Genomic DNA, 576,716 nt, shown 5'->3' with positions numbered 1-576,716 from the left:
ATCTGTAACTCAGTAGACAACGAATTTTGTCCATCTTGTACAGCGACACAATAAGTAATAGAATCATCTACTATTCTACCAGGTTGATTGATGTCTAGAAATGTTAGAACTGTAATTTCTGAATTTTTTATTCAAAAGCAGCAATAAATTTTTAGTTATCAAACAATATAGCAAATGTATCAGTTTTAGCAAAGTTTAGTGTAACGGGGTACCATACAATTCGGAGTATGATACAAGAGCTTAGGGAAAAACCTCAGTAAAAAAACCCTGCCTCCCCGTGAGTAGTGTAGTGATAACAAATTTGCTTACAGAATAAGCTTTTAATACTGAAGAGCTTGTTTTCCATTGATATAAAAATTTCTTTATCCTCTTCCTATTTCGAAATAATATATAAAACAAACAAACAGAGTAAAAAACGAGAAAAAAAGTGAATAATAAAGCTCTCATCAAAACTAAATAATCATAGGTACATAACTTGTCCTTCGATTGCACTGGGAGGAATATCATCTCTGCGTCAAAAATCTTCTGCTGATCTTGGTGGAGGATCACCCTCGTCATTAGAAATGCCTTCAGTACTCAAAGTAATAATAGCCAAATCTTGCTTTTGACTGGGAGGGTCTTTCGACCAGGACCAGTCTTCCAAGTGATGATTCTTCTGTTCTTCAGTTGTTCGAGGAACGCTGCAGGACCCTTATGTTGGGGAATCATCTCCCATAGATATACCATTGGTTATTCAGTAGAAAATTGAAAAAACGAGAAAGAAATCACACTTTATTGTCAATCATCACAATATTTTGTTGTTGCCCCTCACCAAAATCTAAAATTCACGGTGATTCGTTCTAAACGCTTCATTGTCATCGAACCATTAGTAACGAGGAACCAAAATAAAATTGTAGGGAACTAAATTATTATCCTTGATCGGTAAACAAAATTCGACTGGCATAAATGTACCTGTTGATCGTGGTAAGTGCTCGTAATGTTGATCGTACTGAATGGCAAGTCGACTCTTACTCGTTATGAATTTCAAAATATACAAGTGCGACCATATATCGACGTGTCCGAAATATATAACGACATGTGCTTGTTTTTCTGTCCACGTATTGAATGCATCGTGCCGTTGTGCCTAGCGAAAATTCACTTGATTGAATATCAATTATAGATACGATTGTTTGAAACTCCCTTACCACCTAAATGAAGTAAATGAACGTTATTTTCAGAACAACAGGGTTAACTATTACCTTCAATAGAATTGAATTACCACCTGAAGTAAGGGGTGAACACTCAATGTGGAAAAAAACTAGTTGAAATCAACAATTGAGTTGATAAGTAAATGAACAAAAGTCGATATTCTCCGTGTATTGCCTGTTGAATCACTAAAATATTTAATACTAGGAAACTATTTTTCCTGAAAAAACACAAAATTTGAAAAATTTTTGGATAATTCCAAATATAAAAATATCGAAATTGTCGGTCCTAGAACAGAAAAGTTTTGGAATATGAGAAAAAAAGAAGAAAAAACCTTGTGTGTTGTCTATGGTTAGTCAACTTCTGTGCTATTCTTATCAGTTTTCCAAATTTGCTTTTGAACTGTTTCACCACCCATTTCCCTATTTAACTGGGTGAATATTCTATTTTTGAGGTTAAAAATAACACTTTTTTCCTTCCCTAGTCTTTCCGAGTTGAAAAACCATAAAAAAAATTTATTTTTTAGTTCCGTCTCACAAACGGTTTCATCGAATGAAACAAATTTCGGAATAGAGTTTTTCATTTACTTGATTTATCCCTATAGAACACAAAATGTCACCCACATCTTCAAGTTTTCTCATTATGACCATTACGTACCATAAGAATACCAAAAATTGACAGAAACCAACTCTTGAAACTAAGTTGGATGCTATCTAATGCATATATGAACGTTTTGTAAAATAAAAGTATTCTTTGACGATGGCAAATTGGCTAGCTCAATTCAGATCGTAACACTTGTCGATATTCATATCGTCGGGTGGTATGCATCTGAAATTATCCTCATTATTTTATTCATTGCCTCCCCGTTTAGGCGTGATCATTCTTCATTATTGTACCGCTGGCATCGTACTCTGCCGCGACCTGAGCGCGTCTCAGACTTCCCAATTCATTATGCGTCCGACGTTCGCAAAGGCGAATCGGCGTACTGAATTAGGGAAAATATGGGACATATGCTATTGTCTTCGTCTTGGTTTCTATCTGGAGGGGATTGAATCGGATACCGTTTCATGTTGGATGGCGCTCTGGGCAAATAATACCCGGTAGAACATGACAACATTGAATAAAGTTCCATCAATTCCAAACGTTCTCCACCGTGGAAAATGCTATGTTGCTCTGATGAGGCCAAATGAGGCCGAAACCATGGTCAGCATCTGCTTTTCTTCGGTGGAACGTACTCCATTTGGGGCCTTGACGATGGCAAATTGGCTAGCTCAATTCAGATCGTAACACTTGTCGATATTCATATCGTCGGGTGGTATGCATCTGAATTCATCCTCATTAGTATTCTTTATATTTTCTCTTTATAATGCGCCGTTTTCAAGTAATTCGATGTTCAAAATTTAAAAAGTATCAGTGTAATTTGAAAAATTGGGTACTATGGCTGAATACGACTCTGTTTAAAAGATCCACAGATGTGTAGTGAACAGATTTAGCTAGTTATTCTGAGGGTAATCTTGTTCTTCCAAGGGTGGCACAGCTTCTTATGAAAACTCAAAAAGGCTACATCTTCTTATCAGTGCCGAATCGGAAAAAATGGCAGAAAACAAACTAGTTTTTCTCTTCCAATATTTTCATACGAATTATACAGTTTGTTTTCTTAATTTTTTTTTCATCCTCACACATGAGTTGACACCTGAACCTAACAAAATAGAAAACATAATGATAAATAATATAAAAAATGATAAAAAATATAAAAAAAATTTGAAGTAGGTACTTTATCATGACTATCTTGAGTACATAAAACTTTATATCTGCAGAGAAATTATTTTATGGAAAAAAATAAATAAACTGATATTCTGCAATGAGAAATAGAATATCGATAAAATAATAAAATCTGCTTGACCTTCAGAGGTCAGATCAAATGACTGCATTCGATATCTCACGGATGATTAAAACACTTTCATCTGTAACATTTTTTGATCCAGGTCATTCCAACTCCTCACATCATAACTGCAGAGAAATTCATTTTATGGAGAAACGAGAGACAACAAAAAGGTTCTAGTTTTCCGCGAAGATTAATATTCTGCAGTGAAAAATGTATATTCCCTATTCGAAAAATCTACTTGACCTTGATATTAAACTTCAAAGCCATATGGAATGTCCGCATTCGATGTCGCCCTGAAAACTAAGAAACTTTGATTTGAAAAATTTTTTTTCGGGGAATCTTTTTGAAAGAAAAATTGAACATTTTTCTCATTGCGAATATTTGGTCAAAACAATCTGTAAATGAATTGCATCATCGCCCAACGAAGGTTATACAGTCCGATACATTCGCATTCGCCAGTTTCCTGTGACCAACTTTTGATACCTATCAGTACGTACGTACCGAATTATTTACCTAATTATCATCAAAAGCTCATCTGTATGCAAAGCATCGACCGGGTTGGATAGCAGGAAGTGTGTCAAAATCGATTCGCGAAATTTCGTCAAGGACATTTTTAGGTTAATCTTGACGAACTTGCAGTTAACTGTCCAAAACAAAAATGAGCCTTCTGAATCGAGTAGGCAAAATTCGCCCTCTTCACAGTCATATTTGGTTTATTGATATCAATCTAGCAAAAGTGCCTCGAAAGAAATAAATTTATATCAATTAGATTAAAAAAAAAGAAAGATTGTGGTTGGATTCCATTTTCTGTGAGCTTTGCAAGGAGCCCACACATGATATGTGTCCATTTGGAAAATGGAAGTTGGATGCTTGAGGTTGCAGCTAAGGAATTTAAGAAAAACACCCCATTTATTGCCAGAAAAGGAAGGAGGGAAATCAAATATCAATAGATGAGTTTCAGCGTTTTTATTTTGGGCTATTGATTCAAGAAACATTTTCAGACTTGTGCCCAACCCTGTGTACCATTGAGCAATCATTGCAAGTCAACTTCTAGACCCAGATTTATTGTCTTTTCCGTATTTATCCTTATAGATCTTGATAATTTCACCTAAGATATTAATATTTCTAAAAGTTATTCTAAATTGGAAATCTTTTCTAAATACCTGAAGAACTAATCTATGAATGTAACTCAATCCTTGCTACTGTTATAAATGTGAAAGTCCGTGTATTCTTTAGTTTGTTTATTTGTTTGTTTCTCTTTACATAACTCCGGAACCAGATGTCCGATTTTGATGGGAATTTCAATGTTGTGTAGACAATTTATGAAATGTGTAGCTTCCTGGCTGTACCCTCGAAACAGATAATATCATCAACCATCGTTAAGAATAGGGGAAATTTTTACTTTTCGGATAGGTATGCACGTATTTTCGATTTGAAATCATTCTACAGGACTAAAAATATGATATTAATGCAAATGATCAATTAAAGATTCGTTATTTTATGATATTCCATTGAAACACCTCAATGAGAATCATATAATCGATAAATTATCGAATGTTAGCTACAACAACTAGCGAATCTACAGATAAAAATAACCACAAATGTACGAAGGCATAGAAGAGGAGATAAAAGTCATCCGTAGAGGAAGAGCTCAATCTTTTCAGTAACTCCTAACAGATGGTCCTTTGAAACAGAATGCCACTTCAATCCGTGTCCTTTCTGTTATTTATTGCATTCGTAACACCCAGTATCGACTTCTGTGAGAAGATGAAAGAGACCGCGGCCACTCGAAGAGCATTTTCAGTGAAAAGCTATTTAGATGCTGGAAGTGTTGAATTTTTTCATGGCTCTTAACGATCTTAGGACGATTGGTGGAGAGGATTGGGTTGACAGGAAATGTAATAAGAAGGATCCTTCATTTTACGGAAATGATACTGAAAACGTATTTTAACTTTCTTATGGAAACATTAGGTTGCAAATGTACTAAATGATAGTAGGGTGCCATGGGTGTCATGCCCCCTGCTTTGATAACTCGAATAATTAACTTCTAGAAGTGATTGCTCTTTTAGAATATGTATCACATTTAGATTTACCATGATTTGTCTGGGATATATGCGTTTCGGAATTTGACCGTCGAAAAATTCCCAATTCATGCAATTAGAGAGATAGAGAGAGTTTATTGGTGCTTGTGAAATATAAATTGCTTACACAAGTTGAGTAATCGAGTATCTCACAAACAAACACATAATGTATAAATAAAAAAATAAATACAGGAAATAAAATAAAACGACAAATATGTCGCACATATGTACAATAGAACAAAACAAACTAAAACATGATGCGGGAGACTTGACCCATGCTATCTATGGTCGGCAGGCATAATCAGTGGTTCAAGTTTCCCACACTGAGCTTAGATAATAAATTGCTTCAAAAAGAGAAAATTGAATAATAGAAAGGAATATAAAAAAATATACAAAGGTTTAAAAAAGTGAAAAACATCTCGGAAATAAGGGAGAGTGACTCTGAAATAGAAAATATGTATTTCATATGATACATCTGATGATGAAAATCATACAAAAAATTGACGAAATGTGGGACTTCTTATTTGATTTTTGAATTTCGAAGAAGAAGAAGAATATGTTACTGGTCAGAAAAAATAAGAACACTGCATGAAAATGTTAAGTATCAACCCAGAAAACGTGAAGAAAGTGAAAATTCGAATTTGGTAAGTTAACCATTTCATCTTTAGTCTCACACTGTATATGAATTAAAACTTTGGAGTATTGTTTAAAAATAAATGATATCCCAGAACTAAACGTTCCAACTTTGATGAGTTTTTTCCGAAATAAACTAGATTTTTTCATTTATAAGGAAACATTATTTCTGATTGAAATAATATGTAGGAACGTTGTAATGATTTTATGAACAATTCACTCTTCAATCTGGATGACTTTGAGTAACGTTTTACGCTTAAATGAGCCTTGATTGAATGCAGGGAGCAGGTTGCTTTTGATAGAATAAATGGTCACCAAGCTTATGTATGAACTTATGCAGCAAACACATATCATAATGATGGCTGTGTTGATTGGATATAATTGAACTCATTGAAGAAACAGTGACGGCTTGAATAATATTCCAAGAGGATCTTTGTTCCGAATTCGGTTTATCCTCAAACAATCTTATGATTTCGATCTTATTTCATTCCTCGGGAATTTTGAAACTTAGTAATATCTTACACCGTTCAACATATCGTGAGAATGTTCACAATTTGTTAAATTAACAAAATTATACTGAATATGCAGTAATTACTGAGTTGAAAAGTGTATCTAGGACTTAAAAAATGCAGCAATCTGAATATCAAACTGCGAGAATTCCTAGTAATTGTCTCAAATTGTAAAATTAATCAACTTTCTAATGCTACCCACGAACTTTTTATATCGCTAATAAAACAAATGTTATTGCAGCCTTCAAGCACGGAATCATGTCGGATTATCCTTAACAGGGTTAGGTTTTCAAAAAAAAAACTTTCTCCGCAATTTTTCTTACATTTGACACAAATAATCTATTCCTGACATTTGTAAACTTAGATACGGTATGCAGTAAAAGATAAAGTTTTTCTAAAATTTTTCATGGGTCAATATCTGAACCACAAACGATCATTTCGAAGATTTCCATTTATTGGCTCAAGAAATAGTCTCATAAATAATTTACGTCTGTTCATTCGCCTTATTTCAATATGGATGAATTCTAAGGCGATGTTTTTTCGAAAGAATTGCTTTTGACAAATACTTTGTAGTCTTTGTACATAATTTACAACGCAGTAGCATATACGAAGATGTATTGATATCTAGTTAGCCTAGACCAGTTCCATGCATACAAAAAATATTACGTTACTATGGCAACGAACAATAATTCATTAGAAGTGTCAGTGTGAAGTTTGAGGTCAAAAAAGTAAACCAGACCGAAATCGTGCAAGGGTAGAAGCATCGCGTTCGATCTGTGCTCGATTTGAAAGCGATGTAGACTTCTCAAAACGAATTGTTACTGTGGATGAGACTCGGGTACATTTCTACGATCCAAAAACAAAGCAACAATCGATGTAATTGCGACACTCTGGTTCTCCAAAAAGTTTCGTGTCCAAAAATCTGCTTGAAACGTTCTTGCTTCAGTTTCTTGGGATTGCCATGGAGTAATCATGATTGATTTTTTGGATGGGGGTGGAATACTAACCGGAGATTTCTATTCGACATTACTGACCACTTTACGGGAAATAATTGAAGAGAAAAGACGTTGAAAGTCATCCAAAGGTGTTTTGTTTTTGCAGGACACACCCCAGCACAAATCTCATGTTGCCATTCAAAAAATTCGTGATTTAGGGTTTAAATTACTAGAACAGTAGAACACCCCCTTATTCACCAGATTTGGCTCCATCCGACTATCATCTCTCTGAAAAAAAGTTTAAAAGGTCGTAAAGGTTATCTTCCAACGAGCAGGTAATGAAAGCTGTGAAGGTCTGGTTTGCAGAGCAAAAAGCAAAAATTTTTTTTGAAAGGTCTAGAGACGTTGCAAGTTCGTTGCGATAAATGTATCCAATTAAGAGGAGAATATGTTGAGTAATAAAATATTTTCACATTGAAATTTTGTTTGGTTCTATAGTAGGCTAAGAATTTATCGATATATCCCAATTCTATCAGTTTTTAATATTAAACCTTTTATTTCAGATATTGGTAGAGAAAACCGTGGAGAAAAGATACAGTTCCAGGAAGAAAGCGAGCACCTCCATGAATATCCTGCTAACAAAATTATACAGAGCTCATAAATTGGAGTTAAAAACGTCTATCAGATTAAAAACGTCCGTGGAAATTCATAGAGTAATATTTTTTATTGGAAATCTATTTTGTGGTTTGAAAACTGTAGGAAGCATTATTTGTCTTATTAAAATCTTTTTGATTTTTTGCAATTTCATCGCATTTCCTACAGTATTCTAGAAAATTATCAAAAAAATTAACCCTTGGTAGTCAGGAAAACAAAATTTTTTGAAAATTTACTAGGCTTTGGCATATTTCATTAATTTCATGGTTCCAATGTTCTAGTATTATTTTTTGCAGGTAAAATCAACCTCCTGTATTTTCCTCAAGGTAAAACTGTAGGAAACCAACACTTGTTTCGATACCAGTATAGAATAGAGATTTTTCGGAATGCTGAAACAGAAGACATGCAACCCATTTATGGCCTAACAAATTAAAATGGGAGAGAACATATGCATATAATAGAATAATGAACCCAAGCCACGAAGTGCTTATAATATTCCATTTTTCGTCCCTATTATGACGTTTTATGAACTTAGATATCATATTTCAGCGCCTGCTTTCTATCCAACGTTACCAGATGTGCTCAAACCAACACTTTTGGGGTACAGATGTCCAAATCATTTCAGGAAACTCACACTGAATTCCCAGAATATGCCGATTAATTATTTATGTTTTTCTATAGCGTTAGATGCCTTGTCCTATTTATAGTTGTGAATATATTTCTTATTCGAAAAGGAACTCGATGAAACTCCTATTTCTGTTCATTTAATTTTCAAAGATAATTAACAAATTAAATTATATTTCAATTATAAGCTTTCATCTCTTTCCCATCCATTCATTGAACACCTTCATTATCTACACTGGAATTAGGAGTAATCAATTCGAGCTACCTGCTCTTATCTCATCGTTATGAAATCTGAAATGATGGATTCTTCTATATACCATGCGAGCAAGGAACGAAATCTCCTACAATTATTTCCACACTTGACAACTAATCCCTCGGCAATTTCAGATTGTGATCAATCATGAATTTATTCATGGAAACGGTAGCGGCTTCCAAATTATGAGGCCATAATAAAAACTGCCCACCTGAATCATTAAACAGAAAGAAAAACACGTAATCCCTCGTCAGATTTTTCAGGTAGAGAAACGTCACCGTCTGGCCTGAAAAATTGATGATTTCTATCCCGGAGGTGCTAAGTGGAGTTTTCGGGTTATACCTGGAGGAAGGATTTACATATAAAAATAAGCTACATAAAGAAGTACTTTGATAAATTACCCTTGGGGGAAAATCATAGATTAATAATCGTCACTCAAAGTATTCATCATAAATAACATGCAAACAAAAATATGGGATATTCCACTAAAGTCCTCAATTTTCAGTAGATTACTGAATTCTGCAAAATATCATAATATACAGTCCCTGGCCAGTTTATTAGACGCACTGAGGATTTTTTTTATACTTACTGGTATTGCTCGAGGAAAAAGCAGAATATTTGAATTTCATTTCCACAGAATGTTAGTTTCATCTACGACTCTCATTAAATTGTTCTATTTGGCATTTATTTTTGATGTTGTAGTATTAGTACTTAAGTATGAATCAGTACTATGTCTTCCAGTGGACGTCTTGCATTCTAGAGGTTCGGACGTTATTTCGATAATCCACATATGAAATCATTATCTTCGAATGCAGCAAACCGAACAATTCTGCATTGATAGTATGAAGCTCTCATAGCTACACAGGGTGGCTCAGCAAAATATTAGAATTTCATGTTTAATCATCAATAAATCAATATTTTTTATTGAATATGATATATTATATGTGAAAACCATTTACAGATGAAGTATATGTAACATATACATTCAATTTAATAATTCAATATTGAGATTTTGCATCGAATCAATGCGTCTAATAATATGGCCAGGGACTGTATGTATACCCTAAAACATGAAGGAAGAATAGGAAGATATTCTTAATATTCTTGATAGTGCATGTTGTTGTTGTTGTTCAGTTATTGTTTTTATTGTTAAGATAATGTTATATTTATAGAAAATTTTACTCTGGAGCCACTTAAGTTGTATCTGTAAATAGTGGCGACTCATTTTTTTTCCATGAAGATATCATGCCCAAATAGGTAACGATTGATAATAATAGAGTGATGGTGAGATGAACATTTTGAGTACAGCAATATTTTTTTATTAGCCGAAAATTGGCTCATGTCCCATGGGTTGACGGGGTGCGAAATAGACTTGACCATAAGTTTGTTCATCAGGAAAAACATTGAAAGAAAACAATTTCTAGTGACCAACGATTGTCTATGTCAAGATTTTCATCATCAGATCTATCAGTGTATGAAATACATACATATTATCTGTTCCAGAATCACTCTCACTTATCTCCGAGATTTTACTTTTTTGAACGTTTGTATATTTTTTTATATTTATTTCTATTATTCAATTTTATTTTTTTGAAGCAAACTATTATCTAAGCTCAGTGCGGGAAACTTTGATTACTGATTAGATCTCCCAACCATAGCATGGGTCGAATCTCCCACACTCCCTTTTAGTTTATTCAACAGATGTTTTCATGAAACTTTTACAACTATTATCCATCGTTTAAAAAACAATATTAATCAATGAAAACAATAAAAGTAAATAACACCACGAACCTATTAAACTTTTCAGACAGTGTAACAACATAGGCGGAAATAGGGGGGGCAGGGGGGGCCGTGCCCCCCCCTCCCAGATGCCCATGGTGCCCCCCCCCAGAAAAGAAGTGAAATAGGAAAACAACAGTAAAGAAGCAGTTATTCTGGAGCTTTTTCGTTTTTTTTAGCCATTTCTAGAATTTTTGCACATCTTCTCCAACCAACATCTTTACCTCGGGGGCGGTCACCTCAGACCTCCCTAAGGAGTGCCCCCCCCCCACAAAAAATGTTCATTTCCGCCTATGTGTAACAAACAAAAATTATTCAATTGCTTACTTCCTAACAACAAAATCACGTTCAACCTTCTCACTCCCGAACTGATGTGATGGCGGCCAAAATGGAGCCGCCACTAGTTTTGCCTTGTTATGAGTATGTCGCAAGCTATTCACGATACCGGGAGCGCGAAATTTGAATCGAAATATTTGAGGTGGTTCAAGTCTCCTACCTTAGCATAAGGTATGTCATATCTGACATTGCATTTACTCACAAAAACAGTTCAATAAGGACAAAAAGTAACATCCACGAAATAAGTATCTGTATAAATAATATTACTTCCATAGCCAAAATTCCACAGCCTATTTACTAGTTTTTCGAACTCACGATACAAGGTATTTCATTTGTGACCCAATTAAACTATCTATGGGTTCAAAATTGAACCCATAACCTATTTTCAGTGTATGCTGTGTAAGAACTTGCAAAATATTCATTCTTTCATTTGTATTGTGATCATTAATCATATTTAGGGTGTTCTGTTTAGTAAGTGCTTTCAATTATCTCCCTGATTGGCCAATATAAATGTTTCCTTCTAGTCATCAGATACCGGCAACTAAATACATAATTTGTTTTCGTCCAAACGGACCTTAAACCCAAACCCATGAAAAATATCTGATTACTTTTAATTTTAATATTAGTATTAATCTCAAAAAACACGGTTTTCAACTTTCTTGAAATCTTCGAAAGATGAAAGGTATTCAGAAAATGCATACAATATAATTGCAATTTCAACAGATAACATTTCACTTCCACCCACATTTTTTGATGTTTTATGTGATCTAATGATTCTCGCAAGGTCTGCTATGTTTATTTGGCTGTTGTCCATTGACTGTAGGAGTTGTGGCTACTTCCTGATAGTTTACTATAAATTCGTTATTTTTAGTAATCTGCATGAATAAAGATTTTTTCGCATTAGAGACGTAACCAGATATCCCATAAATTATTATCAAGGATGGCCGTTCCTTTTTACGTCATGTAGTATTATTTTTCTGAGGTCAAGATGTACGATCAAATAACGTGAAAATAACATTCACACCATGTTCGTTGAATTTCACAGCAGGGAACTTCAATTTTCACAGAAGTTAGTCATTAAAAAAAAACAGTCGTTTTACTACTAACTTGTAGCTCACTCTATTCAAAATTTGAAGAGTTTCCAGTTCTCTCCTCTACTAACTACAACATTCATGTAATTATTTTGACAGCATTGACCCTACATTTTCACTATTGAAAAGTTTTAAAACACGAACGGGTTTCAATCCAAGTTTCATATTTAACACAAGAACTTAGTGGGCTAGTCACGCGGTAGAAGACTGAAGGTTCCTGCAGCTGTATGTGCTGTGGCTCCACCTAGATGAAAATAATTCTTGCAGTTCCTGAATCTTTCAAGGGTTTTCACTCCCAATCTCTGGAACAAAATCAATCAAAAAATTTAAATAATTTGTCACGCAACAATTTTTTCTACTTGATTTGCTCTTGACAAATTAGCTCAAGAATTCATGCAGGAGCAAATCGTTTGTTTCAATATTTTAATTGATTTTGTTCCAGAGACTGGGAGTGAAAACCCTAAAAAGTTTCAGGAAATGCAGAATCCTCCCAGAATGGATTTCAATCGGTAACTCTTGCAGATTCATCAATATTCAATTAAGCTTCAAAAGGCATGGTGATTGACTTAGATTGCAGGACTCCAAACAATTTGAGGCGATTGTTGAAAATGTTAACCGAGGTTCATAGTTTTCCAACATTTCCTTCCAGGAGCAGTAGAAGATATGGCTCTTATAATGAGTGTTTCTAGGAGTTCAATACTCCTAGACGAAAATGATGTATTTTTCATGAAATATCTTTGAAACGTCACATTTTTAAATAACTATTTCAATCGTTTCCCAAAAAAATTATTTCAAGCACTTTAAAATGAAAAATAAAAATGGGTATTTAAAATTTAAAGTGTTTCATCTCAATTGCACAAGTTGGCGACATCGACTGAAATATGCCCTGATAATAAAGGTCAACAAATACATTATCTTGATGAGATAGACAAAGATGGCTGTCTATGAAGTCTACGAAGAACGAGGAAGGTCGTAAAATTTTATGGTATGTTGCTGTTGAGGCTTGCCAGTGGGTATGCTGTAAATCAACAGCTGTTATTTTGTGAACAAGCCATTGTTCTTTTTATTTTCTAGTAGGCGCTGTTGCCAAATCGTAAACTAGAAACAAAGCGATTCGAATTTCAAAACCTCATATTTGAAAAATGATTTTGAATAGATTCCGCGGTGCATTTGAAAAGATCATGAATGAAACTCATAATTATTCAGTTTAAACTTGCATATGCAGTGATGACCCAAATTGAGGAGAATTCCCCATTACGCGTTTGACTGACAGTAACTCAGAATCTTCAGTTACATTTCTATTGCGAATTGGTGCAGGCGCAGGTATGTTTCCTATTATTCTGAAGATCTTAGAAGATATATCCGATCAAACTGTCGATAAAATTGTATTGTCATGGACCCTTAAAACGTGTGCAAATTTTCAAGTCAATAGAATTTTTCGAAATTGGGGAAAGTTACTCTGGAAGATTTCGTTGAATACATACAGGTGAAGTTAATATAAAAAAATTGATTAAGGTTATCAATAAATGGTTTCCGAAATTACTACCAGAAGGAAGAATTTTCTGATTACTCCTTGTACGTTTTTTAGTTGTTACACAAGAAACCATCCTGAAGAATGTACGTGTAAGACGTTATAACTTCCAGCATCAAAATAAAGAAAAAGGTATTGCAGATACCTACTATTCGCACCCAGGTCACCGCTATTACTCATGCCCTGAAAAATTTGATGTAATGTGAAAATTAGGGAGAAATAGTTCAAAGATAGGTGTTTTTTATTGAGAATTGTACCTTTTTCGAATCTTTCTCCCCACTCCACTCCACTCCACTCCACTCCTCTCCTCTCCTCTCCTCTCCTCTCCTCTCCTCTCCTCTCCTCTCCTCTCCTCTCCTCTCCTCTCCTCTCCTCTCCTCTCCTCTCCTCTCCACATCACTCCACTCCTCTCCTCTCCACTTCACTCCACTCCACTCCACTCCACTCCACTCCACTCCACTCCACTCCACACCACTCCACTCCACACCACTCCACTCCACACCACTCCACTCCACTCCACTCCACTCCACTCCACTCCACTCCACTCCACTCCACTCCACTCCACTCCACTCCACTCCACTCCACTCCACTCCACTCCACTCCACTCCACTCCACTCCACTCCACTCCACTCCACTCCACTCCACTCCACTCCACTCCACTCCACTCCACTCCACTCCACTCCACCGTGATATTTTCCGTACGGTGCATCGTTTGCAAGAAATGATAAGAGAACCGGAAAACTAGGAAGATTTCGAATATTTTCTCGTTTTTAGATCCGAGGCGGTAATGCTACGAAACAGCAAACTTTTTGATTAGTATTCATTGCCCCAAAAAACATAAACCTTCTACCGGACTCATGTTACGAAACAGGCACTTTCGAACACCATTTGATCAGACTATGGTACAGATTAAATGGGGAAGAATTAAAGAACAAGCTCATAAATTCATGTGCAAACTCCGCAACTTTAATTTTTGGAACAGGAGTTAGGGACGATCTCGCCACGACACGCGTGAATTTAATTTCGTCCTTTTATCTATATAGTCCTCCTATCTTTCGACGAACAACGGCCGGCTTCATATCATTCTGTTGTGGATTTATACCATAACAATAAAAATAGGGGGAAAAGGTAGTAAAAAGTAATATATTCAGGCGACAGAGCCAAGTGAGCCGGAAAATACGGTATCTGTGCGGCCAGAGATTAATGTAAAAGCGTCTTCGGCCTAAACAAACGATCGCGGAGCGCTAAATGCCACCGGGGTCGTAAATTTGATATTTCATCCGCCCTGCTTTCACGTTTGTCGTGTATAAAAGCCAAGAGGAGACGAGTACGTGTCAATCTCTATTCGATTCCCGGGGGGTTGTGTCGTTCCCTCAAGACTGCGAGATTAAAAAGGTTTCCGAACAATCAGACCCTTGTTATTTGATGGTCGCTTTATTTCTTCCAGACACCCCCCTTATGACGGATGGAAGAAGTGGGCGTTTTACCTGCGGTAATGGTATACTATCGATTCGTTAACGGTGAAAACGATATTTTTCACGTGTTCTATACGAAAATGTTCCGTGAAGCTGTTCAAAGTTGTAGAAACGTGCCGAATGGGAAGTATCGAATAATACGGTGTGTATATGGCAGAAACTGCTGATAATTTTCTTAATTTAGGGTCCACCTGAAACAAGCTACCCTTCGTTCCTTTATAACTGGTGCAATATCTTTTTCATAACCCTTTGTCTCGAGGAAATGAGGATTTCACTTCTCAAACTTCATCTCTTAACAATTGATAGGAATCACGCTATAAATCTATCTTTATTCCTGGCTTTTGCTTAGTTATCTGGAACATCTGTTATACATATTTTCTTGTAGGAAAAAACTAGGATACTTTGAATTATTTCTGTCATTTTTTTTTTACTCCCTTGTCAACCTCTTGCCTCTGTAATCGATTAATTGACTGCAGGTAGTGGCATAAAAAACCATTTTTTCTTCTTTTTCTTTTTTTTTCAACAAGAAACTTCAATTTGAATTAAGGATATTTCACGAAATGGATGCAATAGTCATGCCGAAAAGACGTTTAGTTGGGGAGCCGACGATGCTAAATCGGGATTTACTTGAGCGTCGTGGAGACCTAGTGGATTTTGAAGATTAGATGATAGAAAGAAAAAAGTTTTTATGATGTATGCACATTGAGCAGTGGGGAAAGCGTCTGCAGGGTCTCAAAGATAAAAAAAAAATTGTCAGTTGTACATACTCAAGCGTGTCAGATTAAGATACTGTATATGCCCTACGTGTCACTGATAATGAATTCATGCTTATCTGAGAGTTTGCACGGTGGGACTGGCCGTACGGAAGAGTTGAAAATGGTAAAAATAAAAATTTTCCAGCGTGTCAGATTTTCGAAGGATATGTTAATTGGACCCAAAGGAAGCTACTTTCCAAGGGACTGACAATTTGGACGTGACGCAAGGTCACAGCGGTCCTTTGAAAATGTAAAAAAAATCGTTACTCGTACATACTCGAGCGTGTCAGATTTTCATACAGATGGTTAATCTCGGTGTTGTAGACATGTTGACCCATTGATCTGACACAAATCAGGGGGGGTTTCTCTAATCTGACACTTTGAAGATGATAAAAATGCATTTTTTTCGAATATCTCCTTGCCTGTACCTGTATTGTATTCATCATGAAAGTTGTAGATAATAAAATTCTACAAAACTTTTGTCTGAAGCAATTTTACATACTCTTAACCGTTCTCGATTAAGAGAGCGATAAGGGCGAGGAGCTAAGCCACACATGCGAAAGGGCAAGGTCAATGTAGAATCCCATTCTGATCTACATTCATCCAATTGCCAAAATAACAAGGTATTTCTATGATGACAATTTCGAAATTAGTCTCCGACTGAACCTATTTTCCAAAGATTGAATTTTCGCTTCAGCACGTATCGCCATATATCTCAAAAAAATTGCTTACAACAAAATTCGTAGAAAATATTATGCTCTACAACTCTTATAATGGAAGGATCTGCAGGTCACGGTTGGGTCTCATTAGTCACAGGAGGGCACACAGTCGCAACTAGCCCTAAGAAATTACAAGTCTGTTCGCAATTTATTTATTTATTTATTTATTTATTTATTTTTTCTTCTTCTTTTTGTAGATTTATTCCCGGTAACGGGATACAGCAATAGAATGGAATAATGAATGCGAAAAAGATTTGAAGAACAGGGGAAGAGATAATTCAAAAAAACTGATTTTTATTGTTTCGGCTTGCTAAAACTGTCAGATTATAGTTATTCCTTCATTCTTGAATCATGAGCTTCAAAAGAAGAAAAAACGCCTTTTTTTTGGTGTAGCAGGGGGAAAATCTGCAAGTCAGACGAAACACCCTCTCCTGAGGGGGAACAGGTGTGGGGTTTCTCACTCTCTTGAGCTCGAGACCCACTAAGAACCCTTAACTGCTTCTTGAATTTTGGTTCCGGGCATTTGCCTATAAACCGTTCATCTCTTAGTCGGTTTTCTTCTCGCACACTATCGTGCTGGGATTCATGTGTTTATCCTCTATTGGATTAACACTTTATTGAATTTTTCAATAAGTTTCTGTTGTTATTTTAATCTCTTTTTAATTGATCTCTTGGTCTCCTTCGGTTAATTCGCATTTTCCTTTTGTCTTCCTCTGGGTCGTAGTCCACTAGTCTCCTGAGTTCTTGATTCGGATGGTTTTTCGCTGTTTCGAATAATTCCTCTGCTTTTCTGTTCATGAATTCCGTTATGATTTCCCATTTAAGGTCCCTATAAATCTGTTTATTCCTGACAAACCAGGTGCATCTATTGCACATCGTAACAGCTTGTTTTCAGTGGCCTGAATTCTTTGGATATGGCTCTTTGCCGCGAAACCCCAGGCAACTGATCCATAAGTAAGTTGAGGCCTAGCAACGGCTTTGATTATCTTCAATTTTTTCTCTTTCGATATGTGCTTCTTCTTCCTATCAGAGGATAGAGTCTATTCATCGCTGCTTTCGTTTTGTCGATTGCTTGTTTGATATGACTTTTCCAAGTAAGACCTTTGTCAAGCGTTATTCCTAAATATTTGGCTTCATTTTTCCAGTCGATTTCTTTGCCGTCAACTTCCAGTTTCGTTGTGGGTCGCAGTCTTCTCTTCTGTAGAAAAAACGCCTCTGCGCTCGAAAATGTACGAGTGATGTTTTTTTGCAACTTTGGCGCCCTCCCACATATTTTCGATAAGCTTAAATTGTCAGATTACGAGAATGTATACTTTTCAACATGTAATTAACCACATATATCTTAATCTGACATGCTCGAGTATGTAGAATTTTCGATTTTTTTTACTATTCTGACAAACTGTCCTAGACAATTCCCCCTATATACAGGTCTAATTTTTGCTAGAGGTACTCTTACAAGGTCCAAGGTACGTCCCCATATATTAATCTGACACGCCCGAATTTCCCTCTTCGGCTCCCCAACTATTTGGCTCCTGTGCAAATTGACCAAATCATATGTTGGATACAGCAAAAAGTATTCCGGTGTTTGCTTCGGGGAATCATCTATAGCTGGTTAATGTGCACATTATCCAAACGGCTACAAACGAATTAGATTGTCCAGGGTTATATTCCAACAGAATAGCTCATTTCGGCGATCCTTGCTCCATGGTAACGAGGGTCTGGGCGGTGATGAGCGACAGGGAGACTATAAGCGCACGCGGCATTGTTTTTGATTAAGATTGCGTCATCTTTATTTGTCAATTCAAACATTCAATATGTTATTTTCACCTTTTTGGGAAATTCCAATTTCATTGCTGCTTGAAAATCATTTCACACTCAGATAAATCATATATATCTATAACTGCTTACAGTTGTGTGTGTTTTATGTGCTACATACAGAGGAACATGTCAACGTTTGCAATTGCTTGAGCATAACACTCATGCTCACAGGTGTAGTACTTTCGTCGAATGCTCATCGCATTGGAACATTGTTCCAACGTCGGAATTCCATGGATTTGTGAAACGAATACACTTCTTTAAGGTGAATAGACAATCCTTAAACACCTAAAAGAAGTGCTTCTGGGGTTCTAGGAAAATAAAAAATGACTATTCTCTACCGAAATTTCGTCAGACATCTTTGTATTCGTTTCACACATCCATGGAATTTCGACGTTGTAAACAATGTTCCAATTTGATGAGCATTTGACGAAAGTACTGCATCTGCGAGCATGACTGTCATTCTCAAGCAATTGCAAACGTTGACATGCTTTTCTGTACGTGGCACATAAAACACCAACAACTACGAGTATAGGCAGATATAGATATATCTAATTTATTTATGTGTGAACTGATTTCAAAGTGGCAATTGGAATTTCCCAAACGGAATTTGCGGCACAGGGTGATTTCAAAGGTGAGGCTTTTTTTTTGACAGAAGGTAGAACTCATCGAAATAAGTCGTTTCACCAAAAATTGTCTATATAAAATATCCAAGACGGCTGAGATGCAACCGCCAGAAGTTCGGCAAAATTTCATTGAATTTCAAGTACGGGACTGTGGAAGTTGACTCCGGCATCGGAAAACGAAACAAAACATAAACATATGGCTGGATAATGAATGGTTCATTACCAAGTTCATAGGATTAAAGACATCAGGTCACTTGAGATATTAATAATTGTTGTGTCGTGCAATTTGGGGTAAAAAAAATGAAGAAAATCGAGGCAGCTCATTGAATGTGCTTATGTTAGTTATGTTGAAAAAAAGCTATGATGTTTCCCCATTTTATCCCATTCTACGACGATTGTTGTAATGTTCGAACAAGAAGATTGTGATGCCCATTGTGAAAAAATTTGTGATTAATTTAGACGAATTTTATTGGTGAGATTTGTAGTATTATTCTATATTTTAAACTTGTGTCCTAAGTCTGTTCTGTCAGTTGGTATCGAAATGGGCCATTTCATAAAATCGTGTAATTTACTGAAAAATAATGGGAAAAATTCGAGATCCTACCTCGCTGTAACAAAGATACGTTCATCGAAACTAAAATTATTTTAGTTTACTTTCGGTTAAGGTTCATCAGGTGTAATACACAGAAAACATCTAGCCCTCCCCATATTGAAGAAAAAAAAACATTTTTTCAAATAGCCCCATGATGGGGTTAAATGAAATTTATTTGGAAATCGCATTTAAAACGCAAGTATACTCACAATTGAGTCTACTTGAAACGCAAAATACCTTTTTGAAATGTTGATGAAACCCTTGGGTAGGTAGTTCATTTAATAAAAAGCATAGTAGTTATAGCAAAAAAATACTTTTATTTAGTGGTGAGTAAGAACTTATCCTGATTACCTGAAATATTAAAGGTGTAATAAAAGAAAAACAACTACAACGATTCCAAATCAAGTCTTTAAATTTTATTTGTCCTCTTCTTGAAATTTCGTATTGGAGAAGCCGTTTCTTTATTTAATTTTTTTCGACGATGCCGATGTCTTCAACGATGGGAAAAGTGTAAGCTGAAGAGTTTCATTATCATACTCTCAATATTTTCGACTTCCTGGCTTGCTTCTGTAAAATCGCACCATTTTCAAGTAGCCCCTGAAATGACAATAAAAAATGAATTTCTGCACCAATGGCTAGTTAAACACGAGATATATATGTTTTGACGTTAGATTGTCGAAGGGAATGTATACAGATACATAAAGAATATATAAAACTTACTTTTTTTTTAAAGCGGCAAAATCACTATTAACCAGCACAACAAACCTCCCGCGTATCATCTAATCTACCAACTGACAAGTGTAGAAGCTCTCGCCTCTCATACATGCCTTATATTTGACACAAGAAGCCGGTAGTATGTGACTTAAGCAGTGACGACTGAAACTTTCAAGTTACCTCGCCGTTTTCAAGTAGCCCCGTTTTACGGTATGTGATTTTTTTTGAAACGCTCCATTTTTACCACTTGAAAAAAAGCCTCACCTTTACTTCACTTCAAATATAGCCGCAAATTGAACCATGGGACACAGCGTCAGTCGCGACCCCTTTCGGCACATTTCTACCGCTCATCAATTCTCAATGATGAGCATAAGACGTCGATTAATCCGAGGGAACTTTCTCCATCACCGGCGAGATTTGCAAAGTTCACAAGTCGACCGTCGAAAATATTCAAACCGCATTAACCCTGTGGCGTTAATTCATCCAAACTTGGAAAAATCGCAAACTCCGGAAAACTCGTTCAACTGTTAAATCCAGGCGTACCAATTAATCCCCGTTCAAGCCCGGAACTGCTAAGCCCGCCGTTAGTTACAACGGATGAGGCGGCAGATTAAAATGTTGAAAAACCCCCCGGAATCGTTTATAATGAAGCGAATCTGGGGAAGAGTTGTTTGATGGGACGTCGTAATTCAAAAATGGAAATGTGTCCGCGTTTTTATCGGCGGAAAAGGCCCGACATTGTCATGCAAATTAGCCAGCCGGGCCGGAAATTCGGCTGGTATTCGGTGATATCCCTGGATATCTGGAGGAATTCGTCCCGGAATCTGGACCAAATTGAATTTTCTCGAAAGAATGCCGAGGATTTGCGACAGATATTCTTTATGACGGGGATAACAAAGAATTTGCCTCAATTTTGTGCATATTCATTTCGAGATAATAACCAGTTTTTGACGTTTAACTACCGGTGGGGGCGCTGCAATACGTATACAAAGTGAGTCATCAACTTGTACATATATTTTAATAATAATAATATTATAATACTCACAGACCGGAAAATAACACACAATAGACCTCACCTCATATTACTGAAAATAAGGATACAGCACTATTCATAGACGCAGCGATTCCAAATAACAATAACCTATTAGATAGGCATAAAGTAGCGATTTCGAAATACAGAGATCTCGAAAAACCAATCAGAAGACAATGGGTGTTGAAAGATATCAAGACCAACGCTATTGTAATTTCATCAACAGTCTTGATACCGAAGAAACTAGTAGATAATTTGAGGAAACTTCAGTTGGACGAAAATATCTCATGCGAGAACGGTACTCAAGTACCTGAGAAATACAGAAGAACACCATCTACTCCGACAAGAAGTGCGTAGATCAGGAATCCAACCGATAGACATCAGAAGAAAGCCGTGGAACAACTCGGGCAGACCACCACCATGAGCTCGAAAACACGGAAAGGTCTCCAACAGAGCTTAATCCTATAAACATATTTACGAAGCTTTAGGCCTTAGATTTAATATTGACAAAACCAAAATCCTAGGAAGTCCTCCAGAAAACCGTCAAACAGATATCAGCCTGGAGGATGAAACTCTAGAATAGGTCGAGCATTTCTAATACTTGGGAAGCTTCATAAATACTAGGTCTAACCTGGACACGGAAATACACAACCGTATCAATTCGACATCACGGGCATTCTGGAAGCAAAAAGACAGAGGGGTTCAAAATCACTACCTCAATCTGAAGACCAAGACATATGTTTACAAAGTAGTGGTCCTCCTAACGCTTCTTTACGGAAGCGAAAGCTGGACTCCCTACAGAGGACACATTAAACAGCTTGAACAAACGCAACAACGTCATGTAAGACAAATAATGCAGATCAGATGGTTCCACAAAGTTTCGAATGTAGAAGTCTTGCAACGCGCGAGTTGTACATTAAGACTCAAGTAACGAGGGCCCGACTCAGATGGAGCGGCCACATTCTGAGGATGCAAGACTCCCCAAATTAGCTCTATACGGCGAATTCATCAGTTGATGCCAATCATAACTGGAATACTGGAAACAACTAGCGTTAGACAGATCAAAGTGGAGGTCTCTGGTCCGCAGCTACAATGGAATAAATAAATGAAAACCTATGTTCCGAAACATTTTCCTTCGATAAAACCGTTTCTGAGACTAAAAATAAATATTTTGATGCTTTTTCAACAGCCTGTATCTTTTAAACCGAGCCAATAAGGAAAAAATGTTGAAGTAAAAAAGTGTTTCTTTTGACTTCAAGAATCTACTATTAAAATATTCCCACGAGTCAAAGACTCACCCTGTATGGTTTCGTTCAGTATATTGGACTGTTCAATTTTCACGTGGATTGAAAAGGGAAACTTATGATTGTCGAATTTTTCTCATTATTTAGTAACATTTCATGAAAGGGCTCATTTCCATACTAACTGACAAAAAAGTACTTAATATCAAGTGTGAAAAAATAGAATACATTCGTTCAAAATCTCATCAATAAAATTCGTCTAAATTATTCACAATTTTTTTTACAATGATCATCGCAATCTTAGCACTTTGGTCCACATAAGCACTTTCAATAAAATGTCCGAATTTTTTTCACTATTTTCACCCCAATTCGCACGATACAACAATCGATACAACATTCGATGCCGGAGTCACCTTGCACACTCCCGTACTTGAAATTTAATAAAATTGTGTCGAAATTCTAGGAGTTGTAATTCAGCCATCTGGAATATTTGTTATAGAAAATTTTTGGTGGAATTACTTATTTTGATGACTTCTACCTTCTGTAAAAAAAAGCTGCACGTTTGAAAACACCCTGTACACACAAAGAATTCCTAAGAAGATCAACTGCGGGAATCATTTTTGAAGGATCAATGATAAAACCTTTATTGAAGAGTTCACACGAATATCTAATTGCTTTGTTACTCTAACTAGAATGAAGGAAATCACTATCTATTCTCCATTCATTTTCATAACAGCACTCTGTTGACCATGGAAATTTGACACTGTATAATATAAAAATGTGAGGTTATGGCGCTTGCCAAAACATATTTGGGTTTGAAATCAGCGCTCTGTTGTCCGTTCAACTTAAAAGTCTCAGTAATTTATCACTTACTCTGAATTCTTTACTTTGGAAAATATAGATTCGAAAATATGTGGTAATTAACGTTTATACATACTGCTTGAAGGGATACCTTATCTAGTTAAGTGCACGGAAAATGGAAAGGAAAAGTGATTATTTTTGCTATGGAAAAAAATAGAATTTAATATGCAAAACCTGAAAGCGATTACAAAATTTTCACAAAATATGTCATATTTTGAGTTAGTTGAGAGTTAATGTTTGTTATCTTCTTCGGTTGAAGGTTGAAGAAATTACATCAGTTGTAGAATTCAAAAAAAATCAACCAAGGATGAAAAGCATCTGATGCAGGGGTAGGGAATGGTTATCTCTCAAAAAAATTAACGGAAAATTACACGAATGTCAAATCCTTCGCCAAAAATCTGCTTGCAGCAATGGAAGTCAAACTAATTAAAGATGTTCTAAGGCAAGAAGAACTCCACTTTAAAAAAAATATTTCACATAAATTAACAATTGACTGGACAACTGGCTCGTATTCATGACTGTTTTTAATATTTTGATATGACGATAATGATATATTCATTGATCCCTTAAGAGATTGCCAATTTATAGGACATGTTAAATGGAAAAATTAATTTTCTGGAAATTATTCTACAATGACATTCATCGAAAATCCTTAACATGTCACCACCTTTTTGGGTCTCCCAATAGACGGAAATTCTTTGTCATCCTCTTCATTCACAATCTTTGTGAATGTGGAAATATTCAGCTTAAATATAGGCCGTTTAGATTCAGATAATCTGACTCCTCTCATTTTCAATAACTTTCGGCATTTTTGTAATATTAATTAATATTGGTTGTGGCAAAGTCGTAATGACATGAACGACATTTCATGAGTGCTAACCTCACTCCGTTCTAGTTACAAAAACTGAAGAAAATTATTTCATGGCGAACCGAGTGCGTTTATAAAAGTGAATGGAGTATAATCCATAATTAAAGTGTACGAAATTTCAATAGGTATTGTTTTGAGTCCTTTCGGTTCGATGTAACAGCCTTGGGATTGTTCATGAAATGATGTATTGAAGTTGAAAGAAATTCAGAACCTTAGGGGAAAACGAACACAGTAATTTTCACCCTTCTGGTTGTTATATCCCATATTTCATTGCACGCCTTATTTGAATCAAGTTGTCCACTTTCGTATCAACATTTGAATAGGGGAAGCAAGACGAAACATGGGGATGCCTGATATTAATGAAGGGCTAAAAGCACGCATTCAAAATTTTCACAACCTTCATGGCGAAGTGGAAAGCTTTTCATTCTCAGTTAACACCCCCAGGGCGAATATCAACGAAACGCCCCACTAGCAGAAATCATAAAAACTCGAACGGACGTAAAAACGCACAACAAAATTCGAGATGAAAAATGTAATCTTCCCGCATCCAGAGCGGCTCCTCTTGAAACTCTGTCACTTCCAGCGCGGGAACAATACAAGATAAGAATTAATTTCCTGCGAATTATTCGCGAGAAAAAAGATTATATCTCGCTCAAATGGAATAAAATCATTCAAATTAATTCCGCGAGCGGCCTCGGGAGATCGCACGGTTTGATTCTCGATCTTCCCGCGATGATTTAGGGACGATTTTTCTCGTCTTCTTCTCTTTCGCAGTCGCTGGGCGTGTCGAGGGGGAGATTTATCGAGTCCTTTCCCTAAGACAGCTGGTTATGGGGCAAAAACGCGAGTAACGCAAATGGACGCTTTTCGTCGGGGAACATTGGCTATTTGTAAGGGCTGAACTTTCTTATCGCGTACTGAAAATTGGTCAGCGTTTCCGGGGCTATATGCTTTCGTTTTAATGCATATTCCAACTCTCCTTGATGGCTGAGGCTTTCAGGATGAAGTTCAGTGAAGTGTGATAACTTTTCTCGTCAGGATGAAGTGATACTATTAGCGAAATTGCAGGGCGGAACAGAAAGAGCAACTTTGCTCTTATTTATTCTGCGAATAGCGAATTGTGCTCCCGATGGATTTAACTTCGAGGTAGAATATATCAAAGAGTTCACGAAATTTTAATCAGACTCTTCTGCTTCTGATTAAGAATAGTTGGATGAATATTTCTAGCTTTTGTCATGAAGTTTCTATTTTTTAACGATATTCAAATTCAGGATTCTTCGTTGGAAACCGTAAATATTCCGGACTATTTTCATCCCTTTTTTTGTTGCTGAAAAACGATAAAGCATCTGAATTTGTAGATAACCGCGGTTTTTGTTCGTCACTACCCATAAGCCAAAGTTAAGACATTTTCTTTTTCGAATTATCGATGTTAAAAATTGAGCGAAGCCCCCCTCCGATCTTTCTCTAGTCGACTCTCCTGACCAGCTCCGGTGGCCACGTATAGTACCGTGATTTTGCGGTGCTCTAGTTGACCGAAGCAGCAGCCCCACTATCAGTATTTCCAGAAGCGGAAAATTACACATTTTCTTATTATACTCTTAGTTCACGTTGTTGAATTGACTTCTCATTAATCTCGATATCTTTGTTAAACTTCTCTTCAGTTCATCTCATTTGTAATTCTCTTTCTAGTCTTCTCATTCAATTCTCCATTCTAAAGGTAATGTACTCTCAGTCCTCTCAAAATAATCAATTAATCCATTTGCATGTCAGCATGTCCTTTTCATGATTTCATTATGAATGAAATGTGTCCACGTGCGAGACTATAGAAAGTCTACAAACATGTTGATCTAATTTTTCACTGCTCATTTCACAGTTTTCCTGGAGTCTTCTCAATCATAAATAAAAATTTCATTATATTTTACACCTCAACTAGATTTTCAGACGTCTTTAGATTTATCACATGGAAATGGGTATGTAGCACCAGAATTGAATCTTCTCACGTCTTTCTCATTGATAATGAATACTGATTTACTCTCTTCACATGCTACTTTCGTTTATTTGAATTAGTTCATAGAATTAGTTCATTTAATTTCTCAGTCAGCTCTGGTAACTGCTGAATTACTTATGACTGATTACTGTTGTCGAGTTTAAGATGAATGAATCCTCATGTTCTCCTCTCCAGGGTGGACTCTGGATTTAGTAGACTTCGTTCACAAAACGATGTGAACTTCTCCAATGTGGTTCAAAGATCCTTGGCTCCACCCTGGAAGCCTCAATTGGTATGATCTACTCATTGTAATTTGTACTCTCATTGATGCATTCTCATATTCATTCATCGTGCTCGATATACATGTTAGTTTTCAGCCTTCTGCACTTCTCGAAACCAACGATTAGTGGTTTCCCTCATTAGTACTCTCAGTTTGTACCTCTCATAATTAATCAATTGAATCTTCTATTTTTCTGATGGACGTTCGTGCTTACTTGTAAGCAGCCCGTCTCTGTAAGTGTTGTATTCATTGATAAATTTTTGCACTCTTCAAAATCCACGTAATGTATATTCATCAATTATTTTTGCTCTTCTCATTCAGTTATAATATTCTTGCCTTTCTCATATCAATTAGCACTTCTCAGATTGATTAATTTTGCTCTCCTCATTTAACTTATAAGATTCATGCTTTGCTCATAGTTAAGTTATAATTATTGGTCAACTCACATTCAATGTATTGATTTTTCATTGATGATAAGACTTAGACAATGTATTTTCACTTCTTGGACTATTTCACTACTACAGGTCTTCATTATTCCAACCTTCTGTTTTTCTGATGGAATAAAGAGGATCTCGCAATCAATTTTTCATTGATTGCTCCGTCACTGTAAACGCTGTGTTCATTTTAAATTTATTGAACTCCTCAAGGTCTAAGTCTGACTTCAAGTGACATCTCATTTGAACAACTAGATTATCTCTGCTTTTAGTTGAATAATGTCTCTCTGAGTGTATAGATATTGTTGATATTTGTTTTTCATTACTGTATTAGCTTCATGCGGGTGACTTATTCATTTCATGATTGTGAACGATATACAATAAATGTTTTTATACCATCTCCAACTCAATTATCTTGTCATACAGTCCACTACTCTTTTTTTGCAAAATCATAACACCCCCGATTTCGAAAAATCGGAGTGCACTTAGAGAATAGATTTTCAACCAGTATTCTTGTTTAAATTCCATATTCCTGCTATTTTACTGTTTTATTGTTTTCAAATCTTCACACAGCATCAAAGAAAAACTCAACTTACCTTAAAACCTCGCTTCAACCTACCCTGTCCTGACCCCCTTCTCTTTCTATTGTAATAACAACAACAACAACAAAATACTTTATTTCCATTTGAATGATCACATCATTATAGAAAAGGTCAGTAAAATTACAATAGGCACAGGTGAATGAATCGATTTGAAAAAAAGAAAAAATACAAAAAAGTACATTACAAAGAGAATTACAAAAAATATCAGGTGAATGAATCAATTTGAAAAAAAGAAAAGATACAAAAAAAAGTACATTACAAGAGAATTACAAAAAAATATCCTCAACCTTATAATAACATTTTTCCAGTAGATACTGCTTTAATTTGTTTTTGAAAACTTTTATGTTACAAGAACTTTTTATATCCTCAGTTAGGTTATTGAAAATTTTTAATCCAAGATAGAACGGTGACCGCCTACCGATTCTGTATTTGAAACTGGGTAAAACTAGATCCGAACGGTTTCTTGTGTCATAATTATGATTGTCAGAATTTTTTAAGAGTGAGTTCTTATTAACAAAAACATCCGAAGCCATCTCCAATATCAGTAATGATGGCAGAGTGAGCAATTGAAACTTCATGAAATATGGTTTACATGATACTCTCTGTGATATTCCCGCAATACACCGTATTATTCTTTTCTGTAGGAAAAAAACATCTTCAGCAAAAGAGGACGCGCCCCAAAACACTACACCATACCTAAGTCTAGAAGAAACCTGAGCATGATACACTAAAAGAAGTTGATCCAATGTCAAGACTTTCTTCAAGTTTCTTAATAAAAAACAGACTGAATTCAGTTTGGTGCAAATATTTTCACAGTGAGATCTCCAGTTAAGATTTTCATCCAAAGTTATCCCTAGGAATTTAACCGTTTCAACCCTCTTCAGTTGGACACCGTGAGCGCTAACATTAACATCAATATTCTTACCATAATTATGGAATACTAAGTAACCAGTCTTCTCAAAATTTATATGCAAAGAGTTTTCACAGAACCAGAATCAGTGCTAGCTGGTGCGAAAGCCCAGCAGCACTGAAAGCAAGAAAGGAGAGACATACCGTTTTGTCCGATTTCTGCCCCTGCTGTGGGTACGATTCATGGCTGGTGCGAAAGCCCGTTCAAGGCTGAGAACAGAGAGCAAAAGCATTAATGACGAAGATATATGTGCTATGAAGAATTTTACTGGAATCAGGCCACAACTTAAAAATTGAAAATAATCTTATCATGCACAATCGTGTCCACGAGGTGGGAGAAAAAATAGGTATCAAAATGAACATAATTTTTCAATTGTCAGCATATTAATTGAGCTTGAAGATGACGAAGATATGAGAATTTCTGATTGATAGACATTCAACTTCAGCAACAATAAATGTTTTTCAACCACTATATTTCGAAACTCTAGTTCAAAAGGATACAAACAGATATTCTAATTCCAAATTACATCAAATCATTGCATGAGACGACAATAAAAGTGACAAATATCCAAATAATTAAATGAGATGTATCAAATCCTATGACGAAATTTTAACCAGTGCTTCCCAACCTGTATTAGGAAATGAGCATCTATTATACAAAATTCAGTGAGATTGTGGAAGTACTTATTCATACTTTGCAAGGCACTCATCATCATGAGATATCGAATACCTAGATCATTTATTCTAGATAGTATAGAGATATCAATAGCTTGTGTCTAGAGAAATGCCCGCAGACAACACAGCTTCAGCTCTCAGGAGCCAGGATCCAATGGGATATTGTCTCAGGAATAATAATTTGAATCGACTTCCGAAAACGAGACTGTCATTTTCGATGTTCACTTTCCTTTGGCGATCACCCATTAGAAAACTTTTATTAGGCTGGATAATAAATCAGCCTCTGTCTGTAGTTTAAAGGATATTTGTCCTGTCTTGTTGATGACTAGGACTTAAGTTTTCGGATAGTGTTCAGCCATTACTTCGTTGGCAATATCTATGAGAGCCGTTATAGTATTCTAAAAAATTTCACCAATATAATATTCGTTATTTATCGCTTTTTGTAGTTTTTTATAATCTTCTCGATTTCAGTCGATCAGTTTTTTATTATCTAATGCTGATTCAATTATTTCTTCTTCATTGTTTTAAACTGGTTCTTAAGGATCTTTGTTTCTCCGTGCAAGGGTGGAATGTGGGTCTTATCTCTTCTCAGACATTTATGCATTTGCCAAGTAGAATGAATGATGTATTTAATTTCTTAACTTTTTTGTTCTTCGACTTATATTTTCTCTTATGAGATCTTTTATGTTTTCGGTTGCACATCCATGTATATGTTTGAATGCTGGTCTAGTTATTATCTTAGTTTTGTTTCCCCAAGATAATAGTATTTTCTGAATCAATTTTCGTGAACAATGCAAATGTACGCCCTAGAAGACGACTAAAGTTCCCCACTCTACCCAAGTAGCAAACAGCGTTTTTATTTTCTCTGAGAAGTATACTCCCTATCAAGTTGGTATCTACAGAAATGTTTTGGATGAAATAATGCTTACTACGCCAATCATCTCCGCCATATTTAACGAACTAGGCAAAAAGCGTGTGTTTATGGACGACAACGTTAGAAAACATCGCACAAGAAGGGTGAGTCTTTGAATCATATGCCATTTTTCCGATTCGGCTCTGATAAAAAGATATAAGCATTTTAGGTTTTCATAATGAGCTGTGTCAACCCTGGAAAAACAAAATTACCTTCAAAATAACAAGCTAAATCTGTGACACTACACATCTGCGGATCTTTCAAACAGAGTTGTATTCAGTCGAAGTACCCAATTTTTCAAATTTCCCAGATACTTTTGAATTTTTGAACATCAAATTACTCGAAAACAGCTCATTTTAAGAGAAAATATTGGGAATACTTTCATTTTACAAAACGTTCAAATATCCATTAGATAGCGTCCCACCCAGTATCAATAGTTCTGTTCTTTGAATTTAGTTATTTTAATGGTACGCAATCTTGTGGTCGAAAAAGATTCATGAAATAAATCAACAACACTATTCCGTACTTCATTTTTTGACCCTGATAACAAGATATAGCCATTTTGAGTTTTCATAATGAGCTGTGCCACCCCTGGAAAAACAAAATTGGGGAGGGAGCTATAGGCTATAGTCCTTTATGTAAGTACATCAAACTGTCAAATTATTGATAAAAAGTCAAATTTCTCGAAAACCGTTGAGAATTCAGAAGACATAGTTGCATAATCAAACTTATATTCAAATTTAACAGAGAATTAAAAAATGTGAAAGTATATAGGGTGTTCCATTGAAAATAACGAAGTTGATAGATGTGCAGGATTAACGAAACACTTTGTATAGTTCCAAATAAATTTAGGAGATGGAAAGTTTTATTCGAAACTCTTTTTTGTAAAGTTAATAGAGATAAAGTAATCGACCGCTGCCCCATTGCGCTGACACCCTGTAGATTAAAATGGCCAGCCAACTCGCCTGATATGTATGTATTACTAGAGCCATTCACAATCTTTGATAGCCCAATTTCTTTTTTATTATCGATGATAATATCCCTCTTGTATGTCTTCTAGCAATTTGAAATGCTCAAATGCTACAAAGATCACAAACAAATCTTCATGAAGCAAAACTTCAATCCTTCGAATTCAAAGTGTGCATTTTCAACCCATGTTCTAAATTCTAATCATCGCCTAGCCTGGAAATTCAATTTGCGTACGTTGAAAGGTTGGGAACTTCTGCTCAAGGAAGTCGAGTTGTTTTGAATTTAGTGATCTAAATTTAGCCGATACTTAATATCGCAAAGTCGTCAAAAGTTCAGTTGACGCTTTAAGTACACGCAAAACAAATTCTTTCTCTCGATTTATAGAAGCACGTCAAATAAGATATGTTTAGTAGTTTGAACGAGAAATTTCAAGATTATCATTGTAGATAGGATCGGATAAATGGAGAATAGAAGCTTCGAATTGAAAATTTCGAATAACGAGACCTCAGTCCACGTAATTCTATTCATCTTTATGGAATCTAGCTAAATGAGGATTTTATATTGCCTTTTATGTACACGCGTACGAAGTGAATGTGGGAAAGTTTCAGCCCCATTCCGATCACGTATCTGTGTGAAATTGGGGAGTGTTACATAAAGTCGCCGCTGCTTCAGAGACGAAGTGATAAAGAATTCTAACAATCCCAAATCATTTATCTCTGCGGCTTTTCTTGAAGTTCACCTGAACGGGATGTACTATGAATCAGTACGATGCGAGAAGAATAAAAATCTCTAATTATTCTATATGGAGCCACCATTTCATCATAACAAAGATGCGAAATGATTCGGCGGCCTGGGCTTTCATCAGTCAAATTTCGATAATTTTGCTGAAAACGAAAATATTGATATACTGTTAAATTGCATCCACTTCTCAGTATAACAATCTATTTTGAATAATAAATTAATTTTCCGAAGAAAAGCCCATACAATAGGTCCTTTCGTGTGTACTGTAATCTACACTGCACTTTGAATCAGCTGATTTTCAGTGTAGTTGCGCAGACGAATGAAAAAAACACTGACGTTAGGTTGTCGTGCTCACAGACTCAAAATTTTGATTTAAAATATGGTTACGTTTCTCGGAAGATTTGTTACTTTTTCATCCTCTTGTAAAGTGCTGAACTATTCGCAAATTTTAAATTTAATTTTATCCACTTTGAAGCAGATTACTGTGACGTCCGTGACATTAACATGAAATTTTGTATTTCACACCACAGAACAATAATATAACACCTCCTTTCGACGAGGTGTAGATGAACTACACATTGGTGTAAATCCAATCGGCAAACGAATACTAAAATCGAATGTAAATTACATTCACTCGTACAAATATTTTAGCAGTAGATTCTTGAGTTGTGTGGAATTACCTTCCGAATCACTAGGTGAATCTTTGATAATACACAACTGTTCATCTTTTATACAGAATTGTATTCAGCCAAAGTACCCAGCTTTTCAAATTTGAAATGTGAAATAAAATGCGCAAAAAAATTAACTCACATTATGGAAATCTCAAATTTATTCTACAACTGAGGGTGTTCTCAATGATAATTATTCTTATCAGAATTATGCATGCACATGTTATCCACTTTCAACGGTTTTCTTCAATGCAGATGTTTTCTCCCAACAGCTCCATTCTAAAATCAGTTGTTCTCGATCAATTCTAGTGATCAATAGTTTTTCTTTCGTTTGATTTTCTACACTCGATCGCTATGCAACGCGAAACACGCAATTTGATCCAAGAGGAATGTGCCCAAGCGGTAATTTTGCGAGAGGAAGGGTGGACATACACAAGAAGTTTCCCATACAAGTGTGTCCAGAATGTTGCAGCGATTTAGGGAGACAGGTATGGATGTCCGAAGACCAGGACAGGGTAGACCACGGGTAACAACTGCCATTCAAGAACGTTACTTGAAAGTTTCTTCGTTGTGACAACGGTTTGCAACCGCTCGCCTCTTTCAAATACAGCTTGAGCAAACTCATGAGGTGCAAATTAGCACTCAGACAATAAGAAATCGCCTCAGAGAATATGATTTAAGGCCTCGTGTCGCGGCAAGAGGCCCAGCTCTTACCCCAGCCCATCGAAGGGCGTGTTTGGATTTTGCGAGAGAGCATATCCATTGGGAAGAGGCCGATTGGGAAAGATTTCTCTTCACAGATGAGTCTAGATTCTGCCTCTACCATTGTGATCGACGTTCCCTTGTATACAGGCGTCCACATGAAAGATATGCTCAGTGCAATTTCCTGAATACTACTGGTTTCGGGGGAGGATCGATTATGGTATGGGGTGGAATATCTTTGACTGCTCGCACAGACCTAGTGGTCGTTGATAATGGAGCTATGAATGCTGATGAGTATATAAGGAACATTCTTGAAGAGCATGTAGTGCCATTTGCCCCATACATTGATGAAAATTTCATTTTTATGGACGATAATGCTAGACCCCATCGTGCGCGCATCGTTCAGGAGTACCTTGAAGAGGTTGAAGTCTCTCAAATGGAATGGCCAGCAAGAAGTCCAGATCTCAATCCGATTGAGCAGGTTTGGGACAACCTCAATGGAAGGCTGAGAAGTTCAGAAAATCATCCAGCTACTCTTAATGACTTAGGAATCCAACTCGGAGAAATCTGGGAAGGATTAGATCAGAACATTTTGAGATCACCCATTTTGAGTATGAACCGTCGTTGCCGAGCTGTAATTAACTCAAGGGGTGGAAATACCAAGTATTAAATCACTTATCAGCATTTCAGTATTTTGAAAATTGTTCATTTCTCTTCTTTCACATAAGATTCGGTGAAATCCTGAATTTTACTTCCATTTAATGTATCTTGTTTCGTTCAAAACCTTCCCGAGAGAACATAAAAAATAAGTTATAAAGTTAATGTAGAGTTGACTTTCATTAAAATTGAGATTTTCAGAATGTGCGTTAATTTTTTTGCGCAGTGTATATTCAAGATATAGAAAAAAAAATGCTTCGAGAAAAGGCTGTATTTTCACCATCGGTATAGTGAAATATTGATAAGCATCCAATACTGAATATTTTCTGTAGGTATTTTAAAACATCACATTGTGATAAAAATTTTGCTCCGTTCATTTTAGTTGACGACGAATCTCAATAAACAATCGATATATTCATGTAGTCACTATGCACCATACACAGCAAGTGCTGTTATGAAACTACGTACGTATTTCTTTTCTTAAATCAATATGGCAATACCTTGTTACAATGCAAATTTTTGTGGGATGTAATATATTGATTGTGAATCTCATAATTGCATCGAATAGAAATGAGCAAACTTGATATTGATGTAAGCAGTTTATCTCATATGCAAAATAGGTGATAAATTACGTTTTATTATTTGAGTTGCTTGTCGTACTATCTCTGGAATTTGCTTCACACATTTCATAATCCATATTGTGTCTATGTTCTACTCGAAAATATATTCAAATATTCATTTCTCTTCGAACAGCGTACTATATACCATTATCGGTATATCCTAATTTCAGAAGCGCCGAGTGGGAGAAGTAAGAGGAAAGAATCAGCTGATTCACAGGGTCTCTATATATTTGAGCTAACCGCTGCATATTCAGGACCGCGAAAAATGCAAAACGAACAACGAATATCCAGAGCGTGCTCAGCAAATACTCTCCACCCAGAAGCCAGATGAGGAATAAGATGAAAAGCTTGAGATTTTTCAGATTTTCGATGTCGAACGCAAATGTAAACAAATCTACGTCAGTTGTCAGTTTGACAAAACTGGGTGGATCACCTGATTTACTACTTATTACTTATTCTATTATTTTACAACGAAACAACTTCCACGTGGATTATATTGAAAACAACAATACCTAACTCCTCGAATTTTGAATTGTGATTGAAGGAGATCAACATGAAATAGGTATCAGAAGGCAAATATTTACATAGCTTAAAAGCTTAGACGACGCTCTTAATTCTAATTAAGTTCTATTCAACTTATATGCTCTCACTGATGAGGAAATCTTGACCTTTTCGAATGGAGCGCTGTAAATTGAAATCTAGCCAATTTTTATCTTCCTTCCTCTACAAAATGCACATTATCTCATTGAAAATACGATTCACTAGCAAGGTGCGGTCTTTCGCTCGCCTAGTATTTGTTAGTTTTGATGTTGACCTTTATTTGATTCATGTAAAATGTATAATTGTGTCTGCAACAGGTGGATTTATGAAGATGTGAAAGGATTTGAATAATGTGTGTTGAATACTGAGCAGTCTGAGAAATCTATAAATCAAAGAAAGAAATCAATCCCATTTTACCGAACTAATAGACTTGTTCTACTTGTTTAAATGATCAAAAATAAACCTCATAGTTGTTTTTCGTCTTACACCTATTGAATCTTATATAGCTTCTCTATGTTATTGTTCATTATTTGCGATAATGAACTGGTTCATTATTCTCGATATTATAAATTAATATAGGACTGGCAAAACATTCAATGTGGGAATTTACATTTACTGGAAAACTATCCGGACCATCAATCTATTTTTCAGTTTTTTTTTTTGACGGGGAGATAATCAGGTCTGCTGTTTACATTACAGACAAGACTATCATTAGCAAACACATCTTTGAAGTTCAAATCAAAGGAATCGACAATATCCTTAGGACTGTAAAGCTCTTCCTTCAAAATAAACTGTTCCACAAGAGTTAGGGATATCGTATTCGGTCGTTTTTAAAAGTATGTAATCTTCGAGAAAATTGCTGTAAAATCATTTAAAACTCAATAACAACTTGAATCGATCCAATAAAAATCAGTATGAGACATTTGGTCAATCTGGTCGCCTTTTTTTCTGAAGTTTGGTTCTTTGCATATGCTTCATGAATGTTCTTATTTTGAAATGAAGTCAGGTAATCAACGGCTTTGTTTTCTGAAAATGCCAAGATGTGAATTAACAAACGCTGAGGCTAATAAGGCTATCGGGATGCTACAGGGATGCCTAACTCAGATTGTTGTAGCGGAAAGGCTCCAAGTTAGCCAAAGTGTGATATCTCGACTTTGGAATTGGTTCAAGGAGACAGGTTCCGTGTTAGAAAGACCAAGACTTGGTGGGCGACGAAAAACAACTCCTGCTCAGGATCGTTTCATCACCGTTATGCTACGGAATACTCTTCAAAATGCAGATGGGGTCCAAGTTTCCATCGAAACCATCAGACGACGTTTGAGAGAGGTGAATCTAGGTTCTAGACGTCCATTAAGAGGAGTTCCATTAAAACGTGACCATAAGCGTCAAAGACTGGAATGGGCAAGGCAACATATCAATTGGAACGATCGATGGCGTAGTGTCCTTTTCACTGATGAATCCAGATCTGGACGATTTTCAGATTCTCGAAGAATAAGGGTATGGACAATCCCACGCATACCCCGTAATCGTCGCTATGTCCAAGAAGTCCATCCATTCCGAGGGGGTAGTGTTATGGTATGGGCCCGGATATGTTTCAACGGGCGCACAGATCTACACATTTGTCCTGGGAATAGGACCGCCTTACACTATAGGGAGCATGTCATTGACAATGTTGTGCCAAATTTTCACGCTGCTATTGGTAAAACTTTTCAATTTCTAGACGGTAACGCTAGACCTCACCGTGCAGCCATAGTTGAGAATGCGCGAGGAGCTTGGTATTCCACATTTACCAATACCTCCTCACTCACCAGATTTGAATAGCATAGAACATGCATGGGATATGCTCCAAAGAAGATTAGATAATCATCAACCTACCCCAGAATCCTTAAATGATCTGAGAGAGCTTCTGCCCTGTTTATAGAACCAAATTCCTTAAGAAATGTTCAACAACCTCTTGTGTAGTATGCTGCAGGCCTACAGGTTAAAATTAATTTGCAACTTGAAATCATATTAATATGAATTTTCATCACAAAAATCTTATTTTAACTATATTAAGTTGAGTCTTTGACTCGTACAAATATTTTAGCAGTAGATTTTTGAGGCCAGAAGGAACACATTTTTCCTATACAATTTTTTTCTCCTCAACCCTAGGTGTAGGAGCTATCAACCCTAAATTTTCAATAGGGAATAGGGGGTGAGTCCTTGCAGTAGTTACAGGGGCTGACAATTTGAAAACTTGCCAGGCCAATTATGTCTCGACAAGGATGTTTTCAGAGAAAATGCCGGGACAGATCAATTTTTATTCGGAGGCGGACATGTTTCTAGCAGAATTGTAAGCCAAAAGCTCCTCAATCTTAGGTGTAGGGGTTGTCACTCCTTTATTCTTAATAGGGAATAGAGGGTGAGCTATACCTCAAGTAGAAGACAATAGTATTATGTAGAGAGACATATTGTCTTACAATTGAGGTATATCTCACCCTCTATTCCTTATGAAGAATTTAGGGGTGATAGCCCCTACACCTAGGTTCGAGAAGATTTCGGCTTACAATTTTGCTCAAAATATGCCCCCTTCCCTTTAAAAATTGACCTGTTCTGGCTTTTTCTTTGAAAGTATTCTGGTCGAGACATAATTGGCCTGGCAAGTTTTCAAATTGTCACCTACTATAACTACTTCAAGGAATCAATAAAAATTTGCAAACCATAGTATTCATGTAGGGGGACAAGTAATCTTTCAATTGAGGTAAATCTCACCCCCTATTCCCTATTAAGAATTTAGGGGTGATAGCCCCTACACCTAGGGTTGAGGAGATTTTGGCTTGCAATTCTGCTCAAAATATGTCCCCCTCCGAATAAAAATTTACCTGCTCCGGCATTTTCTCTGAAAACATCCTTGTCGCGACATAATTGGTCTGGCAACTTTTTAAATTGTCACCCCGTATGATGTTCATCTTGGGTCACCCATAATATTGAGCATACCGAATTATTTTGTTTCGACTATTTTCAACAGTTTCCCATTCGGAATGAAACTAATTCGAAGTAGAATTATCCAAAATTCATATTATTCGACCTCATTTTTCGACTACCGTTATAAACAACATTGAATGGCGATAATTACCTTTATGAAATGAGGTAGTCAAAACGCATTAAAGGGCTCATAGGAACATTTCGGCGAATTTGCATGTTAATCTAACCAAGCATTTGTGTTGATTGCTTCCGCAGCAGAATAATACTGCAGATCACCATTCTAGTTTCCCAAATATTGCATTTGAATTTGGGATGAAACATTCCAGCTCCTCCTGAAACTCTTGGAGGGGATGGCTAATTCCGTGTAATACGCTTCAGGAGATGGAAACTCATTAGAGTAAGTGTGGATCATTCGTAGAAACTCATTCTCTAATGATGGATCCACGAGGAATACCGCAGTTTCTTGATGCGGAAAGGAAACAGTTTGAGACGCTTGTGCTGCGTCAACAAGTAGGGGATGATGGTTAGGCATGTATGAAATCCAGATCAGAAAAGTAAAGATTATCAGCTGAAACTGTAAGCTCATATCTTGCACCAACTACTCGACAATGTTTCAGAAATCATAAGAAAAAATCATGTTGAAAATGGCTAGCAGGCAGGCGAGACAATATTGACATTATTGAGGTGTATATTACAGGAGTTCCTAACTCTAACTACTCACTTTTGTGCTGTACATCCATGGGCCGTTTATTCGCCAATTCCCTCATCTGTCGAGGAGTGTTACTCATATCCATATCGCTATGAATATCAATTATTTATTGTTATGAACACTAATATTCAAACCACGTACTCATTCACGGATAAAATATAACAGATTTCTTAAAAAACTGATTTTACGATAGGAAGTGACAGCTATTGTCACAAACACTCATGTTTTTATCAATTCCTGTCTCTCCAAATTGTTCAATCGCCATTATTGTTTTTGTTTCTATGTGACAAAAAAGCGGACGAAAAGTGTTTACGGACGAAAGGCATCTGAATCGGGCGAATAATACTTGCTAAAAAATAGTCAAATTTTCTTTCGAGAATTAGTACGTGAAACGTCATCTGTTAAAGTCGACCAAAAAGCAATTTTTCTTTCATTTCTTAGAAAACAGACAACTGACAGAAAAAAATTTGGGGATGTTCCTTCAAAACGTCTGCATGATATCTACCTACTCTGTAAATTTGAATACGAAAATAATTTCAGCCTTTACGACGCACGCTATACAGGATGAAACTTTGATTAGTAGAATATTCAAACAGTAGGTTCTTAAGGTAGGAAAAAATACTTTTTTCCTTTACAATTTTTCTTAATCCGCTCGGTTTAAAAGATACAGGCTGTTGAAAAATAATAAAAACTGTCATTTTTGGTTCTATCTCAGAAACGGTTTTATCGAATGAAATGAATTAAGGAATATAGTTTTTCATTTATTTGATTAATCTTTTTCGAACACAGAATATCACCCACGTCTTTCAGTTTTCTCATTATGGCCATTACGTACCGTAAAAATACCAAAAATTCAAAGAACCCAACTCTTGAAGTTTCAAGTTGGTCGCTATCTAATGAATATTTGAACGTTTTGTAAAATAAAAGTATTCTTCATATTTGTTCGTATAATTCTCCGTTTTTGAGTAATTTGATGTTCAAAAACTGAAAAGTACCTGTGAAATTTGAAAAATTGAGTACTTTGGCTGAACACAACTCTGTTTGAAAAATCCACAGATGTGTGTCTCACAGATTTAGCTAGTTATTCTGAAGGTAATTTTGTTTTTCCAGGGGTGGCACAGCTCATTATGAAAACTTGAAATGGCTATATCTCTTCATCAGGACCGAATCGGGAAAAATGGAATAAAAAAAGTGTTTCTTTTGACCTCGAGAATCTACTGTTGAAATATCTGTGTACGAGTCAAGGAGTCACCCCGTATAACTGTTGATAACTGTTTTTTCGCATAAACCTTTAACTTTACTCAGCAAGAAATGACGAGACTCTTATTTTATATTTTATTTTTTGATTGCCTTGTTGTTCCATTGAATGTCTGCTCTATTTCCTTTCTGTCAGTTTTGTAGTGTCTAAAGCCCGTTTCACCAATACCCCTTAAAACGAGTACTTAACTAAGTGTCGTTTAATGATAATAGACGCTTAATTTTATTCCCAGTTGCACGACTGTGGCTTAACAGAATCTTAAGTAAGGGGCCCTTAAGTTTTTATATCTAGTGATATTTCTGTTTTTTATTTTGGTGCAACTTAATCCTAATCCAATAAAGCTATTTCATTGGTTGGCCGGTTGCCGATGATTGTTGTCATTTCATTAACCTAACTTAATTGTCCTGTCAGCAGAGACAACCAGGTTGTCTCTGCCTGTCAGTCAGTTTCAAGTAAATTATTATTTTATTATCAAAGAGTAACAACTTTTTGTTGTTGAATTAGTATTTTTATTGATAATGATAAGGATTGTCAAATAAAGGGTACCTATGTACAACACTTTCTTTCTAAGGTCTTGTGTGAATTTGTTTTATTAATGTTGAAGAGTAACGTGAAGAAAATGTCCTTATTGTCCTTGTTAGTACGAATACGATGAATGATTGCCAAGAAAGTGGTGGTAATCTACAAAAGGCACTCAACTTCTCAACAGAAGAAAAGAGTTTGTTGCTAACTATAGTATGATTTGTGACACAAAATTGAAAATTGAAAGACTGATGGTATAACAATAAAGGCAAAAGAAAAGGCTTGATATTCAATAATGAGTTCATTCAATTTTCAAAATCCATCAAAAATGGGTTCTGCAGCCAGTTCAACAAATTATTCTAGGTTAAAATCCCGCCCTTAAATATTTAAGTGGTAATTACAGAAGCGCTTGAATTTAAGGTGAGCTGTAGCAATTTAAATGTCACTTAACAGTTGGCGCAACGTAATTTAAGTTAAGAGTTCATTTTAAGGGACCCTTAACACTAAGTATGTTTGGTGCAAACGGGTCTTAAATAATTAAAAATTGCTGTTCAGGTGGTGGCAACTTCAGTGAACTACATCTAAGTAAGGGTTATCAAAAACGAATTATTAAAGACCCACACTATTTTTTGGCAAGACACCTGTAGGTATACTTCACCTGGATCCACCTTTCTGATGGGGCTTTAAAAAATGATGTTCCATCATCAGTTAAGAAATATTAGACTTTTCATAACTAAGTTAGGAAAACTGAAAGGCTTCATCGTCAATGAGTTTTAAAAAGTGTCATTTTATATGTCAAAATTAAAAAAAAGATATATGCAATCATGGTCTGGAATCATAGTCAATTTTCAATAATGAGGAGTGTTAAAAATGAATATCTTTTCATTTATGCTTAATGCATTTGGAAGAATATGAATGGCACTCAACCAAACGAACAATTAAGCCGGTAATTATACAGCAATAAGTTGCACTACACAGTTTAGATATTTCAAGGAAAACAAGGTTGAATTTTTTCATTTCTCTTGAAGATAACGATATAAAAAAAAAATGATAAAATTTTGGAATGATAAAAATCCAAATGTTTTCATTTCCATTATCGCTCAGGGTGTAGGTAACCTTCACTTTTTTTTCGTGAATTTCAAATCAGGTAATATGGAAATAAAAATGATCGAAAAAGTGTTTTTCTGTCCTTGAAACTTTTGAATAAAAAATCCCGTTATTTCTTTGGACATTCTCCGATCTGCTCTGCGCTCTGTCGATAACAAGAGGTAGTCATTTCCTCTTCAAATCGAAGATCATTTTCGACATATCGAAGGAGCAGAAAATGCGATAAACATCATATTTCAGGAGAATACGTTTTCTGGCATCCACAGAACTAGGTGTCACAAATGAGTTAACGTCCATCCAGCACCTTCCATATCGAAGAATCGATTCCATCAAGGGAAAAGAGATAAGAAAATGACATTTCGTACCCTATGATGTGTGATGTAGTTTCGGAAATGGCGGAAACTCAAGTTGCGAAATTTATCCATCCAATTGACAGACCTATTTCGTCAATGTGTCACTGTGATGGCGTCCTAGCAAATTGCCATATATACCATTCCACGGGTGTCTGTGAAGTAAGGAGAAAAATTACTCAATTTCGACGGATGCGGTTTTTATCATTAGTTTAGTTTTTCGTATATACTGAAATGGCTTTCAAAAATTTCGTTTTATTTATAAGCCTGGCAGCTATACTGCCCTCCTAAAATCAGTTGCGGTATCTACAGATGTTGTAAGAACGAGAAATTTGAGCTAAGAGTTTTTTAAACATCCTTGAGCTACAAGTAGTTTTAACTTTCGGATATATAGAAGAATCTCACGACATTTTTCTAGGGATAAAGAATAATGACCCTACCAGGCTAAAATCCCAAATAATAAATTTTTGTAGATACTGCATCGGTTTTTAGGACGGCAGTATAGGGGCATGATATATGGAAAATGAAAAGAAATAGTTCAAATAACAGATCTCAAAATCATGAACCTATTCGTAAAGGAAGTAGTACATACGATTCGAGATCAAGAGGATCGACATTGGTTGCTTTACGGATGCTACCCCAAATACGAAAATGTGTCACATTTTTGAGCAATAGCCTGAATTACATACCGAGTCAGTTGAATAGTACAAATTACCACGTGAGAGGTATTATTAGGAATATTGAATAATTTTCAGTTATTCCAGAATTTCATAGTAATTTTGCCATATATCGCTATAAAAATCATTGAAATATATAAAGAATTCAATCACTGATGTCACCCCGTCGTTATTTTCATCGAAATATGTCGAAAAACAGTCGAAAAATGATTGTGAAAACAAGTTTTATTGACACTAAAGTTTTTTTCCCCATAAAAAAACAACTAAATTGGATAAAAAGAGACGGGGTGACATCAAGACGTCCTTAATAATAATAATAATAATAATAATAACGTTTATTTTACCCAACAGGAAATTTCCCAATAACAGGGTAACATATTGACAATGAACAATATGACAATTATTCAAACTAAATTACACATTCAATAATACAACAATAAACATTAATCGCCCCGAACTAAAAAAACAAATTGAACTTAAGTTCATCAGCAGCCCTGCACAATCGATAGACCGGAGCTTGCTCAAGTATGTTAGTCCGAGGTTTAGGGAGTCGAAAAGTTGATGTGGTCCTCGCTTCAATTCTTGGTACACGAATGTCAACCCTGGACAGTAGCTGAGGCGAATCAATTCCTCCAGTGACAAGCTTTTGCGCAAATTTAGCGCACTGTCGCTTCTGTCTCTCCTGCAACGTTGAAATTCGCATTTCCCGCATGATCTCCGACAAATCCGCACCACGTTCAGGATACCTGCCGGTCTTTCTGTATTCAGCACACTTCAAGAATTTTCTATGAATGCGTTCAAGTGATGTTAGGTGGGAACTGTATATCGGAAACCAAACCAAGTTGGCGTACTCTAATTTGCTGACGACAAGAGAAAAATAGAGAATTCTGAGGACTGAAACATCGACTTAAACTACAATTTGAAAAAAAAATCAAGAAGAGAAATTGAAAGCGTAAATTAGGAACTAGTGAATGCCGTTTTTGAATGTAGATTCTTGGGATATTACTTTCCCTTAATAGAAAATTCATAGTTTGACCTAAAAACAGGGTGAGTCTTTGTGTCGTACAAATATTTTAACAGTAAATTCTTGAGATCAAAAGAAACACTACTATTTTTCCCGATTCGGCTCTGATAAAAAGATATAGGTGGCTAAAGGTTGGTAAAGGGTCTTGGGAGCTGTGTAGGCTGCTGGTGTCTACGCAGTAACAAAAACCTGAGTAATGCCCACTGATTTCCGATAACTATTCGGAGATTCGAGAGATCGAATTCAGCTCTGCCAACAAATCCTACTCTCACGTCCCCGAAGAGATAATTGTATCTCGCGTAGCTACTGGGCACATGGCATGCAATGGATGCATGTTATGTGGCAAACGAGAGAGGGTGAAGAGCGAGTTTCTGGCGCTCTATAAAACTGGAGCATACCGGCTAAGGGAGAAAACCCCAACAGAAAATCCTGGTCCTACAAGTCTGGAGGTTGAATCGACGGGCTAGCAACTTGTCATTTGTAAAAGAACACAAACCGCTAAAAATTTTGATCTTTCGCCTCGGAACATGGATGGATTTAAACGGAAACGACATATGCTAAGGAAAAGGACTATGAAATTGGCAACCTGGAACATACAAGGCTTGAGAACAAAACAGGGGGAAGTCTTTCAGGAACTGGAAAAGATGAAAGTTGATATTTGCGTTCTCACGGAAACCAAAAGGAAAGGAGTTGGTAGTGAAACTATCGGGGAATATATACACTTTTACAGTGGTGTACCGAAGGATGCTAGAGCTAAGAGGGGAGTCTCGATTGCTGTACACAAAAGAAATAGAGAGCATATTAAAAGCTGGGAAGAAATAGATGAGCAGATAATGACCATGGAATTCAATAAAAACGGTCATCAAATTGTAATAGTGGGGGTGTATGCACCCAGCGATGATGCGGGCACACTAGTGAAGGATGATTTCTATGGGAAACTTACAAATGTACTTACCAACATAAAGGATACTAAAGAAGTGATCATATTGGGAGATTTAAACGGACGAACCGGGAAGGAGGACAATAGTAATGTAGTAGGAAAGTACGGAGAATCTGCAACCAACAACAACGGAATGCGCCTTAGATATTTATGCGAGTCCATGAACCTGAAGATCATGAACGGATATTTTGCCCATAAAGATATACATAAATTCACTTGGATACAAGCAGCCAGAAATTTGCGTTCCATAATTGACTATGTCATCCAAAAACAGCATTCGAAACTGAAGACAACTGACGTGAGGGTACACCGTGAAGCAGAGTGTGGATCAGACCACCATTTACTTGTAGCCAAGATTATAGTGAACTACAGAAAGGCAAACACCACAGTAGATAAGAATCAGCAAAGGGGCAATGATACAAGTGAATATAAATTAAACATAGAAAGCCTCAAACAAGAGTCAACTCAATTCCTGTACAAATTAAGGCTTGCTAATAAATTACAAAACATGGAAAATGCCAATCTACCCGCAGAACATCTGTATGGACAGATCAAGGACTGCATACACGAAGCAGCAAGGGAAGCTCTGGGATATAAGGAGAGACACAAGGAGGGAAACCCGGAATGGTACTCGGAAACAATAGACGATCTAGTAAAACAGAAAAAGAGAGCTTACAACACATGGTTGAGTACAGGAAGAGTAGAGGATAGAAGGACATACGTTCACTGGAATAGAGAAGTAAAAAGGGAAAAAACAAAAAGAATAAATGAACTGTGGGAGCAGAAATGCGAGGAAGTTGACAGACATATTGGCGGGACAGGAGTAGCTGAAGCTTGGAGAACTATAGGAAGCCTAAGAAAGGAAGGAAAATATAAGAGTAAAATACCACTGATAGGTTTAAACGAATGGGTAGATCACTATAAGGCGTTACTTACAGAAAACAGAAAAGAATTCAAAATAGTAAACATGGACATAGAAACGCCCCGAAACCGAGAAATAAAGGAAGTAACGGTAGCAGAAATAAAGAAAGCTCTAATGAAGTCAAAGAATGGAAAGGCTGCTGGGCCCGGAAATATTCACATTGAGTTGATCAAGTATGGGCCGAATATACTACTTGAAAATCTGGCAAATCTGTTCAATAAGTGCTTACTGGACGGTGATAACATTCCAGAAGAATGGAATATAGCACACATAAGCTCTATTCATAAAAAAGGCGACAAAAGGGTATGTCAAAATTATAGGGGCATAAGTGTGACTAACTCAGTGGGGAGATTGTACGGCCGAATAATAAAACAGAGGATCGAACAAGACATAGAAGATATAGAAGAGCAGTCAGGGTTTCGTGCTGGAAGATCATGTGTTGACAACATATTTGTATTACAACAAATACTAGAAAAACGAATGTCTCGTAGTCTGTCTACCCACCTCGTATTTGTTGATCTAGAAAAAGCATACGACACGGTACCTTTAAAAAAACTTTTCGAAGTATTGACAAGGGTTGGCCTGAGGAAAACGTATGTACGCGCCATATGGAATATGTACAAGGACAGTAAGAGCCTGGTAAAAATGGGGAACACCCAATCAGAAAAATTCCACACAACAAAGGGGCTTAAGCAGGGATGCAGCTTATCACCTACATTGTTCAAAATATACATCCAAGAAGCTATTTATAACTGGAGAAGGAAAACAGCGGAAATGGGAATACAAATGAATGATGAATGTCTATCAACCCTCCTATTCGCCGATGACCAAGTTATCGTAACTAATGACGAGAACGATGCTGACTACATGTTCAGAAAGTTGAAAGAAGAATTTGAAGCATGGGGTCTGACCATAAACATGAACAAATCTGAATATTTAAAAGTAGGAGACCAACAAGAAGAAGACCCAGATCTGCAAATCCATAATCTGAAAAAATGTAGCCAGGTCAAATACTTAGGAAGCATCATTTCGAAAGATGGAACATCAAAAAAGGATATAGAAAACAGGACACAGTTAGGAAAGAAGGCAATCCGATTGCTAAACTCGTTACTCTGGTCAACCAGAATAAAACTTCAAACAAAGATGACTATCTACACATCGATTGTAGAGCCAATTTTGACCTACGGATGTGAATGCTGGCAACTCTCAGAGAGGGAGAGAAGGATGATAGACACGGTGGAAATGGATTTCTTGAGGAGATCATGCAATATATCCAGAATGCAACATATTAGAAATGAAGACATAAGAAGGAAAACTGGGCGGATAATAACAACAGCCGAAAGAGTAGAAACGAGGCAGCTATCATGGTACGGGCATGTAATGAGAATGGAGGAGACGAGATGGCCCAAGAAAGCTTTAAGGTACATACCAGAGAACAGGAGAAGAAGAGGAAGACCGATAACGCAATGGATAGAAGGGATTAGGAGAAATATGAGAGATCGAGCCATCGAGGAGGAAGATTGGAGGGATAGGGAGGTGTGGAGATCAAAATGCGGGATGCGGCATAGGCTGTAGGAACCCCGCCAATATATATATATATATATAAAAAGATATAGCCATTTTCAGTTTTCATGATGAGCTGTGCCACCCCTGGAAAAACAAAATTACCTTCAAAATAACTAGCTAACTCTGTGACACTACAGATCTATGGATCTTTTATACAGAGTTGTATTCAGCCACAGTACAAAATTTTTCAATTTTCACAGATACTTTTTAATTTTTGAACATCAGATTACTCAAAAACGGCGCATTTCACGAGAAAATATGGGGGGGACTTTCATTTTGCAAAACGTTCAAATATTAGATAGCGTCCAACTCAGTTTCATAAGTTGGGTTCTTTAAATTTTGGGTATTTTTATGGTACGTAATGGTCATAATGAGAAAACTGGAAGACGTGGGTGATATATTCCGAAATTCAAATCATTCGATGAAGCCCTTTTTGAGATAGGACTGAAAACATTTTTTATGGTTTTTCGACAGCCTGTATCTTTCAAACCGAGCCGATTCGGGAAAAATGGTAAAGGAGAAAAGTGTTTCTTTTAACCTCGAAAATCTACTGTTAAAATATTTGTACGAGTCAAAGAGTCACCCTGTATAATCGGTTGCATTATAAGGTGATTAATTGAGAAATGCGCATATCCTAAGGCTTGATAGGGATGCTTCTAAACAACATATACAGGATCTCCCACAAACGCTTCTGATCTATCTGACTTAAGAATTTTGGTGAAGTGTACCTAAAGAATTCGACGATTTTGTGCGTGGAAAGTCTGGTGCTCGAAAAAGTTCTCCATCAATTATCAGCAGGTTTGAGTAGATGAGGTAAAAAGTTCCACGTTTTGTTTTGATCTTTTTTCCTCAATTTTTGGATTCAGAGAAAGGAGTAAATAAAGTCCAACGTCCTGAAAATCTGCCCTGAAATCATTGATTATATATTTATTATTCTTGTGCGCTAAGTTAAGATGTAGAATTCAACAGAAGATTTTTGTTGACGAAAATATTGCTTATTGTTTTGCGCTCCTTGCCTGAGTTTTAAAAAAATTAATATTTAACTTGGTTACAAGAAAGTGTATGTGAAGAAGTTTTTATTTGTTCAATAGATTTGTTTGTTAATTTTATACATGAGTTTTATTGGAAAGTTCCTCCCAGAAAAATATAGAAATCAACTTCAATTCACGAATTCACATTTTCCCCTTCAGAGAGTCTTCCATTTCGTTTTATGAATTAAACTCTTACGGCTGGTTTCATAATCAAACCTAAGGTCCCTTTAATTTTAAAACTTCCTTTAGCCCTACTAAAAATAACAGTAAAGGAAGCTTTAAGCTTAAAGTGACTTCAAATTTCATTACGAAACTGGACGTAACAATATCAACTTTAATTCACTAGTTGACAGGCCAATGAAATAATTATTTCCTACTCTAGTAAATTAATTGGGAATTTTTGAGACCGTCTCAAACCCAGCGTCCAATAAACGATCGAACAAAAAGAATATTTAACGATTGGGAGGGGACGTTCGAACTATTAACAACGATTCAATCCACTGAAACTTTGTTTTTATCGGATTATTCATAAGCTCACTTTCGTTCCAGGCTTGAAGCGCACTTCAAGAAGCAGTAAACAATTAGATTATACTAATTCACCTCGTTGTTCAATTAGAGCTGATAAATATGCTAAACTGTAAATGTTGGCGCCACTTTGGAAGTGTGTCTAACGAAATGAATGTATTATTCTATACCCAATTGAATAATTCCACAAAATTAACTCAATTTGAAAAAATGCTGATCATCACATATCACATGATTTGGAGGAAATTAAATGTAGATGCTTTTCTTTTCGTACAATGTCTCACAGAGGGCTCGTAGTCTTGTGTATATTTATTTGGACAATAAGGGAATTCTGCTTCCGAACTTGAAAAGTTTGGAATCATTTCTCCATATTCATATCAGATTTCGAAAGCACGAAAAATAAGTTGTTTGATCGAAAATATTATCACGATCCACAATGATGAAGAGCAGAAATTCTTCATTCTACTGCAATAAACATTAAAGACGTACTCACTTGGTAAAAACTTTAATTCCATATGTTTATGTTTAAACACGAGACGGTGGTCTTTTATATACAGAGTGTTTTCAAAGGTGATGTTTTTTTTTGACAGAAGGTAGAACTCAAAATAAGTCGTCTCCATAAAATATCCAAGATGGCTAAGATAAAATCAATAGAAGTTCCAAAATTTCATTGAATTTCCAGTACGGGACGGTGGAATGTGATACCGGCATCACAAAAACGAAACAAAACATAAACATATGGCTGGACAATGAATGGTTCATTACCAAGTTCATCGGACTAGATGCATCAGGTCAATTTTCAGAGAATCATAATTGTTGTATCGTCCAATTTAGGGTGAAAAAAAAATAGAAAATCGAGGCAGTTTCTTGAAAGTTCTTATATAAGTTATGTTGAAAAAGTGCTATGATGTTTTTCCATTTCATCCCATTTTTACGACGATTGTTGGAATGTTCGAACAAGAAGATTGTGATGCCCATTGTAAAAAAATTCGTGAATAATATGGACGAATTTTATTGGTGAGATTTTGAAGTGTTATTCTATTTTTTACACTTGTGTCCTAAGTCTCTTCTGTCAGTAGGTATCGAAATAAGCCACGTAAATATCGAACGAGCCAATATCCTAACAGAAAGTACATGGTCGAATGAGGAGATAAGTTTTTTCCCACTGCTTTGCGATAATTCAGCTAACAAACGGTCTAGGGTTGTATTAAGATCTATTTCAGTAATCATTTTAAATTTTTTTTCAACTTTGTCATTTTTGAAGTTTTCATTGGTGTTTTTTGGTGAAACGCTTCAGTTTGACCAGTTTTACCTTCTGTTGAAAAAAAAAGCCTCACCTTCAAATACACCCTGCATATTTCATAAATAAATATTTCATTCATACGTACCTTCACTCTGAAAAACTGAAAAGATCGTAAAGTGGTGCAGCTGTCGCCTAAACAACGATTTAGCTGAGTTGGGAACTTGCGTTTTGCAATGAAACCCTATATCCTGTATCCTTCAATAAATTGATGTAATGAGACTATTTTTTAATTATTGACGATTTCCTAGGAACGGTTCTTCTCATTATTCTTTAGTAATAAACATTTTTGGTTAAAATTTAATGATACTATTCTTGGTGATGATGAAATATAGCGATAGTACTAAATATACCTAGAAAAGCTATTGCTGTGGGAAAAACATACAGGGTGAACGACAATAGATTATAATATCACAGCAGAAATAATTCACTTGAAAAAATCACATTTAGCAACACAGCAACATTTTTCTGACATTCGAATGCATACCTACTTTTTATGAATTGAATAAAATTGAAATTTCTCTCCCAGACAATTGCGTTTTTCTCAGAAGCGGTTAATATTATCGTGTTCATACAATATCACCAATATTATGTACATCTGTTTCTTTCACACATTGATGTCTCCTCTTCGAATAGTATCCTTAAATTTCCCCAATTCATACAAACAGTTTGTAACCTGAGCGAATTTTGAATTACTTTGTAACATGATGGTACCTAACATAACATGAGTAATCCCATTGAGTATAGTGAGTTTAACACTCTATGGAATAATGGTTTATAAATAACAATAAAGAATTAATGACCAGAATTAATCGTATAAAGCTGAACCCATCAAAATTAAGAAATTGTTTGAATAGAAGTCTTCCTACAAGGTGAGTTTTTGACTCGTACAAATATTTTAACAGAAGATTCTTGAAGTCAAAGGATACTCTTTGTTCGTATACCATTTCTTCCGATTTGGCCCTGATGAAAAGATATAGCCATTTTAAGTTTTCATAAAGAGCCATCCTGGAAAAACAAAATTACCTTCAGAATAACTAGCTAAGTCTGTTACACTACGCATCTGTGGATTTTTTATACAGAGTTGTATTTAGCGGAAGTGCCCAAATTAACTTTCACAGATACTTTTTGATTTTTGAACGTCAAATAACTCGAAAACGGCGCATTTTACGAGAAAAAAGGAGGACTACATTTATTTCACAAAACGTTCGAATATTCATTAGATAGCGTCCAACTTAGTTTCAAGAGTTGGGTTCTTTGAATTATTGGTATTTTTCTGGTACGTAAAGGTGTAATAATGAGAAAACTGGAGGACGTGGGTGATATCTTGTGCTTGAAAAAGATTCATCAAATGAATGAAAAACTATATTCCAAAATTTATTTCATTCGATAAAATCTAAAAATATTTTATGGTTGTTCAACAGTCGATTGAGAAGAAATGGTGAAGGAAAAAAGTGTTTGTTTGGACCTAAAGAATTTACTGTTGAGATATTTGTAGCAGTCAAAGACTCGCGCAGTTTAATAAAGGCACTTCGAATTTCAGTTTTCATATTTCCAAATTTTTCATGATATTATAACATTGACTCCAGAATAAGTCGATTTGTTTCCTAATACTGGAATTTTTGCTTCGTTAATTTCTACAGGTCTTGAAACAAGAAGGACAAGGCATGCAAAGGCTGAACTAGAGTATGCGTTATAATTACTATCAGATTTGAATATTCCGCTTTCACAAAATGTTATGAACGACGAGACTACGAGACTTTTACAAGACTTCATGTCTGGACGAGACCTTAGTAGTCTCGTTGGTTTCGAGGCATAGCAGAGGTAGCCAGCATGTCAATCGTTGAGGTTTTGAAAACTTCATTCTCATCCAAATGGATGTTTGAAAATCCTCATGACATAAGGCTTAGGGCATATGGTATTCTCTCTCAGCTAAAACAGACCACAAAGTTCGCAGTGACAGGGTATAATAACCATTTAGATTCAGATCCTGGTAGATACAAGAATCTAACCTCCAAAATTTCCACATGCACTAAATCTTAACGACTAGATGTTGAGCCTGCGATAAAACGTCTAGTGCATGGGGTCTTTAGACGAGCCTCAAGCAGGCGATGGCGCCTGATTCAACGAATTTCGATTTCTCTCATTATTTACACGAAAAAATTCTAATTAATCGACGCTATCTAGATACATCGTTCCCCGTTCTTATTGTGGTCTTCACGACCAAGGAAAAGGTTGTTATAACCGTGGATTTTTTATCTTTTCGATTCGTATCTTTGATGGACTAATAGCGGTTATCCGAGCGTAAGTTTCTGCTCGGTGATTAATCAGTAGCTAATAGTTCTGTCACTCTGTCGGCCTACAGTTACTCGCGATACTTCTTTCTCTTCTTGTAGCACGATCCTGAACTTGAAATCAGAACTCAAACCACTACTATTCGCATGGTTTAGAACAAGTTTGATCTGTCCTGTTTTACAGTTCATTTGGGTAAAAATTTCGAAAATGATTCAAGGTGGAAATAGAAATTTCTTGTTTCAGATCATTGAGATCATTTTGTTAGTTAAATGAGAAAAACTTCTTCTAGGGCTTTTGTGAGAGCGTTCTTTTTCCACAAATGTCTATTAATTTTTGCACTTCTTATCGCATCTTCTTATTCTGATGAAATTACAACTTGCCTATATTAATTGAGGAGCCCAAGAGGAAAATTCGGGATTTACTCTTGACGTTCACTGACAGTATATTAAATTTCGGTAGTGGACTTGATGTGAGTTATGAAGCTGTCAGCTGCCTGTATCCTAGATAGCCTCTATATGACTAACTTTTCTTCCCCTTCTGCTTGTGGCTCAAATTCAGCAATAATGTTCATTTGCTCTTTGCTAGATAGAAAAAAGATTGAGAGATGGTGATCATCTAAAGCTCAAAAAAATTAGTCTATTATTGTATACTCATATTCTGTCATACAGAGAAAGTTACAAAGTGCACACACTAGTAGTGGGTATTGGCTTCGTTCTTCATTACTTTTAACGACCTATTAAAGGTCGATTCATATTATACGTTCCGCTCAGTTCAGGCCGGCGGAAGGATCATTAGCCGTTGACGGAGGTTGCGTTCATATTATCAGTCACGATCGTCTCAGTCACCTTCCGCTTCGTGTGTCGTGAATCTTCGGTTGCATTCGAATTGACTAGCACTTGACACTTGAAGCCTTTCATTTTGATCAAACCAGTACAACAAGGACCCTAAAAAATATTGTTAAATTATCAGTATTATTATTTTCGTTGTTTCTCTTTCGTGCCTTATCTCATAGGACGTAAACTATTGCTGCAATTACGCCTGAATGAATGTTGTGCTTTTGCATTATTGTTAGACGAAGATGAAGAGGAACAAAAAGTCGGTAAAAGGATTGGGTTTCTAACCAATATTCGAAAAGAGAAAAGTTGAAGGTGAATATTGGACATTATAAAAAAAATTGGTCCACACATCATGGCTATTTTAGAATGAACAGGAAATTATTTCGATTATACAGGGTGATTCATATTGGGACATAGGCTAAGGGCAAATTGTTTGGACCAAAATATGGCGATTGGACCAAATATACCTCAATAAAATATTGCTGTTGAAAAAGATATAGGGCGTTAAAGTTGAATTTTTTATAAGGGGAGAGAATAATATTTTCTTCAAAGTTTCAAGGTCCTTTATTGAAAGAATTAGAAAAGGCATAGAAGTAGGGGGAGGACACGTAGAACAATTAATTTAAGTTTATTCATTTTATGTTACATTGTTTTTAATTATGCTTTATCGTCGAAATAAATAAATTAAATAAATAAGTCGTTACTTCAAATCCCCTTCCGATGCTCTGAACTATTCAATTGTGTTCTTCTTGAAAACGGATGAAAAAATATACAGTGAAATTATTAGCAAAAAACGAAAAAAAAATTAAATTTAACGTCCTCTATCTTTTTCCACAGCAATATTTTATTGAGGTATATTTGGTCCTATCGCCATATTTTGGTCCAAACAATCTGCCCTTAGCCTATGTCCCAATAGTTATGAATCATCCTGTATACTGTGAAAAATTACGCAATTAATACAAAAGAAAAGTTCAAAGAAGCTTTCACAACAAAGGAAATCCCTCGATTGACTGAGCTGAACTGATCGGTTGCTTATTCATATTATACGTTCAGTCTCTTTCAGTCCAACCACGCCCTTCAGTCCATCCGCACAATATTCTCTGGAAGAATACCGTCGGACGGTCGTAAGCGTGCCGATAGGTGCTGAAGGGTCGGAGACGGATAGTATGAATTAGTCCATATAAAACACATTGAAAGATATTTTGGCTGAGCTGAACTGAACCGAGACGGACGGATAATATGAACTGACCTTAAGGCAAACAAGGATTTTTATTCGAATAATCGATTTTTGAAATGCTCGCTCTCCGAGTACCTACCTATCCAAGTTTTGAAATCATCCTAGAACACCCATCAGCACTAAAATTAATTCACAGGTGAAACGATCTCAAGTAACCAGCGTCCCAAACGCGTTCCTTGTGCTAACGCAAAAGCAGAAAGCTTCGTTATTCCTTCTATAAACTCAACAGTTCCTGTAATGATCACATTTCAGTCTAGCTGCATCAAAAAAATATTCTATAACAGGCATCCATTATAGAGAACACCAAAGTTTTGGTTCCTGCAAACCCCACATTTCTTCCTGTTCACACGACATACTCCATCTAGTTTAACAGGAATCGAAATGTTAGGTCGACAGTATGTTTTCAGTTTCTCTAACAAAAGTTTAGCGCAAAAGCAGAACGATTTGTTATTACAAGAGTTCCTGTAATGATCACATTTCAATCTAGCTGCATCAACAAAATATTGTTTACCTATAACAGGAATCCATTAGAGAGAATACCAGGGTTTTGGTTCCTGCAAACCCTTCATTTCTTCCTGTTCGCACAACATACTCCAGTTTAACTGGAATCGAAATGTTAGGTCGACAGTATGTTTCCTGCTTCTGTTACAAAAGTAGTTTTTATGTAACAGGATTTCGATTTACAGGGAATTCCAGTATACAATTTTTTTCAGTGTAGCGTGTCAGATTGATATAAGGGGACCCTGTTAGTACCTTTACCAAAAATAAGACCTGTATATAGGGGGAATTGTCTAGGATAGCTTGTCAGAATAGTAAAAAACCTAAAAATCATTGTACATACTCGAGCGTGTCAGATTAATTGTATTAACTTTACAACAAAGAGTTTGAAATAAAACTTTCCTCTTCTTAAGTAGAGCATCTCCAAAAATTATTTAGAACTATACAAAGTGTTTCGTTTCTTCTATCAACTTCGTTATTTTGAATGGAACAGCCTATATATTTTTACATTTTTGAATTCCTTGTTAAATTTGAATATAAGTTTGATAACACAACTATGTCTGAACTCTCAACGGTTTTCGAGAAATTTCACTTTTTATTAATATTGTGACAGTTTGAGGTAGTTACATAAAGGACTATAGCTCCGTCCCTATTCTATGAATTTCATTCAAACTTGGACTGTGTCTAGTCAATAATACACTAAAAATTTCCTTTGTAAATAACCATATTACATACAGGGTCCACAAAAAAGTAGATATATTATCAAAACAGAAATTCATCGAAATCTTCATTTTCTTAAATGGCAACCCATATTTTTTTTTCTGTTCATTATTCAAAACAACTAAAGCAAACAAAAAATATTTATATAATGAACAGAAAAAAAAATATGGGTTGCCATTTAAAGAAATGAAGATTTCGATGAATTTCTGTTTTGATAATGGATCTACGTTTTCGTGGATCCTATATACAATATGGTCATTTACAAAAGAAACTTTCAGTGCAACATTTATTGACTAGACACAGTCCAAATTTGAACCAATAACATAAAATAGGGACGGAGCGATCGTTCTTTATGTATCTAAATACCTCAAACCGCTAAAATATTAATAAAAAGTCAAATTTCTCTAAAACCGTTGATACATAGTTGTGTTATCAAACTCATATTCAAATTTAACAAGGAATTCAAAAATGTAAAATATATAGGGTGTTCCATTTAAAATAACGAAATTGATAGCTGTGCAGAAGAAACGAAACACTAGTTCTAAGTAATTTTAGGAGATGCTCTACAAAGAAAGGAAAGTTTTATCCGAAACTCTTTTTTGTAAAGTTAATAGAAGTATAGCAATCAACCGCTGCCCCAAAGCGCGGACACTCTGTATATGTGCAATTACCTGTTGAAAAGTATATATTCTCTTAATTTGACAATTTAAGCGTGTCGAAAATGTGCGGAAGGGTGCCAAACTTCCAAAAAAAGTCAGGTGTACACTCTCGAGCGCGGTGGCTTTTTTCTTATATTGAAGCTAATGATTCAAGAATAACGGAAAAAATATAATCTTACAGTTTCAGCAAGCCGAAAAAATAAAAATTGTCCATAGAAGTCACAAAAATCAGTTTTTTTGAATTCTCTCTTCTCCTGGGCTTCGAATTCATCATAAAAGTTGCAGAGCATAACATTTTCTACAAATTTTGTATGAAGCAATTTTTTTTACGTTCAAAAGTTTTTGAGGTTATATGACAATGAATTAGACTGGGTCAGTGGACCTTGGCCTTTCGAATGTGTGGCTAAGCTCCGCGCCCTTATCGCCCTCTAACTCGAGGACGGTTGAGAGTTTGTATGTAAAATTACTTCAAAAATTAAAATTATCAGTGAAATTCAAAAATTGGGTACTTTGCCTGAATACCATTTTGTATGAAAGATCTACAGATGTGTAGTGTCACAGAATCAGATGGTTATTCTGAAGGTAATTTTATTTTTTCAGGGGCGCCACAGCTCATTATGAAAACTTAAAATGGCGATAACTTTTTATGAGGGCTGAATCGAAAAAAATGGTATAAAAAAGTGTTTCTTTTGACCCCAGCAATCTACAGTTGAAATATTTGTAGGAGTCAAAGACTCACCTTGTATATATTCATTTGAATGGTAAGCGATATCTTTGCGTCACACAAACTCTTCCAACAGACAACCAATTCAAATCATCCAAATTATTATTTTTATATCGTATTTTTTTTCATATTGACATGTTCGGAAAAATTTATTTCACATTCAAATTTCCAAGTTTTACCTCTTTTTGTAAATAATCCATTTATATTCCATGCTTCACAGATGTTGGGAGTAAATACCTAGAATAAGTTTCAAGACAAATTCAAGCACCTCCCAAAACATCCTTCAATCAATACCGAACGTAAATATCTACCTTTAGTGTGCAGCCAGGAAACAAACACGATATTATATGGATTTATTAGAAAGTGAGAAGTTGAATCAACCTTCTTTAAACCGGTGCCAACTTTGCGGGACGGGTCTGCTCCATTCCGAGATACACTGTACCTCTACCAGTAGCTACAGGTTCCGTCCTGAATATAATCATAAATTATACTCTGCTTGCTCGCACAATATATTCTCTGGAGCACTAAACGAAGAAAAATATTCAAGTTTAGTCACCATACAGTATTTATGGACCAAGTGGGTGAAAGACCCTTTGGGCTCAGTTCAATTTAATTAATCTAATTATAATTTGGTCTTTTTTTACCCTCTAGGTGATATCTCATATAAGTTGAAGTATTTGTGATCTATTCCGTTCTTGCTATTGTCTGATTAAGTTGTTTTTTCATGTATGGGGAGTAAGTTGTATCTGTAAATGGTAGTAACTCATATTTTTGCGTGGAGATATCATGCTTAAATAGGTAACGATAGAGTATAGTAGAGTGATAGTGCGATGAACATTTTGAGTACAGCAATTCTTTTTTTAGGAACCGAAAATTGGCTCATGTCTTCCTAACCCATGGGAGAGTTGAACAGGGGGCGAGAGAAGACTTGACCATAAGTTTGTCTATCAGGAAAAACATTGAAAGAAAGCAATTTCCAACGACCAACGATTGTCTATGTCAAGGTTTTCATCATCAGAGGTATTAACGTATGAAGTACATATTTTCTATTTCAGAGTCACTCTCACTTATTTCCGAGATGTTTTTTACTCACGCTAAAAAATAATCTTGTAACCATTACAAAAATACACAAAAGAGAACAGGAAATTCTAATATAAATAGGCACAGAAGTAATTACCTGTTATATTCAATAAACGATTACAGTACTTCAATTCCTGTAGGATGAACAGTTCCTGTTACAATGGAAATCAATTTTTGCAGATACAGGAATTCATTCTTTTACAAAGTACAGGAATTAATTCTTGTAAAGTCAAACGTACCTAATGAACTGAATTCACAGTATTATTCGTTTTATACAACAAAATATTCCTGTTATGTATAAGCAATGAAAGTTCAGAATACACTGGAATATGTAGTTATGCTTCATAATGTAAAACTTCTTTTATGACAGTTTGCTCTTTTGAATTTGAAAGGAAATTATTGTTATATGAACCAAGACTTTCTTGTACCATTCAACCTACTTTCTGTTTAATTCCCTGGAATTTGTTGTCATTTTATACAACACATTATATTGAATGTAGCATATTTTTCATGGGTAATGAAAAAAAACTCAATCGGGCAAGAATAAAAATAAGATATTTATTACTACTATAAGTAGGTACATATAATCTATACATATCACGTTATTTGGGGGCATGTGTGAAGTGGTGCAGGGTGGATTTGAAATAATTATCAATGCTTCAAAATGATTAAAAAAGGAAGGTTTGCAAAAAAATTGATCGACAGTTACATAATTGGTAATTCTGTTGAGCTCATTTCTCGCGATTATTATGAACAGCTGATGGCTGTAAATGGTTTTTCAAACTGTCATTTTTTCTCGATGTATCTTCAATTTCGGTAGTGGTCTTGATGTGAGTTATGAAGCTCTCAGCTGCCTGTATCCTAGATTGCCTCTATGACTAACTTTTCTTCTCCTTCTGTTTGTGGCTCGAATTCAGCAATAATGTTCATTTGCTCTTTGCTAGCTAGAAAGAAGAATGAAAGATGGTGATCATCTAAAGCCATTCGAGACTATAAAAGCTCAAAAAAATTTGTCTAATATTGTGTACTCACATTTTGTCATACAGTGGAAGTTTCAAAGTGCACACACTAGTATAGCAGGTATTGGCTTCGTTGTTCATCACTTTTAACGACCTATTAACGAAAACAAGGATTTTTATTCGAATAATCGATTTTTGAAATGTTCGCTCTCCGAGTATCCAAGTTTTGAAATCATCCTAGAACACCCATCAGCACTAAAATTAATTCACAGGCGAAACGATCTCAAGTAACCAGCGTCCCAAACGCGTTCCTTGTACTAACGCAAAAGCAGAAAGCTTCGTTATTCCTTCTATAAACTCAACCGTTCCTGTAATGATCACATTTCAGTCTAGTTGCATCAACAAAATATTATTTCCCTATAACAGGAATCCATTATAGAGAACACCAAAGTTTTGGTTCCTGTAAACCCTACATTTCTTCCTGTTCACACGACATACTCCATCTAGTTTAACAGGAATCGAAATGTTAGGTCGACAGTATGTTTCCAGTTTCTCTAAACAAAAGTGTAGCGCAAAAGAGAAACGATTTGTTATTACAACAGTTCCTGTAATGATTACATTTCAGTCTAGCTGCATCAACCAAATATTGTTTCCCTATAACAGGAATCCATTATAGAGAATACCAAAGTTTTGCTTCCTGCAAACCCTTCATTTCTTCCTGTTCACACAACATACTCCAGTTCGACAGGAATCGAAATGTTAGGTCGACAGTATGTTTCCAGTTTCTGTTACAAAAGTAGTTTTTATGTAACAGGATTTCAATTTACAGGCAATTCCAGTATACCATTTTTTTGAGTGCTCATTCTGAACCTTTGTATATTTTTTTTAATCATTTTCATTATTCAATTTTCATTTTTTGAAGCAAACTATTATTATCTAAGCTCAGTGCGGGAAACATGGACAACTGATTAGGTCCCTCAACCATAGCATGGGTCAAGTCTCTAGTACTCCTTTTTAGTCTATTCAACAGATGTTTTCTTGAAACTTTTACAACTATTATTTAAATGGCTCATCGTTTGTTAAATAATATTAATCAATGAAATCAATAAAACTAAATAACACCACGCACCTATTAAACTTTTCAGACAGTGTAACAAACAATAATAATTATTCAATATCTTACTTCATAACAACAAAATCACGTTCAACCCTCTCACTCCCGAATTGTTTCAGACCTAGTGGTCGTTGATAATGGAGCTATGAATGCTGATAAGTATATAAAGAACATTCTTGAAGAGCATGTAGTGCCATTTGCCCCTTACATTGGTGAAAATTTCATTTTTATGGACGATAATGCCAGACCCCATCGTGCGCGCATCGTTCAGGAATACCTTGAAGAGGTTGAAATCTCTCGAATGGAATGGCCAGCAAGAAGTCCAGATCTCAATCCGATTGAGCAGGTTTGGGACAACCTCAATAGAAGGCTGAGAAGTTCAGAAAATCATCCAGCTACTCTTAATGACTTAGGAATCCAACTCGGAGAAATCTGGGAAGGATTAGATCAGAACATTTTAAGATCACTCATTTCGAGTATGAACCGTCGTTGCCGAGCTGTAATTAACGCAAGGGGTGGAAATACCAAGTATAAAATCACTTATCAGCATTTCAGTATTTTGAAAATTGTTCAATTCAGGATCGAGGTGTGATCGAGGTTTTCGAATGTATAAGCTAAAAGTCAAATAATCTATTGTATAACGACTATTCAGTTCTAGCTCATCATTATTTTTTTTCGTGACACCTCAGTCAAATTTCTCTTCCGACTTTCATGTTATTTTCTGTTTTTGTAATTGATTTTTTTAAAGAGTTTTCAGCCAGTTTTAGATGAAAATGAACTTTGTTCCAACAGCTTTTTCGATCTTTTCTGATCTAGGATTTTCAAATTTCCGAATGTTCTTCTTACGACGATGTTGAAAAGGGTCGGTAACTAAGCTTATTTTCTCCCAGTAAAAAACTGCTGCTATAAATTGCCTTGGTAATAAATAAAAAAAATTGAACAAACAAATTGATTTTCTACAGCCACATTTCCTATCCCCTTCTTACCTATTTCTTCTATAGGTACCATCGACGATGAAAATGCAAGGGAAGCATTCGATATTACCTCCACTTTTACGTTATACGATGCTGAATTGAATATCCTTCATTCTCCTATAAATCACGTCGTCCGAATAAAAAAGAATGAATCTCAATCCTGCTGTGCTCTCTACACCCAAAACGAGTTCTTGTTTCGTTGTTGAAGGTACATTAATCTCTCTTCATCTTCCTTTACGTCACTAAAGATGTGGCCCAACTCAACGTTTTTCGAAACGACTTAGTTGGACATAAAAAATTGAATTTTCGAACGAAATCACTACACGGATTTTGAACTTAAAATCGGGATAGATCATCCTAATTTCTTCATTTTCTAATGAAGAAAGAATCGGGACTGAAAGTAGATTGAAGCACATACATAAATTCTGCTCATGAGTTACTGTTTCGCGAATTATTATTCAGTAGTCCTGAATAAAAGTGTTGAAAATATTGCGCTCCAGTAGTACTTACTTTTTTATCAGTGGGTATTGGGTATATCCCACAAACTGCGCCTGGACTCCCCATTCAATGTTGGTGAAAAATAAGGATTCTTATCTCGTTTCTTTGTAATTGAAATTATTTCATACTTTATTGCTTTCGTTTTTAAGTGAGTGTATAATATTAATCGCCATAACTGTGAATAACATTTCTTCTCAATCATCCCAATAAGTTTCTGACTACAATGCTAGAAACGATAGACAATAAAATATCTTGATACATATCTGTTTTTATTATTATTACATTTCAGTTCGTTTCATTGTGCTGCTTTATATCAATAATCCCAACTCATTTCCACAAAAAAACTCAAAACCCTGCTTTCAAGGCATATTTCGCAGATCATCTTATTTCTCACTAATATCAATCATATAACTTTGTATACTTTTATTTGATTTTGAAGGGTTTACAAAAAACAATCAAATCGTTTACATATATAACGTTTCGGGCTGTGCCCTTTATCAAATTTATAAAATTACATGACAAAAACAAAAACAAATAATAGATTTGTGATCCATTGGAACAAGTAGCTGAGGTTATGTTTCAATCTTTTCTTCTTCTTATGTTGGACTCAATTCTTCTCTTCTTTTTGGCGTTGTCAATGATTGTCGAGTATATGGAACTCAGGTTTCTTATGTCCGTTCTGTCATTGATGGAATTGACATTTTGTTTAATATGAATCATTTCGAGGAATTCCCTTGGTTTTCGATTCTTTTCTTTGTCCAATATTTCTGTTTTCCCGAAGTCAAAAGAATGCTGGTTTTCGATGGTGTGTTTGTATAGGGCTGTCGGTGCCTTTGAGTACTTATGTCCCTTAAGTCTGTCCTTTAACTTCTGTTGTGTTTGTCCCACATAAACGCCTGCACAGTCATTACATGGTATCCTATATACAACGTGTGAACATTCCTCCTTGGGGGTTGGTGCTTTTAGTCTAGAATATACCTGTTTTATTTGTAATTGTGGTCTATGTGCTATTTTGATGCTACTGTACGGTCGAAGTATATTTTCGTATTTTTCGGATAATTGTGGAATATATGGTATTGGTATGTATGTTGTCGGTTCCTTCTTTGTTGTCGTATCGAGTGTGTTGTATAATTTATGTGTTCGCTGTTTCAATATCCTTTTGATCTTATTTATCGAGTAATTGTTTTTCGTTAGGAGTGTGATTGTTTCCTCTAGAATTGTTGGTCTATATGTTGGTGATGTTAGCTTTATTGCTCTGTCTATGTAGTTCGTTATAATTGCCCTTTTTTGCCTCTCACTGTGTGCTGAGTTGTAATCATATAACTGCACAAAAATCTTTTCTCCGTAAAACTAACCATTATTCGGTACCTCCCAACTAACAATTAATGTTTTACAAATGGCCTAACAACGTTTACAGAACTGTATTTATAAAATATCAATGTCGCTATAAACGTTCTGGCAACGTTTATACAACGTCTATAAACCGAAAAAGGGCGCATTCTTGTGCAGCAATTTTGTTCTCTAATTGGTTTATTATGGCTTCCACAGATTTTACCAGATAAGTGTGTTAACGTTATCAAACTAATTATAAAACATACTTTGCAACAATTATGAAACAGTTTCATGGAAAACAGTTATAGGACAAAATATTATTTTATTATTATGACAATTATATAACATTTATCGAGCTAAAATAGAACAGTTTTATTAAGTTGATTTATTATATCAGAAGTAGCTTTTTTGTTCTGACTAACACTAAAAGTACAAACTTTTTGTTGTTAAAGTATACCCGCTTAGAATGATTTATTTTTTAATGGTCCTTAAGATGAAGAAAAGGCAATCATTGCATCATTTTCAACAAGTTATATATATGTTTGAGTTATTGGTAATAAGTCAGCCATATTACATTTAGTTCTGATATACTCAATACCAGAGAGAAGGGAATTCGATTTGCTATCTGATTCTCGCCGACAAGCGCCTTGAGCATAGTAGTTTTTATTGAGTCTCAGGAAAAATTTCCACAAATCATCCCGAGATACGTCATTCGTCGTTTCGTCATCCGATTTTATATAACGTATTAGTCATTCTATCGCGTGATGTTAGTTGCGGTTCATTGTTCGTAGCGATCGTACGCTTTTATATTCGGGGTAAGTTTTCGTGGAAAGTTTGGATTTTTTAATTTGATAATGCTGAAGAAAATAGTATTACGGATCAATTGAAAACAATATCGTATTTTCTCTAGAATTAAGCGAAATTTCAAAAAATCATCGCGAGATACGTCATTCGTCGTTTCGTCATCCGATTATATAACGTATTAGTCATTCTATCGCGTGATGTGAGTTGCGGTCCAGTGTCTCTTTCGTTCGAACTCTTTTATTTTCGTTCGTTCACATCGGTTGTGTTTAATGCAAAACTATTTGATTTTTTTCTTGAAAATTTTTCGATTTCACCGAGAAACGGTAAGATTCTGTGGAAATTTTGTATATTGGAGTTGGAACACTCAAAAGAAAATAGTATTACGGATCAATTTTAAAAAAATTACTCAACAATAACGTATTTTTTCTAGAAAATATCGAAATTTACACAAATCATCCAGAGATTTCGTCATCCGATTATTTAACGTATTAGTCACTCTATCGCGTGATGTTAGTAGCGGTCCATTGTTCGTAGTGATCGGAAGCTTTTATATTCGACTTGAGATTTTGTTAAAATTTTGGATTTTGGAATTTGAATAATGTGAAGAAAATAGTATTATGGATGAATTTGAAAAAATTGTTCAACAAAATTGTATTTTCCCTAAAATAACCCAAAATTTCCACAAATCATCCCGAGATACGTCATTTGTCGTTTTGTCATCCGATTATATAACGTATTAATCATTCTATCGCGTGATGTTAGTTGCGGTTCAATGTTCGTAGCGATCGGACGCTTTTATATTCGAGGTAAGTTTTCGTGAGAATTTTGGATTTTTTAATTTGAACATGCTGTAGAAAAGAGTATAACGAATCAATTGAAAACAATTTTTCAACATTATCGTATTTTTTCTAGACTATACCAAAATTTCCACGAATCATCCCGAGTTACTTCATTCGTCGTTTCGTCATCTGATTATATAACGTATTAGTCATTCTATCGCGTGATGTTAGTTGCGGTTCATTGTTCGTAGCGATCAGACGCTTTTATATTCGAGGTGAGTTTTCGTAGACATTTTTGGATTTTGGAATATGAACACTCAGTAGAAAATAGTATTTCGGAACAATTGAAAACAATTGTTCAACATTATCGTATTTCTTCTAGAATATACCAAAATTTCCGCGAATCATCCCGAGGTACTTCATTCGTCGTTTCGTCATACGATTATTTAACGTATTAATCATTCTATCGCGTGATGTTAGTTGCGGTTCATTGTTCGTAGCGATCAGACGCTTTTATATTCGAGATGAGTTTTCGTAGAAATTTTGGATTTTCGAATATGAACACTCAGTAGAAAATAGTATTACGGATCAATTGAAAACAATTGTTCAACATTATCGTATTTTTTCTAGAATATACCAAAATTTCTACAAATAATCGCGAGATACGTCATTCGTGGTTTTGTCATCCGATTATATAACGTATTAGTCATTCTATCGCGTGATGTTAGTTGCGGTTCATTGTTCGTAGCGATCGGACGCTTTTATATTTTAGGTAAGTTTTCGTGGAAATTTTGGATTTTGGAATATGAACACTCAGTAGAAAAGAGTATTACGGATCAATTGAAAACAATTGTTAACATTATCGTATTTTTTCTAGAATATACCAAAATTTCTACAAATCATCGCGAGATACGTCATTCGTCGTTTTGTCATCCGATTATATAACGTATTAGTCATTCTATCGCGTGATGTAAGTTGCGGTTCATTGTTCGTAGCGATCGGACATTTTTATATTCGAAGTGAGTTTTCGTGGAAATTTTGGATTTTTAAATTTGGAAACGCTGTAGAAAATAGTATTACGGATCGATTCGAGAAAATCTTTCAACAATATCAAATTTTTTCTAGAATATACCGAGATTTCCACAAATCATTCCGAGATACGTCATTCGTCGTTTCGCATCCGATTATATAACGTATTAGTCATTCTATCGCGTGATGTTAGTTGCGTTTCATTGTTCGAAGCGATCGTACGCTTTTATATTCGAGGTAATTTTTCGTGGAAATTTTGGATTTTGGAATATGAACACTCCGTAGAAAATAGTATTACGGATCAATTGAAAACAATTGTTCAACATTATCGTATTTTTTCTAGAATATACTAAAATTTCCACAAAACATCGCGAGATACGTCATTCGTCGTTTCGTCATCCGATTATATAACGTATTAGTCATTCTATCGCGTGATGTTAGTTGCGGTTCATTGTTCGTAGCGATCAGACGCTTTTATATTCGGGGTAAGTTTCCGTGGAAATTTTGGATATTGAAATATGAACACTCAGTAGAAAAAAGTACTACGGATCAATTGAAAACAATTGTTAACATTTTCGTATTTTTCCTAGAATATACCAAAATTTCCACAAATCATTGCGAGATACGTCATTCGTCGTTTCGTCATCCGATTATATAACGTATTAGTCATTCTATCGCGTGATGTTAGTTGCGGTTCATTGTACGTAGCGATCGGACGCTTTTATATTCGGGGTATGTTTTCGTGGAAATTTTGGATTTTGGAATATGAACACTAAGTAGAAAATAGTATTGCAGATCAATTGAAAACAATTGTTCAACATTATCGTATTTTTTGTAGAATATACCAAAATTTCCACAAATCATCGCGAGATACGTCATTCGTCGTTTCGTCATCCGATTATATAACGTATTAGTCATTCTATCGCGTGATTTTAGTTACGGTCCATTGTGCGTAGCGATCGGACGCTTTTATATTGAATTGATACACTCAATTCCGAACTATTGTTTGAGAATACCGATTTCTCGGATAAGTTTGGATCGGAAATTTCCACAAATCATTCTGAAAAACGCACTTCGTAGATTAGTCATTCAATTATATAACATATTGTTCATCATATTTTGAAATGTGCACTTCCAGGAAATTATTAGATCCGTTTTTTGTCTGCGAAATCCAGGATACACAATTCACAAACGAATCGAATAAACACAGTGCCTTATTAGCTCAATTATAATTACACAAGTCATTTATAAACCTGCCAAAGCCTGTCCTAAGCCAGGTTGCAAAAAGGTGAAGGGAAGGAGTAGTAACCTCGTAAAAAAACCAGGGTTTATCTGCCCCGGATGATATCTCCCTGTAAGGGTCCCTAGCCAGGGTACGGCAATCCTGCTGCCTTGTGGAGCGTATTCGTTCGGGAAAATTATTCGGTTAATACGCAAATTCGGGAAACGATTCAGAAAATAGAAAGATGTCAAAGGGTGGGCTTGATGTATTGTTGCATCATCGATCGAATAAATGGTGTAGTCTTTCACCATTCCGAAATGTGGGGAAGTTGTGAGTTTTCAACTTCAACTCGGGAAATGATTCGGTTCGGGAAAATTAATCGGTAAATACGCGAATTCGGGAATCGAGACAAACAATAGAAACATGTTAAAGGGTGGGCTTGATGCATTCTTGCATCATCGATCGAATAACTGGTGTAGTATTACACCATTGATCGATAATCATTCCGAAATTTGGGGAAGTTGTGAGTTTTCAACTCCAACTCGGAAAACGATTCGGTTCGGAAAAATTAAGCGGTAAATACGCGAATTCGGGAATCGAGACAAACAAGAGAAATATGTTAAAGGGTGGGCTTGATGCATTGTTGCATCATCGATCGAATAACTGGTGTAGTATTCCACCATTGATCGATAATCATTCCGAAATTGGGGGAAGTTGTGAGTTTTCAACTCCAACTCGGGAAACGATTCGGTTCGGGAAAATTAATCGGTAAATACGCGAATTCGGGAATCGAGACAAACAATAGAAAAATGTTAAAGGGTGGGCTTGATGCATTGTTGCATCATCGATCGAATAAATGGTGTAGTATTCCACCATCGATCGATAATCATTCCGAAATTTGGGGAAGTTGTGAGTTTTGAACTCCAACTCGGGAAACGATTCGGTTCGGGAAAATAAATCGGTAAATACGCGAATTCGGGAATCGAAAAAAACAATAGAAGCATGTTGAAGGGTGGGCTTGATGCATTGTTGCATCATCAATCGAATAACTGGTGTAGTATTCCACCATCGGTCGACAATATTTCCGAAATTTGGGGAAGTTGTGAGTTTTGAACTCCAACTTGGGAAACGATTTGGTTCGGGAACATTAATCGGTAAATACGCGAATTCGGGAAACGAGACAAACAACAGAAACATGTTAAAGGGTTGGCTTGATTCATTGTTGCATCATCGATCGAATAACTGGTGTAGTATTCCACCATCGATCGATAATAATTCCGAAATTCGGGGAAGTTGTGCGTTTTGAACTCCAACTCGGGAAACGATTCGGTTCGGGAAAATTAATCGGTAAATACGCGAATTCGGGAATCGAGACAAACAATAGAAACATGTTAAAGGGTGGGCTTGATGCATTGTTGCATTATCGATCGAATAACTGGTGTAGTATTCCACCATCGATCGATAATATTCATTCCGAAATTTGGGGAAGTTGTGAGTTTTGAACTCCAACCTGGGAAACGATTTGGTTCGGGAAAATTAATCGGTAAATACGCGAATTCGGGGAACGAGACAAACAACAGAAACATGTTAAAGGGTGGGCTTGATGCATTGTTGCATCATCGATCGAATAACTGGTGTAGTATTCCACCATCGATCGATAATCATTCCGAAATTTGGGGAAGTGGAGAGTTTTGAACTCCAACTCGGTTAACTGGAAAATATAAGGTTAATACGCGAATTCGGGAAACGAGACAGAAAATAGAAACATGTTGAAGAGTGGGCTTGATGTATCGATCTCGACGGTTATTCGATATCATAGAAGATAATGGTGCTTCAAGAAGTACCTTTAAGTTTATTCCTTATTTCATGATTCTTATAGAGAGGTAACTTCTGGAAACTCCTGCATGAGCGCTCAAGAATGAAGCATTCATGCACCTCTTTTCAAGCAGTGAATCCTAAAGCTCCATCCATATTTTGCCTTTGTGTACCGAGTGGTCTTGCCAATCGGCTAATCAAACGAGAGAAGACACATCCATGTTTATCTGCCTCTTAGTATACACATCCATTTATATTCTACTTCTCTCGCAATATCCTTGCACTCTCTCTTTTTTCAATTCCAAAATTCACTGATATATTCAGTAATGCGTCCACTTTCTTATTTTCATCCTTGTTATCATTTAAACGACAGTCTCATAGAAAGGGATTATCCCGATATGGATCAATCAGACTCACAATCTTTCCTTTCGTCCATATCATCATTCTCACGTGTGTACACAATCTGAATTGAAGCTGAAGCCACCATAGGCCGGTGGTCGGCACATCCTCACTATACAGGGTGTTTCTGAATTGATGCTTTAGATTTCAGTGGGTGATTCTTTAGCAAAAATAAAGGGGGGTCTTTCATATAACTTTTTTGCAACATCATTTTCCCTCCACATTACAGCCCTTTGAAATTCGGTAAAAAAATTGTTTTTATTCAATGTATCCACAAATATTTAGAAGAATCAATGATGCTAATAAAATGACAGTTTTGAGTGTTCTTGTTACCCTAAAGTGTATTCAAAAGGTGCTGAAAAAAATGACCCCTATAAGATTTTGTATCAGAACTTCTTAATGCTCAAATATTTGCCTATTTAAAAATGTTGATCTGAAAAGACAGACTAAATCTGCAACTTTTTTATATCTATACTTTTTATCATAAAATTGTTAGTTTTATATTATAATTAAGTTGCTGTCAAATGAAATATGACATTAAAGGGCTGCAACATGGAGGGAAAAAGGTGTTGAATAAAAAGTTATATGAAAACCCCCCTTATCTTTTGCTGAATAATCACATTATGACATCTTTCACATCATTTCGGAAACATTCTGTATTATTCCAATCGATTTCTTTTGATGGAGGCCGACCTTTGATCGATTTTCCATTCATCGTCACACGGCGGCAAATTGGCCGACGGTGCATCCTCATTAGCTTTGCGGAGCGGCCTTGCCGATCAGCTCACAGAGGCATAAAGTGGATGCAGCGTAAAAACCATGAAAATGATGGTTTCATACAGCATTCCTAGAAACTCGGGCCAATGTCATGGAAGAAACAGAGATTAGCCCATCTGACAGATGGCGAATCCCAGTTAGTTCCAAATTTTCAGCCATAGTTCTAGAGAATTCCTCATAAACCCATCATTACTCTTACGAGTCACGAGTACCAGTAATGTCTGTTAGACCCACCACCTACTGATATTAGGTTCAGTGGATTGCTTGTCATTCCACACCTATTGAAAGTGGGCTCAGTGGGCTGTCATCGGGGGCTAGGTATATATGTATTTTAAAAGGAATTTTTGCATGCTATGCTTTCGAATAACAGACTGGTGTAGTATTCCACCATGGATCGATAAACATTCCGAAATGTGGGGAAGTTTTGAGTTTTGAACTCCAACTCGTTAAACGATTCGGTTCGGGAAAATTAATCGTTAAATACGCGAATTCGGGAAACGAGACATGTCAAAGGGTGGGTTCGATGCATTGTTGCATCATCGATCGAATAAAATTTTGGTGTAGTCTTCCACCATCCATCGATAAACATTCGGGAATGTGGGAAAGTTGTGAGTTTTTAACTCCAACTCGGTTAACGATTCGGTTCGGGAACATTAATCGGTAAATACGCGAATTCGGGAAACGAGACATGTCAAAGGGTGGGTTCGATGCATTTTTGCACCATCGATCGAATAAAAGTTTGGTATAGTCTTCCACCATCAATCGATAAACATTCGGGAATGTGGGGAAGTTGTGAGTTTTTAACTCCAACTCGGTTAACGATTCGGTTCGGAACATTAATCGGTAAATACGCGAATTCGGGAAACGAGACATGTCAAAGGGTGGGTTCGATGCATTGTTGCATCATCGATCGAACAAAATTTTGGTTCCGAAATGTGGGGAAGTTGTGAGTTTCGAACTCCAACTCGGTTAACGACTCGGTTCGGGAAAGTTAATCAGTTAATACGCGAGTTCGGGAAACGAGACAGACAATAGAAACATGTCAAAGGGTGGGCGGCGTAACTCCGCCTCTGGTAATTCTGATGCGAGTAGCATTAATTTCCAGTGCCGGTCCCAAGCCCGGATGAAGGAGGAGGGTGCAGCTACGAAATTCAAAATTTCAGAAACCAATAAAAAATGGTATCTCAAAAACGGTTTCATCAAATAAAATAAATTTCAAAATAGAGTTTTTCATTTATTTGATTAATTTTCTTCGAACACAAGAAATCACCCTCGATTCCCTTACCATAAGCATTACCTACCATAAAAATACCAAATATTCAAAGAACCCAACACTTGAAACTAAGTTGGCCGCTACCTAATAAATATTTGAGCGTTTTGGAAAATAAAAGTTTTTCTCATATTTTCTCGGATAATGCGACGTTTTCGAAAAATAAAAAACATCTGTGAAATTCGAAAAATTGGGTACCTTGGCTGAATACAACTCTGTTTAAAAGATCCACAGATGTGTATTGTCTTAGATTTGTCTCATTATTCTGAAGGAAATTTTGTTTTTTCAGGGGTGGCATAGCTCATTATGAAAACTCAAAATGCCTATCTATTTTCATCATCAGGGCATCAGGGCCGAATCGGGAAAAATAGTTTCTTTGACCACAAGAATCTACTATCAAAATATTTGTACGAGTCAAAGACTCAAGATGTATAAGAAAAAAATTCCGTTTATTGCAAAAAAAAGTTCTGCGGAAGCGTTCAAATTGGCGTCCTACGTCACGTCAGATCAATTTGAACGCTTCCGCAAACGCTTCCGCAAACTCCTATGTCAGATTTTTTGAATCATGCGCATTATGACGTAGGCCCACGTCACGTCAGCTTTCATATTATGATAACGACATTAACATGTTGTCACCTCTCATATGATAGAAACGAATGTTCCTAGTTTCTTTTCCAGTACCTACAGTCGGTAGAAAAATAGAGGATTCTATTTTGTTTATACGAGGATGTATTGATATCTAGTTAGCATAGACCAGTTCCATGCATAAAAAAAATATTGTGTTACCATAGCAAAGAACAATAGTTCATTAGAAGTGCCAGTGTGAAGTTTTAGGTTAAAAAAGTAAACCAAAGTTGCGGAATAAATTAATAGAGACAAGATGTCCACCGAAATTGTGAAAATCGAAAAATTGGGGTATCGAGCCATCGTCAAGTACCTGCATTTAAAAGGGTTAAGAGGTAAGCAGATTTCCAAAGATATGCTTAATACCCTTGGTGATCAATGTCCTTCGTATGCGACCGTGAAAAATTGGACTGCCAGCTTCGAAAGAGGTAAATTTTCCACGTAAGATGATGACCGATCGGAAAGGCCAGTTTCTGTGTCAGTCCCTGAAAATATCGATGCAGTTCATGGCATGATTTTATCAGACCGTCGAATTGGGCTCAAACGGATATCTGAAGCACTGAATATTTCATACGAACGCATTCATCATATAGTCAATTTGGACATGAGAAAAATTGCTGCAAAATGGATACCCAAATGTTTGAATGTTGACAAAAAGCGTGCAAGGGTTCGATCTGTTCTCGATTTGAAAACGATGTAGACTTCTTAAACCGAATTGTTACCATGGATGGGACTTAGCTACGATCCAGAAATAAAGCAACAATCGATGAAATGACGACACTCTATTTCTCCAAGACCTAAGAAGTTTCGTGTCCACAAATCTGCTGAAAAGTTCTTGCTTCAGTTTTTTGGGATTGGCATGGAGTTCTCATGATGAATTTTTGGATAAGGATAGAACAATAACCGGAGATTACTATTCGACATTACTGACTCTACGGGAAAAAATTAGAGAGGAAAGATGCGGAAAGCAATCCAAAGGTGTTTTGATTTTGCAGGACAACGCCCTTGCACACAAATCTCATGTTGCCATGCAAATAATTCGTGATTTAGAGTTTGAATTATAAGAGCACTCCCCTTATTCACCAGATTTGGCTCCATCCTACTATCATCTCTTTCCACAACTGGAAAATAGTTAATAATGTCGTAAATTTTCTTTCAACGAGGAGGTAATAAAAGCTGTGTAGGTCTGGTTTGCAGAGCAAGAAGAAACATTTTTTTTGAAAGGTCTAAACACGTTGCAGTTTCGCTCTAATAAGTGTATCCAATTAAGAGGAGAATATGTATTATTTACTAATCATTTGTTGTTTCTATTTCTGGAGGACGTTTTGGTTCAAATGATAACACAATAATTCTCTCAAACCTCTTACGGTTTTCACCACATCCCAGACCAGAAGGAAGCCTATCAAAATATCGAATATCATTCATTCATTCCCTACTTCCCGAACATCCACATCGACAAACCCTGTAGTAGATCCCGACCTTTAAAAGAACCGAGACTTGCACGTGTGGCTGGGCCGTGGAAGGCGAATATAATGTCTGACAGTTCTTCTTCATCAGAAAACAAATTATGAAAATGTGCCGCATGGAAGACAATGGAAACTTTAAGGGAATAAATTCGGTGTGCGTGCATCATGAACAGACACTCCTCGATTTCGAGTCTGCGACACCGTGAAATCACGAGGATGACTGATAACATCTAATTTTGATGAATGGATACACTCTTTTCTGCTCTTATCCGTATAATGAGCGTCGAAACGGAAAGGGTACGGAGATATGGAAAGAGATTTTTCATTGTCTGGATTCGTACGTATCCCAGAAAACTATGAAGCAGTCGGAGAAATTGTCGCTCTGAATTTGGTTGCAGAACGCTCCAAATGTAGAGGATGCCAACATTTCGAAGCGTCCACTGGGGTAGATTCAGATCTGAAAGCAAGAATCAGGATCTTTTTCAAACGAAGGAACAATTATTCAGTAGGGCAATGATTTAGCTAGAGGGTGAGACTTTGACTTGTACAGGGTGGGCAAATTTGGATGTTTTAGCACTACAGCTTTTAAACCAGAGGAGATAGACAAAATCTGATACCCCATTCTCGTTCTCTTTTTCTGAGAAACTAACAAGAGTAGTAGTCATTTTTGGCCACCTTCTTTTGTTTTCGAGTTATAAGCGAAAATTGGAAAAATGGCGATTTGGAAATAAATTTACTTCTCCGCTAATACTGATGATAGAGCCCTGAAATCAAAACATTATGCAGGCACTTTTTTAAGTAGAATCCAGTGGCGTGCTTGCCTTTTTAACAGGATTTTTAATTACGAAGCTATGACCCAAAGTTAAGTTTTTTTGAATGGGAACACTAGATTTATGTGCAATTTTTTGAAAGCTTAATTTTTACTGATTTCAAAAATATATAACATCATATGGTTTGCATCAATATAAATAATAAAAAATGGTCAAAAACCTTTTTCTCAATATTTCTATGGTTTCAACTTTTGATGAGAATAGAAAAATGTAGCATCTTATTATTACCACAGTCTCCTTCTATCAGTCCTTTCATTCCTATGCTTCTTACTCAATTTCTCCAAGATTCAAATTTTGTGAAAATTGGTAAGAAGCATAGAAAAAATGACAATGCCGGAAGGAGACTGCTCTTATTATAGGAAGCTCTATTTTTCTGTGCTCGTCAAAAGTTGAAACCATAGAAATATTGAGAAAAAGGTTTTCGACCATTTTCTATTATTTATATTGATGCAATCCATATGATGTTACAGTCCCTGGCCATATTATTAGACGCACTAAGGATTTTTCATATATTGACTTGTATTGCCAAGAAAAAAACGAAATATTTACTTTAAAATCCACAGAATGTCATTTTCATTTATGAATTTCATTATATAGTTCTATGTTTCATTTATTTTCGATGTATTGCATTACATATTGACATATTGGAACCAGAGAATGAATCACCAACATATCTCTTCCTGCCGATGTCTCGCTTGATGCAGGTTTGAACGTGATATTCCGCGTTTTTTGTTCACTTTGCAGTCTAGAATCACTCAACGGTTTGTTTACTTCATCTAGAGCACATTTAGTTACCAGAAAAAGTTTATTGTGACCATTGAATCATGGGGAAAAAAAGGGACCTTACACCTCGAAAGAAAGCTGGAATTAAGGCCCTCATTGATGCAGAAATGTTTTCCAACCGCGAAATTTCAACAAGGTTGAATGTTTCTGAAGCTAGTGTACGACGCATAAAGAAAGCAGTTGAATCCGGTAAAGGATTAGCCCCGAAAAGGAAAAAAAAATGTGGAAGAAAGCCAAGGTCAGAACGATGCCTGAAGAAAATTTGTCTGCAAAACAGATTTGCATCCACAAATATCATCAGAACCAAACTAAAAGATGCTAATGTGAATGCTTCTGAGCGTACTGTACGCAGAAAATTGAAGGATTTGGATTTCAAAGCCTACCGACCTGCCAAGAAACCAAAATTAACAACAGCAATGAAAGCAAGGCGTCTGAATTGGGCCAAACAGTGGAGAGAAAAAGATCTGGACTTCTGGAGAACGGTAATTTAATATTTAATTAATCATCTACGATTAAATAATGAAGAGACGGCATTGATTATTAATATTTTCATTCTCTTTCGTGTTTTTGGTAGGTCTGCTTCAGCGATGAAAGCACCTTTGAAATATTGGAGAACAAAGCTCAGTTCGTACGTCGTCGCCATGGAGAAAAATTTCATCCCGACTGCCTCATCCAGACTGTTAAACACCCTACGAAAGTGATGGTCTGGTCAGTGATCAGCGGAAAAGGCACAGGACGTTTGTACGTGGTGAAAGGCATAATGAGACAAGACCAGTACAAAGAAGTCTTACAAAATCTGTTGCTGCCACAAGTCGCAGACTGGTTCCCCAATGACGAACCATTTCTTTTTATGCAAGATGGGACACCCTGCCACACAGCCCGTTCTGTAAAAACCTATTTACGCGAACAAAATATCCCTTTGTTCGATTGGCCGGGCAATAGCCCCGACATGAATCCCATAGAAAATGTGTGGAAGCTAATGAAGAGAGAAGTGGCTAAAGATGTGATCACATCCAGAACACAGCTCTTGGAAAAAATAATCCACGTATGGAATCATCATCCACAAATGCAGCAAAATGTACAATCTTGCATTGATAGTATGCCGCTAAGAATTGAAGCTCTCATAGCGGCAAGAGGTGGCTCAACAAAATATTAGAATTTGATTTCCAAATGTGTTGAAACATAAATAAATTAATATTCTTCATTAAATATGATGTATTATTCGTGGAAACCATTGATATATGAAGAATATATATGTGTATTGAACATATATGTTCAATTTAATAATTCAATATTCAAAAATCAATTTTAAAGCGTATTTATTTGAGATTTTGCATCGAATTGATGGTGCGTCTAATAATATGGCCAGGGACTGTATATATTTTTGAAATCAGTAAAAATTAAGCTTTCAAAAAATTGCACAGAAATTTAGTGTTCCCATTTAAAAAAACATAACTTTGGGTCATAGCTTCGAAATTAAAAATCCTGCTAAAAAGGCAAGCACGCCACTGGATTCTACTTAAAAGAGTGTCTGTATAATGTTTTAATTTCAGAGCTCTATCATCAGTATTAGCGGAGATATAAATTTATTTCGATATCGCCATTTTTCCAATTTTTGCTTATAACTCGGAAACAAAAGAAGGTGGCCATAAATGACTACTACTCTTGTTAGTTTCTCAGAAAAAGAGAACGAGAATGGGGTATCAGATTTTGTCTATCTCCTTTGGTTTAAAAGCTGTTGTGCTAAAACATCGAAATTTGTCCACCCTGCACAGGGTGGGCAAAATTCGTTGTCTACTGAGAGGATCTCGAGAACTATAGCAGCTAGAAGAAAACGGATGACACATTGCCGAGCTTTTTTTCGGAGAAACAAAGAATGTTGGAAACCACAGCCTCCTACGATACATCGTTTTTGAGTTTGACAATTTTCTAAAGTTCTCATAACTTTTTTGTCTTTGAAGTTACAAATCTGAAAATTTTACCTTCTACGGGCACTTTTTTACGTAGAATCCACTGATGAGCTCAAAATATTTTTTCATTTCTAATCATTAGGTGAACTTTCATTTTTTTAAATGCAAACTTTTATTGAATTTGTTGTTTTTGAATTGGAAATAAATCTTTCGTCAGTAGATTCTACGTATGAAAGTACCTAAAAAGGTTCAAGTTTCAGATCTGTAACTAGTGTAACTTCAAAGACAAAAAAGTTATGAGCACTTTTCGGAATCACCAAAATATCAATTTTTGTTTATAACTCGACATCTAAAAATGATAGGCCGATTCTGTTTTCCGATTTGGATTAGTCATGAAAAAAGAGCTCGACAATGTGTCATCCGTTTTCTTCTAGCTGCTATAGTTCTCGAGATCCCCTCAGTAGACAACGAATTTTGCCCACCCTGTACAGGGTGTCCGCCGAATAGTAGAGTCATTCGGGGTAACTGAGCGCAGTGGGTAAGTGTGCGCAGTGCGTATATCTCGACGATGCAATGTATGAAAGAGGGGTTCATTTGGGTGAAGGAAGGGCGCATAGTCCCCAAATTAGTTTTTCATAAGAGTGCGCTGTACGACGTTTCTTTAACTTTTTATTTGCAATCAATCAAATTCACTAGTTTTCTTGTTAATTTTTAGCAGCTCTGCAAATTCTGCCAGATCCAAGTTCCGAGTCCGACAGTGTTAAACAATATATTATTCGATCATGGACATATTAATCTAAATATATAAAAAAAAATTTTAGGTTCTCTTACCTGCTCAACACTATAAGAACAAAGAACGTCAATTCAAATTTTGGCTTACTGGGAAAAGTGTGCGCGGGTAAGTGTGCGCATAGATTCATTATATCGGCATTAGTTCAGTGAGGAATAAATTATGACATTGTTGATTTTCTTGGTTAAGACTCGATCAATATTGTCCTATTTGTTCAGAAAAATATGAAGAGCCACCAAGAGGGGAATGTATCAAGTGTTGTGTTCACCAGGAATTGTTGCACGAACAATAATGCACTAGTTGTTAAAAGGCGCTTCTGTATTGACAATAAACACCATTTATCTAATATTGTAACATTTTGATGGCATCATTTTGTAATTTGCTTTGATTGTGTGGTACACTAAGCACTGCGTTCACTTTCCCCGTGAGGGTGCGCACACTTACCCGCAATTCGGGGCATGTGAACGCACTCCGACTTTCACCATTAAATTTTTGTTTGCGGAAAAAAAACCTTTTCGTTTGTTTGCTTTTTGATGTTTTTTTATAGATTAGAAAATTCTCTATCTTATGAATATGTTTTAATTTTCCTAGTTTCAGCATTTGAAACAGGGTATGGCTTGAGAGTGCGCACAGTTGCCCCGAATGACTCTATAATGCTAATATTTATATAATGACTGATGATTTCTGTTGATAAACTCAATCAAAATAGCATTAGAAAGAATTCGTTACACCCTATTCAATTCTCCTTGCATTCGGATGTAATTAATACTCATATTAATAACTTTAAGTTATTGTCACTGCACAAATAGCATTCCATATACATAAATATTTTTTTTCAATTCATGCAATCAAATTCAAGGTGGCTGACGGCTGCAATGAATGCATTCTTCGATTAAAACTGGATATGGCGGAAGTGAAGTAGGTACTCCCGGAAATGCAACTCACCGACTGGTACGCGTTTAACTTACGCAGAATCATTCAATTCCAATCGAAGTATTCCAGATATTTGCGAACCTTTTCCTATTCTACAGAAGAATCTACCAAGGATCTAATTCTAATGTATTTTTAATAATTGTCTTCCGTCGAATATTGAAGAAAGTGTGAATAGAACACTGCAACTCCAGAAATTGCGATAAGATGTGTAGCTCGCTTCACATCAATAGCAAATTAATATTTTTTAATGATTAAACATTTGAGGTTGAAGCAGCAAGATTATAATATACACGTTTACAACTACGAGGTAATGATAGCTATAAGAATATGTTGTAGGATACAACATACAAGTTAATTAAGTAATGACCCTTACTTCAATGTTGCAAAGCAATTTTCTGCATTCAATTCTAATTTTATTCAACTTTCCGATAAATCCATAAAAGGAGTAACTTTTTCATAAGAAATACATACATTATCATAAATGGTAAGAAGTTTATATTATAAGATCATACTATGTATAATCAATGGTTTTAAAAAATCCATTTCTTCTTTATTGTATAACATTTTTGTAAGTTAGGTTATCCCTTTATTTTTAATATAATATTATTTATTGAAGTTTGTGAAGTTCATTCGAGAGGCTACCCCTTCACGAACAGATATCGAATTTGTGATCAAATGTGCGTTGCTTTTAAAAATAATTGAACATTTTATCGAAATATTCCAAAAACTATTTGATAGTTACCTATATAGGATATAGGGTGTCTGTAAGCAAAAGCGAAGGACTTAGGGAGATGAAAATAAGCAGATGTACTTCCTATAAATTTTTTTCGAAGTTGACCCCCCTTCCAAGATACAGCCTTTGGAAGGCGATGACGAGTTGACAGTTATTAAATTTATACGAATTCTAAAAACACTGAGTCATAAAATTATACATTATATGAAGCACTAGGTAGATGTTACTCATACAATTTTTGTAGGTCTCATAACTTATTAGGGGTTAAAAATAAAAACCCCTTTGATTTTCCTTCAAAAATTGTTTTCGTGGGGTAGATTTTCGAAAAATAAAATTTTCTTATGATTTCCCATTCAATTCTGAAGAAAAAAGTCTATTTCAAAATTTTGATACAGTCGATACTTTTCTCGGAATAAATAAAAACTTATACGATCGTATACGAAGGTCTATGAAGCAGATAGTTGATGCATGTATTTTACCGTCATTCTCTGGAACACTTATATTATACGATGAAATGAAATTAACAGTGATCAGAACTGCTTGTGAGTTTTTATTTATTACGAGAGAACTATGGACTGTATCGAAATTTTGCATGAGCCTTTTTTCTCCAGATTTGAAAGAGAAACCATAAGGGAATTTTATTTTTGGAAAATCTGTCCCACGAAAACAATTTTTGAAGGAAAATCATGAGAGGTTGTTATTTTCAAACCCTAATAATAAAGTTATGAAATCTAGAAAAATTGTGTCAGTAACTTCTACTTAGTGCTTCATGTTATGTATAGTTGTATGACTCAATGTTTTTTAGAACCCTTAAAAAAATCAAAAACTGTCAACTCGTCATTGCCTTCCAATGTCTGTATCTTGAAAGGGAGGTCGCATTAAAAAAAAAAATTATTGGAACCACCCCTGCTTATTTTCATCGAGGAATCATCTCCCTAAGTTCTTCACATTTGTTTACAGACACCCTGTAGAGTTAAATTGAAGTAGTATTATCAACGCCACCATCTTGGATTTTCAATATTTCATTATAATGCACCTATATTCCTCGATTACTAACTCAGCTCATTGACATAACTACAAGTAGGTATAGACTATAATTTATAAATTTGAAAATTCCTTATTTCTTTATAACCTCATTAATTGGAAAATATACGCGAGAAGTTGATGCCCCATCCACATAACTTAACATATTTTTAATTATGCAATCGACATTTACACTCACTCATTTTCAATCTGCGATATTTTATGAGACACTTCCTACATTAACTTTGGTTCTCAATAAAGGAAGAAATAAAGAGTGTACTCTGTTGTAAACTCAGAAACAAGTAGGTACGGTTTCGTATCATACCTGAAGAAAAAACAACTCACATATTAAATCATATGCCCTTGATTCTGCCAGACACTTGCACTTCCTGCCTTACGTTTATTTCTTTCGAGTTTACGTCCACTTCTTACATCCGGTTATATCCTGCTAAGTGTCTTTACAATAAAGCTATGATCCTGATATATTTCTTAGGGTGTTATTGTCTTACAAGTATTCCTGTTAGATCTTCAGAAAGAAATGTATTAAGTATTGATACTCAATGATTGTACAGAGTACATTTGCACCCTTTGTTAAAAGGGAAATATTTAGTTTTAGTTTGGTGAGGAGGTTACATTTCACAACCTTAAGGTCTATTTTGCCTCCCGTTTGAGTTGTTTCCACAACTTGATATTTTTTCAATCAAATAAATTGCAAAACTTGATAATGTAATGAGATTGAAGCTAATTAAACAACATAATAGCCAAACTGAATGAGTATTTACTTCTCGAACACTTATTTCTTCCCAACAGAAGATTGACTCAGAATGAAAAAAGATTCATAAAAAACTCAATCCTGAAAAACTTGGTTTCCGACATCCGAAATATATGCCAGTACAAGTCTTTTATCTTCTTGCTAGCAACCTTAATCGTTGTAAGTACTTTATTATCCGGCAATAAGCTGAAACAAGCATTGTCATGTACCGTAGTATTGAACTTTGGAGACAGTCGACAGTTTCTAGGACGGGTCGAGTTTCTGTTCGAATCGCATCCAATAGAAAAGAAAGTCAATCATTGCTTATACTTATGCATTTTGAAAAAGATTAATGAGAAAGGAGCGTCTAACTGAGAGTTTTAAAGGTTTCCATACACGGTGAAGCGTCAAGCCATCTTAACGTGATGTTCTTTGTCAATCAGATTAATTTTTCATTTCGTTCCTCATCCAGTGAAAAATCGGAGGTTCTGCTTCGAAAACCATAGCCTGTCTCCTGTGACCAACCCTTGGGGAAGTCACACTATAAATAAAATGAAACTTTAATAAAAATTATTATAATCCTTTCGAATGAAACAATAGGTACTGAATGTGCTTCTTTTTATTTGTCAAATTGCAGAAAAATGCGGGAAAAATAAAAAGCTTCGTTAATTTCCAATCTATCATCATATTCTTGGTCATAATGACTTAACATCCTGTACCAAACTAACATAAAATTACAGCAGAGTATCAATTCGCTTCAACTTAACTTTCAAATTGAATAATTTTGAAGAGCTGGAACTGCAGAGTGTTGCTATTTCTACTTATATCTAATAGCCCAGTCTTCCTTTGAGCTCCTGCTTTATGGTGAGTTTAGGCAGAGTCACTAAGAACTAATAATTAAGAGTGAGACCTAATTGGCAGATGGGTGCACGTGTTCGCCATCTCTCCATGAGAATGATTCCTTTCTTAAGTATTATTTATTAGTAACAAAGCACCTATCAGATGAGAAAATGAAAGTGAAAATGATACTCTTACATAAAGCCTATCACAGTGTTGATGAATACTTGAATGATTGTGGACTTTAGATCTGTTCTCAATGCTTGCACATTGTTTTTGAGAGTTGAATCCCTTTGAATTTGAATCTCTGAAGCCACTTAAGTTGTATCTGTAAATGGTAGAAACTAATTGTTTTGCGTGAAGATATCATGCCCAAAGAGGTAACGATAGATAATAGAAGAGTGATGAACATTTTGAGTACAGCAATTCTTTTTTTAGGAACCAAAAATTGGATCATGCCTCCCTACCCCATTGGAGAGTTGAACAGGGGGCGAGAGGTACTTGACCATAAGTTTTTTCATCAGGAAAAACATTGAAAGAAAACAATTTTCAATGACCAACGATTGTCCCTGTCAAGGTTTTCATCATCAGATGTATCAGCGTATGAAATACATATTGTCTATTTCAGAGACACTCTCACTTATTTCCGAGATATTTTTTACTTTCTTGAACCTTTGTATATTTTTTCATTATTATTTCAATTATTCAATTTGATTTATTGAAGCAAACTATTATCTAAGTTGAGTGCGGGAAACTTGGAACACTGATTATGTCTCTCGACCACAGCATTGGTCAAGTCCCCCGCACTCCCTTTTATTCTATTGAACACTTTTTTTTTCAACTATTATTGAAAAGGCTCATCATTTGTAAAGCAATATTAGTCAATGAAAGCAGTAAAACTAACTTACACCACCACCTATTAAACTTTTCAGACAGTGTAGCAAACAGAAATTATTCAATTTCTTACTTCCTAACAACAAAATCTGTTTCAACCCTCTTACTCCTGAACTGTTCTGATGGCGGTCAAAATGGAGCCGCCACTAGTTGTGCCTTGTTACCAGTATGTCGCAAGCTATTTACGAAACCGGTTGCGCGAAATTTGAATTAAAATATTTGAGGAGGTTCAAGTCTCCTACCTGAGCAAGTCTCCCGGACAACCCCTATAAAGTTTTTGTCAGGGAAGTTGCTCGAATATTTCAATAATTGCAGTTTGTCTTTAGTTTTCTTTATTCTGAGGTTTTCCGTTACATGTTTATTAATTTTTTGGATCTTAACGTTTATTAATTATTATTGCTTTTTGATTCCACTTTTCTTAGTGAGGTATTTTCCTGAATTAATTTAATTATATCTTTACTAGTGTTTTACAATGTAATATTACAGAAGCGAAACACTGGGTTTTGAGCTTGTATCTTCTGAACGACAAGAAGTAAAATTTTGATGGTTTGTACTCATGTATAACTTGATATACGTAAACAGGGAATACCATGAATAGTTATAAGAAAAATAGGATTGTCATTTCAAAAAATTATCGATGAGGTTATTTTCAAATTCGGAACAAGCTGCATAACATTTTCTTACATCAAAAAAGACGCAAAAGAACTGTTTCTGATTTACTGACTTTATTCTTAGTTAGGGGATTTGTAAAATTCGTAATGTAAAGAAATAATAAAAGGAGTTCGAGAAGTTTCAACACCAAAAGATGACTTACAAGTCCGTTGGTGTGTTTCAACCTTAGCGATTACGATCTTGCCTCTCAGTCTCGTAGTTTTATAGATGAGATCTGTTTCAGGTTTTATTGGTCTTCTATCCGAGAACCGGTTCTGGCCTTGGTCACTACTGTATTACTCGACTCGAGCCGAGAAGTAGGTCTTCTTTGTTCTTTTTAACATTGCCCCGAGGCCCTACGGCTCGCTTCATCGTGTACAGTGTAGGCCTGGGTCATCTCGCTGCATCCTCCTCTTGTCTGATTACTTTTTCCATGTGCTACATGAATTTTTAATTGCCTCATTTAGATTCAACGTCGCCCGTCTCTATTTACCGATCTCACCACGGTTGCGCCACCTTACAGGATGTCCCAAGCAAATATAGCAGCAAACATAAAAAGGTTACTGGCATCAAAAAAATTGGGTTTGAATTTGAATTTCTTTTTTTTTTCAGAGTAATTGGTGGGTTTACTTTTGCCAACATCAGTGGAGAAGCATTTTTTCATAATTATCAAAAATGTGCCCTACATGTTCATTGAACATCGAAAGTTGCTATCAAATCCAAGTACATAATACAATAGAAAACTTTTCATTATTATTATCAATTGAATGACAAGAGCTGAGGCTATGCCTTTTAAACTCAGAAAAAATAAAATAAAAATACATACAGTAGGTACAGTAGTACAAGTTTAAGCACTGAATCAGACAATACCGTAGATTCGGTCTCAATTTCAATGAAAGTTAACTCTACATTGACTTTATAACTTACTTTTTATGTTCTCTCGGGAAGGTTTTGAACGAAACAAGACACATTAAATGCAAGAAAAATTCAGGATTTCACCGAATCTTATATGAAAGAAGAGAAATGAACAATTTTCAAAATATTGAAATGCTGATAAGTGATTTAATACTTGGTATTTCCACCCCTTGCGTTAATTACAGCTCGGCAACGACGGTTCATACTCAAAATGAGTGATCTTAAAATGTTCTGATCTAATCCTTCCCAGATTTCTCCGAGTTGGATTCCTAAGTCATTAAGAGTAGCTGGATGATTTTCTGAACTTCTCAGCCTTCTATTGAGGTTGTCCCAAACCTGCTCAATCGGATTGAGATCTGCACTTCTTGCTGGCCATTCCATTCGAGAGACTTCAACCTCTTCAAGGTTGAAGGCGATGCGCGCACGATGGGGTCTGGCATTATCGTCCATAAAAATGAAATTTTCACCAATGTATGGGGCAAATGTTCCTTATATACTTATCAGCATTCATAGCTCCATTATCAATGACCACTAGGTCTGTGCGAGCTGTCAAAGATATTCTACCCCATATCATAATCGATCCTCCCCCAAAACCATTAGTATTCAGGAAATTGCACTGAGCATATCTTTCATGTGGACATCTGTATACAAGGGAAAGTCGATCACAATGGTAGAGGCAGAATCTAGACTCATCTGTGAAGAGAACTCTTTTCCAATCGGCCTCTTCCCAATGGATATGCTCTCTCGCAAAATCCAAACGCGCCCTTCGATGGGCTGGGGTAAGAGCTGGGCCTCTTCCGCGACACGAGGCCTTAAATCATATTCTCTGAGGCGATTTCTTGTTGTCTGAGTGCTAATTTGCACCTCATCAGTTTGCTCAAGCTGAATTTGAAGGAGGCGAGCGGTTGCAAACCGTTGTTTCAACGAAGAAATTCTCAAGTAACGTTCTTGAATGGCAGTTGTTACCCGTGGTCTACCCTGTCCTGGTCTTCGGACATTCATACCCGTCTCCCTGAATCGCTGCAACATTCTGGACACACTTGTATGGGAAACTCCAAACCTTTCTGCAATTCTTGTGTATGTCCACCCTTCTTCTCGCAAAACTACCGCTTGGGCACATTCCTCTTAGGTCAAATTGCTTGTTTCGCGTTGCATAGCGATCGAGTCGAAAATCGAACGAAAGAAAAACTATTGATCACTAGAATTGATCGAGAACAACTTATTTTAGAATGGAGCCAAAACATTCAAAATCTGATAATATCATCTATTTTTGAGAACAACTTCTATTGTAGAATAAATTTGAGATTTCCATAATGTGCGTTAATTTTTTTGCGCAGTGTAGTTTTCGAGTTAAGCAATTCAATCAGAATTTTCAACAATTCCGGTAATTGACAAAATCTTCTACATATTTATTTTGGTAATGACTTAATGATGACTTATTATTCTTTTTTTTCTAAATTGGAAGCTAAAATTTTCATCTTCAACATCCTGTAGAAAGCCTAAGGATGCTTCAGTATAGTCTTTTCTAAATTATTTTTACAAAAGTCGTGGTTCACAAACTTGAATAATACAATTTGTTGCGTAGATCACCGAAAGCTAAATATTTTATTAAGATAGTTTAGGTACATTCAGAGAATACCCAATATAATATAAACTTTCGTGTACCTACCTGTAAATCAGCTAGTGGTCCACCTCTGTCAGTTCCTAGAGCCTCGAGTGCTGTACAGCCTCAAATTAAGAAGCGTTTTATTGTTTTTCTTTGGGACCGGTTTCCGAATTACCATAACCATACAGGTATACCTGGTCATAAAAATAAGCCTACTTAAATGAAGCATCTCCATAGATTGCTATCGGACTGTTCATAAATTTCGATCTACTGTTCATTAATATAGATGGAACATGTAATTATTTTTTTATGTTTTGAATCTATGACTATGAGGTATAACAGTAGCTCGTCGTCTTCCAAATCTAACTCTCTTGATGACTTCCGGTACATAGTTGGACTCCCCCCAGCGAACGTAAAAAACGATATGTTGAACATGGGTGAAATGTGAAGAAAAAGAATTGGAAGATAATGAAATGTGGAGTACAGTTGAACCGCAAATACATTCTCCAATATTACGAAATGAAACTAATCTAGATAGGCTTCACAAATATAATAATTATATTAAGTACTTACTAAAAAAAAAAAACGAATTTGAACCTTGTGGCAAATAATTGAATAAAACTTACCTTTTCATCTGATTATATGTCAGAAGTGCACTATTATCATGAGTTGAAAAGTAGGTTCTCTAGGTAGCTCCGAACTCTGAGCATGACATGTCCTATCACTATTTATGTGTCTTGTAGATAATTAAATATTACCATAGATGTAATTGAATTTTCCGAAATTTTGAAATGGAATAGAAATGGGTTGATCATTGTATCACTCAACCCACATTCCCCAACTGAAAACAATATGAAAAAGCGAACTGGCTCTGAATGAAGAGTTTGGGAAAAATATCCGAAAAGTCAGATTGTTATTTTTGCATTATATTCCTTTAAGCATTCAATTCTCATCCACTTTTTTGGTTTACTTGATATTGGTTTATTTTGCTTTAAAGAATTGCATATTTATGTGAAGATCTAAAGATTGAACCAATTAAAAAATATATATAGTATTTCCGCATGTAATTTTCCTTCTTTAGCTCCATTAGCTTCATTTTAAATATTATTACTCTCTAAATATCTTATGAGAAGTCTTTGACAAATTGGGTTTGGTACAAAGTAGACTATTTAGTGAAATGATCACTCATATATTCTGAATAATAAGCATATTTATTGAGTTCCATCAATGAAATTGATAGAAAGGAATGGACAAGAAACTTCCCAATCAATACATATTTCTATACTATATATCGACTGAATAAATAAATAACCAAAAGAGTCATTCGAATCATAAATAATTCCTCTTTTATTCAGCCTGAACCTCAATAATTCTACACACTTTTTACAATATTGATTCCGTATAATTTTTATTGATATCGACAAAATCAAATAAGCATCATTATATGAATTTAATATACATCAAGTCTTCGTATCAAGTTGATGAAGGCTGTATTATTTAATTTTTAATTTTTCTTTCTCGTTTTCTGCTCTGCTTTTTTGTTTCAGATCTAATTTCGAGATGGAGAGAGAATAAAGAAATGTTATGTCAACGGGAAAAATGCTCTTCATTCTATTATTATTATTATTAAAAGATAGAACCACACATTATTAAAAGATAGAACCACACATTATTAAAAGATAGAACCACACTCAAAAAAGAACCTTACAGAGGTATACAAGACCTGTATGTTAGCCTGTCAGTATAGTTCCTTCATGCATTTTTTATGATTTCCTTATGATATGGTCTCTTTATGACACAATATAAAAATGTATTGACGAATGAACAAAACACTCACAGCAGGTTTCAAAAAATTTTGTCTTTCCAAAAAAAAAAAAAATTGACACTCACTCAGTTCCCAAATCGAAAGCAATAAAACCTCTGCAATTCTGAATATATTGCAGGAGTGGCAACTGAGAATCATTGACCCATAAAGGTCATAATTTCCCCTCATGCAAGGGATGCACGATTCACATGTTACGAGTTTTAATACTTACGCTTCCATTTTCCTTAATGGAGGACTTCCCTACATGTTTGCCAACCTAGAAAAAGGTCTAAAAGGTCTACCATCAGGGAATGATTGCTTTCTAACGAAACCTACTTCATTCTTTCCGCAATGATCAAATATATTTATGAAATTCTATCGAGCTTTCTAGAGTTTACTGTTAAAAAGAAAAAAATATTTTCATAACCTCGATTGCTGATTGGTTGAAATTTATGTTGGTATTACTACTTCTTGTGACAATTGACATGTTTCGTTGGCAAATGTCAAGAAGAAAAAAGTAATCTGTTAGGTTATGGGCAAAGTTTTGGTTATGTGCACAATCTTTGCTTGAACGCATTCTTGTTTTCTTGTATTTTGTAAGCTATACAGCAGACAATATTAATATTATATATATCAGTAAAAATGACATTTGCCAATGAAATATGTCGATTGTCACAAGAAGTAGTGATACCAACATAAATTTCAACCAATCAGCAATCGAGGTTATGAAAATCTTTTTTTCTTTTTAACAGTAAACTCCAGAAAACTCAATAGAATTTCATAAATATATTTGATCATTGCGGAAAGAATGAAGTAGGTTTCGTTAGAAAGCAATCATTCCCTGATGGTAGACCTTTTAGACCTTTTTCTAGGTTGGCAAACATGTAGGGAAGTCCTCCATTGTGTAAAAAGGTTAATTTCGGAAAATCCATTTTATTATTTGATCCACAGTTCTTCACTATTCAATAATTTTCTAACGATATTTTGGGATTTTCACCTGGAAATTCAATCAAAACATTCAAAACCCCTACAATCAAAATGGCTATCTGAAATCTTCATATTTTTATGCAAATGGCACTCAAATTAATAAATGAAGTCGTTTTCGGCGACAACTATTGCCATTAATTTCTTGTTTTTATAGCAATTTTGAGTCATTCTGGAAATTTTTATAGTTTTACTCAACTTTTTTTCATTGTTATTTCATAACTTCGTATTTGCACAAGTTTTGAAGATGCATCTTACCAATTTTTAAATCTGCATGGAAGGACCATATTTCTTGAGTAGTTGGCTACTCAGGCTTCCATACATATTTTTCACCCCGAGAACTCAAACTTTCATGAAATCATCAAATTCGAGTTGTGATATTTTTTCCTGACAAAAGCTATTCATTTGTTATTCTGCATATCTGTCGGTATATTTCATAAAGAATATTTCACCAACAAAAAACTGATAAATTTGATTCATTTATAACTGTGATACATAGAGGAGGAACGTGGTATGAAAAAATCCTTTTTTCGAAAAAATAGACATTTCAGCATGTAATAGATTTTTTTTTGGTATTTTTTTCAGAGCACCCATTATCCCTCCTACAAGGTATTCAAGGATTATCTATTAATTCCGTGACACCCTGTATATGGAAAGAAACTTTTTAATAACTAGATTGAATGAAAACATTAGTGAAAAAGAAGCAATTGGAGAGTTAACATTTAAATAAAAACTAGTATGAAAGAAATGCAACTAAAAGGAACATTTATGAAAATGATACCAAAATAATTTTGGTAAAAAAATGGCCAAAAACAACAGAATAGCTGTTTTCACTGCAGTGGTTCCTCTTTTGGCTTTTTTCTTCCTTCTTTTCACCCTCTTTCGCTTCCTTCGCCCTTTCCTTTTCCTCCTTTCTTCTTTCTCTATTTTCTGGGGGGGGCACCGTAGACCTCTAGGGGGGGCACGGCTCCCCTCTATTTCTACCTATGCTGGCGTCTTAAAAACACAATTGACACACATATGGCGCTCACATCACTTTAGTCGCTTCGGTTCCCATCTTTATACTCAATAATCTTCGATTAACTCAATTTATGAAATCTATGCTCAATTATTTTTCAATTTAATTTCTCATAGAGCTGTATTTGTCACCTCTCTCATTCTTTTTTGTCAGCTTTTTATCCTTCCTAAAGGTGGAAGTCTAATTTTCTGTAACATAACTGGAAAATTATTCAAATTATATATTCCTGGTGCCCATAGAAGATTTTTATGTGAGATAAAAAATAAAAATAGTGTTTCATTCAAATTACAGAAATTTTGATATTGCCACTCAATTTATCCATAATAATTATGAATGAGATTTCAATAGCACCATTGATTCTAAGATCCCTATTCTCAATACTTATTATCAAACTCGATTTATTCGAAAGAGAATCATTTCAGTGAGGATTATTGATCTCTCCCTATAGTTCAATTTTTATAATCATAAAAATATCCATACAGTATGACACCTACTCATACAAATAATTTGAGATTAATTTAATTTATTAAAAACTTTAGAGTTGAATCTTGTTTCGCAGAGAAGATATTGCCTAGAAACTCATTGTACGTTTTATGTATTCCTTCATAATTTCGCCATTAAACATAAATAATCTGGATATCAATTTAATCCCCTTTCTGATGACAGTCTAGCTATTGAAACGCGCTATAATCATTATCAGCATTAGGGGATCAACGTTGTACTCATGGAATAATAGCTGTAATTATTCCCAAAGTAATTTGGGGTTGGTGGAAAATTTCAGTGATCAGGTGAGTCGAGTTTACCGTTCGCGTAAAAGTTTGGTGTTCATTTCGTGCTAGCACGTAAGTACGTGCTTCGAACATCTGATTAACAAAATTGTGTGGCGTGTATTGTCTTGCCATTCCAAATCTTCCACAATAAAGATTTTTCAGCTTTGTTTCTTTATTTCCAATGAAGAGTTCTTGGGGTCATTCTCAAAAAAAAATGTTTTATCAACCGAATGTAACGAAATGGAAATAAGTAAGCAGCAAATTAAGTAGGGCACCTAAAAATTTGACCAGCTTTAACTTCGACCTTACTTTGATGATATTGGATTTACACCCCAAGATGCAAAACCTTAAACTTTTTTCATTTTCTTCTTGTTGTGCAGGGTGTGAATTTAAGGAAGCCAGAAGAATTTTTTTTACGTAGAAATTGGAAATAGTAGAGGTCTTTACAGAGATTTTTTGATGCTGAGTGGTTTGTTAGCTCAACACCTCAGGATGTTTTTGCCACTTTCCGAATACAATACATTGCTCTAGAAATATCGCCACTTTTTCTTGAAATTCTAGCTATTTCTTCGCCGATGTTAGATTTTTCGCCAGTGATGCAAAGCAAAATTCTTAGCATTTACGCAACAGGTCCAGAGTATTTTTGCCAAGCTTTTCTTGTGGTTCAGGGTGAGAATATATGCAAAAGTTTACATCTTTTTGGCTGAGAACTCAGTACCAGTGATAGCATCACGAAGTTTTTGTCATTTTATCTATACATTGCGTTTTTGTGAAAATAACGATATTTTATGAAATGTCGCCTTTTTTTCGGAAAACAATAACAGAGGTTGAGTGTATACTTCATCAACGCATACTTTGTGAGAAAATTGATCAAAAGCAGTATTGTCGTATGAGGTAGGTATGTGATAATGAAGCATCGCGAAATAATCCCTAATTTTATTGGCAATTTTCTATCGTTTTTCAAGCGTTACACTTTGAAAGGAACTACAAATGAAGTGAGTTTCAGTCATAGTCACTCAAATTAAAATTTAGTGAGAATTTTTCATTTCTATAAGATTCACCCTGAGAGTTTCTGGCTGAAGTTCCTTCAGGAAAAAGTCCAACATCCATTGGGCTTGATTTTCCTACAATTAGAGCATTTTGCTTGTGACATTATTTGTTCACTTATTATACTCGATAAAGCAACGCATTAATTAATTTAATTTTTTTTATCATTCGTTATATGTCCCTTCTTGCACGTGAATGCAGTTGGTCATTTTAATTAAAAGGTAGATATGCTTGATTCAGTTTAAACGATATCTGCTATTGTTATATCTATAAAAAAGGCTAATTTCTCGAGAAAAAACAGAATTAAATAAAATATCGGTATTTCTAAATTGATGAAATTGTCCCTAAGATGATGACCTAATAATCCACACAACATAAAATAAACTCTTTAAAGCCCTCTACTACTCCCAAATTCTTCGCTGCCTTCCATTCACACCCTGTACAACAAGAAGGAATTGAGAAAAAGTATTATATGCCAGTGGCATATAGGCGAAGGATAAGACTTTGCATCATCAAAGTAGATTCGGGTGACTTGGGACGATTGTATGTACAATTCAACTTGTCATATTTTCAAAACGGTGACCTATTTTTATCTGAAAAAGAGGTTCGAATATACTTAATGACTCAGACTATTGATAAGGATATATACCATGCTTCATGCTTCAGAATTCGGATATAAGTTTTGAAAAAAATAAAAAATAAAATATACTTGTCTCAAGTCACCCACCGATTTGGGAGGTTTGGGACACAAGTTAAAATCTATTGATTTCTCAACTCTCAAATGAAATAGGTGACTTGGGAAGATGTATAGTTTTGAAAAATTAGAATTTGCGATTATATAGTTGAAATTCGGTGAGGTAATTGAAAGATGAACCCTTATTACAGCGAAAGTAAATATATTGCAACTCAAATGTAAAAAAACTAAACAAAACAAGGGAACTTTGATTTCTTTCATTCTTTGGCGATTTCTCTATGGAAATAACGTAAATAATAATATCCTGCGAAAAATCGGCATATTTCCTGCTACCAATGCGCAGCTTGTACCTAATTGGCATTGTCCCAAGTCACCCTATGGAAACAACAAAATAAATGAATGAGATCCGTGTTGCCGTTTGATGTGTAAACAACTTTGATTCATGACATATCTAATATCCCAATATCTCACGTATCCAGAAAAAAATTTCACATGCACAAAGTGAAACACATGTACAGGACACTAGAAAGTATAAGGTCCATAAAGAAAATCGTTTTTACCCTCCTGAATTCGTTAGTTTTTCCTGTCAATTCAAACGCTTTGGTCATGGCAAACTCAACAGAAATTAATTGTTAAACTAACCGAAAAGACGCTACACAATCTTATAAGTTTGTCCCATCACTCATAAATGGTAAGAAACAAAGAAACCTGCAAGGGGGGTAATTGTCCCAAGTTCCAGGACTGTCCGAAGTCACCTAAATCTACCGGTAATGTCGAAGTTATATCTTGCCAAACAATTTTTTAGGTGTCCCACTTACTTCATTTGATGCTTATTTTGTTTCAACCGGTATTTTTTCAAATAAAAAAGGACCTTGCAAAGTCAAAGAAAAAATATTAAAGGAAAATATTATTTCCCAGGGAAACAACTAATAAAATTCCTGTACACACAAAAATTTCACCAGAAAAAAGGTGCTAGTTACTTATAAAGAGAATATTAAAACCAAGAGAAAAAAGAGAGATTATTAATCAAATAAGGAAATAAAAGATTAACAACGTACTACGAGTCAATTGTAGAAATAACTGAAATAAGGTTGCCTGAAGGAAATTTGAGGAAACTTCACGAAACACGAGACGGAGGTAAAAAAAAGCATTGAATTCACTGAGTCCAACTCACATCATCCGTATAAACCTGGCCCCATATACCTGAACCTTTCTGAAACAAAAAATAACCTGTCACGCCAGTGTGGGGTATTAGGGATTCTTGTATTATGTAACATATACGAAGATGACTAGTCCCGAAGACCATAAAGCTCAGCCGCAGGTAGAAATCTAACCGTAAAGTCACACCGTGTGGTACCCCTGATCGATTTCTAAGAAATTCCTTTAAAGTAAGGATAATTCGGGATTCCCTTTGTGACCTTCACAATCAGAACACGCATTGGCAGACTTTTGGGGATTTGTATAAAAAAAAACCGTTGGAATAAATCAATTTTAATGGGTGTTTTATTTCGCCAGATGGATCAACTGATTCGGTTGATTTTATTCATCAGTTTAATGGTTACATAAATAATGCTTTGAAAATATTTAGTCTCAAAAAAAAATAAATTTTACCGTTGAAACATTGTTTATGGCTGCCTATTATTGGTAGAAGTAACAATAGGCTTTCAACAATTAACTACTTAGATGCCCTTCCTGAAAATTTTTGAGTACTTACAGTAGATCAAGCACGTTTTCACAAACTCAGGTTATAATTATAACTGGTGATTCATTTTACCTGGAATTTTGTGTTTGCTCTCTTATTAGGAGTTGTAGGAGAATGATATAAATTCACAAAATATTATGGATCAGATTAATACAGAAGAATTGGCTCAAGGACAAGTATACAAAAACTAACATATGTAGTTGGAAGCGAAGAAATGAGAAGTATTGAATGTGAAGGGATTTTTTTCAAGAACAATTCGAATACATAGAAGGAGAAGAAACATTCTGGAATTTGAATGCAGTAGGACACAAATTTCTGGATTTTGAAAAGAATTTCAGCTAGGATATTTTTTTCAATGACCTAAATTTAATCAGTCTTGCGATTTTTATGCAGTTGAGAACTCCAGAAATAGGGTCCCAGTAAATATAATATAAAATATCGAGCATTATTAAAGTTAGATGTTAATTGTTTTTTCGATCAATAAAGTAATAAATTATTTTCATCAAATCTTGATCTATTAAGTAAGCATTTTGTTATAATTGATCGTTGCTTTGTTTCAAAATAAACTATTAACAATCTCAGTAACATCCTTGACCATTATTGAATAATCAATAGTACCTTGTAAATGTTTAAAGCCCGTTTGCAACAGCCAAGAATTCTATGGAGAAATCTCTACAAAATTCTCGCAAGAAAACGGCAGAGATTATTTAGTACGCAACTCAACAGAGAATTCTACCGAAAGTGCGTATGTAACGGTACATAATTCACGGCGCATGAAATCTCGAGTAAATTTTGTAGAGAATTCTCGGCTGTTGCAAACGGGCTTTATAAATGATCGAAACTTAGATGTCCATTTTTGGATCACTAATGTTCAAAATCATTTGAATTTGTTTTCCTTGTGTTCTATAGTTGTGCGGAAAACCCATACAAATTTCAACAAAAAATACATGACTTCTTTCGTCAATCAACATTCAATTCAATGGTACCACCTGAACAAATCTGTACACCCTATAAAAACGCCTAATTTGTCACTGAATCGTTGTAGCAATCTTCTGAATATCCTTTTCAAAGGCCATCACAATTAGACGTGTTCTTTCTGAATGAACACTATCTATTATTTATAATAACATATCGAAGGATACCCAAACATCCAACACGGGGGACCGAGCGAGTCTTCTGAATAAAATAAATTGTATGTGACGTTTAGTTATGCGATGATGCATGATATTCTCGTTCATGTCATTCGTTGAGATTATACATCTGTTTGTTGCATGAGAAGGTTTTTCTTTGAACTCTGTTCTCTCAAAGGTTCAGATATCACGTTCCTAAATTAAATACCAGAGAGATGTCAGGTGTAGGGTTCCATTAAAGCTATTTTTGTTCTTCCACTTACTCTTGGAAGTTCCTCGATGAGAATTATAAACGAGCTAACATAATTGGAAATCGTGTTGTTTACAAATCTGGAGCTGCGATACGTACGATTGTGTTTGGTTCCATGAAGAATCATCCATGCTTAGAGAAGGAAAGAGTTTATGAAATATGTGAATCAGTTAATCTAGCCCCAGGTTATATTTAATTGTACTTCAGAAACAATAGCAACTAGATGAACATCATTCGGCCACAGGAAATGTCCAAATTTTAAACCTTGTCTGTATGACAAACACATCACAATATTTCAAAAATATTTGTGGACCTAATTCTCATACTGCGACAACTGCAAGAGAAGGCCCGTGAACAACACTCAAGGATCTATACAGCCTACATCGATTTAAGTAAGGCCTTCGACTCGGTGAATCGGAGAGCGCTATGGAAAATCATGGGACGCCTTGGAGTACCCGAAAAATTCTTAGCAGTGTGTAAAAGCCTCCATACCAACAGCATCGAGAGAATACAGCATAATGGCTCTACAACCGACCATTCCTTAACCTACTTTGGTATAAAACAAGGCTGCATGTTAGCGCCTTTAATGTTCAATATTTTCGCCATAGCTGTCTCGATAACTGCTGACATAAGTATGCCTGTAAAAAGTATTGGAATAAGATTAAGATTTTATGGAGGCATGTTTAACCTGAAGCGCATCAGAGCAAAAACCCGTAAGAAGTTTATCACTGAACTTATAACAATATGCAGACGACTGCGCTCTTATCGCTAGCATCTCAGAGGATCTACAGATGATGTTGGACACCTATAAATATATACATTCGAAGCTTCAGGCCTTAGACTCAATATTAACAAAACCAAAATTCTGGTAAGTCCGCCAGAAAGCCTTCAAACAGATATCAGCCTGGAGGATGAAACTCTAGAACAGGTCGAGCAGTTCAAATACTTGGGAAGCTTCATAAATACTAGGGCTAACCTAGACACGGAAATACACAACCGTATCAATTCGGCATCACGGGCATTCTGGAAGCTAAAGGATGGAGTTTTTCAAAATTATGTCCACAATCTGAAGACCAAGACAGCTGTTTACAAAGCAGTGGTCCTCCCAACGCTTCTTTACGGAAGCGAAAGCTGGACGCCCTACAGGCGACATATTAAACAGCTTGAAAAAAAGCAACAATGTCATCTAAGACAAATAATGCACATCAGATAGTTCCACAAAGTTTCAAATGCGTAAGTCTTGCAGCGCGCGAGTTGTATAACAATTGAGACTCAAGTAACGAGGACCCGACTCAGATGGAGAGGCCATATTCTGAGGATGCAAGACACAAGACTCTCCAAAATATCTCTTACGGCGAATTCACAGAGGAAGCTCGGAAACCAGGAGGCCAGTATAAGCGGTTTAAGAATATAATGTATCAATCCCTAAAATCAGTTAATGCCAATCATAACTGGGAACAACTAGCTTTAGACAGATCACAGTGGAGGTCTATGGTCCACAACTATAATGGAGACTCGAGAAGAATACAGCGACGGCCAGATCTGGTTGGGGACTATCCATGCCCGTAGTGTGGAAGGATCTGTAGGTAACGGTTGGGTCTCTTCAGTCACAGGAGGGCACACAGTCGCAAGTAGCCCTAAGAAATTATAAGTTTGATTGCACCGATAGTGCCAGTCTTTCTGTAGATTTATTCTTGGTAACGGGATACAGCAATGATAATGATGATAAGAACGTTAAATCCAGATACCCTATATTTTTTCGGATTCTATAGTGTTCGTCATACGCTAGACTGCTTTTTGCAGACAACAACCTCTTTTTTTCTCTCAACCATATTGTCTGCAATAAGCAGTCCAGCGTAAAGAATTGGAGAAATTATACAAAACATATGCCATTGTCTTTGTCTGGATTCCGATCTGATGGGAATTCAATTGGGTCTCGTTGCATACTAGATGGCGCTCAAGTACTTGATAATACTCAAGAGCTATTACTATTATTTAATTACATTATGTCAGTTCCACGCGTTTTCCATCGAAGAAGGAGTTGTGTTGCTCTGACGATACCATGGTCGGCATCTACTCTTTTTCGATGGAAAGCTCTTCCTTCCGTTGACCTAATGATGACAAATTCGCTAGTTCGATTCGGATGATAAGACTTGTTGAATTCATATATGGGTGGGTGGTATGCATCTGAATTAATTTTTATTATTGTATTCATTGCCTACCTAAGGCGTTATCACTCTTTAATTATGAAAATAACTATTTTCGTGCTAGGGTATTATTGGAAATGATGATCCAAGAGCCGATCCGTTCTCCGTCTCTGTCCTGAATATAGGCTCGACCTTGTGGAGCTATTCGCGTTACTGGACCAACTGGATGTTGTTTTCTCACTTATGAAGCACATAAAGACTAATTTACATCGGTTGTTCTTTCAGCCCTCCTTTCGCATCGAGTTAAAATTTACTATGTAATATGTTCTCAATTGAAACTAATTATTTTCATCTGGAATTGTTTTCATGGCAGTAATTGCACACTTTTTTTTTCGTACTAATGAAAGCGGAGTAGACCTCGTTTCGCAGGTCAATATTGGGTTTATAATTCTTTTTTAGCACCAATTTAATTTTAGGGGAATCGGTTTTTAACGAATTTGTGGCGTTGAAATTGAATAGATGGTAGTTCTGCTTTCGCCATATGTTAATTCGAGGAAAACATGTTAGGGAAAGAAGATTTTAAGTCGATCTAACAAAACTTTTTTCTCAATTTTCAAAATATCATTATTCGTTTATTAAAAATATTCAGATATCCGATTGATTAGAATGATTCCGGACAATTATACTAATTGACAAAGGAACTGCAACACCCAGAAGGAGCTGTTTAATTTTAAATTATTTTCGGTAAAACATAGATAGTTAGATCCTTGAAAATTTTTGGAAAATGTGAAGTTGGCACCCCCAAATGAAAATTTTTGAACCAAAATTTCAGGATCGTTTGTCCATCGTAGGACCATGTTTGTCAACCTTTTTTTTCTATTTGTCCAAGCACAAGTTTGAGAGATATGGAAAAATAAGTTTTTTGGTGCATTTTCTGAGCCGAAATTCGTCAAGACCGAACGGTTGCACCTGGATGGATGAAATTCTCAGATTTATTACTAGAAAAGTTGCTCTTTCAGAATTTGTATCACATTTCCATCTACAATTACTTTTATGGAGAAATAAACGACGCGAAAGCTGACCTTCAAAAAATCCTGAAACTGCTGGGTTCAATTAAAAAATCGTCAAGACCAAATGGTTGCGCCGAGATGGATGAAATTTTCAGATTTATAACAAGAAGTGTTGCTCTTTCAGAATATTTATCATACTTCCATCTATGGTTACTTTCATTGAGAGATAAACGACTCGAAAGCTTACCTCCGAAAAATCCTGAAAAAGATGGGTTCAGTTAAAAATTCGTTGAGACCGAACGGTTGCACCTATATGGATGAAATTTTCAGATTTATTACAAGAAGAGTTGGATGGTTCTGTGGGTGGACAAATGAAGTAATTAGGTGGACAAACGATATTTACCATCGTTTTCGCAATTTGGCTGAGCTGCTCTGAAAATGCACCGAAAAAACTTATTTTTCCATATCTCTCAAACGGTGCCTAGACGAATGAAAAAAATAGGTGGTTAATCATGGACCTACGATGGACAAACGACCGTGAAATTTTGGTTTAAAAATTTTCATTTGGGGGTGCCAACTTCACACTTTACAAAATTTGCATAGATGGGTTTCTATGGTTCTGTGGATGGACAAATGAAAAAATTTGGTGGACAAAAGTGGACTCACGTTGGACAAACGATCCCTACCATTAAAAATACGTTTCTGAATTTTGGGGGTGCTGTTCCAGAAAATGCACCGAAACAACTTCTTTTTCCATACCTCTCAAACTGTGCCTAGATAAATGAAAAAAAAAGGTGGACAAACATGGACCTACGATGGACAAACGATCCTGAAATTTCGGTTCAAAAATTTTCATTTGGGGGTGCCAACTTCACATTTACCAATATTTTCAAAGATTGATTTCTATGGTTCTGTGGGTGGACACATGACAAAATTTGGTGGACAAAAGTGGACTTACGTTGGACAAACGATCTGTACCATCAAAAATAAGTTTTTGCGATTTGGGGGTGCTACTCAGAAAATGATACCAATTTCCTTAGTTCAGGAGAAGATTTACTGATATCCATGCTATTACTATCCATTCTTGATTTCTAATCAAACAACGTACCTAATTCACTCGTAAAATCTAGCCGATTTCGTAAATAATTAACGCGTTGACGGACAGTTGCGTCTATAGCTGTCAAGTCATTTAAGCAGAAAGAGTAAAACTATACTTCTAATATTCTAAAAATTACAAAAACATATATTGTCAATTTTCGAATTTCACTTGTTTCTCCTGTCCGTCAACGTGTTAATATGACAACAGGAAATGACAGTTATTGTCTCAGGAATCTGATATTGCTTAGTGAAGTACAGAAGGACGAGAAGTGTTAGCGGACGAAAAGTGTCTGCTGACGAAAAGTACCTACTTGCCTCAAAAATTAGTCGACTAGTAGTGATAGTAGGAACGTGAAAAGTTTCTATTCAGGTCGACAGAAAAGTATTTTTCGCATAAAGATAATCCCAAAATCTGACTCATATATGCCAATAAAGAAACCCCTCATTACATTTCTTTATATTGTTATTTAAGATTCGATGTATAATCAAATTTTCATCGCAAGTAAAACTGGATTATCGTGTTTGACCTCAGAGGCGTATTCAAACTTCACGATACTCAACAAGAATTGGTATTGAAGACGCCCATTCGGAGCTGAGTACAACTCTGGAAGCGTAATGATTATTTAAACCGTACTTTCAACATCACAATAGCACGAACTGCATAATGTTCCTATGATTTAACAATGCTATTGTTCTACTTATCTATCGCCACATATTTTTTGTGAGTTAATCATTAATTATATCCTTCTTTTGAACAATGCGCACAGCACTGTATCTGGTCAGCATAAAACATTCAATCAACACCGATTCTTGATGTGTAACCCCGCAAACAATGTGGATTCTCCGTGAACAAAAGTGTAAAAGAGTAAAGAAGAATACATCCTATTTATTGATCTATATTTCAGATCTCGATAATTAGGATTTGTTTGCACCTATTAAGATTTTTGGCGCTTTGACTTCGGTATATATTTCCAACGGGCGTTGGACTAAATTGCTCTATTCTATATATCTTTTCAGCGGTGCAATTCTGATATGATGTGAAATATCATAATTGATTTTTAGACGATTTTCCAGATTTGTAGATCGAAAGATTGCATAATCAGAACTGATAAAATTTACTTGCTCACAATATAGGATTTCATATATAGGCACTACGGGATACTCTGAAGCCACTTAAGTTGTATCTGTAAATGGTAGCAACTCATTTTTTGCGTGAAGATATCATGCCCAAATAGGTAACGATAGATAATAGTAGAGTGATGGTGAGATGAACATTTTGAGTTACAGCAATTTTTTTAGGGACCGAAATTTGGCTCATGTCTCCCTAACCCATGGGAGAGTTGAACTGGGGGCTAGAGAGACTTGACCATAAGTTTGTTTATAAGGAAAAACATTGAAAGAAATCAATTTCCAATGACCAACGATTGTCAATGTCAAGGTTTCGATTGAAATTTATTCTGGGAGGATTCTGCATTTCCTGAAACTTTTTAGGTTTTTCACTCCCAATCTCTGAAACAAAATCAATTATATAATGAAATAAACGATTTGTTCCTGCGTAAATTCTTGCACTTAGTTGTCAGGAGCAAATCAACTAGAAAAAATTGTTGCCTGACAATGAACTGAAAATAAAGAACCTTGAAATTATACACAGTTGTGAAATATCGGTCCAAGGAACAAACACAGGAAACTATTCTTTCACGACGTTTTCGTGCCTTCTTCAGGTGTCAGAATATTAAAAAATTTCAATATTTTCAGTTGAAATTATAATTTTATATTGTAACGTTTCGGAGTCTATATCAGATTCCTTCATCAGATGAAAATCAATTTTCGAAAATCTTCTGAATTGTATCTTTTTTTGATAATACATGAAAACAGAGACTGCATAGAAACGTTGATTCATTTAATTTTGAAATTACCGGATGACAGTTCCTTCTTCAGTAAATTGATTCAAATTTCAAATATGATCTATTCCTACCGAACAATTTGCCAAATTATTATCTTGATCCAATAAAATACACGTAGACTCTTTAATGTTTCTATGTATTGACAATTAATGTCAAACAAAAGATACAATTCAGAAGATTTTCGAAAATTGATTTTCGTCTGATGAAGGAGTCTGATATAGACTCCGAAACGTTACAATATAAAATTATAATTTCAACGTTCTTTATTTTCAGTTCATTTTCAGGCAATTCTTTCTAGTTGATTTGCTCCTGACAAATTAGTGCAAGAATTTATGCAGGAGCAAATCGCTTATTTCATTTTTTAATTGATTTTGTTTCAGAGATTGGGAGTGGTAACCCTAAAATGTTTCAGGATATGTCAAGGTTCTCATCGTAAGATATATCAGCGTATGAAATACATATATTTTCTATTTGAGAGTCACTCTTAGTTATTTCCGAGATGGTTTTTACTTTTCTGAACTTTAAGTACATTTTTTTATATTAATTTCTATTATTCAATTTTTTTTTTCGAGCAAACTATTATCTAAGCTCAGTGCGGGAAACTTGGTCCACTGATCCTTCCTTTTAGTCTATTCAACAGATATTTTCTTGAAACTTTTACCTAAAACTATTATTAAAAAGGCTCATCGTTTGAAAAACAATATTAATCAATGAAATCAATTAAATTAAATAACATCACTCACCTATAAAACTTTTCAGACAATAATGTAACAAACAAAAATTATTCAATTTCTTACTTCCTAACAAAAAAATCACTTTCAACCTGCCGAACTGTTCTGATGGCGGCCAAAATGGAGCCACCCTTAGTTGTGCCTTGTTACGAGTATGTTGCAAGCTATTCACGATACCGTAGCGGGTAGCGCGAAATTTGAATTGAAATATTTGAGGTGGTTCAAGTCTCCTCTACCTGAGCAAGTCTCCTGGACTCCTCCTAACTCACGTTATTTTTGCATTGGTGGAAATTCGAAATTCTCACTGATATCAGAACCTGTTGAAACTTGTACTGCGACCCTAATCATTCATGGTTTATGGTTTACCTCTATTTGAATGCACTCAGAAATTTTTAACGGCAATCATGAAATAATTAGTATATTTTGATAAGTTTCAACTTGCTGGATTTTGTTAACAGTGAAATTATTGAACGACTTCCTCCATTTATTACCATAGATTGTCTTAAAGTCATAGGTATACTAATTTTACTATTCAGAAGGATTCACCAACCTCCAGAGTCGAATATAAAAATAGCTCCTTGATACACTCCAAACAGCTTTCACATTTCCAGTTGGGAATACACCGACAAGCAATAAAAAATATAATTTACGATCAATTTCTCTCAACTTATATTGACAACTACCGTAATTTATCCATCAATCCCCATGTGCCACCTAAACGTAAACAAATTGTAAAAATACAAACAAGTAAAAAGTAATTCGAGCATCTGACGCAGGAATAGAATGTCTGAATACTTCAATATTTACGGTGTTTAAAATGAATTATTGGTACCATATTTTTTTACGAGTATTACAGTTGTTCAATATAACACTGCTTCAGTTCCCATACGACGTGATATGATAATAGAGACGCAATTATCTCATAAGTAATATTAATTTATACGCTTATGCGAGGTTACTAACAGGAGAGGATTCAGAAGATCTTTGTTTATGGCAAATATTGTGGTGATAGAATTTCGAACGAAATTTCTCGATGCAGGGGTAAATATTGTGGGAATGCTATATTATTTATTATCTTTTTAATGAAGTAGACAGTGCTTATGTTTGAGAATTGGGTGGAAGCTACACGAATGATGAATCGGCGATATTTGAACCAATTTTGGACTCGGTGAACTTGAGAAATGTTTCACTGTCGAGTTAACAAGGATTTTTCGTCGGATTTTACCAATCTATCTGTCAATTTACGACTCCCAGAATTTCAAAACAGCTAAATGGCTTGTTGAAAATGCTTCTTGTATGAGTCTCCGACTCAAACGGTACTGACCTTTCAACAATTTTTTTTGCGGATAAGGAATTCTAGAAATGTTTGAGTTTTTCTTTACCATCTACCAATTACATCAACTACGACACAGGTAGGTAATCATCTTATAAATAAATCAAAAACAAATTATTATCGATCGATATTCGAAACTTCATTCCAATAATTCTAGATAATTACAGCAAACACAAGTAAACTCTTTTTTGGAAATTAATGCAACATTATACAGGGTGATAGATTGAATGCCTGATAAATTTTTTTCTATAAATACTTCGGAGAGGAGAGGAAGACTTTCTGAACGAATAATCAAAATATAATTTTTCATATCAAAACAAATTTTTTGATTTAAAAATGAAGAATCTAATGAAATCAGAGAAACTTTCATTAGACATAAATGTTTGTTATAAATTGGGAGGAATGTTTTAATAGTCTGGCAATGATGTTCAACCGAAATCTGAGGTCATATTAATAGGCTATATTGACTCATAGATGAGTTGGTTATATAGTGAGCAATTCACTTTAAGAAAAAAAAGGTTTGGGTTGAAATTATCCCGGTAAAGAGAGAATTCATGGTGGTTAGGGGGTAATATTCTACTGAAATTAATTATTGTTCAGTCATTTATGTGCATTTCATTGTTTTTTAATTGTATAATTTGGGAGTTCAACACGAGAAAGAAGTTATACGTAGTCTTATTGAAATTTTGACTTTACGGTTTGAAAAAATGTTCATTTGGGACAAGCACTAGTCTGAGTTGAATGAGTCCATCTTTAGTTCAGTCGAGTTCCCGATAAAGACCGTATCCGAAAGGTGATAAAAAGTCGAATGTTGGCAATCCTGCGTACCCTACAAGCTCAGTTCTGTACAAGTATGTATTTGTGAACAGCTGACACAGCACATAAAAGCAATAGCGACAACGGACTGAATTGAAGGGAGAGGGTGAATAATATGTAGATATAAATTGTGCAGATGTGAGTTATCCAACAACTGCACAAATTTCAACGGAATTTTCCAAGAGCAGAATATTTTATTAAATACTAGTGGTTAATCAATACATTCATAATGTATTGATAATTGAATTATTACAATTGATGTTAGCTATTTCTTATTTTTATAATTTCTGGATCCCAACCTTATTGAAACACCAAAGGCATGATCGTATTTGGGACAAATTTATTGTTATCAATGACTAACATTCAAACACCTTGTATCAGTAAATTATTTATTACATTGGGCCACATTTGAAAAAAAAAATATAAAAATAAGGAAACTGCTCATTTAAAAAGTTTATTGAAAAAAATAACGTCGCTGCTATAAATTCACATTTCAAATTTTGAAGGTTAAATATCTTAACACTTTTTTGCTAGAACAAACGCATGATCATTTCTCAACACTTCAGACTTCAAATGTATTCTTGACAGACACGTCCTGGAGTTTTTCAAGGAAATTGAGATCCGGTAATTCAGAGAATGAGAAAAAGTTTATGTTTTATTGGAATAACTCTGGAAAAGTATCATTCGGCGAAGACATCTGATTGTTTCTCAATTTTCTGTTAACGAAACATCTAGATTTGACTCAAAGAGTGAAAAAGTTGTATGCGGAAAATCGAAATACAGGATGGTCAAAATTCGTTGTTCACTGGGGGGACCTCGAGAAGTATAAGAGCTAAAAGAAAACGAGCTTTTTTGCAGAGAAACAAAGAATGGTGAAAACCGTGGCCTCCTACGAATCTTCGTTTTTGAGTTATTAACAAAAAAATGAGATGTTGAGGATGTCGAAAAGTTCTCATAACTTTTTTGTCTTTGAAGTTACAGATCTGAAACTTGAACTTTTTCAACGTAGAATCCACTGATGAGCTCAGAATATTTCTTCATTTCGAATCATAAGGCAAACTTTCATTTTTTCAAATGCATACTTTTATTGAATTTGTTATTTTTTAATTGGAAAAATATCTTTTGTCAGTAGATTCTACGTATAAGTAGGGTTCAAGTTTCTGATCTGTAACTTCACAAAAGTGAAAAAATTTTCGAAATCGTCAAAATCTCATTTTTTTAATAACTCATAAAACGGAATCGTAAGAAGCAGAGGTGTTCACTATTCTTTGTTTTTCTGAAAAAGAGTTCGGAAATGTGTCATCCGTTTTCTTCCAGCTCTTATAGTTATCGAGATATCCCTTAGTGTACAACGAATTTTGCCCACCCTGTCCTACTCATATTTTTCTGGTCTGGCCAAATTTCTGAATAAAATTACCCACTCATTTATACTTTTACTGGAATAAGACTTTCGGTATAATTTTTTGGACGCCACTGTGGACAAAGAATATATACGAACCAATTAGTTTAAAAATGTGTGAGATTGTTTATAGGTTATGATTAATGATATGATTATGTCTGTATACGCATTTCCCAATGAATCAACCTGTATGAAAGGTCCACACTATTTTTTCAACCCCCAAATTCATTCGTGATTGTTCATTTACACCCTGTGCTACTGAATGATATCAGTGAGACTAACGAAGAGTTCTAAGAATTTAGTATAATTTTATAATTAATAGTCTAACGCAGAGATGCAGAAAAAGCACAGATTGTGGAAATTGATTCACTTTACCCTTTGAAGCCGAAAGTCGACACATAAACATGATTAAAAAGTCAGAGTGGATGAAGTCGACTTCAAAGCATTTTTCATGTGGTACTTTTAATGTCATTTATTTTCGGAATATGACATATGTTCTCTGGAACCTTTGATGGATTGTTTGTTCAACATATGCATTTTTTGTTTGGAATATACGAACTCTTTCGGAATTGACTGAATGCAGGGTCGCACCTCGAAATCCTTCCATTGCCTTTTATTTCAACTCAATTATCCTACGAGAAAACATAGAAAATTCTTATTCGTTCGATGAAATTGATTAAAAAATTAAACTTGGAGCAGTGGCGTAGCTTAGGCCCCCAGAAATAGAGGGGCCTTCAAGCCAAACGAAAAGCCATACATGGGCCCTCCATAATTTTATTCGACTGTACAAAATGCAGTGTTGTAGAAAGAAAACTTGACATCTCGATTTTCCGGCTTTAAAAGAAAAATGTGGAAAATCGCTCGCACCCTTATTTCTGATTCTTGGGGGAACAACTTTTCCGCTCTTTGCACTCCTGTAACTGCAACACCCTAACGAGGTTGAGCACAACCCCTTGATTTTGAATAGGGATGAGGGGAGCTGCAATACCTCATGTTCAAGATCTTATCGAGTATTCTATGATCCTGAAATTTCGTTTCAAAATTTCCATGGATAACGAAATGATATGTAAAATAGTGGAAGTGTACTCACTTTTGTGATTATAGTTTTTTAAATGCTGGAAATGGGCACCTTCCACTTCCATGCAGTAATATAAGTTTTGATGAATACGTTCTTGTACATTACTAAAGATTTCTGATGCAATTTGACGACATCCAAATGATCCAGTTCCACTGACACCAGATACATCGGACAATTTCCTACTACATAAGGTTGGATCCATTGCTACATAACTATTATATGCTATTAATAAAAAATTATTTTATCATTACCACCCTCTCTTTCTTCTACTTCAAATTCACAATCGCTCTGACACACTTGTAACGTTCCTAAAAATGCAAGATAGACTAAGGTAATACGAAAACATGGTCCATCTACTGGACACTGGATGTCTTGAACTTCCTTGCCCTATGAAGAGAGCAAGAAAAAAAAATTTACAAATGCAAATATAAATAAAATAACTGAATAGTCGAACAGGCCAAGCCATGGTCTGTTAAGTATTTCTCTACCCTGACGTTTTAAGGTGACTTGCCAGTTTGCCAAAGAAAAACAAACATTATCCAGTCATGTTCGTATGGTTTCACATTCATTTTATCGATGATGGTAGCCTAGCGCTATGTCTCCTTATTTTCGGTCGATATTATACTTATAAAGGGGATTGAATAGAGAACACACCGGATACGTTACCGTGCTACCAAAGGTTGCAGATGAAATATGGCTCCTTCAAATGGAATTACATCGGTGAAATACCTTCTCCTTAGATTGAGATTCCTCTGACTATATGTAACGCAGTTGTGTTCGAAATATACTCAACATACTCTATTAAATCATAGAGACATAGCGCTAGGCTACCATTCATCGATAAAATGAATGTGAAACCATACGAACAAGACTAGATAATGTTTGTTTTTCTTTGACAAACTGGCAAGTCACCTTATAACGTCAGGGTAGAGATATAAATGAACCTCAACCACTCCATATTACCCTGAGACTGGGATACTGGTTTATCGTTGTTTAAGGCGCCCTAAAAATCGAAAACCAAAGCCAAAAAGTCCGAAAATTTGCAATATTCCCGTGATATCCGGTCGTTAAATCCAGCATCAATAAATAAAATAGCTTCTTCTGAAATGTGAGTGACATCCCCATTTTTTATTATTTAAGATTGATTTTTTCTTAATCTATAACACGAAACTGCTCACGAATTGAGGTTAATGGAGCACATTTCAAAAGAAGGGTTAATACTGATTTGCGATGTTGTTGAACAAAGAATCTCAATCACAACTCTTTGATGAAATACCTATGAAATGGCTATTTCGATCAGATTGATATAATTCAATCAGTATCCCTTCAAAAGACCCCACCAAAACCTGGCATGTGAAAAACGGGCATAAGCAAACATCGAACCAATGACTGCTATTTCCAACATCAAGAAGAATTGAACGAGTTCATATTCAGCGTTTCAATAAAACAAACATCAATTCAAACTCCTGAAACCTTCAACTGCAGTTTTTCAAACAAGCAAAGCAATCATTTTGATTGATAGTTTTCCTCTTTCACCTTGAGCAAACGTGAATTTAAGTACTTTCCCATGGGGTGGTCCGCCTCTGTTGCTGATATATTTGGGACGAGAGCTCCGTTGCCATTGGTTGCCCTGTAGTGGGAGCTTAATGATATCGATGTTGTTGCCAGGCAAGCTGTACTCCAATCCAAACGTAAAAGTGCAGTTAGCAACAGCGAACAGAGTGCATTTATATCCCGATGGAAAGGAAAGTGAAACGATAATTTCCAGCGCACAGTTCTAACTACAATACAGGGTGGTGTTGCAGGTGGTGGTCACCTCTATGATACCGAAACAATTCGGCGGTTAGCTTTTAATGTTGAAATATCGTTCTTCAATCAATATGAAACGTAAAACGAGGGAAATTCTGTCGAAGAAACCAATGAAAAGCCTCTTTCAGCCGTATATTTTCCATCTTCCCCAGGCTACCATGAATAAAAAATATCATTCGGTATTAGGTATGGAAAAAGGGTTTGATTTTCAAACTTGAACGATAAGTAGAAGTTACGAATATTACAATAGTTTCAACTTCCGTAGAAAAGATAGCAGCACTTAACGAACGTCTTTTTTCAATTTCACCAGGATACGAATTGTAGCCAATGGGGAGACTTTTCGAGAAATTTTTTCATGTGGATATTTATAGAAGAGATTATTTCACCGCGGAAAGTTAATATCATGAATGAATATTTGTTCTTCGATGAAAAAAAAATTTTTCTTTTTTTTTTCTTTCGACGAATAAAAAATTTCTGACTTTCCGAGATGACGAACTGATTAAATTGAATTATAATGAAAACCCCATATGAATTAGTGGTTTCTGACGTAAGATAATCATTTTCTCTGTTTGAACTGTCCACTAAAACCCCTCTTAATACACATCAGAAGTGTAGAAAGATGTTTCGGTTACCAGAAAACATTCTGTCAGATAGAAGGTTTCGTGTTGTTGATGATGATAGTAGTAATTTCAAAACTTTCAATAACGGTCTTCACAAGGATCAGTTTCAGCACCTCTCCTTTTCAATTTATACCTGTGTGTTATCCTATTCTACTTCTGTTGAGAAATTCATATACGCTGATGCTATTGCCCTCGCATTCAGCCATTCTGATTCTAGACGTCATTATATAGAGAATAATCTATCAACAGATTAAGAAATTTTGAGGAATTACTTTATCGAGTGGCGTTTGCTTCCTATCCCCAATATATCCGAGGTTTCCATTGAGCGTTGAGTTGACAGACTGCAGTTATAAATTCTTGGAATGAATTTCACTCCTTTCCTGACTCATTTCCAATTCGGTTCTATATTCCACAAAATACGATTCCAAGACTGAAGTCGCGTAAAACCTTTTGGTCCAACTCTTTTCTTAATTCGAATGTAAGGGACAAGGACCTTTGGCAGTCTGAATGAAATACGTGCACTATTTTCAACAAAGAATTAGTTACTGATCCCTCGAATAGGTTTTGATCTTTCCAGGAAAATATGGTTTATTCTGAATCGTAGGAAGAGGTCATGGACGTTGCAATAGTATGTTTTTCCGATGGAATTCAGTTGAGAGCCCTAGTTGTGACTGCGGGGAACCAGAAGAAACAATAAATCATCTGGTTGATCATCGTCCCATTCATAAATTTTAGGATTATTTAAGGGCTGTACATGTAGTGTCCGAATCTTTTTAGAATTGGGTTGTGAATTTCAGGTCAATTTGACATATATAATTTTATTATTACACATTTTACTACTTTCGTTTTTTTTTTCAGATAAAACTTTCTGGTATCTTGGAGAGGACTCCCTAGATTTTATTTTTCTTCGAGAAAAGGATCAATTTTTGCACTACGAGATCTTCAATATGAAATATTTCAGCTTGTTTTGTAAACAGTTTCATCTCTCACAATATACGAAAATGATTATTAGCAGAATTCAATGATTTTATTTATTATGTTTCTGAAGAGATAAATATTGTGGTAATCAAAAAGGCGCTACAGCCTCCAAAATTTGAATGAGGAATAGGGGTGGAGTGATAGCTCATATCACATCTTTGAATTTTCTTTTTAAAACTTTTCAATTCCAGTATCTTAGAGAGTAGTTTGGCATCAAAGCAGATATTCTCTTCTGATGGTCTAATTTTATTGTGTGAGAAATCATTAAAATAGAATGTGCGTGTTGAGCTCCATGTACCTACTAATAATGAAAACAACGATTCGAACATTAAACATTTCTTCTTTGTCTTGAGGTTTCTAAAATAGTTGACACAGTTTTATAGATTTTATATCTTGCTTCCAAAAGTTCAGTGTTTAGGACCGGACATACGAACAGAATTTAATTTGGCTACGAATTCTTTATTGAGTTCAGCTCAATCTTTTAAGACCATTTTGGGCTCAAAATTCGAATATTACAAACAATTGGACAACAAATTTCCTTTTCTATAAATCTGGATACAGAACCATTCCAATGTAAGTATTTATAACATGCAGACAGTTCAGATGAGGAAGGGAACTCTTCAAATATGGTAGCAATAACCCACAGTTGTTGATGTTGGATCTCCGAGAAAAAATCCTTTATACCCACAATATTAATAAATTATATAAAGGATGTTCCAGTCATGTCGTTGTGAGTCCTGCCTTTTGCTCTTCATAAATTGTCACGCAATGTAATATGCTCTTCTCCCCTCTGTTATATTCTATTCCAACCCCTGTGAATGTGAAAATATAGCGCAATATACACTTTTATCTTCTATATTTCTTTTTTCAATTATTACACCAACGGCTTTCGCCATATACAGGTTGTCCCACCAGGAGTGTCCATCTGTAGAAGTTTATGTAGAAATATAACTTCGATGCATTTGAATTTGAAATTTTGTACAAAGACATGGGGCAAACCTTCTTCTTTAATTTTCTTGGAAAGATTTATGACTTCCGTCTATGTCAGAAATAGACCAACTCGTCTTAATATTATTCTGTAAATAATATTAAGTTAGTTTTCAGAGGAAGGTGATTTGTCGATTTTTCTTCAAATGCAAACAGTAGGTTTGTCCCCATTATAATCAGTCAAGTTGGTGCAAGAATTTACGCAAGAGAAAATCGGTTAATTCAATTTTTTAATTGATTTTGTTCCAGAGATATGATGTGAAAACCCTGAAATGTTTCAGAAGATGCAGAATCCTACCAGATTAAATTTCAATCGATATTAGAAAAGAAATGTTGTTCGTTCAATAAAAAAGAAAATTACAACAAGTTTGATATACTTGTAATCATTATACAGGGTGACACTTTGAAAACTTGCCAGTCCAATTAAGTCACGACAAGGATGATTTCAGAGAAAATGCCGAAACAGGTCAATTTCTATTCGTAGGGGGACATATTTTGAGCAAAATTGTAAGCCGAAATTTCCTCAACCCTAGGTGTAGGAGCTATCAGCCCTAAATTCTCAATAGGGAATAGGGGGTGAGCTTCACCTCAATTGAAAGATCCCTTGACCCTCTAAATGAATACTATGGTTTGCAAATTTTTATTGAGTCCTTGAAGTAGTTACAGGGGCTGACAATTTGAAAACTTGTCAGGCCAATTATGTCTCGACAAGGATGTTTTCAGAGAAAATGCTGGAACAGGTCAATTTTTAAAGGGAGGAGGACATATTTTGAGCAAAATTGTAAGTGGAAATCTCAACAAACCTAGGTGTAGGGGTTAACACCCCTAAATTCTTTATAGAGAATAGAGGGTGAGCTGAACCTCAATTGGAAGACAATATGTCCCTCTACATAATACTGCTGTCTTCCAATTGAGGTATAGCTCACCCTCTATTCCCTATTGAGAATTTAGGGGTGGAAACCCCTTTTATTTGGAGAGGGACATGTTTCTAGCAGAATTGTAGGCCAAAACCTCCTCAATCTTAGGTATAGGGGTTATCACCCCTAAATTCTTCATAGGGTATAGAGGGTGAGCTAAGCCTCAATTGGAAGACAATATGTCCCTCTACATAATACTGATGCCTTCCAATTGAGGTATAGTTCACCCTCTATTCCCTATTAAGAATTTAGGGTTGAAAACCCCTACACCTAAGATTGAGGAGGTTTTGGCCTACAATTCTGCTAGAAACATGTCCCCCTCCAAATAAAAATTGACCTGTAACCCCTGTAACTACTTCAAGGACTCAATAAAAATTTGCAAACCATAGTATTCATGTAAAAAGTCAAGTAATCTTTCAATTGAGGTATAGCTCACCCCTTATTCCCTATTGAGAATTTAAGGAAGATAGCTCCTACACCTAGAGTTGAGGAGATTTCGGCTTACAATTCTGCTCAAAATAAGCAGCGAATAAAAATTGCCCTGTTTCGGCATTTTCTCTGAAAACACAATTGTCGTAATAGAATTGTCACCCTGTATGTACATTATTCACGGTTGTGTAAAGATATATTTATTATGTCGAAATAAAAGCCACTCACTTTCGAAGTATAATTAAATCTATTAATTACTCATAATATAATGTTTTGAAGATGCAATAAAACGAATGATTTATCTATTTCCACAAATAGATTCGTTAATGCTGCAAACAACCTCCTCATGTTCCTATCAGGTAAATATAAATAAAACAATTATTTACCCACCAAGGGCGTTACTAAGGAGATAAGATAACAGTCTCGCCTTCAAATCTTTCTGGGTTCATCACACATTTCTGGTTCAGACTGTTCGGAGTTCTCGGCAGGGAAATGTTCCACGTAAAATAATATAAACCCTAATTGAGTCAGTCGATGGGCCTCCTCAACAACATCAATAATCGTTTCAACTTCTCCTCGAGATGTATACAATTTAAAACAGCCGAAAATAAAGTTCCATTTGCGCAGAGTGATGCCTACTTTCAGTTTAGCATAATAACACAGTAAAGGAACGAAAAGGAACATTAGCGTTCGATATAACTACGGTTGTTCTCAATAAACGATAATGATAAGCCTTCTGAACGCTCACCGGGAAAGAAGGACCATTACTATCTCAATCTTTCCCCCTCGGGTGATTTTTCCCTAGTGGTAACATAATTAGAGCCCCCGGCGCTTATATCGCAACAATGTATCCGTTTTTTTCCCCCGCTATTGGACTTCCTGCTTGGAATTTATCTACCTTTTATGGACCGACTGTTAATGTATACCATTCTTTTTTATTTTCTGTTTTCGCTGAATCGTCCGGTTTTCCAGGGAAATGTGGCAGTCAATAATAATTTCGAGGGGTGGATGTTTTCAAATGCAGAGCGAGTCCGCATAAATTATTTTTTCGTGGATTTTTAAAGGACGTAACTGGTGAATTAGATACATTTTTTGCATTGCCAACCTCGTTGATGACCCCATCAGGTATTGAATTTGGATTTCCATTTAAAATAACAATAGTATACTGTACCATTTCAATTTAATACTCAAACAGATAAGAGGTCCTTTCTATATTTCCTCTCGAATTCCATTATTGTAGGCACTGAGTTAAGTTTTGTGTTTATTTTTCAATCAATGTACTACTCTGAGAAACTGATGAAGATAAATCGATGGAATTGTACGAGGATGTATTGATATCTAGTTAGCCTATACCAGTTCCATGCATAAAAAAATATTGCGTTACCATAGCAACAAACAATAACTCATTAGAAGTGTCAGAGTGAAGTTTGAGGTCAAAAAAGAAAACCAGAGTTACGCAATAAATTGAAAGAAGGAAGATGTCCACCGAAATTGTGAAAATCGAAAAATTGGAATATCGAGCCATCATCAAGTACCTGTATTGTATTTAATAGGGTTAAGAGGTAAGCAGATTTACGAAGATATGCTTAATACCCTTGGTGATCAATGTCCTTCGTATGCGACCGTGAAAAATTGGACTGCAAGCTTCAAAAGAGGTAAATTTTCCATTGAAGATGATGACCGATCGGGAATGCCAGTTTCTGTGTCAGTCCCCGAAAATATCGATGCAGTTCATGACATGATTTTATCAGACCGTCGAATTGGGCTAAAACGGATATCTGAAGCACTGAATATTTCATACGAACGCGTTCATCATATATTTCACGTCAATTTGGACATGAGAAAAACCTTGAACTCTAACGTCCAATTTTAAATCAAATTTCACTTTAAGCATAAAGCTTCCTTTACTGTCATTGTTACGTCCAGTTTCATAATCGAATTTAACGTCACTTTAAGCTTGAAGCTTCCTTTACTGTCATTTTTACGTCCGGTTTCATAATCAAACCTAAAGTAAAGCTTAAAGTGACTTCAAATTTGATTATGAAACCGGACGTTAGTAAGGTGAAAGGAAGCTTTAAAATTAAAGCGACTTTAGCTTTGATTATGAAACCGGCCTTTAAACTTTCAGAGTTCACTGGAGAAAAATTGCTGCAAAATGGATCCCCAAATGTTTGAATGTTGACCAAAAGCGTGCAAGGGTAGAAGCATCGCGTTCGATTTGTGCTCGATTTGAAAACGATGTAGACTTCTTAAACCGAATTGTTACTATGGATGAGACTTGGGTACATTTCTACGATACAGAAACAAAGCAATTATCGATGGAATTGCGACACTCTGGTTCTCCAAGACCTAAGAAGTTTCGTGTCCAAAATTCTGCTGGACAAGTTCTTGCTTCAGTTTTTTGGGATTTCCATGGAGTAATCACGATTGATTTTTTGGATTAGGATAAAACAATAACCGGAAATTACTATTCGACAGTACTGACTACTCTATGGGAAAAAATTAAAGAGAAAATCGCGGAAAGCTATCCAGAGGTATTTTGTTTTTGCAGGACAACTCCCCTGCAAACAAATATCATGTTTCCATGCCAAAAATTCGTGATTTAGGGTTTGAATTAATAGAACACTCCCCTTATTCACCAGATTTGGCTCCATCCGACTATCATCTCTTTCTTCAACTAAAATAAAATATAAAAGGTGGTAAATTTTCTTCCAACGAGGAGGTAATAAAAGCTGTGGGGGTCTGGTTTGTAGAGCAAGAAGAAACTTTTTCTTCTCAAATGTCTAGAGACGTTGCAGGTTCGCTGTAATAAATGTATCCAATTAAGAGGAGAATATGTTAAGTAATAGAATATATTGATATTGAAATTTTTTTTAGTTTTATAGTACGCTAAGAATTTTTCAATATATACTCGTATACTAACATCGGGAAGAATTTTAAAGAAATCCATCCTAGAGTCGAAGGTTTCGAATTCAGAAATAAATCAACTTTTAACAAATTATAATATGTTACTGGTATACCAGGCTATCTGTGACCAATGTAACAAACTGAAACATCTGCTACATATGAAATATTTCTTTTTTCATTTCTAAAGTATATACAGGGTGAGTCTTCGACCCGTAAGAATATTTTAACAGTAGTTTTTTGAGGTCAAAAGAATCAATTTTTCCATACCATTTTTCCCAATTCGACCCTGATAAGCAGATACAGCCATTTTAAGTTTGCATAATGCTGTGTTAACCGTGAAAAAACAAAATTACCTTCAGAATAACTTGATAAATCTATGACACTACACATCTGTGGATCTTTCAAACAGAGTTGTATTCAGCCCATGTACCCAATTTTTCCAATTTCACAGATACTTTTCAATTTTTGAACAACTTATTACTCGAAAACGGCGTATTACACGAGAAAATATGAGGAGTACTTTTATTTTACAAATATTTCATTAGATAGCGTCTAACCTAGTTTCAAGATTTGGGTTCTTTGGATTTTTGGTATTTTAATAGTCATAAATATTTAGTGAACATGGTACATTAAGCAAGGTGTCTGTAAACAAATGTGAAGGACTTAGGGAAATGATTCTTCGATGAAAATAAGCAAGGGTAGTTCCTTTATTTTTTTTTTCGGTTTTGATCTCCCTTCCAAGATACAGCCTTTGGAAAGCGATGACGAGTTGACAGTTTTTAATGTTTTTTACGGGTTCTAAAAAAGATTGAGTCATAAAACTATACCTTATATGAAGCACTAGTAGATGTTACTCACACGATTTTTTTAGATCTCATAACCTCATTATTAGGGGTTGAAAATAACAACCCCTTATGATTTTCCTTCGAATAATATTTTCGTGGAATAGATTTTCGAAAAATAAAATTCTCTTGTGGTTTCCAATTCAATTCTGGAGAAAAAAGTCTCTGCAAAATTTCGATACAGTCGATACTTTTCTCAGAATAAATAAAAAGTACTGTTGTCAATTATGCTTATTAATCGAAAGAAATTTCGATTTGTGAAATTAAAATATTATACGGATATAATTTTTGTCCGGAAATTAGTAATCAAACCTTCAGAAAGATTCATAGAACATCTTTATCTTCTGCATAAATATACAATATCTCAGAATATTCATTCTATGGAACACTTATACAATGAAATGGAATGAACAGTGATCAGAACTGCTTGTAAGTTTTTATTTATTTCCAGAAAAGTATCGACTGTATCAAAATTTTGCAACAGACTTTTTTTCTCCAGAATTGAATGGGAAACCATAGGAGAATTTATTTTCGAAAATCTATCTGACGAAAACAATTTTTGAAGGAAAATCATAAGGGGTTGTTATTTTCAACATCTAATATATATCCGATCTTCTTAGTGCTTAATATTATGTATAGTTTTATGACTCAGTGTTTTTTGAAACCCGTAAAAAAAATCAAAAGCTGTCAACTCATCATCCCCTTCCAGAGACTGTATCTTAGAAGGGAGGTCGATTTCGAAAAAAAATTATAGAAACTACCCTTGCTTATTTTCATCGAGGAATCATCTCTTCAAGTCCTTTGTTGTCATTTGTTTACACACACCCTGTATATCTTACATTGTCCGCGAAAGAATTTCATCAATTAATAGTATCTACTGTATGGATGTGAAATTTTTGAATCGAAAAATATCTTCGATGAACCCAACAACATAGTCAAACATATTCTGGTCCGATACTGCCGAAACATCCAGTCTTTCTGTTCAATCCAAAGCGGTAAATGCTCTCATACACTAGGAACTCCCTCGCTAATGAACTCAAAGAGAATAGCCCCATTGAAAGGATTCCACGTGCATCTCAAATATTCCCATATGTTCCTCAACAAAGAGGGAACTTGCAAATCTTAGGCCCGTGTAAATACGGGAAGCCTTTGAAAAGAAGACTGAAGGGTGCCAGAATTCCTTTCAGCAAGAGGATTTGACCCATATTCACTGAAAAGGGGGAATGGCCAAGTCACAAAGACGAAGTCCGATATGGACAGAGATGAAAAGAAGTGAGGGTAGGTTAAAAAAGATACCTACGTAATAACAGTGGGTAACTGTAATTAAGGGAAACGTTGGAATGAAAGGGGCATATGGAATGTCCTTGTGCGAAGGGCGTTTGAACAGCTGATCGTCTAAAGTATTCTTGTGTAATGTTTAATGATTATGCCGTATCGATTCACAGGGGTGAGTTGAAGTTTTCTTGCTCCCTTTGGTTTTCCAGATAATACCTACGTCCTACATTCAGCAAAATAATAATCCGTTTCAAAGCCAAATTTGAAAAGCTATATTGAAAATGCACACAATGTGACGAAAAATATATATTTTTCTCTATTTTTGTGCCATTTTTTTCTGTGGAAATATTCAGAGTTGGAATTTTCAGTTGAATTTTGCCTCATTTCATACGATTGAAAAGTTTGACGAACTATTGAAGAGTTTATTACCTTCAGCAAATATAATCAGTAGAATCATAAGAACAGTCTCGATAATTGCTGATATGAGTATGCCTGTAGGAGGTGTTGGAACAAGATTCAGATTTGATGGAGGCCGGTTTAACCTGAAGCGCCCCTGAGCAAAAACCACGGAAACTTCAATATGCAGACGACTGCGCACTTATCGCTAGCAGCTTGGAGGATCTATAGATAATGTTGGACACCTATAAACATATATACAAAGCTTTAGGCCTTAGACTCAATATTGACAAAACCAAAATTCTGGTGACTCCGCCAGAAAGCCTTCAAACAGATATCAGCCTGGAGGATGAAACTCTAAAACAGGTCGAGCAGTTCAAATACTTGGGAAGCTTCATAAATACTAGGGCTAACCTAGACACGGAAATAGACAACCGTATCAATTCGGCATCACGGGCATTCTGGAAACTAAAGGATGGAGCTCTTCAAAATCACGACCTCAATCTGAAGACCAAGACAGCTGTTTATAAAGCATTGGTGCTCCCAACGCTTCTTTACGGAAGCGAAAGCTGGACGCCCTACAGGCGCCATATTAAACTGCTTGAACAAACGCAACAACGTCATCTTAGACGAATAATGCACATCAGATGGTTCCACAAAGTTTCAAATGCAGAAGTCTTGCAGCGCGCGAGTTGTATAACAATTGAGAGACTCAAGTAACGAGAGCCCGACTCAGATGGAGCGGCTACATTCTGAGAATGCAAGACAAACTCCCCAAAATAGCTCTGTATGGCGAATGTACAAAGGGAGCTCGGAAACCAGGAGGCCAGTATAAGCGGTTTAAGGATATATTACATCATTCCCTAAAATCAGTTAATGACAATCATAACTGGGAACAACTAGCGTTAGACAGATCATAGTGGAGGTCTTTGGTCCACAGTTATAATATAATGGAGACTCGAGAAGAATACAGCGGCGGCCAGATCTAGTTGGTGACTATCGATGCCCGGAGTTTGGAAGGATCTGTAGATCACGGTTGGGTCTCTTCAGTCTCAGGATGGCACACAGTCGCAAGCAGCCCTAAGAAATTATAAGTCTGATCGCAGAGACAAAGGATAATTAAATGTTACATTTGGTCTGTGCTGTTGTACGGAGCTGAAGTCTGGACCCTGAAAGCTGCCACAATCAACCGTTTAGAAGCATTTGAAATGTGGTTACATAGACGAATGCTGAGAATGCCATGGGTGGCCTTGCAAAGAAATGAAGCAGTGTTAGACGGGGCAAATACTTTTGACAACAGTTAAATGCCGAAAACTGGCATACCTCGGCCATGTTTTCAGAGGAAATCGTTACCGGAATCTACAGTTTATAATGAAGGGCAAAATAGAGGGCCGCAGGGGTGTAGGAAGAAAACAAATCTTCTGGTTGAAGAACATTCGGGATTGGACAGGCATACATAGCGTGGAACAACTGTTTAGAATGGCTGAAGACAGAGATCAGCTAATAATTAGAAGTTTGAAGAAGAGGAAAGCTCCCAGAAGCGATAAAATTACGAATGTTATGATGAAGAAATTACCTAGAAAAGGTATAGCCGCTCTAAAAAATATCGCGAATGGAATCATGAGGACAGAACACTACCCAGAAAAATGGAAAACAGCGGAAGTCATGGTATTCAATAAACCATTTAAAGAGAAGAAGTTCCCACAAAACTACAGACCGATAAGTCTACTGTCGGCGTTAGGAAAAGTAGTAGAAAGAATTATAGCCACGAGGCTAAATGAGGAAACCGAAAATCTGAAACTGATACCGCCAGAACAGTTCGGATTCAGAAGAGAGCATTCAACAGAGCAACAATTATTAAGGCTCACAGAGTACATTACAGAGAGATTCCAAAATAAACAAGCTACCGGTCTTGTTTTACTAGACGTCGCCAGAGCATTCGACAGAGTATGGCATGAAGGATTGATATATAAGATGAGAAGTGCTGGATATTCGATCAAAATATGCAAGTTGATCCGGAATTATCTCAAAAATAGAAGATTTTACGTGAAAGTGGAAGGAGAATACTCCACAACAAGAGATTTAGAGGCTGGAGTACCCCAAGGGTCAGTGCTTGGGCCACTTCTGTACAACATATACATTCACGATATTCCGAAGAATCCAAGAACCATGCTAACGTTATATGCTGACGACACAGGCATAGCAACTCGACACCGAAACCCAGGAGTAATAGAACGAGTTCTACAAGAAACGATTGACGAAACAAATGCATAAAGTGGAAAATCAAGCTCAATGGACAAAAGAGCCAAGCAATATTATTGCAGAAGAGAAGACTGCGACCCATAACTAATCTAGAAGTTGACGGCGAAGAAATCGACTGGAAAAATGAAGCCAAATATTTAGGAATAACGCTTGACAAAGGACTTACTTGGAAAAGTCATATCAAACAAGCAATCGACAAAACGAAAGCAGCGATGAATAGACTCTACCCTTTAACAGGAAGAAGAAGCCATATGTCGAAAGAGACAAAATTGAAGATAATCAAAGCCGTTGCTAGGCCTCAACTGACTTATAGATCAGTTGCCTGGGGCTTCGCGGCAAAGAGCCACATCAAAAGAATTCAGGCCACTGAAAACAAGCTGCTACGATGTGCAATAGATGCACCTTGGTTTGTCAGGAATAGACAGATTCATAGGGACCTAAAATGGGAAACCATAACGGAATTCATGAACAGAAAAGCAGAGAAATTATTCGAAACAGCGAAAAACCATCCGAATCAAGAACTCAGGAGACTAGTGGACTACGACCCAGAGGAAGACAAGAAGAGAATGCGAATTTACCGAAGGAGACCAAGAGATCAATTAAAAAGAGATTAAAATAAGAATAGAAACTTATTGAAAAATTCAATATAGTGTTAATCCAATAGAGGATAAACACATAAATCCCAGCACGATGGTGTGCGAAAAGAAAACCGACTAAGAGATGAACGGTTTATAGGCAAGTGCCCGGAACCAATATTCAAGAAGCAGTTAAGGGTTTTTAGTGGGTCTCGAGCTCAGAAGAGTGAGAAACCCCACACTTGTTCCCCCTCAGGAGAGGGTGGTTCGTCTGATTTGCAGATTTTTCCCCTGCTACACCAACAAAAAAACAACAGAGATCAGCTCGCCATCGTGATCGCCAACGTCAGGACCTGACAGGGCACAATAAGAAGAAGAAGAAGATTACACCAATAGTTTTTTTTTGAGTCTTTTTGTAGATTTATTCTCGGTAACGGGATGCAGCAATGAATGAAAAGCCATGACACCACGAAATGTAGATTTATGAATTAAGCACCTACACTAGTATCATAATTAACGAGCCAGAAAAGTCTTTCTTTTAAAGCTGACAGCTGATAGTTCCAGCGTGTAGAAGCCTCACCCCAGACTTTATTCTTTCAATTCATTCGTTATGCATTTCGCTTTTTCAAATCCGTGAAAATCGTCACACGGCAATAATTACAGATCTGAAATTCAAAGCCGATACGGAGTTTTCATCGCGATCCACGAAAACTCCATTCTGCGTGGGCGTGCTGCGTGAAATGTATGCATCGAAATCATACTTTTGTATGTTTTTTTTTTGAACGCATGACAGATCGCCGGTTTCACGGGTGGCGAGGTCCCGCGTCGCGCTGTCGTTGTTTAGCCGTCTCCGACGGAATATTATTATGCAAATTCTTGAATTATGCCATTTCCCGGTAGGTACGGATGCATGGGGCGTTGTTGGTAGGTAGATAGTGAGGGCCTTGGGTATGTGTGCCATCGTGACACATCGATTATGGGGGAACGGACCCGGTGACATCTGACTGGTCAGTCACCTAGAATATTACATCTTCTCCCCTTTCCGTGTCTATGGATCCGAGAGCCTGGCGTTGCTCGATGCATCAGAATTTCGATTTGTTCCTCTTCGATAATACACTGCGCAAAAAAATTAACGCACATTATGGAAATCTCAAATTTATTCTACAACTGAAGGTGTTCTCAATGATAATTATTTTAATCAGAATTATGCATGCATATGTTATCCACTTTCAACGGTTTTCTTCAATACAGATGTTTTTTCCCAGCAGGAATAAAAAAAAGATGATATTATCAGATTTTGAATGTATTGGCTCCATTCTAAAATCAGTTGTTCTCCATCAATTCAAGTGATCAATAGTTTTTCTTTCGTTTGATTTTCTACACTCGATCGCTATGCAACGGCCAACGCGAAACACGCAATTTGACCCAAGAGGAATGTGCCCAAGCGGTAGTTTTGCGAGAAGATTGGTGGACATACACAAGAATTGCAGAAAGGTTTGGAGTTTCCCATATAAGTGTGTCCAGAATGTTGCAGCGATTCAGGGAGACAGGTATGAATGTCCAAGGACCAGGACAGGGTAGACCACGAGTAACAACTGCCATTTAAGAACGTTCTTCTTCTTCTTCTTCTTCTACGTGCGGTGCCCCACTGAGTTGAACTGAGGCCTCGTGACCCATTGTTCGTCCGATTGTAGTTGGAGAGACTTAAACTCTGTGACATGCTGACAAAAATGCCACAAGTCGACAGAGAGGTGTCCCTCTCACCATAGGAGTTGTGGGTGTTCTGTTTCCTAGATGTGTCATCCTTAAGTCCTCAAGGTTGATAGAGAAGAACGAAATGTATTCAACCGTTTCCTCCGTGCTCCTGCACCAGCGGTACAGGGAACGGCTAGTCAGTCCCATTCTATTTAAGTGTTTGTTCAACCACTCAGTCATTGCTCCAGTCACTAGACTCAGTTGTTTCCTCTCAAGAGCTAAGAGTATTTTTACCTCAGGCGCAGAGGATGGTCTCTCAATGAGAAGCCTCGACTGTCTGAGACCACCTCTCATGCTCCATCCAGAGGAAAATTTCCTGTCCAGCCAACTATTGAAGAAGTTCTTGACAGATGTACGACAGATAGGCAGCGCCGGTCCCGGACCTACAAAAGCTGAGCGGGCTCCCTGCTTTGCAAGTTTGTCTGCCTTCTCGTTCCCCGGAAGTCCTGCGTGAGCCGGGCACCAGATAACTTTCACAATGTTATCAGAGCCTAGCTCCCGCAGAGCCTCTCTGCATTCCTTTACTAAGTGTGAGTTAACCCTTTCCTCAGAAAGGGATATTCAAGAACGTTACTTGAGAGTTTCTTCGTTGAGACAACGGTTTGCAACCGCTCGCCTCCTTCAAATTCAGCTTGAGCAAACTCATGAGGTGCAAATTAGCACTCAGACAATAAGAAATCGCCTCAGAGAATATGATTTAAGGCCTCGTGTCGCGGCAAGAGGCCAAGCTCTTACCCCAGCCCATCGAAGGGCGCGTTTGGATTTTACGAGAGAGCATATCCATTGGGAAGAGGCCGATTGGGAAAGAGTTCTCTTGACAGATTAGTATAGATTCTGCCTCTACCATTGTGATCGACGTTCCCTTGTATACAGACGTCCACATGAAAGATATGCTCAGTGCAATTTACTGAATACTACTGGTTTCGGGGGAGGATCGATTATGGTATATGGTGGAATATGGTATATGGTGGATTATGGTATGTGGTCGTTGATAATGGAGCTATGAATGCTGATGAGTATATAAGGAACATTCTTGAAGAGCATGTAGTGCCATTTGCCCCATACATTGGTGAAAATTTCATTTTTATGGACGATAATGCCAGACCCCATCGTTCAGGAGTACCTTGAAGAGGTTGAAGTCTCTCGAATGGAATGGCCAGCAAGAAGTCCAGATCTCAATCCGATTGAGCAGGTTTGGGACAACCTCAATAGAAAGCTGAGAAGTTCAGTAAATCATCCAGCTACTCTTAATGACTTAGGAATCAAACTCGGAGAAATCTGGGAAGGATTAGATCAGAACATTTTAAGATCACTCATTTTGAGTATGAACCGTCGTTGCCGAGCTGTAATTAACGCAAGGGGTGGAAATACCAAGTATTAAATCACTTATCAGCATTTCAGTATTTTGAAAATTGTTCATTTCTCTTCTTTCACATGAGATTCGGTGAAATCTTGAATTTTTCTTTCATTTAATGTGTCTTGTTTCGTTCAAAACCTTCCCGAGAGAACATAAAAAATAAGTTATAAAGTCAATGTAGAGTTAACTTTCATTAAAATTGAGATTTTCAGAATGTGCGTTATTTTTTTTGCGCAGTGTAATATGATCGTGAAATACCCTTATGGGTCTCAGAATGAAGAATGCACCCCATTCGGTGTACCTATAAATACTGTTGTTTCCTGATTTGCAACTAAATGGCCCAGTAATGCACTTCGATATCGAAATTCGAAGTTGGGGCTGATTCATGCTAGACCGTGTCGGGTCCGGGCCGGGACCCGGACGGGACACGGTAAAAGAATTATATGAGCAATTTCAATTGACCCATCCACGCTACACCGGTTGAGACACGTGCCGTGCCCGTGTTTTCAGAGAGGCGACCCGGTTGCAACGGCCCGGAGTCGGTCCCGGCCCGGACCCGACACGGTCTAGCATGAATCAGCCTTTGGAATTACTTTTACAGCAGTTCACTGAAACTAGAGAATTCGCAATATGAAAAAGTGTAGATACTAGATAGGGATCAGCATCGCAACAGTTTCATGTAATTCGGTAATAAAGAGACTTATGCAGAGAAATTACATATTTATGGTTAGCTCAGAATTGTACAACTCTAATAGTTGAAGCTTGGCTTGCTTTACTTGGGCTCATAATCACACCGAAAAGTTTGTATTGGCTCCTCATTAGATAAAGGGAAATTTTATGTTTCGTCCTGTTTTGCGTTGTCATCGCATCACCTAAAAACAGCTGAACTGATTCCATTAATTTTTATTTTAAATCGTCTTCATACTTTGGTAGAAGGTTTTAACGGGAGAAAAATTCGGAAAAGTTTCATGGTAAACTAGGAAAATTAAGAAATTGAACGAAATTCAAATTTTACGCGCAAGTGTATGTTGGACAGTCTACCCTTCACGGACAAGTGACATTTGCTGGCGGTTGACAGTTGATAAATGAACTCAATGCACAACACGGTCTCAATATTGATTTGACTTTTTAGAATTGCGGTTATCAGTTAATTGATTATTGTGAGTCTGCGTTATTAGTGATCATTATATTAATGTTAAGTACCACTTGATTGTGCTTTGTAGTGTTCTATTCACTTTTAAATTCAGTTAGACGACAAGTTTTTCAAGTTACAATAACTTTAAAAAGATAATAAGTCTTGCATTCGCAATGAAAACAAAGAAATCGCCCTTTGCAGCATCAATCACGAAAATCCATGCTTTTCGCACGGTCAGTTGTATGTAACCTGTTGAGAAACCCTCAACTTCATTTTTTTTATGCAACAGATAAAACAAAAAATGTTTTTAATAAAGAGACACTGCAATAAGGAAGTCAAACTAACATTTTTTTCAATAAAAAATTTAAAATAGAAACTTCTTTCGCTTTTCATACTCTTATTAATTGATTTTCATTCTCATTTTACTTCAAATTACTAAATATTCCCTGATTATGGAAGGACAACGTCTGCTGGGTCAGCTGATTGATTTCACATGCCTCACCCCCTCTTTCTCATTTTCTCAGGTAGAAAAAAATTCATACAAAAGGTTTATAATTCATAAAAAAAATTGAAAAAAAAAACAGAATTTTATATATACAGGGTGTTACAGAAAGCCTATACATGATTTTACTTTCTTATTGAATGCTAAATAAAAAAATTTCGAGAATAATCGGAGTAGAAGATCTGTGGCTCCGACGAGGTCAAATGAAACCGAAATCATGGACCTGGTGATGGCAATTTGGTGATTGGCTAGTTCAATTCAGCTCGTAACACTTTTTGATATTCATATCAGCGGGTGGATTGCATCTGAATTTAATTCTTATTATTGCATTCATTGCCAATTAAGGCGTTAGCACTTCATTATTTAACCACTGGCATCAATTCTGCCGTGAACTGAACGTGTTCCACCTTCTCAATTCTAACAGGCATGTTGGCTGCATTAGGCAGACCAGCCTACGGCATTAGAGGAAACATAGGACATTGTCTTCCTCTGGGTTTCGATCTGGAGAAGATTGAATCGGATCTCGTTTCATACTGGGTGGCGCTCAGGTACTACTCGATAATAATAATCAGAAGTCTGCCAGTATTCAATAGGGATCCATCAATTCCAAACGTTTTTTTATCGGAGAAGAAGCCGTGTTGCTCTGACGAGATCAAATGAGCCCGAAATCATGGTTAGCATCTTCTTTTCTTCAGTGGAACCTTCTCCTTTTAGTTGTCCTGACGATGGCAGATTCAGATCGTAACACTTGTTGATATTCATATCAGCGGGTGGTATATGCATCTTAATTTAATTCTTATTAATGTATTCATTGCCCTTCACTTATTAGCACTTCGTTATAATTAGGATAAAGAATAACTTTCTCTAGCTTCAAGCGCAAGTTCCCAACTCAGGTTATGGTTTGAAAAAGGGGGTTACAGTTCACTGTGATTAGGTCTATCGTCTCTTCCCCCCAATATAGCTGTTCTCAGGACTTTTCCATCTAGAGCTCCTCTTTTTCTCAAACTCTGTTCATAAAGAACTAAATCAACAAAGCAATTTTCAAATGGGTAACAAATTTTGTTCTTTCACTAGATGACAGTTGGCACGCTTATTTATTTCTAGGTTTACTGTAAGTTATGAAATGAAATTGGTTACATACAGAAACTTCGAAGTCTAACTCGGAAACTAAACCTCAACGAAAATTTTTTTTTGTGTTATCAAAAATATAAAGGGTGTTTTCAAAGGTGAGGCTTTTTTTTGACAGAAGGCAGAACTCATCAAAATAAGTCGTTTCCAAAAATTGTCTCTATGAAATATCTAAGATGGCTGAGATACAACCCCTAGAAGTTCGACAAAATTTCATTGAATTTCCAATTCAAGTACAGGACTGTGGAAGGTGACTCTGGCATCTCAAAAATGAAACAAAACATAAACATATGGCTGGGCAATGAATGGTTCAGTACCAAGTTCATCGGATTTGATGCATCAGGTCACTTTTAAGAGAATCGTAATCGTTATATCGTGCAATTTAGGGTGAAAAAAAATTTTGAAAATCGAGGCAGTTTCTTGAGAGTGCCTATGTTAGTTATGTTGAGAAAGTGATGTTTTCTCATTTCATTCCATTTTCACAACGATTGTTGGAATGTTCGAATAAGAAGATTGTGATGCCCATTGTGAAAAAATTCGTGAATAATTAAGACGAATGTTATTTGTGAGATTTTGAACTATTTTCTATTTTTTTTTCACTTGTGCTATTTCTCTTTTGTCAGTTGGTATCGGAATCATAAAATCGTGTAACTTACTGAAAAATAATGAGAAAAATTCGGCAATCCTAAGTTTCCATTTCCATTACCACGTAAATATCGAACGAGCCAATATCCTAAACGAAACCACATGGTCGAATCAGGAGATAAGTTTTTTCCCCTTGCTTTGCGATAATTCAGTTAACAAACGATCTAGGGTCGAATTAGGATCTATTTCAGTAATCATTTTCAATTTCTTTTTCAACTTTGTCATTTCAAAAGTTTTGTATAGGTGATTTTTGGCTTCATTTTGACCAGTTCTACCTTCTGTTTAAAAAAAACCTCACCTTCAAATACACCCTGTATTATTCAGTATACGACCTTTATTTTTGGATCATCCTGTCTCAATGCATAGGGGAATGCATAATGAAAACAATCATGAACATTCGACATACAATCTACACGACAATGTGCTACGGTTAAATTTGATGAGATCGTTCGAGAATGAGATACAGCTCGAGGTTTTCACCCAATAGCTAGGGATTACTCAGAACCACTTTCCTTTGAAGCTGATGACTCTTAATGGGATGTGCTAGGAACTCATGTGTTGGAAGTTACTGTCAGGGTTTTTGTCCCCCGAGAATACGAGGGGTCCAATCTCGATTAGGAACCAGGATCCGAAACTTGATTTCAATTAAGACTTTCGTGAATTTCGGCTTGGCTGGTGAGGAAGTATTCAACGCAGAATCGTTCAGCTGAAAGGAAACATTAGGGATGCCCATCATACGTTGAGGCGGAGAGAAATAAACGCAGTCTTTGACGTCGATATGTACATCAGTGATACAGATGACATACCAGATCTTCATGGGGTCTTTTTTCATGATATAAACTGAAGCACTATTTTATGTATCTTTCTTTCCATTCTGTGCTAAATCATGCATTAGGTAACACGGTAGCAAGCAACATAAAGCTAACCGTTAAAGACAGAGCTGACATTCACTGGCATTGCTGTCAGACGCTCGGTTTAAAACAATTTTCCCACTCACATTTGCAACATTCACATAATAGTAGTTAGGCTGGGTTTTCCAACAAGGACACACTTGATTTAACAAATTTTGCATTGACCAAGTTGACAAGTTTTGTACAGGGTGGGCAAAATTCGTTGTCTACTGAAGGGATCTCGAGAACTATAGCAGCTAGAAGAAAACTGACAACACATTCTCGAGCTCTTTTTTCTTGACTAATCCAAAACTGAAATCAGATCTATCCTAACGTTCATAGATTTTGAGTTATGAACGAAAATTTAGAAATTGTCATTTTCAATGAAGCTTATTTGAACTCGTATTCGAAATCTGTTGGTGCATTCTACAGGCACTTTTTTATGAGGAATTCGAATATGATAGTATTGAATTTTTTGATCCAGTCCATTTCGAGATACGACAGTGATCTCTGATTTTTCAAATGTAAACTATAGTTGAAAGTTCTTTCATCTTGCTGCAATTTTTTTGCTGATTTAAAAAATGTATCATATGTCGCTATTCACATGAATATAACATGAGAAAAAAATTCAATACTTTTTCCTGATTTTCGATTCACTGTTGTTTTATATATCGGTATCGAGATCGATATCCTTCAAAGAGTAAAAGACTTTCTTCTGATTATTGGAGAAGAAAATTTATTCAAATATCATTTTTTTTATTTATGAAAGAAACTTACAGAGTCAGCAATATAAATAAAATACGATAGTTAACTGTAATTATAATTTCTACAAAAGTAGGATAATGAAAAATAGGTACTCCTGTCAACGGAAGTTTTCGAAAGGAGTTCCCTACATGTTGGCCAACCTAGAAAAAGGTCTACCTACGGGGAATGATTGCTTTCTAACGAAACCTACTTCATTCTTTCCGCAATGATCAAATATATTTATGAAATTCTACCGAGCTTTCTAGAGTTTACTGTTGAAAAGAAAAAAAGATTTTCATGACCTCGATTGCTGATTGGTTGAAATTTATGTTGGTATCACTACCTCTTGTGACAATTGACATATTTCATTGGCAAATGTCATTTCTACTGATAAAGAAGAAAGAAGTAAAAGAGTAATCTGTGACCATTTACGCCATTTATGGTTATGTTATGTGCAAAGTTTTGGTTATGTGCATAATCTTTGCTTGAACCATGGACTTAATAATATTATTATGTCTATGATATAACCAAAACTTTGCACATAACCTAACAGATTACTTTTTCCTTCTTGATATTTGCCAACGAAACATGTCAATTGTCACAATAAGTAGTAACACCAACATAAATTTCAACCAATCAGCAATCGAGGTTATGAAAATCTTTTTTCTCTTTAACAATAAACTCTAGAAAGCTCGGTAGAATTTCATAAATATATAATATATCATTGTGGAAAGAATGAAGTAGGTTTCGTTAGGAGGCAATAATTCCCCGTTGGTAGACCTTTTAGACCTTTTTCTAGGTTGGCCAACATGTAGGGAATTCCTCCATTGTGAACCATCATTAGATAAGCTTAACATCGCGAGAACAAACGATGACAAATTAATCATCGAAATATGGTTTCAATCATAGATCCTCAGGTTCACAAAAGATAATGCATAATCAGCGGTTGCTATGGTAACCCAGCCAACTTATAATTCAACAGAGAATCGAAAAGCAGGAAAAAGTATTAATTTAATAATGTTATATTCATGTGAATAAGGGCATATGATACATTTTTGAAATCAGCAAAAAAATTGCAGCAAGATGAAAGAACTTTCAACTATAGTTTACTTTGAAAAATGAGAAATCCTTGTCGTATCTCGAAAATGACTGGATCGTAAAAAATTAATAATATCATATTCGAATTGCTCATAAAAAAGTGCCTGCAGAATGCACCAACGGATTTCGAATACGAGTTCAAATAAGCGAGTTATTCAGCTTCATTGAAAATCACAATTTCTCAATTTTCGTTCATAATTCAAAATCTATGAATGTTAGGCTGGATCTGTTTTCAGTTTTGGAATAGTCAGGAAGAAAGAGCTAGAGAATGTGTCGTTCGTTTTCTTCTAGCTGCTATAGTTCTCGAGATCCCTTCAGTAGACAACGAATTTTGCCCACCCTGTACACTAGCTGTGCTACTTCAGGACAAATTTTCTTTACTCAACTTTTCTCATTTCATTTTGATTCACTTACTTTATTTCAGTACACGGTTCTATCTCTGTACCAGGTATTGATGGGAAAGTAATTCTCGCAGTATTTAACGCCACAGCTTGGTTGGTATACTGTGGTTTAAGCCTACTCCTACTCCCCTAAAATGACTGGTAGCATCGCCCCACACATCCTTCGTCTCTCCCCTAGGTCCCTCTTTTGTCGCTGTTTATAAGTTAAACGTTGATCTTAAATGGCTGAACGTAATCCTTCATTTGAATCACTCCATGTTCCCACATTGAAAATATGTTAACAATGATGATAGTAATCTTCATATGTCCTGTAATTTTGTATGATAATAATAATAATAGGGTTCATTCTTTTTAATCTACAAGATTGTTAACAATATCAATATAAATAATAAACCTCAGGAACTCCACAAAAGGCAAAGCCTGACATAACAAAACAACATTATGTTGAAACAGAAAACAACATTATGTTGAAACAGAAAACAACAGTAACAATGACGTAACACAATAAAGCAGCAACAAACAGAAAAAAAAAACATTAAATACAATAGTATAATTGAAAGATCTCAGAAGCATCAGTTTGATCTTAACAGAACAATTAATAAAAAGTGAACACTTGAACTACTTCAAAAGTTAATGAATTATGGCCCTTCATGAAAACTTTAAATGGCTATATATTTTTATCGGGGTGGAATCGGAAAAAATGGTATAGGAAAAAAGTGTTTCTTCTAACATTAAGAATCATATACTGTTAAAATATTTATGCGATTCAAAGACCCATCCTGCATATATCTTCAACAAATGTTTTTAAATAGTTATTAGATTTTCAATGTGAGACTTGCCAACTCCTTAAGGCCGTTTTCAGAAAATGTAATTTGCCGATCCACGATTCAATAATGATTTTTCTTATGATGTCCCCAAGAAAAATTGTTCCTGTTTTTGGCTGTTCCACATCCTCATCAGGCTTTATCAGAGAAGAATTCAGGCTATCAATGAATTCAAAGATTATAGTTATAGAGTACAAAAATGGGAAATGAAGCGACTAAAGTGATGTGAGCGCCATCTGTGTGTCAAACGTGTTTTTAAAACGCTAAAACTGGTTTAAATAATAATTTGAGAGCCATTTGCAGAAACATATGAAATTTTGTAAGATTTCAGATGGCCATTTTGATTGAAGGTGTTTTGAATGTTTCGATTCTCGTTTGTTTATCTAACTCATTCACTAGAATGAGTTGAGTATTGAATTTTTTGACTAACCTGATGAAAACCCCAAAATATATCGTTCGAAAATTATTGAATGGTGAAGAACTGTGGATCAAATAATAAAATGGATTTTCCGAAATCAAGTTTCCTACTTCACTAAGGAAATGGAAATGTGAGTATTAAAACTCGTAACATGTGACTCGGTCATTCATTGATTTTTATTTTCAGTGCTCCGTTAAGACAATCACTTCAGCGAACTGACTACACCATGTGCAGTAAGCATTTTACTGCAAGTCAATTGAAAACTGTTCATTTATGTAAGTTGTTGTAGAAAGCAGAAAGCATCGCTTGCATGAAGGGCCCATTCAGGGGAAATTATGGTCAATTCAGTGATTCTCAATTGCTACTCCTTCAATATATTCAGAAATGCAGGTTTGATTGATTTCGATTTGGGAATTGAGTGACGGCCAAATTGTTTTTTTGGATTTTTGGAAAGTAAAAATTTTATTAAACCTGTGAGTGTTTCGTCCATTCATTAATCAATTTATATATTGTGTCATAAAGAGACCATATCATGAAGAAGTCATAAAAAAATCATAAAGAAAGTATAGTGACGGGCTAACATACAGGTTTTGTATACCTCTGTAAGATTTTTTTAAGTGTAGATCTGAAAATTCTACAAATCATATGTTAAGAACTGAAATGTGTATGCTACGATGGCATATTGATTCATATTAATTTATGATATTTATATATTATACAAATTCAACTGAGTTTAATAATTCGAAACAACGTATTGCACAGAAATAACGATTTTGACGTATAGCAGGTACAGCATATACTTTTGTGTCCTAGTCAAAGCTCTATTTGTTGTCTATAATTTTGAATTTTTGTAAATTCTTTATAAATTGCAAATAAAAGTGTAGCACATCCGACGGCGTATTTCATTGATGACAATTGATTCCAAACAATGTTCAGATGAAAACTAACATCCTTGTCACAGAACAAAACCATACTTTTGTTTTGTCGCTCAGGATGTTTGATTTCTGATCGAAACAAAGTCGCTATTGAAATTGAATACAAGAAATAGAATTCGAATTTCGCGCCCTTTAATTGTAAAACAGAAAACTGTTATCGTATAGTTTTTCTGTATTGACAATATGTTTTCAGCGCCATCTGACTGTCAAATGTGTTTTCACAGAACAAAATGTAGTCGGTTTTTCGTACTAGAGATATGGGGACGTTTCTCATCTTTCTACTATATAATCTCTGATTTAATATTTCAGAATGTCACGATTTGGTCATAATACTGACGAGAAGATTGATGAAATTATAGAAGCAACTACAACAAAAAATACTGGGTACAGTAAAAAGTTTGTGGACTTCTGTAATGATAAAAAGTATCAATAAGATGGAAATCGGGCAGAGGAAGAATAGGGAATAGATACTCCTTCTGACAAAAATGATGTATTTTTTATGAAATATCTTTGAAACCTCACATTTTGAAATAACCATTTCAACGGTTTCCGAAAAAAATTATTTTAAGTACTCAAAAATGAAAAATAAAATTGGGTATTTGAAATTTAAAGCGTTTTGTGTCAATTGCACAAGCTGGCAACGTCAAATAAAATATGTGTTGATAATAAAGGACTGTCTATGGGATTTTTATGGCCGGTTACTGTTGAGGCTCGACAGTAAGTACGCGCCTTATGATGTCTGTAAATAAACATCTGTTATTTTATAAGAGAGCTGATCGGACATTGTTCTTCTTATTTTCTAGTAGGCACTGTTGCCAAATCGTAAACTTGAAACAAAGCTATTTAAATTTCAAAACCCCATATTTGAAGATTGATTTTGAATAGTTTCCGCGGTGAATTTGAAGAATTCATGAATGAAACTCATATTTATTTAATTTGAACTTTCATATGCAGCGATAACCCAAATTGAGGAGAATTCCCCATTGGCGTCGATTTTAAAAGAGTGTGCTGTGAACATGAGAGGAAAATGTAGTACAAATTTCAAAGAAGATACGGTCAAAAATCATGTGGATCCTAACAAGTAAGGTGGTACAAGAAAAATATTATAAAGGAATGAACTTTTCTTATTGTTCTTTTGTTAACTGCACCTTCAAATAAACTGTTTTTTTCTGTTGTTCTGTATTTTTTTCTATAATGAGCAAAAATTTTTTATCCGAATATTCCACGAACATTGATAAATAGACGAAAAGAATTCTTAACAACTTTCTCAAGCTTGTTGCTTACAGGCAACAGACTTACACCTGAAGCGTCTGTTATAATTTTTTTACGTGCAATTATCAATATCCTTGGGTTATTACTCGAGTACCTCCGATTTCTTATTGCACCTCCTTTGCTATAACTTCTTGAAAACTCCCTTACTTGATTTTGAGCACACATTACGTAGAAAACTACTACGCAAAGTCTATTTTGAAATTGTTCGTAGCAGATTTGCTCTGTTAAATTCTCTCTTTTTTCAAATAATCATATCAAGATCATGGACCAATTAATGTTACAAAAGTCAACCAAACAATTTTTTTACTTTTTTCATTCAATTTTCTCATTTGTTCAAGTCGACGTCTCCACATCGACGTATTTCCCATATTGTACATCCCTCTGCAGGAAACATCTGATCGAGTAGGGGTTCTGGTTACGGGGTTCTTTGTCTGTCACTAAGCATTCAAGTTTTGCGATAACAGTACATGCAGAATAATTGGATTGTGTTGTGGGACAATGGACTGGCAGTTACACACGCGTGCAAAATATGAGCCGTTCCGAAGTGAGTTTGAGTACCGTCGATAAATCCTGAATTCGGTTTATACCGAGCTCTTCATTTTTACGATAATGGATGGATTCGTTCTAGTCGTTAAATGCGATGGGGAAGTCGCATGGAAGGAGACTTTCTCTTGTGGGAACTGTCCATCATAAATCCACTTCCGGTGGAACGTTCGCTAATTTGGAAAATTTTAGTCCTGAGAACAGGGAAATTCACTGTAGTAACGCCGAAGTGGTTATTCTGCGAGCTGAATGGTAATTTTTAACGAGTTTAAATTTTGCAACTATGAAAATATCTGGTAATTTTATGAAAATCACATGCGTATATGGAGTTAGGCAGGGTTATAACGCTCCTTTATGTATTCATTACATTAATTTTCAATTGAACGGAAAGGACCCCGCACACTTACTTAGGAAAAGCGGGTCCAGTGAATTTTCCCCATTTTTACATATTATATTTATATCAACCTTAAAAACAATATATTAGATTTTCACGGAGGTCTTACATTCGGTTTGTTCTATAGGGCGTTCCAAAATTGCAGCTACGGAAAAATGAATCTTTAAATTTTGATGATAATTCTTCTAATTTTCAAAATTTCATCATGATGCCTTGGGTTCTGACAGATATCCAAACAACACCCACTACTTTAAGTTTCGTTATACAGGCTGTTCCATGAAGTTGTTTAAGTAACTGAATGTAACTTTGTTAGTGACTTTGGGACCACCTTGAGTTTTTCAAAATATGATACCATGATGTATGTCCACCTCTGTAGGAAGTTTCATTAATGTACAAAGAACAATTGCAAAATTATTCAGGTTAAAATTCGGATTTCATACAATTTTTCTTCAAAACTTATCTGTAGTTGACATTGCTGTCAAGGAATAAAGGTTTTCATTCATTATAATTATTATGATAGGTATTGACGGTCGGTCCAAAGGTGTTTTTATTCAGGAATGTACAGGATGGACATTATTCGGTATCCCTAATCTCCTCATTTCACTATCTCAAAATCTGTTTATATACAAAAGCAGTATTATCTAATGTATATACATATATACATTTCTAATACTTCACGCTTCAAAACAGCCAGATTTCTTTTATCGACATCATCTTCTCTATCTATTCGTCTGAGGTTATTTAATGGAAACTCATGGTCACATAGGAAACATGCATATCTATTTCGCGCATTCATTGCTGCTTTTCACATTAACTTTCTATAACTCTATACCAATAAAATGATTAAAAAAAAAACAAACTGAAAACTACTTAACAGAAGGAAAGCTAACCAACCGTTTAAACAATCACACCAAACGTCACATTGAAAGGTCACAGAGTAGCCTACAAAATTCATATAAAATCAAATAATAGACAATAATCTCAACTACAGATAATTTTGAAAGTGAAATTGTATGAAATCCGAATTTAAACCTGAATAATTTTACAACTGTTCTTTGTACATACATCATGGTGTCAACCTGGAATGATAATACTGTTTTTCTAAATATATAAACAGATTTTAAGATAGCGAAATGAGGAGATTAGTGACACCGAATAATGTCCACCCTGTACATTCCTGAATAAAAACACCTTTGGACTGACCGTCAAAACCTATCATAATAATTATAATGAATGAAAACCATTATTCCTTGACAGCAATCTCAACTACAGATAAGTTTTGAAGAAAAATTGTATGAAATCCGAATTTTAACCTGAATAATTTTTCAACTGTTCTTTGTACATTAATGAAACTTCCTACAGAGGTGGACATACATCATGGTATCATATTTTGAAAAACTCAGGGTGGTCCCAAAGTCACTAACAAAGTTACATTCAGTTACTTATACAGCTTCATGGAACAGCCTGTATAATGAAACTTAACGTGGTGGGTGGTGTTTGGATATCTGTGATATCTTGTTATTCAGAACCCAAGGCATCATGATGAAATTTTGAAAATTAGAAGAATTATCATCAAAATTTGAAGAATCATTTTTCCGTAGCTGCAATTTTGGAACGCCCTATAGAACAAACCAGATGTAAGACCTCCGTGAAAATCTAATATATTGTTCTTAAGGTTGATATAAATATAATATGTAAAAATGGGGAAAATTCACTGGACCCGCTTTTCCTAAGTAAGTGTGCAGGGTCCTTTCAACCTATAGAGGTATTTAAAGGTAGGAAATATATAACTGATCGAAATAAAGTGTTTCAGCAAATATCACCTATAAAAAACTTTCAAAATGACACAGTTGAAGAAGAATTAAAAAATAATTACTGAAATAGATGCTAATACGACCGTTGATCATTTGTAATCTGAATTATCTCAAAGCAACGGGAAACAACTTATCTCGTGATGACAGAAGTTCGACAAAATTTCATTGAATTTCAAGTACTGGATTGTGGAAGGTGACTCCGGCATCGCAAAAACTGAATGGTTCAGTACCAAGTTCATCGGATTAGATCAGGTCACTTTTGAGAGAATCATAATTGTTGTATCGTGCAATTTAGGGTGAAAAACAAATGTAGAAAATCGAGGCAGTTTCTTGTAAGTGCTTATGTTAATTATGTTGAAAAAGTGCTATGATGTTTCCCCATTTCATCCCATTTTTACGACAATTGTTGGAATGTTAGAATGGGAGATGCCCATTGTGAAAAAATTCGTGAATAATTTATTGGTGAGATTTTTAAGTATTATTCTATTTTTTACACTTATGTCCTCTCCTCTGTCAGTTGGTATTGAAATGAGCCATTTCACGAAATCGTGTAAGTTACTTAAAAATAATTAGAACAGTTCGGCAATCCTAAGTTTCCATTTACATTACCACGTAAATATCAAACTAGCCAATATCCTAAAGGAAACCACATGGTCGAATCAGGAGAAAGTTTTTTTCCCACTGATTTGCGATAATGCAGCTAACCAATGGTCTAGAGTCGTATTAAGATTTATTTCAGTAATCATTTTAATTTTTTTTTTCAACTTTGTCATTTTAAAAGTTTTGTATAGGTGATTTTGGTGAAACGCTTCATTTTAACCAGTTCTACCTTCTGTTGAAAAAAAGCCTCACCTTCAAATACACCCTGTATAGTTTTATTCAGATTATTCAATTGTTCTGTGGGAATGAAAATGAAAACTTGGCATTCCGAATTTTTTTCATTATTTAGTAACTTTAACGAATTGATGAAATGGCTTATTTCGATACCAACTGGCAGAAAAAACTTGAGACGCAAGTGCAAAAAAAAAGAATATTAGTTCAAAATCTTGGCAGTAAAATTGGCCTAAATTAGTCATCAATTCTTTCACAATTGTCATCACAATCTTCTTCTTGTTCCAACAATCTTACCCGACATAAAAATGGGATGGAATAGGGTAGCAATAATAGCACATTCGGCAAAGTGTCTTAATTTTCTACATTGTTTTCAAGTTACTTGATGTAATTTATCAGGTTGACTTGGATGTACAGGATGAACAAAATTGGTGATACCTGAACTAAAACCCCAACGAGATAGAGGAAAATGAATATACCATTCATGTCTTTTTTTTTCGAGAAACTAATAATGCTATCAACTGCATTCCTCTATCTTCTTTTGTTTTTGAGTTATAGGCCAAAACTTAAATTTGGGCGATTTCAACTTTGGTCATTATCTCCGTTTCTGTTTATGCTAGGATGTTGAAATGAAGACATTATATAGACACTTTTGTGATAGCAATCCAGTGGCGTATTATGATTTTTTCCTACAGGTTCATTTGATGAGCTATAACATAAAGTTGTGTTTTTTCTTATGAAAAAAGTAGTTTAAAATGACTTAGAAAGAATCGCCATTTTTTTACCGTTTCAGATATATATTATACTTCACCCTCAGTCTTTCTAAGTCATTTTAAACTAATGCTTTCATAAGAAAAAATAAATCTTTATGTTATAGCTCAGCAAATACACCTGTTGGAAAAAATTATAGTACGTCACTCGATTGCTGCCGAAAAAGTGTCTGTATAATGTTTTCATCTCAACATCCTAGCTTAAACAGAAACGGAGATAATGACCAAAGTTGAAATTTTAATTTTGACTTATAACTCGAAAACAAAAGAAGATAGAGTAATGCAGTTGTTGGCATCATTAGTTTCTCGAAAAAAGACGACCGTAATGTGCCATGCATTTTCCTCTATCTTGTTGGGTTGAAAAAGTTGTAATTCAGGTATCACCAATTTTGCGCACCCTGTACACTGAACTATGGTGAACAAAATCGGTTCGGCCATAAGTTTATGATATGTTTCATTTTTTCTATGCTGGAGTTGCCTTTCCCAGTCCCGTATTTGAAATTAATGAAATTTGGTCGAAATTTGAATCTCCTATACAGGGTGAGTCTCACAACTGACTCGTACAAATAATTCAACAGTAGATTCTTGAGGTCAAAAGAAACACTTTTTTTCCGAACCTTTTTTGAATACTTACAAGATATTACCCACGTCTTCCACTTTTCTCATTATGACCATTACATACCATGAAAATACCTAGGATTAAAAAACCCAACCCTTGAAATTAAGTTAGACGTTATCTAATGAATATTTGAACGTTTTGTAAAATGAAAGTAGTCCTCATATTTTCTCGTATAATGCGCCATTTCCGAGTAATTTGATCTTCGAAAATAAAAAATATTTGTGAAATTCGAAAATTGGGTTTTTTTTTCAACAATAAATCTCAAACCAATGAACACATCGACTAAAATCAAGCCGGAGATTGAATATGTTTCTTATTTTAAAGTGAGTATACCCTAACCAACTCCCCAGATATTTTTCATTAGCGACTTGGCAGCCACCTTGAGAATATCTAACCGCTTCATTACTCAACGTCTGACATCACTTAATTAATTATGATTTATGTGAGCCAGTTCGAGCAATTTCAAAGTTCATAAAATGAAAACTGTTCTGAAATCAAGATACCCTCTTTTTACCTCCCTTTTTACTGGAAAAGTTGAAAATCTCAGAAAATGGTTATTAGATTTCTGAGTTGAGCAAACCAAACTGCTAGGCATAATGGAGGTTTCCCATCGAAAAAGTTATAATCGTTTGCAACAGTTAACGCGTTGCCATATCCATTAGGAAAATTAAGACTTTTTCCCTGCATATTCTGAAGGGTAATCTACATACCGGGTTGCCGCTTAAAGAAGTCAGACGAATAAACTAAGGAGCAAATGAAATGGGACATCTAAAAAAATTTGGCCAGTTATAACTTCGACATTAATTTGATGATGTTGGATTCACACTCCGAGATGCAAAGCCTTATCTTTCGCCTATGCCACTGGCACAGGGTAAATTTTTTCAATCTCTTCTTGTTATACAGGGTGCGAATTTGAGGCAGCCAAAAATTTTCGTTTCTTGACGGAAAATTGGCGACTTGTAGACAACTTTACAAAGTTTTGATGCTGATGGATGAATTGTTAGCTCAACACCTCAGAAAATTTTTGCCGCACTTTTCGGATACAAAGTGTTGCTAAGAAAATATAGCCATTTTATGAAATCACCTCTTTTTTTCGAATGTTTGTTTGTTGTTGGATTTTTCGCAAATGATGTAAAGCACAGTTCTCAGTCCTTACGGAAATGCTCAAGGGTAATTTTTTTCAAACCGTTCCTTTAATACAGGGTGAAATATTTCGAATCTTTATGTTCACACCCTGTACAACAACAACAAGAAACGATCGAAAAAATGCCTTGCGAAAGTTACCTAAAGATTAAGGATGTTCACATCACTTTCGAAAATTCCAACTTGGGCAATTTTTTAGGTGACCCATTTCAATTGCTGATCAGTTTACCTGCGGTTTTTTTTTGTAAAACGCCCAGTCGGCAGTAGGGCAGCTCAAAATAAACTATGAAGTGTATGATTTCCATATTCTTCTAGCAAGGTATTTTTCCTTCTCTTCATGACTTATCCAGTCGAGAAAGTGGATAAAAGGTGGACAATGATAAGGTATCATCGACTTAGACAGAATAAAAGAAGTTGGTTTCTCTGGTGAAATTCTTCTAATCGAAGAAAAAGTTTTTATCCCGAGCCATCGTTGTCGACATTTTGACTTTGACTTATTTGAACCAGTGAGACTTTAAAAGTTTTTTGAAAAAAAAATGTTCCTTGCAAACACCTTGAAATAAAGCTTAATATCGGATTGGACCTCCTCTGCTTTTACTCTATTCGTCATTGTATCAATGGAGGTTATCAATGAAAGTTTGGGGAATGTTTTGCTAAATGTGATGATTGGCAAAGCATTGGCAAAATGCTTCGTCGGACATTTAGCGAAACAGCTTGCCGCTGTGATGTCTGCGGTGGGTCAGGTAATCAGTGCAATTGCTATGACCTTGGAGCCCAGTCATGTTCAATACAATTTTGGTCTGAAGAGGCATAGGACCAAACTATTCATTTAATACCATGCGATCGTTGAAATTTCATCTTTTGAATCTGCGAATGAAATGACCAGAAGTTCGAAAAGTTTTTCTCTCTCGACAAAAATATATACAGACTGTATTTGATGGTGAGGCTTTTCTTTCAACAGAAGGTAGAACGGATCAAAATGAAGCGTTTCATCAAAAATCACCTATACAAAACTTTCAAAATGACAAAGTTGAAAAAAAAATTGAAAATGATAACTGAAATAGATCCTAATATGACCCTAAACCGTTTGTTAGCTGAAATATCGCAGAGCAGTAGGAAAAAACTTATCTTCTGATTCGACCATGTGGTTTCGTTTAGGATATTGGCTCGTTCGATATTTACGTGGTAATGAAAATGGAAACTTTAGGATTGCCGAATTGTTGTCAGTATTTTTTAGTAACTTACACGATTTTATGAAATGGCTCATTTCGGTACAAACTGTCAGAAGAGACTTAGGACACAAGTGTACAAAAAAGAAAAATACTTCAAAATCTCACCAATAAAATTCGTCTAAATTAATCACGAATTTTTTCCCAAAGGGCACACAATCTTCTCGTTTCAACATTTCAACAATCGTCCTAAAAATGGGATGACATGGGGAAACATCATAGCACTTTTCAACATAACTAAAACAAGCACTTTCAAGAAACTGCCTCGATTTTCTACATTTTTTTCACCCTAAATTGCATGATACAACAATTATGATTCTCTCAAAAGTGACCTGATGCATCTAATCCGATGAACTTGGTACTGAACCATTCATTGTCCAGCCATATGTTTATGTTTTGTTTCGTTTTTGCGATGCCGGAGTCACCTTCCACACATTTTGTCGAACTTCTAGGGGTAGTATCTCAGCCATCTTGGATATTTTATATAGACAATTTTTCGTTAAACGACTTATTTTGATGAGTTCTACCTTCTGTCAGAAAAAGCCTGACCTTTGAAAACACACTTTATTGAGGCATAATCAACTATACATAGGTATATCTGAACACATTTAATTTCCCAAATGTAAAGTTTCCTATCATTGAATAACCGCTCAACTAAAGCCAAAGTTCATAAAAGCCTTTCAGAGTTGTACAATGGAAAATCGTCAAATAAATAAGCAACTATATGGGAATTTACGATGACGACCCTTCCTTCTTACCTCCATTCTTCCTAATACATCTGAATGATTCTATTCAATACATCTGAGAAAATATGCTGCTGTATGTTCTTAGATGTATTTACTACCAACATATTAACATATCAATTAAAGTGAGTTACTACAGTCCAACAAAGGAATCAGCTGACATTTTATATATGCGGGAGCTGAATCGTTTGCATGTAGAGTAAAATGACCCTAAACTATAATTCACCATTCACCTCGCTTTAATTCAGTGCCGTAACGGAGGTAATCGAAGCACAATGGAAGTTCGGTATAGGTAGGGTTGGTAACTTTCCATCAGGAACTTGTCGAAATCACTATGAGTTCTGTTTTATTATTCAGAATCAGGTCACTATGAAAGTGTTATAACAATAACTGAAATTTCAAGGATAATTAATTCATATTCTTTGATATGAAAATTCAGAAAAAAAAAAGAAATAGAACCTGAAAAATTAGATAATAACAAGTTAGATGATTTCCACTATGATGAGTCTTATTCATCATAAACCATCTTCCACTTCTTTCAATTCTTCTTGATCTCTGGGCTGTGTTTTATACACAACATACTAAGAATGTCCCCAGAGTAAAAATCAGAAGTTGTCAAGTCTGGGGAGCCTGAAATCTTTATTCACTATTCATTTATGACAAAATTCGATATTTTTCGCAATTTCTTCATTATATGGAAATGCATTTCACACGAAAACCCACTCGGTTAAATTGTCTACACTATAGTGAAATTCCTATCTAAATCGGACATCTGGTTGTGAAGACCATCTTCATATCGAGCATTGGAGCACTGGATTGAATTAAAAATGTTGAAATTTTGTATCTTCGGCTACCTACGGAAGTTAGGTATATGCCATCGCTACTTTTTTATAGAACTTCGAGAGCTTTACAAAATTGTTTTCGATCATTTTCTTACATCATCAAGGCCATAAATGCCTTTCATGCACATGACTTATTTAGAAATGATCGATAGTTTTCGTCACCTCTTCATTACACAGTGTGGTCCAATAAAACGAAAACTTAACACCTCAGTTTTCTGGCTTTAAAAGGAAAATGTGGAAAACCACTTGAACCCATCAATTTCTGATTCAAAGGGGAACAACTTTTCCGTCCTTTGCATCCCGTAACTGCAACCTTAACAGGGTTAGGAACAACACCTTGATTTTGAATAGGGCTGGAGGTGTTGAAGATCTTATCGAGTGCTATCTGATACTGAAATTTCGCTTCAAAATTACTTTTGTGATGAGTTCATTATAAAAATGCTGAAAATAGGCACCATTCACTTACCATGCGGTAATATAAGTTTTGCTGAAAATGTAAGTACATTTCTCAAGATTTCTGGTGTAATTTAATTGCATTCATTAATGATCCGAGTTGGAAAATCATCCAGTGAGTCTGGCTGGGTAGCGTTAATCTTGGATTTCAGGTGACCCCAACGAAAAAAGTCCAGTGGAGCCAGATCAGGAGATCTGGGTGGCCACTCAATATGTCCCCTTCTTCCAATCCAGGCGTGAGGAAAATTTTCATCAAAGAACTGACGCCCGTTGAACGATGAGGTGGTGTGTCATCTTGTTAGAAAATGATCTTTTGATGGTCTTCTGCATTCTCCAATACTTGCACGAGGGCTGGATAAATATCATTCTCCAATAGATCTGAATTAATTTGGCCAGTGAGATTACTGGGTGTAAGAAAAGGACGGATTATGTGATTTCCGTAAATACCCGACCAAACATTTTATTTTTGGGGATGCTGAGTACGCACCTCACGAAATAATTTTGGATTTTCATCTGATCAATATCGCCGGTTCACAATGCCGTTAAGGTTAAATGAGCACTCGTCTGAAAACAGATATCGAAGAAGAAGTTTTATACCGTTTTATTTCATTGACCACTTCACAGAATTGGAGTTAGCGATCGGTATCATCTTCATTCAGTTCCTCAACCAATCGTATCTTATAAGGATGGAATTTATGTTGATACGAGGATATATTGAAAAATTCTTAGCCTACTATAGAACCAAACAAAATTTCAATGTCAAAATATTTTATTACTGAACATATTCCCGTCTTAATTGTATACAGGGAAACTGCAACGTCTCTAGACCTTTCAAAAACAAATGTTTCTTCTTGCTCTGCAACCAGATCTCTACAGCTTTCATTATCTCTTCGTTGGAAAAAAATTTAAGACCTTTTGAACCTTTTTTCAGTTGGGGGAAGAGATGATAGTCGGATGGAGCCAAATCTGGTGAATAAGGGAGTGTTCTAGTGATTCAAACCCTAAATCACGAATTTTTTGCATGGCATCATGAGTTTTGTGTGCAGGGGCGTTGTCCTGCAAAAACAAAACACTGTAGATAGCTTTCCGCGTCTTTTCTCTTTAATTTTTTCCCGTAGAGTGGTCAGTAATGTCGAATAGTTATCTCCGGTTATTGTTCTACCTTTATCCAAAAAATCAATCATGATTACTCCATGGCAATCCCAAAAAACTGAAGCAAGAACTTTTCCAGCAGATTTGTGGACACGAAAATTCTTTGGTCTTGGAGAACCAGAGTGTCGCCATTTCATCGATTGTTGCTTTGTTTCTGGATCGTTAAAATGTACCCAAGTCTCATCCATAGTAACAATTCGGTTTAAGAAGTCTAGATCGTTTTCAAATCGAGCACAAATCGAACGCGATGCTTACCCTTGCACGCTTTTGGTCAACATACAAATCCATTTTTCAGTAGTTTTCCTCATGTCCAAATTGACGTGAACTATATGATGAACGCGTTCGTATGAAATATTCAGTGCTTCAGATATCCGTTTTAGCCCAATTCTACGGTCTGATAAAATAATGTCATGAACTGCATCGATATTTTCGGGGACTGACACAGAAACTGGCCTTCCTGATCGTTCATCATCTTCAATGGAAAATATACCTCTTTTGAATCTTGCAGTCCAATTTTTCACGGTCGCATACGAAGGACATTGATCACCAAGGATATTAAGCATATCTTGGTAAATCCGCTTACCTCTTAACCCTTTTAAATACAGGTACTTGATGATGGCTCGATACTCCAATTTTTCGATTTTCACAATTTCGGTGGACATCTTCTTTCTTTCAATTTATTGCGTAACTCTGGTTTACTTTTTTTACCTTTTTCGACCTCAAACTTCACACTGACACTTCTATTGAGTTATTGTTCGTTTCTATGGTAACACAATATTTTTTTTATGCATGGAACTGGTCTAGGCTAACTAGATATCAATACATCCTCGTATAGCGGACAATTTCCTAATACTAAGGTCGGATGCATTGCTACATTATCTAAGACAGCCACGTCCCTCGCTTCGTCTCTTCACCTTCTTTTTGTTCCTGACTGAACCAATAGCATCAAATTTGGCAACCAGTTGCGCAACGTAAGCAGCGGATACATTTTTTCCAGGATGTCGTTCGTTAAATGAAGCTGTTGTTGTTTCTGCAGAGTCTTTATTTCTAAAATATAATTTTATCATTTACACCGATCGGAATACACCATTTTAATACTAATACAAATTTATAATCGTCTTGACACACTTGTAACTTTCTTGAAAATTCACGATAGTCTAAGTTAAATCAAAAACATGGTCCGTCTACTTTTTTGGACAAAATATTGATAACATAACTACCTCTGAATTGTGTCGGATACGGATAATATTTTCGAGATAAATACCACATTGCCCCTCTCACTATTTCCGATACGATCTTCCAAATTAGTTATCCCAACATCCTTTTCAAAATCAAAGGGTTGTGCTCACCCCCTTTAGGGGGTTGAAGCTACGGGGATGAAAAAAGCGGAAAAGTGTTTCCCCTCGAATCAGAAATTGAAGTCGGAAAATCGAGGTGTTAAGTTTTCGTTGGACAACCCATTATAGGAATGAATTTTACACGAAAACCTAATCTGATGAATTCTCTACTCTGTAGTAAAATTCCCATCAAAAATCGGACATCTGGTTTCGGAGTTATGGAAATACAAAGAAACATACTGAAAACAGACGGATTTCACATTTTTATAATTTTTTTATATTAAGCCCGTTTGCAACAGCCGAGAATTCTCTAGAAAAAGTACTCGAGAATTCATGCGCCGTGAATTATGTACCGTTACATACGCACTTTCGGTAGAATTCCCTGTTCAGTTGCGTACAAAATAATCTCTGCCGTTTTCTTGCGAGAATTTTGTAGAGATTTCTCCAGAGAATTCTCGGCTCTTGCGAACGGGCTTTAGAAAAGAAAGATTGCATGACCATGAAATCGAGGGTATGGGTAAACGCCAGTAGGTATCAATAGGTATCAATCATAAAGAGTTCAGATGTTAAGAAGAATGATCACATTATTCTTTATTAATGTGATGTAGCTTATGGTTTGTAATCATAGATATATAGACATGGACTGTGCCTTCCCTTTCTATCTATGCATGAAATACGGTCAAAAAAAGTGACAGAGAGAAACGCACGTCCGGAATGCAGTTGTCTCTTTCTAGAATATTGATTGGTCCACACTCACCTCTATGTGAACAAAAAAGAGAAGGTAAATGCCCGACCATCATTTCTCTCTTTCTATAAAAAAAGCCAATTTCATGCTGACATTGCTCAGTCCATGTCTCTATGTCTATGTTTGTAATACATCCCATCACATAACTAACACTTTTTGCAATAGGAAAAAACAGTATGAACTATTTTTGAGAAAATATTTGACAGCTGCCAAATGCCAGCCCTGAAACTCCTCGTAACGAATGACCCCGTATAATAGGATTACTTCCATCCATTTCCCCGCCTAATTTGGCACATCAGCAAGGAAACGATAAGGTTTTTACGACGATTCCGCATCAAACTAAAAACGTTCACGTCGCTCCTTCCTCCATAAAATATTCCAAAGCCGGCGATCAGATACCAAATTCAATTTTCCAGACCCATCACCCATGTTTAAATTACGCCAGGCTGACCCGGTCTGGCGATATCGTAACTTTGAAATTCTTCTACGCAATTGCATCCCGAAATCCAGCCCTGGAACGAATCATTATTCAAACTATTATAGAAATGAACCTGCTGCGTCGCGGGATTCCGACCTGTATGCTAGGCTCGCGTAAGGGTCAAAAGGAACAAAGGGAACAAAGGGCCATCCTCTTGCATCGGTAGAGTGAATGAAGGGTGGATTTGGGCGCATGTCTATGTATATCTATGTCCTACGTGTCATTCGGTTTCTATTCTTCCTCGGCGGTGAAATATGACTGGAAAAATGGTTGACCGATTGTGCCCCACTGCCTCGACAAAAAATTGAGTGGGGCTTCGCGATGTTTTCAGTCTTCAAAGCGGTAATATTAATTGCTTTCTTGCTCGGGAATTGAAAGAAGGAAATTTCAGTCGTCTGCTTTTATTCTCTCTGCCATCAAATATCCCCCAATATGCATCTACGCATATTTCACCATAAATGATATCAGTAGTATATTGCATTCACTTTTATAAAAGCAATCGGTGACTCGGTTGGTCCTGAAATATTTTCTAAAGTTTTCGTGACGAAGTAATGTTGGCACTCAGCCGGTTAATGTCAGAATGTCGTTGCCACAACTAATCTTATATAGAATTGTGTTGATTGTTAACGTCCATGGTTGTTTATTCAATAAAATGTTTTCAGGAATTTGGACAACTATTTATTCGAAGTTTTTTGTACATCCCCAACGTTTCGAACTTTTCGTGGTTCTTTTTCAAGGCTAAAATCGAAAATAACAGTGTTAACGATGAGAACAGCTATTGGGAGGGATCTGTCACTCACCTCGTATTTAATTTGATTCGGAATGTTTCTGATTAATTGAAATTTTTATTTTCCCTCTGTAATAGGAAGTCAATGAAAAACACTGATGCGTCTTTCAAGAACTATTCCAGCGAAATATGTTATTATATTATCAGCGAGAAATCCATCTCCCAGCTTGTTCCATGAACTCAATATGCGCACCATAATTCATTCAACAATCATTAAAATAAATTCGAAATATTTCCATCAAAATAAATTTCATCTAACTCACAATCACAATTCTACATAGAATTTCTTGTATATGGGACTAAACGATATTAAAATCACAATAAAATACTGTCTTTGCAGCTTTTTTTTTTGTTCAATTTGAGTTTTGAGTCCTAGTGACACCATCATACAGCATTAAGCTATTGTAAACCAGACTTAAAAAGAATATATTTACAAGACGAAGACTTGAATGGGCAATTAGCACTTTTCACCAGTACAAATCACCAGGAATGTAAGGAACGTTTCCTCTATGTATATATGTGTTTTCAAAGGTGAGGCTTTTTTTCGACAGAAGGTAGAACTCGTCAGAATAAGTCGTTTAACCAAAAATTGTCTATATAAAATATCCAAGATGACTGAGATACAACCCTCAGAAGTTCGACAAAATTTCATTGAATTTCAAGTACTGGATTGTGGAAGGTGACTCCGGCATCGCAAAAACGAAATAAAACATAAACATATAGGCTGGACAATGAATGGTTCAGTACCAAGTTCATCGGATTAGATCAGGCCACTTTTGAGAGAATCATAATTGTTGTATCGTGCAATTTAGTGTGAAAAACAAATGTAGAAAATCGAGGCAGTTTCTTGTAAGTGCTTATGTTAGTTATGTTGAAAAAGTGCTATGATGTTTCCCCATTTCAATTCATTTTTACGACGATTGTTGTAATGTTTAAACAAGACGATTGCGATGCCCATTGTGAAAAAATTCTTGAATAATTTAGACGAACTTTATTGGTGAGATTTTGAAGTATTATTATATTTTTTACACTTGCGTCCTAAGTCTCTTCTGTCAGTTGGTATCGAAATTAGCCATATAAGTTACTTAAAAATAATGAGAACAATTCGGCAATCCTAAGTTTCCAATTTCATTACCTCGTAAATATCGAACGAGCCATTATCCTAAACGAAACCACATGGTCGAATTAGAAGATAAGTTTTTTCCCACTGCTTTGCGATAATTCAGCTAACAAACGGTCTAGGGTTGTATAAGGATCTATTTCAGTAATCATTTTCAACTTTGTCATTTTGAAAGTTTTGTATAGGTGATTTTTGGTGAAACGCTTCTTTATGACCAGTTCTACCTTCTGTTGAAAAAAAAAAGCCTCACCTTCTAATACACCCTGTATATATATTCTTTTGATACAGAGCATTACAATCTTTAATAGCAGACAATAATTATAGCATGTGTATGAGATGAAGTTTTAGCAGAGGTTAACGTAAACGGGATACCATACAATTTGGTGTATGATACAAGAGCTTAGCGAAAAACCTCAGTAAAAAAGTTCTATCTCCCCGTGACTGCAGTGGATTGTAAGAAATGAAATTGTTCACGAAATTACCACTGCAAAAATTGATCCTTTCTTCAACAAAAAGGAAAACCCAGAAAGTCTTCTCCAAGATACCAGAAACTTTTATCTGAAATAGAGAGAAAACAAGAGCAGAAAAAGGTAAAATAATAAAATTAGATTCAATATGTCAGATTGACCTAAAATTGACAACCCAATTCAAGAAAGATTCGGAAACTGTAAGTATAGCCCTAAAACCCTCCTGAAATTTAAAATCGGACAATGATTAACCAGATGATTTATGGTTTCTTCTGGTTCTAGGCCTCACCACTTTCATTGAAGCTGGTTTCAATAATAATGTTTCCTGTACTCCTGCAGAAGAGAACCGAAGAGATTCATATCATCTGCTGAAGATTTCAAGAAGCTTAACATTGAGGCAAGTAACTAATGGAAAAGAGTAAGAGTAACCTTAATTCCAAAAACAGGGAAAAAGACGAGACTGATCTTTCATCACTTAGACCCAACTGGAGTACTTGAGGTCATCACAGATCCCACTCCTCTACATTTAGTGCTGTGGCATTATGTGACCCCCTTTTACCAAAGTTCTTTAAACCATCAGATTCTGGTTTTTTTTAGTTGTGTAGTTCTTTGTTATCTAATTTCTTCACATTAATTTCGATTATGTCATTCGCATAGGTTCATATTATTATTATATTGACAAATTGTCAATAAAGTGTCAGAAGTTTTTTGAATTTCTTTCTCGTTTTTTCAATTTTCTACTGAATAACCACTGGTATATCTATCAGAGATGATTCCCAATATAAGGGTCATGTAGCGTTCCTCGAACAACTGAAGAACAGAAGAATCATCACTTGGAAGACTGCACCTGGTCGAAAGACCCTCCCAGTCAAAAGCAAGATTTGGCTATTATTAATTTTCTACTGAAGGCATTTCTAACGACGAAGGTGATCCTCCACCAAGACCGGCAGAAGATTTTTGATGCAGAGATGATATTCCTTCCAGTGCAATTGGACAAGTTATGTACCTATAATTATTTATTTTTTTCTTCATTCATCATCAAGTCTTCGAATAAGTTTTGATGAAAGCTTTATTATTCACTTTTTTCCTCGTTTTCAGCTCTGTTTCTTTGTTTCAGATATTATTCCGAAATGGAAAGAGGATAAATGAATTTTTATATCAATGGAAAAAAAGCCCTTCAGTATTAAAAGCTTATTCTGTAAACAAATTTGTCATCACTACACTACTCACGGGGAGACAGGGTTTTTTTACTGAGGTTTTTCCCTAAGCTCTTGTATCATACTCCAAATTGTATGGTACCCCGTTACACTAACCTTTGCTAAAACTCATACATATGCTATATCGTTTGATAACTGAAAATGTATTGCTTACATTCAAAAGAATATACATATATATTCGAAGCTATTGGATCTGGAGTTACAGAATAGGGCCTCTGGTGAAATGAGCTAGCGAATAACTAGATTATTTTTGTAGTATTCATAAGAAGTTTTTTATGTTCCCTAGGTACTCCTCAACAAAATCCCAGATAAGCAAGAAATTATAAAATATTCTAAAAAAAGTCAATCTCGTCACAATGACCTGAAATTTATTTGATGTCATTTTACCACGAAAAAGACGCTCTTTAAATATATAATCACATTAATCACCAAATCCTCATCCACTTCGCTTCCCGCTCGTCTGAAAATCTATATTTATTCGTTCCATTGTCATATGAAATTAAATTATTTATCTTTCCTGGGTCGCTAAAGTGCCACCATAGCGCTTTAATCGCATTACACACAAACATCTTCACACACTTGTCACAAACAATCGTCCCTCTGTTTACTTCTATGTGGAAGACAGTAAACAGTTAAACAAAATGTGATATATCTATTTCCTATCTCGACCAAGTCGGAAAGATCAAATGGGATTTATTTCGAGCCTTTCATTCTGGTGTTCACTGACCTCTGATATGAAGAATTGGCTGGCACTATTCAATTACGAAATTGCAAGGATAAGAAACCAGCCACATTGACGCTTACGGATTATTTATAAAAGGGGAGACTGCTTGGGGACATTTCGTAGAGTAGATTGGACTGAACTGGTCAATCTGTTACTAATTATTATTGGAAATTAAAATTTATTGAGCATAGTTATGAGTATGTTGACGAAACAGCAGCTATAGAGTTCGGCAAAACCGAATTATATAAAAACTCAGATTTTTTAAAGGAAGACAACTTCTAAAGCCGGCCACTCACGTACAGTTTTAACTGTACGGTATTTCAGTCGAAATACCCACTTGAAATTTTTCATATTTTTTCAACTGATAGGACTAACTCGACTAACTGAACTGACCGTGTGTGGGGGTTCAACTTCTCAGTTCAGTTTGTGTCGAGCAAGGTATGGTCCGTATATAGCCCTTATATGTTTCTGGTATAATTTTCCGAGTGCTTGGAGAGATGTTCTTGTAGAAAATTTTTACACACATACAATCATCCTGTGGCCAAAAATTTCAGGGTAGCAGCGAATCTTCCGTGTGGAGATATTGCAGTTCTCATGTCTGTATCTTTTTTCACAATCAAATGAGAAACCAACGATAGTAATTTCTGTCAAATGCGCAAATAATTGAGATAATCTGATGGTTTTTCCCTAATTCTATTTATCAAAAAGTTTGTGTGCGAAGATATATTTCGTTTACGGATCTGCTCGAATCCATGAAACAAACTGAAGGATTGAATAATTGATCTGCACGTGTGTGTATACATCTTAGTCCACAGTTGAATCAGACAGTTATAACTATGCAGTTAAAACTGTACGTGAGTGGCGGCCTAAGATCAAATTCAAAACTGTATCTTCTCAACCATAAGTGTTACAACACCAACCTCCATATATTGAATAGAGAAGATAGTATAATATACTATATATATATATATATATATATATATATATATATATATATATATATATGAACCCGTAGTTCGTTGTTACCTCCGTTAAGTTCATTGGGCGACCTGACCTCCGGGTGAAGGAGTTTTTTAATTGGAATAATTTTTGCTTATATATGTAGAGGGGAAGGTAAATAACAGGGGTACCTAAAGAGGGGAAGAGATTTTCATTGAAAAATTTTTCTTTAAACGAATCCGACCTTTTTACCTCCGCATATATTTCTTATTAGTAGTGCGCTCTCACCTCCCGCAACGTTGCCAGATTTCAGGAGGACAGAAAGTAGGGCAGCTTGAATTCTACTCATATACAGAATACAGCAGCTCTTCCGATTCATTCACACATACTGAAACCTGTAAATAGTTCGAGAACGATACTGATATTAATATACTTCACACGCTAATAATTGATTGATAAGGATTCGGAGTAAATGAATTTGGACAGAAATTATTATCTTTTCTTCATGAATATCAACAGTTTTGAATAAGTATGCTATGTCTACGATTTTTCGTCCGATAGGGGAGTTTAATACCGTATAGGTCCTAAAATGAATGATACATGACAATGAAATTTTTCGTTACATATGAGATTAATTCCAAAGACAATTTTACCGAATTTGTTCTGGTATTAAATAGTTATCTAAATTTTTGGGCATTATATTCACGACATGAGGAACTCCATTGAAATTTTTTTCCCGAATGAATCAACAAAGCTATACGTTTTACTTTCAGCTTCTATACTTCATTCACTTTCATTTTAGCACAGGATTGGTCATGAAAATTGAATACCTTTCACTCTGTATGGTACGAAAATGTTGGGTTAAGACGCTTGTCAAAACATTTTTTAGTTTTAAATCAGTGCTACGTAGTCCGTTCTACGTGAGACTCTCAGTAATTAAGTATTTCATCACAATGTCAAATCACTTCGGAAAATATTGCGTCAAAAGTATGTAACGAACATAATTGACATTTATACAAACTGATTGAAGACATACCAAATCTATTTTATTTACATGAAAAATAGAAGTAATCAGTAGCTTGAGGAGAGTTACTGTTGTTTATTTTCTTTGGCTGAAGGCTGAAGACGTTACATCAGTTGTAGAATTCAAAAAAATCAACCCGAAGATGAAATGCATTTGATGCAGTGTTAGCATTGAATTGAATACTCATAGGTGGTAGGGAACGGGTATCTCTTGAAGAAATGAACGGATAATTACGAGAATGTTGAATTCCTCAACAAAAATCATCTTGCGTGAATGGTAGTCAAAATAATTAAAAGAAGTTTGAAGCAACAGGAGCTTCACCTTCAAACAAAACAACTGCCTAGTATTCATGTCTGTTTAGTTTCAATACATTGATATAATAATAATAATTATACAGGGTGTGGCGTAATGAATGGATAATATGGAGCCTGCGGGTAGAGTATTCTATGGCGGTTCAAATAAATATATTTTCGATGAATCACCCCAAATAATAATAATAACTGGATATTGTTGACATTTTTCATCATAGCGGTTCAAAAGGAACTCCTTGATTTAATGGCATTTCTTAATTGCTCGAGGAGTCTTTTGAAATTTTTCAGTACACAGAGTGTTTCACAAGTAAACGGACAAACGAAAACCGTGAATAAAGGGCATTGAGCTTAGTTCAAAAACACCTCATATGTGTGTCTTAGGCATTCCGTTTCCGATATAGAGAGGAGTTTATTCAAGTTTCCCTAATTTTTGTTCGGCTATAACTCCAAATATTTTAGTTGGATTCGGCTAAAAATTCATTATCCGCTTAAACTTCTAAGTTTCAATAAAACAGAACATTAAAAGTTGACGAACACAGGACCGGACTCATTGAGGATATATTCAAATTTAAACTCATGCAAAACACTCTGTTTGTAGTTTTTCTCGTCATAATTTTGAATTTTTCAGGTATCTTCATTGATTTTCTCAAAATCAATGAAACTTTGGTATGCCTTTTCAGATTATTTCTAATTAATAATTGTTTGATCGTGAAATGTCTGGAAAAAACAGCGCTGCATATTGACTTTTACTTCACATTAATTAATGGGATGAATATGATCGCCAATCAACTGAGGAAATCTGAAAATGGAATTGGAAATTTTCAACTGAATTTTTTCGTTCTCAATATATGTCTTGCATTTGTTTTTGATATTTATAGCATATCTGGTTATTCAGATAAGTCATTTACAGTGATAATTAGCTTTATTATTGATAATGAACAAAAATAGAAAAAACTACGCTATCATGATCATGAAAATAATAATTATAATTCGATATCTTCCGAATGAATCGCTTTTTATGGACAACGTGGAACTGAAATAATTTTCCGAACTGATTTTCACCTCATTTGGTCTTTTAGTGAAGGTAATGATTGGCACTTCGAATAAGTGTGACAAATGCACTTTCGAATTCTTCACTGATTCCGTTATAGTCATTATTGGATCTATGGAAATCTATGGATTGTTCTGGTCTTATTACAATTTGTTATTGAAACATTGATGATATTCATGCACCAGCAAAAGTGTTTATCAGTATTTCAGGTCATTTTATTAGAAGGGTAGGACCCCAACATTGGACTGCTAGATCTCCAGATCTGACACCCCGCGATTTCTTTCTTTGTTTTTATTCACACAACTAGTTGTCCATAGAAAAATAGATTCATTCTGAATATCAAGTTTCAAATTTTAGTTTCAAGATAGCGTAGTTTTTCCATCCATATTTGGATATTATCAATTTTGAAACATTTTATCCTTGTGCAAGAGTATTTTGAAGACCGAATATGGTATAATTGTTGAACACATTCAACAGAATATTCTTTGAAAAAAAATCAATTAAGAATTTCTAAATACATTTTCATGAAGTGCTCTATTTCTTAGAGGCGTCTGACCAAAACAATTATTTCTAGAACATGATCAACAGGTGGGGCAACCCAAAAATCAATTCATTTTGAGACAATAATAATGCAGATAACAAAAAAGTTGAAATTATGATTAAAAAACTACATACATGGTGTTTTTATAAGTTTGAAGTTAAGTAAAGCCTCACTGAGCCCGGTCCAGATTTTTGTCGAATTTTAATGCTCTGTTTCAATGAAATTAACAACTCAAGGCTAAATATAAATTTTCAGTCGACTTGATCAGAATTTCAGGAGTTATAGACAAACGGAAATTCGAGAAATTTCAAAAAACCCCGAAGAAACCTATTTATAGGGTGCCCCAAAACTATTGAATCAAACGTCACACCACGATAGAGTAGATCAAATACTATCGAATGACACCAACATTAGTTGAGCGAAAATGTACCGTTTCTTAAAAAACCTAACCTAAAGTTGCCGATTTTCGAACTATTGTTGTTAATAACTAATTTGTTATTAAGGATAGCGTTTTTCTCCCATATTATCACCCCTGTTTATTCTGAGTATTAAAAATCATGTAGAAAAAACAATTGTTTTAATTTACATTTACTTAGGTTATGGTTATCGATTAACTACTTAAAATAATTTCAATTAGGGGAGATGAAACAATAATTTTACTTCAATATAATTTAAAATCGATATCCTTTTTCACAAACTGGCCCTGTTATTGAGAAAAATAGTTCGAAAATCGGCAACTTTATGTATTTTAATAAGATTCTGATTATTTTGGAAACGGTACATTTTCGTCGAAGTAATGTTGGTGTCATTCGATAATATTTGGTTTACTCTATCGTGGTGTGACGTTTGATTCACTAGTTTTGGAACACCTTGTATATGGTATGATTCTGAACTCAGCTCAATGCCCTCTATTCACGGTTTTCATTTTTCTGTTTACTCGTGAAAAACCCTGTATACTTCTTTTACTCTGAAAATTTTAAAACAAATGCCCTCACCGTCATATGAAAATTCAAATTCTTCTTGTTGTAAGAACCGTTCATCCTTTCACCCAACGCCGACCCTAGTTACATGGCCCGTTGAAAACGAAATCGGCATCTGTTTACTGCAAAACACGTGTTAACGCTGATATGAAGGGTTCAAAATTTTCTACCTGATTCAGGCTTTTTAGGAACGAATTGCTCAAGATGCCGAGTTCGAATAACATTTCGTTTTGCGTGTTATATTGGATAAAATTGAATTTATTCCATGGATGATTCGAGAATTATTGATGTCCAGAATGCTCCAGAATGATGAAAATTTTCAGATTTCATTGAAATTCTTGCGAAAATTATCTCGTATATTTTCAAGTTTAGATTTTAATTCATTCAGAACTTTGAAGTTCGGCAAATAATGATGTAAATGATATAGATAACAGTCAATCACATTTCCTTCAGTGCAGTTGTTGTTTTGAAGAAAAAGCAGTAGATTCTCGCAAAATCCGAAACTCTACATGAATAGGCCCAGTTGTTCAGTTCGGGATTAACGTTCATCCTAAATTGATTTTGACATTTCAATTCAGTTCTGTCAGGTTAATCTAGGATCATCTTAAATCTCGGCCTTATCCTGAACTGAACAACCGGGCCTTATACTAATAGCAACGTAGCATTAATTAACTCGGTATATTATTGGAATAATATTAAATTTTTATAGCGGAGAATAGTGGTTTTCAGCCTCGGTATTCACGAAATTCGTTTTATTATGTTTTTTTCTTCATGTGAATCGAAACCTTGGATCCCCCGACCTGATAGTTTCGTATACTTCTATGACAATAGCATAATAACTCAAATTTCAACATTTTCACAGAAATTTTTGAATTTAAGGGAGAGACACATTAAAAAAATCGATAGCAAGTTACCTAAACTGCGAGCTTGCCGAAGTTGAAACTGGTGCCAATCTACTCAGTGCTTCATAATATGTATAGTTTTATGACTCAGTGTTTTTCAGAACCTGTAAAAAAAAATTAAAAACTGTAGACTCGTCATCGCCTTCCAAGGCTGCATCTTGGAAGAGCTGTCTATTTGGAAAAAAAATTATAGGAACTAGCCCCGCTTATTTTCATTAAGGAATCATCTCCCTTAGTCCTTCGCATTTGTTTACAGATATCCTGTATATAGATACATTTTATCTATGTACCTATTCATTTTGGATAGTAGAAGTTTAATCAATATGTGTTATTTTCGAAGACCAAAACAAAAATTTTAATTGCACCTGATTTGTTAATTATAAGAATCATCATTTATTTTGAATAATAAAACTTCATGCGAAAATACTTAAATTAACTTTTGTCTTTCTCCTTTCATCATGCGTCCATCATAGTGTCCGCTGTTCATCATAGCTTTTGGGAATTACCAATCAATCATATGTATCCGAGTATGTATCTATATTATTACCTACCTTCATTTTGTAGATTCATCATGTCTTGACAAAAATATGGTTGCAATTTCAAAATATGTTGACTCGAGGCCTTCAAAAGACTTCAATTTTGTTTATTTTTCCCTTACATCCTGTATGATCTATCGAAAAATGCAAATCTGTTTTGGATAATTCTTCATAAAACCTTACTTGTTTCGATATAATTTGTAATTTTCTTTATGATACATCACTAAAAAATTTGAATAAATAAATAAATAAATAGATAATGTGCTCTATTTCAGGTAAAGTGTACACATGACATTGAACAGTTGAAGTGAAACAGGGTCATTTTCTGCTTTATAGTCTGTGTTCCATAAAGTCTTCCACACTGTAGGGTTCGATTTCAAGTAGGAGTTTGAAGATGAATTTCTTGAACTGTTGTAGAGTCCATTCTCCTCTTAGTTTGTGAGCTATCTTATTGTAATAACGAATATATCTATATTCAGGTCCCTTTTCAGTGAGGCTTAATCTGTGTCTTGGATATTTTAGTGCAGTTGTCCTCGTATTGTAATTACTTACTGTTTTCTCTTCGAAGTAGTGCTAGTTCTTGAATGTAAATATCAGGCTTTCTTGGATGTGTACAGCAGGAGCAGTCAAAAGACCATTCCTTCTGAAGACTCCCCTGCATGATTCCGTCCTCCTCATCCTCCAGATCATTCTGAAGGCTCTCTACTTCATTTTCAGCACTCTATGTAGGTTGTATGAACTACCATAGAACATGATGCCATACCTAAACACTGCCTGGTATATTGTTCTTAGTGAGGTTATGTCCAGATATTTATTGAGGACTCCCAAAGTGTAGCAGATGGTACCCAGTTGATTGCAAAGGTTGGAAATGTGCTCTCCCCAATCAAGGGTTACCTCAATAGTGAGGCCTAGGAAGCGACAAGATTTAGTCAGTTCTAATGTGGAGTTAGACAGTGAAATGCTGGTAGGCATTTGGGGACCGGAATGAGCTGTCCTGAATAGGATGGCACTTGTTTTTTCAGAATTCATGCACAAACCGTTTGCTTCAAACCACTGGCTAGCACGATTTAGAGTTAGAGTTGAGTGTGAAATGGTAAACTCAACTCTAAATCGTGTTTGGCCAATACAGTGAAGTTTGTGTCATCTGCATAATTCACTGTCCTAACCATGGTTTCATCGAATATGGTACTTAGGTCATTTAGAAAAATGATGAAAATGATAGGGCCCAATATGCTACCCTGCGGAACTCTGTGAGTTCTTCTTCCGAAACTGTTGTTTTTCCGTTCTGAGAGATCACCACTCTCTGCCTGCGGTTTGCTAAATATGATTGAAACCAGTCTAGCTTGTTTATGCCATATGCAGAAAGTTTATGGAGAATAAGGTCGTGGGACAGAGTATCGAATGCCTTTGATAGATCCAGCATTAGACTCACTGTTATAATAGAATCTTCCAAGGCATTAAGGATTCCTGAAATGAACTCAAACACTGCTGTCTGAGTTGATCTACCTCTTACATAACCATGTTGTGTGGGTAAAAGGATCTTTTCTTTTACAAGGTATTCTACTAGTTGAGTGCAGATTGTTAGTTCCAGTATTTTAAACCAGAGAGATGGTACAAGCAATTTAGAATAAATATGGCGCCGAGAGGTAGCACGAATTCTGACGTTCCGTGTAAGAAGTGTTCGAAAGAAGTAAAAATTTTCATACTTTGCGGAAAGTGTAATGCAAAATACCACCCTAGTTGTGTGCTTAAGATTAGTGGTACATATGTAAATTCGGAGGGTGTTGTAATTTGTTGTGGCAACATAACCAAAAAGGACTGCGATTGTGACACTAAAGATGCTGAAATTAAACAGCTTAAGTTGAGAATATCCAATATAAACGAATCACTATATGACAAATCAATGGTAAATACCAGCGATGAGGACTCTACCGAGGAAAATGAAGAATGCAGGGGTGTTGATGTGTCGGCGTTGATGAAATGTGAGATGGAAAGGAGTAAGTCTGCATATAAAGATATTATTATAGAACAAAAGGATATTCTGATAAATGAGCTAGCAGACAAAATCGGTTTGCTGAAAAAGCATATAAATCTCCTTGAGAAGTTGGATTCTTCGATACCAGCAAATCCAAGTTTTAATGAGAAGAATAAAGGAAATAATCCCACATCGGAGATTGTATACAAATCCGCATCTTCATCTGGTTCATCAGATGTCACAATTACATACGTTGATGATGGGAACACAGACGTCATAGATGGTGGAACGAAGGTTCAATCGACAATGTCATCTGAAAGGACAATTGACAGACAGAAAGTAAAAGATAATTGGACGATTGTTGAAAGGAAGAAAAAGAAGAACAGATCATTTACATCGAGTCATAATAGTTTCAATAATGCATCTGGCATGGTAGGTACAGTTGGAGATATGAAAGTTGACAACCACAACATCAAAACAAACAATAAGAACATGCACAACAATAAAGTATCCCAGAGCTACAGGTGGAATATAATCGGAGCGAGCACGGATAACCCAATAAAGGCAGTTGGAAAAAAGATGTCTCTGTTTGTTTCTAGGATTGCGCCTAACACCAAAGAAGAAGAATTTGAAAAAATGGTAAGAAAAACATTTCCGGAAGCAGAATGCACAGCTCTCAAATCAAAGTTGCCAGACAAATACTGTTCTTTTAAGGTAGTTATTAATGATTCACATAAAAATACAGCCGAGAACTCTGAATGTTGGCCTAACGGAGCTTACATATCTAGGTTTTTTTCAAGGAAACTGACGAGGGAGTAACAGGTAATTTAATTCCCGAAAATATTTCATTGACTCATTCCTGCAAATATTACAACACATTAAACATGCTACATTTGAATATTCAGTGCTTAAGGAATAAACTAAATGTCTTAGAGGGTTTGATTTACGCTCAATCGCATAAATATGACGTGATATGCCTCACTGAGCATTGGCTCAGAGAAGAGGAGTCCAGGGGCTTATGCATCGGAGATTGGTATGTAGGTGATGCTTACACAAGGCAAAACATGAAACGAGGGGGCACAATGATATTAGTAAACTCCCTAGTGAACTGTTCAGAGTGTTCAGTTATCAGTAATATCCGAAGTAAATCCTTGGAAGTGCATTGTGAATTGTCAGCTATTAAACTACTCAAAAGTAATTTAATCATCATATGTATTTATTCATCACCATCCAGAAATCTCCATGCTTTCACTTCTAACTTGGAGCTTATTCTCAATGAACTCGCTATTAATAGGGACAGGGTTGTGATATGTGGTGACTTCAATGTTAAATTTAGCGTCAACCAAGATGTGGATTTTGTTTCGGACAGGGAGGCGAAAGTGGTAGTCGATCTCTTGAAATCCTATGGTTTCAAACAAAAAATATTTGAGCCCACCAGGAATCAGAATTGTATAGATAATATATTCACGAACTTTGATGCACCTGGGGAATTGGCTGGAATAATAGACACTGAGTTCTCGGATCACGAAGCACAGTTTCTTCGCGTAGGAACCTTGAATAAGAGTTCGAATTACGTTCACAGAGCATTTAGACCACTAACACAGGCAGGATTCAACGAGATGCATTGTAAACTTGAGAATACATGTTGGGACTTCATAAATGCTGGGCTGGATGGTGCGGATTGTTTTGTAGAATTCCATAACATTTTTGTTGATATATTCTCATCATCTTTCCCCAGGAGGATGAAGAGGACAACACTCATACAACGGTATTGCGGATGGTTCTCTGAAGAACTTCGAGTAATGAGGGAGACATTACTTTTGGTTCGAAATTTGTACTCTAAGTATAAAACCGAAAATCTGCTTTTAGTGCGAAATGACCTTACCAGGAAATACAGGAAGGCAATAAAGAAAGCTAAAGTTTCTTATTATGACGGAAAAATTGAGTCTTCAAACAATAAATGCAAAACTACTTGGCAACTCGTGAATGACCATCTGGGAAAGAATAGAGTATCACCCCCTATAAACATTGCTCCCGACGTATTCAACAAACATTTTTCCACAGTGCCGGAGACAATTAGAACACGGCTTGCCTCATCGCAGATGGAGTTCGGTCAATCATTTAAAAAGAGGGTTCCACACAACTTAGAATTTGTATTCCGCGAGGTGGGATTCATTGAGGTGCGTGAAATAGTGAAGAGCTTGAGGAATAGCAAATCCACGGATTATTATGACCTTTCGGTGCAGATAATTAAAGCTAATATTAGCTCAATCATTATGCCGTTAACTAAACTGATTAATAAATGTCTACTGACAGGAAAATTCCCAAATTGCTTAAAAATCTCTAAAGTGATCCCAGTTCATAAAAAAGGAGATCGTAAGGATAAAAACAACTATCGTCCCATTTCAATTGTACCGGTGTTCTCCAAGATTCTTGAAAAAGTAATCGCAGGCCAGATAGTAAGCTACTTTGAACAGAATAACTTGCTATTATTCACTTCATTGACTTTACTGTCGATTGTTTTGAGCAAGGTGAACATTGCTTGGGATCATTCGTTGACTTGTCAAAAGCCTTCGACTGTGTCGATCGGAATAAGCTGCTTTTTAAACTGGAGAGATACGGATTCAATTCCACAGCCCTAAATTTGATCGATTCATTTTTAAGCGATCGTAGGCAAGCGGTTTACGTGGATAACATGTATTCGGATACGACAGACTTGACCCTTGGGCTGGCACAGGGATCAAATTTGGGACCTGTACTTTTCATAATATACATTAACGATCTGCCCGAATATGTGCCTGAAGTAAAGACAACCCAATTTGTGGATGATACAACATTTGAGGTTAGATCACGTGACCTCGAAGACTTGGCCGAGAAAGCGCGGGTGGCTCTGTCGGGAGCTCTGGAATGGTTTACAGCAAATGGTCTCAGTATGAATGAAGATAAGACACAATCTCTGACCCTGAGTTTGAGAAAGAGATGTGATGTAGACAATGACAGCACGGTTAGGTTCCTGGGAGTGTATCTGGACGCTTCACTTACCTGGAGTACCCATGTTGATGAGCTGACATCCAGTCTGAGTAGAAATATATTTGCCCTGAGGGTTCTTTCCTGTTCGCTGTCCGAGAAAACACTTAGATTGGTCTACTTTGCTCTCGTGGAGAGTAAACTGAGGTATGCTGTCATACTTTGGGGCAACTGTGCTCGACGCGAATCAGTCTTCAGATTGCAGAGACGTGCGATAAGGATTTTGGGAGGATTGAGTTATAGGGAGAACTGCAAGCAAGTTTTCGAAAAGTTGAGAATTTTAACTTTTCCATCAATCTTTATTCTAGAAAACTTACTTTACATCCACGGCAGTGACAAGCATTATCCTTTGCAATCCGACGTACACGAATATGACACAAGAAATAAATCCCTAATCAGAAAAAATTTCTTGAGACTGAAAAAATCCCAAAGCAACCCGGAGTATTGTGCAGCGTCGTTATATAATAGACTGCCTGCTGAGCTGAGAAACCTTTCACATGTCAAATTTAAAAAGCAAATTAAGGAAATATTGTTGGACAATGTTTTTTATTCGATTGATGAGTTCAATTCGTTCTGGAAGTCATGAGATTGTAAACTTTGTTTATCTTATTTGTTAAGTTTCAATCTGTCACGTCCTGTCGTTTTTACAATAAGTGTGTATATTTTATATAAAACTGTGTCGATGTTGATGTTTACCTGACTTGTGGAAACAATTTTTACAATTGTAGATACACCAATAAACCATTCATTCGCTATTCAAATTTTCGGGAAAATCCAATAATTAAACATAATCGATAATAAAACAGATGTTTCTGAGCAAAGGATTCCTCAAAATCATTGAGCAATCCGATTTAAGAAAAATATATAGAGCGTTCCATTTGAAATAACACAACAATGTCCAACATTCGGTTTAGCCGACGTTGTTCATTTCTGTGATATTGTAAAATTTGTAGCATTTTTTCTCTTGATTCTGAAATGAAAATTTTCGGAATGGCTCATTGTCCTTGAATATTCATCACCATTTACATCTGAATATTTAGCTTGAGATGAAAGTTCAACGGATGCATAGATACACACGATGAAATATAAACAGTCATAATTCTATTCGAGAGAGCCAAGATTGGTGTTTTTTCACGTGATTCTTTCCCCTACAGATAAATGCGATAAAAAATCGTTGAGATATGCCGCCTGGATTGCAATTATGGAGGAGATAGCGCGCTGCGGCTCTCTACAGTTAATTCATCCGTATACTTATATTCCGCCTGTCTACATCTGCTTTGAAAATACAACGTTGCCATTTTCGGAGGTACTAACGAGCAAAGAGTCTTCCAGAGCAATTCTTCGATATACAGCTCAGCACACTAGCGCCAGTGATATACACTCGAACTAAAAGATTGTTCAGTACATAAACGGGGTGCGTTGTGACCTCAAAACGATTTTTTGATATGTTGGTCCCTGAAGCCTCCTGAATCTAACAAGCTAAAAAACAAGGCAAAACGTTGTCACCTCCGATTTCGGAGGTGACAGCGATATATATGAGGTGAGAGCGTTAAACGAGTTACTATTTTGGAGGTGGTATTAACACTTTATAACTATATATATATATATATATATATATATATATATATATATATTAATTGAGTCAATAACCCTTACCTTATATTCAAAATACTTGAAAGTAGACTCTGATTTCCGTAGAAAAATCTTATATATATATATATATATATATATATATATATATATATGAACCCGTAGTTCGTTGTTACCTCCGTTAAGTTCATTGGGCGACCTGACCTCCGGGTGAAGGAGTTTTTTAATTGGAATAATTTTTGCTTATATATGTAGAGGGGAAGGTAAATAACAGGGGTACCTAAAGAGGGGAAAAGATTTTCATTGAAAAATTTTTCTTTAAACGAATCCGACCTTACTACCTCCGCATATATTTCTTATTAGTAGTGCGCTCTCACCTCCCGCAACGTTGCCAGATTTCAGGAGGACAGAAAGTAGGGCAGCTTGAATTCTACTCATATACAGAATACAGCTGCTCTTCCGATTCATTCACACATACTGAAACCTGTAAATAGTTCGAGAACGATACTGATATTAATATACTTCACACGCCAATAATTGATTGATAAGGATTCGGAGTAAATGAATTTGGACAGAAATTATTATCTTTTCTTCATGAATATCAACAGTTTTGAATAAGTATGCTATGTCTACGATACTTCGTCCGATAGGGGAGTTTAATACCGTATAGGTCCTAAAATGAATGATACATGACAATGAAATTTTTCGTAACATATGAGATTAATTCCAAAGACAATTTTACCGAATTTGTTCTGGTATTAAATAGTTATCTAAATTTTGGGCATTATATTCACGACATGAGGAACTCCATTGAAATGTTTTTCCCGAATGAATCAACAAAGCTATACGTTTTACTTTCAGCTTCTATACTTCATTCACTTTCATTTTAGCACAGGATTGGCCATGAAAATTGAATACCTTTCACTCTGTATGGTACGAAAATGTTGGGTTAAGACGCTTGTCAAAACATTTTTCAGTTTTAAATCAGTGCTACGTAGTCCGTTCTACGTGAGACTCTCAGTAATTAAGTATTTCATCACAATGTCAAATCACTTCGGAAAATATTGCGTCAAAAGTATGTAACGAACATAATTGACATTTATACAAACTGATTGAAGACATACCAAATCTATTTTATTTACATGAAAAATAGAAGTAATCAGTAGCTTGAGGAGAGTTACTGTTGTTTATTTTCTTTGGCTGAAGGCTGAAGACGTTACATCAGTTGTAGAATTCAAAAAAATCAACCCGAAGATGAAATGCATTTGATGCAGTGTTAGCATTGAATTGAATACTCATAGGTGGTAGGGAACGGGTATCTCTTGAAGAAATGAACGGATAATTACGAGAATGTTGAATTCCTCAACAAAAATCATCTTGCGTGAATGGTAGTCAAAATAATTAAAAGAAGTTTGAAGCAACAGGAGCTTCACCTTCAAACAAAACAACTGCCTAGTATTCATGTCTGTTTAGTTTCAATACATTGATATAATAATAATAATTGTACAGGGTGTGGCGTAATGAATGGATAATATGGAGCCTGCGGGTAGAGTATTCTATGGCGGTTCAAATAAATATAATTTCGATGAATCACCTCAAATAATAATAATAACTGGATATTGACATTTTTCATCATAGCGGTTCAAAAGGAACTCCTTGATTTAATGGCATTTCTTAATTGCTCGAGGAGTCTTTTGAAATTTTTCAGTACACAGGGTGTTTCACAAGTAAACGGACAAACAAAAACCGTGAATAGAGGGCATTGAGCTTAGTTCAAAAACACCTCATATGTGTGTCTTAGGCATTCCGTTTCCGATATAGAGAGGAGTTTATTCAAATTTCCCTAATTTTTGTTCGGCTATAACTCCAAATATTTTAGTTGGATTCGGCTAAAAATTCATTATCCGCTTAAACTTCTAAGTTTCAATAAAACAGAACATTAAAAGTTGACGAACACAGGACCGGACTCATTGAGGATATATTCAAATTTAAACTCATGCAAAACACTCTGTTTGTAGTTTTTCTCGTCATAATTTTGAATTTTTCAGGTATCTTCATTGATTTTCTCAAAATCAATGAAACTTTGGTATGCCTTTTCAGATTATTTCTAATTAATAATTGTTTGATCTTGAAATGTCTGGAAAAAACAGCGCTGCATATTGACTTTTACTTCACATTAATTAATGGGATGAATATGATCGCCAATCAACTGAGGAAATCTGAAAATGGAATTGGAAATTTTCAACTGAATTTTTTCGTTCTCAATATATGTCTTTCATTTGTTTTTGATATTTATAGCATATCTGGTTATTCAGATAAGTCATTTACAGTGATAATTAGCTTTATTATTGATAATGAACAAAAATAGAAAAAACTACGCTATCATGATCATGAAAATAATAATTATAATTCGATATCTTCCGAATGAATCGCTTTTTATGGACAACGTGGAACTGAAATAATTTTCCGAACTGATTTTCACCTCATTTGGTCTTTTAGTGAAGGTAATGATTGGCACTTCGAATAAGTGTGACAAATGCACTTTCGAATTCTTCACTGATTCCGTTATAGTCATTATTGGATCTATGGAAATCTATGGATTGTTCTGGTCTTATTACAATTTGTTATTGAAACATTGATGATATTCATGCACCAGCAAAAGTGTTTATCAGTATTTCAGGTCATTTTATTAGAAGGGTAGGACCCCAACATTGGACTGCTAGATCTCCAGATCTGACACCCCGCGATTTCTTTCTTTGTTTTTATTCACACAACTAGTTGTCCATAGAAAAATAGATTCATTCTGAATATCAAGTTTCAAATTTTAGTTTCAAGATAGCGTAGTTTTTCCATCCATATTTGGATATTATCAATTTTGAAACATTTTATCCTTGTGCAAGAGTATTTTGAAGAACGAATATGGTATAATTGTTGAACACATTCAACAGAATATTCTTTGAAAAAAAATCAATTAAGAATTTCTAAATACATTTTCATGAAGTGCTCTATTTCTTAGAGGCGTCTGACCAAAACAATTATTTCTAGAACATGATCAACAGGTGGGGCAACCCAAAAATCAATTCATTTTGAGACAATAATAATGCAGATAACAAAAAAGTTGAAATTATGATTAAAAAACTACATACATGGTGTTTTTATAAGTTTGAAGTTAAGTAAAGCCTCACTGAGCCCGGTCCAGATTTTTGTCGAATTTTAATGCTTTGTTTCAATGAAATTAACAACTCAAGGCTAAATATAAATTTTCAGTCGACTTGATCAGAATTTCAGGAGTTATAGCCAAACGGAAATTCGAGAAATTTCAAAAAACCCCGAAGAAACCTATATATAGGGTGCCCCAAAACTATTGAATCAAACGTCACACCACGATAGAGTAGATCAAATACTATCGAATGACACCAACATTAGTTGAGCGAAAATGTACCGTTTCTTAAAAAACCTAACCTAAAGTTGCCGATTTTCGAACTATTTTTTCAGTCACAAGGCCAATTTGTTATTAAGGATAGCGTTTTTCTCCCATATTATCACCCCTGTTTATTCTGAGTATTAAAAATCATGTAGAAAAAACAATTGTTTTAATTTACATTTACTTAGGTTATGGTTATCGATTAACTACTTAAAATAATTTCAATTAGGGGAGATGAAACAATAATATTACTTCAATATAATTTAAAATCGATATGCTTTTTCACAAACTGGCCCTGTTATTGACAAAAATAGTTCGAAAATCGGCAACTTTATGTATTTTAATAAGATTCTGATTATTTTGGAAACGGTACATTTTCGTCGATGTAATGTTGGTGTCATTCGATAATATTTGGTTTACTCTATCGTGGTGTGACGTTTGATTCACTAGTTTTGGAACACCTTGTATATGGTATGATTCTGAACTCAGCTCAATGCCCTCTATTCACGATTTTCATTTGTCTGTTTACTCGTGAAACACCCTGTATACTTCTTTTACTCTGAAAATTTTAAAACAAATGCCCTCACCGTCATATGAAAATTCAAATTCTTCTTGTTGTAAGAACCGTTCATCCTTTCACCCAACGCCGACCCTAGTTACATGGCCCGTTGAAAACGAAATCGGCATCTGTTTACTGCAAAACACGTGTTAACGCTGATATGAAGGGTTCAAAATTTTCTACCTGATTCAGGCTTTTTAGGAACGAATTGCTCAAGATGCCGAGTTCGAATAACATTTCGTTTTGCGTGTTATATTGGATAAAATTGAATTTATTCCATGGATGATTCGAGAATTATTGATGTCCAGAATGCTCCAGAATGATGAAAATTTTCAGATTTCATTGAAATTCTTGCGAAAATTATCTCGTATATTTTCAAGTTTAGATTTTAATTCATTCAGAACTTTGAAGTTCGGCAAATAATGATGTAAATGATATAGATAACAGTCAATCACATTTCCTTCAGTGCAGTTGTTGTTTTGAAGAAAAAGCAGTAGATTCTCGCAAAATCCGAAACTCTACATGAATAGACCCAGTTGTTCAGTTCGGGATTAACGTTCATCCTAAATTGATTTTGACATTTCAATTCAGTTCTGTCAGGTTAATCTAGGATCATCTTAAATCTCGGCCTTATCCTGAACTGAACAACCGGGCCTTATACTAATAGCAACGTAGCATTAATTAACTGGGTATATTATTGGAATAATATTAAATTTTTATAGCGGAGAATAGTGGTTTTCAGCCTCGGTATTCACGAAATTTATTTTATTATGTTTTTTTCTTCATGTGAATCGGCCCGAAACCTTGGATCCCCCGACCTGATAGTTTCGTATACTTCTATGACAATAGCATAATAACTCAAATTTCAACATTTTCACAGAAATTTTTGAATTTAAGGGAGAGACACATTAAAAAAATCGATAGCAAGTTACCGCCTAAACTGCGAGCTTGCCGAAGTTGAAACTGGTGCCAATCTACTCAGTGCTTCATAATATGTATAGTTTTATGACTCAGTGTTTTTCAGAACCTGTAAAAAAAAATTAAAAACTGTAGACTCGTCATCGCCTTCCAAGGCTGCATCTTGGAAGAGCTGTCTATTTGGAAAAAAAATTATAGGAACTAGCCCCGCTTATTTTCATTAAGGAATCATCTCCCTTAGTCCTTCGCATTTGTTTACAGATATCCTGTATATAGATACATTTTATCTATGTACCTATTCATTTTGGATAGTAGAAGTTTAACCAATATGTGTTATTTTCGAAGACCAAAACAAAAATTTTAATTGCACCTGATTTGTTAATTATGAGAATCATCATTTATTTTGAATAATAAAACTTCATGCGAAAATACTTAAATTAACTTTTGTCTTTCTCCTTTCATCATGCGTCCATCATAGTATCCGCTGTTCATTATAGCTTTTGGGAATTACCAATCAATCATATGTATCCGAGTATGTATCTATATTATAACCTTCATTTTGTAGATTCATCATGTCTTGACAAAAATATGGTTGCAATTTCAAAATATGTTGACTCGAGGCCTTCAAAAGACTTCAATTTTGTTTATTTTTCCCTTACATCCTGTATGATCTATCGAAAAATGCAAATCTGTTTTGGATAATTCTTCATAAAACCTTACTTGTTTCGATATAATTTGTAATTTTCTTTATGATACATCACTAAAAAATTCAAATAAATGAATAAATAAATAGATAATGTGCTCTATTTCAGGTAAAGTGTACACATGACATTGAACAATTGAAGTGAAACAGGGTCATTTTCTGCTTTATAGTCTGTGTTCCATAAAGTCTTCCACACTGTAGGGTTCGATTTCAAGTAGGAGTTTGAAGATGAATTTCTTGAACTGTTGTAGAGTCCATTCTATTCTTAGTTTGTGAGCTATCTTATTGTAATAACGAATATATCTATATTCAGGTCCCTTTTCAGTGAGGCTTAATCTGTGTCTTGGATATTTTAGTGCAGTTGTCCTCGTATTGTAATTACTTACTGTTTTCTCTTCGAAGTAGTGCTAGTTCTTGAATGTAAATATCAGGCTTTCTTGGATGTGTACAGCAGGAGCAGTCAAAAGACCATTCTTTCTGAAGACTCCCCTGCATGATTCCGTCCTCCTCATCCTCCAGATCATTCTGAAGGCTCTCTACTTCATTTTCAGCACTCTATGTAGGTTGTATGAACTACCATAGAACATGATGCCATACCTAAACACTGCCTGGTATATTGTTCTTAGTGAGGTTATGTCCAGATATTTATTGAGGACTCCCAAAGTGTAGCAGATGGTACCCAGTTGATTGCAAAGGTTGGAAATGTGCTCTCCCCAATCAAGGGTTACCTCAATAGTGAGGCCTAGGAAGCGACAAGAATTAGTCAGTTCTAATGTGGAGTTAGACAGTGAAATGCTGGTAGGCACTTGGGGACCGGAATGAGCTGTCCTGAATAGGATGGCACTTGTTTTTTCAGAATTCATGCACAAACCGTTTGCTTCAAACCACTGGCTAGCACGATTTAGAGTTAGAGTTGAGTGTGAAATGGTAAACTCAACTCTAAATCGTGTTTGGCCAATACAGTGAAGTTTGTGTCATCTGCATAATTCACTGTCCTAACCATGGTTTCATCGAATATGGTACTTAGGTCATTTAGAAAAATGATGAAAATGATAGGGCCCAATATGCTACCCTGCGGAACTCTGTGAGTTCTTCTTCCGAAACTGTTGTTTTTCCGTTCTGAGAGATCACCACTCTCTGCCTGCGGTTTGCTAAATATGATTGAAACCAGTCTAGCTTGTTTATGCCATATGCAGAAAGTTTATGGAGAATAAGGTCGTGGGACAGAGTATCGAATGCCTTTGATAGATCCAGCATTAGACTCACTGTTATAATAGAATCTTCCAAGGCATTAAGGATTCCTGAAATGAACTCAAACACTGCTGTCTGAGTTGATCTACCTCTTACATAACCATGTTGTGTGGGTAAAAGGATCTTTTCTTTTACAAGGTGTTCTACTAGTTGAGTGCAGATTGTTAGTTCCAGTATTTTAAACCAGAGAGATAGTACAAGCTATTCAAATTTTCGGGAAAATCCAATAATTAAACATAATCGATAATAAAACAGATGTTTCTGAGCAAAGGATTCCTCAAAATCATTGGGCAATCCGATTTAAAAAAAATATATAGAGCGTTCCATTTGAAATAACACAACAATGTCCAACATTCGGTTTAGCCGACGTTGTTCATTTCTGTGATATTGTAAAATTTGTAGCATTTTTTCTCTTGATTCTGAAATGAAAATTTTCGGAATGGCTCATTGTCCTTGAATATTCATCACCATTTACATCTGAATATTTAGCTTGAGATGAAAGTTCAACGGATGCATAGATACACACGATGAAATATAAACAGTCATAATTCCATTCGAGAGAGCCAAGATTGGTGTTTTTTCACGTGATTCTTTCCCCTACAGATAAATGCGATAAAAAATCGTTGAGATATGCCGCCTGGCTTGCAATTATGGAGGAGATAGCGCGCTGCGGCTCTCTACAGTTAATTCATCCGTATACTTATATTCCGCCTGTCTACATCTGCTTTGAAAATACAACGTTGCCATTTTCGGAGGTACTAACGAGCAAAGAGTCTTCCAGAGCAATTCTTCGATATACAGCTCAGCACACTAGCGCCAGTGATATACACTCGAACTAAAAGATTGTTCAGTACATAAACGGGGTGCGTTGTGACCTCAAAACGATTTTTTGATATGTTGGTCCCTGAAGCCTCCTGAATCTAACAAGCTAAAAAACAAGGCAAAACGTTGTCACCTCCGATTTCGGAGGTGACAGCGATATATATGAGGTGAGAGCGTTAAACGAGTTACTATTTTGGAGGTGGTATTAACACTTTATAACTATATATATATATATATATATATATATATATATATATATATATATATATATATATATATATATATATATATAAATATCAAAATTCACTCCAAACTATAATGATGTAATCTGACTAACAATCCCGTTAGTCAGATTACATCATATATATATATATATATATATATATATATATATATATATATATAATATACTATACCTTTTCTGTTATGAGTTCAACTTATTCAATTTTTTTTAAATAAATCCACTCGTTTTCGAAATATTCACATGGAAATTTCAAACAACGTGGGTTTTCCCTTCAAGCATGTAAATCAGTCTAATTTTCACTAAATTATTTTACCCTTCCCGCACTGTTTACTTTGCGAGGAACTCATCCAATTCTTTCTGCCAATGAATCGACTATTTTCACCTTAATTGTTGATAAAAAAACAAACAGTAATATTCTGAAGTGAAGATAGAAAGGCCTTTCAAATGAGGTAGCACTTACCCCATCTTTTCCTTTCAGAATACAGGGTATTGAAGGTATTTGAAGGTGAGGTTTTTTTCAACAGAAGGTAGAAGTAGTCAAAATGGAGCGTTTCACCTAAAACCACCTACACCAAACCTTCAAAATGATAAAGTTGAAAAAAAAATTGAAAATGATTACTGAAATAAATTCTATTACGACCCTAGACCGCTTGTTAGCTGAATTATCGCAAAGCAGTGGGAAAAACTTATCCTGATTCGACCGTGTGGTTTCGTTTAGGACATTGGCTCGTTCGATATTTACGTATCAATTAAAATGAAAACTTAGGATTGCCGAATTGTTCTCATTATTTTTTAGTAACTAACACGATTTTATGAAATGGCTCATTTCGGTACCAACAGAAGAGACTTGGGACACAAGTGTAAAAAAAAGAATAATACTTACCAATAAAATTCGTCTAAATTATTCACGAATTTTTTCACAATAAACATCACAATCTTCTTGTTCGAACATTCCAAAAATCGTCGTAAAAATGGGATGAAATGGCTACACATCATAGCACTTTTTCAACATAACTGACATAGTGACATAAGCAAGTCGCAATTAGCCCTGAAAAATTTATAAGTCTGTTCGCACTTTTTTTTTTCTTTTTCCTTTCTCTTTCTTTTCTTTTTGTTTCTTCCTTTTTTTCGTCTTTTTGTAGATTCATTCCCGGCAACGGGATACAGCAATGAATGAATGAATGAATGAATGAATGAGTGACATAAGCACTTTCAAGAAACTGCCTCGATTTTCTACATTTTTTTTCACCCTAAATTGATCTATACAACAATTATTATTCTCTCAAAAGTGACCTGATGCATCTAATCTGAAAGCTTGGTACTGAACCATTCATTGTCCAGCCATATGTTTATGTTTTGTTTCGCTTTTGCGATGCCGGAGGCACCTTCCACAGTCCCGTATAGTAGTAGGTACTTGAAATTCAATGAAATTTTGTCGAACTTCTAGGGGCTATATCTCAGCCATCTTGGATAATTTATAAAGACAAATTTTGGTTAAACGACTTGTTTTGATGAGTTCTACCTTTTGTCAAAAAAAAGCCTCACCTTTGAAAACACCCTGTATATGTAAAAGTGCTAACATTACCTTCATTACGCAAAATACGCAAAATTAACATTAAAATATTAATTCAATAAGTGTGGGGTATAATAATGAAAAAAAAGCTTTTAAAATTAGTTTCCTTTTATTGAACTAAATCTCACAAAAGCTGTTCAAAGTGGCCACCATGAGCTCTCATATATGATCAACACATTCTTATGAATGATTTATTTGTTTATTTGCTTGCATGCCTCATTTCTCATGTCTCAATTTGAAAAACAAGGTTTGTATTAAACTAAGCCTTGACTCATTGTAAAAGAAATTCATTTTGTATAAAATGCTGAAAATACAGTGAGTTACATCATTTAAGAATCTCAGTAAAACAGGTATATTTTTTTTTAAATATACATATACCTGTACAATATACAATAAAAAATATTAATATTTGGCACTCAGGTGATCATATTTTTGACACCACCTTAGGAAAAAAATAAGCAAAACAAGGAGTTTGAGTTAGATCTCTATTCGAAAAAATCTATGCATGCGCCCAAAAACCCATAAATTACATTCGATAGCACATCTTCTCAGGAATACAATTCAAAAAAACAGATTCAAAAATTCTCATTCATTTAGAGCATTGTCGCCAAAAAGGCAAAAGGTGTAATTTTTTTGAATTTTGGAATCCCGAATCTATCGAAAACAGAGGGACTTTTACTAAACATAAGACATATTTTTCTGAACCGCCACGACCTTCCTACCCGCAGGTACCATATTATCCAAGCATTAAACCACACCCTGAATCTCAAAATTGGTTTGTTTTCCGCGAGTGCCTGAAATAAAGGAGGTAGGTCCCCGTCTTTACCGTTCAGTTTCTTTGTTAGACCTACACCGGTTACTTCTTTGACTTTGACGCTGCTGTACTGTATTGCTTTCTGTTATATTTTATCGTTCTTTACCCTGTTTCGCGAGTCTGACTTTTCCCTTCGCTATCAGTCATGGTGCGGAAGCCCTTGGGGTACTGAAGGAAAAGTCCTGTCAACCCCCCTGTCCGCCTCATAAGTGTTGAATCCGAAATCTCTTCTTTTCTATCAGTCATGGCGCGTTATAGCCCTTGGGGTAGAGAATAAGAGATACCGCTCGTCGTCAGTGAAATACCGTAGTTACGCTAAAAATAAACCTTTTCTTCGCTATCAGTCATGGTGCGTTATAGCCCTTGGGGTAGCGAATAGAAGTCTCGAATAGACCCGCCCTGGTTGTGTTTCATTTCTGGAGAAATACAATTACATCCCGATACCGTATAGCAAGTCCTTAGTATTCATTCCGTCAGTTCTGGTTGGCGCATTTTATTGAACCTTTGATTTTTCTCACTGCACCCGGTATAAACTTTATAAAGTGCTCGTGACCGGATAGAATTTCCCGAATGTATGTTCGCTTATAGATTCGCTCATATTTCATACCTACACGTATCTCCCTTGTACATATAATCAGTTTCCGAAGGTGTGAATAAACTTTTACATAATTTGATTTTGACTACTTCGTTATCGCTACCAATCAAGATAACAGCGAACTCTGTCTCCGACTAGCAGCTACTCTGGTAGGTTTGCTATTCTTTTCTATCAGTCATGGTGCGTAAGCCCTTGGGGTAGAGAATAAGAGATACCGCTCGTCGTCAGTGAAATCCCGAAGTTGCGCTCAAAATAGACCTTTTCTACCTTCGCTACCACCCTAGATAACAGCGAACTCTGTCTCCGACTAGCAGCTACTCTGGTAGGTTTGCTATTCTTCCTAGTGAAAAGAATAGCTGGCGCTCGAGATAAGTTTTCTCCGAGGTAACCACGTTACACCGCTACTGAATTGAACTGAAAATGAACAGGCCACCATTCAGGGCACCAACTGTAAGTTATAAACGTTTCCGCTTTCCCGGGCGGACAAACATTAAAAATTTATGTATTTATACTGGCAACAAAAAAATTGTGCAGGTTCTTTTAGTCCTGTCTCTTCAAACTCATAACAACATATGAATAAGAAATCGATCAACAGTTACGAAACGTTCGAGGTCGTAAAATCGGCCAAGATGCGCCCATTGAAAGAAATCGCTCCGAATCCGAGAACAAACAATGGAGGCGATTGTTCGTCCTAATGAATAAATTAGGGCCAATTAGTATGACGGTCAGAGCCGGCAACTTGAAGAATATAAATCCGCAATGCTTCACTAGACGCGAGCGGAATACGAGATCTGTAGGTTCATTACGGGAGAGAGAAGCGAGTTCTGTTCTCTACGACTTGAATCAGATGTGCCTGCCCATTCATCCTACTTACGTTTCAGCTGGAAAGTTTGTATAAGAACACGGCGAAACAAGCAGGCTCATGCATCATTGAATGTGGAAGATTTCTTTCGCCTTCCTTCACTCTCCGAGATGTGAATCATTCTTTTGTGATGGAGTACGGCAAAAAAAAACGCAGAAGAAGAACTTGGAAAGCACTGCCGAGGTTGTTTTGGAAAGGCGGAAAATAAACTGCTCGTCAGAAGTTGAGGATATTGATATCTTTCTCGAAGATGCATATTTTACGCGACTATTGCGACAATTTTTTTTTCAGTTATGTATACAGGGCGAGTCTTCGACTCCTAGAAATGTTCTAACAGTAGATTCTTGAGGTCAAATGAAACACTTTTTTCCTATACCATTTTTTCTGATTCGGCCCTGATAAAAAGATATGGCCATTTTAATTTCTCGTTATGAGCTGTGCCAAAATTACCTTCAGAATAACTAGCTGAATTTTTGACACTACACATCTGCGGATCTTTTGAACAGAGTTATATTCAGCCAAAGCAACCAATTTTTCAAATTTCAAAGATACTTTTTAATTTTTGATCATCAAATTAGTTGAAAACGGCGCATTATACGAGAAAATGTGAAGAATACTTTTATTTTACAAAACGTCCAAATCATTTATTCATTGCTGAATCTCGTTACCAAAAATAAATGTACGAAAAGACTAAAATCCCAGACTATCAGTGCGATCAAACTTATAATTTCTTAGGACTACTTGTGTGCCCTCCTGTCACAGAAGAGGCCCAACCGTGACCTACAGATCCTTCCACACTCTGGGCATGGATAGTTTAGTCACCATCCAGATCTGGCCGCCACTGTATTCTTCTCGAGTCTACATTATAGCTGTGGACCAAAGATCTCCACTGTGATCTGTCTAACGCTAGTTGTTCCCAGTTATGATTGGCATTAACTGATTTTAGGGAGTGATGCAGTATAACCTTGAACCGCTTATACTGCCTATGCTAGCCATTTTGGGGAGTCTGGCCCTAGTCAGGCCCTAGTTACTTGAGTCTCAAATGTTGTACAACTCGCGCGCTGCAAGACTTCTGCATTTTAAACTTTGTGGAACCATCTCATGTGCATTATTTGTGTTAAATGACGTTCTTGCGTTTGTTCAAGCTGTTTAATATGTCGCCTGTAGGGCGTCCAACTTTCGCTTCCGTAAAGAAGCTTTGGGAGGACCACTGCTTTGTAAACAGCTGTCTTGGCCTGCAGATTTAGGTTGTGATTTTGAAACACTCTGTTCTTTAGCTTCCAGAATGCCCGTAATGCTGAATTGATACGGTTGTGTATTTCCGTGTCCAGGTTAGCCCTTGTATTTATGAAGCTTCCCAAGTATTTAAACTGCTCGACCTATTCCAGAGTTTCATCCTCCAGGCTGATATCTGTTTGAAGGTTTTCTAGAGCATTACCAGGATTTTGGTTTTGTCAATATTGAGTCTAAGGCTCAAAGCTTCGTCCAAATATTCATCAGATAGCGTCCAACTTAGTTTCAAGAGTTGGGTTCTTTGAATTTTTAGTATTTTTATGGTAAGTAATGGTCATAATGAGAAAACTGGAAGACGTGGTTGAAGTCCTGTGTTCGAAAAAGATTAATCTAATAAATGAAAAACTATATGTATTCCGAAATTCATTTCATTCGATAAAACCGTTTGTGAGATAGAATTAAAGATGACATTTTTTTATGATTTTTCAACAGCCTGTATCTTTTGAATGGAGCTGATTCGGAAAATTGGTGAAGGAGAAAAGTTTTTCTCCTCAAGAATCTACTTTTAAAATATTTGTACTAGTCAAAGACCCACCCTGTATAAACTTAGTAGCTCCACCCGGCGAATTTTTTTTCAGAAAAAATTCATACATAAAGTGGAAATCTCCCCGAATAGAAAACACACTTCACAAATATCACTTCGTTATTGCGGCATATAAAAGATTCAAAGACCAATTGCAAATTAATGATAGCTATCTCAAATATGACGATCTAAATTTGTAACCGAAACACGTATTTTCTTTCCTCCAACGAATTCACAGATTAAACCAGTTGTGTGAGTAGTTTCACGGTTGGTGTGAAAGCCCTTGGAAAGACTAAAATGAGTGTCCTACTTCAAAACCCAATTATTATATGGAAACGTTCATGAAAACCAATAAACAAGATTAGAATATACATTTAATAAGTGGAATTTATGAAAAATTTTCTTAAAGATTCCTTGGCATCTCAAGAAAACAACCATCAAGATTTGACCTAAAACTGGGTAGATTAGATTCCCTTCTAATATAATTCTGACTTGCTAGTAAATTATAAAATACTTGGATACCTACACAACAAAATTCAGCATTTTTCAAGTGGTGTTGATTAAACTGTCCCCATTCCTCCACGCCATGTAAGGCGAAATGTTTCAAAATGTCTACTTACTTTTATCTTCGATGAATTCATAAAACTAATTATACTATTCAATACAGCAGGTTATTCAGAATACAGCAATATGATTCTGATCCAATAGGTGCATTTATTTTGTATGCAAATGAGCACCTCAATGCGAGTCAATTTACATCTTTTCCATTCTACTCGTTCCCCAAAGAAGATAAGGTTATCTTCACTCGAATGTTGTTCGAAACTGCAAACATCGAATCGTTATTTCTAACGACGATAACAACACGACAAACATTTTTCTGCAATCCGTATCATCGTTTAGAAGGAAGCAACAGCTCATTTCCTTTTGTAAAACGAGAAAGTAATCGTCAAACTGGCTCTTAAATTACATCAAGCGGGCATTTACAGGATTCTTGAAAAAATATACATGACTGCGACAGAACCGATATGGTAACTAAACATTAATTGTCATTTAAATTAAACACCGATGTAGATGATTGAACGCAGACAATATTCATTAAATACTTGAATCGTTTACAGTGAGGTGATGTGGGTTAGAATAGGGTTTTTTATGCAACGTACCATAACGTCAAAGTACGATAGTCCTCAATTAATTCCTCTAGTGTATGGTGATACAAGATAATAATCGAATTTTAAATATCGAACTTCACAGTTCAAAAATTGGGGTGGATATTCCAGAAAAAACATACTTTTTAATCTTGAATCAAAAATTGTCCCCATAAAATTAAATGACTTAATTGCAAACATATCAGAAAACTCATTTTGTGTGCTCCATATGTGCGATAATGCGCTATTGAACACATCTTGTGTTATCTAGGTATATCTAGTATCAATAGTAGTTAAATTGTCACGAGATTAAGATACGTTTAGAGGCCGTATAACCTGAAGAATCAATTAATGCATTAGAACTCAACAAGAAGTTGCTGACCGTTTCCGAGTTTTGCAAAGTGTTGACTGACGGTGCGAAAGCCCCTGGGGAGACGAAGTGGTGAAGGAGAAACAACCCTGCCCTGTCCGAGTTTTCGAGACAATACTCCGAGGAAAAGCCGTTACAAACAAAACAAACCGAATACAATAAGTTAGGAGCATCTAATGACTTATATTATAAGTTCAGTTTTGTTCTTGGCCATTGCATTTAGACTGTACTTATTCTTCTTCTATACAGGCTACCGGGTATATTTGAAGGTGAGGCTTTTTTTCAACAGAAGGTAGAACTGGTCGAAATGAAGCGTTTTACCAAAAATCACCTATAAAAAAAATGAATAAAATAAAACTTTCAAAATAATAAAGTTGAAAAAAAAATTGAAAATGATAACTGAAATAGATTCTAATACGACCCCAGACCGTTTGTTAGCTGAATTATCGCAAAGCAGAGGAAAACTTATCTCCTGATTCGACCATGTGTTTCGTTTAGGATATGAAGAGTAGAGAGAAGGAGAACGATCGACGTACTAAAAATGTGTCCCCGAAAACGGGAAACGTAGGATAGGTGTCGCTGCGATTGCAGCAGGTGTCGATAAAGGGTGGGGATTCAAGCGTCATCATCATCATTTGAAATGAACAGCCTTCATTTTATTTTAGGTTATTTGTCATCGTGGTTTTTCTGATGATTTTTCAAGTACCTTTCTTCAAATCTATATTAAATATGAGTTCTCTGAATTATATGCAATAAAATACAAGTCGAAATCAATGAATTTCAAAAGAAATCACTGATCAAAAAAATTGTACCTACTTTTGTTTACCATTGTTTATTGAAAGCAGCTATGTTAGTTGGTTTACCGTAATCTTCAAAATTATATAAATCTGTAGTGAGGAGTAGTACACATCAAGACAACAAAAGGTAGCAATCTCAACTTAAATATTAGAGTAGATTCTGTTTCCAATACTCAGCTGAGAACCGATATAAACCATATATTATATTATGCCAACAAAATTCTTCAAGAATATTTACTTCTGAACCATGTAGTTTTATTGGTTAGATCACTTCTAAAGACAGGGGTTTAGAAGGCCGTGGTTGGATATTCTTATTCAGAAGAGTCAACTTCTCACGAGGGATGACAATTTCGATTTCGTTTATAATGAATCCATCATCTTTTTGATATCTACATCGCAAAAGTGCTCTTGACACACAAATGGATTCGGAGTCGATTCTTGAGAAAAGGTTTTTTTTCCAATTTTCTCTCAAAAATGCTCTCGGAAATTTTATCTCTTCTCCTTTTCTTTTCGATGCCAAAACACTCTTACACTAGCGCACGCTTCAACATTTCACCATGGTCATATTTATGTTGTTCTCTTATCAAAAATCGAAAATAACAATATTCGTATCATCCGTCACCAGGGAAACAGTTCACTCAGCTAACTACAATCTGTTTGAATCAAGATTTCGCACTCTCGTGATGGCCAGCGCGCCTGTTGGCAAAAGCATGAACTACCTTATTGGTACATATTTTAGGGGACAAAAAATCTGTGGTCTCAAAGCAGCGATCGTTCTCCTTCTCTCTACTCTCCATAGTTTAGGATGTTGGCTAGTTCGATAGTATTTATTTATGTGATAATGAAAATGGAAACTTAGAGTTGCCGGATTGTTTTCATTATTTCTCAGTAACTAACACGATTTTATGAAACAGCTTATTTCAACACCTACTGACAGAAGAGACTTAGGACACAAGTGTAAAAAATAGAATAATACTTCGAAATCTCACCAATAAAATTCGTCTAAATAAAAATGAGATGAAATGGGGAAACATCTTAGCACTTTTTCAACATAACTAACATAAGCACTTTCAAGAAACTGCCTCGACTTTCTAAATTTTTTTTACCCTAAATTGCACGATACAACAATTATGATTCTCTCAGAGGTGACCTGATGCATCTAATCCGATGAACTTGGTTCTGAACCATTCATTGTCTAGCCACATGTTTATGTTTTGTTTCGGTTTTACCATGCCGAAGTCACCTTCCATAGTCCTGTACTTGAATTGGAAATTCAATGAAATTTTGTCGAATTTCCACGGGTTGTATCTCAGCCATCTTGGATTTTTATATAGACGATTTTTGATTAAACGACTTATTTTGATGAGCTCTGCCTTCTGTCAAAAAAAAAGCCTAACCTTTGAAAACACCCTGTATACTAAATGGATACAGGTGCTTGTGACAACGAAAAGTGCAAAACGTTAGGAGCTCAGTTGACACTTTGGTCCCTTCAAACGACTTCGAATCATCCGAAAATTACCTAAAAAAAGGTAAAATTTTCGACATTTTTACAACCATGGAACACATAAAGAGGCGTTCGTTTTTTACATAGACATAGAGACATGGACTGAGCAATGTCAGCATGAAATTGGCTTTTTTTATAGAAAGAGAGAAACGCACGTCGGGAATGCAGTTGTCTCTTTTTTGTTCACAATGTTCACATAGAGGTGAGTGTAGACCAATCAAAATTCTAGAAAGAGACAACTGCATTCCCGACGTGCGTTTCTCTCTGTCACTTTTTTTGACCGTATTTCATGCATAGATAGAAAGGAAAGGCACAGTCCATGTCTTTATGTCTATGGTTTTTTACCATACGAGAAACGGTAGATTACTCCTTACTTGATGTTTCCGAGATGGAAAAAAAAGATCTATTGACCGGAGCAACTTTTCTAGTAATAAATCTGAAAATTTTACCGAGCTCGATGCAGTCGTTCTGTCTTGACGACTATTTGATTCCATCTTTTTGGAAATTTTTCGATAGTCACCTTTCGAGTGGATTATCTCTCAATAACAATAACCTTAGATGGAAAAGTGATACATTTTCGGAAATAGCAACTCTTCTAGCAATAAATCTGAAAATTTTATGGAGCTCGATGAAGCCGTTAAATATTAAATAAAAAACTGTAAATCATTCAAGGACTTCGAATTAAGTTCCATGTTTTGAGTTAGCGGACCATATTTTGGCTTCTGCGGACCTCTGGTGGTCCAAGGACCACTAGTTGGGAGCCACTGCCTTAGTGGGTTCGGTATTATGCCCCACTGATGCTTGTGTGCACAATAAGAGCCTACCTTAAATTCGTTGGTGTAGACAGACATTGAAGAATAGATCACCCTCGGAAAAAAACTCCTTTACAAGCAGGAAATTGCAGTTGTTTCTTGTCTATAACCCAGATATATCTTATAAGATTTTGCATGATTCTTTCCGGTCGAATTTCACTTCCTCGAGAGCGGCGAGGTGAGATCAGATTTTGCGACATCGGAAGTATATATTTCGGCAACCCAGGGGGCTAGGGTGCAATACGGATGAAACGTGTGAACCACACACAGGATATCTTATGAAACGTTATACACCCGTCGTTTCGGGGAATTCCATACTACTCTTAAGAGTATTCGTTTCACCCGAAATACGGTAAGGTTCAGTTTCTCGAAACAAAAGACTCGGAAAAGTTAATTTCCTGGGTAATTGGATACACAGAGTGGAAATACGAATGTTGGAACATTCATTCCATAGTTGAAATTATCGTGATTAACAAAATTCATTTTCTTCGAAAACTCCAGTTGAATTACAAGAATAGACTTACATTATACAGGGTGGCTGTAAACAAATGCGAAGGACTTAGAGAGATGATTCCTCGATGAAAATAAGCAGGGGTAGTTCCTATAATTTTTTTTCGAAATCAACCTCCCTTCCAAGATACAGCCTTTGGAAGGCGATGCCGAGTTGACAGTTTTTAATATTTTTTACCAGTTCTAAAAAACACTGACTCATAAAACAATGCATAATATGAAGCACTAAGTAGATGTTTAATTGCTATATACCCATTCTTTTTTAGATCTCATAACTTCATCATTAGGGGTTGAAAATAACAACCTCTTATGATTATCTTTCAAAAATTGTTTTCGTGGGATAGATTTTTCGAAAAATAAAATTCTTTTATGGATTCCCATTCAATTCTGGAGAAAAAAAGTTTCTTGCAAAATTTCGATACAGTCGATATATTTCTCGGAATTAATAAAAACTTACAAGGAGTTCTGATCACTGTTTTCATGTTACAAGTGTGCCATAGAATGACTACCTCCCGCTAAAATACCTTCATCAACTTTCTGCCTCATAGACCTTCGTATAGCTTGTAAGTTTTAATTTATTCCGAGCAAGGCCGGATTTAGGGAGGGGGGGCACGGGGGCACGTGCCCCCCTCAGACTGACGGATCTTTCTATGCATACTTGAACTCTTAAAAATAAACTTGAAGTTACTGTCACAGTTACTGTTGATTTTTGTGCTCGTCTGCCCGTTGTGTCCCCCCCAGAAAAAAATCCTGGATCCACCCTTGATTCCGAGAAAAGTATCGACTGTATCGAAATTTTGCAAGAGACTTTTTTTCTCCAGAATTGAATGGGAAACGATAAGAGAATTTTATTTCTAGAAAATCTATCCCACGAAAACAATTTTTGAAGGAAAATCATAAGGTATAACGTGGTTTCCTCGGAGAAACTTATCTCGAGCACCAGCTATTCTTTTCACTAGGAAGAATAGCAAACCTACCAGAGTAGCTGCTAGTCGGAGACAGAGTTCGCTGTTATCTAGGGTGATAGCGAAGGTAGAAAGTAGTATTTTGAGCGCAAATACGGGATGTCACTGACGACGAGCGGTATCTCTTATTCTCTACCCCAAGGGCTTACGCACCATGGCTGATAGAAAAGAAGAGATTTCGATTTCAACACTTGTGACGCGGAACGTGAATAGGGGGTTGACGGGACTTTCCCTTCACTACCCCAAGGGCTTACGCACCATGACTGATAGCGAAGGGAAAAGTCAGACTCGCGAAACAGGTTAAAGTACGGCAAAAGATAACAGAAAGCTATACAGTACAGCAGTATCAAAGAAGTAACCGGTGTAGGTCTAATGAAGAAACTGAACGGTAAAGACGGGGACCTACCTCCTTTATTTCAGGCACTCGCGGAAAACAAACGAAAACTAAAAATCAATTCCTAAGAGCACTAACTTCGTAATAAAAAATTTATTCTAAATTCGCTGAACGGCTTGTCGTGCACACAATTAAAGTCGAATCGCAGAGAAAAGAGAGTACAGAGCGTAAAAGTGACAAAAGAGACTAAAGATTAAAAGAGTCAAAGTAAAAAAGTGTCCGTCGCGGGGGAAAATCTGCTTTTATAGGCAAATCCCCCCACACGTTAAAAATCTGAAAATTCCAGAATGCGACAAGAGTGAAAAACGTCGTCAGCTCCGGTTTATCGCATATCAACATCAGAAAAACGTCAAAATCTTCAACGGCATGCAAGAAAAACAACGGCTTTCGGAATGAATGTACTGAATATTTGAGAATTAAATATTTTCAAAGGCGGAAATGTAAAATGAAAGGAATGCACTAAAATGAACTCCAATTTTCTCAGAAAACTGGGGTTCATTACAAAGGGGTTGTTATTTTCAACCCCTAATAATAAAATTATGAGATCTAAAAAATTGTATGAGTAACATCTACTCAGTGCTTCATATTATGTATAGTCTCATGACTCAGTGTTTTTTAGAATCTTTAAAAAAATTTAAAACAGTCAACTTGTCATCGCCTTCCAAAGGCTGTTAATTCAAAAACTAGATCGGTCTAGTTAGCAGGTCATTTCATTGATAATACGATATGCTCCTAAATTGTGTCAGGTTATTAAATGACACAGAATTTGCCTTTAGTGGATTTCCTTAGGTTTATTATTCAGCTGAAGGACCGAAGGTCGATGGCTCTTGTCTGATATTCAGTCAATAAAAAACAGTTCTCTCTCTCTCTCTATTATTCAGATTTCGAAATTGTAGCAACCTTGTAGATTCCAAAATACTAGTACCACAACCTTTTCAAACATCTTCACAAATAACTAAATAAGGCTGTGCCAGTATAAGTAAGGTAAATTGGTTAATATGAAGTAGTCATGGTTATTCTGATACTTTCCTCATTTCCGAGCATCTTCCCAAATATCCGGAATGAAAATGATCTCCAAAATCTCTCATAACCTGACACAACATAAGAGCATAAAGTTCATTATCGTATTATCGATGAAAATGACATGTCAAGAACAATTAGAGCAATCTTTTGAAAATCAAAGTCGAAAACATGCCATCCATTTTCCCTAGCTCTTACGGTTACACAGCTGTCATTCAATCCCATCGAATTGGGCCCACAACAGTACTGTTTCTTTAGTGCTTCTTATATTTTTCATACTTTAATAACAATTTTTCATTGGATAGCGAATTAACCATTGTCAACACAACTGCATTCAGCTCATCTTGATGAACTACCGTGTGGAGTATCAGCAATATGCCAGATAGCGCACTTTAAGAAAGCATCAATCAAGTTCTTCCCTAACAGCTTGATGCACGCCTACTATTTTGGTAATCTTTGCTAACTCAGTCATGATTTTAAAATATCAAAAATCTCAAACGGTGCGCTACTTCAAAATACCTATTGTTCTTTCTATATGTGGTTTTGTTTGTGCGACAAATAATTTCCGCATCAACATTGTGACCCCTCCATATTCTGATAAAATGGTTTTATTTTTACATCAGACCCACGTACAAAGAGCCCATTGATGAATGACTTAACCCAATCGAGAAATTTCCAATCTAACCAGGTATCCCGCTGTACATAGCAACAAAGGAGCACATGTTGTAGACGGGAATCAATATCAGCTGCTATTCGCGACTGCGCCCCAAGGGTTGACCTTGGCCTTGGCTAAGAACGAGTTTTTGTCAATTGCGATTATATAATTCAGTGAGCTCAACAATCGGCAATTATCTGTAAAAACAAACTCTCGGGATGCGACCGAGCTGCAATTAATCACTCCTCAAAGTCGAAAGGGTCACTGCTTTTAAGGAAACTTGTTCGAATTGTCTGTGGCTAGATCCAACATGTAATTATTAATGCTGTTTAGTCATCAATGAGGGTTTTGTACCATTTTTCGACTGGTAAACGAGGAGTTTTATAAATCAAGAGGGGTCTACGCAGTTTTAGTGGTCAGTTCAAATAGAGAAAATGTATATCTTACGTCAGAAACAACTAATTTATATGGGGTGTTCATTATAAATCAATTCAATCAGTTCGTCATCTAGGAAAGTCAGAAATTTTGTTATTCGTCAAAAGGAAAAAAAAATAAAAAATTTTTTCCTTGAAGAACAAATCTTCATTTATGTTATTAACTTTCCGAGGTGACATTATCTCTTTTATGAATTATACATGAAAAAATTTCTCGCAAAGTCTCGCCATTGACTACAATTCGTGTCCTGGTGGAATTGAAAAAAGACGTTCTTTAAGTGCTTCCATCTTTTCGACGAAAGTGGAAACTATTGTAATATTCTTCTTCTACTTATCGTTCAAGTGTTCTGGCAACACCCCACATTCTGGTAGTCTTTCCTCATTTACACCTTATACGAATAGCAAGAAAGTCCCGTGGTATAAAGTCCTCTTGACTTAAGGAACAACCATGATAAACTTCGTCATTGATCTGCTGGTCTGTATTTATCTATTGTTATTTCTATTCATACTGAAAAATTTACGACTAAACTAAGCTTCAAATGACACCTGAAAAATTTCCCTAGTTTGACTAGCTGTAACTTCGACATTACTTGGTGATACTGGATATTCATCCCGAGATGCAAAATGTCCTGTGTCTGCACGCCACTGACGCAAGGTATTCCTCTAAATCGCTTCTTGTATGTACAGGCTGGGCAAAATTCGATGGGATTGAATGGCAGCTCTGTAACTGTAAGAGATAGGGAAAAAGGGATGGCACGTTTCCGATCTCGATTTTCAAAAGATTGTTGTTAATGGCCAAAACAGCATCCCTCTATCTTCTTTTGTTTTCAAGTTACAAGGGAAAACTTATTTTTCGGCTCTTCGTACTGGTGCCTCTATTTCGTAAAGTATCAGTGATATCGAAAAATAAATGTTAAACTCTACAGACACTTTTTCATGTAGAATGCAGTGGCGTAGTCAAAGATTCTTTTCAGTCTGTCACTTCAGTGATACAGTGATAACTTTGATTTTTTTTAATATAAACCCTGTATTATTCTTACATATTCCAGTCCCATATTTTTTCTGATTCAGAATATATAACATACGTCGTGTCTTTGATTGTCCTTACAAAAAGAAGACTCAAAATGAGCCTTATGCTCCCAAATTGTGTTAATTGTTTTATTAAAAAAAAATTTACATAATTGTTTTAACAAAAATTATATCGACCCAATTCACCTCAATTCTTTCAGTAAAACATCCAATAACAGTATCCAAGCAATATTAATTTCGATAATCAGTTATGTATATAGGTACATACAGGACCTTTATTTTTTCTGGAAATAAGGAGAGTAACTTCAAATTACAAACTGAAATGGTCGGCAGCTATAAAAATCAAAACCAATGAAATAAGTTACCAAGTAATGTTAAAATAATTATGGATTCAATTAGTTTCGATAATTCCTTAGAACATAAATACATGGAATGGACATTGACGTGCTATGAATGTATTTGTTGTGGTACAAACATTATATGCTTCTTTGTCTAACGAGACACTAAGGCAGTGGCGTAAAATGAATAAATTTATATAGCTCCTACCTTTTTGTACGGAAAATTGACGTGACAATTTATTTTATTCTTATTTTCCATTCCTTGTATCTATGTTCCAAGGATAATTCATCATTAAAAGTCACTTGAAACAGCTCTCAGGAATACAAGTTCTGAAAAACTTCAATTTCACGTTAAAATTTTGTGCAGTAAAACTGCCTGAGCCAAAATTAAAAGCCCACTTCAGTTTAGTTTTATGTGATCTTTTCAAATATTGAAACAGATTTTCAAAATTTCGATTTTCAGGGTGTTGTTTCGAGGATTCAAACGATTCATAATATTTTGTTAACCCGGACTTGAATATTCCTTGCGTTTATTGCATGATACATTGGGGCTTTGAATAAGAAAATATTGGCAAATATGAAGAACATATACCGGTTGATTCGTCTTATACGGCCTCAGGAAGAAACAAGCAAAATTCATAAAGCATCCTGTATCTCGGCTACGAAGACAGTAAGAGGCAATATGTGTGGTATCTCCAAAACCACCTATCCCTGTCCGTTCTGTTCCGTTTCCTAATGAAACACCCTGTATAAGAAAAGATACACAAAAATCAGTCGGTATTGCCATCATAAATTTTATCGATTATCTGAAATTTGGGACAAACTGTATAACATTTTCTTACATCCGAAAGAGCGCAATTTAAAATACAAATCGACTGTCTTTAATGATATACCTACTGAATTTATTCCTACTCGCACTGTATTGATCGACTCTCGTTATTATATTGTTACGTAGGTACCTATACTCACTATTTATCATATACGACCATAAAATTGCTTTTTTCCGAATGCCATCATACATATCGAACAGAAAAACTGATCCATAGTTTTGAAAACTGAAAGTCGAGAATAGTTCAGCTATGATTGAAACTAAATTGGTTTTCCATAATGCAAACTACTGTCTAGGGTGGGTAGCAGCAATAACTTTTGATGAAATGCGCTTAGATATCACGAAACTGCCTCGTACCTACTTGCGTGTTCGCAACATATAATAAGTTACGTTGGCACCTTTCGATTATAATCATTATTTTAATTGCCTGTATCGTGATTTCAATTTCACTACTCCTGAAAAGGAGATATTGCTCAACATAATTTGTTCTTCGATTCTTTCAGTGATTTATAGCCTTGGTATTATCGAATTGCATGGTATTATCTTCGGGATGAGCTTTCATGGGCATTTTCTTCTTTCTGTTGCAGAAATGATATCTGAGAAAAAGTGTCACACTCTCCAATAACCGGTATTTTCATTATATCGTTTTATATAGGTATATAAAATCTTGACAGAAGCTGGTTTTCAGTAGTACGACAAACTATATTATGTGGATTTATTCGTTTATTCAATCGTGTCCAAGCCATAGACATTTGAATCAAAAAATATACAAACAGGCACTCAATCAGACACTTAAGAACTAATAACATTACCTACATTAAAGTAAGAAAAACACAAATATTATACATAATATAATCCCTGAAACATATGTTTATAGTTCAAAAAGGCTCTTACCTCAAACTACCATAATATAATCCTACAACTACACTAGTCATATTAAAACAAAAGAACCAATTACAAAGAAGAGAAAAGCCTATCATATCACGTTGTGGATATAGAAAAAACCTTAAATAAGGCGATAACTTATGCGTAATTTCTCGTTTTGAGGAAACATCGCCTTCAAAACATACCCGAGACATTCACATTCTCTTCATCGGAAATATGATGACAAGTACTTTTCGTCCGTATCAGATAAATACTTTTCGTCCGCAAACATTTTTCGTCCGTTCTGTTTCTCGCTTAGAAACAAATACAACAGTGGCGACTAATCAATTCCGGGAGCCAGGATTTGATAAAAACATGACTTTGACAATAACTGTCATTTGCCCTTGTCACATTGATTCTTTACGAAATATTGCTAGATTTTATTAGTGAATTAAGACGTGGTATGAATAATAGTGTTCATTATAATGAAGAATGAATACTGATAGCGATATGGATATAAACAACACTCCTTCAGAGGTGAGGGAATTGTAAACTCGCCTTTTGTTTTCCACAATGATCAGAAGTCCACTTTACTTATTGTTTCATGGGAATTTCTGAAATGCTCTTCCAATTGACCGGAAGAGGTGTTTCTTAACATTACCCATACCAGTCTGAATTAATTTCGATTATTGTGATATCTTATTTGATTTAAATGAATATAACGTGCCACAAAATTAAAATGGTTTTCAAAGATGTTAAAGAAATCGTGAGGTGTACATTCTCGAGAGTGTCAGATTAAGATATGCCCTACGTGTCTCTGATAATAAAGTCATGAATCTGACAGTTTGCGTGGTGCAAAAAAAGCAGCCCTTCGAAAAAGTAAAAAAAAATAGTTATTTGTACATACTCGAGCGTATCAGATTTTCATACATATGGTTAATCCGCAGACGTGTTGACTGTTGAGCCATTAATCTGACACTAATCAGGAGGGGTTTCTTAATATGACAGTTTGAAAATGATAACAAGACGGTTTTTTTTAATATCTCCCTTCCTATACCTCTAATCGATTCTGTATTCATCATGAAAGTTGTAGATAATAAAATTCTATACAACTTTTGTCTGAAGCAAATTTTCATGCCCTTAACCGTTTTCGATCTAGAGGGTGATAAGAGCGAGGAGCTTAGCCACACATGTGAAAGGCCAAGGTCAATGTAGAAACCCAGTCTAATATAAATTCATCGCCGTGTATCTCAAAAACGTTCGGACGTAGAAAAAATTTCTTCGGACAAAATTTGTAGAAAATGTTATGCTCTATAACTTTTATAATGAATGCGAAGCCAATTTGAAGCCAGAGGAGGAGATAATTAAAGAAAAACTGATTTTTGTGACCTTTATAGCCAATTTTTATTGTTTCAGCTTGCTGAAACTGTCAGATTATATTTTTTCCGTTATTCTTGAATCATTAGCTTCAAATTGAAAAAAAAGCCATCGCATTCGAGAATGTACACGTGATGTTTTTTTTTTCAAGTTGCACACATTTTGGTCACGGTTAAATTGTCAGATTGAGTGAATATATACTTTTTAACATGTAATTAACCACATATATCTTAATCTGACACGTTTCAGTATGTACAATGATCATTTTTTTTTACTAGTTTGAGAGGCTGTCCTAGACAATTCCCCCTATACAGGGTCTTTCACGAGAAACCTCACCCATATTTATACGGGAAACTACTGAACGTATTTTCTTGAAATTCAGCACTTATAAGTATTTCACGATGCTGATGAAATCTAAAATATTTTCAAGGCATGAGCACCTCCGGTTTTTCCGGAAATGACGTCAACTTCCGTTTTTCAAATTAGAACACCATTTTTTTATTGCAGAAATAGATTCCTTAGAAAATTTCAAGTTATTTTGATGTAACATTTTTCAGTTTTGGTTGGAAAATTCTCTCTGAGCGGGAAATTTCGAAAAAAAAATCGAAAATAGAGCTCCGCTGAAACATGAATAACTTCGAGGTTTTTGGATGGAAATTTTTCATTTTTGGGATTTTTCAAGATGTAAGATTGATGTATCCACTTTAGAAATCGAAATCGCGATTCATGATACAGGGGGTGAAAAAATCGCTTTCAAAGTTAGGGATGACAAAATCGTGAAAAATCAATTTTTTCAAATTAGAACCCCATTTTTTTATGGCAGATATTGAATCTACGTTAAAAAATAATGTGAGTGTATGCATCAAAACCTTGCCCTAAAATGGATATTTTCTGAGTTATTCACAAAAAACTGTTTTTCGTCTTGAATTTTCAGCTATTTCTTTTCCCTTCACGCCAAAAAGATGAAATTTTCAGGAACTGTTATTTGAACCCTGCTGTAGATTTTTCACCCCTTCTTGAAACCGACTTCAAGTTACTATTTAGAACCATGGCAAACTCTCGCAGTTATAACTAGAGAAGATGCTCAAAGTTTTGACCGTTAATTTCTAGACATTTATTTACTTTATTACATTCTCCATGAAGTAGAATGAGATTTAAATAATCTTCATTGGTAAAATTAGGCATAGTGATCGATTTTATAACTTAATACGAATTATCACCAAATTAATAGCAAACACAAAATGCTACTGAATAAAGAGGAATTTGGCAGATGTAATTAATGATATCTATCATTAAAAAAAAAGAATGTAAAACATGGTAAGTTTTTGCATATGGTTCATAAGGAATTATTTATTTATCACTGGAGAGAAAACCGATGGCCGATTAGTTGAAATAAAGGTTTCCGATACAAATTCGAATCAAAATTCGCCATCTATTTAGGAACAACCTGTAACTTTTTTCTCTTGCATATTAGGGTAGTAAAATCTAAAACATGGTTTAAGTAACAGTTCCTGAAAATTTCATCTTTTTGGCGTGAAGGGAAAGAAATAGCTGAAAATTCAAGACGAAAAACAGTTTTTTGTGAATAACTCAGAAAATATCCATTTTAGGGCAAGGGTGTGATGCATACACTCACATTATTTTTTAACGTAGATTCAATATCTGCCATAAAAAAATGGGGTTCTAATTTGAAAAAATTGATTTTTCACGATTTTGTCATCCCTAACTTTGAAAGCGATTTTTTCACCCCCTGTATCATGAATCGCGATTTCGTTTTTTAAAGTGGATACATCAATCTTACATCTTGAAAAATCCCAAAAATGAAAATTTTCCATCCAAAAACCTCGAAGTTATTCTTGTTTCAGCGGAGCTCTATTTTCGATTTTTTTTTCGAAATTTCCCGCTCAGAGAGAATTTTCCAACCAAAACTGAAAAATGTTACATCAAAATAACTTGAAATTTTCTAAGGAATCTATTTCTGCAATGAAAAAATGGTGTTCTAATTTGAAAAACGGAAGTTGACGTCATTTCCGGAAAAACCGGAGGTGCTCATGCCTTGAAAATATTTTAGATTTCATCAGCATCGTGAAATACTTATAAGTGCTGAATTTCATGAAAATACGTTCAGTAGTTTCCCGTATAAATATGTAGACTGTATACAAGTCTAATTTTTGGTAGAGGTACTCTACAGTGTCCAAGGTATCTTTCCCCCTTGTATTAATCTGACACGCTCGAGTAACTGCCAAATTTCCCTCTTGGGCTCCCCAACTACATGTGCGAAGTACCTATAATCGGAAAGGTCATGAATAATTCTTCAAGTGAACTTTCCTCTTTTCATCTTTTCTTTTTTTATCAGTTCTTTTCGCTCATCTGTTCTGAAAAATCGAATGTATGCTGAAAATGAGATATCAATAAGAATTTTGAAATAGTCATCTTGTTACTTTTGGGTTTTGAACAATTCACAAACCTGAAGCGAGAAAGACGAACCTGACATGTTGTAGTTCGCTACTCTCGATCAACTTCGTTCCGCTGAAAGAACAGAACCGTCTCCTCAAACTCGATACTAGCGATTCGGCGAAACTGGTTTGTAACCATAACAATCGACCCCTGAATGAACTTCACAAAGCATTATAGAAGATTACTACGGCATGAATCCGACCTCGATTGAAATGCAACGATGTCAGAGTCCCATAAAGAATCGAATCCATGATTGTTGTAACAGTTTCATTTTTTTCTCGCCAATCGCCATAGATAATACTGTCGGCTTCGGGCTTCACGATTTGATATTATGGTTAATTATTCAATTAGTAGTGCTGCAGATGATGGTGAAGGTTTGTAGATTGTTTCCTCGATTTGTGTTCAATCCAAAAACAAACTATCCTTCAGTAGAACCTTTTTTATCCTCAGAAATCTTCATTTTCTTGCCAAATGATCTGATGGTGTCAATTTTATGCTTCGATCGTTCGATACACCACATTAAGCTGAATAATGTTCCTAGTCAATAAAGACAGTATGATTGAAAAAAATGTAAATTATCGTCTTTCCATTAGTAGAATTCTCAAAAATTCAGTTCTTATTATGATTTTCCAGAGCGGAAATATGCTAGCCATAACAAATTACCTTTCGATATTAAAATAAGCGTTTTTTCATACCTTTGCTGAGGGTTTTTCTTTGCGAAAATGATGAACTGATTTAGTGGTTTTTACAGAGTTCCCCTAAAGCTAAGACCTAAGAAATTAACCAATTTAATGGGCATGAAGGTGATCTGACATTGACAATTATATTGGTTGCTTTCTTAGGAACTCTGTAGAAATCTACCATACGAGGAGTTATTGAAAAATCCTTAGCATACTATAGAACCAAACAAAATATTTTATTTCTCAACAAATTCTCCTCTTAATTGGATACATTTATTACAGCGAACCTGCAACGTCTCTAGACCTTTCAAAAAAATGTTTCTTCTTGCTCTGCAAACCAGACCTCCACAGCTTTTATTACCTCCTTGTTGGAAGAAAATTTACGACCTTTTAAACTTTTTTTCAGTTGAGGAAAGAGCTGAAAGTCGGATGGAGCCAAATCTGGTGAATAAGGGGGGTGTTCTCGTAATTCAAACCGTAAATCACGAATTTTTGGCGTTGTCTTGCAAAAACAAAACACCATTATCCAAAAAATCAATTATGATTACTCCATGGCAATCCCAAAAAACTGAAGCAAGAACTTTTCCAGCAGATTTTTGGACACGAAACTTCTTAGGTCTTGGAGAACCAGAGTGTCGCCATTCCATCGATTGTTGCTCTATTTCTGGATCGTAGAAATGTACCCAAGTCTCATCCATAGTAACAATTCAGTTTAAGAAGTCTACATCGTTTTCAAATCGAGCACAGATCGAACGCGATGCTTCTACCCTTGCACGCTCTTGGTCAACATTCAAACATTTGGGGATCCATGTTGCAGCAATTTTTCTCATGTCCAAATTGACGTGAGCCATATGATGAACGCGTTCGCATGAAATATTCAGTGCTTCAGATATCCGTTTCAGCCCAATTCGACGATCTGATAAAATCATGTCATGCACTGCATCGATATTTTCGGGGACTGACACAGAAACTGGCCTTCCCGATCGGTCATCATCTTCATTGAAAAATTTACCTCTTTTGAAGCTGGCAGTCCAATTTTTCAGGGTCGCGTACGAAGGACATTGATCACCAAGGGTATTAAACATACCTTCGTAAATCTGCTTACCTCTTAACCCTTTTAAATACAGGTACTTGATGATGGCTGGATACTACAATTTTTCGATTTTAACAATTTCGGTGGACATCTTCTTTCTTTTGATTTGTTGCGTAAATCTGGTTTACTTTTTTGACCTCAAACTCCACAACGACACTTCTAATGAGTTATTCTTCGTTGATATGGTAACGCAACATTTTTTTTATTCATGGCACTGGTTTAGGCTAACTAGATATCAATACATCCTCGTATATGACCATTACTTTGTACAATCATCTGCCCACTTCAATGAAGTCACAATTAGTCTGGCTTCTGCAAGAAAATAAAATCTTTACTATTGAGTAAATGTTATTATAGTGTTAATGAATATCTCAATGACAGTTGTATTAAATGAATTGTTATTTTTTCCTTTTCTCTTTGTAGATGTATGCTATTCTGACTTGTGACTTGTCCTATACACTGTATTTTGTCTGAATGGATCAATAAACACTTTTTATCTATCTATGAAATTATTGAGTTTTGAAGTCCCAAAATATTTTGTAACTGAAAACAATTTTTGGCTTAACTTATATATTTTATTTTCATGATGCTTCTACAGAAACTATCAGTTAAGCTTCGTCAAGGCTTGCTTCGATGTCAATGATTCCTGGAGCGAGTATATTTTTGTCCTTCCTTCTAGAGCAGGCTCAAAAAAATCCTTCATAATTCTAATTGCATCCTGTTACATATCGTCGATTTCAAGTTTCTCATATTTCATATCTAGCGAGTCGACGATCGAGCAAAACCAGCGATCAGGTCGGATCAACGAACTCCGCGGGCGGAGTAAACTGGATGGATGCGACACACTGGATAGTAGATCAGCGGGCTGAGATCGTCGAGGTGATTTACGTCGGTGGGTGCAGGTCATCGTTACAAAACAACGGAACACTGCTCCACAGCCGGCTGCATGTATGCGAAACCTCGATTTCAATTTACGGACGTGCCCTCTACGTAATTGATGGGCGCACCGTTCGCAGTTTACGAATAGAACCACCTATTGCACGTTTTATTGCGTTTATAATTCACATCTTCGAAAGTGGCGATGTTGAATTACTTATCGGAGTTATCGATGTGTGTAGGGAACGGGTGTGACGGTGTGGGTTATTAGAAGCAGACTCCAGTGATACATGTAAGCTCAGCCAAGACTGGGACAGCTCCTCCGAAAACATTAACCCACTGCTTCCACTATAGACAGTAAGAGGTGCCTGGTCTGGACTATAGGGAAAACCAGCCAACCGAGCTCTAGGGACTTCTGGCGAGTCTTCAAAACCAATGCTGGCAGCAATGCTCTTCCAGCGTCAGCTTCAAACGGTCCAGTTGTTAACAGTAGAGACAGAATTTAGCGTTTTGCCATAGTGGAGCAGCACATACGAGGTGCGGCGGAACCAACTGACAAATTTTGAAGGGTCATTGTTCGGTCTGTGGTGGGTACAGGAAGGTTTTCTTCTTCTTCTACGTGTGGTGCCCCACTAGGTTGAACTGAGGCCTCGTGACCCATTGTTCGTCCGCTTGTAGTTAGAGGGACTCAAACTCTGTGAAATGCTGACAAAAATGCCACAAGTCGACAGAGAGGTGTCCCTCTCACCAGTTATGGGTGTTATGTTTCCTAGGTGTGTCATCCTTAAGTCTTCAAGGTTGATACAGAAGAACTGAATGTGTTCATCCGTGCTCCTGAACCAGCGGCACAGGGAACAGCTAGTCAGTCCCATTATTTTTAAGTGATTATTAAACAAATGGCCAGTCATTCCTCCAGTCACTAGACTCAGTTGTTTCCTCTCAAGAGCTAAGGGTTTTTTGACCTCAGGCACAGAGGATGGTCTCTCAATGGGAAGCCTCGACTGTCTGAGACCACTTCTCATGCTCCATTCAGAGGAAAATTTCCTGTCTAGCCATCTATTAAAGAAGTTCTTGACAGATGTACGACAGATAGGCAGCGCCGGTCCCGGACCAACAAAAGCTGAGCGGGTTCCCGCTTTGCCTTCCCGTTTCCCGTAAGTCCTGGGTGCGCCGAGCATCAGATAACTTTCAACAGGGAGGTGCAGAAGGGCTGTTTGCGTTCCTTAGGGTCTGTAGTTTTGAGTCGGCCTCATGATTTGAACTGGAATGCATAGGACCTTTCTTTTACCATTTTTTAGACAGATGTTCCCGGAGCGACTGGTCTAACTGAGAGGCGCGTGTGGTGTCCAGCGCGATCACCTGATTTGAGCATCTGCGACTTCTTTCTTTTGAGCTACCCGATAAGGATTTTTAACATCGTCCACACACCCTACCACAAATCACTCGCCATAACGAGTAGCACTTTTGAAGCTCGCCAATCGGCTCTGCCACACTCTGTAGTAGAGTATTTCCTGCCAATTCTACTACACATAAAGTAACACCTTCCTGGATGTCATCCTGGCTTGACCACGATCTAGGTCACTTTGCAAACTTTTGACTACCTCGGTCGCTTGGCACTGTATCGGCCAGTATATATCGCAAATTTTTGTCGCCTTTGATGCATTTTTCACTGTCAGATAGTCTTCTTCTTCTTCTTCTTCTTCTTCAACAGCCTGTCTGCATCCACTCCTGGACATAGGCCTCCCCTTGAATATTCCAATTTCCTTTATCTTGAGCCAACTGGTGCCAACATCGTCCAACCTTTGATTTAATGTCATCTAACCACCATTTTGTTGGTCTTCCTACACTTCGTTTATGTTCGCGCGGTCTCCAATGTACAATCCTCTTAGTCCATCGATCGTCTTCCTGCGGAGCCACATGTCCCACCCAGTACCATTTCATTTCCGCTATCCTACCTATTATAGCTTCTACCTTCGTTCTTCTTCTGATCTTTTCATTCCAAATATGGTCTCTCAAGGATACCCCCAACATAGCTAATTTCATCCTTTGAAACCTTCATACCCGCTCGACAGTCCACTGCTGAACTGACCAAGAGCAATACTATCGAAGAACCTTACTACACTTACTCTCAACAATAGATCATCTGAAACGTACAATTCTAGAACACATGTAACAATAATAATAGTTCTCTTCACGAAGAAACACACTTATAATCATTTTCACGCATTGGCTTACAAGCCTAAGTGAGATTATGGCCTGTAGGCCAATTGTGGTGAAAAGCCTAAAAGACTACGGAAATTTGGTTTATTTATAAGTTTATAATATCTTTTCTTTATATCTATTATGTTAGTCAATTAATCAAAGTGTAGTTCTATTCATAATGAAAGACATGAAGCATGAACTACACAATTTTAGGTCCTCAACTCCAGCCGTGGATGTCATTTCTGATCCATTCAATATGGATTAATTAAAAGCAGCAATCAAATCTTCTAAATCTCGAAAAGCTGCAGGTTTCGATAGAATTTATCCGGAATTCATCAAACATTTAGGCAAAAGAGCGTTGCCTTGGTTATTATCTTTTTATTATAATATTCTAAATACTGGCAATTTTCCCGCCGAGTTCCGAAAAGCGAAAGTCATAGGAATCTTAAGACGTGGAAAAAATTCTTCTGATCCCAGCAGTTATCCACCTATTATAAATGAGTGTTCCTTTTAATTTTAGAGAGGCTAATTATTTTTAGGATTGAATCGACTCTAGAGGACGCTTTCCAAAATTGTCAAGGGGGGTTTCAGGAAAAATAGAAATTGCTGTGATCAGGTTCTAAGCCTCACCACTTTCATTCAAACAGGTTTCAATAATAAATTAAAAACAGGAACAGCTTTTGTAAATTTATCCGCCGCATATTACACAGTATGGAAGAACAGTTTGATTTTCAAATTTTATACTGTGGAAAGATGGTTCGCTTACTGGAAAACATGCTGTCAGATAGAAGGTTTCGTGTTTCTGTAGATGATAACAGTAGTAATTTCAAAACTTTGAATAGGTAACGGTCTTCCACAAGGATCAGTTTTAGCACCTCTACTTTTCAATTTCTATCTGTGTGATATACCTACGACTTCTTCTGAGAAATTTATTTACGCTGATGATATTGCCCTGGCATTCCGTCATTCTGATTTTAGATGCATAGAGAATAACCTATCTACAGATCTAGAAACTTTGAGGAATTACTTTTTCGACTGGCGTTTGCGTTTTTACCCAAATAAAACCGAGGTTTCGTGTTTCCATATGAATAATCATCAAAAATATAGGAAATTGAGTGTAGTTTTCGATAATTCTTTTTTGGAACTTTACTTCAATCCGAAATATCTAGGAGTTAAGCTGGATTCCTCTCTAAATTTCAAAGCCCATTTAGATAATTTGCGTCCAAAGTTGAAAACTAGGAATAATATTCTTCATAAACTAGCTGGTACTTCATGGGGTGCTGATGCAACTACACTTCGAACAGCTAGCCCTAGCTTTGGTTTTTTCGGCTGCTTAATATTGTTGCCCCGTTTGGATTAATACTGCTCATGTTCAAAGAATTTGTGCACAGCTGTATCTTTCTATGAGAATTATTACTAGAATTATTAGATCTTCATCTATTCAACCAATTCTTTCAAACACTGTACCGCCCCATATTCATAGACAGTCAGACAGACTGCAATTATATACATTATAGGAATAAATTTCACTCCTTTCCCGACTCATCTCCAATTCTGTCCCATATGAATTCCACAAAATACATAATTCGATGAGGCAGAGCAAACTGAATAATTCACCTTGTTGAATCAACAATTAGAAACACTTTTACATTCGTACTGAGCATTAGATTAAATCAGTCCGCACTTAACTCTTAACTCCAGTGATGAGTGCGATTAACGATTAGCAAGAAAACGAAGAAACATGAAGCTCAGAGAGTATCGAAACAATTGACAATGTATCTCTTAAACTGATGTGCAAGAATAGAAAGATCAAAATAAGGTTGCTAATTGTTTGTGAGCAGCGTGATTAGTCCAAGTGCTCGATTCTATTGTGATTCCATTTTAACCCAGAAAAACGGAACAGATTTTTTTATTGTTCCTGGGCAGAATGTGTTCGTCGATATAATTAATTCATACTTTGTTTCAAGAAATGCAATAAATTGCTTATTTCATTTATGATGTATTTCCATAAAGAAAAAAAGAAAAATAACTTCAGTTATCACCAATAAAAGATTGAAATTTTGTCCAAATTCATTTTTTACTTATAAAATGGCACCTAGTAGTCTCTCTTATGCGAATATAGGGCGGTACAATGTTTGAAAGAACTGGTAACCGTTGAATAAGTGAAGATCTAATAGAGTTATACCTAATTCTCATAGAAAGATTCAGCTGTGCATCAATTTTTTGCACATAAGCACTATTAACCCAAACGGGGAAACAATAGTTTCAAATCACTCAAATTTTAAAGATTGTAAATAATGCTGTGTAGGTTTCAATTTCGAAGGATCCCACAGGAGAACGAAATGGAGTAATTTTCAAAAATTCATTTCTTGTGAAACAACTTTCTGTTTTATTCATAAAGACCCACTTTGTATATTAGGCATCGAAAGAAATAGTTGATGATATGAACCAACAAGCACGCCCATGTTTCGAAAGAATGGTAATAACACCCATAACTCTGGTATCATTACCCGCTTCCTTTTTCGGATTCTATGAAAATGAAAATAATCAACAAACTACCATTGCGAATGAAAGGAACGAATATATTTCATTATACTATCCTTGCTGTCTCGTGATTGTATTTCACAGCCGTGATCTTTAACAATAACTAATAAATAATGGTGAATTACTATGAATTAGAATCTGAAAAAAATGAGGCTTGGTTCTTTTGGTTGTGCGGACGATATTGAAGGAGGCTTGGCAATTAATGGACGATTGTAATTACGCTAATGACCTACATGAAAAAGATAATTAGTCCAATTGAATATACGAATTCGAGACTTCATTATTTATTCTAGTTGGGGAGCCGACGATGCTAAATCAGGATTTACTCGAGCGATGTGGTGACCTACTGGATTTTGAAGATTGAATGGTAGAAAGAAAAAAAGGTTCAACGATGTATGCACTTTCAGCGGTGGGGAAAGCGTCTGCAGGTTCCCAATGATGTAAAAAAAATCGTCAGGTGTACATACTCGAGCGTGTTAGATTAAGACACCGTATATGCACTATGTGTCTATAATGAATTCATGTAAATCTGACAGTTTGCGTGGTGGGACTGACCGTACGGAAGAAATGAAAATGGTAAAAAGTGTCAGATTTTTACAGGATATGTTAATTGGAGCCGAAGGAAGCTAGTTTTCAAGGGACTGACAATTCGGAGGTGAAGCAAGGTCACATCGGTCCTTTGAAAATGCAAAAAAAAACGTTACTTTTACATACTCGAGCGTGTCAGATTTTCAGCGGTTATTTGAAATTGCAAGAAAAAAAGGTACTTGTAGAAACTCCAGCTTGTCAAATTTTCATATAGATGGTTAATCTCGGTGTTGCAGACGTGTTGACCCATTAATTTGACACTAATCAGGAGTGGTTTTCTTAATCTGACAGTGTGAAAATGATAATAAAGCATGTTTTTTAATATCTCCCTTCCTGTATCTCTAATCGTTTCTATATTCATTATGAAAGTGGTAGATAATAAAATTCTATACTTTTGCCTGAAGCAATTTTGCCTACTCTTAACCGTTTCCGAGTTAAAGGGCGATAAGGGCGAGGAGGTTAGCCACACATGCGAAAGGCCAAGCTCAATGTAGAAACTCTGTCTAATGTACATTCATCGCCTTATATCTCGAAAACGTTCAAGCGTAGAAAAAATTGCTTGGGACAAAATTTGTCGAAAATGTTATGCCCTACAACTTTTATAATGAATGCAAAAACAATTTGAAGCCCAGGAGAAGAGATAATTCAAAGAAACTGATTTTTGAGACCTTTATGGTCAATTTTTATTGATTCGGCTTGCAGAAACTTTCAGATTATATTTTTTTCCGTTATTCTTGAATCATTGGCTTCAACCTAAGAAAAAAAGCCACTGCGCTCGAGAATGTACACGTAACGTTTTTTAGCAAATTTGGCGCCCGCCCACACATTTTCGTCATGCTTAAATTATCAGATTAAGAGAATATATACTTTTTTCAATACGTTATTAACCATGTTTATATTAATCTGACACGCTGGAATATGTACAATGATCTTTTTTTTAAACTATTTTGACAAGCTAACCTAAACAATCTCCTCTATATACAGCACTTATTTTTGGTAGAGCCCAAGGGACCTCCCCTTATATTAATCTGACACGCTCGAGTAAATCCCGAATTTCCCTCTTGGGCTCCCCAACTATTCGAAACACCACCATATGATATGATTTCGAATTTTTTGTAGAAGTTAAATGAACCGAAAGGTAACCTATGCCCTTAAGAACTACAGATTCTTCATAAATGTTTTTAAAAACGTATTTGAATTTGAATTTCTCAGTGCAGTTTTATAAAAGGTTTGGAGAATAGACATAAAGAGAACAATTGCTGCCCGCACCTCGCAGACAATAGATAACTAAAGTAAATTATGTACCAGTCAGTAGATAATAAATCTTTTATTCTACTAGATGCCCAGGTGTCTCGAGAAGAAAGAAGTTTTGATTCAAACTAGTTGTAATTTGCTGATGTTATTGTTTATCTGTAGTGGTGACAGATTATAAGAATCCTCTTCGTCCCCTTTTGGGTTGTCATCACATCACTTGAAAAAGGCTGTACCGATTTCATTAATTTTTTTAACCTTCCTTTACTTCGTAGATGGCAATAACAGAACGAAATTTCGGAAAATCAAGAAAAGTTAACGAAATTCAAATTTCGCGCGTAAGTGTACATATGTTGGGCAGTGATTGGCAAATTAATCTCAAGGCAACAACAAAATATTACTATAGAAACCCATGTTGTCAATGACCATGCAATAGTACATCTCTGAAACCAAAGATTATAGAGTAGAAAGATAGGAAACGCCCTCATATCGCTAGTACTAAAAACCGACTACATTTTGGCCAGTGAAAACACATTTGACAATGAGATGGCGCTGAAAACGTACTATCAATACAGAAAAACTGTTTAATAACAGTTTTCTGTTTTATAATTGAGGGGCGCGAAATTCGAATTCTATACCTTGTATTCAATTTCAATATTGACCTTGTTGAAACTAGAAAACAAACATCCTGAGCGACAAAACAAGGATGGTTTTGTTTTGTTACCAGGATGTTAGTTTTCATCTGAACAATGTTTGGAATCGAATGGTATCAATGAAATACGCTGTTGGATGTGATAAATTTTTATTTGCAATCTATATAAAATTTATAAAAATTTGAAATTATTAACAACGAATAGAGCTTTGACTAGGATACAAGAGTACATGGTTATCTGCTATAGTTACGTCAAAGGTATTTTTTCTGTGAAAACGTTTCGAATTAATAAACTGAGTTGAATTTTTACAATTTATATCAGAAATTGATATGAACCAATATTCAATTTACCGTCATAGGATACACATTTCCATTACTTACATATTATTTACAAAATTTTCAGAAACACAATTGAAAAAAACCTACAAGCCTTGTATTCGAGCCCGTCAGTATAATTTCTTCATGCTTTTTCATGATTTCTTCATGGTCTCTTTATGACACAATATACAAATTGATTGACGAATGAACACTCACAGAAGGTTTCATAAATCTTTGACTTTCCAAACAACAATTTGACAGTCACCCGATTCCCAAATCGAAATCCATAAAACTGCAGTTCTGAATATATTGAAGGCAATTGAGAATCTTTGAGTGGACGTATAAAAGTCATAATTTCCCCTAAATGAGCCCTTCATGTAAGGGATGCTTCCTGCATACAACAATTTACGTGGATGAACAGTTCTCAATCGACTTGCAGTAAAATGTTCATTGCACATGGTGTTGTCAGTAGTGTTTGCAGGCCTTTTTACGCCTGAAAATTTTATCCACTTCGTAGCACTGAAAATAAAAATCAATGAATGACCGAGTCACATGTTACCAGTTTTAATACTTACATTCCCATTTGCCTTAGTAGAATTTGTTTTATTCTATCCACAGTTCTTCACCATACAATAATTTTCGAACGATATTCTGAGGATTTCGCCAAGAAATCAGACAAAAATTTCAATAATCAGCAACTAGAACGGGCTTGAAAAACAAAAGGCGATACTAGGTTGTCTATGGATACGAGAATCGAAACATTAAAAACCTGTTTGATCAAAATGGCCATATGACTCTCTGACATCTCGCAAAATTTCATGTCCCTCGAATTGATATTTTAACCAGTCTTAGGGCCTTAAAAACACATTTGAAACACAGATGGTGCTCACATCATTCTAGTCGCTTCGTTTCCTATCTTTCTACTCTATAATCTTTGCTCTGAAACAAAATAAATGAAAAAATTTATTTGCTCCTACGTAAATTCTTGCACTAATTTGTCAGGAGCAGATCAAATAGAAAAAAATTGTGGCCTGACAATAAACGAAAAATGATGAACTTCGTAACGTTTGGGAGTCTACATCAGACTCATTCATCAGACGAATTATTGAAAAATCTCCTGAATTGTAGTTTCTCGATTGACATTTGTCAATACACGGAGACGTTGATTCATTTAATTTTGAAATTACCGGATGTCAGTTATTTCCCCAGTAAATTAATTGATTTGGTTTCCGAGACTGGGAGTGAAAGCCCTAAAGAGTTTCAGAAAATGCAGAGTCCTACAAGATTGAATTTCAAACCTCAAAATAATGGGAAACCAGATATTTTTTCAGAAATATTTCAATTCAACGACAAGCATCATATTATTTGATCAAAGGATAGTTTATGAGACATACAAACAGACACGTCAGAGTGGTCAGAGTGGGTCAGAACACTATACAGGGTGACAATTTGAAAACTTGCCAGTCCAATTATGTCATGACAAAGCTATATTGAGCTATATCTCAATTGGAAGACAATAGTATTATGTAGAGGGACATATTGTCTTCCAATTGAGGTTTAGCTCACCCTCTATTCCCTATGAAGAATTTAGGGGTGATAGCCCCTACACCTAGGTTTGAGGAGATTTAGGCTCACAATTTTGCTCAAAATATGTCCCCCTCCCTTTGAAAATTGAGCTATTCCGGCTTTTTCTTCGAAAACATCCTTGTCGAGGCATAATTGGCAGGGCAAGTTTTCAAATTGTCAAGGCCTGTAACTACTACAAGGAATCAATAAAAATTTGCAAACCATAGTATTCATGTAGAGGGACAAGTGATCTTTCAATTGAGGTAAATCTCACCCAGTATTCCCTATTAAGAATTTAGGGGTGATAGCCCCTACACCTAGCGTTTAGGAGATTTCGGCTCACAATTTTGCTCAAAATATGTCCCCCTCCGAATAAAAATTGACCTGTTTCGGCATTTTCTCTGAAAACATCCTTGTCGTGAAATAATTGGACTGGCAAGTTTTCAAATTGTCACCCTGTATTTCATAATATGTACTGACTGACAGATGATGTATAATTCATCATTAAGCCGGGCCTTAGCCAGAGAAAGAACTTTCGTATACTTGCATTTAAGGTAGTTTGAATAATCCTATGATTTCAGTAGCAATCAACAACCAGTGGGTTGGGTAGCATGGTGAACGTTAAAAATATATGCAGGAAATGTTTATTGGAAGAAGCACCTTGTGGACCTTTAGGGGATACTTACAGCTTGGAAAAGTATAAAAAGAGGTGATACACCATCTCAAACAAGTTCTATTATAACGTTTTATCCCACTTATATCACGATAGGTGTATCCTAAGTTAATCCATAGATGTCGAAAATGATGCAGCTCAATGCGGGCGCGGTTTTCAACAGTTCTCAATATGAGGGATAGATTCAGTCAATAATGAAATGTAAAAAAAATATAAGTATACATCATAAGTGATGTATTTTGTCTGCTCAAGGATGAGGTTAAAAAAAATTCGGTGCTCTTGTAAGGTGCTGCTCCTTCAAGTTCATAAAGGTGGCTTCAGTTTCGACCAAAAAGAAGTATTTTATATGTATAACGTATGTATCTCTTTGCCTGTCTTTAGTGTCGTAACTCCTAAACAGATGAACCGATTTTAGTATAGTTTTGTCTTAACGATGACTTAATTGATGGTGTTCTGTGTTTATTCAACTTTTACAGAAATACGCTCTTCCCAAGTTAATGCTTGTAGTTGTCAAGTTGAGTACCAAAACAGCAAAACAGCAAGAATTAACAAGAACAGGTTTTAAAAATATCCAGGGGTCTATAGCTCTCGTTAATACTAGGTACTTGGGTGAAATTTGATATAAGAAATGTATTCTAGTAATGGTTTTGAGTTTTTTGGTATTTGTAGCGAAATTAACAGGTGCTTGTCGAAAAACTTTCATTTTCAGCATGCAATATGGGGTTATTCAACTTCTAATTAACTGATCTTGTTGCCCCCCAATTTTAATCACCCTTTCGAAAAATAATAGCACCTGGAAACTCATCATCAATTGGCCAAAAATTCTACCTTATAACCGAACCAAAGAAATACACGTTATGGATGAAAAGCCCTTCGGTAATGATGTTCTAGTATTCTGTCTCTCTGCAAAGTCTGCAATTCTGCTTATTAACGAACTAGCGTAGGAGAAAATGTGCTTCATCGCTCATAATGATTTATCGGGAAAATTCAGGTTGATTTTCGTACATTTCCAACAAACAATTGGCGAAAGCAGGACCTTTTTAATGATCGGTAGACTTGAATTCATAAGTTAATTTTTTTTACAAATGGTAATATTTTGGTGTAGGCACAGAATGTGGCATAACGTAGGATAAGCTGTTTTTCTTTGTTTTTGCATGAATTTTTTGGATGTGATCATCGTGAACAAATTGCAACTAATCAGTATCTTCTTAGTGAAATCAAAACCAAGTTAAATCACTTTAAATCAACTTTATTTCAGTATTATTCGTGAAAAGCTACAAATAAAAAGAGCTTTTTGTATTAACCCCAGAATCGGAAATCCAAAATATCCAATGTGGTATACAGGGTGATTCTTTGATTTTACATTAGATTCTTGAGGTCAAAAGAAAAACTTTTTTCCTACATCATTTCTTCTGATTTGGCCCTGATAAAAAGATATAGCCATTTTAAGTTTCTATAATGAACTGTGCCACCCATGGTAAAACAAAATTACCTTCAGAATAACTAACTAAATCGATTAAACTACACATCTGTGGATCTTTTAAACAGAGTTGTATTCAGCCAAAGTACCCAATTTTTCAAATTTTATAGATACTTTTTAATTTTTGAATATCAAATTACTCGAAAACGGCGCATTATACAAAAAAATATGAAGAATACTTTCATTTTACAAAACGTTCAAATATCCATTAAACAGCGTACAACTTAGTTCCAAGAGTTGTTTTCTTTGAATTTTTGGTATTTTCATGGTACGTTGTGGTCAGAATTAGAAAACTGGAAGACATGGGTGATATCTTGTGTTCGAAAAAGTTTCATCAAACAAATTAAAAACTATATTGCGAAATTAATTTCATTCAATAAAACCTTGTGTGCAATAGAACTAAAATAACATTTTTTATGGATTTTCGACAGCCTGTATCTTTCAACTCGAGCCGATTCGGGAAAATGGTAAAGGAAAAAAGTGTTTCTTTTGACCTTAAGAATCTATTGTTAAAATATTTGTATGAGTCAAAGACTCACCCTGTATATAGATATAGGTGCATCTACTAAAAGTTCAATTCGGAATAAGATGACGTTTCGTGTCTTAACTCGTCGAATGAGTTGTTCACAATTATACTTTAAACCTCTCCACAAAAAGTAACAGTGTTCAGAAATTTCAATACTGTTTCAAAAGTTTCCATTTTTTTTTACCAATTTATAAAATATTGGAAATATAAATGTTCACTCACTCATCTAACTCAATCTTTTGCCCATTTCTTTATAGGTTCCACAATTAGGGGTGTACAAAATCAGTCAAATAATTTTAAAAAAAACAAAGTTCAGTATAGGACATCAACCACAGTTTAACAAAGCTTTTGTATAGTTTCGATCAGATTGTTGTAGAAGCCTTAATCAATTAACAATTACTTTCCAGAGTTGCTGTAAGAGCCGTTATTGTAGTGTATTTTGAGATAGTTGTTGATGATCTAAAGCTCTTTGTAGATGATCCCAAGATGGAAATTGAGATCTGGTGAGCAACAAATTTTGGATCAAAGTTGATTGTAAAAGAGTAAAACAATAACTATAATTCAAAATTCTCAGAAACGCAAACGGCAAAAGCAAACGGTAAGCAATAAAACCATTCAGATATAAGAGAGTACATTTGATTTCTCAAAAATGAACATTTGGTCACAGAATCTCTGAACTTTCTAAACTTTTATGGTGCAGTATATTTACATCATGACCACAGACATAAAGCACACAAATTCAGCAGAATCGTAGTTAGATTTCCATGCCAAGCGAAAGATCAAGATACTTTTTATTCAAATGAGATGTAGAATAGTTTGCGCGATTGTTACAAAAAACAGGTAACAGAAATCTTCCATTAACTACTTGTAAAGCTAGACTAGTTAGAGTTCGTACTCTATAAATGGCAAAATCTGAACTCTACAACACCATCCTCCGTTTTCAAACTCGCTAGAAGCTGCAGGGTATTGGTACACATACTGTCGTGCTGCAGAGTCAGTACCACAAACCGGTTGAAGAACTTGTTTTTATTTGTTCTTTGGGCCAGTCACGGTGCAAGTCACGCTTCGGGTTGAAGTGGTAGTGGCTTTTCTAAACTCTGCCACGAGGAAATTGAATTGACCTGAACAGTACTCTTGAAGATCTATCCGTTCTTCGCTTCTAGCCTTCTACGAAGATTCTCCATCTTATAACTCCAACCTCTTTTTAAACGATATCGGTTCATTATTTCTAGTTGATGAGCCATACTTGCTAAATCAACAATTGGTTGGTTTGCAACTATAAAAAGTGAAACCAATGTATTCAATCATAATTGTTTGTTACTTCAGAACAATAATGGATTCAATATTTCTATTAATTTATTATTGAAAGTCACTTATAATAGTTGGGGAGCCCAAGAGAGAAATTCGGGATTTACTCGAGCGTGTCAGATTAATATAAGGGGAGATACATTGGACCCTGTAGAGTATCTCTAACAAAATTAAGACTTGTATATAAATAAGGGGAATTGACTTGGACAGCCTGTCAGAATAGTAAAAAAATACATTGTACATACTCGAACTTGTCAAATTAAGATAAAAATGTGGATAATTACATGTTGAAGAGTACACATACATTCGCTTAATCTGACAATTTAAACGTGACGAATATGTGTGGGAGGGCGCCAAACTTGCAAAAAAAAAGTCACGAGTACATTCTCGATTGCGGTGGATTTTTTTTCTTAATTTGAAGCTTATGTTTCAAGAATGAAGGAAAAAATAGAATCTGACAGTTTCAGCAAACCGAAACAATAAATATTAGCCATAAAGTTCACAAAAATGGGTTTTTTTGAATTATCTCCTTTCCTGGACTTCAAATTATTTTCGCATTCATTATAGAAGTTGTAGACCATAACATTTTCTACAAATTTTGTCCGAAGCAATTTTCTCTACTTTTGAACGTTTTTGAGATATATGGCGATGAAAATTAGACTGGGTTTCTACATTGACCTTGGTATTTCGCCTGTGTAACACTTATCATATCATCCTCTAGCTCGAAAACGGTTAAGGGTATGAAAAATTGCTTCAGAATTTTATTATCTACAACTTTCATAATGAATAAAGAAACGATTAGAGGTACAGGAAGGGATATATTTTAATAAAATGCCTTGTCATCATCTTCAAACTGTCAGATTAAGATACCCCCCCTGATTAGTGTCAGATTAATGGGTCAACACGTCTGCAACACCGAGATTAACCATCTGTATAAAAATCTGACAAGCTCGAGTACGCAAAAGTAACGATTTTTTTGCATTTTCAAAGGATCGCTGTGACCTTGCGTCACGTCCGAATTGTCAGTCTCTTCAAATGTAGCTTCCTTTGGGTCCAATTAACATATCCTCTAAAAATCTGACATGTTCTAAAAAATTTTTTTACCATTTTCAAATCTTCCACACGGCCAGCCCCACCACTCAAACTATCAGATTAACATGAATTTATTATCAGAGACACGTAGGGCATATACAGTATCTTAATCTGACACGCTCGAGTATGTACACATGACGATATTTTTTACATCTTGTACTCTGTAGGTACAGCACGCTGTACTTTAAATCCAGTAGTCACTGTGCAAAAACTGTACAACAAGCTGCACTTTAAATGCAGCAGTCACAGTGCAAGAACTATACGGAAAGCTGCACTTTGTATGCAGCAGTCATTATCATTATGCATTATTTTCAATTAATATAACCCAAATTTGTTAATGAAAGGAGTATTCAATTATTAAATTATATCTATTTATGAAATATCTCTTCAGCCTTATATTTCAAACTCTCTCAACTTCTTGATGAAGGTATATCTTCAAGTTTTAGAAATTCCTATGAATTATCAATCTAGATTCTATTATTTTCGGTTAGTCGGCATATAGTCCAATAAAAAGGAGTTCAATCAAACACAACTTTCATTCATAAAATATCATTTATAAAAAGAATAATTCATATTGGATAATAAACTATTGATATATATGTAGATACCTATATGAATTAACAAGATATAGGATGACAATTAAAATTATCAGAAGCCTAGAATATATGAATAAAAGTTTTTATTCAGTTATATGATATCATACCTCTCTCTATGTTTCTCCAACATGTTTCAATAGTCTCCTCTAAATGTTATGAATCCATTTTCAGGTGAAAATGCTCCTCAAACGCTATTATCACAACGAAAAACAGAGTGAAGTGTCTGTTCCATATTTTACACATTACAGAAACTGTGCAGTAACTGTATATCAAAAACAGCATTATGAAAATGCAAAATTATCATACAGAAACTGTGCAGTATCTGCATATCAAATCCTGCGATTTTTAATGCAGTATTATTAATACAGAAGAAACTATGCAGTAACTGTATATCAAATAATGCATTTTTTAAATGCAGAATTAGCAATACAGAAACTGTGCAATTTCAGTACAGCAATTTTTGTGCTGCAATCAGGTGGCACTTGTAAAACAGTATCTGTAAAGTTGCTATATGTGTTTATTGGACTGTATAACACTAAGTCCTATACTTCGCGCGACGGGCTTAACACAGGTTTTTTCCCTTTTGGAAAAGATTCAATTTTCAACAACTCAAACAATAGCATCCCCTATCTACCCAGAGGAAAGCCCCTCTTCCATTGATCACAACTGGGGTGTTTATTACAGTTGTAAGACTTCAAACTTCCTATTATTGTCTTGGGAAGTTATGCAAAAAGTATCGAATAAAATGAAATGGTTTAATTAGTGCACTAAAAAACTGTTTTGTCATTGTTAAAATGAATGGTTAAGGTAATTACATCCTTATCTGAAAATATAAATTTAAATTTGTACATTATACCCTATGATGATTGTTTGATTGTCAAGTCATTCAAAATAGTTGACGTCAAGAATCACCCGAAAATAGCTATTTATCAAACGAAAAAACGCCTTCATTCACCTAACGAGTGTTTCCTCCCACAAATCTCTCAATCAACATGAATATTCAACAAAGAAGTCGACAAACTATACGTGCATGATGACTCAGAAATGATACCACGAGAAATCAGGTAGAATCCAGAAATCCTTCGTTTGAACCAGAATAATTTATTCAATGAAATCTATCGATTGACGTAAGAATCATAAATTTAATAGTTGGCGTTCTACGAAATTAAAATACAATGAATTTTTCCTCAGTTGAATTATAAAAAATTTTAATTCCTTCCGGTCCTTCAGTTTTGCATGATGTCCCTAAATTTATTATGTGTCCAAAGTATATCGATTCAGAGCCTAGATGGTTACTCCTCTAACTTTTGCATATTGGCAGGCTGACCTTCACTTGAAGGTTTATTTATGGAGACTATACGGGAAAAATAGAGTTCACCACATAGTCTCATCCTCTCCTAAAAAAATTGCAAAAACCTGTCATGGTCCCAAAAGCTCCCGGACAAGAAATACCTTATAGGGGTGGTATTTTTCCGCTTTCAAAAACATCCCCATTGTCTGGACACACAATAATTTTGGGAGGATGAAAACGTAGACAAATGCGGATTTTTCTGCAGAGATAATGCAATGTCCAATTTCTGATCATCGTCTAATGCACTCGATGAACAAATCCTTTAGGGTACCATGCTCCTAAAAATTGTAGAAAATCTTACTTACAATATACTGAGAAATGGGATATTCCAGATATTTTTCATTTTATAAAGGGCATATTTCACTCAGTCTTCGCATATCACCTCATCCTAGGTATTTCTGAATTTCTAAGAATATCATTTTTGTTTAATAAAATTTGAAGAAAACACTTTTTGTGTACAGAGGTTAGTAAAATGAATTAAATACCTTTTTCTGTCAACCTCAACATAAAATGACATTTTACGTACTAATTCACGAACGAAAAGTCGACTATTTTTGTTGGCAAGCATTTTTCGTCCACATCAGATACTTTTCGTCCGTAAACACTTTTCGTCCGCTCTGTTTGTCGCCCAAATACGATAGTTGCGACACGGGCGTAGCCAGGGGGGGGTTTTGGGGGTTCAAACCCCCCCCGAAATGATATAGGTATACATAATATCATTTTCAAAAAGTCTCACTTTATATGTCAAAATTAGAAAAATTTCATTTAAAACCCCCCCCGAAACTCAACCCTGGCTACGCCCATGAGTTGCGATAAATCAATCTCAAGGGCTAGGATTTGATAAAAACATAAGTTCCTGTGACAATAACTGTCATTTACTTTTGTCAAATTAATTCTTTACAAAATCTGCTAGATTTACGAGTGAATTTTGAAATGTTTTTAGAATATTAGTGTTCATTATAGATATTGATATGAATAATAGATGAGGGAATTGGCAACTACTGCCAGGATGGATTTACACCACACAAGTTAAGGTATGTGAGATCGACGAAAAAATGTAATATACACCTTGGCAAAAAACAATCTATATTGTATCGCCTGCTCGACTGTAATAGACAGTTTTTCGTCCTTGATACAAAAATAATTACATATTTTATTGTTAACATACATCATAATCACTCATAATAATTTCATAAGACATGAATTTTTGTCTGGAAAGTTTTCGTCTGGTATTAAAATTTTTATATCTAATGGGCTTAAGTAAAATATTCAATTTTAATAGCAAGAAATAATGTCGAAACCCAATTCACATGTTTCATCATTTTTTTTCAAGATATTTTTTTTTCTGAACACAACGAAACTAGAGGAAAAACAAAGATTATGGTGGAATTCCATTTTCCTTTCCCAAGCCCACACATAGTATATATTTCCATTCGAAAAACTGAACTAAATTTTATTGTCAAAAAATGAGGATAATTAAAAATTAATTGACAGGTTGAAACGTTTTAATTTTGAGTTATTGGTTGAAGAAATATTAATTTTGTTCCATACTTATGACCCTCCCTGTATATCCAGAGATTGGGATCTTTGGATCCCAACGCATTTGGTGCATTTTGAAAAATTGAAACTATCAAAAGAAAATATGTCCTAATTCAACGAATGAAACGCCGATTCGAATTGGATGATGATAAGAAAGAATGATTCACAATGATTTTAAACTGCTCTACTTAATGAAAATGGAATCATGTCTACTTCAAATCTCCATTTTAATGGGAACGAGATTGAATAGGATACCTTATTGTTTCTTTATTATTCTCTTATCGCCTGAGTAGTTGAGTCATATTTCGAGGCATGTGGATTAAAAATCTGATCCTATGAAGTATCGTTACTCAACCAAGATTTACCCAAGCTGTGCTATCAAAAATTATTTTACTGAATCAAAATCACTATCCAAGCTATCAAAGAAGTCGAAAAACAATTTCAATTTCGGTTAAATGTATTCTGCCTAATAAAGGATGAAGAAATTAGATATTTCATTCACGAAGAAAATTTAAAAAGCTTAGGGGTTCTGCAGAACTTGTTAACGTACAACATTTTCAAATGAATGGTGCTCCAGTGCATTCGTATTCTTTCAGGATACATCACAAGTTAAGTGAAGACCGTTGGCGGGGGAATAGGGGTTCTTTGGCCGCCTCGATATCCAGATCTTACCCCACTAGATTTCTATTTATGAGATAGAATCAAAGAGGAAGATTACGCAAACGTAATGGAGAACAGAGAACGGTTGCGAATATATTTTGAACTAGCTCGAGGAGATGTATCACATTTGGATCTTCGATTATTTCTCTTTGAGATACTCGTGTCGAAAGTTGATCTTTAAAATTCGTCAAGACCGAACAGTCGCAACGAGATCGATGAAATTTCGTGACTGTCTACTAGAAGAGTTACTCTTTCAGAATATTTAGCACATTCAAATATTACCAAAGGTTAGAGAGATAATATATTTTGAGATATACGAGCTATGTCGACAGAACAAATTTCGATGAGAGAAAATATTGTTTACAAAAAGTCAGTGCACTTTCAATAAAAAATATGCAAAATAATATATGTACAAATATGTACATACATAATTAATTTTTTAAATGTAAAGATGATGATGAAAGTTTTTCATACTATTTCAACCCATTTTTTAATCTCACTTTTTACTAGTTTTTACTTCAACTTATTAAAAGTTTGGGTTGATACTGCGTAACTCATTCATTGCTATATACCATTACCGAGGATAAATCTACAAAAAGAGTCAAAAACAAAACCATCGGTGCGATTAAAGTTATAATTTCTTAGGGATAGTTGCGACTGTGTGCCCTCCTGTGACTGAAGAGACCCAACCGTGACCTACAGATCCTTCCACACTCCTGGCATGGAAAGTCACCAACCAAATCTGGCCGCCGCTGTATATTCTTCTCTAGTCTCCATTATAGTTGTGGACCAAAGACCTCCTCTGTGATCTGTCTAACGCTAGTTGTTCCCAGTTATGATTGGCATTAACTGATTTTAGGGATTGATAGTATATCCTTGAACCGCCTATACTGGCCTCCTGGTTTCCGAGCTCCCTCTGTGAATTCGCCATACATAGCTATTTTGGGGAGTCTTGTGTTTTGCAGTAACGAGTCGGGCCCTCGTTACTTGAGTCTCAATTGTTATACAACTCCCGCGCTTCAAAACTTCCGCATTTGAAACTTTGTGGAACCATCTGGATATGCATTATTTTTCTTAAATGACGTTTGTTCAAGCTGAATGTCACCTGTAGGGCGTCCAGCTTTCGCTTCCGTAAAGAAGCGTTGGGAGGACCACTGCTGTCTTGATATTGAGGTCGTGATTTTGAAACACTCTGACCTTTAGCTTCCAGAATACCCATGATGCCGAATTGATACGGTTGTGTATTTCCGTGCCCAAGTTAGTCCTTGTATTTATGAAGCTTCCCAAGTATTTGAACTGCTCGACCTGTTCCAGAGTTTCATCCTCCAGGCTGATATCTGTTTGAAGGCTTTCTGGCGGACTTACTGCGTTACTAAGAACTAAGAAACCGATATGATAGGCACTGCCCTTAGAATTGGTTAATTTTTTAGGAGGAACCCACCATAAATATTCCCTCACTATAGAAGGACAATGTCTACCAGGTATGCTAGTTCAAATAAAAAATATAAAAATTGACTTGTTCGAGTATTTCCCTACAAAATAGTATATACACTGAAGATATGAATTTTGTGAGTTGCTTGTTACTCACTCTGTATAAATAAATGTATTTGTTCATTCAGTTTTCACCAACCTTATCAGTTCCTCCTATTAAAAAGGCTAGAAACATCGCTATAAAATACTATATCTCTATTTGAGGTTCAGTTGTTTTGAACAGGAAAGGATAAGTGCTATCATCATCGAATTAAAAAGAAACAATATTTATACACCCATAAATACTGTTTGATCGTCAACATTTCGAACAAAGAGCAGAATTCTATTCTTATTTGTATACTGAATAAATTCGAATGAGTGTGAAATCACGTAGGCTTTGCCAAAGCTAAAACAAGCGAACTCGATCCAGCTGGCGCTGTTGCCGCGTCGCCAGGCAGGAAATCCACAATATAGAGCCGAGTTCCATTTTTTCGACTTAATCTCTAAAGAACGAGTTTAATGATTGGTTTCTAGATGTTATATTTTATGGCGTGGAACATATTCAAATGGACAAATATAATTGTTTCCTTCCTTTGGCAAGAAGTTGTTTTACCGGGTATTGGCAGCTTGATTAGTTTCGACTTGATTGGGATATGAAAGCTAAAGGTTTTTACAGGTCCGTCTAACCATATGAACTGTTATTATCCGTTTTCTTTTTTAATTCCAGTACTAAATCGTGAGGAAAATGACAACAGTAACTTCGTATTTAGACGTTGGAAGGTATATAGGCCCTGAATCATTCTTAATTTTGTTTTGCTTCAAGCTACAAGGTTATTTGGTGTAGGTACCTATATAATCAAAATTTTCGGTACAGGCAAAGTTCAGCAGCTATTACAGCGATGCCTACAAAAAGGACTAGCCTGTAAAAGATATAAACTGTATAGAAGAAATTATAGATTACAATGACTGATGCCGAATCAAATGGGATGTTTCTGAACATTGAGGTACATCTTATCAACAAAGGTACTGCTACTGGAACCATTGATTCATATTTCCTGAAGAATAATGCTGGCTTAAAAGGAGCTCTGGTTTCAACAATTCCACGCAACATGCAACAGATCTTGCAGCACCTTCAAATTACTGCCTGTGGTGGTTAGATCCCATGCTGATAAACCACATATCTATTTTGGACCATTTAAAGTCAACAGCTCGAGTGTTTCCAAACCGATTTGAAACCTGGCTTGATTGTAATGTAAATTGGATGATGATACTGAGGATCAAGAAAATATGAAACGTTCCAAGTCAGGACAAAAAAATTATACGAAGAAATTTCAAAATTCAAACACCCTGCCTCCTTACTCACAAAGAAAGGTTGCTTCTATTTCAGGTTGGGGAAGTCGGATACAATAAACTTGAGGTAACGAGCAGGAAAGAATTAAAAAATTGACGTTGCAATAACTCTGACCTCTATTATAGCGAAATAAGCAAACCCATGCGCCGCTAAAACGTTGACAATGAAGTATACCTGACCTATCCAATGGAAAGAAAACACTCCAATATCATAAAATCGCGAACCAAAGTACTCGAACATACCGAGTGACCCTGAAACAACGCCAGCAAGTCTACAATTGTCCTACCGACAAACGTGCCAGTTAGACAACGTCGCTCCGTAGCGATGCCGGCCGGCAACAACGTGGTGGGGACGACGATTTTATAAAAATAAAGAACAGCTGATTTTGAAATACAGTTTTGTCAGTGCATTCGCCCACAGTACATCGCATCGGAAACTTGGAGTTGCCGGTGCCGGCTCAAATTTTTTTAAGCCAGAGAACTCTACACGATGGAAGTTATAGCTCTTACAAACAACGTGAGGTTCGCTGGGGCAGAAGGTGAGAAATTTTCGTCTGTTTTGGATTTCCACCATCAATTTTCAATCATCATTCATGTTCCTATGAATTAGTGAAAGTGTGCGGTTTTTTGAAAAAATTTCTGAACGGTTTGGTTTAATTCTAAAAGATTAACTTACCTCAATCGCATTTGGAATTCGAATTTGAAAAGTCTATTTCCCAGCTAGTATGGTCGATAAATCCAAAAGTAATTCCTGAAAAAGCTATTCATTGTAATATCCTATTAGTCTCTAACCCTGACATGAATTTTCCTCAAAAATTTAAGTGTAAAGTGCTTTAATAACTCTGATTATGTGGAACCCAAACTAATATTTGCTTCGATAGTTTTCTGCTAATTTTCGAGCAATTCATTTCAGAAGCTTAACGACACTTTCATTTCCTCACAACGATGTTGAATTCTTCCACAGAGTCTATTATATTATACTTATGGTTCTCTTATGATGAAATTTTTAATATCGTATCATTTGTTTAAATAACAATATACTTCTTAATTAGATATAGAATATTCCGTTCTACCCAAATTGAACAAGGTACGCCGAGTATATATGTTGCTATGAAGTTTTCAATTTTAACCACAACTTTGTGCTTTTTTATTTCCAATAATTTGAAGGAAGATGGGGGCTTTTTGAAGTTTTACTCAATTTGTCTTAGTAATTTTATAGATTTATCCCAGTAGTTCAGAATATCCTGAAATCAAATCTCAATCTGATAATTCGTATACATACAGAGTGGGCCATTCGAAAAAACAGAACTGAATTATTTAAAAACGCTCGGAGGCGTGAATTTTTTATTCCAAGGGGACATCTTTTGAAATCGAATTCAAAATATCAGAAGATGGGATAGATGATACTTCGTATAAAATGCCTTCTATTCATATTAAATTTGTTTCTATTTAATTAATTCGTTTTTGAAATATTTAAATTTTGTACAGGGTGGGCAAAATTCGTTCTCTACTGAGGGGTCTCGCGAACTATAGCAGCTAGAAGAAAACGGATGACAAATTCTGTAGCTCTTTTTTCATGACTAATCCAAATCTTACAACAGAATCGACCTATCAATATTAGATTTCAAGTTATGAACAAAAATCGAGATTTTAACGATTCCGAAAAGTTCTCATAACTTTTTTTTCTTTGAAGTTACAGATCTGAAACTCAAACCTTCTTGGGCACTTTCATACGTAGAATCGACTGACAAAAGATTTTTTTCCAATCCAAAAATAAAAAATTCACGAAAAGTTTGCATTTAAAAAAATTAAAGTTCACCTAATGATTCGAAATGAAAAAATAATTTGGGCTCATCAGTTGATTCTACGTAGAAAAGTGCCTGTAGAAAATTCAAGTTTCAGGTTTGTAACTTCAAAGACAAAAAAGTTATGGAAACTTTACGAAATTGTCAAACTCAAAAACGAAGTATCGTAGGAGGCTGTGGTTTTCACCATCCTTTGTTCCTCCGAAAATGAGCAATTAAAATGTGAAAATTTCGAAAATGAATAGATTGGATGAAGAAAATAAGTATGCTGAACTCAGAATAGAAAGGACTCTCAAATGAGGTATCACTTACCACTTACCCCACCTTCCCTATTCAAAATACATATAGGATTTGGGGTTGTAACACTAAGGATTGGAGTCATAAGATTTTGATTTTGATATTAGAAGTTGACCCCAATGGAATCAAAAATGGATGTGTCCGAGCGTGCTCTTATTTCATAATTTGTTTCTGGCGACCTACAGAGCCGGTGTTTCGTTTTCAATGGCCCACTCTGTATATAAAACCACGAGGCGAGTGCTAGTAGTACGCGACGCATATGATGGCACCATACAAGCTTGCTCTTGCTTGTCGTAACTTGCACAGAACAGACTTACTTTATGGTAACTTGCTCAGATTACGAATAAAACTCTTCGAGCGGTTCATCTCACCATTTGAGAATTATTCATCAATGCGTAAATCAGTTGAAAAATCCAATTGTATTTTGAGAATGAACTGAAAAAGGAACTTTAAAATTATAATTATGTAACGTTTCGGATTAAATTTCAATCGATATAGGAATATTATACTTTCCAACTTTTTTCATTTTTTGAATATGAGGTGAAACAAAAAATAATTCAATTATGTATTTCAAATACGAATGATGTTCAATAGACTCCATATTATCCAAAAAGAAATACCACAAACTTAAATACATAATCCAACTCTTAAAAATTAGTTGAACGTTCACTAATGAATATTTGACCTTTTGGGAAAATATTCTTCAGATTTTTCTCGTCGTTTCCGATTGATTTGATATTTATGGAATTGGAAAAATTGGGTACTTTGGCTGAATCCAACTTTGTTAAGATCCACAGATGTGCAGCTTGTTATTTTGAAGGGAATTTAGTTCCTCCAGGGGTAGCATATAGGTTATGAAAACCCAAAATATCTATTACTTTTTTTTTTTTAATCTGAAAAAATCGTTTCTTTCGACCTCAAGAATCTACTGTTAAAATATACCTACTTATGTACAAGTCAAATTATATGTCGATATATTATTCTTTCATTTAAAGCCAAATACCCATTTTAGTGAAATTATCACATAACATAATATATTTTATATTACAAGGTCAAACTTTTTTTAGAATGCGTTCAATTAAAATAAGGTGTCGAACTATATTTGAGTTGAATTAGCTTTTCAGGATAATGATTTGCAAACGTGCAAACTTTTAACGAACGCTCAAGAAAAAAAATAGAGTAGGCTACGATAGAAGTTGATATCACTGACATAGTTAGGTACCTATTTTCAAATATCTTCGAAAAATATGATGATACAAACTAAGCAACACGTTAGGAAAAACAGAAGATAAACCTTCAAAATTCCATAGCCATGATTTGCAAACGTGGGGTTCTAACTTTTAACGAACGCTCAAGAAAATTAATACAGTAGGCTACGATAGAAGTTGATATCACTGACATATTTAGGTACCTATTCTCAAATATCTTCGAAAAATATGATGATACAAACTAAGCAACACGTTAGGAAAAACAGAAAATCAACCTTCAAAATTCCATAGCCTATGACGAATATTTTTGAACGCTCTTTATTCAGTCAACAAGGTTATCTCTTATATTTGGAAGGTGGTACACTCTGTTATTCAGAACAAATGTTTTCTCTAGAATATTCAGAAATTATGGTGTTTTGAATAAATTATGGTAAGATAGTTATCATTATTATCTTACATTAGTAAAAATCATGTACGTAATTCAAATTCTAGTTTTTCATATAATCTCAAAAAATATATTGATTCTCTAATGAATTTTAATGGAAAACCCCCCATAAAACCAGTTCTAAAAAAATTAATTTTGGAACTCTAAGAAAAACTTGAATAGGTATCTACTAGATGTTTCAAACTCTGCAAATATTATGGTGCATATGAATACAAATTCTGAATTCATCAATCTAATTGTTGTGAATGGTCTTTTCACTCAAAAATACAGTTCCATGGCAACTGAACGCTCGGTATATCAATAGGAAGAGTATGATACTAGTATAGGGTTTTATTAATTCGAATGATTAATTTACCCCATTCCCATGAGTATCAGATGTCAATTAATGAGATCTAACGATTTTGAATAGTTCAAATTTTCTGTTTGTTTTATGAAAAATTATGCTGTTCCCGAAATAACTCAAGGCAAAAAAACTGAAAACTCAGTCTATGTCTTGTCATGTTAATATACTATATAGTAGGTACCATTTATACAAAAATACACGAAACAGTATGTGTGAAAAGCTTCCGCAGACTCAAGAACATTTTACCCATGAAAGTTCAACTTATTTTATGCTATAAGCTCCTATAGCGAAAAATTTGTTTTTCCAACAAAAAGGAAAATGGTTCAGATCACATTCTATAATTAAAACGTATAATCAACCCTCTCCAATATAATCAATGTCTGATTAGTCGGTTTGAGATCTCGGGCAATCTTCCAAAAAATCCCGATATTCTGAATTCGAAAACTTGTTTACCATCGAAATAATCAAGATCCAACATAGTTTTCTTCATTGACCGTTGTATTGATGAAAAAACATCGGTATCTCACAAAAACAGGAACATAAAACTCGATGTAATTATTTTTCATTCATTGCCTTACAGAAATTGGACCGTATCTGTTTATGAAAATGCTTCCAACGATAAAGAATTAAGTGCTGACTATTTTTAGCGACCTCAGCAGAGATGACCTTGTCGGAATTGAACACAAAATATCATTCGATAAGTTAAAATAGTGGATTTAATTTCGCAAGGATCAGCTCTAAATATTAATCTTATTCGGATAAAGATGAGTATGTGTATATTTTTGATCTCAAAAGCATTGTACAAGAATTACAAGGCACCCAGTAAAAGACAATCAAAAATAAAAATTCGAATGGTTCTACTACTAGGAATACTTCGAAACTGTTATCTCTTCTTCATCTTCTTCTTCAACAAGTGAACATCATTTGAAGTTTTTCTTCAATTCACAAGGAAAATTATTGAAGATTTCCTATTATAAAGATTAATTCTAGAGTATAATTGATAAAATAGTACCTGAAAATAATGTGATATATTTATAAATTGAGATGAGTCTTTTTTTGGGTTGTCATCGTATCACGTAAAAACGGATGAACCGATTTTATTCATTTTTCCGTTTAAACATCCCTTATACTTCGTAGAAGGTTCTGAAGGAAGAAAATTTCGGAAAAATTTCCTGGGAAACTAGAAATATCAAGAAAACTAAACGAAATTCAAATTTCGCGCTCAAGTGTATGTTGGGTAGTCTACCCTCTACGGACAAGTGATTGACACTTGCTGGCGGTGGACAGTTGACAGTTGAATAAACTCAATACACGATTTTAATATTGATTCAACGTTCTCATAGTTCAGCTATAACAAAATTTATTCACCAAAGTTTAATAAGTTAACGTTCTACAATACTCAAATTTGATGTTAATCAGAGTGAGATGTAAAACAGAAAAATAAACAATTGAGCTTGAATTTCGTTCACACTTTCCTTATTATACTTACTGAGGGAGTCATCTCTCAAAAAAATAAGAAACGAGTAATAATCGACAAAATAAATATTTGAATAACTCAAACTCCCCTCTATCTATGACAATCTACTGCTCTAGTCGGCCCATTTTCGCTACCATCTGAATTTGAATCCTCAACATTGCCAAAGTTGAGCGATAGAAAGCAAAATCCCGTGGTGAACCGCAAGCGGACCGAGATCTATCTACAAGGCGGTGAAGAGAAACTCAACACTGTTGTTGCTAAGCGAACTGGCGGAGGTTAAAGCGGGTCATCCGCGAGTCGAAAGTATCGCTTTTTCTAGTCCGACACTGAACATTTATTCAAATACGTTGTTCGATTTCAATTGCCTCTCGCAACTTATAATTTTACGCCAACGGAATCGGTTTATTATATCATACGAAGTTTCGCCAAATTTACGTTTATTGGGAAACACCTTGGTGCTAGAAGAGCTAGTTCGATTACAAAACCGCCGAAGTCAATTGGCAGTTAGGTACTAGGAGGGCCAAACATGGATGGGTGACCCATCGGTTATGAATTTGAAAAAGCTCGCAAACGTTGCTGATCCTGATCATTGCAGCTGTGCACAATTTTGATTTGTCGGTATACTCCATTTCGCAAGCACTGACTGTAAAAAACAAACGAAAGTCGAATAATCCCACCGTGCCAAGGTAGCACTCTGAACTTTGGAGCCAAATCGAAATGAACAACCTATTTTGACCTATCAAATGAGCCAGTTTTCAAAATTCTCAGATCTAACATATATACCTATATTTTAGAATATTACATACTAAAATGTCAACCTTTGCCTTCCAGAAATTGCTCGAGACGAATGTTCTGAAGAAGTGGCGATTGTAGAGACACTGTCAAAACGATTGGAGGACGAACTGAGGTTGGCCAGGAAAGAAAACTTCCTAGAGGAAATCCTTCTGCCGCACGGTCTTACAATCGACATAGCCAAGAGGGTATTCCAAATGGCAGAACTGGAGCCTTGCGGACTTAGGGGATGTCTTCTTTACATTGAATTCGAATTGAAAGAAGAAAAGAGGAAAATATCGAGTATCAAATGCGATCCTTCCATACCTTCAACATTTGAACTCTACCTCACACTGAGGCAAGCCGCTAATGGATGGAATTTATTTTTGCCGCAATTCTGGAAGTGAGTTTCTTCATTATATATCTAAAAATATTATCATCATTTCTCTCACTCTGTCGCTGAAATATTCATCTATCCATCAACACATCCTGTTAGCGCCCATCTAGTCTGCAATACTCAGTTTGCTAAGAACCCTGAGAACTAAGCCATTGCATTCCGTGTGAGAGGCAAGCCTTTTAATGGCAAACCCTGAGTTTGCCATTTTGCTGTTATTAGATACTCCCTAAAAACATCTAACACATTCCTGGCTTTACAGTGTCTCTTAACAAAAGAGATGAACTGCTTTCTGCCCGCCAGTAACTCAGCCAGAGCTCTGTTATTATTATTATAATACTTGCTGACCCGGCAGAAGTTGTGTCCTATCATGGCGAGGAAATAAACTGCTCCACATTAGTTAGGGATATTGACTTAAATTGCAAAAAAATATGGTTAAAATAAGATTTTTTTATGATGAAAATTCATATTAATATGTTTTCAAGTTGCAAATTAATTTTAGCCTGTATGTCTGCAGCTTATACAGGGTGGTTAAGAAAAATCGAGTAAAATAATTCCCAGAGAATTCAAGCATTTTAAGACTATCAATACAATGTATGGCCTCCACGGGCATCAATAACAGCTTGACATCTTCTTCGCATACTACACACGAGGTTGTTGAACATTTCTTGAGGAATTTGATTCCATAAACGGGGCAGAAGCTCTCTCAGATCATTCAAGGATTCTGGGGTAGGTTGATGATTATCTAATCTTCTTTGGAGCATATCCCATGCATGTTCTATGCAATTCAAATCTGGTGAGTGCGGAGGTATTGGTAAATGTAGAATACCAAGCTCTTCGCGCGCATTCTCAACTATGGCTGCACGGTGCGGTCTAGCGCTATCGTCTAGAAATTGGAAAGTTTCACCAATAGCAGCGTGAAAATTTGGCACAACATTGCCAATGACATGCTCCCTATAGTGTAAAGCGGTCATATTCCCAGGACAAATGTGTAGATCTGTGCGCACGTTGAAACATATCCCGGCCCATACCATAACACTACCCCCTCGGAATGGATGGATTTCTTGGACATTACGGGGTATGCGTGGGATTTTCCATACCCTTATTCTTGGAGAATCTGAAAATCGTCCATATCTGGATTCATCAGTGAAAAGGACACTACCCCATTGATCGTACAAATTGATAAGTTGCCTTGCCCATTCTAGTCTTTGACGCTTATGGTCACGTGTTAATGGAACTCCTCTTAATGGACGTTTAGAACCTAGATTCACCTCTCTCAAACGTCGTCTGATGGTTTCGATGGAAACTTGGACCCCCATCTGCATTTTGAAGAGTATTCCGTAGCATTCTACACGTAGATGTAGGGTTTCTTCTCGCCGAAACGATCCTGAGCAGATGTTGTTTTTCCTCGCCCACCAAGCCTTGGTCTTTCCAACACAGAACATGTCTCCCTGAACCTATTCCAAAGTCGAGATATCACACTTTGGCTGACTTGGAGCCTTTCCGCTACAACAACCTGAACCTGAGTTAGGCCACCCTGTAGCATTCCGATAGCCCTATTAGCCTCAGCGTTTTATAATTTACGTCTTGGCATTTTCAGAAACCTCGTTTCAAATCGAAGGCGTTGATAAACTGACTTCGTTTCAAAATAAGAAGCATATGCAAAGAATCAAACTTCAGAAAAAAGGCGACCAGATTGACGAAATGTCTCATACTGATTTTTATTGGATCTATTCAAGTTGTTAATCTATTCAAGTTGTTATTGAGTTTTAATTGATTTTACAGCGATTTTCTCGAAGATTACAAACTTCTAAAAACGATTGAATACGATATATGCCTTACTCTTGTGGAGCAGTTTATTTATAGTGGGTTCTTCCTAAGAACTATGAGCTAAGAAATTGACCAATCTAATCGGCTGATAGCAAACACGTGAACGCCGTCTGCCAATTATGTAGATCGGTCCCTTCAGATGGGTATTAGTTCTTAGTAACGCTGTATGAACCCACCGCCTTATTAATTGGAAGTAAAAAGAGACATAAAAAAATTAATTAATAATTCAAGTGTAAATGAAAAGTGAAAAAAGTTTTTATTTAAAAATTTTAAACAAAATTCATCGTATTGATCGTTAATCAGACTATGGAGATAATAATGATTGCTTTTTGTTTCAGAAAAATCGCAAGGGGAACAGTAATGATCAGTGCGGAATATGATCTTCAAAAGAAGAAATTGTACAGAACTCAAAATGATTTTTAAGCATTTCCACATGCCATCAGAATCTTATGTTTGTTAGATGCTTAGTGTTACTGAGACTTTTTTCAAAGGCTTACTAGCAATAGTAGATTTTTAGCAATAAGTCCCCAGCTAATTATCTAATAGAGAATAATGTTATTTTATAGTGGATCCCTGATTGATCGCAACGAAAGAATACCACAATACTAACTGAAGAAAATCGATTCAAAAGCCTTCGGTTTTATAGGTGTTCTTTTGAGTCCAATCGACATGGAAAAAAGAACCAATTGGTTCACTCACAAAAGGTAGATGTGATAAATTTATATTAAGTTTTTATTCTCAAAGTATTTTATATATTTTTGTGATATTAGTTTTAGAAATTATTTAAATCAACCATATTTCCATTTCCGATTTTAATTCGTAAAAGCTTGTCATACAACTTTTCTCCAGTTTAATAATCTAAATTCGTGACAAATTCGACCTGTGTTATGAATATTCAACTTTTCACATTCATTAGCTGTCGACATTTTTTGCATTGTAGCATTTCATTTTATCATTTCAATAACTATCAGTATTTTAAGTTATGGTTAAGGTTAATTATTGTTATTTTCCTGATCTCATATCATGAAGTTGTTGAATAGTAACAACATTCGTTTGTTTTAAACTTTTTATAAATTTTTGATGTAAATGAACTCAAACAATTTTTTGTTTTCATGAATAAACTGTTATAAAAAATTGGTTATTTTATTTTTTACTGTTTATCCGTTTGGAAAAGAATAAGAAACAGTAATAAAAAAAGATCCTTATTCCAAAGATTATAGAGTTAGTTGAGTTAACCTAACCTAACCTAATTCCATAATCTTTGCCTTGCTCTTCAAGAACCCAATGGAAATATAAAGACAGTACTCCGGCGTCAAGTGGCTCAGGCACTATCTATGGAGATGTCTTGGTGAGACGTGATAAGGATTGCCAATTATGTAATTATATATCACTCATGACCTACCCCCAAGAGATCATCCTTCGATTGAGATGTGTAACACTGCACTGTACTGATGAGGGACAATAATCCCGAAACCGGCCTACAGTTTGTGTTCATATCTTTCAGCTTCTCTGGGAATCCCTGCGCTGATTCATAACTAGCTCGCATTAATGGAATGACAATAGGGAATACTCCTTCTGACGAAAATGATTTATTTTTTATGAAATATCTTCGAAACGTCACATTTTGAAATAACCATTTCAACCGCTTCCCAAAAAAATTATTTTAAGTACTTGAAAATGAAAAATAAAAATGGATATTTAAAATTTAAAGCGTTTCGTTTCTATTGCACAAGTTGGCAACATCGACTGAAATATGCGTTGATAATAAAGGACAACAAATACACCCACTTGATGAGATAGACAAAGATGGCTGTCTATGAAGTCTGCGACGAACAAGGAAGGTTGTAAAATTTTATGGGATTTTTATGGACGGTTGCTGTTGGGGCTCGCAAGTGAGTACGCGCCTAATGATGGCTGTGAATCAACAGCTGTTATTTTATAAACAAGCCATTGTTCTTTATATTTTCTAGTAGGCGCTGTTGCCAAATCGTAAACTAGAGACGAAGCGATTTAAATTTTAAAACCTCATATTTGAATAATGATTTTGAATAGTTTCGGCGGTTCATTTGAAAAATTCATGAATGAAACTCATAATTATTCAGTTTAAACTTGCATGTGCTGTGATAACCCAAACTGAGGAGAAATCCCCATTGTTGTCTCCATTTTTAGTTGGAAATATAAATATCAATATTAAGACGCAATGCACCCCCCATATCAACAAATGCTCTGATCTGAATCGAACTAGCTACCTACAGTACCAAAGGAAAGACTCACTTCGCTTATTATGCTCATTACGAAAAATAATGCTTTTCCCAATAGGTTTCATAAATAACTATTTTAAAATAATAGTAGCCTGAAAATTTCTGTCATCAGGCAACGCCATAACAAATAACCATTTATTATACACAACAATTGAAAAATTACAAGAGATCTCAAGTAGGATTTTTGGAAAACAATTTCTGTTTAGATATCTCGAAACCATGAAATTTCTTGAGATGATCAGAAGCCCTCTCCGCCATCATTATTATAGGAGCCATGATATGCCCGCTTATTTGAGAAGGCAGCACCGAGCCATCGACAACAAACAACTTATTTGTACCATGAACATGAAAATCGTAGTCGACAACACTATCATTTGTCACACCCATTTTACAGGTTCCTATAGGGTGGTAGCAAGTTGTGGACATCCGCCTCAAGTAGCACTCCCAGTAACATAAAGTACCAAATTCATGATGTTCACAACCGGGAAAAGGTCGTTCATAAAGACGCATTCCAACAGTTCTTCCTCTCATAGCCCTATCAAACAATTTTCTACATTGCATTATGAAACTCAAAAGAATTCTGATATCATTTGGGTGGCTCAGGTAATTTGGATTTATCAAAGGTTTACTGTTGGGGTTCTTGTTCGCCAGCCTAACCGTTCCTCTGCTTTTCGGATGGAGTAGAACAGGTAAGACTCCCATAGCTGTTTGATTGATTTTTGCAAAATATTTATCCCAAACTTCGTCAGTAATTCCGAATAAAGTTCTCAAATGGATACCCATGTCCGACGTAAGACCCATTGGCAACATCATGATTTCAATATCTGGTCTGATTTGAGAAAACTGTTCATAGCACAAAGTGCTATTTTTCCTGATTTGATTTTTGCAGTGAACGTACTGTTCGTTGGAGAACCCAATCAAATCGACTCCGTTACTTGTCCACGCTCCTTGAGATTGGAACATATATTTAAATGCTTGCATTGGGTTTAGAATATCGCTCAAACTTATGCCAATAGATTTATTCACAAGCATCATGTCTAAACCTGTTGTTAAGTGATCTTGAAGATTATTGCCAACTGGTAGATCTTTAACTACCTTGATCCCCAAAGCTTCAAGATGATCTTTTGGGCCTATTCCGGACAGCATCAATAGTTTAGCAGACCTGAAATGAAAAATTCACTTGAAATTGTCTTAAAAATTCACTGCTCTGGAAAATTAAACTCTGAGTATAGAGTACTTGCAGCTAACTAAAAAACTGTGAAATCTGACAATCTGACCCGAAAATCAAACTTAATTTTACAAAAGTGTACTGGACTGGTACGTAATAGAAGAAGTAATTTTTTTAAACTCACCCTATGGTTCCAGCCGACAGTATCAAAGCTCTTCTCGCCTTCACAAACATATTATCTCCCAAATAATTGAATTTTACTCCAGCTATTTCAAAGTTATCTTTGAAAATAATTTTTTCTGCTCTCGCCTTCGTTAAGATGGCGACATTTGGAAATTTCATTTCCAGCAGATGATCGGAGGTCGTCCAGCGTCTTCCGTTTTTTTGAGTCACCATGGGCCTATAAAAACCTGAATCACCAGTAAATCAGCAAGAATGTAACTGAACAGTTACCTCCGAAGAACTTTTGAGTGGGCGGATGTGATGTATAACCCAGTCTGTTGAATGCTGCCATAATTATGGAGGATACTAAGGAGTAGTACCTCACTGGCGTGAGAAGGGCGGGAGATTCCGTGTTACTAACTGAAATGAATCCGTCCATTAGAATGTGATCTTTGGTAAAAATCATTATGAAATTCTTTATGCGATCCATACATTATTGAATTTGGGACAAAAAAGAACATAATGTAATTGATTTTGTAAGCGTACTAGGGAAAAATATAAATGCAGGAGTTTCCAACTAAAATACTGTTGCTAATTCACACAATTCAGTTTCTTATATATAGCCCCTCACTTGACAGCGAATTTGGGACACCCTGTACACTGATTAGGTAAATAATGAGACAGATGGCTAATCATAATGAATCTCATACACTGACAAGTAGGCAAAATGTATAAATAATCAAATTTCATACTACTCACTTGTCTCATTCGACAAATATACTTGCTCTGCTCGTTTGAAGTACTCCTCAACATCTTTCTCATAGGTGTAGCCAGGTAAATCTTTGAACCAGACATCAAAATCTGATGGATGTCCCCTTGTATACAACATATTATTTAGTTGATGTGAACCTCCAAGAATTTTTCCCAAGGGAAATTTACATTTCTAAAAACAAATATAATTTGATGGCATTATTTATGACATCAGAGACTAGGATTTGCATTAGACTGGTGATTTTTGCTCAACAGGTGTATTTGCCAAACGACCATATGTGTGGATCCGCCATTCATTTAAGAACCTCAATATATAATTTCAAATGTTATACAAAACCTGTTTATCCATACTCAAGCAGGCGCCAGTTTGTCTCGTAGTTGTGTATTTCCAATCGAAGTTGGATTGCTGAAGCATAGGAGCAGCCACTGGTATGGACAACAGACTATTTCCTCTTCCGCCTGCTTCTAGAATTAGAATCGATGCGCTGCTGTTTTCTGCAAGTCTTCTGGCTAGAACACATCCTGCTGTTCCCCCTCCGACTGAAAAAGAGCCGCAGGATTGAGAGGTTGTAGCTTGAGATGGAAATAGCAGGAGTAATGGTTTTGCCGCTTCAGTTATCAACTTTTAAATACAATGTCCACAAAATTTCTATATGATCTAAAGTAGTTGTATAGAAACCTTAAAGAATACTTGAAAATGATCTTATAAAGTTGACAACATGAATAATTGATTTTCAAAGCGCTGCCTTATCCATGAAAGCATGTAATATAAGAAGCGTAATCGGATTAATTAAATAATCTGTACATTGATTATCAATATGTCTAAATGCCGCATACAAATATTCAATTTATTCTGAAAAAAAAACTGAGCTTACCTATCACGAAATCATATTCTGGTTCAACTTGATTACAACCATAGCATACCAAGAGCTCCTCGAAGTCTGAATAAGAAACTATCCAACTAAAGATGCTAATGCATATAAATAGCAAAAAAGCGGTGAAGTCCTGCAGCATTTTTCAAAGTTCTAATTTTCACTTTCATTGAATTGAAAAAACGAAGAATTTACAGCAATTGAGCAATTATCCAAACAACTTATGTTCCTTTCTCATACTGAAATCTTTTGATGAAATTTCTTCATATCTGAATCTGATAACTCAATTTGATTTCAAATTTGTCATGTATTTACATCGTGCTTGAATGATATGAACTACAACATCACTAGAATATGAACTACGATTGCTTGTGTCTACTGAAACAGAAGTACTACCAAAGAGGATCTTTGTTATAGCGTTATAGAAGTACTTTGCCAGAACAAGTGGTAAATGAGAATTAAGAAAGTTAAGTAGAAGTCCAAATTCAAATTTAAACTAATCCTAGGATCTAAAAATCGAGTCGAGTTTCTCTGATTAAACGTCAAATTTCTAGGGTTAGGATTAGATTGTCACAACTGTCATCAGTCATCACAAGAACATCACAAGACAAAAACAAAACAAAACGATGTTTATCAATATTTCAGAATGCCGGTCGATATAAAAGAGCTAACTGAAGGTTGGCTAGAGTTGGAAAGTGATCCCGGCCTATTCACTCTTCTTCTGGAAGATTTCGGAGTGAAGGGTGTGCAAGTTGAAGAAATATATGATTTGAACAAACCTTTGGACAGCCCAGTATATGGTTTCATTTTCTTGTTTCGATGGGTAGAAGAACGTAGATCTCGCAGAAAAGTTGTCGAACAACTAGAAACATTTGTTAAGGATGAAGAAGCCGTTAACAATATATTTTTCGCTCAGCAAATGGTTCCTAATAGTTGTGCAACTCATGCTCTTATTTCTATTCTACTGAATTGTCCCACTATTCATTTGGGGGAAACATTGATGAGACTGAAAGCTCATACACATGGTATGTCTCCGGAAAATAAAGGTTGGGCTATTGGAAATACTCCTGAGCTGGCTTGTGCACATAATTCACATGCGATGCCTCAAGCTAAAAGAAAATTGGATAAAGGTAACATGGAGCATTTCTTTATCTGAATTATTTCACTTGTTCATTGTTCTGAAATTAGGGGTCTTCCAATGAAATCATGTTTTTCTGGATATTTCATGAATAACATGTACCTTGATCAACACAGCCAATATGAAAAGTTTCTCATCATTCAGATCGGCCAGTTTTCAGATATTGATATTTAATTTTTCAAGCAACTTCAACAGCCCATATCTAAAAAACTAATGCTTTAATGACATTTCCCATCTATTTTTGCATTTCCTACAACCCCTCCAAATTTGTAACACCTATTTTCACCACCCTGTATAGGCCTCTAGGTTTAGGAAAATTCGATAACCTATTCACATACAATATGCTACAGTTAATTTAATTTCTATTCTATTTGTAGGTTCTGGAGTATCAACTGGTCGCTTCACAGGTGAAGCATTCCATTTTGTGAGTTTTGTACCAATAGGTGGAAGATTATTTGAACTAGATGGCTTGAAACCTTATCCTATTGACCATGGTCCATGGTCAGAAGGTAGTGAGTGGACGGATAAGTTCAGGAGCGTTATGACAGATAGGCTAGGTATATGAGGAAGTTTCTGTGTGACATAAGAGTTCAAATATCAAATCACAAATATCTTAAAAATTCACCAGCACACAGAGTACTTTTGTATATTTGTTTTTCTGAAAATTTTCAGTGTAAAATAGGGCATGGCAGAGTCTATTGATGTGTTTCAAAGGGCTATAAAAAAATCGTGAGAGTTGAAGACAGTTTTTCCATTCAGGCTGTAAAATTTCTAACATCAAAGCAATTACCCTTCAAAACTTGTCGAATGGCACTGCCGCAAGCTATTGTATAATATGCCGAATTTTATAACCTCTGCACACAAATGATGTATTGTTATGGAGCCTGAAAGTTGCAGATTGAACTAACTTGAAACTTTAACATTCAAGGAATAACAGCAGATGAGTACAACGAAATAAGATTCAATCTAATGGCTGTTGTACCTGATCATCGTTTGGCGATTCAACACAAATTGAAAATGTTAAGGACAAACAGACAAATAGTACTAGATGCTTTGCAGCATTTACGTAAAGCCAAAGTTCCAGAAAGGAAAGATGAAAGTGATACAAATACCACTGGTACTATTATGGCAGTTGAGGATAGCAGTCATCTTCAACTTTCTTCAGAAGGTAAATATGAATTTTTTTGAATTAGGGCAAATAAAATAATATTCAATAATATATTCTCGGTCATCTGTTCAAATGTTTAAGCATGAATAAATATGCAAATCAGTTCCACACAGAACAGGGTCAACATGACAATGTATTCATTCCAACCAATGTATACTATCCACAATTGTGGATATACAGTATTCTAATGGCATATTATGGCTATTATTCACTTGAATAATATACAGGGTGAGACTTTGACTCGTAAGAATATTTTAACAGTAGATTTTTGATGTCAAAAGAAACACTCTTTTCCTTCACCATTTTTTCCGAATCGGCTAGGTTTAAAAGATACAGGCTGTTGAAAAACAATAAAACAATGTAATTTTTCGTTTTCTCACAAACGGTTTTATTGAATGAAATGAATTTCCGAATATAGTTTGTCATTTATTTGATGAATCTTGTTCGAACACAAGATATCACCCACGTCTTCCGGTTTTCTCATTATGATCATCAAGTACCACAAAAATACCAAAAATTCAAAAACACAACTCTTGAAACTAAGTTGGACGCTATCTAATGAATATTTGAACATTTCGTAAAATAAAAGTATTCTTCATATTTTCCAGTGTAATGCGCCGTTTTCGAGTAATTTGATTCTCAAAAATGGAAAAGCATTTGGGAAATTTGAAAAAATTGGGTACTTTGGCTGAATATAACTCTGTTTCTAAATCACAACAGATAAGCCCAGTCACTTCAGTTTTCCCCAGGTTGGCTGGCATGTGACGATATACCCTTTCAACAAAGTCATTATCTTCTTTGTAGTGCTCTTCCATTATTCATCTAGCACCATCGTGTAAGGAGATGTGTAGTGTTTTCAAATGCAACTCCGTTATTCCGAAAATAGCAAGCAGAATCTCCTCTGAAGTGAGAGCTCCTTCCATTTCTCTAAGATTATAATGAAGGGCATGTAAAGTAGATCCTATAGGAAATCTGTTTCTTACGAAGTTTTATAATTCTCCTCATGGTATTTTCTATAATTTTCTCCATGGTTTTCAGAAGAAAGGAGGCAAGGTTTAGGTTCTGAGGAGGCTTCTCTTCTCACTCACCACCCTTATAGTTCTCTAAGGGGGTTACATTCCACTTTGACTTTGAGGTCTATTTTGCCCCCACCAGAACTGCGCCATCTACGGGTTGCCCTCCAGTTCCAAAGTTCCAATGAACTCCAGGATCTGAGAGGACTACAAGAAGGCTCAGTCCTTCTTTCTTGTTCAAGACATTCTTAACGCAGAAACAGGAGTTTTCTCCTGTTCCCCACAGAATCTACACTCGTCAGTTTCTAATGAGCTCATTCTCATCATATGCTATCCTGAAGGAACTTTTTGGAATGATCCATTCCTGAAAAATTGCTCCAGAATGTTCCTCATCTGTGTTATTCCTTCTCCAGAAACTCTTTCTTTTTATAGGTGCATTTTCCTATACCATAGAAAGGCTCTGGGGCCAGTGGCCCTCACAACCCTTGCTTAACTCTATGATTACGGAAATATGCATAGCTTGTCTTAAAGAGCTCGTCAATTGGGGGTATAATGGAGTTTAGCAGCAAAAATTTCTAATTTGGGCTTGTACTCTCACTCATCAAAGGCATCATGATAATTTGCTACGAGCCAGGAAAATGAGTCTCTAGCAGAACAGTCAGATCTATATAAATTTCCCACATGACATTTTACTTTGGCCAATTGGTTCAGAAAAACCATTTTTTGTTCCAAAATATTACAAATGTTGTACTTACCAATTTCTACTCAAGAGTATTAAACATTTTTAGGGCCACAAATGGAAACGGCAGCCGAAAAAGTGACACTATGTCCGTTAGATTACTCAACACCATTGACCATTCAAACATCTCCAGCACCGAGTACTTCTAGCACTGACACTTCCTCAGAAGTCAACTCGGCGTTCAATTCTCCAACCCAAGCTTGGAATTGGACCCAGGGTAGCCCAGTGTCGAGAGATTTGAAAAGGTTATGTGACTTGCTTTTTATTTAAATTCAGATGTAGAGATAATAAATTCGAAGAATTATCGTCGTTTGGGCCCTTTCATTTGGCCTCCACGTTCGCCGGATCTGAATCTGTTGGATTTTTTCTACTGGGGTTGCCTAAAAGAGGAAGTGTATTCTGTGACGATGAGAAATTGAGGAAATTTGCGCAGCTATGTACAGCTCAGAAGGCACTTTGAAGATTTCCAATCATTGTTATGCTCTCATTTGGTAAACCCTGTATATGCATTGGAAATGATTGATTTTTGCGCAGATTGATTATATTTTTTGATTCATTCCAGATTTGTTGTGATAAGGGTTGAAGGAGGAGATAAAGAGCAATCTGAAGTGAAAGTAGAGAAAAATGGTCCAGTAGCTCGTGTTCGAACATGTAATGGTGATACTGTTGTGGCTGAAAGAGAGAAAAAACATCCCGAGTTGTTCGAACATCATACCTTTGCGCCACAAGATCTTCTTGCACTGTTGAGAAACTTAGACCATGAAATATGTCTATGTGAAATGAGTCTCAAAGATGAAAATGATAAACAGAATAAATATAGGGTGAGTTTGCTTTTGTGGCCTGGAATTCTGCAATGCCACAACCATATCAAATTTTACATGTATTTAAATAAAATTATTGAATATATCTTCATCTTCCAGATTGATGACTGCAGAAGGACGCACAATTATGATGAATTCATTTGTACTTTTATATCGATGTTAGCCGAGCAAGGAATGCTGGCAGATTTAGTAGAACAACATTTACAATTGCCTAAGAGACCTGGAAATCTTCCAACTCCGAAAGCTGTGAAAATAGTAAAAAAAGATAGACATGGTAAAAAGAAGAAAGGCAAGAGCAAAACTAGAAAAAAAAGATAATGTCTAGTGTAGGTGTCAATACAAATATATTCAGATGAGAACAATATACACGTAAAAATGATAACTATGAAAAAAAAAGAATTGTCAGCAATATCATCTATTTATTTTAATCTTCATATTCCAATGTTATATTGCGTTTCAGTGAATAAATGAAGTTTACTATTCCACGAAAACTTATTTTTCATCTTCATATGTCTGTAATTTCTTCAATTCACCCACTCAGAAAAAATTAGTCATTCTTTTTATGTTCATGGTGGGACTAAGGTCATATTCCATCTAAGTTAATTTGGAAAAGTCTGGTATAGTATGAATTTGATTGAAATGAAAAAGATTATTTCATTTAATGAATAAATAAAAATACAATGAAATGACTCATAACAAACATAAAAAAGTATTCCCAGCAGTAGTTGCAGAAACAGTCTTCACAGCACATATTCTTCTATGCCTTGGAGGATTCTACAAGTGTGGTTTCTTTTTCAGCTATATCATTATAAATTTTGAGATTATTCCAAACTCTATCAAAATTGTCATCTGTTTCTTCATGAAGCCTGTCCATAGTGTGAGGTTTAGGTTTTTCTGCAGTCTGTAGTTTCAGAAGTTGTTCTTTATCTTCATAGTAATAACCGGTAATTGACTTGAATAGCTCATTAGAGCTAACAACTCCAGGAACTGACTTGCGTTGGAAGAACTGAAACAAATTTCAAGTCAAGAATAGGAAAAGATATCATTCTTGTTTCTTCATAATTTTCTATCTATTTACTATAAATTTATTATGTACTTACGTTTGTAATGTTTTCGCAATCTCTATAAAGGAAGTTGAAAGCATTTTCATGAACTGGTTCAACTGATTGGCTTACGTCAATGAAATAACATTGACCTTTGTGCCATAGGATGTTATATTCAGATAAATCAGCATGAATCAACTTGGCATCCCAAAAAAGGGTCTTCATTAATGTTGTGACCTATAACGAAATAGTGCACTTTAATTCAGAAAAAGTACAGCAGCTTAATTGAAATGTGTATGCACCGTTTCGATGAACAATGATCAAACAACGTTTATTCCAAAGAATTCTGTGAAATTAAAATTGTTCGGTAGACAAATCATAACAGTCCAGCTTATTTCAAGTCATAAATGGAGTAACTGACAAAATGGCAACTTTTTTTTATATATAAATATAGTGGAGCATGGATGATAGTAAGTGAATTTATTGGATATAGTTAATTCTCACCTGATCGTAGGCTATGATATATTCGTCGGTGCTCAAAGTAGCTTCTTTCAATTTATCGGCAGGAATGCGGTTTTCGCCTATAAACGACATAACCAATATGCACTCTTTCAAGTAGAAAACTTCTGGACATGGAATACCAGCTTTCTTCAATCTGCACAAGTTGGCCATTTCTTTCTCGGCCCAAATGTGGACGGTTTTTCTAGAGGTTTGTTTGCCGATTCTATCCTTGAATCTATGATCACTTCGTATGTATTTCTCTCTATCTTTAAATTCCGATAAGCTAGTCTTAAACACCTTAATTGCACACTCTTTAGGGCCCTCCCCATTTTCTGAGTGACTGAATGCATGGAAGATAGCTGCTTCCTTTCCTGCAAGAGAAACTTTTTGGCAAAAAAATATTAGAAAACATTCTTGGATTCAGCTATAGAATATCAATAGAAACACTATTGTATTCTATACATTACCCCCATTTTCCAAGACAAAGTTCACAGGACAGAACACTAAAATTAATTATGTACTGAAGAATATCCATTCATCAGCTAGTGGGACCACAACTTAACTGGATGTTCCATTAATTTCCCTACACATAAAAATGTCCAAAGAAAACATAATAAAAATTAATGAGTAGTATTCCTCTTGAAAACTTATTGTTTATTGCGGAAAGGAAGTTAGTCTAGTCTAGAGTAAACATTTGTATCCATCATCACACTTCTTGCATGTATTGTTATCAATTCAATATACAAATGTTATTTTCACCCTTATCTATCCTAGATTTCAAAAATGCACTAATAATAGAGGATGATAAAAACATTGTATATAGACCAACCATATTTCCATCATGCAATGTACCAAACGAAGAATAAACTAGTGGTAGTCGAAGTTTCATCCCCTGCTTTATAATTCAAATACTGGGAGAGTCCAGTATATTGTTAAGATTCTATGTACCAATGAATGAAGCATTTGAGGGGATTTATATATATATCTTCCATGTTAGTGTAGCACAACATAACAATTCTATTAACATATAGTTGGAGAGTTAATCCTAGTCCAAAATATATATTCAACTACTTACCAATACTTATAACACCCCCAACATCATCTAGAATTTGAGAACCATTCACCATTTTATACAGTTGCAAATGAGTATGTTCGTCCAGTCCAAACATAGTAGTTGATCTATCTTCCCTCTTGTCACGTATTTTATGTCGTTTAGAGTATTGACTATTTTGGGAGTGAACTTTCAATCTGGAAAAAGTTAAAAAAATGAAAATGCAGTTTCAGAATTATTTTAGAAAAGAGGACTTTGAATTGTATGTTCACCTAAATATTCAAGAAGGAAATTTTTTTCATAGAAACACATGAAACTTTGTTCATTTTTCAATCTTTGTTTTGAAAAAAAAATTAAACGATAACTGATAAGTGTTTTATAGAACTCGCCTGTTATAAACTTGGTTAGATAATTGTAGGTCAATGTTTTCTCCGTCACCCGTTTGAAATTCAGGAGGAAAGGAAAGGAGTTTACGAGCATTATTTCTTCCATTTATGGTTGCATCGTGCTTTGTTACAATAACCCCATCCATCATTTTATAACCACATAGCGGCATTGCTCCTATTTCTTTGTCCATCGTTTCAAAGCGATCCCAATTTTTTGGTTCTGGAGTTTCAACAGGTTGTTCGTCATCTTTGAAAAGACCATTCACATTCAGGTTAGATATCAAAAAAATAGATAAGTAGTATAATTAAAAATACACCTGATCACAGCTGTGCTGAGCTTCAGACGCTTTACTCTGGAGACAAATTGAACAATAAATTCTATAAAAATACAACAAAAATGCCGAACTTGTCAAAGATTATAAGCATTACCTATTTCTTTATTCATCTGAAAATAAGTTCAACTTGGAAGTTGTTCGGCTGACAGCCTTGAATAGTCATTTATTTTATTTTTTTATTATTGTTATTTGAAATAAATAAAAAATTAATATGCTATTGAGTAACAGGGAGTCACTTATTGTGACTGATTTTTTTCAACAAAAATTTGGTATACTATGGAAATTTCAATTTTATCTGTCACTGAGACCAAAGCTGATAGTTGGTGTAAGGAGGGGAATGGATGCATATTCTGCAACACCCTTTTATGTTAAAATAAGAATTTACCAGCAGACATGTTATGAATTAATTGAACGCTAAATGTCTGGATGAATTATTGATTGAAGAATCACTCACAATAAGTTTCGAAAGACCTCATGAAGTTCCTATATGAAATAGATACTTTAGAACCCCCATTAAATTTGTTTTCACATCTCATCAATTCCTCGTCATGTTCTCTATCAAATTGAGCCTGTAGAGTCCTAGCTATTTCAGCATCTGATTCGACTGTTTCATCAGCTTTCAAAAAAGCATATAGTTCCTCGGGAATATCATAGTTTTCTAAACATCCAGCTTCATCCTTTAAGGCTTCTAACACTTCTGGAGGTATTTCATGAGACACATTTCCCAGTAATTTTTTTTGTTCTTTTTTTGCAATATCAGCTGCTATTTGTTCAGACATAATCTCCTGTAGATTCAAAACTTCAGGTTTATCAATTTTAGCCCAAGGAGAAGACATGATATGATCAGTAATTAAAACTCAATACAACACAATGTACAATGATTGAAAAAGTTACGTTTTAAGATTAAAAAAATTACAATGTTGTGCAATAAATTTCATATGTAATTTTTATTTTATGGTTATGTGGATTTGTCAGTTGTCACATCTGATGTTGAAAGATTTATTTAGTCATTAAAATGTTGACGAACATCTGTATCGGTAGCAAAATATCTAAAATAAAATCAGTTAAGAAATATCAGATTAAAACATCTTTAAATTTCAGTAAATCAGACTAAATTATGAAAAACATGTAATCACAGATTACAGATGTAATTCTGTGAAAGGTGGAAGTGTCGAAAAGTTGGCGCGAAATTTAAAAGTTTTTTCGAATAATTTGATTTGACGTTTCTTCAACTTAGGCGTTCTGAACATAGCATCAAAGATTCAGTTAGAAAAAATATTGTAGAATAATTTCATTTCTTATAAATATTTAGAAGAAGGATTAAGTAAAATTTTGGTAATTATGGAGAACATGCCACCATCAAGAAATAAGGATGAAAAATTCAGTACTTACTAATTTTGGGGCGTAGATTGCGAATCCGAAGTCGAAATCCCGTGCAAATGCCTAGTTTTTGAGAAAAAAAATAAAAATGGTAACTTCATTCACGTCCCTTCATTTCTTTATATTTGCCGTAAAAATGCATTCGTTCTTGATTTCAGCCAAGTATTTCGTGTAAAGATTCATTTTCAATCATAATTCATGCATTTCCATCCGTTTTTTTACTATTAATTCGCTAAAAACGAGATGTTTACGTTTGCCCACGAAATCGGCCATTAGGGTTATGATGACAGCGAGTGGAGCGTAGTTGCCAGACCGAAAATTTTTCGGATCAGCCAAGAAACCACGGGGAAGTGTGTGCCACCCAGAGATATATCTCTGGGGCCACCTTTGTCTGCATAGGAGAATGGAAAAAAGGAATGATTTTGAGAGGGAAAAAGAAGGTTAGGTAAGGTTACGTTAGAACTGTTTCTAGCACATAATTGAGGCGGGTACAGCTCTCTCCAAATGATGAGGAAGCAAATAATTGAATAGTTCAAATCTGCGGTTTAGTTCCTGTAATAATTTTATTTTTCGTTTCTATTTCATTATTCAAGCTTCTCCTGTTCATATTTGTCCTTAACCTCACCTAACCTTCTCACAATCATTCCTTTTTTCCATTCTCCTATCCAGGCCCACACCTCCCCGTGGTCTTTTCTGGATGACTTTTTCAGCTGTACTCACCTCAAGTATGTGATAAAAAAAGTTCTAACGTAACCTAACCTAACCTTCTTTTTCCTTCTCAGAAATATTCCTTTTTTCCATTCTCCTATCCAGGCAAAAGTGGCCCCAGAGATATATCTGGGTGGTCTACATCTCCCCGTGGTATCTTTGCTGATCCGATAAATTTTCAGTCTGGCAACCTCGCTCCACTCGCTGTCATCATAACCCTAATGGCCGATTTCGTGGGCAAACGTAAACATCTCGTTTTTACCGAATTAATGGTAAAAAAACGGATGGAAATGCATGAATTATGATTGAAAATGAATCTTTACACGAAATACTTGGCTGAAATCAAGAACGAATGGATTTTTACGGCAAATATAAGGAAATGAAGGCACGCGAATGAAGTGACCATTTTTATTTTTTTTCTCAAAAACTAGGCATTTGCACGGGATTTCGACTTCGGATTCGCAATCTACGCCCCAAAATTAGTAAGTACTGAATTTTTCATCTGATTTATCCGATGGTGGCATGTTCTCCATAATTACCAAAATTTTATGTATATATATATATATATAAATTTTTATTATATATATATGATAAGAACATATAGTCACACTATTAACTTAAAAACTTATTATTCGTTATGTCTGACACACTTGATAAGTGTGTGAGCTGCAGTTATTATTATTTACCACCAATTTATCAGTGTCCCAAAGGGCACATATTATGCAATCACTGCACGCAGGATGAACAGTATATGGTATCAACATCTGCATATAATTTGAGGAAAGCAAAATTGAAATCTATAACAAAGCTGAAACTTTTTTGTGGAAAGTGTATGAATTTTTATAACACCAATGAAGGTAATGTGGGGGTGGTACTTTATATATACTCATCTACATTAAACTAATTTTTTCAGAACTCAGAAATGTAGAACTTGCAATACAAACAGTCAAGTATCCTTGTATATATAAAAATGATGGATGTGATTTTGAGGACTCGTATACAAAAATCAAAAATCATAATGAAACATGTTCGTTCATGGTAATCAGTTGTTTTTGGCAAAACTGTTATTGGACTGGTCGTCTTTTGGACATGAAAGACCATTTGAAATCTCATTCAACAATGAAGATTGGTTCCCATGAATCTTTAGTGAATAATTCATGTTTCACTGTATTTGTTGATGATAATTTTTATATTGTGAAGATTATTCTAGCCAAAAAATGCGCTCAATTTTTTGTTGTTTATCATGGAGAAGCTGAAAAATATCGATTCGAAATAAATATGGGTGCTAAATTCACCACTAACTATCCAATAACATTAATGAAGGTAATTCCACTATTGAAGAAGCCGAAAACTCATGGATTCAGCCCAGAGATTTCAGAAGTATTCACTGTTGACTTTGACTTTATCGAACAGTTCATTTTTATTGATAAAGAAAGAATTTATAATGAAGTTCAGTATATGATAAATGTTTCAGAAATAGAAAAACAAGCAAATTTTTCTAGTTCTCCCGAAAAAATTGCTAAATATAACTGATGAATTAAAACTTCTATATTGGAAAAACCATAATAATTTTTGATTTATTCCACTATATCAAACATACACTGGTTTTTGTCCAGTTTTTTTGTGCAATCAAATTTTTTTTTTATTTTTTCACTCCTCAATAAGCCTTTTTTATAGCAGGCCATTAATTATACTTTATTTTATTATATGTAATATGTTTCTGAAATTTCAGTTTTTCAAATTGTTAGTTGAAATTTCACTCAACATTAACAATTTCAAATAAAATGTTTATATTATTTGGATTTGCTCATTTTTATCCGCTTCTTATTTGCAGTTTATGCGTGTATATTCAGAAAAATTGGGAGTTTCCTGACTATCTAGCTACTATTTATTAATGATATTTCATGGAGCTTCAGCTCATGTAATTCTTTTTTTTTATAACTGCCATGAAAAAAGAAACAACATATAAATGTGTAAAATATAATAAGTGACAACCCTAATGGTTTTATGAATGAAATAAATAGCTCATATTATACAGGATGTTTCAAAAGATCGTCCTTAACTTAAAATATTCAAGATGACGGAGTTATCATCTCCCAAGTCCAATACAATGAAAGTTCGTGTGGAATCACAGCCCCTTGCCCCCAAAGATTAGGCGTGATCCATTCACTCTTATTGTGATATTTTGTTGGTAGTATTTCATTAATAAGATGAAAAATTCGAAATAAATAATCAGCCCCTTCATCCCCCTAGCAGACCCGCCAATGATAAACCTCTTTGGATAAACCGACAGGTGGATACACCTGAAATACACACTGAAGTTCAGTAAAGAAAAACGAGTTGACGTCTCTGTGGATAATAAACGTCAAAGTGACACTAATGACAAAATACCTTGACATTTCAAATTCCACAACATTTGACGTTGCAGAACAACCGACGTGTTCGTTGATAGAATCCGGTTTATCAGTAGAAACTGTAGAAAATGGTTGTGCACAGGAAAAATGAGAGTAAAATGCCTCATTAGTTGAAAAACTCGGCAAATTATGAGGTGTTATGGTAGTTAATCATTCAAAAGACTGGACAACTTAACTGTTGACGTTATAATTTCCATAACATATAAACAAGAATCTGGTACATACTAAATCCCAAAGTGGAAAACCTGTGATATTCTCTCTTTATTGAAGTAATGTATTGAAATTTATTTCCAAAATGTTTCTTGGAAAGTTGAGATATCATACCTATAAAATAGTGTTGTTAACATCGATATTCTGGCTGCTACTCATGGTTGTTGTGGTATCCTTTTATTCTAATGAATGCCTAGGGGGCTCTTGTAAAAAGGCAACAGAAGAAAAAATAGGAGAACAGAGTGCTTTGAATGCTGATAAAAAAGTTGAATATGAGGACACAGATGATATTGAGTAAGTGATCAAACTCATGTAAATAATCCTCTAAAATTGATGAAAATGTATCTTTTCACTGAAGAAATATAAATATTCTTCAATTTTCTTCTGTGGAATCAATTTCTGTCAAATTAACATGATGAAATCATCTCTAAAATTTCGATTAAAACATAATTAATTATTAGTTAGTCCAAGAATCCCAATATTCTTTCATTTCATAATTAATTATGTTGTTGGAACAAAGTCAAACATTGGAATTTTAAAACATTATAAATAAATAATTTGGTTCAGTGGTATAGCTTATCATGAGTTTTCAATTCTTTATAGTGCTTAATTTATTGAATTGTTTATGTCAATGTTTTCATTCTGTTTGAATCAAAGGAATTTGCACTTACGATGCATAACACAAAGTATTCTCTTGGTGAAACTAGTCCTCCACTAGATAACAGAACATCAAATATAGATTAGGATAATGTTAAATTATTGCTTGTTTTTATAATTATGCACCCATTGTGTCCCCTTTCTACTAATGGAATTTTCTATAATAACAATTTCCATTGGTGAAACTATTGTAGTGGCATCAAAATATGTACTCACACTACATATTTGTTCTGTCAGGACAAGGGACAAGGAGGTCTCAATACATAATCTGAAAAAATTTTTGGAATGACCCGACTTAAGGACTTGAAATATAAATAAATACTAGGTCCTTTCGTTTGCATAAAAAGTGTAGCACTTTTCTACACTCGATTTGATTTACACCAGAGTAGAAGAAGTGTAGTTTATCTACACATAGTCAAAAGGAGATGTAGATAAACTACACCTCCTCTACACTGGTATAAATTCAATCAGCAAACAAATACTAAAATCGAGTGTAAAAAAGTGCTACACTTTTTATGCAAACGAAACGACCTATTGTTTCCTTTGTCTGAATCTCAAAGTGATTATTATTATCATGAAAAATACTCAACTTTGAAAGTATGATTTGTTAGTTTTTCCTTCAATCTAAATCCAATGAAATGAAAACATTGTTCGATCAAATCATCAGTTATTTTAATGTTGTCAAATTATGTTATCTATAAAATAACAAAATTCGTTTCAATCCTAGTAGCGGAATTCGAAAATACAAAGTCAGTCAGTTACATAGATGGGTGCCAGCCCCTGTGGTTCCAAGTATACCAGGTAAACCAGGAGAAATGGGAAAAGCAGTTCATATCCCTTCATCCCAAGAAGCACTTATGAAGGAGAAATTTAAGCTGAATCAATTCAACTTAATGGCTAGTGATATTATATCTTTGAATAGGTCTTTAGCTGATATTAGATATGAAGGGTAAGTTTGGTCAATTCGAAAAATATGTTAATACTTGATTTGCTTTGTGGCTTCATCTTAGTATTACTGTTTTCGTACCCCTTTTATTTGAATCTCTACATATAATTTCACTAACTGGAGAGACTTGAAAAAGTGTACAATTAAATTTCAATATCGTTTATAAACAGTTGAATCCAATAGACCTAATTAGTGACAGCTCTCTTGTCGAGATCCATTTTTAAATTTTTCATCATTGAAGCCTTATGGATCATCAACTTTGAAATGGAATATTGCTATCTATACTATGAATGTTAGTAGAGGCATAAAAAATTGAGCGCCTTCTGTATTTGCAGGTTTCCCAAAGTCCATTCTATATCTCAGTATACTTCCATATGTCCTTTAAATAAAATTAAAATTGAAACTATTGTTTTTTGAAAGATATCTGTATATCTCAGATGATTTCTACCATTTTTTAATCATGGCAGCTAAACTGGACATGTGTTACTTGGCCATCACGCTGATGAGTTCTGAGATTTCATAAAACAAGATTATTTCAATCTCTCATAATGATCAGCTGTCCTGGATGAAGCTAGATCTGCTGTAGCTATATTGTCAAATTAATGACTCAATTGTTTCCACCACTTTTGTATTCCCCCATCTTATTAGCATTTGAGTATGAATTTTATTTTTTTACAGATGCAAAGAAAAGGCGTATCCAAAATTACTCCCAACCACTTCTATAGTTATAGTTTTTCATAATGAAGCATGGAGTACACTTCTCAGAACTGTTTGGAGTGTCATAAATAGATCTCCTAGATCTCTTTTAGAAGAAATCATCCTTGTGGACGACGCTAGTGAAAGAGGTTAGTTTTAAGTTGCTCGTAAGATTTCACTTTATCTTTCAGTATTCTCATTCCATTAAGACTATTGCTCGTTTTTATGAACAATCCCTAAGTTTCAAGGGCACCTAAGTCTATATGTGTGACACTCAGCTTCTTATAATAGCTTGGACGCTAAGGAAGACCCTAAATTATAAGTCGATTCCCTATCCTAGCTCTTGATATGTTTTCATTGCTTTCTTTGATTGAAATTCAGACTTCTTCAAATATTTTGATTTTAATCTGCTCCTAATTTTTCTATTCTGTTGATAATGACTTATTCATTTTCATATTCCAGAACATTTGGGACGTAAACTAGAAGAATATGTTAAGAAACTTCCAGTGCCTGTTCATTTACTGCGCACAAAAAAACGTTCTGGACTCATTCGGGCAAGACTGCTAGGTGCAAAACATGTCAAAGGTCAAGTTATCACTTTCCTTGACGCACATTGCGAATGTACTGAAGGATGGTTAGAGCCCCTTTTAGCGCGAATCGTTGAAAATAGGAAAACAGTTGTATGTCCCATAATAGATGTGATATCAGATGAAACATTTGAATATGTAACAGCATCGGATATGACTTGGGGTGGCTTTAATTGGAAGTTGAACTTTAGGTGGTAAGTGTTAATAGTAATTGATTTTGGGAAATACTGGTTGCAGAACACTGCCTATTATAGATTAGATTCTTTGTGATAAAAATATTAGATAGGCTATTTTTTCTATAGGTATCGAGTGCCCCAAAGAGAAATGGAAAGAAGAAATAATGATAGGACGTCACCTTTGAGAACGCCCACGATGGCAGGTGGTTTATTCTCTATCGACAAAGATTACTTCTACGAATTGGGATCTTATGACGAGGGCATGGACATTTGGGGTGGAGAAAACCTGGAAATGAGTTTCAGGGTAAGGCACTTGTAGGTTTTTTCAAGCGTTTCATGATCATTCTGAAAAAAAATTTTTGTTTGATTAATTGAAATGTTGAAAACAGCTGTTCTTCCTTTTATATGACGCATCATTTTAACAATTAATACTGGACAAAAACATTCCATATTGGAAATAACAGATATGCAAAACTTTCCTGTATAACTATGTATTTGGTTTTTAATTTATTTGTGCCAAATGTAGCATACGAAAATCCGAAACTTTCAAGGAACTGTCCATAAACAGCCGATAAGTTGAGGAAAAATCTATAAGGATGAAACTTGTAGCTACATTTACAACTTTTACATTTTTTTACAATTATACAACAGTGTAAGTACTCACCTAGGAAAGATGTGAACTGGATGTGCTTGTGTATGATTCATTTTACCCATAGGTCCTTTCAATGAGCACATTTTTCCATTCTTATTTTTCCCAAATTCATTTAAGTAGAAAGATATTTCAAGATTGAAAATTTTTACTCACCTTCGTAATTTGTTTATTATTGAGGTTGGATAATTAGTTTCTTTTATCAATTATATGAGAATTCAACAGTAAAATACATTTTTTTAGTTAATAGCATACAAAAGTTGAATTATTCAAGGTTTTAAAGAGGCCAGAAACAACTGTTTCTGATTTGTTGTGAAAAATTTTTCTTCAGAATGATCGTTCAATATGAAAATCTTATACATTTCTCTCTCTGCAAAACAGAATTCTCAAATTCTCCAAACACCCTGTGTCTTATCGGAAATCAGTCTACACAATCAAGTTAATCGATATTGAAAATTTAGGTTTGGCAGTGTGGAGGTATCTTAGAAATTGTACCTTGCTCTCATGTTGGTCATGTGTTTAGGGACAAGTCCCCCTACACTTTTCCCGGGGGTGTGTCCAAAATTGTGTTGCACAATGCGGCAAGAGTAGCCGAAGTATGGATGGACGAATGGCGAGACTTCTATTACGCTATGAATCCAGGTTTGCACACTTTTTCGTTCATGTTGGTCTAACACGAATTGTCATATCTAAAACATTAATGCTTATGCTTCCGATATTCATCAGTGAGGGTAATCATTATAATCTATGCGCATACATCAAACATAGTGAAAAATCATATAATTTAGTTTTCAGTATGTAGAGAGACGGAGGACAATCTGGGCTTGACAAGTGTTCGGAAAACACTAGACTGAGTGACTCTGCTCATTTCATATTTTAAAACATATCTCCGATCGATATGTGGTAAAGATGGTTCTCCTTCTCTCTACCCTCCATAGTTTCCAAGTTTTCCATGTGAAAGTTTCACGAAAAGGCAAACATGGAAGTATTTGATGATATTGTCCAACATTACCCAGGAAACTATAATGTATTTGGCCACTTTCGTGGGGTATGTCCTCGTCTTCAAAGACAGAGCATCGCGATAATGTGCTACTTTTTTGATGAATTTAAAAATGGCGGAATTTCAACTAAAGAAAAATTAGGAAAAAACTAAGTACATCACTGGATTTAAAGTTAATTCCATAAAAAAGTAGGTCAAATTATAGTTTATGCTAAAGTTTGTTGTAATTATAAATCATAAATAGTTAATGGCTTCAAGAGCCAAGATATCAACAAATGTTATGATCTGAATCTAACTATCAAACCACCATTACCAAAGTATTAACAGAAGCATCATTTAGTCTAGAAAGAGTAGATGATGACCATAGTTTCGGACTCATTTGACCTCTTCAGAGCAAAACACCTCATACCTCGACGAAAATGGAATGAATTGATGGCCCCTTTATTCAGGAGGGGATATGATGTGGGCATACATCGTATCGACGTCTGAGAGGTACTAGGACCAACACAATTAACTTTCCTAAATCTCGGAGTGTATAAGGCAGTATGTGATAATAAACGAAATAAAATCGGATGCACAACGTCCGCTCATAACAAATCAACAAATGTTACGATTTAAATCGAACTAACAAACCACCATCACTCAAAGCATTCAGAAATCTGTTATAAACAGATAACCTTAAATCTCCAAATAGGTTCGGCATAATATTTATACTCAGTTGTATAATTTTCAACCCTAATTCATAAAGGTTTGTTGCTTCATAAGTTTTATGGTTGGTGTGAAAATTAGCATTTATGTCTAAACCCTCACCAAATATCGATTCATATTCATAAGGAGGGAGCAGCTTAGCATAACTTCTTTAACTATCTTGGGCGAAATAGTTTTTCATTTATGCAGAATATCTGGAAATATCGAATGCAGAACTAAATTACATGATTTCCACTAACAACGAGTTGTTATGCCTCTGCACATGTTTCGCCATCACAATAGCAAAGGGAATACCTTGTCACTCACATGAAGTGATAGCCAAAACATGTGTAAACATCAACAAATTCAGTGTTTTTTGGATGTTTCATTCGTTCATTTACACAAACAATAAATAACAAGTAAGAAATTGGTCATTACAATTGACACAGGGTGCAAATAACATTCACTAATCGTTATTTTCTAAAGGTTCAACTTGATCTCCTCTCATTCTGAAATAAGTGTAATTCAATAAATCAGGAAAGTTCTTGGCACTCAATCAAGCTGTATAAATTAATTATGAAAACTGGCTGATGATGGGAGTTTTCTCATTTAGATGTTAAACCGTTATAACCCATTTCGAAATTTTTTAATTAATGGTTTCAGGGTTCACTCTTATATGAGTAGATTTGGAAAAGCGAAGAAACATAAATTCATAGAAACATTCAAAAAATAAAAAACCAGAATCTTGCCAATTTAATTTGAATTTCCATTTCATCATAATATCTCACTTTACAATTAAAATTGTTGGAGAATTTATAGTAGTATATCCAGAAACGAGTTCAGAATTCGGATACTGGTTATGCTACAGAATCATAACTGCTTCTGTAAATATGTGTCTTCACATTAAATATAAAATTATGATCAATTTCTTTTATTCCACCATCTTTAGGTGAAATATTGTTCAATTCTAAAGAAAACACTAAAGAATAATCATGTTCTGTGAGGATTTATCTGTCCCATTTTATGTGGATGCTAATCACTTCTTCAAAAACAGCTGCTATTATGACTTCTTGGCCATCTTAACAATAGAATCAATTCCAACGTAAAAAAAGTTCAGTAGTAGTGGTAGCTCAAATGTACATCATATTGTTTCACTTTTGAAATACGCAAGATCTCTGAAATTTGGTTATAATTATCAAGAGATCAAGGTTTTTGAAAAAATTCATTTCGTAAAGGTCGCAGTCAAACCTTGAGAGAATTGAAACGTTACTTTGTTATGTAATACCTAATAAAAAACACTTTTCCATTCCCTCGTGCTTATAAGGCTTTTTGAGGTCTAAGGTTACATAAAGACCGAAAAAAAATCATTATTAAGTACTTCTTTAACAAGTACTTCTACACAATCGTGTTTAAATCAGTTAAAATCTCGAATAGAAGGATCGAAGGATCAATGTTTCAAAAATAAACATATTCTTTGATTGAGGCCCAGTTGCAGGAAAGTCCATTAAGATTTGATGCCTCGTCAAAATTTAAAACTGGCATTTTGAAGGGGAAAAATGGAGGTTTAACATTTTGATGAAGTATCAAATTTTAATAGACTTTCCTTCAACTGAACTTAGTCTCTATAAAGATAAAGGTTTGAGTTAGAGTCAAGAGCTTTCCTCAACTTCAGCAGAAAATGCCTTGAAAATATAAGCATGTTGACTAAACCAGGTATGGATGTGCGGAGGGATTCTGGAAATTGCGACTTGTTCTCATGTAGGTCACGTGTTCCGCAAGTCGACGCCTTATTCCTTTCCAGGCGGGACCAGTCGTATCGTCAATCACAACAACGCTAGATTGGCGGAGGTCTGGTTGGATCAGTGGAAGGACTTCTACTATAACATTAATCCAGGTTGATGACAATTCTGTTTCATTAGCATTTTGAATGGGCCTGATAACGATTAGGTCTGATTGAATGTCCGCATTCGATGTCCCCCTGAAGACTAAGAAACTTTCATTTAAAACATTTTTTATTTAGGGTCTTCCCAAGGAGTTTTTTGAGTGGATTATCTTGAAATATTATCTTGAAATTTATTGATGCACTTGGTCCAATCTTATTGAACATCGAAACTCGGTTCTTGTTTCCAGGAAGATCATTTGCGAATCAAAATTTCCAAGGGGCTTAAATAATATTAGGTATATAAAAATATACAGGGTGTTCCATTTGAAATAAAGAGGACGGACTATGCTGGACTTGCTTGAAAAGCCCAACATTGAATTTAAAATTGGACTCGTCCTAGTGTTATAAGTTTTTAACATCTTTGTGTTAAACTCGGACTACTTTTTGAAAGTATTTGTTTTTTGTTGAAAACTATTTCTGTTAATTTTGAAACTTAATCAATGTCTATTGAGCTTTGAGGGAAATGCTTCTTCTATTACTCTGGACGTTTTATTTATCAGGACCCATTCAAATTTTAGTACTTTTGCTCTTCACTGTAATTGAAGAATGTTTTGCCCACAGTGCACGTCTTTTTCTATTATCGAATTATGATTTGATTTTTTTTAAACTGCACATAATTTATTTTATACATTATTAGTTAATGTTGTACAGAGTCCTTCCTGCTACTATTTCGTTCATTTAGGTTACGCACATACTTTTGTAGTCTAGATGGATTGTATATATTGATATGTTGCATGCAAACTTTTAATCCATTAATTTCATATTTAACTTTGATAAATTACATCGACATACTCAATCCTAAAGAAGTTTCTTATTATTCAATATTATCATTAATCAAAAATTAATTCATTTCAGCATTTGTTGAAATCTTATTGTTAAGTATTAATTATGTATAAACACTGATTGTTTCGGAATAGTATTCATATACTATGTCGCTTTAATTTATTTACATTCATTAACATTTAAATTGTATAATTATCGTTATAATGTTCTTTTATTTTTAAAATTGACTTTTAGGTGCTAGGAATGTTCCAGTTGGTGATTTAACTGCTAGAAGAGCACTTAGGGAAAAACTGAAATGTAAAAGTTTCAGATGGTATTTGGAGAATGTGTATCCTGAATCTCAGATGCCTTTAGAATATTATTACCTCGGAGATGTGAGTAATATGAGATTTTATACTTTATTTTAAAGCAGAAGGAAATATTTGTTCAACGAGTCAACGGCTATAATACCAAACTGTTCTAGCTTAACAGTTTGTAAATTGATTTTTCGATCAAATGCTACACAAGGTATCCCTTCCAATTTTGTTTGATTAAAGTTGTCGAATTCAACAAAGTGATGACGAGCAGTGAAGACCTAATTTCAACTGGCACAGTCGGTTTTGAATAAACGTTTTTATCAGAATTTAGAAGGTTGAGCGATGGCAGTTTCCAGTAAGGAACAAATAATATCTTACATAGAATTCACATCTAAACAAATGTTGCTAACTGAACTAGAACTATACTTATCGGTTCTTGGATGATCTTCTAAGCTAAATCAACGATTCAGAAATAAGAAGGGGCCTGATGTAACAAAATATAAATAATTTTGATTGATAGATTCTCTGAAGACTTTTGCCTCTCCCGACGAGCCGCCTCTGCCCCAAGTCAAACTTTATTCATTCTTTACAGATACGTAACGTAGAGGTAGGAAATTGCCTTGACACAATGGGCAGAAAATCAGGTGAGAACCTCGGTATGACATATTGTCATAACTTGGGGGGTAATCAAGTATTTGCCTACACCAAACGGCAACAAATCATGTCGGATGATAACTGCCTTGATGCTAGTCACAGAAACGGACCTGTGAGATTAGTAAGATGCCATGGAATGGGTGGTAACCAAGCCTGGTTATATGATGAGAATGTAAGTATTTGTTCCAAGTATTGCAGATGTTTCATAATGTTGATAGTATACTTTATGAGGCGCCGCGCTGTTTGGGTTGAAATATTTTTACAAATAGGAACATATGTGTTTTATATGTGCCTTTACAATCAATTCGCTAAACACCCTGTAGATCCCTTAAATTATCTTAATTGGTGCCAGTGCATAAATTCTCTCAGTTTTACCGTGTGAATATTCACACGGTAACAGTAAATTCTTGAGGTCGAAAGAACCACAAGGTAAAAAGTGTTTCTTTCGACCTCAAAAATCTACTGTTGAAATATTTGTACGAGTCAAAGACGCACCTGTATTTCCAAATGCTGATGAATTAAACTATATTCATGTTACAGCTCAAGACAATCAAGCATATGAACACAGGCAGCTGTTTGCAGAGGCCTGCTCCAAATGATATGAACACTCCACTTCTGAGACCTTGCACTAAAGGGCCTGAACAGAAATGGGTCATGGATAGTGATTTCAAATGGCAAGCCAGAAACCACGAAGAAAGATGAGTAAGAAGTAAGTTCTAATGTGATTCAAAGAAGATAGCTCTTCTTCATATTTAAAGGGGTTGAGAGGCTGTAAAAATTAATATACATTTCATTAAAAATGCTGCAATACACTGTTGTTAATCTGAAGATTTTTCAATTTGACAACATATTTAGTTCTTTGATTTTCTGAAAGTTATGGAAATATTGAAACTCACTTAGTAATACACTTACTATATTGCTTCAGTAGAGGTAATGTTGATATGAGGAAATGGAGTAAATGATTCTTCCCTAATATAAAATAGTTTTGTGGTAATTGGTTAATGATGTAGGTAAAACAAAAACAATAATTTAGTTTTCTCAACATACTATATATTCATTTATGAAGTTGACAGTACATTCCAACAAAATTGTTGGTTCTGTGATAGGTACTTGGAATAACTTTGGTTCAATTTTATATACATAGTTCTATATTAGCTTCTTTAGAAGTTTCAATATTTGAAATTGTATATATATATTCAAATGAAAAATCTTCAAAGATATACATAATATGTAGAATCATTATCACCGAACTGTCAAAAAAATAAAATACAAAGTGCTTGTACAGATTTCTTTAAGAAAGTACTCGTAGAGAATATGATTTTAAAAATCATTTATTGATAGCTTTGACTGATAATTTTCTATAGTACGTAACACCAAACAGGTTATTTTTTATAGTTAATTTTCTTCTTGAATCTTCGTCTTCAATATGATATTCAGTAAAATTAATTTGATACACAAATGAATGATTATACTCGAAAAATAGAAGATGCAATCCTTAAATTCTTAATGTATATCTAATCAAGACTTACTATGATTTGATAATTTTATGGTTGTGTTTGAATTATGATGTAATATTATCCAAAGTGGCTATTTTTCCATATCAGGTTTGTATCTAGAATTTAAAAGAGTGGAAAAAAAATAATGAAAAATTTATGATTATGGAATGATTCTTATCGGCACTTCGAAAGAAAACATTCAAATTGTTTTCCTACTTACAAACTATCTGTTTTGATATCAGAGCACGGTATTTAAAAATCTGTAACAAATTGTTGAGAATTTTTATCTTTTTCAACGAGTTACAAATTAATTATTCGAAAGTAAAATCACTTTGATTTTTTCTGTGGATAGTTACATATCGATATTTCATTGTCAAACTGTAGATTTGTTTCATTTCAGCGCGATAGCTACAACATTTTAAAAATTTATTTATTGGCAAAAATAATTATAATCACTTGAACTTGTTGAAATATCAAATTTATTATAAAGTGCATATATATTTATTGTTTTCACTATTTTTTTATGTAAATAGGCATTATGAATGAATAAAAAGTTTTCATAAAGATACATAGAATGAATTTATATGCTTTATGTCGCTGGTAACCCATTAATTTTTCTGAACGTTTAAAAAATCATTTCTACACTATTCTTGTAGGCAATGTTCCTATTATTGTGTCAAAACCAGTTTGGCCTAAAAATAATATTTTAGTAGCATAATAGAAAAAATTTATGCTTAGGTGAAGATGGTAATACTTTTATTCTTCAGCAATATATTATTCACTATTTGTTTGAAATTTTTGTTTTCTGGACATGCAGCTGTGGTTACAATAATAATGATATATGAAAGGGATTACAAAACAGAAATAAGAACTCCAAAGAGATATAAAAAAAACTTGAAAATAATGCTTTAAAATAATATGTATTTCTGAAAATGGGGAATTCTCCTTGAGACGAAAATGAAGTATTTTTATGAAATATCTTCAATACTTCCAAATGCAAACACAATCAAAACCTTCTTCCTGAGAAACGGCACGTACTTAAATAAAATCAATAAGGGGATTTGAAATTTGAAGGGCTTTGCTATTATTCCATCATTTGGCAACATAAACTACGTACTATGTAGATAATAAAAGACAACAGATTGATCAGAACAACAGAGAGAATCAGTTAGTTTTCTCTATCACTGTTATTTGAAGGAGAGAACTAAATTTGAGGGACGATGTTGCAACTTTGTGCACGAGAAACGAGGCTATTTAAAATTCCAAACCCCATGTTCGAAATATGGATTTGGGCAGCTTTTGCATCAAATTCAAAAATTCACGAATGAAACTTAAAATCATTGAGTTTGAACTTGCGTTTTCTGTAATAACCCAAATTGTTGTTCTAGTGGACACTTTGTATGAAACCCCGAATGCATAATAATTTCCATCTATAAAATTTGTTATATATTTGTTGAATTCTTTACTAAAGTTATGTATAAGTATTTAGGAAGTATTAAAAATTGTGCACCTTTAGTTTTTATTATTAATGCGGAATAAAATAAAACGTAATTTGAGAGGACCATTACTACATTACTCATAGACCAGTTTTGATGATTTGGATCAAAGTTTAATGGTGTTTTATTGAACAAAGATTAACTCGTCTTTATTTCAGAGCAATCCTATGCTGAACGTGCATGGTTTAAAAATTTAATCTTTGTTTAATGAAACGGTACATAAGGTACATTAATGGTATTTCCAGGTGTTGTTTCCAAAGGGAAATTTTGGTATCCTGTAAATGTTTTGCTTTATCTATTATTTGAAATATTTATGAATTTAATGAAGAGAATCATCTATTCTACTATATAATATGTATATAGTTGATTTCAACTCAAGGAAAATTATAACATTCCTTAGCATAAATGACCAGAGAAATTTTTTTATTTATATTAAAATAAGAGCTTTAAGGATTCTTGTGCATTAGCCCTTCATTTTGTACATATTGTTATGAAAATTATTTAAATTTATTCAACATTATTTCCCTTAGGCCCGGTACTTTCACGTGCGAATAAATAAATTTATTCGCATTTATTAAGTCTTATTCGTAAGATTAGTGAAAATGCAGTCTTTTCACTTTCAGATAGTGTTATTCATCGAATAAATCTGTCATTGAAACTGAACTTGAAGAGTTTATTTGTCATAGATCGAATATCGGTACGTCATTATTCGTTGAATAAAATTTATTCGAAGGTGAAAGTACCGGGCCTTAAAACCATTGCCAATTTTATTTCTGATATCCTCGATTATTTAATTTTTGTGTGTAGAATTCAAGGATATTTTTCTGTGCAAATGCTATGAAGGTCTGTATTGTAATATACTGTAATAATAGAATTTTTGTATATCTTTAGAAATATATTTACTTATTAGATCTTTCACTCTGATTTCTCCTGAAATTGCCGGCCTCAGATAAGAAGCGAACATGTGCTAAAAATAAAATCAATACATGTTTAGGATGATTGATTATAAATGCTCCAACTTTTTGCCATGGTTTAGAAAAAAATTTCTTACAGAAGCTTCATATGGTGCATAACAAATTTTTGGAAATTTTTTTTCATATATGCAGTTTTTCCAGAAAGCCCATTAGCTTAGTACTCGAAGTCCTGATACAACTTTCTCATTTCCAATGGTACCTTATCTTTCTAGAGCGCGGTATGTTCTCTGAATTCAGGAAAGTGTTTTTTTGGTACCGATATAAAAGTTAGAATGAAGAAATGAAACACATACATTTTTTAACAAGTATATTTTCACCATTCTGAAAACTTTACATCTTAAATAAATAAATAAATCAATTTTAACAACAAAAATAATTTCGATTTCGTTATGAAGATAGAAGTATATTATCAAACAACAATTAATATTTATTCATCTGATTTAAGCTTATGATTTCATGATTCAATTGTTACAACACTGCCAAATACTATATTACCTATTACAGTTATTTTCATTATTCATAAATGCAAAGATTCCGTCTAAGTGTGAAAGAAATGAACATATTGTCTCGATGGATTTCACAACAGGTATTTTGGCAGTATGGGTATATACTTCTTATATCAGCAGGTCATGAAATAGGGGTGGGGCGCCATCAAATCATAATATCATATTTACAGGATCTTCCAAATTTTCCCTGAGCGCTTTTAGAAATTGTGCACCAACTGCTCCATCAACTACCCTGTGATCGCTGCTTAATGTTAAAGTCATCATATTGACTTGTTTGAACCTACAGGGAATTAAGATTATATTAACCTATACACTCAACGTCATTCAAAAAGATAATATCAATCATAAAATTTCATAACCATATTTGAATATTTTTTCACCTTCTTCTTTCTAGTTTCACTCTTGTGGCAGAATATCCAAAAGAATTTTAGACAATGTAACATACATAAAATTTGTACTTGGCAATCACTCACCCTTTTTCTGAATCATCAGGTACTATCTTCTTTACCGTTTGTCCAACGGCGACAATGCAACTTTGAGGTGGATTGATGATGGCACAGAATTGGTCGATACCCATCATTCCTAGGTTAGATATACTGAAGGTACCTCCTTGGAATTCTTGTGGTTTGAGTTTGTTCTCTCGAGCTCTTGCCACTAACTCTTTCACTTCTTTACTGATCCGAACAACACCTTTGTTGTTTGCACCAAAAACGATGGGAGTAATGAGACCGGATGGAGTGGAAACAGCTACGCTGATATCTGCATTTGTGTACTGAAACAATGAAAATTTTCAAAATTTGACCGAGATATATAGGCGAGATACATTATATAATCTTCTAATCTTCAGATCTCACCTGTCTGATGAATGACTCCATCCAAGCAGAGTTTGCTTCAGGAACTTTCAGTAGAGCTTGTGCTGTTGCTTTTATTATAAAATCGTTCACGCTAACTTTTTCGCCTGATTTTTCCAATTTCTTATTCAATTTATTCCTTAACGCTAATAATTTATCGACCTGTACATCTATTGTCAGATAATAATGAGGAATTGTCGTCTTAGATGCTAATAACCTTTTAGCTATTGTCTGCCTGATATTAGTTACTGGTATGTCAACATAAGTAGCCCCAGGAGCAGGAGAAGGAATTGGTGTCGGCGCCCCCGTTACTGCCCCTGCTGTTGCTGCTGCAAAAAAAGAGGACATTCATTTTGAATTCAAACGACGAATGATATAAAAAAGACCCGAAAATTTTGTACATAGGGTAAAATAATTTGTAAATAAAAACTAAAACCACCAACCCTCCGAAGTTGAAGTATCATAACACTTTGAAACTACCGGTTACTCAAAGTTTTTTTGATGAAAAAAGTTTTTGAAAAACCTTGAGCAACCGGTATTTTTATAGAAACATGACAGTGCAAATCCGGAGGGTTGGGGGCTTATTTTTCATTTACAAATTTGATTATTTTATAGACTGTGTTCAGCTAATTCGGAACAAGTCATTTTTATCAAAAAATTAGATACTCTTCAGGATTCTTCTATTCAGGGCAAGTCTTTGACTTGTACAGGGTGGCGAAATTCGTTGTCTCAAGAGCTATAAGACCTGGAAGAGAACAGATGACACATTTCCAGGCTCTTTTTCAGAGAAACAAAGAATGGTGAAAAACATTGCCTCATACGATTCTTTGTTTTTGAGTTATTAGCAAAGAATGAGATTTTGACAATTTCAAAAAGTTCTCATAATTTATTTGTCTTTGAAGTTACAGATCTGAAACTTGAATTTTATACAGGCACTTTTTTACGTAGAATTCATTGGCGAGCTCAAAATATTTTTTCATTTCGAATCATTACGCAAACTTTGGTTTTTTAAAGGCAAACTTTTATTGAATTTGTTATTTTTGAATTGGAAAAAATCTTTTGTCAGTAGATTCTCCGTATAAAAGTGCATAAGAAGGTTCAAGTTTCAGATCTTGTATTTCAAAGACAAAAAAGTTATGAGTACTTTTCGAAATTGTCAAAATCTCATTTTGCTTATAACTCCAAAAACGAAGAATCATAGGAGGTTACGGTTTTCACCATTCTTTGTTTCTCTGAAAAAGAGAAATGTGTCATGCGTTTTTTTCTAGCTCTCATAGTTCTCGAGATCCCCTCAGTAGACAACGATCAACAGACCCACCCTGTACAGACATTTTAACAGTAGATTCTTGAGGTGAAAATAAACACTTTTTTCCTTTACCATTTTTTTCAGCCTAGATAAAAAGATATAGCCATCTTGAGTCTACATAATGAGCTATGCGACCTTTAGAAAAACAGAATTCCCATCAGAATAACAAGCTCAATCTATAGCACTAGACATCTGTGGATCTTTTAAACAGAGTTGGATTCAGCCAAAGAAACCAATTTTTCGATTTTCACAGATATTTTTAAATTTTTGAATACCAAATTACAAGAAAATATGAAGAACACTCTTATTTTCCAAAAGGGTTCATTGCTGAGTGTTCAATTTACTTTCAAGAGTTTTATGCTATGTAATGGTCATAATCTGGGTGGAATTTTGTTCGGAGAAGATTTCGGAATGCATTTTTTTTATGAAAAAAAGGTAGAAGGTAGAAGAGTGTTTCTTTCGACCTCAGTAATCTTCTATTAAAATATATGAGCAAGTCAAAGACTCACTCTGCATACAACCAAAAATAACATAGCTTGAAAACCGCTTCAAGAAGGAATTTGCAAGTGCATCATCTGAAAAAATTACCTGCTAGTTTATCTAAGTCGGCTGACGTTATGGAATCATAAAGTCCAGTACCTTTTCCTTGAAGACGAATGTTCCTCTGTTCAGCGAGGCGTTTCGCCATAGGGCTGGCGTAAACTCTTCCCTCTGTGGGAGCTGCAGGTTGTGGAGTAGGAACGGCCTGAGGAGCGCTGGGAGGCGCAACTGCAGCTGGTGCTGGTGGAGGTGAAGGTGCCTTAGGCTTTGGTGCAGGTGCGGCAGTTGCGTCATCCTTGAAATCTTTGAACGCCGCTACGTCTGCTTCGTTTTCGACTATTATACAAACTAATTTTCCAATAGGGACTTCTTTGGTGCCGGCTGGAATGATGATCTTAGCCAGGTATCCCTCTTCGGGTGTTTCGAAGCCCATCGTGGCTTTATCTGTTTCAATTTCCGCCAATAGGTCACCTTCATTCAGTTTCTCACCCTCCTTCTTGGACCATGATATTATTGTACCCATCTCCATTGTAGGCGACAGAGCTGGAAGGGTAACTCTGGTGTGAGAGGGGAGATCGCTTGCATAATGACGTATTTGGTACGTCCATTTTATGATATTCGGCTTATGTTGAAGAACTAGTTTACTCCTGTAAAACAAACACATAATTTACATAAATAATAAGACAAGCTAAACAATAGATAAAAATAATTTCTAAGGTAGATAAGGTGCACACACAAAAATACATGATTTGTACTGTAATATAACAAATTGTGGATCACCTATTCATGAAAGTCATATCCCAGACTTGCCCCAGAATAAGGCTCACACAAAGATCTTTCATGTCTGAACAATATAATAATATACTGCTTTTAATTCATTATTATTGTGAACACTACTGTTCATTAAGACTTGTGACAGATCCATGAAATTTACTATAAAAATCTAGAACAGTCTTGTACTTTTCTGGACCAACTTATTTACTCATCTCTTATTGAAATCAACAAAATTTCAACTAAAAGTCCCAAACTGGAAAAAGATCCAAAACAAGGACAACATGTACCGAGTAGTACAAAGTTCTATGCAGTGTGCCAATTTTAATATCTTAGACCCCATGCAAAAGAGGAAAAAAGATCAAACCCTTTGTAGGGGGACATCTATATTGTATCAACCCCGTGAACTTGATGACAGCAACCCCTAAAATCTTGAATAGGAAGGAGGGTTGAGTGACACAAGGACTATTCTCACATTATAGAAGTTGAATTCATCAGATACCTGACACAATTCTTTGAACTGTAATTTATAGACAGAATTCCAATAATTAGGTGAAAAATGTATAATTTTCTGAGTACCATAATATGATCAAAAAGAAAATATTTCGTCCTCCTTATAATTGAATTAACTGACGAAGTTGAAGAAAAATCTCTAAATATACTATCAATAGCAATATGGTGTAATTAAGTTACTATTAAAACATGCAGAACATTCATGATTAATATATTTCTCATGGGATGAAAAGCTTCAGCTAACGATTATAGAGCAATAATTCAATGGAATTATAAAAAAATATTTCAGCTACAATATTTTTGAATAAATAGCCAAAAATACTCACTGTTTAGGAATTCTTCGCACGCCTTGAACACATAAATTCCTGATTAAGTTACCTCTTACGGTTTTGTTTAAATTCCCTCTGATTGAGTCGCTTCGAATGAAAATTGTTCGGAACATACTTATTCACTTGAAAATTATTGATGACCAGAATTCCTAAAAACTTAAAGGACAACTTAACCAAGATCGGGCTACTAGCCCCTGGAGGTCATTTAAAAGACTTTCCTTTCAAATGTGTCAAATAGAATACGGTTAAATTGTTGACACGTTGACGTTAGAGGTATAATTCATAGACTAATTAATATTAATTAATAGTCTATGATTCAGATCAGATCTGGTTGTCTTGAGTCATATTTTCGCGATTAAGACGCGTGAAGCGTCTTTAAGCGGTGCGAATAGGTCATGACGTCAGTCTTTAAGACGCCATACTACAACCTTGACGAATTTTTGACTGAACCCATCTTTTTCAGGGTTTTTCGGAGGTCAGCTTTCGAGTCGTTTATCTCTCAATAAAAGTAACCGAAGATGGAAATGTGCTACATGTTCTGAAAGAGCAACTCTCCTAGTAATAAATCTGAGAATTTCACCCACCTCGGCGCAACCGTTCGGTCTTGACGACTTTTTAACTGAAACCATCTTTTTCAGGGTTTTTCGAAGGTCAGCTTTCGAGTCGTTTATCTCTCAATAAAAGTAACCGCAGATGGAAATGTGATACATATTCTGAAAGAGCTATTCTTCTAGTGATAAATCTGAGAATTTCATCCATCTAGGTGCAACCGTTCGGTCTTAATGAATTTTCAACTGAACCCATTTTTTCCGGGATTTTTCAAAAGTCAGCTTTCGAGTCGTTTATCCCTCGATAAAAGTAACCGTAGATGGAAATGTGATACATATTCTGAAAGAGCAACTTTTTTTGTAATAAATCGGAGAATTTTATACATCTAGGAGCAATAGTTCGGTCTTGAGGAATTTTTAACTGAACCCAGCTTTTTCAGGATTTTTCGAAGGTCAGCTTTCGAGTCGTTTATCTCTCAATAAAAGTAACCGCAGATGGAAATGTGATACATATTCTGAAAGAGCTATTCTTCTAGTAATAAATCTGAGAATTTCATCCATCTAGGTGCAACCGTTCGGTCTTAATGAATTTTCAACTGAACCCATTTTTTCCGGGATTTTTCAAAAGTCAGCTTTCGCAGCAGTCGTTTATCCCTCGATAAAAGTAACCGTAGATGGAAATGTGATACATATTCTGAAAGAGCAACTCTTCTTTCTGTAGAAAAATTCTTTTCAATAATGGATACTGGACTTGTGACTGATTTGCATTCTGGGTTTGTATGAAGATGGCAATTGGCAATCTTTGATAACCAATTCAAGCACAATAAAGAGATGATTTTTCCACGGTTCTTTAAATTAAGAGTAATAGTATCACATGAATGCAGATTTAATTTACTTTCTTACTAAAATAACAATTATAAGGTAGAAACTATAGTGAGTATGGAATAATAGATTTGTAAAACATACTACTAAATATTTTGCTTTATCAATTCCACACCCCATTTACTTTTACTTAAACTATGAGATATGCTTGTTTTGATACCATGTATTATCCAACACATATGTCTTTCCCATAAATGTAAACATTGTGGGAGGATTATTCTCACCTTTGCCAAAATGAAAGTACTCACTTAACATGATAGCTAATTTTGATTGTATCAACCCAACTGAACCTACTCTATCTGGAGCTGGGTGGTAAACTCTTCCAGTTTCAGGTAGCATTATAACTTTATCTGGCTGGAATTTCAATGTCAATAAAGAATTTGCATGGTTATAGGCTAAATGCATTTCAGGTTGACTGTTCGATAGTTCCATTTTTAAAATATGGGTGAAAACAAAGGGGCAGTCGTCACACCTGACGAAATTTCTTTCTTTCCCACACTTTGACAGGTAAGGAAATTCTGTGTATCTATTCGTATCATTTTGTTTCAGTTGGTTGAAAAAAAAACGCAGAAATTTTTTCTCTTTGATGCAAGATGTGAAATTTTTCATTTTGGAATCGTCTAAAAATAACTATTATAAATTTGGAAGCATTATCATCATTTTCTTCGAGCTTACCATCCCTTGATGATCTATATAATAAAAGTATTCTCTCACATGACGTTCAGGCTCTTGACCCTGTATATAGGACAGTTTTCTTGTGAAGATTGGGTACGAATGCCTTAAGTAATTATCCGAAATAAAACCCTTGAGCATCATTACGAATAAATATGACAATGCATTAAATGGACAGAAGCCCTAAAAATTATTTGGTTCAAAAGTTCAAAGTTCTTCTAGGTTAGATTGATTTGATAGGTGAAGGTCATTTCAAATTCGAATCAGCTGACTTTGACAGAAACTGACAAATGATAATTTTAATTTAGATCTATGGTCTATGATGGTTAAGTTAGGTTTCTTCTTGGTTAGGTTAGGTTGTTATTGTTATTGTTATAGGTTCAAATTGGGGCCAAATTTCATCTTTAATGGGGGCCTTATGATAAACATAAAATGATATAAATATTCACGGAGTGCTTATGGGTTTTCTTCTTTCGCATAAAATATCTTTATTTACTCTAAGGAGATATTCCAAAAAAATAATGAGATATTTGAATGTTGCTGAAAAAAATGATGCAGCAAAGGGAATATCTGCTATTCTTTCCAAAGGAGCCTCTAATAGGGTGAGATATTTGGAAATTCATTGATCTAGGCTCTTTTCTAGCTAGAGTTTCCATCTTTTTTGTGTTGCAGAGAGAAGGCTTATCCAAATACAACAAAATTTATGAGTTTGAAGCAACAGTATTTGGTCATAGGGCTAAAATGATTATGACTTCTGTGTCAGGTCATCTTTTAGATTTTTCTTTCCACCCATCTTTTCGTAACTGGGAGTCATGTAATGCTTCAGACTTGTTCGACGCTCCTATTCAAGAAAATTGCATAAAAGACTATGAAAACATCCAAGTAAGCATTCTTCCTATTATTTTGCGCAGTTATAAGAGGATTTTTTTCAGAAAACGCTTGAAAGGGAAATAAGAAGCTGTGATGGCCTTATATTATGGACGGATTGTGATAGAGAAGGGGAAAATATTGGTTTTGAAATCATAAAAGTATGTAAAGATGTTAAAGCCAATATCTCTGTCTTTCGTGCCAAATTCTCGGAGATAACTGGGCCTTCAATTTTTAGAGCTTTATCAACATTAGGACAACCCAATAAAAACATAAGTGATGCTGTGAATGTGAGAAAAGAATTAGACTTAAGAACTGGTAAGCCTAGGATACAGAAAGTACTATCTTATTAACACATTGACTGCCAAGTACTAGATATGTCTAGTCTAAGATGCTATTAGTTGAAGAGATTCAGTGCCTTTGTTGGAGCTTGTAGTTTCATTATGATGGTAAAAATACATGAATTGGAGGGATAATTTTCAAATGTTATTTTCTGAATCTATTTTTACCAATGCTCAGAGGAGCAAATGATTTATTTTTCAATTATATTTGAACAGCTGTGGGCAGTTGATCACCACGAAGTATACATACATCGAATTTGTTGAAGGATATTATGGGAGGTGCATGTATTTTTCTTGAAATTCCTTGGAGTTTTCTCTTCAAACAAGGAATAATAATAAAGAATTGTGATTTGTAGAAATTGCTTCTGTGTTAAACGTTACACATTATGATACAGTCACAAACAAGCCCCAATCTGAGTTACATTTCAACAACCAGGGGCCTTTTTGAAGAAGGTGAAGATGTTGAAGGGTTAACACTTTCTAAGGTCATCTAAATTTAGCTTGTTTGTGCCAATCATATCAAGTATGTTTTCTCTTTTTTGCCAAGTAGTCATTCCATTCTGAGACACCATCACAAGATTTTTGAAAAAGTAGTTTTAGTAAAGAGATAATCAGGATGGAAAGCAAAATAATTAGAAATGCTTCCTCAATGCACTTCCTTTACAGTTTTTGTGGTTTTTTACTTTAAGTAACTTGGCATCTATTAGAGACAGTTTTATGTGGCAATATATTGAATGGTATCAATTGTTTTTCAGGAGCTGCCTTTACTAGATTGCAAACTCTCCGCTTGCAAAAAGCTTTTCCAACAAAATTAGCTAATAAAATTATAAGTTATGGATCTTGTCAATTTCCAACTTTGGGTTTTGTTGTTGATCGATATTTGTCAATAGAAAGTTTTATTCCTGAAACATTCTGGAAAATAAAAAGTAAGTTCAGTTCATACCTAATTCTGAATAATTTTATATCAATGAATTTTTCACAGCCATGGATAAAATTAAATCTCAATGTTGAATATTGCAAATAAGTCAATGAAATAATTCTTTTAATGGCATTTTATGGACTCGTGTATAGAATAAATTTGAAGGTATAATCGTCATTATTTTGTCGAAGAATTTTTTGATTGCCTTCTTGCCCCCATAGAGTGTCTGGTTAGTTTCATTTGTGTCAGTTTTCTAGTTTCTGAGAAAAAAATTGGTTTTCAGATGCCATTTTCAAGACAACATTGCGAAATGCAATTTTCTATATTTTAGCATTTAATAAAATTCAAAGAAGACAAATTTTCAAACAAAAATTTAATTAGGAGAATCTCGAATTTTCATTTTCTTCCCTAAATAACTACATAGCCATTTTCAACATTTTACATATTAAGACTCTGTTAATTATTTAGTCAGTTAAAATTTCTACATTTTCAGTGAATCATAAGATTAAAGATATGACAACTGAATTTATTTGGAAAAGAGATCGTTTGTTTGATAAGAACGCTTGTGAAGCTATATTAGATATCTGCAAGGAGAATAATTTAGCTAAAGTAGATTCAGTGGAAAGTAAAAGCAAAAGTAAATGGCGACCACTTCCTTTAGACACAGTGGTTAGTATGGTGTTTCATGAAATGCATTTTTTCATTTCTCACAGAAAATACCTGATCTTTGCTCTTCTAAAATGCTGTTTGCATGCTCAAGCTTCACGCTTCTGCAGGCTTTCACATGTGATATGTGAGAAACAGTCATGTGATAGTTGAAAAAATAAACGAAACTTCTCAGAATCTATTTGTAGGAAATGGAAAAAAATATATCGAAAAAATTAAGAATAAATTCCAAAACCGCAATGACGATAGCTGAGAAATTATACGTGCAAGGTTTCATCAGCTATCCCAGGACAGAAACGAATATTTACCCTAAAGAATTGAATCTAAGCAATATTGTGGAACAGCAAACAAATGATGGAAACTGGGGATCATTTGCACAACGTATTTTGAGCGAAGGTGGTCCTACTCCAAGGGCCGGAAAAAAGTCGGATCAGGTAATCGATTTCCAATATTACTGGTATTACTGGCCGCATTCGAATTACAATAGAACTGGAACAACCAGGCCAAGATGCCATATAGACAAAATTTTTGAACTAGTTTGGTATTTTATTCATCAGTTCATTTAATAGCGATTTTTTTTTACTGGAATTATAGGCCCATCCCCCAATTCATCCAACAAAATATGCCCCTGGTTTGAGTGGCCAAGAAAAAGCCGTTTATGAATACGTCGTAAGACATTTTTTGGCATCAGTTCATAAAGATGCTCAGGGCTTCGAAACGACCGTAACTGTTGACATAGCCGATGAAAAATTCACTGCCAAAGGATTAGTTATCCTAGAAAGGAACTATTTAGACGTTTATATATATGAGAAATGGCTTGGAAAAGAGATCAATAATTATCAACAAGGGGATACTTTTACTCCTACTACATTGGATATGGTGAGTTTATTATTCACTTGATCTCTTGGTTCGATTCATGTATCGATTGGGCTTAGAACTGGAGTCGCTTGTTTTTACATTTTCCACAATTTTGATCAGTTTTAGGTCTAATTATTTTTGACAATTTCTCGCTCTAATTTCTTCCTTTCTATAGCAGTTTCTCTTTCGGCTCTTCTTTTCCTTGATGTTATACTGAGAGTATTATTCTGGACTTAGTTTCCTTTCTTCTTCTTCCACATTTTTGCGAAATATCTCTCACTTTGTTATTTATTTATTTTAATTTTTTTACAATTTGGGAAATGATTTTTGATGAAAATTCATTAAATGTCTCTGCTGAAGGACCGGAAATAACAATTTATTGGAAGAACAATTGGAGACATGACATATATTATACAGGATGTTTCAAGAAAAGGGACCCTGCCTCTAGGGTAAATAGAAAACAAAAAAATAATTGGGATTCGCTCAGCAAAAATTTTCGTAATGCCATCAGTATTCAAGATAAAGGGCGCTGAAGAAAAAAAATTATCTGATGCACCCTGTATAATATCACATTTGTTTTTCGATGATACTGAAACTTTACTTATAACTTGAAAACAGAAGGAGATAGAGGATTACGGTTTTGGCCATTAATCGGTTGCAGAGCTGCCATTCAGTTCCATTGAATTTTGCCACCCTGTACATCCGTCGATTAACCGTTCAATTTTGAATATCAGGAGCCTTCCATCAAATGATGTCGATTGTTTTAGGTAGAAGGAAATACATCACCACCCAAATTGTTAACTGAAGCAGAACTTATTGCTTTGATGGATAAGCACGGAATTGGCACTGATGCCACACATGCGGAACATATTGATAAGATACAGAGGAGGGAGTACGTCGGTTTACACGAGAATACGTATTTTGTACCAGGCACTTTAGGGATGGGCTTGGTTGAAGGGTAAGAGATGATTTCCGAACATATCTTCGGTTTTTTCGGATTAGGGAACTCTCAAAAATAAAAAATAGAGGAAAATTGGCGTAACTTGACAGTTTATCGTTGATTATTATTAAGACGGTCTCGGTCATACTAATGGCCCTATTGGCTTCATCCGCAATTAGTTTATGTTTAGGCATTATTGCAAAAAATTTCAAATTTTGAATCAAAGTTGATTGATTGTATCTCAAGAAATCTAAATCTTTTGACATACCAACAATATTTTCAGCTATACTAACATTGGCTTAGAAGTTTCACTAGCCAAACTAATGGCCCTATTGGCTTCATCCGCAATTAGTTTATGTTTAGGCATTATTGCAAAAAAATTTCAAATTTTGAATCAAAGTTGATTGATTGTATCTCAAGACATCTAAATCTTTTGACATACCAACAAAATTTTCAGCTATAATAACATTGGCTTAGAAGTTTCACTAGCCAAACCCACTTTACGGGCAGAATTTGAAAAAGATCTGAAGTTGATATGTGATGGTATAAAAGATGCAGAATCTGTCAGAAGGGAGCAGATAGCCAAATACAAGGCCGTTTTCCAGACTGTGGAAAATAAAATTCTGGAAATCGACCAGAGCTTGGCGAATCGATTAGGAGATAGACCAGTCCAAGTGCAACATACGCCAGCACAAGATTCTTCTAGACCAGTTTTAAAATGCCCCAAGTGCGACGATCTCTTATTTTTCAAGTAGGTGGATTAATTTTTTGTCTACGTTTTTTACTTTCATCTTGATGCTATGTCTTGCAGGAATAGAAAAACTGGAGCTGGGAAATATCTGTCTTGTGGAGGTTACCCCCGTTGTAGGAATGCTGCATGGCCATCTGTGGTTATTGAAAGTGTCGAAGTATTGAATGAACATTGTAATAATGTGAGTATTATCTTGAAATTTATCATTGCTTATCCAACAAATGAAAAAACAAGATGGGATTTCTTTTTTGTAATGGTGTGTATGTTTTATTCACTGTTTATTATGTTTTTTATGCTGATGAAAATGATTTTCTACTCAATAATGCCTGCAGCTTTTCTAAATGCAGTAATTCTTGTACAAGATCAGACGCTGTTGTAGCGTTTTCTTGGGTTGCCAAAATAATTGTGTCATCTGCTTATTTTCTATATTGTCTCTGCAGTTGTTGGCAGGTCTGAGGTGTATAATCCATATAAAATCAGACCCAGCTTGGATGGGATATTTTGTGGATATTTCTTGTTCTACTCTGGTTCTAAATTTTAACACAGTTAAAATGGGACGGTTTTGCATGCTAGCGGTCAAAAACATTATTATCAACACTAATACAAAAATTTAAACATAAAAATTATACTTTTAGTGTGGACCAGACACAAAAAAAGTTAAAATGAAATTCAGGCAGAATCCTTTCATAGGAGAACCTAATCCAACTGTCGTTTGCATAGGTGGCTGTGATATTAATGTTCTAGAATCATTAGACATACCACTATCTTCAGTGAGGAGACGTAAGTGTGATATTCTTATAGAAAAGGAATAGTGTGTGCCTTGGTAGATATTTACTCCAGCCTGTGTTTTTTCGTTTCAGAAACAAATAATTCTAATGCTGAAAGAAATGCGTTACAACCTAGAGACAGTTTACAAGGAGATACTCGAAGATCCAGTAGTGGTTGGATTGCACCAAATCCTCCAACATCGTCAAACAATGCTTCAGGAAGAACAAGTGTTACGATTCCCGTACAACAATCGTTTAATAACAGTCTTCGGAATCAGGGTGATTCCAACACCGATATAGTCTGTCAATGTAATAACGCAGCAGTTTTGTTGACTTGTCAGAATGGTGAAAACAGAGGTGAGATTTTTAGATATTTTATGATTGGTTGTACAGGTTGTCAGGAATTCGATCTACAGTAAAAAGATTGGAAACTAGAATACTGAGTGAGTAACTGTCCTACTTAAGTAGTAATTATTGAAATGATTAATAACCCCTTGTTAATACATAGATGTCTCTCCTATCTAAGATACAAATGGAGGTCCGGTTCAACAAAAAATTTCCAAATTCCATCTGTCTGTACTTTTGGATTTCTCATTTTTCTTCCACTAAACTTTTTTTTTATACGAATTATGCAAGGTCTTAATGAATGATAGTAACATCGCAGTGGGCTTCTATTTGTAAATGATGTTTAGTTCGAAATGTTTCAGCAATATTAAGTATTGAATAGATATCTTCAAAACTTTGAATTTCAAACACATCATTTCAACTTTATGGGGATAAAGCCTTTTGTTTTTCCAGAGATGGCATAGCTCATTATGAAAACTTAAAACGGTTATATATTTTTATCTTGGCTGAATCGGAATAAATAGTAAAGAAAAAAGTATTTCTTTCGACCTCAAAAATGTGCCATTATGTTTATGTACGCGTCAGAGACTCACCCTGTATATGTTGAATTGTTGGTACCTTTCACTAAAATAGGCCTTATATTCCAAATAAAATACGAAAATTGAACAAGCATAAAGCGTTAACGAATAAATTTTGTCTAAAAATAGCGAATTTGTTCCACATGTTCCAGATGTTAAATAAGAATTGAGAACACTATAGTTGCTGTACTGTAATATCTTAGTGACCTCACCTCCTTATTTCCTGTATATATGAAGCAGTTCTTCAAATAGTTGCATAAAACAAAATGGTCTTTGCCAACTGTGTCTTCAACAATTTCTATTTTTACAGGAAGAAAATTTTACAAATGCCCTAACAACATCTGCAGTTTTTTCTTATGGCAACAGAATAGTGCTGCGGCATCTACATCATCTGATACGTCCAACATGGATACACCTACTAATAGTGGGATCGTCACATGTAGATGTAATCAACCTGCCAAATTGTGTACTGTGATGAAACAAAACGAAAACCATGGCAGAAAATTTTACGCTTGTGCTAAACCACAATCAGAGGGATGTAGATTCTTCAAGTGGGCTGATGATGTAAGAATAGTTCTTTTTCTTCTAAGTAAAAGTCACAGACTCGCCATGAATATAAGGAAGTGTGGACGAAAATAACGCCTGGTATGCCAAAAATATACAGGGTATAAATGAATAGTTGTGAAAAAATTAACAGGACGATTCATTGTCAAAAAAAAGGGTGGCTTTTTCATATAATGTTTTTTGATTTAATGGTATAATTTGAAAAAGGATAAAAGATTCTTGCAATACTTCCAATATTTCAAATTTTGATTGTGAAATAGGACTAACGGAAAATCTTAATTTTGATAACTCATACTTTTCTAGGTGGAACAAACGAGAAACGATGACAATCCTTGGGATGGTGGGGGAGGTGGAGGGGGCCCTTCAAGCGGAGGCAGTAGAACACAGAATTCAAGAAACAATAAACCTCGAAATAGGCCTTATGATAAGAACAATCAACCTAGAGCTAAGAGAAAATGTGGAATATGTGGACAGGAAGGTAAACACAATATATATAATTTCCAGTGTTTATTCACATCTTCATTACGACTGTTAAGCTTCAGAATCGAGAACAAAATTATATTATGAATAATTTTTTCCAGGTCATACTAGACAGAGATGCCCTAATTCATAGAATTCAATAAAATTTTATATTTTTTATATTAGAGTAAGAATGAAGTCAAACTCCATTGTTATCTGTTATCAGAAGCTTTCCTTAGTTTTTCAATCTCCCTCTGTTGGAGATGGCTCTCAGCTGTTGCTTGTGTTAGCTGAAAAATCAGAAGAATATACAATGATTGTCCGATTTTATGGTATAAAAGTTTTATATCTTCATTTTGCGATAATCTGAATGAAGGAAAAATATAGCGTTTTCAATAAAATATTGTTTCTCCTTTTCATAATCAGTTTATATCCAGAACCAGTCAGATTCACCATTTTCATGGAAACTAACTAACTAGGGCGTAATTCGAATAATCTGAATGCTCGTAACAAAAGATGCAAGAATGTACAAGTCCCCAAATACTGAAAAGTGGGAATAATTCTAACCCTGTTCATTCAGTTGTTTTTTAAGCGTAAATCAATAATTGTCACATCCCATTACTTACAATTGTTTCATGTAATATTTCATTGTTTTTCATCTTCTTCTGTTTTTCCTTAATTTTTTTATGTTTGTTGGATTTCAAGTGTAAATTCCATTGAAGCTGTCCTATAAAAATTCTATCACATATTTCACAATTGTATGTATCATCATCTACATTTGGACTTGAAACTGTTTCTAGTTTTGGTAATGCAGGGTAAGGACATGGGCTACCCTCTATATAAGAATCTATTATTCTACTCGCTTTAGTGGATACGTTCTCTATCCATTCTGAAACGTTTGTAGTATCTAAACCATAAATTGGTGGTACAGCCCTGTCGGTCCTACCCAAAAATCTGTTATTTATCCATTTAATTTGTTTCTTTGCATATCTCCTTGTCACTAATTTCAATAATTCTATACCTTCCTCCAATTTCTTCTTTCCTATCTCTTCACTCCTTTGTGCTTCTTCAAGCTTCAGATAAGAGTTAAATTCTTTAAAACCTATTGACTGAAACATTCCCTTTGTATAATCAGGATTTTGAAAATGCCTATGAAACCTTAGGAGTTCATCTACTAAACCTTCATTAACCATTTCATCTACTCTATTATCTAGTCTTGTATTCAACACTTTTTGCTCACACTGTAACCATAGGATCAATGAGTTTGGGTAACGTAACCCTCCACTTGTTTTGGAACCTCCTTCTGAACTGTGCTGTTCATTTAAAATATCACTGAGTTTTCTACCCTTATCATATAAAACTTCTAGGGATCTCAATATTTTCCTTCTATTATTGGGGTGCAACCGTTTTGCCATTTCTGGATCTAATTGTTTCAATTGGTTATGCAGTTCACGACTGGATAAATCATACTCTTTGCTGAATATTTCTGAAGATTTTCTTTTAAGGTTTTGACCACAGTCGTCCACCAATATATTCCATAAAAGTGATTCTATATAATAATTTGTTCCACCAACTACAATAGGAACTTTATTGCAGGAAAATAACTTGTCAATAATAGCTTTTGCTCTATTTCTGTATTCTATAACTGTAAAGGTTTCTTCAGGTTCAAGTATATCAATGAGATGGTGCGGCGCAAGTAGCTGCTCTTCTTTGGTAACTTTAGCAGTTATAATATCAAGTCCTTTATATATTTGCATTGAATCTGCACTGATTATTTCTCCACCGAATTTCTGGGCAATTTCCAGTGATAATTTTGTTTTACCTGATCCTGTTGCCCCTAATATAACGACAAGAGGTAATTTAGAACCCATGGTGGATAGGTTGAATTCAAAGATATTACTTCTTTGGTTGAATTAGTTTCTCAACAAAACATAAATATTTTCAAATCAGTTTTGTATTTGTGAGGTTAAAAAATCGGAGCATAGATCACATAACATTATTTTAAAAATACATAGAATAGAATTTGACCATAGTTATTTGTCTTGGGTTATTTTGGGCTCCACAGGCCTACTGAAAATTCTTTTTACTACTTTTTAATTAACTAATTTATCAACGAAAGACTAGAGCCCAACTGAAAACAGTAAAAGCCCATAATATAATTACTAAATCTACTTTCATATTCATACCATGTTCAGCAGAATCTCAAATTTCACTTTGAAAATATTCTTTTCTTTCAGTAACTCTTGTATTCTTTTTCTCAATTTCTGATTAGTCTTGAATAAGGAAGCATCCTCCCCAGATTCTGAAACGGCAAGCGTCACTTCATGGAATAATGAATAATCTTATAAAAACAGAAAACAGGTAAAAAAGGTTAGTAGTTCTTACCAGGAATCCATTCACCATTTTCGAACCTCAGGTTATTTTTTCCCAATTGCAATAAAACAGTACGATTGTCCAACACTAAACCCTCTCGTTCTTCATCATGTGAGGTACGTAATTTTCGACATGGTGTTTTTTTCGGGGAAAATTTTTTTCGAAAAAAAGGCATTTCGTTCCATCAAATCATATACACTATAAATCAAATTACACTCTAAGTTATTTGTTCAATGTCCTTTATGAATCTCTTCCTAGCAGTACTAACAAAATTGATTTTCTATATTCATTTCACGGAGTTTATTTATTATTTGTATTTATTTGTTTCCATGGTGATGACAGATTAGAGGTTTGCAGTGGTCTATGTCAAACATTGAACTCTATGGGAACCCCCATAGAGTTCAATGATGTCAAAGAGATAGTTGTCTATATTGACAACTCTATGCTTTGGTCTATGTGTTATAACTGTAAACTGTCAATCTGTGGTAAACAGGCAAAAATATCAAAATATGTGGTTAACTATTTGAAGTAGTGATTAGAAAAACATTGTTTTGGAAGATGATTAAACAATATATGCATTGGTTGAACTGTATATAATTTTTTTTGGAGTTTCACAATGTGATGTAGAATGAGTTCTACTAGTGAATATAGTGATGAATCTGACGACTCTTCCTCAACAATGGACTCTTATAGTGATATCGAGGGCAAAGACTTTTTCAAATATCCATCTCCTTTGAGGCTTACCAAAAGTGTAGATATTTCTCAGAAATCTTCTTGGTCTGATAGTTCAAATAGCGATGGCATTCTTGGTTGTACTAAAAGACATAAGAAAAAAAGACTACCGCCAATTGGTATATTTTGGGATATTGAAAACTGCCAGGTGCCTAGATTCAAGAGCGCCTCTGCCATTGTACAAAGAATCAGAACTTTTTTTCTACAAAGTTATCGAGAAGCAGAGTTCATTGTTGTCTGTGATGTTAAAAAAGAACACTCTCAAGTGATTCAGGAACTACATGACTCTCAGGCAAGTGGACAAGTGGCGTCAAATTGTTTTTCATCTTGGTTGCGTTCACAAACTTACTCTGAGCAAGCTCTGATTACTCAAAGCATTCACAAACGTACTTTTAGTTCCTCAGAGTATGCTCTCTGGGCATGGCCATACTCATACTCTACTCTCGCAGTAAGTTTGTGAACGCAACCCTTGGGATTTCTCTTACAAATAACCCATTTTTCTGAATAATCTTACAATATATTCCAATCTTGTTAAGGTGTGTTTTTGCTGTAAGACTAAGAACTCAGGGTTTAACTTCCATACAATAAAATATACAAGTTACCTAGTATATGTATATAAATCCTAAGAACTAAGATACAAATATTATGACTAGAAATTCGGTCATCTCCATACTAATGGTGCGTTCATGCAGAGTTCCTAAAAACTGAGACCTAAGTCAGCTTGGTAATGCTTTCAGTAGAGTCACATAATCGTGTTTTCTGCACAGATCTTTATTTATCATCCAATCTTTCAAAGTTAAACCAAGCATAGCAACTTCAAGTTTTGTTACTGATGCTTTGGACGGTTTCAGGGTTTCTGAGCCGTCATGGGTCATGGCCAACAGGATGCACTGATTGAAAGCCCCCCTTTTCAGTGTCAGTAGAATGTTTCTCTTGAATACATACTCGGTTTTTCCATATGCTGTTCATGATTATGAATGAAATTTTCAAATACCAAAGCCATATGAAAGCCAGTCCATCCATCTATGGACTGGTGGTCTAACCTAAGATCTAAGGAAATTGCTACAGTTTTTTTAGGCATTTCTTTAATTTTTGGTTCTTAGGAAGGCAGCATAAACTCACCATTATTTCTTAGTTTTTAGGAAAAGCTAAATAAACACCATTAGTGCATAAGGATATGAGTTGTGGGGACAGAAGATTTTTGATATTACAATTTTAGGTTAATGTGATACACGTTTCTTCAATATCTAAGAATGCTGCTGATGAAAAATTGAGACAATCTTTAAGACGTTTCGCAGAAGTCCATCGACCACCTTGTGCTGTGGTTTTGATATCAGGAGATGTTAATTTCGCAGCTGATCTGAGCGATTTGAGGTTTAGGAGAAAAATACGGGTGATATTATTACATAATGCCAATGTAGCAGACGCACTGATTTTATGTGCTAATGAACATTTCCTTTATTATGATCTCATTGAAGATTTACCAAGGCAGAAAAAAGAGAAGGTAAATATTAAATTCTAGAAATTTTCTTGGGAATTTGTTTGAAGAGCATTGAAGATAAAGTGGTGAAAGCTAAATGCACATATCTGAATATTGACAATTGATTAGATACCAGTTTGTTGTACCGACCACACGATATAGTCACTACAGAATGGTTGATTAACAATGCCAGCTTTTTAACTTTTTCGTTCAGCTGTTGAGAAAGAAAATTTCATACAAAAGTTTCATAATCTAAAATGAATTTTTAAGAAATTTTTTTATATACTAAGTGAAACCTGCAGTCCTAAAGTATAACTAATTCAGTTTAGAATGGCATTGCTATTATAATACAAAATTTGCTCTTCATGAATCAAGAAGCCGAACACCTAATTAGGTTGGGTGTTTAATAAAAAAAAGTGTAGGTTGTCTTAATTCGTTCTGAATGCCCCCAGGTGCTACCTGATGAAGTAGCTATTTTAGAGATAACCAATTTGCCGTTAAACTGCAATTTTGGAAAAATCAAAGCACGTCTTAAAATTCTGACCGACAACTGCGGTGGTAGAGTAGAAGATATTCATCCAGAAGGTAGAGCTACCGTCAGATTTTCAACATTGGATTTCGCATTAAGGTGAGTTTGTTGTAGAAGCACGAATGAAATAATAATTATTATTGATTTGATGGGGTCTATTGATACTCAATGAAAATCCATAATGAAACTAAAATCTGTGAACAGTTCACCCTCCAAAAACAAATTGTTCAGAAAACTCGAGGCTTCAATATGTCGTACTATCAGAAATCATTCAGTTTTTTAATTTGTCTACAGGATGTGCGGAAGTTAAGCGTTAAATGCAATTTTTGCTCCATATATCCTCTCATCTTGTTAGGGAAATCGATATCAGGACATGATGCATATTAAAGCATCAGCAACCTGTCAAAAATTATTAAAGATCCAAGATTGAATTCAGGCGAATTTGTCTGTTTGTCTGGGAAAACCTCGGATTAGCCTGTTGAAAAGAATACTCCAAGGAAGGCTTTAGACTACGTTTTACTTTTCAATTCTCCACCATTCCGCCGTCATCTTGGAAGAAGTAAGTAAAATAAATTCCTCCTGTGTCTCGGCGGGTACAGCTAGTAGTACTTAAAATTAATAATTATGTAGATAACTTGAAACTCAATACAAATTAATTGCAAAAATTGCTTAGGTTGGATTATCGGCATTAGGAGAATAATGCTATTTACTTATTAACTTACTGAATATTATCTCGAAATGCATATAAATTCCTTACATATTATGACATTTATACTGTGTGAAGTAAGAAATAAAATTCATAACGTTATTGAAGGTTTTCAAGCAAAACTCTTGGATCGGTCAAACAGAGTGACACCATAATTTTTTTTCAAACAACACCAATTTTTTTGCTGCCTTGTTAGACGGTGCAACTTACCTAAATGATGGTGTGAAAAATTGGTACTGTAGATAACAATTCAAAACTATGTCATCAGTTTGTGAAAAAACGAATGGCGTAATGAGTAAAATTTTTATGTGATTAATTGAGAACTAAAAGTGATTTTTCTGAGCGTTTTTATTGCAAGCATTCAATAATTCCGTTGTTAATTCTTTTTATCCACACACTGTAATGATAATTCAGAATGAATAAGAGTCTGGTAATGGAAACAAAAGTTTACAATACAAAAAAATCATTAAAAGGTGAATAAACTAGGAAATGCATTCCGAAAGAAAGTATTTTACAGATTCACAGTTTTATACAGGGTCCTTATTGACCTTATTTCCTTTACCATTTTTTTGGTTCAGCTATTTAAAGTTCTCATAATATCATATTCATCATATCATATAATGAGCCACCTCTGGAAAAATAAAATTCATAAAACATAAAAATTTCAAAGTTTTATGATATATTATGTAATGGTCATAATGAAGAACCTGGAAGATATGGATGGAATTTCGTTCAGAGAAGATCATATTAATGAAAAACTATATTTCGAAAATCTTTCCATTCCGTAAACACGTTTGTGAGATACAACTCAAAATTAAATTTTTTTAATAGATTTTCAACAGCCTGTATCCTTTCGACCGAACCTAATTGGAAGAAATGGCGAAGAAAAAATTCTTCATATATGTACAGGATGGGCAAAATTCGTTGTCTACTGAGTGGATCTCGAGAACTATAAGAGCTAGAAGAAAAACAGTTCCGAACTCTTTTTCAGAGAAAAAATAATGAAAACCATAGCCTCCTACGATTCTTCGTCTTTGAGTTATTAGCAAAAAATGAGATTTTGACGATTTCGAAAAGTTCTCATAACTTTTTTGTCATTGAAGTTACAGATCTGAAACTTGAACCTTCTTAAGCACTAGACAAAAGATTTTTTTTCCGATTCGAAATTAACAAATTCAATAAAAGTTTGCATTTAGAAAATGAGAGTTCGTCCAATTGATTCAAATGAAAAAATATTTTGAGCTCGTCAGTGGATTCTACGTAAAAAAGTGCCTGTAGAAAGTTCAAGTTTCAGATCAACTTCAAAGATGAAAAAATGAGAACTTTACGAAATCGTCAAAATCTCATTTTTTGCTAATAACTCAAAAACGAAGAATCGTAGGAGGCTACGGTTTTCACCCTTCTTTGTTTCTCTGAAAAAGAGCTCGAAAATATGACATCAGTTTTCTTATAGTTCTCGAGAACCTCTCAGTAGACAACGAATTTTGCCCACCCTGTATATGAACAAGTCAAAGACTCACTCATATAAGAAACCGTACAAAATTCAATGTCTAATTAAGAAAAAATATTGCAAAAATTAAATTTTCCTTTGGTTTAATTTGAATTTTCATCGAAGTTAGCGTTTAAAATTACAGAAATTTTTTATATATTTGAGGTTGTTTTTTGTATTCCCCTTGGGAAATGCATTCTCATAATTTCCAACACGATTCCAATACTGATTTCCGGTATCCTTCTGACCAATTGTTGATTAAATTTCAAATAAGTTGATACTCCCAACTGTTCCATACTGTTCAGAGACGATTTTGGCATATTTTTCTAGAACTCGCAAAATGTAAACTAACGCAGAAAAGTTTTTACTTAAACTACTTTATTCCAGTGAGGAAAAATTAGTCTTTTTTCTCTAAAGTTCGATTTTCAACTGCTTATCTTTATGGTCAAGCGACTCTGAAAGATAATCTACCGCGGTATTTTGACAAATTATTATCAGTGTCCATATGTGGAATCAAAAAAATCGCCTTCATTCTTCGAAACGCAACATTGATGTTTCAGTTGCTGGTTCAACTGGTGGAATGAGAATCGTGAATTGATAAAAAAATTTGTGATCGCCTTATTGATAGTGAAAATGGCGCATTACAACAAACCCTACGATAGAAACTCCAGGTAACTGCAACCCCTCACAATTTCGAGTTCCAACCCGAAAAAGATAATAAGCTCTGTTATTAGAGATGTTTCGGATATAAAGTGATCGTAGGCCGCCATTTTAGATGTGAATCGTTTCGTTAATCGAAAATGATTCGGTTTTAAATTTTCTAGATAGTTTTAATATCGAAGCTATGCATACGTCAATTTTCCTACTATTTATTGAGATTTATCCGATTCATTAGTAAACTGGTTGCGAAAATGTAGTAAAATGTTCGACCGTATTTTCAAAAACATAGTTTATATTAACAATTCAGTCATACTAAAATCGATTTCAATAATCAATTTTTTCTTGTAGATTTTTTTTATCCTTTTTCTACTCTACTCTAATTTAAACTAGGGAGAATCTAGAAAAATGTGCATGTGGAAAAATTCTATCAAAAATGTAAAGTCACAATCAGAACCAGTAATTAGTGACTTACATTAAGTTCAAAAATAAGTAACAATTATCCTTTAATAAATGTATGTATATCTAGATTCTGGATGTTCCTAACACTAATTCGTAGAAAAGATTTTCTACAGGCTTTTAATTCACATGATGTGGTTGCTATTTGGCGTAGGGCCAATATGAAAATCAAAATCCATAAACTAAATTTATAATCGCTATTCGAAGTGTCTAATTTACTCTTGGACGTAAACTTTGCGTCATTATTATTTGGCACCTTTTTTTTTCCAGAGCACAAAAACGTATCAATGGGGAAGATGTATATGGAAGTAAGATTCAAGCATCTGCCCCCTCTATCAGGAATTACTCAGGTAATCTAATTTTTTCATATCCAAAAACAATAACATCACATAGCCATTTTTGCAATTTGCAACCATTAAGAGGCCAAGAAGAAAATCAATTTGAGTATTTATTAGAAATTATACTTTCTAAGTTTTTGTAACTTCTAGGGAGGAAAACAAAAAACGAGAATATGAATTACCCATCAATACCTAGTTTTTACGCTGCTAACCCATTGGACATTTCTCATATGATTACAAATACACCATGGAGGGTGAGTTGAATTAATTAATAATACACGTGATATATTTTTCTTTTCATGAATTTATGATAAAAAATTTTTGTGATATCAATCTATACAAGCATGAAATTTAAGTTGTAACAGGTGAAACTATAAATATTGCCATTGCTCTTAAAATGGCCCCATCTTTTTATCTTGGTCAAATCAGAAAAATGATGAAGGAAAAAAGTTTTTCTTTTGATCTTGGAAATACACTGTTAAAATATATGTACAAGTAAAAGACTCAGCCTGTATATCTGTATCAGATATAATTTTGAAAACGTAATCATGTCACGCTTTGAAATGGAACTGTCACGGTGCACAACGTGATTTTAAAATCACGATATCGCTCATCAATAGTCTGCATAAGCTTAAAAAGTTCAAGTAAAATGAATTAGTCTCTTTGGGTAATACAAATTTTGTTCGTTTTGTGGAATCAAGAGCGATTCTAAATATTGAGTCATCGAACTTTATTGCTTGTTGTTGTTTTCAAAAGGGTAAACTGATATCATAATCACTTTCAAATAGGCAAACTACCCATTGCCCCCACCAGCTTTTCAACCGGATCCAAGTCAAGCTTCTGCAAATATTCTCTGGAGACAGGTGAGCACATTATGAATATGCACATAATGAAGTGATAATTATCATTTATTACCAACTGAATTGAAATTTTCACTTGTTTTGATATGAGAGTGTAATATTCAACAATGATGACAGACATAAGGCCGAATCTGACATTTTGAGGTCGAGTTCGGAAACAAATTCTTTGAGCTCCTTCACAATGTATGATCAGTCTATTAGAAGCATTACTGAGATGAGAAATGAGAATTCAGTTCACTTATTGCATTATACCCATTTCTGGTTTCTAATTTTTCGTTTTGTCAGTGCGAGCGACCTCTGGCAAGGGATGCTGGAGAAAGCAACTATTTCCGTCCAATCCAAGGAGCCCAGAGCATGTTAAGTAATCCAGAACCAAGTTATGATATGCGCATTTCTGATATCAGACCCAGTAACTCAGAAACAGTACAGAATATGAATATTCCTAATCGTAATCAGAAAGTCGGTATTGATTCTGAGGTCAGCGATGATTCGAAGGTAAGTACAGTCCATTTTTGGCGGTCTCGTAAAACAAAAGATCCTAGTGGTCGCAGTTCTGAGACTGAGCCATGCTGTAACGAAATGGGTCACCCTGTATATACTTATTCTAGCAGTCAGATCCGATAGATGAGAGGTATTTGATAGTAAACCTTCAGCATCTCTTAATTTGCTCCTAGATATATATATCCCTGAAAATACTGGGGGTAGTTCTTTTCTTCAATTTGATCGGAAAAATCCAATAGCCTTGATTCTATAGCACCCCAGATCATTATTATTATTTTATCGACAGATTCGTCCCCAAACTCATTATTCATGTTTGAAAAATATAAGTTTATGTTATTAATGTTCTCCTATTTTTTCCTAGACTACAAACGAAAATTGTAAACTACAGAACGCAGTTGATAAGCAACCTGTGGATTTAGTCATATCAAATTTGGATTCGTCAATTGGATTATCAGATTTGAGGCGTTTATTGACCAACATGCTCAAAGAATATGCTATGGTGAGTTTCAGATTTAAAATACACCTAGTTGCGTTGCAAATTTCTGAAAAAGCTTTCTAATAGTTCCTGAAATTTTGACATCATCATCAGAACATCAATTAACGATTTCTATCTCCAGTTAATTAAACATCAAATGTCTTATTTCAGATTTGTAATTTGAAGATTTCTACACAAGCAGATGGATCGACATCCGCAAACATCAGGGTATCTAGTCAACAAGAAGCTCAATTTGCAATATCACAGCTTCATCGACAAAAACTTGGACAGAAAAGAATCGTCATATCATACGCTCAGAATAATGTTTCTGATCCTGAACATCTGAAAGCTCTTATAGTTAACATTCTGCAGGTATGTACAATCATGTGTTTCTGATCATTGTATTTCATCGTACAATAAAATTATCTGTAGGAAGGAAAACAACTGTTGTGAAAAATCCAATATATCTTTTCATTTGCCTTGCAAAAGAAGAAATTTTAAATTAGGAGAAAATTTCAGTGGGTTTCACGAAGAATTTTCATTTTAGACTATTGTAGAATATTAAATTTCACCTTCGACCATTTAAACCAATCTAGAAATGGTAGGTTCTTGCTTGTTTCAGGAAGCACCGGAAAAATGCATGGCACTTTTCAAATTTATGGCTCTATTGGAATCGAGATATCATTGCACTATATCTGTATCGGAAGTGAACAAACTGAAAGACGTTTGCAAGATAACGGAAGAGCAAGGCTGTCGCATCATCTCACTCACCCAGGAAGTTAAGGCTTCTCCCCCTCCAAACTTGAATAAGGTATGATCGAATGCCAAATTCCCAGTGCTCACGATTAAGATGAAATTATTCTCCAGATTATTTTATCCTACTGTACAGTGCACTGTCCGAACGGTCTTCAGTCTGGCGGTTGGTGTGAAATCAACACCATACAATCACCGAATGTCATGATCTCACTGAAATTTTTCTGCAATCAGTTGTACACCTTGCTGGACATTCATATGGGTTCGTTGCCCTTCTTAAGGTGAGTATTCGATGAGAGCTTGGATTAATTTGTAGCTTTCTATAAGAGCTGACGAATTTTCAATTCGTCAACTGACCAGATCAGGCATCAATGTCGAAAATAGACGTAACATACATTTGTAGAAGAAGAAGAAGACTTTATATTCCAAACAAAACACAAAAATTTCATGAACGTAAAACGTAAACGTAAACAAAGTTCGAATTTGATGCGCATGATCCGAATAACCTATCAAAAATTACCTTTGACGCCACCGTTTTTAACACAGTGTAGCTAGAACCTTCAAAACGTTATTTTAGAACGGTTTAGTTAGAATTCTTGATTGGATCTGTATTTTTCAATACAGACGACTGCGTTGGTCGAGTTTGTTACTTGGTTATTGGTAGAAGTGTGAGAGATCAGGGAGTTCCTTATATTTGCTACGAATTGAGTCCAACTCCTAAGTTGGTTATATTCTTTTATATTTCACTAATTCATTTTATCTTACGGTGTAGTTAACTCTGTTTTTCCATGTTTCTCTAGTTTTCAAGCATGTTATGAACAAACATTCCGTATTCCGTTGCCCGTTGATGATACAGGGGTACCCTTAGAGCATTTTGTGATGTGTGTGCCTAATATTTCTATCAAACAAGTTGGACCAAACAAAACCATAAAGATAATTAAAAGAGAGAATAAGAAAGTTGTTAACGATGAAGGTAAACATATAATTGAAGAAACTGGTTTCGTCCAATCAGTCTATAATATTAATCATTTCAGAAACATTTCTCAAGGGTGTACCACCATCTATAGCTCCAAATATATACTTGTTGTGCCGAGAAGTGGTCGATTTATTGCGAACTATGGATAAATGTCAGTTGCCGCTGGCTAAATTCATTCCCGCCTATCATCATCATTTTGGGAGACAATGTCGTGTAGCCCACTACGGTCATACGAAATTGGTTGATTTGTTTGAGTCTATGTCCCATATTGTGCAGGTAGGTTTGCTCAATGAAATACCTCGGCGGCTACTCAAAACATGATTTTATGATAATTTATTTAGATCATTGGCGATGGCACACGCAGGCTAATCACACTGTCACATTCTGCACAAATGAGGAGATTCACATCTGATTTGCTCAAAGTATTAAAAGTCCAGCCTTGCAAGCAGATATCAGTATTAGAGTTCCCCGCTGCTTATGAAAAAGTCATTAACAAACCTTTCTCCCCAATTGACTATGGATTGTGCAATTTCGAAGACTTGCTGGGCGAACTGCCGGAAAATACCATCGTTTTGAGCAAGAAAGATGATAAACTCACGATTGCCGTTCCTAAGAGAGAGCAATCGCCCAAAGAAATTGCCAAAACTAAAGAGTTTTCAGTCGAGGTGAGTGTTATTTAACTGTGAGTTATGATTTGTTTAGGTAAATGAATTAGTAAGCCCATAGTTTTACCTTTTTTGGTAGATTCACCTTTTCGGACTTTTTTGGCCCTTCGGCTCAACCTAGCGCTGCATTTTTCATTTTTCAGGAATAAATACAGCAGATAAGGGTCACATTCATATTCATATCAATTAATTCCAGGTCAGTCAAAGGCGCTCTTCCAATTGTATTGAATTTTATATGTTAGGATTGGTTATCGTAGGTTATCCTCGAAAGTTATACAGGGTGTTTCCAAATTAGACGTGAACCTTGGAGGAGGTGTTAGTATCACTCATTTGCTGCCGTTTGAAACATATTTATTGATAACCAAAAATCAACAGTTTTCGCGATATCTGAGTTCTTGTGTTTTTCGAAAAATTCCTCATCTTACTTCATTTTTTGTCAATTTTTTCTATGTTGACCAAGATCGATTATAATTTTGGATTATTTTCATCAGAAAAAGATATGATACGTATGAAAAAAGGAAAACTATCCTGTATTAGATGTTGAAAAAGAACTAATATTATTTAAAATTTGGTACCTATAGGAAAAAAAAATCAATTTGTAATCCCAATTTGCCTGCAACTTTCGAATTCCACAAGTCATATATGAAGGAATTACCAACTTTTAAATCATACTGATTATTTTCCAACATCTAATACAGGATAGTTTTGCTTTTTTCATACGTATCATAACTTTTTCTGATAAAAATAATCCAAAATTATAATTAAACTTGGTCAATGTGGAAAAAATTGACGAAAAATGAAGTAAAGTGAGAAATTTTTTGCAAAACACAAGAATTCACTCGGAAACTGTTGTTTTTGGTTATCAAACGGTAGCAAATGAGTTATACTAACACCGCCTCCAAGGTTCACGTCTAATTTTAAAGATCCTGTATGTTTGCCATCGCGGACTTTTTTATAGAACTTTTCGAGCTTGACAAAATTGCACTGGATCTATCTCTTATAGTTTTAACATCGTCGGCCATAACAGCATGATTCACGACTTGTTCGTGAAAAAATCGATATTTCGATATTGTTCGTCATTTCTCCTTTGTATAGGAATGAATTTCACACGAAAACTTGTGAAATTCCCATCAAAATCATACATCTGGTTCCCGAGTTATGTAAACACCCTCATCAAATGTAACATTATAGAATTTGAAATTTACACAATATATTTCCCTGGGCTGGGTAACTGGCATGTGAATTATTGGTTTTTGATTCTGTCAGCTGCACAGGGAATTGAATTTTCTGCATCATCGGATTCTGGATCTTCGAATTTACACAAATTCATTCAATGCATGAACTTTTTAGGTGGTGGAACTGTTGAGACATTCGCCATACTGTACCATAATTTTTCATAAGTTTGTACCTGCATATCATCATCATTTTGGATACCAATGCAAAGTATCGGATTATGGTTTCACTAAATTAATTGAATTATTTGAGGCAATACCAGATGTAGTAAAGGTATTGAAATCATAAGAACAACTAACTTTGTGACCGCGTTAACTGATTAACAAAATCTGTTGGGGACTTCATATGAGTGTTGTCATTTATTTGTGGTAAAACGTCAGGATTCTCTCAGTTGTTCATCTTATTCGTTCTTTTTACAGATTATAGAATTATCCGATGGCGAAAGAGCAGTATGCTTAACATTACCTAAAATGTTGAAAGTGCTAGGCTCTCAGCTCTTGTCCTTGATAAAGAATTCGAGCCTTTCTAGTATTTCTTTGGAAGATTTTCCTGTTTTGTATCTTAAAGAATTTGGATATCCGTTCAAACCAGAAGCCTATGAATGTGAAACTGTTGAACAAGTTATAATGAATCTACCTGAATATGTTCAGGTGAGTACCCTTTGTTAAAATACCCCCTGAAATAATATTTATAGTCTGACTTGAGAACCTCATTGAACAATAGGTCATATAAATTTTGAATACACATTGGAATCTTGGCTTTCTGGAACAACGACCATAAATGTATCGAAGTGATTATTAAATTTTTTTTTCGATAGATGTTAAGAATCCACATAAGATTTCATGATAATTAAAGAGTATTTATGCATTATGATAATATGTAGAGTAACTTCTTTTCCCTCTGTATTGTGGACTAGTAGGAAAATATTATTTCAATTGATTTGTTACAGCTTCTGCAAACTTCAATAGGCTCTTACATAATTCCAGTAGAACAAGATCCTATCCAAATATTTAAAGTGAGAGCATGGTCTATTCTGTTAGAACCGCCTTATTGCAAAGAATATGCTTTCTTCAAAATTGAATACCATACTAAATATAACAGCCATTGGACAGTTGAAAACCTCAATGAACTGAAAAATGTATTATCGGTAAGTTATTTCAAGGTTAATAGTGAAATATGTATCAATTCAAGTTCCATTTCATAAATTTTTTCAAATACCTCCAATAATTGAATAAGGATATATATAGGATATATCGAAGAGTGAAATATTAATTAATTTTTCATTTCATTACCAACTTTAGTCAATATTCTTCGATTTCATGATGTTATTGGATTTTTTACAGATCTCATATTCTAACAATAAAAACTACATATCCTTGACTAGACAATACGTCTTGGCCGCTCAATTGTACCAGGTTTTATATAATAATGGTGGTCAGATTGTCTACAATGAATTAGAAAGAGGCCTTTTTGCTTGCTATGGCAACGAAATTAAATTAGAAGACTATAATATACATTCGCCAAACGACCTCATGAAGTGTTTCAATTTTTTAATCTTTCTCAGAGGAAGTGGACCAAATCCTCTTATAAGTTTCAATAAAATTCTTGCAGGTGATTAACTTACTTACTCTAATTTGCTCTATGTGTGTTAAAAAACTGAACACTATCGATAAATTTTAATGAAGTTGGGTAGGAATTGTTCAACATCCCGTTTCGTTTTTATCAGATCATCAAGTACCACTTCCGACTCCTTTGCAAGAAGTCAAACCGATAAGGAGAGAAGAAGAACGCAGTTGCAAGTGGTTACAAATCGGACATGATGCACCTCATCGGAAAATAGCACCACCCAAACCTGATACCCCACCTTCTCCCGTAAGTATACTTCATTCACTTATATTTTAGCAGTCGGTTGGCCATGGAAATTTGACACATTTCACTCTGTATAGTACGAAAATGTGGGGTTATGACGCTTGTCAAAACATTTTTGGGTTTTAAATCAACGCTATGTTGCCCGTTCTACGTAAAAGTTTCTGTTATTACGTATTTTATCGCAATGTCGAATCTCTTCGGAAAATATGTGACAAACATAATTGAAGTTTATACAAACTGATTGAAGTCATACCAAATCCAGTTATTTGCATGGAAAATATGAGAGATCAGTATAATATCATAATATGCACTAGCTTGAGGAGAGTTAATGTTCGTTATCTTCTTTGGCTTACATCATTTGTAGATTTCGAAAATATTAACTCGAAGATGAAATGCATATGATGCAGTGGTTGGGGTATCTCCCGAAGGAATAAACAGATAATTACAAGAATGTTAAATTCTTTAACAAAAATCATCTTGCATCAATATAAGTAAAAGGAATTGAAGGAATTCTCAAGTTAAGATGAACTTCACCTTTGAACAAAAATTTCACTTGAATAAACAAGTAACAGGGCAACTGGCGCGTATTTGTGGCTATTCATCTTAATACATTGATGTAATAATAATAATTATAGGTATTTATTAGTACCTTAAGACATTTACATTGTATAAGACAAGTCAAATGAAAAATAGAAAAATCCATTTTAGGGAACTCATTCTCCGATGACATTTATCGAAAATCCTGTAGTAAACTTTTCGCATTATTTCACTCAAACATAAAATTCTCGAATGCCACCACTTTTTTGGGTCCCCCAATAGAAGGAAATTCTTTGTCATCCTCTTCATTCACAATCTTTCTGATTGTGGAAATATCCAGCTGAAATATATGTCGTTTAGATTCAGATGAAACATTATAAACATTCTCTTACATTGAATATGTTCGCTACCGTCTGACGTACCTATTGTGGATTTTAGAATATCAGGGTATAACTATTTGAATGAGCGGACCTGAATTCTAAATAGCACTTCCGGAAACCCTATCTCTTTTTTCAATCACTTTCGGCATTTTCGTAATAAAAATTGATATTAGTTGTGGCAACGACGTTATGACATTAACGACATTTCATGAGTGCCAACCTAACTTCGTTCTAGTTACAAAAACTTGAGAAAATTATTTCATGGCCAACCGACTGCTAAAATAAATTTGAATGAAGTATAGTATGTTATGCAAATAATCGATTTCCGCTTTTATGAGCATATAATTTTTCATTGATTTTTTCCTTTATTTTTTCAAGGGGACTGTTTTATATTGGAATTCTCCTAATGCCTATGGGGGAAGTAAAATTACAGTGAGTTCTGTTTTTTTTCCTTTCAGTGACCAACATTCATATGTAACATGATCTTGGACTTCAGTTCAGCAACAAGAACATAATATAATTGATTAGTGTTTTCAGGACTTTTCGATACGGATGCCTCTATTCCAAACACCGAGATTAATGGAGAAGGATATAAAGGAACTGATTTCTCCAGCTCACCAACTTTATGCAGGAGATAACAATCCATGGAGCGTCAGAAATAATATTTTTCAAACTTTTACACCTCCCGATGCAACGGAATTACCTCTGCCTGATAAGCTTATATCCAGAGGTGAGTAAACGTTTTACTTACTATGATGGGGAATTCGGGTCAATTGGGTCATTACTGCATATGCAAGTTTAACATGAATTTTTAAAATTCGCTGCAGAAACTGTATAAATTCATATTTCAAATAGAGGGTTTTAAGTAGCTTCATTTCTCGTACACAAAGTGACAGCTGCGCCCCTTAAACTTTTAGTTCTCTTCATATATTTGAACTGGTCCTATTGACACTTTAATGGAAAGAATTGACTTTGGATTCTTACAATTCTCAAAGAATGGGATTAAGTCTCGTTTACCAAATAACACCTCGTAATTTTGAAGAAAATATCTTCATTTATCTGATCAACGTTAGCGATATGTTGTCCTTTGTTATCTATTTAATCTGTAGTCCATGTTACCAAATATTTCAAATCAAATCGCAAATATTTCTTCCTGAAATAAAGTTTTCAGTTCAGGTTCAAATTGCTCATTTGAAATGGGAAGTATTGAGGATATTTAATAAAAAATACATTTTTGTCTGAAGAAGAATTCCCATTCTTGTCTATAGGCCATATTTCATTCCATTGTTTAAACCAAATGCATCTTATAACATCAATTCAAAATATGAGGAACACAATTATTTTTTTCTAGGAGTTATTTCTGATGACTCCAATGACTCTGGAGTGAACACAAAATTGGACATATCTCCATCTGACTTAGATAATATGGGGGCATCCCTCAATCATAACATGGAAGGTAAAAAGAACTTATGTTTGGATTTTGAATAGTTTCAGTCAATCAAGGAAACATAATATGTCATTTAGAATTCTTGAAACTTTTGCAATATTTGATTGTCTCATAAATAAATTTTCAGCAGAGGAAAGAAATGAATGTCAAAGAAACCTACCTCAAGAGAATACAGAAAGTTTGGTAGCTAAATGTTCTTTTATGCGTTGAGTAGCTCTTTATAAAGACTCTCTAAAGTGGAGGTAAGCAATACCCAATTTTTAATTAATTTATCACAGGATGATGAACATACGCAAAAATTGAAAGTGTTATACCCTAGACATGTAGCGAGAATGTCTTATATCCACTAAATGAGCATTGTTCAATAAAAACCACAGAAGTAACATCTTAGGTATAATAATTTTTTATTGCTGTTATAGTCATTTATCAAGTTACATCTAGTAATGAAAGATTGAATTAACATAAACACACATATTTTGCCCTTGAGTGTACATCAATGACTGATTAGTGAATTAATTACTTTTTTCTCGTCAAAATTATATTCAACTCACTCTTTCAGGTATATAGCCAACGTGTGCGCTATATTTTTGGATTTCAACTAGACCAAACTCCAAAACTAGTCTCAGTGTGATTTTGTTATAATTTTACTGTGTGATTTAACTTGTTTGTAATCCAGTGAATTGCATTTTATCGAGAGATCATTTTGAAACGACAAACTTTGATGAAAACCACATTTAATGATAATGAATGAATATTTGTTGAGCAGGAGAAGTAATCAATATGTAGAGAGAGAGATTTTATTTTTTTATTACTGAAGACCTTCTCTTATTATTAAAATTTGATCGTGGGGGATATTATATTATTTCCAGACTCAAAATGTTTTGAATCTAAAAATTTATAATACTCTTCCGAGGTCGATTTATAAAAAAAAAAACTATTTCATAATTCCTCTCTTTTGTATTTTGTTTGGTTTAATACCCTCAACTATTTTCATTTTAAATGTTATTGTTGTTACAAATTGTATTGTAGATAGTTGGCATTACTATCCAATATGAGAACGAAATGATAATAACAATTATATACATAATGTTAACAGAATATTTATGTAGATATGTTAAAAATTAGCTGAAAAATGTTGACATTGAACAGTATTCGAAATGAAATTGAGTGCAATACTGAAAAATCCTTCAATAATGGCAAGGCAATAACTTGTTCCAAAATGATCTTGTGTGAAGACTATTTAATATATTTAATTGTAAAATCTGAAGCATTCCTACTTTGTTAAATGTATTTTGTGATTAGTATTGTTATTGTTCTTTATTTTTTTGCTTTATACCGTGTTTTTTATGTTTTTTTGTCAGCGTTTATAAAAACCAGCCCTCAATGTCCCGCCACTGAAACATCAGTTCAGTCAAAAATCAATTCAGCATTTATATAAATTCATTTTCCTAAATATTTATTTTTATGAAAAATGTGACAATTAATTTATGAAGTAGTATAGGAATAGAATTGAAATTTTTATCTGTAATTAATATTTTTTAACAAAATCAGTACTGTAAAATTTTTGTAAAATGTTAGTAAATCCATTTTTGTACTTTCATTTTGGTTTCATATTTCTGAATGAAGGTCCAAAAGTTCTTCTGGAAGTGTTGCTGCGGTAGGAGATCTGCAATAAGGAGTGGGGATTCAAATGTACAGGGTGGGCAAAATTGGTGATACCTGAACTACAACTTTTTAACCCAACGAGATAGAGGAATATGAATGGCACATTACGGTCGTCTTTTTTTGAGAAATTAATAATGCCATCAACTGCATTCCTCTATCTTCTTTTGTTTTCGAGTTATAGAACAAAATTAAAATTTCAACTTTGGTCATTGTCTCAATTTGTTTTTAAGTTACGATGTTGAAATGAAAACATCAAAAAAGTGTCTGTAGAAACACATTTTTGATAGCAATCCAGTGGCGTATTATGATTTTTCCAACAGGTATATTTACTGAGCTATAACATAAAGTTGTGTTTTTTCTTATGAAAACAGTAGTTTAAAATGACTGAGGGCGATGTATGACATATTTCTGAAACGGTAAATAAATAGAGATTCCATTCAGTAATTTTAAACTACTGTGTTCATAAAAAAATACACAACTTTATGTTGTAGCTCAGCAAATAAACCTGTAGGAACACATCATAGTACGCCACTGGATTGCTATAAAAAAAGTGTCTGTATGTTTTTATTTCAACATCCTAGCACAAACAGAAACGGAGATAATGACCGAAGTTGAAATCGTTCAAATTTAAATTTTCGCCTATAACTCAAAAAAAGAAGATAGAGAAATTTAGTTGATGGCATTGAAAGTTTCTCGAAAAAAGGCGATAAAATGGCACATTCATTTTCCTCTATCTCGTTGGGTTAAAAAGTTGTAGTTTAGTTGTCACCAATTTTATCCACCCTGTGACCAAAATTCGTTGCCTACTAGAGGGATCTTGAGAACTATAGCAGGTAGAAGGAAATGGATGGCACATTCTCTAGCTCTTTTTTCATGACTAATCCAAATCTGAAAACAGAATCGGCCTATCATTTTTAGATTTCGAATTATTAAAAAAAATTGAGATTTTGACGATTCCGAAAAGTTCTCATAACTTTTTTGTTTTTGAAGTTACAGATCTGAAACTTCTTAGATACTTTCATACGTAGAATCTACGGACGAAAGATTTTTTTCAATTCAAAAATAAAAAATTCAATAAAAGTTTGCTTAAATGCGAACAAATGAAAGTTCACCTTATGATTCGAAATGAAGAAATATTTTGAGGTCGTCAGTGAATTCTGCGTAAAAAAGTGCCTGTAGAAGGTTCAAGTTTTAGATTTGTAACTTCAAAGACAAACAAGTTATAAGAACTCTACGAAATTGTCAAACTCAAAAACGAAGTATCGTAGGAGACTGCGGTTTTCACCATTCTTTGTTTCTCCGAAAAGAGAGCTAGGAAATGTGTCATCCGTTTTCATCTAGCTGCTATAGTTCTCGAGATCCTCTCAGTAGACAACGAATTTTGCCCAGTCTGTACAGTGACTTTATCAAACAACGTGGGGACGTTATTACCCTTTTTTATTGGTCGTTCTGATAAAGTGGCACACATGCGTCATTTCATACAATTTTCTTGTTATATTTGGAGTAAAAGATATTTCAGAAGTGCCAAAAATAACAACATACCACGATACAACCTTCTCAAAAACCCTGTATCATGGGGGGTTTGATACATCCAATATTACTGCAGTTCTTTGGGACTCAAAAAAACAAAGACCAAGATTCCACCAAAATTGGGTATATAGCCTGTGTCGAGCCCAGATTGCCATCACCCTTGACTGCTAGTAGTATAGATAATTTGGAGCACTTATAGATCAAGGATCCAATGGTATCAACTCAATTTCATTACCAATTCAAACTGAAAAAAATATCTTGATCTTTATAACCAACACGATGAGAGGAGTATTTCCAGATTGAACACCAGGTCAGACTATCAGAGCCGATCCATTAAATCTTGATCGGACCATTCTTGAAAATATCGCTGAAGTTGCCCCAAGCAATAAATTTTAACAGAAAAACGTTTATGTCTCAAGACAAGCTGCGATCTCTCGAAATAAAAGTACAAAAACACAAACTTTGAGATAATAATTATATTTAAAATCATTTCCGGTACAGCATTTTTGGCCATCATCAGTACTATTGTCAATGTAATCGCAGAAGGGTCAAGGAAAAATCTTCATATTTTCACAGAAATGGTTAAGATTTATTTCTCGACCCTTCTGCTATAAGATCGACAATAATGATGACCTAAGGCAGAACGTGCTGCACCGGAACTAAATAAAGATTTATAAATGGATATACAATACAATACAATTATATTCACTATACTAAAAACGTTTCAAATACAAAGCTATCAGTACATTCGATATATGGTTTGGTCAAAATTTAATTTGAATCAAGAAATTATTTACTTGGTGTCACTAACGTCCTGTTTTGATTGGCAGTAATTTTAACTTCTTTCACTTTAGCTGCGAACCTCAAAGTATTTATTGATTCATTATATGAATCATTAACAGGAGACACATTTACAATCATTAGGCATTTACAATTGCCTCCTAAAGAAGACTGCAGTAAGAAAGTCAGTTTAGAATTTCTATATGGCACGTGTGTTTCTTTCTTGTATAATGCCATCATTACATTCCCTAAACTAGATAAACTCTTGTTGATATTTTTTGTTTCGGCTAACCGTTCATTGCTCACAGTTTTGGCACTTTCTGAACCTGCTAGATCTACCAAACTTATTGAACCTATATAAACATCATCTGAGTTATTATAACGTGCTTCAATGTATAATTTAGTCACTGCATGGGACCTGGAGCTGTGTTCATTGAAGTTTGTGACGGCTATTGACCTGCAAACAAGAAATAATGATATCTGTTATTTCAGGTATATAGGACCTCAATATAAAATGGGCTATAACAAGTGAACAAAAGTGTAAAATGCATATGAAACAAAGAAAAATTCCTAGTTATTAGGAAATTCACTAACCTATTCTGTTGGGCTTGGAACACATACTGCAATAGTTCTTCAGCAGAGGATATTGGCATTATCGTAAGATTTGTAACTGTTGTTCCTTTACCTTTATTGAATTTTATTTCCAATGGTTTTTCATCTTTGATTTTCATGAGGTCTCTGATATTTTCATTATATATTTCAAGAAAACTAGCATCAATTTTGAAAGACCAACCCTTTTTCTCCATTTCCATTTTTCTGTTGAATATCAACTCTACAGATCTCGGTATCATTCCTTAAATTAATAAATTAGTATCTTTCATTTTCTACACATAAAAAAATATACCTAGAGATTCTTTAGGATGTTGTTCACCTTGCATTGTGTAAGTTTTACCAGAACCAGTCTGCCCATATGCAAATACACACACATGATATCCATCCATGGCAGACTGAATGAGTTGTGATAACTCTTGGAATAAATCTTCTTGGGTTGCATTCTGATCAAATACTCTATCAAATTTGAACTCTTGAGCATCGTTAGCTTTAACTACTCCACCCGGAGCTAAACTTCCCCTCAATCTTGCTATTTCTATCGAGTTGTTATCAGAAAAACTGAAGTTGCACTGATTTATTTTTTCCAACTCATTCAAAGCTGGTCTCACCCTGCAGAACACCCTTATGTTACCTGAGAACATATTCAATGAATAAATAAAAATAAAAACTCCTTTATCATTTACAATCATATCACCTTTAAGGTCTTGGATTTGATTATGTAATATTCTTCTTAGCTTCTCCCCCTGGAAGACTTCATTCAAGAGATTTTCTTTATCTTTTGAAAGATTTTGTGCTTCTTCATAATATCGTTCATATTTACTGTGAATATTAGCAAAAGTTTCTTTCAAGTTTTCCAATTCTGTACATTTCTCTTGATATTTTTGTCTCAGCTCTTCCTGATGTTTTGTCAATTCATCATTCATTGAAGTCAGTTTTTCTATCTCTTCTCTAAAAGATTGCTGTGATGATTGTAAATCTTGGCAAGTTATTTTTGCATCTGAAAAATTGTGATGGATATTCAACATTTTCAAATTGAAATATTTTTCTCTTTATACTATAAGTCAAAAGAGTCTCTTGAAGCAATAACATTCATCACTCTAAATTAGGTGGAGTATAACTTCAGTAGTCTGGGCAGATATTGTTCCTGGATATGCATGGACTATCAAGGTGTCTCATTGAGAGACCATCCTCTGTGCCTGAGGTCAAAAAACTCTTAGCTCTTGAGAGGAAACAACTGAGTCTAGTGACTGGAGCAATGACTGGCCATTTGTTTAACAAACACTTAAATAGAATGGGACTGACTAGCCGTTCCCTGTGCCGCTGGTGCAGGAGCACGGAGGAAACGGTTGAACACATTTTGTTCTTCTGTATCAACCTTGAGGACTTAAGGATGACACATCTAGGAAACAGAACACCCACAGCTCCTATGGTGAGAGGGACACCTCTCCGTCGACTTGTGGCATTTTTGTCAGCATGTCACAGAGTGTGAGTCTCTCCAACTACAAGCGGACGAACAATGGGTCACGAGGCCTCAGTTCAGCCCGGTGGGGCACCGCACGTAGAAGAAGAAGAAGATCAAGGTGTCTTTGGATTATAAGGACTATAAGGTTTAACAATCAAAACTCGCAAAAATAATTCTGACCCGTGCTCTTCCCAACATTAAGGTACACTAATATTTTCTACTGAAGTGCCTGCTCTAAAGACTGTCCAAACCTTTGAAGTTGTACTGCACATATATGAAAATTTTCAAAATGAATATTTTACCTTGAACACGTTTTTCATATACTTTCATATCCTCTTGCAACTTCTTGAAAGTATCTTGAAGCAAGAAAAACCTAGTTTTATAGTCCCAGTCTGGTACTTTAGTCTTCTTCATAACTTTATTCTTCACTTCAGAATCACATGTTCCTCCTGGTCGTTTTATCGGAGCCTTTGACATTATAGTTGGTTTTATTATTGGTTTACTTGAGTTAGGTTTCATTGAGCTCCCACATTTAGGCAACTTGTTAGCATTAATATTTGTAGCTAAAGTTCTCCCAGAATTTACTTTCGATAAAGGTTGAATACTTTTGGTACATGTTCTCAAATCACTAAATGATCTCGATCGCCTCATAATTGTTCTTGGTTTTCCACCAATTGAAGGTAATTCTGGTACATGATCTTCTGTTGAACTTTTACCAGATTTTGATGAAGTTGCTCCTTTGGATAACGTATTTGATGAATTGACAAGTTTACGATTGTTTCCCAATAGATTTCGTGATGAAATTATTTGTTTGGAGGATGCAACATTTAGAGTATCGAATGAATTTGAACGTCTCAGTATAGGTTTTCTCACATTATGAATTAAGTCAGGAACTTCATCTGTTGTTGAGGGTTTTCGGGATTTACTTTCGAATTTTGGAATCCTGGACATATTCACAACACCAAAAAATTTCCTTGTAGAGATGTTAGAACCAAGCCCTCTCCGTTGTCTCTCTATTGGATTAATTCCGTTTAACTGGGCATTCGCTCACAAAGATTAAAAGAAATAAAAACTTGAGTAAATATCAGAAAAAATGCAGAGAGCACAACATGGGATTGATATTTATTTTTTTTTAAAAGCACAAATAACAGAAAAACGTTAGATTTCAAACAGAGACATCACAGAACACTATAATTACGAGCACAGAAGACCGTTAACTTCAAAGTTTCAACCACAGAACACTATAAATTAAAACAAAAACCATCTTTGCCAAAGAGTAAAAACAAGAGGTTGTCTCTGGTCTGGGCCATAGAAACTTTACTTAGGTTAGTATATTTATGGTCTGGGCTGTTTTTATCATAGACCTAATAATACATTTTATTAGGTCTATGGTTTTTATTTGTTATTCTTAATGAATGATTAATGAGTCATATTCTAATTATAAGAAAACAGAAGTTGAACTAATACTTTCTATTCTTCATTGATTATATATTTTGGTTTCCCCTTAGTTTTCAAGATGTTAGATTGGTTCTCAAAACCTGACCCAAAAGGTAAATTATTGTTCAGTTCGGTGGCTTTTTGATTGAATAAAATTTTGTGTGTTCTGTAAGGTCGTTGTTCATTTATTCATATTACATATTTTGAAATTTATCAATGTCATAATAAAATTACTGTACCACATAATCATTAACAAACTCACTTCTGTTATGAGACATTAAGATATTCTTCCACATTAAACCATGGACGAATTTCCAATTATAATGGAAGATTTTCCTTTGAAACCAAAAGTAGAACAGAATAAAAGTAGAGTGAATTGAACAATAAATCCTTCAAGTAATACTATCACTTGTGTACTGTTACAGAGGAACAGCGACAAGTTGATCGTCAATTAAGAAAAGCTGGAAGAGATATTGAAAGGGATCGTAGGCTTCTTGAAAGAGAAGAAAAAAAATTGGTAATGCGAGGAAAAGCCCTTGTTGCCTTTCAATAATTTCAATTTCTTCAACAGGAACTTGAAATTAAAAAAAATGCCAAGGAGGGTAACAAAGAAGCTTGTAAAGTTCTTGCTTTGCAACTTGTCCGTTTACGTAAACAGAAAAATAATACCTATGCAGTTAATAGCAAAATTACAGGAATCGGTGTTCAAAATAAAATGATGGCAGCCAATGCTAAATTGGCTGAATCTATGGGAGTAGCAGGAAAGTCAATGGCAGAAATGAATAAAATTTTGAAGCCTGAGCAAGTTGCTGCTAATATTAATGCTTTTAGTAGGGAATCTATGAAAATGAGTATGACAGATGAAATGAGTAAGTTCAATTTGTTCACAAATATCTAATTAAGTTTGATATTTCAAAAACATTTCTAGTACCTTGGTATGTAATAATATTATATATATATAATAGGGATATTTCTTTTTGTAGTAAACGATACATTAGATGATATTTTGACCGAATCAGGTGATGAGGAAGAAAGTGACCACATCATCACACAAGTATTAGATGAAATCGGTATTGAAATAGGAGGGAAGGTAAATGACAAAATTGTGCCACTTGAATATTTGAATTCCTGTTCAAAATTTTATCATTTTAACAGATGGCTGAAGCCCCTACACCAGAGAGAGGCGCTATTGGGGGAACTTCAAAGGATAAAGGTTTAACTGATGATGATATTGAAGCACAGTTAGCAAAGCTCAAGGCGTTATAGAAGCATGAAAAATATTAGGCTTGAAATGAAGTGATTTTTTTAATTTGAATATATTATTGATAATTGTGTTATAAGTGGAGAACTTTTTTCAAATATATTTATATAAATATTTTATTGGAATCTTTCATCAGATACACAGAAAATTCTATTTAACCCAATATGCTGATGAATAATTTATACTTTATGAAGCTTCTGACAGTTCAAAATGAATCTAGGGTTGCTGGCTGTGTTTAAAAAGTTAAATAAAACTTATAACTGAAAGGCACTGACTTCTTTTTCTTGGATAATCATCATATGTTATGGGTTGCGTTCACAATTTTACTCTGAGTAAGCTCTGATTACCCGAAGCATTCACAAACGTATTTTTAGTTCCTCAGAGTATGCTCTCTGAGCATGACCATACTCATACTCTACTCTCGGAGTAAGTTTATGAACACACCCATGGTGAGTTTAGGCAGAGTTACTAAAAACTAATACCTAAGAAAAGAACCAATCTAAATGGCAGATGGCGTGCACGTGTTTGCTATCTGCCTCTTAGATTGTTCAATTTCTTGGGTCTCCTTAACTCATATTGGCAGATAGTGTTGAAGTGACTGCCGCCTTCAAATTATATCGGTTCTTTCTTTAGATATATGCAGTTCACTGGGTATATGAGGAATTATTGTGGCACTCACTTAGTTTCAATGATTTAATCAATAAATAAATTTTTACTCTTCTTACATTGAATCATATTCAATCTAGAACAGGTGTTGTATTTCGTTGTTTTCTAAGATTATATTTGAAATTACTGGATGTTACCCTTACTTTTGTAGGATTTGGGCTGGAAGAACTATTATCATTTTTAATATTCTTCAAAGAGCTCCTATAATCCTCTGTGTCTAATAATTTTTTTGTATCTACATTATGATCTTGTGTACTATCTGCTTTATAGACTAAATAAGCCCTATCAGGAATGAGATTTTTATGGGCCTTTAAATTTTCCAAAATATTTTGGTTTTGTTTGAAAATATCAAGTAAGATTGCTTTATTTTTCATGAGGGGATCTTCATAAAAATAGGCCTTGTAAAAAAGGATGCAAAAACTAATAATTAAAAAGCAATATCTCAAGACTTGGACATAATCCAAAATGTTTCCAAACAGTTGATTAGCATTCATTTTGAAATCATTTCTACTTAAAATAGAAGAACATATAACTCTTTCTATACAAAGATTCACCATAAGCAATGTTAGTATTGGTAGTCTAGATATAATTGTTTGTCTTGTTGACGTCACAATAATAAAAAAAATTCCAGAGGAAACATAAAATACCAGAGTATTGATCCAAGAAACTTCTCCTATTAACCAAGACTGAAGATCATTAACAGCTTGTCCTAACATTAATAATATTTCCTTGTTATTTTGTGCAGCTTTGCTTAAATCTGATAACACAGATTCGATATCTTTACTATGCTGAAGCATTGTACTTTGAATGTCTAAACTTTCCCTTTGGATCTCTAGAAGAATTTCTTGTTTGGCAGCAGATGTTTCAAGTTGTTTGCCAACCTTAAGGGTATTTTCTGATATTGTTTCCTGCCAAATCTGTCCTCTTAAAAACCAACACATATTCAGTGTATGTGTATAGAACTCTGTATAAACATTAAAAGCCTTATCTGACATGGAACTAACGCATATTCTCCTCAAATTCTGCTTTTTGTCCATTTCACAATGGTGTGTTTCCAACCCCGACATATCTAGGAAACAATTTGCTAAGGCTAAAGCGATGTCAGACTGAGTTTCTTCAGAAAGCTCCCTACATCCATTATCCACGATTTCTAAAGCTGATTTCCAACATGACCCGTATTTTGGTAAGCTTCCCCTTTCTCTAAGTAGCTGAAATCAAATAAACTGTAGACAAACACAAACTTACAACTTTTCCCATGTGTACCTGATACTGCACACGACCTTGTGAAATCAATTCATTTGCTTCATTTTCTTTGGAAAATATATAAGGTTGAAGGGAATTGATGAACAGGAAAATAATGACTATTTGTGTGAACATTTTTTTACCATTTTTCAAATCGATTTCTCATTTCGGTGTGAAAAAAATCGAAGTAATTCGATAGGAGAACGTATAATATAAAAGTCTTCCTCCTAAAGAAAGTTAAGAAGGTATTGTTAATGTTATTTGATTTGATATTCATTTAAATTTTAAACTGTTTTATCTGTTTACTATTTTCCTTGACAGAAAACAGAACCACAGAACACAAATAAAACCAGTTCTCTGATTCATAGATTGATCTAAAAACAAAGAGGTTAATCTTTGCTAAAAACTAACTTTGGAGAAAAAATTTTTTTTTCTCTTATTATATTACACTGAGTTTAATTTTTTTTTAAGTCTGCGTTGAATACGTTGCCAAAATTTTCAGAGCAAAAGTTTTTGATTTTCCACGCGTTCATGTTGATCATAGACACTCTATGATGTGTATACAGAAATCTGTGGTTTCTCATTTGGTTTTTATCCTTCGTAAGGGATGTGCGTGCTTGTGATAAATTGGAAGAAATATGAATATTAATTTGGTCAGACTTATGAGGTTTTAAAGCTGCTTGATTCGTAGTATTACAAGAGCTTTAATTCTTGAAACATGTCGGAAGTTCATAAGTGTCCATTTTGTGATTCTTCTGAAGAAAAAACTTCTGAACGAAATCTAGGTAGTTGGGAGGATACTTCTGAAATAATTTGTGGCTATTTTCCGAATTTTGTGAGTAATCTATCGACTAATAATAGTGATTCTGAATATTATTATTCATGTTCGTTTCAGACAAATGATCATTTCAAAGATTTATGCAACTCTTGTTTCGATTATATAAGTGAATTCTGCAAATGTCGAAAATTGTGGATCGATAATGAAAAAATGATCCATGCTAAAAGACTGTTAGGTCAGTTTAAAGGATTGAAAGACATTGTGACTTTAAAGAAGAATAGTTCTGTTGTATGCCGCTTATGTTTTAAAGAGAGCCGTTTTGAAGATGTTATTTTTGTGTATCTTGACCACAAAAAATACCAGCCTGGCTATATTCAGAATATAATGTTTCTTCATGCAAACGATATAGTAAGTATTCAATTAAGATGTGAATATTCTATTAAGGGTTGATTATGGGAGGAAAGTGATGGTTGATTCTTACTTCTATTATAGTCAATATCGGTAAATGAAGCAGTTCGTAACTAAAGCTCAATTGAATATGCATCGTTACCTCTATTACTTACAGTTCTCATTCTATAAAATCTTTCTCATTCACCATCTTCTAAATATTGTTGCTCTTAAACTCACCATCCAACAAAGTTGTTCCAAATGCATAATCAGAACAAGTCAAATTCACTCTCGCAACTTGTAGAAACCAATCAAACCTAACTTCAATTATGTAGGATATAAATACTCAATTTGTACTTATCAAATATTCATCAATGATCAAAGACCAATTGTAGGACTTCAAATTAACTGAAAATCCAGTTATTTGCCAGGAATGCTTGGATGCAGTCCAGACATTTGATGCTTTATATCAAATGTGTGTCGAAAACCAAGCTAGCAAAGCCAAACCTGACTTGCATGTGAAAACTTTATGCAATTACCAACATCAAAATCTTGACAATGAAAAAGTTCATGTTCAATTGAAGAAAAATAAGGACAGTAATACTTTGGTTCTGCAACCCGTAACAGAAGCAGAAAGTGCAGTCAATTGTCTCATGAGAACCAAAGAAACACTTGGAAGTAATGTAGTTATGAACGGATGGACAACAAGAAAAGTGTTTAATCTAGTTACCAATCCAAAATTTGAGGAGAAAAAAAAGAGTCCAGATATTTTAGAAATAAGTGGTGAGTTCTGGATGACCAAAATTAAAATTTGCGTTTTGCCCTCATCGTTAGATTCATCCATCTGTTGTGTTCGCCAAAGTATTTTAATTATAGAATTGGGCATTTTTCAGATGAGGAAGATGTAGCTTGCAGTGCAACCTCCAGAGGTTCCAAAAGGCCATCTGATGATTCGACGTATGAGGGTAATCTTGAATTCAGGAGTAGCTCTAATGACGCAAAAAAGATGAAAATTGGTTCATCGAAAGAATCCACAAAATGTATGGGTGAAGCTGAATTGGAACACCCATCATCCCAACCAGTTGTCATTGAAATAGATGATTCTGATGAAGAAAATCTGGATTTTCCAAAAATTCTCAGTGTGACTTCCCTGAACGAATCAGTGGGGACACAGCTTCAGTATGGTATAGATATATTTGATGAATTTTTTCTTACTTAGATTTTTTTTTTCTTGCTGTCTGCAGAGAAGACTGTAGTCTTGGTATTCACCTGTTGAGTTGGGTGTGGTTAGAGGGTGTACAGTGTTATCCAATGAAAAATGAGCAGCAATAATATCACATTGTACCAAGCACTTTCAATACACTGTCTCGATTTCTCTATATTGTTTTCACCTTAGAAGGTGAAAATAACTGTACAACATGATCAACAACAGTTTTTACTTAGCTTGCATTATACTCCTAATAAGCTCATACAGATAGCCATGAATCTATTGAACCATAGTAAATTCGTTTCTCAGGTTAAGGCTGAAACGTTAATGCGCTGGTGAGAGTAGTTTTCCGATAGGCATATGAAAACGAGCACCTCAATAATGTGTCTCCTTTCTTCCACCTTCCTTTTAAGATACACCAAGTTTTTGAGATCACCCTATAAACAGAAATTGAAAATATTCTTCAGTGCACAACATTGCCCAACTAAATAGCGGTGGCAAAATTAAATTATTCTTGTCTTATTGGTTTCTGGGTCTACTGTGACTCTCTTCCACTACTTCTGCTTTGGGGTTGTATTTATAAATTTTCAGAATTTGCTCCTCACTGTGCTATAATAAGGGTAAATTACATTGCAGATATTCTGGAGGAAGGTGAAATTCTCCCATCTATGCAAGCAGTAAATATGTTGTTCAACCATAATAATACACCTTCAGAACTAAATTCTGTAATTCAGGAGAGTAGTTCCACAGATAGTTACTGCTGTGAAATGACATCCGAGAATTTTTCATCAAATTCAAATAATTCTCATCAACCTGAGGTCCTAAGTAAAGATCTATTAGAAGACGATCTATCTGACTTTTTACAGTTCAATAAAAGTGGTACTGATTCCTCGAAAAGATCGAAGGACTTACTGGATGACGATGGGTCTATTGAAAAAGTTGCAGAGCCCCCAAGTGATTGTACCAACACGGTATTCCACCAAAATGACCCAAAAACATATTCATCAGTTTTCGAACAGTTCGTTTTATTAGAAAAGGTTGCTTCCACTCGAGGTATGTCCTTAATTATATTTTAGTCTTGAATTGTTTCTCCCAGATTTACAGAGAAATGCACATGCCCACCTTGGAAATTATTTTTGATTTCTTTTACAAATATTCTGATTTCAGCGACAGCTTGGAAGTTGTTGAGAGGCTTTTTATCTGATGACATTAAGGAGGAATACTGTACCTGGTTTCCTTTTGTTCCTAAAAATAGGTGAGTTTTCGCGATAGAAGCATACATGCGTATCTTTTCACAGTCCCGTACTTTGAATTTAATGAAAATTTCTTGAACTTCTAGGGGTTGTAGCTCAACCATCTTGAATTTTTTATGTAGAAAATTTTTGGTTAAATGACTTATTGATTTTTCAAATCTATCTTCTGTCGAAAGGAAAAACCTCACTTTTGAAAACACCCTGTATAAAAGAAAGTCGGCATTTTATTAGGTATACCATTGTTAACCCACGGAATGATATTTCGACAGCATGAAGAGATCCTGACGGCAACTGACTTCTCTCCACCGTAGCAGGACATACGTTTCTTTTGTCTCGCCCTTTATCAACCTAACAAGTTTACTATACCATCTTAGATCACTCAATCACAAGAATTTTCCCCCAAAGGTCATCAATCCCGAACAAACATTAAGAAGGTTACTTATAAGATTGTATTTGTTGGGTTTGTCCACCGCTCGGTTATCATGAAAATTAGTGCTTTCCAAACTCTTCATGAAAATTTTAGTTTCGGAAATTCGAGGTCTTTCGAAAAAGTTCGCCTTGCTCTTTCAGAGAGTATGGCAAATCACAAAAAATGGATTCTAGTACCGATTCGACTGGAAAGTATTTACCAAATAAATTCAAATTGTGGCTGGTGTTTTGTTTCAAAAATTCTATTTATAATTAATTTTCCAGAAAGAATTATCCATCTACGAAAAGAAAATCTCACTTGACAACTTTGGAAAACTGCCTAGGACGACGCATCTACAGATGCGATGTATGTCTTCACGTCATGAATGATGAATCACAGGCGACAATACATCAATGTATAAACCTCAGGGGGAGGAAAAGTCGGGTTTGCGCCGAGCCAAAATGCGGTTTTTACACTTTCAACGATTATTTATTCGCGCAGCATAAAAAAGCACACACTTTACTCTCGAGGGAAGACATACAAAGGTACCGCTGCGATTTTTGCGATCAGTATTCATCCCACAAGGAGTGTTTGGCGAAACATCAGACGCTGCATAAAAAGGTGGAAATCAAAGGAACGGTCACAAAATGTAAATTTTGTTTCTTCGAATCCCCAAATCCCGATATACTGGCACATCACCAAGCTGTGAGACATAGTTATAAGAAATCTAAATTCACGGAAAAACATTTCAGTTGATGTATGTAATCGGCATGCTATGTGTGAAAATAATAAACAATATTGGACGAGTCCAAGCTAGTATGAAAACGGCTGTGAAACAATTGATTGCTCAACATGGAATCAGTTGAGATGTTATAATGTACAGATGTTACATTTTTTAGAGTCTAAAATAAATATTTCCCGGAATATATGAGATTTTTTACTTTCATCACCGAAAATACTTCATAATTTTTATGTTAAAATTGATTAGTCGGTTATGGTTGTGGGTGTCCAAAAATGAAAAAATCTATAATAAAACAATGCAATATTTATTCATGATCAATATAATATATTACTTCAATATGAAAAACAAGGATATGGATGAATTTCAAGTTCTGTCTAAATTTATTCTTTCAAAATTTTTGGTGATTGGACTTCGAAGTTCATTATTTCGGTTTCTTCAATTGTATCTACATATCAAATATTTTACTGAAGGACTACGTGTTTAAAAAGTCTACAGATTTAAATTCATTCACAGTCTGAACGAATACAGATATCCTAGCACAATTGTTTCGAACACTTCAATAATTCACAAAGCATATCTTTGGGTAGGATTACAATAAATTTTACACGTTAAAACTTTAATGAAGAGATGTATTTCCATAGAAAGAGGACACGGATAAAAGACAAAATATCACATCAATTTCAACCTCAACTGTGTAAGAGGAGAACTTCCACACTTGGAAACTGCTTCTTGTTTATGTACAACTTCGTTTAATTTAGAGATGATTCATAGATGTGGAACCCGCAAAATAAATCTCATCATTACACAATCATTTTTAATTAGATTAAATTTTTTTCATACCGTTTGATTTGTCAGATACTCAATTCATTAAAGATAAAATGCTGCTTGTAGCAGCAGATGGAACGTTTTAATTTATGGAAGCAGTGACGTATTGAAACCGACACTAATTAAAAACTCATTAACTTATTTTGACATTTACAATAATTACTACTTGAAATTGGATACAACGATTACGTAGGAGGTGGCGCTTCGCTGAAGTAGGGAGCTGATGTGTGGTCTAGCAATGTATGACAAACGTTACATACTATTGAAACACGGTTATTGGGGCCGCTTTTAATCTGCCTTGTCAAGCATTGTTGGCAAAATATCTGACCGCAATGCCTGCAAATTAAGGACCATTACCATTAATTAATTCATATCCAGTAAAAAAGGGAAAATGAGGATTAATTGTATTGTGCACTCTGACATTCGTACATATTTGGGAGCCACGCAGCGTTAGGTAAGTGCAGCATGAGGATGGGTGTCCGCTCTGGTTATCAATATAAACAAGCGCGAAAAAATCCCTGACGTAAGTGCTTCCCTCAATTTTGTTATCTTCTAAACCAGCATACATGTGTTCCTTTCGAAATTTCAAAGTCGAGACTAGTTTCTCAAAAAATTGAAACATTGCATTCGCGCATTCTCTAGAGAATGTGGGAATATACTATACCATTTGCTGTTATCTGCTGCCCAGCTAACCAAAAATGGTATAATCAGAATATGCGGAATACTGAGGGTGGTCATGAACGTTGAAGCATTCAAATAAAAAATTTTGGTCAGATCAGTATTACAACATACCTGCAATGTTGTTTCTTCCTAGTATTATTGAAACTGAAATGGCATGAAGGACAAGTATCTATATCTTCTTCGTGCTGCCATCGAACCTGTGCATCGGAGTCTCTTATCCTCTGCAACTGTATCTGTAAGAAAGCACCTTAATCTTCTACAAGTTCTCATATTTTCTTTGTCAGTCAACCACTTTCTAACTGCATTGTTATCATTATGTGAACTGATGAAAAAAAATTACCTTTGAAGACACCCTGTATCTATACACATATATTTATACATATACAAATTGATGCAAATTATTTCGAATGGATGTGAATCAAAAGAATAATCTTTATCACAAATAAAGATAGAGGCCTGTTTCGTATTGTAATCGCATCAGGTAAAAACGGCTTGACAGATTTTATCGATCTTATATTGATTGAACTTTTTCCTAGTTCATAGGTCAGCATTTTGGTTATCAGTTAATTGATTATTGTATGTCAGAGTGATCAGTAATTTTAATTACTACATGTATACATCGCGATTGTGTTTTGCACTTTTCTATTCACATTGAAACATCGGTTGGACAGAGTTTTGGAAATTTTCAATGACAATGAATAAATCGCCCTTAAGCGTTTGCAACATTAATCTCGAAATGAAAAATGTGCATAATATTGTATATATAAATATGTACTCAATCAATTTTTTCAATAAAAATTTCAAATAAAATGAAACTCTTTTCACTTTTCATACTATCTTAACTTGATTTTTATCTCTCATTTTACTTCCAATTACTAAATATTCCCTCACTATTGCAAGACAATGTCGGCTAGGTCAGCTAGTGATGAATAAAAGAACTACATTTTCATTCTTTTCAATTCACCGAAAATATAAAAAATTTTCTATTACCTGTAAATCCTGAGTTAAACGTACAAAATCTTTCTGGACAGTCTCACTTGTATCTAATTCCTGTTGAAGGGAGGAAACTCTAGATTTCAGTTCGTTATTCTGATCAATGAGTTTATTCTGAAAGAGGTAACATTGTTAAGTTCTTCGTTGAAGACATCAATAAAGATATTTTACCTTTGATGTGATTAACTCCTGAATTTTCTCCTGAAGTTCGATAATTGTTTCTTGGTTCACATTTCTTGCTTCCTTTTCATATTGCTGGACTGTTTCTCTGAAAATTAATATGCATAATAGCCATCATAATATGCTCATAAATAATATACTATCATTGTTGAAAGTGTCTGTTAACTTGTTCACTTACCTGAGAAGGTTTATTTCTTGTGAGAAATTATTTTCTAGTATGTCCCTTTCCTGCTGTTTGATATTCATTTGTTCTTCCAAATGAATAATATTAGACTGCAACTTGTTAACAGTTGCTTCTGCATTTTCTTTTCCAATTTTTGCTATGATAAGTTCCTGATTATTCTTCAATATAAGTTCATGAAGTTCCTGCAATATATTTATAATTGAATTTTCTAAGAATACAGGAAACAATCTGAGAATACAAGATATTTATAAATGAAGTGAATCAATAATGAAAAAAAGTAAAAAAATCAACTGAAATAATAAAAAATCAACTTTGTGAAATGTATAACAACCTGAACAGTATCTGGAAGATTTATCACTTGACTTTGGAGTTCCTGGGAATGCATAGTGTATTTTCCTACCAAATTTTCATTTTCCAGCTGTAATCTGAAAAAAAAAATTAACAAAATAACCTCACCGAAAATACTCCTGCATATTTTTGTTAAACCACTCGGCGAAGAAGAAATACTCACGTTTGCAATTCATGGCACATTTTTTCCCTATCTTTGGTTAGCTTAGAAAGACTCATTTTAAATTCATGGCATCTTTGGTCGAAGATTTGCCTGAGTTCTTTCAAATCCATTTCCGCATGTTCAGTATTTTTTGTTAACTCAGCGACCTAAATAGTATAATTTCATAGAATGTTTTATTATGTGAAATTATAAAAATGTTTTATTGTGATAAATAAAAATTTAGAGATATATTTTCATTAAAGGAGTAATCAGATGAATAAGTTTCAAAATAATTAGAGATTCTGTGTATCGTGTTAATTGAGCTATTTCACCTGAATTTTCAGTTCTTCCCTCTTCTCATTCCATTTCTCCTCCATTTCTTTTCGAAAACCAATTTCCTTAAGCAATTCCTCTTTGTGCCTTTCGACAGCTTTCTCAGCTGCAGTATTTTTCACAAGTAAATCGTTATATTTTTTTTGTTCCCCGACTAACTGTGCCTCATAATTCTGGCACATATCACAATTATGAGTTCTCTCTGTTTGCGATGTTGTAGTGGTTGTTTCGAGGCCATTTAGTTTCATGTTACCCTGCAATTGAGAATTTTTTTCATGTTGCTAGATAGTCTTACTGTCAATAAAGTTTTTTCAATGTTGAGAAGGTTTGTGGGTAAAACCATTCAAAGCGGAAAAAAATGAGAGAAAATGGGTATTTTCCAAGGATGATGCTGCTTACCTACCCCATTATGGCCACATTCTCGGCAGTTTTGTAATAGTTCATCGGTATTTCTTAGTTTTTCTTTGAGGGCTTTAATTTGATCTTCTAAAGGTTCAACCAAAGAACGCAGCACTTCTGGATCTTCATATTGCTGAAAAGGAAGAATTATCACCGAATGTACCTTGCAATGCTCGAATAATACCTTTTTTACAGTATCATCAAGACTATCCTGAGAGGAAAAAGACTCTGCTCCTAATTTTTTGACTATACCTTTCGTCAGAGCGTTTAGAACATTACTTGGTACCAGACTGTGCTCCTGCAAATTTTTGAAATACTGTATTAAACAAGAGATTTTGTTGAAAATCATTTTATGGTATTTTGAATTCTTTTGAAAGGGTGAATGCTCCAGGATTTTCATTATTATTGGGCTAAAATATTAAATTCAAGAACTTGTGGGCCAGATGTTGGTAGGTTGGTTGGGCATTTTTTTTTCTCTATATTTTCTGTTATATCATGATTTGATTGAAAATTTTTTTGAAGAATCTTAAGTCATTTATAATTGTCATATTGTGGACAAGACAATCGCCTATTCTATATCTGACATTTTTTGAGTATTTTACATGGTTGGAAAGTAGGGTAGATTATAGATGGATATATAACATTAAAAGGCAACCCTCACTTGTATATTGTGATGTGGAGATTGCTGCTGTTGTCTCTTCATTTCTGATATTTCGAATTGGTACTCTTGAATTAATTGCTTTAGGTGTTCAATTTCTGCATCATGGATGGATTTGGAACAAGATGATTCCTCAATAGTTTCTGAAATAATTAAAAAATATATGGATCAAAGAATTTAATTGAATATTATGATAACAAATCAGAAAATAATTCAAGGAATTGCTGTTGTGTATGGGTTTCAAGTTAATCTGAAATTTCTGTAATGGAATCCAAAACCTCTGTTGGATATTTAACTTTTCTCATGGACTCATAGACATTACGAGTTATTTCCACAATTTTTTTTACACTTTATTATAAATATATAAAAGTGATCTTCCAGTAATCAGGGTTAGCCAATTCCTTATATCTAAATTAGAAAAAAAAATGTATTACTCACCATGGACTAATTTTTGTAGACTTGCTATTTCTTCATTAGCTCGACGATTTTGCGTTTCAATATCTGATTCAAGAGTCAATCCTTTAACAAGCAATTGACTCTTTGAATCGTCTAGTTCGATTTTTAATTTCTTGATAATATCGTTCAATTGTTGATTTTCTTCCTTTTTTTCTATGAACTCTCCTGGAATCAAAATGAAAACAGAAATGAGCCAGAATCCAGAGCTTAAGAAGAACAATTATTTTCCAATTGTTTAGGGAGATAATACAAAAGTACTGTCACTGTAAAAATTTAAAAGCTCTTGACACGCAGATTTCCTAATTTGACCATGTTACTAGTTTAACACTTCTCCAGATTAGCAAATGCTTTACCTAACAATAAAAAGGCGCCATTGTGAATACCATGAAATATTTCGATAAACTTTCAACTTGCCATAAATATTTGGAAAATCGAATTTTAGGAAAACAAGCCATCTTTATCTTTTGAAAATAAATAATTGATAATATTCTCTACATATTCTGTATCATTTTTCACTATAGATATAGGGACATTGGCCGAGAAATCGTGGTATTAACATGGTGTTTTGAAATGGAAAAGGTGAGAAGTTTCCAATTTTGCTTACTTTCTTTTTGCAAGAAGAGGTCCCTTAATTTTGCCCTCTGGATGTTGAATTCATCGCGAATTCTTTTATTTTCAGCCTCTAATTCATGTATTTTATTTTGCAACTCTGAAAACATACAATGAGAACCTAGAAAGTCTAAAATATTTTAAATACTACCAGAGGAGTTTTCATTTATTTCAACTGGTTTTTCACTAGGTTCTTCCATTGATATTTATTATAATTATTCAGCTAAACATATTGTAATGGAATTGAGAATAATATGAAATAGAAAAATCAGAATATCAGGAATTTTTTTTGTTAATGCAGATAAGGGCAATCAAGAACATATGAGTTTGATTGAACGTCAAAGTGACAGTTGCAATTGACTTTTGACATGAGAGAAGTCAATGACCTTGAACCAAAGAGAAATCTTCAAATCGATTTCAAAATTTGTAATCTCATCTTACTCTTTTGGACCCAAATCGTAGGTGTAATCTTCCTGCATACTTTTAGCACCAATGGTGTCTTTTAGGAAGGACGCAAGGTGTAATATCAAGGTGTACGGGGTAAGGTTTTTTGATCTTTTGTATAAATAGAAGAAGAGTTAACATTCTTCTGTGAAATTGGGAAAATATGGGATATGTTGACAGGTGAAATTTGCAAGACTTCCTGAAAAACAAAGAAATCATCAATCACAGACATGCTCTACTCTATCGATCCTTGTTTACTGTACATCTGACAACACAACTTTTTGTTTACGTATGTTCGATTAAATGTCAAAACATCAAACCCTATAAATTGGTGAAATGAGAAAAGTTGACAAAGGTTTTAATTCATTTTAAGGTCATAATTTACCACGTTCAAAGTAAATGATAATATTACATGAAAAAGAAATTGAAACGAACGTACGCATAGTAATTTTACATGGGAAATAATAATCCCAGACATTTTGTATATACTACAGACAGTGCTAATGGTAGTTACTCTCACAAAGGGAACGAATTTTCCCAAGTAAGTTTGTTTTGATGCGTCATTACGAATTGTTAAAAAATAAATTTTGACATTTTTTCTTATATTTAGGTTTATAATCTGTCCTACTCAAATTCAAGTGAACGTTCTTTCAATAGTTCAAGCAGTTACCATACAGCAACTAGTAATTTAAGTGTATCAAAAGAGTGTTCTAGGGTTTCCCAACGTAGGTGAGTGTTGTGTTTTATTTTTATTTCACGTGTTCAGAAAAGAACAATGAAATGTCAAGACATTGTTTTGGTTTTTGGTTATATTTTTATCGATGTCTTGAGACATGATTAATTCAAAAACAACATTCCAGTATCTTGAAAAGCATTCTGCGACTCCAATAATATGAAAATCACTGATATGAGAAATTGTTTTGCGTGATTTTGCGTTTACATGTGCACAATATGTAAATTTTCTGCTGATGCAAATTTCTCATTTTGACATCATGATAGTAAAACATCCACATTTGATTTGTGTCCTACTTTCAAGTCCAAAATATATTAATTTTCTGTTATCTAACTCGTATTCCATTACATAAGCATTTCTCTATAACTTCTAAATCTTGGAGTGATAATTTCTTTTAATCTAAATAAACTCAACCAAGAATACTAATATTTTCAAATGAAAGTTAGATTGATGATTACCTATATGAACTCAATACATTTTTTAGGGAATTACATCGGATTATACACTTGACCTAGGCCTTAGTCTTGACCCTCAAGCATTTAATTTCAAAGAAGGTTACTTTTATAACAACGCTGAATAGACTTCTTCTAATTACAGTGGCCTTTATGCAATAGAGTTTCATATTGTATTCTGGTAAAATGATACATATATCTTGGGATTTCTATTTAAGTAGGTTTTGAAGTTGCGGATATCAAAATAAATGACCCTGTATAATTTGTGAACGAAGCGTTTCGCGAATTAAGTTCATAAAATATATGCATATATTATTCTTCGATTGTCCATCATATACAAATCGTTAGAAATGCTGAGTCGAAAGCTAGAATTTCCATCTTTGACACCCTGTATCAGGAAAATTAGTCAAACGATCTGTTTATATCCATGAACACTTTTGTCAGGAGGTCGAAATCTAAAACATACCAAAAATTTTTAAAATTTGATGGGTTATTTCTGTTTTTTTTTTTTATTTGAACTTCGACTATATTTTCGCGTGTAAAATTATCAACTATTTTTCAGACTTCGAAAAACTGCTACAAGTAAAACGCGTTGGCCCGTGTCTCAGCTCGAAGCCTGTTTCCTGCCAGAGTTCTCCGTCATAGCCTCGACCAATAAAGATAAATATAAGATTTTGGAAGAAATCGGCCGAGGGTCCTTCAGTAAGGTCTATAAGGTTCGTCACTCCGATAACGGGAATTTCTTCGCTCTGAAAGTCCTGTCCAAGTCAAAGGTGAGTGCTCAGATTTCATCCAGGAATTTCGTGTATTCCACATTGAAATTTACACCTGCAGAAGAAATTACATGATTTCATTTGAAAGATATACAGGCTGCTGTGGTGTTCCACATCTTTATCGGTATATACTGGGTGAGCCTCCGACTGGAACATACACTGCGCAAAAAAATTAGCGCACATTCTGAAAATCTCAATTTTAATGAAAGTTAACTCTACATTGACTTTATAACTTATTTTTTATGTTCTTTCGGGAAGGTTTTGAACGAAACAAGACACATTAAATGGAAGAAAAATTCAGGATTTCACCGAACCGGCAACGACAGTTCATACTCAAAATGAGTTATCTCAAAATGTTCTGATCTATTCCTTCCCAGATTTCTCCGAGTTGGATTCCTAAGTCATTAAGAGTAGCTGGATGATTTTCTGAACTTCTCAGCCTTCTATTGAGGTTTTACCAAACCTGCTCAATCGGATTGAGATCTGGACTTCTTGCTGGCTATCCATTCGAGAGACTTCAACCTCTTCAAGGTACTCCTGAACGATGCGCGCACGATGGGGTCTGGCATTATCGTCCATAAAAATGAAATTCTCACCAATGTATGGGGCAAATGGCACTACATGCTCTTCAAGAATGTTCCTTATGTACTTATCAGCATTCATAGCTCCATTATCAACAGACCACTAGGTCTGTGCGAGCAGTCAAAGATATTCCACCCCATACCATACCATAACATATGCATGCATACTGATTACTGATTGCTGGGTGTGTTGGACGGACTAACCCAAACCTGCCACCGCGACCAACGGTCTATTGTAGCACACAAGCATGCTCAAAGAGCTAAATCTCTCCCTCTAGTCCCATTCTACCCAAAAAGGAGATGATGTCGGAGGGGGAGTGATTCTTGAGTTCCTCTAGGATCATCTTCGGAGAGCCGAAAACTCCTAGTCTGACCCTGTCTGCCGCCGGGCAGTCACAGAGGATATGCTCAATTGTTTCGTCTTCCTCTAAGCAGAGTCTGCAGAGTGGGTCGTTGACGATCTTGAGTTTTTTGAGGTGGGCTCTGAGTCTGCAGTGTCCTGTAAAAACCGCTATTATCGATCTCAGATTAGTTCTAGAAAATTCTAGCCAGCGACTGGTGTATGGACTGGGAGGCACTGAAATAGCCCTATGCGAGTGACGCAATCCAGGACGGTTGCGCCAGTGCTCCAGGACCTTTTGCCTTATCCAGCTGTTGTTTCGGTCCCTGATTAAGGAATTGGGAATTCCTATACTGGGTTCCGGGCCAATAAGCGTTGATGTCGCGCCTTCTCTGGCCAGAGCATCCGATACATCGTTGCCACTGAAGCCAGAGTGTCCAGGTATCCAAATCAGTTGCAGCCTGTTTAAACTTCCCAATTTGGTGAGTTTAGATCTGCATTCAAATACCTGTGCCGAGTTGCATTTGTCAGCCGCGAGAGATTTGATCGCAGCTTGACTATCCGTAAGGATTTTTATCGATCTGCCCGCCCAGCCACTGTCAAGTAAATGGCCTGCGCACAGATCAATGGCGAAGATTTCTGCCTGAAAAGCTGTCGCCGACTTTCCCAGACTAGCACTGAGTTTGGTCAGCGGTCTACGGCTGTAGACTCCGGCTCCAGATCCCTGACTGGTTCTGGAGCCATCAGTAAACCAGCAAGGTCCTTGTAAATAGAAATCCTTGTGATGGAGCCATTCGTCTCTGCTTGGAATCAGAGAAACGAATGTTCCCTCGGTGCTGGTTCTTGTGATTATTTGATCAGTTCTCATGCCCATCACCTCGTCAGCCTCCAGTTGGGCCGACAGACGACTGGGCACGAAAGTGAGTTTGTCAGGCTCGTTCACGGTGAGGTGGTGGAGCCTGTGGGTTGCTAGTCTTGCCTCTCCCTGGACAAAAATGTGAAGGGGAGGGAGGTCTAATAGCATCTCCATGGACGAAGTTGGAGTAGAGCGGAATGCCCCCGAAATCATGAGGCAAGCCGTTCTTTGGAGTTTGGTAAGTTTGTTTTGGGTTAGAACGCGTTCAGTGCAGGACCACCAGGCGACACAGCCATAGGTGACCAATGGTCTGATCACCGTGACGTATAGCCAGCGGAGCTGCTTCGGCGCTATCCCCCATGTCCTTCCACAGATCCTTTGGCAGGCCCATAGGGAGTGCCTGGCTTTGTGGACGACTTTTTCCACATGGGAGTTCCATAGAAGCTTCCTATCCAGGGTAATGCCTAGATATTTGGCTTCCTCTACGAGTGGAATGGTCTTACCGTAGAGAGTTGGAGGAAAGATTTGAAATTTCCTTCTCCTGGTAAAGGGGACAATCAGGGTCTTGGAGGGGTTCACCCCTAACTGTTCCCCGTCACACCAACCCTGAATTACTGTTAGTGTTTCCTGAAGAGCATCTGAGATGGCTGCATCGTCATTGCCCTCCAGTAAAACAACTATGTCGTCAGCGTAAGCCTGAACATATACGTCAAGCGAGCTGATAATTGCAATTAGATCATCAACCAGAAGTGACCAGAGAAGGGGTGATAGTACACCTCCTTGCGGACAACCTCTGCCTGCTTTGAATCTAAGTGCTTCGCCACAAAGCGTGGTTATGATGTTTCTGGAGCTCAGCATTGTGCTGATCCAATTCGATATGGTAGGAGGGACACCTCTAACCTTGGCAGCCCTCACTAGAGATTCAGTAAGGGCAGCATTAAAGGCTCCCTCAATGTCCAGAAAGGCAGCCACTGCAATCTCCCTGGAGTTGAGAGATTCATTGATCCTGCCGACAAGATTATTGAGGGCAAGATCTGTGGATTTGCCTTTCTGGTAGGCATACTGATGAGCACTCAGGGGATGATTCCGTAGAATCACCTCTCTGACGTGCTCGTCTAGTATCTTTTCGAGAGTTTTCATCACGAACGAAATTAAACTTATCGGTCGGAATGATTTAGGCTGTGAGTCTGTTTTTCCCGCCTTGGGAATATAAACGACTTTGACCTTCCTCCAGTTGGATGGTATAAAATTCCATGCCAAGCTGGATCTGAAGAGCCTAATGAGGTAAGACATTAAGAATTCCAGTCCGTGCTGAAGTAGAGCTGGAAATATTTCATCGTCACCTGGCGCTTTGTATGGGAGAAAGGATAAAACTGCCCTTCTCACCGCGCTCGCAGTGACAAGTTTGTTTACAAATTTCCAGCATTCCTTGCTGGGTCGCTTGAGGCGACTGGTGAAGTCACCTTCTTCCGCAGATGCGGAATCAATCAGCACGTGATCCGGAAAGTGTGTGTCAGCCATGATCTTAAGGGTCTCCGCCCCAGAGGCCGTATAGGTGCCATCTGATCTTTTAACAGATCCCAGCGTCAAAGACGGCTCTCTGGAGAGAATTTTATGGAGTCTTGTCCCGCTTGCAGCATCTTCGATGCTGCTGCAGAAGTTTTCCCAAGACTCCCTTTTGGCCTTCCTTACTTCCTTGTTGTACAAGGTGAGGATTTGACGATACACTTCCCACTCACCTGCTGATTTTGCTCGGTTAAATTTTTTCCGAACCTCTTTACGAAGTTTCTCTAATTTAGAGTTCCACCAAGATACTTTCCTATTGTCGGATTTCTTTCTTAGTGGACAGTTTTCATGATATGCCGAGACTATAGCTTGGCCAATTGAGTTGGCCAGCCTCCCTAGGTCTTCATGATTGTTAACGTTAACGTTGATGGATCTCAGATTCCGTTGCAGGGATAGTTTATAACCATCCCAGTCGGTTAATCTGGGATTGCGATATTCCTGAATGGGTTTACCGCCTAATTCAATGTTAAATTGAATATTTCTATGGTCTGAGCCAGAGGGCGTGTCAGAAACCCTCCAGTCAGTGATTTTAGTGCTCAGGTATTGCGAGCAGAGCGTGATGTCCAATACCTCAGCCCGATTTTTCGTAACAAAGGTTGGAACAGAGCCCCGATTCAATACAAAAAGCACTTCTTCTAGAATGAAGTCAAACAAGTGCTCATCTCTTTCGTTGATGTCCGTGCTACCCCACGTAGTGTGATGGGAGTTGGCATCGCAAGCAACGAGGAGTTGAAGGTTTTTCCCCCTGCAGAAGGCAACTAATTTTCGCACTTCATTTGGCGGGGGGAACATGGTATCACCAGGGAAGTAGGCAGAACAGATGACCAGTTCTTTAGTGCCCGTTTCCATGGGAAGTTTTACCAGGATGGATGTTACATCTCTGGAACAGAATCCTGTAAGTACAAAAATGTCAATAGTGTTCCTGACAAAGATACAGGACCTGGGTGATTCCCCAGATCCAAGTGATATTACCTTGCCAGGAAGGTTACTGAGGCCGTTGATTCGACCTCGGGAAGTAACCCAAGGTTCCTGGATGAGGGCGATATCTATCCTCTCGTCCAGGATTCGTTTTCCAAGGAGGTAGGATCCAGCCTTGGAATGTTGCACATTAGCCTGCAGGCATTTGAAGAGCCGCGCCATCACTAGATGTTGCGGCTTACTTCTTTCTTCCCACCGCCGGCCCCTTCCTGGCCGTTTTACCAGCCTTGGGAAGAGCCCCGGTGGGAAGGGACGCCTGCGGCGCTTTGCTCGTCGAGGGAGCAGAGTTAGACCTCTTTCCCTCAGCGAGCTCACCTTTGGAGGTGCCAACGGAGGTGGAGGGATTGGCCCCTCCTTCCTCTTTCTTTGTTTGGGTGTCCGACTCTTTGTCGGCACCCATGCCCTTTTCTTTGGCCCGGAAGGTAACCCTCCCGAAACCATAGTAGGGCATCATGTTCAGGGCTTTGAGCCTAGACATGGAGCTCTCATCTACAGAGAAGGTCCATGTCCGGCCCGGCCCTGAAACCTGGTGGTGTAACACCGCCCAGCTCTCTGCTTCCAGGTCTGGGTTCATCACACTCAGACCTGTCAGCACCTCATCCTGTGAGGGTCGATCTCCTAGTGGAGGATCAGGGATGTATGCTACGCATACGTAGGGCTTTGGCAGCTCCGTTCCCTGAACGATGCGGAGGTTGGCCCCATCCCACGGCTTGATCTGCAACAAGCAGTTTTCAAGCCATGAGACAGTAGCCTCGTCCGCGCATCTAATCATGAGCCAACCCGGCTTATGAGTGCAGCTCAAGAAGCGGATTCCCGCTCCCTTTTCCTCCTTCCTGAGGGTATGCCTCAGGATGGCGCCCTGGAGCAGGTCCAGCTGCTCAGCTGACAGATTGGCTTCAGGGTCCCTGTCGACAATGCCGACCTTGATCCCTTCCACCATCTCCTTGTAGGTCACCCCCTTGCTGACCGTTCCCCCAGGACAGTGCTTTTTCGCACTGGCACTAGGAGTACTGCCATCAGAGCGCAACCTCTTCGGAGTTTTGGCAGCAGGCGTTGGGAGGTTTGGTTCCCTCTCCTTTGCTGCTGCCTTTTCGGCGCCCTCACGGAGTACTGTCGCAAGTGCCGACTTGTAGTCGGCACCTGATTTCAGTAGCCGTTTCAGGTGCCTTTTGGCTGCTCCCGCCATTCGCCTGCGTTTGGAGGTAAGATTCATCTTCTCAACCTCCTTAGCGACTACAGCGATTGCAGCCTCGGGGATACCCTCCCCTTGTGCGGTTCCGGATTTCTCCTCCGCGCCTAGGGTTGGGTTTGTAATGGCAGAATCAGGTTTCACCCCGATTTCTGCACATTCCTCTTTCGAGGTTTCGGTCGTCGAGACAGGATTAATCCCCGTCTCGACTGGTTTTGTGTTGTTTTCAGTTTCTTCGGTATCCATAAGCGGTCCCACGAGAAGGGAAGAAATAAAAGTCCGCCAGGGCAGTGCTCCCTTACCCTGGTAAGCCATATTGAAACCGGAGGGCGGCAGGTGTCCGGAGTTCGCCTATTAGGAACTCATCTTAACCCAATGAGCTACTCAAAGAGGAAGTTCTTCGGCATAGGATGTTCCACCTTGAACTAGGGGGTTTTTGATGAGGTTGTCTCCTCTCGATCCGGCCAATTAAGGCAAGATCCCCCGCAAACAAGTTTGCATGGTTTGTCAACTGCCGCCAGTCCTTGACTGTCCGGTAAAGTTGGCGCCGTTAGTCCTGTGCAGGCCCTTAGCCACGACACTACAGCTGGGCAGGAGAAGTTGGTCCGCGGTGGGATTTTGGAAGGCTACCAGTAGTGTTTTTAAGACTACGAGCCAACTTATAGTCCCACAGTCCTCAGCTTCATTTGTAATCATTAGCAGAAGGACCCCTCCTATCCGCCACCTGGAGACGCGCCTGGTTGGTACTTCACCCCAATGCATGCATAATTCTGATAAAAATAATTATCATTGAGAACACCTTCAGTTGTAGAATAAATTTGAGATTTCCATAATGTGCGTTAATTTTTTTGCGCAGTGCATATTTAAACAGTAGATTCTTGAGGTTAAAAGAAACTCATTTATCCTTTTCCGATTCGGCGTAGATATATCCATTTTAAAAGGATTTTTCCTCGAGCTTACCACATCTAACCATAGTTAACTACTATTTCTTCGCCGAGTAGTTATTACTATGACGTCAAAGTTTACCACACCAAAATACAGCTCAGATAATAGTTACTTAGTGTTGTAAACTTTGACGTCATAGTTATAACTACTCGGCGAAGAAATAGTAGTTAACTATGGTATTATGACTTGAGCCTTGTCGCTTTCACACTCCTCTCCAGAGGATATATCAGAGATCAAAAGGATTAAGCTCTGTTGGAGTCCTTTCCGGGTTTTCGGGCTCATGGTTGTCGTCGGGTCCGGTCTGCTCCTTGGCTCTCTGATGTGGATCGGCTACTTGCTGTCGGTTGGACTCCTGATCTATCCGCACTTCTTGTCGTAGTAGTTCTGCATTCGCCATGCACTTGTGTACCGTTCACGCCGTCCCAAGCAGTACAGCTTTCTGTATGCCTATATACATATATTTTCGTCCAACTGAAGTTTTCTCAAGTTCTCTGGTAGTTTCTTCAGTATCAGGCCTGTTGTCTACAACAGAAATATTCACAGCTGCCGCCAAAGATAGTTTAACACAATAGGATTATAAAGACGACATTGAGAGTCATTAGCTCCGCTTCAAATAATCTCTTTCAAATACAGCCAAAGAAATACTTTGCACAGAACGCTCCCGAAAATCCCCAGATTGGTTCGCCGACAGCGAAACTCATATCGAACCCCTTTTGGAATTAAAACACAGAGCAATGAAAACAGCAATTAACAAACCTGGCGATGTTGCAGCCCAAAACAGTTTTATAAACATAAAACGCGAGGTCCGTCAAGAAATAAGAAAAATCAAGGATGGCTGGTGGAGGGAGGGAAATACAAGCTTACTCCGCTAACCATGACTCCTGTAGTCGTTTTTTCGTAGCTATTTATACTGTTTATGGTCCAAGCAGAAAAGCTAACTTTTCTATAAGAGATGCTCATGGAGCTATCCTAACTGATGATAGAAAAATTCTCCGAAGATTGAAGGAGCATTACTCACAGGTCTCGAATCAAAATAACGACTAGGATTTATCCATTTTAGATCGGCTCCCCGCGTGTAGTCCGATGACATCGCTTGATGACGAAATCTTAATGTCGAACACATATGAGCGGCCACGATCACGATCGAGAAGCGATCAAACGCGTCCCATGCAAATGTATTAGGCCCGTTTGCACCAATCCCCCTTAAAATGAGTACTTAACTAAGCCTCGTTTAAAGTTAATGGACGCTTAATTTTATTCCCAGTTGCACGAGTGCGGCTTAACAGAATCTTAAGTAAGGGGCCCTTAAGTTTTTATATCTAGTGATATTTCTGTTTTTTATTTTGGTGCAACTTCATTCTAGTCCAATAAAGCCTTTTCATTGGTTGGCCGGTTGCCGATGATCGCTGTCATTTCATTAACCTAACTTTATTGTCCTGTCAGTCAGTGTCAAGTAAACTATTTTATTATTATCAAAGAGTGACAACTTTTTGTTGCTGAATTAGCATTATTATTGATAATGAAATGGATTGTCAAATAAAAGGTACTTGACGTTATTAGAAAAACCACACCAGTTCTGCAGCCAGTTTATGAGTTCAACAAATTATTTTAGGTTAGAATCCCGCTTAAATTTAAGGCCAGCTTTAGCCATTTAAATGTCAAATCAAACAGTTGGTGCAACGTAATTTAAGTTAAGGGTTCATTTTAAGGGACACTTAACACTAAGTGCGTTTGGTGCAAACGGGTCTTATTCCGCACATACTATCACGATCTGTTCAGCGATATAGCGGCGTTCAGTCGCGATGTATTCGGCGATCAACGTTCAAACGCAGCAATTAATTAATTAGGATCCAATTCCTACAGATTTTGGCCCCAGCAGAGGCTCGATTTCCGAATATGTAGGAATTGGATTCTATAGGTTCATGATCCCATGGTGAATAGCATTAGAAGCAATTCCTCTGAAATGTGAAGGAATATGATACTCTATATTTCGAGAATACAGAATCTGAAAATTTCATAGAAAATGTGACTTTTTCCCAAGAGATGACATTCCTACAGATTCGAGAATCGAGCGCCAGGAAGAATGACCGAAGTAAAAGCGAATTCTTCTACTGAACAGCTAATTGAAATAATAAAAAGGAATAGAGCACTGTATGACATGTCGCATCCTGAATACAAAAATGTACGGTTGAAAAATAAAATATGGGATGGGATTGCGACAGAAATGGGAAATTTTACAGGTAAGTTGTGTTTTTCGATAAATTTATTAGAATTATGGTAAATTTTATTGTTACAAATTGATAAAATAATCGGCGAACTTCTCCCGTATCATGAAAGCTTGGTTTGTTGCTCTTCTACCATCGACTGAAATATCTCCTAATCCATATACTGGCATATCGTTGATGTTTCTTCGTAAATGATGATATTTTTCATCAATCTTTTTTTCCCTTAGAAAATTGTGCAATACACAAGCTGTTTTAACTAGTTTTCTAGCCGTTTCCACTTTCACTTCTAAGGGTCTAAAAAATAATCTCCACTTATGTACCAACATTCCAAATGCGTTTTCTACAACGCGACGAGCTCTACATAAATGGTAGATCATTATTATGATCATGTCGAGATTGTCTATAGGGAAATGGTTTCATCAATAATGTATTTAAGGTGAAAGCTTCATCACCTATCAAAATGCATGGAATTTCTTCATTTCCTCTGGGTAAGTTCTACCTGGGGGAATATCAAATGAGCCATTTCAAATCTTCTTCCCATAGCAGATGCCTCAAAAATACCTCCGTCACTGTTTTTGCCATATGCACCTACATATATGCAAATAAATTTATATTCGGGGTCAACAATTGCCATGGGGACAATTGAAAATTTTTTCAAGTGAGAAAAATAATTTGATCCACTCTTTTTTGGACATTTAATTGTTATATGTTTTCCATCTATACTACCCAAACAATTGGAAACTGCCACAAATTTTCATAGCCTGAAATTGATTTCTCCCAAATCTCTCTGGTGGGATGTGGCATATATATTGGCTGTAATCTATTCCCTATAGCTGTGCATACTTCTTCAACAATTAATTTAACAGTAGAAAATCCTAGTCGAAAGCTGTGACCAATTGTCTTGTAAGAATCGCCAGTAGCTAAAAACCTGAAAAAAGTTTTTGTTTGTTTGTACTCAGGCGATAAGTTAATAGAAAAATTTTTGCAGGAGAAGATTTGAAAAAAAAATGGAAAAACCTGAGAGATTGTTTTTCCAAGCATTTACGCTCCGAAAAAACCCGGACTGGCCAAGCAGCGGCATCTATCTGTCGCTACAAAACATGGCCATGGGCACAGCAGATGTCATTTTTTAAGCCTTTCTTGCATCATGCGCCGACAGAATCAAACGTTAGTCAAGCCGAAAATCTCGGAATCATTAAAAATGAAATAGGAGAAAGTGGTCCACAAACAGAAGTTGCACAGAAAAGGAAACTTTCTGAGGTTCCATCAGAAACCCCGTCAAATGTAGAGAAAGTTATCAGTTTTCTAGATAAAAGGCACAAGGAATACGACAGCATAGATCTGACATTCCAAGGTTATGCTGCTAGTGTTAAAAAACTATCGGATCGCCGACAGACTATGCTTAAATTCAGAATAGCGAAAATGATCATGGAAGAGGAGCTGGCTCAGCAAATGGAGTTTGAAAGGGAGAACCAAGTAATTTCAAGTTTCTCTAATAATTCTGTGGTATCTTCCCCGCCTTCATCACCGTTTGATAATTCCAATACGGTTGACACAGACTTGGAGGCTGCTGGAGACTGCTGGTATCCTAATTCATCAAATGATTTGAATCGATAAATACTTTTGAAATTTCATTCTTTTTATGAATTTCTGTTAGTTTTCTCGCTTTTTTCGTTTTACATAAAAAATATATAACTCACAATGATGTTTTATTTATATAGGTAATTGAACATTATACCTCAATGTAACTGCTAATCTTTCTTCTGCTCCGATTGGTTCTCTAAATTTACTCTGCTGCTTTGTTATATCGTTTCTGATAAGATTCAATATTTCATCAAAACATTCAGAGTCCATTCTGAAATATGTAAAGAAACGATCGGAATCTTTCCGGAGGTATGGGTATAATCTATTGAATTCACCTTCCTCCTTACGATTTTTATTGATATCATGAACCCAAACAGTTCGCCTGTTCTTTCTATAATATCCATAAAATGGTGAATATTTATATGTCATAACTTATTATTGCTTACTTACTGTTTATTGTGAGCTTCTTCATCTAAAAGTAATGCCATTAAAATGGCCTCTTCCTCGTCAAACTCGCACATTTTCACTATACGCTATTTCAAAATTTGAAAATGGTGAATGTTCCTGTCATATTTGTCTATGGCCTGATCGCGCATATGTGTTCCCCACATCTTGCGATCGCGATCACGATCGTGATCGTGATCGTGGCCGCGGCCGCTCATATGTGTTCACCGCTTAAGTGCGATAAAAAATATGAAAAATGATAAGTAACCTGGTCTAGACGGCGCCCCAGCGGAGATATTAAAAGCCCTGAATGAAGACATTGTCAATAGTCTCCTAACACCATTTCGCAAGATATGGGAACAAGGAGATGTGCCACAAGACTTCAGAGACGCTTTAGTTATCAACCTCTATAAGAACAAGGGCGATACGTCAAATTGCAACAATTACAGGGGCATATCGTTGCTTAGTGTGGCCGGTAAAATTCTCTCGAAGATTATGGCAATCGTCTGATTCCACTCTTAGAAAAACTATTACCTGAATCCCAGTGCGGCTTTCGACCAAATAGAGGTACAGTGAACCTAAGTTTTACACTGCGACAGCTGCAAGAGGAGGCCCATGAACAACAATTAAGGGTCTATACAGGTTGTTTTAAAGCCGCACTGGTAACGCTGTCAGTGCAATTTTGGTTCCGGTTTCGACTACATTATCTTGTGGCACAGGCATCCTGAGACGACAAGGTCCAAGACGTAACTTAAGCAACGCAGAGAGCTATTTCCTGCTCAAGCCAATGTTTAGGCTAGGTAATTGTGGGGAACAAAGTTATACCGCTCATGTTCGGTCGCCAGAGCCTCGATCGTGAGAACAGGGTGCACCGCGAGTAGGTGAGATTGGCATTTGAGGGGAGAGGCTATAAAACGCATCCTTCCCCCTTACACCCCAGGTTTCCAAGTGGTCCTACTGCAGCTTCAACGGAGTAAAACTATCAGAAACTACTCCATGAAGTTCTGATGAAGCAGCCTTGTTCAGGAAATATTTTCGAATTTCTTCAATTTCCTGAGACGAAAACTACAATTCCTCTACCCCAAGGTGTCATGGCAGCTCTGTTCATTCTGTTGAGCTTTTGGGGTGATGTTTATGATGTTTTGTCAGCATTGTACTTATTTTTCTCTGTAAGGCTGCTGAACCGGTGGTGGCCCAAGAGATGACACCTAATGAGTAGTTCAGTGCTGAGCAAGCGTAGGTATTAATCGCTTTGATCAGATTCTTGCTGTTAGGACCAGTTCTCATTATCCTTCTCAATCCTCCAGTGAACTCCACCGTTAATTCTTTCTTCATCTGGCTCTGATTGATTCTTCTTGCCTGTTTGATCCCTATATACTTGTAAGTACAGTGATTCTTACAAGACAGTGGCGACAATTGGAAATTTGCAAGAATATGGCGGCTTAGAAGCACATATTACAATGCTATGATCTGTAATCACGTCGCGTCACGTGACCAAATCCGCGATGTTATTGCAAAAACGATGAAAAACGGGACCACAATTGTCCCCACTGTCTCGTTAAAGACACTGTACTTGTAAGTATCCTTCAACGCTTCCATTTCTGCACCTTCCTTGAGTTTGAATGTACAATCTTCTATTGTGCCTCTCTTTATTTTCTGAAGTCGAAATTTTTCCAGTCCAAACTTCATTTTGATATCTTATTACTATTATTATTTTATTAATGTTGAATACTCGAAGGTAGTACTGATTCAACACAGCGATAGTAGTGTTTTTGGCCTCGGTATTTATAAAATTCATTTTATTAGGGCTTTGCAAGGCGAATCGGTCGGAAAAGTGTACAATACTTTTGTTATTGAGTTCCGTATTGATGAACTTTATCTTTCTACACTCCATTGATCCGTGGTATTTAGATCTAACCAGCGTATTTATCTTGTTTTTTTCTATGACTGTTCCTGTTTGTTGACTTTTTATTGGAATTATCTGTCATCAATAAATAAAAGAAATGAGGTTAGCACCGATCAACACAGGTGGGTACGACCTATGGAGGGTAGACCTCTACCCTCGAAAGTACGACCGATTCAACTCATCTATAGCGCGAAGAATAGTGTTTTTGGCCTCGGTATTTATGAAATTGATTTTATTATTATTTTATCAGCCCATAAAGAGTGATCCTTTTGCCCCCCCCCCCAACCCCTATGATCTGCTAGTTATTATTAATGAGTGCGAAATTTTGTTCGCAACTGCGCAATCATATTATAACTCAGTCGATATGCGAAGATGAAGCTAATATGTCTATCTGAAAATATTATAGAGTACCATAAAAACTTCCCGCACGCTACTATTCGAAAAAGAAGGAAAACCGCTGTTACCAACCAGCAGTACCAGGAAAATTAAAGAATTCCAAGAACACGTTCGAGGGTTTGTTTACTAATAAAAACCCACAACATGAAGTCAAGGTTACTTTTCATGCATAGGATAGGAACTACCTGCACCTGAAGGCCCTTTTTGACAAAAAAGGACGGATGATGGTATTCGACTGCCACAGCTGTAGGGACTAGTACAGGGCCGTCTCCAGACATTTGGTGTCAAGGAAAAATATAATTTTGCCACCTTGCCTGATTAACCTGGCTCAAAAACAGAGTTATCTCCATAGCGTTCATAAGCACTTTTAACCTTTTATTAGGTCTTCATAACTAAACTCTCAGGCATTTTCTCAAAATCTCTTCAATTCTTTTTCTGTAACGTATAGCTTGTTTTTGTGAAATGGAACGATAAGAAATTAGAGAATATAGGTTAATGGGGGTCCCAGCGATGATTTGGGAGGGGGGCGGCATAATTTTATATTTGAAATTCTGTAATGTGTTTATTGGTGTAAAAGGTGCAACCGTTCGGTCTTGACGACTTTTTAACTGTCCCCATCTTTTTGAGAACTTTTTTAACGTTCTAACGTGTTTGTTGATATAAAATGAATAGGTATATCTTTATATAATGTAATATATGCTGTATGTTTGAAAGAAAACTATGTACTTCGAAACTCATTCATATTTGAAGAGGGAAATATCATTTTCCGATATTCGAAAAAATATTCAGTTCTAAAAGAAGGGTCTATGGCTGGAACCCCCCTTGTAGTAGGTATCTACTGGGGGATCGTACAATTAAAGTGGCTTCACGGTAACTTTTTCTGGTGTTTTCTACTTATAAAAGATGTTTCTTGAACAAGCGGCAAGTGTGTAGAGAGTTTTCTTCACGGAAAAAAAATATTTTCAATGAAAGAATAATAACGCCTTAACAGGAAGGCAATGAATGCAATAATAAGAATTAATTCATATGAGTACTACCCGCCGATACGTATATCAAAAAGTGTTTGGTCTGAATTGAACCAGCCAATTTGCCATCGTCGGGACAACTAAATGGAGAACGTTCCACCGAAGAAGAGCAGATGCCGACCATGGTTTCGGTTTCATTTGACCTCGTCAGAGCAACACAGTTCAATTCAGATCGTAACACTTGTTGATATTCATATCAGCGGGTGGTATGCAATGTATGCATCTGAATTAATTCTTACATTAAATATTTTTGTACTTGCATAATCGAATGAACGTTTTTGTTTTGTTTTCTTTAACTGGGCTCTTGGAGTAGAAGTGGTATTTGTTACGGCATCAATGTCTGATGCCAATTCAGCTGCATCAGAACATTCGAAAAAGACTCATCTATCTGACTACGGCCCTGCTAGTGTAATGGTGATAATCTGGAAGCATTATGCAAATCACACAAAATAGGTATAAACAGAACCGGATTATTTCAAATAATGGTAGTAGCACCATCCCTTTGTCTCCTTTTGTTTTCAAGCTTAAAAATTAATTTTTCGGCTCTTTAAATTGCTGCCTCTTTCTCGTAAAGTTTCAGCAATATCAAAATCAAATGTAACATTCTCGAATCACTTTTTTGTATAGATTTTAGTGGCGTTGTCAAACTTTTTTTTAGTGATATAATCGTAACTTTTATTTTTTATGTTTGGAATGGAGTACTAGGAAAATCTTTGACTGCTTCAGTGAATTCTACATAAAAAAGTTACTCTAGAATGTAACCTTTGTTTTTCGATAATACTACTAAACTTAACGAAATAGAAGATTTGAAATTTGAATTTTCACTTATAATCTGAAAACAAAAGAGGATAGAGGGATTCGGTTTTGGCCATTATCCATCTCCCGAAAATCGAGATAGAAAATGTGCCATCCATTTTTCTCTACCTCTTATAGAGCTGCCAATCAATCCCATCGAATTTTCACCACCCTGTGTGTACATAAGGCTTACGTTGAAGCGACTTTATCAAAAACATGCGCCTTTGTGTCTATTTCGGTTCAAAATTCGAAAATTGCAGAAATTTACGCAGAATAAAGCTGTCGTTCTATTAGAAAGGGGCGCGAAAATTTCAAGCTATTATCGACATCTGTTCCTTTCAGAGTTATGTTTCAAGGCGGAGGCCAAAAAAGCTACAAAACGCCCCAGGGGGCATCGCTTTGTATGTGCTTATGATCAGCCAACGCGTGGCAACACCGGTTAAGTCACCCTATCTCTTATTGGCCGAACTTACCTACACCAATGTTTGGAACACGTTGTGATCTCAGTTCCCATAAGGCCCTCATTATAGTTATACATATCTTTATTGAATTGTTATATCTCTATAAAAATTAAGTTAGTAAACAACACAATGAACGTATAAATAGGAATTGAGGTAATAATGAAATAACATGCCCCTTCCTAATATTTGCTCATTTTTAGTGTTGGTTTTGTGATAACATACTATTTAATTTCGACCCTTATCAGTTATTGATCGTTTGCATTTTGTAGTTATCCCCTATTTATTCGGTTGGTTCATTTTACATATCTTTAGTATTTCTTGCACTTAACTTTCAATAGTGAGATTCATAATTTTATAGCCGCCAATTCGTTAAAAATTTTTTTTGTCAAAATTGAAATATGGTTCAGTGATTAAATGACAGTAAATGTGAATCCTTTTCGCAATCGTTTCTTCTCTTTGCAGATTGTAATAGAAAATTCAGTGAGCCAGGTCAAGGACGAAGTTAAGATACAGAAGCTGTGTGGCCATCATCCTTTTATAGTGAAATCGATTCTTTGCTGGCAAAACAAAACTAAGCTTTTCATAGGTAGGAATTTGTAATATGTGAAATCATATATCATGTATATTTTTTTATTTCTTCAGATTCAAGTGGCTTTGAATGAGATGATCTTTTAGTGTTACTGATGAAATATTCTTCTTTGATTTATAACTCGAAATTTTGAAGTTAATTCCCAAACAGAAACTCGTAATATGTTGAATTTTCTATTTTTTATGTGGAGTGATTCGATAAAAAAATTCAATTCCGAACGAAAAATTGGTGTTTACTATTATTGAAATGAAATCGATTATAGCTGAAAGTCGATCCTGTTTATGTAACACGATAATTTTGCTGCGCAGAAGCGTGACTTTAACAGACAGCGTTAACTCATGGTGGCTCAAGAAGTCTGAAGAATTAATAAAGATAACCATTTTTTGTGCTTCTTGGTAATATAGAAGCTAGAATTTTTGTAGGCTTTCTGTTACCTGAGATAATAAGAGTGATCAAATTTTTACGAATACGGGAAAAGAATATACACATTGTACTAAATTTTTCTCCTTGGTATACTCAAATAATTCATAGCGAAACTAGATTTGGAAATGTATCCCTTGTCAGGTGTTTTCATTTGACAAAATATTGCGCATTTCTGCTAGAGGACGGGACGTTAATTTGAGACTAGTTTAATTGAATTAATCACAATATCAAAATTATTTTATCTTGAATACTTTGCATAGTATTACTGTACTTTTTCTGGTTTTCTTGTAGGAAAAAAAATTCGCTGCCTAGTCCCTGGGAATGAACTACTATAATTTTTTTTTATTTTCTCGTTGTTGGGAAAGTCTATAGATACTTTCCAAAACACTGGCAGCACAAATTATAATTGTTGCCAAACATTTCTGAGGCCTTGTTTTGCTGATGAGTGATAAAACATCAATTTTCCAAAAAAAAAATATGTATTAACAATCGATTACATAATATTTCATATGCCTTATGCTGTGAAGTGAATAAGAGTGTGTTGAAAAATTTCTCTGAATATTGAAATGTAGATAATAGTATTAAAATTATTAATAAATTGATTTATTTTTCATTATTTATGTTTTGTGTTGTTACTTTCGAGTTGTTGGTGGAAATAAAAATTTGCTGTTTCGATCTTTTCTGCCTTCAGTATGTTTTTTTTTCAGTATGATTGGAATATTTTCTAAATATGCAATTGTTTCCATAGTCGTGATTTTTGCCAGAAGCAAGCATCCGGATAAATTCTGATTCAGTTCATTTCTTCCAGTGAGTAACTATATTGAAGGTGGGGAACTGTACACACTATTGTCCAATTACGGAATTCTACCTATTGCATTGGTCCAATTGTATGTCGCCCAAATAGCTCTGGCATTAGGTGAGTATGGCTGAATTTTTCTTTTGTATTTAATAGCGGATTGACATTTTGTTGAAGAGAAAATTCAATGAGAAGCATAAATTCTGTTTGTAATTTTAATACATACATGATAATTATTCTATTTAAATATTACATTTGTGCTCGGGGAAGAATAATTGGGCAGCTTTTCTTCAAGGACAACCCTGTCAATACAGCAACGAAAGGTATATCCATTTTTGGCACAAAAAATTAGGGTTGCTATCATAGAACATAGTACAAAGAAAAACAGACGATTTTCCCAAAAATGTGTTTCGCTTTCACTGTATTTAGTTCAATTATTGATTTTCATATTGGCCAATTACATTCTGTTCGCCATGTATGACTTTTTTTCTTATTTGGGACTCTCTGTATAAGCGAGTATGAACTTCAGAAAATTTTTAGTAGGTTAACTACTTGAACATTCAATACATTCTTAATAAATAAATTATCTACATATCTTACAGTATCTAATACTGCAAGCTCAATGATGAGGGTTTTTTGACTACAACAATTTTTTTTTAAAGCTGCCTGTCTGCTTTTGAGGTTCTCAACGTCAAACTTGAGATACTTGCTGATTATTCTCAAAAATGAAATAACGTCTCCTGGGCCAGATTTTTTTTTGGTGCATCGCAACCTGAATGATGTTTAACATTTTTACCAACATGAGTCACAATGAATCATTATATTAATTATTGATGAATGGATACGATGAACTCTCGAAATGCTCTAGAATTTCAATGCGAAAATTATTTATACCGTTGTATATAAGTTGATGTGACTCAATTTGAACAATTATTGTTTGGTTGGTATTTTCAGAGCAAGCTTTTTATTTCATTTCATTTGCCTCATTCGAAATGCAAATGTTGGAAAGAAAATTTGAATGTAGATTTTACAATTACACATAAACATGAATCTGAAGGAAATCAATTGAAGGTTCAAAGAAGTTTTTTTCATTTTTTTTTCATTGTATTCCCCTTTCGAATGGGATTGAATAGAAGCTCTGTAACCGTAAGAGCTAGGGAAAAATGGATGGCACGTATCCAACCTCGATTTTCAAAGGATGGATAATGACCAAAACCGCATCCCTCTATCTTATTTTGTTTTCAAATTATAAGTGAAAACTCATTTTTCGGCTCTTCGTACTGCTGCCTCTATTTCGTAAAGTTTCGGTGATATGGAAAAACAAATATTACATTTCACAGGCACAGATGATTTTTCAAATATTCCAGTCATCCTATAGTTTTTTTTTTTTTTTTTGTTCAGGAATAGGTATATAACATACGTTGTGTCTCTAATTGTTCTTCTAATAAAAAAAAAGTTGGCAGGTCATTTTCATTGATAATATGGTAATGAACATTATGCTTCTATATTGTGTCAGGTTATTAAATGTCCCCACACAGAGGTTTCGCCTTTAGTGGATATTCTTAGGTTAGGTTAGTGGATTTCCTTAGGTTTATTATTCAGATATTTGTATTGTAATAACCTTGTAGATTTCAAAGAATAAACCTCATTATTGTTACCAATATGAGAAACTTTGAAGATCACTTTCATTCCGGATATTTAAAAGGATTTTCCAATAAGGGATGCATCACTTTCAGAAAATTTTGTAAAGCTGAATTCAAATTAATATGTTCCGAAACCTTTTCAACTAGTAGATAATCTAAATACTAGTACCGCAGCCTTTTCAAACATCTTCACAAATAGTGATGTGCTGTGCAAGTATACTAGTATTGGCACATATGAAGTAGTCATGGAAATTCTGGTAATTTCCTCATTTTCCAAGCATCTTCTCGAATATCGGGAATGAAAGTGATCTTTAAAGTTTCTCATAAGGACAAGTTCTCTATAGCTTTATAATAATGTTCTCAGTGTATCTTTCTACGCCGAGGACCTTAAATATACTAACTGACAAAGAAACTGCAACACCCAGAAGGAGCTGTTCAAATTTTAATTTTTTTTGGTAAAACATAGATAGTATAGCAATCAGTAAATGATTGAAATTTGAAGAGAAAAAACGAAGGGTTTACAAATTTTTTCATTAAATTTGTTGATAATGTGTTTGTTCCACCGCGGTTATCTATACACTCCCCAACACATCTTGGCATTGATGCAAGAAAATGGTCTATTTCTTCTTGAGGATTACTATCCCAAGCTACCTGTACTTCATGTCTCAGAGCCGCCAAAGTCCGTGGGGGCTGGGGTAAATTGCCAAGCCTTCTACCCGTGATGTCCCAAACATGTTCTATGGGCGAAAGATCGGGGTTCTTGGCCGCCATGGCAAAAGATTCACATGGGTCGCTTTAAAAAAGTTTAAACTAACTCTGGCAACATGAGGTCGAGCATTATCTTGCTGAAATATTGGATTCTCAAGCCGGTTAAGGTAAAGGAGAACATATGGCTCCACTATTTCTTGAAGGTAACGCAGCGCTGTCATGTTACCTCGAATGAAGACTAAAGATGGCCTACTTCTATGTGCAATAGCACCCCATACCATAACGACTACAGTCCGGTGTACATGACGCTCAACATCAAAATGAGGTTCACGTCTTTCTCCTCGAAGTCGTCTTACCCTTCTTCTGCCATCATGTGTACCCAAGGAGAATCGAGATTCATCAGAAAAGATGACCTGATGCCATTCCACATCCCAATGTTGTCGTTCTCTGCACCTAACCAATTCGCTTAACAGGGTTGAAGGTCAGGTTGTTGGAATAAAAACCACTTCTCAGACCATTGCCGACATGTTTCGATTTTATTGTAAAATCTTCTTCAGGGCTCTAAAATGAATTACAAGATTTTTTAATTAATAACATATAAATAAAATGTGTTGGAACATGCAATGGGACAATACATCAGTACAACAAACGCATAAAAATCACATTAATATCTGCATATTACAATGCACAGACAAATTCCAAATTGAAAATACGAAAATTGAGAGAAACATTGAATTTAATTCAGCACAGTATACAGGTACCTGATTTAACATTAAAAAAGGGGGGAACAGTTACTTACAGTCTTTTTGTGGTTTTATAGTCAAAATCATGAAAGATATGAAACACATAACACTCTTGGACAACATCAAACGAGAATTTAACCAAAAATTGGACAAATCGGAAACAGACTGCTGTGATCACACATATGTAATAAGTAAAATTGAATTGTGTTTTGATCTACCGAAATGACATTGACGTTCAATATTAATAATTCGTTCAAGTTATTTTTCCTTTTATTTTGTTGATGAGATAGTAATAGGCTGTATTCAAACTATCAATATCTGTTCTCCTGTTAATGGATTTTTTATCCTGTTTTATAGAGATCATCTCATGTAGTAACCTCTTTTTTAAAATTTTTTGGTGTCCTAATATTTTTATTGAGTCGATGTTAAAATCGAAAGAATGGAGTGTATTTGATACATGTTCTGCTAAAGCTGTGTTGTTGTCTTTTTTCTTTTTTAGAGGGTTGAGTATGTTGAGGGAATCTCTTTCATGCTCGGAGATTCTGTCTTTAAGATACCGACCTGTTTGTCCTACATATGTAGACTGACAATCCTTGCAACAAATCTTGTAGATCACATTACTCAATAATTCTTTTGGAGTTGTACTTTTTATTTTTGTGAAAAGCTTTCTGATAAAATATTTCTTCTTATCTGCTCAGATAAACCTTCAACGTAAGTCAGGGCGTAAAATTTTTTGTTTTCAATCATATTGTCTTCTTGAATTTGTTCTCGATTTTCTCTGTCAATAATTTTTTCTATGATTTTGGTGGGATAATCATTTTTCTGTAAAATAGTATTTTCAATTTGGAATTTGTCTATGCATTGTAATATGCAGATATTAATGTGATTTTTATTCATTTGTTGTACTGGATGTATTGTCCCATTGCATGTTCCAACACATTTTATTTATAAGTGTTATTAATTAAAAAATCTTGTAATTCATTTTAGAGCCCTAAAGAAGATTTTAGAATAAAATCGAAACATGTCGGCAATGGTCTGAGAAGTGGTTTTTATTCCAACAACCTGACCCTGTTAAGCGAATTGGTTATCAATAACAAAGGTCTCAAACCAAACTCGTTCTCTGCACCACTGTAATCGTTGCCGTCGATGCTCAACCGTAAGAAGTAACATAAGATGGGGTCAATAATGCTGCAGTCCAAAAGACCTTATACAGCGGTAGACCGTTCGAACAGTTACAGTGTGGCCTAGTTCTCCCAACCACTCATCAGTCAAAGATAGAGTTGTCGCAAATCAGTCTCTAATGACCATAAGTCTTAGACGCCGATCTTGAACTTCATTTGTGCCTCGTCGACGTCTGGTGCCTACTCTTCTTCGATTTTGGGCATTATCAAACCACACTTGACAACATCTCATAACAGTTGTTGGATTTGTTCCTACGGTTAGCGATTTCTCGAAATTACAACCCCGCCTCGAGTAAACCAATAATTGGACCTCTTTCAAATTCACTTAGCTAGCGATACATTCCGCATACCCGTTGCAAAATTCAAAAAATTTGCAAAAAACGACTACAATATTCAAGTAACAAAAAAATGTTTATTTTAAAAAACCTTCACGATTTTTTTTTCCAAATTTTAATTATTCACTCCTTGCTATACTATCTATGTTTTACCAAAAAAAAATTTCAAATTTGAACAGCTCTTTCTGGGTGTTGCAGTTTCTTTGTCAGTTGGTATATTTTGCCCATTGACAAATTATTATCATCACATCAATATCTTGATTTTTTTTTCTGTTTACAGATTTTCTTCATAACGCCGGAGTAGTCTACCGTGACCTGAAACCTGAAAATATCCTGCTTGACTCCGAAAGAAACGTCCAATTAACCGACTTCGGTCTGTCCAAGTGGCTGAAGAACGGATCAACAACGACAACCATCTGCGGAACTCCACAATACATGGGTATGCACTAAGAAATCCCATTTCAAATACCAAAGATTATAAATCGTTTCGAAGTGATACGAGGCAGATAGAATCACTCTCGTGCAATTGTGACCTGGACGTGAACAATAATATCATCCTGATGAATGTGATATATTTTAAATAAGTGACCGTTATTATTAGCTGCAATTCGATTCTCAGGGATAACAAAGATAACTGTGATTTTTGAACTATTCAATAATACGAACGAAGTAGATAAAAATATATTATGCGATCCGTTTCTTGACAGAAGATTATCGGAACGGAACGTCAAAATGAATGCTAGAAGTCAGACTTTCGAACTTACCCTGAAAGGTAGTCAAACGTACGATGCTGTTTCTAGCCTATTTCACACCATACTGCTACATCGTACCCTCGGTAAATTCGAGTACTACGAGGGTACCAATAGGTATAAGATGGGGAGCATAGGGTACACTGACGTTAAGTGCGACTTTATCGACCTCCATTACGTTTGTTGCTCGTCCTCGGCTCTGCTTGGTCTAGTGAACGGGGAAATCCTCAAATTCTCGAACGCGATCCACGAGAGTGAGAACAACGGCTATAACACTGGCCAGATCAGCCTGGAATTCTTCGAGAGGCGACCTCAGAAATGGCCGCTGTACTCCGACTGCGTCCCTTGGGAAGTATGGACAGTAAGGTTAGATTTAGTGTCGGTGAATCTCGATAGATGGGGCGAGTATCGTGAGAAAGTTGGACAGGCGATAAGTGATAAGATTATCCATATAACGGATATCATGAACAGGCACGAAAATTACATACCGGTCGTTTCGAACCGCAGCGATTTGGAATACGTTTTCAATACTGGCCTGCCGGATGTTCAGCCTTATCTCTTCAAGTTTGATTACTCCGTTAACGGACCGTCCTCTGCAGTTAGTATGGGTTCGACTGTGCGCAAGCTTCTCAGAGAAACATTTTCGTTTTAGATCTGTCGAAAATTATCAATGACATAAACGTTTTTCAGCACTGGTCAGGTTTTCACATCACAGAAATGAGATAGGGTTCATCGGAACTCTCGTCAACTTATTTTCAAGAATTTTGTTTACCCTAGTTGGTTATTAGTTCCGCAAATTATTCATTTGGTACAAATTGGATGAAAATTTTTCATTGCGCTCTTATAAATATGAAGTAGGACATTTTTAAGTTTGAGGTATCAGTCATGCCTTCAGTTGATTTTTATTTAGTTGACAGTGTGAAAAGGTAATGTTATTATCTTCTAAAAATGAAGAATATCAATAGAAATATCCACATGATTAGGTATATTTCTTTTTTAATTCATTCACGTGTGAGCATTTTTTTGAATCCTACAAGAGGAAAATGATGGAGGGAATTTTCAAACATTCTTGCTATAAACGTGGAAACATAAAATAAACAATTAAATCCCTTTGTCAATTTGAGTTTGCATGAAATAATTGATAAAAATTACGGATTTGCGTGAAAACTATCAAAACAAAAACATGATATGGAAGATTTCGAATTTGGCAATATACGAGTTGATTTTGAAAATTATACGTACACCGTATATTCCGTATTTTAACAGTTGGTCGTTTCCTCTTCTATATCACTTTTTCAATCTCACGAAGTCAATTTTCATTTGACACAGAAAGAGCTTATGTCCTCATCCAAATTTCCACATAGGAGTTCCTAATCAATTCGTAAGATATTCATTGAAATCAGATTTTGGAAATATAGGAATTTCGCGTTCTACAAATTTTTTCCAACAATCAGTTTGTTTTCAAAAATTTTTACACTTGATTTAATACTACACTCAGCATACCTACAAAAATGGTAAAAAAGTGCAAAGAATTGAATTAACTTTGTTATTACACAGGAAATGTATATACAAATTTTGTTTTTTAGTTTCGATAGATGTTATTGTAATAAATTTCTCCTAGATCTTCAAGTTATTGTTTGCCCGTATGTTACAATTCAAAGCATATTTGAATCTTTGATTCAAACTGTTAATTTCTCATAAAAGATTTTCAAACTAGTCATAAGCTTGCTTATCCGCGCATAGATTAAATGGAAAATTCAAAACCTTCAGTTTGCCTTTTAGCATCACCTGGAAATCTTAATTTTTTTAAAATATTTTAGTTCAGAATCACATTTTGCGTTCCTTTACTGCTTTATCCACATAATATTTATTTGAAGTAAGACAATCCTATTATGTTCCAATATATAAAATATATATACAAATTCAAATTGAATATAGTACAAAGTACTGTTATCAGTAAAGTAAGGTGATATTAATGAGAATTGTTTGGGGTGTGTATGATCATAACAGACTTTGTACAATGTGAAAATAAATTTTATTTATGGTATAATGTTTGTGTTTGTTTTTGTGAATGTTGGTCCAATAGATTTTCTGGATAGTAGTATTTAATTATAGGCGTATAGATTTGAACTATTCATGTTTTTTAAGTATGGTGATTGGTTGTGATGACCTTATTTTGTATTCATTGTTATGTAAGCATGAGTTGAACTAAACCCCTTGATTTTCTCACAGAATATAGTGAAATGACAAATAAATCTTTGTACAATATATGGTGAAAGAGATTTCACATATTATATACTTACTAGTTTCTTATATTTATTTCGAATGGTGAACAAGGTGGGTGAATTTTGATGTACTGTGGCAGAAAGCTGATAAATAGCTGCCACACAATTTTTGATCACTTTTTTTTTGGGAAATATTGAAGCTGCAAACGTTCAGCTTGCCAGCTATTTCGGGTAATTTTTGAATGTGAACAAGCTCATTTTTTTCGGAAAGCTGCAGTACTAAAAATCGTTTGCCCACCCTGTAATTATGAGTAGTCATTCTGAAATTTTCATTGTGATATATTTTGAGCACCACAAAGCATAAAACAAAATTCTATGAATAACGCACGTTAAATAATACATCGTGAAAATATGTACATATTCAAAACGGATAATGTTAAATATTGTAAATACTTGTGAATAGTTTCCAGTTTATTATTAAATGTGATGTCAAATTAATGAGAAAAAAATAAATTTATCTATCTATTTTGTTTTCTTTTTCTGGGACTAGCAACTCTGCTATTCTGGTTCAATAATATGTTCTAAAATATACTCAAGACGAAAAAAGATTTAAGTGTTGGAGGTTTCTGGTTCTGTCTTAGAATTTTTTATACAGTTTAGGACAATTCTCGCAGTGGATTGTGAATACTGGCATAGAATATAATATTGACTTCACTTTGAGTATAGCTGTGTAGAATTCAGTTAGTTTTAAAGTTCTTTCGATGAAAAAGTTTTTGGACGGTCATTACAGGTAAGTTATTTTGTTGCAGCACCCGAAATATTGGAGTACAAACCATATGGACATGCGGTAGACTGGTGGAGCTTGGGCGTTCTCACTTGTATCATGTTGACATCTAAGGTAAGCCGAGCAAAGGAATTGGTTATGGGTTTGAGTGAACGCGCCAACAGTTATCTTTTAGTGTTGACTTTTAGAATATATCAGTGCTACCAATTTCGAGATCGAAGAAATACTAAACATCTCATCACAGGTGAAGGTTTTTCATTTTTTCCAAAGATGCAGATTTTCAGTATGCTCTTTTCATTACATAAACTTCTTATGGCCGTATGCACCGTTTGATTGAACGAGGTTTAAGCACTAAAAACGACGTTTAGGCGTAGAATCTCCATAGAAAAAAAAGACGTTTTGAGAATTAATCTCGTTTAATGAAACGGTGCATATGGCCATAACAATTTTATAAACGTCTTCTGCTTCATCGTGCTTGTCAACGATTGTTATAAAGATCAAAAGATCTGAGACATAAATAGGGAAATTCATCTGAAGGAGATGCTCAAAATTATGTCAAGGCATTTGACTATTTGACCACTCGTCCTAGATCTGTAAAGGTGTTCTCATATAATAGTAGATGAATCAATGAAAAAGTATCAAAAATGAACTTAAACGTATTTCTGACAAGTTGACGGTATCAAAATGTTTCATGTTGTTCATCATATTCTATATTGATGGCATATCTAAATGTTCTAGGTCGGTTAGGAAATCTCTGATTAATGTGAGGTTATTCAGTGTTAGCTCGAAAAAGATTATAGAGATGTTTAGTTCTGGAAACACATGATCAACGTTACAAATTGGCGTATGCATCGGGCATACACTTCAGTAGTTCTTTCTTTGGATCTCTTGAATGAAAATCATGAAAGAAATAAAGGTGTTCACATTAAAAGTATGAAGTATGGGATTAAGGTATGGAGAAAAGAAATTGATGGGTTAGGAGTGATATAATACCGAAATTGAAAGGAAATCACTTGATAAAATGCCAACGCATTAAAGGTTTGAGTACCTACATTAAACAGTCCTACCAAGATGCAGGGTCCTTTATTATTTATTTATATAAAGGTCCGCTTCGACGACTGGGTCATTATAGCGGTTTCAATAGAACAGTAAGGTACATAAAAATCAGTAAATTTGATGAAGAAAAATCATTACACAAAGGAAAAAAATAAAACTTATATATGAAATCCGGATGTACGTTTTCTTACCTAAAGGAGATTAGGATTGTTCTTCAAACTTTATCTTTATCTTAATTCTCTCTTTTTCAACTAAGTCAAGTGTAAAATGGTTCAACATGTTGGTGTTTTTTATTGAAGCTTAAAAATTTGTATTAATTATATTGATCGTCCTTATACTCTCAGAATGTCTCAGGCTTCTGAGTAATTTTCTCTTTTATAACTTTTGTGATATTTTAAAATTAGTAATAACTGATAGGTGTTGAAATAATTTGTTTTTCGAAAGGAAAAATGCTGTTCATTATGGCATGGCCCAACAGGCTAATCTTTCTTCAGGTAGAGAAATTTGGCACAAAATACCTTTCACAGCAATTTAACCTTTACATAGTTTTAGAGGTCTAATGAATTTTTATTGAATAATTTTTTACGTTGCATATTCATATTTATTTCACAGATAAATTTCTGTTTTTATTCAGAACATTTATTTTTTTATGAGAATCTATATTATCCTTGTTTAAATATTTTTGTTTTGTTATTGTATATTTATTGTTTTCATAATTTTTTCTTTATTATTCTTCTCTGAAAACTTATCATATATAACATAGATCTATGGAAGGTGACCCGACTAAAATCCTGCGGGGAGGGGGCGAATTTTGCTCTACGCCACTGGCCAGATGAGAATCAATTTTTTCGTAATATTACTTAATTGCTTGAGCTCCACAAGATAAAAATATTGTCATCAGTGGGTCAGCAACCTCATTTTTTTATGAGTTTTTCTGTATATACGTGAATAAGATGCTACTGTGATACCTAGTGCATGGTTAAATAACTCATGTGATTCAGTGTTACTTTAATTATGAATTTTCATCAAGTATATACTTGGCCACATCAATTCAGGTTCTTCACATAATTAAGATAATTTTTCGTTTGGAATTTTGTTTAGTTCTAGAGCCCATCAGTTTGAGGTACTATCTATATTCTTACCCTTCATGGCTATGCATGTATGCATAAAGACTTGAAGAAATGGAACAAAAACAGAAAATATGTATCAAACTTTATTCAATGGTTCAAATACATAAATTAATTCTTTAAATTACTTGTATAATCTAAAATTGTGACGTACTTATCAACCTAGTTGGCAAAGTCGGTTATGTATGAAATGATGTATAAAGTCCTTCATTGAGCGATGATGACACTATTTCACAACGAAAAACAATAATTGTTGACCACCCTGTCGACAGCAACACGCACTCCACCATAAGGAATTCGAGCACAATATAAATAAAAATCGATGGATCGAGGTCTGGTTAACCAGATGTTCACGTATTTTAAGTGCTTTGGAACAAAAGGGCAAGCAAACCTCCTTCAGTCTGTGGAACTTGTATAGTTGGAGAATTCCTAGAAATTTCAAGAACTTGATGCACTGGTGATGGGTAATTTTTCTGTTGTTACTACTTCGGTTTTCTTCTCTTCAGTTTTACTTTCTTCGATCGATTTGGCTGTTGCCTTTGGTTCTTCAGCTTTTGGTTTTTCTTCCACTATGGGTTTTTCTTCTAGTTTAGGTTTTTCTTCTACTTTAGGTTCTTCTACTTTAGGTTCAGCAGGTTTAGATTCTAAAGCAACTGGTGCTTCGGGTAAAGTTTCCTTTTCAATTTTCTTGTCTTCTCCTTCGCTGATGGATTTTACTGAGGGAACTATTTCCTTAGGTTTGACTGATGGGATTTCTTCTGGTTTCTTTTCCTCGGTCTGTACTTCTTGGACTGATTTAGCTTTGGGCAATTCGATAGGTTTTGCCTCTTCAGCTTTGATTGCTTCGGGTTTTTTCTCCTCCTGTTTGATTTCTTCGACTTTGTTGTCTTCTGGTTTTTCAACAAGTTCCTCCTTCTTTTCAGGGAGAGCTTTCTCCTTTTCAGCGATTTTCTCAGTGGTAGGAACTACGAGTTTATCTTCCAATTTCTCAGCTGATTTCAGTTGGGGCACAGCCTCTTCAGCTACAGGGGCAGCTTCGACTTTTTGCTCACTTGGTGCAGCTTCTTCGGCTTTGGCTGGTTCAGCTGGGGTATCTTTTTTCAAGGCTGGAAGGGCTAGTGGTTTCTCAATTTCAGCTGGTGCTTCTTCTTTTTTGTCAGCGGGGATTTCTACAGGTGCGCTAGATTTGAGTGTAGGCAGTGGTTCTGAAGCGACTACAGTTTCAACTTTTTCCTGGGGCTTTTCTGTTGGTTTTGTTTTCTCTTCTATTGGTAGAGATTTCAAAGCGATTGGTGTTTCTTTTTTCTCTTCTTCTGGTTTTTCTACTTTAGGGGCTTCGTCTTTTGTTGGTGCTGCGGATTTGGCTTCGGCAATTGGGGAAGGTTCTTGGGGTTTGGGCTGTTCTTTCGCTTCTTCCTTAACTTCTTTCTTTTCGACGGCGGGCTTCAATGTGGAAGCAGGGATGCCATCTTGCATCACACCTTCTTCGCTGCTTTCGCTGGATTTGTCCTGTTTGTTTTCGTCCTTGGGTTTTTCGATTTCGGCGGATTTTTCTGCGCTTTCTGACGACGAGGATTCCTCTGAGTCGTGCACGTGACCGGGTACTCCATGGGGGGCGTCGTGGACCACTTGATCTTCAGCTTTGGCCACCGAGGAGTAATCGGTGATGACGAGAGGGACCTCCTGGTTTTTTACGTCGGTTTCTGCGACTGGGTATGCCAATGCACCAGCTATCAATAGGAAAATCCCGGCTGCGATCTTCATTCTGAAAGAAAAAAATTGGGTGAATTATAATGTTTTCGTGGTACATCATGTTGATTAAAATCCGCCCCATTATTGGAAAGACTCACTTCTTTCTTGAGAGGAATTTTATGGTGATTTGTATTTTCTTCAAAAATTATTCAGATGATGGTACGTCAAAAATTTTTGTAGTTGTCAAGAATGACAACAGCAATGGCATATTTGGCGGGATTATAGTCTATATTATACAGGGTGTACATAAATTAATGCGAAAGACTTTTGGATTTGATTTCTTGATCAAATTCAGTAGGATTATTTCATATACATAAATGTTTTTCAAAATCAACTTTCAAGCAGGGGCGTTTCCAGACAATTGTCTTAGGGTAATTTCAAAAGAAAATGTATTGCACAAACATAAAAAAACACCATAAAAATATAAGCTGAAAAAATTCTTAAGAGGGGTAATTTTTTAATAAAAAAGAGGAAACTTTTGAAACATCAACCAAATTCCTAAAATTCGTCAACTTTTGTGGAGCAGTATACATTTCATTCTGTAAAATCTAGAGGAGTATGGAATCGAGTATGGACCCTTCAACTTTCAACTTAAAAAAATGCATGAAAATATCTATATATCGTATCTTTGTATTTAGTCATTTCTTTATTTTTTTAATTCGATTAAATATCAGTGATAATTTGGTTTCATAGTACTCAGTGAAAAAGAGACTGCCCGTAATGCATATAATCTTCTCAATTGGTCCAGAATAAATCCTGAGGTCAATAAACGGGTTCCCTTAAGGGTCAGATTGAACGTATCAACAACTATTGAAATAATTGTCGAATATTTTCGGGTACGCTGCCTATTCATGAGATTTCTAGAAGGCTAAGATTAGATAATGACAGGAAACATTTAAAATGAGCGATCTTTATCGCGATAGTAAATAAGTATCCTTCGCCGCTAGCGGTATTCAGTTGTTTGTTAATTTTTTTTTTACCGTTTTGTTGTGCCATCTTCATCCTGCAAGGCCTATTGATGGATACAAGTTATGAATGAGTGTAACTGGTCATTATCCAATTTATTTTAACCAGAGGACATCGCCGTTATAGCCGCGAGATGCACTGGGATGCATTCAATATTATTCGTGACTTGGGATGTAAATCGGGATTTTTAATGGCTGTTTCTACATACAACCGTTTTGGGTTTTGAATGAATTATCTATATCTGAAATGCTAATTTGACTCATTGATTGTGAGCTTAGGCTGAGTGATAAATAAGTGTGTACATTAATTGACTATTTTTTCTTTTTCAAATCTTCGAAATTAATTTCACGCTTAAAACAAAACATCCAAAGACTGTTATCGGTGGTGTTTCAGACTTTTTTGACAGAAAATTCCAATGGTTCTGTGTTATAACTATCAATAATCAAAAAGACTAATACCCACTTGAAGGAACGTCAATTATAATTTAATGCTCCATTAAAATTTTTATCCAGCATTATTCTTCTCGAAAATGACATTTAGAAATTTCAATGGACGTTACTGCAAATTGGCCTAAAAACGCATAGATACTTACTGAAAAGCAATTTTGAATTTCATTTTTAGAAACCAGAAAACACAGAAATGAAATTGACATTCTATGGGAGCGAGAGGGCAATCAAAAAATTTTTGGTAGTGTTTCTTTATAATGTTAGCCTACTAGATAAATTTAAGTTCGAAGATAATTCCAACCTATACTACTCACTCTATCTATCTGTTGATGAATTTCTTTCTTTACTTTAAGGAAGACATTACAGGAGACCTTATTTATTCCATATGAATCAAGCTATCAAAAATTAATTTTTCATGGATTGGGTGAGGTCTTTCTTCCCTTTATTCCTGTCCGTTTTGTGGTTTACAAAAAAAAAATTAAATATTGCTTTTTAGATGTCAAAGAGCTGTATCTAAGCAGTGTCTGCTCATATAAACTCAATTAATAGTTAACAAATATACAAAAACTTCCTGAGCGTAACCGTTCAAAAATGTCAATGCCACTTTATAATTTGACGTATAGTACATGGTACCTATAAATGGCAGTAAATGGAGTAAATTGCAAATACCAAATATGTTTTTGTATTTCATTTACACATTCAAACTACAATATTTCAAATAGTGCCCATCCCTGTACATGGGATGCATTTGTCAGTCAAGAAAGATATAATGAAGCCAATCAAATCAATCTTTTATAAAACAGCTAGATTTGTCTTGTCAATTATTGTGTATAGTACCCAAGTACTCATGAAAGCTATCCCAAATTCATTGTCAGATGATCTCGAATGATTCGAATCCTTTCAAACTGCGCCTCTGGTTATGCCAAAACGAAAATGAACGTTACTCTCCTGGTCGTTGATACCAAAACGGGCGAATCGAACAGAAATAAAAACAACGAAAAGACAGATATGGCCAGATAGTAAAAAAGAACAAAACGAAGATCTACTACACACCAGAGATATGCATTTAGGCTGTTCACCTAACCGGTTCTCTGATTCTATGATGCCACTCTTCTCCCGCTAGAGCCTCAACCGAGAGGTTTTTGTCTCTTTTTCTTTCCCCACATGAATTATATAAAAGGAGGATAAAAGCAAGACCGTGCCCGAGTTGAATTACCTCTGTGTCTCGGATGTGTCTTTACGCCATTTCTTTATAGCGTCGATTTGTATCAGTAATTATCTAGGTACGTTAGACGCACGATCGTATTGAAAAATAAAAGTGCAAGAACAAGTTCATAGTCTCTAATGGCTGATCTATTACGTTATAAAATGTCTGAACGGAAGTTTCCCTTGAATTATTCATCGCGCATCCTTATAATGGGCTTTGATACTTCTGATTGCAGCAGAAAATGCAAGTGCAGCCATGAATATTTAGCAGTAGGTATATACGCATCGCTATATTTTACCGCACTGAGGGATTCTTAGAAATGGCTTATATAGACGATGGAAAAAATTCCTCCACTTCTTTTTCTTACCATTACTTCAATAGGGATGCTCGATAATAATATACACAGAAACTTCTTGAAAATAACTGTTTAAAAATGACAATGACAGTTGACAAAATGGTTGACAGTTGACGTATAGTCGAATGTTCATTTAAATTGACATAGTAGTCGCCATTTTGGTTACGATCAATAAGTTCCTCTTTCTATCAGTCTGTCCTTATCATTGAACTGTCTATCTATATCTATAAGACTAACTATTACTAATTCTTTTACACTTATTTTATTGGCCCAGAACCTTTTTGCGGTTTAAGAAATGTACCTACAAGAAAGGGTTTCAGGAGAAGGAAAAGAACGAAAGAGAATGACTCTGGGAGAATATTCCTAGACTGGACACTGCAAAAAGTCCTTGGGAACTGCCAGAAAAATAGGATCAAGTATCTGGATCTTAGCAAAAATATGTTACACTTCCCAACTGGATTCCTTATACAGGGCATTTTAACCTCAGGAAGCACCTTATGAGAATGGGTCTAGCAGATTACCCTGGTGACAGGGTAATCCTGGCTGGCCATTGCTAGCCAACGTATGATTTTTTGACCATTAAAAGTGTTGTATTTGCGAAATCCAGAAAACAGTGCTGTCCCCATAAAAACACATTTTTTCTTTTTTATCAGAATTCACTTGCACAAATATTTTAACAGTAGATTTTTGAGGTCAAAATAAACACTTTTTTTATACTATTTTTTTCAATTTGGCCCTGATAAAAAGATATAGGCCCAGTTGCAGGAAAGTCCATTAAGATTTGATGCCCTATCAAAATTTAAAACTGTCATTTTTGAAGGGGAAAATGGAGGATTAAGATTTCAATGAAGTATTAAATTTTAATGGACTTTCCTGCAACTGGACGATAGCCGTTTTAAGTTTTCTAATGAGCTGTGCATTTTCTTCAGAATAACTAGCTGAATCTGTTACAGTACACATCTATGGATCTTTTGAACAGAGTACAGAGTTGTATTATGCCAAAATACCCAATTTTACAAATTTCACAGATAATTTTTAATTTTTGAACTTCAAATTACTTGAAAACAGCGCATTATACGAGAAAATATGAAGAATACTTTTATTCTACAAAACGTTCAAATATTTATTAGATAGCGTTCAACTAAGTCTCAAGATTTAAGTTCTTTGAATTTTTGGTATTTTTATGATAAGTAATGGTCATAATGAGAGAACTGGAAGGCCAGGGTGATATCTTGTATTCAAAAAAGATTCATCAAATGAATGAAAAACTAATTTCCGAAATTCATAAAATTCGATAAAACCGTTTGTGAGATAGAACTAAAAATAATTTTTTTTTCATGAATTTTCAACAGCCTGTATATTTTAAACCGAGTCGATTCGGAAAAAATGGTAAGGGAAAAAAGTGTTTCTTTTGATCTCAAGAATTTACTGTTATAATATTTGTACAAGTCAAAGACCCTGTTTTAATTAAGTAGCTCAGATAAACTGTTGTAATTTCTTTCAAAATTGAGATACCGCAATGAGTAAAACAGGAAATGTTAAGAAAAGATGATACAACCTCTGAGTTTCCATAAACGTTCTCGTCTGTCAAAGATTCCCTCCATAGGGTGTGCTGAATAGAAGCTTACTTCTCATTCAGTTGTTCACCCCTGTATATAACAAGAAACCAAGTAACTGAAGAAAGCATCTGAGCAGTGATGTTACGGAAGAATCAAGCTACAATTTGAAGAAGAATTGCTGAAATCGGCCAAAGGGTTCAAGAGAAAATGAACAACAAACTTCGTTGAGTGCGGAGACTTCAACGCTCGGTTAAGAGCAAGGCGTTATGAGTAGACAATTTAGGATGCCCTGTACATATGACATTAATAACGATTCAAATAATCATCTTTCTACGGGTAAATGACTCCGTTGCTCTTGTACAACTGTTAATCTCGGATTCCGCGGTTCATATTGAAATTATCGACAATCTGTAAGTGACGCAACGCTAACTTACGATTATTATTATTATTGAATCGAATACCTGAGAGCGATGCTGAAAGAAGGTCGGTCGCTTTAAACTTGAACAAATGAAAGTTCATTCCTATTCATGAGATCTCGGTTCACAGGGCCGTTCCATCTGTTCTGCGTTTTTCTCCTAAGAAACTGCGTTGTTTGTTAGAGGAATTGTTGCGTTCGTTTTCGTTATTGTATATTTCCTCATTTCAGGTTCGAATGGAAATTTATGGCACCAGATCGCGCTGTATGGGTTCGACCTTCCCCCGTTTGTTTGGTTTCTGTATTATTGAAATATTTTTTCATAAAGGTAACAAATAATTAGACGCATAATGCGTGAGAGGTTTGATGAAAAAAATCTCATTTCAATGATATATTATTCAAATTAATTTCTGGTGGTAGTTTTAAACGATGAATTTCAGGAAAAATAGCCTTTTTTTATGCAAAATTTTTGAATTCCCTTCATTTTCGTTTGATACGAATGCGTAATTTAATGAATGAAACGTAATGCAAAAATTCATATCTTTCAAATAATATTATTCTGTGGAAAACGCTCGAACTCTAAAACAGTACAGGTGGTCTGAAAAACACTGCTATTTTTCGAAAATGGCCATCATCAGGGAACACAGAAATTATGACAATTGGAGTATTTCGAAATCAGTATTTCATGCAGATTTAAAAATTGGTTTTTTTCATTGGAAAAAGCAGTGTGGTGTCGTGTTTCACCGCTTTCTACAGGGTGAGTCTTTGACTCGTACAAATATTTTAACAGTAGACTCTTGAGGTCAAAAGAAAAACTGTTTTCCTATATAATTTTCTCCGATTCGGCCCTGATAAAAAGATATAGCCCTTTTTAGAGCTGTGCCATCCCTGGAAAACCAAAATTATCTTCAGAATAACTAGCTAAATCTGTGACACTACATATCTGTGGGTCTTTCAAACAGAGTTGTATTCAGCCAAAGTACCCAATTTTTCAAATTTCACATTTTAATTTTTGAACATCCAATTACTCGAAAACGGCTCATTGTACAAGAAGATATAAAAAATACTTTTATTTTGAAAACGTTCAAATATTCATTGTATAGCGTCCAACTCAGCTTCAAGGGTTGAGTTCATTGAAATGTTGCTATTTTTATGGTGCGTAATGCTCATAATTAAAAAACTGGAAGACGTGGGTGATATCTTGTGTTCGTAAAAGATTCATCAAATGAATGAAAAACTATTTTCCGAAATTTTTTTCATTCGATGCAACCGCTTGTGAGAGAGAACTAACAATAATTTTTTTTCATGGTTTTTCAACAGCCTGTATCTGTTAAAGGGAGCCGATTCGAAAAAAAATGGTAAAGGTAAAAAGTGTTTCTTTTGATCTAAAACATTTGTACGAGTCAAAGACTCACCTTGTATAAAGTCAAGAATAGTTTTTGCTTTTGCACTAATCAGAGTCGATTTCGCCAACCTTTGAATCATCCTCCTAGCCAAACATTTTCAATAGTTATCGACCAATCGATTCAGCCTGTATATTAGTGTTTATGATGATCTTGCCTTCAAATCATATCTAACTACTTACGCCAAAAAATTGCATTTTTAAAACTTAATCAAACGAAAAATGTTGGTTAGAAATCTCCAATTCTTCTTAAGGGAAAATAAACTCATTTTTTGTGGAGAGCAGGATGTTAGGAAACCTAAACAATAGTCTCTTGATGATCGATGATATTGATGTAATCAAAGTATGAAAACAAATACATATTCTATACTATAGTTACTCAGATCGGAAAGGTCTTTGAAATGATTTATTTTTCAACTCATATTCTTTTTTCGCCTTGGAACGTTAGGGGTTGAATTGTCTATCAAACGACACAAAAATAATGCAAAGGTTGAATGAGAGTCTCTCTGAAATATTCAAAATGGAAGGGCTTTCCTTAAATTGGTCCAAAAAATAAATTTTTTTCAATTCAACATTTAAATTTGTTCACATCACTATATTAACATTTTTAAATGTACCACTAAACTTGATTCTTTAAGAGCTACTACCACCCTACCCCAATTAATTCACGTTTTTTCCCCTTCCATTGAAAATTGTCAAAATATGTATTAATTACGAATAATTTCTGTCGACATCAACAGCAGGCAACAAATTGAAGACCAGCGACCTATAGCTTGTAGAAATTCAGTCCATTATGAAATAACCGAACATCAATCGGTTACGAATAATCGCAAGAAGCTCTTTCTCCATACTGGAGCCTCTTCCAAGGTCTCTAGACGACTAAAAACAACAAATCTGTCAAAGATAATTGACCGTTGGGTCAAGATCAACAACTACCGTTTGGTTGCAATTCCTCCAGTCCGAAAATTTCTCCGCACCGAGAAAAGTTGAGTTCATCGTAAAAGTCCAAAATCGATTTCAGCCAGAGACCTAGAAATTTTTTAAGTTTTTCGAATAGGAGGAAGAACCTTGAATCTAATCCGTCGACGAAGGAAATGTCTGTACTAGGAAATAGAGAATTATTCAATTCAGTTCCTAGTGGCAAGGATTTTAAGTGAGCCAGCGTTGTTTGACTCAAATAATGACGGAAATCTGGAATTAGGAAGAATTGATTTTACGTGACGGTTTAGATTTGACTCATTATTGTTATGCTGAGTCTTCGGAATGGTGCTAGAACTCAAGTTATGGCTATTGTTACTCCCCATAAAATTTCAAACCAGAACTTTGCAAATTTCAAACAAAATCTGAATTATTTGAGCGCTATCTGTGGAACTGGTTCGGACATAAGAATGTTTTTTCGAGATTTTTGAAAATTTTTGATGATATAATTTCAAGGATACTTTGCACAAGTGTATAAGTACCTACTTTTCTTCAACTTCAAGTGAATGTATAGAGTGAATAAAATAAAATAAGGAACAAAATCAAACAAAGTAGGCAGAACACAACACTAAGAAATCACATAAAATTTGTAATAAGAAAAAAAACAGAAGATGTTCAACTTTCGTCTTTTTGTCTTATTTTCTATTTTTTGGAAACTGAAGGTGATTAGATGTGTTTTCGACAATGACAATTCTTCTTTTTCTAACCTTTCACTCAGGAAATTCTGCATTGAAGTTGATAGATGATAAAATTATTTTGGGCTGCATGATGTTGCTCAAAAGATCCAGAGGTTTCAAGATTGGTTTTATTGATTGTTTTATTTTAGTTGCTTATTTTGTTTCGTTGGTAGTTTGAACTCATTAATGAGAAACTTGTGAAATTATTCATTACATTTACTAATTTTGTTACATTCAGGGTGTTTTAAAAGGTGAGGTTTTTTTTTGACAGAAGGTGGAACTCATCAAAATAAGTCGTTTAACCAGAAATTGTCTATATAAAATATCCAAGATGGCTGAGATACAACAAGTAGGAGTTCGACAAAATTTCATTGAATTTCAAGTACGGGACTGTGGAAGCTGACTCCGGCATCACAAAAACGAAACAAAACATAAACATATGGCTGGACAATGAATGGTTCAGTACCAAGTTCATCCGATTAGATGAATCAGGTCACTTTTGAGAGAATCATAATTATTGTATAGTGCAATTTAGGGTGGAAAAAAATGTAGGAAATCGAGGCAGTTTCTTGAAAGTGCTTATGTTAGTTATGTTGAAAAAGTGCTATGATATTTCTCCATTTCATCCCATTTTTACGACGATTGTTGGAATGTTCGAACAAGAAGTTTGATATGCCCTTTGTGAAAAAATTCGTGAATAATTAAGAAGAATTTTATTGGTGAGATTTTGAAGTATTATTCTATTTTTTACACTTGTGTCCTAAGTATCTTCTGTCAGTTGGTATCGAAATGAGCCATTTCTAAAAAAAAATAATGACAACAATTCGGCGATCCATTTCATAACCATGTAAATATCGAACGAGCCAATATCCTTAACGAAACCACAATAATTTTTTCACACTGCTTTTCGATAATTCAGCTAACAAACGGTCTAAGGTCGTATTAGGATCTATTTCAGTAATCATTTTCAATTTTTTTTTTCAACTTTGCCATTTTGAAAGTTTTGTATAGGTGATTTTTGGTGAAACGTTTCATTTTGACCAGTTTTACCATCTGTTGAAAAAAAAGCCTCACCTTCAAATACACCCTGTATACGCCAATTTCGTGAGCACCATAGATGTTTGGAGGGTTTTGAGGCAAATCGTAAAGATCTATCTTCTTGGTTATACTAGTTGAAAAATAGTAAAATTGCATTATGAATTTGATGTAACTAAAGCTTGCATCAGACGACATCGTTCTGCTATGACCTCCAAAGGTAAGATGATGTATAGTCAAGATGAATACCGAAGCAGATCGAAAATAACCGCATAGAATTTGTCACGATGGTGAAAACGCAATTTAAAATATGAATCGAGGTGATTAGCTTATTTATCGTACAATTTTCGTATTAGGACATCGTAATCCAGAGAGGTTCGCGGTTGCATTGTTACCAACAGCACTGATAATAAATGCATATAATAATAATAACAACCGTGGGCTTATAATTGTCGCAAATCATGTCGCTTCGGAATGTCTGTAGAAGGTGGTCGGATATTTATCGGCGGTATGTTTTTATATAACGCGAATGTGCGTATTATTTCTTTTGACATTTACTAACATTATTGTGAATTCTTCTCGCCTTTCGAATATGCAAATGAATGAGATATTCCTAAACCAGAATGTTGCATTATTCTCCCATTTAGATCTCATTTGAGAATGATTACCCGATAGTATGGAACACAGAAAAAAATCACGATTTGGGATATGAAGATTCGAAAAAATTCTTGCGTCTGTCGTCCAGAATTTTTTTCAAGTGTTAGTGGAGGTAGTTCGATGGAATTTGCTGTGAATTCGAAATAACCAAATGAAAATTCATCTAAATATAGTGACTCCTTATTGACTACTTTTTTTTTTATGGAAAGTGCATAATTCTTCAAATATATTATCCTGCTACCCTCCAAAGCTTCTATAAGACTCATTGTATTGTATTATAAGTACTGCGGATCGAGTAACACATCATCAAAGGTTATAAAAAAATTGTATTCACAATATACAGGGTGAGACTTTAACTCGTACAAATATTTTAACAGTTGAGTTCTTGAGAAACACTTTCTGCCTTTACCATTTTTTCCGAATTGGCTCGGTTTAAAAGATACAGGCTCTTGAAAAACCATAAAAAAATTAATTTTAGTTCTGCCTCACAAACGGTTTTATCGAATGATATGAATTACGGAATATTTTTCATTTATTTGGTGAATTGTTTTCGAGCACAAGATATTACCCACGTCTTCCAGTTTTCTCATTATGACCATTACGTACCATAATAATATAAAAAATTCAAAAACCCTACTCTTGAAACTAAGTTGGACTCCATCTAATGAATATATGAACGTTTTGTAGAATAAAAGTGTTCTTCATATTTTCTCGTACAATGCGCCATTTTCGGCTAATTTGATGTTCAAAAACGAAAAATATATGTGATTTTCGGAAAATTGGGTACTTTGGCTGAATGCAACTTTTTTTTAAAGATCCGCAGAGGTTTAGTGTCACAGATTTAACTAGTTATTCTTAAGGTAATTTTGTTTTTCCAGGGGTGGTATAGCTCATTATGAAAACTCAAAATGGCTATATCTTTTTGTCAAATATTGTACGAGTCAAAGACTCACCCTGTATATCTGTAAATACATATTCAAAAAGGATAAAGAATATCACTGCATATGTTCGAGAATATTCAGATAATATTTATACAGGTTGTAAATGAATAGTTGATTCCTTGTCAAAATTCTTTTTTATGTTTTCGAAACCATCTATTTACAACCTGTATATCATATCAGCAGAATCGCAACCCAAAAATATTTTATATATCACGAAAAATCGCAAAATAAATATCATCTTTGATTCACATAATTTTGGAATAGCCACGAAGACAGGGCAATTTTATATTCGATAATCAAATTGATGATTTCCTTTAATTTGGTGTACTCGGTATTGAACGGTCCATTGTTCGAAAAAAAGAGATCGTTACATTGGAATTGATTTAATTTGTCAAATTAAAATAAGTGCTTCAGGAAGTTGTTATTAGAATTATTCAATTAAAGGATGGACAGAAAGGAAAAAGAACACAGATTTTAAACGAAGTGGATAAGATTTCTTTACGTTGATTAAGTTTGAACACCATTTTTTCAAGAAACTTTTTCTCTTTCGTTTTAGCTTCAGCTTGAAACTGTCAGAAAATATTGAGTGAAAAAAATTCCTTATTGTGGGTACCTTTGATTTGTTTTTTCTTCGAACTGAATGAAATGAAACATGATCGAATTCGAAGGACCAAAAAAAATTCACCCTATCTATTTCTTCTATTTATAGCTGAACATTGAGGCGATGGAAGGAATTGAATCATAAAATTAATAGGGACAAAGCAAGTTCACTACTAGAAATCTGCATAGGTTTCAGATTAACTGACGATTAGTGGCATAGTCTAAGAGGAAAAAAATGGAAATTCTAAATGACGCATGTTATTGGTCCATTAAGATAAAAATAATCTAGATATGATTGAAAATCCTGAAAGAAACTCGATCTATTTTCGAATCGATCTTATCTTCATTCTTTTGAATTGTATAGCATTTCGTATTTATAATTCATTTTCTGATAGGTACCTATGTTTAGGAAAATTTATCGAGAAATAAGTGATGTTTTGCTTGACGCAAACAAAGCTTATATGTACCTGTTGAATTTACTGATGCAAAAAGCATTATGTCAACATAAAATATCAGAAGGAGTCTCAAAGAAAGAATTCTTTGAAGTGTTAATTCAACTGTTAAATCAGTTCTATGAATATGATGAAATTTTAATTGGAGTTGATCGGATTAGTTAGAATATTTTAATTTTGAAATTAACTCTTTTTGTCTAGAGATTTTTTCATTCCCCACCAAACCTAACAGTGTAAATTTTTGATTATTGAATTATGTAAAGTTTATTTTTTTTTAATCAAAATGCTAGGGTTAAAAATGGATATATTCACTAGGGTGACCTACCTGAAATGTATGAAAACGAAACTTGAGTGTTGAATAAAACCGGGTATTCTTGAAAAATACCTAAATCACTGCACTTGACGAACAATCTACCAACAGAGTTTGCAGAACTTTGCTACCTATCCGTTTATATAAGCATTGCCCCCTCTCTCAAGAAAAGACGATCCTAATCGCTCTGCTTCGAGCAGGAGAAGCCGTCTAGATGTCTCATTTTTTATCTCTTCTGTTTTTTGAAGTTATTCGTTATTCCCTTGGTACTTGGAGTGGTTGTACCGATGCCACAATGATGATTTTGATGGTGTGCAACTATTCGAAAATTGCGAGAAATCGTCTTATGTTAGAAAAAAAATTCAGGAGATGCGGCAATTTATGGGGTATAATTGGAGTTAAGTGGGATAACTACAGTGGTATGCGATGATCCTGCTTTGTAGTTCGAGGGTTCTTGTGCGAAAATTTGTGCGTATTTCTGGCCTAAGGCAATTTTTATTGTTTGTATTTCACTAAAAATTATCCAGGGTGAGTCAGAGTGAGAATGGGATAAACTTCGACCTTCGTAGTGAGATTCTTTTTTAATATGGGGCGAGAAGTTCTCACATGTATCCATGCATCCCCTCTAGGAGTCAGGCGAATTCTTATATTATTAAAATATAAAATGAAATTTCAGTGTTTCAAAATTTTATATTTGAATTTTCACATCTAACTTTATTTTATATAAATTTGCATTTTCTTGAAGTGTTATATCTCAAGACAAGAACACCCCAAACACCAATTAGCCCATTCATTTCTTTCCTCAAGAAAAATATTATTGAATCTAAGCGAGCAGATTATAATTTTGAATTTTAGTTTTTTCTACTTTAGAAAAAGTGAAAAAAGAATATGATTCTGGATTTTTTCCAACTTTATCATCCTACATTTCAGAGGTTATAAATTTTAGGGTATACGTTGATATGAACATTTCACCTCGAAATTTGACACGAGATTTGTCGAATTTTGTCTAACAACCTATAAAACTGTATACAGTCTCTTAATTACTGCTAGTATTTCAAATTGCGTCCTTTTTGATGTGAGAAAATTTTATAGAGTCTCAAATTTGGGATATGACATCATTGATAATTTTTTCAATGGTAATACTAATTTTTTATGACTATTTTAAAGCGTATATATAGTTATAAATGTTCAAAAAAATCAATTTCTCATCCTGTGATATTTAATGAACATCAAAACTAATATATATATATATTCTTTTGAATGTCAGCAATACATTTTTAGTTATCAAACAATATAGCATATGTATGAGTTTTAGCAAAGGTTAGTGTAACGGGGTACCATACAATTTGGAGTATGATACAAGAGCTTAGGGAAAAACCTCAGTAAAAAAACCCTGTCTCCCCGTTAGTAGTGTAGAAATCAAATTCGACTTAAAGAAAAAATTCCGGAAATTTAAATTGGAATTTGAAGAGGTATTTGTTTATATTTTTTGTCAAACAAATTTTTTATGGAATAAGTAAGGAGAGAAGCATCGTATTGAGCGATATTGAGTGACATGAAAAAATTATCATTCTGTTATGCTCCTTCGTTTGAAAAATATATATTGATTGAATAAAATGCTGAACATTATCATAGAGTTCAAGATGTACAAAGTCAGCCAATTACTGAGGTATCCATATCAATCATAAGTTCCTGCTTCATTTCAAGAAGGATCATCTTTATTTTCAAGTTCGAGAAAAAGCTGTACATCGACATATCCCATAAAATGTCTTGTAAAATTCATCTGATATGTGCTTTAAAGTTGAATGTTCTTCTTCAACTGTGAAATTGACTGGATAATGAAATATATTAATCTTTTCCCTCATTGATGGATACTCTACAATACGGCTTGTTATACAAATTTTTAGTCAGAAGATAACAAATTAGACAAAAACCAATAACGTGTACAATATTAAGGCATTATTTTCGATTGGGTTTGACAATTCAGTTACCAAATTCAAAAGTTGTGAGCTCATTATATACAGGGTGACACTTGGCTCAAACAGATATTTTAACAGTAGATTCTTGAGGTCAAAAGAAACACGTTTTTCCTTTACCAATTTTTCCGAATCTGCTCATTTTAAGAGATACAGGCTGTTGAAAAATCATAAAAAATTTTATATTTAGTGCTATCTCATAAACGGTTTCATCGAATGAAAAGAATTTCGAAATATAGTTTTTCATTCATTTGATTAATCTTTTTCGAACACAAGATATCACCCACGTCTTCCATTTTTCTCATTATGACCTTGCGTACCAGAAAAATGCCAAAAATTCAAATAACTACTCAGCTCTTGAAACTGAGTTATGCGCTATCTGAGGAATATTTGATCGTTTTGTAAAATAAAAGTATTCTTTATATTTTCTCGTATAATGCGCCGTTGTCGAGTAATTTGATGTTGAAAAATAAAAAATATCTGCGAAATTCGATTGGGCACTTTGACCGACTGCAACTCTTTTCAAAAGATTCACAGCTGTGTAGTGTCACAGATTTAGCTAGTTATTCTGAATTTAATTTTGTTATTTCAGTGGTGGCACAGCTCTTCATGAATACATGGCCATATCTTTTTATCAGGACCGAATCGGAAAAAAATTGTATAGGAAAAAAGTGTTTCCTTTGACCTTGAGAATTTACTGTTAAAATATTTGTACGAGTCAAAGTATCACCCTGTATAGTATACTACTTTGTCATAGAATAAAAAATACGGATTAGAAAACTGTTCATCATGCCATTCCTTTGGCCGCTTTTCTTTCGCTTGTCTCCTTCGGCTAAAGCTAAACATATGCTTATCCTTTTAGGTATGGAAGTTGTAGCCATCATTTTCAAGCCATGTTAACTCAACACATCCTAACGGTATTTGGTATTAATAGAGTTAATACAGGATGAGTTGAATTTGGTATAAGTTTTCCCGAGAAATAATTATCAAATGACTAGATGGTCATAAAGAAAGATTAAATTCGGAGTTTGGGAATATGTGAACTGATATTATATGGTCAAATCATATGATTAGGGAAATTTGAGAATTATTTAATGAGGTGGGGTTCTGATGCTTTCTTCCTCACCCATCAATTTATCGATCATTGTGTGCAGTATACAGCGTGTTCCAACTGGAAAGTAACGAAAAAAATAACGCCAAAATTGAGTTCTTCCAAAAAAAAAAATTATCCTTGTAAAAGGTGGACACTATACAACATAAAGCGACACAGTAGCAGTATGTACTATACTCAGGCACCTTTATGACTGATCTGACTGGCTATACATGCAATAAGGATTTCCCTACTGCGGAAAGACATTTACACTGCCGTGTTTAATCTTAATACAGTTATGTAGTGTACATCAGGATCAGGAATGAAGTTATAAAGCCCATTATGATACAATGAGCCATATAGACCATAGACATAACAAAACATAGACACTTTCTCTGGGCATATCGCATCATAATTTGGGAATTAGCACCAAGACAGCTCTGGTGGCTTTATTTCACGATTTTAATCACTTGAGACAGTTTAACCTTTTACAGAGTGTCAACAAACCTAATCAAAATGACAGGCCTTATATGTCTTCAGGGGTAGGTACTCCGCTCTAAATCTACTACGGCCATGGAGAAGTTACTGCAATTCTCTCCTCATACTTGGAAGGGTCAGACTAGCAACACTGACTTCACAAAATAGCCCTGATTGACCCAGACAGGTTAGTTTTTGTGCCCATATTAATACTACCTCAAATAGAGGTCAGAACTGAACATGAGAACTACTTTTTCCTAATTAGCTCGAACAGAACTTCAGCGTCCTGCTATACTAAAGTGGAGATTGATTCAGTTACAAGAATCTCTCAGAAAGCTCTCAGTAGATACTGAGATCTTGATCGATCAGAGACAGCTCAAAATACACGGTTCTACAGAAGGGCTGTATTGTCACAAACCTGCCTAGACTGGTAGGAAGCTCAGTCAGAGGTTTGTGACAATACAACCCTTCTCTAGAACCGTGTATTTTGAGCTGTCTCTGATCGATCAAGATCTCAGCATCTACTGAGAGCTTTCTGAGAGATTCTTGTAACTGAATCAATCACCTCTTTAGTATAGCAGGACGCTGAAGTTCTGTTCGAGGTTGTGTAGGGTTGTATTGTGACAAACCTGCTTAGACTGGTAGGAAGCTCAGTCAGAAGTTTGTGACAATACAGCCCTTCTCTAGAACCGTGTATATTGAGCTGTCTCTGATCGTACAAGATCTCAGTATCTACTGAGAGCTTTCCGACAGATTCATGTTCCAGGCAAAAACTTTTGCCATTGGCGTAAATGTGAGAAGCTTTTGTGACAGACAGGGTTGGAATTGCTCAAGCCTACTCTATTTCGAGAGGAGCTTAGAAAGGTTGGTACAAGAAGAAATTGAGCTCAAAGAGGTTGTTTGTAGGCTCCATTGAAGCGTTACTGTGGTAGTAAAAGAGCAGATAGTATTTTTAACACGTACAAAAACCTGTGCTACCTATAAACCTTTCTCTCTGCATTCAAATTCAAAACAACTTCTCAATTTTCCTCGCATTAGTGAATTTTCGATTCTGAATATGTTGATAGATCTGTCTAGATACTTCTAACCTATATTCTCTGCTGCCTTTGTATCTGTTTACCAAAGTAACAACCTTATACTTTAGGTAACTGATATTTATACACAGATTCGGTAAACAAGATTTTGGGTTGTGTCTATTTGCTCGAAGTAGGTTGACATTGACGTAAAAAGGTTGAATTCATTTTGTTATGGTTAATCTAGCTCCTCATCTGACGGTGAATCATGAAAATTAACGGTTGTTTGTGAAAAATAAGTATGACCTTGACTCGGCCTTGATACTATTCCGAAAAGTTTATGGAAGTGTGCTAACCTCTTGCTGCGATAATTCACATTACTTGTTTCGCAGAATCGAAATAGGAACTCATTTGAATACGAATTCGTCAAAATCGGTTCGAATTAATTCGTTTTTTCTTCTTCATTTTCATTTTGAATTGAACATTCAAGGAATTAGCCTTGAACTGGCCAGGCTCGCCAAATTTTTTAGACCTCAAATACATAGGATCTTGAAATGTTTACACGTAAGAATTAATGTACCGGTAGATTCGGATGCCTTGGGACAGTCTGTAACTTGGGACAATTACCCCACTTGCAGTTTTCTTTGTTTCTTACCATTTATGAGTGAAGGGACAAACTAATAAGATTGTGTAGTGTCTTTTCGATTAGTTTAACAATTAATTCCCGTTGAGTTTGCTGTGACCAGAGCGTTTGAATTGACAATTAACGAATTCAGTAGAGTAAAAGCGCGTTTTTTATGGCCCTTATACTTTCTAGTGTCCTGTACATGTGTTTCACTTTGTGCATGTGTAATTTTTTTCTGGGTACGTGGGATATTGGGATATTAGTTATGTCATGAAACAAGGTTGCTTACAAATCAAACGGCAACACGGATCTCATTCATTTATTTTGTTGTTTCATAGGGTGACTTGGGACAATGCCGAATAGATACAAGCGGCGCATTGGCAGCAGGAAATATGCCGATTTTTCGCAGGATATTATTATTTACGTTATTTTCACAAAGAAATCACCAAAGAATGAAAGAAATCAAAGTTCCCTTGTTTTTTTTAGTTTTTTACATTTGAGTTGTAATATATTTACTTCCGCTGTACTTCCAAATTTCAACTATATAATTACAAATTCTAATTTCTAATTTTTCAAAACTATACACCGTCCCAAGTCACCTATTTCATTTGAGAGTTGAGAAATCAATAGATTTTAACTTGTGTCCCAAGCCTCCCAAATCGGTGGGTGACTTGGGACAAGTACATTCTATTAAAATTTATATCCGAATTCTGAAGCATGGTATATATCCTAATCAAAAGTATGAGTCATTAAGCTTATTTGAACCTCTTTCTCACATGAAAATAGGTCACCGTTTTGAAAATATGACAAGTTGAATTCAACAATCGTCCCAAGCCACCCGAATCTACGGTAGCAATCCTTCTTGATATTATTGAGAAGAATATCGTTCTCTCAATTACTTTTTCTAAACTTTTTGTAGAATCAAAATTTTCGAATAGTGTATTCGATATTTGTAAATTAAGTATGAAAGTTAATTTGACAAAGTGTGTGGCATTGGAAAAAAAGCAGTTCTTTCCGTAAAAAAATGAAAAAAAAAATGCGAAACTTTGAATGTAATACTACGCATTTTCCGAATTTTTTTTCAAAATCTTTGAGTCTATATTTTCTGAAAGAAAGCACCTTCGTTGTTCTTGAATATATTTTAAACTATGCTATATAAAAAACTTATGTTAATATTTTATAACGAGCCTTTTATTAGATACCAAGCATGGTACATTCTGAACAAAGTTTTTCTTCAATTTTCGAATTTTCTTCACTATCAAATTTGAAATTCCTTCATTCACATTATACACGTTCGTGTTTGGCCAGATTACTGTATAAGTAAAATAAATACATTTTTAAAATGAAGGTAATTCGATGAAGAAAATTCCAGAAAGATTTTCTGGCAAGTTTTCCTTAGCTGGCCGATACGATTTTCTACATTCTTGTTCTCTTTCACTCTAACTGCTTTCAAACTAGGAAATTAGATTCCACAGTTAGATATGATATGGACAATAATAGTGTTTTCATTTACCTTGACGAAATCATCAGGATAGATATAGTTCATCAAGATTATGGAACATTGACATTGTGTTCTTCACAGTATTCACATCATTATGCAGATTTCAAGTTCTTTCGAATGCTTGGCATAGAAATAAAACGATTAAATTTAATTTTTCAAGGGAAATCTTGTCGTTTTTGCTTTTTCGTTATCATTTTCCTCAAAGGTTGCTGTGTGATTATTTCAATTTAGTTTTTCACGTAGCTTCCTAATTTCTCAAAAAAAAAGGTTGATTTTTGAGGAAAATCGATATTTTTTGGATAAAATTTTTGGAAATCATTTTTGAACATTCTGAATTAACGGAAAACGCTTATGTACTTTGATTGAACTTTTATTACAATGCACAAATGCGATACAATGGGTCATATTCTGAATGAAACGTTTGTGGAGAATTCTCTTCGAGAATTCCAGTTACTTCAAACAATGGATAATAGTCATCAGGCCATCCAAATCAAGAAAACATATAGGGTGGAATAGCGAAAGTGATGCTCAATTTCCGGAATAACAACTATGAAGATATTTCAACAATGCCAAAACCATTTCCCAATTATCAGAGGAATTCTATCTAGTTTTTCTAAAACGCCTAATGATTAACCTGTCCTGAATATCCTGTATGTAATCTGGGGTTGATAACCGTGTGAAATTTGACGTGAAATACTTAGGAAGTAATGAAAAAATGTGATATTTTGAGGGGTTTTTGATTCAACTCTTCTTTTTTGAGAACTTCTTCTCCTTACCTATACATTCTCGTATTTAGAATTGCTTCTCCAAAAATTGTTTTTCGGTTACCTTCAGTTAGATTTCAACTCCCACATTTGTTTTTTTCTTTTGATAAAATCTATTGTTATTTCATGTTTGAATCGTTTTCCTGATCCATAACACCACTTTGTTTTGGTGTTTACAAAGTAAACAATACGTTCTTGAATCGTTGTTGACAAAAATTTCTTCCTTGAAATTTATTAGCCTGAAGAGGTGATAAATGGATTTACAGTTAACGTGAATTCAGTAATGTATTTGCGAATGGAAGAATAATTTTTAGTATGAGCAATAATTATTGTTTGCGGAACAGGTTTATCTCCTAACTTGTGAAAAGTGAACGTATTCGAAAAATGCACCCAACCCGTTAGTATTTTATTCATTCGACTTTATTCACCTCTGCTGGAAGCCCATTGGCGTACCCCTGGTTTGTTATACCCCCGACTAAACGTTTTTCATTTTCGCATACTGTAGATTGATGAAAAAACTAAAAGAACATACTTTTTAATTAGAAAATGCACAAAGTCTTATTAAAATAAGGACACTCACGAATAAATTACTTTTTTTACAATGATCTACCTGTTTCCTTCAGCATTATAACATTCATAGGTCACGTGTGATCTATGAGCCCTTATTCATCGATGGTATATCAGTGATTATTGAAATATTGAAAATGATATGAGATATTTTGGAAGGAATCTTTTAACTGTTTTGGACGAAGTATAGTATTATCTAGTAGCAAACGATCGGATTCATATCAATCTGCTCCACAAGAGTTAGGGATATAGTGTTCAATCGTTTTTAGAAGTATGTAATCTTCGAGAAAATCGCTGTTAAATCATTTAAAACTCAATAACAACTTGAATCGATCCAATAAAAATCAGTATGAGACATTTTGTCAATCTGGTCGCCTTTTTACTGAAGTTTGGTTCTTTGCATATGCTTCATGAATGTTCTTATTTTGAAATGAAGTCAGTTTATCAACGGCTTCGATTTGGAACGAGTTTTCTGAAAATGCCAAGACGTAAATTAACAAACGCTGAGGCTAATAGGCCTATCGGAATGCTACAGGGTGGCCTAACTCAGGTTGTTGTAGCGAAAAGGCTCCAAGTCAGCTAAAGTGTGATATCTCGACTTTGGAATAGGTTCAGGGAGACAGGTTCCGTGTTGGAAAGACTAAGGCTTGGTGGGCGACGAAAAACAACACCTGCTCAGGGTCGTTTCATCACCCTTTCGGCGAGAAGAAACCCTACATCTACGTGTAGAATGCTACGGAATACTCTTCAAAATGCAGATGGGGTCCAGGTTTCCATCGAAACCATCAGACGACGTTTGAGATTGGTGAATCTAGGTTCTAGACGTCTATTAAGAGGAGTTCCATTAACACGTGACCGTAAGCGTCAAAGACTGGAATGGGCAAGGCAACATATCAATTGGAACGATTAATGGCATAGTGTCCTTTTCACTGATGAATCCAGATGTGGACGATTTTTAGATTATCGAAGAATAAGGGTACGGACAATCCCACGCATACCCCGTAATCGTCGCTATGTCCAAAAAGTCCATCCATTCCGAGGAGGTAGTGTTATGATATGGGCCGGGATATGTTTCAACGGGCGCACAGATCTTCACATTTGTCCTTCGAATATGACCGCCTTACACTATAGGGAGCATGTTATTGACAATGTTGTGCCAAATTTTCACACTGCTATTGGTGAAACTTTTCAATTTCTAGACGATAACGCTAGACCGCATCGTCAGCCAAAGTTGAGAATGCGCGCTAGGAGCTTGGTATTCCACATTTACCAATACTTCCGCACTCACCAGATTTGAATTGCATAGAACATGCATGGGATATGCTTCAAAGAAGATTAGATAATTATCAACCTACCCCAGAATCCTTAAATGATCTGAGAGAGCTTCTGCCCCGTTTATGGAACCAAATTCCCCAAGAAATGTTCAACAACCTCGTGTGTAGTATGCAAACAAGATGTCAAGCTGTTATTGATGCCCGTGGAGGCCATACATTGTACTGATAGTCTTAAAATGCTTGAATTCTCTGGGAATAAAATTTCGTTATTTTACTCGATTTTTCTTAACCACCCTGTATACGCTGCAGACCTACAGGCTAAAATTAATTTGCAACTTGAAATCATATTAATATGAATTTCATCACAAAAATCTTATTTTAACTATATTTTTTTGCAATTTAAGTCAATAACCCTAACTCATGTGGAGCAGTTTATTTGAGCAAATAGTTTTTCAATGGAGTGATCATTTTTTGGTGAAGTTTTTATTAAAAATGAGCATAAATATGAGAAAATTAATTCGAACCAACAACACAGCTTAAACGTGAAAACCACGGACACTCAATAATTTATTCCAGTACCCACGAGAAAACCTCCCAGGAGTCCAACCGAAAAGATTTTGTTCCTTCCTACGAATTTCTTGACATGCGCGAACAGTTCCTGGGCTTTTTTGGCCTTCGGGCTGTTCAGATAATTCTTTTCCTTGATCTGCTTGGAAATGCTTTCTAAATCTTTCGTGACGATTTTGTTATGGTGGGCGATCTCGTAAATTATTATCCCTCCTCCAACAGCCAAAGCGGTCAGTCTGCCCACTTTCATTGACAAAAATCCTGCTAGTATCCCCGATGATGTCCCCAAACCTATTTGTCTTGGAAACGTGTTAGCTTTTAAATTGTTACCAAGTCTATTCAGAGCAGCTTTGGCCTCATTCAAATCGAATATTTCCGTTTTTGGTTCGTTGATCGTTTCATTCACATCAATTTTCCTTTTATCGTCCATATCGATGGTCCTGCTCTCATCTCTGGGAGGGAAGTCGAAGTAATGTTCTGATTTTATTGCGTTTGCCGTTCCGTCAATGGGAATTTCAACGTTCGAGATGATCTTCTCACCGGGGGTTGCTTCGCCCTGCAGTTTTTCATCTTTCGGAATCGAAATATGAAGAGGTTTTCCTGGGTCAGACATAACTGAAAACACGCAAATTCTCTAACGTATAATTTGCTTGAAATTTGAAAGGTCGGAATATCCTACTGTCAGTTATGATGCGGGCCACAGGCATAGAGATATTATAACATCTCTATGGCTACAGTGAACTCTGTATCACAGAAATAAAAGAGGTTTGTGAAGTGGATTGAATGATCTTGACAAAAAAAGTCTGGTGCTTTTTATGTTATTTGGAGAAAACTTAAAGCTAAAAAAAGTGTTTTATATACCTATAGGGTGAGTCTTTGACTCAAATACAAATATACAAATCTTTTAACAGTAGATTCTTGAGGCCAAAAGAAATACTTTTTTTCTATACTACTATTTCTTCTGATTCGGCCCTTATAAAAATATATAGCCATTTGAAGTTTTCATGAAGACTTGTGCCATATACCTCGAATAACAAAATTACCTTCAGAATAACTGGTTAAATCTGTAACACTTACACATCAGAGGATCTTTTAAACAGAGCTGTATTCAGTCAAAATACCCAATTTCTGAAATTTCACAGATGTTCCCCTGTATACAGACGTCCACATGAAAGATATGCTCAGTGCAATTTCCTGAATACTACTGGTTTCGGGGGAGTATCGATTATTTTATCTTTGACTGCTCGCACAGACCTAGTGGTCGTTGATAATGGAGCTATGAATGCTGATAAGTATATAAGGAACATTCTTGAAGAGCATGTAATGCCATTTGCCCCATACATTGGTGAAAATTTCTTTTTTATGGACGATAATGCCAGACCCCATCGTGAGCGCATCGTTCAGGAGTACCTTGAAGAGGTTGAAGTCTCCCGAATGGAATGGCCAGCAAGAAGTCCAGATCTCATTCCGATTGAGCAGGTTTGGGACAACCTCAATAGAAGGCTGAGATTTTTTTTATCCATTTTTTTGAGAAAAATTCCAAGCACATTCTCACAAAATTCATAATGTTGTAGAAGGATAATCATTAGGTTCAAGCACAGAATATCACCCTTCAAAATTCCATAGCCTGATTGACGACTACTATACGTTCAATCATAGAAAATGGACTAAATTTTCAATATCCTACTTGACGAATTATATCACGAATACAAAAAGTGTAAGTCTTTCACTTCAAGATATTATTCGATGATTTTCTTAATCTCTGCAGCTATGCCGTTGATCCAAATCCTCAATGGCTCCATTCTGTCAATCAAGTGTTTGATTAGACAATTGAGCTTCGTAAAATCAAGAATCTTTTCCCCATAACAATAACCTTGATATTCTGACCTGGTTGACGTATTAGTTCTCCGATTATCCTCACATCCTTTTGAATGGCGACCACAACAGAAGTAATTCTTGCTTTCACTGTACTGTTCCTCAACATAACAAAGAGAAACGTCTCGTAATGAAACGCTATCAATCATCTCTTATCTTGAGATTATGGAGGAACTGATTCGCTATTATGACGCTTACCTACTCATAATTGTTCAATTGAAGTTCGGCATCTATTTCTTGATATACCGGTAGATTCGGGTGACTTGAAACAGTCCTGTAACTTGGGACAATTACCCCCCTTGCAGATTTCTTTGTTTCTTACCATTTATGAGTGAAGGGACAAACTTATAAGATTGTTTAGTGTCTTTTCGGTTAGTTTAACAATTAATTCCTGGTGAGTTTGCCGTGACCAGAGCGTTTGAATTGACAGGAAAAATTAACGAATTCAGGATTGTAAAAGCGTTTTTTTTATGGACTTATACTTTTTAGTGTCCTGTACATGTGTTTCACTTTGTGCATGTGTAATTTTTTTGTCTGGATACGTGGGATATTAGATATGTCATGAAACAAGGTTGTTCACAAATCAAACGGCAACACGGATCTCTTTAATTTATTTTGTTGTTTCATAGGGTGACTTGGGACAATGCCGAATAGATACAAGCGGCGCATTGGCAGCAGGAAATATGCAGATTTTTTGCAGGATATTATTATTTACGTTATTTCCACAAAGAAATCACCAAAGAATGAAAGAAATCAAAGTTCCCTTGTTTTTTTTAGTTTTTTTACATTTGAGTTGCAATATATTTACTTTCGGGTTTTTCATTTAATTTCCTTATCGAATTTCAACTATATAATCACAAATTCTAATTTTTCAAAACTATACAAACTCCCAAGTCAACTATTTCATTTGAGAGTTGGGAAATCAATAGATTTTAACTTGTGTCCCAAGCCTCCAAAATCGGTGGGTGACTTGGGACAAGTATATTTTATTTTTTTCAAAATTTATATCAGAATTCTGAAGCATGGTATATATCCTAATCAATAGTCTGAGTCATTGAGCATATTTGAACCTCTTTCTCACATGAAAATAGGCCACCGTTTTGAAAATATGACAAGTTGAATTCAACAATCGTCCCAAGTCACCCGAATCTACTTTACTTAATCTATTTCTCATTCGTAAAAATCACTGTAAGCAAGATTACTCTTCGGGAACTAAGATTAAGAATTCTACAAGTAAGGAGAATCTTACTGCTGCAGGTATATAAACTCAATAAGAAGATAATCGTTTTGACAAATAACGTTCGAAACAAGGAGGCTATGAAATTTTGAAGGTGGATAATCCATAGATTTATTTATCTAAGGGATAATCTGTGCATGGTAATTTTCCTTTAATTCGTGCAGCAAGGTTGATGGCAATCTTACTTCATTGGGATACTCTGTAGAATTCAGTATGAATTGAAAAATAGCAACGACTGTTTCGCTTAGGAACGTCTGCGTCTGCACCGGCATTTTCAGAGAACATCCTCAATATAGAAAGAAACACTGAACTGGTGTAGTTTGTGTCTAGTCGAGAAGCCTATAAAATCCTGTATAAATACATAGTAAGCTGAATCAGAAGATAATTGTTCGAAAGAAGTCCTAATTATCTAGTATAAGTATACATTTGCGGGATCACTGCTAAGGCCACTTTAGGTCGACCAACTATCAACCGAGTCCGACAAGGGTAACCAACACTATAAATAGAAACATGTCTTTAACTACTATTGACTCTTTTTCTTACATTACATCGTCCCATTCTGTTAGCCCGAGGGAGAATCTCGCTTTTGCAGAGGATGATCGTAAGTACATTTCGCTTTATTTGTGATTCGCTGCTACGGCTTCCCTTGAGCTGAGTTTTTACCGAAAGGTTTAGATCACTGGTGAATTTATATCAGCCAAAGGGTATATCGTCCTTGGGTATTGAGAATATAAACGTCTTTGACTGTAATTAATGCTGATTTTGATGGTTTTAGAAAGATTAAGATTTATTTATCGAGTAATTACAATTGGGGATTATTATATCCCATCAAAATTATATGAGGTGTCAAATAATACATAATACAAATGATATATAGAACAGTTTCACATAAAAAAATATGCAATGAAATGACAACTATCTCATCTGCAGCATAAATATTTTTATGCTATAGTAGGGCCTTTTCTGAAGTAATTCTTTCGGTCTGTTCTTGAGTACCTACTTTTAATATTTTTGAATTCTAGAGGTAGCTTGTTATATACTGTCATGGCTAACTATCTGATGAGAAGCTTTCACCCTGTGGTGCTGTAGGGCAAGACTGTTCTCATTCCTGGTGCAATAGGCATAGTATGGAAGTAGTTCTTCTGAAAGTCTTCTATATATTATTTCACAAAGAGAGCACAGTCTGATATAAAAAAAGAACGCAGTTTCAGTATCGTCTTCCGAACAAAAAACTTCCTGCAGCTTCACAGCTCTTTCCTCCATGAAAATAAGCAGAGGTAGTTCCTATAATTTTATTCGAAATCGACCTCCCTTCCAAGATACAGCCTTTGGAGGGCGATGACGAATTGACAGTTTTCATTTTTTTACGGGTTTGTTGGCATACAATTTTTTTAGATCTCATAACTTTATTATTAAGGGTTGAAAATAACAACCCCTTATGATTCTTCTTCAAAAATTATTTGCTTACGAGCAGTATACGAAGGTCTATGAGGCAGAGAGTTGATGCATGTATTCAAGCGGGAGGTAATCATTCTAAGGAACACTCATACGATGAAAGGGAATGAACAGTGGTCATTACTACTTGTAAGTTTTATTTATTCCGAGAAAAGTATCGACTGTTTCGAAATTTTGCAAGAGACTTTTTTTCTCCAAAATTGAATGGAAAACCATAAGAGAATTTTATTTTTCGAAAATCTATCCCACGAAAAAAATTTCTGAAGGAAAATCATTTTCAACCCCTAGTAATAAAGTTATAAGATAAAAAAAAATTGCTTGAGTAACATCTACTTAGTGCTTCATATTATGTTTAGTTTTATGACTCAGTGTTTTTAGAACCCGTAAAAATATTAAAAACTGTCAACTCGTCATCGCCTTCCAAAGGCTGTATCTTAGAAGGGAGGTCGATTTCGAAAAAAATGTATACGAACTACCCCTGCTTATTTTCATTAAGGAATTATCTCCCTAAGTCCTTCGAATCTGTTTACAGACACCCCGTATATCTATAGAATGACGACTGTCTCCCCAGAACATGATATGATGAGAAAAAACGCTTTGAAAGTGGCTGAAATATGTAATCCTCTCAGATTCCTTACCAGAAAGTTGAATGATTCTTCTCGCAGTAAAACAGTTCTTGGTAGTTTAATCATCATTTCCAGAAAATGGCACCTGAACCGAAGATGGGGAACTAAGATCATCCCAAGCAGTCTCAGGTTAGTTCTTTGTCCTGGATTTGTCTTCATTAATTTTGAGTTTATTGGTGTCATGGTGTCGAACCAGAGTTTTGCCTGTTCAAAAGTCCTCTCCATTAGATCCTGGATGGTATTTAAGTCTCTGCCTTTTCGTAGAAAGCAAAAACCACATTAGTCGGTAAATCGTTTATATAGACCAAGAACAAAAGAGCTCCTAGTATCGACCCCTGAGGGACACCACGCTCACACACATAATGCTGGGACAGCTTAGACAGATAGCTTCTCATCAAATACGATGCAACACCTCTGATTCCGTAATATTTGAAATTTTTTCAGGAGCATAGAGTGGTAGACACTATCAAAGGCTTTACTCAGGTCACCAGTGTCTACACTTTCCTTCCTCATCGAATGCGTCAGTCACTGCGTTCTGTAGTAGGTACCCTCAGAGCAGCAGACGTAGATCTTTCACCTAAGTATCCATGCTGCTCCTTGCAGAATATCTCATTCATTCAAAAATTCAAAAAAATGACTGCAACCTACTTTTCATTATAGACTTCAGTATCTTCGACATTAAATATGTGGACAATAAATAATATTAGAGCCAAAAAATATGACTCTTAATTCATAATCTCAGTTCAGATTAAAATAACTCTTTCATTATCAAGCTCGAGAATGAAAAATGAAAAAAGTTTAACTATTTCTTGGTATCGCTGAAATCCATGGTTTCCCGTCCTCAGCATTGACCGTTAAGGATCACGACCATCAGTCGAAACAAAGAGATCAATAATTCCAGAAGAGTTGTATAGTCCTCCATCCGTTCTTCAGATGACTATAATCATTCTCAACCAATGCTGAAGTGTAGATTAAATCGCTTGCGATTATCTATGTGCCTACTGGCTAATTTTATAATGATAAACATGCAGGTAATTGATACTTATCACAGTTTGCCGTGCGTGGTGATAATCAGTTGTTTTGCAATGAAAGCTCTCACGGCACACCACGATGGGAATGTGACACCAGTATTTCCATCTGATATTGACGGTCTTCAGCAGTGAAGAGGTTGATTGGCAAGCGATGCACTTGAATCGATGAGGTCGATATTATTTTCAGTAAAAATATTGAAGGGTATTGAATATCGGCAGTGGGTTGAATTGTACGGGGTGATTCTAAAACTGCTGTTTTGGGCTTTTATATAGGTTCGCCGGAGGGGGTTAGCCAAACTTTTTGAAAAAGAATGTGCTGTTGACTGATGCAGGTTAATAATTAACGAAATTAATTCAGACACATCTGATTTAGAATCAACAAATGCTACGATCTGAATCGAACTAGCAAACCACCATCACTCGGAGTATCCCCAAAAAGACCATTACGTTGAGTAAGAATGGATGCTGATCATGGTTTCGGTCTTAGTTGACCTCAATAAAAACGTGATGAATTGATGCTCCTTTTATTCGATGTCAGTAGACGGTTTGATGCAGGAATACACCCTAGCGATATCTGGCAGGAAAGGAGGACCATCTCAATATTCTCAATTCACTTTCCTAACCCCAGAGTGGAGGTGCTGGCATTTTTCCAATATCTCTCTCCTTCGCAAAAATGTTCTGAGGAGAATGCTGCAAAAGGTTGGAGGTTTCAAGTCCTCATAAGTACCTACAGTATATGGTTGGAATAATTTGGTTAAGATTGATTCGAAAGGATTATCATTTCTGCCAAATTTCATCGAGCTTAATCAAAATTGTCGAATTATCTTTTTTTTTATTTTGGAATCCTTCTGTTTCATAGGAGAATTCACCTTAACTAAAGAATTTCTGGAGAAGTGGAAGGAGAAACATACTGGCGGAAGCTTCCGAAGATGGATCATTCCAAAAAGTTCCTTGAGAACTTTAACATTGCGAGATTTAAACAGTATCTTCGCAAGAAACTGCTGCAACTCCTTACAGAGCATTGTTTCCTCTGGAATGGGTCTAGCAGAAACTGACGGGTGCATATTATGAAGGGAGGAAAAAGATGCCTCGCTATGCAAACCAACACAAAAAATGGTTTGGATGCCATTCCAGACACTGGACTCTGGAACTGGATGGAGAGCTGTAGATACAGCAGCGAAATGAGCTCTGATGGGAGGGCAAGAACGATCTTCAGATCTACAATCTAGTAGCAGCTTTTCAGGTTATTTGTAGTAATATATATTTTCTTTTGATACAGAGCATTACAATCTTTAACAGCAAACAATAATTATAGCATGTGTAGATGTGTATGAGATACAGTTTTAGCAGAGGTAAGCGTAAAAGGTGTACCATACAATTTGGTGTATGATACAAGAGCTTTTATATTTCAGCTGAATATTTCCACAATCAGAAAGATTGTAAATGAAGAAGGATGAAAAAGAATCTCTTTCTTTTGGGAGACCCAAAAAAGTGGTGGCATTTGAGGATTTTATGTTTGAGTGAATTAATGCGAAAAGTTTACTACCTACAGGATTTTCGATGAATGTCATCGTAGAATAAGTTCCCGAAAATTGATTTTTCTATTTTTCATTTGACTTGTCCTATACATTGTAAATGTCTTAAGGTACCAATAAATACCTAATTATTATTATTATTATATCAATGTATTAAGATGAACAGCCACAAATACGCGCCAGTTGTCCTGTTAATTATATTTATTCATGTGAAATTTTTGTTCAAAGGACAAGTTCATCTTGACATGAAACTTCCTTTAATTCCTTTTACTTATATTGATGCAAGATGATTTTTGTTGAAGAATTTAACATTCCTTCGGGAGATACCCATTCCCAACGACTTAATCATATGCATTTCATCTTCGTGTTAATGTTTTTGAAATCTACAGCTGATGTAACGTATTCAAACTTTAACCAAAGAAGATAACGACATTAACTCTCCTCAAGCTAGTGCATATTATTATATTGAACACTTGTATTTTCCATGCAAAAACTGGATTTGGTATGCCTTCAATCAGTTTGTATAAACTTCAATTATGTTCGTCACATATTTTCCGAAGAGATTCGACATTGTGATAAAATACGTAATAACAGAAACTTTTACGTAGAACGAGCAACATAGCGTTGATTTAAAACCCAAAAATGTTTTGACAAGCTTCATAACCCCACATTTTCGTACTATACAGAGTGAAATGTGTCACATTTCCATGGCCAATCGAGTGCTAAAATAAAAGTGAATGGAGTATACAGTATACCTATAAAGTTTATAGTAATAATTTAGTGTGTTATGATTCATTGTATTTCATGTTTGAGAAAATTTTTTTCTTGAGCTCAAGTGTGAAGGTTTGTTCTTAGAAATAATTGCTGCAAAGTCGAATAATTATGCATCAACTAAACAGTTCCCAACTATAACAGAGGAAACATCCTCGACGACGGAAATACGCTCAAATTTGTATGCAAATTCGTTCACCGTCTTACGCAAATCTTGAACCGCACTCCATTTCATTCACATAATCGACCGGAGGAGTCGAGTCCTTGACAATGGTTCTATAAATTAAAACAAGTACCAAGTCGCTCTCGAAATCATTTCTTCGCGACATGACACGTTTATTAATTGATGAATCATGCCTGGTTTTTATATAGAAGTACACAGGAAATGCCTTGATGCTATTTAAATCAGGAACGGTTCCATTACTGCACATTTAAAAAAGTTTTGCGACTTGTCGAGTTCGGTTTCTTCCTTCGGTAATCGGTATTTGTCATCTTCGATTCCTGCGTTTTGATAAAGACGAACATATTTTCTTAATCGAGAATTAGTACATCTAATGATGCCCACGAAGCGGACCAGTCTAGACTTTATGTAAGTCTCGTCTCTTCTCGTTAATATAACATGAAGTCTCTTGACGAGTCTCTTTTCGCAGAGCTTAGTCACTTTGGTCTCATGCCGAGCCTCGACTCTAGTCTCGTCTCAAGCCTCGTCTCGAGTCTTTCCCCGTGTCTCGTCTCAATCATCGTCTCGAGTCTCTTCTCTTGTCTCGCCTAAAGCCTCGTCTCGGGTCTCTTCTCTTGTCTGGCCTCAAGCCTCGTCTCGAGTCTTTTCTCTTGTATCGCCTCAAGCCTCGTCTCGGGTCTCTTCCCTTGTCTCGCTCAAGCCTCGTCTCGAGTCTCTTCTCTTGTATCGCCTCAAGCCTCGTCTAGAGGCTCTTCTCTTGTCTCGCCTCAAGCCTAGTCTCGAGTCTCTTCTCTTGTCTCGCCTCAAGCCTCGCCTCTAGTCACGACTATAGTTTCGTATAGCCTCGTTTGCCTTTGTCTAGCCTCGTCGCTAATTTCTCAGTCTAGTCTTTTATGATCTTTACACTTTACACAAAATATCTACTCATCAGTACTCATTATACATCTTATTTGTTTATGGTATTTTATTAAGTGAGTGTAATTATAAATACACATGAAGTTTCTATTTATAGTTACCTCCTCATTTTTATTTTTTCACTAGACTGCCGGCAGTCGTCCTACCATTATTCTTATTATTATTTGTACCGGGCTCGTTGCGGCTCCATTAGCCTTTCGGGAACTGCGACCATGTAGATCTTTTGTTCTCTATCCTACTCATTCATAGGAGGGTCGTCAAAGGTGTTGATAAAACCGACAACATCCTTGGCCGTTACCTCGTGAGTACCCAGGACCGGTTTCCCATATGAGTGGTTCTTAGGTCCGCCAGCTCTGGAAACTTGCATACCATGTGTTCAGCTGTTTCTGCTTCTGATCCACAGAGCCTACAATTCTCATCTGCTGACAGTCCGCTGTCAGCTGCCCTACCCTCAGCTCATTACAGCTTAAGCAGTTTTCTAGTGTAGGTCGGTGAAATCATAACGAATTTCTTTGACTGACTCCAGGAGTGTTTCTCCAGTTATTCTGTTGTTCAACTGCGGTTTTTGGACCGCTGCCTTATCTTATTGGTATTTTCCAAGCCCACAGAAATGCTCAGGTCCAGCAGGTGTTAACCTCGATGCCTTTTTTGCAAGTTCATCGGCTTTCTCATTTCCTTTTACAACACAATGCCCTGGTACCCATACACTTTGTTATATCTGGCCAATTGCTTTATGGTATTACGGCACTCCCATGTCAGAGATCTCTAGCAGTGTGATTCCAGGGACCTCAGTGTGGTGATGTAGATATGCACCCTTTTGAGGTTCATTTTAAGACACTCCTGAGCGCATACGTAAACAGCCAGTGTCTCGGTCTGTAAAATAGAGGGTGCACTTCCCAGGGGTTTAGAGATCTTCAGATTAGGTTCATATACGCCAATGCCGGTGCCACTTTCTGATTTTGATCCATCAGTAAACTACGTGGATGACTTTTGTCCAAACGATTTACGAAACTTATTGCACTTGGACGGTCAGCTATGACCGTTTCAAAGGGCTTTTCGAAATCGAAGTTGATTGGCATAACATCCCATACTTTTGCAAAGAGGTTTGAGTTCAGTTGATTCAATATCCTCATATGTCCAACCCAGTTGCCAGGTAGGAGATTCTCGTTGAGAGATATTCTTATTGCTTCCAGCGGGCTACATTTTCTCACATGTAGGTGTAGGGGAGACAGATCAAGTATGGCCTCAAGCGCTGCTGTAAGAGCTGTGCGCATAGCTGGCACAGGCCAGCCTTTGCAGTTCCTGCATCCGGCTGCGTGTGGTGACCTCTTCGGTTTTTGTCCACCATACTAGTGACGCATGTCCTACCATGGTGGGAGAATATTTGATAATTGGAAGTAAAATGAGAGATCAACAATTAAGTTGCATGGATATTCATTGTCATTGAGAATACAAGTCACAGGAAAATTGCAGAAGGCTAATTGTTTTTTTAACGTAAATGTTCAAAACTTATTGTCCAACCGAAATTCTTTAGTGAATAGAAAAGTATAAAGCATAACATATAGTACTTAAAATAATTAGTGTCCCACAATAATCAATTAACTGATAATCAAAAGGCTGAAGTTTGATATTGTTGAATCAATATGAGATGGTGTAATAAAATTCATTTGCTAGCTGTCAACCTCCAGCAAGCGTCAATGACTTGTCCATAGAGGGTAGACACTCAACACACACTTTGGAGCAAAATTCAAATTTCGTTTAGTTTTCATGATTTTCTCAGTTTACCAGGGAACCTTTCTGATTTTTTTCCGGTGAAACCTTGTACGAGGTATGAGGAAGGTTTTAAAGGAAAAATGAATAAAATCGCTTCAACTGTTCTTATGTGCTGCAATGACAACGCTTCATTTTTATTTATAAGCTAACATCATCACAAATTTTGATAGATGCAGAAAAAAATTGACACAAAAACATAGGTAGACTATCCAGAATATTCCCGTTTTTTTCAACGGCTCGCTAGGTGACGCTAAAGTTTTCAATCTTTATCAGAGGTGTAATAACTTTAGGTGAAGATTCATTTCAAAACTCGAATTGCTGGGCAGCGGTACCAATAATTCATTCTCATAGACTGTCATAGAGTCAATACAGAAGTAGCATTGCTAAACAAGAATGTGGATGCAATTAGCACTAATCGACAAAGAAATCGAGCTGTTCACAAATATTCCCTTACGAAATTCGATTCGGAGGATGTGCAATGATTTTAATGTATCGGTCCCTGACTTTTCTATAGTTATCAAGCAATCTTTGGAAATGTCAATTTGGTTTATCAATCATTGATTAGATTAATTTCGATTGTATTACTTTGGGAGGAGAATTATGAACGGCCTCGGTTGGAAATTGAGATGAATTTCCATATTTGAAATTGGGTAATTTGGATCAATACAATAGGTGTTCAGTTTATTCTATGGACACTTATTACTTTTATTTAACTTGCAGATGTTGGTTGTAGGTCAAATCAAGCTACCGAATTTGGCCCACTTCCATTCGTCCATTTATCTTGAAATTTAGAAGAATTCCGATAATATTTTATGGAATTTAGTCAGAGAAAAAGAAGAGGCTGAAGGGATCATTATGGATTTTCAGTATACAGGGTGGGCAAAATTGGTGATACCTGAACTACAACTTTTTAACCCAACGAGGAAGAGAAAAATGAATGTACCATTCATGTCGTCTTTTTTCGATAAACTAATAATGCCATCAACTGCATTCCTCCATCTTCTTTTGTTTTTGAGTTATAGGCCAAAATTTAAATTTGGGCGATTTCAACTTTGGTCATTATCTCCGTTTCTGTTTGTGCTAGGATGTTGAAATGAAGACATTATACAGACACTTTTTTGATTGCAATCCAGTGACGTACAATGATTTCTTCCTACAGGTTTATTTGCTGAGCTATAACATAAAGTTGTGTTTTTTCTTATGGAAACAGTAATTTTAAATGACCTAAAAAGAATCGCCATTTTTTTGCCGTTGCAGAAATATATTATAACATCACTCTCAGTCTTTCTAAGTCATTTTAAACTACTGTTTCCATAAGAAAAAATACATCTTTATGTTATAGCTCAGCAAATATACCTGTTGGAAAAAATCATAGTACGCCACTGGATTGCTATCAAAAAAGTGTCTGTATAATGTTTTCTTTTCAACATCCTAGCACAAACAGAAACGGAGATAATGACCGAAGTTGAAATTTCAATTTTGACCTATGACTCGAAAACAAAAGAAGATAGAGTAATGCAGTTGATGGCATTATTAGTTTCTCGAAAAAAGACGACCGTAATGTGGCATGCATTTTCCTCTATCTCGTTGGGTTAAAAAAGTTGTAATTCAGGTATCACCAATTTTGCCCACCCTGTACAGACTTAAAAGTGATTCTAAAATACATATGAAGATGGTTCTCAGCATGATAACAACAAGCACTTTCTCTATACTTCCACTCTAAGTCCCAGTTGCAGGAAGGTCCATTAAGATTCAATGCCCCATTAAAATTTAAAACTGTTATGTTTTTAATAACAGTTTATAAGATTTTCACCCACCTGAAGATGCTATTCTGATAGCGAAACACGTGTCGTAGTTTGAAAACTTATAGCTAATCTGTTTTATGTTCAACAAGTATCGGCCACATCAATTAAATGTTATTTTTGAAGGGAATAATGGAGCATTAAATTTTAACGAACTACTTTCCAGCAAGTGGGCGTTAATTCAAGAAATTTTCTGGTTGAAAAAGAACATGCGGAAAATGGAGAGAATACATTTTTTTTTCTGTTCATTATTTAAATTTTTTTTTCGCTTTTAGTTGTTTTCAATAATGAACAGAAAGAAAATATGGTTTGCCATTTACAAAAATGAACATTTTGATGAATTTATGTTTTGATAATGAATCTACGTTTTCGTGGACCATGTGTATAATATGGTTATTTAAAAAAAAGTTTTTAGTGTTCCATTTATTGACTAGACACAAATTTGAATCAATTACATAGAATAGGGACGGAGCTATACAGGGTGTTTTCTAATTGAATGTCAATATTTATGGGGGTGGTTTTTGGGCCCATTTCAAGAAAAAAATTTCATATGAACATATGTTCTAAACGTCTTACCATTTGAGATACAGGGTGGTAAAGTTTTCAAAAATGAATCATTTATTATCAATATCTACAATACCACTTCAAATATTTCAATGAAATTTTACATACATGTAGAATATGAATCGAGAGGCATTTTTTAATGTATCACTTTTTTCTTAATCTCCACCAGTGGCGTTCGTACGTAATTTTACCTGCCTATTTTGGCAGACATTGATGGTACGCCACAGATTTGTAATGAAATAAAAATTATTTTTGAAATTCCCAATCATTTATTACCAAAATTGATCACTTAACTTTTTAATCCGATTCATGGTTTCCGCTTAAAAAGAACTGTTTCTCTGCATGATCACAACAATATCCTTAATACATACATATGACAATATCACCATGCAAAGACATACGTAAATTCAATTTTTTAGGTGAAACCCGTGAGTCGGACTAAAAAAATTCAAGAAATCAAATCTGCTCATGTCAGTGGCGTGCCACTGACTGTCTAAATAATACCAGCCTGTATCTCAAAAGGAAAGACGTTTAGGACATATGTTCATATGAAGTTTTCTTCTTAAAATGGGCCCAAAAATCACCCCAATAAATATTGACATTCAATTAGGAAACACCCTGTATAGTCCTTCATGTCATAAATATCAATTAAAAGTAAAATTTCTCGAAAACCGTTGAGAATTCAGACATAGTTATGTTATCAATCTTATATTCAAATTTAACTAGGAATTCAAAAATGTAAAAATATATAGGGTGTTACATTTAAAATAACGAAGTTGATAGCTGTGCTGAAAAAACGAAACACTTTGCATAGTTCTAAATAGTTTTAGGAGATGCTCTATTTGAAAAGAGGAAAGTTTTATTTGAAACTCTTTTTTGTAATGTTAATAGAATTAGAGTTATCGACCTCTGCCCCATGGCGCGGACACCCTTTATGTGTTAAAATATAAAAAAATAAAAATGGAATCAAATGATTTTCACTGAACTGAGTTGTAGCATCTTCAGGCAGTGTAAGTAGTCATATGAAAATGTGAATATCACATGATTTTGATTTTAGTTCAATTACGGATTTTGTAATAGTTATTTTCCTATCAAGTGCGGAAAGTGATACTTGCCCGCACGAAACTGCCGTTGCCCGAACGATGCGAAGCAGAGTTCGGGTAAGCAGTTGAGTGCGGGCAAGACACTTTCCGCAAGAGTTAGGAACAATATTTTTTCTACAAGCGCTTGAAATATATAAATATATCAATTGCACGATACAGATCATATCTCATTTGATTAATTCATATAAAATGACAGACGTAATTCTGCATGTCGTTACCATGGGTTACTCATCGTTGACGTTCGGTGCATAGAGACATGATAGAATTTAATTTATTCTATAAGATTTGCGTGCGGGAAAAACCCCTGCTAATCCATTCCCGCACGCAAATGCGTGCGGGAAAGAAATAGCAGGCGTTTTTCCCGCACGTTTTGGAAAAGTGACTCTTTGCAACTTGAAATGCGTGCGGGAAAAAGGTTGAACGCGCACACTTGTAGAAAAAAATTAATTTGTTTCGGAATTTTTTTTTCGGTCTCAATGAACCTCGGTGTACATCAACGTTGTCGAAACCTCGTATATCTCATAGCGCCATAATTATGCAAAACAGCTCTTTTTGCCTAGATCGCTACCGCTAATTCGGCATGGCCTTGACCCCTTGACCGTTCGGCGGAAGACTTAGATCGGCCGACTTATTTACCATACGCGAAATTCTGTCGGTTTTTCCCAATTCGGTAGCGAGATCAGAGACGAAAGGAAACTGCAAAACGATCCAGAATAACTGTAAAACGTCAAAATCGATAAACAGTTATCCGGTATCAATATATGTTCGAACGTCTTCCTTTAATGATAAAAAGATGTCGTTATTCCCAGAGTCCGTTTGATTGATTGTTATTATGATAATGATTGGAGGCGATTCTTTGGAGTACCGTATTTCGGCGCGGATTCCGATTCTTTGGTTTGCAGATTCTGAACGAGAGTAGGAAAGAACTGTTGACCCCTTAATGGGAAGATGTTTCTATTAGAACTGGCAGTTTTACTAAAACTCCAGAATGGAATTGAAAATTATGTATGGAAACCAGATTCCATTAGTTATCCACAACGTAAAAGATTCGGCTCAAAATTCAGTTAGAAGAAAAATAGATCTTAGCTTAGTAAACCTAAGTGAAATTTTGTGACTTTGTGTATAGCTCTCAGAATTTCAAACCAAAATGAAATTGAAATTGTTGGGGAGCCGACGATTCTAAATCGGGATTTACTCGAGCGATGTGGTGACCTACTGGATTTTGAAGATAAGAAGGAGGAAAGAAAAAATAGTTCTATTATCCATGCACTTTCAGCGGTGGTGAAAGCAAGTTCTCAAAGATGTAAAAAAATATCGAGCGTGTCAGATTAAGATACTGTATATGCCCTACATGTCTCCGATAATACATTCATGTTAATCTGTCAGTTTGCGGAGTGGTTCTGGCCGTACGTAAAAAAAAATTTGTTCGAGCGTGTCAAATTTTAGAGGATATATTAATTGGACCTTAAGGAAGCTATTTTTCAAGGGACTGACGCAAGGACGCAAAAAAAATTGTTACTTGTACATACTAGAGCGTGTCAGATTTTTATACAGATGGTTGATTTCGGTGTTGCAGACGTGTTGACCCATTAATCTGATACTAATATGGCTAGGTTTTCTTAATCTGACAGTTTGAAGACGACTACAAAGATTTTTTTTTTAATATCACCCTTCCTGTACCTCTAATCGTTTCTGTATTCATTATGAATGTTGTAGATAATAAAATTCTATACAACTTTTGTCTGAAACAATTTTCCATACTCTTAACCGTTTTCGAGTTAGAGGGCGATAAAGGCGAGGAGCTTAGCCACACGTGCGAAAGGCCAAGGTCAATGTATAAACCCAGTCTAATGTACATTCATCGCCATATATCTCAAAAACGTTCAAACGTAGAAGAAATTGCTTCGGACAGAATTTGTAGAAAATTTTATGCTCTACAACTTTTATAATGAATGCGAAAACAGTTTGAAGCCTCGGAGAGAAAATAATTCGAAAAAACTGATTTTTTGACCTTTATGGCTAATTTTTATAATATTGTTTCGGCTTGGTAAAACAGATTATATTTTTTCGTTATTCTTGAATCATTAGCTTCAAGATAAGAAAAAAGTCACCGCGCTCGAGAATGTACACATGACTTTTTTTTTTTGCAAGTTTGGCGCCCTCCCACACATTTTTGTCATGCCTTAATTGTATTAATTGTTAATTGTATATAGGTACAATGATCGTTTTTTACTATTCTGACAGGCTGTCCTAGACAACTCCCCCTATATACAGATCTAATTTTTGTTAGAGGTACTCTGCAGGGTCCAAGGTATCTTCCCTTATATTAATCTGACACGCTCGAGTAAATCCCAAATTCTGGCTTCCCAACCAGAATGTATATTTTGTCTGGACTAGCTGTTTTATATATGCAGATTGAATGCAACCCTGAGGAGTTAGAGCCTCTTCATTTTCTCCAGAAATGTGTGTTTTTGTGATTACTCAGTAGTTTGTAAGTGAAAATGAAAGTGAATGCAGTTTTTGAATGGTGATTCACAAGGTATGACTTCCCCTTGGCGTTTAAAAACCATACGAAAACAACTTTAAGTGATTATAAAAGTTATACTTCGTGCCAATTTTAGAATTATATTTTCCGTTATGGAAATATTGAATAGTGGATAAAAAACGCCAGTGGATGTTGAAGTAATTATCGTTCATGTGCAATTCGCAGAATATTATCCTCGTTTTCCTAAAATTATCAAAAAGCTATTATGTTCTCGCCTGATGTTTTCACGGAATAGTTCAAAGTGTTTGTTGATGATGTGTCAATTCGTCATAGATAATAACTGTTGAATTTCTGTTATTGCAAAGAATTCATGGTTATTCCTGATGAATCGAATCTACACACCTAAAATAAATCATCTTTACAGTTGAAGGATGTTTCCGTTGAAGGTCTGACTGCGAGATCTATCAATCAGAGTGATCTCATGTGAATATTCCAAGCATTTTCTTCTTTATTACTTTAATTTGTGTATTTGACCAAGATCAATTGCACAAATTCGTTCCTTGATAACGCAATCCAGGAAATACTATTAAATGTCACCCTTAAGGACATAATAGTTCAATTTTTTCGCATGATTTACGAAACAAGGTCTATAGTGTTATAACCAGTATTTTTTCGCAGAACTATATCTGGTATTTTTCACACTGCTCAACAATTACAGGGATCACGTACAATTTTCTCTTCATTCTTGGCTTTTGTTAAGTTTCTGGAGCATGTGTTCTTTCAGCAAAAACTGGGATACCTGTCTGGGACATAAGTTGTTTTTATCGTTATCTTTTTTGACTTTATCGAACTCTTGCCTCTGAAGTTGATCAACTGTAGAGGGCTGCAGATGGTGGCATAAAAATCATGGCAAAAAACGAAAATTTGCCTTACAGTCACACCCTGTGTGGCATATGGGCGAAGGATAATGCTTAATGCTTAGCTTCTCGGGGTTTAGGTCTAATAGTTGGGGAGCCGACGATGCTAAATCGGGATTTACTCGAGCGTCGTAGAGACCTACTGGATTTTGAAGATTAGATGGTAGAAATCAGAGACAGAGAGTCTCTGTATATGGTTCTACTATGGTTCATCGGTGGGAAAAGCGTCTGCAGGTTTTTAAAGATGTAAAAAGAAATCGTCAGGTGTACATACTCGAGCGTCCTAGATTATTTATTTATTTATTATTCACAAGAATACAAATGTCAAACAAAAATACAAAATGTGAATAATTTTTAACCCATCAATTTTTTACATGGGGTGTCAATAAGTTAAAAACAAACAATTTAGTATATAACGATTGTACACAATATATTTGGACAAATCAGACAAACTAATCAAGACAGTCATTCCAAAATTACTCTATTAATTAAGATACTGTATATGCACTACGTGTCTCTGATAATAAATTCATGTTAATCTGACAGTTTGCGTGGTGGGGCTGGCCGTATGGAAGAGTTGAAAATGGTAAAACAAAATATGTTTTCGAGCCTGTCAGATTTTTAGAGGATATGTTAATTGGACCCAAAGGAAGCTACTTTTTAAGAGACTGACAATTCGGACGTGACGCAAGGTCACAGCGGTCCTTTGAAAATGTAAAAAAAAGTTGTTACTTGTACATACTCGAGCGTGTCAGATTTTCATACAGATGGTTAATCTCGGCGTTGCAGACGTGTTGAGCCATTAATCTGACACTAATCAGGAGCTGGTTTTCTTAATCTGACAGCTTGAAAATGATAAAAAGGCATTTTTTTGAAATATCTCCCTTCCTGTACCTTTAATCGTTTCTGTATTCATTATAAAAGTTGTAGACAATGAAATTCCATACAACTTTTGTCTGAAGCAAATTCTCAGGTCCTTAACCGTTTTCGAGCTAGAGAGTTTTAAGGGCGAGGAGCTTAGCCACACATGCGAAAGGCCAAGGTCAATGTAGGAACCCAGTCTAATGTACATTCATCGCCATATATCTCAAAAACGTTCAAACGTGAAAAAAATTGCTTCGGACAAAATTTGTAGAAAATGTTTTGCTCTACAATTTTGATAATGGAAGCGAAAAAAATTTGAAGCCCAGGAGAGAAGATTATTCGAAAAAACTGGTTTTTTGACCTTAAGGGCCAATTTTTATTGTTTCGGCTTGCTGAAACTGTCAAATGATATTTTTTAATTTATTCTTGAATCATTATCTTCGAATTAAGAAAAAAAGCCACTGCGCTCGATAATGTACTCTCGTCTTTCTTTTCAAGTTTGGCGCCCTCCCACACGCTCAAATTGTCAGATTAAGAGAATATATACTGTTCAACATGTATTTAACCAATATATCTTAATCTGACATGCTCGAGTATGGACAACGATCGTATTTTTTTACTTTTCTGAGAGGCTGTCCTAGACAATTCCCCTTATATACAGGTCTAATTTTTGGTAGAGGTACTCTACAGGGTCCAAGGTATCTTTTCCCCTTGTATTAATCTGACACGCTCGAGTAAATCCCGAATTTCCCTCTTGGGCTCCCCAACTACAACATTATCAAAGTAATGTAGAAGTTATAGTTTGTCAAATTTGGGCAATTCCCACTTCATTTGCTGATCTGTTTAAATTGATGGAAGGTCAGTGATCCTCATCAATTGTTGCTCTTGTATATTGCGTATATAAAATTTCTTCTAAATTTTTCCGCGAAATATTATATCGCGCCGAAACCAAACCAGGACGAGAATCCTCCCTGGTATAATCTCGCCTAGACCAGTTCTTGCAATTTTCATCGCGTGTTAGCGTTGCTCCACTATCCCGGTACCATCCTATGGCAGACAATCCTCAGATAAAATGATGTTGTACCTTGTGTAACTCGTCCGGCAAATAACTGAATAACGAGTGCTGGCGCCGTTCGTGGGCGCCACCAGGTATTCCAAAACGACCAACCTCTAGCCTCTAGCGACGCTCTTTTCTACAAATCCGCCAATTTTATATTATCCGATGACGGTGTGACGCACAGGATGTCCAAGACGATAAGATTGGTTTTACGGGGATGATTTGTTTATAGTTGTGCGGCTACGCAGGATGTTCGGCTATTTGGGGACGATTAGAAATCTGCGTTATTATCAGCGAGTGTACTGGACAGGTTATACTACCTTTTATGACGTTTAGGAGATTGTCTATCGAATATTGATAATCCTGATTCATGCGAAGAATGAATCTAAGGCGAGAAAGCACCGACCTGAGTCAGGAGCTTTTACGCGTTTCTTCGAGTTGATAACCAGCTCGGTCCCCCATCCAGGTATTGAACATCCCCATCGATACCACAGACAAACAACTAAATTTTGCGATATTTCCGAGTTTCAAGTCGGAGTTTCCTTGATTCAAGTCGATGCTTCCATGTTCCAATTCCAAATTTTCGAGTTTTTACGATTCACGTCAGAATTTCGGAGTTTCCTAGTTTCAAGTCGAAATATCCGAGATTCTAGTGGGAATTTTGTGGTTTCAAGTCGGAGTTTTAAGTCCATGTTCCCATGTTTCAAGTCTAAATATCCGAGTTTTCATGTTTCACGTCAGAATTTCGGAGTTTCCGAGTTTCTTGTCGAAATTTCCGAGTTTCAAGTCGTAGTGTCCGAGTTTCAAGTCGGAGTTGTCAAGTTTCAGGTCGAAATATCCGAGTTTCCATGATTCACGTCAGAATTTCGGAGCTTCCGAGTTTAAAGTCGGAATTTTCGAGTTTCAAGTCGTAGTGTCCGAGTTTCCAGTCGGAGTTGTCAAGTTTCAAGTCGAAATATCCGAGTTTCCATGATTCACGTCAGAATTTTGGAGCTTCCGAGTTTAAAGTCGAAATTTCCGAGTTTCAAGTCGAAGTGTCCGAGTTTCAAGTCGGAGTTGTCAAGTTTCAAGTCGAAATATCCGGTTTCCATGATTCACCTCAGAACTTCGAAGCTTCCCAGTTTCAAGTCGGAATTTTCGAGTTTCAAATTGGAGTTTCCGAATTTCAAGTCAATGTTTTCATGTTTCGAGTCGGAATTTCAGTGTTTACTGGTTTCAAGTCAGAATTTCGCAGCTTCGATTCGAATTTAAGGTCGGAATTTCCTAGTGTTAGGTCGGAATTTTGACTTTCTAATCGAAATTTACTAATTTCAAGTTGGAATTTCCCAGTTTCAAATCGAAATTTTTCGAGTTGGAATTTAAATGTTTCAAGTCGGAATTTCAGAGTTTCAAGTCAGAATTTTGGAGTTTCAAGTCAGAATTTCCGAGTTTCAAGTGAGATTTCAAGTTTTATTTCAAAATTTGATTAAATTTTATTATTCATCTTGAGGGATTCACCTAACAAAACATTCAAAAAAAGATGTACCTTCGAAGTGGATCAGAAACTAGGTAGATTTAATACACGAACCAAAGGTTTTACAAGAGCTAGAAGAACGGCATTTCATGAGTTCGTGAACCTTCTCGTTGAAACACCAAAACCTTTCAAGTTTTCACTATCTTGATGCTAACAACTATGTTATTTCTGGTTACAAGAATTGACATCAGGTCGCACACAGTACCTACTTAGAAATAAAATCTGCCTTTATTTGAGCATCTTCTTAAATAAAGAAATCTACTGAAGCAATGGTGCTGTGGCATGTGAAATTTTTGTAACTTATACTTAACGTTCAAGTGTTCTGGCAACAACCCACATTCTGGTAATCTTACCCCTTCACGCCTTATAGTTTAAGGCTTATACGGATGGTGAGAAGTCCTGTGGTCGTGGCATAAACTACTCTTCACACCGTGGATGCGAATAATCCTCCCGACATGTAGCACGATAGCCTCAAAATTACGACTCAGTAGCGTGTCCACAAAAAAGCGTTACACACACAGACACGAGGAAGTTGTTTTTTAGGTCTACCTAAACAAAAAATTGAAAATCGACTATTTTCAAAGGCAAGTACTTTTCGTCCGCATACACTTTTCGTCCTTGAATTCTTTTCATTTGGCCGTTCGTCACTAAGTTACCAATATTAGATAGAGGGATGATTGAATCAATTTTGGTAAGTAATTTTGACAATTACTTTAATGTCATGTCATTTATGCCAGTGGCATACAGATCAATGATCATTCTTTGGATGCTTGGTTGTGAATCCAACACTACCAAATTATAGCTTTTCTAACATAGGCAAATTTGGCTTAACCAGTTCATTCGCTACTGCGTTTATTTCGATCGATTGGAAGTCATGAAGCTTCGTGTTTACTTGCTGCGTTTTGGGGCAAGTCTCTCCTCGATTCACATTATGCATTACTCGTTCATCGCTTATCTGCGTTAATAATCAGAAATCCCTGACTCGTTCGAATATGATGGACAACAGTGACGACATCCTCGTGTAACCTGATCGAAAATTATAGGATTCCGTAATGAGTCTACGTAAATTTCCGTTATTCCCTTCTCGTATCACTAAATCCGATGGAAGCGAACATTCCAGGGAGCTATAGAACGGTTGTTCGAGATGCATTACCATTCAAATTACGTCTAATATTAGATTTTGCCTCGGGCACGATTCGTTTTTTGCCATGCTATATCAGTTAACTGCCTCGGCTGGATTCACCTGTCATTCAAATGAAAATATGATGTGCATATATTAGATACGTCGTTATCTTCAATCTGAGCCTCATTCCTAATTCACTATATCTAGGTGCGACCTGTACATATTCTGCCTTAATGACTGGGAATCTGTAATAGTGGGGCGTTGACGTTTTTCTCCTGGATGTTTTTTTTTTTTTTCATCTACCGGAAATCTATTCGAATGTTGCTATCTCTTCACTTTGGTTCTTGCCACATTTTTTACGATGCTAATGAAATGTTTATTGAATGGATCGAATGATATAATAGTACACTAGTCACAAACACTATCGCATGAGAGATTCCAAAGCTGGACTAAACACTTAACAACATGATTTGCACTAGGATAAGGTATTTACCCACCATAAGTGTTTCGCTGTTACAATCCAATATTCAGGTGCGTGAAGGTAACTACTTTAACTACACGAAACACTTTTAGTGCTTCAACTGGTAGATGAGTTGAACCTAGTTAAAATCGTATCCTGAACCATTTTGTGGTCTTCAAAAATACCAATTTAGTAAAGGAACACTCCTGGACTTGGATAGACAAGAGGATTCTTGGTGCCTTCGCTGACATACTCCAGGAAGGTTTTGAAGGTGCAACCTAATGGTTGGACTGCCAGGTTCCGCATGGAAAAGTCATCAGATGAGACTTTTGGGCGCTATGGATCGGAAAAAACAGTTTGCTCCGGAACGGCCAATAAATCGGATGGATACAACAACAGTTTTGTGATCTTTCTTTGTAGTTCGTAGATTGTATACGCCATTTTGTTTTATTTCAGCACTCGGTTGGCCATGGAAATTTGACACATTCCAGTCTGTATACTACGAAAATGTGAGGTTATAACGCTTGTCAAAACATGCTTGGGTTTTAAATCATCGCTTTGTTGTCCGTTCTACGTAAAAGTCTCAGTAATTACGTATGTTATCACAATATCGAATATGAAGTCGAAAATATGTGACTAACATAATTGACGTTTATACGAACTGATTGGAGGCATATCAAATCTATAGTTGGGGAGCCGACGATGCTAAATAGGGATTTACTCGAGCGTCGTGGAGACCTAGTGGATTAGATGGTAGAAAGAAATCACTTTCCGCGGTGGGGAAAGCGTCTGCAGGGTCTCAAAGATGTACAAAAATCGTCAGGTGTGCATACTCGAGCATTTCAGATTAAAATACTGTATATCCCCTACGTGTCTCTGAGAATGAATTCATGCTTATCTGACAGTTTGCGCGGTGGGACTGGCCGTACGGAAGAGAAGAAAATGGTAAAAAAAAAATTTCCAGCGTGTCAGATTTTTGAAAGATATGTTAATTGGACCCAAAGGAAGCTACTTATCAAGGGACTGACAATTTGAACGTGACGCAATTGTCCTTTGAAAATGTAAAAAAAATCGTTACTTGTACATACTCGAGCGTGTCAGATTTTCATACAGATGGTTAATCTCGGTGTTGTAGACGTGTTGACCCACTAATCTGACACTAATCAGGATGGGTTTTCTTAATCTGAAATTTGAAGATGATAAAAATCCCTTTTTTTCGAATATTTCCCTCTCTGTACCTCTAATCGTTTTTGTATTCATTATGAAAGTTGTAGATAATAAAATTCTACACAACTTTTGTCTGAAGCAATTTTACATACTCTTAACCGTTCTCGAATTAGAGGGTGATAAGGGTGAGAAGCTTAGCCACGCATGCTTAAGGGCAAGGTCAATGTAAAATCCCAGTCTAATCTACAATTGTCAAAATGACAAGGTATTTCTATGATGACGATTTCGAAATTAGTCACGAAAATTTTAGTATTGTCTGTGACTGAACCTTAGAATGTACTATTTTCCAACACTTCAGCATGTATCGCTACACACCTCACATTAATCGCCATATATTTCAAAAACGTTTTAACGTAGAATAAATTGCTTGGGACAAAATTTGTAGAAAATGTTATGTTCTACAACTTTTATGATGAATGCGAAAAAGATTTGAAGCCCAGGGAAGGATATAATTCAAAAAAAGTGATTTTTGTGACCTTTATGGCCAATTTTTATTGTTTCAGCTTCCTAAAACTGTCAGATTATATTTTACCGTTATTCTTGAATCATTAGCTTCAAAATAAGAAAAAACGCCACCACGCTCGAGAATGTACACGGGACGTTTTTTTTTTGCAACTTTGGCGCCCTTCCACACATTTTCGACATGCTTAAATTGTCAGATTAAGAGAATATATACTTTTCAACATGTAATTAACCACATATATCTCAATCTGACACGCTCGAGTATATACAATGATCGTTTTTTTTTTTACTATTCTGACAGGCTGTCCTAGACAATTCTCCCTTCCCTCTATATACAAATCTAATTTTTGGTAGAGGTCCTCTACAAGGTCCAAGGTATGTCCCCTTATTAATCTGACAACGCTCGAGTAAATCCCGAATTTCCCTTTTCGGTCCCCAACTATAAAGTTGCCGATTTTCGAACTATTTTTTTCAATCACAGAGGGCCAGTTTGTGACAAAGGATAGCGATTTTAAATCATATTAATCCTAGATTATTGTTTTATAACACCTAATTAAAATTATTCCAAGTAGTTAATCGAAAACCCAAGTAAATGTAAATTAAAACAATTGTTTTTTCTGCATAATTTTTATTACTCAGAATAAACCCCCTCTATAGGGGTGATAATATGGGCGAAAAGAGCTGTCCTTAATCACAAATTGACCCTATGATTAGAAAAATAGACCGAAAATCGGCAATTTCAGATTAGGTTTTTTTGGAAACGGTACATTTTCGCTCAGCTTATGTTGGTGTCATTCGATGGTATTTGATCTACTCTACCGTGGTGTGACGTTTGATTCACCAGTTTCGGGACACCCTGTAGATTTATTTGTACCGACGCCAAATAACGAGCAGATCTAGGCAATGGAAAATCCTAGAGGGCGATTTTTATTCGACCGATCATATAACTATGAATAATCTCATTTTGATCGTCCAATCTTCACTTGAGATCATCATTATCTTCATCATCTCATTAGTGCGCCACTAGAGCCACCGGTTCAAATCCCGTCTGGGGCTGTCGACCGCAGGCCGGTTCGTAAATGTTCAATTTATTTAAAGGCGGCAATTATTCTTGCATTCTCATCTCAAACTTGCAACCGGGGTTCGTCGACCTTTTCACTAACATATTCGTATCTCTGCATGTGTATCTTCGGACGCTGAAGCCCAAGAACATGGGGAACATCGTAATCGGATAAAAGTATCCGATGGTCAGTGGCGTATTATGCTGCTAGCTGATGGCCACGACGATTCAGGGGCGTTTGATGGTTTTTCGACAAAAGCTGCTTGTGGGTGACCCTGGTCAGAAATTGAAGTGGGTATTCGATAGGAAACTTTTTTTTTGCACGAAATAAAATTTCGGTATTTCTGTACATTCCTTATTTTATTGTGAAGATTTTAAAATGTGTTCAGAGAAGTCTGCCAACTCGAACAATTAGTGGTTTGTTTAAACGAGGGTTACAAAAAGAGTTGATAACTGTCTGCGGCTTTCGCAAAGTGCAGTAAGTGGAGTGTGGAATCGCTACAGTACTAGTGAAAGTACTGCATATACTGATGTGGGCAAGAGCAAGAACTACAACCATCGCACAAGATCCGCTGATTCATCTTCCATTGCTGTATCCCGTAACCGAGGATGAATCTACAAAAACTCAAAAAAAAACTATCGGTGCGTTCAATCTTATAATTTCTTAGGGCTACTTGCGACTGCGTGTCCTCCTGTGACTGAAGAGACCCAACCGTGACCTACAGATCCTTCCACACTCCGGGCATGGATAGTCACCAGCCAGATCTGGCCTCCGCTGTATTTTTCTCGAGTGTCCATTATAACTGCGGACCAAAGACCTTCACTGTGATCTGTCTAACGCTAGTTGTTTCCAAATATGATTGACATTCACTGATTTTAAGGATCGATGCAGTATATTCTTAAACCGCTTATACTGGCCTCCTGGTTTCCGAGCTTCCTCTGCGAATTCGCCTTACAGAGCTATTTTGGGGAGTCTTGTGTCTTGCATCCTCAGAAAGTGGCCGCTCCATCTGAGTCGGGCCCTCGTTACTTGAGTCTCAATTGTTATACAACTCGCGCGTTGCAAGACTTCTGCATTTGAAACTTTGTGGAACCCTCTGATGTGCATTATTTGTCTTAAATGACGTTGTTGCGTTTGTTCATGCTGTTTAATATATCGCCTGTAGGGCGTAAAGAAGCGTTGGGAGGACCACTGCTTTGTAAACAGCTGTCTTGGTCGTCAGAATGACGTCCTCTGTGCTTTAGCTTCCAGAATGCCAGTGATGCCGAATTGATACGGTTGTGTATTTCCGTTTCTAGGTTAGCCCTAGTATTTATGAAGCTTTCCAAGTATTTGAACTGCTGGACCTGTTCTAGAGTTTCATCTTCCAGGCTGATATCTGTTTGAAGGCTTTCTCTCGGATTCACCAGGATTTTGGTTTTGTCAATATTGAGTTTAAGGCCTAAAGCTTCATATATATGTTTATAGGTGTCCAACATTATCTGTAGATCCTCTGAGCTGCTAGTGATAAGTGCGCAGTCGTTTGCATATTGATGCCGTGATAAACCTTGTACGGGTTTTTGCTCTGAGGCGCTTCAGGTTAAACAGGCCTCCATCAAATCTGAATCTCCTTCCAACACATCTTACAGGCATACTCATGTAAGCAATTATCGAGACAGCTATGGCGAAAATATTGAACAGTAGAGGCACTAACACGCATCCCTGTTTTATTCCAAAGTTGGTTATGAAATGGCCGCATAGCATGGCATTAACCGAATGGATTGGCCCTTGGTCTTCTGACCCAAATTGTACTAAACTTGTCTCGTCTACGATATCATAGCAATTACACCGGTTACCTGACCCACCGCTGACATTATAAAAACTCGCCGATGCTTTGACAGACATTTGGCAGAAAATTCATCAAACTTTCTTTGATAACCTCGTTGGCATACTGGCGAATAGAATGAGAGCAGTACGAAGAGACACCACTCGATGTTGAGCCTCGATTTCAAGGTGTTCGTAACATTAGGCTTCTTTTTTGAGCCTGCAGACTTCCCCAGGTAGAATCTTTATTTTGTTCATTTCTATACTATAACTATGTAGTCGCTCTATAGCAGTACTCAGTACATATACATTTTTTATTTCCCTTCATATACTATACAGGGTGAGTCTTTGACTTGTACAAATATTTTTACATTAGTACTTGAGGTCAACAGAAACACTTTTTTTCTATACTATTTTTTCCAATTCGCCATTTTGAGTTTTCATAATGCTCATACTCATACTCATACTCTCATACTCATACTCTTTTATTTCCCTCAAAATTTACAGGGTGAGTCAATAAAAATCTATATAATATAAAATATCTTAACTGTATAGGCACGATAACAACATAATCATACACACATAAGTAAATTATTCACATACATTAAAATACGAATCTATCGAGAACTAGAACTGGTGATTCATAAATTCATCAATGGAATAAAAGGCGCCTTCTAGAAGCAGACTCTTCACGACCTTTTTGAAGGCTACTCCACGAAGGGAAATCACGTGATCAGGAAATCTATTGTACATCTTTATACCATTAAAAACGTACATATTTTGTGTTCTCTTTATGCGGTGGATGGGAGTCAGAATTTTATTTCTATTTCGGGTGTTGTGATCATGTACACTCGAGTGCCTGGGGAGTTCCTCCTTCCCCAAATGTACGTGGAGAAGACACTCAAGCATGTAGCAGCACGGAACAGTGAGAACTTTGTACTTCTTGAATAGGGGTCTACAACTGCTCACCTGATCCACTCCGGCCAACAACCGCATCGCCTTCTTTTGTTTAAGGAAAACCTTCAAAGCATCCGACGACGCTCCCCAGAGTAATGAGCTGTGCCACCTCTAGAAAAGCCAAATTACCCTCAGAATAAATAGCTAAATCAGTGACACTTCTCATCTGTGGATCACTGTATTCAGCCAAAGTACCCAGATAATTTTTAATTTTTGAACATTCGGATTACTCGAAAACGGCTCATTATACGAGGAAATACGAAGAATACTTTTATTTCACAAAACGTTCAAATATTCATTGAATAGCGTCAAACTCAGTTTCAAGAGTTGGTTTCTTTGAATTTTCGATATTTTTATGATACAAATGGTCATAATGAAAAACTGGAAGATGTGGGTGATATCTTGTGTTCGAAATAGATTAATCAAATAAATGAAAAACTATATTCCGAAATTCATTTCATTCGATTAAATCGTTTGTGAGAACTAAAATAATCTTTTATGGTTTTTCAACAGCCTGTATCTTTTAAACAGAGCCGATTCGCAAAAAATAGGTAATAGAATAAAGTGTTTTTTTTGACCTCAAGAATCTACTGTTAAAATATTTGTACCTTCGATTCAAAGACACACCCTGTATACGTACGCAAATTATCCACTTTTTCAGCAGTTCATTTAGGACGTATTGAAATTCCGATAACGAAAGTGCTGCTAGCTTAATAAAAATCAAAAGAGAAAAATCTCCAACCATAGAAATTGTACAGCTTGGAAGGAAAACATAATACCCAATAATCGAATAATTAAGACGAGCAATAATAATCGCAATTAATTCAGACACATAACATCCATTGATGTAAAAATCAACAACTGTTACTATCTGAATCGAACTAGCCAACCACCATCACCCGGAGCATCAACGGAAAGAACATTTCGTCGAGTGAACGCGGGTGATCATCATGGTTTCGATCTTATTTGACTCTTCAGGGGAAACACAACCTAGATGAAAATGTAACAACTTAAGTTTCTCTCATCCGGCTCAATTTTAAACTGAAGGATCTCTACGGCAAAATTAGGACTGTGTTTCACTTCTGTTTTTCGAATTTGTCTCCCATGATGAACCTAAATCAACCAGGCCGCCTTGACCGCTGTTATAATACCTACTTATTCTCTGGATAACTCTGATGGCACATGAGAAACCTGCAGACCAACTGTTGAGAATGTATCTTCTTCAAGACTTCAAGGTTTTATTTTTCATTTTGCGCCTTCAAACCGCAACGTCCCGAAAATATTATTCCTACCCGTCAGTCTGCCTGCTTGTTATTGATATTTCTGGGAATTCTCCACCCTGGAAAATCCGAGACAGAAATTGATCAGGTTTTTAGATTTTAGTCATTCTTGGAAGTCGTTAAATACATGTTTACCATATAAGCACTAATTTATAGAGATCATCCGAGATGTTTTTTCAGTTATCAGAAGTATTACAGGGGTTCAACGCACCGCCAGAGAATATACCGTATGAAAAATCTGAATACCAACTATGCTTATTGAAAACCAGAATAATAGGGCAGGATTGGTCAAATGTACGGTCTGATTTCCTTGGAATTTTTCAATTTGAAATTGGAGTTACAGATAAGCGAATCCATGTTGTTGTCAGACTTCTGGTTTGACCGGAAATTACCATTTCGAAAAACGTTTCGAAACAAATGAAATTGAAGATGAGGATGAACGGATGAACGGTTTTGTTTTTATCAATAGGTAACTGGTAACTTCCTTCTAGTTTTTCTGAGGGGATATGCGAGAGGATAAAAGGAGCAGGAAGTGGATGGTATAGGTATCACTTAAGTTGAATTCAATTTGAATGTTGCAGTACCCCAAGGCTCAGTTTTGTGGCCCACCGTCTTCCTGACACATATATTTCGTTGGTTTCGCTCTTCGCTGATGACAGCACTTTGTCTTCATCCACCCAGTGATACATCTTAACACAAACACACGAATGAGGCCCAAGGACCAAAATTGTAATCGAATGATTGAAAGAACCAAACTACAACTTTTCGCGAAACATCAATGTATCTTTCTTGCGCTATGTTCCTTCTTTGGGGGACATAATAGGTTTGTTCGTAGAGTGGTTCACAACCGTTGTGAACCACACTACAACTTTTCGCGAAACATCAATGTATCTTTCTTGCAGGCCCGGATCTACGATTTTTTCTGACCGGGGCAAAAATTCATGATCCCCCCCCCCCCTTCTAAGGTTCGTAGAAAATATCTAATTGCATATTCGTCATCGCTTTCAACCCGAGTTATTTTTTTCAATAGTTCGAGGTCGTATAGATTATGCAATTAGATTTTTGCTAAGATGAGTACTTTGGGAAAAAAATCACTCTTATTTTTTTCCCATTGTTCCATCAAAACATATTTTTTCTCATTATTCCTTTAAAAGTTATTCTTTTTCCAAAATACTCCCAAAAATTGCATATTCGTAATCTACGACCTCGAATTAGTAAAAAAAAATGACTCGCGTTGCAATCGTTCGAAAAATAAAAAGGTTCGTATTTACAAGAATGTCGTTTATAACCCGCCCTCGTCTATCGTTTTTACCCGCGCTTCATGAACGAAATTATTCCGATCAAAAATTTATTTTTTTAGCTACATATGTCGACCCGGATCATTTTACATATTAATTCAAGGTCGTAGATCACGAATACGCAATTAGATTTTTGGAGGATCAGTATTTTGAGGAATAAATCACTTTTAGTGCAAAATTTCGGAAATATTGGTCAACTTTGAAGAGCTGTAGCAGCTAGAAAAAAGGCACTAGTCATATGCTGTTTTTTTTTGTGATGAATTGGTTCTTTGCGAATATAAAAATCCACACTTCATTCATCTATCACGAACAGTTCAGATTTTATGAATTTTTCTGCGAAGGTCCAAAATTTCCGATTTTCCATCGACCATAACTTGAAAAATGATTTTTTTTTTAAATATCTGTTTGCATATTCGTGTTCTACGCCCTCGAATTAGTGTACACAATGAATTCGGTTTTGATCGGAGACCAAAAATATTCTTCAAAAAATCGGCCACTCTGTATATATTTCATTTTGTGAAAACATTTTGAAACACTCAATTCCGTGAAACTTTTGTATAAAACATTTTTTTGTACCTCTCTTAGTAACAAAGTTAAAGGGGCGCTCATATTATGGTGAAAAACTCGGTACCTACATCTATGGAAAATTTGAAAAAATTTGAATCTTACTGATTTCCACCAAAATTGGTGTTTTTACTAAGGCATAGATTACGAATATGCAAATAGAATTATGCTGAAAGGATTAGTTTTTAAGTTATGGTCTATAGAAAATCGGAAATTTTGGCCCTTAGTTCCAGATGAGAAGGCGATGAGTCGACAGGCAAAGAAATTTCTGCTGGACGCAGTGTGAACATATCAGATCTTTCAACCTATTTCACCCAAGTGTGGCGGTCATTCGTAGATGACTGAATAATATGCAGTTAATTGATCCCTCATTGATTTTAAAGATTTAAGGTATAGTGATGGTTTATCATGTTTCCATTCTACACTTTCCATTTTAGCACTAGGAAATTAATTTTTTCCGAGAAAATCAAAAGTAAAAAAATTTTAACCTCTGGTTGATTTTGGCGCCCCCTTGAGCTGGCGCCCGGGGCAAGCGCCCCGCTTGCCCCCCCCCTAGATCCGGGCCTGCTTTCTTGCGCTATATTCCTTCTTCGGGGGACATAATAGGTTTGTTCGTAGAGTGGTTCAGAACCGTTGTGAACCACACTACGAACAAGCCTAATGTACCTGTAGATTCGGGTGACTTGGGGCAGTCCTGTAACTTGGGAAAGTTATCCCTTTGCAGATTTCTTTGTTTCTTACCATTTATGAGTGAAAGGACAAACTTATAAGTTTGTGTAACGTCATTTCGGTTAGTTTGACAATTAATTCCTGTCGAGTTTGCCGTGACCAGAGCGTTTGAATATGGTTTGAATTGACAGTAAAAATTACCGAATCCAGGAGAGTAAAAGCGCGTTTTTAATGGCCCTTATACTTTCTAGTGTCCTGTACTTGTGTTTCACTTTGACCATGTGGATATGTGGGATATTGGTATATTAGATATGTCATGAAACAAGATTGTTTACAAATCAAACGGCAACACGGATCTCATTCATTTATTTTGAAGTTTCATAGAGTGACTTGGGACAATGCCTAATAGATACAAGCGGCGCATTGGCAGCAGGAAATATGCCGATTTTTCGCAGTATATTATTATTGGTGACTTGAGACAAGTATATTTTATTGTTTTCAAAATTTATATCCGAATTCTGAAGCATGGTATATATCCTTCAAGATTTCAAACAGTTCCACGAATAAAGGTGCTTTGCTTCATTTGACCGGCATCGTTGGTTGAGTTATAGGGTACTGATGAGCTCAATTAAGATCGAAACTAGTCTATCGCTAGTGTACTTCGATTGCCCCACGTTCTTTATGGTTCACCCTGAATGTAGATTTTGCCAGTCAGATTCATTGGCATTATCGATCATAGCTATGGCGTTAAACCTTGCTTATTAATCCGTATTTGCGATCTTCACATGAACCAAATTTTGGAAATAATTTTTTATTATAGTCATAGGTACGCGTGAATGATAGCCATCATAATAATACACTCGTTGAATATACTACTATTTATTCATAGCTCTTAACAAATAAAACTACTGACGCCTATAACTAACAAATTTAGGAATCATTGTCTACCTAGTCTGAAATCGAATGCTGTTAACCCCATATGGACATGTTATGCTGACTTTTCATCAATTTTCCCTTATACTTTCAGTTTCCATCTTCACCGGATCCTCTTCAATACAACAAAGAGAACTTAAGACCAGGTACGCTGCCACCAGATAAGACACTGGATGCGCCATCTCGAGACCTCTTATTAAGACTCCTCGAAACCGATCCAAAGAAGAGAATGAGATCTTTTCGTACACTGACTACCGTCGCCTTCTTCAAAGGCTACAACTTCCAGCATGTACGAGACAAAAAAGTGAGTAGTTCGTGCTATTTTTGTGTTTGGTACCTACCGAGAAATCAAATTACGTTGAAAATATTATTTGCATCGAAAATTTTTTTTTCCATTCAAATCGTAATTCCTTAAGATCACTTTATCTTTATCTTAAGTAGGGATATGTAGAATATAGAACTGTAGACTTTGGGCTTTTCCTTTATTTCCTCCCAAAGATTAATCTTTGGTTTCTTCTTCAATTCTGAAGCTTTCTTTAGTCCAACTGAAACTAAAGGAAGTTTTAAATTTAAAGTAACATCAAAATTAATGATTATAAAACTGAAATCAATTTTCAACAGACAGAAAAAAAATAGAATTCTAGTATTCATCAATGAGTTGATGAATAAAAGAAACTGTACAATCTGAAAATTTTTTCGAATGAAGTTAGGCATAAGTTGATGTATAATTTAAAATTGTGAATATAGCCCAAGAAATTCCAAATGAAATTTTTCATCATTTATAATAAATTTCAAATCGTCGATTTCTTATTTATATCAAATCTTTGAACTTTCGTCCTTTTGTATTTATGTATCTTTACAGGTAAAACCAATATCGATTCTGGAAAAATACTTCCCTGATGGACCTCCACTCAAAACGACAGAAAAAAATTTAGAGGGTTTTGATGGAGTATTTTAGTGAAATCTAACAGTGAATCTCATCTAGCTCTCATCAATCTCAATAATTCTCTGTGATGATACCAAAAAGGGTATTGATAAAGTATTTACTGTCAGTATTAGATGCTTAGGAAAATAAAGTATTCGAACAAGAAAATGTTTTTCATTTTGGGCAGATAAATTAGATCCTTTTGTCTGTTTTCATACAGGACATCGGCATATTCCTTATTTAAAAAATTTTTGGCATAATATCTGCACATACCAATTTCATACATAAAACGAAGTAAATCGTTATGCTGGTGGTCGAATTGACATTCCTATTACAAAAGGTCGAAAATGCAGGTTTTTGCTTGGTTGTTCAAAAACAGAGCAAAGGACATTTTATTTTTTGCGGAAAAACTCATTTTCACGATAAAATCTCAGGAAGAAATAAAGTTTTCAAGTGAAATTGTCCTTTCAATGCAACATTTTTGATTATGAGATTGGAAAGCCTGTGAAAATTATGGTAAAAAATCAAAAAGGGTTGTCGATTCCACCCCTCTCTAGCTATGAGGGATGAGTAAGAAAATTAGTTACTGGTGCATATCTATTCGAATAATACCTCTGCAAAATTTCATTTGTTCATTTTGTCCTACTTTGAAAAAAATGAGTAAATCCATACAGAGCCGGAACTAGGATTCTGGCGCCTGTGGCGAATTCTCATAATGCGCCCCTAAGAAATTCTCTTAAGTATGTTGATTTGTATTTATCTTTCATAATCGAATACCTAGCTTTTTTGCTCGGAAAAATCTTTCCTATTTTAAAGAAATCAATACAAATAAAATCAAAATAAAAGGGATACGAAATAACAATAACGTACATTCAAAATGAACTATAATTTGACTTTTCTTGCTTTGGTTTCTGCAAGAATATCAATGATGTCGTGACTCTTTTTCTTTTCTATTGATGGGACTGCTATGCTAAATAAGTCAGCTTTTCCTGTCCAGTTAAAGACCTCAAATAGGTTTTCACTAATTTCAATTTGTTGAAAGAACGTTAATATGTAGCTGTGGCAGCTGTAGTTACTGATAAAGTCAAGAATATTTTGAGTGGCCACAAATTTGTATGGATCTGAATCAATGCTTTCTTGTTTAATTCGCCAAGTAGAAAGCCTTGCAAACATATTCCCTCGAGAAAGCTGTCTTCAGAAACTTCTGGCAAAACACTGAATCTTTGTTCCAGTTGCACTGAAATATAGTTCAATACTTGAATGAGGTCCTTTTTCAGCTTATTCTTCTAGTCAAAATTAAAATGTTTCATCATCAGCTTTTCCTCCAGGCTATTTTATTTTTCTTCTCTTTTCCACTTCTGTAACCTCTATCTGTGATAATTTACCAGCTCTCCAGTTCTCCAGGAGCTATTGTTGTCTATGTTCTGAAGGAAATACCCCCAATCGGCTAAGGTTTTGCGCCTCAAAAGGTCTCCGGTAGTTTTTTTGTAAGTAGATCTCGACATGGCCTTTGTTATCGCGTTGGTTGTTATGCGACGCCACAGCCGTCAATAGAGAGGTTCTTTAGAAGGCTGTGGCGACGCATTCTGTTTTCAGACTGATGGTATGGACTATATACTTAATAATTTATTATTATTAAGTATTTGGTTATTATTCTCCAGTATATAGTGTGGACTAAGGACGTTGTTTACAATCCCACATGTGTAGTGTTCGTTTACGTTCACATTAATTTAATTCACACACATATGTATAATGTGTTTGGCATATTTTTATAATATTATGTTTTGTGTTAAATATTGAATGAAAAATATTCAATTGGAGAGAATACTGTTTTTTTATTATTTTTATTTTGCGCCCCCAGATCGCTAGCGCCCGTGGCGACCGCCTCTCTCGCCACGCCCTCGCTCCGGCTCTGAATCCATATTTGAAATAACGAAGCGTTTCTAGGCATAACTTCCTGGGAACTTTTCATCTAATTTTGAGGTCTTGAACCTATATTCAAATTTATTCCCATTCATCTTGAGACAGCTGTATATGATTTTCATCAACATGAGTTATCTATCTACTGCACGAGTTTTCTTTTGGCGCAAGAATAAGGTAAAGCAGTGAATAGGTAACCCAAAAAAGCAAATAGATTTCGAGGTTTTTTCCTCGGGAGCTGAGAGTATTTTTCTAGAACAGACTTTATCTAATTGTTCGAAAATTCTGCGAAATGTAACATTCAGGATTGAGAAACTATAATATGCACAATAGTTTGAATTCTATTTATTTCAGAGCTTGCCAACCAAATGAAACCCAAATTTGTATATATGTAAGTACACAATAAGTGGTTTCTTTCCATATCATATCTGGTAAAAGCTGTGAATAAAAATTTGATATATTTTTACAGATTTAATATTGCTGCATGAAGTATAAATATTGAATAATAATGCATAACATGGCAAGATTTAAGTTGCTTATTTCTTTTATTAGTGGTTGCAGTCTTCATCTTCACAAACCTTTATGGAGTTTTATAAGGAATGAATTAATAAAATCCTCATCTTCAGTCGTGTGGGTCTAGTTTTTCTAGAGGAGTTTCGAAATTTTTCTGGTGAAAGCTAGTACGCATTGATTCAGAACCTATGTTGTTTTACAATTGAGGTGTGATGAGGATTTCATCAAGATACATTCAAGTATTATTCCTTCGAGGATGACTATCCTGACAAGGTATTGTCCAAAGATGATTTTTCAAAAGACTAAATGTAGTTATCAAATCATTAATATTTCTTCTTAGGTACATACACTCAAAAATTTAAGATCAATTTGGGTTTCATCAAACAGAATACATCTCCAACACTTCTTTAATTGATCAAATCTGCATGTAGGTACCTATATTCGAAAAGAACTATTTTAATATTAATTCATTCGTTAATTATTCATCTGTGGCATCCACCCTTATCAATATACAGTGTGGTTGACGTACGTCCACTAGAAGTCTTTGAATATTAATAATCTGTGCCAATAAATTGGTTAAATTTTTCGATAAAAACAGTTTTGGCAAAAACAGATTTTAAACATTCTAGGGAAATTTTTTCTCCCCGATTACTACTTTTTGCCATGGTTATTAGGAGAAATGCAAAAAAACCGTCGAATTTACACCACAATTATGGCATGTTCCTGAAACTCTCATCGAATGGTGTAATAAAATACAGAGTGCACCATTTGGAATAAGAAAGCAGTATGCTGTTTGCGGTATAACCAGGGAGTTTATCTTTCATGAAATTATTTTAGTTGAATAGATTGGCGTCGAAAACCCCTAGATAAAAATTACATATATGTTGTCAGTAGGTATCCCAAAACTTCTAGTGGACGGTCTACGTTAATCGCCCTGTATATAGTAGATTATAAAAATTGATTAGCTGGGTTGAATTGAACTGCCCTTATGGAACGCTGCCAATTGTTGACTTTCTTTCTCTTATTGCTGGGAATCATTAGCAACTAGTGAAAATCATGTAATTCAGTTTATTCTTCAATTATAGATTTTCCACAAGCATCGGCCACATCAGTTGAATTATTATGATACATGACTCTGATATTTATTCACATTAAATTATAAGTTGAATTTTATCGAGCCCAGCCAATCTATTTTTATAAACTTGTATATTATTAATTCTCAGTTGCAATGTAATGAAGACCTATTAAAGTATTTAGTAGAAACCAATATATTTCATATATTTTTGCAATGTTTCTATTTATATAGAAATAAAACAACATGAAGAGGATATCAATAGACATTCAGTAACGAGTTAATCACATTTTGACTTTAAATCTCGAGTGAATTCTACAATTCGAATAGTATAAACATCACAGTCAAAAGCTAATCCTACTTATACATAGTACATCATATATCATTTAATTGAATTTTTTCCTTGAATGTTGTCTTGCAGCTACTCACCAAGCATGATTTTTAGACTTCTCTCAGCAAAATAATTCATATTTCAAAGGACATTCTATACATGAATATAGAGCCCAGAATGATTTTAAGTTTTATGATGGGGTGAACTATTTTGAGAATATTGGAGGTTTAGAGGTGCGTTGAAGGAGTGAATTTCTACTCGGAATTCTTTTTGTCAGATTCTTCTGAAAATTAATTATTTTTGTGAAAAAAATTTAGGAAAAGGATCAGTAAAAAACCGGCGTCGCATATTCTAATTAAAATGATGTTCTCCCTCTTCAAATGTCTCCAACTCACCCCTAAACCTGCTAAAACACAAGGCTGAAAACATGGAAACCGATAACATATACAGAGTGGAGATGAATAGCTGATAAAAATTACGATGTAGTCTATTGTAATTATATTATTTTTAAAATATTGTGCTTTATATGTATGTAAGAAATATCAAACTCTAATATCTCCATAATATAATAGATTATAAATTTGTATATTCAAATATATCTTATGAAACCGCCATAAATTCTAAAGAAAAAATCTTAATTCCAACTTGATAGAAATTCCAACAGCGTCGGTAGAAAACAGGCTTTGAATATTCAGTTCGAGTTCTGCAGTGAAATTCAGCCATTTCTCTGCTGTCTCGGCATTTTTCTTAGTTTTGTTTCCTTCTTACGACCCTAGTTTTCGATGAGTGGATTATCTGAAATACCCCGATTGAAGCCTACTCCGGATTAAAGCTATAAGAAATGGATTGAAATTTCACGGCAAAACTTTCAATAACCCAAGTGATCTACGACCCATCACTCCCTTTATTCTGTCCCCCACGATGCCTCACCCCATCCCCATTATGGTGGTGGTTGTTGTTACCGCCGCGCCTGTCTTGGTGCTGGCCGTTGTTCATGTTGGGTAGTCCATTTTCCGGATGGTTCCTCTTCTCCTGATTGCCACCCCTGTTTCCCCCGCCCTGCCAGTAGTTCTGGGAGTGGAGGGGCGGAAACCAGTTACCCCTGTAATTCATCGAGTTGTTCCTCCTGTTTCCTCTGCCGTTTTTGTGAAAGGTGCCGTTTTGATGTCCGTTGCTCTCTCTGTGTTGGTTGGCGTCCCTGTGTCCGTGTCCATCCCTGCTGTCACCACGTTGGGGGTTGTAGTTCTCGCGCTGATGGTAGTGGGAGGGGGACACGGAGGAGTTTCCTTCGCGACGTAGAGTGTTGACTTCTTGTTGAAGGCGACGGATTATGGTATCAGCTTCTTCCACTTTCCTCCTCAGTTCTGGTTCTGCTTGGACTGCGCGTTCTCTTTCTCTCTCGCGATCTCTCTCGTACTTTTCCAATTTTCTGAAAAAACCTTTTTTTAATATGCACTGCTCAACAATTGATAAAGATCATTGAATTTCCATAATATTCGCTTCAATACGTTTATTTTGATCAGATACCAGAGAGTATATTCAGTTGATATTCTTGTTTTTTTTTTAAAAAAAAAAAACGAACGAATGAAAAAAAATTTCAATTGAAAATATAAAAAATTCTAGGTTTGAATAATAAAGAGAAAAAATTAACTGAAGAGAAAAATGGAAGTCTTGGTAATGCTAGTACTTGTTTAGTCCCCCACGAGCTCGTCTTAAGCATTCCAATCATCGAGGTATACTGTTGATGAGACAATTAATGAAATTATGGGAAAAACCGATCCAGGTATCCAACAATACGTTACAAAGTCGCTCTGGTTTACTGATGGCTCCAGAACCAGTCAGGGATCTGGAGCCGGAGTCTACAGTCGTAGACCGCTGACTGAATTCAGTGCTAATCTGGGAAAGTCGGCGACAGCATTTCAGGTGGAAATCTTCGCCATCAATCTATACGCCAACCATTTGCTTAGCATGGGTAGGTCAATAAAAATCCTAACGGATAGTCAAGCTGCCTTTAAATCTCTCGAAGCAAACAAATGCAACTCGGCACAGGTATTTGAATGCAGATCTAAACCCTCCAAATTGGGAAGTTTAAACAGACTGCAACTGATTTGGGTACCTGGACACTCTGGCTTCAGAGGCAACGAAGTATCGGATGCTCTAGATAGAGGAGGAGCAACATCAGCGGTTATTGTCCCTGAACCAAGTATAGGAATTTCCAATTCCTTAATCAGGCAACGGAACAACAGCTGGATAAGGCAAAAGGCGTTGGAATACTGGCGTCCTGGACTGCGTCACTCGCACAGGGCTATCTCAGTGCCTCCCAGCCTATACACCAATCTTTGGCTAGGATTTTCTAGAACCAATCTGAGATCTATCATGGCGGTTTTCACAGGACATTGTAGACTCAGAGCCCATCTTAAAATACTCAGCATCGTCAATGACCTGCAAACTCTGCTTAGAGGAGGTGGAAACGATTGAGCACATCCTCTGTGACTGCCCGGCGGCAGACAGGGTCAGACTTGGGGTCTTTGGTTCTCCGAAGATGGTCCTGGAGGAACTCAAGAATCACTCGCCCTTTGACATCATATCCTTTTTGAGTAGGATGGGACTGGAGGGAGAGATCTAGCTCTACGAGCTTGCCTGTGTGCTACAATAGACCGCTTGGTCTCAGTGGCAGGTTTGGTTTATCCGTCCAACACACCCGGCAATCAGTAATCAGTACAAAGCCGCTTCAGATTATTGATTGGTTGTTCTACGGAGGACAGTTGTCTAGTCATCTCCGCACAGACATGCTCGATGCAATTCTTGCCTGTAGAGTGAGCTGGCCAGTGCATCCTTTCAATAGCCAGGAGCTTCCACCGCTTCATCGACAAGGCGACTACGGCGACAGGCATAATCGTGAATTTAAATGAAAGTTTCACCAATTGCTGCCAAAAGCGGGACGATTATTGGTTCATATCACATCGTGGTATCTTTGGTTGGTAATATAAGCGTTCTGCAAAACAACCAGCTCTGTGCGACGTTCTGTTTTCTGCTCCCAACGGGCTTGCGCACCAGCCAAGAGGTAGAACCCGGACAAAATGGGGTATCTCTCCTTTCTTGTGTTCAGTGAGTTACGGGCTTGCGCACCAGCTAGCACTGATCACAATTGGGAGAGATGGGCCAGGACGGGCTGGGTTGCAGCCGAGGTTTCAGGTTAACATTACGGAGTGTTGGTTTACCTCAAGACTCGCTAAACGCCCTTGCGTCGACTTCACTCTCAAGGGTAGTATTCGGCGTGCACGTGGTTATCCCTTGAGTAAGCGACTAGGGGCGTTAACTACTCTGCGCAGAACGGATCTGCAGCGAAAAAATAGTAGAAGTAGCAAGGCTACGGAAGTTGAGCAAAAATATCGGCTGAAAAACTAACTTTTAACGCACTTTGATTATTCGCAAAGCAAGTTGTCCGAATCCTGAATTGGAATCAAAATTTTGATAATAATTAAGAACTAGAAAAAAAATGACCGAATCATCTTAAAACGAAGGCTTTTTTTTTTCAAAAAATCAGACTTCATTACAACCGACTCCAATCTGCAACTGTCCAATTGTAGTGATCCTCGGCCCACTACCGTCTGCGTGTACTAAGTGCTTCCTATTCAAACTGGTATGCTGTACCCGCCTAGGTGCTCTCAAATCACGAACTTACAGTCAGAGTCTTACTGTCTGATTAAAAATTAGAATTCCTTTTGCAACCCTCATTGGTCTATTGAGCCTGGATGCTAGTTATGTGGGATTCCTCTGCTAGCATTTATGATCAAAAGGCGATCTCGAGCAGATGAGTAGCTTGTTCCAGCTACTCCAAGCCCGACTTACAACACTTTACGCTAGGAAAACTATCCGAAAAATATGTCATGCTCAATAAGTTGATTCACTTACTTCTTCTGCTCATCCACAATTGCTGAAAGGTAGACATTTCGGCTCTCGTTCTCCTGAAGTTGTATTTTCAAGTCGTTAATGGACTTTTCCAACAACTCAACGTGGAGAGACGATGTGAATGTGGGTTGGTTGGGACTCGATACGATCTAGAAACAGCAATATATCCGCTTAACGAAAAAATTCACATTGAATACGAGGAATTTCAAAACAATAGTCTCAATGGACCTGTGCCAAAAATTTTATTGCATGATAGTTGGGGAGCCCAAAAGGAAATTCGGGATTTACTCGAGGGTGTCATATAAGGGGAGATACCTTTGAGCCCCTCTACCAAAAATTAGAACTGTATATATATTCTTTTTGTATTGACTCGAAAGGTGATTATCGAAAAATTTTCAAAAAGGTGGAATCAATTAAATAATCGTCAAGACCGAACGGCTGCATCGAGCTCCATGAAATTTTCAGATTTATTACTAGAAGAGTTGCTCTTTCAGAATGTATATCACAATTCCATCTACGGTTATTGTTATTGAGAGATAATCTACTCGAAAGGTGACTACCGAAAAATTTCCAAAAAGATTGAATCAATTAAATAATCGTCAAGACGATTCATCGAGCTCCATGAACTTTTCAGATTTATCACAAGAAGAGTTGCTCTTTCAGAATGTGTATCACAATTCCATCTACGGTTATTGTTATTGGGAGGTAATCCACTTGAAAGGTGAATATCGAAAAATTTCCGAAAAGATGGAATCAATTAAATGATTGTCAAGACCGAACGGCTGCATCGAGCTCCATAAAATTTTCAGATTTATTACTAGAAGAGTTGCCATTTCAGTATTTGTATCACAAATCCATCTACGGTCATTGTTATTGGGAGATAATCCACTCGAAAAGTGACTATCGAAAAATTTCCAAAAAGATGGAATCAATTAAATAATCATCTAGACCAAACGATTGCATCGAGCTCCATAAAATTTTCAGATTTATTACAGGTGGCCCTGCTGACAAGAATAAAAGAGGTCCCTGGTCAAGAAAAAGGTGGGAACCCCTGTTGTAAGCATAACATTTTCTACAAATTTCGTCCGAAGCAATTTTTTTTACGTCCAAACGTTCTCGAGATATATGGCATTGAATGTACACTAGACTGGGATTCTACATTGACCTTGGCTGTTCGCATGTGTGGCTAAGCTCCTCGCCGTCATCACCATCTAGCTGGCAAACGGTTAAGGATGTGAAAAATTGCTTCAGACAAAAGTTGTAATAGAAATTTATTGTCTACAAATTTCATAATGAAAGGAAAAACAATAAGAGGTGAAGAAAGGTAGATATTTTTAAAAGATCATCTTCAAACTGTCAGATTATGAAAACACTCCTGATTAGTGTCAACAAGTCTGTAACACCGAGATCAACCATCTGTATGAAAATCTGACACAGTCGAGTATGTACAAGTAGGTACCGATTTTTTTTAAATTTTCAAAGGACACCGCTGTGACCTTGCGTCACGGCAGAATTCTCAGTCCCTTGAAACGTAGCTTCTCTTGGGTCCAACTAAAATAACCTCTGAAAATCTGTCACGTTCAAAAACAATTATTTTTTAACATTTTTAACTCTCCCTTAAGGCCAGCCCAACCACGCAACTGTAAGACTAACATGAATTTATTCATCAGAGACACATAGGGCATATACATTATCTTAATCTGACACGCTCGAGTATGTACACCTGACAATTTTTTTTACATTTTTGAAAACCTACAGACGCATTCCCCACTGCTAAAAGTGTACACATTCATTATAGAACCTATTTTTCTTTTTAGCATCTAATCTTGAAACTACAGTAGGTCTTCACGACGCATGGGTAAATCCCAATTTAGCATCGTGGGCACCCCAACTATAACCCTAATAGACCGTCGAGTCAAAAGTGTACATACTGTAGGTATAGTAATTCCTAGGAATTCGGTAGTTTGTATGTATGATTTTTCATTTCAACTAATTCATCACCGAATGAAAACGTTAATCTTACAGTTTATGTGAAAAAAATATAAACTGAGATAGGCTCTTTGGTCTTGGAATTTAGAAGAGGGTCGTAGAGGATGAAAGCTATTTTTTCGCACAATTTCTCGAACTTATATTTTGAATTTTTTCAAACCTACCTTGTGCTCATCGTCGGAGGATGAAATCGATGGAGGTGTTTGTGGCGATGAAGGTGTAGTCTTGTTGAATATTAATTGGAACTGTAAATCTGAAAAAAAAAAATTCGTCGAATTGGAAGAAACCAAACAGATCGAGAGTGAAAATTCAAATCTTCGGTATTTACCTACTGTTTTGTAAGAAACTGTTCGAAAACGGCAATTTTCATTTTAAATCTCACCACTTCTCTTCCTAAGAGGAGAGAAGCGGTAATTGGGTTTTTAAATCGCAAACTTCTTGCTCCAAACCTTTTGTTGGTGAGGAGGATTGATTCATCAACCCTTTTTCTATTATAGGTTATAGAGATGAAATACTTGAATTCGATTTTTATTTTGAGCACAATGACATTTACCTTCCCTCTAGGGGTGATTATTAAATTGATGAAACATGACTTTTCGTAGCCCAAAGATGACACCTACCTCTATTTTTATTCCTTAGAGATTCTATTTCGTTTTGCAGATCACTGAGCATCACTTGATGTTGATCCTGCAAAAATTTTATGTTTTGCTCTAACTGCGCTATCCGAACATTTTCGTTAGAAGAACGTTCGATGAACCGTGGAGTACCTTCCTGAGATCGACTCAGTGTCAACAGTTCTCCGCTTACATTGGACTTCGTCTTATTTACCTGAAATATGAAAAAATTGATTAGGAGAACGAAAATTTACCAGTTTCACAGAAGGTGTGAATGAATAGTTGCAGAAAATTCTATTGGTGATTCTTTGTCAAAAATAGGTAAGGGTTTTTTAAGTAAAATTTTTTCCTTTCAAGAACCTGTAGAGCAATTTCTCATTTTTCTCCATAGAAATCACAAAACTAACTGAAATGAAACTTCTATAAGGGCGAGAAGTCAGTCAAAAAAATTTGGTAGTGTTTCCCTTATAATATCTCCATGATACTATTACTATTAGGTGAATTTCAGTTCGAAGATATAATTCCAGCCTACACGAGTCATGTTACACCTGTACCTACCTGTTGATAAATTAATTTTTTTCTCGAAAACACTTACTTCTAGCAAAAAATTTTAGGAGACCTCATTTGTTCAAAATGAATAAAGCTATCTATACAGTAATTATTTTTGAATGGTTTCTCTAATATGGATAAGGAAAGAAATTTCTTGCCAAACAAATTTTAGGGCTGGTTTTTCTACCCTTTTTTTCTACCCTTGCAATCATAGGAGAACACCTCCAAAATTTATTTCGATTCTTGAGAAAAAAATTGGAAAACGCTTGTCAGGTATCATCATTGGGAAGTTGTATCTAACAAGGGGGTGCTGAAAAAATATTTAAATGAAAAAACCACAATAATTTTTGACAAGGAATGAATCTTTGAATTTTTTCATTCATTCACACTCTGTATAATGTTCATTTTATTCTTCAATCAATACATTATACAATACATCTTCATTAGATATTTAAATTTTAAATCTAAATATTTTAATGAATATGTTCAACATTTGAAATCGATTTTGAAGTCAAACAATTCTTTTTTGCCAAATATTATTAATCACTAATTTTTGAGCAATATATCCTGCTCAAGAAGAACAGAAAAATTATATTTGCTCGATTTTCGGCTTTATAGCGTGTCTTGGAACCAAAAAAGTTTCAAAAATATTACAGGAGGTTATTTTTTCAAGTTCGATTGCGATATTTAATATTGAAAATGATAAAATAAAACGCAATTTCTTGAATCTTCTAATAAGAAATCGATTTCAGAAGAACGTCAAACAAATTGTCAGATTTTAATTAATACGTATTATTTCTTTCTGGTAAAAGTAATTTCAATCAGCTGATACTTCCTATTCAATTGATAAGATATTCAATCAAATTTCCAGAATTTTTCGACAACAAAAAACATAAAAATATTTCGATGTTAACCTAAACTTCCCCATGACTTGGAATTAGTAGAACGTGCCAGATTTTCATTAACTACTCAAAAACTACCAACTGCAAATACTGAATGTTTATCATAATAATATATTTATTGATTTGATCACATTATCCAAGCATTTTCAAAGTGAATATCCTACATCTAAACATCTAATGACTGGCAAGTTCCAACTGAAGAAAGATTCATATAGGTCATGGAACATCCATAAACAATGATTTCGTCCGGTATATTTTTAATCAGAAAGGATTTTTCATTTCCTTGTAATTTCAATACAAAAACACTGACCTGGGAAAAGGGAGCAACATTTATTTTCACCATCAACTGTGACGTCATAGTGATGGAATTGATGAAACTTTCCAATGGAAATTCCCCCTATTCCTATAAGCACATGAAACTATCCAAAAGAACTTTCAAAAGATTTTCCGAAATATATCCTCAGAAATGCGAAAAGAGGAAAGAACGCTTTCACCATTCCATCATCAAGGAAATTCACGGAAAACTGAACAACAGCACACAGAACAACTCTGAATTCGAGAAGAATTACATGGAAATCTCAAAACAGCTCTATTTTCCTTGCATGATTCACACCTCAAAGTATTGATTTCGTCCATCAGACTGGACGGACATGCTCAAAAGGGCTCCGACATTTGAAGAATTTGTTTTGAAACGGAAAGACAAACCGAAATAGGGGATGATGACTCAGTTAAAAAGGTGAATGACTTTCATTTCCATTTTTTCAATCGAAATCGATGTCGACTATCAGGAAAATGGATATGAACTGAAATTCACACCCATTCAGGTACTAAGATGGGAACTAGAATGGAGATACGTTTACTATAGAGGATGGTCTAACAAAAATTGAATACCACGATTTTCCGACTTTAAAATGAAAATGTGCAAAATCGCTCGGACCCATCAATTTCTTATTCGAGGGGGAACAACTTTTCAGCTTTTCTCATCCGCGTAACTTCAACCCCTTAACGAGAGTGAGCACAACCCCTTGATTTTGAATAGGGATGAGGGGTGTTGCGATACCTGATTTCGAAGACCCTAAAATTTCCCTTCAAAATATCCATTGATTATGAAATAAGAGCGAAAATAGTGAAAATGGCAATGTGAAATTTATCTCCAGAATATTATTCATCGTATCCGACACATTTCAAAGGTATTTAGTAGTTATGTTGTTAATTTTTTGTCAAAAACAGTATTTATTTCTTGTCCAAAAAAAAGTAGACGGACAATGTTTTTGATTTACCTCAGTATATCGTGATTTTTTAAGAACATGACAAAACAAACAAAAAGAGGGAGCATAAAAGGGACGAAGCGAGGGACGTGGCTGTCCTAGGTCATGTAGCGACCTTCAGTACTAGGAAATTGTCCGATGTCTCTGGTGTTTCACGCACAAAATTCATGAGAATCCTTAAACCACATAAATTCTATTCTTATAAGGGCATAACTGTCGGTATTGGTTAGATGAAAATCCAAGATTATTTTGTGAGGACACATAATCTGTCATTTTTTTATAACCGGTATTCTCTCTGGCCAAATTTATTTAGATCTATTTGGGAACGCGTTTTATCCAGCACTCGTACAAGTATTGGAAGACCATCAAATGATAATCTTTCAACAAAATGACGCACCACCTCATTTCATTCAACCAGTGCGTCAGTTCCTAGATGAAAATTTTCCTCACGCCTGGATTGGAAGATGGGGACATATTGAGTGGCCACCCAGATCACCCTATCTGGCTCCACTGGACTTTTTTCAATGGGGTCACCTGAAATCCAAGATATACTCTACCCAGCCTGAATCACTTGATGTTTAATGCCGTTAAATTACACCAGAAATCTTGAGTAATGTACGTTTTCGGAAAAATTTATATCACTTCACGAAAGTGAATGATGCCCATTTCCAGCATTTAATAAACTAATCACAAAAGTAAGTACTCATCCACTATTTTACCTCTCATTTCGTTATCGATGGTAATTTTCAAGCAAAATTTCAAGATCAGATAGTACTCGATAAGATGTTCAACGTAATGTATCGCAACACCCCTAATCCCTATTCAAAATCAAGGGGTTGTAGTTACGGCGATGCAAAGAGCGAAAAAGTTGTTCCCCCTCGAATCAGAAATTAAATGGTCAGAGCGATTTTCCATACTTTCATTTTAAAGCCGGAAAATTTAGGTGTTTAGTTTTCGTTGGACCACACTGTATATTTATGATAGATATTATTTTTATTTTAATGTATTCAGGGAATTTGATGAGTATCCAATTGACTTGACCATCTTCGTTCATTATTTCTTCCTTTTGAATCGAGCATAAATAACATCCTCGGTAACATCACAATAAATAAGTAGATATTGATGGTAGTTTATCTTTATCAAGTACAAAGTGAATAGGAAATGTGAAGGGATGATGGAACACCAACAAGTAAGTGCCACTTTTGTATGAGCTTTAACCTGAATCAGCCTATTGGATGCTAGTATCCCTTCTCTGGGTTTATTTTGTTGTTGCCAGTTTTTTTAGGTGATACGTGGGTATCAAAATAGTATTATCTGCAGCTTTTTCTTGGAAAAAAAGCACTCTTGCAGATTGTAAATTTAAAGGGAAATCTACAGCACATCCTCCAGTATCAGAGTTCAAATGAACTCATGCCCTGTGAAAAATCAAAGATTAACCTTCCTCTTTGGAAGAATCCAGTAAGGAGGTGTAGTCTGATGCTGAGCATCAGATACTTCTCTGGTCTAGTCTCGCCATGTCATCTTTCTCTATCCTCCAAATCTTACGACAGAGTGTTTCTCTTTCAGTTTTTTACTTCTTCTGTACCACAGGATGGTCCAAAGAATAGTGTTTGTGCCCTTTTCCTGGCAAATGTGTTGGCCTCTTCTTTTTCTTTGATTACCCAGACCAAGCAGACCTTGTTATACTGCTTATTCCCTTGAGTTTTCTTCTACACTCCCATACCGAAGAGTATCAACATATGCCTATACCATCTTGGAATCAATGTCCTTTTCTGCCTTTTTTCCAGGCATTTACATATTTCTGCCTGCGTATATACCAAAGGCACTCTTGGTATTATCACACAAAAATGAACCTTTTTCGAGTAATTCAAGTTTAAAGATAGGGGGAAGAAATATACTGTCAAATGAACTTTTCCCGAAATAATTTATTCAGGGTTGTCCTCAGAAAGGTTCTATTGATGTTCGTATAATTTCGGAAAAACAAATGTAAAGTAAATGATTTCTTGGTATTCTTTCATCCCTAGGACTATTCAGAATTATTTGTCGACAATTTTCGCTCAAGTTGCTAGAGTTCATCCTAGAGTAGGAACTCTTGAATATATCACCAAACTTCGTTCAATTTCTGGATGATGTATCAAGAAAAGCACTATACAAATGCAAGTTAACATCTCAAAGCTCAAATGTAATATGCTTAGGTATAAGGTAGGGATGTTAACTTCCTCCTTATATAAAGGATATTTAATATACAAAGAAAAAATAAACAGAGCAAAGTACGATGGAAGTGATAAAACTTCACATCTTCCACTAAAAATACCGAAAAAATAGAAGGGGTTGTAATCCTAAAAAAAATTCGTATAAGGATATCTAGGTAGAAAGATATGATATCTATATAGGATGACTTGTGAAGTTGACACCCTCAAATGCGAATTGAAGATTCATTTTTTTCTTGCTTCCATCTCAATGATGAAGGTTTATCAACAACATACCGTCTCATATCAAGGTAAGTTTTGCTATATTTTCACTCAAGCACAAAACATTTACTACAAAAAGGACTCAAATAGATAGTTAACACTTTTAAATTTGCAGGTGATTAAAAGTTCTCTACACTGCTGCGCTTCTTATTCTACAAATATTTTCCTGGCTCTAAAATTTCAAAAATTATTCAAACTTATGATCTCGTTGGTATTCTAAAAACTTGATTGAAACACTCACCAGAATAAGCTGAGCACCACTTTCAAGCAGAGTAGGAGAAAGAGGGGGCAATACTACTGTATTTAGGGGTACTTTTTTACTTCCATCTAGGTATGAAGTTCTTGCAATACCACAATGTCTCATATTAAAGCGAGCCCCGTAAATTTTCACTTAAGCTTGAAAAATTTCCTCCCAAAAATCAAGTCCATTTAGGTGAAGGACTATAAGGTTATCCTAGCTCATCCTCGTGAGTTCTAAATGCCATGAAATGACACTAAACAAAAATTCTTGAAATTTCCCCTATCTGAAATCTTTTCTCCTTTTTCCATCCACTGAAAGTTCAATTTGTCACCCTTCGATTTATGTGAAGGAAATTTTATTTGTAATCCTTCGTTGCCTTGCAACCAGGCCGCTAACAGCTGTTTCCTGTTTCTGTGTCAAGTGCAGTTTTATTTGTATTGAACTGTATTCGCTATGGAACCCTTATTTTCTAGTTATTTGTGAGCAATTTATACATAATTATTTCATGTGCGTTCTATTTCAACGAAATGAGTACAATGAATGATATTTTTCACGTGAGTGGTAATTTATTTTCTCTCATTTCATCAAAGGTAATGTTTTGGTTAGGGGACCAAATGACTTTTTTTAGCTGCATGGGATTTTGAATGTCAGTGATTTGTCAAAAAAGTTTTCAAATTTTTTTATGTGGGTGTTTCGGCAATAATTCATTGTGTTTTTTCGTTTACCATGATAACAGAACGATATTTCGTTTCTGTAAGTGCTAAAACTATTATTTTCTTTGTTTCTTTACACGCAACTTATTCATACATTCTATAAATGTTGATTCTTTTCGTACCCAATTTTTCCAACTCCAAGACCGTAATACATATATAATTACATAAATATTCAATATCTAAATTCATCTTATACTGTATCACATTAATGAAAATAGAGCGACTTTATTGGTAGAAAAAAATATCATTTAGCTTATACAGATCACTTCTGTTGAGGGGAAAGTACATTCGAATATAAGCATCCTATTAGTTCAATTCTATAAACACAATATCACTAATTCTTTAAATCTGAAAATTTGCAGGATTTTTGCTATATGTTTCTACAACACATAACTTCGGAATCATATTCTGATAACGAAATGAAGGTGACAACTAATTTTGAAGGCCTTTTCGTTAAGGACTTTGCGACAATCTCATTGCAATGTTATTTTTATACACTGCGCAAAAAAATTAACGCACATTCTGAAAATCTCAATTTTAATGAAAGTTAACTCTACATTGCTTTTATAACTTATTTTTTATGTTCTCTTGGTTTTGAACGAAACCAGACACATTAAATGGAAGAAAAATTCAGGATTTCACCGAATCTTATGTGAAAGAAGAGAAATGAACAATTTTCAAAATACTGAAATGCTGATAAGTGATTTAATACTTGGTATTTCCACCCCTTGCGTTAATTACAGCTCGACAACGACGCTTCATACTCAAAATGAGTGATCTTAAAATGTTCTGAACTAATCCTTCCCCAGATTCTCCGAGTTGGATTCCTAACTCATTAAGAGTAGCTGGATGATTTTCTGAACTTCTCAGCCTTCTATTGAGGTTGTCCCAAACCTGCTCAATCGGATTGAGATCTGGACTTCTTGCTGGCCATTCCATTTGAGTACTTCTTCAAGGTACTCCTGAACGATGCACGCACGATGGGGTCTGGCATTATCGTCCATAAAAATGAAATTTTCACCAATGTATGGGGCAAATGGCACTACATGCTCTTCAAGAATGTTCCTTATATACTTATCAGCATTCATAGCTCCATTATCAACGACCACTAGATCTGTGCGAGCAGTCAAAGATATTCCACCCCATACCATAATCGATCCTCTCCCGAAACTAGTAGTATTCAGGAAATTGCACTGAGCATATCTTTCATGTGGACGTCGGTATACAAGGGAACGTCGACCACAATGGTAGAGGCAGAATCTAGACTCATCTGTGGAGAGAACTCCTTCCCAATCGGCCTCTTCCCAATGGATATGCTCTCTCGCAAAATCTAAACGCGCCCTTCGATGGGCTGGAGTAAGAGCTGGGCCTCTTGCCGCGACACGAGGCCTTAAATCATATTCTCTGAGGCGATTTCTTATTGACTGAGTGCTAATTTGCACCTCATGAGTTTGCTCAAGCTGAATTTGAAGGAAGCGAGCGGTTGCAAACCGTTGTCTCAACGAAGAAACTTTCAAGTAATGTTCTTGAATGGCAGTTGTTACACGTGGTCTACCCTGTCCTAGTCTTCGGACATTCATACCTGTCTCCCTGAATCGCTGCAACATTCTGGACACACTTGTATGGGAAACTCCAAACCTTTCTGCAATTCTTGTGTATGTTCACCCATCTTCTCGCAAAACTACCGCTAGGGAACATTCCTCTTGGGTTGCGTTGCGTGTTTCGCGTTGCATAGCGATCGAGTGTAGAAAATCAAACGAAAGAAAAACTATTGATCACTAGAATTGATCGAGAACAACTGATTTTAGAATGGAGCCAATACATTCAAAATCTGATAATATCATCTGTTTTTATTCCCACTGGGAAAAAACAACTGTATTGAAGAAAACCGTTGAAAGTGGATAACATATGCATGCATAATTCTGATAAAAATAATTATCATTGAGAACACCTTCAGTTGACGAATAAATTTGAGATTTCCAGAATGTGCGTTAATTTTTTCACGCAGTGTAGTTTCATAATCCATAATCACATCTCAATGAAATTCCGCAGAATTTCAGTGTTAGTAGAAACAGGCAGTCGTTGCACATTTTGAATCAATTATTCAATTACTTTTAACTGTTCTAATTGAAAAAGAATTCTCAATAGTTTCGTACGAAGCAGATGCATTTGCAGCATCTGCATCAATTGGCATCCCAACAAACACAATATACAGCAACTGTACAAATACTGCACTACAAATGCCACCAGAATGCAGCACAGAGATTGCTGTACTGAAACTGCACAGTTTCTGTATTGATAATTCTGCATTTTCAAAACGCAGTTTTTGATGTACAGTAACTGCACAGTTTCTGTATTCATAATTCTGCATTTTCAAAATGCAGTTTGTGATGTACAGTGACTGCATAGTTTCTGTATTGATAATTCTGCATTTTCAAAACGCAGTTTTTGATGTACAGTGACTGCATAGTTTCTGTATTGATAATTCTGCATTTTCAAAACGCAGTTCTTGATGTACAGTAACTGCACAGTTTCTGTATTGATAATTCTGCATTTTCAAAATGCAGTTTGTGATGTACAGTGACTGCATAGTTTCTGTATTGATAATTCTGCATTTTCAAAACGCAGTTTTTGATGTACAGTGACTGCATAGTTTCTGTATTGATAATTCTGCATTTTCAAAACGCAGTTCTTGATGTACAGTAACTGCACAGTTTCTGTATTGATAATTCTGCATTTTCAAAACGCAGTTTTTGATGTACAGTAACTGCACAGTTTCTGTATTCATAATTCTGCATTTTCAAAATGCAGTTTGTGATGTACAGTGACTGCATAGTTTCTGTATTGATAATTCTGCATTTTCAAAACGCAGTTTTTGATGTACAGTGACTGCATAGTTTCTGTATTGATAATTCTGCATTTTCAAAATGCAGTTTGTGATGTACAGTGACTGCATAGTTTCTGTATTGATAATTCTGCATTTTCAAAACGCAGTTTTTGATGTACAGTAACTGCATAGTTTCTGTATTGATAATTCTGCATTTTCAAAACGCAGTTTGTGATGTACAGTGACTGCATAGTTTCTGTATTGATAATTCTGCATTTTCAAAACGCAGTTTTTGATGTACAGTGACTGCATAGTTTCTGTATTGATAATTCTGCATTTTCAAAACGCAGTTTTTGATGTACAGTAACTGCAGATTTTCTGTATTGATAATACTGCATTTTCTAAACGCAGTTTTTGATGTGCAGTAACTTCACAGTTTATGTATTGATAATTCTGCATTTTCAAAACGCAGTTCTTGATGTACAGTAACTGCACAGTTTCTGTATTGATAATTCTGCATTTTCAAAACGCTGTTCTTGATGTACAGTAACTGCACAGTTTCTGTATTGATAATTCTGCATTTTCAAAACGCAGTTTTTGATATACAGTGACTGCACAGTTTCTGTATTTGCAATTATTCTTGATTTCAAAAATGGAATATTTGATATAGAGTTAATAATAGAATCTAGAATAATAATTCATAGGAATTCCTAAAACTTAAACATATACCTCCTTCAAGAAGTTGAAAATTCGATTATGAAGGTTAAAGAGACATTTCATCATAGACATAGAGTCTCTATGTCTATGCATTTCATAAACAGATTTAATTCAATAATTGAAGACTCCGTTCATTACCAAAATATGGATTATACCCATGATAGAAGAATACTTCATCGCACCATGGTGGTACCAGAATTAGCCAAATGATGGCATCACTGCTCTTGACGGTTGCGATCACAGGGTAGCATACACGTCTATTGCGGTGCAGCATACGCCAAACGATGGCGCCACCGGCGACGCATTACTCTAAGTCCTCTATGTAACCAGCGTTTATAGCAGGCACAATCTACGCTGCCTCGACGATTGTCGTAGCTAACTCCTATGGTTCATTAATCTCCACCCCTAAGAGTAGGCTATGACTCAATTAGCGTGAAGTCACCTTTGCGCTTACCGCAAAAATACTAAGTGAAATTGAAAATTTCTGATTTGCAGAATAGATTTTCTGTTTATAACCAGGAAACTTTTCTAATAGAATATTGTTTCGTAATTGCAAGTTTCGATATGGTTTTTACACAGTGACTGCTACATTTAAAGTGCAGCTACTGTATAGTTTGAGCACAGTGTCTATTGTATATAAAATACAGCTTGCTGTACAGTTCTTGCGTGAACAAACTGCATATAAAACACAGCTAACTGTACAGTATTTGCACAGTGACCACTGCATTTAAAGTACAACTTGCTGTACAGTTTTAGCACGTAACTGCTGCATTTGAAGTGCAGCTATCTGTGCAGTTTTTGCAAAGTGAATACTGCATTTAAAGTACAGCTTGCTGTACAGTTTTAGCACGTCACTGCTGCATTTGAATTGCAGCCTGCTGTACAGTGGATTGCGATGCCATCGCTGTTTTTGAAGTGCAGCTGTGGCTGTATGTCGAATGCAGTTTGTACTGTACAGTAACTGCAAAGTCCACCTGGACATATACGGTCCTTTTTGGTGCAGTTATTGCATTACCGTAACTGCAGTCAATTGAAGCAACGAAGTACAGTTTTTGTACAGTGACTGCATTTCAGTGTTTGTTGGGATATGTCTTCCTAGATATTGGTGTCATCGAAACTGACATACTTGGTGGCCCACATAAATTTTTTCGAGGAGACAAAACAAGTCTTTTTTATTTGGCCATCTTTGCAAACCTAGAAATTTGCAACCAAAAGAAGTATTTCTCCAAACAAAAATTGAATTGTTTTGGTGTTGTCCGATAAAGCGAGATCATTTTCTCAAAAACTGTCGAATCAATTCCATATCTTCAAATAACGTATAGTTTTCAATTCGAGATGTATATTGCAAAGTTAAGTTCTTCCAGTACAAGTGCAGATTTAGATGGTCGATTTGACCAAGTATGTGATCCTTTTATCGAGAACTCAGTCTCAATCAATTCGAACTAAATAATCGACTGCTCTCTTATGTGGGACACCTAGTATCTGAGTGTTTCTTATCAGAAGATTCTGCAATCAACCATTGGTTGCAAATTTCAGGACCCTTCTTTCAAGAAAGATTTCGCTTTCATACGACAATTGGAGACCCAAAACAAGGCGTATCAGGACAAGATATGGGAAAAATTTGTAGGTACTTTCAATAAAAACGATGACGACATAAGAATCGTGAACACCCGTTTTGAATCTCACCCATCGGGTTTATCCAGCGAGTCTGAGAAGAGTATACACATAGTGCAAGACGACTGGATGAACGAGGCGTCCTTCAAGCTGTCCAGCAGTAGCTTGGAATTGAAATCTTTGAGGGAAAAGAGCAAATCAAGTTCAGGAAATAAGGTCAGTTCTATCGAGAAAACAATTTCCTGGAAAAAATGCACAATTGCAACTCTACTCCTCACAAAATAGACCTAAAGGACACAGTGCAACTCGAGGCTTAAAATCTACAATCTACATCATAATTTTTATTTTTCCACCAAGACCTCATAGACTACCTAGATAGGACTCTGCTTAGTACTCTTACGCTCTTCCTCAAAACCTGCCAAGGTTGGTACAAAGACGAATATACATTTCAGATCCTCCTCCATGAAACAGAAAGGAAAAAACTCCACAAAAAACTCACCAAACACCTCCAAAACGGAACGTTGGACAAGTTCGAGGTCAAGAACATAGGAGACCATCCATCGAAGAATTCTAGAAGCGAAAGTGATAAGAAAAAAGATCAAGAACTGGAGAACAATCAGGAGGTCTATTTGGATAGGTGGAGCAAATCTAACTCGATGCTTAGTATCTCCAAAAGCGCATCTCAGTCGACTGTGAACGAAGAAAAAGACGACAAAGAGGAAGCAAAAGCTCCGAGTGCAGTAGAAAGAAAAATGTCGGAAGAAATCAAATTACTTAGGGAAGAACTGAAAGAGACTGAAAAGATAGGACAAAAGATGAAGTCTAGGACGACAACGGTGCGTAAAACAAAATCTACAGCTGCTAAGGAGAGTAAAAAGTTCACAATTGAAGTCAATATTTCGACGGAACTGAGGAAATCCAAGTACTACATTGAGAAATGTATCGGTGTCATAAAAGATATAAGGTTAGTGATCAGAATATGAGACTGCTGATATCATTTCATGATATGCCACCTAGTGAATATTCATAATATCAATTCAACTAGGGTCCGTCAATTCGAAGCTTTTTTCCATCGGAGAAGGAGCTGTGTTGCTCTGACGAGGTCAAATGAGACCGAAACTATGGTCAGCATCTGCTCTTTTTCGGTGGAACGTTCTCCATTCAGTTGTCCCGATGATAGCAAACTGGCTAGTTCAATTCAGATCGTTACACTTGTTGATATTCATATCGGTGGGTAGTATATGCATCTGAATTAATTCTCATATAACATGTTCGATTATTCTGGTAATGATAATGGTGATATTTATTCGGAAAGACATAATTTTACAATGATCTACACAGCGATTAGAAATATTTTTACTACAAAATGTTTAATGCCGAAGATGTGAAATTTGTGAGTTACTTTAGTACCTTATTTGTAATAATTGTTTAGATCTTTTGAGACAGAATTGAGTTTTTTACAGTATGATCATGAACAACGGTATCATGCCTCCAGATGGTAGCGAGGACTATAGCAGAAGGCAAGTCAGGACGAAAGAATTCACTTCCAGATTTTCAAGAACCTACTTGTACCCTCTGCTCACTCAAGTAAGAGAGTTTACACAGTACATACATAAAAGTTGGGGAGCCCAAGAGAAATTCCGAATATACTCGAGCGTGTCAGATTAATATAAGGCATAAGGGGAGATACCTCGGACCCTATAGAGTACCTCTACCAAAAATTATACCTGTATATAGGGGGAATTATCTGGGACAGCCTGTCAGAAAAGTAGAAAAAAACTATCATTGTACGTACTCGAGAGTGTCAGATTGAGATATGTATATGTGGTTAATTACATGTTGAAAGGTATATATACTCTTAATCTGACTATTTAAGCGAAAATGTGTGGGAGGGCACCAAACTTGCAAAAAAAAAGTCCACGTGTAGATTCTTGGGCGAGGTGGTTTTTTTTCTTATTTTGAAGCTAATGATTAAATAATAACGGAAAAAACATAATCTGACAGTTTCAGCAAACCGAAACAATAAAAATTGGTCACAAAAATCAGTTTTTTTGAATTATCTCCTCTCCTAGGCTTCAAATTGTTTTGACTTTCATCATAAAAGTTGTAGGGCATAACATTTTCTACAAATTTTCTCCGAAGCAATTTTTTCTACGTTTGAACGTTTTTGAGATATATGGCGATGAATGAACATTAGACTGGGTTTCTACATTGACCTTGGCCTTTCGCATGTGTGGCAATGCTCCTCACCCTTATCACCCTCTAGCTCGAAAATGGTTAAAAGTAGGCAAAATTGCTTCAGGCAAAAGTTGTATAGAATTTTATTATCTACAACTTTCATAATGAATACAAAGACGATTAGAGGTACAGGAAGATGACTTCAAACTGTCAGATTAAGAAAAACCACCCTGATTTGTGTCAGATTGATGGGTCAACACGTCTGCAACACCAAGATTAACCATCTGTATGAAAATCTGACACATTCGAGTATGAAAAATTATCAAAGGACCACTGTGTCATTGCATCACGTCCGAATTGTCAGTCTCTCGAAAAGTAGCTTCCTTTGGGTCCAATTAACATATCCTCTAAAAAACTGACACGATCGAAAAAAATTTTTTTTTACCATTTTCAACTCTTCTACGCCCAGCACCACCACGCAAACTGTCAGATTAACATGAATTTATCATCAGAGATACGTAGAGCATATATGCTCAAGATACTGTATACAGTATCTTAATCTGACACGTCCCACTACATACACCTGATGGTTTTTTATATCTTTGAAAACCTGCAGACGCTTTCCCCACCGATGAAAGTGTATACATCGTGGAGTAAATCCCGATTTAGCATCGCCGGCTCCCCAACTATAAGTTTTGTTGATGCTATAATTTTCTACTAATTTTTCCCATTTCTTTTTCCAGCTGTCCAAGTTGAGTGTCGTAGAAAAAGGTTCTACCATCCACTCAAAATTCACATCCCTGTATCAACTTACGTATCAAGCCTTGCAGTCCTGTTTCAACCACCTTCCTAACACTGTTGGAACGACATCATACCAGAAACTTCGGGAATGTTTGAATTGCGCAATAGACATTTGCGAAAGAAGTCGCAAATATTTCGAAAAAGAAGAGAATTACGATAATGAGGATTATGTATGTGTAAGTACATAAACCTACCGCACAAAAATTGAGGAAATTCATAAATTCTTAAAAGTTTCCGATTTATTGTCCTCCACCTGTTCATTTATGAGAAATCAAATGTTTACCCTCTTATATATATCTGGTTGTTTTGCCCCTCGCATGATGACATTTTCAGTTGCAGGCAAGCTCTTGTAGTTGCGTTTATAAGAATTTTGGATCAGTTATTATTTTACGTTCTTACAATCATCTTTGATTCAAAATCAGAAAATTTGGGTTTTAATAATAACTAGATGTGAATTTAAGTGCGAATGATGCCCATAAGGCTATTAGAGATGTTGCGAATTTCTTCGAATTGAGCGAAAGCGTAGTTTCCCGACTCATCGATATCGACAAACTGGAAGCGTGACCTAATGACCGAGAAGTGGACGCCCAAGACCTACAGGAGCACAAGATCGGTTTCTGGCTGTGTCTACCCAAGTGAGCCTTTGAGTACTTGCCCAATCATGCTGCAGACGCTTTTGAACGCTTCTGGTGTTTCGGTTTCGATTGAAATAGTTTTTTCGATGTTTTCGAGACGTTAATCTACATTCTCAACGACTTTTGAGCAAGGGCTGAACCTCAAATAGGTACTCTATTCTAAGATTTTGAAGCCAATCGTTTTCAAGGTAAATGGTCTGAATTCTGAGAGAGTGTATAACTGAAGCATTTTCAAACATTTTCGTGATATTATGGCAGTAGCAGTATAGCACCATATCTTCATGAAATATTGTTGTTGTCGGACAAAAAAATTACCTCCTGCATATTCATTGTACCTTCAGTGAACATACTCTATATAACTTCCTAACAAGGGCGGTTCCAGTGGAAGGAAGGCGACGCAATACCACGTTTAGTCCGACAATTCTGACTTAATTAACAATAATTATGTTATTCAATTTCCCTTGTCTCATTATATGTATTTGAAGGTGAAGAAGGTAGAACTGGTCAAAATGAAGCGTTTCACCAAAAATCACCTAAACAAAACTTTCAAAATGACAAAGTTGAAAAACAATTGAAAATGATTACTGAAATAGATCCTGATACGAACCTAGACCGTTTGTCAGCTGAATTATAGCAATGTAGTGAGAAAAAACTTATCTCCTGATTCGACCATGTGGTTTCGTTTGGGATATTGGCTCGTTCGATATTAACGTGGTAGTGAAAATTGAAACTTAGGATTGCCGAATTGTTCTCATTATTTTTCAGCAACTTACACGATTTTATGGAATGGCTCATTTCGATACCAATTGACAGAAGAGACTTAGGACACAAGTGTAAAAAAAGAATGATACTTCAAAATCTCACCAATAAAAAACGTCTGAATTATTCACGAATTTTTTCACAATGGGCATCACAATCTTCTTGTTCGAACATTCCGACAATCTTCGTAAAAATGGGATGAAATGGGGAACATCATAGCACTTTTTCAACATAACTAACATAACCACTTTCAAGAAACTGCCTCGATTCTCTACATTTTTTTTCACCCTAAATTGCACGATAAAACAATTATGATTCTCTCGAAAGTGACCTGATGAACTTGGTACTGAACCATTCATTGTCCAGCCATATGTTTATGTTTTGTTTCGTTATTGCGATGCCGGAGTCACCTTCCGCAGTCCCGTGCTTTAAATTCAATGAAATTTTTTCGAAATTATCTCAGCCATCTTGGATATTTTATATAGACAATTCTTGGTTAAACGGCTTATTTTGATGAGTTCTACCTTCTGTCAAAAAAAAGCCTTACCTGTGAAAACACCCTGTATATTATTATTGTATGTAGAAGTCCCAACCTTAAATGTGTCGTGCTTCAAATTTCAGATTTTCAAGTCCCATTGTGTAGATCTTTCACATAAAATCGAGGACAACTTTTTGTCCATATCTGCTGAATCCTTACTCTATTCTAAAAGTACGAGAACAAGTCTGGCGCCTCCCTGTAAGAACAATAGGAATATGGCCCATATCTCAGAGAGCAAAAAAAGTCTTCAAAAGAGGTACTCCATGTATAATTCGAACTTGGCACAGAAAAGGGACAAGCAGTGGAGGAAAATGCTTGCAGCTTTCGAGGAGAAAAAACCGTGAGTTTCAACAAAGCCATAAAAGATCTGAATGAGGTATCTTAGCATAAACGAGGATATATAGAAAAATTCTTAGCCTACTATAGAGCCAAACAAAATTTCAATGTCAAAATATTTTATTACTCCACATATTCTCCACTTGATTGGATACATTTATTACAGCGACCCTGCAACGTCTCTAGACCTTTCAAAAAAATGTTTCTTCTTGCTCTGCAAACCATCAGACCTCCACAGCTTTCATAACCTCCTCGTTGGAAGAAAATTCACAACCTTTTAATTTTAAATGACAAATGCTTGAATATTCAAACGAACTTGAACCTAAATAAATCTTATATCCCATTATTCAAGAAAATTTAAAAAAATTATATAAAATGTTCGACTTCCTGCTGTACCTGTTTTGCGTGTATCTGTGTTATTGACTGATTAGTGTTGTTTCACCTGTTTCGATGTTCCGGTTGTTTCGTTTCATTATTTTGTAAGGTTAGGTCCAGTAGTAGAATTACGAATTATTGTGCTGATGGCAAAAACCGAAAATGTTACCATCCTTAACGTCAATTGTAATCATTTAGATACTCTTTTTTATTAGTTTGACATGTAAGTTATAGACTGACCCAGACGTTCTTGGGACCTTTAATGTTTATGTCTTTCAGTGGTACTGAAGATGGTTACCCTATTGTAGCCGAAAACGTTCTACCAAAAAATAAATATACTTGCTGAGATACAAACTCCTTGACTTCATCTTACAACCTTTTAAACATTTTTTCAGTTGAGGAAAGAGATGATGGTCGGATGGAGCCAAATCTGATGAACAAGGGGGGTGTTCTAGTAATTCAAACCCTTAATCACGAATTTTTTGAATGGCAACATGAGATTTGTGTGCAGGGGCGTTGTCCTGCAAAAACAAAACACCTTTGGATAGCTTTCCGCGTCTATTCTCTTTCATATTTTCCCGTAGAGTGGTCAGTACTGTCGAATAGTAATCTCCAGTTATTGTTCTACCCTTATCCAAAAAATTAATCATAATTACTCTATGGCAATACCAAAAAACTGCAGCAAAAACTTTTTCAGCAGATTTTTGGACACGAAACTTCTTAAGTCTTGTAGAACCAGAGTGTCGCCATTCCATCGATTGTTGCTTTGTTTCTAGAACGTAGAAATGTACCCAAGTCTCATCCATAGTAACAATTCGGTTTTAGAAGTCTACATCGTTTTCAAATCGAGCAGAGATCCAACGAGATGCTTCTACCCTTGCACGCTTTTGGTCAACATTCAAACATTTGGGGATCCATTTTGCAGCCATTTTTTTGTCTATGTCTAAATTGACGTGAACTATATGATGAACGCGTTCGTATGAAATATTCACTGTTTCAGATATCCGTTTTAGCCCAATTCGACGGTCTGATAAAATCATGTTATGATCTGCATCGAGATTTTCGTAGACTGACACAGAAACTGGCCCGATCGGTCATCATCTTCAATGGAAAATTTACCTCTTTTGAAGCTTGCAGTAAAATTTTTCACGGTCGCATACGAAGGACATTGATCACCAAGGGTATTAAGCATATCTTCGTGAATCTGCTTACCTCTTAACCCTCGTAAATACAGGTACTTGATGATGGCTCGATACTCCAATTTTTCGATTTTCACAATTTCGGTGGATATCTTCTTTCTTTTAATTCATTGCTTAACTCTGGTTTACTTTTTTGATCTCAAACTTCACACTGACACTTCTAATGAGTTATTGTTCGTTGCTATGATAACGCAATATCTTTTTTTATGCATTAAACGGGTCTAGGCTAACTAGATATCAATACATCCTCGTTAATAGCTACTACATAAGGGTAGTTTTTTCTTCAGCAAGGTGAAATCTCGATATCGCACTGCAACCTTCAAGCATCGCCCTCCCATAGAGAAGATAAACTCCCAGATTATGGTACAACCAAGACAGCATCGTCTGGACGAAAAAAAATCGCTCATACTCCTGAGGAACACACCGGTTGTCACTCCGATCAATGAGGACAATATACAGACGATGATTCTACCCTTGCACGCTTTTGGTCAACATTCAAACATTTGGGGATCCATTTTGCAGCCATTTTTTTGTCTATGTCTAAATTGACGTGAACTATATGATGAACGCGTTCGTATGAAATATTCACTGTTTCAGATATCCGTTTTAGCCCAATTCGACGGTCTGATAAAATCATGTTATGATCTGCATCGAGATTTTCGTAGACTGACACAGAAACTGGCCCGATCGGTCATCATCTTCAATGGAAAATTTACCTCTTTTGAAGCTTGCAGTAAAATTTTTCACGGTCGCATACGAAGGACATTGATCACCAAGGGTATTAAGCATATCTTCGTGAATCTGCTTACCTCTTAACCCTCGTAAATACAGGTACTTGATGATGGCTCGATACTCCAATTTTTCGATTTTCACAATTTCGGTGGATATCTTCTTTCTTTTAATTCATTGCTTAACTCTGGTTTACTTTTTTGATCTCAAACTTCACACTGACACTTCTAATGAGTTATTGTTCGTTGCTATGATAACGCAATATCTTTTTTTATGCATTAAACGGGTCTAGGCTAACTAGATATCAATACATCCTCGTTAATAGCTACTACATAAGGGTAGTTTTTTCTTCAGCAAGGTGAAATCTCGATATCGCACTGCAACCTTCAAGCATCGCCCTCCCATAGAGAAGATAAACTCCCAGATTATGGTACAACCAAGACAGCATCGTCTGGACGAAAAAAAATCGCTCATACTCCTGAGGAACACACCGGTTGTCACTCCGATCAATGAGGACAATATACAGACGATGATTCAATATGAGAACGAACGTATCGAGGGTGGTGAGAGCGAGAAAGAGGTTTTGGAAGAAAACGATGAAGAAATGGCGGAAAAACACAATACGACCTTTTTCGTTGACCAGACAGTTCAGGTGAGCCAAAAAATTCTCTGCTTCAGGTTTCAAAACTACCAGCGACGGCTCTGTATTTAGATTGCTATTTACTACTCATTTTTTCGATTATTTATTCGTGTATCTGTTTATCTTGATATAAGTGAGGCAAAGATTTCACTTCTTCATAGGAATATGTCTGTTCTTTTATACATTTGGATGTGTGTGAACAGAATTTTTGTAATGGCACTTAACAATCTACTTCTATTTCATTAAAATACTCTCATCAATTTCAATCGCTGTATTGATATGAATTTGTGAGGACACATAAATCATAAGTCCTTCCTGGTAAAGTAATATTCAGAAAATAAAAAGCTTTATTGTTCTGTAATAAATATTTAAACATTAGTTCGTAATGATAAGCGTAAAATAAGAGTTTTTCATCCGGAAACAATGAAAAATGGAAGCTCAACGAATGTAGATGGATTTCTGGCAGGTTTAACAGGTCAAGCATTTGGGAAGGCCATCTTCTACTCGGAATTGCTGGTCCAGCATCATCGGCTTGCCACATTTCTGGAAAAAAAACAAGAATTTTTAATCAGCCCTCTTTCAATTAATCCATTTCGTGGAGGATATGCGTTTAATGAAAATGAGATTAATATTGATATTTTGATCTGAGGATGACCAGAATGGTGACAACTTCGCTGCCCACTATTACTATCTTGCAAAATATACCAGACAGAAATTCTGATCGTTCACAAAAAAACTCTGCCTGTGAAGTCCTCCAACATGACGTCCCTCAAATCTCAATATCATAATGGAAAATAGGAAATATTTGAAATTCGAAAAATCTGTAACGGGTTTTTCTTGGTGTACTCGAGCGCCAGCTTTTCTTTAAGGGAGAATAGCAAACCTACCCTGGTAGCTACTAGCCGAAGACAAGGTTCCTCGGTGTCTGGGGTGCTAGCGACAACCAGTGAAAGTCAAAATCAACGCACACAAATTATATTTGTCGACTCTTACAAGGAAACACAAATGGCACTATTATAAAATTCCTACAGTGAAAGACTCGAAATCAGTGAATTTACAGGGCAAAACGGACGGAATGAAACGGGATCCGATCTCAAACGTTATACGGGGGTTTACGGACTTGTTCGCCAGCCAGAACCTAAGACGCACACTTAACGGACAGATATCGGACTTCAGCAAGGTAAGGGGGTGAAAGATTACGACACAGAGTTACGACGGCTCACCCTTAGGCGCGTTCGGCACTCCCTGGGTATCCACACCAGCAGAATGCCTCCCTAACCGTAGGGGTTAACACGGGAATAAGATAAAAAGACGGAAAATGAGGAAAGGGTGCGCCATCCCAAAGTGCTTTCGGTACCCCCCGGGTATCCACACCAGCAGGTACTTTAATGACAGTTGGGGTGGAACTGAAAGAGAAGGGAAATTTGAAGGAAGGGTGAGCCACCCCAAAGTGCCTTCGGTACCCCCCGGGTATCCACACCAGCAGGGTACTTTAATGACAGTAGGGCTGACTGCGGTATAGGAATGGGGAAGATAGGAGCTGAAGTTCCAACAGTGAATAATAAAAAAAACGGAGTGTCGTCTTACCTCTGGGCTATATTCGGCCACTCACACTCGTGAACCTCGGAAAAAATCGCCCCAACTGCGGTGAATGAGAAAAGCAAAAAAAAAAGAATTTTAACTCTAATGAAAAACCCAAAAAAAACAATCTTCTAACTCCGGCGGACGGCACTAAGTAAGCAATCGCAGATCAAAGTCAATCGTAACTAGCAAGTCGAAGGTCAGGAAAATAAATCTTAAGTGAACAGTCGGTGAATTAATCGTAAGTGGAGTGGCCTGCGGGGGAACATCTGATTTTATACCCACAGGGAGGGTGCGGAAATCAGATGTGCCCCGACAGTCGAAATTCGGTAAAATATGCGTCGATGAAGACGTCTTAATTTCGACTTATCTGTGCTAGCGAATAAAAAACGCGGTTATCTTCCAATTCAGGATGTTTTATACGGTGCGACATCGTTTAAGAAATGAAAACGGAATAAAAACGGTGCGGAATGTTTACAATTCCGAACGATGTCGGAATCCTGAATTGGAAATTTGAAAGATTTCTCGGAAAATTAATTCAAAAACAAAATTACTTAAGAATGAAAACTAAAATAATTATTCTAAAATGAGGGGGTAGGTTTGAAAACTACTCTCTCGTTACAAATCGGAATAAATAAAAATAAGCAGTATATGAAGGTCTATGAGGCAGAGAGTTGTTGCATGTACATATGTATTTTAGCGGGAGATAGTCATTCTAAAGAACACATATACGATTAAATGGAATGAACAGATATTAGAACTGCTTGTAAGTTTTTATTCGTTCCGAGAAAAGTTCGACTGTATCGAAATTTTGTAAGAGACTCTTTTTCTCCAGAATGGAATGGGAAACCATAATAGAATTTTATTTTTCGAAAATCTATCCCACGAAAACAATTTTTGAAGGAAAATCATGAGGGGTTGTTATTTTCAACCCTTAATAATAAAGTTATGAGATATAAAAAAATTGTGTGAGTAACATCTATTTAATGCTTCATATTATGTATGGTTTTATGTCTCGGTGTTTTTTAGAACTTGTTTTAAAAATTAAAAACTGTCAACTCGTCATCGCCTTCCAAAGGCTGTATCTTGGAAGGGAGGTCGATTTCGAAAAAAATTTATAGGACTACCCCTATTCATTTTCATCGAGGAATCATCTCCCTAAGCCCTTCGCATTTGTTTACAAACACCCTGTATAAGAATCAATTTTCGAAAATTATATATTCCCGATCTTTCATTGTAAATCTAAAACAAAAGAAGATAATAATATTTAGTCCAGTTATGTACAGTTATGCTGAAGGTCTCACAAAGGCAGAATTTTTCGTATTTTGCGAGAAAAGTGATCAGCCATGTGATAAAATTCGAAGTTTCAGTAAGTAATTCAAAATTACTCAATCTTGACTGATCCGGGGACATGCTTCTGCTCATGAAAATAACTAATCATTAGGAAAACAGATTATAGTGGGACAATTCAATTGACAGCAAACTAATTTACTCAGTGAATGATCGTAAACAAATATTCTATCCACCTTCTACTGGAAAATGGTTAATGAATCAAATAAATGACCTCCACAAATTCGATATCTGTCAATCTAAAAATAGGTCATTGTAGGTTTTTGCCAATCTGCATTCAAATATTAAAGAGACCGTAGAAAAGTGATTTATGTGGAAACATATTTTCCTGGCAATGCCCCAAACTTATTATTAGGTAATCCTCCGGATAGTTTCGTATGCAACATTTTTTGCAGACGATACCACTTTTCCGCTATGTTTACGACTCAGGTATCCTAACTCTGTAGCAGATGTCCGAGTCGCTCATTTCTGGATTCAAGACCAAGCTGTTCAAGATGCTGGTTTTATAGCTGACTGCTGACTTATTTTTTTATACTTGATAATGAAGGTATGGAGTAATCCAACAACTTTGTTGATTTAACATTTTCTGATCAAAACTCTCCTGCAAGTCAGTTATAAGCCACGATAAATCAGCGATGCTTTATTCTATTGTGATCAACTCTATCCAAATGCATATCAAGGAAGAAGTGACGATAAGGGATATGATTACTCACTTTGCATTTGAAACAGAACTGATGCCATTTAGCGTCCAAGGCAATGGTCGCTTTGGTGGTGATTGGTTTACCGCAGGCTTTGCACTTCGGGCATATCTTGGTTGCATGGCATTCCGTGCAGTATGGCTTGCCTTCTACATCAACGAACTGCTTTCCAATCAATGGGGTTTTGCAGCTTTCGCAGGTGAAATGGTCCGGGTGGAAGTGACCTCCCATGGCTGCTACAGCTTTCTGAAATAATCGTGGGGGGTTATAAAAAATTGCACATCGTTCCAATGCAGGTTCTGCTATACTCCTTTCCAGTTGTAATGGTTTATCTCGGGCAGTCAAATCAAAATGGTTTTCTTTGTATTTTATTACAAGGAAAGGCGATTTCATATTGGAATTCGGGGTTCTAGCTCCTATAAGGGGTGAATCTTAGGATGTAGGTGGATATATACAGGGTGTTTCATGAGCGGTTGGCCATAGACTAATAGTTAATACAGGTGATCTAGCCCTTTCAGAAAAGTTGCTTCTTCTGTACCCAAAGACCATTCGTTACTGAGATACAGAGTTAAGAATTTTGGCCTTAATTTTCAATACCCATAACTTGAGAACAGAGTGATATTGGTGAAAATTTGTGAGTTCGTTTTCTTCCAATGGTCCTTCGGGATGGCACATGAAATTCTTGGATTATCAGGATAGTTATCTGAATATTGAATATTGTTTCAATTGAAACATTTTTGTTTTTCCTAATCAAACTCAATTTTCGCTTCGCATGGCAGACTTGTTATGTTGCAAAATTGTTCCAGAACGGAAACTTACGAAAGAAATCATAATTCACGTTTCGTAGTTTTATAATAGGTACCTTTTTCGAATGTAGGTAGTTTTTAAGCATCGTACTTGAACACTTGGTGTGTGTTGATGATTAAGAATGAAAAATAATTGGAAAGAGGGCTTTCAATTAAAAAATGTCAGCAGATGGCGATAAGAATCATAACTAAATAATTGAAAACAGGACCGTATTCTCAAAAATGAAGTAAAATATGATTTCGTTCATTCGTTTCTCCTTAGCAACAAGTGTACCATGCTAGATGATAATTGAATTTAATTGAAAAAAATTTCCCTTTTTCTATTCTGAAAACGAAAGCTTTTAAATGATCCAGAAAACATAGATTTTGATATTTTGAAGATAAATTTCAATATTTCCTAATACTTCCTAATGGTCTTGAAATTTCATGTGCCAGTGCCAAGGATTTTTGGAAGTCAACAAGCCCACAAAAGTTCATTAAAATTGGACGACCCTTTCTCAAGTTATAGATATCAAAAACTAAGGCCAAAATCCATAAATCATATTGTTTCTCCGAAACCAGTGGCCTGAAGTACGAAAAGAAGCGACTTTTCCGAAAGTCCCAGATGAGCTACAATCACCAATAGCGACTAGCCTAAGCTTATGGCCAACTAATTGTGAAACACCCTGTAGAACTTTTTCCATAGATTGAATAACGTCCTGAAATATATTTACGTTATTACCGGATACCCTGTATTGGTAATATGGATAAAAAAGGTGAATTGCTTATAAATTATGAAAGAAATTATAGCCAGAAGTTTTAGGTATTTGAGTATTTGAATCATTGACTTGTAATCTACTTTTTAAACAGGGTAAGTCTTTGACTAGTACAAGTTTTTCAACAGTAGATTTTTGAGCTCAGAAGGAACACTTTTTTCCTATACCATTTTTTCCGAATCGGCACCGTAAAAGATACAGGCTGTTGAAAAAAACACGAAAAAATGTTATTTTTTGTTCTACCTCACAAACGGTTTTATCGAATGAAATATATATATATATATTCTTTTGATATAGAGCATCACAATCTTGAACAGCAAACAATAATTATAGCATGTGTATGAGATACAGTTTTAGCAGAGGTTAGCGTAAGGGGGTACCATACAAATTAGTGTATGATACAAGAGCTTAGGGAAAAACCTCAGTAAAAAAACCCTTTCTCCCCGTGAGTGTAGTGGATTGTAATTGTTCACGAATGAAATGAATTTCAGATTATAGTTTTTTATTCATTTGATGAGTCTTTTTCGAACACAAGATATCACCCACGTCTCCCAGTTTTCTCATTATGACCATTACGTACCATAAAAATACCAAAATTCCAAAGAACCCAACTCTTGAAACTAAGTTGGATGATATCTGATGAATATTTGAACGTTTTGTAGAATAAAAGTATTGCATCATATTTTACCGTATAATGCGCCGTATTCGAGTAATTTGATGTTCAAAAATTAAAAAGTATCTGTGAAATTTGAAAAATTGGGTACTTTGGCTGAATACGACTCTGTTTAAAAAGATCCATAGATGTGTAGAATCGCAGATTCAGATCCACAGATGTGTAGTGTCTGAGATTTAACAAGTTATTCTGAGGGGAATTTTGTTTAACAAGGGGTGGCACAGCTCATTATGAAATCTTAAAATGGCCCTACCTATCTTTCTATCGGAATCGGACAAAATGGTATAGAAAAAAAGTGTTTCTTTTGACCTCAAGAATTTACTGTTAAAATATTTGTACGAGCCAAAGACTTGCCCTATATAGTTATTCTATTTTCAAAGCTTATACTAACTGAAGACACATTCTAGCGAGGCCGTTTTCAGATTATAAATCGACTTTTGTACCCAATAACATCCAATTGTTTGGAAAAATAATCTAAAACTACCTCCTGACCGCAAATGTACGGTGTCTGATTGTTTGTTCTCTCAATGATATCCCTCTGAAATTGGGCATTAAAAAAAATCAGTTTTGAGAAATGTAAATTTCAATTTCATGCAATAAATAAAGAACATCCAAATGTTTTCGAATTCCGAGAAGCTGTTAATCTGATAATAATTTTTTCGAGAGCAGCAACTTTAGGAGTAAAAAAACATCCTTCGGCTATTGTTGATGCTGAAAGTAAATGTTGCTCAAATGATACTTTTTTCTTTAATTTCTGATATATTTTGATTCTGTGGATATTCTGGCATATGTCTACATTATAAATCAAAATAAGTGGAATAATTGTGAAATACTACGAGTCTCATCATAAATTGTACTAACAAGCTAGTGTCAACCATCTACTGCATTTTTTCTATTCCATGTACAGGAGATACGTTCATGAATTATAGTTTATTTTATATATAGAGATAACTGCGTGTATTCAGGAAAAATCTTTTCCGTGCCCAACACCATAGGTCTATCATTGAGGACTCAATTTTCGAATACTTACTCCATCAATCGGCCTTACACAAATATCGCATTTAGGTGAAAGATATTTTGCGTGGCAAGCAATGCAATATGGGATTCCATCCCGATGGTGGAACTTAGCGTCGCGGATAGGTCTTTCGCATTTTATACAAATGAAATGGTCTGGGTGGTATGATTTTTCTAAAGCTGTTAGTACCTAGAAAAAATTTCAACTGAAACACACTCTTCTAATTCTACTTGTGGTTAAAATACAAAAAACAAATTAAAAACACAGCTGGATGGCGAACAGAGAAACTGTAATTGGAAACTAGAACACGATCTGCCAAGAGCAGCAATATCAAACCTATAGATTCAGCTGTTTTTTGCGGCACAAGTAAAATGTGAAGAAAGCTAAATAAGTTCTCAAAAATGTTGAATAACGAAATTTTTAATAGAAACTTCCCTGATATGTCCTACATCAAAATCGAGAATAAGATGAGAAATATGCCTCAGACACTTGAAAAAATAAAGGTTTCCACTGTTCAACTCATAGACATATTAATGATAAAAGGTATAAGTACCGTAGATTCGGGTGATTTGGAACGATTGTTGAATTCAACTTTTCATATTTTCAAAAAGATGACCTATTTTTATCTGAAGAAGAGGTTCGAATATGCTTAATATGACTCAGACTATTGATTAGGATATATACCATGCTTCAGAATTCGGATATCAATTTTGAAAAAAATAAAATATACTTGTCCGAAGTCACCAACCGATTTGGCAGGCTTGGGACACAAGTTAAAATCTATTGATTTCTCAACTCTCAAATGAAATAGGTGACTTGGGACGGTGTATAGTTTTGAAAAATTAGAATTTGTGATTATAAAGTTGAAATTCGGTAAGGAAATTAAATGATAATCCCCTATTACAGCGCAAGTAACTATATTGCAACTCAAATGTAAAAAACTAAACAAAACAAGGGAGCTTTGATTTCTTTCATTCTTTGGTGATTTCTTTGTGGAAATAATAATATACTGCGGAAAATCGCCATATTTCTTGCTGCCAATGCGCCGCTTGTACATATTCGGCATTGTCCAAAGTCACCCTATGAAACAACAAAATGAATGAATGAGATCCGTGTTGCCGTTTGATTTGTAAACAACCTTGTTTCATGACATATGTAATATCCCACGTATCCAGAAAAAAAAATTACACATGCACAAAGTGAAACACATGTAAAGGACACTAGAAAGTATAAGAGCCATAAAAAAAACGCGCTTTCACTCTCCTGAATTCGTTAATTTTTCCTGTCAATTCAAACGTTCTGGTCAAGGCAAACTCAACAGGAATTAATTATTAAACTAACCGGAAAGACGCTAGACAATCTCATAAATTTGTCCCTTCACTCATAAATGGTAAAAAACAAAGAAATCTGCGAGGGGGTAATTGTCCCAAGTTACAGGACTGTCCCAAGTCACCCGAATCTACCGGTAATAAGTCTATGGTTCAACTATGGATTTGGCAGGTTCAAACAGGTATTTAACACGTATATTATACCTAAACATTGTTCATGTACACCTCCATCAGTTATTTATACTAATTTATTTTCTACAGAGCTGCCATTTGATCCCATCTAATTTTGCCCACCCTGTACATACAAAAATTTAACATACTGAGAAAAACTTCATGCAACATTAGTATAAGTGCATAGGTATGTACAACATACTCGATAAACTTCAAGTGTTCCAAAACATCATCAACACAAAACTAAATATCAGATACTCACCCCTCCTTCAATTGACTTCTTGCAAGTACCACAAATCTTTGGTGCGTCCGCCTGTAACAAAAACAATCTTAATGTACATGTACAGGGTGGGCAAATTTCGATGTTTTAGCACTACAGTTTTTAAACCAGAGGAGATACACAAAATCTGATACCCCATTCTCGTTCTCTTTTTCTGAGAAACTAACAATAGTAGTAGTCATTTTTGGCCACTTCCTTTTGTTTTCGAGTTATAAGCAAAAATTGGAAAAATGGCGATATCGAAATGAATTTATATCTCCGCTAATATTGATGATAGAGCTCTGAAATTGAAACATTATATAGGCACTTTTTTACGTAGAGTCCAGTGGCGTGTTCGCTTTTTTAGCAGGATTTTTGATTACGAAGCTATCACCCAAAGTTATGTTTTTTTAAATGGGAACACTAGTTTTGTGTGCAATTTTTTGAAAGCTTAATTTTTACTGATTTCAAAAATATATAACATCAATTTGTATCAATATAAATACATAATAGAAAATGGTCAAAATCCATTTTTCTCAATATTTCTATGGTTTCAACTTTTGATGAGCACAGAAACATATAGCATCGTTTGACTACCAATGTCTCCTTCTATAAGTCCTTTCATTATTATGAAAATTTATGAAATATATCTTGATTCAAATTTTGTGAAAATTGGTAAAAAGCATAGAATGAATGACATTGCCGGAAGGAGACTGCTTTTGTTATAGTAAACTCTATTTTTCTGTGCTCGTCAAAAGTTGAAACCATAGAAATATTGAGAAAAAAAGTTTTTCTCCATTTTCTATTACATATTTATATTGATACAAACCATATGATATTATATATTTTTGAAATCAGTAAAAATTAAGGTTTCAAAAAATTGCACAGAAAACTAGTGTTCCCATTTAAAAAAACATAACTTTGGGTAATAGCTTAGTAATTGAAAATCCTGCTAAAAAGGCGAGCACGCCACTGGATTCTACGTAAAAAAGTGCCTGTATAATGTTTCAATTTCAGAGCTCTATCATCAGTATTAGCGGAGATATAAATTTATTTCGATATCGCTATTTTTCCAATTTTTGCTTATAACTCGAAAACAAAGGAAAGTGGCCAAAAATCACTACTACTATTATAGGTTTCTCAGAAAAAGAGAACGAGAATGGGGTATCAGATTTTGTCTATCTCTTCTGGTTTAAAAGCTGTAGTGCTAAAACATCGAAATTTGCCCACCCTGTACATACATAAACATTCTCTTTTGAATCGTGATGCAAATGAAATCACAATTTTGTGCATTAAATCTGTGTCATTGTATATAGATTATACAGGATGTCCCGGGGAGTAACTGTAAGATATCTCAGTCCTGTTTATGTGAAAAAATCCAATTTTCCGAAATTTGTTCAATTTCACAAATTCATAAAAAAAGAATTGTAGATGTGACAACTTTAAGTGGTACCACGTATTGAAGCTTAATTATAAGATTCTTTCTAAAGTGCGAAACAAGAAATGATTAGATATCGATTGAAATTTATTCTGGGAGGATTCTGCATTTCTTAATAAACTTTTTAGTTTATTAAAATCAATTAAAAATGAAATCGACGATTTGCTCCTGCGTAAATTCTTGCACTATGTTTTCAGGGAACCTGTGGAGATACTGGACAGAAGGAGGATATATTGACAAAACTTCTACAGCTAGTACAGGATACTGACGACAAAAACCCAGCAGAAATGGACAGTAACCTAACAAACACCATAATGGTCTTGCAAAAATGCCTCAATTTCAAAAATCAGAATACGGAATTGATGAAAAAGAAGGAGAACGGAGATGATCAGAATCTGGCTGTGCAAAGCAATACGATGGAAATAATAGAGAGCTCAGATAACAATGAAAAAAAGAAGAAGAAAGAGTGAGTCTGTACTATTTCAAATTGAAAATTTTCAAAAGAATCACTACAACTTTATCTCAGAAACTATCGCTCACTCTGAAAGCTCAGTTTCTAATTTGCCAAGCTACTCTATCAAACAGAAGCTTGTTTGATGGGGGTAATGTTTTAACGAAGTGCAGGTTTATTAATTCTGGTCGAAGGTATAATGCTTGTTTCATTGAAATAAAGTTGAATATAATATTTGTTTTATAAAAATGTAACATATCGATACCATAAATGCAGCTCTAATAAAAATGAAAGCTGTTGTTTACCACATTTTTAAAATCCCAGTGCTAGTGTATTTTTCCAAGTGAATTTTATGCAGTTGGAATGAAATCCGTTCATCAAAAAAATTACACACTATGCCAAAACGATAATGTTCTCCAACTTAACTCACCATATTGTTATTCTATCTTTTGGTACACTCACTAATCGACTATCTCCCAGTTGTTTGAGTTGGCAACTGATCTTCGGGATAATGTTGTTTTCCAAATTGTGTGGAAATTTCATAGAGGCGAGTTCTAATAATAAAGGAATGACTCCCATGCATGCAGGAGGTAGATCAAGATCGAGCGCTAAGGACTGTTATTCGTTTCAATAATAGATCGCACAAATTTGGGAGAAACATAAAATGTATACACACACACGCTGGGTGTTTCGTTTCAAATCGTAACGATTTTGGTGTGACGAGCTGAACAGCTGATGACGCCTATATGAAAATGTTTTCGTCCCATTGATCCAGTTTCATTAATATCGCGAAATTGTTTCAGAAGCACTGAATCAACTTCAAAAACTCCATTAGGTTCTCTTGATTTTCGTGAGATCTATTGAAAATTACTTATCTGAACTTGGGACTTTCAGTGAAAATCCTAGCACCTGTTTTAAGTCGCAGAGATAGGTCAGTGATGATTTGGAACAGGTGAAAGGTGTTCATTATTCATACAGAAAAATCTCTCAATTTCGAATCAGATGAATGACGATATTTCACGATATTCGCAAAATAAAATAGGAAAAAATAATTCATTGTTTCCAAGGCTTTTCTGCCCAGAAGAACAATCGAGTGAAGTTAAGATCAAGAACAATGATACTTATTCATGGGCGCCAGCAGAAATTTTTCTCAGGGGGGGCAAAATATCATCTACGATTAGTTTTACTGAAAGAAAAATTTCTCTAACGGTGTCTATCAGAATCTCAGGGGGGGCCGTGCCCCCCCTGCCCCCCCCCTGCGGGCGCCCATGTACTTATTCATATACAGAGTGCATTTGAAGGTGAGGCTTTTTTTTCAACAGAAGGTAGAACTGGTCAAAATGAAGCGTTTCACCAAAAATCACCTATAAAAAACATTCAAAATGACAAAGTTGAAGAAAAAATTGAAAATCATTACTAAAATAGATCCTAATACGACCCTAGACCGTTTGTTAGCTGAATCATCGCAGAACAGTGGGAAAAAACTTATCTCCTGATTCGACCATGTGGTTTCGTTTAGGATATTGGCTCGTTCGATATTTACGTGGTAACGAAAATGGAAACTTAGGATTGCCGAATTGTTCTCATTATTTTTTAGTAACTTACACGATTCTATGAAATGGCTCATTTCGATACCAACTGACAGAAGAGACTTAGGACACAAGTGTAAAAAATTGAATTATACTTCGAAATATCACTAATAAAATTCGTCTTAATTAATCAGGATTTTTTTCACAATGGGCTGTAATGAATCCCAGTTTTCTGAGAAAATTTGAGTTCATTTTAGTGCATTCCTTTCATTTCACATTGTGTGGGGGGATTTGCCTATAAAAGCAGATTCTTCCCCGCGACGGCCTCTTTTACTCTTTTGTCACTTGACTCTCTTTTCTCTGCGATTCTTCTATGATTGTGTGCACGACGAGCCGTTCAACGAATTTACAATAAATTTTGTGCTACGAGGGTAGTGTTCTCAGAAATTAATTTTTATTTTTCGTTTTCCGCGAGTGCCTTGAATAAAAGAGGTAGGTCAGTTTCTTTATTAGACCTACACCGGTTACTTCTTTGACACTACTGTACTGTATCGCTTTCTGTTCTCTTTTGCTGTACTTTTACCCTGTTTCGCGAGTCTGACTTTTCCCTCCGCTATCAGTCAAGGTACGTAAGCCCAAGGGTCCCGTCAACTCCCCCTGTTCGCGTTCCCGCTTCATAAGTGTTGAAATAGAAATCTCTTCTTTTCTATCAGTCATGGTGCGTAAGCCCTTGGGGTAGAGAATAAGAGATACCGTTCGTCGTCAGTGAAATCCTGTAGTTGCGCTCAAAATAGACCTTTTCTTCGCTATCAGTCATGGAGCGAACAGCCTGTATCTCTTAAACCGAGCCGATTCGGAAAAAATGGTAAAGGAAAAAGGGGTTTTCCTTATTCTCAGGAATCTACTTTAAAAATTTTTGTACGAATCGAAGGCTCACCCTGTATATATTTTTTGAAATAGTGATACGAACTTAAAAATTAATCGGTCACCGAATGAATTCCTTCGAAAACACCCTGAAATTTATATTTTCTGCAACTCTAGCTGGATTATCTAAACGAAAGTCAAAATGATATGACGTTTCTGCGAAACAAATCTTTATCACTTTAACGAATCAACTTCTTTTCCAGACCTAAAGTCACAGTAACCGGAACAAAAAATGCCCAGTTGATCTGCATAAAAGACGAAAATTCCATCGGTTCCGTCTCGGATGAGAACGAGGAAACGAGAAACCGAAGAAATTCTAAAGATTCTTCAAATAAAAACTTGAAGTCTACACAGGTGCAAACGTGCGAATCGGAATTGTTCGAGGAAGATGTGCCCAAACTGAATAGATCCAAGAGTAGTATTAGGATCGGTAGAATGAGGAGACCCAGAAAAGTGTTGCAGTTGTTGCCGAAGGATTACGCCATCAATATAATCCAGTACAAGTTGATGTTTTACAAACACCACAAGGGAAATTATATGTATAAGAAGACTTCGACAACGAAGCCCTGGGAACTTATGGATAAGTAAGTAATACTCATTACAGTACTCCATATTATATATATGAATAGTTGCGAAAAAATTTAGAAGGTGATTCCTTGTTAAACATAGGGTGGGTCTTTCATATAAACTTTTCTTTTTCAAGCCCCCTTGCTTAGTTACAGTCCCCTCAAGATAATAATAATAACTTTATTCGGTCTATTACATTGTATTACAATAAATTTATATCTATAATCAGAGTTCCGAGGACACCTATCTAAATTTTTTTCTCAAACTGACAAGAATGAAATCAAGCAATTATCTTATGCGAGCTAGAAGGCATTAATGTGTTCCTGTATAATTCAAAGGGGTAGAAAAGACACCCGTAAACCTTGTTTCCATATTGTTATTTTTGCTGTATTGATTTCTATTCTTATCGTTGTTACTTTAATCGCTCCTTCATATTTTATTTGTTAATGGGGATGATCCCTTAAAAATGTCCTGTTGCTTATTTAATAGCAACTAAATAAATACTTGACAATAAAAAAGTTAATGTAACGTTCGAATCCCCTAAAGACGCTTTTGCGGCCTCTCGAATACATCGCTACGGTATTCGCTTGCGTCGGAAGGCTCTCGAACCGGGGCGTATCGATATAAAAGATACGCACGGGGCCCCAGGGCAGTAAGTATTCTAAACAGGCCAGAGTGGACAGAGAAGAGTTACAAAATGCAAAGTAATCAAGTGAATTAGTGAGTGTGTAAATAAATTAGAGTAAATCCTCGTATTGCTTTTTGGAGAAATATATTATTATTATTATTACTTATAAATTAGTGTAGTAGTTGTGTCGATAAATGACAGGTTCTGGAAAGAAAACAATTCGATTTACCCAGAGAACGTAACATTAATTTTGGATAGAGCTCGCATGTTCTATTCAAACGAATAAGATCTACTGTATTTTCTTGCTAAAGTTCCCCGTTGTTGAGAAAAAAAAAATATCATCATGATAACGTTAGTTGTAGAGGCTGAAATTATTTCCGAACTAGAATTTTAGTAAGGTCGAAAATGAAAATAATTCCAGCCTCTATATTTGACTCAGGCGTATTTTTATCTGTTGATGATATTTTTTTCTCCAAAATTGTAAAGTGTAGCCAGAAATTACATAACACCTTATTTTGTTAAGAATGAAGCTTTATAAAATTAATTTTTTTTTTGTAATATATGAATTTGGAAAAAAGTTTCTTGATGTGAAACAAGGTTTAGGGGTGGCTTTTTCTACCCCTTTCAATTATAAAATAACACCAGCAAAAATTTTCTTTGATACCTTCTCGCCCACATCTGCTATCAAGATATCAAGCTAAAAAGAATAAATCATTGTTCTTGTTAGTTCTTTGATTTTTGAGAAGAAAATGAAAAACTGAGAACCTAACTTATGGTTCTTGCAAATTGAAGAAATCTTTATCAGAAATTCGACAAGCTCTCAGAATGAATATTCCGTCAACTTCGTCCTTGCATTGAGGCCACAGGTAGAAGTGCCAGTCCAATTGTTTTGTCGATTTTATAGAAGTGGATATGGTCAATCTATTTATACATAGATATATGGTATATATCTTGATATCGAACGATATTTACATCGGGAAGGCACACAACTAAACAGTATGTGTGCATTTCTACCTCATATATCTCTTTTGCATCTTCGTAAGCACTCCGGTTCAACTTCTCTCACTAATTTTTTGATTTTTTCAGGATCTCCGAGGATATCTTGGATTATGCACTACTGGGGATCGCAAAGGAAATAGAGGTGAATGAGCTTCTGGAGAACATATATAATGCAGAATTCCAATATTAGTCTTCATAAACAAATTTGAATGAATGAATGATATATTTTCGTACAACATTTTATACTATAGTATTCGAAAAGGAGTTTATGTATTATAATTATATATTCTGTAATATGGACTAGAGTTTTCTTTACCACTGGTTTTTGGACCAAACTTATGACCTGCTTGGAAGATATGAAAGGGTGTATATAGGACCTCTCTAGCAATATCTATGTACAAAATTCATCTGGATAAGAACATGACAGTGAAAGCTAATAGAATCTAACGTCGGTTCATGCAGCGTCACTAAGAATTAAAACTTGAGAAAGGAATAATCTGATTGGCAGATGACGTTCACGTGATCGCCACCTGGCCATTAGATTGGTCCCTTTTTAGGTGTGCAGAAATGCCTTCCCAAACGCACACTAAGCCACCACCGGCAAAAAGAGTTGTTGGTGTCATGAAATGTATTGATTGATTGATTGATTTGGAATGCTGTGAAGAAGGGATTTCATCGTGCAGTTAACCTTAATAGGCGATCTTGTGTGAATGTTGTAGCTCTTCCTCTTCCACATAAGTATATGCTGCAGTTACACTTTGCGAAAACCATGCAGGGGCCTTAGGCCTTAAGTAGCTTTTCTTGTTCAGTTAAACCTCAATTTCGTCTAACCAGCACCATAATTGTTCAAGTCCCCATATTCTATACTAGGTGAGTACTATCTGATAATAGTACATACATACTTAACAGAAAAAATATCATATAATATACCTAAACGAATGGGAATGAGTTTTCTTGTAATTATCCCACACAAATTTGAGCAGTGTTCATATTATATTTAATACGTATGAATACAAAATAGAAAAACTGCATCAATCAAATGTATCAATTCTATCAATAAAACATTTTGCAAGTTTCATTCAATCGGTTTTTGATTTATTATTTGGATTTGTTTTAGGCTCAAAAAGATATCTCGATTTTGAAACCACTCTGTATTGATCCTCGAATAGCTAATTTATGGTCAGCAATAAACAATAAAACATTTATCTTTTCGTAGTTTTATGTTGTAAACATGAAAGATAGTCCAGTGGCTAATTCATTATCTCTTGTTTATTCGGATTCATAAGAGATTGGGTATAGATTCATTTATTCGTTGAACCTATAATTTATAATAAACAAGAGAGTATCAAATGGATTCCCTCAGTTCCCGTGATAATGCAATTTTGAACTGTGTCTTCAACCCGAATTTGCCATTAGAAGAATCCCTTACAGCGGGTTTCATAAAACTTTGACTGTCCGATCAACGATTTGATAGAAACTCGATTTCTAAAACCAAAATACTGAAACCTTTTCATTTCTGAATATATTGGAGAAGTAGCAATCGAGAATAATTGAATGGACGCATGAACATCATAATTTGATGCGATAATAATATTCTGAATGATCATGACTGAATTATCGATTGAAAAAAAATTGACGTCTATTCGTCAATCAAGCGTTGATTCCCCGATCAAGTTTTATGAAACCCGGGGTGAGTGAAAAAAAACTGAGAGGTTAGTGGCAGTATCAATTAGGTTCTTTATTTGAGTTTCCTCGTTTTCCCCCAAATGGAAATTTTACTTAAAACAAGTACCCTATTATTAGTTGGACAGTGTGCAATGCGTAATTATTCTATTATAAAAATATTCTATTATGAAGAAATTGTTTATGTGACCTATATTAGATCAGCCGATAGATTTTTCGTTAATTCCAGATGAAGAAGAACCTAATCCATCTATTAATGAGGTGAAAGAATTGGAAATGAGAGCGATTGCATGTTCAGAAGAAGGAAATTTGGAAGAAGCATTACAACTTTTGAATAAAGCTATCGGAATTGTCCCAGATAAAGCATCTTTGTACAACAACAGATGCCATGTGTATCAATTTCAGAGAAAATTTCAAGGTAGGAAGGCCCTTCAAAATGAAAGGAGGAAAAAATAATAGTTATAAATTAAATGAAAAGTTCGGAAATCGAATATTATCCTTCTAAGCTTTAAACTTGAACATTACAAAATTAGGAAAGATGAGCTTCAGTTTCAGATCTCATATTTACTAAATCATTAAGCATTAAGGTATAGGTATACCTACCTACCAAATCTCACAAAACTCGAAATGATACAAATTCACAGCTTAATTGCAGTTAAGGTGAACTCCTGCAGTAAAAAAATTGTAAATATGTATTTCAAAGATGATTTTTCATTTTCTGGAAAATTCTTCATTGGGAATAATTAATCATTGCAAAAGAAGTCTGATTGGCTCAACACTAAAAATTCTACAAAGAGAACCTAATATAGTTATATTATCATTTCACTGATTCCACCGATTATATACTGTCGAATTACAGAAGCATTAGATGATGTGACAAAAGCTATAAATTTGGCAACTGGTACAAAATTAGAGAAAACACTATGTCAAGCACACATACAAAGAGGAATCCTTCATCGCCGAAATGGTGACATGGAAAATGCCAAAATAGATTTTCAAGTTGCGGCAAATATGGGTAGTATTTTTGCCAAAAATCAGGTATGGTTTTTGGGATGATTTACTAATGAGGGTGCACCCTCATCATCGGCATTGTCATCATCATCAGCCTCATCATCATCATAGTCATAGTCGTCATGATCATCATTCTCCTCATAATCATCCATCTTATTCCTCCACATCACCGTTGTCCTGATCATTGTCATCACCGTTGCCCTCCTCATCATCATCATCTTCATCGGCATCTTTATCATAATCATCATAATTGGCATCATCATCGTCATGATCATTATCCTCCTCATCGTCATCATCTTCTTCATCATCGCCATATCGTCCCCACAGTAATAATACAAATCAAAGATTAATCTTTGGTACAAATGAAATTGGTCTAAAATAACCAAGATCTTGGTAATAAGAGTAAACCGCAGAGAACCTGTCGCCATCAAAAGAGTGTAGCGATAGACCGTTTCCGCTCTTATTTGATCACTTCCGTACCGCATAACTCAAACAGCGATGACGACTTTAAACGAAGCAGACGATTCTAGTCCAATTCTTTTTATGTTAATATCGAGGTTCGAATCTAAATTCCATATTTAATATACAATTATTGCTTTTCAGATCGTTGAAATGAATCCATACGCAGCACTATGTAATCAAATGCTTAGACAAGTTATGGAAGCCTGGAAATAAGAAAAATATCTGATAATATGTTAAAATGATTGAATTAAGAAGATTAAAACTATGTTCGATAATTTTGATGTTTTGTATGAATATCACAGCGCTGTTCTCTGAAGATATTCCAGGTTAACCTGTTACAACCAAATCATTGTCACCCGTCCGTGCAATGAAGTAGCATAAGGAAAAAAAATTCACATATCATCAGCAACAGCTGCTGATGATGAACCACCCTCTATCTCGATTACCAGAACCCATAGACCCATAAACTCGAGTGACTCCTTTCCACAGTACACCTGCACCAATGAAACACTTTGAAAACTCTATTATAAATACATACACAGTATAACTGAAATACACCGAATTAGTCCTTTTAATTAGGACACACTGTTTATTGAGAAGAATTATTTATAAGCTCCCACAGAGTCAACAGAGAAGATTCTTCCTTCAATTAGCACGACCTAATTATTTTTTTAAAATCAATTTTTCAATTCATCAAAAGATTAGCTTTTGTCAGGTGTGGGGTTCGAACCCACGCTCCCTTTCGGGAACCAGAGCTTAAATCTGGCGCCTTAGACCGCTCGGCCAACCTGACCTATACCTGAAGCCCTATATGAAAGATACCTGTATGTTCAAAAAGTGCTCACACAAAAATCCTAAGATACATGTAATAAAGGGCCTGTTCCAGTATTGCTGGTTTTACTGGCCCGCAATCGAATATCAATAGAACTCGAACGACTGGGCCAATAGGCATCGTCTCTGAAATACTGACAGTACTGTCCAGGAATATCGGAACAGACGGAAAATATTAGTACTATGCATGCTTTTTTCCTAAATCCATGGTACAATATAATCAGGACCGTCTGCGGTGGACCGATCGCACCGCAAAAATTGAGCTAGATGTACGAGTGTGAAAATGTATGCTGGTGAACGCTGCCACCTTTCAACTTTCTTGTGCCTCTGTGTAGAAAAAAAAATTGATTCAACCAATTCTCATTGTAGGTACGTTTTTATTCATTGTTCGTATCTATTCATTCAACTTTAACGGATAGCGAAGAATTATTTATAAACATATATAAACTGATTCTGAAAATCCCTGAATTGCACTAAGGCCTTCTGTTCAATGATTCGATACCCGACATTTTTGATATGTATAAAGATTGAGAGGATATCTACAGGGTGTTTCATTGGTAAATGAACATACGGTAACCTGAGCTAGAGCTACCCTGGATGAGTCCAAAAAAACCCATATATGATAGGTCTAATCAACTCCATAACCGAGATACAGGGTGCTTCATGTATTCACCTAGTTGGAGACTATCCATGCCTGGAGTTTGGAAGGATCTGTACAAAGATTATAGAGTAGTTCTCTATAATCTTTGGATCTGTAGGTCACGGTTGGGTCTCTTCAGTCACAGGAGGGCACACAGTCGCAATTAGCCCCAAGAAATTATAAGTCTGTTCTTTTTTTGTCTTTTTGTAGATTAATTCCCGGTAACGGGATACAGCAATGAATGAATGAATCAATTTTCATAATGATCAATCGAAGTTATCAATAGGCTTGTTCGTACAGTGATTCACAACGGTTGTGAACTGTACTAGCAAGCGCAAATGGATTTTCGCTACCTTAAAATGGAATTGCGCTTGCTCTGTACAGTTCACAACCGTTGCAAGCCACTGTACGAACAAACCTAATATTTTCTGTTCGAGGTGGTATTCTTCCAGAATTGTCTGCATGATGCAAGATTTCAGATATTTTCTGTGTTGACGATTCTAATCATCTAGCAAAAGACGTCGAAAGAATATTCAACTTCCGTAACATCTAAAGGAATCTTCTTCTTGAAACTGTCAAAGAATGAGGTTATATCTTGTTCACCAAATAACAGCTGGTGATTAGTGATTTTGTTTATCTAATCAACATAACCAATCTGATGTCTGATCTGATGTCCTTCAATCTACCTATAGTCTATCCAAATCCGAGAGGCCAGCGTAAACAAACTGACTAACGCGTGATCTTATTTGAGGTACTCCTCTTATTGGTCAAAGCTTCAGGAACGCCATGTTTGCAGGTGGGAGTAATGCAGAACCGCATTACGTTTGATTCATTGATTGTATGCGAATTGTTGTGCAGAACTGCAGAGGTCATTCATTGCTTTTCTTTCGTATATTGGTTTATAGTTGTAGCAAGTTATTCAAGTTACAAGCATTTAAAATAATGTCAAGTACTGATACTGCTGAGGAATCGCGTGTTGACTTAAGTCCTCCAAAAAAGAGACGTCTGAAACGACACTTCAGTGCCGAGATAATAGAAATGATTTTGAATACTTATAAAATTGAGATTATTCAAAATGCAGGAATGTTTTTAAAGGACGTAGAACTCCGAGTTGCTGAGAGACTTGGCATTGGAGGCGAAATGTCAGGAGAATTATTTCCGAATACATAAATTCCGGTGTTCTATCACAGCCGGCAACAAATCAAAATCGGACCACCAAATGGAAGTCCTTATCAGATTTCGATAAAAATATAATACGGCGGAACACTTAAAAAGTTTTAAAATGTAACGCTCTCGGAATAAAATTTATTAGTACACCTCTGCGTTATCACATTCTTGACGCGTGATCACTGCATGCTGCAATGTTTATGCCTGGCCTCTTGGATTTGGATATACTATAAGTGATCTGTAGCCCATGTTGCCAAATGGTGAAATAGAGACAAGCCCTCTAAATATTAAACCTTATATTTATTTTTTTTTCGAGTACTCCATCCGAGTTAACTGCAGAACACTATCATCAGTACATATCTAGCTTTGGGTTGAGAAAGATCCTGACCATTCAAAGAAACTTCAGAAAAATTTTTGAACTTTTTTCAAGTTTTATATACAATTATGCTGCATATTACAATATATAAAAATTATTCACTCATAGTAATGTACCTCATAAGAAAATTATTAAATCAGTATGCTTGTACTGTACTTCTACTTCTGTAGCACCACTTTATTTAAAAATATCGAGAAATTCAATAGATCTGACAAAAAAAAAGAAATAAAAAAATAAATGCACTTCTAACCAAATTATGCTAAATATTTCAATAAATTATACTCTCCAATTATTTACATGAAATGTTGTGTTTCCTCAAACAAATTCAATACTATTTCCCCCAAAAAATTGATGAGAATAAACCACATGATTTATAAATCTGAACAAAATGGTCGTTTTCAATCCCATTCAATGCTTTCTAAAAAAAATTGCTAGAAATTAAACTGGTGAAAAAACAAGGGATTTGTGAAGAGTTCAGTGCATAGCTCAATCTATTCCGCTATAAAATATAAATATTTATTCAAATTAAGATTCCAATTCATGTTGATCTACCATCTCAAAATCCTTTCCAGTACTGGATCTCTGACTTGATTCACTTTCACTTTCTGATTTGTTTCCATCACGATTTTCCTCTTCGCTCAGTTTCGAACCATTCAACCTTTAAAAAAAGAAAATTGTGAGTCACAAAATATTTAGTATAAATTAGATACATGATATAAATATCAACAAATGTTATGATTAAACTGGACTAGCACCACACGAATCGTTGAGGGAGATATTAAAATTAACATCAGATGATATAACCTACAAAATGGGTCGTGTTGAAACCATCGAAGACTGTCAAATTAACGTCAAAATATTTGACAGAAAGGGATGTTAATTATACTAAGTTCGAAAAATACACTCCATCGCCTCTCTCTACTCCTATCGTTCTTTTAATCGAATCTTTCCCACTAAACTCGATAAAAAGAACAATAGGAGTAGAGAGAGAGACGACGGAGTGTATTTTTCGAACTTAGTATTAGATATCGTTATTTTGTTCTATTGTTACCTTGTTAGGAATAATTCATTTTGAGGACTTCTCGTCAATACAAGATGGAATTTTACTTTAAGCAACCATTTTTTGAGCAAAAAGAGCGAAAAAATATTCGTAGTTGTTCATTAATTTCAAGAAATTTTATCCGAAATTATTCTGAAAAAATTTGAAACCTAAATTCGGAAGAATTCTGTATATCAATAAATACTTAATGGCAACTTCAAAATTTTACATTAGAGAACACGGTGACCCCCTTATACACTGTAGAAACAGGTGAAAAATTGAATTTTACCCAGTTCCTTCATCTCCAGTATCTTGACCTTGTAGATTCTCAACTTTTTCAGTTTCTTCTGGAAGCATTTTATCTTTATTTTCTACTTCTTCCTCAGCATCCGAATCCTTGTCTTTCTTCTTCTTCTTTTTACCCTTTTCTTTGCTTTTTTGCTCTCCGCCCTTATACTCATACTGGAAGCCAAATACGTAGTTAGAATATTTTTTGGTCATGGATCCAACTGAAAGTACTTACATTGTATAACGGCCAGAAAGAAGCGAAGAAACCAACATCTTCAGTCAAGTTCGGAAGAATCCATAAGTGATGTTTGCCCAAAGTCAGCATCCAGATAAGAGAAAATATGATTACACGTAATACAGCTAAAACAATGATGAATACCAAGAAACCTGCTGCGGCAACACTCAAATAATAGACCCCTAACCTGAAAATAAGGAGTGAAGAGTCACTGAATAAAATGACATATCCTTTGTCATTCATGAACCTTATGAAATTTTCATTCTCACTGACTCAGTTTTGTGTAATAATTTGCAGACACCTTGCATTGAAATTTTACCTTACTGACGGTGGCCAAAGTGGGAACAAACACACTCCTATTGCTCCTAGAACGAAAAGGGTTCCGATGATCCAGTAATGGAAAGGAATTGGGTCATAAATCCACACATAAGCATCCAAACTATCCACGAATCTCTGATCGTTATGCATTTCTAAACGTATTTTCATCTTCCGCTTCTCCTTCTCGACCTGAAAGGAAACCAAGGATTCTGTCATGGCCTACATTCATCATTATCTAAACGAATTTGTGCCAATGCTGCCAATCAGAATAAAATTACTTACCTGCTGTTCTTGCCTGCCCTCCACAACGCTGCTCTCTGCATCAGTAACTTTTTCTTTCTCCTTTTCTTTCTTTTTTTCCTTGTCATCGCCTGAATCTGTTACCTCCTTCTTTTTATCCTTCCTTCTGGCCTTCAATTCCTGCTCAGAAACTGGTACTTTGCGGGCTCTGTGGTAAAATTTATGCTCAAGCATTAGATGTAGAAAATCCACCACATCTTCGCGAGTTTTCAACAGTGCATCGTCACCTTTTGCCCATTTGGACTCCAAAAGTGCATCCACAGCTTTTTTACCTGAAATTTTGGATATCAAGAATTGATGAAGGAAGATGTGAAGAAAAATTTTCACCTGTGAAATATTCCACTACATAGTTCAAGAACTTAGTTCTTTTGATAGGAACATTTTTTCTCATCCATTTGGCAATTGCATATTCCTCCTTTGATGGTTTTTCCACCACTTCTTCTCCTGGAGGAACATATTCCTAAGTAAAAAAAAAACAGTGCTCTTAATATAATTGCAGTCTCAATTAATTTAGGATCCCATCTTTATAAAACGTATAAAACGTGCAAAAATTCAGATGTTAAAAAGTTATGATGGATTTATGCAACTTAGACCTTAGAACTAAGACCTAATTGGCATGGGGTGAATCTCTGTCTTCAGTCTTAGTCCTTTGGCAAGCTGTATAAACATAAACCTACCATAACACTTATTCCTTGTGTCTTAAACCCACCATTAAAAATCCCTTACAAAAGTACAATAAAACAGCACAAAATTAAAAAAGGGGATGCATACTTTTTTTGTATATTCAACATTTTTTTCCCTTATTTTTTTATATTCATATGTTTTTAGGAAATGTTTGTTTTTTCATGGAAAACCTCATTGTGGAAAATTCTCTTATTAGTATATTAAATCAAGTCAAACTTGAATCCAGTAGAGCAGAAGTGACTGCACATTCTTTATGATCAAATTGTAGCAAAAATGCACTAATATTCAAAACTACTTGTGAATCATTTAATGGAACTTCTTCAAAATTGGTCACAACAACCTCGTTATTACCCTCCAAATGGAGTAATCAAATCAGACAATCATACGTGATATGAATATTATTTCAGGACTTCAATCGGTAGCTACTATAAACTTTTCACTTTTGGAATACATCAAATAAAAGGTTGATGTTTGAGTTCACATAAATATAGCTTGTTCGTAGAGTGGTTCACAACACATTTCCTAAACAAAAATGGAATTGTGCTTGCTCTGTACTGTTCACAACCATTGCAAACCACTCTACACAAACCTATAGTATTCCACTCAGCATTAATTATCAGATAATATGGATATGATGTTTGACTCTGCGGTATTGCATTCATTCGAAGGCACACTCCGAATACAGTTACCAAGCAAAATCAAAGAATTACCAGAAGAAAATTCAGTGCAGACTGACTGAAATATAAATCATAATTTGCTGATCAACAGCTGAGGCTTTTCAAATCTTGAACTTAGACCTACATCATCATTTCCTTTTTGTTATTGGAATATTCCATGCAATACCAAAATAATTGCGTGTAACATCGAAGAACGTAACTACTAAAAATGTGAAGCAACGACATTTAAAAGTAAATCTCGATTTCTGGGAGAACTGTATAATCAGCTGTTCCTTCCATAGTAATTATTACAATGCAAGTTCTATAACAATGGGTACAGTTACAATCGCTTATAAAATAAATACACCGTCGAATGCAATAACATTTTAGCAACATTACTTAATGAAGAAACATAGATTTAGGTACCAATTTTAATGCTTACGTGTAAAAATAAAAAAAAATATTAAAAAAACTCTTGTACGATAACGACTACATAAAATCGTGAAACGTGGAACATTACATTGATCTAGAAAATTTCAGGAAGCAGGAAAATCATAAACTTTTCGATACATACCTCCTTGCGCTTTTTCCCTTTTCTCTTATCAGCCATATTGTAAAATATTTACTGATTGGTCGATTAGCCAAATTTTTAAAAAATTTATAGGAACGTCACGTCTCTAAAGTCAAAACAAAACTGATAAACGTCAAAATTAGGCTGCTCACAGAAAAAAATGATACAAATGAACTAAAAAAACACGATTACTTTGGAGACCTTGGAAAATTTCCATAGAAAAATCCGCACTTGATTCGGAAAAAAGAAAAAACCAGAAAGTTTTCCAAAGATTCCTCTTTGATTTTTCGATCTAGATCCAAGTAGTTCGAACCTCTGTGTTTATATTTGACTTTGGATTTGGAGGTGAAGGTTAAAAAAGCAAAACATTGTGATAACTTTTGATTTTACTTGAAATATTTTACTCATTTTATTGGATTATCATGAATGCTTTCAGAAGAACGTTACATTTTAATGATTTCAACTGATACAAAGGTTAGTACGTAATCTCAATATACAAAAGTTCTTCTATCTAGGAAATCTGCTTCTATAGGGTTTCAAACAAAATAGGAGATATTATATAACAGGAAAGTACATTCTCGAATTATACATATTATAATCTTAATAATAAAAGGAGAACATGATATAAGCAAAAACTGAAATCATGTTACATGTTATAAATTTTCAATGCAAAGATATACTGCTCTTTGAAGTGGTTTCGATTTTAGTATCAATCCCAAACATGCTAGAGAAGACTACCTTATTGTGGAAATTGAAAAACTTTGTTTCTCCTATGTCCAATAAGTAGTAGTTATTGCAATTTTTTGATATAAAATAGACACAGAGTTTTCATGACTGTATCTATGAGTTATCTTTACTATAACTTTATTACTATTAAATATTGTTTGAGGACACTATTTCATTATTTTAATTCATGCAGCATGTTTGTTCTTATGTGATTAGTGAGTCAATAAACTATTCTTTATTGAGGTAAGTTTAGCACATTGCAATTACAATTTATTATTTATTACAACACAAAATATATTACAAGCATTCACATGAAAGGAGGAGGGGAGACATTCCTTCAATGAAAATTATATTGCTATTGAATAGTAATTTTTATTATTAGTATTAAATTGTTATCTTATTTAAAAACATTGTTTCTCAATTGAATTTCCTGTCCTCTTATTCCATTTTTTCTGTTCCATTACTTCATCTCCCTAAGTAATCAATTTTTGTACTTATATACTGGATAGATGTTTTCAAAACAATTTATTTAAATACTGAAGGTTGTTTTCACGATTTAAGAGGAATTTTCAACTTTCATATTGTTTCAGAAGCCCAACTCAAATGATAGGAGATTAATAAAAAAACATAGTGTGAGTATTATGATTATATTTACTCATACAATACAATGACCTAAAAAAAAAATTTATATATGTATTAATATTAATATATTTAACTGAAATAAATTTCCATAATGCTTTCTCTTCATTGACTTTTTCTCAGTTAGTAGTGCTTGAGCACAAAGATTGAATTGTCTGATATAATCTGAGTATGTAATCTACGGTTCTGGACAATAATTGTAGAAATATCAGACTCGCAATGCATAAGAAAGGTAGCCATAGTCGACCGGTAGAGGATACTCCAGAGATGAGCGCGATGATGATGAATCAAATATTCAACCCTGAAAGTTCAACCTACTCGAAGTCCCGGAGAAAATATTTTTTTTCTTTTTTTTTCTTTTTTTTTTTCTTTTTTTTGTTTTTCTTAAACTTTGTTAATAACTTGGAACAAGTGTTTTTACACTTAACGAGTCATATTGTTTATTCTTTGGTTGTGATGTTGCTGTTGTATATATTTATGCGAATAAACTTACTATAATTATTATACTGTTAAGAAATAATTGCTATATTATAAATATGTAAATGCGTTCTGTATGAAAGCTTCTCTATCAAGCCTGTTCCGCATATTTTTTTCTCATCCACTTCGATTTGAGAACATATTTCTTCAATTTGGCAGATACTGTGAAGACAAGAATGGATAAAAACACTTGTTGCCAAATATGTGTTAAGGAATTCTTCAAAGTTAGCAATTTGAGAAGACATATCAAAAGGTTTCATCCAGAATCCTTCCAACCATTACCTAAGAAACAATTTGCGTTTACTTGCGATGTCTGCGGTAAGAACTTCAGCTACATAAGGAACTACAGATGCCACTTAAAAACTCATGATCCAAACGCGCCTTCTTCAAAGGTAATGAAAAAATGCCCCTTATGTGCGTTCCTCTCAGAGAAGGCGGAATTGTACGAACATTTCGAAAAAGATCACGATATAAGGCTGATCACTGAACAGCTGAACTTTGACGATACAGATTCTTTCCTGAAATGGAAATTGACATTGGAGAACGACAGTGGAAGTCACTTTGTCCGAAATTACACGCAGCAAACAAAATGTTATGATGAGGTGATTTTATACGTTTGCCATAGATCAGGGCATACCTTTCCTAAAGGAGAAAATATGAATAAAGTCGGTAATGATAATATGATGAAAAAAATCGGAGGTTTCTGTCCTGCCAGTATCAAAATGATGAAGAAGAAGGATGGCTCTGTTTTGGCTTCATTTCTAGAAACACATATAGGACATATCGATGAAGAAGACACTGGCCAGGGGGATACAACGAAAAAGTTGAAAAGTATCATGTTGAGGCATAAAAATAGCTCTAACCTAGCTAAAGACTCTCTAGTTAAATCAGACGATGTTTGGCAGTTCCACTCACGAAATAAAGAGGAAATTTACGTTATATCAATCAACGAAAATCAGTGTTGTTCTGATTGTCCTTTCACTTGTCTGGATTGCAAAGCGTGCATACACAAATATTCATGTAGTTGTAAGGACTGGACAGTTAAATGGAACATGTGTGTGCACATCCATCTACTTTGTAGACTGCTAAATGAAGAGCAAGAAAAAAATCAGGAGCAAATTCTCACACAACGGTCTAATTCAAGTAAGTTATTCTCTTTTTCATTGGTGGCAAAACAATAATTTATCTTTATTATCTAACAAAGAGTGGTCACGTTTATATTTATAATTCCTGGGTCTTGGTTTACTAATGTTGAACTTGCATGGTGGGCTTTTGCAGCCTTCCTCAGACCGAAGACCAAAAAAAACTGACGGGAATTGACAGATGGGGCCAATCTTCTTCAGGTCCTTAGGAGGGCTGCATAAACCCACCATAATTCGAGAAGCTGGTTTAGATGCTAGGGTGAGTATCAAAATTTCCCTTTTCCAGGTCTCGACATAACAGATCTCATTATATACGACGGAGCAAATACTGGAGGAAGAGACAATGAACGTAAATCTCCTATCATCATTCAGGAAGTTAGCCAGGAGGTATCAGTCGAAGCAAAAAATATAATTTTGCGAGAATTCTCAGACATAATTGTAAAGTGCAACTCACCCAGTCTTTTTCAAGAGATAGTCACTATCGTTGGCGGTCTGAAGGCAAGGGTTGAATGTGAGGAAATATTAGCCCCAACACAGGATTTTATTGCTAGATGAGAATTAATTGTAGATTAATTGAAAATAAAATATTATTTATCATGAGAATTTTTTTATTTTTGCCTTATTTCCTTGAAATGTTCACTCAGTAGAACTTCGATTTAGAAAGGATTCTTCAGAGAAAACAATACTTATTGAGTGAAAAGAACAGGAAATCAGCTGATGCAGACTAATATACACCGGTGGAGAAAAACTTCTTGAGTTCAAGAAACATGATAATTTTTAATTCCGAACAATAAAAATAAACTCTAAACTCGATGAGTTAAACTTTAAGGTTCCGACAAGGATGCAGGATGCGATTCCCTGTCCGAAAACATTAATAATTCTTGAATAAGTCGAAGACTTAACGAAACATTTCTTGTGGTACATACCACAAGTTTCTTCACGAGATACTAAGTTCTTTCGTAGAAGGAATCATCTCCTTTATGTTTGGGGCATATTTTCGTAAACACTCGGTACAGAGGGTGTTCTCCTACGGCAGACGGTCTACTAGATGTTTTAAGAAAACACGATTATTGTTCTGCTAATTAGCCAAGAACAGTTAATGCCTATATAGCTACTTCCTTCTTCTAAGAAACAATTAAGTATTAAGTCAATTTACTCCTCCATATTCAACTAGTTTTCATTTTTCGTTTCAGAGGTTATTTGCCGGAATGAAAATCCTCCACTATCTGAACTCAACAAGGAGGTTTTCCACATTCACGAAAATCGATTACAAGGTATAGATTTACAAGTGGAAAAAATAACCATTTTGAGAATATCACTAATTTTTGTTCCAAATCAGTAAACTCTATAACGAATTCTTGAAATAATATTTTAGCGCTGTTATGAACTCTTGCAAATACCAGAAGGCAGTGATCAAGAGCAAGTCAGAACGGCCTTCTTGAAGTTAGCAAAGAAATATCATCCAGATTCTGGTTCAGAAAATGCGAATGCGGAAAAATTTCATGAGGTTTGTACAATGGTTTTTCAAGTTCTTAGGCGTTTGTATTGCTTGAAACACATTCGGCAATGATTTAGAGAGTGAATCGTTAATTTAAACATTGTAGGTCTGTTCTTCTAGAGTGTTTCTCTCGATTTCATGAGTCTTAAGAGAAGACTCACCTTTAAAACACTCTGTATACCAAATATCAGTATTCAAGGGAGGTCTCGAAGCGCATCGCAGATGTTCTCTAAAATTTACTAGAAACATTGAAAAGACAGGGGTGCACTTAGGGTTTTTTCGTATCAATATTTTGAGAAACAAATGGGTATTTGAGGTTATCCTCTAATTGAGCTGATGAATGATCATAAAGAACACTTTTTCCCTATTGAGAAACGTTGTGATATCAAACAAAAGGAATTTTAGGATAAATCCCATTTGTTTAATTATGCTTACAGATTGATCAAGCATTTCGGACTTTGACTGCTAAACTTTCCAAGGAGAGATGGAACAACAATGTCGAAGAAGATGATATCGATGAACAAGATATCAAGGTGATAATTTTGTATGATAGTAATTTCACCACCACGGGGTGTTTGAGGCTTTATTATTCATTCATTCTGTATATATGCCTCATATACACAATCCTTTTCGAAATAAAAGGTCTTTTGAGACAATTTTTTCAGCATACAGCTCCCCAGCATAGGCAGTACCTCAGTTTCGATGGCTTGGGCGTGGGGAATCCCTTCCAGCGAGAAAAGCAATATATAAAACACAAGGCAATTAGGGCCTCGCAAAATATATTCAAACATCGTGTTGAAAAAGCGACAGCTGAAGAGCATGCCCTGGTCAAAAAGAAAACATTAAAACATGATATCAAAACTAAGTAAGTGTTTACGAAAATCATCGTGATGGAACTTGAAGAGCGCCTGAAACACGTGATTACACTTCATCATGTAAAAAAAAACGAAAATATTCTATTTAATTATTATTAAAATTTCATTGCATAATAAATGGATATCTATTGGATAAGGTGGACCTCCAATGGATGATGATTGTAATTATCGTCATTTTCATTTGTTTACTCGGTTCCATTTTATTCCAACCCATGAAGATGTGCTCAGATACGCCACTGTTTCACTAATTTTAAAACTGAAAACTTCTGATATTTATATTCATGGATTAACTTATAATAATATATTATACTTCGCCATCCTTTGGACAAGATTGTCTTTATACAATGGCCATATTAAATTTAAAATCAACTTTTGAAGTATAAGTATGGAGATTTGTGGCATTTTCACGTATTTGCAGTACCTGTTATTTGTGTTGCCTACCTTCCGGGTGGTAAAATGTTTTTCCTAATTTATTGGATTTATAAACGAAGATCTAATGTAATTACGTTTTCATTCTACTCTAAATATATTTTGTTTCGTTTAAAATAAAATACCAACTTCCGAAAAGCTTCAAAATGCGGGTTTTCAGCGATAATTATCCCTGCATAATACTCAAGTCCGCAGTTGCGCATTATAGTTAAATAGTGAGTTAACGCTTTTATGGACGTGTCCTTCTGTACCTAGCTTCGGGGTTACTTACGGGTACTTGTTACTCAACTTACTCTGAGGAAGGTCCCCGGACCCACGCTAGAAAGTAGCACTGGTTGTTTCCAGTCAGGCACGTACTCAGCCAGCTAGCCCAGGTATAAGGTGTAACTGGTAGGGAATGTGTTGTTCGTCCAAGCGAAGGTAATGCTAGGATCACTTCGGTGACAACAAAATGGGGCCTAAACCGGGAGGACTTTTTTGTTTGAATTTTTCATCAACGACAAGGAAAATTGTACAGATATTGTTACTTAAATAAGCTCAGATTTCAGAAAAAATCCGGCAATTTGTTTTAGTAGAAGTTGAGGGATGAAAAGTAGATGTAAGTAAATCGCGGTCATTATATAGCGTGTCATTTTAAATAGGAAAGAGAGGTTCAGAAAGACTATAAGTTAGGAAACTTATGTTTGAAGGATAAGCTCTATAAATATGGATCTGAAAAAGTTTCGTCGTTCAAGATATAGTTTTCCTGACATTCAATATATTCCAGATATGGTATAGATCGTCTTGTTGAAGACTTAATACAGGAATCAATGTCCAAAGGAGAGTTCAGTAAGCTCTCAGGTGTTGGAAAGCCGTTGAAAGAACGACATAATAGAAACCCCTATGTTGATTTTGTCACCCATAAATTGAACGAAGTAAGTTGATCCCACTAGTTGTCGCTCATGAAAAGTGTGATTTTTCCTAATAAGGGTGATAGGAATGGTTAGTGCTGCCTTCCTAAGATCTAAGAAATCATCCTGATTGGAGATCTCCGTCTTAAGAATGCTGCATAAACCCGCCATCAGGTATGAACTTCAACAAAAATTATTTCTGTAGGTTCTTATCGACAACGGTTTCACTCCCGAATGGATAACACTCAACAAGGAGATAAGAGAGGATGTTGATAAGCTAAGAAGAGATCTCTTTGAAGAAAGGAAATATTTCAAGAAATGTCCATTGAATGAAGCAGACGCAACAAGATGGTTGGAATGCATCGCAAAATATGAAAAACAAGTGAAAGAATTGAATTCGAAAATAGATAAGTTCAATTTGGTAGTACCTATACTAGACAAACAAATTTTTCATGTGGATTTAGAAAAAGAGGCAGGAAAGGCTTTAATGAATGGTGTTCACTGCAGTGATGATTTTGTGAAGGAGAATTGTGATATAAAAAAAAATTTTGTAGATGAAAACACAACATTTTTAGGCTACTTAGATAAATTATTGTTCAAATAAATTTTCAATCGTAATTCGGTTTCATTATCACCACATGGAAAATATACAGGATATTTGATATTTATACATCAAAGGACGAAGTTGGAAACATCATTGTTAAAATAAATACGACCTGAGAAAGTTTATGATAAAATGATTAAAACTTTTTTTCAGTTTTTTGAAGTAAAACTTCGATACCTAGACGGTATTTGGTGAAAATATTAATAATTATGTTTGTTCACTTTTTTTTATCACAAAGACATACCATCACTCCAACGTAAAAAATAAAACAAATAAAAGTGAAAAAAGATTTATTACATTCCTTGCACATATAGGTGCACTCATGTCTTGATATCATTAAAACCAAATTATAACAAATAAAAAAGAATACTTCATTCGAAAAAGTTTATTCTTAAATACATATGTACACCTGTACGAAAAACAAAACTAATAATTCTGAAATAGTTGACTATCAGTTGACATCACAAAGTGCACATTTTAATAAATGCTCATTATTGTTCTGTTAAATACATAAAAAAAGTTGACCCATAAGTTACTCACAAAAACATGAACAGGAAAGCGAAAATGCAATCATACAAAACAAAAACAAAATTTTAGAAAATACATAAACTAATCAAATAATTGGGAATTGGATATATGCAATGGCTGACAAGATTTGCCTTATATGAATTTGAAAAAATTTCAATATTTCTTTCACCTTGAATTCAAATTTTTTTGAAAATTATAGGAGAAACTCAACAACTGATACACTGAACCAAAATTCACTGTTAGTTTTCTTCAATGGAGGTGCAATATCCGATTCACAAAACAGAATCATAGTGATTATATTATAGTATTATTTAGTATTTTCTAGATCATCCAATTTTAATGTGAAGGATTGATTTAACAATTCTTATATTAAAGAGAAATATATTCGTACTAGTTCAAGAAAAATAGAAACATCTCCTTTCCAGTGTGAAAGTCCCAATTTGAACAAATTGAAATAAATTTGATTCATGAATTTTATTTCAAGGAAACTATTCTCCACATTCTTTTCAAGTTGTTCATTTAATTTATCACATCTTCAGTTGTATTTTTTGTGATGCAGCATACTTGAAATCAATAGGTGCAACTTCAAATTTCAATTTATTTCGTTTAAAACTGTTTCTTCTTGACTTTCAAGAAACGTTATTTTTAGAATTCATAATACACAATTCAGTCAAAACATACAGGGCGTAAATAAAGCAGGAATTTTCAAAACAGATTTTAATTTCGCAATTCAAAAGCAGAAAACAACTTTTTTTCTTTTCATATTCATTAATCATAAAAAAAGAATTTTGACATTGAAAATTTTCACGCCACTACCAGCCTAGTGTAAATCTACTTTTTCCATAATTAAATTATTACTACTCAAATTCGAAGCAAGAGGAACGAAAAAGTTAATTTAAAAATAGTTTCCATTGAAATTGACATTGGAAAACAATAATTACTTATGGTCTCAAAAATTTTTTGACATGAATTAGGCCTCGTTTTCACTTAGTTCACACCCTGTATACCCCTCAATAAATATATTTTTTCAATTTTCTTTCGATACCTCTCTAGCATAACCCAACTTTACATTCCCATTTAAGATAGCTTAAGAATTAGGATGAACATACAATTCACTTTCCAATCACCATGTCACATTTGAAATTTTAAACAACAAACAAAAAAACAATTTTGGATATTTACAGATTCACAGCGACATCAATCTTAATCACAACTTTCCTCGTGAATATTCACACATGAAAGGCGATTTTCTCTTCCGCAAGTTCGCAGAAATATTATATTTTCAATAAACAAAGACGAAAACAGTTGATCTGAGAAGCGTGTTCAACTTCTTGTTTTTCAATCATAAAATCGAATTTTATGCATCGAGATCATTGATGAAAAGAACCTCTTTATTTCTCAGACCGGCTTCTTCAATAGTTAATACTTTTTCTCCAGGAAATTTAGGCCTACAGTTCAGTACACGCTTAGGGAAGTTTGTAGTAATTTCGAATGAATCTGGAGCTTTTGGATGACAGAAGACAAAGTAAAATACTACCTGTAAGGAAACCTCCAATGAAATATAATTCTATCAACAATGGATTTGTTCTATTTGTCATCTTTTTCCCCAACAATGGTAACAAATTTCTTTGCAGGTATTAGCTATTTGGAACTTCATTGAGTGTTATTCGACACCTTACACTTTCCACTGTCAATTTTGAAAAGAATAATGGAAGATTGAAAATTTTATGGAGCATAAAATTTCATTGAACTTTCTTGATTTGACAGCCTCTGATGTTTTCTTCACATGACCCTTTTCTAGATTACTATATAAGAAAAAAAAATTGTATATAGTTAAATGATCCTCTCACCTCTAAGGAATGCGTTTTGAGGAATCTCCTATCCAATCTTAGGCCACAGGGTAATTTGAACACAACATGTACTGAATCGGGGTCAGTTGGATCCGGTTCATTTGGTACTTTACTGACGGATTCTACTTTTTCTTTGGCTATGCTCTCACGACGTTCTTCCTCGGCCTGTTTTTGCTGCAAAATAAAGTATTGCTCATGCCCAAATTTACAATTGGCAGAATACGGAAAAAACGGCGAGAACAGGAGAAAACTGGTTTTATTTATTGCTGATAATTTTCACACCAATGGGGTATTTTCCTAATTTTCAAAATATATGTCACAAAAATTCTTATAACTCAAATATCTCGAAATATATTTTTTTCGAATTTTAACATATTGCATTTTGTCTGTATTCGACTACGAAAATTCTGATTTCAGAAGTGATCTTGTGAACATTCTACGTCATTTTTACAATCCGGCAACGCCCATTTGTGTCAGTAATGGTCATGAAAGTTTTCTGATCACCATAGACGTAATGAATATCAAGTTTGATGATCACATTTGACAATAAAAACACACAATGACACAAAATGTCATCGGTTTTAAGAAGGTAAAGACACAGATTACAGAAACAATTTTTTGTAATCTGTGGATATCTTCTTGATCGGTTCCAGTGTTGTCGAATTAACAAAAATTACTATACTTTAATAAAGGCATTCTACGTCACAAGCTTTACATAGTCGAAGTTTCGAAGGGTGTATTTCTGAAATGTCTGAATTTTGAAGCGAATCTTTTACGTGTTGGATAACTAGTTGAAAAGGCTTTCCATAAATAATCTCAAATTCGGTTTTGGAGTTTTAGGAAACTTGCCCATTCCCTTTGATTGTACCAGTACGATGCAAGTTAGGCATATCTCTTGAATGCAGAAAACAGAATTATATGATTTTCACTAACATGAGTTGTTAAACCAGTGCATTTTACTTTCACCCACCTGAAAATGCTATTGGTGATAGCAAAACCTGTTGTGGTTGTAACATATAAGTGAAATTCATATAATTCCGTTTTTAGTTACATCATTTAAACCTTTTCTTTGAAAAACTGAATTTAAGTACTCAAAAAAAAATATCTGGGTGAGTCTTGACTCATACAAATATTTTAACAGTAGATTCCTGAGGTCGAAAGAAACTCTGGCAAAACAACCTTCAGAATAACTAGCTGAATCTGTGATACTACACATCTGTGGGTACTTTAAACAGTTTTATCCAGCCAAAGTACCCAATTTCCCAAATTTCACAGATACTTTTCAATTTTTGAACGCGAATTACTCGAAAACAGCGCATTATACGAGAAAATATGAGGAATATTTTTATTGTACAAAACGCCCCCACGAAAAACGATTCCGAAAAAGTGGTCAAGGAAAAAAGTGTTTCTTTGGACCTCAAGAATTTACTGTTGAAATATTTGTACGAATCAAAGACTCACCCTGTATATACAGGGTGTATTTGAAGGTGAGGCTTTTCTTTTAACAGAAGGTAGATCTGGTCTAAATGAAGCGTTTCACCAAAAATCACCTATAAAAAACTTTCAAAATGACAAAATAGAAGAAAAAATTGAAAATGATTACTGAAATAGATCCTAATATGACCCTAGACCGTTTGTTAGCTGAATTATTGCAAAGCAGTGGGAAAAACTTATCTTCTGATTCAACCATGTGGTTTCGTTTAGGATATTGGCTTTTTCGATATTGACGTGGTAATGAAAATAGAAACTTAGGATTGCTGAATTGTTCTCATTATTTTATAGTAACTTATACGATTTTATGAAATGGCTCATTTCGAAACCAACTGACAGAAGAGACTCAGGACACAAGTGTAAAAAATAGAATAATACTTCAAAATCTCCCCAATAAAATTCGTCTAAATTATTCACGAATTTTTTCATAATGGGCATCACAATCTTCTTGTTCGAACATTCCAACAGTCGTCATAAAAATGGGATGAAATGGGGAAACATCATAGCATTTTTTCGACATAACTAACATAAGCACATTCAAGAAACTGCCTCGATTTTCCACATTTTTTTTCACCCTAAATTGCAAAATACAACAATTATGATTCTCTCAAAAGTGACCTGATGCATTTAATCCAATGAACTTGGTACTGAACCATTCATGTCCAGCCTTATGTTCATGTTTTGTTTCGTTTTTGCGATGCCGGAGTCACCTTCCACAGTCCCGTACTTGAAATTCAATGAAATGTTGTCTACTTCTAGGGGTTGTAGCTCAGCCATCTTGGATATTTTATATAGACAATTTTTGATTAAACGACTTATTTTGATGAGTTCTACCTTCTGTCAAAAAAAAAGCCTCACCTTTGAAAACACCCTGTATATATAATGGCGATTTAAAATTTAAAGGGCTTCGTTTCTATTTTACCATTTGGCAACAAAGATTACAAATCATGTAGTTAATAAAGGACAACGGATTGGTAATGTTGATTAGATAAAAAAGACTGCTTCTTGAAAATCATCAACTTCCTATTTAGTAAACAAGATATAACCTCATTCTTTGACAATTGACAGTTGTAAGTGCCCTAATCAGTTGTTCCATGTAATTCAAGGGTCAATCCTTTCTGTTTTAGGACAAGTTCATGTCTCATGTAAAGAGAACTCAGTTTGTAGGTCATTATTGCCATTGTAGACATGAGGAACAAAGCTATTTAAAATTACATAATTTAGAAAGTTTCTGCAGAGAATTTGAAAAATTCACAGATCAAACTCACAATCAGCAAGTTAAAATACCTGAATTGATTTGAGGTTTTTCTAGCATGTTCGCAAAGAGAAAGAATTGTTAATTTCACTCACTAATGCCAACTGCCGTTCTTGTTCCTGTTGAACCCTGCGTTCCTCTTCGCGACGACGTTCCTTTTCTTGATCTGCCCTCAATGATTCTTGGTATGCTTCATCCTGTGTAGCTCTGATAGATCGATTCAAACTTGCTTCAAATCTGAAAATTTCATTTGGATTTTCAGCAAGTTATCACGATTAGTTATCATATTTATTTATTCTCTTAGGTATGTGAGATACATTATGCATCACTACCCTTCTCAGTTGATGACTATAAAATTTTTGAAAAATATTGACAAAATGATAAATTTCTACCAACTGATTTGTACTGGTACTTTGGTGCAGCTTATTATCCATTAAATAATAATACCTTTCTTGAGAAAAAACAACAAATTTTCATCCAAATATAATTCAACTGACACATTGTCAAATAACTCTTGCATCACAGAATTTTAGCTTGATAAAGGAGAAAATTTAAATTTTGTAATGATTCAATAGGAGAAGTTGCAAAACCATAATCGAGGGGTTTGGAAGTAAAAGTGCACATGTATTATAAAACCACTTAAGTATAGAATATCACATCTTACAGATATCCTTAATAAAAAATAATTTTTTCATATATGAAAATTGAAGTATTGATAAATGTATATCTTTTGATATGCAAGTTAACTTTGAAGCCCACTATTCAGGTCGAAATTGAGTTATAGGAAAACAACTCACCTTTGCGTTCGTGCCTGGATCAGGTTGACCTCAAAATCGGAAACGATAGTTCTCAAACGATGGAGTAGCGTACTACTATCGTGAAAACCCTCAACCCTACCAACCACGGTCATTCGGCCTTCTTTCAAGACCAACACGCTGACAGATGGAAATGCCGATACCCTGACTACTCCCTTGACCCTTCTTCCTTCTTGAGAATCGACATTACAAGCCCAATACATGAATTGTGTATTTACATATGTGATAACTTCGGCATTGCTCAAAGTTTCCCTGGAAAACACAAATTTCCCCACAATTATACAGGGTGTAAACGAATAGTTACGAATAAATTTGAGGGGTAAGTCTTTTTCAAAAAAATAGAATGGGCCTTTCATATACATATTTTTTGTTTTTGTTTTTTGAACAGCCCACTGAACATAGCACCTGAAATTCAATGCAGAGTGAGAATTTTTTTTTAAAAAGTATATGAATAATATGTACTAATATACTTCTCTAGAGACAAACCCCAATGTTTGATGGTGAACAAACAAACATGTATGTCATCATTTTTAGTCTTCTGGACTAGCATTGTGATAACAAACTTTTACAACAAAATCTCTTACCTACAGAATCTTTCTGCTTCTGTGTAGGAACTATTGTGCAAGTATACTAGTAGGAAGCGCAATTCTCTTTTTGCGTCATTTAGAACTTGAGAGAATGTACCCTGATAAAATACAGGATGTGAATTACAGACTTTTTCATTATACTCCTGAATGAATTCCATTACTTCTTGAATGGGTTCCACTCCTAAGAGAAAGTCAAGTAATATCTATTAGAGCTACTATGGTAGACAAATAAATTCCTGACCAGAAAGGGTATTTTGACCCAAATCAGTGTATCATATTTAATTTATTGGATTGAAATTGAAATACCCTTTTCAATAAGAATAAAAGTAAAAGCATAACATAAAGACTTAAATAAATTATACTTACGTCTTTGGTTTTCAATACCTAGAAGTCTTTGTCCCAATTGCAGGAATGTTATTATGGTATTGTAACAAATGTTATAAAAAAATCCCACCAAGTTCTGAATGAAACCTCGCAAACCACTACCTGATCCATCTGAAGGAGGAGTGTAATATATGTGTTGTCCTAGATGGTCAGTTACTACAGCTGGAGGTCTACTCTCAGAAGCATACACAGATGGCCTTCCCTCCCTCATATTGAGTTGTTCTTGTACTGCCACCTTGAATTAGATGAAAAAATTTATTAATACTACGAACAAAATGAAAATTTTAGACTTTCTAGTACCTCATCTTGCAAAATCGAAAACATTAGAGCAAGGAGTGCATAGACTATGGGAATATATGCATTTCAATAAACGGAAAATCATTAAGCTATAAAGATTCACCTCAAGATTCCACTGGTGTCTTTGAAGGACATCTCTACAGACGGTGATGTCTTCTATGCCGGTCAGATCTTGAAATTGCAGTACTTTTTCTGTCTGATCAGTCGTCAGTCCAAGACTTGCATTATCTCTCATAAAGTCCATTGCCATTGTGTACGGGAAAGACAATACACAATCACATTAAATTGACTTCAAGATATTTTCCTATAAATACTATAATTACTTAGGACATTAAGCTATTTACAGGAAATTAGGCGGAATAACGAAACTTCTTGAATATCCAGTTTCTAATAAAAAACACATATGTCACCCGAACTTTTTGTATTTTCACAGATCACAGATGTACACATACGTCAGAGACAACTCTGGTCATATGTTGACATTTTCAGTCACAGAAATACTAGAATTTACTCCAGAATCTGCGTTCAGAAATCAACATTCTGAATATGCCCTATTTTTTAATTCAGTCTTTGTTCATATTCAAAAATTCTGCAGTTTGGCACAGATTTTTCTGGACATTAGAACTAAAGAGTCAGACCTAATCTTTGCAGAAACAAAGTTGTAACCCTTCTTCGAAATCCTGAAATTTATTCATCTCTTATGGATGTGGCATCGTCGCAAAATGATGCTTGCTTTGCATAGGGCATAGGCGTAGTAATAGTGTTTTAATAGTGGGTTAATATTATATTTTTTCAATACTGTACAGTGTACATTCGAACATTTTGCTAAGGTGAACAAGGAGTTTGTAGGGAGGGAGTCATTATTCTGTCTCCCATATTCTATATAGACACACGACGCCTTGTTGAAATATTCCTCATAATGGATTTGCGATATACAATAATAATTTTTTATAAAATAATGTTTACCAAGAGACAACTCTTTGTGTCCACCTGATTATGATTTTGAATTCTTTTTTCGATCGGAGTTAACTAGTATACAGGGTGTTCCGTAATTGAATGTCAATATTGATAGGGGTGATTTTTGGGCCAATTTAAGAAGAAAACTTTATATGAACATATGTTCTAAACGTCTTACCTTTTGAGATACAGGTAAGATGTCTAAAACACTGGTGTGTGCACTTGTCACTTTTTGCAAGCATCAACATTTCAGAAAATCGGGGATATGGGATCAGTTTCGTGGCGGCGCCACCATGTCATTTGCTTCGTTCTATCCTTGTTCTACCAAAGGAAGTCCAATGATACTCTCTCGTTTTGTTTTGTTTTGTTTTGCGTTGATATCGAATGTCGATCAACGTCCAAAGAGTTCAAAATATGAACCTGAACTGGTACATTTTGTCAGCTGTTAAGGAATATTTGTGCTTTACAGTTCAATTTTCGTTGAAAAAACAAATCTGTCAATATTTCAACACTATCAAATAAGGGTTCGAATGAGGATTTACTGTTCTTCTTCAAGATAATTTCCGCTTGACAACTTGAATTCGTGAGGAGGGTAATTCAATATGATTTTAATAAAACACAGTTAATTGGTCAAATATCCAATATATTCAGTTGACGGAAAGGAAATTTTCACTATATCTACTCAGGAAAAATATTTGAAGTAACAGACTCGAATAGATTCTCAATACATGCTCACAATTCACATTACGTATTTCCAATACAGTTTCTTTGAAATATTGCTGAAGTTTCCATAAAACTTAGCTATATCGGTCTCGAATGTTCGTTCATCTGATTTGGTTCTGCTTCAAATTCCAACAACACCGAATTCTTAGCTGTAGCTCTTGATTGTCCATATGGAAAACTGAACTTACTGAACGACATGTTGAATAAATGAATGTTCTACACCCCTTTCCCGAAACTAATACATTTTCACACACCAATAATCGCTTATAAATACAACATATTCGTACGTCGTTATTTTCAAATATCAAATGACAATGCTCTGTCAAATTCTAAACAGCGCTACCTACAGTGGAAAAAACGAAACTGATCCCATATCCCCACGAAATTAAAAACAAAATCGAATCAGTGAATACACCAGAGTTTTAGACATCTTAGATACAGGGTAGTATTGTTTAGACAGACAGTGGCACGCCACTGACATGAGCAATTTTGATCTTTTGAATTTTTTTAGTCCGACGGGTTTCACCAAAAAAAAAATAAAATTTACGTATGTCTCTGCATGGTGGTATTGTCATATGTATGTGTTAAGGATATTGTTATGATCATGCAGAGAAACGGTTTTAATTTTTTTAAGCGGAAACCGTGAATCGGATTAAAAGAAGTCAAGTGAATTTTGGTATTAATCATGGGGCATTTCAAAAATAATTTTTATTTCATTAAAAATCTGTGGCGTACCATCAATGTCTGCCAAAATAGGTAGGTCATATTACGTACGAACGCCACTGGTGGAAATTAAGAAAAAAGTGATACATTAAAAAATGCCTCTTGATTCATAGTATACATGTATGACAAATTTGATCGAAATATTTGAAGTGGTATTGTAGATATTGATAATAAATGATTCATTTTTGAAAACTTTACCACCAGTATCTCATAAGATAAGACGTTCATCAGGACATATGTTCATATGAAGTTTTTTCTTAAAATGGGCCCAAAAATCACCCCCATAAATATTGACATTCAATTAGAAAACACCCTGTATAGTCCACATGTCCCCATGAGGAAATTTTCTGAATCAACCATAACGGACTCATTTCATTGCATTTCCGACCTCCGACCTCTATTTTTTTCCTGTATTGAAATTTCTTTGTTAGAAGAAAGAAAAGAGATCTGACAATTACGCATCTGCATCTGCATCTTTCTGCATTTGAACTACTTTAATCGATCTGCATGTTATGACAGTTACTGCAAAGATTCTGACGTCTTCGACGCAGTCGCTTAGTTAGGTTATAAAGAATCACAGATCTTCGATAAATTTGACATTAACATTTTCAACTCCTACCTGTACGTACGTAGTAGGGAGAAAAATATGTTTGATGATATTTCGCGAAAATCGAAGTGACGAAAGTTTCAGTAGTGTTTGGGATGACACTCATAACAAGACCAAAAATCTACCAAAAACCCTGTATCAGTTAGGTGTTTTCTTACGTTTTAATCTAATGAATTGTCAGGTAGAAAACTCAATTCCCAGAACGCAGTAAAACACTTATTAATCGGAAAAATGTATACGTTAAGAACATTATTTGTGATTTCTTGTGTACTGATTGCTACATTCCACAAGGTGAGTCAGTTGACAGATCAATTTTTCGTAATGTTGAATTTTCCGAAATTCCTGAATTTCGCACGCCCTTGTTTTCCTTTCCAACCATTCAGATTTTATTTTGAGAAAGTGAACCAATCATTTATTATTTCCGAATGAATGGTATTCTAACTTGGCCCAAAGAATACCAAATTTGTTTTTCTCTTCTGTTTTTGATGAAAAATGATTCTATAAAATGAATGTTAATAAGTACCTATTGATCAGATTCAATTTTTCCATCAAAATTTTATATCTATATATGAGAAATGTAGCATCATTGCAGAGAATTTATAATTTGAATGTTATAGGCAGAATTTGTGGAAAAAATCTCGATTTTTTTACACTCTAATGAACGCTTTCCCTCTGCTTTTCGCTCATTAAAATTGGGTAATCAACATTATATCCATATTCTTCAATATTGTTTTAAGATTTATAAACATGCTGTTACTACTTGTTTGCATTTTTCGATAAATGTATATATTTACCTTCTATTGAACTTTGAAAGGTAATATTCATTGTAAATGAAATATAGTCAGGGAAAATCTAGAATTTCTTTTGAGCACCTACCATCAAACACTTCAATTAAATATATTTTAAAAGTAATTTGCTTTAGTCAGAGGGTTGAATCATTGTCAAGAAGGTTGTCTTCAAATAAGTTCATTGATATAATATCTAAATGTTATTCATAGATAACTATGTGATCTGAAGTATACAGGGTGCCCCAATATGAATGGGAGCCGGAAACTTTTCATAGTACTTATTCGGCGCTCTGGATAAAAATCTTGAGGAAATATTTTTTTTAAAAACAATGAAAATTAGAGCTTTATTGTAATAAGACTGTGTGCAATTTCTTCGTACAATGTATGACTTTAAAAACCTCGTGAATTGGTTGATTAGTTGTGAAGAACTAACAAAATATTTCATTCATTACTACACCTCTATAAGTAATTGAAAAGTTAAACTCCTGAATGATATTCCACCAGTCCACCTTCTCACGAATGTATTCAACATTGACCAGTGGAAATCAATTCCTGAAATGCTCCAACATAATATATGTGGAGGAAATTTAATGTGTTTTTCAGTCATCAAGAAACATGGCTCCTGAATCAGATATGAAGAAAACGTGCAGTACTCGGTGCAGTACCAAATGTTTTTTATATAGGTATAATTGATGAAATAAAATCATTCGAAAAATTGGCCTTAATTTATCAACTCTGAAAATATATGGATCAAAGTCAGTCTTCTTTAAAAAAAGTACAAGCTGAACGTTTCCATCAACATTTTTTCAATTTCATGAGGAATTGAAAATGATTATTTCTCTGATTTATTCATATTGCAACATTCTCTAGCTTTATCATATCATTGAGATCATGAAATCACTTCAGATTCAAGCAATTGAATTTTCAAATTATAACTGCCATTTATTTAGTTGTAAATTCTGTTTGAAATTCCTACTAAGAGTCATGAATTATAACTCAATGAGCTAATTTTTTTAATAAGTCCTTTTTGGATCTTTCACACTTTTTTAATTTTATTTAGTTCGAAGGATATGCCAAATTTTCTGTGATAAATTCTTATGATAAGACAAATTGAGCTCTACATTTAACCTGAGAAAATATTTTGTGAATATTGCATGATCTACTTGAGAAATTTTGATGAACTCTCGCTAGATGAAAGGTTAATAAATAATGAAAATATTATGTATATCGTTGAAAATCCTAATTGTACTATTACCATTATCATTCAATAATTCATGAGTGTCTGGGGCACTCGAAAAAATTAATATTACTTATGTCGCTTTTCGAATCAAATACAAATTCGTTTACCTATTTTTAATCTTGAGAATCGTATCGATTAAATCTTAATTTCAAATAAGCTGTTTCAATTTGAATGAATGTTTATTTATAATGATTTCGGATTATCTTCAGTGATTTTTGCAAATGTTATTTTTCTTTTGAACTTTCGATACCTATGCGATCTCAATTTGGGTTTAGCATTTCGGAATCCGAATTAGAATTTTTTACCAAGGTGTCTTTGTTCTCTTTGAAAATCGATTCGAATGGTTTTATCGAATGCGATCCGATTAAGGAATGCCAAAAACTTGATTACACGACAAAATGAGCGTTTATAAGAATTCAAGTTGAAGTAGGCTATGAAATTCTGAAAGTTGGTGTTCTGTGAAAGTAGCGCTTAGCTTGCATCATATCATTTGTGGCTGTTTTTTCAGATTCAGAACTTAAAAACTCAAATTCATCATTCATGAAAAATTCTCAGCAAATGATAAGGATATTATTTTATTCAGTCGGCAAAAAGCATTTGTTGAGTTATGGGTATTTTTTCTGACAGGTAGTATTGAGACAAGAAAAGAAATTATTAGAAGAAGACCCAATACTTTTTTTTTGTATTTTAAACAGAATTGGATGTTACAATTGCCTCTCACAATAGGGGGATATAAAATTCCTATGATTTTCACTTTTATTTGTATCGATATCTACAATCTTAACTTTCTTGACTGTGATTGTAGTCATCACTTCAATCAATTTTTAAATCATCATCAAAAAAAGTAATTGCAAAATACGATCAGCTGTTGGCTGAAAACCAGAAAACGAGCGGAGGTAAATGTTACGAAAAAAAGTGTAATTCGACAAAACTCAATCTCCATACTATACGCCTATCTTTTGGCCTCAACCAGCTCAATTTAATGTCTGAGAATTAACGAGAAATACATCTCATAAAAATCATCTTTTAAAAACTGCTAGTGCTGGAGTCGTAAAATTGAGATTTTATATCGCCCCAATTAAAATACTCAATATTTAATTAGGTTGGTAATTTACTGAGTAATAAAAATTTGGATCTTTCACAACACATAGCTAGGTTAGTAAAGTTGGTCGATCCCTTCAAGTTTAAGCTATACTCTGAAGGCGATACTTGGGCATAACCAAAAATTCGAAACTCATGAAAAAACGCAAGGAGTAATAATAAGAAGTTGAAATAAATGCAGGCATCTCTTAAAATATCCGTCAAGCAGAAATAATAATTCTTCATGTGTAAACTTGATCATGTCTTGAGATCTTCTTATTTAATCCTTATTCTTAAAATTTTTATTCGACAGATTCTCGTTTTTTTTTGCTACCTATTTTTATTCAGGACTAAAGTGACGTGCTTTAAAATTTATTGAGGTGTATTGGGTTTTCTCTGTACTCATGAATAAACTCTGATTTTGTTGCGATTATTTATAGTAAAACCTCTCATTCAATAGGATAAGAAATGGATAAAATTTGTCGAATTTTTCGAGAGTTTAGTCATTGATAAAAATGATATAATTCACCGCAACTCGAACAATACTACTGATATAGTATTGGGATATCGCCGAAATTGTGTAAAAATCATTAGTTTTGTGAGTATCGCTCACCTACATTTTGTGAATCAATGAACGATTTTTAGATTAATACTTATTGTTTGACAAAGGCTGTTAATATCTTTTCATGATTTTCTTTTATTATTCGTTATGCATTACGATATATTTCATGGCGATACAAGGCCATGGGGGTTGCTTTTAGGTATCTTGTAGATATTTATTGATTCATTCTTTTCATTGTAACTTGGGGAGCAAACTTACAATTATTCTGGAACCTTGACACAGATGCCGTTATGAGCCTTTGTTGCATATTCAATGATTTTTTCCAATATATGGGGGCGAAAATACAAGAAAGGGACAGATGTAAGCGTCAAGGTGATTCTTTTCTCCAAACCGTCTTATTACTGTCAGAAATTTCAGTTTACACCCATGGAAATAAGGAACAAATAAAGCTAGTCTAAAAACATTTGCATTTTTTTTCGTTTCACTTTCCAAATTTGAGCGAAAACGTGAAGTAAAGTCAGAGCTCTGTTGAAATTCGTAACCAGAATGGTCACCCATCCATGTACTGGACTCATCTCATGCTTCTTGGCCCTTAGAAAGAAAAATTCTAATATTTCTAAAAGTACAGGTCCGATCGAGTTCATATTTAGTACATAGCTCAACAATGATGTTTTTCAGATTATTAGCAATTTTGAGCATCATCATTTTATGAGATACACAGAGCAATTGTATTGCAGGGGTAAAAAATTATATTAGCCCTTCAGAAATTGTCGTATTTCAAATTTATCATATAGTATTTAAGTGGTTTAGAGGATCACAGATTTGTTTTTGCGAGAAACACAGTCAATAAAAAGCCGACGTTTCGATTTATTTAAAATCTTCCTCAGGGCACTAGAAGAAACGATACATCCTTAGATAAACTTATCAATGATGTAAACCGAGATGTAAACACAAATCAGAATATAAACTACAAGAATGTCAAAGATATCAACTAATAAATGACATTCACAAAATCAACAACACCGAGCAAATTTAAAAGTTAAAAATATATATAATATAAGACAACAAAAGTTACTCTCATTATTGGTTGGCCTCTCTAGTTATCATATTAAAAATATCTCTCGATATTATCAATTTTAATTTACCGGATGAATGCATGTAGGTAGTGATACAGCAGACCATTGACAAGTTTAAACTCAAAATGAAAACTAAACAAATATGTGAAAATCATGAGAATTGCACAAGGTGGGGCATAAACCCAATCCAATTCAAATTTATTATTTGTGAAAATTTGTCACTTCGGGATTATAGATTAAAAGCCAATCACTCTCTAGAATAATCCCTTTATAATGATATAAAAGTGGTTCTATCAGGTCCTTCAAACCGCACTCGATTACTTGTCGAGCTGGTTCGATTATGCAGCCTGCATTTGGCGTTTCATATAACGTGCGGTTTCAGTGAAGTTTCTTCGCGCTTCTCTAGAGCTGCTTTACTTCCTTCCTAAATAAGGGCCTTTGAAGTAAAGTTTTAAATCGTCTTCACCACGGCTCGACACAAGGCTTTTTCGATCTACACCGCTCAAAAATTGAAGTGGATCCAGGAGTGATTTTGGGGAGGCCATAATTATACTAACTGACGAAGAAACTGCAACACCTAGAAGGAGCTGTTTTTTTGGTAAAACATGATAGTATATTAATAATCAGTAAATGATTTAAATTTGAAGAAAAAAAATTAAGGGTTTACAAAATTTTTTATTAAATTTCTTAATAATGTGTTTGTCCACCGCGGTTATCTATACACTCCCCAACACGTCTTGACATTGATGCAAGAAGATGGTCTATTTCTTCTTGAGGACTTGAGGTATACTATCCCAAGCTGCCTGTACTTCATGTCTCAGAGCCGCCAAAGTCCGTGGGTGCTGGGGTAAATTTCCAAGCCTTCTACCCATGATGTCCCAAACATGCTCTATAACTTATCTTGCTGAAATATTGGATTCTCAAGCCGGTTAAGGTAACGGAGAACTCCACTCTTTCTGGAAGGTAACGCAGCGCTGTCATGTTATCTAGAATAAAGACTAAATGTGACTTACTTCCATGTGCAGTAGCACCCCATACCATAAGGCCTACTCTCCGGTGTACATGACGCTCAACATCAAAATGAAGTTCACATCTTTCTCCTCGACGTCGTCTTACCCTTCTTCGGCCATCATGTGCACCCAAGGAGAATCGAGATTCTTCAGAAAAGACGACCTGATGCCATTCCACATTCCAATGTTGTCGTTCTCTGCACCACTGTAATCGTTACCGGCGAGGCTCAACCGTAAGAGGTAACACAAGATGGTGTCGATAATGCTGCAGTCCAAAAGACCTTATACGGCGGTAAACTGTTCGAACAGTTACAGGATGGCCTTGTTCTCCTAACCACTCATCAGCCAAAGATCGAGTTGTCGCAAATCGGTCTCTAATGGCCATAAGTTTTAGACGCCGATCTTGAACTTCATTTGTGCCCCTTCGACGTCTGGTGCTTACTCTTCTTTGATTTTGGGCATTATCGAATCACGCTTGACAACATCTCATAACAGTAGTTGGATTTCTGCTCGTACTGTTAGCGATTTCTCGAAATAATAACCCCGCCTCCCGTAAACCAATAATTCGACCTCGTTCAAATTCACTTAGCTAGCGATAAATTCCGCGTACCCGTTCTCTAGGCATTTTAACAACAACTAAACATCGACATTGGATCTCCTCGAACAGCTGGTTTGTTGTAAAATTTAAAAAATTGCAAAAAACGACTACAATATTTAGGTAACAAAAAATGTTTATTTCAAAAAACCTTCACGATTTTTTTCCAAATTTTAATCATTTACTCCTTGCTATACTATATATGTTTTACCAAAAAAAATTTAAAATTTAAACAGCTCCTTCTGGGTGTTGCAGTTTCTTTGTCAGTTTGTATATATTCTCGAAGATCAACTCTACTATTAATAAATCTTGAAATTTCATCGTTCTCGGTGCAACCGTTCGGTCTTGACGAATTTCTGACCTCATCTTGATGAATAGGAATTTTCAACTCACCCCATCTTTTTGGGAATTTTTCTAAGGTCATCTTTCGTTATGCGCATCTCCCACAAAGATCATCGTTGATCTAAAAAAATCTAAATCTGTGCTCCCATTAAAACAAATGCCTTCCAAAACACTCCTCGAACTCAGCTGCTCCCTACTCAACCGCCTGGTGGATCTTCTTACCCTCAAATCGAAGCTATTCAACCTATTGTTTGACCAGAAACTATCCTATCGGTAGCTTGCCGGAATGAGCTAATAATCGGGGATGCTCTGAAGAAGTGATTTCGTATTGCAGTTAACCGTGTTAGCCGATCTTGTTCGAGTGTTATAGCTCTTGCTTTTCCACCCTCATGTGTACAGGGTGGGCAAAATTGGTGATACCCGAATTACAACTCTTTCAACCCAACGAGATTGGGGAAAATGCATGGCACACTACGGTCGTCATTTTCGAGAAACTAATAATGCCATCAACTGCATTACTCTATCTTCTTTTATTTTCGAATTATAGGTCAAAATTAAAATTTCAACTTTGGTCATTATCTCCGTTTCTGTTTAAGCTAGGATGTTGAAATGAAAACATTATACAGACACTTTTTTGATAGCAATCCAGTGGCGTACTATGATTTTTTCCAACAGGTATATTTGCTGAGCTATAACATAAAGATGTATTTTTTCTTATGAAAACAGTAGTTTAAAATGACTTAGAAAGACTGAGGTATAATATATACTGAGTATAATATATTTCTGAAACGGTAAAAAAATGGCGATTCTTTCTTAGTCATTTCAAACTACTTTATGTTATAGCTCAGCAAATAAACCTGTAGGAAAAAATCATAGTACGCCAATGGATTGCTATCAAAAAGTGTCTTGTATTGTGTCTTCATTTCAACATCCTAACACAAAACAGAAACGGAGATAATGACCAAAGTTGAAATAGCCCAAATTTGAATTTTGGCCTATAACTCAAAAACAAAAGAAGAAATGCAGTTGCAGTTGATGGCATTATTAGTGTCTCAAAAAAGTACGACATGAATGGTACATTCATTTTTCTCTTTCTCGTTGTGTTAAAAAGTTGTAATTCAGGTATCACCAATTTTGCCCACCCTGTACATGCAGCATTTTCACTAGTAGGAAAGCGATTCCAGGCTCTATTCTATAAGGCTTTATTCTATAGGGCTCAATTCTATGGGGCTCTATTCTATAGGGCTCTATTCTGTAGGCTCAATTTTAAGTAGTTTCATTTAATTTTATTAAATTTCTTTAGATTTTTCATCTGGTTATAACCGCTTATTTTTTGTCTCTTGTAGTGCAATATACTTTTCTCACCTTACTCAGTCGTGAATGACGTTAACATCGTTTTTGAGATTTACATACAGTTCCAGTGCTTCTACATTTTGCCACCACCTATCACAAAACTGTAAAGGTTAAGGGTCGATCAGAGGAATCTATAGTATCAATAGAAATCGCGAAGGTGGAGCAGAAAATAGACTGGGGCAAGTTATAATTGATTAATGCATCATTCATCTTCAAGGGTTACATATGGAGATATGTTCAATATTGTTGTAAGTGTTTTCAGTTTGGCCCCAAAGCTAATAGGAAAGGTTAATTGGAGGGTAGGCACATACCTTCGTGTGTGATCACAAGTCTGCCTCGAATTACAATAAAACACAACAGAAGCATAATGATTGAACTTTACTTGTTCTACCTTTATTAAAATTTTTCCCAAACTCATATAATTTACTTTTCATGAGTTTATACATGATGTCGATTTTTGTCGAGCGTTAACTATAATTATATTACTGTTGGAAAAAATCTAGTGCTCATTAATCGTGTCAATGAAATTGCAAGGACAGGTTCTATACATCATCTTGAACACCTCCAATGGCTTCATTGGTCATCAGTCGAACGAGTACCTGCTGCATTTTAAAATGAGAACAATTAGATAAGAATATCGGAAACACTTGACTTCAAACCATTGATCTACTTGAGTTTGAGCGATTTCAAAGCATGTTTATATTTACTTAAGTGAATATTGCTTCACTCTCATAATAGGTTGATACCTACCTACTTATTAATCCACTCATGTGAAATCGGAAATGATTGGAATCTAAATATACATAACATAGCAATAGACTGGGTTTACCAGATCCTCAAGTCAAACTGTATCTTTTTTTTAAGTACATATTAGATTCATGAAAATTTCAACATGTTCTTCGAAAAGCTTGAATCTTTCACGATAACACTCAAGATGAAACCATTAGGATGGAAATTGAATACACTAAATGTATATTGTGTAGAATGAAAATACGTAGCTTTGTCACCTATTGTGAAAATTGCAGACTCTTCAAATTTTACTGCCATAACAGACAGAAGAAGATGAATCATCTCAGTTCTTCCTCTGAGTATAGATCGCCTCTGTGGCCATCTCGTTCACGAGATTTAAATGCTATCAAACATGGGAGAAGACTTACCATTTTGCAGCAGTCTCCACAGATTCTTGTAGAGTTGCTTTGGTGTTAGAGGCATTGTTCATCATTTGTTTTTAGGCTGCCATTTTATTCTTATTGACTGTTTTACCCACATTTTGTTCGACTTCAGGTGTGATGAAAACATCATCACCAACAACGTTAGCTTATAATGAAATAACACCTGAAATGTTGACCGTTTTATCTTTTATGTGGGCCAATCTGTATAATACTATTAAATCTTTCTGTATACACATATTAAACAAGTAATATTATTCACAAACATTCTGTTGAACAATTAGCCGGAGTCATTTTGGTATGATTCATTTGTATTTCTTGAAAAATCCAAGAAAAAACAATAGGTCCTTGTACTCCAATATGTTATAAATAGTTGCTAACAAAAACACTCTTGTAATAAAAAAACGTTGGTCTATCGTACTTCACTTTTTATTCCTCTATTGTTTTTTTCAAGTTTGTTGATTTCAAATAGTCAACTAATAGATCTGTTTTGCTGTTCGGAAAATCAACAAGCTACCTGAAGGTTTTTTCCAAGAATCCAAAATTTATGCTGATCATTTGACTTTGATGCCCCTAAGGCAATATAGTCTTTCTCATTTCAAGTGTTCAAGATTGGTTATATGGAAATAATGTTTCGCCGTATAGGTTTTTCTCAATTCAAATATATCTACTTATATCTCTTTGGAGCACATACTGGCAACTCAATAGTTACTGAAAAAGTGTTAACAAATTAGAAGCTATTCTTGTTGGTTAATAATATCAAGGGTTCTCTTATTCTTTTGACAAACCCTGCGAGGTTTCAGAGAATGTTTCGAATCAATGTACATAGAATACGAGAAGATAATTCGGTCATGTTGATAAACAATACTTCTCATTTCTAGGACTGTTTTATGAGGATATGAATCATTTTTTCACCATTATCTAAAACTTATGATAATTATGAAATAATCACACCGATAGTGTAAACAATGCTCAATGATCAAATGTAATCAGTTGTATGTAGAGTTGAGGTTTCTTATATATATTATTCTATTGTTATACAGGGTATTGATGAATAAGTGCGACAGATCTCAGGGGGTGATTCTGCATGAAAAAATGATGACAGTTTGCTTTAAAAGATTTCCCCGAAAATGCTTTGTTTTCTGAGGTAGAGGCATCAGAAGTTTCCTTGAAAACTCACTATTTATTTATTGCTATGAAGCATATTGGGATATTAAAAACTAAAAATCATTTTTGAATTCCTGGTTCAGTTTTTTTGTGGCAAAAAATGTCTCGTAATCAGTTTGTTTCTGTGGCTTTTCGGATTTGGCTACGAATTTTTTTCAACGCTTAACATGAATAAAAACTGCTTTATTCGCTTTGAAATGCGCATAATTAATATTGCCTATAAAGCGTGTTTTTCTAAGAATTCTCTTCCTCTGCAGTGTAGTAAGTAAAATAGCTTTTATAGCGTGACTAAATGGCCGTTACATCCCAATCTTCTGCTGAATTAAATATTATTTTTCCAGTTCAATTGGTGTCAGTGAAACTTTGTTCAATAGGGGTGGCTAACATCGATAGCTTCATCGCAATTGAAAATCGTCTTCAAGTAGGCTATGGAATTATATCATTATATTATCTTGATGGTGGATATTCTGCGCTTTTATACTTTTCTTGTACTGTGTGTCATAATATATTTATAAAAAAATTTAAAAAAAGTGGACATGCAAGAGGAAACTATTTGCACTCGAATCAATTTTTTAGTATTGTTGTACGAGAATTTATTGATATCTAGTTAGCCTAGACCAATTCTATGCATAAAAAAAATATTGCGTTACCATAGCAACGAACAATAACTCATCAGAAGTGTCTGTGTGAAGTTTAAATTAAAAAAGTAAACCAGTGTTACGCAATGAATTAAAAGAAAGATGTCCACCGAAATTGTGAAAATCGAAAATTTGGAGTATCGAGCCATGATCGAGTACCTGTATTCAAAAGGGTTAAGAGGTAAGCAGATTTACGAAGATATGCTTAATACCCTTGGTGATCAATGTCCTTCGTATGCGACCGTGAAAAATTGGACTGCAAGCTTCAAAAGTGGTAAATTTTCCATTGAAGATGATGACCGATCGGGAAGGCCAGTTTCTGTGTCAATCCCCGAAAATATCGATGCAGTTCATGACATAATTTTATCAGACCGTCAGAATTGGGCTTAAACGGATATCTGAGGCACTGAATATTTCATACGAACGCGTTCATCATATAGTTCACGTCAATTTGGACATGAGAAAAATTGCTGAAAAATGGATCAACAAATGTTTGAATGTTGACCAAAAGCTTGCAAGGGTAGAAGCATCGCGTTCGATGTGTGCTCGATTTGAAAACGATGTAGACTTCTTAAACCGAATTGTTACTATGGATGAGACTTGGGTACATTTCTAAGCTCCAGAAACAAAGCAACAATCGATGGAATGGCAACACTCTGGTTCTCCAAGACCTAAGAAGTTTTGTGTCCAAAAATCTGCTGGAAAAGTTCTTGCTACAGTTTTTTGGGATTGCCATGGAGTAATCATGATTGATTTTTTGGATAAGGGTAGAACAATAACCGGAGATTATACTATTCGACATTACTGACCACTCTACGGGAAAAAATTAAAGAGAAAAGACGCAGAAAGCTATGTTTTGTTTTTGCAGGACAACGCCCCTCCACACAAATTTCATGTTGCCATGCAAAAATTTGTGATTTAGGGTTTGAATTACTAGAACCCCCCCCTTATTCACCAGATTTGGCTCCATTCGACTATCATCTCTTTCCTCAACTGAAAAAAGTTTAAAAGGTCGTAAATTTTCTTCCAACTAGGAGGTTATAAAAGCTGTGGTGGTCTGGTTCTGCAGAGCAAGAAGAAACATTTTTTTTTGAAAGGTCTAGAGACGTTGCAGGTTCGCTGTAATAAATGTATCCAATTAAGAGGAGAATATGTTGAGTAATAAAATATTTTGACATTGAAATTTAGTTTGGTTCTACAGTAGGCTAAGAATTTCTCAATATATCCTCGCATACACCATGTGGAAAGCCGTATTTTTACTCATTACACAATCAAAATATGGTCCTTATGACTCTTGATGGCTTAATTTAGAAAAATACAAGAACTCATTTCTTGTATATTATTTTTTTAGAGTATCTAAATGAAAGCTTGTTTTATCAAAGATTTTTATTATCAAATTATTCAACTAGTCGACGTCGATGTTTCGAAAGCTGTACCATCGATGTTTGGAACCATCGTAATTTTTTTGTCCATCCCTATCATTTAGTGAAATGTGCTCGAACTGGAAATTACAGTCTACCGTGCTTGTTAATAATTCCCACGTAATAGGACTTGGAGCACCATTCACATACACCAATGGAGAATAAACGTGAATTTCACCCAGAAACAAAAATCAATTCCATATTCCCATCGAGCTCTGCCGTTAATTGATTTGTGACCTTCGCCTTCAATAACAGACGGTCTAAATAGAATGTGGAATGGAAAAATCAAAGAGTCGATTATGCTACAATCATTTTATTTATTTCTAACCGGACGGCTACATTGTATGACGAACATTTTTTCGACCTAGCATGTTGATGACTCGCGGTTTCTTGGAAAATTCTGGAAAATATAGTTCGAATAAACACATCGTTCTGTTTTTACGACATCGACCTCTAGCAAATAGTGACTAATTTTATTGTCTATTTGGTCGTAATCGAGTATTAAGGTGGTTCATGATAATGACGTGGAGAATTTGCTCAGATAACTGGTTTGTTTTAATACAGAGTGGGTAAAAAGTATCGCACACAATTCATATCTTCGGTATTAGTGTTTTGTAGAAAAATGCACTCACAGGTCAATTTTTATTTTAAATCACAACTTTTCATGTATAATTGGGGAGTTTATCACCCTCCCTCTTCGAGAGGTGAGGGTGGTTGACTTTTTTATAGCAACCCTAACTTTTTGTTCAAGAAATCGATAGATTGGTTGTTAGGGGTTTTTTATACACCCCTTTTTGTTAAGTACAGTAAAGGGTGCAAGAAAACCTCCTTAACTATGCAGGAAAATTTTTTCATCATTTCAAAAGAAGAGTTCAGGTGTCTTTGAGCATTTTTTCTCCAACTCCTACAGTTTTTGAGATGCCCTCAGTGAGTATCAAATTTGGGACACCCCGTGTAATGCTTTGCTATGTGTGGTACATGAAGCCACCCCTAAAATTTGTTCCGAAAAAACTTTTTATCTCAATCTTATACTACCATTGAGAAAATAATTTATGATAGTTTGATTAATTTTGAACAAATAAGATCTTGTAATAATATTGCAACAATAATAATTCTTCAACAGGTATCTACTATGAATCGTATAGGCTGGATTTTATTTAACCTAGTAGGCAGATAGATATGCTGACATTCTAGGAGAACACCTATACTCCATTCACATTTATTTTAGCAGTCGGTTGGCCATGAAATAATTTTCTTGTTTTGTGTAACTAGAACGGAGTAAGGTTCTCACTCATGAAATATCGTTAATGTCATAACGCCGTTGCCACAACTAATATCAACTTTTATTACGAAAATGCCGAAAGTGATTGAAAAAAGAGACAGGGTTTCAGGAAGTGCTATTTAGAATTCAGGTCCGGTCATTCAAATAGTTATACCCTGATATTTTAAAATCCACAATACGTCAGACGGTAGCGAACATAGTCAATGTAGGAGAATTTTTATAATGTTTCATCTAAATCTGAACTACTTTTTTTAGAGCTGAATATTTCCACAATCGGAAATTCGGAAAGATTGTGAATGAAGAGGATGACAAAGAATTTCATTCTATTGGGAGATCCAAAAAAGTGTTGGCATTTGAGAATTTTATGTTTGAGTTAATTAACGCGTAAAGTTTACTACAGGATTTTTGTTTAATGTCATCGTAGAATAAGTTCCCGAAAATTGATTTTTCTATTTTTCATTTGACTTGTCCTCTACATTGTAAATGTCTTAAGGTACCAATAAATACCTAATTATTATTATTATTTCAATGTATTAAGATGAACAGCCACAACTACGCGCCAGTTGTCCTGTTAAATGTTTATTCATGTGAAATATTTGTTCGAAGGTGAAGTTTGGTATCTTTTTACTTATGCATCATATGCATTTCATCTTCGGGTTAATATTTTTGAAATCTACAACTGATGTAACACGTATTCAAACTTTAGCCAAAGAAGATAACGAACATTAACTCTCCTCAAGCTAGTGCATATTATGATATTATACTGATCTCTTGTATTTTCCATGCAAATAACTGGATTTGGTATGCCTTCAATCAGTTTGTATAAACTTCAATTATGTTCGTCACATATTTTCCGAAGAGATTCGACATTGTGATAAAATACGTAATAACAGAAACTTTTACGTAGAACGGGCAACATAGCGTTGATTTAAAACCCAAAAATGTTTTGACAAGTTTCATAACCCCACATTTTCGTACTATATAGAGTGAAATGTGTCAAATTTCCAGGGCCAACCGAGTGCTAAAATAAAAGTGAATGGAGTATAAATTTTTTTTGCTGGCCCTCTTTCTTCCATAGAATGTCTGCTCACTATCTTTTCTGTCAGTTTTCAGTTTTCTAAAAAATTTATATGAAAGCTCATACTATTTTTTGGCAAGCAATCGACTTAATTTTGGAATATCAATTGTAAATCGGGTATTCTTCGGGATATTGCCTATACAGGGTGAGTTTTTGACGCATACAAATATTTTAACAGTATATTCTATATCACTTTTTTCCTATAACATTTTTTCCAATTCGGCCCTGATAAAAATATTTAGCCAACTAGCAAAATCTGTGACACTACACATCTGCGAATCTTTTAAAAATTTTAAAAAGAGTTGTATTCGGTCAAAATACCCAAATATTTTTTATTTTTGAACGGCGCATTATACGAGAAAATATGAAGAATACTTTTAATTTACAAAACGTCCAAATATTCATTAAAAGGCGTCCAACTTAGTTTCAACAGTTGGGTTCTTTGAATTTTTGGCATTTTTATTGTACGTAATAATGGCCAAAATGAGAAAACTGGAAGATGTGGTTAATATCTTGTGTTCGAAAAAATTCATCAAATAAATGAAAAACTATATTCCGAAATTAATTAATAACAATTTTTTATGGTTTTCCAACAAACTCATCTATCTTTCAAACCTAGCCGATTCGGAAAAAAGTTAAATGAAAAAAGTGTTTTGACGTCAAGAATCTACTATTAAAATATTTGTACGTGTCAAACGCTTACCCTGTATCACCCTATTAAAAACAATGTCTTCATTCATATTTTACTTTGAATTTTTTTCTACGCCCAATGGTCAAGTTTTGATTTGAATTTGTTAGCTAGTTCAAGTTCGAAAGTGTTAAAAAAACAGTTTTTTTTAATATTTGCTTTATATGGAAATTATTTTGCATATTTCCACATCTTTTGTACTTCACGTTTCACGTTATTTCCACAATCTTGAGAAATGGTGGTCTCCTGAGAGATTACGTGAAAATAACAGAATGTGTGTGTAGATAACGTCTCTTTATGCGATTCGGTTCCTGGAAGTTTTTAATCTCGGGAATTTGGCCCGAGAAGTGATTCATCAGTATTTTATTGTATTTTTTCAATGACTTCGAACCGTCACGCAAGATTTGGAAATCATGTTTGAAATAGAATTCGTATATTCTGCCCGCTAACCAAATGTTATTTTTGGCAATTTGCGTTATTCGAAAGGATTAAGATAACCGCAGGATGCAGTTGTCGATGAGGGAAATATGACAGCTTCGTCATATTTTAGGATGGCATGATTATACCTATGCGTTTTCAAAGACTCTCATCGGGACAGGAATAAAAATACACCATTTCCCAGTTCAGTTATGAAAATAATACAATCTGAAGTGATCCAAAAATTATATCAGAAATTACAGATTGGTGGTGTTAGGATTAAAAAGCAGGAAATTGTTAGTTAGCCGATGTTTCGAAAATATATTTTTTCATCCTCAGGGCTCTACAAAAGTTACGGAATACTTATAAAAAGTGTGTAAATAAGGGGAATAACGAGCTATACTATTTCTGGTATGATTCGAAAATATGTATGTGTACATATATTTATATACAAAGTACTTAAAGACAAATGTTTTCTCCATAGGATAGGAGGAAACATTTTATCTTTGTATAGAAGTATTTTTCACATCATATACAGGGTGTATTTGAAGGTGAGGCTTTTTTTTCAACAGAAGGTAGAACTGGTCAAAACGAAGCGTTTTACCAAAAATCACCTATTCAAAACTTTCAAAATGGTAAAGTTGAAAAAAAATTGAAAATGATCACTGAAATAGATCCTAATACGACCCTAGACCGTTTGTTAGTTGAATTATCGCAAAGCAGTGTGAAAAAACTTATCTCCTGATTCGACCATGTGGTTTCCTTTAGGATATTGGTTAGTTCTTTATTTACGTGGTAATGAAAATGGAAACTTAGGATTGCTGAATTGCTCTCATTATTTTTTAGTAACTTACACGATTTTATGAAATGGCTCATTTCGATACCAACTCACAGAAGAGACTTAGGACACAAGTGTAAAAAATAGAATAATGCTTCAAAATGTCACCTATAAAATTCGTCTAAATTATTCACGATTTTTTTTCACAATAGGCATCAAAATCTTCTTGTTAAAACATTCCAACAATCGTCGTAGAAATGGGAAATGTGGAAACATCATAGCACTTTTCCAACATAACTAACATAAGCACTTTCAAGAAACTGCATCGATTTTCTACATTTTTTCACCCTAAATTGCACGATACAACAATTATGATTCTCTCAAAAGTGACCTGATGCATCTAATCCGATGAACTTGGTACTGAACCATTGTCCAGCCATATGTTCATGTTTTGTTTCGTTTTTGCGATACCGGAGTCACCTTCCACAGTCTCGTACTTCAATGAAATTTTGTCGAACTTCTAGAGGTTTTGGCTCAGCCATCTTGGATGTTTGATATAGACAATTTTTGGTTAAACGGCTTATTTTGATGATTTTTACCTTGTATAGAAAAAGCCTTTGAAAACCTTTGAAAACACCCTGTATATCTGTATATGTTCAAATCATGCCAGGCTATTATTTCTGTGAGATTTTCCTAGTCCATAACTTATAGCATAGCTCATGATTCCCCTTTTTCATACACATTGTAATGATACCCATTAACACATGAGTTAGCCAGTTTGTATTATTAAATTATTGAAGACTGTTTTAAATTTTTTTGTATTTCCTATAGTTTAGCATATAAGTTAAAGGTGTTCTCCTTGCGGACGCACTGTACACAGGGCTATTGAAAATGGTTTGAGCTAGAGCCTGTAGTAGTCGACAACAGTTGTGCGTTATGTTTATTTTATGTTTTTCAACATACAAACTACTACCTTCTACAGGTCCTTTTCCATCACGATGACGTCAATTCCCATATTGCTCGATGAACTAGCTTTTCACAGGATTTTGATCCCATCGAACATAAATTTTATGATGACTTTGTAACATCCTCCACCACACACGCTGGCACAGTTAATCTAATAAGTTCAAGCTTGGAAGAAGATAGATATTAATAATTTGCTTAACTCTAGTCCTGTAGAGAGCTACCGGATGTCCAAATATATTTGTAATTTTCTTTCGTTTTATAAAATGTTAATAAAATTCTTTATCAAATATTATCGTTTCATTTTTTTCTTATAGAACCTTACCAAAAAATCAAATTGAAGATTTAATGCCACTTCTTATGGCACTAAGTAGTCCTGAAGTTCATTGAATATGGAGTTGATTAGTGAAACATCCTGTAACACATGAGAATTATCATGAATAGGCCCGAACTTATAAAATGCAAATAAGAACAAATCACATCCACCTCATTGAATGGTAAAATTGACAGACAGTGTATTATTTGTACTTCATTATTAGTGCGAATGAATAAGTCGCTTGAATCGAGACATGAACTCATCAATGAAAGATTGGTTTACTTTCATCTATTTATAGATGTCTCGAACTGTCCTTTTTCTGATTCGGTCGAGAATTGAACTTGCATCAATTACAATAATTAATCGCAATTGAACTTCGGTAGTCCTTAAATGTCTGGTAATAGTTTTCAATCAATTAGCTCAGTTGATGGAATCAACCGTATTGGCTAGTCCACCTTCTCATATTTTGACAATACATATACATATCTAGAAAGATGAAACCAAACATTGCTCTGAAAACATTGTAGACCAATAGCATGGTTGGGATACCGATCCTAGAGTCCCTGAAACATTTACCTAAGTATCTAGACTCTAGGTCTAGAGTATAGGTATTTCCACAAGCGTTAAATTTTTTATCGAGTTCTGGATCAATATTCGACAGTGATCTTTACAACTCGTTAAAGATCAACTTTATAATTTGCTTGTTTGTAATTTTTTCTACGAAATCCGGAACGATGAGTTGACAGCTTGTTTCAATTCTGAAGGATAACCATTTTTTTTATTGCCATCCTCCTTCCATGGAATTTCTATTCAATTTATTTTCCTTCAGGTTTCTGGTTCCTAAAAAAATATTTAAATTGCTTTTCAGGCGCCATCTTTATGGGGCTGTATCTACTAAAACAAGAGAACTGTTTAGTGACAAGGAATTACGCCTTGAATTTTTCTTGCAATTATTCGCTTAAACCCTGTCTATACAGGCTGAGTCTTTGACTCGTACAAATATTTTAACAGTAGATTCAGTTTATTAACAAGGAATTACGCCTTAAATTTTTCTTGCAATTATTCACTTACACCCTGTCTATACAGGGTGAGTCTTTGAGTCGTACAAATATTTCAACAGTAGATTCTTGAGGTCAAAGGAAACACTTTTTTTCTATACCATTTTTTCCAATTCGGCCCTGATAATAAGATATAGCCATTTTAAGTTTTCATAATGAGCTGTGCCACCCTTGGAAAAACAAAATTACCCCCAGAATAACTAGATAAATCTGGGACACTCACATCTGTGGATATTTTCAAAGTACCAAATTCTTTGAATTTCACAAATATTTTTGAACATCAAATTACTCGAATACGGCGCATTGTACTAGAAAATATGAAGAATACTTTTATTTCATATTTCTTAAAACGTTCATATATTCATAAGATAGCGTCTCAGTTTCAAGAGTTGGGTCCTTTTGAATTTTTGGTATTTTTAGGGTATGTTATGGTCATAATGAGAGAACTGGAAGACGTGGGTGATATCTTGTGTTCGAAAAGGATTCATCAAATAAATGAAAAAATATATTCCTAAATTCATTACGTTCGATAAAACCGTTTGTGGGATAGAACTAAAAATAACATATTTTGTAATGGTTTTTTAATGGTTTTTCAATAGCCTGTCTCTTTCAAACCGAGCTGATTCGGAAAAAATGGTAAGGGAAAAAAGTGTTTCTTAGGACCTCAAGAATCTACTGTTGAAATATTTGTACTAGTCAAAGACACGCCCTGCAATAGCAAGTAGCCTATATCAGGTGAGAAAACATTAAAGGAAACCTTGACAGGACGTTTCTTATCAAAAGTAAAAAAAGAATATGAACTTTGTTGGTTTTATTTTTACCCAACTTGTTGCATATCTTCTAAGGTTTCATGCATGATTGTTGTTAGTCATTATCAGAGTCTAAGCATAGGAAGTTTCAGTCATTTCAACGTTTAAAGTTGCGTAAGTGCTACAGGAGAAATGCAGGTTCAATTTGATTTTATGATTAAGACAATGATAGTGATGACTATGATATTGACCATGCTTTATAAATAGTCCCAAATTTTTTATATTTACAATGTCATAAATCACTGATCATCTTTTAGTAAGGATTTATATATATAATAAATTGTTGATCCAAAAAAAAACACATAAAATGCACCAACATCATCATCATCTCAAGGAGATGATTATTAGGTAACTTGGTGATTTTCACGGTGGAAGAAATCAGCAGCTCTTTAACCTTGAACTTGTGATTATTTCATGCCCATACATAAAACGAAATAAATTGCACACTTCCGCAATCAAAAGGAAAGTTGACCAAAGGAAAGAAACATATATGTTCTTTATCATCCGATTGACATAGTAGTGAAAAACACTGATAATAATCGTAGATAAATATACTATTTTACTACGGCAGTATTTCGATTTGAAAACAAAATTCTTGCAGTTATAATTTTGTGAAAAAAAGTTCATTACTTTCAACAGTATGTGAATGGCAGTGGCGGCTCCAGGAATGATTTTTGAGGGGGTGGCGTAATTTTATATTTGAAATTCTGTAAGATACTCGATTAAATATTTCTTTCAAGTTCTCAAAGGGTTGGGGGCCATGGCCCCCATGGTCCCACCACCGTCTTTGAGTAATGGTTCCCAGATCTCAGGCATTTGTCATACTTCAGACCAATTCCGCATTTGTGCAAATCTGGATGTATGGGCATTGAAGCTTAATAGCTTTTAAGTGGTCCTTTAATCATGCTCTGTATTAGAAGGAACATATAATTATTTTCGGTGTCGTGACTATCTTTCCTTTTAACAATTCAATGGGTGATTAATTGTTAGCAATGGTGTCTTTTTTTAGTCGCTTGGGAAATAATTTCTTTAATCTTGTGTACCGTGCAGAGATGAACTAATAATTTCATGTAATTATATTTGAACTAACACGCAAATTTTCAACCCACTTTTTTCAGCCTACTAATGATTTTATGTTGTCTGGAAACTGTTAGATTTGCTTGTTTTGATGATAAACCACCTTTCGCTTTTCGCTATGAATTATATTATTTATATTTCACTATGAAAAGATAAATTGCTTCCATCTGAAAGCAGGGATTACTTGAATGGAATCTACAATTCAACTGCATATAGCGTTTCAACTAAAACATGCCTAGTCACACAATTGATTCAATTCTGGCGCCTAAATGGGGTATAAGTCCTCGCGTTTTCTAACTGGGAATGTAGATCCACCGACACCTGACAATTAGGTAATAGTCTATTAATTTAAATCTGAGTGAGGTCATTTATGTATTTTCACACATCAATTGGGAACAATGAGATAACCTTAAGTAATTATCTACCAAATTTTTTTTCCAATGGTTTTGGAGAATCGAAAGATCGACTCTAGGCAGTGAAATATTCTACAGCGCTTTTCTCAAACATAATCAGACCAAAATTGTCTTGTTCACCCTATCAATTTGTTTTCCTTTTTCTGGAGCACCCATGTTACATAATATCCGCCTCTCTTGAGAATATTCAATAATCCAACAACAATTTGAACTTATAGATAGAAAAAATGTGAGGCAAAAATAGCGGGTATCCTTGCTAATCAACAAATTCGAATCCCAATAATTATATTTTAATAACACAAATTATATCGGAATTCTTGATGCAGAAAATCCTTGGACTCTCACCACAGTCGTGCTCTTTCAACTGTCACAAATCGCTTTTAAATGACAATCTACTGCGATCGCCGAATTGACCAAATTATTTCCATATGTTTCGAACATTAAAATAAAGTTAATTCGATTTCTGCTTCGACTGAAAGCGGACAGAATTTCAATGAGAGATTGGACGGATAATTCATTCTGTACACTTGCCAGCGATACCGTTGCATCAACATAGTGAAGATTTTTGGACAAAGATTCTGAAAAACTATTATTTTTTGTTATCGCATTTCGTTATGTAGCCGAAATACAATATTTTCGAGAGTTTAAAAAATGTAAACTGTACAAGTGGATGTACAATGGTTGGCCATGAAATAATATGTATAAGTTTTTGTAAATAGCAAGGAGTAGGGTTGGCACTCATGAAAGTTTGTATGAACGTTAATTATGTTCACTTCATATATTTTCGAATCCATATTGTGATGAAACACATGATAAATTACTGAAACTTTCTCTTAGAACGGACAACATTGCGCTGATTCAAAACCCAAAAAACAAGCGTCATAGTCTCATATTTTCATACTATTCACTATACAGTTTGGAATGTGTCAAATTTCCATCCAACAGAGTGCTCTTATAAAAGCGAATAGAGTATAGATGTCTACATACTGCTAACCATCCTAAAATGGCTATAGTAAGCAAGACTGCTTTTAAGAGACAACATAGTAGAGGAATGAAGAAAATAAAGATTCTATCTGGTGGTGTCTGCAGGCTTAAAAAAGGGTCCTGCTGTCACGAACATCTTGAAATCAAGGTCTAATATTGGATGGTGCCCCCTCTACCTCATCATAGTGGTCTTACCCTGTTCGGAATTATGTCAATAAGGCTATCAATGAAAGTTAAAGGAATGTTTTGTGTGAATAGTTTATGTATTATAGATGTAGCTCAAGAGATCTCAAATTGATTCCTCAAGAATTCTATCCAAGTTTTGGTTTATTTAGAACGGTCCAGTAATACTCTACGTCTACACTGTAGAGTATCTGAAAACTATCAAGGTCATTGTAGAGGTCTTTATGGCTATAGCACGACTCCTCTAAAGCCTCTATGGTTGCCAAGTCTTTGTGGCATTGAAAGTAGATGAACTCGCGAAAAGGAACATCAAGATTAACACTAACTGTTGGACCTGAGCCCTTTTGAAGGCTTGGGATAGGCCAATATACTAGCCTGCCCTGTTGGTTCAGAACTAGGCTGTGAACTCTGCTTGTTACTCTTCTTATCTCTCCTCGTATTTGAAAGAGGAGAGTACATACTGATAAATCAATGCGTAACTAGAATCAGTCCTTTGCTTCAAGGATCCAACTGAAAAATGCTCAACTCTCATAGGGGGAACTTATGATCCCACGTAATAAAATGCCTGAGTATTAAACTATCAGTTTTAGGACTCGAGGGTAGCGACCATCTTTCATTAATTGAAATCATAGGAAGCGATGCAAAAAACGATATACAGGCTGTCTCTAAACAAATGTGACGGACTTAGGGATATGATTCCTCGATGAAAATAAGCAGGGGTAGTTCCTATAAATTTTTTTCGAAATCGACCTTCCTTCCAAGATACAACCTTTGGAAGGCGATGACGAGTTGACAGTTTTTTATTTTTTAAACGGGTTCTAAAAATTATACATAATATGAAGTACTAAGTATATGTTACTCACACAATTTTTTTACATAACTTTATTATTAGCGGTTGAAAATAACAACCCCTTATGATTTTCCTTCAAAAATTGTTTTCGTGTGATAGATTTTAGAAAAATAAAATTCTCTTATGGTTTCCCATTCAATTCTGGAGAAAGAAAGTCTCTTACAAGCAGTAATGATCACTGTTCATTCCATTTCATCGTATAAGTGTTTCATAGAATAATGCACCAACTCTCTGCCTCATGGACCTTCGTATATTTTGCTTGTAAGTTTTTACTTATTCCGAGGAGAGTATCGACTGCATCGAAATTTTGCAGGAAACTTTTTTCTCCTAAATTGAATGGAAAACCATAAGAGAATTTTATTTTTCGAAAATCTATCCCACGAGAACAAATTTTGAAGGAAAATCATAGGGGGTTGTTATTTTCAACCCCTAACAACAAAGTTATGAGATCTGAAAAACATGTGTGAGTAACATCTACTTAGTGCTTCATATAATGTATAGTTTTATGACTCAGTGTTCTTGAGAACCCGTAAAAAAATTAAAAACTGTCAACTTGTAATCGCCTTCCATGGGCTGTGTCTTGAAAGGAAGGTCGATTTCGAAAAAAAATTATAGGAACTACCCTTGCTTATTTTCATCGAGGAATCATCTCCCTAAATCCTTCGCATTTGTTTACAGGCACTCTGTATGTGATGTTTAAGTGTCAATTTTTAACTGCTCATATGGCCCTTTATTACCCTATGCACGATGGGTCATTGATAAAAACCACCCCGTATAAAAGTACTATTCTCATTTCTGATATGGTTGTGTAGTTAATTTTTTTTATATTCCTGTTATTTCAATATGACTATCGCCACTTTTTTATTGCAGGAATGTCTCGCGCAAGATACATCAAGTCACTGCGTTTGGTATGGCGAGTGCCACATCCGAGGTAACGTCAAACAGAACTGTCCCTACAACGGTCCAGCGAAACCTCTGAGCGCGGACGGTGTGGATATACTCAAAAGGAGATGTCCACACTTGGTCAAAAACGGCACCACGTCCACTTGCTGCAACGAAGACCAGCTGAGAACCATGGATACCAGCATAAGACTCGCAGCCAATTTCTTGCAGAGATGCCCTTCCTGTATGAAGAATTTCATGCAGAGCATCTGCGATTACAGTTGTTCGTCGGATCAGTCCAAATATGTGGAAGTCGTTAAAATCAATAATGATAACGGTGAGTTTCTTTTGAAAGGGTGTAGAATTTTTTCAGCCGCTTTAAGTGCTAGAGTAGGTAGGTGTACGATTCGATCACAACCATCTCTAGAGAAATCTCTGAACACGATCTGACAACGCCGCTAAAAAACCTGAGTACAGGGGCGTAGCGGTGGTTTTTCGAATGTTTTGTAGTTTTGAAAAATCATTGACTGAGTCTCCCTCGGAGAAAATACCACTTTATCAATTTTACCTCTAGACATCTCACAAAAAAAAATTCTCTTGCAGAATTTCGATACAGTCAATACTTTTCTAGGAATAAAAATAAAAACTTACAAGCAATATACGAAGGTCTATGAGGCAGAGAGTTGATGAATGTATTTTAGTGGGAGGTAGTCATTCTATGGAACACTTATACGATGAAATGGAATGAAGAGTGATCAGAACTGCTTGTAAGTTTTTTTTTATTCCGAGAAAAGTATCGACTGTTTCAAAATTTTGCAAGAGACCCTTTTTCTTCAGAATTGAATGCGAAACCATAAGAGAATTTTATTTTTCGAGAATCTATCCCACGAAAACCATTTTTGAAGGAAAATCATAAGGGGTTGTTATTTTCAACCCCTACTAATAAAGTTATGAAATCTAAAAAAATTGTGTGAGTAACATCTACTTAGTGCTTCATATTTTGTATAGTTTTATGAGTCGGTATTTTTTAGAACCCGTAAAAAAAAATTAAAAACTATCAACTCGTCATCGCCTTCCAAAGGCTGTATCTTGGAAGGCCGGTTGATTTAAAAAAAAAAACTATAGTAACTACCCCTGCTTATTTTCATCGAGGAATCATCTCTCCAATTCCTTCGTATTTGTTTACAGACACCCTGCATTAATTATAATTAGTTTTCTAAGAAATGTCAGAAATCAATTTTTCATAGTCAATCCGTACTCAGCTGGTCCTACTCTATCTCTGATAAGAGTATGTACAGTTACTTCCCGGACACCTGCATGGAGCGTTCAATATGTTGAGGGACCATAGATTATTTATTTATTTATTTATATTGATCAGATTATTGAAAAATAAAGAAAAGTCTCTTGTCGAGGTTTGAACAATGAAGTTTTTTAATACTCTATGATATTTCTTATGAGACTGTATATCATTCTGACATAAACTCAAACTATTCTTTTCAACATTCCTCGAAATGTATACAATTGGCGTGACTTCTTAGCAGGATGGAGCGCTTCACTTATAAGCACTACCCTGGTGTATCCCGTTTACAAGGTCATTGCCAGACAGATGCTGCTAGGAGTGTACCCATCAACAGCCATCCAACAGTTGAAAAGTGAAGGATGGATTTATCTATACAGAGGTCTCCTTCCCCAGTTATTCCACAGAACTACACAAGTTTCTTTGATGTTTGGAGTTTTCGAAGGCACCAATAAGTACATGAAGCAGAATTATGGATTGTCCGATCGTAAAGCGCTATTGGTAGCCGGAGCTTTAGCAGGAGCCTGCGAATCTATCCTCACCCCTCTCGAAAGGATTCAGGTACTCCTTCTCGATCCCAGCCATCACAACAAGTTCAAGAACACCTCAGACGTAATTGAAAAAATCATTAAAACTGGTACAGTGGGACAACTGTATAAGGGATACAATATAGTGTTGGTTAGAAATGTTTTAAACACTTGTGGCTACTTTTTGCTGAAGAAGGAATTGATACCCGAAGATCTAACTCATGGTTCACCTTATATTGAGTTCGCACTGAGGTTCGGCGCAGGAGCTCTAATTGGAGCAGTTGTAACCACAGCTACTTTTCCGCTGAATGTTATCAAACTTGCTAACCAGAGACGGTTGGATACCAAGGAGCTGAGGTCTCTGGAGGTTTTCGAATCGATTTACAAGATGAGAGGGAGCAGATTCACTAGGATGTATTTGGGAGCTAGTCTGACCTACGTTAAGGCTGTTATGCACTGGGCTATCTTGAATGTCACCTACGATTATTTGAGAATCGTGATTTATAGATTTTAAAGAGCCTTGATAATGAATAAAATTGACGGTATATCATCATTTTGTTTTGTACTCGGCTCCAAAATTTGATGTAAATTGGAAGACCTTGAACAAGAATTAAAAGTAATAGAGCGCCTCTCGTTCCCTATGTTTTGTCCTTCACTCTGTAAGGTTGCTGCTCGCGATTATCATTTGTTCAGAAATTGTATTTGTGCTCCTGTACCAGCGGCGCTAAGGACAAACAGTCTTTTCAAGGTCAATTGATGAGTTGATCCGTTAGAGAACTGGTTACCCCATTAAGAAGCCTCGCCTGCCTGATATCACTTTATTTGCTTCATTCAGAGTATCAAGTCAGTACAATATAAAGAAGCTCTTGACATTGGGAATCACCTTGGTTCAGCCAATGCATCTATAATACCTTCATCCAGAGTGTACCTACATTCTCCTACAAGACGCCGGTTGACCTTAACATAACGCAGGGTGGTTCTAAAGTATGGTAACGTCACAGTGGGCATAACTGAATTAAGCTTCACTTAGACGTCAAGCTATTTGTCTTTCATTTAATAGAAAATTGGTTAAATGAAAGTTCAATAAAGCCTGCTCTCCTGTTTGTACCTGGCAAATTCATAGTTGGGCCGAGAAGAAAGAAGAAACCTATAATTTTCCGATTCTCTGAGTCCCTCTGCTATTGCTTTATTTTCATGAATAACTGCTCGGGAAAGGCTAATCAGCGTATTGTTAAGAGGTAGAAAAACAAATTAAAACATCAACCAGTGCATAAATGATTCTCAGGCTAGTTTTGAATGAATTTTTTATTCCAGGGACGGATTTCATAGATGAGATCAACGTATACATCACCCAGGATTACATCGAAGGCACCTTCAACTCTTGCAAAAGGGTGAGTGTGCCTTCGACCGGTCAGCTGGCCTTGGATCTCATGTGCGGACCGTGGGGAGCTGCAAAGTGTACTCCGTACAGGTGGTTCGAGTACATGGGTCAAGCAGGAGAGAACATCTTTGTACCTTTCCAGATCAATTACAAAGTAACGGAGGTTCCGATTAAACAGTTTGTTCCTCTGGATCCTCCAATAATCCCTTGCAGTAGTGCTCTAGATGTAAGTACATATTGAGTTATATCCAACGTTAGAGTATAAAGCGCTGCAAATTCCTCATTTCCCTTTACGAGATTGATTTTCTACTGTTCTTCACTGCTAGTCCAAGGATTGATCCACGACGATCACCTTATTTGATTTTGTTTTCTTCAGGAGCGGACTCCACAGTGCAGTTGCGTGGATTGCGAGGAGAGTTGTCCTGCGCCACCGCCAGAACCCTCTCCGCCCTCCCCAATCTCCATATTAGGACTCACCCTGTACAAATTCATCATATTGATGAGTTTCTTCGCAGGAGCCTTTTTGATAATAATTCTGGTGTTGTTTTGCCCAGAAAGAACATGTAAGTTGACAAATAGATACGTAAATGATCAATGAACGTCCGTTCATTGGCTTAAATTGGTGTAACGTTCTCACAGATTATTTTGCTCGCACGCTTAGATTTCAATTAACACTAATTTATCATCAGGTCATCATTTAAACCATCTGAAACGTTTATCGCAACAATGTTACACGATTGATGCAAGCCGCGTCGTGGGTTGTTTTTCTAATTTTATCGATTATTGTTATTCGTATGTACCGTTGAGAAAGTTTTAGGAAATATGGATTTTACTGTAAGGTGGCTGTGGTGACAAAACATTTTCATGCTCTGTTATAACTATAATTTCTCCAAAAACTATGCTGATTTATCCATGAAAAATTTATTTCAACTTTCCAAACCCTAAATGTGGGATGACGGTGTTATCGAACAAAACTGGTACTTTTTCAATATTCATTTTCATTCTTGATGTTTTCACTAGGAAATATAATCCGCTTCGGAAAAACTGTGCCTCTTATTTCGCTTTATACATCTCTACGCTAGGAAGTAAAGGGTCTTTGTGATAACATCCCTATACTTATCTTGACACGAAAATATAAATTCAATATGATAGGTAATTCCCTCTAAAATTTCATGATTTAGAAAAAAGTGACTGAAGTTAATTAGACTAAAAACTGAGTTATTTATTTTCACTAACATCAACTTGAAGTTCACCTTCACCCACCTGAAGATGCTTCTGCGATAGCTAAACACGTGTCTTGGAAAAAACTTATGTTAATGGAAAATCATGTCATTCAGATTTTCATTAATTACTGGTCACATCAATCCAGTAAATTGAATTAAGTGTAAATAAGTGGCGAGTACAGATTTTTTTTTTCAATTTCCTAAACTATATACTTATTATCCTATTAATTTTTCTATCCTGCGAAACCATTAATTTTTTAGTCCTTATTCTGCTCCTATATGATTAAATTATTCATGAACTGAAAGAGCATTACAAAATTAATTTTTTCATTTGAATGAACTATTGTTAACGAGAGAAATAATGATACAGAAATCACATGCAATCAATTCAATCTAAACCTATTGAGAATGTAATTGATTTTCATTTTGACATTCCAATTTGATGGCACAGTCCGTATTATTCGTGAAATTTGATTATTATTATGCTGCTAGTAATGTTGTTCAAAAATTGTTTGACTTTTGTGGATAGCTAAAGATCTTAATAATCTCTAATAGGAAACCCAATATTTTCGAAATCAACTTGGGTTATTCTGGTTAGACCTGTGGATTGACTCATTAAAATTTTTTTTATCCAATTCTGTTATTATACACGCTGAAATCGAATATCAAGGTGTCTTTCTTTTTATATTATGTTATAGAAATTAGGGGCAGACGACTATCATTTTTATTTCACAAAAATCACAAGAAGCTTATTATTCTGTTTCTCATAAAAATTATCACTTAAAACCACTAAATATGTTGCCTCATTTCACCATTTCATATCATTTATATGTCGCTTTTCTGTGGTGTAGTGGCTTCGAGTGTTTTAATTAATGTGTTAAAATACTGACCTGTTGTTTGTTTCGTTTATATGTTGCTTGTGTTTGGTTATTTGATTGCGGACGTGACAGGTTGGGCACAAAGTAACATATACGACAAGCTCATCAATATTTTGCTTTTGGAACATCCAAATATTCATGTATAGAGAGGATGTTGATGTAGTATTTGAATATTTAGTTGGGGAACACGTGTAATATTTGGCCATAGTTTATATTCACATAAGTGGTTATCACAGTTACAGCAAATTTTTCATATTGCTGTGGGATCAATGTTGGGATTCACCGTCAAGTGTAACACTACTCTGGTTCATTATTTCCAATAATAATCGAGTATAATAAGCAAAATTATAAACCCACTTAAATTTTCTAACTTTTATTACTCACACAAGTCTTTTCTTGCAAACTACAGTAACTTATCTGCTTACTTAAAAGTATGAATTTGTTCGGGAGCATATGAGATTAGATTTGAGCTGAATAAGGCTTCAACTCAGCTCTATTGTACTTACGATAAGATATGGAAATCTTATTTTTGAAAATGTACTGAAATTATTCCATCTAAAACCTTTCCACCTCATGAGTTCTCAAGTAATGGAACTATTATGGTATATTAGTTTGACCAAATTATATGTACAACCGTTTGTATGGCGCAGAGGTCAGCAATCTGACCACAAACTAGTTTTGTGGTTTGCTAAAGAAATGAAATATGAAGATTATTTTGGAAATAATGAACCTTTTTGTGTTTTCTGTTTTTCGTGTGGGAGTTTTTTGTGAAGCATTCTTCTGGTATATACCTATTCATTTCATTTGGGTAAAATCGATATTTTTATGACATGACGTGAGATTCAACAATGTATATACTTGCACGTCTAATGAGTTTTCGGTAGAAGGAGTTCTACAGGTCATTGAAATTAAACCCCAACGAAAATAACCAACGTAACCTGTTTAATAAGAAAAATACGGTGCCTAGATTTATCATCATAATCTACACTACACTATTTCCTAGTTCCGACATGCTGAGTTCGGATTATCGACCTTACCTGATCATTTATTCAATTATTGAATTATTCAAACGAACTAGGGTATATTGGGTATATGACTTGTAAAACGTGTACTCGAACGTGTACTAAAAGACAGTTTATCTGCCAGGAAATAGAAAAATGGTCTCAAATATGATCAGATCTACAAATTATTTTCAATCGGACTCACCATGACCAGGATATATTCAAAGAGATTTCCTCCTTTCAAAAAATGCATATATAAGTGAAATGCCAGATATCCCCATTACGTGGAGATCTTTCATAGAAAGTTAATGAAACGGGAAAATCTTTGAAATAGGATAATATTGCGAAAACCAATTGCATCTTTTGAATTCGAGGATGGTTAATCAGTGGAGCAAAAATAGCTCAGTCGTCAGACGCAGTATGACTATTGGGATTTTGATTAATATTTAATCAGGCCCCAACATCCAAACCTTTTGGACTGGGTGCATACTGGCAGCAGTGGGTTGATTCTGATAATTATTATCACGTCTGATGCGAGTGAAATTACAGCAAAACTGGTACGTTAGGAAAATGCAATTTCGTGAAACTGTTGAAATGAAAGAAGAATGTGTAACTTGATAAAACCCTTAAAGAATAGGCATATAAAATTGACTTAATTTCTCTAATTTGAGACACGCTGCGCCGTGGTACTCATTGTTTAATTAAAAATATCAATCGACCTGGCTGAGCATATTTACAACAAAATGCATATGCTTACATAAGAATAATAATAAATAAAGAAGTCTCTTTTGAATTAATTTGTGATAAACAACTTCTAAGCCATTCATCTCAAAACTAGGCTGCATGGACTTGATTCACTTCAGCTCTGAACCCCTCATTTACTGAAAAGGTAAATTACCTTTCACGTTTGGTATGCATCCAAAAATCTATGTGTAAAAGGAAGTGAAAATTAAATTCCAATTTTCCGAAATTACAGGTCCAAGTAAGACGCGCCGGTAAATACGCTCGTAAAGTACTATTGTTATTTTACAAAAATTAATTGTCTTCACCTTCTACGACACGATTTAATTATACGAAAACCAAAATAGAACCAAAGCTCAATACATACAGCAACTTAAACATATACATAATGTGCAAGTTATCCCTTGCCAAATTTCGCAGAGCGATTCTAGAGGCCATTTGAAACAAAAATGATTAAGATAATTGAAACGTTGATGAGCGAGGCGCATATGTTAGTTTTGCCTTGCCTTACTGCATGATACGTTCGGAAGAAGCATGTCTTGTGCCGATCCTAATCATGAACCATGACCTGTGGTGGTAACTCTAACCTGGGTTCCAGCGGTATCGGTGGTGAAGGAGCATGGTTCACCAGAGATGCATAGAGGTCATATAGGCTGGCGTTTCGCCGGTCAGGTACAGCAGTCTTCGTCACAAGTAGCGCTCAGCGAAGGCGAAGATAGTCCTCTGCAGCAACCGAAACCATCCAGTAGGTCTAGACAACTTTATTCATCTTTCATATCTTTCATCCCTTCTTCCATTTAATCAGACGAATAGGTATACGCGTGGTAGTCTTTAAGTTTTTTTTTCGTGACGTGTAATTGAGGTAAGATTTTCTATCCCCCAAGGTTGATGGATTAGTTGTTAAGGATATCCTAAACAGTGTACCTACTGTGAACACAAATGTCTAACTGAAAGGACTAACGAAAAATACTTCCATCAGGCTTTGTCAATTGCATTTCTTACAATCCGACATATTCGTCTCCAACAGTAGTTGGTAATAATTGTAGTCATGATCTCAAAATGATAAATCACAAATATAGAACAATTTCCAAATACACTGCTCAAAAATTGAAATAATTTGCGTAGGTATAGGTAATAATATATGGGAAAACGATTTTGGTTATGTACTAATGTATTTATTATGTTAATTGTGTACATACGGAACCTGCCTGAAATGGCAACAGTGCGCAAGACTGCTTTAGATATAGATAATTAGAGAAATTAACAAAAGATTCTACCTGGAGAAGTCTCCAGGCTTAAAAAAATTTCCTTCTGTTACAAACACCTTGAAAACAAGCTTTAGTATCAGGTGTGACCTCTTATTCTGTTCAGGATTGCGTTAATGAGGTTATCAATGCAACTTTGAGCCGTTTGAGGAATGTTTTGTCGAATGTCCGTCTAAGCATTGGCATGAATAGTAACTAGACAACATCAGATCAGTTGCAATAGCCCATTATTTTGAATCATGAGGACCATATTTGGTCGTCTCTGGCTATGTACAGGATGGGCAAAATTCGATAGGATAGCTCGGTAACCGTGAGATTTTCAAAAGATTGTTAATGGCCAAAACCCCATACCTCTATCTATTTTTGTTTTCAAGTTATAAGTGAAAACTCATTTTTCGGCTCTTTGTACTGGTGCCTTTATTTCGTAAAGTATCAGTGATATCGAAAAACAAATATTACATTCTACAGACATTTTTTCATCTAGAATGCAGTGGCGTAGCCAAAGATTTTTTCAGTCCGGCACTTGAGTGATATAGTGGTAATTTTCATTTTTTAAATATAAACTCCATGTTATTTTTGCACATTCCAGTCCCATATTTTTTCTGATTCAGAATATTTAATTCAAGTCGTATCTCTAATTGTTCTTCCAATAAAAAAAACTAGTTCGGTCAAGTTGGCAGGTCATTTTCATTGATTATATGACAATGAACTTTATGCTCTTATGCTGTGTCAGAAAATTATGAAAATTTCCTTGACTACTATATTTAACAATTAACCTCTACTAGTAGTGGCACAGCCTTTTTTGTGAAGGTGTTTGAAAAGGCTATGGTACTGGTATTTAGATTATCTACTAGTTGAAAAGGTTTCAGAACATATTCAGTTGAATCCAGGTTTATAAAATTTCCTGCAAGTGATTCATTTCATATTGGAAAATATTTCATCCTTTCAAATATCCGGAATGAAAGTGATCTTCAAAGTCTCTCATGTTAGTTATAATAATGAGGTTTGTTCTTTGAAATCTACAAGGTTGTTACAATTTTAATATGTGAAAAATAAACCTAAGGAAATCCACGAAAGGCAAAGCCTGTGTAATTTAATAACCTGACACAATTTAGGAGTTTTTTTATTGGAAGAACAATCAGAGACACGACTTATGTTATAGATTCAGAATAAAATATGGGACTGGAATATTCAAAAATGACACAGGGTTTATATTTAAAAAACTAAAAGATATCACTATATTTCTAAAGTGACGGACTCAAAAAATCTTTGACTAAGCCACCGGATTCTACATGAAAAAGTGTCTGTAGAATGTAACATTTCTTTTTCGAAATCACCGATTCTTTACGAAATAGAGGCACCAGTACGAAGAGCCGAATAATGAGTTTACATCCATCAATTTTTCCCTAGCTCTTACGGTTACAGAGGTGCCATCCAATCCCATCGAATTTGGCCACCCTGTACAGCAACACTGAAACAGTAAGTTCTCTCTCGAATGTCCACTACAATTTTTGAGTAGTGTATGTTACTTAGATGTAGTACAACTGTGACACGGAATTCACCAAAAATATATATTATTTGGACAACCGACATGACTGTTTGGACATCAAACTAACAGAAACATGTTCAACTCCGTGTGCTATATTTGATTTAATAACATTGGTGGCAGCATCTCAGAAACAGAAATGGTGATTTAAAATTTACACTACCTGTGTTGTGGACTAGTATACCTTGTCTAGATTGTTCATAGTAGTTTGTAATCACTACTACAGACCGCAAGGTTTTCAAAATGTGTTAGCTTCAGTGTGAAGAATGTAAAGATTTTCTTAAATACTTAACGGAATTTTCGATATACCAACGGATTTTACGGATTTTATATTTGGTTTTATGAAGAAAAGAAACTACGTTCAATACTTCCTTTCAGGACAGTGGACTATGGTTTAAATTTTTTCATACGTTTTGTTTCTCTCGCACTCATGTATTTTTTCCCAATCAGGTACTTTATCCGATGTGGACAGCGAAGTTGACGAAAGTTCTGTGGCCAAGAGGTCTCTTGGCAACCAATCGTCGTTTTTGGAGAGACTAGGCCTCTTCACCGACACCTACATCCAGAATTTTTTCGAGAGGTGGGGTGTTTTCTGCGCCGAATACCCCTGGCTGGTGCTTTTCCTTGGAAGCTGCGTCGTTATTGGTCTTGGTGAGTGAAATCTAAAAACGGCTTGGTGAATACACTGAAAACATGGGTGCTAGAGTAACAGTTTTCTTAACGATGTCTTACTTTCAGGGCATGGAATAGTGAAGCTAGAAATAACAACAGATCCTGTCGAACTATGGGCTTCCCCCGTCTCACGCAGTCGTATCGAGAAAGAGTACTACGACAAGAACTTCGAGCCTTTTTACCGAACCGAACAGATAATCATAAGAGCCGTTGGATTGGAACCTATAGAGCATGCCACATCGGATGGAATGTTGAAGTACGGACCTGCCTTCAATGATACATTCCTCAAGGAGGTTCTGCGTTTACAAGAAAGAATCAAAGCTATCGGTGAAGGTACGTTGAGTGGAGTTTAAACTTATTTTTCAAGGCTGCTAGTTTACTCAGATTTCTTACAAAAAAATCGTCTCTTTCTAGATACCGATTTCAGTTTGGACAAGATATGTTTTGCTCCCTTAAGAAGTGGAAACGGTGATACTGATGTCAGCGAATGCGTTGTCCAAAGCATATGGGGTTATTATCAAGATGATGAAGATATTTTCGACAAAACTGGCAAAGATCCCAATAACTACACAACAAATTATCTAGATCAGTTTAGCATGTGTTCACAGTAAGTTTTTGTTCTCTGTCTGAAGTAATTGTAGTTTCCTATAATGGAGTTACCAATACAGTAATAACTTCATTTGAGTGACCTAAGTTAATGAATAAGCTGCATCTAATCATAGTCCTACGAAGTGGGTCTTATATTTTGTCGCCTCCTAATGTATAATTGTAGATTTTTTAAGATCAAAAAGACTTTCATTAATGATAGATTTCAGGACCAATGGTATACGTATTTTTATTATTTACTATCTGAACCAGCGAAGTTATAGAATGTTGTATCAACTTAGCGTTGAAATTTGTTAATACTTTTTAAATATTTCACCACTAAACGTGTTCCATTGCATAATTTCGGTTGGCTGAGATTTCTTAGCATAATGATAAAAGATCCAACCTCCAGTTGTAAATTGTGGGGTGTGTGAGGTCTTTTATGAAATTTTCTGTTACACATACAGTACAGTCACGTCTAATATAAATGAATAAAAAAGTTGTAATTTAGGAGTGCATCATAAACAAATGATATTATTTTATTGAAAAGGGAGAACTACACCATTTCCAGTTGTAATTCAAAAATGATCGATTGAAATTCAGATTAATCGAGTTTATTTCAGATATCATCGATTGTATTTCAGGTATCATCAATTGTATTTCAGATAAATCAATTTAATTTCAGAAATGGTCATCTGAAATTCAGTTTGGTTACTTTTATTTCAGAAAACATCAAATGTAAATCAGAGTCAATTTAGAGAGAGAGAGAGAGAGAGAGAGAATTTATTGCTATAGCAAATGGCTAACGACTTGCGTCTGCCAGTATTATGTATAATTGTATTAAGGTTCAGAGTCAATTTAATTTCAGCAACCATCAATTGTAAATCAGAATTAATCATTTGTAATTCAGAAACATAATACTGATTTTGGTCGAAGATTAATGCTATGTGAACATAAATCTCCAAATTTCTGTGTGCCTCCAAGAGTTCTCGAACATAGACTTGCATGTGTGGAGAAGGTTATTGACCAGGCCAAGGACACAATAGTTGGGGTGATTATGCTGGAGCAGTGCACCACCTTACATGCAGCTGCTATTGCCATGGACGACATGCCTCTAGACATTTAAATTGTTGCATTTTCTCGTTTACATACATAAAGTTGAGTTTTTTTTAAGATGATACAAGTTCATAAATTTAATGGATTTCTTTCTGAATTACAATTGAACTTCTCTGAAATACAATTGACGGTTTCTGAATACAAATCATTACAGTCCAAGATCCCAGAGCGACCAGACATAACTTATTTTCACACAGATGAAACTTTAGGATCTCAGTATAGTCTCATGTGCTTTGAATACCTGCGAACTTTTGGAGCTTACCTAGTGACACCTGCGCAGATCCCAGGTGGCAAAAGTAACTAAAAATAATAATAATAAATAATAACTTATTTTCACATGGCTGATTTCTTTATATGTTTTGAAGAATATTATTCTGAAGTTATATTATAAGTGACAGATACTTTCCAAAGGCCAAAACCCTTGCCTGACGCTCTGAAGCTGCTCAAAAAATAAACACAAACACAATTTCATCTGCGTGAAAATAAGTTATGTCTGGTCGCTGTGGGATCTTATTAATCTGAAATACAATTGACGGTTTCTGAAATAAATGTGACTAAAACTGAATTTCAAATTTGACTAATCTGAATTACATTTGATGTTTTCTGGAATAAACTTGACTAACCTGAAATACAATTCTGAATTTCAATTGATTATATTTCTGAATTTCAACTAGAAATGGTGTAGTATTAATAAGTAAAAATAATTTTTATCTCTTAATTTCGCAGGAATCCATACAATCCAGACTGTTTATCGAATTGGGGAGGCCCGATAGACCCTGCTATAGCCCTTGGGGGCTTCCTGCAATCAGGAGAACACCTCTCGAAAGAACCAAACTATAGAGAGGCAACTACGGTCATTTTAACCTTCGTGGTAAATAATTATCACAACAAATCGAAACTGATACCGGCCTTGAATTGGGAACAAGAGTACGTCAAATTCATGAAGAACTGGACGGTCTCTGAGAAACCAGAGTACATGGACGTTGCCTTCACTTCCGAGAGGAGTATAGTGGATGAATTGGACCGCGAGAGTCAATCGGACGTAGCCACCATATTGGTTTCCTACATCATAATGTTCGCGTATATAGTGACGTCACTGGGTCAGATGAACAACTGTGAAAGATTATTAATTGACAGTAAAATAACGCTGGGCTTAGGCGGGGTGTTAATTGTTCTCGCATCTGTCGTATCTTCGGTCGGTTTCTTTGGATTCGTTGGCGTACCGGCAACATTGATCATAATCGAAGTTATACCTTTTTTGGTGTTAGCCGTAGGTGTTGATAACATCTTCATTTTGGTGCAGACTCATCAGAGGGAAGTAAAGAGAAAAAACGAAACTGTCGCTCAACATATTGGCAGGACTTTAGGCAAAGTAGGACCTTCAATTCTTCTCACAAGCGTCTCGGAAAGTTGTTGTTTCTTCCTTGGTAGCCTTTCGGATATGCCCGCAGTTAGAGCGTTCGCTCTGTATGCCGGTTTGGCCTTGATGGTAGACTTCATCCTTCAAATAACGTGTTTTGTTAGTTTGCTGGCACTTGATACCATAAGACAAAGTGAAAATAGGTTCGATATATGCTTTTTCCTGAGAGGATCGAAAAAGGAGGACAATTTGCCAGTTCCAGATGGTCTCCTATATGCGTTCTTCAAGTCCGTTTATACGCCGTTGTTGATGAAGAAATACGTGAGAGTTTCTGTTGTTATCATATTCCTCGGGTGGGTGTGCAGTTCGCTAGCAGTGATACCCGACATAGAAATAGGTCTGGATCAAGAATTGTCAATGCCTGAAGACAGTTTCGTACTGAAATACTTCCAATTTTTGAATAGCTACCTTAGTATAGGACCGCCAGTGTACTTCGTACTTAAGAAAGGATTAAATTTCACAGAGGATAAGACTCAAAACGCTATATGCGGTGGAATGTATTGTGATACAGATTCATTGATCACCCAGTTGTTCGTTGCTTCCAAAATACCTGAAACTACTTACATTGCCAAGCCAAGTTCTAGTTGGCTAGATGATTATTTAGATTGGTCGGAATCCACAGGTTGCTGTAGGATAACTAAAAATGGGGGATTTTGTCCTCATACAAAACAAAGTAAGTACATGAGTGTTTTTTCATTGATGAATTTTTTTACAACTCTCTTCGTCCAAGCATATTGCATCTACTGAAAATTGGTGAATGGCCCATTCATGTCAGGAAAAAAGAAATGCTATATTATGACAGTTATTGTAAAGGATGGTGTGTCTACTCTGAATTCCAATAATTGTAATTGTATATTGTTCGTTGTGATTGACTTTTCCTGATCATTTCTTGTATTCCACTTGGAGTCAGGCGAAAGGAAGTGGCGAAACCAATTTCAATTTATATCACCCTTTCAGGATCGTGCAAGACATGCAACATTACCTTCAACGATCTGGACAAACGGCCCATACCCGAGGATTTCAGCCGTTACGTTTCGTTTTTCCTCAAGGACAATCCAGATCCGGACTGCGCTAAGGCTGGTCACGCGGCTTACGGACAAGGCGTTCGGTACGTGACAAATCCAGTGACGGGTCTCAGCAAGGTGGAGGCCTCCTATTTCATGACATATCATACCATTCTGAAGACGTCGAAGGATTATTACGAGAGTATGAGAGCAGCCAGAAAGGTGAGCCTGTTGAAAAAAAATATTGCGTTACCATAGCAACGTCAATAACACATTAGGGCCCAGTTTCACAATCATTGGTAACCAGTGGTGGTTTATTAACCACTACCTTTGAGTTAACCCAAGGTTTAAAAAGATGCTCGTTTCACAACAAAAAAACGAGTGATGGTATTTTGACCATCGGTTTAAATTTTTTTCTGAAGGTTGGTAATGTTTTTCGTGTACGATAGATCTACTTTTAGGTTATTTATTACTGACATTTCGTATTTCTGTGAAACAAGAACTTAAGAATATAGAAATTGTTATGAGTATGACAGAAAACGAATAAAACGTATGAGCACCGTATGAATGTTTGATGTTCTGTGCTGATATGAGTTTCATAATTGCCTAAAGGTTATTTTTCGTTTGGATTTTGATTTGAGTGAAGCTGAAGCGTTCGTTTTTTCTTGTGCGAAATAAGAAAAAACAGTGCAACTGTGCTGGACCAATAGAAATTATTACTTTATTGAAAAATTCAAACAAAATTGAGTTTTGCATTTATAACTTAAAGTTCCTTAAATAATTTATATCTATCTAGGTGTTTTCCTCAACAATTCCACAAAAGCCTATTTTTATTGATTATTTGAGTTTGAATTGAGATGCTTTGATCTATTTCAAAAGTTCAAATTTCACCACTCTAATTTAACATATTTGCATAATAACTATTCATTCAGTCTAGTTCTTCTAGTTCTATTATTTGACAATAATTCTTGATCCCCTACAGGGGGCACAGCAAAATTTTGATATGAATTCATTGCTTCTTCTTCTCCTCATGAAGGAGGTTGTCCTTCATTTTTATGACAAGATATGTTATGTAAAAAAACTGTGGACTTAATCATCATCATTGCATCTATACTTTGAATATTCTCATTGAAGGAGCTGAGATTATTCGCTTCCAACTGCCTTCCTTTCCACTGTGTTTCTGAATCTACAGAAGAAATCCAGGTCGACATATTACTCAAAATAATTCCTCCTAGCTCCAAATCTTCTGGGCCTCACTGTTTATTCATCACTACTATGAGTATTCATCATAATCGTCCACGATAATCGTAAATAATAACTAATAAACACCCAATAAATGTAAAACGCTTCCTAACCAGTATTCCCCAAGAAATGCTGACATGTCTCTGACAGAACTCAAAATATGTTATCTATGCAGAAAAGCATACGCCACGAAACTTCTATGTCCAGGCAACTCATAGTTAACCATAGATTTATTAATCTATGTAGTTAACTCATAAAATTTTCGGGGTTAAGGCAACCACAAGTTTACTTTAGGTCAAACGATAAACCACACTTTGTGAAACAGAATTTTTGATTTAACCACTGGTCACTACATAACTTTGGGTTAACCATATATTGTGAAACTGGGCCTAGAAGTGTCAGTGTGAAGTTTGAGGTCATAAAAGTAAAACAGAGTTGCGCAATAAATTAAAAGAAAGACGATGTCCACCGAAATTGTAAAAATCGAAAAATTGAATTATCGTGCCATCATCAAGTACCTGTATTTAAAAGGGTTAAGAGGTAAGCAGATTTACGAAGATATGCTTAATACCCTTGGTGATTAATGTCCTTCGTATGCGACCGTGAAAAATTGGACTGGAAGCTTCAAAAGAAGTAAATTTTCCATTGAAGACGATCGGAAAGGCCAGTTTATGTGTCAGTCCCCAAAAATATCGATGCAGTTCATGACATGATTTTATCAGATCGTTGAATTGGGCTAAAACGGATATCTGAAGCACTGAATATTTCATACGAACGCGTTAATCATATAGTTCACGTCAATTTGGACATGAGGAAAATTGCTGCAAAATGGATCCCCAAATGTTTGAATGTTGACCAAAAGCGTGCAAGGGTAGAAGCATCGCGTTCTATTTGTGCTTGATTTGAAAACGATGTAAACTTCTGAAACCGAATTGTTACTATGGATGAGACTTGGGTACATTTCTACGATCCAGAAACAAAGCAACAATCAATAAAATGGCGACACTGTGGTTCTTCAAGACTTAAAAAGTTTCGTGTGCAAAAAGTTCGTGATTTAGGGTTTGAATTACTAGAACATCCCCCTTATTCACCAGATTTGGTTCCATCCGACTATCATCTATTTCCTCGACTGATAAAAAGTTTAAAAGGTAGTAAATTTTCTTCCAACGAGGAGGTAATAAAAGCTGTGGAGGTCTGGTTTACAGAGCAAGAAGAAACATTTTTGTTTAAAGTCTAAAGACGTTTCAGGTTCGCTGTAATAAATGTATCCGATTAAGAGGTGAATATGTTGAGTAATTTTTTTGACATTGAAATTTTGTTTGGATCTATAGTAGGCTAAGAATTTTTCAATATATCCCCGTATATTCTTAAATGTCTTACTACATTTTAATATAAAGAATCTAGAAATGAACTTTTTTCAGGTTGCTCAAGACATAACTGACACCATAAACAATAAGCTGGGCGGACAGCACGTGGAAGTTTTCCCCTACTCCATTTTCTATGTTTTCTACGAGCAATATCTGACGTCCTGGAGAGATACGCTCTTCAGTTTGAGCATAAGCTTGGCGGCCATCTTCGTAGTCACGTTCCTTCTGATGGGTTTCGACATTTTCTCGTCGACTGTCGTATTAATCACCATTTTGATGATAGTGGTGAACCTCGGTGGCCTGATGTATTGGTGGCACATCACGCTAAACGCTGTGTCACTCGTCAATCTAGTCATGGCCGTTGGTATCGCGGTGGAATTTTGCTCCCATTTGGTCCATACGTTCGCCACTTGCACGCAGATCTCCAAAACGGAACGTGCGGCAGATGCTTTAGTTAGGATGGGTATGTATTCCTTCACGATATTTTTTCATATATTAGGTTTGTGCAACTTTGCCTAAGAAATAGAAGGAACCTAAGAAGAAGGAACTATAGAGTTTGCCTAAAAAGCTGTGACCTTCCCCGACTCCATTAGGTCTTTGTCAGGAATCACCTGTGTTCTAAAATGACAGGCCTTCGTAAGTTCATCCGCACAGGAGAAAGGAACTATTCTCCTTATGATTGGGTATTTGGTTTTTAATCTAGAGTTGATCATACTACTGGTCATATTTCTCGGAGGAGCAACAATCAAGGATCTATACAGCCTGCATCAATTTAAGTAAGGCCTTCGACTTGGTGAATCGGAGAGCGCTATGGAAAATAATGGGACGCCTTGGAGTACCCAATATTTTTTACCAGTATGTAAAAGCTTTCAGGTCGAGCAGTTCAAATACTTGGGAAACTTCATAAATACTAGACCTAACCTAGACACGGAAATACACAACCGTTTCAATTCGGCATCATGGGCATTCTGGAAGCTAAAGAACAGAGTGTTTCAAAATCACGACCTCAATCTGAAGACCAAGTTTACAAAGCAGTGGTCCTCCCAACGCTTCTTTACAGAAGCGAAAACTGAACGCCCTACAGGCGACATATAAAACAGCTTGAACAAACGCAACAACGTCATCTAAGACAAATAATGCACATCAGATGGTTCCACAAAGTTTCAAACGCAGAAGTCTTGCAACGCGCGAGTTGTATAACAATTGAGACTCATGTAACGAGGGCCCGACTCAGATGGAGCGGCCACATTCTGAGGATGTAAGACACAAGAGTCACAAGACTCCCCAAAATAGCTCTGTATGGCGAATTCTCAGAGGGAGCTCGGAAACCAGGAGGCCAGTGTAAGCGGTTTAAGAATATTCTGCATCAATCCCTAAAATCAATTAATGCCAATCACAACTGGGAACAACTAGCATTAGACAGATCACAGTGAAGGTCTTTGGTCCACAGTTATTATTAATTATAAGTTTGATCTCACCGATATTTTTGTCTTTGAGTCTTTTTGTAGATTTATTCTCGGTAACGGGATACAACAATGAATGAATGAATGCATATTTCTCGGACCCTTAGTCCATAGGGAAATTATCATCACTATTCCCAAGAATTATTATAGTAAGAGCCTTACCACACCATTCTATTCATATAAAATATTAAACGCTGACATTGTGATCATATCATGTTTTGAGTCATTCTGTTGCTAATAAATTAATTTGACGATATATTTCCTCCTTCATAATGCCACTGAGAATATTTTCCAAGAATTAATATAGGAAGATTTCATTTTAATACCTAATATTCATTGTTGCAGGAAGTTCAGTATTCTCTGGGATAACTTTGACCAAGTTCGGCGGAATCTTGGTTTTGGGATTCGCCAAATCGCAAATATTCAAAGTTTTCTACTTTAGAATGTATCTTGGTATTGTATTATTTGGCGCAGCCCACGGCCTAGTATTCCTTCCAGTAATCCTCAGTTATATGGGTAAGTCATTTCGTTTTGTCCGCATTCTCTCGATGATGCCAAGCTGAGCTCTCTTTTGCTTTTTATTTAGTTGCAGATATCACTTTTGTAGTAGATCGGCCGGGTTATTTTATGGAATGGTAGTTCATCAAAACATATGGTGCATTTTATGGTCCTATCATACATACCCATTTTAGTTTGTGTGTGCTTGGTTGCCTTGGGTTGATGTTTTTTGCTTTTCATTTGAATTAGCGTTTTTTTATAATTTTGCTTGTTTTACTTTTGTTTTATCTGAATGGGTGCGTTGAAATATGTGAATAAAGTATTTCCAAATTTGTAAGTTCATCTTTGATTGCAATTTGATGAGGCAATCTTCATTTAACGATGTTTTTGAATTCAACTCACTCAAATACTGTATCATATATTCAATATTTGTCGCTTATTAAAATGTGTTGTTCATACTATCTTAAGTATATGAATAGTATGATTAATCAATAAGTCATCAATTCGGAAAAGGCTTAAAGTTGTGGGTAAGGCACTACAAAGTGTTATTAGTGACGTAAGAGACGACGGCTAAATGGAGATAGAGAACTTCAAACTGAATGAGAATTAGGAGTTTTAATATCCCATAAGGATATTGGTTTCCGAGGTTTTGGGTGATTTATGAAAGAATGGTGAAAGTATTAACTCTCGTATCTTCGTGAATATGGCAATTTTTCGCTGATATTTCACAGGATTGTCACCTTACACATTCTCCATCAGCTCGGAAAAAAAATCAAATAAATTTCAGGCCCATATTAAAAAATTTCAAGTAACTTGTTAGGGGAAAAATATAATTAATATTTTATGATATGAAAAATTCGAATAGAGCGAAAAAAATTCACCGAAGATCAATTTTAGGTTTGAAAAACATTATATGGTTTTCATGTCATGTTGAAGGCGGAATGTTATAATATTTTCACTTTATTGTGTTATTGGTAAAACAATAACACTGAATTCTAGGTAGTGAAGATAAGTCTGACTCAGAGACAATAACAGTTGTCTCTATACCGAATGATATTTTTCACCTGACACTGACACGTAAATTGAAATAATTTTTTTTTTTTTTTGAGTTGATTGAGAATGAGTACCTATAATATAACACTCCTGTGAAGTATGGGCGGAAAATTTGTCATATTAAAGAAGATATGGGGGTTCATATTTTAATCATTTTTCTCTAAATCATCCTGTATCTCCGATACCAATAGTCTTATGGGACATTTAAACCCCCACCTATCTCCGATCAGCCGTGGTCACTTGCGCCATTAGTGTATATGAAATGAAAAGGGTCATTTTTCCTAACAGGTGTGCAAAGTGACACTTTCCTGCATGCAACTGCCCTGAGTTTAGGCAAGTGCTTATCTATCCAATTTCCTTCAATCATCATTTTCCCGTACCCGTGCGGGAAAGTGACTTATAGGTTCTATATATTTGTCGATCGATAATGTTGAAACGGCATCTTTTAAGTTGTATTTTTTCATCAGGTTACTGTATTATATCACTGATAGTTTGTACCTCATTTATTTGGTGTTAATCTTGCAAGGTTTTTATTTTATTAGGTTTAGTGAGTGACAGGTTTTACGGAAACGCTAACTGAGACTCTCGATATCTTGTGTGTGCAATTTTCTTTTTTTTTATCAGTGTGACTAATTATACCTGTAGTGGCCTGCTTTATATAACCGGACTATGTGTGTACATTTTTGTAAATACTTTTTCCCTGAGGTTAGATATCCACTGTACATATTCCCAATGTTAGTACTAACGAGTATGCTCATTGAACATCATGTCTCTATTATTTTCATGCAGGCCCGCCAGTGAATCGGGAAAGATTAGCAAAAAGTAGTAATTCCACCATCGACCAGTTCCAGGATACGGAAATGAGCAGAGTAAGAATTTAATGTTTTTAGCAATAGCTGGGTGCTAGTTACTCACTGTTCTCATCCTATCACCTTTTCACTTGGAATATAGTTTTGTTACTTTAATTCTTTCCTTATCTCTGTGTTCTATTTCGTCGTGTTCCGTTGATGTTAAAGGTGTTGAATCTTTAACTTGAATTGCGGAAAAATCAACTGCCTCTTTGGCAGTTGTCGAGCGTTTTCACGTTTTTTTGAAAAATTGAGACAAAAAAGCGCATTTTCCATTATAAATTTGATCGCAAAGTGTTGAGCAACTGAACAGGTCAAAACGCCAACGGGCTTAAGAAGAAACCTGCCGAATCACCACTGGTCTGGTAGCAGAAAGGGTGTTTCAAAGGGAAGGGAAACAGGGAACTAACCTTCCTACCGTACATGCTTCGTGGTTATCACCTCGCTGATATAGAAGACACTCAGCAATTCATTCAAAGTTGCTCAATATCACTCTGGTTTAATTATCAGATGATTTCACTAAAGATGACAAATGGTGCGACGATAGCAATATAATTGGGTTGATTGACAGACGACAGTTTGTTTTCTGTTCGCAAAGCGTCGCCACCGACTAGGACAAATCCCTCCTGAAAACCTCGAGTCAGGCAACCTGACATGTTCACGGTGTAACATCTATAGTTACAAGAAGAACTGTTATGCTATGCCTTTTCAGTTTTCAATATATCAGGTCTACATTCTTTAAAATGATAAAAAATATTTTTCCAAACCCAGCTATCGTTGAACAAGTTCATTAAGTGGATGGGTAGCCTGTCGCTCTGCTAATGAACGAGGGCACAAAAGTCCCCATTTCCACCCGTTTTATCGTTATTTCATTATTCAATCTTAGTGAATTGTGAACGTCTTGTACTTCTCCTCTAAATCTCCTTTAACTACCTTCTCTTCAAGCAACTAACATGGAAAGATTTTCTAAACTAAAAGGGGTTGTTTTGTGAGCAATAATCAAAATAACATATTCATTTCATCAGGTTTGAAATTGAATGAGCGATTCCATGCTTGTGTTACTTGCTGCAAGATAACAATTGGTGCGAGGCTTGATCCTGGTTGAAGAGAGAAGGCAACCTTATCTTATACCATCTACATATTTATACACACACACCATACTGTTTACCACAGACTTGGACCTAATTACGAATCGGAAAGGTTCATCGAAATTAAACTAAACATAAACTGTGAAATTAAACTTTTTGAGACCAAAGATTAATTTTAAGAAATAGTTTATCTTGCCGAAGTTTCTGAAAACTATATATTTTTTTAACCGGGTAGAAGTTGAGATATACCGTATCAGTATTTCCTAAAATTATTGTGTTAGTTTCAATTATACTACTGTTTATCTTACCTCCATTTTATTTGCTTATTTGGTGAGCAAGTAGACAATTGTTTTTAGTAGTGAAATTTTGTAATGCACATTGTTATATTCGTGTATCATTATATTAGAACAGGATTTTCTTTCGGCGTTTCACTTTCAATTTTCCTTAGTTTCTTCACCTGTTGTTTTAAAGTAATCAAGTTCAGTCAAACACAATCACTGATCAATATGCGGAGGTAGAATAGGAATATTTAAAATTAGTTTATCTTCGTGTCAACTCTCGTTCAATTTATGCTTACTTTCACTCAACCTAGGAGGAGGTTTGGCGAAGGTCTGCTTCATAAATTAATTGTATACATGGTAACATGAAAATGACAACACAAAAAAGGAATTTCATCACAAAACTTGACAGAAACGTTCGATTGCTAGAAATTGGTGTAAATATTAAAGAAGAATAACAAAATATAAATTTGTTAACTCCTGTTCCTGTTGAACATCATCAAGGAGGTACCATAAAGGTTTGGTCCGTTTTGTATTACAATCCATTTTCGTTTCCGTTGTTTCATTCAGTGTAATAGAATCGATCTGATTGCATAGCACCTTTTCGAAAATAAAACAGTTTTTGAATCAACGGCAGACATATACGACGTAGGAAGTTTCTATAGATGTAAGTATTCATAGATGCGTTGTTCAAGCAAGAATAGTTATTTATTGTTTCTCTAGGCAGAAAAGCACAAGATTTCTAGCAGCTGCTGGTGTTTCATAGTCGAGAATTGAAATCTGTTTTTCTGTCATGTGAAATAAATAAATAGATTTCAAGCGAATAACCGGTAACGGTAATTACTGCAGTTATTGGTGGTTTCGCCCTTCGTTATGTCCCTTGTGGCCCTTCACAACTTCCAACCTCACTTCAATATCCAGAAGATGAAATCAGCTCTCGAGTATGGTAAACTGCGGTCCTCTTAGGGCTAAAAAGATGACGTTGAAGGGCTAGCTCATGACGTCAAGTGATGATAACCAACAATGACCAAAAGCGCTTGAACACAGTTGGTAAATACCAATAATAACCGGTAACTCGCTTGGAATTGGTTATAATTTTTTTCCAAATTTGTTTTACTGCCAGTTTCATAATCATTAATTTCAAAGCTTCCTTTAGCTTTTTAAGAGGAACTAAAAGAAGCTGCGAAATTCATCAAACTATGAGAATACTTTGTTATCTTGATTAATTCAGGTACATAACATCCATCGTTATAAAAATGCACAAATGTTACGATCCGAATCGAACAGAAAACATTCCACTCTCTAATGAAGATTGGAGCATGCATCCATGCACTCCAACTCTCAGTTTGCAGGAATAGGACTTCGCGGTCATCATGCATTTTAGGGAGAGCTGCGCAAGCGTTTGTACAGCAGTAACGCCGCTGTCCAGTCATTTGAATAATAGAAGGTCATGGTGGGTTGGTTCGATTTGAATTGTAGCATTTGTTCATATTTATATCGATGGATTTTATGTATCTAAATTAGTTTCGATTGTTATTTTCCGCTTTTATGATGGCACTTCCTATTTCGCACCCTTTATATAGATTCTAGATTCCAGTGACAGAAAGCAGAACCGCTGATTTTCACACCATCCTTCCATGGCAGTAGCTTCAATTACTTGCCATATCGATCCAAATTAACAGTTAATTTATAGTTATATTTATAGTTTGGTAAAAAGGTTACATTCCGCTGCGACCTCAAGGTATATTGTGCCTCCCATCAAAGTTGTTCTGACAACTGCGCCATCTATAGCTCGCCCTTCAGAGTTTCAATGAACTCCGGTATCTGAGAGGGATTCAGGGAGTCTGAGGTCCTCATTACCCCTTTAATTTTCTCGTCCAAGAAATTTCTTGCGCTGGCTTGCAAAGAGGAGACAGTAACCAGGAGAAGAGGAGTTATCCCGACAGAATCTACAATCGTCAGTTTCTGATAAGCCCATTATCATCATAAGCTTCCTTAGGCGATGCCCTGTGGGGAGGCATAGATAACTTATTCTTACTGAGATCAAAATACTTCTTGGATCTTGCAGTTTCAAAATCCTGAAGGAACTTTTAGTAATGATCCAGTCCTGGAAGATTTTCTAGAGTCTCTCTTTGTTTATTCCTTCTCCAGAAACTCTTTCTTTTAGGTGCATTTTCCTATACCACAGGAAGGTCCTGGGCCAGCAAGTGGCGTTTTTGATCCCTTTCTGGCGAGTGTGTTGACTTCTTAGTTTCCTTTGATTCCCAGAACCCAGACTAAAGAGACCCTGCTGTTCATTAAGTTTCGGTCAGCAATCCCATATCAGTTTTGAGACTATGAAATTGGGGTTGAGCATCTGGACTATCAGATTAAACAGAAAAATATGTTTTCTAACTAGGCCGGTAAAAATTAAACCTTTCGAGCCTGTCAAGTATCATTAAAAAGCCGTTTTCGTTATCATTGAAGAAAAATGCTAGCCTAGTAGTCGTTGGTGTTCAACCTAGCCCTTCGAACCTTAGTATGCTTATAAAAGAAAGGAATTTTTTCAGGCGTGATCCGGAAACATCGAGGTGTTCTTAGACGGGAACAGGAAAGTTCCACCGCTGAGTCGCCTCTACTGTCAGCAGCGTCAACAAGTGCCCTCTACGATGCTTTAGAGCCTCATCTTATCTGAAACTACAAAAACTTACCATTAGGGAAGTATTCTCTTTTTATTGCAACTGTGTTATTAGTTTATTACATTAGGTGAATATTTCGATGTATTGATCAAATTTCCCAAAGCGTTTTCATATTGTTCATATGAAAAGTTTATAGTAGGTTTAATGGAGATGTTTATAGGTTGAATTTTATATGAATATTAATCGTCCAGAACGAGAACTTGTTATATATTTATTTAATTGATTATTATTCTTTATATTTATAATTTAATCAATCATTTTCGAATACCAAAAAATTTAATGTTTCGAATTCCGCAGCAGGTTAGGTCCCCACAGTATTAAATTTTTTTTTTCTTGCCAAGAATAGTGTACAACACTATCATACATAATTTATTAACCCAAACATTCGACCAGCATACTGAAATTTTAAGTTTTCTAGTTCCGATTATTGACGACAGCAATGTTGCATAGAAATTGTCAGGTAGAGTAATTTGGTCCATATGAACCTATAGGTCGGAGATGACTCTAAACATAATGCATAATTCGAAGAAAGAAGCACTCAATAATGTGGTTAAAGTTGAAGAACTATTCATTTGTTATCTAGTTCTCTTCTTAAATTCTCTAGATTGTCTAGATTATGTCTGTCTTCTCTTCAACGACAGTCTTTTTACATATCCTTACAGCCACGGCTTGAGGCGCACAAATTGTTTATACAGCTGTGCATGGAAATACATATATTGAAGGGTTTTAAAATTGCTCCTCTTGATACTTTCTGTGCACATTTCTGCAAACTGGATACAAAGTTCCGCTTTTAAATTGCCAATACGATCGAGATTTTGATTGAAACGTTTCATTAACACTATATTAATTTTCTTTTTGAACGTATGCAACTATTGCAACAGGGTAATTGTTTATTGATTGTTTTTGAGACAGGTTCCTTATCGAATATATGTATACAAAATGATAGTCGAATACGTGTGCCTTCGATTGCACCTAGTATACAATTTGTTGAAAGCGAATGTAATGTGTGAAACACAGTGTATTCTGTGTATAAGAATTCTTTACTAGAATAATTATCAAAATTGATGATTTCATTAACGTATGTATAATATCATAGTAGTAAATGAAATTTGAGACTTGGAAGACTTGGGCATCTCGAATAAAACCGAAATTTCGAAGCGGTATATTATATGAAATTAAATATTTTCACTTACTCACAAGAGCTGATCAAAGAAACAAATTTTTAGAAATTCGCCAAATTCAATAGAAGACAAAATGACAGTTTGCGAAAAAACTGGGATTGGTCAATTTATGTGCTTGTTTTTAGCTCTATCCTGAAATATACAGAGTGAGCGAAAAGTAAAGCACAAAATACATATCCTCGGTATTTATTATTTTGTAGAAAAATGATTGAACAGGTCGATATTCATTTTAAAATAGTCAATTTTTCATGCAAAATTGAAATGTTCGTTATCCACGTTATTATGGAGAGAAGTTGTGATTTTTTTTTAAATGACATGATTCCTGAGAATGATTCAGTCATTATTATTATTATTATTATTGTTAATAATAAGAGTAAAGGTAAACCTATAAACTCAAAATTAAAATATAAAATGGAACTGAGAAAGTTGTCAAGAAGTTGTGTAAGGAAATGTTGCATTAAATAGAATATTAGGTTGTCCACACCAACCATCCAGCGAGATCTTGACAAGATTCACCGTTTCGATTACAAAACATCGATGGGTTTTTTTTTCAAACATATTTTTATAGAGATGAAAAGTTGCTTTATTCAAAATAAAATTGGACCAGTTGAAGTGTTTTTCTACAAAATAACAAAACTGAATATCAATTCTAATTTTTGTTGTCCTCCTTGTGAGAAATCTTCAGTTATATAATCTTATATTTCAACCGCGCTAAAAATGAATTTGTAGATTATTTTCTCATGTCGGGATGCATGAAATCACATTCCGAACAAGAATAATACGATGTATTAATGAGAAAAGAGCAATGAAATTTTGGGAATGAATATTTCTAGAATTTAAACAAGGTGCCTAGTTACTGCGAATCTTTGATGTTGATGGTCTGTATGCATCGGAAGGCTAGCAAACATCCAGAATAAATAAACCTCAGTTCCTCTAGTGAAACAAATAAGTATTCTCTCAAGAAGTGATTAATTAGAAATTATTTTTCAAATCATTTGACAGTTCTTCAGTGGATTAAGATCAAATTTGACGATGACAAATTATAAATTTACTTCATATCAATAATGAAATCGTATTCTGGTTGTGTGAAGTGACCTTTAGGAACGATTTCTAGTTATCTTGAAGCTGTGTATAGGTAATATTACGATATGTTAGAAAGAAGACGTTCACATATTTATCATCTGTTTTTATTTGTGTAGTCAAAGATGGAAAACTGTGTGATATCGAAAATTAGCAACATTAAAAAAAATCATTGTTTAGGATTGGACTTCACCACTAGAAAAATGAATTAGGGATTGTTCAATTCATTTGGGGCATTGTGTTTTTTTATATATGAAGAAATGGTGTAAGGACAGATTCTGAAAATTATTAAAACATCAATGTACCACTCCTGACTAATTCTTTGGTGAAGTATGATTCATTAAACAATGAAAAATGAATTTTTGCACGAGTATGAAGACTTATGAAGAAATTACAAAAAAATGAATACATGAAATATTTGTTATTTTCAGTGTCTTATACTTATTATTTTTAGTCCATTCTGGCATCAGTAGAGAATCATAGACATTATGGCTTTATGAAATTAATTTAGATTTCCGCATTTTAGTAAGACTGTTAGTTACTCATTCATCAATGGAGTTATGGTGTTTGCTTCGGGATTTATGGTGACCAATAATTGATGAACTTTTCTTATGCCTTATGACTCATTATTATGCAGTATACATATTTTAATTCTTAAATTAACATTAAATTTGGGCGTAGTTAGAAAAGTTACTCGTATTATTATTTTAATCTTTATTAATGGAAAGTTACACTTTTTTTCGCTACCTTAGTCAATCCAAAAACGCAGCAACATATGAACATAGTTGTTTCAGTTGTGATATGTTCGAATTGAAAACTGTAGCTCCAATGAATTTCCATATTTCCCAGAGATTTTCATGAATATCCAAAATAGAAATACTCCTCTACATGAACTGTGATATCAATGTAGAGAAAACTAAACATTTCCAATTTTTCGATGGATAAAATATCTTCTGCCTCGCAATGTTGTTAATTGAGTTGGAAATGGTTTATCTCCATTTAATTGATTTTATATTGATTTCCAAGATTATTTACTAAGGTGGAAAATTAGTTACCAAAATATTGAGTTATCGAATTAGATCGAAGGTGTAGTATTTTTGGCAGCTAGAAAACAAATGTTTACTTTCATATCTCTTGGGAAATATGACCAAAGACTTAAATCAATGAAAATGTTTGAATTCGAGTGTGCATAATTTATATCCTCTTTTGTGAAAATATTGCTTGTATACATTCCTCAATCTTTATTTTTATATAGTTTGTTTTGTATTATTTTCATGTATTTCAAAAAGAAACAATAAATATATTCATAAATATTTTTTTTTTATTCAATACTTGAACCAATTTGATCGTTAGTGATAGAATTCGTCATACTTGGTTTCATAAGGGTGGAAACAGGATCGATCAAAATTTGATTGCTAAGTAAGGTTCGTTAGAGAAGGTGAAGGTGACAAAGCTTCCTTATAATTTTCATTGTTAGACTTCTTCTCTTATTGAAGGTAGAAATATCTGCAATCGAAGGATGTGTCGAAATAAACTACTTCAATTACTCCGGAACGTTTCTGTGGCATAAGAAAATATACCTACCACTCTACCTACAAGAAAAGGTTTCAGGAGAAGGAAAAAACCATAACTGAATCACTCTAGATGAATATGAGATCTCAGAAGTATCTGGATCTTAGCAAAAATATGCTAAACCCCCACTGCTCTAATGGGGGGCAGCACATATCTTAAATCCGCAATCTCTTATTGAAAATATTAAAAAACATGGGTACTGATTCTATAAAGATACGTTTTTCTGTGTATGGGGTGTTTGTAAGTATTTTCATTTAAACAACACATATAAGTCTCCCAAATATTCTCTCATATATTTATTGAAGTAATATTTACACAACATAAAATTAAATAAGCTATGAATCGAAACTGTCATTCCAGTGAGAATTCTGATAAAGGTCCGAAAAGATATATTGCACAGCAGTTTTCGTCTGGATTTCCCAAAAACTGAGCATACAGCTCCTGGTAACGAGACAATGTTAGACCTCCTCTTCTTCGATCGTCATCCTAGAATCAAGACGGTAAGTAGGTACATTCAATTTTATACTCAAAGCAATCTATTGAGATCATGGTTTCAGAAATGTCTAGTGAAATAATTGTTTCATGATTGGTATTATAACTTCACCCACAATTTGATTGCAAGAGACATCCCTCCACATTCTCGAGATTCTTGTTGAACAGTATCTACAGTATGTCAAACGTGAATAACAATGGTGCTTTCATTCTAACCTTATTTAAAGATAATTCTTTTAAAGCGTGAGATGAGGAACTAGGAATACTGTGAAACAGTACAGTGTTCAGCATATTGATGTTGCGATAAGAAGTTCTCTTGCACATCTGTGCCCAATTAAAACAAAAGAGCCAGAACTATCGGCAGAGTTCTCAGATTGTATTCCGGGCTTTTAGTTGGGGAGCCCAAGAGGGAAATTCGGGATTTACTCGAGCGTGTCAAATTAATATAAGGGGAGATACCTTGGACCCTGTGGACTACCTCTACCAAAAATTGTACCTGTATATAGGGAGAATTGTCTAGGACAGCCTGTCAGAATAGTAAAAAAAAAAACGATCATTGTACATACTAGCCCAACAAACACAATATACAGCAACTGTACAAATACTGCACTACAAATGCCACCAGAATGCAGCACAGAGATTGCTGTACTGAAACTGCACAGTTTCTGTATTGATAATTCTGCATTTTCAAAACGCAGTTTTTGATGTACAGTAACTGCACAGTTTCTGTATTCATAATTCTGCATTTTCAAAATGCAGTTTGTGATGTACAGTGACTGCATAGTTTCTGTATTGATAATTCTGCATTTTCAAAACGCAGTTTTTGATGTACAGTGACTGCATAGTTTCTGTATTGATAATTCTGCATTTTCAAAATGCAGTTTGTGATGTACAGTGACTGCATAGTTTCTGTATTGATAATTCTGCATTTTCAAAACGCAGTTTTTGATGTACAGTGACTGCAGATTTTCTGTATTGATAATACTGCATTTTCAAAACGCAGTTTTTGATGTGCAGTAACTTCACAGTTTCTGTATTGATAATTCTGCATTTTCAAAACGCAGTTCTTGATGTACAGTAACTGCACAGTTTCTGTATTGATAATTCTGCATTTTCAAAACGCAGTTTTTGATGTACAGTAACTGCACAGTTTCTGTATTCATAATTCTGCATTTTCAAAATGCAGTTTGTGATGTACAGTGACTGCATAGTTTCTGTATTGATAATTCTGCATTTTCAAAACGCAGTTTTTGATGTACAGTGACTGCAGATTTTCTGTATTGATAATACTGCATTTTCTAAACGCAGTTTGTGATGTACAGTGACTGCATAGTTTCTGTATTGATAATTCTGCATTTTCAAAACGCAGTTTTTGATGTACAGTGACTGCATAGTTTCTGTATTGATAATTCTGCATTTTCAAAACGCAGTTCTTGATGTACAGTAACTGCACAGTTTCTGTATTGATAATTCTGCATTTTCAAAACGCAGTTTTTGATATACAGTGACTGCACAGTTTCTGTATTTGCAATTCTTGATTTCAAAAATGGAGTATTTGATATAGAGTTAATAATAGAATATAGAATAATAATTCATAGGAATTCCTAAAACTTAAACATATACCTTCTTCAAGAAGTTGAAAATTCGATTATGAAGGTTAAAGAGACATTTCATAAACAGATTTAATTCAATAATTGAAGACTCCGTTCATTACCAAAATATGGATTATACCCATGATAGAAGAATACTTCATCGCACCATGGTGGTACCAGAATTAGCCAAATGATGGCATCACTGCTCTTGACGGTTGCGATCACAGGGTAGCATACACGTCTATTGCGGTGCAGCATACGCCAAACGATGGCGCCACCGGCGACGCATTACTCTAAGTCCTCTATGTAACCAGCGTTTATAGCAGGCACAATCTACGCTGTCTCGACGATTGTCGTAGCTAACTCCTATGGTTCATTAATCTCCACCCCTAAGAGTAGGCTATGTCTCAATTGGCGTGAAGTCACCTTTGCGCTTACCGCAAAAATACTAAGTGAAATTGAAAATTTCTGATTTGCAGAATAGATTTTCTGTTTATAACTAGGAAACTTCTCTAATAGAATATTGTTTCGTAATTGCAAGTTTCGATATGGTTTCTACACAGTGACTGCTACATTTGAAGTGCAGCTACTGTATAGTTTGAGCACAGTGTCTATTGTATATAAAATACAGCTTGCTGTACAGTTCTTGCGTGAACAAACTGCATATAAAACACAGCTAACTGTACAGTATTTGCACAGTGACCACTGCATTTAAAGTACAACTTGCTGTACAGTTTTAGCACGTAACTGCTGCATTTGAAGTGCAGCTATCTGTGCAGTTTTTCCAAAGTGAATACTGCATTTAAAGTACAGCTTGCTGTACAGTTTTAGCACGTCACTGCTGCATTTGAATTGCAGCTTGCTGTACAGTGGATTGCGATGCCATCGCTGTTTTTGAAGTGCAGCTGTGGCTGTATGTCGAATGCAGTTTGTACTGTACAGTAACTGCAAAGTACACCTGGACATATACGGTCCTTTTTGGTGCAGTTATTGCATTACCGTAACTGCAGTCAATTGAAGCAACGAAGTACAGTTTTTGTACAGTGACTGCATTTCAGTGTTTGCTTGAGCGTGTCAAATTAAGATATATGTGGTTAATTACATGTTGAAAAGTATATGTTCTCTTAATCTGACAATTTGAGCGTGACGAAAATGTATGGGAGGGCACCAAACTTGCAAAAAAAGTCACGTGTACATTCTCGAGCGCGGTGGCTTTTTTTTATTTTAAAGCTAATGATTCAGAAATAACGGAAAAAATATAACCTGACAGTTTCAGGAAGCCTAAACAATATAATAATTGGCCATAAAGGTCACAAAAATCGTTTTTTTTTAATTTTCTCATCTGGGCTTCAAATTGTTTTCGCATTCAGTATAAAAGTTGTAGAGCATAACATTTTTTACAAATTTTGTCCGAAGCAATTTGAATAACGTTTAAACGTTCTTGAGATATATGGCGATGAATGTACATTAGACTGGGGTTTCTACATTGACCTTGGCCTTTCGCATATGTGCCTAAGCCCTTCGCCCTTATCGCCTTCTAACTCGAAAACGGTTGAGAGTATGTAAAATTGCTTCAGACAAAAGTTGTATAGAATTTTATTGTCTACAACTTTCATAATGAACACAGAAATGATTAGGGATACAGCAAGGGAGATATTACAAAAAATCATATTATTATTTCTATTTTTCTATCTAATCTAATCTTCAAAAGCCACTAGGTCTCCACGACGCTCGAGTAAATCCCGATTTAGCATCGTCTGCTCCCCAACTATTTCTCGGTGGCTGTGGAGTGTCTTACTTACACTGAGAAGTCTATCAAAGGCATCATCGACGGCTTCTACGTCATCAATTGCAAATCTCATAATACAATTGAACCTAAATTCATCCGCTTCGATCACGCCATCGTCGTTCATGTCCACCATTTTGAAATTTGTGTCAATGAACATTTTCATGGATTGGGGGAATTCTTCGTACCTTCTCCCTACGCAGCACTGCTGGACAGCCTGTTTGAATTCCTCGACTGATATTTTCCCATCCTGCAATAGGTCCTGAGTATTGAAACAAAATTGCCATGTTATCGTTGTGTACTGGAAACTGGGATAATGTTTGTGTTTTACTGTGAGTGTTTGCGTATTCGGTATTCCTATAAAGAGATCGCAAGTGAAAAACATAATTTTGTTATTTGTTATCTAACCATTTAAAGTGAAACGAAAAGGAGTGTCAGGATCTGCTTGAGATGTGTGTGTATGTCTGACATTGTGTGAGTCCTATCCCTTTCTGACTGCAGTCACCAGTGGTTCACAAAACATGAACGGCCTATTGGACCTAATAGATGTGTGTACCGTTTATCGCATAGTGCCAATCCTATGTTTTTGTAAAAATTTGTGTGTGGTTTGATGGTGAGTGCGATAAGCGAGAATAGACTGATGAATATAAAATTGAAAATGACAATTTTATAGAGCTGTTATTAATGATAAAAGCTGCCATGAACGTTAAGCTCAAATAATAAGAAATGCAAAACTTCACTATGCATGAATATTGTGGGAAAATTTTTAACGTAGCCACCACCCATACATGTTTCCTTTGGTGAAAATCATCCTACTCGAAATAACACTATTTCAAAGATTGATTAGGTGATATCATCAATCAAAATTCAATATCTAAGTCAGTTTCCGTTACTGTAATTTGATAATTATAACTACATATTATATATTGTGGGTATTCAATTTTCTTTCACTTATTTATTATATTATAATATATATTAATGACTTATGTATATACTACTTTTTGCATAATATAATTTTTATGTCACATTCACATTTACTAAGGTAAATGAGTAGGTAATAATAGATTCAAAATCGAATTTAGATGTTTAGAGTAGGTGATTACTGCAATCTAAATTTTTTAAATGATTTATGATTTATATATGTAAAGGGCCACACCCACCTACAAATAACATACCTAACGAAAACTAATAGAACAAGAAACCCTTATTGACAAATGCCGATCCAAGTGATCGCTCAAATAAGCTAAGAGTTGTATAGGTATTTTTAGTTTTCAGCTTGTATTTTTGTCCAGGAATTGAGACAAAATCATTCGTCATTTCTAACCAACTGCTGTTCTCCTTCATAATGCAGAAATTTACAATAATAATATTGAAACACTACGATAAGACTAAATATGCAACTCCGTTACGATTTTTTAACGCCTGATTGGAGCAACATCTTGATGTCATATTCCATGCTATAAGTAATTTACTGCCCACGCAAAAGACCAAGCCAAAAAATTTGCCATTAGTGAGCTCAATCAATGTTATTAAGCTAGAAATTATGGCTGAATGCAAGTGATATTATTTTTAGATAGTTTCATATACCGTTAAATTGGGTTGAAATGGATCTTATGAGATCAACTTAATTATGAACTCATCAATCTCAAGAAATCGGAAAAAGGTTTGAGAAGATGAATTATTATATACAGGATGCCCTGAAAGTAAACGTCAACCGAAAACGGATTTTACCGATTGGGTTGAAATGGATCTAGATTCTTCTACTTTTACCATACAATTTTTATGTCAATGGAAAAGAAACCCTCCAGTATTGAAAGATTATTCTGTAAACAAATTTGTCATTACTACACTACTCACGAGGAGACAGGGTTTTTACTGAGGTTTTTCCCAAAGTTCTTGTATCATATGCCGAATTGTATGAAAGGTATCTCGGTATGCACTAACCTCTGTTAATAGTTATACATATGCTGTACCTATTGTTTGATAGATACCTAAAAATGTATTACTGACATTCAAAAGAATAAATATACAGGGTGAGTCTTCGACTCGTTCAAATATTTCAACAGTAGACTCTTGATGTCAAAAGAAACACACTTTTTCCTACTACCGCTTTTTCCGAATAGGCTCGATTTAAAAGATACAGGCTTTTAAAAAACCATGAATAAATGTTATTTTTAATTCTGTCTCACAAACATTTTTATCGAATGGAAAGAATTTCGAAATATAATTTTTCATTTATTTGATCAATCTTTTTCGAACTCAAGTTATCACCCACGCCTTCAAGTTTTCTCATTATGACCATTTTACGTACCATAAAAATACCAACACTGGAAAGAACTGACTCTCGAAAGTATGTTAGACGTTAGACGCTATCTAATGAATATTTGAAAGTTTTTTAAAATGAACATATTCTTCATATTTTCTCGTACAATGTGCCGTTTTCGAGTACCTGATTTGTTGTTCAAAAATTAAAAAGTATCTCTGTGAAATTTGAAAAACTGGGTACTTTGACTGAATACAACTCTGTTTGAAAGATCCACAGATGTGTAGTGTCACAGATTTAGCTAGTTATTATGAAAGTAATTTTGATTTTCCAGGGGTGGTACAGCTCATTATGAATTCTTATTAATTGGGCTTGTAATGAATCCCAGTTTTCTGAGAAAATTGGAGTTCATTTTAGGGCATTCCTTTCATTTCACATTCTTGCCTTTGAAAATATTTAAATCTCAAATATTCAGTACATTCATTCCGATAGGCAGGGTAAATGTAAAAAACCGTTTATCTGTGTTTAATGTTGTTTTTCTAGCATGCCGTTGAAGATTTTGACGTTTTTCTGATGTTGATATGCGATAAACCGGAGCTGACGACGTTTTTCACCCTTGTCGCATTCTGGAATTTTCAGATTTTTAACGTGTGGGGGATTTGCCTATAAAAGCAGATTTTCCCCCGCGACGGTCTCTTTTACTCTTTAGTCTCTTTTGTCACTTGACGCTCTTTACTCTCTTTTCTCTTGTCTCTGCGATTGTGTGCCCGACGAGCCGATCAGCGAATTTAGAATAAATTTTGTGTTACGAAAGTAGTGCTCTTAGAGATAAATTTTTATTTTTCGTTTTTCCGCTAGTGCCTTGAATAAAGGAGGTAGGTCCCCGTCTATACCGTTCAGTTTCTTTATTAGACCCACACCGGTCACTTCTTTGACACTGCTGTACTGTATCGCTTTATGTTATCTTTTATCGTATTTTACCCTGTTTCGTGAGTCTGACTTTTCCCTTCACTATCAGTCATGGTGCGTAAGCCCTTGGGGTAGTGAAGAGAAAGTTCCGTCAACCCCCCTGTTCGCGTTCCCGCGTCATAAGTGTTGAAATAGAAATCTCTTCTTTTCTATCAGTCATGGTGCGTAAGCCCTTGGGGTAGAAAATAAGAGGTACCGCTCGTCGTCAGTGAAATCCCGTAGTTGCGCTCAAAATAGAACTTTTCTTCGCTATCAGTTATGGAGCGCAGCCCTTGGGGTAGCGAATAAAAGTCTCGAGTAGGTCCGCCCTGGTTGTGTTTCTTTCATGTCTAGAGAAATACAATTAATTACATCCCGATACCGTATAGCAAGTCATTTCACTTCGCGAGGTCATCCTTAGTATCCATTTCGTCTGTTCTGGTTGGCGCATTTTATTGAACAACCTTTAAACTTTATAAAGTGCTCGTGATCGGATAGAATTTCATGAATTTATGTTTGCTGATCGATTCGCTCATATTTCATACCTACACATATTTCCGTTGTTTATATAATCAGTTTCCGAAGGTGTGAATGAACTGGTACATAATTTGATTTTGACTACTTCGTTATCGCTACCACCCTAGATAACAGCGAACTCTGTCTCCGACTAGCAGCTACTCTGGTAGATTTGCTATTCTTCCTAGTGAAAAGAATAGCTGGCGCTCGAGATAAGTTTTCTCCGAGGAAACCACGTTACTGGCTATTTTTTTATCAGTGTCGAATCGGAAAAATGTTATAGGAAAAAAGCGTTTCTTTTAACCCCAAGAATCCACTGTTAAAATATTTGTACGAATCGAAAACTCAACCTGTATATAAATACCATTTTTCATAGTCAATTTTGTGTCCATTTAAAACAATTTGATGCAGAAAAAGTCTGATCAACCATTAACGCCTATTCAGAAGTGCAATTTACTGTTGTCACAATAATGAATAAATAAGTCGACAAACAGATCCTACTTGGCATTTCATGATGCAGCTTTCAGAGTACATAATTTCCCCATTTGTTGGCTAGAGACTGAACACATTAATATCTACTTTGAACAATCCACGTACATGTTACCAAAGAGAATACGCTTGAACGAAAATTAATTAGTGCTCATGTTGTTGCCAAGTCAAAAACGCATATAACCGACAATAGTGGTCAAGACAATTAATAGTATAGCGTGAAAAAAGAAGCAGTAAGTACCCACATTCACCAAACCTTATTGAAATCTGCCAACTCTGCTATTTCTTCCCAGAGACTCATCATGATATGTTGGTATTCTTGGAGTCGCGAATGGCTGAACTCTCCTTTTCCATCGACGATTGTGGCTCTGAGGGCCAAACAGGCAAAATCCCTCTCGTCCAAATATCCGTTGTTATCAACATCTATAAAAATATACATATATCATTGGCGAATTCAAACCTCAAAAATGGGCAGCAATAGCAGAACATAAGGATTGCCGCTAGTTTCAATTCAAAAGAAGATCTGGGTGCTGCTCGTTTGGTGCGGGAGTATTCGGCTTTGCGTCCGCAAGGCGTTTTTAGGTTCTTCGTAGCTTATAGAGATAAGAAGTGTACTCTTCAGCCTGTCGGCAAAAATACCTTCGGAAAAATTCCGAGTAAGGTTGCTGAATGGTTGGGATTAGATAATCCGAAAATGTATACAGGCCATTGTGGAAGACGAACATCCGCGACTTTGGTTGCCGATGCGGGAGCCTCAGTGACAACACTCAAGAGACATGGTGGTTGGAAAAGTTCGTCTGTTGCAGGAGGCAGTATGCTGCACAAAAATAAGGTAGCGAAGATGATAGCATTTGTGGAGGGAGAGCCATCTGCAGCATCACAGTCTTTGAAGACCGTTTTGGGAGTCTCGTCGACGAATAATTATGAACAAGATATTTCTTCTTCCTTTGTATCTGGTGGAAAAACTTTCAGTGGAAATTTCAACAATTGCAGTTTCCATTTTGTTACTAAATGAAGAAATAAAATATGATTTGACGTTTTGAAAGAAATATGATTTGACGTTTCATATTTCCCTAGGGAAATATGAACTGACATTCCATATTTCCCTAGGGAAATATGAGTGTGTTATGACACATGGTAACTAAGGCGATATAGCTCAATATTGGTTCGATCAGAAAAAAAGTACTTAAAATCATTTTTTTTGGGAAACGGTTGAAATGGTTATTTCAAAATGTGACGTTTCAAAGATATTTAATAAAAAATACATCATTATCGTCAGAAGGAGTATTCCCTATTAATTCGAACCCCTTTTTATAACTACATATAAGATATATAAATGATGACAATGTGTAGTATGAGAATTTCATGCAGGCATAAAAATTGAATATTCCCATTTGAAAAAGCAGGGTGGTATCGGACTATAAAATCAAAAATAAAAAGGCTGACTCCTTCCAGAAATACATTTTTCAGATGCAATCACATAAATAAATCTATATTGGCAATCTTTTGTAGGAAATATTCAATACAGAATAATTTACTACCTCATAAACATTGTGTAAAAGTTGGCAAACGTCGCAAACGATATGCTTGACACTGACTGTTTTATAAAGTTCCTCAAATAAGCTACTTCCCTCACTTTATGCAAGGTCTAGCATCAACAGGATTTCGCCTAAACAACTTTTTTATTATAAGGGGTATCTCTAGGACCGCAGGGAAATTATTATAAGCTTATCAGCCACGAGATGTTCTTTAGCCTTGTGATATTCATTTTCTGAAAAAGCTATTGAAAAAAAAAACAACTTCGGACACCGGCCATTGTATTGGAGATTTTCGGCAATGTTTTTGTTTAACGCTGATGGAGACATTCCAGATCAGAATGATTTGTAGTCAAGAAGAGTTGCAGGTTGCAGTGGAGTATTATTTTATTAGTCCAGTAGAAGAAATTGTGGTATAACCACTATAGACACGAAAAAAGGCACATCCTTCAACTTTAAAATTGATAAACGTTGGATTTGACGTTCATAATCATCAATAATTCTGAATCTAGCGTATTATGGTGAGTTAATGCATAGTTACTAAGAACTAATACCTAAGAAAGGGACCGATCCCATGGACAGATGGCAAACATGTGCACGCCACCTGCCAGTCAGATTGAACCCATTTTTAGGTATTTTTTTTTAGTTCTTAGTATTTCTTCATGAAATCCCCATTAGGTATTTTCGTAGCTAACTTATTTAGACTCGGTAATTAATATATTATAATGTGTAACGTAGTTATTCTAATTATCCCATTTCTCGAGAGTTAGGTATATATAAAAAAAGAAGCATGACATTAAATACATCTAAACATAATAATAGTTAGAGGATTATTTTAGTTTACACAGCACAAATATTTGCCATTTTTTTTAATATAGTAGGTACTTCTTTGAAGTTCAAAAATTATCACCTTGTTATAAAAAATCTATTTTTCGAATTTCTGATGAATTTTTTGTTTGTCCTATATCTCTGCATTTCAGTTCGAAAAAAATGCCCACTTTTATAATGAAACTGAGCTGAACTAAGTGTGATTGGGAAATATAGATACATACCTCTTATTTGATTGTAGAAATTTAATAGTATCGATTGCTAAAAATACTCTCAGAAATAGATACCACTGGCTGAATACGGAAATGCAACATGAGGAAGCCTTCTTCGAGTCAAGCAACCTGACGGGGGTTTTATGGTTAATGTTAAAAACATGTCAACTTACCGTACAAATATTTTATAACGAAACTAACTCTGTTATCCCAACTGTAGGCCATCACACTATCAGAGCAATTATTGAAAATACAATAACATAATGATTTTTCACCGGGTTTAAAATTGGACGATGAACCGGCGTCTATTTTAGAAATACGCGCTGGTTGACGCTGAGCGTCACTTTGAAAATATTCAGGGCCGGAGTAAAATCATATAGACTCTGTAACTTAAGCATGTTGAAATAAGACCGCGCGCATCCAGAAATATATTATTTTTCCAGTGGTTTAGATTGCATCTATCTATTGGCGTTTCCAAAGGGGGTTCATATGGTTGAATATAGAAAAATGATTTCATTTCCCTCTTCAAATACCTATGTATAAGTTTCATATAGTAGTTTCCTTTCAAATATTTAGCATATTATATATTTCAATTATATACCTATTAATTTTATATCAACAAATACATTACAGAATTACAATTATAAAATTATGCCCCCACCTCAACATCACTCCTGGAACCGCCACTGCAACGAACACGATGAAATTTCGAGATATAAAAAATCCGGACAGAAAAAACTTTCACCAAATTCATTTCAAAATAATTTCATCTAGTTCATCACTGATGTAGAGTCTGCAAGAATTTCAATTGAATTAGATGGTATATAGGGTAGAACTGAAAGATGCAATTTCCTCTAAATTTCTGAACACACTGTGGAGGTGTAGTGACACAATGATGGGTCTTTGAAAGAGATTTTGAAGCCTGATCTTCTCTTCACATTTCGCTGTTCAATTCACGACAATAGCTCTTTCCTGAAAGGAACAATGATTTTTCAAAGAGAACTATGCAATTTATAACATCCTCGGGTTGCATAAAGCTTGATCGCGGAATCAACGCTTGATTGACGAACAGACGTCAATTTGTTTTCAATCGATAGTTCAGTCATGATCATTCAGAATATCATTCTAGCATCAAATTATGATTATTAGACGTCAATTCAATTATTTTCAATTGCTACTTCTTTAATATATTCAGAAATGGAAAGGTTTTAGTGATTTTGTTTCAGAATCCAACTGTCATCGTTGATCGGCAATCAAAGTTTTATGGAACAACAACAAAGTGAATCGAAGCACACCTGAAAAAGTTATTTTAATATTAATTCGGTGAACATTTTGTTTGTCCGGTTATTTTTGTTTAGGAGTGTATTACTAAAAGAGTTGCTTTTTTGGAATATGTATCACATTTAGATGAATTTTCTGGGATATACCTACTCGTGTCGAAAGTTGTTTTTCGAAAAAGCCCGAAAAATATGGGTTCAGTTGAAAATTCGTCAAGACCGAACGGTTGCACCGAACTTGAATAAGTTTCGAGATTTATTACTGAAAGAGTTGCTCTTTTAGAACTTCTGAAAAATATTTTTTCGAAAATGGAAAAATTATTTCTGATTTGAGGCAGAAACTTGATTTACTTTATGTCTTATCACTTAATGAACCAGAATATATTCAACAATACAAAACAATCAAAAAGCAATATGATCAGAAGATTACTGAAAAAAAACAAAACTATTTAGCAAACAAGATCATATGCTCTGATAACAAGACTAAAACAACTTGGGAATTGATTAAATCATTAACTGGTAAATGTAGTTCCAAAAAACAAGCTCTACCATCTGGCAATCCAAAACTACTAGTGGAAGATTTCAACACCTATTTTGTCAATGTTGCTTCCAATAATGTAATGATGCCACAGAAAAAATATAATGGTAGTTTGAAGCATGTAAGTGGATCCTTCTTTGTTTTTGAAATTGAATCAGAGGAGATTATTAGAGTAGTCAAACAGTTGAAAAATTCTTTATCATCAGGTCATGATCAAATTCCTAATTTTATCATAAAAAAGGTTATTCACTTGATTGTTGAGCCATTAAAGTATATTATTAATAAGGCCTTTATAACTGGTATATTTCCAAGTGCATTTAAGGTTTCAATTGTTTCACCTATACATAAGTCGGGTACTGAGGATGATCTTGGCAACTACCGACCGATTAATCTATTAACAACTTTTTCTAAGATATTTGAAAAGATTTTGGCCAATCGTCTTGTTAAGTTTTTCAGAAAACACGAAATTTTCTGCCCAGCCCAACATGGATACATGAATAAGAAAAATACAACAACTGCAGTTTTTGAACTAACTCAAAAAGTTACAGAAGCTTTAGAGGAAGGCAAAATTCCGATTGGTTTATTTATGGATTTGTCTAAAGCGTTTGATTGCGGTGATCATGATATACTTTTAAAGAAGCTCAAAGCTTATGGAATTCGAGACAATCAACTCAAGTTAATGAAATCATATCTTAAAGGCCGAAAACAGAAAGTGCGTATTAATGTTGATAACAATATTTTTATATCTGAAGAAAAAGAGATCACTCGTGGTGTGCCACAGGGCAGCATTTTAGGTCCACTCCTTTTCATTCTCTACATAAATGATCTGCCCTTCAATATTAGTCAGTTGCTTAATATGATTTTGTATGTTGATGATACCAATATACTGAAATTACTAAATTATCTAATAAAATTAGTTGAAGAATTGAATAGCGCATTTGTCGATGTGAAGGACTGGTGTTCCATGAATGGCTTGAAATTAAATGCTGGAAAAACGGAATGTGTGATTTTTCATAATTCTAGATCAAAAACTCAGTTACCAAGTAGTGTAGTTTTGGAGAACACTAATGTTGAAATTGCTGGTTCTACTAAATTTTTGGGTATTCATGTTGACAGCGAATTGAAGTGGAAAAATCATGTAGATCAGTTGAACAAGAAATTAAATTCGTCTTTGTATGCCATAAATGTTTTGAAAAAGTCTGTAGATATTCCTACATTGAGGGTTGTTTATGTTTCATGTTTCCAATCTAACCTGTTTTATGGTATTGTGTGCTGGGGCAATAGTTCATCTATACCTAGCCTATTTGTTAAGCAAAAAATGATTATAAGATCTATATTTGGTATGAAATACAGGCAAACATGCAGGGGTGTTTTCCGTGCTCACAGAATACATACCTTGACTGGACTTAACATTTATAATTGCATAAAGTTTCTTCTGCAGCACAAAGAATTATTCGAGATGTTCAAAAATAATAATTTAAAAACAAGGCAAATTGATCAATATCTCTATCCAGTACACTCTTTAACTGTGACCCACAATAATGCTATGTATGTATATGTGTATTAAATTGTATAATGTTCTACCAATGCAATTTCTTAATGTAAATAGGGAAATTTTGTTTATTAAAAAATTAAATGAATTTATAATGAAATGTGAACCATATAATGTGGAAGAATTTATGGATTTCTGTAAGAGGGAAAGGAATATAACCCTTTAACTCTTGTGCTTTTTTTTTTCTGACATTAATTCTTGTACAATCAAATGTCCTATGAATTGAATAAAGGTTATTGTTATTGTTATTGTTATTGTTATTTCATCTCCCCTTTCAAATGAGAATAAGTTTCAAAATAATTTCTTTCAAACATATAGATTATATTACAGTTATAAAGAAATACCTATTTTATATCATCAAACACTTTAACACAAATTCAAATAAATTTTTTTAACGTTCTCTTTCTTAAGTTAGGCACAAGCGCGCAAAAACGAAGTGTGAGTAACCCACAACTAGCTACAGGGTGTTTACCATTCTCAATCTAGCCTTCATAAACGATGCACCATGTGTAAAAAATAGATCACAGATAACTTTATGCTAATTTCGGGTGAAAAAAAATAGTAAGAATTCGAATTGAACCAGTATTTGATGGATGAGACTACGCATTACATGCAAAACAAAATATGAACTTGATTGATAATTGGGATGTATAGAATACAAGGCTGTTCAAGTCCAGCACCGGTCGACCTATCCAAGATTTTTTTCCCCATTCTCACAATACTTTGTCGCTGAATAGGACAAGTCGCGAATTTTTTATTCCGAAAATAATTGTTGATACGAATGTGAGAACTGGTTGTTGGTTCACGCCTTGTTGAACTTCAAAAGACCAAGAATCAAATGATTAGATTTTATTTTGTCAAAAACATTCGGATGAGTCGGTTTGTTTAATTTGAAATAATTTTGTTTCGGGGAATATTTTGATCTGTGATGTTAGTTATGGTTCCAAACAAATTGTTCGTTGTTTTAATCGGCATTCTGCTAGATGTCCATTGTTTGGAATTTTTGAAAAAGGAGTTTCAGGTGAGATTGTGCCCTTGGCTTTAAGTAGGTAATCTAACAACATTTATAATGTTCACTGATGAGCCTCATTCACAATTTTTGGATTAAATGTTCTTCGTAATAATGAATGGAGCTTCTTATAATCATCAAGATCTATACAACATTGTATTGCCTAAAGGGATGAATAAAGTGTTTTGTATTGTATTCTATTGTATATGTTTGGGGTCATTTGAAAAACGTGTAGCATGAAAAGGAGATGAAATGTATGAAATAATGGAGGGATGGTATTGAGAGCTATTGTAATATTTTTCTTGGTCAATGTGCTATTTTACCCCATTTCACTACGGGTAAGACTGAGAGATCATTAAATTAATGGTGAGAACCAATTTCTGATAAATTGCGAAAATAATTCCGAACCATTTTTATGGCAGGGAGATCATTGAAATCATTCAAAGATTTAAAGATGACTACTCTTACTAGTAACCTAGTTGTTATCACTATTGACTAAATTGAGGACCATCTCTGAGATGAGGCCTTTTCTGAAAAAAAAAATTTTTCGTGAAATGTTTCATTCTGGTTATAAATACGAGAATAATGAGGACTTATCCTTACTGATTGAGCAAAATTGAAAAGGGAGCAATAAGCTGTATTTTTCATGAGCAGTTGCCCAAATATATGCTAAGGCAAACAAAGGCATGAAAAATTATAACAGATAATTCGTTTATTAAAAATAATTAAATTCAACAAAATTAAATTCTTGGTAAAGAGGCAATTTCTTGACAAGGTTTTTTTCATTTCGACTTCTGGTTTTTACTGAAAAACAATGTTTCTTATACAGGGTGAGTCTTTGACTCATACAAATATTTTAACAGAGGATTCTTGAGGTCAAAAGAAACACTTCTTTCCATACCATTTCTTCCGATTCGACCCTGATAAAAATATATAGTCATCTTAAGTTTTCACAATGAATAACTGTGCCACCCCTGGAAAAACAAAATTACCTTCATAATAACTAGCTAAATTTTTCAAGTTTCACAGATAATTTTTAATTTTTGACATCAAATTACTCGAAAATGGTACATTATACGAGAAAATATGAAGAATACTTACTTTTATTTTACGAAACGTCCAAATATTCATTATATAGCGTCCGACTTAGTTTCAAGAGTTGGGTTATTTGAATTTTTGGTATTTTTATGGTACTTAATGCTCATAATGAGAAAACTGCAAGACGTGGGTTATATCTTGTGTTCGAAAAAGATTCATCAAATAAATGAAAAACTGTATTCCGAAATTCATTTCATTCGATAAAACAGTTTGTGAGACAGAACTAGAAATAACATTTTCTTATGGTTTTTTAACAGCCTGTATCTTCTGAACCGAGCCGATTCTGAAAAAATAGAAAGGAAATGGTTAAAATATTTATTCGAGTCAAAGACTCACCCTGTATAATAAAGTTTCATATTTCATTCGATAAAACCGTTTTGAGATAGAACTGAAAATACATAACATTTTTTAAGGCTTTTCAACAGCCTGTATCTGTTAAACCGAGCCGATTTGGAATATGTTGAAATATTTGTACGAGTCAAAGACTCAGCACGTATATTCCGAATGTTCAATCCATTCTGAAATTATATAAATATAATGGTATGTAGTACCATACATACCTACACAACAATTTTCCCAATAATGAAATTTTCTCAGTTTGATTTTGAATGAATTTGCATAAAATAAATCTACACAATTCACAAAAAAATGTTGCTTTTTGCTTTCCAGATAATATTGGAAAAATGTTAATGAATGTAACGTTTCAGAGCCTATATAACCTCCTCGGGTAGTAAAATAAAATTCTGAAGAATTATTCTTGAAAACTCCTCGTTCTAAAATTTTGTCACCTTTAGATATTTTTTTTGTTCGTGATGTTGGAAGAGAAATTCTTTCCTAATGTTGATTCAGAATTTTAAAATTCTATCGTGTTTCAAATTTCCAACGATATTGTCATTCTGTCATATTCACCGAGGTCAAAAATGCTACAAAATTATGTCTCCTGGAAATATCTAGCAATATAAAATAATTTCGCAAGTCGATTTATCATTCTGCAATTATAGGTGCTGCAACTTTGTCACAAATAATATACCATTTACGCTAATTTAATGACATTTAAATATACGCATATTAAAACATATCAATTCGCATCTTTGTATGTGTGACTCAATCAGTCAATAATTTTTGTAAAAAAATTTTCACTATAAAGATACCGATTATCAATTTTGTTTTCCACGTATTCCATTTTATATTTTGGAATATACAATATTCTGGTAGTTACTTATTGTTTTGAATCAATTTATTATTCTCAGGAAGTGAAACGCAAAATTTACAGCTCATACTATTCGGGATCGGGTCAAGGCTTTTCTATACTTTTTATATGAAGGATAATCAGAGAATGACCCATCTTACCATTATTTTAAATTAGGAACTTCAGATTTCCATGCAAAATGAAAGTTTTCTTATTTTTTTTTTCAGAAACCAAATCTTCAAGTTAAGACAGAAAGTGGAAGGGTGCAAGGTACAAGATTGCAATCGAAATCACTAAAAAGGGGATATTATTATGCATTTATGGGAATTCCATATGCCCAACCTCCAGTGGGCGACCTCAGGTTCAGAGTAGGTGATTTTAAACCTACCTAAGTCTAAGTACATAGATATTTATTGAATATCAACCTTGAAAAATAGGTCTATGTTCCAAAATATCAACAATATTACCATGTAGTAGATCAGAATTTCAACCTACAAACAACAATGCATTGAAAAATCTGAATTCTTCATCCGACTTCTGAAATAAACAACAGAGTCACAGCAAAATTTAGCACACAAAAGAATTATAAAATAATAATTAAACTAAATATTCTTAACTTCCAAAAAGAATAAGCAAACAGGGTATATCTTGGTAAATATTTCCTAATTGCGGTGTGAATTTTTTGCTCATTTCAAATTTCACTAATGCTTCAGAATCAGAAACATGAAGCATTGGTCTTCGAACTATTTCGAGGTGCGAAACACCTTTACATTTGAATTAATGTTCACGGAATCTATACAGGTAAACTACAAACGTTTACTTCCACTCACATTATAGTGGTTGCACCTCTTTTTATGTATAGTTGAAACTAGTAGAAAATTTCAGGATAGAATATCTGAATTAATTCGTTTATTAATTTTTACTTTTAATTTTTGTTTAGAGATAGCCAAATTTACTCAACGAACACCTGGACCTCAGTAACATTGAATTCATTTTGAGAATGAGGAAATTTATTTTCATTCATTCAATTTTTGTTAGTTTATTTGCTAAGAAAAGAATCACTTGGAACCAAATAAAGTTGAATCTGAAAGGAAAATTTTGAACCATAATTTAAATTATTGAAAAATCTCGAGGAATATGACAATGCTATGAGGATTATAAATAGCCTTTTTTTATTTTGCTTACAAAGACTCTTTATTACTGCATTAGTTTTAAAGTGCTAGAAACTATCATAACACCCTCCAGATAAGTAATAGAAGGGATAATTGCTTGGTAAGCCTTATAACTCAGTATACCCTCACCCTGATTTGAAGAAGCTACAAGTGCAGGGTTTAAATAACTCATCCTTCTGAAAATCATGTAAAAGTGTACAAGTGTACAATTTTATGAGGCTAAGATACGTTAATGATCAAACACAGTAAGCCTTCTATTGCTTCAGTCACCTAAGTGGGTTAGAAATTGGCCTGGTGTTCTGGATGGGAGCAAACAAGGATCCGCATGCGTTGAAGTGGTGTTACGGATCAGCACTGGAACATCCATAGTTACTGGAGAAGAAGACTGTCTCTTCCTGAACGTCTTCACAAAAACTGTAAGTTGTTGTCTGGCGATATCTGAATTTAAAGTGTCCTAGATTGCGTTTGCGTGAATTTTTGGGAAGATTTACGATAGGCGCCTAGTGATTGGAATATATCCTATTTTTCCCTCCATAATGGTCATTGAAGTCCTATGAAACATAGGTAGGTACAGCCTAAACGCTGCCTGGCATTACACGTCGATCGAATTTCTTTCCACGCATGTCGTTATGATTATGGTCATAAACCAAACCTGTGTGTTCGAGGATATATTTCTTGAAAGATTTACGAAAGTCCACTGCCCATCATAAGTACTAATATATTGAATAAAGTGGGAGGAACATATCCTTTCGCAGATGCTTCTAGTTTTGGAAGGGTGATTTTTACGGTGTACAGCTTAAGTTACCGTGAATTTCAGTGTTAAATTCTTGTGAAAAAAAATTGGTAGGTACTTATCCATAATCAGCATTATAAATTTCAGAATCCTGCCACTGTGAAACAGCTCAAACCTGTTATGGTGTTCATACATGGTGGAGGATATATTCTTGGAAGTTCGGACGTGAAAATATACGGACCAGATCTATTAGTAGCTAAAGATGTTCTAGTTGTTACTCTCAACTATAGACTGGGTGTTTTTGGTGAGTTTTTTTTTCGGAACAATTCATAACATATGTTTAGATTAGAAACGGTATATAGGGAAACTGGTAGCTAGGGAGAAATGGAAGTAAATCGAAGATGAAGTCAGTTTTTTGGCGGAAATTGATACACTATTCGAGGAGTGTTCGTTTTCTTTTGATTTGTGGTATAAAACGGTGAAAACCGAATCTAGGAGTTTTATGAATTCATGTTTTGGAAATAACTGACGGTCTTAGGTAGAAGAGGAACGAAAATGAATAAGCACTAAAGGTTTGCGACAGAAAGAGTGCGGGAAATTTGGTTGAACAGTGTAGTGAATGAAAGAATTCGCCGGTTGGTGCGTGAAAAGTCTGGTGTTGTGGTGTTCGGCTTTACGCACGTGTTCGTCGCCAAGCATCATCAGGTTCGAGGAATAATTGCAGAAAAGGTAGATACAGTACAATCGCGATACTGTGAACACTCGATCGTTCGAACGGCTCAATAGCGTAAACAACATTGTTTCTGCCAAAAAAGTGCAAACTAAGATCTCACAACTTTTTCAACCATTGTGAATCGTCGATTAAAATGTATTTTAGTTTTATAAGATAATAAATCTGTATAGCAATATGTTGTAGAGTTTGTATTTCAGTGACCTCCGGTAACATGAACAACCTCTATTTTGTGAACAACCCTGGTTTTATTCTGTTCACGTTATCGCGATTGTACTGTAGTTCCAAATTTGATTTGATTTCTTTCTCTCGTTTGGGGTTTAGAGAAAAACGTGAATATATAGTACAGAGTCGTGAAATCTTGTCCAAATTTATTGATGATTCTTATTGTTTGCTAGGTAAAATTGAATCAGTGAGCATATGTTAGCGCTTGGTTTTTGTCGATGAGACATTTTGTTTGTTTGGCGCTCCTGACGTGCGTTTTATGAAATTGAAGATTTAAGTTGCTCGTCATCGACTAAGTACTTGTTTGTGAAAAGGCTCTATTTTTTTTTGGATAGATTTGATTGTTAATTTATCCAGGAGTTTTATTTGAAGTTTGTCCCAAGAAAAATTCTGAATCTAACATCAAGAACTGACCTTCCCTTCTAGAAGGAAATCAATCAATTTTTGTGTTTTGACATTTTAAAAATAATCACCTTTTGTCCAGGGAAAAGCCGCTTTTCCATTGATGGAGACACGGTGTGCATTATCACACTGGTGACAGCGGTGGGATTCAATTTAATTTTTTTGGGGTATTAATTCAGGTCACTTTCCTCGACTGACTGACTATCCTTTCCGAGCTAGTTTTTCTGCCTGATCCTTCCTTTCCTATGGGTCGTTTCAAGACGTTTCGGACAAAATAATTGGAGGCCCTTTTGCTTAGCTGGAAAAATCGAAGTTCTTAGATTCTGAGAACCAATGTAATCTCATGTTCCCCAGACTAACGAATCTTCATGTTCGACCATTTCTACCTGTTCTGAAGTCTCTATCATCTGATATTGTAATCAATTGCACAGGCCGGCGATCCCCGTTTTACTTTCCGAGTCGTACATTGCATCTTCATTTTAACTCCAGTCCTCATGGCTGAGTGACATGAAATAATGCAGCACTTTCAACTCTTATCGGTCAGGTTTTTATTTCAATTCCCCGCAACAATTTAGATCCGCGCGATACATTATCAATTTTTGTTTTTTAACATCTTCAAAAAAAATAACCCTTTGTTAAGTGGAAAGCCGTTTTTCCATTGATGAAGACACTGTTTTCATTATCACACTGGTGACAGCGGTGGGATTCAATTTAATTTTTTTGGGGTATTAATTCTGGTCACTTTTCTCGACCGACTGACAATCTTTTCAGAGGTCCTTTTTCTGCTTGATCCTTCCTTCATTTCCTATGGGTCGTTCCAAGACGCTTCGGACAAAATCATTGGAGGATCCCTTTTGATAAGTTGGAAAAATCGAAATTCTTGGATTCTAAGAACCAATTTAATCCGATGGTCTCTAGATTAATGAATCTTTCTTAATCTACATGTTTGAGCATTTCTACCTGTTCTGAAGTCTCTATAATCCGATATTGTAATTAAATACATAGGCCGGCGATCCCCGTATTACTTTCCGAGTCGTACATTGCATCTTTATTTTAACTCCAGTCCTCATGGCTGAGTGACATGAAATAATGCAGCACTTTCAACTCTTATCGGTCAGGTTGATATTTCAATTCCCCGCAACAATTTAGATCCGCGCGATACATTATCAATTTTTATTTTTTAATATCTTCAAAAAAATAACCCTTTGTTAAGTGGAAAACCGCTTTTCCATTGATGGAGACACTGTTTTCATTATCACACTGGTGACAGCGGTGGGATTCAATTTAATTTTTTTGGGGTATTAATTCTGGTCACTTCTCGACCGACTGACAATCTTTTCAGAGGTCCTTTTTCTGCCTGATCCTTCCTTCATTTCCTATGGGTCGTTCCAAGACGCTTCGGACAAAATCATTGGAGGATCCCTTTTGATAAGTTGGAAAAATCGAAGTTCTTGGATTCTGAGAACCAATTTAATCTCATGGTCTCTAGATTAATGAATCTTTCTCAATCTACATGTTTGAGCATTTCTACCTGTTCTGAAGTCTCTATAATCCGATATTGTAATTAATTACATAGGCCGGCGATCCCCGTTTTACTTTCCGAGTCGTACATTGCATCTTTATTTTAACTCCAGTCCTCACGGCTGAGTGACAAGAAAAATTGCATCGGTCAGATTGTCATTTCAATTCCCCGCAACAATGTAGATCCACGCAATACATTATCAATTTTTGGTTTTTTAACAGCTTCAAGATAATCACCCTTTGTCCAGTGGAAAGCCGCTTTTCCATTGATAAAGACACTGTTTTCATTATCACACCGGTGACAGCGGTAGGATTTAATTTAATTTTTTTGGGGTAATAATTCAGGTCACTTTCCTCGACCGACTGACCTAATCTACATGTTTGACCTTTTACTTTCTGAGTCGTACATTGTATCTTCATCTCCAGACTTCATGACAGAGTGAGATGGAAAAATTTAACACTTTCAATTCCTTGTGAACTCAATACTTTCCTGCAGCCTTAAAGTATCACATTTCCGTATAATAAATGCCTTTGCAGCGAATGGCTGCAACAATGTAGATCCGTGCGATACATCGTTCAAACTATCCCCAATTTTGTTCGAAATTTCCATAGTCCGGTTCATTACACTGCAGTGTTCACAAAAATGTTTGTTTCTTGAAAAAATCCAAGTTCTGCATACACTGTATCGAGGCAATGAAACGTATTGACGAAAGTTGAGCAACAAGGCTCCTGTGAAAATGAATGGTAAGTAAGGCCAAATGGATATAAGTTAAATTACAGAAACACAAGAACATGAAACAGAAAAATACCGAGGAAGGTATATTTGCTTACCATCTCCAATTGAGCGCCTACTTCAACATATTCAATGAAGTCCAGGCTTACTTCTTTTTTTTCTGCTGCTGTCAAAAAAAAAACAGCTTTTGAACTCAATGAATGAGACTGCTTTAAAAGTTTCCATTTTTTCTTTTGAATTAGTCAAAAAATTTCCGAATTCCCTTAACTTTCGTGGAGCAGTGTATTTCCGAATTCCAGGTTTCTTGAGCACTGAAGATTTGGCATCACCTGGCAATTACGGACTGAAGGACCAAAACCTTGCCCTACGCTGGATACAGAGGAACATTAAGTATTTCGGTGGAGATCCAGACAACGTTATGATCTTTGGACACAGTGCCGGCTCCATCAGCTCTCATCTCCATATGTTATCACCGAAGAGCCGGGGCTTGTTCCACAAGGTCCTTCTAGAGAGCGGAAGTGCTCTATGTTTGTGGGGAAGTCAACGAAAACCTCGGAATATGGCATATCTTCTCGGTGTCGCCAATGGCATAACGCACCCAAGAGATAGTTACGAACTGGTAGAGAAACTTCGTGAGATAGATCTCGAAGAACTGAAGAAAACTCTCTTGGGAGTTGCTTTAACCGTAAGTCAGACTTTTGTTTTTCAAAAAAATGCGCCTTCATATACAGGGTGTTTCATTGGTAAATGAACATACAGTAACCTGAACTAGAGCTACCCTAGGCGAGTCCAAAAAACCCATATGTGATATGTCTTATCAATTCCATAACCGAGATACAGGTGCTTCATGTATTCACCTAAAATTTCAATTTCTCATAACTTTTGAACCAACCAGTATATTATGAAATACGAATGTGCAATAAGTGGGACAAAAAAGCCAATTTGATCACAATGTACGATTTTTCTGAAGATTAGAAGAATTCCTATATTGAATTTGATCTTTCCGTGGAGTTTCCTTAGAGCAAAATGACGTGCGGGACAATGAAATCTACTGAATCTTATTGAAAATTTTCTGCTCTTTTCAAATATCTCAATAAAATTCCAAAATTTTAATTTACAGGGTGTTGAATTCCAACTTGGAAGAAGTCCCATATTTTTCAAATACGGACCTGGAATTGTGAATCATATATTCCAAATATCAACCGATTATACTGGTTGGTTCAAAAGTTATGAGAATTTGAAATTTTAGGTGAATACATGAAGCATCCTGTATCTCGGTTATGGAATTGATTAAACCTATCTAATATAGTTCTAGTGTGTATGTTCTAGTGGCATACAGGCAGGATAAAGATTTTAATTTCGGAGTGTAAATCCAACATCATCGAAGTAATGTCGAAGTTATAACTAGTGAAAAGTGAAACTTGGGCAATATTTTAGGTGTCCCACTTTTTTTGCTGCTTAGTTTTTTTCTGAGTTGTCTCACAAAATGTTAATCTCTCTTTGTTTTTCCTTGGTTCCAAATTCAGATACCAAAATTATTTCGGTACCACCATTCAAAACCATCAGTTATTGTAAATACGAATAATATAGAGACCTAAGTGAATTATTCTGGCCTTTCATTTTTACCCACGTCAATTTCTTTTTATTGAGAATTTTTTCAGCTCTACACTGAAGGTCTAGTCAAATCTTCAATGAAAACATTGGGAAACCGCTTTATAACTAGCTTGATGCATAAATTATAGATACTTCTATCATCGCCTAAATTATTTATCAATCACTGGATAATTAGTAAAATAACGATTATCAATTATCACTGGATAATTAGTAAAATAACGTTTATGTCGGCTTGAAAGAATCGGTTGAATTATTAAAGGTTTTGTTCCTTCAATTGAGTGAAAAAAATTCATTAATCATTTTAAAAACGAAAGTCTGTTATAGGTATGATTTGTTAGTTTGGGGTAGGAGCAACTTGAATTTGAATTTTGACAAATTCAATAATGGTTCTTTTCTTCTTTAAGCTAGATTTATGCCTATGAAATGCGAGATGTATAAATTACTGATTGCATCATCGGAATACGGATACGAATGAAGAAGGTCATTCAAATGTTGTTTTACCTAACTTAAATTAGTCCAGGATGTACGAAATTACTGGACTTTTAATTTATGGAAATGTCTATAAATGGTGCAACAAGATATTCAAATTTTTTTCCATTCTTCCAAGCTATGCAAGAGCGTGAGATTATCTTTTTTGCATCTACAGAACGTTATAGTTTATAGTTAATAGTGTTATAAAATATTCATGCACTTTATCCACCGTACAATGTGATTGATTATAAATGCTTCCCGTCCTCCTCTAACTTTTCTGTCCATTGTGTAGAACAAATTTTTTATGTTCGAAAATGATTTGAAATAACTCTTTCTTCTTGTTTCAAATGATGATTACCTAATATAATTGTCAACAAGAATTTACAATTAATACAATCATTTCCATTTCATCAAATCATGAAAAGATTTAAAAGCTCGTAAAAAAATTTACAACACGTGCGCAAAGTGCAACCTTGCGGACTTGAAGAAAATAACTACATAGGTACATATTTTCTAAAGTAATCTTCATTTCCGTACAGAATTTTTTTCCTATTTCACATCGATATATTGAATACATTAAACTATCAGAAATAATCTCAACGATTTAGTTTGCAAAGTAGAAAATTACTGTAATTGAATAACACGTCAATCTTCAAAAAACTTCACGCATGAATTTTTATTTACTATTGAGTATATTACCTATTTTTCATGTACTTGCACGGAAACATGATTATCCTTTTATAATCACAATTTTAATTCGAATATTCATGCAAAAGAATCAACAACAATTTTATTCCTTAATGAATTGTAAATGTCGAATTAACTTCATGACCGAAAGATTTTTAGGGCTATTTAGACATTAGGATCTACGTCATATTTTTGAACCATGGGAAATGTTCATTCATTTCAAAATACAGTGAATTTCAATGGGATGTGAACCTCTCAAGGAGTGATTTTTAAATAGGTTGAAACAATGGATATTAAATCAAAAATTACACTACGTGATAATAGTTTTTCGACTATTGATGTTTATCGTATTATCAACTATTATGATCTCGATAAGTTGAATATTTATGATTCATCATTGGGAACATACCTAACATTACAATTACTCAAGGATTTCCTAGTTCTTCCTTCAGCCGACCTTTTGTAGTTTTTTCGGTTGACTATGTTGTTTTTTCAACTATACGGGGATATATTGAGAAATTCTTAGCCTACTATAGAATCAAACAAAACTTCAATGTCAAAATGTTTTATTACTCAACATATTCTCCTCTTAATTAATATTAATTAATTAAATTAATAATACATTTATTACAGCGACTCTGCAACGTCTCTAGACCTTTAAAAAAATTGTTTCTTCTTGCTCTGCAAACCAGACCTTCGCAGCTTCTATAACCTGCTCGTTGAAAGAAAATTTACGACCTTTTAAACTTTTTTTTTTAGTTGAGGAAAGAGATGATAGTCAGATGGAACTAAATATGGTGAATAAGGGGGGTGTTCTAATAATTCAAACCCTAAATCACAATTTTTTTGCATGGCAACATGAGAATTGTGTGCAGGGGCGTTGTCCTGCAAAAACAAAACACCTTTGGATAGCTTTCCGCGTCTTTTCTCTTTAATTTTTTCCCGTAGACTGGTCAGTAATGTCGAATGGTAATCTCCGGTTATTGTTCTACCATTATCCAAAAAATCAATCATGATTACTCCTTGGCAATCCCAAAAAACTGAAGCAAGAACTTTTCCAGCAGATTTTCGGACATGAAACATCTTAGGTCTTGGAGAACCAGAGTGTCCATTCCATCGATTGCTGCTTTGTTTCTGGATCGTAGAAATGTACCCAAGTCTCATCCATACTAACAATTCGGTTTAAGAACTCTACATCGTTTTCAAATCGAGCACAGAACGCAATGCTTCTACCCTTGCAGGCTTCTGATCAACATTCAAACATTTTGGGATCCATTTTGCAGCAATTTTTCTCATGTCCAAATTTCAAACGCGTTCGTTTGAAATATTCAGTGCGTCAGATATCCTTTTAAGTCCAATTCGACGGTCTGATAAAATCATGTCATGAACTGCATCGATATTTTCGGAGACTGACTCAGAAAATGGCCTTCCCGATCGGCCATCATCTTCTATAGAAAATTTACCTCTTTTGAAGCTTGCAGTCCAATTTTTCACGGTCGCATACGAAGCACATTGATCACCAAGGGTATTAAGCATATCTTCGTAAATCTGCTTACCTCTTGACCCTTTTAACTACAGGTATTTGATGATGGCTCTATACTCCAATTTTTCGATTTTCACAATTTCGGTTGACATCTTCTTTCTTTTGCTTCATTGCGTAACTCTGGTTTACTTTTTTGAGCTCAAACTTCACACTAACACTTCTAATCAGTTATTGTTCGTTGCTATGGTAACGCAATATTTTTTTTTATGCATGGAACTTTGTCTAGCCTATCTAGATATCAATACATCCTCGTACATAGTAATTTTTCTACAAAGGAACTATTTATTTCTACGCTTGAATTAACTCCGTCTCTGTATAACTGACTGCTTATCCAATCACTGATTGACTGCTCCGCTCTTCGAATTTGCAAGAGACGACAGGGACGTATTTAGGGTCGTCAGTAATACTAACTTCTGGAGAACAACCTCTATACTTACAAGTCGCAAGTCGAGTTGATCTGTACCAAAGCCTAATTTGGGTATGGCCCAGTTTCTTGATCTCACGTTGCTTACACACGTCCTTATAGCTCGGTTTGCCATAAGGGAACTTCCCCAAATCCTTACACAACGTTAATTTTATAAAATTTTATGGAAGGTTCAACAAGAGTTTAATCTTTGTTCATTGAAACGATGCATACGGCCATGAGAAGAAGAGAGGTGTTGATGCTCTGCTGAGTATAGTTTAATGTTGGGCATTCCTAAACATTTCTGAACATTTTCTAAATTGAAATTTGGCCTGCCAAATTTCTTTCTGAAGACAAATAGGGCTTTTCCCCTGGACATCTGAAGGTGTTTAGTTTCACATTGGGCTACATTTTTTCATACCAAACATAATTGAATCGCGGGTGAGCAGATTTTAATGGCCATATTCGATTTTTATTTGAGTCAAACTCAAACTCAAAAATCATAAACACAAATAATGGAATGAAGCCAAAATCTGAGGTCATTCTGGATTCTGGAACCACACTCGAGTTTTGTGCTAAAATTCATTTATTTCATTAGGTTCTGCTAAAAACTCATACTATGTGGGGATACAATTCGTTTTTGCTCGATTCCACGACTCTGAAAGTTCTTTATTAGAATTAATAAAGCATATGAGCAATTCTAGCCATACCTTAGTTCGCATAATGATAATACCAAAATACTGCTTTAACCTTTGGCCTTCTAGGAAATCAAGGAAAACATCATCCAGGTAACTGGACACTTGTCGTGTAGGAATCGTTTATAATAAATTGCGTGATCAACAAATTTACGTCATCAAGAGAAAAATAGAAGGAAGACACTCTATTATGGCAAAAATATTCTCCGAGGTCATTTCCGCAAGAGTTCTGAGTGAATTACTTGAATGTTGGAGAAGGATTTGAAATGCTTCTTCGTTCTTGTCTCAAAATAATTTTTAAAATATATGTTTTCTCCTCTGAATTTGGTGAATTGAAATGTAGTTCATTTACACAAAACATTTATTTATAAGTAGCAGGACCTACTGACATATATACTTATATAACATAGAATTGAACATAAAAGCAAAATTTTGAGTTAAATATTTCCATATGCATACAAACACAAACTTAACCTGCCCATAGGACCTATTGATGCTTACTTTGAATTTTTGATTATTTGAAGTCATCAGCTACACTTTGCTTGAAATCATGATGTTGTGATATTCGAAAACTTAAACCTGAAGGCAAATATTATAGAGGAGAAAGATAGGAACCAGTTTCATAACTCTAGTATTAAAAACCGACTAGGTACATTTTGTCCTTGTATCATGACATATCTAATAACCCAATATCCTACGTAACCAGAAAAAAATTACACATGTACAAAGTGAAACACATGTACAGGACACTAGAAAGTATAAGGGCCATAAAAACGCGCTTTTACTCTCCTGAATTCGTTAATTTTTCCTGTCAATTCAAACGCTCTGGCCAGAGCAAACTCAACAGGAATTAATTGTTAAACTAACCGAAAAGACGCCACACAATCTTATAGGTTTGTCCCTTCACCTATAAATGGTAAGAAACAAATAAATCTGCAAGGGGGGAAATTGTCCCAAGTTACAGGACTGTTATTAAACAGTTTTTCTGTTTTGACAGTACGTATTCAGTGCCATCTGTTGCCACATTTGAAAATGAGATGGCACTGAATACGTACTGTCAAAACAGAAAAACTGTTTAATAACAGTCCTGTAACTTGGGACAATTTCCCCCCTTGCAGATTTATTTGTTTCTTACCATTTATAGGTGAAGGGACAAACCTATAAGATTGTGTGGCGTCTTTTCGGTTAGTTTAACAATTAATTCCTGTTGAGTTTGCTCTGGCCAGAGCGTTTGAATTGACAGGAAAAATTAACGAATTCAGGAGAGTAAAAGCGCGTTTTTATGGCCCTTATACTTTCTAGTGTCCTGTACATGTGTTTCACTTTGTACATGTGTTATTTTTTCTGGTTACGTAGGATATTGGGTTATTAGATATGTCATGATACAAGTTTGTTTACAAATCAAACGGCAACACGGATCTCATTCATTCATTTTGTTGTTTCATTGGGTGACTTGGGACAATGCCGAATAGATACAAGCGGCGCATTGGCAGCAGGAAATATGCCGATTTTTCGCAGGATATTATTATTTACGTTATTTCCACAAAGAAATCACCAAAGAATGAAAGAAATCAAAGTTCCCTTGTTTGTTTAGTTTTTTTACATTTGAGTTGCAATATATTCACTTTCGCTGCAATAGAGATTTTATCATTCAATTTCCTTACCGAATTTCAACTATATAATCACAAATTCTAATTTTTCAAAACTATACACCGTCTCAAGTCACCTATTTCATTTGAGAGTTGAGAAATCAATAGATTTTAACTTGTGTCGCAAGCTTCCCAGATCGGTGGAAGACTTGGGATAAGTAGGTATATTTAATTTTTTTCAAAATTTATATCCTAATTCTGGTATGTATCCTAATCAATAGTCTGCCTCCCCACTAATGGTGTTCAGGGATTGAAAAAATTAGGCGAAGCACCTGCTTAGTGCTTCACATCATATCAAATTAAATAACCAAGTGTTTTTACAACTTTTTTCCAACTCGGCAACCTACGTACATTTTTCACCACCTTTATAGGAGAATTGATAAACATTTTGGAAATTGCCTTCTTCTAAATGAAATACCCTTTCGTTTCTAGGGAACTTCACAGTCATTATTCACAGGGTTGCCATATGCCCCAACCTTAGAAGAGGACCACGAAGAAGCCTTTCTAACGAGAAATAACTGGTATGAGATGCTGGCAACTGGAAATTTCTATCACGTTCCTGTAGTTATGGGAATGAATTCAAATGAATCATTATTCTTTCTTCAAGGTAAAATTTCGATTTGAATCGATTTTTGCAAAAGGCAATAATTATTCTAACGGAGATAAATCAAGTGCACGCTCTATTATTGTACGAAGATCCTTTAATTCCAACAGTATGCAAAGTTTTTGAAATTTGTGTTGATTTTTTTCTTTCCTAGGATCTACCATTGGGTTGGGCTACATCGGTTTCATGTTTTATATTTTGTACTGTTCTTTCCTTTTATCATTTCAAAAATGACAGCCTTTCTTGTGGTTTATTCATTTGTTTTTGTTCGATCCCAAATCTATTTGTTGAAATTTCATGACATCGGTTTTTACTTCAGATAGAGTATGAAACATTATATTACGTTTATCCACGATACATACCTAAAGTGATCATACTAGATTCGTAGCCTTTAGCATTATGACTTATGACATTTATGAATCATTTGTGCTTTATGAGCCATTATTCACTGGTCTATCTAGTTGCATGGTCACAACCAGACGCCGAGGCTCTGAACGTAGAGATATTGGTAACAATATTGAAATGTTAGAAGTAAAGAGTTGAGATATTGAAATGAGTAACGATATTATTGAAATTGAAGTGAGATATTTGGGAAAAATCTTTTCACAATCTTGGATAAATCACAGTATTCTAGCGCATATTGTTCACTTAGATGATTTACCAAACTCGACTACATCTCATCGTTGCATAATTCACGTTTGCGCGATCCTCATCAGGCATTGAGATTGTAACGAAGCATAAACCCACCAAGAGGTAGAAAAAAATTAATAAAACTCAATTTTCAGAGGCTATGATAGCTCAACCTCTTCTCGTATTATTCGATCTGGATAACAGTCTGATAACACCACCTTCAATGAATATCAGTAATAAAGAAACCTCTACCATTGTTGGAAGAATGATCAGGGATCACTTTTTAGGTGAAAATAACAGAATGTCAACAGTAGATATTATGGAGTTGATGAATGTGAGTATCCCTAATCATGGTAATAAGGATTCGACATTCTTGATCTACACTGCGCAAAAAAATTAACTCACATTCTGAAAATCTCAATTTTAATTATTATTATTATTAAGTTAACTCTACATTGACTTTATAACTTATTTTTTATGTTCTCTCGGGAAGGTTTTGAACGAAACAAGATACATTAAATGGAAAAAAAATCTTAGGTGAAAGAAGAGAAATGAACAATTTCCAAAATACTGAAATTCTGATAAGTGATTTAATACTTGGTTTTTCCACCCCTTGCATTAATTACAGCTCGGCAACGACGGTTCATACTCAAAATGAGTGATCTGAAAATGTTCTGATCTCATCCTTCCCAGATTTCTCCGAGTTGGATTCCTAAGTCATTAAGAGTAGCTGGATGATTTTCTTAACTGCTCAGCCTTCTATTGAGGTTGTCCCAAACCTGCTCAATCGGATTGAGATCTGGACTTCTTGCTGGCCATTCCATTCGAAAGACTTCAACCTCTTCAAGGTACTCCTGAACGATGTGCGCACGATGGGGTCTGGCATTATCGTTCATAAAAATGAAATTTTCAACAATGTATGGGGCAACTGGCACTACATGCTCTTCAAGAATGTTCCTTATATACTTATCAGCATTCATAGCTCCATTATCAACGACTACTATGTCTGTGCGAGCAGTCAAAGATATTCCACCCCATACCATAATCGATCCTCCCCCGAAACCAGTAGTATTCAGGAAATTGCACTGAGCATATCTTTCATGTGGACGTCTGTATACAAGGGAACGTCAATCACAATGGTAGAGGCAGACTGCAGAGTCTAGACTCATCTGTGAAGAGAACTCTTTCCCAATCGGCCTCTTCCCAATGGATATGCTCTCTCACAAAATCCAAACGCGCCCTTCATACCTGTCTCTCTGAATCATTGCAATATTCTGGACACAGGGACACACTTGTATGGGAAACTTCAAACCTTTCTGCAATTCTTGTGTATGTCCACCCTTCTTCTCGCAAAACTACCGCTTGGGCACATTCCTCTTGGGTCAAATTGCGTGTTTCGCGTTGCATAGCGATCGAGTGTAGAAAATCAAACGAAAGAAAAACTATTGATCACTAGAATTGATCGAGAACAACTGATTTTAGAATGGAGCCAATACACTCAACATCTGATATCATCTTTTTTTATTCCTGCTGGGAAATAACATCTGTATTGAAGAAAACCGTTGAAAGTGGATAACATATGCATGCATAATTCTGTTGAAAATAATTATCATTGAGAACACCTTCAGTTGTAGAATAAATTTGAGATTTCCAAATGTGCGTTAATTTTTTTGCGCAGTGTATATTGAAAATCAGTAGATTAACACTAAGCTTTTTGTAAAATTGGCGTATAAAATATGTAATTAACACGAACAAATTTCGAAACCAACAGTACTTATCCCAGGACAACTTCTTGAGACCATTGTGGAAGACTGCTGAATTGATGAATAGATATATTCCACTTTACTTTTATTACTTCAAATACGAAAGTGAATTAGGGCGATATGGCCTTCCAGCCGGCAGAGAATATCCAGGCATTAGAGGTAAGTCATATATTTTTGACATTTTTATGGTTAAGTAATACTGAGTTAGTTACTTTGTCCAACACGGGGCAAATGTGTACCAAAAAACTGGATGAGTCTGAAACACCTCATAGTTAAGGGGGAAAACATTATACCAACAATTATTGCTTCAAACATTGCATTTCAGGTGTGTCCCACGAGGAAGAAGTTCACTTCATATTCAATAAATTGAAAGATTATTCTAAGAACAGAACAGATTATGTGGTCAGGGAATGGATGTTAACATTGTGGACCAATTTCGCTAAATATAGGTGAGTTGAGCTTTTATGGGTAAAGTTCCATATCCCTTTTATTGATCACTGTTTGTGTTTGCGAGCGCTCTAGTACTGAAATACTGAGAACTGGTTAAAATATTTCAATTTTCGGAAATCGTTTTCATTTCTTATTACTCCTACAAAACATGACAGACTTCATCCGATGACCATCCACAATGCAATATCAACGGGAAATTTTCTCACAACACCGTCAAATTTTCCAGAACTCTCATTTTGGGCACCACATCATAAAAAAATGATACACGTAGCTTTAGCGAAACAAGTAATCAATATTAATAAAAGAGGATCTATGGTTTACTTCAAAATGCTTTATTGTTCAAACGATCGCACCAAATTGGACAATTCTTTTTTTGTTGTGTTTATTATTGTTAGGGCAAGGTTTATATAACAAAATATTCCCCAAAAAAAATTGTACAGAACAGAAAAAAAGGCATTCCTTTTTCTTACGACCAATCGAGCAATCATAGAGTACTTATAGGTTTTCGACATTTGGACAAAAAGTTAATGTTATATCGAGTAAATCGAAAATTTAAAATGATGAGTTCGTTATTATTATCTACCCTAGAAATAATTTAAATGGCGAAACTAGGTTTGCCGTGTCAGCTAGTAACCTATAAAGCTGCTAATTTTACTGGAGCTCGAGTTTATAACATGTTGCCTGAAGCAACGAAAAGGCTGTATCTTGGAAGGGACGTCGATTTAGAAAAAAATTGATAGGAAATATACCCCTGCTATTTTCAACGAGGAATCATCTCCTTAAGACTGGCATTTGTTTGCAGACACCCTGTAAATGAAGCATTCTAGTTCCGAAATTCTAATGAGCTCTCAGTGTTTGAGATTGATTCTTTTCTGTATTAGTGAACTCGTTAAATTTTGAATTCTCGAATGACCAAGAACTCAAATTGAAAAAATCTTGTGTTACTCTTGCCTACTTCTTTGCGTTTTTTTAGATAGTCACTCATACTATTTCTGAAAAGATGACACGAAAGAATGCTTTAATAGCAGTTTGACTATCAGAATGTATTGCTATATCACATCTTTGTTAGTTTCTTTCTACACATATTTCAATTAGCATTTCTTCCTGAAGCTGTTTAAAACATACCAACATATACCTCTTTGCCATATCGAATGGTGTGCATTGAAAATCGTTCATCATCAAAGGTTTCATAAGAGATATAAAAAAATATTCCGGCATGAAGATGAGAGAAAAAGTTAAGACGTTTAAGAGTTAGAGGCTAATGAACTTCTCACAGTTTTTTCTAAGTTACCCTTTCTTGTTGAAATCATACCAAAATGAAATGTCGAGAGTAAAACTCTTCTTCGATGATTTCTAATTACTCAACTTGTTTCGAGCCAATACTCATCTTCAGGAGCTGCAGCTCATTCAAATATTAACCCGTAATCTTCTTCAATTCTATTTTGTTGTTTTTAGCAATCCAACACCATCTGTAGGAAGAGGAAATTCAGCTCTAGGAAATATAGTTTGGCCAAGATTTTCGTCTAACGCCAGTTCTCGAACGAATTTCCTCGATATTGGAGACATGTTGGAAGTTCGTCATACTCCGGTTAACTACGATAACATCTTGTGGTATGAAGAGCTTTTCCAAAAATATGGCAACCCACCATTTCATAATTATTGAACGAATGTGATTCATTCATACTGATGTACCTGATTAGTTTTTTTTATTCGAATATTTCTGACGCTTCAGTGAAACATATACCTACTACAAGTTGAAACAATTTAAATTTAATAAAATAATAAATAAATGAGATACTAAAATACTGCACACCAAATAGGAGGATCTATATTGCTTTTTCATTGATCATCTTATAATAATATCCAACTATTAGCACCTGTTGATTGATTGATTGATGTATGTTCAAAGAATCCTGTTGATCACCTGTCGATCATGTATCATTATAACAGCCAAAATGGTGCGCAAATCAAATCTTGTGTTTTTATTGAAATGCCCTACAAACCAAAACAAAAAACGAAGAGGACTTCATTTATAGGAACGAGTAAACAGGTTTATACCTGTTCCCTCGTTATTGAAGTCGAGGGCTATTGTAGGTAATTTCCTGATTATTTTTGATTATTTTCAAAACGAATAGAGGAAAAAAAATTAAAATAATAGAAATGCTTGGTGAGCATAATTGTGCATACATTATTGTTATTCCGTGATTTTTGTTTTTTATTTCTGTGAAAATTGAAATTATATTCAATTGAGATACTTATTTACTTGTCACATATGGACAGAATATGACTTTTTTTATTTTATTGAGAATAAATAAGTTAATAATAAATATATGAAATGAATTATTGAATGAAGAGATAAAAATAATAATAAAATGGTCTTATTCATTCTAACCTCAGTGAAGTCAAGTAAGAGAGAATAAAGAGTAAATAAATTCATGAGCAAATGAATAAATGAAAAAACAAATAAATACTGGAAGATATACATCGATATAAACTTCAAAAATATTATTGGCTGAATCATTAACCCAATTTGGAATTGAAAAGAGTATTGGGGATTAAGAAATATATTTGAAACCTGTTGTTTTGGACAGCGTAGGGCATCATCTCCTTCAAGCATCGACGGTGAAAATATATAAGGTGATTGAAAACTAAAGAAAACACAAAACTACACGTGTGACAAAAATCTCGAACAACTCACAGTCTCACAACCTACTTTCATGTAATAATTAATGATAATGGAGTTCTTTCCACCAAATTTTAAGAAAACAGCATTTAAATGAAATCATTAAGATTTATTAAAGCAGGTACATTATTGAAAAATGTATTATTTCAAATAAATACTCAGTTTTTGAGTACTGACTAGATTAGTTCTGTTGTTTTTTCTCCAGCAAAACTCTCGACTCCTCATCTAGAAAAAACACGAAAATTTAAAGAATATGCATTTAAAATTTTACAATTTTGACATTACCTTCCTTATCGTCTAAATCATCGTAATCTTGAACTTCACCAGATGCTCTCAGCATGAAGAAGATGGTTCCTACAGAAGCCACAAACGCTGATATGAGGAAAGCATATCCCCACTGCGTAGCACTTGCCTGAAAATTATTAACTTTTATGTATGTAAATAAAAATTAGTATATAAAAGGAACTATCTATGTACTATGAGGGAATAAAAAGTGTTTTCATCATCATCGATAATATGGAGTGATAAACCTTTTATGGCTGTTTGTAGTTTGTACCGTCTTATTCAAGGCAGGCTAAACGTTAAGTCATACTCATTTCAGTGATTTCTTTGGTAACTGCTATAGGAATTGGAGAAATAAGAAAGCCTTAATCTTAATTCTCTTAATACATTGTTATAATGCTTTCAGTTTGATTTGTTGCATTGTTTTCCACAAGAGACTTCTCGTTATTGACTGAATATTCTAATTCCCATTCTGATTCTGACGGAAATTTATACAGAGTGGGTCAATAAAAACTATGTCACCACTTATAGATACCCTTCTGATTTGTTAAACGTTTCTAAATACTTCAATCCACCTACCTGATTTGTCACCATAAACTGAACAATCAGCAAAGGAACGAATGAGACTATAGTCGAGCTTATACCTCCTACACCAAATAGACATCCTGAGAAGTTGGGGCTGAGATCATTGTAGTTGATGTTGTAACCGGAGAAACTGGCGTTTAAGCAGATCATTTCGAAGAAAATACACGCTAAAGCTAAGTATCTGTTCAGATGGAAAACAGCCAGTAGAACCAAGAAAAATGAAGATCCATAGGCGGCTGAGAATAAATAAATAAGTAAATATTAGTGCTTTTTACTTTAATCCTGGCATTTTGTTCCTTGGATGGATAGAAGTAACTGAGTTTTTTTTTAAGATTATTTTATAATTATTATAAATTGTATTAAAATAATGAGGAAATCGTCAACAAGTAGAGAATAATTATAGTAGTAGAGAATATTCTAGGTACCTCTACTAGGATTAGGATACTTGAAATTTTCATGCTTACCGAGACCATTGCATATCTTTCTGCAAATACCCGTACTCAGATAATGATTATTGATCACATATTGTGAGGAAGTACTGACAATGAATGTGAATAAATATGCTACCAAATAAGTGATCGCCATGAATATGCCCGCCTGTAAAATAAAATCATTGCCTTATAATCCAGGGAACTTGGGTTACATGCTTACAGACGAGACATCAAATCCAAGGACTCTGTTGATATATGTCGGGAATTCTGTAGTTGACAATCTTATAGTCCATACAATACCAATATGAGATATCCAAGTTGACCAAGTTGGTACTGATTTCATGATCTTTGACCAAGGTATCTTCTGCAAAAAAGATTTCATTTTCATTCGCCTGTACAAGGTGATCTGGTTGAAATAATCCAGATCGTTTTTTCCTACTGAGGCTATTTTACCCTGAATTTATTGATATAGGGTTTTTTTTAATGCTGACTAAGCTCTCAATTAGAAAGGTATTTCAATTCTTCAATGTCAAAATGTATTTACGAGACCTATTTGAAATATGAGTGCAATAAATAGTGTATTTCATTAGGGGTATCTTTTCAGAGACCAATACAACTAATACAAGAAATGTAGGTCAGTTTTAATTGAAAGTTACGTTCAAAAATAATGATATATACTGGGTGGTTCTTTTGGCGAAAAACCCCCTTATCGTTTCAATGTGTAATCCCAATAATAAATATGATGGTTTAACCTTTGTAGTTAAGGTCTGTCCTCTCTTTATATATTCCAATTCTGCCTGTGAAATGCTTCGGTGTTCATCAGGAGTGTTGCATCCAAGAACTATCATGAATATACTCCATATTAAACCCATTACTCCATAAAGATAAAATGCTGATGGCCATCCCCACCAAGAACTGGAAAGGTATCCTGTTAATTCTGTGGCGAATACTGTTCCAAGAGTTTTACCTGAAAATTACCAAAAAAAAAGATGAATACATATAAAAAAATTAACAACCAATTATATAATGCAATTAAACATAATAACAAACAAACCTAAAAAATTGAGATTGGTCCCACTGATAACTTACTTGCGAAAATAAACGTCCCAATTGGCGTCCTCTCAGGAACTGGCGCCCATTTGCTGACAAAATCAGATAACATTGGCAATACCACACCTTGAAAAAGGCCTATCGTGAACAAACAGAAGATCATAGCAAGCGAGCCAAATTTCACGACTAAGGCAGGCAGCCATATCGAGAACAGGGAACACACAATCATCGATACTACCATGAACCATTTAAAGCCATATTTTCTTGTCAGAGGTCCACCGATCAATTGGGTGGGTGCAAATCCCCAGTAGTAGGAGCTTAATACTAAACTTTGGTCTGCCCAGTCAGTGAAAGCCTTGAAAAATAAATGTTGAATTTATACATTCAGTCAAACGTCAAAAAGGGGACTATTTTCACAGGCTGTCCCAAATTGGAAGGACTAGGGCGAAACAGTCAGTTTGCCAGTTGATGAATCAACTTGATTCTGCGTAAAAATAGTGCCTATTGAAGATTCAAGTTTTAGATCTCTTACTACAAAGACAAAAAAGTTGTGTGAACTTTTCGAAATCGTCAAGTTTGTGCTATGATTTTAAAAACGAAGCATTGTAGGAGGCTACATTTTTCACTATTCCTTGCTTCTCTGGCTGAGTTTCACAGACTTATTGAGCTACTTAAAATCACCAACTGCTTAAGATCTATTCAATCTTGTTGAAGTGACAAATGCCTTATAACTAGCAATTTGATCAAAGTTTGCCATCTCAGCGAATGTGTAGTTTTATCGTTTCCGATTGTTCATTTTAGAATTTAATCATTATCTTCACATCATGTCTTGTTATTCGTCATGTTTGACCTTTTTGATTTTTTGATAAATTATTTCATTCATTTTTTCATTGACTTGAGGATATTTCTACACAGATTAGCGGTTAATTTGATTAATTGAATAACTGTATATAGGGAAAGTGTTGATAAATTAAAGATAGTCCTCACTAGGACCTTGGAATGATCATGTCACGTGACAGTCAGATCGAGAATACACAATATGTCCCTACAAACTACAAAATACGTTATGTACAAAATTTTACTCACAGGTACTTTTGGATTTGGACTTGTTCCAGGATCAGTCATAGCTACTATGGCTATTGGTGCTGCCATATTGAGGATGTACATGATGACCACCATAAAAAAAATCAGTGCTATCTGTCCATGGCGAACGCCGATTCCATAAACTATAATTTTAGATGGTTTCCTCATTTTAACAACATAAACTTAACAAAAATTATTATTTATGTACTCAATTGTGTATACATATTTAAACTGGAACATTGGAATCAATGGTCACATGTCAAGTGGGACAAAAAAAATTATCTTGAAATATAGACTGAATGATTCCTTCTTAATACAATATTCAACATATAAAACATGTGTTATAAGTTTCCTTCGATTGGGAATTTTTGAAGGAATATTTTACCTGAACTATTTGTTGTAAAAAAATTTCAGATTTATTTCATATGGAAATTGTGTCAATATTAAAATTCTGCAAACCTGGTAAATCAGAGTCCATGTTTCAGAGGGTTCTTGATTTGGCTGCACTATTAAACAACGATTATTCTTACATATCCTTCGCCAACATAAATAATCTTAACGACTGATTAAAATTCAATATTTCCATAATCAGTTCAATTTCCATTTTCCTCTAACGAATTCATGTGGGAGAGGAAAATGATCGTTTTAAAATATAGATAAGAAACATTGTTCTCCTACGATTCATAGAGGTAATGCATTAATTTACCGCTAATCATGGCACCACTCCTTGAAATAACTCTATCAGAAATGTTTACTTTCAGCATCGAATATATCATTCGATTAAATCAATAAAATAATTCTCACGAATATTGACTATCAGTCACTCAGTTTTGTATCCATTATTATATACAGTTTTATTTTATATTTATAATTTATGTTTTTTTCAAAAATTTTTTCGACGTTGATCTGAAAAAATTCACTAATTCATTTGCTAATTTTTATGGTGATTAGCTATTGAATCTCCTAATTCCAAAGTCCAACTAAAGGAAGGTTTTGTATTGATTGATTAAAAAAAAATAACCAAACCATAAGATGATTTTAGGTAATATCTCGGGTAATATTTATTACACTAATATTAAAATTATAAAATCATTCACTTATGTGTCCCTCTCTTATAAACTGATTTTCTTTTCGGTTATAACAGAATAACAGGCATGAGACGTGAAACAAAACAAACAATTATATATTTTTTCCATCCGAAAGCGTTTTTTTTTCTCAACGTCAGCTTGTCTAATATTTATTACTCGATGGTATGCGAAAAGTTCTTTTCATTCGTAAATTGTGCCTCTTATTATATCAAATTGTAGTTAGATTGATAAAATATGTAATAGGTATACGATATAAGTGATAAAATGAGAAACATAATGATTATAATAAGGATAAATTGAGATGCATACCACCCGCCGATATGAATATCGACAAGTGTTACGATCTAAATTGAACTAGCCAATTTGCCATCGTCAAGGCCCCAAATGGAGCACGCCCCATCGAAGAAAAGCAGATGCTGACCATGGTTTCGGTCTCATTTGACCTCATCAGAGCAACATAGCATTTTTCTCCGATGGAGAACGTTTGGAATTGATGGAACCTTATTTATAATATTGGGGCGTTGACGATGGCAACTTGGCTAGTTCAATTCAGATCGTAACACTTGTCGATATTCATATCGGCGGGTGGTATGCATCTGAATTTATCCTTATTATTGTATTCATTGTCTTTAGGCGTGATCATTCTATCATAATGATTATGTTTCATTTCTGATAGTTTCAACAGCTTCCCTAGCATGCCCTCCTTTCTATTTTTTAATCTTTTAATTCCAATTGATGAAATTTCGAAATTAATGATCTGCAACTTCAATAAGTCTTACATTCTCCTACCAAATGAAAAAACTTCACAAATTTTATTCGAAATATATAACTACAGTTCTTAGTTCACAATTATAAACATATCATAGAAACTAACATTCCTCTCTTAGAATTTAATGGAAAGAAAAAGGTACTTCCAGAATTTACTCTGATTCGCTCTCTGATCGAACGTCTTCGTGTTGTACAGCTTTTGGTGCCTCTTGTTGCTGTTCAGTTTCATTTAATGCTTCTACTGAAAACGAAAGCCTGATTATTTTCTTCACCGATATTGATCCCTCTACCTTTCAAGTCAGCTTTTCCGTAGGTTTTTTTGTTGGTTACAGGATTTTCCATTAGATATTCTGTTTCTCCAATATCTTTTTTAGTCTCAACTTGATCTGCAATTGTTCAGAAAGAAATTATAACCAAAATCAACAAGTCTTTATATTAAGACTTGGGTACTTACTGCAAATTTCTTCATTTGAATCCCATTCTTGAATTTCACGAGAGGAGTAGAAGAAGAAAGCTGTATTAGACAAAACCAATACAGCTGCAGTCAACCAAAACATAATGGACCATTGAAACCTATCTGTCTGGAAAATATGTTATATTCGTAAAAGGTCAACTCCTATATATGGCTATTTATTTATTTATTTAATACAAAAAGGCTTAGCCCAAATACAGTATTCACCTCTTAGAAACTACAAATACTTCGATACAGATCAACAAAAGTAAAAGAATCAATGCAGTTGTTTTTTTTTCATTTTATTTAATTTTTTTCTTTTTTTTTAATTGAGAGTATTCTTGAGATCTTGCTTCAGATTACTGAGTGATATATTGAAAAAGTCCAAGTCAATGCAAATGTTATGGTATGGCTATGAAAACAAAAGAATTGGACTAGCAAAGAGCTAGGTTGATGTTTGAGTTAGGCTTTACTCTTGAGCTCAAATAGGATCGCTATATACACTCGTTTGATGACTTCACATACTTTGTGATTTACTCTTAACCTACATATTTGCTACTCCAATTTAATTATAAATATGGAAATTACCTGATCCGTGACGATGAGTTGTTTCAGAAGAGCAGGAATCAAAGTTGTAATAGTACCTATGAAACCACCAATGTGGGTTATCATGCTCCTGTCATGCAAAATATCATTGTAGTTCAACATGAAGCCCCAAAAACTGGCGGTTAATGCGGAGAAAATGGCGTTGATGAAAAATATGACCCAACGAGGATCTGATAAGAAGCCTAGTATGATGAGACAAACTGCTGCCAAATATGACGCTGAAAAATTATGTTTAACCAATGATTGCATGATAGATATTGGACAAGTCTTACCGATGCTTTGGGCAACTTTGCGTGTGAAATTCAACGATAATATTTTGCTACCTATAAGGTAGCATGTAACACCACTAATGATGAAGCTGAAGAGCCAGGACGTGAAATAGGCATCACCTACAATATCTCCATCCTAAAATGATGAAAAAGTGTAACTACACTCGCTCTCAACTGGCTTATCAAAAAACTTTGTCCTTAACTTAATCCCTGTTGATGTGTTTAGGGTGACTATTTTAAAGGTCATTTCAATCTGAGAATCGAAGTTTACTTGCTTTTCAGATCAATTTACAATTATTATATGAATGCTGTTTTGAACGAAATTTATGTCACTTATTCCTTATTACTAAAAGTTGACACCCTGATAGTTGGGGAGCCCAAGAGGGAAATTCGGGATTCACTCGAGCATGTCAGATTGATATAAGTGGAGATATCTTGGACCCTGTAGCTAGACTACCAAAAATTAGACCAGTATATAGGGGGAATTGTCTAGGACAGTCTTGTAAGATTAAGATATATGTGGTTAATTACATGATGAAAAGTATATATTCTCTTAATCTGACAATTTGAGCATGACGAAAATGTAAGGGAGTGCGCCAAAGTTTCAAAAAAAAACGTCACTTGAACATTCTCGGCTTTTTTTCCTATTTTGAAGCTAATGATTCAAGAATAACGGAAAAAATATAATCTGACAGTTTCAGCAAGCCGAAACAATAAAAATTGGCCATAAAGGTCACAAAGATCAGATTTAGTGAATAACCTCCTCTCCTGGGCTTCGAATTGTTTTCGCATTCATTATTAAGAACATAACATTCTCTACAAATTTCGTCCAAAGCAGTTTTTTCTACGTCCAAACGTTTTTGAGAACTGAAGCGATGAATGTACCTTCATTAGACTGGGATTCTACTTTGACCTTGCCCTTTCGCATGTACGGCTAAGCTCCTCTCTCTCATCATCCTCTAGCTCGAAAACGGTTTAGAGTATGTAAAATTGCAAAAGTTGTATGAATTTTATGACCTACAACTTTCATAATAAATACAGAAACGATTAGAGTTATAGGATGGGAGATATTTAGAAAATGCATTGTTATCATCTTATTCAAACTGTCAGATTAATGGGTCAACACGTCTGTAACACCGAGATTAACCATCTGTATGAAAATCTGACACGTTTCAGTATGTAGGTACCAGTTACGTTTTTTTTTTTGGATTTTCAAAGGACCGCTGTGACGAATTGTCAGTCTCTTGAGAAGTAGTTTTCTTTGTTTCCAATTAGGTAACATATCCTTTAAGAATCGGACATCTTGAAAACATTTTTTTTACAATTTCCAACTGTTCCACCACGCAAACTGTCAGATTAACATGAATTTATTATCAGAGACACGTAGACATCTATAGAGTATCTTAATCTGACACGCTCGAGTATGTACACCTGACAATTTTTCTTACATCTTTGAAAACCTGCAGACGCTTTCCCCACCGCTGAAAGTGCATAGAGTCATCATCATCAGATACCCCGAGCAGTGGGTAAGTGTGCGCAGTGCGTATATCTCAAATATGCAATTTATGAAAGAGGGGTTCATTAGGGTGAAGCAAGGGCGCAGAATCGCCATATTAGTTTTTCATAGGAGTGCGCCGTGCCACGTTTCTTTAACTTTTTATTTGCAATCAATCAAATTCACTAGTTTTCTTGTTAATTTTTAGCATCTCTGCACATTCTGCCAGGTCCAAGTTCCGAGTCACTCAGTGTTAAACAATATTTTATTCGATCATGGGCATATTAATCTAAATATATAATAAAAAATTTCAGGTTCTCTTAGCTGCTCAACTCTATAAGAACGTCAATTCAAATTTTGAATGGGGAAAGTGTGCGCGGGTAAGTGTGCGCGGGTAAGTGTGCGCATAGATTCATTATATGGGCATTAGTTCAGTGAGGAATAAATTATGACATTATTGGTTTTCTTGGTTAAGACTCGATCAAGTTTGTCCTATTTGTTCAAAAAAATTTGAAGAGCCACCAAGAGGGGAATGTATCAAGTGTTGTGTTCACCAAGAATTGTGGCACGAACAATAATGCACTGCTTGTAAAAAGGCGCTTCTGTATTGACAATAAACAGCATTTCTCTAATATTGTAACATTTTGATGACATTATTTTGTAATTTGTTTTTATTGTGTGGTTCACTAAGCACTGCGTTCACTTACCCCGTGAGGGTGCGCACACTTACCCGCAATACGGGGCATGTGAACGCACTCCGACTTTCCCTATTAAATTCTTTTTTGCGGAAAGAAAACGTTTTTGTTTGTTTGCTTTTTGATGTTTTCTTATAGATTAGAAAACTCTCTATCTTATGAATATATTTTAATCTTCCTAGCTTCAACAATTGAAACAGGGTATGGCTTGAAAGGCAAAAGTGCGCACAGTTGCCCCGAATGACTCTACAACCTTTTTTTCTTTCTACCACCTAATCTTCAAAATGCATTAGGTATCCACGACGCTCGAGTAAATCCCGATTTAGCATCGTGGGCTCTCCAACTATGGTAGACAAATGAGTTATTTGCTCTATTGTATCATTGAAATATTAAGGAGATGAAAATTAATTTATCCAGAACAACTTTTGGCCGTAGGTTTTTTTTCTGGTTAGAAGCCCATACAAAAGACTTACCTCCTCAATTTTGAAACTCAGAACACCAAACAGATAACTGGGGATTTCTGCAGTCATTACCCAAAGTGCCCAGAAGGTACCAGCATGTGCTGCAAATATGGCTAAAAGCCCAGGAGAATCGAAAAGTTTCTTCCAAGGAACCTACAAGGAAAAAGCAGACTACATTGATCAAAATTCGCATTGTAATTCGAATTAAGTAACCTCTTCTCCTATAGTTGAGTGCATCTGAAACGGAATCGATCAAATCTTCAATTTTGTAGGTAAATTCAAGAAAAAATGTTACACCAACCTTCTTTTTAACCTTTTGATCTGACATGATGAAATCTCTCTCCTCTGTTGAAATATTATTGCTGGTTTCTGGCGCATTTCTTCCGAAATTGATCATGACGTAGGACCACAAGAAACCCATGATTCCGAAAAAATAATACGCGAAAGTCCAGCCCAAAAATGTGGTCGAAATCCAGGCTGTTATCTTGGTAGAAAGAGCAGCAGCCAGTACATTGGCTGCAAATTATATTCTTTTTGAAATTCATGCGGCCAATGAACGATGAAACTTCTCAAACAGACACAGTTTTCGAAACTGAAGGAATAAAAATAGCTACAATACCTACCAGCAAACATAAAAGATCCTATAGAACTTCTTTCGGACGTGGGCACCCATCTGGACAAATAATCGGGTATGACCGGCAAGGAAAACCCTTGGCTCGCACCTTGCAGCATCAAGCACAATATCAAGCCTTGTGATCCGAAAAATTGAGTGAGTACAGGCAGAATGAAGCAGAAAATGGAGCAAAGAAACATCGAAAAAGGCATCACGAAATGATAACCGTAATATTCGGATATACAACTCCCGAACAATTGAGTAACAGCATATCCAGCTTGGGTAGACACCAGGATCAAACTTTGGTCCGTCCAGTTAGGAAAAGACTGCAAAATGTATCAATACAATTAATTAAACAAAGGAGCGAAGATAAAAAATCTTGTATAAAAATATCAGGGACACTTGAGATCAAATCTGAACATCTCTAACTTATACAGGGTGAGTCAGTATAAGACATAAAAATTTGTTATGTAGGCGAGTAATTTCCATCAATAGATGCTCAGCAAAACTGGGTGTCAAAATCATGAAATTAAAAAAACTTTGTACGGAATCATTCTTTTAAGCTTCTGGTTTGTAGTTTGATGAAGAAAACCATCTGAACACCAAGTTCTAACTCTTATTCTGATTACGCTCCGATCAAGGGAAGCAGTTTGAAAGAGGTACTACATAAATACCATAGGAAGAAACCGCTAATTCGAAACCTCAGACGTTTTCAAGTGAATAGACAAATTTTTTATCAGTTAACTGATAGGATTGGTATCTGTTGGGAGTACAAAGTACTCCTCGCCTTTTTTAAGGTTAACAGGTCATTCATTTCAGAACAAAATGTATGAACAGATCATTCAAATTATTCTCCATCGCTGGCTTCTAATTTTTTTCACCTCCTAGGCACTTTTTTGAATTCATATCGAAAAAATGCCTGGTCCTTTGAGGCGATCCAATTTTGACTATTATGGGTAAGACATTAACTCTTACCTCTTTCGGAACCTCGGAAATTTGCTGTCATTTTCAAATCGTGCTCTCAAAATAACATTACATGTATCAAAACGTGGAAGAAAATTTAATGGATATGCATTAATTTAATTTTTTCGAGCTGGACTCCAATACTTCAAAAACGATTATACAAGAATCTCTGAGAAGAATCTATGAAATTTGATGCTAATATATTGTACGCTATCTAACACTCTTGCATTTCGTTTCCTGGTAGATGGCGCAAGAGTACTATTAATACTTAAGCCTCTACTAAAATTCAAATGGTCAGTGAATTATTTGCCACAATCATGTTGGGTTTGTGTTGCTCTGATGAGTCCGAATAAGACCGAAACCATGGTCAGAACCTACTCTTCTTTGATGGAAAGGTCTTTCCGTTAGTTCCTAGTTTGACTTGGATTGAAACATTTGCTAATATCGATGGGTGATATGCCCATTGTTATATAATAAAGAATGTTTTGAATGGAGGGTAAAACATCAATGAACTTAAGGAAAATATTGGGTGCTACGAAGTTCTTCACTTTCTATTTGTCCAGTAGAAAAACTTTTCTTACCAATCAATTTTTATTTTCTCACCGTAATTCCAACATCCGCTGCATACTGAGGATGCGTGATAGGTATTATGGCAATTGGTAAAGCCATATTCATACCAACGAATATGGCAGCCATAGAAAATTGCAGCAGAATTTGAACATGCCGTTGACCTAACCCATATCCTTTCGAAGAAAAGTCTTGAAATTATAAACAGAAAATGAATATTTCAGGAATTACCTGGTATGGCCTTATTTGGTTTTTGCTCTATGAGTCTCGAAGCAACCTCAAAGTACCTCATGTTTCTTGGTGGCGTTCGATAGCTTCAAGTCAATAATTCATACCACCAGTATTACCTGATCAAGGAAGAGGAATATAATTATTACCTTATCACCCAAACCGACAAACTGATTATAGCAGTGATGCAAGTGAATTAAAAATTTGGTGATAATTAATATTACATCGTTTCGCAGGAATATCGGAGAAGTGCATTGATATGAATTGAGCATAGTTATAAAAGCCTAGGATAGGAGTTTATTTCAATTCAATTTTTAAAAATTGATCTCCATTAATATGATATATTATTTCCAACAGAATTTGATATCCTATGGGATGTACAATAGTCATATACTTCTACTTGTGTCGATTATACATCCTGTATGTAATTCCCTATAGGATATATTAAATACAGTGAGGTTTGGACATTTTCTAGATATACGATTAATAATTGTATACCAGAGTTATAATACGCATGCGCACAGTTCGTTAAAACGGCAAAAAGATGAACGCGAAACGGTTATTTTGGCAAACGCGCTGGCGTCACGTGATTTTCATCTATACCAATATGTTGAATTCCCGAAAACCGAGCCGAAAACCCAAATTTTCGAATCTTTCGCTCAAAAGCTGACTTATTTTACAGTCACTAGGCTCATGCTAGGCACACAATCAGTGTTCTGATTGAAATTCATCAGACGTAGTGCAAGTAGAATGACAATGCATTTGATACATTTTTTGCAAGGTTCATTTACCTACGTAGCTAAGCCTCTGGATGGAGTAATAAACTGCAGCGAGCAGAAACATGTTGAAAATAAGGAAAGAGAAGGGAAGTGTATGCCCTTATTAATGCTTTCAATCACTCTTCTGATTGAAATTCATCAGTAGAAGTGCAAGTAGAATGACAATGCATTGATGATGCAGTTTTTTTTGCAAGGCTCTATTTACCTACCTAGCTACGTCTCTGGATGGACTAATATAAACTGCTGCGAGCAGAAACATATTGATAATAAGGAAGGGATACCCTTGATGTTTTCCATCAGTGTTCTGATTGAAATTCATCAGACGCAGTGCAAGTAGAATAACAATGCATTGATGATACATTTTTTTGCAAGGTTCATTTACCTACATAGCTACGCCTCTGGATGGAGTAATAAACTGCTGCAAGCAGAAACATGTTGAAAATAAGGAAAGAGAAGGGAAGGGTATGCCCTTAATGCTGTCAATCACTGGTCTGATTGAAATTCATCAGTAGCAGTGCAAGTATAGATGCAGTGCAAGTAGACAAATGCATTGATGATGTAGGTTTTTTTGCAAGGCTCCTATTTACCTACCTATATAGCTACGCCTCTGGATGAAGTAATAAGCTGCTGCGAGCAGAAACATATTGAAAATAAGAAAAGGTATTCCCCTGTTGTTTTACATCAGTGTTCTGATTGAAATTCATCAGTAGCAGTGCAAGTAGAATGACAATGCATTGATGATACAGGTTTTTTTGCGATAAAACTCTATTTTTCTACCTAGCTACGCCTCTGGATGGAGTAATAAACTGCCGCGAGCAGAAACATGTTGAAAATAAAGGAAAAGAAGGGAAGGTAAACCCTTAATGCTTTCAATTAGTATTTTGATTGAATTCAATCAGACGGAGTGCAAGTAGCATTGTCATGCATTGATGATGCTGTTTTTTGTAAGGCTCTATTTATCTCTCTTCATAAACTTTTTAGGGTTTTCACTCCCAATCTCTGAAACAAAATCAATTAAAAATGAAATCAACGATTTGCTCCTGCGTAAATTCTTGCACTAATTTGTCAGGAGCAAATTAACTAAAAAAATTGTTGCCTGACAATGAACTCAAAATAAATAACGTTGAAATTATAATTCTTCGTAACGTTTCGGAGTCTATATCAGACTCCTTCATCAGACGGAAAAATCTACTTTTGAGAATCTTCTGAATTGTCGCTTTTTGTCTGACATTAATTGTCAACACACAGAAACAGAGACTGCACAGAAACGTTGATTCATTTAATTTTGAAATTACCGGATGACAGTTCCTTCTTTAGTAAATTGATCCAAATATGATTTATTCCTATCGAACAATTTGCCAAATTATTATCTTGATCTAATAGAATACACGTAGACTCTTTAATTTTTCGTTTAAAATGGTCTGGTTCTGTCATTAAAATTTTAGTGTTGTCCCAATCCATCATGTGGTCTCCCGTATTAGAACAAATGTGATCTGCGATTTGTGATCGATTAATTTCTCTATTTTTAATATTATTTTTATGTTCGCGTTTTCTTATTTCCAGAGGTCTGGACGTTTCACCTGTATAAGTTTTACCACAAATACAGGGTATGTTGTAAATACAATTTTTTGATTTTTGTTTTTCGTTCAAAGGTTTAGTTTTTGTTAATATAGATCTTAAATCATTTTGCGTTTTAAAAACAGTTCGTATGTTGAACTTCGAACCGATTCTTTTTATTTTTTCTGAAAGACCATTAACATAAGGAATTACATTCAACAAATTTGGTTGTTCTTGACGGTTTGTTGGTTGTTCCTGATCATTATTACGATTTTGGTTAGTCATTTTTCTCTCTAAATTTAATATTGTTTTTTCAATAAAATTTTTTGGGTATTGATTATCCCTAAGAAAATGTTTAATGAAGATCACATTTGTTCTAATACGGGAGACCACATGATGGATTGGGACAACACTAAAATTTTAATGACAGAACCAGACCATTTTAAACGAAAAATTAAAGAGTCTACGTGTATTCTATTAGATCAAGATAATAATTTGGCAAATTGTTCGATAGGAATAAATCATATTTGGATCAATTGACTAAAGAAGGAACTGTCATCCGGTAATTTCAAAATTAAATGAATCAACGTTTCTGTGCAGTCTCTGTTTCTGTGTGTTGACAATTAAGCCATATTTTGGCGATTAAGCGTCTTAATCGATGTCTTAAAGCGTCTTTAAGCGTGACGTCATTAATTTTTTAGTCGCAAAAATAGAATATCGCTGATGGTTGAGTCATCTGTCGTTGTCATTTGACAGCGAATCGAATTGTGAATTTTTCAATTTCTGTTCTTTGGCTATTATTTGAAAAATATTTATTTATTCTAAATGATAATACAGAAACTGCATTATTGGCAATAAAAGCACCCTTCCCTAGTAGGAATTCAAATCAAATTCGATATAAACAACATATTCTCTCTTCTTCTTTATATTACCTCTTTCCGCTTAAGACGACACAGGCCAGAGACAAAATGACTCTATGACACAGGCGCTCTCCACAGACCGCCAGGTTCCGCTTAAAGCGTCTTAAAGACTGACGTCATGACTTATTCGCTCGAATAGCACCGCTTAAAGACGCTTCACGCGTCTTAATCGCGAAAATATGGCTTTAATGTCAGACAAAAAGCGACCATAGAAAGCGACAATTCAGAAGATTCTCAAAAGTAGATTTTTCCGTCTGATGAAGGAGTCTGATATAGACTCCGAAACGTTACGAAGAATTATAATTTCAACGTTATTTATTTTGAGTTCATTGTCAGGCAACAATTTTTTTAGTTAATTTGCTCCTGACAAATTAGTGCAAGAATTTACGCAGGAGCAAATCGTTGATTTCATTTTTAATTGATTTTGTTTCAGAGATTGGAACTAAAACCCTAAAAAGTTTATGAAGAGATGCAAAATCCTCCCAAAATAAATTTCAATCGATAT

General features: G+C 35.2%; 32 protein-coding genes and 1 non-coding gene across 51 annotated transcripts; 17 read left to right on the top strand and 16 right to left on the bottom strand.

The window, feature by feature from the left end:
* The first annotated feature begins 158,904 nt into the window (after positions 1-158,904).
* Positions 158,905-161,419, top strand: LOC123317283. Of its 2 annotated transcripts, none has more exons than XM_044903729.1 (2): positions 158,905-159,873; positions 161,299-161,419. In XM_044903729.1, the coding sequence occupies exons 1-2, from the start codon at positions 159,163-159,165 to the stop codon at positions 161,380-161,382; spliced, it is 795 nt and encodes a 264-aa protein (XP_044759664.1). In that variant the 5' UTR covers positions 158,905-159,162; the 3' UTR covers positions 161,383-161,419. The 2 variants fall into 2 exon arrangements, with proteins under 2 accessions (XP_044759664.1, XP_044759663.1); XM_044903728.1 differs by lacking the exon at positions 161,299-161,419 and adding an exon at positions 159,949-160,090.
* Positions 161,420-217,128: 55,709 nt separating this feature from the next.
* Positions 217,129-226,420, top strand: LOC123317351 (protein scylla-like). Its single transcript, XM_044903830.1, has 3 exons — positions 217,129-217,286; positions 223,154-223,496; positions 225,656-226,420. Exons 1-3 carry the CDS (start codon positions 217,238-217,240, stop codon positions 225,738-225,740), a joined length of 477 nt encoding a protein of 158 aa, XP_044759765.1. The 5' UTR covers positions 217,129-217,237; the 3' UTR covers positions 225,741-226,420.
* A 1,279-nt stretch (positions 226,421-227,699) lies between these two features.
* Positions 227,700-230,880, bottom strand: LOC123316294 (uncharacterized GMC-type oxidoreductase Mb1310-like). The gene is made up of 6 exons (XM_044902298.1): positions 230,555-230,880; positions 230,017-230,219; positions 229,668-229,851; positions 229,200-229,328; positions 228,931-229,156; positions 227,700-228,740 (listed from the first exon to the last, which is right to left on the bottom strand). Exons 1-6 carry the CDS (start codon positions 230,691-230,693, stop codon positions 227,750-227,752), a joined length of 1,872 nt encoding a protein of 623 aa, XP_044758233.1. The 5' UTR covers positions 230,694-230,880; the 3' UTR covers positions 227,700-227,749.
* Positions 230,881-231,118: 238 nt separating this feature from the next.
* Positions 231,119-235,936, top strand: LOC123316296 (ubiquitin carboxyl-terminal hydrolase calypso). The gene is made up of 6 exons (XM_044902301.1): positions 231,119-231,681; positions 232,067-232,246; positions 232,618-232,857; positions 234,659-234,854; positions 235,172-235,430; positions 235,530-235,936. Exons 1-6 carry the CDS (start codon positions 231,198-231,200, stop codon positions 235,746-235,748), a joined length of 1,578 nt encoding a protein of 525 aa, XP_044758236.1. The 5' UTR covers positions 231,119-231,197; the 3' UTR covers positions 235,749-235,936.
* Positions 235,937-236,070: 134 nt separating this feature from the next.
* On the bottom strand, positions 236,071-239,719 carry LOC123316295 (serine/threonine-protein kinase RIO3). 2 transcript variants are annotated; one of them, XM_044902299.1, is made up of 6 exons: positions 239,201-239,719; positions 238,415-238,658; positions 238,050-238,222; positions 236,978-237,357; positions 236,531-236,710; positions 236,071-236,436 (listed from the first exon to the last, which is right to left on the bottom strand). In XM_044902299.1, exons 1-6 carry the CDS (start codon positions 239,580-239,582, stop codon positions 236,188-236,190), a joined length of 1,608 nt encoding a protein of 535 aa, XP_044758234.1. In that variant the 5' UTR covers positions 239,583-239,719; the 3' UTR covers positions 236,071-236,187. The 2 variants fall into 2 exon arrangements, with proteins under 2 accessions (XP_044758234.1, XP_044758235.1); XM_044902300.1 differs by having other exon boundaries at positions 236,978-237,345.
* Positions 239,720-241,407: 1,688 nt separating this feature from the next.
* On the top strand, positions 241,408-242,541 carry LOC123316558 (putative E3 ubiquitin-protein ligase SINAT1). The gene is made up of 2 exons (XM_044902696.1): positions 241,408-241,691; positions 241,748-242,541. Exons 1-2 carry the CDS (start codon positions 241,472-241,474, stop codon positions 242,365-242,367), a joined length of 840 nt encoding a protein of 279 aa, XP_044758631.1. The 5' UTR covers positions 241,408-241,471; the 3' UTR covers positions 242,368-242,541.
* Positions 242,542-243,245: 704 nt separating this feature from the next.
* On the top strand, positions 243,246-255,089 carry LOC123316557 (polypeptide N-acetylgalactosaminyltransferase 5). Its single transcript, XM_044902695.1, has 9 exons — positions 243,246-243,752; positions 244,843-245,064; positions 245,740-245,906; positions 246,220-246,538; positions 246,647-246,824; positions 247,631-247,811; positions 251,816-251,955; positions 252,470-252,703; positions 253,072-255,089. The coding sequence occupies exons 1-9, from the start codon at positions 243,544-243,546 to the stop codon at positions 253,231-253,233; spliced, it is 1,812 nt and encodes a 603-aa protein (XP_044758630.1). The 5' UTR covers positions 243,246-243,543; the 3' UTR covers positions 253,234-255,089.
* Positions 255,090-256,879: 1,790 nt separating this feature from the next.
* LOC123317302 (dihydrolipoyllysine-residue acetyltransferase component of pyruvate dehydrogenase complex, mitochondrial) lies at positions 256,880-261,579 on the bottom strand. 2 transcript variants are annotated; one of them, XM_044903756.1, is made up of 5 exons: positions 261,311-261,579; positions 259,800-260,347; positions 257,858-258,183; positions 257,477-257,775; positions 256,880-257,283 (listed from the first exon to the last, which is right to left on the bottom strand). In XM_044903756.1, the coding sequence occupies exons 1-5, from the start codon at positions 261,424-261,426 to the stop codon at positions 257,154-257,156; spliced, it is 1,419 nt and encodes a 472-aa protein (XP_044759691.1). In that variant the 5' UTR covers positions 261,427-261,579; the 3' UTR covers positions 256,880-257,153. The 2 variants fall into 2 exon arrangements, with proteins under 2 accessions (XP_044759691.1, XP_044759690.1); XM_044903755.1 differs by having other exon boundaries at positions 259,749-260,347; positions 261,311-261,575.
* A 1,152-nt stretch (positions 261,580-262,731) lies between these two features.
* LOC123316688 (UPF0598 protein CG30010) lies at positions 262,732-263,665 on the bottom strand. The gene is made up of 2 exons (XM_044902880.1): positions 263,419-263,665; positions 262,732-263,373 (listed from the first exon to the last, which is right to left on the bottom strand). Exons 1-2 carry the CDS (start codon positions 263,557-263,559, stop codon positions 262,879-262,881), a joined length of 636 nt encoding a protein of 211 aa, XP_044758815.1. The 5' UTR covers positions 263,560-263,665; the 3' UTR covers positions 262,732-262,878.
* Positions 263,666-263,765: 100 nt separating this feature from the next.
* Positions 263,766-271,871, top strand: LOC123316686 (DNA topoisomerase 3-alpha). The gene is made up of 15 exons (XM_044902878.1): positions 263,766-264,017; positions 264,088-264,297; positions 264,348-264,600; positions 265,379-265,549; positions 266,036-266,211; positions 266,397-266,642; positions 266,803-267,087; positions 267,834-268,024; positions 268,464-268,757; positions 268,818-268,938; positions 269,393-269,537; positions 269,618-269,881; positions 270,758-271,011; positions 271,315-271,489; positions 271,593-271,871. Exons 1-15 carry the CDS (start codon positions 263,874-263,876, stop codon positions 271,622-271,624), a joined length of 2,961 nt encoding a protein of 986 aa, XP_044758813.1. The 5' UTR covers positions 263,766-263,873; the 3' UTR covers positions 271,625-271,871.
* On the bottom strand, positions 271,504-273,447 carry LOC123316687 (tRNA dimethylallyltransferase). Its single transcript, XM_044902879.1, has 2 exons — positions 272,097-273,447; positions 271,504-271,760 (listed from the first exon to the last, which is right to left on the bottom strand). Exons 1-2 carry the CDS (start codon positions 273,339-273,341, stop codon positions 271,683-271,685), a joined length of 1,323 nt encoding a protein of 440 aa, XP_044758814.1. The 5' UTR covers positions 273,342-273,447; the 3' UTR covers positions 271,504-271,682.
* An 885-nt stretch (positions 273,448-274,332) lies between these two features.
* On the top strand, positions 274,333-291,529 carry LOC123316506 (meiosis regulator and mRNA stability factor 1). 5 transcript variants are annotated; one of them, XM_044902614.1, is made up of 24 exons: positions 274,334-274,867; positions 275,795-276,079; positions 276,508-276,683; positions 280,166-280,245; positions 280,384-280,487; positions 281,022-281,096; positions 281,379-281,588; positions 281,956-282,093; positions 282,241-282,441; positions 282,692-282,880; positions 282,937-283,103; positions 283,623-283,795; positions 283,857-284,074; positions 284,140-284,463; positions 285,814-285,969; positions 286,116-286,346; positions 286,646-286,843; positions 287,040-287,307; positions 287,423-287,568; positions 288,861-288,914; positions 289,020-289,212; positions 289,834-289,938; positions 290,057-290,171; positions 290,489-291,529. In XM_044902614.1, the coding sequence occupies exons 1-23, from the start codon at positions 274,472-274,474 to the stop codon at positions 290,137-290,139; spliced, it is 4,170 nt and encodes a 1,389-aa protein (XP_044758549.1). In that variant the 5' UTR covers positions 274,334-274,471; the 3' UTR covers positions 290,140-290,171; positions 290,489-291,529. The 5 variants fall into 5 exon arrangements, with proteins under 5 accessions (XP_044758550.1, XP_044758549.1, XP_044758548.1 ...); XM_044902613.1 differs by having other exon boundaries at positions 289,011-289,212; positions 290,060-290,171; XM_044902612.1 differs by having other exon boundaries at positions 289,011-289,212.
* Positions 291,530-293,585: 2,056 nt separating this feature from the next.
* On the bottom strand, positions 293,586-297,151 carry LOC123317205 (protein claret segregational). The gene is made up of 5 exons (XM_044903616.1): positions 296,281-297,151; positions 295,211-295,513; positions 294,809-295,147; positions 294,499-294,757; positions 293,586-294,361 (listed from the first exon to the last, which is right to left on the bottom strand). The coding sequence occupies exons 1-5, from the start codon at positions 296,927-296,929 to the stop codon at positions 293,914-293,916; spliced, it is 1,998 nt and encodes a 665-aa protein (XP_044759551.1). The 5' UTR covers positions 296,930-297,151; the 3' UTR covers positions 293,586-293,913.
* Positions 297,152-297,360: 209 nt separating this feature from the next.
* Positions 297,361-298,795, top strand: LOC123317258 (charged multivesicular body protein 2b-B). Of its 2 annotated transcripts, none has more exons than XM_044903694.1 (5): positions 297,361-297,528; positions 297,841-297,932; positions 297,987-298,284; positions 298,399-298,505; positions 298,571-298,795. In XM_044903694.1, the coding sequence occupies exons 1-5, from the start codon at positions 297,495-297,497 to the stop codon at positions 298,679-298,681; spliced, it is 642 nt and encodes a 213-aa protein (XP_044759629.1). In that variant the 5' UTR covers positions 297,361-297,494; the 3' UTR covers positions 298,682-298,795. The 2 variants fall into 2 exon arrangements, with proteins under 2 accessions (XP_044759629.1, XP_044759628.1); XM_044903693.1 differs by lacking the exon at positions 297,361-297,528 and adding an exon at positions 297,613-297,781.
* Positions 298,796-299,355: 560 nt separating this feature from the next.
* Positions 299,356-300,937, bottom strand: LOC123317257. Its single transcript, XM_044903692.1, has 2 exons — positions 300,606-300,937; positions 299,356-300,550 (listed from the first exon to the last, which is right to left on the bottom strand). Exons 1-2 carry the CDS (start codon positions 300,717-300,719, stop codon positions 299,414-299,416), a joined length of 1,251 nt encoding a protein of 416 aa, XP_044759627.1. The 5' UTR covers positions 300,720-300,937; the 3' UTR covers positions 299,356-299,413.
* A 216-nt stretch (positions 300,938-301,153) lies between these two features.
* Positions 301,154-305,544, top strand: LOC123316775. The gene is made up of 7 exons (XM_044902996.1): positions 301,154-301,419; positions 301,480-301,770; positions 302,145-302,532; positions 302,643-302,933; positions 303,593-304,009; positions 304,124-304,211; positions 304,903-305,544. Exons 1-7 carry the CDS (start codon positions 301,303-301,305, stop codon positions 305,372-305,374), a joined length of 2,064 nt encoding a protein of 687 aa, XP_044758931.1. The 5' UTR covers positions 301,154-301,302; the 3' UTR covers positions 305,375-305,544.
* A 101-nt stretch (positions 305,545-305,645) lies between these two features.
* Positions 305,646-311,506, bottom strand: LOC123316776 (rab GTPase-binding effector protein 1). Its single transcript, XM_044902997.1, has 14 exons — positions 311,320-311,506; positions 311,164-311,268; positions 310,542-310,724; positions 310,107-310,246; positions 309,630-309,743; positions 309,450-309,578; positions 309,046-309,300; positions 308,735-308,880; positions 308,555-308,648; positions 308,218-308,405; positions 308,031-308,127; positions 307,857-307,973; positions 306,978-307,099; positions 305,646-306,521 (listed from the first exon to the last, which is right to left on the bottom strand). Exons 1-14 carry the CDS (start codon positions 311,366-311,368, stop codon positions 306,371-306,373), a joined length of 1,890 nt encoding a protein of 629 aa, XP_044758932.1. The 5' UTR covers positions 311,369-311,506; the 3' UTR covers positions 305,646-306,370.
* Positions 311,507-311,914: 408 nt separating this feature from the next.
* Positions 311,915-399,460, top strand: LOC123318020 (serine/threonine-protein kinase S6KL). Its single transcript, XM_044904683.1, has 9 exons — positions 311,915-312,153; positions 312,223-312,341; positions 313,360-313,570; positions 329,324-329,447; positions 330,682-330,789; positions 335,560-335,718; positions 339,063-339,151; positions 398,462-398,671; positions 399,230-399,460. The coding sequence occupies exons 1-9, from the start codon at positions 312,067-312,069 to the stop codon at positions 399,323-399,325; spliced, it is 1,203 nt and encodes a 400-aa protein (XP_044760618.1). The 5' UTR covers positions 311,915-312,066; the 3' UTR covers positions 399,326-399,460.
* Positions 322,041-324,131, top strand: LOC123318021. The gene is made up of 2 exons (XM_044904684.1): positions 322,041-322,265; positions 323,239-324,131. The coding sequence occupies exons 1-2, from the start codon at positions 322,109-322,111 to the stop codon at positions 323,865-323,867; spliced, it is 786 nt and encodes a 261-aa protein (XP_044760619.1). The 5' UTR covers positions 322,041-322,108; the 3' UTR covers positions 323,868-324,131.
* LOC123318022 (autophagy-related protein 101) lies at positions 335,725-338,779 on the top strand. Its single transcript, XM_044904685.1, has one exon. It carries the CDS (start codon positions 336,012-336,014, stop codon positions 336,678-336,680), a length of 669 nt encoding a protein of 222 aa, XP_044760620.1. The 5' UTR covers positions 335,725-336,011; the 3' UTR covers positions 336,681-338,779.
* Positions 341,294-355,122, bottom strand: LOC123318019 (neurofilament heavy polypeptide-like). Of its 2 annotated transcripts, none has more exons than XM_044904681.1 (2): positions 354,988-355,122; positions 341,294-342,985 (listed from the first exon to the last, which is right to left on the bottom strand). In XM_044904681.1, the coding sequence occupies exon 2, from the start codon at positions 342,982-342,984 to the stop codon at positions 341,659-341,661; it is 1,326 nt and encodes a 441-aa protein (XP_044760616.1). In that variant the 5' UTR covers position 342,985; positions 354,988-355,122; the 3' UTR covers positions 341,294-341,658. The 2 variants fall into 2 exon arrangements, with proteins under 2 accessions (XP_044760616.1, XP_044760617.1); XM_044904682.1 differs by lacking the exon at positions 354,988-355,122 and adding an exon at positions 343,071-343,142.
* Positions 364,724-365,523, bottom strand: LOC123318023. Its single transcript, XM_044904686.1, has one exon. The coding sequence runs from the start codon at positions 365,437-365,439 to the stop codon at positions 364,819-364,821; it is 621 nt and encodes a 206-aa protein (XP_044760621.1). The 5' UTR covers positions 365,440-365,523; the 3' UTR covers positions 364,724-364,818.
* A 3,739-nt stretch (positions 399,461-403,199) lies between the features above and the next one.
* Positions 403,200-415,350, bottom strand: LOC123317058 (hrp65 protein-like). 2 transcript variants are annotated; one of them, XM_044903415.1, is made up of 5 exons: positions 415,075-415,350; positions 409,650-409,857; positions 409,194-409,282; positions 407,044-407,189; positions 403,200-404,557 (listed from the first exon to the last, which is right to left on the bottom strand). In XM_044903415.1, exons 1-5 carry the CDS (start codon positions 415,195-415,197, stop codon positions 404,014-404,016), a joined length of 1,110 nt encoding a protein of 369 aa, XP_044759350.1. In that variant the 5' UTR covers positions 415,198-415,350; the 3' UTR covers positions 403,200-404,013. The 2 variants fall into 2 exon arrangements, with proteins under 2 accessions (XP_044759350.1, XP_044759351.1); XM_044903416.1 differs by lacking the exon at positions 415,075-415,350 and adding an exon at positions 411,405-411,721.
* A 117-nt stretch (positions 415,351-415,467) lies between these two features.
* On the top strand, positions 415,468-444,605 carry LOC123316808. The gene is made up of 11 exons (XM_044903043.1): positions 415,468-415,628; positions 420,868-421,161; positions 421,398-421,909; positions 422,409-422,532; positions 423,867-424,100; positions 425,940-426,196; positions 428,054-428,246; positions 428,821-429,147; positions 439,407-439,675; positions 442,317-442,697; positions 444,395-444,605. The coding sequence occupies exons 1-11, from the start codon at positions 415,602-415,604 to the stop codon at positions 444,495-444,497; spliced, it is 2,721 nt and encodes a 906-aa protein (XP_044758978.1). The 5' UTR covers positions 415,468-415,601; the 3' UTR covers positions 444,498-444,605.
* A 966-nt stretch (positions 444,606-445,571) lies between these two features.
* On the top strand, positions 445,572-447,738 carry LOC123317168 (tetratricopeptide repeat protein 36 homolog). The gene is made up of 5 exons (XM_044903559.1): positions 445,572-445,732; positions 445,999-446,019; positions 446,220-446,408; positions 446,850-447,028; positions 447,605-447,738. Exons 1-5 carry the CDS (start codon positions 445,657-445,659, stop codon positions 447,674-447,676), a joined length of 537 nt encoding a protein of 178 aa, XP_044759494.1. The 5' UTR covers positions 445,572-445,656; the 3' UTR covers positions 447,677-447,738.
* Positions 447,739-448,172: 434 nt separating this feature from the next.
* Trnal-uaa lies at positions 448,173-448,256 on the bottom strand. Its single transcript has one exon. It is a non-coding gene; the product is annotated as a tRNA-Leu (tRNA).
* Positions 448,257-450,950: 2,694 nt separating this feature from the next.
* LOC123317418 (translocation protein SEC62) lies at positions 450,951-454,729 on the bottom strand. Its single transcript, XM_044903940.1, has 7 exons — positions 454,572-454,729; positions 452,985-453,117; positions 452,640-452,929; positions 452,359-452,546; positions 452,040-452,226; positions 451,806-451,978; positions 450,951-451,135 (listed from the first exon to the last, which is right to left on the bottom strand). Exons 1-7 carry the CDS (start codon positions 454,605-454,607, stop codon positions 451,003-451,005), a joined length of 1,140 nt encoding a protein of 379 aa, XP_044759875.1. The 5' UTR covers positions 454,608-454,729; the 3' UTR covers positions 450,951-451,002.
* An 86-nt stretch (positions 454,730-454,815) lies between these two features.
* LOC123316424 (dnaJ homolog subfamily C member 28-like) lies at positions 454,816-461,862 on the top strand. Of its 4 annotated transcripts, XM_044902498.1 has the most exons (8): positions 454,821-455,042; positions 455,885-455,924; positions 458,746-458,826; positions 458,928-459,059; positions 459,488-459,583; positions 459,716-459,915; positions 461,121-461,268; positions 461,450-461,862. In XM_044902498.1, the coding sequence occupies exons 3-8, from the start codon at positions 458,761-458,763 to the stop codon at positions 461,846-461,848; spliced, it is 1,041 nt and encodes a 346-aa protein (XP_044758433.1). In that variant the 5' UTR covers positions 454,821-455,042; positions 455,885-455,924; positions 458,746-458,760; the 3' UTR covers positions 461,849-461,862. The 4 variants fall into 4 exon arrangements, with proteins under 4 accessions (XP_044758429.1, XP_044758430.1, XP_044758433.1 ...); XM_044902497.1 differs by lacking the exon at positions 455,885-455,924; XM_044902494.1 differs by lacking the exons at positions 458,746-458,826; positions 458,928-459,059; positions 459,488-459,583; ... (1 more) ...; positions 461,121-461,268; positions 461,450-461,862 and adding exons at positions 456,570-457,553; positions 457,839-458,149 and having other exon boundaries at positions 454,816-455,042.
* A 1,499-nt stretch (positions 461,863-463,361) lies between these two features.
* On the bottom strand, positions 463,362-469,511 carry LOC123316423 (FAS-associated factor 2). Its single transcript, XM_044902493.1, has 7 exons — positions 469,159-469,511; positions 468,741-468,993; positions 468,372-468,555; positions 467,770-468,039; positions 467,068-467,209; positions 464,227-464,400; positions 463,362-463,913 (listed from the first exon to the last, which is right to left on the bottom strand). Exons 1-7 carry the CDS (start codon positions 469,303-469,305, stop codon positions 463,734-463,736), a joined length of 1,350 nt encoding a protein of 449 aa, XP_044758428.1. The 5' UTR covers positions 469,306-469,511; the 3' UTR covers positions 463,362-463,733.
* Positions 469,512-472,012: 2,501 nt separating this feature from the next.
* LOC123317932 (NPC intracellular cholesterol transporter 1) lies at positions 472,013-525,029 on the top strand. Of its 4 annotated transcripts, none has more exons than XM_044904560.1 (13): positions 472,013-472,356; positions 496,273-496,621; positions 499,423-499,715; positions 499,866-500,052; positions 503,931-504,077; positions 506,594-506,794; positions 506,882-507,148; positions 507,230-507,422; positions 509,243-510,609; positions 510,894-511,162; positions 513,604-514,012; positions 515,358-515,528; positions 521,327-525,029. In XM_044904560.1, the coding sequence occupies exons 1-13, from the start codon at positions 472,297-472,299 to the stop codon at positions 521,449-521,451; spliced, it is 4,038 nt and encodes a 1,345-aa protein (XP_044760495.1). In that variant the 5' UTR covers positions 472,013-472,296; the 3' UTR covers positions 521,452-525,029. The 4 variants fall into 4 exon arrangements, with proteins under 4 accessions (XP_044760495.1, XP_044760492.1, XP_044760494.1 ...); XM_044904559.1 differs by lacking the exon at positions 503,931-504,077 and adding an exon at positions 517,353-517,432 and having other exon boundaries at positions 472,014-472,356; XM_044904558.1 differs by lacking the exons at positions 503,931-504,077; positions 521,327-525,029 and adding exons at positions 517,353-517,432; positions 518,437-518,916 and having other exon boundaries at positions 472,014-472,356.
* Positions 525,030-525,569: 540 nt separating this feature from the next.
* On the bottom strand, positions 525,570-536,305 carry LOC123316399 (sarcoplasmic calcium-binding protein 1). Of its 2 annotated transcripts, none has more exons than XM_044902458.1 (4): positions 536,123-536,305; positions 533,631-533,797; positions 529,175-529,420; positions 525,570-525,774 (listed from the first exon to the last, which is right to left on the bottom strand). In XM_044902458.1, the coding sequence occupies exons 1-4, from the start codon at positions 536,172-536,174 to the stop codon at positions 525,640-525,642; spliced, it is 600 nt and encodes a 199-aa protein (XP_044758393.1). In that variant the 5' UTR covers positions 536,175-536,305; the 3' UTR covers positions 525,570-525,639. The 2 variants fall into 2 exon arrangements, with proteins under 2 accessions (XP_044758393.1, XP_044758394.1); XM_044902459.1 differs by having other exon boundaries at positions 529,175-529,408.
* Positions 533,392-560,343, top strand: LOC123316398 (juvenile hormone esterase-like). 2 transcript variants are annotated; one of them, XM_044902457.1, is made up of 10 exons: positions 533,392-533,607; positions 542,840-542,980; positions 544,051-544,200; positions 544,665-544,821; positions 548,428-548,813; positions 555,623-555,797; positions 556,580-556,758; positions 558,196-558,346; positions 558,513-558,636; positions 560,093-560,343. In XM_044902457.1, the coding sequence occupies exons 2-10, from the start codon at positions 542,933-542,935 to the stop codon at positions 560,298-560,300; spliced, it is 1,578 nt and encodes a 525-aa protein (XP_044758392.1). In that variant the 5' UTR covers positions 533,392-533,607; positions 542,840-542,932; the 3' UTR covers positions 560,301-560,343. The 2 variants fall into 2 exon arrangements, with proteins under 2 accessions (XP_044758392.1, XP_044758391.1); XM_044902456.1 differs by lacking the exon at positions 533,392-533,607 and adding an exon at positions 540,015-540,337.
* A 1,065-nt stretch (positions 560,344-561,408) lies between these two features.
* LOC123316807 lies at positions 561,409-573,063 on the bottom strand. The gene is made up of 20 exons (XM_044903042.1): positions 572,959-573,063; positions 572,764-572,903; positions 571,208-571,523; positions 570,886-571,100; positions 570,798-570,821; positions 570,597-570,737; positions 567,937-568,069; positions 567,647-567,882; positions 567,062-567,188; positions 566,898-566,993; positions 566,764-566,845; positions 566,714-566,721; positions 564,755-564,933; positions 563,708-564,023; positions 563,371-563,585; positions 562,839-562,982; positions 562,652-562,784; positions 562,182-562,423; positions 561,606-561,732; positions 561,409-561,545 (listed from the first exon to the last, which is right to left on the bottom strand). The coding sequence occupies exons 1-20, from the start codon at positions 573,017-573,019 to the stop codon at positions 561,502-561,504; spliced, it is 2,979 nt and encodes a 992-aa protein (XP_044758977.1). The 5' UTR covers positions 573,020-573,063; the 3' UTR covers positions 561,409-561,501.
* Between the last annotated feature and the right edge of the window lie 3,653 nt (positions 573,064-576,716).

This window comes from Coccinella septempunctata, chromosome 7, assembly GCF_907165205.1.
Source record: "Coccinella septempunctata chromosome 7, icCocSept1.1, whole genome shotgun sequence".
In the NCBI taxonomy this organism is placed as follows: Eukaryota; Metazoa; Arthropoda; class Insecta; order Coleoptera; family Coccinellidae; genus Coccinella; species Coccinella septempunctata.
This window is presented reverse-complemented; position numbering and strand designations above follow the sequence as displayed.

Coding starts and splice junctions, on each gene's coding strand:
- LOC123317283 (XM_044903728.1), top strand. CDS start 159,163: ATGGTAAATACCAGCGATGAGGACTCTACCGAGGAAAATGAAGAATGC. Junction 159,874..159,948: donor AAGAAGAATTTGAAAAAATG/GTAAGAAAAACA, acceptor TGTTCTTTTAAG/GTAGTTATTAATGATTCACA.
- LOC123317351 (XM_044903830.1), top strand. CDS start 217,238: ATGGAAGTTATAGCTCTTACAAACAACGTGAGGTTCGCTGGGGCAGAA. Junction 217,287..223,153: donor GAGGTTCGCTGGGGCAGAAG/GTGAGAAATTTT, acceptor TTTGCCTTCCAG/AAATTGCTCGAGACGAATGT. Junction 223,497..225,655: donor TTTTTGCCGCAATTCTGGAA/GTGAGTTTCTTC, acceptor TTTTTGTTTCAG/AAAAATCGCAAGGGGAACAG.
- LOC123316294 (XM_044902298.1), bottom strand. CDS start 230,693: ATGCTGCAGGACTTCACCGCTTTTTTGCTATTTATATGCATTAGCATC. Junction 230,220..230,554: donor AGAATATGATTTCGTGATAG/GTAAGCTCAGTT, acceptor GCTCTTTTTCAG/TCGGAGGGGGAACAGCAGGA. Junction 229,329..229,667: donor ATATTTGTCGAATGAGACAA/GTGAGTAGTATG, acceptor GATTCATTTCAG/TTAGTAACACGGAATCTCCC.
- LOC123316296 (XM_044902301.1), top strand. CDS start 231,198: ATGCCGGTCGATATAAAAGAGCTAACTGAAGGTTGGCTAGAGTTGGAA. Junction 231,682..232,066: donor TAAAAGAAAATTGGATAAAG/GTAACATGGAGC, acceptor TTCTATTTGTAG/GTTCTGGAGTATCAACTGGT. Junction 234,855..235,171: donor GTGTCGAGAGATTTGAAAAG/GTTATGTGACTT, acceptor GATTCATTCCAG/ATTTGTTGTGATAAGGGTTG.
- LOC123316295 (XM_044902299.1), bottom strand. CDS start 239,582: ATGTCTTCTCCTTGGGCTAAAATTGATAAACCTGAAGTTTTGAATCTA. Junction 238,659..239,200: donor GAGGTCTTTCGAAACTTATT/GTGAGTGATTCT, acceptor GTCTTTTCAAAG/ATGACGAACAACCTGTTGAA. Junction 238,223..238,414: donor TCTAACCAAGTTTATAACAG/GCGAGTTCTATA, acceptor AACTTTTTCCAG/ATTGAAAGTTCACTCCCAAA.
- LOC123316558 (XM_044902696.1), top strand. CDS start 241,472: ATGTCTGACACACTTGATAAGTGTGTGAGCTGCAGTTATTATTATTTA. Junction 241,692..241,747: donor TTTTTATAACACCAATGAAG/GTAATGTGGGGG, acceptor TAATTTTTTCAG/AACTCAGAAATGTAGAACTT.
- LOC123316557 (XM_044902695.1), top strand. CDS start 243,544: ATGTTTCTTGGAAAGTTGAGATATCATACCTATAAAATAGTGTTGTTA. Junction 245,907..246,219: donor GGACGACGCTAGTGAAAGAG/GTTAGTTTTAAG, acceptor TTCATATTCCAG/AACATTTGGGACGTAAACTA. Junction 251,956..252,469: donor AATATTATTACCTCGGAGAT/GTGAGTAATATG, acceptor CATTCTTTACAG/ATACGTAACGTAGAGGTAGG.
- LOC123317302 (XM_044903755.1), bottom strand. CDS start 261,426: ATGTTCCGAACAATTTTCATTCGAAGCGACTCAATCAGAGGGAATTTA. Junction 258,184..259,748: donor CGACTTAGATAAACTAGCAG/GTAATTTTTTCA, acceptor CTTTTTTTGCAG/CAGCAACAGCAGGGGCAGTA. Junction 257,776..257,857: donor TGGAGTCATTCATCAGACAG/GTGAGATCTGAA, acceptor TCATTGTTTCAG/TACACAAATGCAGATATCAG.
- LOC123316688 (XM_044902880.1), bottom strand. CDS start 263,559: ATGATGCTCAAGGGTTTTATTTCGGATAATTACTTAAGGCATTCGTAC. Junction 263,374..263,418: donor ATATAGATCATCAAGGGATG/GTAAGCTCGAAG, acceptor AATTTATAATAG/TTATTTTTAGACGATTCCAA.
- LOC123316686 (XM_044902878.1), top strand. CDS start 263,874: ATGGGTTTTCTTCTTTCGCATAAAATATCTTTATTTACTCTAAGGAGA. Junction 265,550..266,035: donor AACATTCTGGAAAATAAAAA/GTAAGTTCAGTT, acceptor CTACATTTTCAG/TGAATCATAAGATTAAAGAT. Junction 268,025..268,463: donor GGGATGGGCTTGGTTGAAGG/GTAAGAGATGAT, acceptor CAAAATTTTCAG/CTATAATAACATTGGCTTAG.
- LOC123316687 (XM_044902879.1), bottom strand. CDS start 273,341: ATGGGTTCTAAATTACCTCTTGTCGTTATATTAGGGGCAACAGGATCA. Junction 271,761..272,096: donor AAATATTACATGAAACAATT/GTAAGTAATGGG, acceptor CTGATTTTTCAG/CTAACACAAGCAACAGCTGA.
- LOC123316506 (XM_044902612.1), top strand. CDS start 274,472: ATGAGTTCTACTAGTGAATATAGTGATGAATCTGACGACTCTTCCTCA. Junction 284,464..285,813: donor CTAAAGAGTTTTCAGTCGAG/GTGAGTGTTATT, acceptor TGAACTTTTTAG/GTGGTGGAACTGTTGAGACA. Junction 288,915..289,010: donor ATGGGGGAAGTAAAATTACA/GTGAGTTCTGTT, acceptor ATAATTGATTAG/TGTTTTCAGGACTTTTCGAT.
- LOC123317205 (XM_044903616.1), bottom strand. CDS start 296,929: ATGTCCAGGATTCCAAAATTCGAAAGTAAATCCCGAAAACCCTCAACA. Junction 295,514..296,280: donor ATATGAAAAACGTGTTCAAG/GTAAAATATTCA, acceptor ACAATTTTTCAG/ATGCAAAAATAACTTGCCAA. Junction 294,758..294,808: donor ACATCCTAAAGAATCTCTAG/GTATATTTTTTT, acceptor TATTAATTTAAG/GAATGATACCGAGATCTGTA.
- LOC123317258 (XM_044903693.1), top strand. CDS start 297,718: ATGGACGAATTTCCAATTATAATGGAAGATTTTCCTTTGAAACCAAAA. Junction 297,782..297,840: donor AAAAGTAGAACAGAATAAAA/GTAGAGTGAATT, acceptor GTACTGTTACAG/AGGAACAGCGACAAGTTGAT. Junction 298,285..298,398: donor GAGTATGACAGATGAAATGA/GTAAGTTCAATT, acceptor TTCTTTTTGTAG/TAAACGATACATTAGATGAT.
- LOC123317257 (XM_044903692.1), bottom strand. CDS start 300,719: ATGTTCACACAAATAGTCATTATTTTCCTGTTCATCAATTCCCTTCAA. Junction 300,551..300,605: donor AAGGTCGTGTGCAGTATCAG/GTACACATGGGA, acceptor ATTTGATTTCAG/CTACTTAGAGAAAGGGGAAG.
- LOC123316775 (XM_044902996.1), top strand. CDS start 301,303: ATGTCGGAAGTTCATAAGTGTCCATTTTGTGATTCTTCTGAAGAAAAA. Junction 301,771..302,144: donor TTCTTCATGCAAACGATATA/GTAAGTATTCAA, acceptor GACCAATTGTAG/GACTTCAAATTAACTGAAAA. Junction 302,934..303,592: donor GGGGACACAGCTTCAGTATG/GTATAGATATAT, acceptor ATTACATTGCAG/ATATTCTGGAGGAAGGTGAA.
- LOC123316776 (XM_044902997.1), bottom strand. CDS start 311,368: ATGGAAGAACCTAGTGAAAAACCAGTTGAAATAAATGAAAACTCCTCT. Junction 309,579..309,629: donor TTGATGATACTGTAAAAAAG/GTATTATTCGAG, acceptor CTTCCTTTTCAG/CAATATGAAGATCCAGAAGT. Junction 306,522..306,977: donor AGGAAGAAACAACATTGCAG/GTATGTTGTAAT, acceptor CTTAATTTGCAG/GCATTGCGGTCAGATATTTT.
- LOC123318020 (XM_044904683.1), top strand. CDS start 312,067: ATGGGAAATAATAATCCCAGACATTTTGTATATACTACAGACAGTGCT. Junction 312,342..313,359: donor TCTAGGGTTTCCCAACGTAG/GTGAGTGTTGTG, acceptor ACTATTTTTCAG/ACTTCGAAAAACTGCTACAA. Junction 398,672..399,229: donor AGCATGTACGAGACAAAAAA/GTGAGTAGTTCG, acceptor GTATCTTTACAG/GTAAAACCAATATCGATTCT.
- LOC123318021 (XM_044904684.1), top strand. CDS start 322,109: ATGACCGAAGTAAAAGCGAATTCTTCTACTGAACAGCTAATTGAAATA. Junction 322,266..323,238: donor AGAAATGGGAAATTTTACAG/GTAAGTTGTGTT, acceptor AAATTTTTGCAG/GAGAAGATTTGAAAAAAAAA.
- LOC123318022 (XM_044904685.1), top strand. CDS start 336,012: ATGAATGCTAGAAGTCAGACTTTCGAACTTACCCTGAAAGGTAGTCAA.
- LOC123318019 (XM_044904681.1), bottom strand. CDS start 342,984: ATGAAGATCGCAGCCGGGATTTTCCTATTGATAGCTGGTGCATTGGCA.
- LOC123318023 (XM_044904686.1), bottom strand. CDS start 365,439: ATGTCTGACCCAGGAAAACCTCTTCATATTTCGATTCCGAAAGATGAA.
- LOC123317058 (XM_044903415.1), bottom strand. CDS start 415,197: ATGAGACATTGTGGTATTGCAAGAACTTCATACCTAGATGGAAGTAAA. Junction 409,858..415,074: donor GTGGTGCTCAGCTTATTCTG/GTGAGTGTTTCA, acceptor TTCATATTTCAG/GTAAATAAGACGAAGTCCAA. Junction 404,558..407,043: donor ATTGTGGATGAGCAGAAGAA/GTAAGTGAATCA, acceptor AGGTTTTTTCAG/AAAATTGGAAAAGTACGAGA.
- LOC123316808 (XM_044903043.1), top strand. CDS start 415,602: ATGAGTACAATGAATGATATTTTTCAC. Junction 415,629..420,867: donor CAATGAATGATATTTTTCAC/GTGAGTGGTAAT, acceptor TGCAAATTTCAG/GACCCTTCTTTCAAGAAAGA. Junction 442,698..444,394: donor CCCTGGGAACTTATGGATAA/GTAAGTAATACT, acceptor TGATTTTTTCAG/GATCTCCGAGGATATCTTGG.
- LOC123317168 (XM_044903559.1), top strand. CDS start 445,657: ATGGATTCCCTCAGTTCCCGTGATAATGCAATTTTGAACTGTGTCTTC. Junction 446,020..446,219: donor GAGTGAAAAAAAACTGAGAG/GTTAGTGGCAGT, acceptor CGTTAATTCCAG/ATGAAGAAGAACCTAATCCA. Junction 446,409..446,849: donor ATTTCAGAGAAAATTTCAAG/GTAGGAAGGCCC, acceptor GTCGAATTACAG/AAGCATTAGATGATGTGACA.
- LOC123317418 (XM_044903940.1), bottom strand. CDS start 454,607: ATGGCTGATAAGAGAAAAGGGAAAAAGCGCAAGGAG. Junction 453,118..454,571: donor AAGGGAAAAAGCGCAAGGAG/GTATGTATCGAA, acceptor TTTTTTACTTAG/GAATATGTTCCTCCAGGAGA. Junction 452,547..452,639: donor AGGGCAGGCAAGAACAGCAG/GTAAGTAATTTT, acceptor GTTTCCTTTCAG/GTCGAGAAGGAGAAGCGGAA.
- LOC123316424 (XM_044902494.1), top strand. CDS start 454,995: ATGCTTTCAGAAGAACGTTACATTTTAATGATTTCAACTGATACAAAG. Junction 455,925..456,569: donor GAGATTAATAAAAAAACATA/GTGTGAGTATTA, acceptor TCAATTTGGCAG/ATACTGTGAAGACAAGAATG. Junction 457,554..457,838: donor CACACAACGGTCTAATTCAA/GTAAGTTATTCT, acceptor TCCCTTTTCCAG/GTCTCGACATAACAGATCTC.
- LOC123316423 (XM_044902493.1), bottom strand. CDS start 469,305: ATGGCAATGGACTTTATGAGAGATAATGCAAGTCTTGGACTGACGACT. Junction 468,994..469,158: donor GACACCAGTGGAATCTTGAG/GTGAATCTTTAT, acceptor ATCTAATTCAAG/GTGGCAGTACAAGAACAACT. Junction 464,401..467,067: donor AAGAACGGCAGTTGGCATTA/GTGAGTGAAATT, acceptor TTTATTTTGCAG/CAAAAACAGGCCGAGGAAGA.
- LOC123317932 (XM_044904560.1), top strand. CDS start 472,297: ATGTATACGTTAAGAACATTATTTGTGATTTCTTGTGTACTGATTGCT. Junction 507,423..509,242: donor CAGTTTAGCATGTGTTCACA/GTAAGTTTTTGT, acceptor TTAATTTCGCAG/GAATCCATACAATCCAGACT. Junction 514,013..515,357: donor AGATGCTTTAGTTAGGATGG/GTATGTATTCCT, acceptor TCATTGTTGCAG/GAAGTTCAGTATTCTCTGGG.
- LOC123316399 (XM_044902458.1), bottom strand. CDS start 536,174: ATGGCCTACAGTTGGGATAACAGAGTTAGTTTCGTTATAAAATATTTG. Junction 533,798..536,122: donor CGTTATAAAATATTTGTACG/GTAAGTTGACAT, acceptor ATATTTTTATAG/ATGTTGATAACAACGGATAT. Junction 525,775..529,174: donor CCTTTGATAGACTTCTCAGT/GTAAGTAAGACA, acceptor TCTTGATTCTAG/GATGACGATCGAAGAAGAGG.
- LOC123316398 (XM_044902456.1), top strand. CDS start 540,245: ATGTTAGTTATGGTTCCAAACAAATTGTTCGTTGTTTTAATCGGCATT. Junction 548,814..555,622: donor TCTTGGGAGTTGCTTTAACC/GTAAGTCAGACT, acceptor TTTCGTTTCTAG/GGAACTTCACAGTCATTATT. Junction 555,798..556,579: donor ATCATTATTCTTTCTTCAAG/GTAAAATTTCGA, acceptor CTCAATTTTCAG/AGGCTATGATAGCTCAACCT.
- LOC123316807 (XM_044903042.1), bottom strand. CDS start 573,019: ATGAGGTACTTTGAGGTTGCTTCGAGACTCATAGAGCAAAAACCAAAT. Junction 570,822..570,885: donor ATCAAAAGGTTAAAAAGAAG/GTTGGTGTAACA, acceptor ATTCCGTTTCAG/ATGCACTCAACTATAGGAGA. Junction 566,846..566,897: donor CGGAAAAGCTGACTTGAAAG/GTAGAGGGATCA, acceptor CGTTTTCAGTAG/AAGCATTAAATGAAACTGAA.